This window comes from Ascaphus truei, chromosome 10 (genome assembly GCF_040206685.1).
Source record: "Ascaphus truei isolate aAscTru1 chromosome 10, aAscTru1.hap1, whole genome shotgun sequence".
In the NCBI taxonomy this organism is placed as follows: domain Eukaryota; kingdom Metazoa; phylum Chordata; class Amphibia; order Anura; family Ascaphidae; genus Ascaphus; species Ascaphus truei.
This window is the reverse complement of record NC_134492.1, coordinates 11,833,913-12,406,344: the sequence shown is the minus strand read 5'-3', so window position 1 is coordinate 12,406,344 and position 572,432 is coordinate 11,833,913. Positions and strand designations below refer to the sequence as shown.

The window sequence follows — 572,432 nt, the reverse complement described above, 5'->3', positions numbered from 1 at the left end:
TAAATGAGTTTGCAGTTACTGTGAATAGGATTTCATTTTTATTTTCTTGCAGAGCCTTGTTTGTATTGTATCACAGCTTGATAACTTTGCTTTTATTCCCTCTGTTTTACAGTCTTTAAAGCTTTTACAAACGATTGTTACCCATCCTGACATCCTCCTATTCTCTGCCCCACTTTACAGCTCAGAGTATTCATTTATACGAGTACAAAGCAAGAATATGCGGGGGTGGAACGTGAAGAGATTGGAAACATGACATAGAGAGCAATACTCAATGTTACCCATAGGAAATATATTTTTTCTCAGAGCTTACAGTCAGGTTCACGGTGAATTGATGGGTATTTAAAGGGGCAATCCTTTCTAGGAACAAAATAAACGAATGTCAGTGACATGATTAAGGGTTTACATCTAGGGGATTGATGCCTTTTTACCCAAATCTGACACCTTTTAAGTATTTGTTAACATTAGTAAACATGGTGAGCTGAGATTTGGGAGGGGTTTGATTTCCTCTGGCTGCTCTCTGTCATGTGATGTAACTCTGCAAGTGCTTGCAAGCCAGATCCCTCCCCTCCTATCTGCCCTTCCTCATCTTTATAGGTTCTCTAATAAGGGCAGGTTGGGCTAAGGGCAAACAAAACACTCGATGGACAAACATTCCCATTCAAATGCCACAAACAAAACACTCGATGGACAAACATTCCCATTCAAATGCCACTAACACAAGTAATTAATTTAATTAAAAAAATGGACTAACAAAGATTAGAGAGTGGAAGCATATTAGTGCCTCAACTCTCCAACTAGTAGCTCATTTTTCAAAAGCACTCCAGGGCAGTTAAAACTTAGCATTTAATAGATATCTGACTAAAATAAAATCTACACACAAATTGATGATTATAAACACACAATGTAATTAAAAAGGAAGGGTGATGGGGAGGCAGGGTTGGGCTCAGGGTTTATAGCACAGATGAAAATTGCCTAAAGGCAGAAATAGGCTAAATAAACACCTTGAGTCACCTATTATTATAGGACATAGAGTCTCATGATTGCCCACAATGATAAAGATTCATCAACAATTGTAGACATACATATGTTGTGCGGCATTTAGCGTAGCATACCGATCAAGCCAACCTGAAATTGTAACGTGTAGCACCAAACAGTGATATGCCTGTTATTATACTGATATTTTAAATCAATAAAACATAATATTTACACTGTAGGTACAACACAATATCAGGTTGGTGGTACGTGGATTGACTCTACGCCAAATGACGTTAATATACACAGCGCAAGGATCACTAGAATACAACTGCAACTGAATGCAATTATCACGGAATTCAATTATAGCTTAGCACGCTTCTGGGAAGGAAACGCGTAGGGCGTTCGGCATGTTGACATCACGAGGGAGGAACTGATGGGAGTCTGGTATTGTTGTTACATGGTGTCCCTGGTTTGATTGCCATAGATTTATTTCTTCTAGCTATTTGCCTCGCTATTTGCCTCGCTATTTGCCTCGCTATTTGCCTCACTTGTGCTGCTGGTGATCACATTGTATGCTGTGCATATGGCAGATGCAGTTCCATTCCTATCAATACTATTCATTAGGATGATCTGGTGCCTTGCATTGATACACTAATTCATTGTGTCTCAGGTTTGATAGCAACAGACTTACTCCTTTTAGCCATCTGCCTTACCTTTGCTGCTGGCATCTATACTGTATGTTGTGTATTTGGTAAATGCAGTCTTATTGTTACTAATGCTATTTATTAGGAAGGTCTAGTGCTTTGCATTTATACACTGATTCACTGGTTACATTGTTTAATGGCAGTGTAAAAAATATAGACTGTATCATCACACATTGAAGTATTGGTCACGAATTTTTCCCAGAAGCGTGCTAAGCTATAATTGAATTCTGTGATAATTGCATTCAGTTGCAGTTGTATTCTAGTGATCCTTGTGCTGTGTATATTAACGTCATTTGGCGTAGAGTCAATCCACGTACCACCAACCTGATATTGTGTTGTACCTACGGTGTAAATATTATGTTTTATTGATTTAAAATATCAGTATAATAACAGGCATATCACTGTTTGGTGCTACACGTTACAATTTCAGGTTGGCTTGATCGGTATGCTACGCTAAATGCCGCACAACATATGTATGTCTACAACTGTTGATGAATCTTTATCATTGTGGGCAATCATGAGACTCTATGTCCTATAATAATAGGTGACTCAACTTGTTTATTTAGCCTATTTCTGCCTTTATTAATTTGAGGCAATTTTCATCTGTGCTACACACCCTGAGCCCAACCCTGCCTCCCCATCACCCTTCCTTTTTAATTACATTGTGTGTTTGTAATCATCAATTTGTGTGTAGATTTTATTTTAGTCAGATATCTATTAAATGCTAAGTTTTAACTGCCCTGGAGTGCTTTTGACAAATGAGCTACTAGTTGGAGAGTTGAGGCACTAATATGCTTCCACTCTCTAATCTTTGTTAGTCCACTATTATCAGCTCATCAGTTGCACCCAACGTCCTACTAGGCGTTTAAGGGCACATCCATTATCACAATTATTCAATCACTCTAGTGAGCTGTATATTTAGTTTTTTGGTTTTATATAAAAAAAATGTAAGCAGCAACATTTTCGCTATTAGCATGGTTACATTTCATTATGGAATTTAAAAAAAAAATGTTTTCTGGGATTGCACCTTTAAGATATTTGTTTAAAAATGTATTTTGTAGCACCAGAGTACAAGATGAAAAGCACAGTTACTGAGAAGGAAAAAAGACAAAAAAGACACAGCACAAAACGCTCATAGTGATATAAATTTTAGTTAAATAAAAAACCATTAAAAGGTGAGTATTCTACATGCATCAAATTAGATCAAATAGGGCATATCATGTGACAAGACATGAGTTACCGAACACCAGGCTGGTAGTTGGTCCGGACCGGAGAGACGCCGTCGGTTGTCTCATACAGGTAGGTTGGCCCCTCTCACAAAGGCATAATTGATCGTCCTGGTCATCAGGGTCACATCAGGTGTTCCGTCCAAGGCTTTGGTGTAGGATAACACTCCAAAAACAGGACCCCAGGTTTCCGGTGTAAAGGAGTCCCAAATAGTCCCGTATTACCAGAGAGTACCTTCGCCTCGCCACAGATCACAAGGACAGGAAAAGTCCATAAACGGTTAAACCGCAGAGGTAATTGAAAGTGGGGTAGTACCAGTACTGCAATAGTATACCGTTCAAGACCTTGAAGCATACACTAGTGTTGTAAAGGCTGCCGTGCGTGATGACACTTAGTGCGCCATATACTCGCCCGAAATAGGGAAAATAAGTATATCCGGCAGTAGATTAGATCAACACAGTGCTATTGCTGTAAATAATCAGAGAGGTAGCAAGTTATACTCGAAACATCCTACGCGTTTCGTAGCAGCAAGGCCACTTCATCATTGATTATTTATAGCAATAGCACTGTATAGCAATATATTGGTAATAACAAATAGCAACCCCGCACTCAAAAATACTTAAGTCAGAAATACTTCAAAATAGTATATTTTACTCATAAATATGAGAATAAAAGTGAAATACTGTGCAATGTAAGCATACAGATAAGAGAGCAAGCAAACATAGTGTGAACAGGAAGGACAAACGAATAGGGAAAAATAAGGGGAAAAAAGGAAAAATAAGAAAAAGTAACACAATAATATTCACAAAAGTGCCAAGGTGGGGGGGCGGGCAACATTAACGTTTCAGGGTAATAACCCCTTCTGGCCCATTCCTACATGCAAAACATGTAGTACTTTCCTCAATCAGATAAAAAAATTATCAAACAAATTCTAATCCGGAGTTTCAAACGAGAAAATACTGATACTTAGGCTTATTTCTTGTGCTTCAGGCAATATACTATTTTGACGTATTTCTGATTTAATTATTTCTGAGTGCGGGGTTGCTATTTGTTTCAATATACTGTAGTTTTAATGATTGTTGACAATGTGCAAAACGAACCATGACAAATCCAACAGCATATATATAACGTATACTTCTTTTCTTAGAGGTCTAAACATCCCTAAAGTTTCTGCATCTACCTCCTCACAACATAATTGCTTCTATCAAAAGCGTTGAAACCGTTCTTGAATAGAAAATGTGTATGGGCAATCAGTGTCATATATAATATGTGCAGATAAGAGGTAAAAGTGCCCCTTAGGGAAAGGAACCATTTAAGAAATCATCCTCAACAAGACATCTGTGTTGGGTAGTCCCAATGCCCTCTTGTGAAAAATTTCCCATCCATCTATGGTATATAAATCCAGAGCACAGACACAGGTATCAAAGGGGTTAATACAATAATAAACACTACCTACCCCCCTTGGTCGCCTTAGTGGCTAGTAAAGCAATGCCTTGCAATGCTTTAGTAACCGCTAAGGTAAGCAAGGAGTTAACCTCTACCACGGGAGGCCGGGGTAATTACCTCCTTCACCCTCCCCCCAAAACAAACCTAACACCTGGCCTATATAGTAATGGGCAATAGCCAGATTAGCTAAATGTGGCTAATAGGCCATATGACCATTCAAAAAAAATATATACTAAACAAAACAATCACAAAATAAATTACCTTAAATCCATTGATTGTCACTGTGGCACCTATACCCTCACTGGTGGACTATATAGCCACATTGGCAATCAATGTTGACCTGTAAACATTTTTTTTGATTACTTACCCCAGCCGGGATAAAGGCCGTCCTCATCTTCCTGACTGAAGCCACCCGTAACAAATCCAATAAAAGAGCCAATGCCGAACTATAAAAAGCACCCCAAAAAACAATCCAACAAAAACCTATTACAAATGCCTCCAAGACCAAATGGCCCAAAAAATCTAAAATTGAAAATAAATCCAGGCCTAATGGCCTATTTGTAATCCATAGCCATCCTTGCTTGACAACGTTGGATCCTCAAGTTGCCACAAAGCCCACAATCCTCAGTTGATAGAAGAAGAATCTTTAGTGAGTATTTCATTTATTTCCTTCAAACCTGTCTTCTTCTTTATCTTCTGTCACCGGACGTGGCCTCTTCAGCTTCTTTCTGGCTTCTGAGATTGCCAAGCCTTACATAGGGCCAGAGATGTCAGACGGCCAGTCACATGGTATATCAACCATTCGGATTGGTTGATGTACCATGTGGTACCCTCAATTTTGGCTATTGGACATTAGTCTACAGGGGGGTGGGTATGTTTGGGGAGGAGGGGGTTAAGAATGATGGGTGTAGTTTCACCGGGGTGGGTGGTTAGGCTTCCGGGGGGTGGTAGGAGTTAAACCACATGGTTATCTTAAAAGTTAATAAAGCATTACATGGCAATGCTTTTCTAGCCACTAAGCTAACAGAGCGGGGTAGGTAGTGTTTTTTTTAAAATTATTTGTTAGGTCATATTTTTTTATTATTTGTTACTTAGTGTTTATTTTATTATTTGTTAGGTAGTGTTTATTTTATTATTTGTTAGGTCGTGTTTGTTTTATTATTTGTTAGGTCGTGTTTATTTTATTATTTGTTAGGTAGTGTTTGTTTTAATACCTTTGTTTTGTTTTAGTTGAAAACAGTCTGATTAGCCATATTTAGTGGAGGGGGTGAAGGGAGTAGTTCCCCTGTTGGTACAGGTTATCCACTTTGTTACGATAGCAGGTAATGCTTTACTAGCCACCAAAGTAGTCACAGGGGGGTGGGGCGGGGGGGATTAGGTAGTGTAGTTTAATATTTATATTATCTCCTTTGAGGCCAGATAGTCATGGAAAACCATGGCTACTTGACCTCTTGGACCACCAACGGGTTAACATGTACTGTAATGTATTTAAAGTTCTGTTTTACCACCTCTTTCAGGTTGATTAACTTATCTTTATACTGAATTCTTAGTGTGGAACATGCGCTCCAATGACGTGTCCGTTATACGTACAAAATTATGCTTGTCAATAATTGATCCACAAACACCATAGGGGGTAAAAGGTTTGAAGCAAGAATTCTGTGGTATGGTATCCTTAATGGGGACCTATACTCCCTGAAGGAACTGAACAAAGGAGCGGAAACTCCCTGCTCAGAACCTCATTGGGATGGGCCCTGGAACACTATTAAACCACAAAGCATATCATCTTGGATTACGTGTATATATATATTTATATAAAATGGGCAATATATTGGACATTTTATACATAGGAAAGATAGGCCAACTGCCTGGGGCAGGTGAAAAAAAAAAACTGAGGTATTTCTGTCATTAATCCTGTTCCCATAAATATCAGAACGTAATGTATGAGCGATAATACGAAGAAAAAAAAGACGGTATTAGCCTTTTTTTTTTACTGGTGCAGCATAAAGAACACATTTTTGGGGGAGGTAATACTGCATTTTTTGCTTATTGCAGTTTGATGTATCCGGGCCTTAGTCCTGTGTTCATGGAAGCTTTTATACTAACATATTGCAAACATTAATTTGGTTGATACACACACACACACACACACACACACACACACACACACACACACACACACACACACACACACACACACACACACACACACACACACACACACACACACACACCCTTGCCTTGAACATGTATGCTATAAAACTTGCTTATGAGAAGGTGTAATTCCTCTGAGCAGATTTGTAAAGTGTAACATAAACCAAATTCTGTTTAGCAGCTAATTATAAGGATGCGCAAACACATCATCTGTCTATGCTCAGAACACTAAATTACATCTAGTAATGCAGCGTTAACACCTAGTGGTGAACGGAGTGCTGGGAATGACATCATTGTTGCCCTGGGTAACTAACAACATCCTCCTGACAGCCTGGTGACAAAATCCAACCTCTTGTGACTGCATTAAAAAAACTGGGATGTGATTCAACTCCCACTTTCTTATTCAATGTCCATGTGGCAATGCTGTAGACAGAATGTTAAAAAAAATCTGCAACACGGTTGGAATCTGTGCTGGCAACTGGCAAGAACATTTTGTAATAGAAACACAGGCCCTCATTATCCTGCACAATCTTTTATTCCTGTTCTAGAGCTCTATATGATTTAACACGTTATGTTTCCCTCCCAGGTTTGTCAATGAAAGGGCAGAGGTTCTCCAGTCCTCAAGACCCCCCCCCCCCCAACAGGTCAGGTTTTGAGGCTATCCCAGCTTCAGCACTGGTGGCTCAGTCGAAGTCTGAGCCTCTGATTGAGCCACCTGAGCTGAAGCAGGGATAGCCTTGAAACCTGTCCTGTTGGGGAATCTTGAGGAGCCACTGACGTAAGGGCATGGTCAACTGTGTTTCAATTATATTGATTGTCCAACCACAGAAATATACGTCCTACTATGGTAACCCACAGTTGCCTTTGAAGCCCATGATTTTGCTCCCAAGGAACATAAGTAGCATTGCCCATAGATATACTCACTTGACCCTGTGTTTTGGTTTTGTCTCTAAAATATTTTCAGGTGTTGGTTCTGGTTTTGCCCAATGTCCCTTGGTTTTGGGTTTGGTTCTGGTTTCGAATTAATGAAGAAAGTGTGACACTGAATTGGACAGCAGAGAAGAACCATTTGGCCCACCTTGTCTGCCTATTTCTTCTCTATGGTAAAACTGCAACACCCTATTGATCTATGGCTTTCTTTGATATTTAAGATAACTGTATGCCCATTCCAAGCAGTTTTTAATTCCATTATTGCATTACCACCTACCACCACTGCTGGGCGACTTTTCCATGAATCCACCACCGTTTCCGGATTGTCAACCCTGTTGCACATCTTTGTGTTATCTGCAAAAAGGCCTAATTTTACCATATGTATGTCACTAATAAAGATATGAAGAGTACCGGTTCCAATACATATCCTGGAGGTTCTCCGCTGGTAACTTTGCCCTCCTATGAATGGACACCGTTTACCACAAGTCATTGTCGCCTATCCTTCAACCAATATCCTATCCATTCAACCACCTTAGAAGCCAGAGTCCAAGAATAATATAAAGTCTTATATCATATGGGTGCCAGCCGCATACTGGACGGTCCATGCACCCTAAATGAAGAAAACGACTCACCGTAAGACTTTTTATTGTTCTGGGAGTCTGTCTTGATAAAGGGCCCACTTGGTCCAAAACGTTACAATTAACCCATTGCTTGCCAGACTCAAGAAGGAGAAACTGTTTGGACATACACACTGAGGATTACAGTAACGTGTTTGGGATAAGACAGTATCCAGTCTTTTGCTGCATGTTCTAACAACCTTTTCTTCCAAATGTGGACATGAATCCTTTTTTGGGGACCATTCCTATTTTTATGCTACTTCATAAGAGGTTGTGTTTGTTACCATAGGTACTAATTACCTTACATATTCCATATGTATGTACATGAATTATTGTATATGTAACCCTCCCTGCCCGTCTTCTTGGGAGATTACATTGGTATGTTATGTATGGCTGCTCCTCATGGGCTGAATATGATTCTTCTGGTAGTGCCCACTCTTAACACTTGAATGGAGGAACATTTACTTAGTTGCTCTACATAGATGTTGGACCCGGCCACCCTTGTTGCTTCAGGATATCATCAGCATTAATCAGATTTCACTAGGCCCCTACAGGAGTCCTGGCGGGTCTTTCTTGCCTGACCCAATACTGCCGGTCTGTTTGAGAACTGCCACTTCCATACATACTGTTGAGGAATATTAGTGCAGATCCGCAGTTAGAGCTTATCCGCCGACACCAGGGAGCCCTCTATCCTGAGGCCCTCTGTGGCGTGCTGTATTCCCTTTCCTGTAATATTTACGACTCCATTCCTTCTTTTTGGGATCCTTATTTAAAGGGTACTGTCCCTATCTACAACATAATAAACAGGGGGCTTTGTCTGGGCTATTACTTTATAAACATTACTTATCTTCTCACCCCAAGGCTCCTCTCCTCTTGTCCTCCTGGAACCTAACCTTATCAAACTTTTCCCTCTCCTTATATACTTTGTGATGTCATGATCCCATGACAATACAGGGTGGGGCCCGGTACACACTAACCATACTAGTAACCCTTTAGTGTAGGGGGAGTGGTTACAAATATATTGTATATATTTTTTCACTGCGGATGAAAATCAGAAATATCTATCGTTGAGTCTTTTGAATGTTTTTGACATATAATAGTGTGCTGGGGCAATACCATTTATTATGGTATCCATAATACAAAAACATATATCTCATGGAGCATGGTATATAACTGGAGATATTAGATAGATGCTCACAAATGTAATGAATACTGAGCAACACATTACCACACACAAAAGGCATGGGTACCTGCTCAGATATAGACATGTATGTGTGGGATTCCCATGACAACTATGTATCCAAACACCTTTTAAGTAATATTGTATCATTGATGTTTAAGTTCAATCTCAGGCCGCGTCCATGGTCGGCGAGACCGCGAGGAGGAGTGCCCGCACGGCGCGATCACAATGCCTTAAGGCAATGATCACGGCCATAGACCGCACGTGCGCCAGCGCGATGGGGCACGCGGTGCACAACGAATCAGATAAATGTTATTCTGCGGCGCGACGGCCAGGTCACATGAGGGCGAACCAACTCCATGATGTCATGGCCACGCCTCCTACACGCCTCCCCATCGCGTCTACCCAGGCCACAAATCGCTGCAGCTAAAACGCGGGTGACGCCACACGCACGGTTGCGAGTGCGTGCCACCATGGACCCAGCCTTATGTAGCCTGGTACATTAAGAGCACTCCCAGGGGGTTGAATTCTCAACCATTGAAGAGAATACATTTTACTTCTACGAAATACATTATATTCAAAGTTAAATAGCTCATTTCCATGACCTTATTGAAACATTGTCATTTGTTTCAAATGTAGGTTATTTCCTTCAGTGAAGAACGATCCATCTCTAAAATTTGGTCTACAAGAGCAGTCATCCATGCAACTTTTAATTATATGAACATACTGGAAAACATTTACTGTAAAGATATTCGAGTAAGAAGATGCAGAGGGCAGATATCACATTATGTGATAGCTGTTGGATGTAACAGTGGAATTAAATTACTGTAAATTACTATTGACAAAATGAACATGTAACAATGTTTATTGTTATCTTAAATTTATTTATTTATAAAATATTTTACCAGGAAGTAATACATTGAGAGTTACCTCTCGTTTTCAAGTATGTCCTGGGCACAGAGTTAAGACAAATAATACATGTTTACAAATACAATTACATAATTAGCAGGGTATACATTATATACAATGTTGATCGTTGGGAAGCGGAAAACATGTGAAAAATAGAAGAAATAATCTAATGGTGCAATATTGTTGTAATAACAGTGGAAATGTCTTCTTAAGATCTTTGAATAAAATACTCACAAATGTGAGATGGAGTAAATGCACGTAATGGTTTCTATAGCTGCGATGATATGGATATAAATCTCAGTTTGCCCACGGGTACCTTATAAGATTAAAGGAAAACCGGACATAGTGTGGACTGTATGCAAAACATTTATATAGAATAGATAAGATGCATTGCACTCACATGGTAAAAGAATTAAACAGCCATTTTGATCTCACAAACTGGATCACGGCTGCAGGATAGAATGATTCTCTGCTTCCCCTGTGCTCTGCTTCCTTGTGTGGGGTGCGTCTCACGGATGCGTCTCAGCGATACCGGAAGTGAATTCAGCAGGATCCAGGGTTCCGGTCAGCAGTGAGATGTGGTTGCTTAACGACACTCTACGCGTTTCACCTTCCTTGGTTTCTTCAGGAGTGACATTAGCTGGTGATTGGGGACTTTATGTACTTTAAGCTTAACATCCATAGGTTTATTTATTTATTTATTTATAAAATATTTTACCAGGAAGTAATACATTGTGAGTTACCTCTCGTTTTCAAATATGTCCTGGGCACAGAGTAAAACAAATAATACATGGTTACAAGTACAGTTACATAAATGAACAAGGTATACATTATATACAGAGACATTGCATGCACAGTTAAAGAAAATATATATTATGAGCGTATGAAACAGTTACAGACCAGATTAAAGTGTGAGACAGCCTTAGATTTGAAAGAACTTAAGATGGTGGTGGATATGAGAGTCTCTGGTAGGTTGTTCCAGTTTTGGGGTGCACGGAAGGAGAAGGAGGAACGTCCGGATACTTTGTTGAGCCTTGGGACCATGAATAGTCTTTTGGAGTCTGATCTCAGGTGATAGGTGCTGTATGTGGTAGGGGTGAGGAGCTTGTTCAGGTAGCTGGGTAGCTTGCCCAGAAAGTATTTAAGGGTGAACTTTGCGCCTAGACTCTAGTGATGACCAATCTAGTTCTTTGAGCATTTCGCAGTGATGTGTGTTATAGCTGCATTGGAGAACAAAACGACAAATTGAATTGTAGAGGGTGTCAAGTTTGCTAAGGTGGGTTTGAGGAGCCGAGCCATATACTATGTCTCCATAGTCAATAATTGGCATTAGCATCGGCTTTGCAATACGCTTTCTGACCAGGAGACTTAGGGAGGATTTGTTCCTGTAAAGTACCCCTAGTTTGGCATAGGTCTTGGTTGTCCGGGTATCAATGTGCATCCCGAATGTTAAGTGGGAGTCAAACCATAAGCCCAGGTATTTAAAACTGGTGACAGGTGTTAGGGGGGTGTTAGCGTTGGTTCTAATCAGGAGCTTTGTCACTGGAATCTTTACAAATTTAGTCTTGGTCCCAAATACCATTGTTACAGTCTTGTCAGTGTTTAAAAACAGTTTGTTTTGGGAAATCCAGTTTTCGAGTCTCAAAAAGTCAGACTGAAGTATGTGTTGAAGGTCAGAGAGGCTATGGCTGTGTGCATATAGGATTGTGTCATCTGCATACATGTGTATTGAGGCTTCCTTACAAGCTGTGGGAAGATCATTAATGAACACTGAGAAGAGTAGGGGCCCCAGAACAGAGCCTTGCGGGACACCATAGGTTGATAACTAATTGGATAAATGAGGGAGTAATGGGCTTGAGCATTGTTGATGACATATAGTATTACCTCCATATCGTACATATATGGAGTTCAAAAGAAACATAATTTTTAATTCGAAATATACAAATTATTAAAATAGAGATTAAAATTAAAATTAAAATATTAAAAAAGCAGTATAAATTATATATAAATTTATACAACACATATTATAGCGACGCATAATATAGCTATCTATAGGAAAACTAATTGATTGTAATAGCTGATGGAGGAATCTAAGGGAGAACAAGAGACTTTGATTAGATAACAATATAATGTGTTACAAAAAAGGTTTGACATCGAATTCTAGATTTAAACCTGAGGGGGATATTGTTTGAAGTTCAAACATCCAATAGGATTCTCTTTTGATAAGAGTAGAATTTCTATTTCCCCCTCTCCAATGAGGCATTGTTTGTTCTATGGCTTTAAATGTAAGACCTTTTGGATTAGCATTGTGAAATAATAAAAAATGATTAGAAACACTATGAGTTGTCAATTTCTTTTTAATGTTTGCAAGGTGTTCTAATATACGGGTTCTGAGGGGGCGAATGGTTTTACCTCTATATTGAAAACCGCAGTTGCACTCTAAAAGGTACACTAAGAAATTGGATCTGCACTTTAAGTGCTGTTTGATTTTGTGTAGTTTTTTTGTGGTAGTAGATATAAAACTGTCACCTATTTTGGAACTGTATTGACAGGCTGTGCACAATTTGCAGTCAAAGAAACCCTTTGGTGGATCTAACCAGGTAGAGTGGTTGGTCATAGGTTTTCTCCTTAATGCGCTAGGAACTAGCCTGTTTTTAATATTTGGAGCCTTTTTGTAGATCATTTGCACTCTATCCGGTAGATGTTTCCCCAAAATTGGGTCATTTTTTATTATGGGCCAATGTGTATTGAGAATTTTATTTATTTTGTTAGCATCCTTATTATACTGTGTGATGAAGGACACCTTTAGAATATTTTGTTCCAATATATTTTTGTTGCTATTAGTTGAAGTTAACATGGATTCTCTAGAAATTGATTTTGTTTTAACTAATGCTTGGTGTGTTGTATTAGCATCATAGTGTCTCTCTGCAAACTTCATGGATAATACTGCTGATTGCTCTTCAAATATATGATTATCAGTACAGTTGCGTTTCAATCTATGGTATTGACCGTATGAGATGTTTGCAATCCATTTATTAAGATGGCAGCTGGACTGTAAAATGAAGTTATTAGAGTCTACATCTTTAAAGAATTTTTTTGTTTTAACTTGATTATTTTCTATGTAGATTGTAAGGTCCAGGAAGTTTACAGTAGATTCGCTTATTATAGACGTAAATTTTAGATTAAATATGTTGGTATCTAGATAATTTAGGAACATATTGAGATCTTTTCTTGTACCCCTCCAATGAATATGATGTCGTCTATATATCTCCGCCATGTGACCAAGACCAAGTTGGCGTCCAATCGGCATAGCTGGGCGCGAACTTGGTCCCCATGGCGGTTCCACACAGTTGTAGGTAGAAATTGTCATCGAACCAGAAAAAATTATTGTGGAGAATAAATTCTATACATTTTACTAAAATTTTTATTTGTTTTTCTGAAACCGTCCCACTTTTTTCCAAAAAGGTCTCGACGGCCCTACATCCATCAACATGTCTTATTGATGTATATAGGGCCGTTACATCTGTAGTGACCAGCAGATAGTTATCTTGCCATTGAATATCTCTTAGTAGCATTATCACATCTCTAGTATCCTTTAAATAGGATTTTTGTATTTTGACTATCTTTTGCAAATAGCTATCTATAAATTCAGAAAGATTGGCTGTTAGTGACCCTATTCCGGAGATTATGGGCCTCCTGGGAGGATTTGTGAGATTTTTATGTATTTTTGGTTGGAAGTAGAAAGCAGGGAACATGGGATCTTGTGTGTTAAGAAATTGAAACTCATGTTCTTCCAATATACCCTGCTTTCTACCCTCCTCTAATAGGGTCAACAGCTCCCTTTTATAAAGGGTGGAAGGGTTGGATTTAAATTTTTGGTAAGTATTGGTATCTCCCAATATTTTATTAGCTTCATGCATATAATAGCTATGATCCATGATTACAACACCCCCTCCCTTGTCTGCTGGTTTGATTACAATCTTTTCGTCTTTAGTTAGATTTGTGTGATATTTGTTGTTTTTAGCGGTTAAAGCTTCTAAGTACTTAGTAATGAGTTGGAAAAAAACTTCTAGATGGTTTCCTTTTGCAAATGTAGGAAAAAAGTGGAATTTAGGTTTGAATACAAGAGTTTTGCTTGAGAAATATCAGTCTATCTCCTGATGTATTCAATAAGTATATTACTGTATAAATTATTAAAAAAATATATATATAATAATACATGTAAATAGTAGATATTTACCTAGTGCTTGAGCTAATACTTTACTCAAGGCAGATATTATTAAGATTGTCACCAATGTAAAAGAACACCAATAGATTTATTAAAGAAAATATACCGTTGCATCTGTTTTGCATCCTGGGGACATTGCGAAAAAAAAACAAAAACAAAAAACCCTTAAATATAATACCCTATCTTATTATTTATTTGCACCAAAGCCAATAAAGCTGCTTTGTTCTGGTATAGCAGATGATTTTCCACACTTACCAAGATTAAGTACAGTACATCAGCTCAAAATCCGACAATATCGTCTACATACTGTACCATATAAGGGCATATTTATTCAACTAAGTTTGCCATGCAAAATCATCCAAAAATAAAATGATTGGGAGTTTTCGCTATAATCATTATTAAGAAATATCTATACAAAAAGATCGCTATACAAAGGCATCTGATTTGCAGGCACTTTTTTTTTATATCAAATGCATTGTATTTTACATGATATTTGTTTCTCTCCTGCCGCGGGAAGAGAGACTTTTCATTCTGGCCTGGGTGAAGGTGAGATCTATGGATGAGATTCAGTAAAAAATACAATTTTGCTGCTTAAGAAATAGTTTTTTTAAATTGTTCATTCCTCATTTCGCCAGATTTCTTAATTTGTATAAAAAATTTGCATGCTGCACGGATTTGCAAACTGGATCAAAACGGCGATTTAAAATGCCATGTTCACAGAGTTTGGAAATGCAATAACTGTTTAATGAATGTGCATTTTTGAATGTAAATGCATTGATCGCAGTTTAATTAATTGGCCTCATATTATTGTAAGCAATTCTAAATCAATAAGACATACCTTCTGCCACAAAATATACATTGTCATCTAAACTTATAACACTCTCAGAATTGCATACAACTCCCACATCTGTCCTGACATTACTTTGGGTGTTTAGTTAACACAGCATTTCACGCAACTAAGGGAGACTGTATGTATGTATGTATGTATCGATGTATGTAGGTATGTACTGTATGTATGGATGTATGTATGTACGCATGTACAGTATGTATGTATGTAGGTATGTACTGTATGTACTGTATGTATGTTTGTACTGTATGTATGTAGGTATGTACAGTATGTATGGATGGATGGATGTACGTATGTATGTAGATATGTACTCTATGTATGTATGTATGTATGTAGGTATGTACTGTATGTATGTATGTATATGTATGTATATAGGTATGTACTGTATGTATGGATGTATGTATGTACAGTATGTATGTATGTAGGTATGTACTGTATGTATGTATGTAGGTATGTACTGTATGTATGTATGTATGTATGTACTGTATGTATGTATGTATGTATGTATGTACTGTATGTATGGATGTATGTATGTACAGTATGTATGTATGTATGTAGGTATGTACTGTATGTATGTATGTATGTATGTACTGTATGTATATATGTATGTATGTATGTACTGTATGTATGTATGTATGTATGTATGTATGTATGTATGTATGTATGTACTGTATGTATGTATGTATGTATGTACTGTATGTATGTATGTATGTACTGTATGTATGTATGTATGTACTGTATGTATGTATGTATGTATGTATGTATGTACTGTATGCATGGATGTATGTATGTACAGTATGTATGTATGTACTGTATGTATGTATGTAGGTATGTACTGTATGTATGTATGTATGTATGTACTGTATGTATGTATGTATGTATGTATGTATGTATGTACTGTATGTATGTATGTATGTATGTATGTATGTATGTACAGTATGTATGTATGTAGGTATGTACTGTATGTATGTATGTAGGTATGTACTGTATGTATGTATGTATGTATGTATGTATGTACTGTATGTATGTATGTACTGTATGTATGTATGTATGTACTGTATGTATGGATGTATGTATGTACTGTATGTATGTAAGGTATGTCTTTATTTATATAGCGTAGACAGTGTACTCAGCACTTTACAAACACAGAACATGGAATTATAATATAATAAGCGCAGCAAAGTCAGACAACAGGAAAGGAAATCGCCTCCCCAGAGAGCTTACAATCTAAGTGGTATGTTGGGAGACTAAGGCTACGCTTATAGTGCCGGCAATGCGACTGCGGCGTCAGACTGCGGTCGCTGAAAAAATCAAATTAAGATGACTTCAAGCTGTTGCGCTGTCGCGCCGTTGCATCACGCTTACTATAAGCGCACGCGACAGCGGCAATGCATTTGTTTTGACGCGACGTCGCGTTGCTGTCGCTTGCACTATAAGTGCAGCCTAAGTGCAATAGATGGCAGTGCTTGGCCACAATGGGTGGTAGGAGTGACTGTGAGTGTGGGACAGCAGCCGTGAGTGCAGGCCACTGGGATGCTTCTTCTGAAAGTGAGTTTTAAGGTTGGTCGGCATTAGATTAGATGTCAACTAGCACTGGACGTCCTTTTGTCTTAATTTTCCAATTCTAAACCCTTGTAAACAGTATTTGTTTCTGAATTCCCCATTATAAGTAGCTAACAAACCATTAAAAATGTTGCCATCATTTTCTAGCTTCCAAAACAGAAAAGGTGACTTGTTTTCTTCTCTCTGTCGCTTTGCATTTGTGTTTGTTTGTTTAAAATATTCCTTCCTTGTTACTCCCCCCCTATTAAATTTAGATTTATAATACCTCCTGGAATGATTGCATGGCATATTGGTCAGTGATACAAATAAATCTCCTGATATAATAAGCATAAAGCACAGACGGATGCAGCGTTTGTCTATTTTCCATGGTTTATTCATATGTCTTGGAGCACAAATATTCTTTTTGAGAGATTTCTCCTGTGGGGCTTATATATGTGACAGATGTCAATCTCCCCTAGCAATGGCTTAAGCAGAGATACAGTAGCATTGTTAGAATATCACCAAATATAACATAGCAATCACTTGGTGTGGGGTCAAGCATCACCCACTGTTCACTTGTGTGTTTCCTGGGCTGATAGGGAAGCTTAGTGGTAATTTCACTGCCTTTGATGTGGGTGGGCATGGTTTGAATCCCTGGTTCTATATAAGAAAAATATATGAATATTATTCTGTGTTGCCCTAAAGAATAATTCTTAGTCGACAACCAGTAAAGAAGATGAATAACTGAACTTCCCTATTGGGTTCTATCATTTACAGGACAACATGTTGTAAAGACCAAAAACTTAGGCCCAGATCCACAAAAGTGTGCCACGTTTTGGCACGCCTATCCTCACACCGGAGCCTAGGTGTGCTAAAGCTTAGTATCTTTTTATGGTTCTGGGCTTTATACGTTCATCCAACTGTCTCAGCATGGACAGGAAAAGGATCAAAGTATGTCGCTTCACAGCTTTCCCCTTAAATTGGGAGGGCCCTGGAGTTTTGTCACAATATGGCGCTCTGCGTTAGCAGTCAACCTGAGGGTTAAAGAATTAGAAATCCAGCAACCCATTCAGGGAGAGCTCTTCTATATTTACTGTTGAATACATCAGTTTATGCTTTTGTGCATTTATAATCCTCATCTCCCCTGAAAGGTGGATTTACAATTCGCCCGTTTTGTTGTTGCGTGACCTTTAAACTATTTGTAATGGTTTGTGGTTCTCATGTATTAAAAGATTTTTGCAGTCAAAGATGATTGGCCATCATTCATAATACATTATGCACCTAACCTTTCCACTTTGACGCATACATGTATCTGCATAGGATGTGTGCAGAGGTCAGCCATTGAAATGATTTGTTTAATTAATTTTTCATATGTCACAAATGACCTCCCTGGCCTTACCATGGGGTATTATAACACGTTAAAGTCACCTATTGCATATTAACATTGACACAATAGGGTTTTTGGTTGGACTTCTTCATGGCTTGTGGTTCTGCCGGTTTGTAAGGGAGGAATATAGGACATGAATTTCCTTATTTATAAAATGCTTTATACTATGTACATAGTTACATAGTTACATAGTTACATAGTAGATGAGGTTGAAAAAAGACGGACGTCCATCAAGTTCAACCTATGCTAAATTTAGACAACAGATACTTTATCCTATATCTATACTTATTTATATATGTACTGTATATTCCATTCATACGATAGGACAGGGCTCTTCAACTATTTCCCAAAAGGAATCAGATCAGGAAACATTTGGGAATCGTAGGGCCACAAGCTTATTGCCATGTAATTCTAGATACGTAAACAAATATATATATTAACATTTTGCAAGCATTTTTAGCATCTATTCCATATATATTTTTACATTGGAGGGCAGTCACTTGAAGGGCCCTGTAATAGGACATTTCTTTGGCTTATATCTGAGCTTTTTGCAGGTTCATTTGTCTGTTCCCATCCCAGCTGCTTGCCAATTAGAGATGAGAGTTCCCCTGTCTCTCCCCTGCTTCTGTTGTTTGAAGCTTGTCTTTCAGCTAATTTAAAGCAGGGGGTTGCCACCACGCATATTAAATGTACAAACGATGAAGACATGGTGACTGTATGTATAAATCAACTTCTACACGCGGCATCTCAGATCATTGTTTTATCATAAGAAATACCTACTGGGAGGGAGTAACTTCACGGACAGGTGGCAGAGAGAAGTAACGTAGTAACGTTGTAACGTGTGTCAACCTTGGGTCACAGTGGGGAAGTGAAAACAAATTATTTTTTAAATGCAGACTACCTCTACCTGACACATGAAACACTGGAGGATCCTTGCCATCTTCAGAGCTACTGTAGGATCCAATTGTAACTCTACACTTAGTTGTAAGAAGCTGCCCAATAACTGAGAAGCATCATTTATCCTGGCTGGGAAAACCACTTTTAGTTTGAGCTATTTTCAGATTCAGTATCAGCTGTTTTTCCATGGAAGCCACTTGCTCTTTATGCTCCATGGAAGTTCCCAGACTGCAAGTTGCTTCCTACAGTTTGCGTAGCCTACTCACTACACTAAATTTCTACTGTTCTTCCAATAGTTATATGATGATTGCTACGTTGTGACTGAAACAAGCGTCTCCATGTTTTGTATCAAGTGCCCATTACTGCCACTTTGTAACCTCTTTTATAATCTATACATTTTATATTTACTATAAGTATTTAAAAAGTCCAGTGCAATTCCAAAGCACCAAATCATTTCACTGATCTAAAGAAAATATCTGTAATATGTTGGGTGCAAGTATCACTATGAAACTAAGCAATTTTGGGTATAGATCCAATTTCATTGATCATTGCCAATGTGTTCAATACACTCAGAAAAATCAGCGTTGGCATCACAAAATTTCTTCACCTAAAAAATCACAGATACACAGAACGGTGCTAAGCTTTAGCTAACCTTTATTCCCACTCATAAGAGGCGTGCTATAGCATGGATCCCCTTTGTGGATCTGGACCAGAATCAATATTGCCTTATTAAATAAAAAATAGTTATTCATGATTCTCAGAGGGAGAACAAGCTTCCATTAACAGCAAAGGGGGAGGGGCAGAAATTGCAATACAAGTGCTAAAGGGCACGCAATTTCCTTTTTCTCTTTCACTAATGTGGCTGAAGTTTCTGCGTTCTCTGCTCCACTGAAGATGCCAGGGATATATTTAACAGAAATATGTACCAGACCTAAGTGCTTGAGAAAAAGGCATAAAGGCATGCGCAAGGCATGGCTGCTAGGCTAACCAAGGGGTTAATGATCCTGCCACCCTAACATTATCTTACCAACCCACACATTACATATCAAAGTGGCTAGTATGACATTGCCACGCAAAAACTTACTAGCCGCTACTATGGCATCCCCAGAGTTAACCCTCCAGCCTCCCCACCCACTACATCCACCCCTCCCCAGATCACGACACTTAACACCCCATCCAACAAGGATTACATGGCTATTAGACAACCCGGGCTGTTAGGTAGGTAGGTAGGTAAGTTGTAAAAGGAGGTGCCATTAATCCAGTCAGTGGCATGGTTTGGGTGGCACGTAATGGGTGGATTGGTAAAGTATTGTTAGGATTTTTAACTCCTTGGTTATGAAGCTGCCAAATCAACCAGTTGACCACCCTGGAATAGGTAAAAAAAAAAATGGGGAACCAGAGGGCGGTAACATCACAGCTGTGCTGAGTTTATTGAATAGCAGGTCAAAGGGTAAATTATCAAAGATACCTCGTTTGCATGTCAGACGAAGAAGCATTCGCAGGTATTTTCTGTGCCTCTCCCCCCTTTATTAAATATGGCGGAGAGCATTGGCACTTTTTTTTTTTTTACAATTGTTTTGCATGGAAACAGCCAAAGCCTTTCAGAGTATATTGAATAGAGCTCTTCAAGAAATACTCCATAAGATAAAGTATTTTCTCGTGTGTTTGTTCACTGACAATCAAGCAGTTTTGTGTACGACATTTTGAGTTTGCAAAAACATGTTTTGTCAGTTATTTGACCTTTTTTATCATTATGACTAAACAGCATGTTCTAATCTGATTAAGAAGCAGGATAATGGAAATCACGCACGACATACCATTGGTTAAACTTTAAACATCAATTCCAGGTGACACTTTTTAACGTGTTTGACTTTTCCAATAGTTGCCATTTGGAAAAATTGAAACACTTAGGAAGTGTTCAAAAAAAGCCTTGTTGCAATATATTATGGGGTATGTGCATCAAGGCAATTTGGGTTCAAACCCGGTGCATTTTCATCGTTCATTTTACGCCAATTTATCCCCATCTGGCTGTCACAGGGAGCGACTGTGGGGCTGGAATCCAATGGGCGGGCCAGGCTAGCAGAAGGGTAGAAATGGTCAGTAAACAGGCAGAAATCAGGGCTGGCGGCAGGGGGGTAACAGGGGCCAGTAAACAGGGAGGGGTTAGGACTGGCGGCAGGCGGGTAACAGTGGTCATTAAACAGGCAGAGGTCAGGGTTGGAGAGAGGCAAGCAAAGTGATGTGTGAAAGCATCTGGTACAACGCAAAGCAGAGGCAAGAAGAGGCAACGAGCTAGTCTACAGGGGAGGTGTCAGTAGGAGTAGTTAGGGAGGAATTACAAGGTGAACATGGTATGATTTAAATGTATCAAATTATCTGTCTGCGCTCTCCTTTTTCCATTTAATTTGTACTAAAAAAAATCTATTATTTCTGCATCAGATGTAAGAAACTGTTCTCACATAATACCGCAGCTCTGCTCCAAAAATAGAGCTGTGCGTCTAAACACATTTTTCTCTACATTGATACAGTTGATGTATACATGTGTATCAACACATTCAATGCAATTTCAGGAATATGTGTGAGAAGATTGCTTAGAAAAAAAAGAACCAGTTCTACAAGATTTATTTTAGATTTTATATTGATCTAGTTTTTCAGTGCACTTATTACATAGTTACATAGTTACGTAGTAGATGAGATTGAAAAAAGACCTATGTCCATCAAGTTCAACCTGTGCTAAATTTAGATGACACATACTTTATCCTATATCTATACTTACAATATATTGATCCAGAGGAAGGCAAATAAAAAACCCCAGTGACATATCATCCAGTGAGGTCTCATAAGGGAAAAATAAATTCCTTCCTGACTCCAAGAATTGGCAAACAGATTACTCCCTGGATCAACATCCTTCCCATGTCTACTTATTTGGTATATCCCGGTATACCGTTCCTTTCTAAAAAGAAGCCCAACCATTATTTTGAACAGATCTATTGTATTTGCCATGTATCTGCCATCACAGTCTCCATGGGTAAGGAATGTCACACTGTAACTGCCCTTACTGTAAAGAACCCTTTCCTTTGTTGCTGGTGAAATCTCCTTTACTCAAACCTTAAGGGTTGACCCTGTGTCCTTTGTACTGTCCTTGGGATGGATAATTATTTTGAAAGCTCCTTGTACTGTCCCCGAATATATTTATATATAGTTATCATATCCCCTCTTAGACGCCTCTTTTCTAATGTAAACAAATCTAATTTATCTAGCTTTCTCATAAATCAGATTATCCGCTCACTTTATTAATTTGGTGGCTCTTCTCTGCACTCTCTCTAGTTCCATAATGTCTTTTCTGAGGAGTGGTGCCTAAAATTGTACTCCATATTCAAGGTGTGGTCTTACTAATGCTTTATAAAGGGGCATAATTATGTTTACTTCCCTTCCATCCATTGCCCGTTTAATGCAAGATATGATCTTGTTTGCCTTTGCAGCTACTGCATGACTTTGGGGACTATTTCTAAACCTGCTGTCTACAACCACTCCTAAATCCTTCTCCATCAAGGATTCCCCTAATTTATCCCAAATTTAATTTGTACGTCACCTGTTTATTCCTGCTTCCCAAATGCATAACCTTACATTTATCTGTATTAAACCTCATCTGCCATTTACCTGCCCACGTTTCCAGTCTCTCCAAGTCCTTCTGGAGAGAAATTACACCCTGCTCTGATTCTATTACCTTACACAATTTAGTGTCATCAGCAAAGATGGAAACTTTGCGCTCTATGCCAACCTCAAGGTCATTAATAAATAAGTTAAAAAGCAGGGCTCCCAGTACCGATCCCCGAGGTACTCCACTCACAACTTTAACCCAACCTGAAAAAGTTCCATTTATGACAACTCTCTGTTGTATATCCTTCAACCAGTTTTCAATCCAGGTGCAAATATTTTTATCGAGTCCAATTTGCTTTAGTTTGTACACCAACCTCTTGTGTGGAACCGTATCAAAAGCCTTTTCAAAATTTAAGTAGACCGCATTAACTGCATTACTCTAAATTCCTACTTACCTCCTCAAAGAAACTAATAGGGTTTGTTTGGCACGACCTATCCTTCATAAATCCATGCTGACTATTACTAATAATTTTGTCTTCCATTAGGTATTGCTGAATATTATCCTGTACAATTAGTTTCCCCACTATTGATGTCAGGCTTTCAGGTCTGTAATTCCCTGGTTGAGATCTAGCTCCCTTTTTAAATATAGGCACCACGTCTGCTTTATACCAATCTTGTGGCACTGCGCCTGTTGAAATGGAATCCTTGAATATTAAATGTAATGGTTTGGCTATTACTGAACCTAACTCCTTGAGAATTCTTGGATGTACTGTATGCCATCGGGGCAGGGTGCCTTATTAAATGGCAAATGCAAATATAATGTTGTCTAAATGAGTATGTGTCTTGAATAACAAAATAATATTGTGGCCACATTGTTACAAACAGGGTGAGGATTCCGATCAATAACATCCACTTTGTTTTTATACTTCTTCATAGAGATGGACAAAATCTTAATGGAAGTTTGCAAACTTAGTGAACTTTAGAAATTTGCAGCGAAAATGTCACAAATATATGTAACTGTACTATATGATGGACAATACCTTACTGAGAAAGCACATTGATACCAAAATGTTCCCCAATGGCAAATATGTCAATAAAAAAACTAAAAGATTCCTTTTTTCTGACCCTAAAAATTATCAAGCAACCTTCACTCAAATGACTTGTCAATTCATATTTATTTTTTACAAAATAGTGTAGGACAGCTTCACATATTTTTACTTATACACACTGTGTATATACCTGTTTTTCCAGTACGTTCAAAAACTGAGAAATACTAAGGCAAAGCTCCAGATTTATTATCCATATATTTCATTATTTAAAGTACCACGCGAAAAAAATACTGCAAAATTGGAATGACTTTGTGAACTACTGTAGGAGAAAGAGGATTCAATTTTGTTACATGCCATTGCCTACAAATCCTTCAGAATATTATTCTGCTCACACAGCTTTCAAACTCTTGCATTTTTCATGTTTTCTAGTTCTCACATCTCAGTCCTGTGATGCTCATATCTCTGAGACCCAGCAACAGTTCAACTCAGAAACTTCACTAGAAGACGTGCAGTATAGATATTGGCTCACACATTAAATGCACTTAAATTTGCCAATCTTGGTACTTTGTTTGAATTTCTGGGATTGCATAGAAGCAATCGAAAATGTACTGCGTTTATTTTATTGCAGCGTTTGTGATGTTTGTTTGAGGTGCGTCACAGGGGCAGTTATCCGTGTGTTTGAAATGGCTTACAGAAGGGGTGCTTATGTTTTAATCTTCTTGTACATGTACTATGATGACTTCCTGTTTTCAAGGTTAAACCCTCATATGACATACAGTAGTAGCTTGTAAGGCTCTTTGATAAAGGTCTTTCCCTGAAGCATTCATTTGGTTCCTTTCTGTTTTCTATATCTTATATTGTATAGGCCGCAGAGAGTATTTGTTTGTACCTTTTAACATTTGTAACAGAGAATCCTGTTGGTGAAACACTAAGCAATGTATTCTCATACGAGTGCGACGTCTTGAACAAAACCATTATACATCTCTGTTAAAGAAAAAAGCATAAAAAAAGTATCCACTAGTAGCTATTCCAAAACGTCAGCCAGTCTCTCAAATGTAAACTGTAGGTATCAAGATTATATATCTCGTTAAGTGCCTTTGTGGTTTGGGATATGTGGGGGAGACGACCCAATGTGTAAAGGATAGAATCAGACAACACAAGGCTGCCATCAGGAGGAGTGACCCGGAAGCCCCAGTTGCCCACCACTTCACACAAGCTGGGCATAATGCAAGTCAACTCAGATTTCAGGTGATAGATGGCCTGAGGAGAAAACGACGGGGCGGTAACATACAGAAACCACTGCTACAGAAGAAGACGCTATGGATTAGGCGACTGGATGCACTGGCCCCTAAAGGGATGAACAAAGAGCTGGATCTCAGCTGTTTCTTTTAAAAAAGGATTTTGATGTACATTTAATAAGTTGTCAATCTCTTAGGAACAGAAGAATTGTTGCCAGACCGTGACGTGATGGATTCCTCGATGGTTGGCCCAGACACCTGGTCATTTGATGCATGGATTGCCAGGTACCATGAACGGTGGGACAGGTGTTAAGGTGGACACTTATGGCAGTCTTTGTGTGGCGATTCTTCCTTTGATCCTTCTAGACGTCTCCACTCACCTCTATCCCAATACCACTTAGGTTTATGCTGGTCTTGTGATCTTGGGCCACTCAGTTATGTATGGTTATTTCTACAGGAAACACGGTATCCGATACCCCTAGGTTTTTTGTAATTAATGTATAGTGGATTTTTAAGTAGTTTTATTCATTTTCTAACACATGTTTCTTCTGTTTTGGAGACACTCATTAACTCTAGAGCCTAATTACACCCATCAACACTATCCTGCACTGGTGAATGCATTACCCAGAGGGATGGAAACCTGACCAGAGAGCTGTATGCTTTGTATCCTGTCATGGAATCCCTGACACATGCTGGAACAGAGTTGGTGATATGCACATTTACTGGTGAAGCTTAGGAACTAAGCCTGGGGTTCCTGCTGTGAAAGGAGCTTTTGGACGCATGCGCACCTGCACCCAGGAGCTGGGGACCGTTCTGATTTGATGAAACACCACTGCGCATGCGCGGGACTAAGATGAGAGCGCGCCATAGTGTACAACTACTGTGAGGGAGATCAGCTGGGGAGGTGCACAGATCGACGCGCTGTATGGTGCCACTCGCCGATGACGTCATTGGGAGAGGACCTTCAAGTACACAGGTACTCAGTGCGGTAGTTAGCAGCACACCCGTGGAGAGAGAGAGAGACAGAGAGAGAATAGGAGAGATACTTGGTCATGTTACCTGATGGTCTGATTTTCTTTATCTATATATGCTCTGGTGAAATAAGGACTGATTGTGCTTTATGTGAGCTTCCATTTAACAGTGTATAGGTCTCTGAGTGTTGCTCTGGTTTTTGGGGTGTTAGGGTAAAGGGAAGTACCTTACGGTCTTTTCAGACTTAAGGGAACGGGCCTTAGGAAGGGGTGTCCTCCCGAAACGTTGCCCCCCTGATTACCCTACCCCTGTGTGTGTTTTTGTCCCCACTGTTTGTTCCCTCATGTTGTTGAATTCCCTTTCCCCTATTGTGTTCACCCCAATCACCACCTGAATATATGTCCATTTGTTTACAACTATATTTGTTTGCTACTATGCTGCATTACTCCCTGTATTATCTTGTGTGTACATTGTCACGGTGACTTTATGGCAGGCTATAATTTACACAAAATATATATAAATATATATATACCTGGGTCTGAACTGGGACGAGACTTAGATATGATAAAATATAATTTATTCCTTGATAAAGGTGAACACACAATAATGTACAAATAACAGGCAAAATATAGACACTTACTTAAAATGGAAATGAAGCAGTCATATCTGGACTGACAGTTCATACAGCACTCTTCATAGTCATCAAGACACCAAAGACATGAAAGACCTCTGGCAGGAAGACAGTGCATAGCGTTTCTCTCAGCAATCAAGATGGTATAGAACAGACTTTGCATGAAGACAATGAGTAAGGGGTGACTCTGACTTATATATAATTTTAACCCTTCTCTTCCATTCACGGCACCGAGCCTTCTAGCAAAAGTCCTTTTGAGCTCTTTGAAGCTGATTTTGGACTTCCAGTGTTTAGTGTGAAATCTCACACTTAAACTGGTCAGTTCCTTTGGTCCCTTGGCATAACCAATTAGGCAATTTAGTCTTTGATCACCAGGCTTTTGTAAATTCCAGCAGGATGTTCTTCCTGCTTAATAGAACCAAAATTCCATATATACTGTAAAATACCTTCATAACTTCATAACTTCAGTTCAGTTCAGTAGTACTTACTGGCATGCGAGACATATTAATACCTTCCATCACGCCTGCCGCTCCCACAGAGACTAAACATTACAGTGTAATATTAAACTTAAGGGAGATATTAATATCTGGCTCTTAGTAGCTGTTAGATACAGTATGAAGTGTTTAGACTCACCAGGGGGGGCTTGGGCTCACAAATACACATATGAAACTCTTAGCATGTTCGGCCAAGGACATCTCATAATATTCTTATATTTAATAAGGTCACTCATTCTGATTTTCTCCTTGGGTAGCCCCACCCTTGCCCAATCAATAAACTCTTTGAAGCAGGGACCCCTGGGGGGGTACCTTGGTTTGTAAGTGTGAGTTTTAACACTCACAACCCACTCTGTTCCTGGGTCCCGCATAAACAATTAGGTAATTAGCCTTTGATCAGGGCTTTGTAAATTCTAGCAAGCTGTCCTGCTTGCATAGGCAATTGACCCAGCTCATAGGTGTCAAAAACATTTGGTCTGGTATGCATAACATTTGTTCCTCATGCATTACAAAGGCAGGCAGAACACAATAGCATCCTGCCTGTACACATTTTTTAAAACTGCAACAGAAAGGCACTTTATCACAAATATATGTTTCCCTTATGACAAAGTTATATTTTTAATAGGTGTGTCCTTGGGGGTTTACCCTGAGGCTGCACCTCAAAAATCAGGGTGCTGGCTCACTCCGTTCCCAAATTACCAGTTTTCCTGGAACGGCTCCTGTTATTCAGTACTGCATATAATATTAACCCCTTAAGCCCCAGTGTGTGTGTTGCAGACACTGATATAACAATAAAACATGGGGGAACAGGGGAATATACATTTAGACGGCTGAAAAATGGAGCATGAACAGGCAGGAAAAAGGGAACAACGGGCTATAATCACTATTTTAACATTAACCCTTTCCCTCCCGCAGCAACCCTAGTGTATGTGAGATGCAGACACTGATTAAACCAGATATTACAATGGAACAGGGGAAAACACATTTCATGTCATAACAGGGGTTAAATCACATTTCTGGACCTCAGCCCAGTTAACCCCTTGTCTCCCTGGTGAGGTTAGAGGGTGGCCAATTGGGGTGTAACCCCTTTAATCCCGGGCCAAATCCTCACGAACGTCACATACATTAAATCATCTTTTCTTGTGACATAATCCGTAGTACTATTATCATATAGTCAGTGAGGGCTGGAACTGTTGATTGTGAAGATTATGGTCATGATTCACATACAAAAGGAGCAAACTGTGTGTGAACCTTGCTGCTTTTTTCAAAGGTTTACTTTTTAATGAACATTTTGTCCTTCAATTCCACAATGCAGAAAAATGAATGCAAAGAGTCTGCTAAGCGCACCCAGCTAAACCTCTGGTTTACCTGGGTGCATTAAGCAGACTCTTTCCATTCATGTGTCTGTATTGTGGAATTAAAGGACAAAATGTTCATTAAAAAGTGAAAAACCTACGCTGTACAGTTCAGGGAAAACAAAGAACACTCAATGAGGAAATCCACATGTCATATATACTGTATTAACAAAAAACAGCATTTATATTGGTCACCAAAGCCTCTGATTTCTATTGTATGCGTAAAAGAACACGCTGGTACAGAAATACAGAAACAACAGGCTGTTTCTGGTATGAGTAAATATATAGACGGTTCCTGTAAGAAGCAAAGTTCCAAAGTATCCGATTTCACTATAAAAGAACCTGTGATACAACACATCTCATATATCAGGGGTGGCCAACTCTGGTCCTCAAGGGCCACCAACAGGTCAGGTTTTAAGGATATTCCTGCATCAGCACAGATTGAGCAACCTGACCTGTTGGTGGCCCTTGATGATTGGAGTTGGCCACCCCTGTCCTATATAAACCAATCACGGTGACTTTGGTGGAAGGAAAAAACAATAAGGGTTAAACCATGGCTAGGGCCGCTAATAAAATGAACTTTTTATACCTAGGCTAAATAATAGTATTATTCTCTTCTCCAGTCATTGGAAAATGCTGTGCAGACCATGAAACAAAACAACAACAAAATGCCCGATGAGTGACTCCATAAGGGCCTTGGAACTGCAAGCAACATCATCATTACATTGTTTAATGGTATGAAAGATGAACGTGGACATCCCTAGCAGCTGGTGCAATGTAATAAACATAATTGTAACAATCAACACCCTTGTTATGTATACCCTAATCCTTGGCACTAATCTCTTTACCAGCACTGAATGTGTTAAAAAAAAACAAAAACCCCTATGCAATGTATGTGTGAAACAACAGCTATACGGTATGAATAATAATTATATATCGGGCATATCATTAAATCTGACAGGGAGAAATACGCAGCCTGTTATGCAGACTTAGTGGAAGCAATGTACATCTCCTGCTACACTGTTTACAAATTAACTATTTTGTCCAGCCAGTAAATTGAGGATTTATTTTATTTTAGAGGGTCATGTTTTAGTGTAAGCAGCTGGTAAACATAATTTGTCACAGTATAAAGTAAGCCAATAAGTAAGAAAGAAGACAGAAGATGAAATACTGAGGATGCTATTTGCAGTGGAAGGGACAGTACAATATACAGCAGATACAGTACATGTTAGAGCAGGGGGGCGCAAACTTTTTTCCCTGCGCCCCCCTGCCGGCTGTCCCCTCACTCCCGCACCCCCCCAACCCCAACTTACCCTCGCACCGGCGTAATGACGTCACGTTGCCATAGCAACGTGACGTCACATGACCTCGCAGCGTCATTTTGACACCGCGTTGCCATGGCGACGCCGGGAGGAAGCCGCCGGAGCCACGGGTAAGTATGGTTTACAGAGGCCCTGCAGCTCCCCCGGCACTTAATTTAAGTGCCTTCGGGAAGCGCGCGGGGCCTCTGTAAACCCCGCGCCCCCCGTCGGCAGTCTCGCGCCCCCCCTGGGGGTCGCGCCCCACAGATTGCGCACCGCTGTGTTAGAGCAGCAGTTGCATGCAAATGTGATGGAATCCTAATATTTCAGCAGTATACACCAAGGATATGTATTTCTAGATGTATTGAAGTTTTGAATAATGGTTAACATACATGACTTTGTTACTTAATTGTTTCACAAACCCTTTCCAGGGTTACTGTTCATAGCCCTGTCAGTCTCAGAGCAGGGGTGCTCATCTCCAATCCTCAAGTCCGCCCAGCAGGTCAGGTTTTCAGGATATCCCTGCTTCAGCACAGGTGGCTCAATCAGTGGCTCAGTCTTTGACTGAAACCTGATATTCTGAAACCTGACCTGTTGGGAGATAATAAACACAGGAGATATCCTGATAACCTGACCTGTTGGGAGAAAATAAACACAGGAGATATCCTGATAACCTGACCTGTTGGGGGATTTCCTGATAACCTGACCTGTTGGGAGATATCCTGAAATCCTGACCTGTTGGGAGATATCCTGATAACCTGACATGTTGGGAGATATCCTGATAACCTGACCTGTTGGGAGATATCCTGATAACCTGATATGTTGGGAGATATCCTGATAACCTGACCTGTTGAGGGATATCCTGAGACCTGACCTGTTGGGGGATAATGAAAAAAGGAACATGGGGAGCGCTATTTACAGTGAATGAATATACACTTAAAGTGCTAGTGCAAAATTGCATAAAAGTGCAAATGTGTGGGGGTCTTGAGCGCTGGTGTTGAGCTCGCCTGTCCCAGAGGGTGGATGCCAACATCCTGACAAATCGATGAAATTGATTACATGGCAAATCAATGAAGACACATGTAGAGAAATTCCTATCTGTATCACTGTCCTCTATATTCTGATATATTATTAAACTCTTAATGCCATTTTAATGCGTTTTAAAGCATCCTTTGATTTCTGCAGCAGGTTTTAGCGCACCTCCCAAGCAGTCAGTGGCGGATTCAAAAAAGTGCCAAATTTTGCTGCCCTGGGCTCGGGCTTATAGGACCTAATGGGAAAGCCGCCTCCGCAAGCAGTACAAGCTCTGTGTAACACTTTCCTGTTTGTGATAATGTGTTGCCAATATTCCCAGCAGTTTGAGCTGTAAACTGTAACAATAGATAATGTTACCTTAATAATATAAGGATACATTGTAGCTGCTGACTTACACTGACTGAAGTAGCCATTCTGTTAGTAACACCATTAGGATTTTTACATATTTATAGCAGGAGCACCAAACGATTGCCAGCTTAGGTAAGAATGTAGAATTATATATTGCCACATGCGTTACATACAGTATATAAATAAGGAAAAAAAAGGAGGGGGGAGGGTGTAGCATTGCTGCTTTAACATTGTTTAGTGACAGGTCCCATAATAAGTAATGTAATATATCTTCTTGGACTGAAGTACTGCAATTGATGAACTTCAATGGCTGTCAAGGCTTAATATGATTTACTTCTAATACAGTTAGTCTGGGAGTTTCAGCCATTCCGACTCAGCTTTGCAAACTGTCCTAGTTCTGCATATTTGTGATGAACAAGATGAATTGTTTCTCGCAGTGTAAGGACGCACGGCGCTGACATGCAATCCAACTTCTAAACTGAGCATAGTAACTAGGAAAATTAAAGCACGCTATTGTTCCAATGTTTTATTCCACTGTACTGTAGCCTGTTACAATTTGTATCCGTGCCAGATATGTCCCGGAGAGATGTGTAAAACTAGCCCAGCTCTTTGTGGAACAATTTCACCATTTTTTGTTTTTAAGAAACAAAATCACAAATTTGCAAACGTGTCAGCAGGTGAATCGATCTTTTCAAACTAATTTGAAAGATGAATTTGTCGTTTCGTTGTTGTCTTCATACATCCTGTTCTGTGCTGCACAATTTGTTGACAGGCCCAGATCAACACAGCTCTGTTATTGACTTAACAATGCGCTATCTTTAGCTCACGCATCATTAAGTACCAACGAGCATCTTCAAAGCTCAGTACTGCAGTGTAGTGCTGTGTGTACCTGGAGAGGGCAGTGCGTTAACTATACCGGACATTCATTCTTAATTTATGTAAAAGAGATGTTCCTTTAAACTTAACGCAGGGATTTACCGAGACATTAGTTAGGTCATACTGTAGCTAATGTTTACGTTATTCACGTCCAGACCCTGAAATAGGTATTTTAAAGGGTCTGGATAAGTGTAACAAGGTTAAGAGTTCAAACAATGGTGCTCTGCTACAAGACACAAAATGCTAGCAATCAGGGTATATAAATGCAGGCTGGACGGCTTTAAAGTGGGTTTTTAGTGTTAAGAAGCAGTCATATGTCACACAGCAATGAAAAGTTCGTAGCCTAGTGACACATACCGCAGTACTCACAATAATGGCAATAATAAGGTCATTTCATGGCATTGTGTAGGACAAAATAATTTCAGAATCCCAGAGTCAGTACCTTTTTATCTTTCTTTAGTTCAGCCTTCCATCTTCCATAAGTCCCAGCCAGTCCCAGGTGTGCAATCAGCATGAGATCCAGAAATAATGATGAAAAAAATGGAGCGCTATCAAAAGCAAAACATCACGAGGTGGCCCCAATAAAAAAACGCTTTATTTGAATTTTTTGGTTTTATTTGAGTCCCATGCACTAAAAAGACAAACGAGTGCGCACCACCTACTCGTTTCACGCTACAGGAGCGCTTAATCCAGGTGTATGATATTTACACATTGATAAAGCGCTCCTGTAGCGTGAAACACATAGGTGGTGCTCACGTGTTTGTCTTTTTAGTGCATGGGACTCAAATAAAACTCAAAAACACAAGTAAAACTTTTTTATTGGGGCCACCACGTGATGTTTTGCTTTTGATAACGCTCTGTTCTTTCATCATTATTTCTGGATATGAGTAGTAATTATTATTAAAATAACAACGATCACATCAATAGGTCAGTGTAATAATAGATGGCACATTTATGGGATTCTTATAGAATGGAGAATACCTCAGTTTTCTTTCTCTATATCATTTATTTACTCACAGACAGACACTGTCACATGCATTCAGTCACTCACAGACACTGTCACATGCATTCAGTCACTCACAGACACTGTAACATGCACTCAGTCACTCACAGACACTGTGACATGCATTCAGTCACTCACAGACACTGTCACATGCATTCAGTCACTCACAGACACTGTCACATGCATTCAGTCACTCACAGACACTGTCACATGCATTCAGTCAATCACAGACACTGTCACATGCATTCAGTAGCTCACAGACACTGTGACATGCACTCAGTCACTCACAGACACTGTAATTTACATTCAGTCACTCACAGACACTGTAACATGCACTCAGTCACTCACACACAGTAACATGCACTCAGTCACTCACAGACACTGTAACATGCACTCAGTCACTGTCAGACACTGTAACATGCATTCAGTCACTCACAGACACTGTAACATACAGTACATTCAGTCACTCACAGACACTATGACATGCATTCAGTCACTCAGAGACACTGTAACATGCATTCAGTCACTCACAGACACAGTAACATGCATTTAGTCACTCAGAGACACTGTCACATGCACTCAGTCACTCACAGACACTGTCACATGCTCTCAGTCACTCACAGACACTATGACATGCATTCAGTCACTCAGAGACACTGTAACATGCATTCAGTCACTCACAGACACAGTAACATGCATTTAGTCACTCAGAGACACTGTCACATGCACTCAGTCACTCACAGACACTGTCACATGCTCTCAGTCACTCACAGACAGTGTAACATGCATTCAGTCACTCACAGACACTGTAACATGCATTCAGTCACTCACAGGCACTGTGACATGCATTCAGTCACTCACAGACACTGTCACATGCACTCAGTCACTCACAGACACTGTCACATGCACTCAATCACTCACAGACACTGTAACATGCACTCAGTTACTCAGACACTGTCACATGCACGCAATCACTCACAGACACTGTAACATGCATTCAGTCACTCACAGACACTATGACATGCATTCAGTCACTCACAGACACTGTAACATGCATTCAGTCACTCACAGACACTGTAACATGCATTCAGTCACTCACAGACACTGTCACATGCTCTCAGTCACTCACAGACAATGTCACGTGCACTCAGTCACTCACAGACAGTGTAACATGCATTCAGTCACTCACAGACACTAACATGCATTCAGTCACTCACAGACACTGTCACATGCATTCAGTCACTCACATACACTGTCACATGCATTCAGTCGCTCACAGACACTGTGACATGCATTCAGTCACTCACAGACACTGTCACATGCACTCAGTCACTCACAGACACTGTAACATGCACTCAATCACTCACAGACACTGTAACATGCATTCAGTCACTCACAGACACTGTCACATGCATTCAGTCACGCACAGACACTGTCACATGCATTCAGTCGCTCACAGACACTGTGACATGCATTTAGTCACTCACAGACACTGTCACATGCACTCAGTCACTCACAGACACTGTAACATGCACTCAATCACTCACAGACACTGTAACATGCATTCAGTCGCTCACAGACACTGTAACATGCATTCAGTCACTGACAGACACTGTAACATGCACTCAGTCACTCACAGACACTGTAACATATTTTCAGTCACTCACAGACACTGTCACATACATTCAGTCACGCACAGACACTATAACATGCACTCAGTCACTCACAGACACTGTCACATGCACACAATCACTCACAGACACTGTAACATGCACACAATCACTCTCAGACACTGTAACATGCATTCAGTCACTCACATACACTGTCACATACATTCAGTCACTCACAGACACTGTAACATGCACTCAGTCACTCATAGACACTGTCACATGCACACAATCACTCACAGACAGTGTAACATGCATTCAGTCACTCACAGACACTGTAACATGCATTCAGTCACTCACAGACACTGTCACATTCACTCAGTCACTCACAAACACTGTCACGTGCACTCAGTCACTCACAGACAGTGTAACATGCATTCAGTCGGTCACAGACACTGTGACATGCATTCAGTCACTCACAGACACTGTCACATGCACTCAGTCACTCACAGACACTGTCACATGCACTCAGTCACTCACAGACACTGTAACATGCACTCAATCACTCACAGACACTGTAACATGCATTCAGTCACTCACAGACACTGTAACATGCATTCAGTCACTGACAGACACTGTAAAATGCACTCAGTCACTCACAGACACTGTAACATATATTCAGTCACTCACAGACACTGTCACATACATTCAGTCACTCACAGACACTGTAACATGCACTCAGTCACTCACAGACACTGTCACATGCACACAATCACTCACAGACAGTGTAGCATGCATTCAGTCACTCACAGACACTGTAACATGCATTCAGGCACTCACAGACAATGTAACATGCACTCAGTCACTCACAGATACTTTGGTGTACATATTTATATTTGCTTGTATTTCATTTATTCACACTTAGAGGTATGAGTAAAACTTTCACCCAAGGTCAAGAAGCAGACGAAATTTGTCCTTTTTCAACCACAAGTAAATTGCGGCTGACTCAGGTTACGCAATGGATTTGCCAAATCTTTGTAATCCAGATCCTGACATACCTATCCCCACCTCTCCCCTCCCCTCCCCTCCCCTGTTCTCCCAATTTGCAAATTTTTACGACTTTGGCGAAATTCACAAAAAAGACATACTTTTTTTTATAAGACCAGTATTGGACACATTCACACATCTCTATTTTCACTCTCATTATATCTTTACTTCCTGTTACTACTTCAGACACATTTATATCTCTTTTGCCGCTGTGCAATATGGTGTGCTATGAAGCAGTCTTCCCATTGCTGGAGAAGATCTTTGTCCCATTTATTAGAATGGAGCTGATCTCTCCTCCAGCCCTGGGAAAGCTGCTTCACAGCACTTTAAGCAGGGGCATCTATACCATAATTAGAAACAACATTTAGACTATGAACAATGGAAATAATTAGCGTTATAGTACTCTTTAAGCTCTTGTCTTTACAGTTCTCTCGTTACTACATATCCTGCTTGATAAAAACATCAATATTCTCCTAATTATTAGCACCTACACATTCTCTTGCCTACGTTATCTTTGGAAGAAGTAAGAACTAACAGCTAATGCATTGAGAAAATAACGAACAGCTTATTTATATGAAAGTCTGAACTTTCCAGTCTTTGAAATTGTGTGCATTTTGCTGGCTTACGACAGATCCAATGCTGATCCTTCTTCCCCTAATTATAGAGGTAAATAAGAATTTTAACCCAGGTAGTGTTAGGACCTGCTATCGGTCATGCTTTGAAGTGGCAGCAGGCTTAAGGCGCTTTGGCCAAAGGGTTGAACTAAATGACCATTTTTCAAGAGAATATGTATGTATTGCACTGTGTATTTTTGTCACATTGGAAGTAGCTTTGGGCATCTTTGTTTGTTTTTTGTTGTATACATTTAACCACGCCCACTAGCACTCCTTTTGACACATATACATACTATATATATTATGTGGTAATGTTTTGAGTTTCTAAGAGCTTGTTGGGTATCTGTGTGTTTATTAACTATGTGCAGCTGCTCTCGGCTGTTTTGGGGAGGTCAGTGGCTCCTCCCCCCCAAGGTTTAAGCACGCCCCTCCCCACTTTCCAAGTTGGCAGGTCAGTTTCATTTGGCTGGGTTACGACAAATCCAATGCGACCATTCTTCCCCTAATTATAGAGGTAAATAAGAATTTTAACTCAGGGAGTGTTAGGACCTGCTAATTGTCATGCCTTGAAGTGGCAGCAGGCTAAGACGCTTTGGCCAAAGGGTTGAACTAAATGACACTTTTTCAAGAGAATATATAGGTATTGCACTGTGTATTTTTGTCACATTGGAAGTAGCTTTGGGCATCTTTGTTTGTTTTTTGTTGTGTGCATAGCACACCTAAATATTATATTGTACAAGTGCCATTTTGAGCAGTTAGCAGTATCACAATAGTTACATTGTTGTTTTTTTTTTAAATGCATTTTCCCATAAACTCAATCTGAGCCATGTCCAACAATTCGAATTCACTATATCAAAATGCTACTCTCTGAACCTGATGAAACCACAATCAATGGTTGTGTATAATCGAGCTGTCACATGGAAAGGGACCTAGCTATCATATTTACGCTGGCTGTTGCCACTGCATATTTAGTACACAGCAGCACGATTTAGACTTGGTATCCTAAAAAGTAAAAGCCAACATACAGGAAATGTGCCAAAGGAATTGGGGACATTTTTATAAACTGTGTGAATATAACAGCATTCTATATACTGTATATATATATATTGTAAGTATTCAAACTCATATTCAATAGAGATACGATTTCTTGAAAGAATGCCTGAACCACTAACAAATGCAGCCTTGTTTTCGTTCAGACGTATAACATTTAAAAACTAAAAAGACAGATAAGAGTTAAATCTACGTGGCAGCTGAGTAACTAATGAGTAATTAATTGCAGGTGAGGTTGGGAGAGGCTTTATGGGCTGATTTACAGTGTGAGATGCTGTTAGTTCACGGAAGATTTTTGAGTGTTAGCCGAGCTGAATTCTCTTAGTTACTCTCTCCAGAAAGGCGTGTCCTTTCCTGTGTTACTGTCATTAAAACCACACGAGGCATTTTCCCAGGGATCAGTTTCCTGAACTGAGCTGAAACTTTAAGACGTAGCTACTACATCACGGGGCCCCAGGGGGAGTACTAGACCCCATGAAGTAGTAGATACAAAGGCCTGGGTTCTAGATTTCTGTCAGCTGATGCAATGCAAGATTAATGCTTTTGCTCATTCATGATAACAACATTACTCTTTCATACAGATTAATACTATCTTTATCATATTTATTCCTCTACGACATACATTATTGTTTCGTCATATATCTCTTAATGGTTGCTAGATTTAATTGTATTGTATGTATTGTATGTCTTTATTTATATAGCGCCAAAAGTGTACTCAGCGCTTCACAAAGAATACAGTACAGGGAATTATAATAATACAATAAGTGCAGCAAAATCAGACAATAGGAAAGGAAATCCCTGCACCGAAGAGCTTACAATCTAAATGGTTTGATAGGGAACTTACAGAGACAGCAGGTGAGGAAATAAGTGCTGTAGATGGCAGTGCTTGGTCAAAATGGGTGGTAGGAATGACTGAGTGTGGGACAGTAACCATGAGTGCAGGCTATTGGGATGCTTGATTTGTGGGGCAAGTTTTAAGGTTAGTCAGTATTAAAATGAGAGGGTTAACACAATTTACAGGGGAAGAGATGGCAAGGAGGCATGGGTGAGATCAGGTGTGTATGTCTGGCTTCAGGCTTAGGGGAGATCCCCAGCAGCAGGAAGGAGTAGATAGACGGTGTGAATAGAAGATTTGTGTGGGTGTTTTTTTATTGAGGGTTAAAGAAGTTGTTGGGAGAGAGGTGTATAAATAATGGTGCAGTGGGGAAGTTGGATAGAACAGAGACATTCACAAAGGAGTGAGGAAATAGTAAGCAGAAAAAAGCAGTAGGGAGGGCATAGTGATATGCAGGAGGAGAGACTTCCCAGGTACTGGAGGATAGAAAGAGTACAAAGAATCACAGCTTTTGGAAAGTTAATTTCTCACAGTTGCAAAGTTGTTGTGCAGAGTCCAGATGTTCCTCAATTCTTCACCTCCAATTTGAACTCCAAAATGAACTCTGCCAGACACTTTAATTGTGACACTAAAGATGGGACACACAGCCTAGATGGATGGTCTTAAATACTCTAAAACACAGCCACTTAACAAACAATTAAGGGAGGGTTTTGTCTAATCAACTCTCACAGACATACTGATTACATTTTAAATTCTGTTGCAATTGATGGTAGAATTCAGCTCAGACACATACCATTGATAAATGAATAAAGCCTCAGTCCTTATAGTATGAAATGTCAATGGCTTCCTCAAAATAAAATGGATTATAGAAAGGAAAGGGCTAAGAAAAGTTAGTCACAGTCTTCCTTTTTCAGTACTTAAAATATCTTTCTTCTTTATTATGCGATTATAGCCTTCAAAAACAGTTTAAACAGTGTTAACAACCTAGCTGCGTACATACTTGTGACAGAATAGCGCCTCAGGCCTACTTGGCCCTTGTACTACTAGAGGCCCAGTAGAAGGGTTGAGTATGCCCAAAGCGCTATCCTATCAAAGGTATGTATGCAGCTAGGTATGTTACAGGGATTTGTAGACTGTTTAAACTGTTTTTGAAGGTTATAATTGCATAATAAAGAAGAATGATATTTAAAGGATTGAAGTTGAAGAAGTGCTGATGGTCATTCCACAGGCACCCGGCTACCGATTTAAGGAGAAGCAAAGAAGCATAAAACTACATCCAGAAAGTGCTATCCCACTTTCCTAGACAGCATTATATTATGTACTAGCTGAGAGCCCCGGCGTTGCCCGGGATGTTTGTGGTGTGGGTGTGGCATTTGGGTGGCGAGTGGTCCACACGGCCCATGTGCGGTGGTAGTGCTGCTGTGGCTGTACTGATGGTGATTGTATCGGTGTGCTGATTTGGGAGGGTTTGGTGCTGATGTGGGGGTGCGGATGTGGGTGTGCCAATGGGGGAGGTGCAAAGGTGGCGATGTGTGGGTGCTGATGGTGTTGATGGGGGCTGGGAATGGCGGGGAGCCGAGAATGCCAGTGTGCTGGGGGGGGGGGGGGGGGGGAGGGGGGTCATGGGATACCGGTGTGCTGATGTGGTGGTGCTGGGGATAGTGTGTGTGTGTATACATTGTATGTGTGTGTGTGTATACATGTGTGTGTGTGTGTGTATGTGTACGTGTGTGTATACATGTGTGTGTATACATGTGTGTGTATGTATACATGTGTGTATGTATACATTGTGTGTATGTACAGCATTATATTATGTATTGTGATGCAATGGCATTTTAAACTTGTGCATGTTTTATAATCAGAAGTTTCATGTACGGCCAATTAATGAAGCAATTACATTTGCATTATGAGTGCAAAAAATGTATTGGGATCATATAAATCATTTTCTTCTCAGTTATTTTTCTAGTACTCTATTGTAATCCCAAGGGAGTCATAAAATATACATTTGCAACAGAAGTATTTTCTTGAGTTGGGCTGTTGGATTTCTCAATGCCTCTTTCCAAAATCCCAAGAGTTAATTTACGGAAACACCTTTTTCTGGACATGGCTAAAATATGTACTTCTTTCTTTTTCAAAGGGCACATCAATTGAATGCTTTATTAGCTTAGTCTTCACTGGACAAAGTTATCAAAAACCTCTCCAATTCATAGATAAATGTGCAGTATGGGAAGTATTGGTAAGCATGTAGAAATAGCAATTGTAAAATATACTGGGCATGCCCTAAATAAAATATACTGTGCATGCCCTAAATAAAATATACTGGGCATGCCCTAAATAAAATATACTGTGCATGCCCTAAATAAAATATACTGTGCATGGCCTAAATAAAATATACTGGGCATGCCCTAAATAAAATATACTGTGCATGCCCTAAATAAAATATACTGGGCATGCCCTAAATAAAATATACTGGGCATGCCCTAAATAAAATATACTGGGCATGCCCTAAATAAAATATACTGTGCATGCCCTAAATAAAATATACTGGGCATGCCCTAAATAAAATATACTGGGCATGCCCTAAATAAAATATACTGTGCATGCCCTAAATAAAATATACTGTGCATGCCCTAAATAAAATATACTGTGCATGCCCTAAATAAAATATACTGTGCATGCCCTAAATAAAATATACTGGGCATGCCCTAAATAAAATATACTGTTCAACTTACTGCTTTGATTTGTTGAATATGATGTTAAAATAGAAAGCATGTTTAAAATAATAAGGATTGTGATACATTTAGCATTAATTTTAAAGCAGCAGTCATAGCTGTGTTTTTTCTCTCCTTTAATATGTGCATCAATCCCCGGAAGAAGTTCCCTTGTTGGAACGAAACGCGCGTCGGGATGACATCATAGCGACGCCGGCTGTACTGTTTCAGTGTCAAACTCATAGGAGTTTGCTTACGCTCTGTAGATTAGCTTAATACCTAGATGTGGGCCACAGATGTGGATCCCACTAGCTAGAAACCAGGTATATCAGACCTCCTGCTGGCACTGGCTAGCCCAAAGAGTATATATACACAGCAGGGTTGTGATTACTCCCCCCCCCCCTGGCAGGAGCTGCAAAAGCGTAAGGTCTGGCTATTAGTCTGGGGTTCCCTCAGGAGGTTAACCACGGGGTATACTTACCTGCACCCACCTCCCAGCAGCGCTCCCATTGATCTATCATCAGGGGGGTCCTTCCCTGCCTGGGTTTGCATTTGGCTTCTCGTGTATGCAGCAGTGCTATGGCCCCTATTGCAGCTTTGTAACACAGTGCTGCACTATCAACACTCCCAGTGCTCGTGTATCACAATACCTATGTAGATTGCACACCAGTTACTTCCCTGACAGGGCTAAATTCACTGTGCATCTACTAAACGATTTTTATATCTGTATTGTGAGAATCAACAGTTTCTCTATTCTACTGTGCTTCACACTAGTTATGACAATACCTGGTCATCTAGAGTGATTGCACACCAGAACTGAACAGTACACTTTTTAGGTTTTAAATATATTTGTTATGTTTGCTTTTTTCAATTATCATTAAATAAAAGTTTATTATTTTCATTAGTAGGGCTGAGTGCATCATATAGGGTTCTTTCCTCTCTCCTCCTACACCATCAATACAATACACACAATGATAAGTAATTAGCTAAGCTGCCGATCAATCCGTTCTCCTGTGATCGATCAGCGAAGATTCGGCTCGGGGGTTTACTAAATGGCTGCAGAGGAGTATTGACTCAGTATCTGTGATTGTAAATGGTTCCTATAGAAACAAAAAATGGTTGTTACATTATAATACATAAAAAATGTCATTCAGCGTTGTTTTAAAATGTAAAAAAATGCTACACGTATCTCTCATAGTACATAAATGATGTATTAAAACAAACACACACATGTAGGATATTGCTTGGCCTGCATCTTTAAACCTACTGTCAATTACTATGTAGCCATGTTTAAAAATGGTATACAGTTCTCTCTCATGCTGGCAGTAAACCTGGTAAGTATACAGGATTGCCAGCATCAATCATGGAGGTTTGCCCTCACACCCTGGTGAGGTGTCATATGTACACTAGGGGAGTGGTAACATACTCTGTCCAATGTTAGTGACACAGGAGGTGTGGCTATTCCCTAAGTTATATAAGACACAGAACTGCCAAAAAGTAGGAGTTCAATGTGTGCGTCAACTAGTTGTTCAAGAGTGTGTTGATCAAGTGGTTCGGAGAGTTCAAGTTATGCTATAGAGAAGACCTACACTGTGTTCAGGGACCTGACACAGGCGGGCATCTCCCTGAGGGGAGAGGTGACCCAACACCATTAGGAGGGAAGACCTTCTAAAGGGATGTGCGGTGCAAGAATGAGTGGCTAAGCTGACCGCTGCGAGGGGCAGTCTGCCTGAACCTGTAATAAAGATGCCCTTATTCATCAAAACCCTCATGTGTGAGTGTGGAGTTACTCAGCAGAGGAAGGCACAAAGAAGGAGTTCCTCATCAGATCCATCTCCCTGCGGACGCAGATATCCTGATGAGGTGGAGGCGCTGCACTGGATATAGGTAGGACTCAAAGCACACTACCTCAGCGCCTGTCTTGCTGATATCCCCACTAACATCATGCGGGAGACTGAGTAGTCCTGTAGCCAACAGGTGCACCACAAGACACAACCATGTAATGGGGATCGGTTAGACCACAGGGGCCAATCTGAGATTGGGTGGGTCAAGGAGGGTCCAGAAAAACCGTTACAACTACTATTGAAAGCTAGATATTATTACGGAGAAAAAGTACTGTAGTATTGGTAGTGACACCTATTGCAGATACCATACGCAGGCATAAGCTTATAGGGATCTATGTTAAAATGCATAAGAAGTAAAAAGTAAATCACTGCGAGTGCTCATTTGCATGTCATTACCCAGAATCCCTGGCTACAGTGGAAGAGATAATGGGGAAAGGAAGGGTTGCAGACCTGTCTGAGATGTGTCAATGTGCTCACAAGTGGTATTCTTTATTTGATAATCAAATAAAGTAATGGCGAGAGAAAGCTGGAGATGATGATTCAACATAAAGGTGAGTAACAGAGGAGTTTCGAACTATGGCAGACACTTTTTGGTCTGTCTTAGCAAAAGAGCAATAAACAAACAATTACAGTATTCAGACAATGTCTGGCATAACGCCAATTGTGTGCTTATTGCACAAGTCAGCCTCTGGGTGATGTCAACCTACTGCAGCTGTTATTGCTAGAATTTTCCACCCAAACCTCTTCTAGGTGTTTTCAGCTTTCAGTATGCCCTGTTTGCCTGCTTCAGTTTCTGGGAAGTGTATGTATGTCCCCAGAGATGTCAGGTTTCTCCTGTGCTGTTGCTTTTACTACTGACACCAAGCAAGGGAAAATATACAACAGCATTTTACAAGATTGGTGACATGTAACGTTATGTTAGATTGCTCCCTAAAGTATGTGCTTTATTTTAGTGAAAGTTACAAGAGAACCATACAGTAATTCTCTGGTGGTGTATACAAGATTTCTTGTACTGTATACTAGAGTAAGCACAAAGTATGTTGCCATGTAGAGTATCTACTTACCATGTAAAAATACAGTGAGATTAATGAGTACAGTGATTATTGTTTATTTTACCTGGGGTAGTAACTTCTAACAATATTGTGCACAGTAAAATCATAATTATCACCCTTTATAGAAGGAGCGGACACATCCAGTTCTTAAGAGCTACCAACAGGTGAGGTTTAAAGGATATCCCTGCTTCAGCACAGGTGGCTCATTCAACTACTGAACCACCTGTGCTGAAGCAGGGATATGCTGGAAACCTGACCTGTTGGTGGCCTTTGAGGACTGGAGTTGGCCGCTCCTGCTTTAGAGAATAAAGCCCTGGAACAGATTTGATTGTTTAATAAAGCAGCAATCCCACTTACTTTTTTTTAAAATTCACTTTTTTACTTTATTTGAATGGGGTGTCCTTCTGAGCTATTTTGTTGCTCTGAAGTCCCTCCACGTCCCAAGATACTTACCGGTTTAGTTGGCGGTGTTTCTACTCCTAGTAGGGAAATAAAAATGGCCTCCGTATCCTGCTAGCCGCGTGGGCCAATAAGGAATTGGGAGTGTTAACGGAAGGATGATGTCGTTTCCCACTTGATGACCGCGCGCGATATGAAATTCCAAGATGGACCACTGACAGCGAACCCGTTAAGTATCTCAGAACCGGTGAGTTCCCAGTCACACAGTTCAGCTCTGGGGGAGTCCAGTTCTGTAAAAAAAAAAAAAAAAAAAAACTCAAGCTGTAAAAATTGACAGGAGAACCGCTTTAGGCCTCAGTTATACCAAATGCTGCAGGGCGGCAGCGCTGTTCTGTGATGTCATGCAGCGCTGCTGCCGAGCAGCATAGTGATTATACCAGGGAGCCGGTGGAGAGCAGGCAAGGAGGCGTGGCCGCGAGCGGTTCGCCCTCATTGGTTGTAACCAGTCATGTGACGCAGCCGTTACCAACCAAGAACAAATCTGCAGATCGCGCCAGGAGACGGCCGCCCTGCAGCTCCACGCGGCGCGCACGCTGCAGCAGGTATGTGCGCTGCTATTGTATTTTTTAAAGTCGTTTTCCTGTATAATCACAGCCAGATTTCTAAATTTGCCGCCCCTGGGCACTTGCCTGTGTCTGCCGCCACCTCGTGCTCCTTTGGAATCCCAGTGTCAAATGACGCTGCGATGTCACCAACGTGACATCATACGGCGGCGCATTGCCATGGAAGTGTGACGTCATGACGTCATTTGTTGTCGCGATGTCACATTGCCATGGCAATGAGACATCATGTGACGTCACGGTGGCGGCATCAGCAGCGTCATTAGACGCCGGGATTCCAATTAGTTCTCAGAGACCTGACAGTGCGGCAAAATTATATGGGGGCGGAAATTTGTGCCACCCCAAAATGTTGCCGCTTTAGGCTCGGGCCTAATGGGAAATCTGACATTGATTATAAATGAAGATGGTGGCAAACAACACATTTTCCTTCTGTGCAAAGGGAAATGCTAAATACCCATAGAAGATTCTTCCACACAAATTTAGAGGATATAGTTTAAGTTTTGCATCGTTCTTAAAATATGCATCAGGAGACTATTTCTCAGGCTCCAAGAAGCTTACACGTATTTTCTACTTGCAACTGTGTTGAGGGCCCCTCAAGCAGCACAGGGGTTAAGAAACTGGTTCATTAAGTTGCTGCATGTGCCACAGAGCGATTTGCCAAACAATGTTTACATCAACTCAGACCCGGCAGAGTTTTTTTTATGTTGGAAAAATGTAAAATAATGACATTCTCAATGCAAATTTAATAGACGCCATAATATATGGATATTTAATCTCCTAACTACTCCCCAAATGGCAAGATGAAGCAAGCAAGGAAAGACAGTTATTTACTGATGCAGAGAAATGCACGTTAATAAAAAGGCCTCTTTTTGAAGCAACTCAACTGTTTTACGGCTTGCCACATAGACTCAAACAACATTGTTGAAAGAGAAAAATAACTTAAAATGAAGTCCTCTTTTCTACCTGTCCTTTGCTCACTAGAGACTACTTGGGTCCGTACCAAATTATAACCTGCTTCTGCAGTAATGAAGGATGGGGTTATTGATTATATTGAATGTCTGAAAAGAAATATATTAATTCCACTTACTACCGTGTAAAACGGAACACTGCCTGTTAAATGTCAGATTGGCATTTAGCGATAAATCTAATCTTTTTTACTTCAAGGTATTAGAGACAACTCTCTAGGGCTGAACTACAACCACATTAGCGGAAGGGATTTTAACTTAGGACAGAGGCAGCATCTAAATGGCTTTTTAGATGAATGTATTTGTTATTATTTAGAGAACAGAGCGAGAGCTAATTGAATGAATTATCTACTGATAATGTGTACATTCAATGTATCAATTAGAAATGAGCAGAGTAAAGCTTTGTGAGCGTCTATCTGGTCTGAGACTCCAGTCTTTCATACCCAACATTTGTTACTTAAGTTTTCTCAACACTTGGAAAGCTCATAGTGTATATTTCTGTTAAATCACAACAAGATGAAAGATTAAGTGCAATTAGTAAAAAAAAGTGCTTTACCTCAGGTCTCTTAGAAATAAATGATACAATGTAAAAGCTGAATGTAGTTACAGTGCATGATTTATTCCCCTTTGCTACTGTATGTAATGCTGCTACAATGTTTGAAGGGGGCTCCATTTCAACATTTAATACAGTATCGAGAGTGCTTGTTCTGCCAAGGTTGGGGTGCAGTGTCCAAAATCACATCTCCTCTGATGCGTTTTGCTATCTCTTCTTTGAAGATGCTACATGTTGTCTCTGGGTTTAGCCTTTTAAAATATGGGGGTGTCACTTCATGCAATTTAATTCAGGAATATAAAGTGCAACATTTACAGTACCAATAGAATGAAAATATATTCAAAATAAATTGTAAATGATTATAAAATAAGCAGGTATGATGTAAACAGCTGTTTCTTCTCCAAGCCAAAAGGTAACCATAGAAACATGTATATTTCTGCTGTAGAAGATATTGATGCTTTAGTACATGTACAGCACAATAGCTGATATTACCAGGATACCCTGTGCATGTGTTGTGGAATAGCATGAATCTTACAAAGCCAGATGAAAATCACAAGTTCATTTGAGTTCTATGCACCTATCAGGTCTTATTCTCCTTCCAATGTCATAAATATTCAATATCTTTTCAATTTACAGTATTGTAACCTCCTAATCCAGGCTATGAAGATCTCTCTCGACCTTATTCTCTAATCTGTAGTGAATGGTGGTCTTATTCCCTTCCGTAGGCTGATCACCTATAGCAAACTCTAGAAATGTGAAGATCTGCTTTTTTCCCCTTGCTTACAAAAGCCTTGATTCAGTATTCTGGGAAGCTGCTTTTCCATGTCATGATGTGCAATGACATGAAGAAGCGGCTGTACACCTTTATATCAAATGCAGGGCTCAAACAAGAGGTGCTGAACTCCAGGGAAATCTCCTTTCCTCCAAACTTAAGGGATGCCTCTGAGTCCTTTGTACTGCCCTTGGGATGAATAGCTCTTTTAAAAGCTCCCGGTACTGTCCCCGAATATATTTGTAGATAGTTATCATATCCCCTCTTATATGCCTCTTTTCTAATGTAAATAAATCTAATTTAACTAGTCTCTCCTCATAAATTAGATTGTCCATCCCCTTTATTAATTTGGTGGCTCTGCTCTGCACCTGCTTGTAAACTAATATATATTACACCAGAAGCAGCATGAAGCAATTAACTTCTAAATCTCTTCTATTTTTGAGGAGAGACACTATATACACACTCAGGTCACTGGGAACAACATGGTACTTCAACATCCCGGAGTAACCCCATATTGCTGTAATAGCATCTTTATAGGGTGACATTTCAAACCAGTTTGAACTGTGAGCGTCTATCTCCCTGCAATCAGGGAAGAGGATACAACAAATCTCAATCAGAGAAGCACTTTCTTGCCTCAATGGTTTTTTAATCTGGGCCGTAGTGCCTACTACGCAAAGCAAATTCAACTGCAGCAAAGACTTTGATTAGGAATATATTCCTGACGTGCCAATACATTGAATTAATCAACTAATTTGTGGGAAATTGATTGCTTTGATTGTTATGTAATTTTTATTATGTGTTAACTATTTTTAAGGTTTACTTTTCAAGCTTGAACAGGGTTTTGGGTATACTGGACAAAAGTTCGGTATTTGTTGGTATTATTATTTGTACAATAGTGTATAATTGTTATATTAAATTGCTTTATGATTTAAACTGCATATTTTTTATATTTAGGAACCTCGGTACCACTTGCAATACAACTAAAAACTTAAGGTTTTATTAATGTTTAGTTTTTATGCACTAGGGTGGTTTTCTATCTATTATAAATAAAGATATACATACATACTGATGCATATCCTATTAGTATATCTCGGGTACCGGTGTCCCTCCCTGGGTTGTTTCTTGGTGGGTTTGAAGGGACTTTCTCTCGCTCTCTCTTGTCATGTTAAGCTAACAGGAGGTCATGCTAACTTACCACGTTAAGCTTATTCTAATGAGATCACTAACGGCCATTGTTTTTGCATTTAATTAGCTTTGTGGATTGGTGTCAACCTCAGGGAACAGAACGTTCTTAAGTGATTTTGATAACAAGATGTTATGAGCCCAGAGATAACAGAGTTTTGCGGATCTGGCCCTTAAAACATCAGAACAGGCTACGGAGGTAAATATCTCTAGAAGCACGGGGGTCCCCGGAGCTGATATTAACACAGTTCAGCACCGGAGAGCTCCTGCTGCAATCCTGTAATAATAATTAAAAAAACAACGACTGTTTATCAAAACACTGTATTTACTAAAGCAAATAATGTCACGTGAAGCAGGATTTACTCACGTAAAAAGCCTGGCGTCATTTGTCAAAGACATTATCGAAAATGACATGAAGATGGGCTCATTACAGCCAAAAAGATTTTCATCCCATGTTCACTAAGCTCTGCTAAGGTTAACGGTGGGAAATAATGCTACGTGTGGGTACCAGGGTGGGAGTCCTGCAAATACATCAATAACGTCACATTATTTATGTATGTATCATTTTATTTATATAGCGCCTACAATGTACTCTGCGCTTTACAACATTAGCATATAAAGTAAATTAATTACAAACAATGGGGATAAGAGCAACAGGTAAATTACAAAATAAGGCAATGGAGACTCTGCCCCGAAGAGCTTACAATCTAAGTGTTATCTTCAGTGTTTTAATACAGCATTATCCTGAAATAATATGACATTAACCTTACTGTATGCCAATTAACTAAATTACGGGCGTATATTTTTGGCATATTACTACCTTAGTGCAGGGGTTCTCAACTCCAGTCCTCAAGACCCCCTAGCAGGTCAGGTTTTATGGATATTCCAGCTTCAGCACAGGTGGCTCAATCAGTCCCTGCTTCAGCACAGGTGGCTCATTCAGAGGCTCAGTCTTCGACTGGGATATCCTTAAAACCTGACCTGTTGGGGAGGACTTCAGGACCGGAGTTGAGAGCCCCTGTTTTAGTACATAAGTCATTAATATTTTAGGTAATGCTGTTCCTTTTTAGTTTGGTAAATATATCTTTATTTTCAGACATATTCCTTTCCTCCCGCTCTGCCCATACATAATAATTACTGTAACTATATTTCTCATGTTCTTTCTACTCCTTTTCCTTTTATGGGGTTATTCAATAAAAGGCAATCCAGAACTACCACAAGGAAATTGCCATCCAAGTCACTGGGACTTTCCAAATTGTTGTTGTTGTACTTATTGAATAATCTCAGAGTTCACTTTCAGTAGCACTGAACCTCTCTGACCACTAAGATCCCCAGATACTGTAAATAAGAGTAATAAGGCCCACAATGAACTTATTAGAAGTCAATACTAAAATCAATGCATCAATCAATCTTTGCGATATGTCAGTGGAGTTCAATTTCTTTTTTGGTTAAGTAACCCTAGAATTAGATGGTGAAATTCTGGGTAACCCCAACCCTCTCCCATCTCTCCCCTCTCCCTTCCCCGCCTTCTCTCGTGTCTCTCCCCCTTACGCTCCCTCTCCCTCTCCCCCTCACGCTCCCCCTTCTACACACACACACCTACACACACGTCTGATTGGAAAGTTTTTTAAGGGAGCTGCCAGCCCGCACGCAGCAGAGAGAGCGCGTAGACACCTCTCTTACTTTGGGGCCTGTGGCGCTGCACTGATCCAAAGTCCCTCCTCCTGTCAGCCGCAGGTTGACAAAATTTATTGCGTAGACTGGAGCAGGCAGGGAGAGAAAGGATAGCAGTGACTGGGTGGCTGCTGAGCTTGGGAGCCGCCGGGTCACTGCTATGTGGGGGTGCCTCCACGTTGCCGGGCCTGGGAAAGCCGGGCGAGTTATCTCAGCTATCCCCCCCTGGCAGAAACCCTGAGGGGTGCTCGCGGAACCCCGGCTGAAAATCCCTGCTGTATGTGCTAGCCTAAAAATAAATTTCCCTTAACTACATACAATTAAGAAGATGTATTTTTTTTAACTTGGCCCCACGAGAAGAGAAGCGCTCAACACTGTGTTTTTTGTAATCCGTGTCTTATACCATTACATAATTTACCTATTTAACATCATTGCAGCATTACATATTACAGGAAGGAAATTAGGTTTTCCATTACAATACAATTTGAAATTTCTCATTACAAAAACAAATGGCTGGCATATCTTCCTTATACTTTTATCAATATAATTCTGATAAAGAAACGTTTAATTTAATGAAGGTTATTTTCAAGTTTTAATTGTGCAGTCTGCCTTAGCAAGACAGAGAAGAGTTATAATGAAATGAGATCACTCAGCCATTTAAAACCTTTTGCACGGAATAGCACTTAATATAAGACAAACTGCTTTAGTAGCAATAGAAAGACATTCCCACCTAAAGGATGAAGAAAAGCAGTGTTGTGTTTATTTGGGCAGGTTTTACACATCCTGAAAGAAAGCTGAATGACTCTTATTCCACGTCCCAATATAGTCATCATTATTGTTTGCTATTTGGTAGAACAGTACAACCACTGGGTCTCCCTCACTTGAATTTAACCAAGAGAAAGCTATGATGTCATAGGACCATGATGCTAACTCTACCTCTTGTTTAATCCCAGAAGCCACCCTGCTTTCTTTATACGCAGACATGAAATTGTAAAATTCTCATGAATTGGGTTTCAAATAGACCAATTCAACTACCATCTTGGAATATGCAAAAAAATATATTGACTAATTAGTTCTATGCCATAAAACACCTTCCATTGTTATAAGACGTGGTCCCAAGGTTCAACAGAGTATCCGGCCATTCCTCCTTCTCTTACCATGCCCCCCAAACTGGAACAGTCTACCGGAGACTCTCACACATTTTAGTCTGGTCGGTAACTGTTTCATACGCCTATAATATATATTATCTGTAACTGTGCATGCAATGTCTTGTATATAATGTATAACCCTTTTCACTTAATGTAACCATGTACTTGTCACTCTGCGCCCAGGACATACTTGAAATCGAGAGGTAACTCTCAATGTATTACTTCCTGGTATAACATTTTATAAATAAATAAATAACCTGCCAGCCCATTCAAATAGAAGGGTCTTAAGGTTTCTTCCAGCGACAGTAGATGTCTGGTAATGTAGCACTACTGAGTAAATATGCCCTTTAATATTACTGCGCTGCATTCTGTAAATGCTGTAGCCTGGTGTGTAAATACCAGAAACATAGTGATGTCATTTGTTAAGCACTGACCACAATCGTAGCGCAGGAATCTGTGCTTTTTTTTATGTGCCTGAGATGTACTGCAGAAAGACATTTCCCAATTGTGTAAGCATCCTAATGATATGTACCATTACTTTTCCCTGTTGAAAAATATTTGCACAAAACAGATGGCTGCCACCAAGTTTGTATCTGCATTAAATTCTCACTTCTTTTTAGTAACTGCTGCAATACAGTATGTCCTGTTTCTTTATTGTGTTTAAGCAGTCACCGGGTTGTGCTGTGTTACACGACGCATGGATAACTAGTTTAGGGAAACTGTTCGCAATGTTATTTAAATGCTGTTTCCAGATTGCTGTACAAACATTTCATTTGATGTCAGTGTCAATTGCAGGCGTGGTCAACTCCGGTCCTCAAGGGCCACCAGCAGTCCAGGTATTGGGGATACCCCTGCTTCAGCACAGGTGGCTCAATCAGTGGCTCAGTCACAGACAGCTCTGACTGCCTCTCTCTTTCTCTGTCTCTCCCTCAGCAGTCAGGGCCTTCCCAGGTCTGTAAGTACGGTCACATTTTGTTCAAAGCATTTTTTTAACGAATGTAAAATATTGACAGTTTATGTTAAATTAATGCATATAATGGGGTTTATGCATTAAGAGAAAAGTGGGGGGAATAAGTGGCAAAAAAACGTCAAAAGATGGATTTAAAAAATGCAATACGTTCCAGCATGACTTTTATCTTTGATGCATGCGGTGCAGTTTTTTTGCCCCAGAATTGCTGCACTTTTGCCTTGATGCATATACCCCAATATGTTTAAGAAACTTGCTGTATGGTATCGTAGCTAGTATAGCTAATGGCCGGTACTGTAGAGGAAGGTTAGGTTTGTTGGGGTGTAGCGGTAGGGAAGTGATATGGGGGTAGGTATCATGGGAAGGGAGGTTAGGCCACCTGCAGGGATTAAGGGGGAGGGGGAAACCCCTTTTATGCCATAGCGGGTGTACCTCTATGCCATACAGGGGGTAGTAGGGTAGTTAGGGTATTTGTATTAACTCCTTAGCTACCTTAGTGACCATGAAGTCATGCATAATGCATGCCTTCATGGCTACTATGGCATCCAGGGGATTAATATATAGGTCTTGGCTACAAAATGTTGGCCTAGTTCAGGGTATTCACTTTGGCTTCCTATATTGCTAAGACCATCTTAGCTGTAAGACTGCAGTTTATACTACGTTAGTGAGCTGTGAAGATCCCTGTTTGCACTTAACGAGACTTTAACTTCAGTTAAGTCACTAACGAAGCTCCGTGTATCTGCTCCTAAATTAATTAATGGAGATTTCGGAATTGGGGTAAAGGCCACTACCCCACCACGTTTTCAGACAAATTGTGCTCTAGTTATTCCAACGTAAAATAGGCACATACTGTAATATCTCTCAAGCATCTCACTTAAAGTAAGTGTGTTGTTTGACATTCAATACTGTATGTGGGATGCTACTGGCATACAACAGTGATTGCATTTCCTTCAATACAAGTATGCAATTAAATTCTTTGTGTGGAGTTTGGGACATTCAGCTGCAGTATGTGCAAACTGCTTTCCAAATAAAGACTTTTTCTCTCTGTGTTGTTCTTTCTCAATGTGGCACATTTATAAAACGATTCTATGCGCTAAGACTTGTCAGCATGAATTCCTCAGAGGGATTTTTTTTTTATTATACGAACCTTTCTGCTAAAATCAATAAAAACATTTTTAACAATTATCCAAAGAGAATAATAAAAAATAAAAAAAAATAAAAAAATTGTACCATAGGTATTAATACGTGAGATTTAAGGATTTAATTAGGAGTTGGAAAAGGCCACACAGCTGCAGGTATGAATGCCTTTTTGTTTAATAAGGTTCTTTCCTACACACTGTATTTAAAAGACCTTGAAGAAAAGATCAAATGCAATTTACAAACAAGGCAGGAATTATATATGTGCAGTCAAGGACTGAAATATTGAAGGAGTAGCTTGACAAACCAGAGACCGCGCAGGAATGCTAAACGCAGGACACTAATATCCATCTAGATGAATAAACGATGGAAATAGATAAATTGCAGCAGATGCATAATTGAATTTAACAGTTTGCTGCCAAACGCATTACAACACATTACAAAGCAAAGAGGTTAGAAATATGAAGGTTGGATAAAAAAAACTATTAATAATATACTGCTACATTTTTGATTTTTTTTTTCAGATACTACTTACCTTCACTAGTCAAGCAAAAGAACCACTAAAATACATTATTATCCATGATATTTCAAGGCCGACTACTGAAGCTCCTGTTTTCAGATGGGCAGCATCTAAGCATTATATAATATGTGGTTCCAATAATAATAATAATATTTTGTTCCTGTATAACAGGTCACTTAGCACTCGGTCACTCCCTCACCGTATCACATTTTCTTGCAGTCTCCAGTCGTTCCCTCAGTACCAATGAGGGGTACATTTCACAAGTCTCTGTGATTTCTCAAGGCATTTTAACAGATGATAATTAAGTAACTGACGCCAAATTTGGAAGTGATGAGAAAAATTATGATAGGCGCTGCAATCATGGAGCTTCTTTTAGGCCTCGTCCAGGGTGGTGCTGAGCGGGCGGGCACGCTCACGCTGGACACGTTGTGCCAATGCACGTGACTTGCGTGAGCGGGGCGGGCGCACCGGCTCGGCGCTCTGACACTTGCCGAGCAAGCAAAATTGATTTTGCAGCTCGCAAGCGCGTCACATGAGCGGTTCGCCAAATAAGAGCGAACCAGCTCTGTAACGTCGTGGCCGTGCCCCCAGAAGCGCGCGCACCTAGCCGGGCCAGGAATTACCTGGCCGAGCAGGGCACAGCCCTGGTGCGTTCCAGCGCTCCTGTTTCCACCCTGGACGAGGCCTAAGAGGTTAACAAAAAGGTAGTTTGCCATATCTTGTGCGGAGGCATCAGTACAGCTTTAAACCCAGTTGGAAATTCCATGTGGATGTGTTTGATGCGAGTGACCTTACCAGCGCTTAAAAGCATTGCGTGTCCCTCCAGGGCTGAATTGGTTTCAAACTGAGCATTCCTTCTTCAATTTCTGCCATGTTAGGGTTACCGACTTTTTACTACTAAAAACGAACCTATTAAATGCCATGAATTTCAGGCGCATCTAGAATCGTACAAAATATCAATGATTGTAATTGAACTGTATACCTTGACAAACGCCTTTACTATATTATCCTTGTCTGCTATCTGCTATTTTTCTTTTCTCCTGTCACAGGACCGGAATAACTTGCACTTTTAACAATGTCCTTGTCCCTAGAAGTGACAGGGGACACTTTTAAAAGATTTATTCTGACCCAGTTTATCTAACCCTGCTGGGACGTCTGCTCAATGTTGTTTTTATTATACTATACAGTCGCCATCAAAATATAGCTGTCAAAAAAAAACATGTTTGCTCTGCAGCTCAGTTGAAGCAAAATTCTTAAGTAAATATATTCTACCACGTGTAGCACGAGCAGTAGGAACCTGAAAACCGCACCAAAGATCAATACACACAGTAGATACCAAAAAAATTAGTTCTTGCCATATGGTAGTTCACCCTCTATAGTGCCTCAATATTTTATTCGTTGGCATTAGTGCCCTGGCCTGATTCTAGCCCACATGAACATCACAGACCAAAGAAGGACTGCCAAGCTTTGGTGTTCTCTGAGGAATTGTCTGCAAAGGATTGAGCCCTTCCTTCCCTGCAAACTCCACTGGGGATGGCCGCCGCGGGTGGATCCCCGGAGGAGGAGGAAGTGCTGGACATTCATCACCGTCTGACCCAGGGTGGTCCCAATGCTCGCACCCAACTTATGTTTGTGAGTTTATTACTTTTTAAAAAATATATATTTTGTCAGAAAGCTACCTGCACTATTTCCTGTGTCGTCTATTTGTCATGTCATGGGATCCTCCTCCCCACGTTCCTGATGGACATCATCATCTAAACATAATTTGAGGTGGTCACTCCTACAAGGCCTATACTTCGCACACCAAATGTGAGTGAAATATATATTTTCTATCCAATAATAATTGTCATCATACTGTGTTGTAGCAGAGAGGTAATCCAGAGATTGGATGCGGTGCACAGCTGAAAAAAACGGGGCCAGCACCAATGCTGATGAAGTTAAAAGAGGTATTTATTAAACAACATAGTAACGGGGAACAGAGACACACTCTAACTACTCATGCTTGCACTGGGTCCAATACTTCACTCAGCATTATCTGGCTTCTTCTATACACTATTAGTGTGTCTAATTCAAAAACTTATTTCAATTATATGTTTCCACCATACTGAGCATTGCTACTTGGAACTTGTGTCTAAACTATCTATCATACTCTGTTGCACTATATGTGTATTTCTGTCCCCATTTTTGATATACCCCTGGATGTGAGTGCACTCCTGACCTTCTGCTCATAATACCCTTATGGACCTGGATTGAATCAATCCTAGGAGCAGCACCCATCAAAGGACTGTCTTTATACCTTTTTATTTCTCACCTTCACCAGTTTGGCCACTTGGTTTTTAATTCATTTTAAACATTATTTGCGCTTGATCCTTGTCCTCAAATCACAAAGTTACTCTATGCTTCTTCCCCTGGAAGCTCTTACTCTTTCACTGGGGAGGTACTTATGCTCGTTTCCCTTGCCTGCATAGAGTCAATAGTGCCCCATCTTAAGTGGGCTTCTGTTGGTAATACATCTGGTTCCCTGGAATCAGTATCCCGTTACTGTGTACTGTATACTTCATCCATGTGTAACGGTGGCCCCCCCCCCCCCAATCTCACATTGGCCCCTTACGTGAGGAAACTGCCCCATGTTACATGTAATGTAGTGTGGTGCACCTGCTAGCTTGCAGAACTCCTGAGTCTTCCGCTGTGATATGGGGAAATATATCAGGACTGGCTCATGAGGTAATGCTGAGAACTACTCACTTCTGGTACTGCGCCTCCATCTCTTCCAGGTCCCCACGACAGCAGGGAGGAGTCTCTGAAAGAGGACCTCTGGTTGCAGCTTCTCCCTGAATGACTCCACTCTCAGGCAAGAAGGTTCTTTCATGTTGGACATTCTTTATTAACATCATTAGTGGCCGACTGCCCATCATTGTGTCCGGTCTCTAGCCGCTCATCATAAAGGTTGCCCTCCTCAAGGAAGTCCTTGGACAACACTCCTAGTCAGGGCCCTAGAAGCTATCCTTACTCTTCCCTTACTTCCTAATAGAGTAAGGGGAATAGTCTGCCCACCTCTCCCCTAGGGTAGGGCCACAATCCTTACCAGCGCCCTGGCAGTGTGTTGGGTCAGACAGTCTCATTCAGGTGGGATGAGACACTGACTAAATTCAGGAAGTGTTGCATACTATATAGCTTCAGTAGGCACCACCCCTGTGTCACTGTAAGTGGACACAGAGCATAATGTCACTTCCTTCACTACACAATACACATCACAGGGGATGAGGGAAAACCTCATGATTACTCCTGGCAAACCTGCCCTTTTATCAGGGATTATTGCACAGGAGGAGAAAGGCATGTAACCACAAAATTACACAGGGCTACACATGCATATTGGATTGGGAGTTTATGGGATCGATCTGATTATGGTCCGGAGTTACTACTATGAGAACTCTTGCTAATCACATGCGCACTCCTGTTCCCGAGAACAATCTTGGGCCATTACTATCTGTGCTAACTATATTATTGGGCACATTCCTTAACTAAAAATACAGGTACAGGACACTTTATAGCACTCACTCAGAGGAACCTGCTTCTGGAACATTGGAACAGTTATATATATCCTTTTATCTCCCTATGGTGACATCACTGGTGACAAGACATACAAAGGAGGGACAATCCCGTACTGCATAGTCATCCTACAATACATGATGGGGAGAGGCAATACCAGCGTGATCTCACCCGGTTAACAAATTAAGGACCTCAATCCCTTACATTACTTAGTAGTACTCAGAGGGGGGCTACACAATAAATAAATAAATTATATATATATATATATATATATATATATATATATATATATATATATATATATATAAAAATGTAAATACAACTGTATGCTCATCTGCATGTCTTAGGCAGGTCTGCAACCCCGCCTTTCCCCATTATCACCCAGCACACAGCACTTCTACTGCAGCAAGGGATTCTGGGAAATGACATGCAAATGAGCACACAGTGCCACTTTTTGCTTCAAAAACCATTTTTGACATGGTTCCCTATAGGCTTAAGCTTGCTGCATGGTCACAGCTTTGAGCACAGTCAGGGTTAAGGTGCATACCCAGAAAACCCCCCACAGACAGCTGTTTCGACCTTAATGGGTCTCATAAGTGTGGGGTTGATTAACTGGGTATGCAAAGAAGCTAAAGGATGGGCCAACCATAATACTGAGTTAAGTTATGGTGAGTAATAAAAGTGACAAAAACCCTCCACAGCAAAGCAAATATGCAAATGTAAATACAACTGTATGCTCATATATATACATATTTTTTTTTTTACAAATTTCAAACAAGAACTCCAAGTTCTGGAGAGACCACAACCCAGTCGTGAATTTTTTTTTTACAACCAAAATACTATAAGGGGTGGTATTTTGGTTGTACAAAAAAAAATCATGATTGCGTTTTGGTTTCTCCGGAACATGATTAGTTCTTGTTTGAAATTTGTAAAACAAAATATGGGGAAAAAAAAGCAGGAACACATTTTCGAAATGTTAACAAAATGTTGTGTACAAGCTCTCGGGTTTCTCGTTTGCGAAGCTAAACGTTTATCGAGTTTATTCGAAAGAGGTTTTGGCTAAATATTTGATCGAATTCAATTTTTTTTTCGGAGAATCCAAAGCAGTCATTCGTATAATACTTTCTTTTTTGTACAGTTATTTCTTAGTGATGCGATTGTCACATGTTAGTAACCTGATTAATCACTTAAAGGTGCAATTTCACATAGTTACCCAGTTGAATTTCTTAGGCGCCTCTAAATGTGGAAGTGTTTGTCAATCCAGTGTTTTCTTTACTTATCAGAGAAGCAATTGCTATTATTATCATTTATTTATAACGTGCCAAAAAAATATTCAGAAGAGTGGTATAATGGGGGAACATATAATTATCGAAATTACATAAACAGAATGACATATGAAATAAAGACAAACACAGACAGATACGAAGTGTAATGATGGTCCTGCTCATGGGAGCCTAGTTAATGGGGAGGGGAAGGGGGGCTCTGGCTGTACAAGCACTTGCTCATCACACAGTGACATCACACAGTGACATCACACAGTGACATCAAACAAAAGGGAGCAGCCTGAGGAAATCAAACCCCTCGCAGGTCTAACTTTTAAAAATAAATAAAAAATACTGTACTTATAGGTGTCAGATTTGGGTAAAAATTGCATCAATTACCAAGATGAGACAGACCCCCTTAAACATGTCACTGGAATTAGTACTTTGGACCAAGGAGGGGTTGCCCCATTAACTTCCATGAATGCGGCAAATGGCCCTGCAGTTTTTGGTACAGTGCCATACAATCTGTAAATTAGATCAGCGGTGCGCAAAGTGGGGGGCACTGGATGTCTCTGGGGGGGGGGAGGCGGTGGCGGTTGCAGAGGCCCCGCTCTTTTCCCCGAGGTATTTACATTAAATGCCGAGGGATCGCGTGAGGCCTCTGCAACTCTAAAACTTACCGTGACTCTGCCGGCGTCACTCGTGTCCATGGCAACGCAGCATCAAAAGACGGCGTGGGGTCATGTGACGTGACATCACATGATGATGCCGCGTGAGGTAAGGAGGGGGGCGCAGAAAACAGGAGAGCAGGCGGGGGGGGGTGGGGGGGGGAGTTGGAGGGGGAGGGGCAAAAAAAGTTTGCTTGCCCCAAAATTAGCTTAGGAGTTCCCAGTTGCTAAACTCTGTCCGTGTTCAGAATCTTGGTGTTGTCCTTGACTGTGACTTGACCCTTAAGCATCGGGTGTGAGCCGTGATCAAGTCTTCATCCTTCAACCTAAAGAACATAACCAGGATTAAGCACTTGATCCCCCAGAGGATGTTACTATGCTTATCCATACCTTTGTGTCCTCACGCCTGGACTACTGGGTACTCTACCAGGGTCTGCCCTGGCAGGTTGTTAGGTTGTTAACTAACCAGACCCGTTGTTGCCACATGACACCTGTTTCCGTTCGCTGCACTGACTGCCTGTAAAATGGGGAATTTACAGTATTTCAAGATTGGCTGGGTGACATACAAAGCCCTACAGTACATGCCCAGGCTCCCAGCTACCTGAGAGAGCTTCTAGTTCCCTACACTCCCATTCGCTCACTTTGAACTTGCAGGTGAAGGACTTCTAACAGTTTCCAGAATCTCTGTGACTTCCTCTGGGGCCCGAGCTTTTAGCCACGCTGCTCCCACTCTTTGGAACAGTCTGTCTCATACAGTCTGAGAGACCCCTCTCTGGGAATCTATAAAAACAGGCTCAGACTTACCTGCTTACTCAGGCATTTAATTAATGAACCACAACCTGTCTGACATTTAATAGCTGCAGCACCATCCCATCCTGTATTGTATCCTTTCTTGTGTTTTGTCTCTTTTATAGCCTACAATGTTTTCTTCTTTTTCCTTTTTTTGTTATTGTGAAGTGCTTTGAGTCCCACTGGGAGACACGTGCAATATAAATAAAATAATAATAATTATTATCATTCTAAAGCTGCTGTCTGAAATATTGACACTTTCAGAAAGAGCCTGGAAGTCTCAAGACAGAGAAAAAAGCTTTGTATCAAAAGGAAGAAACAAAGACACATGTATAAAGTAGGCTAAATAAGCTTTGTGGGTTTTTTTTTGTATTGTTTGCTGCAATATTGGCACAGAGCAGGTGTTATTGATTTGTTTTCCATCCTCAGCGGTGGGAACGAAAGACAATTTGTAACTAATTTGAAGAGTTGAGTTCCCTGAGAGTTGAGTTTTGGGCAAATGGTCATAAAAAAGTGTCAGTTAAAATAACAAGATGTTATTGCTACAAAGTTTCACAATTCTTTATCTTGTACTGCTATTTGTAAAAACCAAAACCCTAATCCCTGGTGCCAGAGGGACTGTAACACCTCGCGGCAAGGGGATTCATTGTTATTAAATAAATGCTTCTCAATGTTATTATTTTCTCTTTTTAATTATGTTGCTGAGATTGCAAAATATTCTGCAGAGCAATGAAATAGGAGATGACTAGAAGGAGAACTCTCTCTCTGTCTCTCTCTCTCTCTCTCTCTCTCTCTCTCTCTCTGTCTCTCTCTCTCTCTCTGTCTCTCTCTCTCTCTGTCTCTCTCTGTCTCTCTCTCTCTCTCTCTCTCTCTCTCTGTCTCTCTCTCTCTGTCTCTCTCTCTGTCTCTCTCTCTCTCTCTCTCTCTCTCTCTCTCTCTCTCTCTCTCTCTGTCTCTCTCTCTCTCTCTCTCTCTCTCTCTCTCTCTCTCTCTCTCTCTCTCTCTCTCTCTCTCTCTCTCTCTCTCTCTCTCTCTCTCTCTCTCTCTCTCGTCATTGAGGAATTAAAGAATCTCAATAATGTTATCATTGGTTGGCATAGTGGGCTAAGACCCCAGTGTGTGTGTGTGTGTGTGACGGGGTGCCTGGCGGCGCTCGTTCCCGGCATCAGCGCAACCCGGTGGACTACTGGCAACTCGCGACGGGGAGGCGTGGCAGGGGCACGGCCATGACATTATGCGGCTGGTTCGCCCTCATTAGCTGAACCACCGCCGTGATGTGGCCAATGCTCGGCGGCCGCGCCAAAAGACAAAAATCTTGTCTTTTAGCCCAGGCGGTCGCACATTGCACCTTGTGCATGCACACACATGCCGACTGGGGCCTGCCCCATAGAGGGCTGTGCCGTGTGTGCAGCGCGCACCCAGCCGTGGCCACTGGGGACCTAGCCTTGAAAAGGCTCATAAGCTACTTAATGATGATAATTCATGTAGGGCGCTGGCCTGGGATCCTACGTATGTCCGAATTTCAGTCTCAGTCAGATCTCTGGTGTCGTGCATGGAAGCTGGGCACTGCCGGGGCAGGACCAGCTTCACCGGCTTCCGGTGTGCACCGAAGGGGGAGAGGCAGGCCGCGGGCCCGGCTTTCAGCATGCACCAGAGTGGGAGATGCCCGCAACAGTTGAGGAGAGATGGGGCCCAGTGGCAATCAGAGGCCCGGCAGCTGGATGCTGAAGTTGGGCTAGGGGTAGATGTGACTGCTTTTAATAAAGGCAGGCCCGACATTACCCCTGCCTGTCAGTAATACATCTGTATTTGGTTTTATATATATTGTAAGCTTGGTCCCAGCACTTCAGGGGCCAGGGGTTCATTTTGTGTTCATCTGGGAATGTTGCAAAGTTGTATGTGACCTTTCCCTGTAATGTTCTGCATGTTGCAGTTAAACCCACCATTCCGGGGCTGGGTCATATTTAAGACAGCCTGACCTAACCCTCCCTTAATGTAGCCTTGCTTTGCCATGGGGTACAAAAGGTGTGGAGGGAGGCCCCTGTTTGAGACTCAGTTTCAGGCTAAGTGCTGTTCAGTGTCAGTTCCAGTGCTGGTGTCAGGCCTGGAGTCCCGTTCCAGAAGACACTGCGTGGGAGAAGAACAGGGGGAATCTCCTGAGGGAGGTCCCTGTGCCCAGTCCTGCAGGGTATCCCCCAGCTATCCCAGTGGGTGAATGTGTGTTGTACGTCTGTAACAGTTGGGGATACCTTTTCTCCAATAAATTCAATTTGATCAATTCTGCCTGGTCTATTGATCCCTGGTGTGACAGCCCTGGTCTCCCGTGACACCCCTGGTCTCCCGTGACACCCCTGGTCTCCCGTGACACCAGTCTGACAGCTGAAGCCATTAAGGTTTTTGAGGGGGGGTTGTGGGGTGGATGGTGCATAGGGAGAACATTTGTCCAGCCTCACACCTGGTCCCAATGGGGTTGGAGGGGAAGGGGCGTTGGATGTTAGGCGTGTGGTGAATAGGCTTCCTTGAAAAGATGAGGTTTCAGGGCGTTTTTAAACATCTGAAAGCTGAGGGAGAGTCTGACAGTACATGGTAGGGAATTCCAGAGAGAGAGAGAGAGAGAGAGAATATATACAGAGCTGATATATTATACTATCATGTATTGGTACAACAACTGTTTAAGTCCTCACTCAGAAATACTTTGCACTTAAAGGAAAAGAGACGACTGGTACCAACATGTGCACAGCAAAGGAGAAGGTGGTATGGTTGACTGTAGAACAGAAGACATTTACTTGAGAATCTCCAGCAGTTACCTCTACAGGAGTTTTTATTAAGTGTCTTCCCTATCTGCTTGATAAATGCCCTTGTAGAGCTATTTGCTGGAGATCCTCCGGTGTACGTCTTCCTTTCAAATTGTTTAGTTAGGCTAAGGTCCCAGTGTGCACGGTGTGTGCACGCGACGGGGTACCTTGCGGTGCACGTTCCCGGCAGCAGCGCGACTTGGTGGACTCCAGGCAGCGTGTGACAGGGAGGCATGGTGGGGGCGCAGTGGGGGTGCGGCCATGACGTCACACATGACGTTCGCCCTCATTGGCTGAACCGCCGCCGTGACGTGGCCTGGAGCTAGGAAAGACAAAATACTTGTCTTTGCAAAATGTAGTCGCACATCGCGCCGGGGCTCGCAGGCAGCTACTGGGGCTGGTCCCATGGAGGGCCATACCGTGTGGGCACCACGCACGCCGTCGCAGCCGTGGCCACTGGCGACCTAGCCTCACTACAGCCTTGGCTTGGAGGAACGTTCACCTAGAATATTTGGATGCCCATTATAGAACCTGGAATACATGAGTGTGCTTGGAGGAACATACAGAGGTAGCCAACGTTTTTGCAACCCGGGCCCACTGCCGCGGGTCATGTACAATGTAGCAGAGGGAGAAGTGGGCCATTGTTTCATGCTATTTCAATTGCGGATGCACACCACAAGTGTAAAAATGTTGGCAATATCTGGACATTCCTTTTGATGGGATTGGTGTAATTGATTGCCACGAGCCTAACAGCTGTGATATCGGTCTCTGTTGCAATCTGGTGACAGATGTAAGGATAATGATCGAAGGAAGCTGTAGAGTTAGTTTAAACAAGGGAGAATTTAGGGTTCAATCAAAGCTGCCATGCCACTTAGAACATATACTTTAGTTGTCACAAAGTGAAAACAGTCAGTCATGTATCAGCTTTACTGTTTCTAACATTTGCTTCACAATATATAATGTGTTTATTTTGTAAGAACCTGCACGCTTACCTCGGAAGTACCTGCAAGCTTAGCTCGGAAGAGCCTGCACGCTTACCTCGTAAGAGCCTGCAAGCTTATCTCGGAAGAGCCTGCAAGCTTATCTCGGAAGAGCCTGCACGCTTACCTCGGAAAAGCCTGCAAGCTAATCTCGGAAGAACCTGCAAGCTTATCTCGGAAGAACCTGCAAGCTTATCTCGAAAAAGCCTGCACTCTTACCTCGGAAAAGCTTGCAAGCTTATCTCAGAAGAGCCTACAAGCTTATCTCGGAAGAGCCTGCAAGCTTATCTCGGAAGAACCTGCAAGCTTATCTCGAAAAAGCCTGCACTCTTACCTCGGAAAAGCCTGCAAGCTTATCTCAGAAGAGCCTACAAGCTTATCTCGGAAGAGCCTGCACGCTTACCTTGGAAGAGCCTGCACGCTTACCTTGGAAGAGCCTGCACGCTTATCTCGGAAGACAGGGAAAAGGGAGACCAAAAAGCGCACTAGCACAAACGGAGCAGGAAGAACCCAGGACAAAAAATGATTAAAAGGGCACTTTAATGTGACAAATGTGGTCTGGCTTATTATCATTTTGAGATATACCTGCATTTGAGCGCTTCAGCTATTTTCCATATTACCTCGGAAGAGCCTGCACGCTTACCTGGAAAGTGCTTACCTCGGATGGAACGTATAATGAATAATCTCCTGATGCAGCAATGTTGCATGGTTATGTGCTGATGCAGCAATGTTGCATGGTTATGTGCTGATGCAGCAATGTTGCATGGTTATGTGCTGATGCAGCAATGTTGCATGGTTATGTGCTGATGCAGCAATGTTGCATGGTTATGTGCTGATGCAGCAATGTTGCATGGTTACGTGCTGATGCAGCAATGTTGCATGGTTACGTGCTGATGCAGCAATGTTGCATGGTTATGTGCTGATGCAGCAATGTTGCATGGTTATGTGCTGATGCAGCAATGTTGCATGGTTATGTGCTGATGCAGCAATGTTGCATGGTTATGTGCTGATGCAGCAATGTTGCATGGTTATGTGCTGATGCAGCAATGTTGCATGGTTATGTGCTGATGCAGCAATGTTGCATGGTTATGTGCTGATGCAGCAATGTTGCATGGTTATGTGCTGATGCAGTTGTACCGGGACCTAAATACACACTGGTGACCTTTCGTGGTGTTTCGCTGGAGGAAGAGACATTCTCTGTGCTCCTGCTCTATATGTATGTTTCAATATTTTTTCCTTCTGTAGGAGAACAAAGTTTTTTTTTATCTCTTTCTGTTTTTCCTCAGGAGGAGTAATGTCACAGCCTTTGAGCTGGTGAATTTGTCTTGAATACCATTGCTTGCTCCTTGCGACCTTAGCTAAGTTCCCGTACACCCTTCAGGCACAAAAAATTAGATTGTAACTGGGACGGAACTGGTGCCTGAAAAATTCAATGCACAACTCTGCACAGAAAGCGAGACTATATTAGAAAAACAATGCTTATTGTACTGTTTGTTACTGTTTGAATGTGTGGAGCACATGTAGAGGGAGCAGCAAACTTTCACCTTGGTTGATGGTGTTTGCATGATGTAAGGAAGATAAAGATTCTCCTGGAAATGTGATGTTTTGGATCCCAGATCAAAACTCCCACATCCCACCTACAGTGTGTACACTTACATGAGTCATCGCATCAAGCAAGGAAGCTGTGAGATACATTCTGACACTTGTTATTATTACTGTTTTTAGTGTCTACCCTATGTCATTGGTGTGCAAGAGGTGGCCCAGGTGCCATGTGGAACCCTAGGGGAATAACCTGTAGCCCCCAGCCTCTGGCCAACCCAACAGCCCACTGACCCTTTCTCCTCAGTGCAGAAGGGCCGGAGATGTTGCAGGCGTGGATTGTAGCTTCTCACCGCTCCGCCAGCAGCTTAATGACAGCTGATAAATACTGTACTGCCCCCGCTTCTCTCCTGTGCTAATCACTAGTTCTCTGAGGGGGCAGTATTTACTGTGCCCCATATATATGGGGGTAATGTGCGGCCATTTTTGAAGGACCAGATCAGACTCCGCACACAACCCCTAATAAGGGTAAGACTTGGAAAAATAATTTAGGATATTTCTTTCCAACTCTCAACAATCAAAGTCAGTCTTTCCTTTCACAAAATCCATATCTCGTCACCCGGATTTACAAAGGGCTACTTACCTTTAATTGTACTTCGTTCAGATGAACTTTAAATATAGTTTTCCAACGCTCCTAAAACCGTTTCCTCTGATCCCAATGTTGCAGCAAACATGATAAGCCCCAAAAGAAATACATTGATTAATTAAAGGTCGCAACCCTTCATGAGATACAATTGATTGAATCGATATTTAACAAAATATCCTTTTAGTTGCGCTAAAATCCCCCAACCTGAAATACGACAGACAGCCTTTTGTATCGCAAATACTTAATTACACGATTTTTACATGTTTACATTTTATTGTATGTTTTCAATTCTTCTTCAATATGTACAATACTGTACATAAAATTGAGCAATCGGGCCTAATTTAATTAAGCTTGTATATATGCTTAATTGCAAGCAAACCATATTTGAAAAAAAAAAATGAGTTTGCTTACATTATTTATTCGTATATTAACTTTGGTGAGAGGTTTTGATTTTCCTCTTGGTATTAATGATTAATCATCTTTGAGTTACTGCTTTATGCGGGAAAATGCTCCGATTAATAAAAATGTGTAGGAGTGCATATGATTCATCTTTCTTTGAGTGTGAGAATAAAAGGAAGATTATCATTGTGGTTTAGTCTTTAATTCCCAAAATAAGATCAATTTCCCTGTGCGTTTTATTTAGACAAAAGGACTCTGCTACATTCCACAGGGTAACACTTCTATTAATGGCCCTGTGTCATTCCATTACACTGTATATTTAACAGTAAGTTAAAAATACCATTACCATGCAGTATTTGCTTTCACTTTGACCGGCTTCAAATGTAACTAAATAAAGAGGTTTATGAAGCATGCTGAGTTCAAACTCCCAGGTAGGGACATTTAATTAGCAATATGATATTCCAAAGAAGATAGTCTGCTTATTAGTGATGTGCAGAACGCTTAGATCATTCTAATCGCAAAGCCTAACAGATTCTCTCAATACCTTTCATGTCGATCTGAGATTCTAGTTTCTATGGTAACCTAGTGAGCGTTACGAGGAGTACTGTAAACTGTATTGCAGTGTTACATAGTGTCAAAAATATATCTCAGGAGAAGCTGTGGTAAGCAAACGTTCCCTTCACTGTCCCCTTTCACAGTCTGCTGGCTAAAATATTTATAAACAGAGAAAATATGGATCCAGCTGCACCTTTGTCCGATGTAAGAAATAACTATGGGCTGGCTGGCAAATTTTAGGCCGCGGGACAATCCCAACCAGCTGGCCCAAGAATCAGGCGGCTCCCCCCCTCATATACAAACCTGCGCACCCCCCCCATATACAGACCCGCGCACCCCCCCCCATACACAGACCCACGCACCCCCCCCATACACAGACCCGCGCCCCCCCCCATACACAGACCCGCGCACACCTTCCCTCATACACAGACCCGCGCACACCTTCCCCCATACACAGACCCGCGCACACCTTCCCCCATACACAGACCCGCGCCCCCCCCATATACAGACCCGCGCACCCCCCCATAGACAGACCCGCGCACACCCCCCCCATACAGAGACCCGCGCACCCCCCATACACAGACCCGCACACACCCCCCCCCATAGACAGACCCGCGCACACCCCCCCCATACACAGACCCACACCCCCCCCCCATACACAGACCCGCGCACACCCCCCATACACAGACCCACGCACCCCCCCCCCATACACAGACCGGCGCACCCCCCCCATACACAGACCCGCGCACCAGCATCCCCTTACACAGACCCGCGCACACCTTCATGAGTCCAACCCCAGAAGTTGAAGGGTAAAAAGTTTTTTAGAAAAAGATCCTAGACACAAAGTTTCAGGAAGAAAAAAATGAAAAAACCTAGTGTAATTCGTTAAAAAAATGTAATGTTCCCACGTGGTATGTATTGCACTTACATGAACATATCTTTAATCAAGCGTGTCTCCGATCAAGGGTATGGAGGTCTGAAATGGATCTTTGCAATTGGATCTCCTCCTCTTCAACGATTTAAAAAATTCACGATAAAATGATAAGCATTGTAGCAATTTGACAAAAAGCCTTGCGATGTTCTCTGGATGTCAACCTCCTCCGCACAGCTCTCACTGACTCCGTCCTCACGATATATATACACATTAACACACCATCCATGCATCATATATACAAACGGACACATACACACTACCCATGCATCATATAAACACACACACCATCCATGCATCATATAAACACACACAATCCACATCCATGCATCATATAAATTCACACACACCATCCGTGCATCATATAAACACACACACACACACGCACACACTATTCATGCATCATAGATACACACACACATCATCCATGCATCATATAAACACACACATACACCATCCATGCATCATATAAACACACACACCATCCATGCATCATATAAACACACACATACACCATCCATGCATCATATAAACACACACATACACCATCCATGCATCATATAAACACACACACCATCCATGCATCATATAAACACACACCCATTATCCATACATCATATAAATACACACACCGTCCATGCATCATATAAACACACACACACACACACACACACACACACACCATACATCACATAAACAGACACACATCATCCATGCACCATATAATCAAGAATCTCTGATTCTTAATCCGTTTGCGGATTGTTAAAAACACAGACACACACATACACTGCTAATAAAATTAGAAATGTCTCTCTTGATTGCGGTCAATGATGGATTTGAATGAATCGGCCCGGATTTTACGTATGCAATCCGCATGGCGATTTTAGTATGCGGGACGGATTTTGTCAAAATGATCCACGGAATTCCACGAAATTGATTCTGAGTGTCCCCCATTCCTACTCTCGGGACTGGAGTTGGCCAGCCCTGGTTTAATGTGACATCCTGCTATTTGTGTACATTACTGAGGAGAGGGCTTGGATGTGAATGTTAACAATCTGACTCTTCCAGCATCACAAAACAAACACTATTGCAACTAATAGTCATCGGTACACCCAGGCTTTGTGTGTTTTTAGTTATGCGCTCACATCTCTAGCTATTTATTTATTGACTCAAAGCTGCTGCACTTTAGTTCATTTTGGGCTGTTTTTCTTAAACATCAGTGTTTCTGCATGTTAACCTGTTTAATTAGATGATATTTCAGACCTCTCACTGCAACTTGTGAAGCTTGTGATTTCTGATTTGTATAAATTCCCTTTGGCTACTGTAGTGTCTGCTTTGCTTAGCAACCAGTTACCATTATAACTCTGTGCTCGAATATGGAGGACACGTACAGTATCCAATATGTGAGTGTGTTATTATGTGCTGTAGAGTGTTTGATTAGTGTTTGTTGAGGCATACCGTATATATACAGTAAACAGAATTTATTATCCCCACCAATATGACCTATTGTGGAAGTGAGCATGCGGCAGGGTAGTTTCCCTGTCTTAATAGCTATGCAGGGAAAACATAAGTGTAGCTACTGAGTCTAACAGTGAGCTGGTTAATCTCAGGCAGACAGCAGGCTGAGGGAGTTAACCAGCTTTCACCTGGCTCATTGAGGATTTAAAAGCCTGGATCTTCCTGCAGTCTGCGTTTCTCTTTGGTCTGAGTACAGACTACCCGTGTGTGTCCTTGCCTCTTAGGGACACCAGAACATGCAGGCCTATATGGACTCCAATACGCTCGGGGAATGACCGTTGGCTCAGGAAAGCCCTAACCTGTATTTGAGAGGAGGGGAGGGATGAGGTTGTTTTCTTAACTTTCCTGAGCAATGCTGGGTACTTTCAGCAAGAAATTTGATAAAAGAGAAGCTATATACAGTATAATAAAAATAGAAAAAAACATCTCTGCACTATACGAGTACAAAACACTATAAATATAAATGAAAGAAATTATCATAGCTTATTATGACAGGATAGATTAACATCTGGAAAAGCATATTGAAGATTACAAAAATACCCAGAAATTATTTAGTTAATTAATCTCTTTTTGGGAAACACAATCTAACTTGTATATCCATTAGCTATCTCTCCTCAATAATAAATTTTTTCTGTCTCCTTCTGTCCTTAACGGTGGAACCCAATCAATAACTTGGCATTTCAATTCACTTATATTGTGTCTTGTGCAAACAAAGTTTGCTACTGGGGAGTCAATGGATCTCCAGGAACTTGGCATATGGCATATTTCTGCTCCATAATCCTCTTTTTAATGGTTCTAATAGTTTTGCCCATAAAGCCTTTTCCGCAAAGGCCTCAACAAGTGAACTACATGATCTGAAGTGCATGTAAAAAAACAAAACGTTATTCTTAACCGAGCCTAGGGTGTTGAAAACAATCACCTTCGATCACGGAGTTGTAATAATTATGGTCCAGGTATGCATCAAATTTCCTGGTCGTCAAGAATGTCTGCGACTCACCAGTACCCGCTTTATCAGCCTTAAGGTTCTGGTCTCTGAGGTTTCTACCTCTACTGTAAGAGAAGAGTGGAGGAGACTAATACATTAAACAGGATATGGTCACTCTCAAACAGGCGCCAATGCTTTATACTTGATCTTTTGATGTATTTGGGATTCTGGGTCTGGGTGGAGACTCTAGTTCTGGGCCACGGGAAATCTGTTGGCGGTCCTGCTCATACGTATCTAGTGGGTTTGAGTTGTTTTAACCCTTTGAGTGCCAGATTGCCACCGCTCCTCTGGCAGATTGCGATCATGTGACCGCGACGTCACTGATGATGTGAAGGGAAGGGGTCTCCTCTTCCATTCCTTGTCTGATCTGATTGGGCCCAGCATGCAGAATGCGATATCCCCCCGAAAATGTGCAAAACGTCCACGATGTAGCTACTATGTCATGGGGCCCATAGAGTGACGGCTCACATGATGTGGTAGCTACGTCATGAAGCACTAAAGGGGTTAGGTAACCTTTAGATTGTTACAGGGTTTTTGGTAGTGCAGGAGGTTCTACCTGAGTTTTTAGGATTACCGTTTGTTGTAGGATGTATGATTAGAAGTTTGACTTGCAACAATTACGTTACATTTTTTTTTGTGTGTGTTTTTTTTTTTTTTAGAATATTTTCTATGAAAAAAAATGTGTTATGGGGCAAAAGCAAACACCAAAGTGTCTGGAATCGACACTCCCAAGCAATGCATGTTTGCGATATTTTACCAACTCCTACAGTCCAAACCTAACACAACAAATAAAAAACACAGATGAACCGGATATTGGATGTTTTCTTCCACTGATTTAAGCAACCACTACATCTTGAAGCAACCTTAAAACATATCAGTAGATTAACACTTTGAGGGTTATGTTATGCATTAAAAATAATCCAGCTACAAAACTAGTCAAAATATATGACCATTTTTAACAAAGTAAAGAACTCTGTTGCTGGCAATATAATTTCCTTTCTTGCACTACTTCTGTTCAGCTGGGAAACTTTGATCTATAGGTCCCTATCATTTAAATTCATTTAATGATTTAATGAAGCAATGAAAGTGAATGGATGGGAGTCTTATTGTTGAAATAGAGGCATTATACTGATGAATTAGATAACTCTATATGCACTATAATTTCTCCCAAATGCCTCGTATCTTAACATCTGTGTCTGCAAGTTTTAGCAATATTTGCTGACTCAGATAAAATCTGCTTCGCAGTTCACAATTAGCAAGATTTAGTACGCATAGTATTTATTTGAATAACTTGTTTTCAACAAGGTGTGACTGTAGGTTCCACTTCTGGTTACAAAGAATACACAGTCTGCCCTACAACCAAGAACAATAGAAGAGAACAATGTATGCACAATTCCAACCCGCATAATTTGGGGTGCACCTCAGGAGAGGAATGGCAATGTAAATAACAAACAAAAAACCCCAACAAGGAAGGGTATGAACCTCTCCAAAAACCAAGAGGGCACTCACGGAATTGTGCAAAAATATCAAAGACTAATTTTTTTTTAATATATAATCTATGATTCAACGCACACCAAACTTTTAAAAACATTAAAAAAAAGACAAAAAACATCTCAAGTAAAGTCCCACCAAAAAAATTACAAGTAGCAGCTAATACTTACAGCTAAAGATCAAGGAGCCATCATTCATGAAGGGCCACCACAAGGACCCTCTCACAAAATAAGAACAAAATGTACTCTGGTACAAGGAACAGATGAATAATACATAGAAATACAATACAAATAAAGCAGATAATGCTCAATAGCAAAATTTACGGTGCAGAGACAAATGGTTCAAACCTGCATCCAAAGAACAATAATGCAGGTAGTCTTCTCTATCTGGAGGAGAATGAAGAGGTAAGTAAAACGGTCAGTCTCAGATAGTAAGTGCTGCTATATTCATGTACAAGCAAATGCGTATAGATGCCAGCACATGCAACATCCCCCGGGCTCTGCAGATCAGTGCTGAGGAGTACTACTGACATCACCCGATGTGCGTTTCACTCTTGGCTTCGTCAGGGTCGTTATTGACATGGTGCGTCTGCTGTAGTTAAGTACTCTCAGCGTGATGACATCAACTAAAAAATAAAAGACATACAAGACGCTGTCTGCATGTTTTAAAAAATATTTGCTGACTCAGATAAATCTGCTTCACAGTTCATGTGCCATACATGCAAGCTGTAGTATGATTGGTCTTTATTTTATTACCTTGTTTTTAACAAGGTTTAACTGTAAGTATTAACCTTTTATTATCTCGCTCCCTTGTTGATTTCAAACCTATTTACAGTACCTATCATTTCCTTCTCCCTTCAGCCCCACAGTTTTGTAATATTTATAGGGTTTTCCCTAAATGAATGCCAAACGTTCACACCATTCCTTCAATGTTTCATATACATGTCACACCACATAAAGTACCTTATTTGGATTTGAAAATGTCAAATTGCTATTAGCGGGTGTCATTCAGAAGTCAAGTATCTTTAACAGACAAGAAACAGAAACGTAGACCCATGGCTACCCATTTTCCTGGCCCACCTTGGCTACCCATTCTCCTGGCCCACCTTGGCTACCCATTCTCCTGGCCCACCTTGGCTACCCATTCTCCTGGCCCACCTTGGCTAACTATTTTGCTGGCCAACTTTGGCTACCCATTCTCCTGGCCCACCTTGGCTACCCATTCTCTTGGCCCACCTTGGCTACCCATTCTCCTGACCCACCTTGGCTACCCATTCTCCTGGCCCACCTTGGCTACCCATTCTCCTGGCCCACCTTGGCTACCCATTCTCCTGGCCCACCTTGGCTACCCATTCTCCTGGCCCACCTTGGCTACCCATTTTCCTATCTGTTGTAAAACCTCAGACCCTATTTGATCCTTGGCGTTCTTATATATGTAAAATAGCATTATAGTCTATCCCACACATGTTGTTTGGCTATTTCACGTATCCACCAGCACTCTTTCTGTGAATAAGTACTTCCTCTCATTTTCACTGGGTCTATCACCCTCCCGTTGCAGAAAATTACCTCTCATTCTAGCACTTCGGAAATATGCTTCCCTCCCCTACCTTCTTGAAACACTTAATATTTGAAATATCCAAACATATCCCCCCTTCTCTCCTCGCAGAGCAGACCACTAATTTATTTGGTAGCTATTATGATACAAACCTTTGAGATCAATCGAGTCCCTTCTTCCAACATGGATAACATACATTTATTACGTGTATTTTTGACACACCACTTTTTCCTAATGTCTTTCTTCTTCTTGCTGGAATGAAGAATAAATTGGGGTGTATTTATCGAAATCTCCTGAAAAGTATAGCAAGATCCAGCATAATGTTTGTCAAAGATAAAGAATCCCATTGAAAACAAGGCTCCTACGCAGAGATGGGCAAAACATTTTTTCTGGATTTTAATCCGCCTTGCATTGGCCGGTTATTTTGGCCCGCGGATTTCCGCGAATCACTCTCAAAAAGGGCGAGTCGACTTTTCGGGATTTTTTTTTTTTTTATCACCGGCAATCTGCGGATCCCGCAATCCGCTGGTGGATTTTCAGAAACCAATCCGCGGATTCTGCTGTCCGCTCACGGATTGCTGAATCGGCGGATTGGTTTCCTAAAATCCCCCAGGGGATTGTATACAATGGCGGTTTGGGATGAATCTGCACGGATTAAAACAGGAACAGTCCGTCGATGGATTTTACGTTGTGAACGGATTTTGAATGGAAAGCTCGGGAAATCCACGAGACAGATTTTGACAGTTTCGCCGGTCCGTGGTCTTAAGTACTACGCATTGCAACATGCGTTATTAGAGAAACATTGGCCCACAGAAATGTAAGTGTAAATTGCACTTTTGTGTGTCTTTGTACTAACCTGATACTTACTATTCTGTGCCATCAGCGTCAAAACCAAAGAGTGCATCAAAATTGTCTGATAAGTTCAACTTTGATTAAACCCTAAAAAGCCTCTTAATAGCATTAGCGCAGAATGAAGTTGTTATGTATCAACCAAAAATGTATTTGACACAGCAGAGACGTTTCATTATATTGGTAAAAAAAAAATTAAATTCTGTGTGGCTATTATAAATAATATGACACTGAATTTATATTGCCTAATTAATACTAATTATACATAAACAATTAGAAATAATTATGTTACAATTTAAAATGTATCAGTTAGGTATTCAACATGACTCAATGGCCCAATAAATTATTGTTACTTCAAACAACGGAGTATGAAATCCTCATACACAAAAGACACATTTTTTGAAGATTTTTACAACATTTTGAAACATACATTTTTTTCTTCCAAATATGATAATAGTAGAAGGACTCCAGTGTTGTTGTGTGTGTCCGTGTCCGGTACCAATAAAGCTTTGAATAGATGTTTGCTTTTTTTAAAAACATCTATTCAAATCTTTATTGGTAATGGGCACACACAGAGATAGACAGACACAGACACACACACCTACACCTGACGTCATTGGCGCAGAGTTGGGAGAACCCTGTACGAGCACACGCAACCCGACAACATAGAGAAGCTCAGAGAGCAACTGTGCACTTCGGAGAACTCTATGACAAGTCAGTACCATAGGTAGAAACCTTGAGGAAAAGGACTTCATAATATGCAGGAGAATGGATCTACATGTGTCATGACATTGCTGAATGTTAAGTCATTTGGACCTCATTAAAGGCTTTAAAGATCTTGTAAAGGACAGAGTGCACCTTAATTATATTGCTACTTTCAGTGTAAGCTGCCTTCATCTACCATCCTTCTCCGACCCATTTCTACCACGTAGGGTCTTCTACAAAGCAGCAGTACCATGCACACTTCCACTGTAATAAGATACTACCAACCCTGAGAACATAGCCCACCTACTTAACATACAAAAAGATACCTTAGTGGGCTAAAATAAATATATCAGGAAAGTATGGCGGTGCAATGCTTCCAGCAGTGCGGCCACAATGTGAGGAGACTGTATAAAAAAAAAACCACGAAGATTTCACCTGGCAAGAAAAATCTCATCACTGCATTTCAGGTGCAAAAAGTGGATATTTATTAAGTGGGAACAAAACTTCAGCCCCCACGGCCTTTCCTCACCTGACCCTTTGAGTGCTGCTCTCTTTCTTGTACTTTGTACCTCATTTCCAACCTTTTATCAGTCCTCTAAAAATGTATTCTGACTCTGGGGAATCCCAGCCTGTGTGTGTGTCTCTTCCCATGTGAGTCTCTCCCCGTGTGTGTCTCTCACCGTGTGTGTCTGTTAGCAATAAAGCATTGAATATTTGTATTTAAAAAAAAAATGTAGCTTAGCTTTTTAAAAACGGGATCCACGCTCAGATTGCGTTATATGCGGATCCGCGGTGCAGTGGATCGCGCTATAACAGGGTTGAGCTGTATGTGTTTGTGTGTATATACTGTATATATATATATATATATACACACACATATATACACATGTTATTGGGGCCGTTTAGTCTATTTTGTGTTTGAGGGGCATATTAAAGTCTCCTCCCAGTATTACTTTATCATGTTTACATTTGTCAATTTTGCTCATTAGCTCTTTGAAAAATATAAATTGATCTGTATTAAGGGCGTAGACATTAACTAAGGTGACCCACATCAGGTCTAGGAGGCCCGAGACCATTACAAACCGGCCGTCTCTATCCGCTTTGATCTCGTCGGGTTGAAAGTTACATTTTTTATGGAATAGTATCGCTACTCCACGTTTTTTCGTTTTGGCCGAAGCCTGTACTATTGAGGGAAACTCTTTACTAGCTAACAATTTTTGATCTTTAGATAGCAGATGAGTTTCTTGGAGCATAACAACCCCGGAACCTAATCTAATCATTTTCGTGACAACCAATTTGCGTTTTTTCGGGTGTGTTTAGACCCCTAACATTTTGGGATATAATTTTCAGCCCCATTTAACTTTTTGAACTAGGAGTGTTAGTATGTTGTGTAAGCTTTTAAAATATGATTTCCTAGACTAACAGTTGGAAGAACAAGTCCAGGGATAGTAGCCTCAAAGAGGGAATGGGGAAAAGGGTGTGAGGCTAAAGTTAGGGGGCATGGGTCCAGCTGCGTCGGACAGGTCCGCACCAGCATACTACTCACCACCTCGTTACTGGAACCTCAGACCTCCGTGCATACCCATACCCTGTCTCCGGTCGTGGCCTACAAGATTTGTTTGCGTGCCAGATGAGCTGATCTTTCACTGTCAGTAGTCTAAGTCTGGTTTCCAGAGCAGCAGTGTATAATTCCTTTTAATCCGCCAGACTATATTTCAAAACTCTAAAAGCTTCAGCTCATCAAGCAGCTGTAAAAGAGAACACTTCAAACATGGCATTATTATACTAAATAACATTTCAAACGTATAAAGCTTTTAACCATCAAAATTACTAGCATTTTGACCATCAGAGAGTTCAAGACTCTCAAATTTCAAAAAATATAAACTCAGTTGACTGGCAGCCATTAGTATGTGGAAAACCTTCTCACATGGTTGATTTGAGACCATTTAAGAATAAACACAGACAGTCTCAAGGAACTTTATTCCGTTCAGAAGGGGTCAACCTTGCTTGATTGTGCATCCGTTTGTCTCTGGCAACCGTGGCCCAGTCCGCCAGTGGGGGGCTAACACCTTCTGGGGGTTTTGGCGGGGGTTGCCCACTTGATTCCGGGCTCAGCAGGCACAGATGTTGTAGCAAAATTTTGCCCTCTTCGCTTGTAGCGGCGGATTTAATTTGTCCATTTTTCGTGATGATCACCCGGCAGGGGAAACCCCATCTATACCTTATTTGATGCTTTCTCAGAGTGGAGGTAGTGTCAGCCAGATCCCGTCTTTTCTGTAGTCGCGGGTGCTAGGTCTGAAAAGATCTGTAAAATATCTTCTTTCATTGTCTTGCAGCTTTCAAAATGGCCTCTTTAGATTTATAATAGTGGAGTCTGACCACTACATCTCTTGGTTTAGATGGGTCAGCGGACCTTGATTTAAAGGCTCTGTGGGCCCTGTCCTTGGCTAACTGATCGTCGTCCAGCTCTGGTAGAAGCTTTTGAAATAAACTGGTTAGATATGAGTCCAATTTAGCTGCGTCTATTTCTTCTGGAACATTTTTAATACGCAGATTATTGTGGCAAGATCTGTTTTTCGCTATCTTCAGTCTTATCAAGCAGGACATCTCCTTGTCTGTGTAAATAGAGTATTTCCTGATCAGCCCCCGTCTGAAATTTATGCACTTTCTCTAGACTGCGTTCCACAGCATCAGTCCTTTCCCCTAGTTCAGCCAATTCTGTTTTAAATGTATCCATAGATCTGTCTAATTCGGTATGAAAAGTCTCCTTTAATTCTGTTTTAAGGCCTTGCATCAGGCTAAGCATCTTGCCTTGTCAGAGGTATGTGGTGTCCTCCCTCTCTGTCTACCTCCCGGCCTCTCTGACCTCGTGGGGATCCGCCATCGTGTGTCACAGTCGCGGTAGCTGATGTCTGCTTCTTGAAGATGCTGGAGGCCACTTGAGCGGTGCTTTTGACGCCACCGATCGACAGCTGGCCACGCCCCATTATGTATTTACTATACCAAACTTTCTCTTTTTTTTCCCTCTTGTATTTTATTGAAATTTTGCATGTTATACAGACATATCATTCCTTATCATTAAAAAACATATGCAAAACCGTGTCCGTCTTCCATGCATTATTACTTTCGACAGATGACAACAAGACATACTGGGAAGACAAACCAACAGACACACATCACAAACTTGAGGGGCACGGGAGGGTAGGGGTATCAGGGGGGGGTGACCTTCTACCGTGGCTCCGCTGGGGTCTCTGTGTCTTCCGGCCCATCGCTTCCTGAGGGGCCAGATATATCCCCTGCGACACCCTTTTCTCCTCCATGGGATTCAGTTTAGTACAACTCCGATATTTCTAGTTTGTTTTTGTACCCTTATTTCCTTGCTACTTCCCCAGAGGAGAACGCATTTCTTTCTATCATTGCCATATCGTGGACCTTTCTATCCCCGGTATGTCTGTCTGGGCCAACCATGGCGTCCAGACTTTTAGATCATTTGTGCCAGTATCGTTGACCAAACTCGTCAATTTCTCCATCTGGCAGACTGTCCAAATTCTGTTCCGGATTGTAGCAATCAATGGGATCTCATTTTGTTTCCAGAGTGCTGCGATCTCCCCCGTACCGCCGTTGCGAAGTGCGTTATCAATTTATTTGCTTTTTTGGAGATGCCCGGGTGCGGCCTATTTAAGAGGAACAACCACGGGTCTGGCGGGATGTGTATGTCCAGGATCCTGTTCAGCCAATCTATGATTGAATCCCAGACTGTGACAATTTTGGGGCAAGACCACAGCACGTGTAACATGTCTGCTTGCTGTCCACATTGTCTAGGACACAATGGGCAGTAACTAGGCAGAAATTTAGCCAATTTTGTGGGGGTGTGGTACCATCTCATCATAACTTTATATGCGTTCTCCCATAGGGTCGTGCACATGGAACTTTTGGAAACGGCCTGGACAATCTTCGTCCACTCCTCTAAGTCCTCCCCTAAGTCCGTCTCCAATTTGGTCATATATCCTAGCTTTTCTGTCACAGTCGAGCCAGAACCCGTTACTTCCTTGTACAACTGCGATGTAAGTCCCTTTGCGGTCGTCCCTGAGCGACAGAGCTTTTCAAAGTTCGTTAATTGGTTTAGAGGTTGTTGAGCTTGGTAGAATGCTCTGACCTGGAGGTATCTAAAGAATTCAGCATTGGGGATTTTTTTGCTGGTTTTGAGGATGCCGAATGTTTGTATGCCTCTTCTACCCTCCAGGTCCACTAATCTGTTTATGTGTTTGGTTTTCCAAATTGTGAAGTCCCCCCTGGACAGTCCTGGAGCAAATAATGGATTGCTCCATAATGGGGTCATTCCTGACGTTTTGTGGGTCAATTTGCATTTGAGCCTCGTGTTCTCCCACACCGAGAGTGAGTTGATCATTGAGGAAAGCGGCAATTTGGTGCTTAATCTCACCTTTTTGGGGAGCCAGATTAGATGTCCCAGTTCAACCGGAGAGCATATCTCTTTTTCTAACGCGACCCATCTTTTTGAGTCCGGGTTGGTGTGCCATTGTACAATTTGGCATAATTGAGCCGCTTTGTAATAGGATAACCAGCAAGGTACCGCTAGCCCAGCCGCCCTTGTTTGTTTGTGCATTATCCGCTTACCCACTCTCGCTCTCCTCCCTCCCCAGATACATTTATCTATCTCAGATTGAAGCGAGAGGGTATCCTTCAATCGTAGTGGCACCGGGAGGGTCTGATAGAGATATAGGAGGCGAGGTAGCAGATTCATTTTGATGCAGTGGATCTTCCCTATCCAAGAAATTTTGTGATTGGCCCATCTTCCCATGTCCCCTCTCAGGGTGTGTATCAGTTTGGGGTAATTTGCCTGGTACAACAGGTTGGTTGTCTTGGTTACATTGACCCCTAGATATTTAATTTGCTTCTGCTGCCAGATAAAATTGAAGTTTAGGGTGAGCAGCTTCTCCAGCTGTTTAGGTAAGTTTATATTCATGGCGTCTGATTTAGATTGGTTGATTTTGAATCCAGAGATTCTATTGCAACTCCCCAATAAGTCGAACAAGTTAGGCAGAGAGGTAAGGGGTCTAGATATTGTCAGGAAAACATCATCCGCATATAGTACCACCTTATGCGACTGGCTTCCGATGTCAATACCCGAGATGTCTTTGCTGTCTTGTATCTGAGCAGCCAGGAGTTCCATGCATAGTGCAAAGAGGAGGGGGGAGAGCGGGCAACCCTGTTGCGTTCCTCTCCTAATTAGGAAGGGTCCGAGTCGAATCCCTGGTGGGTCACCCTGGCTGACGGTGCCGAATATAGTGAAAATATAGCTTTTGTTAGTTTTTCCCCTAACCCAAATGCTCCAAGCGTGGCCTCTAACTATGGCCAGTCTATCCTGTCGAACACCTTTTCTGCATCCACACTGAGCGCCATAACTGGTATGGATCTTGTGTTGGCTATTTCTAACAGATCAATGATTCGTCGGGTATTATCTGCTGCTTGCTGGCCCGCTATAAACCCGACTTGATCTGAGTGCACCAGTCTGGGAAGGATGAGACTCATTCTGTTGGCCAATAATTTAGCGTATATTTTAATGTCCGAATTAATCAGGGATATTGGCCTGTAACTTCTACAGTCCTGCGTGCCTTTTCCCTGTTTATGTATTACCGAGATTGACGCCTGTAGCATGTGCCGGGGAAAGGGGTGCCTCCTAGCACTTGATTAAACATTTTGAATAAGATAAGGGATCAATTGTTTTTTGTATTTTTTGTAATACAGATTCGAGAATCCATCAGGACCCGGGGCTTTAGAGGGTTTCAGATTTGTGATGACTTCAGCTACCTCTTCCGCTGTGAAGTCCCTGCCCATTACCTCTCTGTCTACCTCACTCATACTTGGTAGATTCGAGCCCTTCAGGAAATCCTTCAGGGCTTTCTCCGTACCAGAGGAGCGAGTCACCTTCCCTCCGTCATATAATTTCTCATAAAATTTCTTGAATTCACCCACAATATTCTTGGGGTTGGCAGAGAGTATTGCCGATTGTGTTCGTATGGCTTGGATGTTGTAATTCTTATCCTTGGGATTAATCATCTTGGCCAATAAGGTATCTGGCGTGTTTGCTTTTTCAAAACAATTCCTCTTTGACCAACTCAGTGCTTTCTCGGCAAACTTTCTCTTTTAACTACGTAACACATTTATTATTGGAATAAGCAATGAGTTGAACATATTTGATTTATGATATTAGCTCTATATCGAAAGAGATATTCATTGGTGTGGTTTATAGTGATCAATAGTCACTAAAATGCAACGCACTTATATTATATAATAGAGATTTCATAATTTATTAGTTTAACGATGCAATGATAAATCATACTCCTTGTAAATAATGTATTCGTTACATGAGAAACAATATTTTTCTTTTAATTATTGATTAGATATCAATCATAATGAATGAATCATAATAACCAGGTTAGTTTATATGTAGGTTAATATTGACTGCATAAATTCTTTTTGATGGTTTCATTTATTGAAACTCTCAATTAACTGGTTCCTTCCATGCGAGATGTTGAATGCCTGACTAAAGAGATTTGCTCCAACGTATATGCAACTGATCTCTCACTTATATTCCAATTGTTTCCATGATATGAAGAATAAAATCTATACCGATCAGGTTTTAACTAAATGTTTATGAATAAACTGTGTTTAAGTAATTCATTGTCTGACATACTTATCCGATATTGAGTTTATACTATTATACTGATCAACAACAGATGTCATGATAAACAATAAAATGGTGCAACAATATGATAGTAATACTGTATACTGTAATTGCCTTGAGGAAGAGATGATCAACCTTAAAACGCGTTGGCTTTTATAATAATAATAATAATAATTGTTCTTGTATTGTGCTTTGATAAAGCACCCGCCGGGTGAGAAACGTGTCAGAGGACCTCTTTTTTTGCCTTACTGCTGTTATGCAACATTAAATAAATATTTTTGTATTGGATGCGAGCCTCCAGCCCTATTTTTCCGCAGTGATCTATCACAGAGGGATGTACAGACATCCTTAGGCTTCTATCTATCTGTCTGTCTATCTATCAATGTTTCAGAATGTTTGTCAAAGACTGAGCCACTGATTGAGCCACCTGTGCTGAAGAAGCGATATCCTGAAAACCTGGCCTGTTGGTGGCCCTTGAGGACTGGGCTTGCCCACCCCAGATTTAGGTTAAAAAAAGAAATACTGAATCACTATAAGAAGTGTAGCCATGCTGTAAAATGGTCTGCAGTTTTCTCTTCTGCTGGCAGTAAAGCCTGGTAAGTTACAGGGATGCCAGCAGTAATCATGGAGGGTTGCCCTCACACCCTGGTGAGGTGCCCTATGTGTGGATGGGAGTGGCTACATACTCTGAGTCCACTGTTAGTGACATCAGAGATGTGTCCGCCCCCTGAGGGATATAAGGCACAGCACTGCTCAAAGTTAGTGTGTTGGAGAAGGAGCAGATCTGCGTTGAGACTTCGGAATAGGTGGCACACTAGTGCTTTAACTAGTGGCCCCATTCTATGTTAAGTAACGTCTAGCTGACAAGCCATACTGTGTCCAGGGACCTGGCACAGGGGTGATCTTCCTGAGGGGAGAGGGGATTCCACTCTATTGGGAGGGCGTACCTTTGAAAGGATAACACAGCAAGATGTGTGGCTAAGAGAAACTCACTGTAAGGGGCATTTGGCCCGCACCGTAAGCCACAATAAAGCAACCTTGATCAAAGACATCTTCATGTGGGAGTCTGAACTTACTCTACATATGATGGCACCACGAAGGAGTTCCTCATCAGAATCATCCCCATGCGGTCGCAGGGATCCTGATGAGGTTGAGGCGCTGCTCTGGATATAGGTAGGACTCAAGCACACTACCTCAGCTGCCTGTCTGGGTTGGCAATCCCCACGCAACATCATGCGGGAGACTCAGGAGACCTGTTGCCAACAGGTGCACCACAGACACTACCATGTAATGGGGACTGGTTAGACCACAGGGGCCAATGTGAGATTGGGTGGTTCTGGCCAGGCCAGAAAATCCGTTACAGAAGTGTAAAGATTTCCGATCACTGAAGTGTTTTCAATAGCCAACTGTACAGCAGAGAAGTTATTGTTGATGTGGTTTCCTCTTACTTCAATTGTATTATATTCTCATTGTGTCTGAAAACCACTAGGAAAGGGGGAAGGAAAAAGAGAGCGCACAAGCAGGCAGGAAACAAGAGGACTGAAACAAATCAGGGGTCCCCTTACAGTAACCATTTCCCAGACAAGTTAAAATAGTTTTTAAACATGGTTTATTATTGTTGCATTAATCACTACATTTAAATTAATTAACCATGTCAGTGCCATACAGTCACTTGGATCCTATTTTTGAACAAAACCTTTACAAGCTAAATAATTTACTGGTGTAATAGAAAAGTTTCTCAGGCTCAATCAATGTTTATTTTGCTTATTTTCTTCTTGATCTTGTGGGTTGTTTTGAACTGTTACTTTTTTAATACAGGATAAATTGCAAAGTAAGCTAGTACATCTCATATAATAATACTTTTTTCTTGCGCTGACAGTCTGCACAGCACCATACATAGAATTTGCAAGCACAATGAGTCGCTGCCCCATACAGCTTATGTGGCCCTGATCTGGCCACTGGTGCTGCCGTTACCTGTTGGCTCACAGTTGGCCTGAGCTTCCGCACTATTTTTGCTTTTCCCGTGGGACCCTGTTTTAGTTGCGCACTTAACCCCTTTTTTCTGTAAATCCGCCACAACGAGCCTGGGGTGATTGGATGTCCGCTTCAGTGCAGCGCCTCCACCTGAAAGGGATCCAGACACAGCAGGATAAGCCCCTCCCAGGAACAATAACAGTAATACACTCACACAGGTATATATGTATATCAACCTTTACTGTATACTTTAATAGCAGTACCCTGTAATCCACAACATAATAGACACCAACCTAATACCACCAGTGAGTGTCCCCAAAGTACATTGGGTGCCAGGCACCAGTACTCTGATGTTCTTTTCCCAATGTCAAGGCCCACCCAAAGTGTATGGAGTAGCGCTACCCCATGAATTGTTGGTGCACTTGGTTGAGGTATCTCCAGTACTCGGTGCGGCCGACTTATCAATGAGGATCCGCTGATCCAGCGACGTCGTCATCCACCTCAATGTTGGGTGGTCTCTGGTAGGAGGGTCCCACCTTTAAGAGTCTCTGTACATAGGTGGTCTGGTCCCAGACCACAGGCCGCAATCACCACACGGTGTCTTCCTCTGTGTCCCTAACACTACTCAGTAAATGGAGAAGCGTCCCTATCTAGGGCCTTCCCTAAAGCAACCACTAGCTCACTTGAGTGGGGCCTATCTGGGACCTACGGGGGTACTCCGGCCTAGTCTGAGTGCCGCTGAAACTGAAACTTCCCCTTCTCCGTCCTGGCTCCGACTGGCATGGTCCCTCTGAGCACGCCAAATGTATCCTTTTGCACTTGCTCCTACCTCTCCAACCTTATTGGTTTGTGTGGCCCATGTGTAGCAGACCTAGAGGCTGATGGGATATGTAGTTCCCCTTGCGGAGCCTATAGTAATGGCTGCCGTACTGCCCTGACCACCGCGCATGCGCAAGACTTCAATGCGCATTTAACAAGATGGTCGCCGAACCTGTAGTGCGAACCTCCCTGGTGCTCCAGCAGCTCCCTGCACTGCGCGCAGCTCCCGCTACTGCGCGCAGCTCCCGCTACTGTGCCGGGTCCGCCGGCCACTCCGGCGACACCCGCACACCTCCGATGTCAGCCACCGCTTCCCTGCGCTCGCCCGGACCTGACGTAGCAAGGGGGAAATACCAAGGGGACCTGGCTACACTTACAATCTATTTTTGGGGTGCATGAGGCACAGGGAGATAAAGTGACTTGCCCAAAGTCACAAGGAGCTGAGACACCAGGAATTGAACCGGGCTCCGCTGCTTCAAACTCAGTGCCTTTGTTTGCAGAGTCAGTGCCTTTGTTTGCAGAGTCAGTGCCTTTGTTTGCAGAGTCAGTGCCTTTGTTTGCAGATTCAGTGCCTTTGTTTGCAGAGTCAGTGCCTTTGTTTGCAGAGTCAGTGCCTTTGTTTGCAGAGTCAGTGCCTTTGTTTGCAGAGTCAGTGCCTTTGTTTGCAGAGTCAGTGCCTTTGTTTGCAGAGTCAGTGCCTTTGTGTGCAGAGTCAGTGCCTTTGTTTGCAGAGTCAGTGCCTTTGTTTGCCGAGTCAGTGCCTTTACTCACTCCTTCATTAGCCGCTCCTTCATTGAAAGAAACCTAAACATACAAAACATTAGTGGTACAGGTATTAATGATGTTAATATCACACTTAGGACCGTGGTTTTCAGCTCTTTCCTGCGGGAACACTTCGCACACCAGGTTTAAGTAATAATTGATGAACTAGCAAACACACTTGAATGTACTTAGTTTACATATTAATGGGAACATTGGTTGGTAATCCTCCAAAAATAATCTTGCTGCCTTGGGACGTAGCCAATTATAGTTTTCTATACTGTACTGTATGTGGTTATGTCCCAGGCTCCCACCATGTATATCAGCTGGTTTCTGATTGGTCATTTCATTGTATGAAATAATGTATTTTTCCCATTTCTATCGACAAGGAGAGATGTTGCTCCAGGGTGTTGCAATTTGCAAGTCAGTGCTGTCTTACCCAATGACACGTGTGATATTGGAAATGTTATGGGAGTCAATGGCAGGTGACTGATTATTGACCTAAGGGTTATACTGCTATTGCTGTAATATTATTTAATACATGGATATAATCTCTGAATGAACCTTGAGAGGGATTCTTAAAAACATTGTGTACACCAACTAAAAGAGTGGTTTGAAATAGGATTCTATATTAGCACTTTATTATGGTATAAATCTAAGAAATCAGTTGAAACTGCTTAGTGAATAAAAAGCAAACTGTAATTCATATAACTATAGCTATAAATAAATACTCGAAGCCTGAACCTTTATAAACAATATATATATATATATATATATATATATATATATATATATATATATATATATATATATATATATATATCCCCTCTTTACCTAGCTCCTAAATGAGGTCTACATTGGTATCACTTATTTTTTTATAAAGGGGATGCTTAGGGTCTCTCCCTTCTCAGGGTGCTGGCCTCCAGGCTGGCTGGATATGTACTATATACTAAGATGGTTTTAAGGAAGGATACCAGGAACTTTATTGGTACAAACTTGAGCTTTATTTGTTCCATTGATTAGGCTCCACAGACAATGAGTCTCAAATAATACAGTTGCATTAGGTATTCTTCCCGGATAGCTCTCAACACTATCCTTGGGAGGTTCTGGACTTGCTACCCTTGGCACTGGGTCTGCATAGTAGACCCTTCCCTGCATTTTGATTTGTCTCTGTCCCACCAGAAACCGCAGTAGTTCCCTCTTCATCCCAAGGTATAAGAAGGGGCTCGCATTTAGAACTGGCCAGTATGGGCCAATCCTGCTGGGCTTTAAAATGATTCACCCCAGAGTACCATGAATCCTCCTCTTTCAGGGCAGATGACCACTGCTATGCACTATGACTAGAAGGGGGATGCTCCCTAACTATAAAGTAATAAAGGTGACCAGACATCCTTAAACATATAGCTCTACACATAAACATGACACACTATATACAATGAGGTCACCAATCTGTGTCTCCAACTGGGACCTGAATCTAGAACTTTCCACCCCCACTATTTATACTTTTCTGGTGACATCACTGGTCATCATGCCTACCGGCGGAGTGGCTTTGATTATACTTATACACTATACTGTGTATCTTGAATAAATTCTTTCCTAAAGAACCCGCGGAGCCCTGGATCATCTTTCGTGTTGCTGTATACCTGGATTGCTGCAGATAGCATCCCTGACCCAGGAGCTCCGGCATTGCGCAAGTATCGCATTTATTTGCCATTTTTGGGAGTGCTACACACCCATATATCTCTTTGATTATACTTAGTCATCCTTTACCAGGCTAAGGGCTTTACCCTTTCTTAGCACATAGTGTTAACCCTTTAAGGTCATTAACCTTTAGTAGTCCCTAACAGGGGGGCACATATAGTTCCAGACAACCTCCACCTGGGGTTCCGACGAGGGCGAGGTCTCAATACTCAATGCTCAATCCCTCACTCTCTATCCCTCACTCATTTCCAATTGTAAACGCAATTCTTTAATACATCTGTTTCAAAGAAAAAGCTATTTTGAAGAAACTTAGACTATAACTGCATAGTTAAAAGCATAAAATATAACTATTTATGTTTCCTTAGATACATGCATACAGTACATCAAATAAAAACCTCTCCAGGTTTTCTCAATTGAATCTGATTTGTAATAATTTTTAACAAGCTACAATTTGTGACATTTTCTCTTCCTGATATATTTTCTATTACTAGAGCCATACATCAATTGTGACAATTGAGGACATTGATGTCTAACAATTATAGCTGTGCTAGTCTATTTAGGAACCACCTTAAATTTACAGCACTGAGCAGTGATAAATCATACATTATTCAGAGGAAAGGCTTTCTAGCCAGTACTTCATGGGATGGCGGATACCATTGAGCAGGGGTGGTCAACTCCAGTCCTCAAGGGCCCAAAACAGGTCATGTTTTAAGGATATCCCTGCTTCAGCACAGGTGGCTCAATCAGAGGCTTAGACTTGATCTGTTGATGGCCACTCCTGCCCTTGAGGGTTTATCTACAAAGCTGTCACATTTTGATAACATGTTTGTTATCTGGGATGAAAAGAAAATGGATTATGTAGCAATGTACATCTAGGATACACAGTATTTTATCAGTCCTGATTGCATAACATTACCATGCCACAAAACCAAGCTAGGGCTGTAGCTATGGCATTGTGTGTGTATATTGCTTTCTTTGTGTATTCAGTCTTATAGGGCTAATCATTAAATATTGATAGTGCCATCGGACAGTATTGCACGGAAACTCCGATTGACAACCCTTCCGGCAAATTCTTCTTCAATTTCCCCGAGTGTCAGAATGCCACCTCCCATGGAAAAAGAGGTCAGAAAGAGCATGACATTAGGACACAGCGCGTCTTGGGGAACCCAAAGGGTTAATGGTGTGTTTTCATGCGACAGTGCCCGATTGGCACTATCAAAGTTTATGAAATAACCCCCTTAGTCTTATTAACTGCAGTCCCCAAAAATTATACATTTTTTAATTAATATTTGAAAGCAGGAGACCCCCTGTGACCACAAATGTCCTGTGTCCCAGGTGAGTTCGCTACTTCACACATCAAGCTATTTTCAATACCCCGATGCTTTGCAGGTGGAGGAATAAGTATCCATTGGCCGGGATATGTCATTTGGAATAATCTGAGATTCTTTCAAATAAAATATCGGAAACATTTTATTGATTGTATATTTTTTTTGTAGAAGAGAACAATCTGGGAATTATAGTTTTTTTAATCACATTCTCCAAAAGAGTTGAGCAGGGGGGACTGCGTATAGCAGGGTGGAAAATAGTCATATTCATCTCATGAAACAATGATTGATTACATGGAAAAGCAACAGCGTTCTGCACATCTATCCACCAAGTAACAAAAGCACTTCGGAGGTTACGTACCAGAGGCTGCGGGATTGTTTTCTTTGATAAATCTGGTGAAATGTTTTTGCTCCAGTTTTGAACCCAGGAAACTTTGATACTTTGAGCACATGCATTAAGGCAACTGTAATGCAATTATGGGGCAAAATACCTGCACTATATATATATACTAAGTATGTTTGCATGGTAAAATGTTAGTGCTAAAAAGTAGTACAAACCTTCATAAAATGTATATCATATTTCTGAAGGCTTCATACACAAAACATAATTCGTTGTTTGAAATTCATTTTGATGCATGGCTTCATGTTTAACAGTGTTTATCACCAGTTTTATTTATTTATCAAATGTTTTAGCAGGAAGTAATACATTGAGAGTTACCTCTCGTTTTCAAGTATGTCCTGGGCATAGAGTTAAGATGACAAATAATACATGGTTACATAAGGGAAAAGGGTATACATTATATACAAGACATTGCATGCACAGTTAAAGATAATAACAGAAATAGCAGTTACAGGCCAGATAAAAATGTGAGACAGCCTTAATTTTGAAAGAACGTAAACTGGTGGTGGATGTGAGAGTCTCTGGATGGTTGTTCCAGTTTTGTGGTGCACGGTAAGAGAAGGAGGAGCGGCCGGATACTTTGAAGAGCCTTGGGACAATGAACAGTCTTTTGGAGTCAGATCTCAGATGATAAGTGCTGCATGTGGTAGGGGTGAGGAGCTTGTTCAGGTAGATGGGTAGCTTGCCCAGAAAGTATTTGAAGGCAAGACAGGAAAAGTGAACTTTGCGCCTATACGCAAGTGATGACCAGTGATCTAGTTCTTTGAGCATTTCGCAGTGATGTGTGCTGTAGTTGCATTGGAGAACAAAACGGCATATTGAATTGTAGAGCGTGTCAAGTTTGCTAAGGTGGGTTTGGGGTGCCGAGCCGTACTATGTCTCCATAGTCGATAATTGGCATTAACATCTGCTGTGCGATACGCTTTCTGACCAGCAGACTTAGGGAGGATTTGTTCCTGTAAAGTACCCCTAGTTTGGCATACAGTAGGTGTTGGATGTCAGGGTATCAATGTAAAATTCCGAATGTTAAGTGGGAGTCAAACCATATGCCCAGGTACTTAAAACTAGTAACAGGAGTTAGGGTGGTGTTAGCATTGGTTCTGATCTGGAGCTCAGTCACTGGAAGCTTTAAAAATTTAGTCTTGGTCCCAAATACCATTGTTACACTCTTGTCAGTGTTTAAAACAGTTTGGGACACAAAGGTCATCAAGGTGGGACGCAGCTGGTGCTTTTTTAACTTCAAATCCGTGTGCCCTTGTCCATCAATCATATTGGATGCATTGGACAAAATGCAGGTCTTTCCTGGGACTAAGGAACACCGGTAAACGTATCACTATCTTATTTTTGGTGTGCAGCAAATATCCATAATTTTTGTGCTGTTGGTGATAGGACAAATGCCCCAGTCGCTGTCCAGCGGCAGTCAGCGCTCTCCAGATCTCCATGTAGCAGCAGCCCGGCGGTCACAGCAATACTCTCCCTCCCCCTGTTGGCGCCGGTATTGGGTAAGACACTGGTATTTGTAGTGCTAATTTCACTCATTTATAGAAGCAGGAGAAAAATTGACTGGTAATTACCATTCATTAACATTTAGTACTTGCTGGCAATTCAGTTAGCAAAAATCACTGATTGCACAATACTGTAGAATATCAATATCTCAGTTAAGGAAATGATTGACTGTAAGAATGTGTCATTATTTGAATGCATTGCATCCACCCTAAGCCAAGCACAGCATATGCCCACCCGCAACTGTAATTGACTGCTATAAATAGTGGTAATTGTATGTACTGTGTACAACGTGCGTAGTGTTGCCTATGAAGCACTTACAAGTAGCTGAAGTTTGTCTTCCGGATTATAATTTATTATTAAGAACAAATACTGGGGAGTATTCTTAAACCTTTTTTTTTGCCAGTATTTCTTTGCAGTAATGTATGTTTAATTGTCCTGAGCAGACACACGGAACGGATTCCAACCCAACAAGTTCTAAACAAAAGCAGTAAATGTCACACCTGACAACTTGGGATCATATTGAGCAGTGGAGGATTCTTTTTATGGCCACAGTACAACAAAGAGATGACATTACTGCTATAAGAAAATGACAATGAAATACTAAATGTCAAAGCGACTGACGTTAAGATTATCATCGGTGTGAATTTTAGTTCATCTCTTCTGTGGACAAACTACGACTGCTGACAAAATATGATGTTTTTTTTTTGTTTTTTTTTAGCAGACATGGGTGTGTGAAATCAGAACCTACCAGAACCAGGATCCTACCAGAACCTTACATTCCAAAACCAAATACAAAACCAGCAATCCCAGAAACAAAAAAAGATTTGTTGACATACTTGGAATTAGGGGGGCTCCTGAGCAGAACCCCAATTTGGCCACCGCTGCTTGACCAATAGGAACCTGCACCCCAGTGATGTTGCTGCTGACTACTGACCCGCAGGAGACACAAGATTTAAACAGCCATATTGTTTCCTATATTTATTTGCAGCACCGACAACTATTGTGGTCATTATTTCAGTAATCGTGGGGTTCCCGGAGATACAAATAGCCTCTGCACTTCCCGCCGTTGGTTCAAATTATGTAAAATACTTCATTAAAAAAATATATATATTTAGAACTAAAACCCCAAAATGCCCATCTTGGGGTGTTTCTTCACATACCTTTTTTGAACTATTTTAAGTTTTTAAGATATACTATTTTTTCCAATAGTTTTTATGATTTTAGACTTATTTTAAGCATTTTGTTCATGCTGTGTCATTTTATTATAGCATTTTCCTGCTCAGAATGACTGAGCCACTGATTGAGCCACCTGTGCTGAAGCAGGGATATTCCTAATACCTGGCCTGTTGGGGACCCTTGAGGACTGGAGTTGTCCACCCCTGCTTTAGGCCGCGATTATAGTGCGCGCGACGGTGCACGCGGCGTGAACACAACACAACGCACCTCTATCAGGCTGGCCATAGTGCGAGCGACCACGCGCGAGGAAGCGCGAAAAATCACGACCATGCGCGGCAGAATTTTGAAGAGACAAATTTTATTTTTTTGCGCGATTGCCACGTCACATGAATGGTTCAGCCAATGAGGTCGAACCAGCCTGGTGACGTCACGGCCACGCCACCCCATCAGCATGCCCAGATGGCTCGGGCGAGAGGCGCGTGCGAGTCCTTGCGCTCCGTCACTGCACGGGATGCTTGTTTAAACTTTACAAAGTAGAAAAGCAGGTGTAAAGAATAACTAAGCCACAATTAATATAGTACATATTTAGCGCCTTCTTAATGACCATTGCATAGTTCTTTTTGGTGTTGTTTTTAGATGGTGGCAAATAAATAAAGTGCACACTGTAAGTATACGCCTAAATAACAAGGGGGCATTTTCACTTGTGTTTTGGTTCTAAAACAAATTTCATGCTTTGGTTGTGCCAAAACTTGGTTTGTGTGGCTTTGGACTTTTACCAAATTATGGAGAGAAAAAAACCGAATAAGTTACCTGCAAGTTACCCTTGACAAAAGCAAACACAATTTCACGCTACTTGCATGTGTTTTGCCAGCAGAATATTTTTCTTTTCGGGTACAGAATGTATCTCTGTATACTCTCTTTCTTTAGTTGTGTTATTAAGTTGAGTGGAGTCCTGATGAGTTCTTTCAGATGGGATAGGTGCAATTATTTCTAAATAAAAATTAAAGGACACTTGATTTTAAAACATTCAATTGATTTCAGCGCAATTTTCCACAGCATTTCACGAATAAGGAGTGTGGCTCATATTAACAAAATATTAAACACAAGTCAGAAATTAACTCTCAAATCCATTTTTTTTGACTCAGCCAAATAGTATATGGAAACATTCAAACATATATTAGATATTGTCAACATTGTTTTATTAAAGTAGACTTTAACTAAGCACACCGTTGAAATTGGGATGCAAGAATAAAAAGGCGAATTACAAATTAAAGGAGGATTAATTGGGGGAATCCTTGATGGAGAAGGATTTAGGAGTGCTTGTAGGCAGCGGGCTTAGCAATAGTGCCCAAAGTCATGCAGTAGCTGCAAAGGCAAACAAGATCTTATCTTGCATCAAACGGCAATGGATGGAAAGGAAGAAAACATTATTATGCCCCTTTATAAAGCATTAGTAAGACCTCACCTTGAATATGCAGTACAATTTTGGGCACCAATCCTAAGAAAAGACATTATGGAACTAGAGAGAGTGCAGAGAAGAGCCACCAAATTAATAAAGGGGATGGACAATCTAACTTACGAGGAGAGGCTAGCTAAATTAGATGTATTTACATTAGAAAAAAAGCATCTAAGAGAGGATATGATAACTACATACAAATATATTTGGGGACAATACAAGGAGCTTTCAAAAGAACTATTCATCCTACGGGCAGTACAAAGGACTCGGGCCATCCCTTAAGGCTGGAGGAAAGGAGATTTCACAAGCAACAAAGGAAAGGGTTCTTTACAGTAAGGGCAGTTAAAATGTGGAATTCATTACCCATGGAGACTGTGATGGCAGATACAATAGATTTGTTCAAAAAAAGGTTGCACATCTTTTTAGATAGGAAAGGTATACAGGGATATACCAAATAAGTATACATGGGAAATATGTTGATCCAGGGATTAATCCGATTGCCAATGCTTGGAGTCAGGAAGGAATTTATTTTTCCCTTATGAGACATCATTGGATGATATGACTCTGGGGGTTTCTGTTTGCCTTCCTCTGGATCAATAAGTAAGTATAGATATAGGATAAAGTATCTGTTGTCTAAATTTAGCATAGGTTGAACTTGATGGACGTACGTCTTTTTTCAACCTCATCTACCATGTAACTATGTAACTATGTATCTATGTAACTATGTAAATTAAAGGAGTATTAAAGGATTCCAGACATACTTAGCTCCAAAAGGGTTACTAGTATCTCCTGCAGATTAAAGCTCCTGTGTCACATGGGCCAATAGGAAGCAGCACTGTGTGACGTCATGGTGTCCTATTGGCTCGCAGAGCGCGGGAACGTTTAAAATCCACCATATAGTGAACCCTGGAGTAGCTACCGGCACCCACTGCGGAGGTAAGTACCTCCGGAAGCAGGGGATCCCTGAGCTGAAATTAATGAGGTTCAGCTTCGGAGACCCCCTGCCTCAATCCTGTATAAAAATGAAAAAGAAAAAAAAACTGTCTGGAATTGCCTCTTTAGAGGGCCTTTTGTTTCATTATGAAAAATTGTAAAACCCTTGAGTTTTATGATGTAGAAATACTGTATATGCTATGTGTGTTGTTTCATGAAATGCATTTCCCAATGACACATATGCCTTTATGAAACATAACAGAGTTAGTAACATAGAACAAATACACAACTACAGCGCTATACCCTTTAACAATCATATATATGAACTATATAAATACTGTTCACAAAACAACAATGAACCGTGAACAGTCAAACATTAGTATATACAACTGTAATTGCAAATGTAGGGTATTTACTTGCTATAAAAAGTGCTGCAGCCATGAGTCCTCTGGGATTATCCCAATCCCATATACAGTCTTTGCAAAATAGAGTCCTCCTTGGTGTGGTACTTGTCACTCTTGCACAATGCAGTTCATGAAAAAATAGAAAGTGTCGAGAACAATATGAGGTATTGTCATGACAGTAGCTTTGAGACAGGCTATTAATAATACACACCAAATATAACTGGGTTGAACTGAACGAGTCTTAGATATGATAAAGTATAATTTATTCCTTGAAAAAGTTGAACACACGAGATTATACAAATAACAGATAAAATATGGACACTCACTTAAGATGAAAATGATGAAACAGTCATAATTCTGGACTGGCAGTTCATACAGCAATCTTCAAAAATCACCAAGACACGAAAGACAGTAGCCATAGGCTGAGCCTGGTTCTTATACAATTATTTCCAATTGAACACAACCTAAACCCAGCCCCTCTCATAAATCAGTGGTGAGGTTGACAGTTTTCCTCAGAGTAAAACTCCTCCCACCCAAGGACGTTTAAAAACTGCTTTTCCTATCTAAATAACTTCATAACTTCAGTTCAGAAATACTTACTGGCACGCGAGCCATATTAATACATTCCGGCACGCATGACGCTCCCAATAAGACTAAATATTACCGTGTAATATTAAATTAAGAGAGATATTAATATCTGTCTCTTAGTACCGCTAGACATCATATGTCTGTAATCATTATTTGCGGCTCGGTCCCCCGGTTACACATATGTAACTCTTAGCATGTTCAGCCGAGGACATCTCATATTATTCTTATATTTAATATGGTCACTCATTCTGAGATCTCCTTGCATTACCGCACCCCTGGCCCCATCAAGAAATCCTTTGAAGCTGGGTTGTGTGTAGTGAACATTTGTCACTGGTGCTATATTTCACACCCAATGCCCCAGCCATGGGCCTAGCTGTCTCTACCCGCAAGATGTGTTAACATACACCAAACCCCCTCTGTACTTTTCACACCCAACTTCAATCAAGCCTTTTGAAGCCCAGATATTTCTGAAAAGACACACAACATTTGTATTTTCCTAAACTGTAGCTCATTAACCCCTTAAGCCCCAATGTGTGTGTGGTGCAGACACTGGCACAGAAACAATACATTTATACAGGGGAATAAACAGTTGGATGGCTGAAGCAAGGCAAAAACACATTACTGGACCCCAGTCCAGTTAACCCCTTGCTTCCCAGAGGAGAGTAGAGAGTGGCCAAATGGGGGTGTAACCCCTTTAATCCCAGGCCAAATCCTCTCCATCATGACAGGTATACTACTATTATAAGGACAACATTTTTTTTAATTTATAAAATGTTTTACCAGGAAGTAATAGATTGAGTTACCTCTCGTTTTCATGTCATGGGCATAGAGTTAAGACAAATAATACATGGTTACAAATATATAAGTGAACAGGTTATTTATTATATACAAGCCATTGCATGCACAGTTAAAGAAAATATATATTACAGGCGTATGTAACAGTTTCAGACCAGATTAAAATGTGAGACATCCTTAGTTTTGAAAGAATTTAGACTGGTGGTGGCTGTGAGAGTCTCCGGTAGGTTGTTCCAGTAAGAGAAGGAGGAGCGGCCGGATACTTTGTTGAGCCTTGGGACCATGAACAGTCTTTTAGAGTCTGATCTCAGATGATAAGTGCTGCATGTGGTAGGGGTGAAGAGCTTGTTCAGATAGATGAGTAGCTTGCCCAGAAAGTATTTGAAGGCAAGACAGGAATGGTGAACTTTGCGCCTATACGCAAGTGATGACCAGTGATCTAGTTCTTTGAACATTTCGCAGTGATGTGTGTTGTAGTTGCATTGGAGAACAAAATGGCATATTGAATTGTAGAAGGTGTCAAGTTTGCTAAGGTGGGTTTGGGGTGCTGAGCCGTATACTATGTCCCACAGTCGATTATTGGCATTAGTATCTGCTGTGCAATACACTTTCTGATCAGCAGACTAGGGAGGATTTGTTCCTGTAAAGTGCACCTAGTTTGACATAGGTTTTGGATGTAAGGGTATCAATGTGCATCCCGAATGTTAAGTGGGAGTCGAACCAAATGCCCAGGTATTTAAAACTAGTAATAGGAGTTAGGGTGGTATTAGCATTGCTGGCATCACTGCTGGGAGAATTATATTTGCTGAGTAGTTTCAACAACATCTTTCAGCTACAGTTTTGTAAGTGTTTTTCCGTCTTGTACCATCCACAGTGTATATTTTAAGTACAGTTGGATAAAGGGTTAACTATCCATTGGGATTGACACAGTGTGCATAGGTTCAGATGTTGGTAGTGGTGTATTTCCTAATCACTGCCAGGCACCAGTTAAATAGATTGGGTGCACTAATTATATGTCCTAAGGGAACTGCACACAGGTGTTTTTTGTCCTTATAGTAGTAGTATACCTCATATTGTTCTGTACACTTTCTATTTTTTCATGAACTGCATTGTGCAAGAGTGACAAGTACCAGCACCAAGGAGATTTAGAAACATGTCAATTCTCTTTTCACGTCAGTATAGAAAGTACTTTTTCTACTATGATTAAAGAAGGTGGTACTTGCTTTTTTTTCATACGAGAAAGGCCTTTGTTGATGTTTTATGCGCCAATATAAAAGCTAGCACCACAAACAGAGCCATTATTACTCTTGTTAGGTTGTAAGTAATTGTACATACAAGCCATAAATCATATAGCTAGGAAGGGTTTTGGTCTTTAAAATAAATGACACATCTTTGGACAAGGCATAAATCTCCCTGGCCTTTCAAAGAAAATTGTCTAGATTAAAAACTCGTAGGAACTTCACATTATGACTCATGCCACCTTTCACAGCTTGATCCAACAGCATGGTTATTACACAGTGTAAAACACAGGAGAAACCATGTCATTCAGGATATAGGCACACAACTGGTCACATGGACTGGTCCGTGCTCCGGGACAGCCTGAAGATGCTCCCAGTGCTGATTTTAAAACGTTCAATACGTTAGCCTTTGAAGTCAGTTAAACTACATGCAGACAGCTGATTCAACCTCCAAGTTTTTTTGAAACCTACATTGTTTGTGAAATGACTATGTAATATTTGATATATATCTGTACGCACACATTTAATATTAAGGGGACTGGATTATTTGGAGGCATCACATATGGATCCCTTATACATAATATAGTATTTTTAATGAATGCTCTAATTTAAATGACCTCTCATGCTTTGTAGTTAGATGATACAAAAGTCCTTAGTTTTATATCAGCCCTTTTGACTCCCAAAGGATATTAACCAACTAGTTTGCAAAAACAATCAACATCTGGTAAATTAAAGTCCTTAAGAAAATACATCTCAATCTCAGTTTATAAAGCCTGGATCAGGTACTGCATGTCTTAATTAATTTATCTATTAAAATTAATGAATGTGTGTGTGTATATATATATATATATATATATATATATATATATATATATATATATATATAGTGAACACACATACAGATTCCGCATACACACCTCAAATAAATAGGGTATTTACAAGACCATAATATATATTCCAAAATTAAAGAAAATGGTTTGTGCTCTGAGACAATAGTAACATAACACAAGAAAGAGAACAAATAAGTCTCAATAATAAGCCCTCAGAATATCCCTATGTATAATATGAAAAACTTTAATGTTGAATAACATGTTAAAACATGGTTAGAACCAAAAGAGAGCAGGACCCTGAAATACACATAATGACATTCATACCAAAATTGGGAAACACACCTTTGCTGGGTACAACTCTCTGCACTTATCTGATGAATTTGCCACTATGAGAAGCTAAGAATCTCATCCCCTGTATTGCAAATCTCCATGGGGATAAGTATAACCTTTTCTACCTACTCATACCATACCTGGATGGACTTTACTATCTGCTTATTATATGCAGCTCTGTGCTAGTCTGGGTTCCAAGACTTTGTATATCATTAAGTCTTTTGAGATTTTATTATCTCCCTTTGAGGGTGGTTTTGTGCTTTTCACACGTTTTTGATGCATGTGTGAATATTGATGTATGTGTGAATATTGTGTGGTTTGTAGTCAGCATTATTTATTGTGTCCTCCTGATTGGGGTATCTTTCTCTGACCGGCCGGTCTTTGTTGACCTAGGGAATTCATTTCCCTAGAGTTATACCCCACACTATTTTTTGTATTAGCTCTATTATAGAGTGTAGACAGTATTTGTGTGTTTTAATTTTTTTTTCCAAATTTGGTATGAATGCCATTGGGTTCCATTCCATGTACATATTATTGACCGCATGAACAGTATATCATATAAACCACATATAAAGACAGGCAATTGATTGAACCCCTCACCCCATGTGTTTTTTTTTTCTTCTTAACTCTGCTGCTAATTGACCAACTGGAACAAGCTGATTTATTGGGGAGGGGGAGGGTCATGTGACTGCATTAGCTGTATATAACTAAGACCCTTCCTTCATTTGCAGGAACTGCATTGCCATGATATAGTGAGGCATTTAAAGTGAGCTTTTTAAGTGAGAAGTTATAGTTAGACTATATTTTGACTAGAGGTGACTGGGGACTGCATCTTTCTGCAAACTCTTTTACTCACGACAACAAACGGTAAGCTATTCAGATCACACTATGATCCCATGCTTGCTAACCTGCATATTTTAACCCCCACCCCTTTACAACTTATTTCACTGCAGCCTCTCCCAAAACGGACTGCACAATACACTGAAACCCTGAACTGACTCTAGCATTGCAATGCACCAAAACATTTGACAAGGAACAGGCCCACCCATGCTGTTTAGTCTGCACACACTCACTTTGTTCACAACAGCTCCTTGCAGCACTGCCTACCTCTGGCATCATGAACCTGCTACAGTATGTATTTTAACTTTTTTCTTTCTCCTGGCCTCATGGAGATGTTACTCCCTCTATACACTACAAACTCCTCCATCCTGGCCCACACCCAACATCACCATACACCCTGGACTACTCAAAAGCCTTGCACTATCTACTGAATGAAAACAAAAACAGGACTTGCGCTCATAGGTGATTGTGATAGGAAAAGTGATTTACACATAAAAGGTATGTATAAAATAAACAATACAACCTTAACGGGTGAGGTTTTGTGCAGCTGGTCTGTGGGAATGGCTCAAACACCAAGGCTACAAGGAAACAAAAAAAGAACAGCGCAAAAAACCCATTGTGTAGTGTATTAAAAAATTATTTATAGTATAAAGGTGAGTATTGCACGTACATCAACAATAAGGGTTAATAGCATGACATGTTAGGGACATGTTACCACTCTGTAGGCACAACAGGATTCAGACACCGATTGCAGGACGTTCACCCTCAGAATGCTGGTGTGTGATTCCAAAGTAAGCAGCTCAGCGTTGGGGAACCTTCCCACACCGTCACGGAGCTCTCAGCAGGGTTGATCGCCACGCTGCTTCCGGGTTACTCCACGCCGGCGTCTGACGTCATCAGACGGCGTCTCTATGCCGGTCGCGTCTTTGGTGCGTCACTGTCTCACACTCAACAATCCAGCGGCACACAGAGTCCCAAACACATCCCGTAGCAGAACAAATGTTCGATTTAAAACCGCAATGGGGATATAAAAATATATGAATGAAGGAACGCGCCCTCTCCTACGCGTTTCGTACTTCGGTACTTCGTCAGGGAATGAAGGAGGAGGTTCCGAGGGCGGTTCTTATACACACAGCATTACTGCTATTGGCCTGGCTGATTGACTTCAACTCCCCCCACCTGGAGAGGCATTTAGTCGTCCCGTGGGGGCGCTCGATCAACAATTAAACATACATAAGATAAACACTAAAATTAATAAACTTTAATATCATACATTAATGCAGACAGGCTCTAAAAATAAAGAGACAAAAGTTAAGCACACCGAAAAATCACACTTTAAAACGATGTATAATGCTATCTCACAGTTTAGAATAAACCATAGATTTACATATGACTTCTAGCAAGTATATATAGCTTCATATGAAAATCTATATGATAATGAAATGGTGAAGGAATAGATCTTGGGGGATGGACATTAGTTATAGAAATTCAGAGAGAAAGAGTACCTAATTTAAACTTTTAATATTATAAAACTCGCAATTGAGTAAAAATAGTATATAGAACTGAAAACACTGGTATTAGGGATTAATTAAAAAAGAGACCATACGTCAATCTCCTCATTGAGACCTGATGGAGACAAAGTCTGGAGTTTATATATCCACAAACTTTCTTGTTTGGACAGTTTTTTATCTCTGTCTCCACCACGTCTTCCTGATTGTACAGTCTGGATACCTATATATGTTAAGAGTGAGGGGTCACAGTCATGTTTGATCTTAAAATGCCTAGACACGCTATGTTGTTCAAATCCTAGTCTAATATTTCTAGCGTGTTCTAGAATCCTCACCCTTAGAAATCTTTTGGTTCGCCCTACATATTGATATCCACAGGGACACTGTAATAAATAAACCACATATGTGGTTTTGCAAGAAATACAATCTTTCACTGTAAACTTTTCCTTTGTTGCATTGGATACGAATGATTTACGGTTGGAATTTAACATTGGACAGGCTTTGCACTTCCCGCAGCAGTAATTGCCGTTTGGTTTATTCGGCATCCATGGTACCGCTAGTGATGTATTCAATGAAGTACCAATATCGGGGGCGCTAGGAAGTGTTTGAGGGTCTTCGCCCGACGATAAATAAAGCTTGGATTTTTTTGGAGGGAGGGGCCCAATACAGGATCATTACAGAGAATATTCCAGTTCCTGTTTATTATTTTTTGTACACTAGTGCTGACTGAGCTAAACTCTGTAATGAAAGGAATTTTAATTGTTGCATCTACTTCATCATTTATAATTCTTTTATTCTGAATCAGCAGTGTGTCCCTATCCATTCTAACAACTTTTTCGAGTGAGCTGAGCAAGAGAGCCTTATCATACCCACGTTCCAAGAATTTTTCAAAAAGGGTGACCGATTGGGTTTCGAAGTCAGCCTGGAGACTGCAGTTGCGTTTAATACGCATGAACTGACTTTTGGGTATGTTGTCAACCCAGGATCTTTTGTGATTACTGGATGACAGAAGGAAGCTGTTGCAATCCACTTTTTAAAAAAAAGTTTTTGTATTGATGTTTTCACCAACCCTTGACATTAAACTAAGGTCTAGAAAGTCTATCTGACTAACATGTGACTCAGATGTAAATTTCAAGTTGTAGTCGTTTTGGTTCAGATAGACCTTAAAGAGCTCCAAGGTGTCCTCACCACCCTCCCAGACACACAAGACGTCATCGATATATCTTTGCCAAACAATAACCCGATTGGCAAATGGGTTATTGTGCCAAATAAAGTTAGCTTCCCATATCCCCATGTATATGTTCGCATAACTGGGAGCGAATCGCGTCCCCATGGCTGTGCCACAGAACTGTAGATAAAACTGATTTAAAAATAGAAAATAGTTGTGTGACAAAATAAAAGTGATGGCATTGATAATAAAATCACAATTTAGAGGGTGAAGATCCATATCTTTGGATAACGTCTCCTTTACTGCCTCAATCCCTTTATCATGGGGAATACATGTATAGAGGGATTGGACGTCAAACGTTGCCCATCTGTAACCTTCCTGCCATTGGATTGTTTTGACTAGGTTTAAAACGGCAGTGGTATCTTTAATGTAAGATGGCAGTATTTTCACATATTTTTGTAGGAAAAAATCCACATACTGTGACAAGTTTGACGTTACGGATCCGATTCCGGAGATTATGGGTCTACCCGGTGGATCAATAGAGGCCTTGTGTATCTTCGGAAGGTGGTAGTACACTGGAATGGTGGGAAATAAGACATTCAAAAATTGGTATTCAGATTTAGACAAAATATTGTGGATGCAACAGCCTCATCAAGAAGGCTCTTTAGCTCAGAGACAAACTTGTTTGTCGGATCCTGACTTAATTTGCTATAGTTGCCAGGGTCATTCAGAATGCGCATGGCCTCTTTTTCATAGCTTACACGGTTTTGGATTACTACTCCTCCATCTTTATCAGCCTGTCTTATAATTAGGTCTTTTCTATCCTGAAGTTCTTTCAGTGCCAGATGTTCTTGATAACTGAGGTTGTGAGGTATGTCGGATGGTTTAAAGTTATTTACCAGTGATATAAATTCATTATTAACTATATTAAAAAACGAATCGATAAAACTCCCTTTACTTTGGGCTGGATAAAACCTTGAAGGTGGTTTGAAATCACTATGTTGACAAAGTGTCAAAAGTGGGTCTGTATCAATGGGATCTATAACAGTATTTATATTACTCAGATCGTTTCCTATCTCTTTTTTAAGGAAATGCCTCTTCAGTGTCAAGTTCCTAGTGAACTTGTGCAGATCTGAGAATAATTGAAAACCATTTGGACCACTTGACTGTGAAAATTTAAGTCCTTTACTAAGAACCAGTTTCTGACATAAAGTGAGATCAACATTGGATAAGTTAAAAATACCCTTAAAAGATTCGTTATTCTTTAATTCGACTCTCTTCTTTGTTTTGGTCTTACACCCTGCTCTTGTCCCTCTTCTGGTGAGTGGTGTCTTTTTTGCGACCTGGGAGTTTCTATATTTTTCTTCTCTTTCTCTTTTACTGTATTCCCCCTTTCTTTCGAACCCAAATATCTCTGTTTGAGTTCCTCCAGAAAAAGGGATTTCCTAGGGGATGCTTGCTCACAATCTTTCTTAGGGGGTGTATTTGCCCTCTGGTGTTCATTTTGCCTATCTTTCTGGTGAGTATCTTTCTTGTGATGTTCTTTATATGTATACTCACTATCTACTGAATGTTGGTGGAGAACTCTAAAAAGCAGCACACCAACAACTGCTCACTCTAATAGCATACACCACAAATTTACAACCTACAAACCTAGGTTTACAACCTACAAACAACTACCCAAATTCCTACTCGTACTGTTACTCTCTTTAGCAGGTGATATTGAACCTAACCCAGGTCCTCCCATTTCAGCTCTATCCAGCTCTGTCCCATGCCCCTGAGAATCCCACCTTTAAATTTCAAAAAGGGCTATCTGTCGCCCATATAAATATCCGGAGCCTGCTGCCCAAACTGGACGAACTAAGGGCATGGTGCCTTATGCATAAACCCAAAGCCATCATTGTTACAGAAACATGGCTATTCCCTAAAACCCCTGATGCAAATATCGCCATTCGGGGATACTCCATTTTTAGGAGCGATAGGTCAAAGAGAGGAGGAGGGGTGTTATTTTATATTGCAGACACATTACAATTTACACTGTTAAATTGCCTCCCAAGCCCACGCTCTTTTGAAATTCTAGTTGGCAAAATCTGCCTCCCCTTTTCTAAGCCAATCTTGCTTGCTGGCATCTACCGCCCCCCTAAAGCCTCTCTACAATCCCTGACTGATATCACCCAATTTCTTGGCTCCATTTCCTCTCTGAATGAGAAGAGTGAGCTGCTAGTTCTTGGAGATTTCAACTTCAATTGGCTTGACCCTAAAAACCACAAAATCCAGATACAACTGAAGTCACTTAACCTATCGCAACTCATTTCCCAACCCACACGGATAAACCTGAAATCGCATAACCATTCCTTGCTAGACTGGATTCTCTCCTCAAACCCCAGCAGAATCCAATCCTCTGGCATCCTTCCTGACATTTTCAGTGACCATGCAATAGTGTACTGTGTAAGGAAAATTAAAACGCCCCAATCAAGCCCTAAAGTTCTCCTCACTAGAACATTTAAAAACTTTATCCCACAACAGTTTCTGGATGACCTTACCAACTGCCCATGGCACAGAATCGATTTAATTCCCGACCCTTATTCTGCGCTTGACTATTTCCAATCAGAGTTCTTAAAACTCTGCGATACCCATGCTCCACTACGCAAAATAAGGGTACGGGGGGCCCACCATCCATGGGTTACAACTGACCTTATTGCACTCTACCAGCTCAGGGATACCTTGTGGAAAAGCTACAAAGTAACTGGCACTACCAAGGATCTCAATCACTACAGATGCATGCGGAACATGTGCACAAGGCAAACAAGGCATGCAAAAGCACAATATTACTCTGACAATCTCCACCAAAATACAACAAACCCAGCTAACTTCTGGAAGGTTATCAACAATATATTCCAGCCTCCTAACCATCAACAACCAAGTAATATCACTAAGGGGGATATTACTCTGACAGACCCCACTGACATTGCAAATGCATTCAATGATTACTTTGTGGGATGCGCCACTAACTTATTAGCAAAATGCAGCCCAAACCACAAACCTGAATCTCATCCTGGGAGTACCCCTATAGTCCCACCCCCTCCCAACACTGCCCACAATTTTCCCTTTGGCCCAGTATCTGAAGAGGAGATTATACAAGCGCTCCTCAAACTAAAACACAGCAGCCAATGTGGACCTGACTTACTACAATCTAGGTTCCTACGACTTGGTGCCCCAGCCATTGCCAAACCAATTGCGTCCATAGTCAACTCTATCCTGTCTGCAGGCCATATCCCTAAGACCTGGAAAACTGCCAGAGTTGTCCCAATCTTCAAAAGTGGGGACAAAAACACTGTCTCAAACTACAGGCCAATCTCACTTCTCCCAATTCTATCCAAAGTCATGGAAAAATGTGTCCACTCCCAATTAAGCGATTTCTATACCAAGACAAATTTCCCTAGCCAATTCCAATCTGGGTTTCGTCCCAAACACTCCACCGTAACTACCCTGCTAAAAGTTTGCAATGAAATCCAGTGTGGAATGGAATGGGGACAACTCACTGGTGCAGTATTCCTAGATTTTGCAAAGGCTTTTGACACAGTTGATCATGCTATCCTGCTCAACAAACTCCAGAGCTCTGGAATAGGGAAGCTTGCTTTAAACTGGTTTCAGTCCTACCTATCAGGAAGATCCCAATATGTGTACATCTCAGGCTCTAACTCCAACCCCCTGGATATTACCTGTGGTGTCCCGCAAGGCTCTGTTCTGGGGCCCCTACTCTTCTCAGTGTTCATTAATGATCTTCCCACAGCTTGTAAGGAAGCCTCAATACACATGTATGCAGATGACACAATCCTATATGCACACAGCCATAGCCTCTCTAACCTTCAACACATACTTCAGTCTGACTTTCTGAGACTCGAAAACTGGATTTCCCAAAACAAACTGTTTTTAAACACTGACAAGACTGTAACAATGGTATTCGGGACCAAGACTAAATTTTTAAAGCTTCCAGTGACTGAGCTCCTGATTAGAACCAACGCTAACACCACCCTAACCCCTGTCACTAGTTTTAAATACCTGGGCTTATGGTTTGACTCCCACTTAACATTCGGGATGCACATTGATATCCTGACAACCAAGACCTATGCCAAACTAGGGGCACTTTACAGGAACAAATCCTCCCTAAGTCTCCTGGTCAGAAAGCGTATCGCACAGCAGATGCTAATGCCAATTATTGACTATGGAGACATAGTATACGGCTCGGCACCTCAAACCCACCTTAGCAAACTTGACACCCTCTACAATTCAATTTGTCGTTTTGTTCTCCAATGCAACTACAACACACATCACTGCGATATGCTCAAAGAACTAGATTGGTCATCACTCGAGTCTAGGCGCAAAGTTCACCTTTCCTGTCTTGCCTTTAAATTCTTCCTGGGCAAGCTACCCAGCTACCTGAACAAGCTCCTCACACCTACCACATGCAGCACTTATCACCTGAGATCAGACTCCAAAAGACTGTTCATGGTCCCAAGGCTCAACCAAGTATCCGGACGTTCCTCCTTCTCCTACCGTGCACCCCAAAACTGGAACAACCTACCAGAGACTCTCACATCCACCACCAGTTTAAGTTCTTTCAAATCTAAGGCTGTCTCACATTTTAATCTGGTCTGTAACTGTTTCATAAGCCCATAATATATATTTTCTTTAACTGTGCATGCAATGTCTTGTATATAATGTATTCCCTGCTCATTTATGTAACTGTATTTGTAACCATGTATTATTTGTTTTACTCTGTGCCCAGGACATACTTGAAAACGAGAGGTAATTCTCAATGTATTACTTCCTGGTAAAATATTTTATAAATAAATAAATGTGAAGGACCAGTTCCCTATCAAAGCCGGTATTTAGGAACTTGGGGACTAACATCTGCCCTTGTACTACAAAATCCTGTTCTGAGGTACAATTGGCTCCTGGGTTTATTTTCCAACCACTACTGATAGTGGTTGCTAGAAGTATGTAGGTAACGTAACCGTTACATCCTTAAAATGAGTTTTAGTATGTACAGTATCTTAGGATCTCCAGATAGACTACAAAGGTCAAGATCAATGAATGTAATATGTGTAGGATGTACTGTATAAGATAAAATGCCAGACAATTCATCCTCAACACCATCTCAAACCAAAATAATAGTATCAATGAAACGGCCCTAGAACACCAGGCCAGCCCCCAGCCTAGCATTGCTCCACACAAAGGTCCTCCCACAACCCCATGTAGAGGTTCGCATAGCTGGGGGCGAACCTCTTGCCCATGGTTGTTCCACAGATCTGCAAATAGAAAAGCCCTTCAAACAGAAAATAATTGTTGGCAAATAAACTGAATACTGGAAATGAGAAATTCCCTCTGTGCAGGATGTACAGATTTGTCTAACTCCAAAAAAATGTTTGGCTACATTTAAACCCCTCTGATGTTCAATGCAAGTGTATAGTGACGATACGTCACAAGTGGCCGATATATATGAACATTTCCAATGTATCCTGGAGGTGGAGTCAATGACGTGCAGCGTATCTCTCAGGTAAGACCTGAGCCTGGTGATATGTGGTTGTAGAAAATGATCTACATATTTAGACACGCTGGGAGTCATTGACTCCACCCCGTACACAGTGGGCCTACCAGGAGGATCAATCAATCATATATTGATGTACCTTGGAGAGGTGATAAAAGACAGGTATTCTCGGATGCTCTACATATAAGAATTGGAACTCAGATTTGATAATTACACCAAGGTCCCTAGCCTGTATAAGATGTCCACGGTACAATGTTTGGAAGTATATATTTATATATACAAAGCTATCCTTTGTGGGGAAAAAAAAGGTAAAAAGCTTTTATCTTTGTATTAAGAAACTGATGATTATTATAGCCTGTAACCTTTTGATTGAGTATTTTATTCAGAAAAGAATGCACAGTTTTAATGGGATCAAATGCAGTTTCTTTTCAGTAGCAGAAAAAAAAATATCTTGCCATTTAAAAAAAAAAAGAAACAGCTTGTACTGCACAATGTTACCATGGATACAATGTTCTATAGCACACAAAACAAATTGCAGGCAGATTGCAAAGTACTGTAATTTATGGTACTGCTGGAATGTTCTGATATTTCTACATTCGTTGTCTTATTAACCACATTGCTTTTGGTTAAATCATTGTTAAATTTGCAAATTTTGTGCAAAAACCAGGGGTGTGCAAACTGTTGGTGTTGCGCCCCCCTGCCTGCTCTCCACCAATGCTCACGGCCCCCCCTTACCTTTGTGCCGGCGTCAAATGATGCGGCGGGGGCATGTGATGTCACATCACGTGACCCCGCAATGTCATTTGACGCCACGTTGCCATGGGGACGGATTTGGGCCTACTGTACATGCGTCGTTAGTGTTGCACTCTAGGTTCCTGTTTTAATCGCAGAAATATGTTGTGATCTCTTAGGTCCCATATTGGGTTTAGAAATTGGATTATTAGTGGCAGACAGGACATGGAAGAATAAATGAATATCCAGTCCAGTATAGATGCAGAAATATACATTGTAAGTGTAGCCCTCCCTGCCTGGACACAGAGTTATAACAATACATGGTTACATTAAAAGAACAGGTTATACAGTGAATTCACAGACCTTTCATAGACAGATTGAGTTGGAAAATTGGGTGCAGGGGATTAAACGGCTTGTGATTTTCTGATTGAAATAGAGCAGCTTTAACATCACTTTAACATCACCAAACATCAGCGAACAGAAGAAAACGGCTCCCACCCTTTGGCTGCCCTTCGGCTGTGCCAAAGGCTGTCCATCTTTGGGGCAACACAGACGTACACTGGGGTGGTTGAGATTGAATCTGTTGCAGCTGTGAACAAAAAGTTATTTGTGTCCTCTTGGCTCATTAACATTCCAGTGGGTGGGGTTGATGTTCCACAAAGTACAAGCACATGTTAACCCTTAGCACACTGGTCCTGTGCAGAGGGGAGAAGCTCTTGGGAGCCCCATCAGGCTGTCCACCTTTGGGTCAATGCAGACGTACACTGGGGTGGTTGAGATTGAATCTGTTGCAGCTGTGAACAAAAAGTAATTTTGGTCCTCTTGGCTCGTTAACACTGTCGGTGTTGGTGCTGCTATGGAGGCATTACCTGGTTCAGGGTGCTGGATACGTGCAGGCCGGCATTGGTACACAATGATGGGAGCCAGGAACTTTATTCATTCAAATAGCAGTTTATTATCTGCCATGTACAGTCTCACAGGTAATATACAAAGTCATCTTGTATTTCCATAAACATGTCTTTGGCCTGTGCTGTGTGTGCGTGGCTTCCCTAGCTTCCCCCATCTCAGCCCACTAGGAAGGTGCTGAGGCATTGTCTGACGTGGTCTGTTTGTAGAATCCCTCTGCTCTATAGCACTAGTATTGCTCCAAGTCCATGGAGCCCTGGCAGGTCTAGTACTACTCCCTCTGGGATCGGCCCCCCCTTCATGGCGGCTTGCCACTGTGTGGCCTTCTGGGTGAGAGCCATTAAGGGACCCGTCTTTGTGGTGGGTCCCACTATATATTGGGACTGTGGCTTGCGAAACCCCCTCTGGAAATAGCCGGTCTCTCATGGTATCTTGGCTTCAAATTCTTACCTTCAAATTCTTTATGGGCAAGCTACCCAGCTACCCGAACAAGCTCCTCACCCCTACCACATGCAGCACCTATCATCTGAGATCAGACTCCAAAAGACTGTTCATGGTCCCAAGGCTCAACAAAGTATCCGGCCGCTCCTCCTTCTCTGCTTCCAGACCTCAAGTCAAGGGGCTCCTGGTGGTAGAAGTAGTTGTGGTGATGATGGGCAACTGGAGAAATCTGCATCATTTATTATCTGGGGGGCTGCGGGCACAAACAAACCAGTACTCATGTGACATTGCCAGCCACAGAACATCCATGTAGATACAGTGCTTGTCTTGTTTCCATGTATATCCTAGCTGGGAGGAGGGTAGCTACTAGCTAGCTGTATGTGATTCAGGAACCAGCAAACGTCATCATCACGTCATACCCGCCTATCTGAACAAGCTCCTCACCCCTACCACCTGCAGCACTTATCATCTGAGATCAGACTCCAAAAGACTGTTCATGGTCCCAAGGCTCAACAAAGTATCCGGCCGCTCCTCCTTCTCTTACCGTGCACCCCAAAACTGGAACAACCTACCAGAGACTCTCACATCCACCACCAGTTTAAGTTGTTTCAAATCTAAGGCTGTCTCACATTTTAATCTGATCTGTAACTGTTTCATATGCCCATAATATAATCTTTTACTGTGCATGCAATGTCTTGTATATAATGTATACTCTGTTCATTTATGTAACTAATTGTAACCATGCATTATTTGTCTTAACTCTGTGCCCAGGACATACTTGAAAACGAGAAGTAACTCTCAATGTATTACTTCCTGGTAAAATATTTTATAAATAAATAATAAATAAAATAAATAATGCCAGACCATCTTGGTGGGTCTCGAAACTAGACGGGGTACTTTCCCTAACTGAAAACATCAAAAGGGCAGGGAACCGATCCTATACTTAGGGTTTACATAACTATTCACAATATTTCAGCTCCTCCTGGGATCTGATCTTCCAGAACCTTCCCACCTTCTATCTTTAGCCTTGCTTGAGGTCACTGTCTCCAGGCAGAAAGTGGGTGGGGCTTAACGTCTGCTGATTCACCCCAGCACCATGTGATAGAGAACAGTGGCGTTACTCTGTGTGAGCCCACAAACGCAACCCCATAAAGCCCTCGTTATCCCAAAAGGGTGTTGCATAAGGCTGTAGTAAAGTGGATGCATTCTCTCAGGTTTCTTTTCCTCTATAGTTACTAAGCCCATCAGCAATGCCCCAGGAGTACAGTCAGTGCAATGGTGAGGGTTTGATCCTCCGTACAAGCTCCTCCCAAACTCCTCTTCCAGATGTGATAATCAGTGCCGTATTAACGCATGGGCACGCTGGGCAGTTGCCCGGGCACGCTGGGCAGTTGCCCGGGGGCCCCACGAGCATAGGGGCCCCACGCTAATCTATGCACAGACCAGAATTTAACACTAAGTTTCCGATCACCCGCCTCAACATCCAAATCTCTTTTTTTAATGTCAAAACACCGATTTTGTTGGAGGTACCAATACATATAAGTTTATTTTATGGATAATTGACATTTTTATTCCTGTGAGTGGTTGTGTAGGCGGGGCCCAGCGCACTGCTTTGCCCGGGGGCCGATAATGCTGTTAAGACGGCCCTGGTGATAATAGCTCAATATTTTTTCCTAGCACTGATAATACATTTGCAATATAGGCAAGATCCTCAAAATCTCATAAGATGCATATAATGGGCCTTTCGTGTTATTTCTATCATGAAAACTTAACACCCTTTTTAGCATCTGAAATTGCAATCCAATGGAATATGCTCCTCCATTTACATCAGCACTATAGTGATGTAGACAGATCGTTTACAGCAGTAATAAATGGGAATTTTTGCAGTCTGTGTTTCCTTTAGCAGGGGACAAACATAGATAAGCAAACAGAGTTGTAATACTTTATATATTGAGTAAAATAACCTTATAATTTATAACCTTAAAAATAGAATTTCTGCTGCATTAGACAGAATAAGATGTTATCCGTTTTTTTTTTAAAGAGAACAATTGCAGTGTCAACTTGATTACACCTCAGTGACAGTAATTATCAATGACTCAGAATCTCTGTGTGCTGCTATGTCCTGTTGTTACACTTGTTGACTTATGTTTAAATCTGTTAATATTTGCCAACAGATGCTATAACAGGAGTGGCCAACTCCACTCCTCAAGGTGCCACCAACAGGTCAGGTTTTAAGGATTTCCCTGCTTCAGCACTAATTGAGCTACCTGTGCTGAAGCAGGAATATCCTGAAAAAAACCCTGACCTGTTGGTGGCCCTTAAGGACTGGAGTTGGCCATTCCTGTGCTAAAGGATATGTTGTCCGTCAGGTACTTACTGCATTCTAAAACAAGGAGCATTGTCACGGAAAGGCCAGGGTGCAGAATCAAATAGAATATAATGAATATAATGTTTTATGTATAAAGCCTCTAATCTGATTGTATCCATTTAACCTGTACCCGGAATAACTTCGTACACACAAATTCTGCTTTGCATCCAGCGTGTCCATGAGAGATAATTTCGCTATTGGTAGGTCAGATGCAGGCTGCCACAGAGGAGGAATGTATCATTGAATGTATTTTCTGGTTGAATTGTCAGGGAAGCGGCACTATGAAGAATGCTATGTAAACTGTGCTACATGTTCCACTCATTTCCTTTTAAAATCTGGGATTTTTGCTTCCTTCTCATTGAAGCGGTTTACTACTAATTCAGATATTTAGCCAAGGAGGCTCTCATCACTGTACCACTTAGATTGCAAGCTCTGCAGGGTAGGGTCTTTCTTTGGCTTATGCCATAATTTATTTGCTGCTCCAATCTCCATTGTTTACTTTGTACTTTATTTTCCCGGCATTGTCATTTTGAAAAGCGCTGTGTATACTGTTGGCTCGGTATAAATAAAAACATTCATACATCTATTCCAGGCTTCTTAAAAACAAAAAAAAGGTGAAGAGTGTGCTTAAATCCCATTACATTATGTACACTTTTTTGTACACTTTTTTCATGAAACCCTCCTATAACCATTCACCAAAGCAGTCGTTCCCTAAAGCCAAAACAGGTATAAGATGGGTTCAAGGTAGCGTTAGTCCTTTCCTCCAGGCAGTAACAAAGTAGGCAGTGTGATATGATACCAGTTATTGGACCCACAAGTAGTTGATGTTACAAGCTTTACAATCTCTCAGGGTCCTTTATCGGGCCTTCTGACCCTGAGAGGTTGGAAAGCTTGTAACAGATCCACTACTTGTTGGTCCAATACAAGGTATCATATCACCTACTCCCTCTCCCTCCTATGTTACTACATGGAAGAAAGGACCAACACGGTCCAATAAAAGGTATCATATCACCTACGCCCTCTCCCTCCTATGTTACTACATGGAAGAAAGGACCAACACGCCCCCCACTCTTCTTAGTTACTACATATTTAAAACTTGAAACACAGTGCCTTGATGTGCTAGTTGTTGTAAAACATGGAATAAAGATAAAGGCAAAAGGGTAATGGTAAGTAATGATAAGTTACAGTAAGAGAAAAGTTATATAATTAGCAGCTACTTACGTTACGAAAGAGCTGTGTAAGTTTGGAGGAAGGTAGAAGAAAGCACAGAAGTGTCTTAAGAAGTGGAAGCTGATATACAACAAGTGATGATTACAGATGGGATGGACGAAGTCTGGTATTGAATGTAAAAAGGAAAGCCAATATTTATCAAATATGTTACCAGGAAGTAATACATTGAGAGCTACCTCTCGTCTTCAAATATGCCCTGGGCACAGAGTTATGTTAACAATACATGGTTACATTAAATGAAGAGAGGTTAAACATTCAATTTACTGTACAGACTTATCATGGACAGTTAGATATGATTACGGGCATATGTAACAGTTACAGACAGGATTAAAATGGTGTTAGAAGAGGTAGGATAGGCCTGCAATGTGTTAGAAGAGGTAGGATAGGTCTCCGATGTGTTAGGAGAGGTAGGATAGGCCTGCGATGTGTTAGGAGAGGTAGGATAAGCTTGCAATGTGTTAGAAGAGGCCCTGCCTCAAAGAGCGTACAATCTGTAGGCGGGGTAAATTGACACATTGGGTACAGAGGATGAGAGGGTTGGTGAGTTTCAGATTGCAATAGAGCCGCTGTAATATTACCAAACATCAGCAAATGGCTGACACCTTTTGTTTGCTTCCAAAGGCTGCCCGCCTTTGGGAAAACGCAGATGTAGACTGAAGGGTTCAGATTTAATGCAGCTGTGGTTTGAGAGTCCTTTGTCTTCCTGGGTCATTAACATTCCAGTGTATGGGGTTGACGAAACACATAGCAGCAGCAAACGCAGATGTTAACCATTAGGACGCTTGTTCTGTGCAGAGGGGAGCAGCTCTTGGCGACCATTTGAGGTGCCCACCTTTGGGGTGACACAGATGTAAGATGAAGGGGTTTAGACAATAAATAAACATACCACGTGTGAGCACATTCACGTCTCAGACAGGACCACAAACTTGTGTTTTTCCCCATTATACCCTAGTGCAAACTCAGACACGGTACTTATTCCAAGAATCCCACTCATTCCATCAAACACAAATTTACCATTCAGTTTCAAATGAAAACAATTTCCCCATACAATTGGCTTTTTCAATGACAATCAATAAGTCACAAGGCCAAACGTTTGATAAAATACCTATCTAAGCCAGTTTTTAGTCATGAACAATTATATGTTGCTCTATCAAGAGTCAGATCGTTTAATTCACTTAGAGTCGTGTCAGAGAAGAGCACAGAAATTGACAATTGTGTCTTTGGAGAAATCTTTGATTAAAGAATATAAGGAATAAAAATAAATAATGCGTGAATGTTTAATTAATAAACTTTAAGATCTGATAGATTGGCGTATGTTATGCCGGGTACAGCTAGTACTGTATAATGCAGTAAATCGAATAACACAAGTTATAATGCAGAGGGAGTTTTCTAAATACATATTTTGCGAATAACTACTATATGTGACCAGCCACTTCAGTGTATATTGAATTACCCCCTTAGTGTTCCTCTACCCAAGATGGATAAGAGAGAAGAAAAAGGTGACCTAGTGGTACTATTGTTTCGTTTAGAGGGGTAATAGATAAGAAAGACCATCCCCTTCACCTCAGGTAGACACCTTGGGACCGCAGATGTGCTGGTCGAGTTCTCCTGCTCTGGGCTTTTTATGTTTCCGTGGAGCCCAAGTTCAAGTGCTCCTCAAGTGCTTAGTTTCTCAGTACCACTCCCTATTAATCTGTGTGACCAATCCTCAGACTTGTCGACCCTAAAGGGCAGATGATCTGAAGGTCACTGGTTCTTCAGCCAAAAAGCACAAGGTCACAAATCCTTGTTCAGCTCTTTGGCCTGTAGGCTTCTTGAACCGAGAGCTTCCCACACTATAGAGTAAGACAATGCGTAGGTGTCTGTGCTATATGCTTCATGCATGTGTTTTGTTGTCAGTGGAATGATTAAAAACAAACGAATTTGTTTGTCTGGGAAATTGCTGCTTTTAAGGAGAATATTCCGCCAACTCAACAAGTATCTCAAATTCAACATGCACATGTGGACTGGCATCCCATCACTTGTCCCAATGGTCCTAAACTGCACTCACATCTCTCTGTGGCACTCACATCTCTCTATGCCTCCATTGGTAATACGGATTCAGGATGTTATTGATGCTGTGACAAGGAAACTCTCCTCATTTGCTCCATGCTGATGAATGAATGATAACTCCTCCTGGATTCAGCATTTATAGCTCACCAACATTCAATCTATTATGATGTCCCGATGAGCTCACGTGACCTCACAATCGGGTGGTCAACTGCCTACAGTAGCTAGATAAAGTCAGACAGTATGTTGACCAATGAGTGATGACTACTCCAGGTAAATGGCAGCAGCTGCAACTTAGCCACACCCTCCCATTCTGATGTCACTGATGACCTCAGTGTTCTGGCCACAATTTTCTGCTCGGTTGAATTTCTAACCAAAGAGGGCAGCGTGTTCACCAAGAAATGATGATGCCAATGAATGATACTGTCTGCATCTGACCCAGAATTAGCCCACAATCCTTCTATTATGATGTCACTAATGACCTCACAATATTCTGTCAGGTGGATGTTATTTATCAGTTGCCTTCCTAGCCAAAAAAAAAAAAAAGAAGAATATCAGAGTTAACTCTCAAAAGCATGTCCTGTTTGCTTAAGGGGGGACTGGTACTAGACAAATGTTACTCCCCATTAAAATAACAATGTGCTGTTCTCCTGCAAACCTTCCGCCATTAACCTATTTACTGCAGAAGTGTTGAACCTTCCTTACTTATAACAAGAACTTTGCCACACTCAATAGCTCTCCTTTTTGACACATATTCATATATATTTTGTGGGGCTCAGGGGTTCCCAAAAAAAGCTTGCTGGGGTTCTCGAGAACTGAAAGCCGCATGAATAGAAATAATAGGAAGTGGAATAGCCCACGTGTGCTAGTTACGTTCCACTTGATAAAGGTCCTAATAGGGACCAAAACACTGAATCCATACATATTCCTTGTTAAAAAGAGTTCCTACTTTTGACTTTAAAGGTGATATTTCCCTGTCTGTAAGAGGCTCTTCTTACTCGGGCTCAAAGAGTCACTTTTTTTCCATGTCAGAGATAAAGAGTATTCCATGTCAGAGAAAAGTCCAGCTGGGACCGAAACATTCATCACCCTAGGATAAATCCATCCAGGCATGCTGGTCCCCTTCTAGACATATATATATTATACACTTATATACACACACACTCACACATATATATGTGGCCAGGTCTCCCTCTGGGCTCACCCCTCAGCCCCCCTTGGTTTCCCCCCCTCACTTCCGGTATAGCTGGGGAATCCCTGGTGCGTGCAGGGAGATGCCGGGTGCCGCCGCAGTGGCAGGCGGACCCGGCACAGTAGTGGTGGCTCCACTGTGGGACGCCGATAGGGCGCCGCCATGTTGTGCATAGTTTGCTCATGCGCAGGAGATAGGGACAGTGGCGACCATTACCAGCCTAGGGCTCCACAGGGACTACATTCCCCAAAATGCAATGGGGAGGCGCATCACCTGCTGGGAGACAACCAATAGGGCTACAGGAATCTCGACAGTAGAGTATTGATACATTTGGCGTGTGGCAAGCCACACCAGTCGGAGCTGGGACAAAGAAAGGGTAAGGTGTGTGTGCAGGGTGTCTGTGGCCCCTGCACTAGGCCAGAGACCCCAATAGGCCCTAACACTCCTAAGCTTGTCGTTGCTGCATGGACAGGCACATAAGATAGGGACACTGCCCCTGTAGTGCCAAGTGTGAGGGACACAGCGGCGAACTGGCAGTCTGGTGGTCTAGGACCAGATCACCCCACAGATAAGAGACTCTCTTCATGGTGGGACCCTCCAGCTGGACACCACCCCACGTGGAGGCAGACTCATCGCTGACGAAGATGGCATCGACCCGGACAGCCCCTTTATCTTCAGTCGGCGCTACCGGGTGCTGGAGTACCCGGCAGGTATCACACCTACACCTACAAGTGCATCAACGTTAACATGGGTTTTGGGCAGTGCTGTCACACACACTTTGGGTGGGTTGACTCTTGCGGACACCAGGGTGGTTGGGTGCCCAGGGGCACCTCAGTACTTTGGGGAAATATCTCATCCAAGGGTTGACACTGTGTTGGAGGGCACTGTGGGGTTACGGCCATGCGTGGCCTATTTGGTGTGGGTGGTATATTGTTATTTCCATTTTCATATGCATGCAGTAAACTGTTATCTACAGTATATCATTGTGTGTGTTAATGCATTGGGTCCTGTGACAGGGTTATCCAACATAATAGGATCCCGCACAGGTGGAGGCGCTGTCACCAGACGGATCAGGCACACCCCAGGCTCCCAGCAGCAGAGGCTCAGGCCTTCTGTGAGCCACAGGTAACGCACCACACACACACAGTAGCTGCCACATCTCCCATAGGGTGGGGGAAACTGCACTACATATATATATATATATACACACACACACACACACACACACACACACACACACACACACACACACACACACACACACACACACACACACACACACACACACACACATATATACATACACATATATACATACACACACACATATACATATATATATACACATATATACATACACACACACATATACATACACACACACATATACATATATATATACACATATATACATACACACACACATATACATATATACATATATATATATATCACCTATTCCTGGGCTTAAGGTGGGTTATATCAAAATGTTTAGGCAATAGTAGCTTTGTCTGAATATTATCCCTCATGGCAAGAGAAACAGTAGGTTGTTGCTAGGCTGGGCGAGATTAAAGGGACACAAAGGATAGATGCCAGGAACTTTTGCAAGACAAAATAATATTGATGAGAACATTCAAGGACTTTGTGCCAGGACGGCCTCGCGGTAGGGTCAGTAAGAGTCCCAAACAGTGGGTAAGGCTTTTACCTTCAGTGGTTTATTTTCCACAATCAAAATAAACATTAGGCACACTTTCCCTTTAAGGAAAACAAATGATAAAATAAAACTGTACTCCCTTAGGAGACTAACTATACAGTACTGTATGTCCCCAGCTATCCCCTGGGTAGCTAGCCAACTTCCAGGTTACAAAAGATTGTGCACTGGAAAAATATAGTTCTTAACTGTGTTTGGGGAGTTTTGTCCTTAGAGAGAGTCTATGTGATCCCTTCTGGATACTGCAACAGCTGCTTTAGTTTCCTCTGCAGGTTTGGAAGACTGGTCCCTATTAGGCTTTGTCCCCGCTAGCGCTGAGCGCGTGCCGAGTCTACTTTGTGCAATGTGAATTCTCAAGTCCTCGCTCACGTGTCGTGCGCTCATGTGCAGGCACGTACGCTCTCCCAAGCTTGGCAAGTAAAAAAAGTGTTTGAAGGGTGCTCAATAGGCCCCCCATGTACACCCTCCCCCCGCACGCGTGCAAAATTCACAGGACCCCCGCGCTCATGCTTGGAGAGTTGGTGACGTCACCACTAAAGCATGAGCGCGGTCAGCACCAGCGGGGACTCAGCCTTAGACAGGGTTGTGTCCAGCAGGCTTGTCACTACTTGTGGCAATCCTCTGTCTGGGGGAGCAGAGCCTCTGTGTACTTCCTGGTTTGGGAACAATCTCTCTACTGCCTGCTCAGGTCTGGCACCTTATACACAGCTGCCTTAACTCAGCTCTGATAGCTCTGACTGGGTTAACCCTCTGAATGCTGGTCTCAGCAGGCAGAGATATGTTTCCCAGGCATAATGATCAGCACATGACTTCACCCTGTCACAGACTTAATACAAACCAGGGATCAGTAGCAAAAATACAACTCACAAAATATCTTAAGTCATGAATCACCCTTAAGGAGTCCTGGGCCTCAACCCCAGGAGGTACTTATCTTAGCCTGGGATTGATGATAGGAGCCCAATAGAGTCAGATACACATAACAAGAGCCTCCGTCTGCAGTGCTCCATATATCCGGCAAGGCAGGATTCTCTTCCATGCTTGAATTACACAAGTATTTGCCTTCATTCGATATGCTGTGAAGATGCTTCCCCGTGCTGAAGAACATTATTGTCCCATTCATCTGACAGGAGCTGAGTTTCTGACACAGCAAAGCATTTTCACAGCATATTGAACAAGGACCCTTGTGAGTTATAGGTCCGGGCAGAAAGGTACAAGTGTACATTTGTTCTGTAGAGGAGAAAGATCCTCAAGACGTGTTGGTCTGCTACAGTAGTTAAGTAGAAAGAGGAAGCTCGAATCCCAAACATACTGCCCGAATATGGGGGACAGGGCTCCCCCTCAAGCACAAGGCTTAGAGAACACTGCCCCATCTGGCTCTCCTCAATGCCAGCCTGTGCCAGCATGCTATCTCATTTCTATAATATTCATTGACCTACATTTGTAAAAAATCTCAGAAATATTATATTTAATTTTATGCACAACATTTCGGAGCTGCACACAATCTCGGCACTCAGTGTAATTGAAATAACATTAAACTAACATTTTCAACAAGCCTGATCATTCATCATCTAAACTAGAAAAAAATATATATAAACAATTACCATGTAATAATGGCAAATGAAGTACGTGCTGATGGTGAAATACTCCATTTTTAAACCCCTTTTTTTGCAACTGCTGATCGCTTTGCTTGGCAATGCAATAAAGTCTTTTAACTTGCATTGTCTTTTTAACTGGAATTTACAGCATGATCAATTCAGAATGTTTATGAGGCGTATTTTCAAATGAAGCAGATGTATCTAACTCTGGTGTAACTCTCCTTGTCCGGAGGAGTTAAGGAGTTTACATCAGTTGACTCTTTAAATGTCTGAGTTCTCCGCACCCTAGTTAATATCAAGAGACATTGAAAGATGATGCGTCGGACCAGCGGACGCGTGTGGGACTCTGAGCGGTTGCAGCAGCAAGGGACATTGCTGAGGGCGCTTGGCCACGTGGGACATTGATGGAGCGATTGCACGAACAGGTTCTGCGCGCCCTGTTCCAATCGCCCTCGTCAATGTCCCTTGCTGCCCCGCATGCGCCTGACGCGCCATCTTTAAATGTCCCTTGACGAGGGTGCACAGGACTCAGAAATGTAAAGATGGCGCTGGGGTGGGAGCGCGCGCAGTGAAAAAAATCAAGCGGCTAGGTGTCCAGCGGTTTCTTTTGGCGCCCAGAGCAACTGCTCGGCCAGACCGTCCCTTAATCCTGCACCGGTGAGAGGCTCTCATATTCGTTTTATATCATTAGAAAATAAAACTTTGTTTATAAGTAACACACTCATGAGTTTTCCAAACAATGCTCCTGCTTGGAAATCTTAAAGACTTACTTTTTATATAACAAAATATTATTCTGGAAATTGGTTAATAGAAAGTATAAGTAGGGATAAGTGCGCCAATTAAATTAAAGAATTTCAGTGACCGGACTGACTAAAAGGAATTCCTCTAAATAAAGTGTATAGTCTGTTAGCTGTGTCTCTGTAATCATCGTATTACTAAGCATAGTACAGTACTTTTCTTTCACTTTGGAACTTTCTTCTCGCGTGGATTTGCTGTCCTGAGATGCACATTGATTAATGTTTGATTCAGAATTAAGCCAACTGTTGTATAACCTCTAAAACAAGGTTTGCAACAGCATGCTCTGCTGTACAAAGTCTTTTAACAAATATTGTAACTATCCTTTTTTATGATATTACAGCCATCTTATCCTATTAGACTGTAATAAAACTAGCACTAAATTCGCAAGAGATTAAAGAAAAAATATGCTGAACCTGTGCTACACTTCGCTGTAAAACTTTTTGTTAATTGCATTTCAATGAATGCTAACTATATATGTATATCTATATATCAGATGAGGAAAAACAATATCTTATTCTCTCATGGTCATTAAATATATTGGGTAATTATTGTTAGCACTGTGCTAAAGTCATTTGTTTAGTCATTATGCAGTACAGGGATAAAATGTGTGTTTCTTTATTAAAGCACAAGTTATTAGGCAGATGAATTAAACTCAGACGCACGTGTTTGTATTCGCTAAAAGTCAGTATTGCTGCGTTAAGATCTGGGATTGAAGCAACATTTTGCGGGTTTACAGTACATCCGTAATCTCTAAGCGTTATTTATTCACAAAGGGATTGCGCTATGCAGCTGATTTGCCTACGTGAGAAATGTGCTAACTCCGCGGTAATTAACGAGAGCAAAACAAATAAGCGATAACTCATTAAAATCAGCGTTAATTCGCACTAGCGACGCATTGTAGAGTGGGACGGGAGACATCCCACTTTTCTTCCACAGGATTTTGTACAATACCCTATTGCAGAAAATGATTGGATCCCTTTGATAGGAGCACGGTGAGGGAGCGGGGGATGTCAGGCCAGTATGGTGTGACATCCCGCACTCCCTCATCCTGCTCCTATCGAAGTACCAGACCAGACTTGGAAACAGTCTCTTTTTGATGGTTGAGTGGAGGTTCACATCCAATTATCACTTTTTACACATCACTGGTATATATATACAGTGTTCGACAAACCTATACATTTGCTCGCCCCGGCGAGTGGATTTAACCCCCGGGCGAGTAAATATTGGCCCAAGCAGCACACGTTTGGTACTAGGTGGCGAGTAGATTTTTTTGTGTGGCGAGTAGATTTTTGGGTGATTTGTCAACCACTGTATATATATATATAAATAATTACCCACGCATCACTTTATTATATGCACTTTTATTGTGCACCTTTAGGGTTTTCACTTTAATATAAATGTAAATGTCACTACTACTCTTGCCAGTATAGAGCGCCATCCTATACACCCTTTTTCATGAGTCTCTCTGATGCCTGAAGCTACAATGGATTTGAAATGAAAACCTTAAGGCACAAAAGGGGTCACCTGACCACGTAAAAATTCTACAAGCAAAATCCGAAAAGCTTAACATCCATACTGTATGTGCAAATATTACGCCTTTAGTTGCCCAAGTGGCCAGCTAGGCTTGGGTTGAGCATGACTATATGTTAATATGTTTTATATTGTTAAAACAATGTACCGAGGCGAGCAAGATATCACCCCAGGCTCCCAGTGGCAGAGGCTCAGGCCTTCTGGTAGCCACACAGGTAACGGCAGTATCGGTAGTCTCTTTAGTCTGGGGGAAGAAGGGCTACATATATGCATGCTTTGTTAACTAGGTTTCAAACATCTAGGCAGACATTAGAAATTAGCACTAAAAACTTTAGTCACTTCTAGGCTACGCCAGTTCTAACAGCATCCTTTAGAGTCTGATCATGACTGTATATATTGCATGTGGAATAGGCCCTCTGGTGATTTGGACTGGAATCGTGACGTCAGCTCCGCGACCCGTGCAGGGGGCGCGCTGTGAACTCCGTCTTCCTCTTGCGCCGGATCACCTCGATGGAAACGCCCTCTCAGGGACGGAAGTATCGCGGTCCCAGGGTGCAACGCAGCGTCGCCGTTCGATGATGGTCAGAGACACTAAATACACCCCCTGCCTTTCGTATTGGTTAGCCAATTAAGTGTGGACAGCCAATCAAGTCAGCAGCGGCGGCGGCAATGGTGTCAGCTGAAGACTAATAGCAAAAAAGACGGTGCAAAATAGCGCTAAAAAACATAAGCCCCTATGGGGCAATTAATATAAATTGGCAGCCAGACAACAAATGACTGTACAGTCAGTAACACATGTGATAGAAAAAAAGACAATGTCGGCGCCAAACAATGAAATCAAACCATATGATGAATAGTCCAAATCAAAGTCCTTGGATGACAGAGGTGGGTGGGAAATTGCAAACTCTCTCCAGGGCGTGACGTGGTATATGAAAAACAAAAAGAAATAATTATAGTGCAGTATGCCAATATGTGGGGACATAAAAACATATAACACTGACAACATAAAACATACAAGACAGACTAACAACAACAACAATAGGTCAGACTAAGAAATAATAAAAAAGCTATTTATTGACAACTAATGTTGAACTCTGGATGTAGCTGTCACACACCAATCCGGGGGGGGGGGTAAAATCGTTGCCCTACTCACAGAATAGTGGATAATAAAAGGCAGCAGGACTGGAATCACTGCAACGAATCCAAGATGGCGGCCGTGGTTCTCTCTCCGGCTTCTCCACGTGTGTCAGACGCTGCGTGGAGCCTCCTGGATGTAGCGTTGCGCTCTCCTCTCCTGCCGCTCTCCTGTCCTCTCAATCTGGGCACGTAACTCCTCTCCCCTGCCTCCAGACCGTATGGTGTATTCCTCAGCTCCAGATGCAGTTAAATGCCTCTAAAAACGGTATCTTCCAAGATACCGTTTTTAGAGGCATTTAACTGCATCTGGAGCTGAGGAATACACCATATGGTCTGGAGGCAGGGGAGAGGAGTTACGTGCCCAGATTGAGAGGACAGGAGAGCGGCAGGAGAGGAGAGCGCAACGCTACATCCAGGAGGCTCCACGCAGCGTCTGACACACGTGGAGAAGCCGGAGAGAGAACCACGGCCGCCATCTTGGATTCGTTGCAGTGATTTCAGTCCTGCTGCCTTTTATTATCCACTATTCTGTGAGTAGGGCAACGATTTTACCCCCCCCCCCCGGATTGGTGTGTGACAGCTACATCCAGAGTTCAACATTAGTTGTCAATAAATAGCTTTTTTATTATTTCTTAGTCTGACCTATTGTTGTTGTTGTTAGTCTGTCTTGTATTTTTTATGTTGTCAGTGTTATATGTTTTTATGTCCCCACATATTGGCATACTGCACTATAATTATTTCTTTTTGTTTTTCATATACCACGTCACGCCCTGGAGAGAGTTTGCAATTGCCCACCCACCTCTGTCATCCAAGGACTTTGATTTGGACTATTCATCATATGGTTTGATTTCATTGTTTGGCGCCGACATCAGCTGAAGACTAATGCTGATAATTCAACATCAATTAACAAATTTATATGTCTATATGTATTTTAATAAAAATTGTTAATTGATGTTGAATTATCAGCTAATCAGTTAATTGGCTAACCAATATGAGAGGCAGGGGGTGTATTTAGTGTCTCTAACCACTGGTGCTGATTTACTCCCTGATGAAGTAGCGTTTACAGCTACGAAACGCGTAGGATTATTGATTTTAAGTATATTAGTGCTTATCCAGCCTTTTATGTTAATTGTGCTCCTTTTCTGCATATTGATTCATCGGTTTGCACTTTGATTACCCAAACCGGGACATTGCCGTTAACCTAAGTGCCATTGAAAAGCTTAATTCGAGCCCTTATTACTGGGACTAATATTGCACTTCACACATACGCAAAGGATTTTCCATCACGTGACCATCATCGAGTGGCGACGCTGTGTTGCACCCTGGGACCGCGATACTTCCGTCCCTGAGAGGGAGTCTCCATCGAGGTGATCCCAAGAGGCCCAAGAGGAAGACGGAGTTCACAGCGCGACCCCTGCACGGGTCGCGGAGCTGACGTTACGATTCCAGTCCAAATCACCAGAGGGCCTATTCCATCTGCCGCAGTTCGATTGTGTGGTAACCTGTTGTGTAATTATACACTATATGCCTATGACCTATTTATCAAATGTACGCAGAATACTCACCTTTTATGCACTAACCCTATTTTGATATACTAGAAAAGAATCCTGAGATTGCAGCGGTGCACAGCAAGTAGGAGAGGGGACCAGCAGTGTGTGGGTTAAAAATATTTATTATAGCAACATGGTAACGGGGACAAACACTCTGACGCGTTTCGGACAAAGTGTCCTTTATCAAAGCATATGTCCATTTTGACGGTGAAAACACTTTGTCCGAAACGCGTCAGAGTGTTTGTCCCCCGTTACCATGTTGCTATAATAAATATTTTTAACCCACACACTGCTGGTCCCCTCTCCTACTTGCTGTGCACCGCTGCAATCTCAGGATTCTTTTCTAGCAAGACAACTAAGTGTGATGCACGCACCCTATGAAGCTGCTATCTTGTGAGTATTGTTTTTTCCTCCGTATTCATGGGGATTTGCTGACCGGTAACAGTGCAACAGTGAGGATACCCTGCTCCGTGGAGTCCTAAAGAACATTGGTATGTTAACCCTTCAATTGACTCTATCTTATGGGCAGTCATATATTACAGAAGGATTACTGTCTATCACACACTGGGTCCAATACTCTATTTAGCTTTATGTGCTTCTATTTTACCATGATATGTGGCCTTTGATGTTTCAATATATGGATTTCTGTTATGTCTGAATCGGATTGAGCACTGCCATTGGGACTCGTGCCCTAGACGACCTATTTTGATATACTTCACCATTGCGGTTTTGCGCTGTTGTTTTTTGTCTTTATTGTCTAGTGCTGTCGGAGTGCGGAGCCACCTCGTTTGATACAGCTGCAACCGCCAAATGATACGTATTTTTTTTATTATTTAACACAGTATTTGCTCTATTAGGGTCTATTAAAGGGTGCTCTTTATATTTACACTAGTAATTTATAGTATTAGAGGTTTATTTAGCTGCGAACTGTATTTTTTCACTCATATTTTGGATGTGCCTGGATAACCCAGTCACTGACTGAGCCACTTATTGAGCCACCTGTGCTGAATCAGGAATATCCCTAATACCTGGCCTATTGGTTGCCCTTGAAGACTGGAGTTGGCCACCCCGGGTGTAGATGCAACAAGTAATTTGAAACACTATATAGCACTAGCTTACTGACATCGGAAGCACGTCAAACCATCAAATATACTGTATGTCTTACATATGTCTTTAGTTGTGAAACACTGATGTGTGCTCACCACCATGTGAACATACTGTGTGAATATACTTATATTACTGATTTCTTTCCAATTGTTTTGCAACTTAATTCCTTCCCTGTGTACATCACAAATAGTAGTTAAGATATTACAACCGGAGTCTCAGCAATTTGAAATGTTATTACTGTAAATAAAATGTGCTTTTCCATTGTGATCAGTCATTATGTTGAATTGCCACAATTGATTTATTTTCATTTTGCTTTTTTAGGAAAACATATTCCTTGCCCTTTTTAGGATTTAACATAACAAGGATAATATCATAACCATTTCTGTCCATTTCCAGCCTCCTATGTAGGGGTCAAAAAAAATGAAACTGGTAGACTGTTTGTTAGGTGCACTGTCTTGCTTACTTTGAATGGACATCTGGTTATTACCTCCTCCAGCTGGGCCAAGATTCTCTCCGTTCAACCGTTGCTGTTTAGAGAAAGGACCAGTGTCATTGACCATAAATGTGTTGACATATATTTCTGTAACGAGTGCTCACCACAAACAGGACGGAACCGCAGGGCTGAGGTGGGGATGTCAGAATACACCGACCAACAACCGCGTCAGGATTGCAGAGTCGTAGTCGTGTCGCTGGGTCAGGGAAGGAGAGGTCAGAACAGTTGTAATACTCGCCGTGGTCTGGGATAGGAGAAGTCGGATGGTCGTTGTGCGTAGTCAGGGTCCAGGAGTAGAGAGGTCAGAATGGTCGTTGTGCGTAGCCGAGGTCAGAGAAGGTAGAGGTCCGTGTTCAAGCTGAGGTCAAAAGGTACAAGAGATCAAGCAGAAAGCAGCAGAGCAACGGCACGGCAGCAGGACGCTTGAGGCAAGCACTAGTACATAAGCACAAGTTTATGCTCAGCCAATTTGCCTCAGGGCTGGCTGAGCATATAAGGAGCAGGGAGCCAATGGGAAGGCTTCTCCTGGCTATGAGAAATGCATAATTACAGGTAGGCTGTGTATTTATAGGCAGGGGTGGAGTGTATTACAGCTGTGGAGTAATTGGCAGCATTAACCCCTCGAGTGCCCCTAGTATTGCGGCGCCGACGTGAAGTGGGAACAGTGGCGTTCTCTGTTGTGCGGGGGCAGAGTCTAGGTCCGGTTCTGGTAGGAGCAATGTGGCGCTTGCGCGTAGCACACACGCATGAGGGGTGTCACCCAACGCGTCACGGGACGCATCACGGGGGCGGGACCGAGGTCCAATCCTCACAGTTTCAATGTAAGTTCACACAAAATAATATGAACTCATTAATGAAAGAAGTACAGTAGTTGTGCACAGGATAACCTACTGATGATTATAGTAGATCTTTGGAAACGGGCTACTATAATCCCAATACTGCTTGGCAAGTATACCTGCATGTCTTCTGACCTTACACATTGACAGCCATCTAGCTTACCTGTGCCTCGTCCCCCACCCTTGTGCCTCACCGCCCCCTCCCCGTGTCTCGTTTCCATGTAACTATAAAACTTGGGAAGCTCAGGTCGGACGGCACAGTGACTTTACATCTCAAAGTTGCTTTGACATTTAAATATGTTCAACTAATAATTGTAATCTTGGTCATTTTACAATACAATTTCTTAGATAACAGTTATTAGTTGTGTATAGTTGAATATCAAATCTGAAGATATAGCACAATCTACAGTACCTTAAAACAGAAGGGGTTAATAGTTTTTTTTACCTTTAAATATTTGTTGTTGTTCCTTTCCCACACGTAGCTTAATTCTTTAAGCTACATGTGGCAAAGAAATACCCAACAAACGTACTTTTTGGTTGGTTTACAGAGGCAGGTATTGCATGCCTTCTTGATTTAAAAAAATGCGTCAAAATGTTTGACTTTAAAATGCGTAGGCGCGTACTCTATACCCGCCGATCGGCCAAAGCCAATGGGGGATTTTGGCCGAAATCTTCCCAATCGGCTGCTTTGGCGGATATACAATAAGCCATGGAACACACTCTTTGCCATAATTAAAGGAAATGAAAATGTAATAAATATCTTCTTCTTCTGGGTTTTTTTTTTTATCGAAGAAGATTTTTGAGTAGTATTGTTAGTCCTTAAAAGTCGAAAAGCGACGGGACTTGGCTTTTTCTCAGTCTTTCGCACATTAAACCGTCTCTTCTTCATACTATGAAAGGCTTGAGAATGCATTCTGCTTAGAACATGTTTTGATCTACATCTCTTTTCTCTGCCATAAGAACTTGAAATGAATTGATAAGACAGATGCGCCTCCTTATGTAACATCTTCTCATGGGCTACAGCTGGCAATTAAGGATCGTGACGGCAGATAGAAAAAAAACACTGCCTTCAGTATTCGAACAGCTAGTAGATTGAAAACACCAGATTCAAAGAGTTACATCTGGTGTACATGTTCAATGACATCTGATGAAATCTGTACTGCTTTATTCTAATGTGTTAGCATGTTTAGACTCCAAGAAGGCGGAACAGCCATATTTACTAAGAGGTAATACCATGTTTAGCTGTAATATAACTAACTTCCCATCTAGCTAGCTGATAAAGTAGAAGGTAGATGCCCTCCCAATTATGGTGAAGAGCTGCCACGGGCTCTCAGAAAGCCCCAACGAGCTGGGGTATCGCAGATCCTGGGAAGAAAGGAAACGGCACACCAGTAGTCTTGGCAAAAAATGTTTTAGTAGTGCAAACGTAAAACAATCAACTTTCGGGCCTAAAGGTCCACACTAGGATCCTTCTACTTTTGCACTACTAAAACATTTTTTTGCCAACTGGAGTGCCGTCTCCTTTCTTCGCGGGACATTCTAGGTAACTGACTGCCCATTCAAGTTGCTGAGTTGTAAGGAATCTCCCGGTAAAGTGGCTTATGGCTTAGACCTGCTACAAATATGGACTAAAATCTTGTTAATACGTATTTGTATCATCTGGTGATGCTACTAACACAACCTACTAAACATTAACAACTTGTTTTTGAAGTAAAACTCCTATGCTGGCACCAGATCGCCTTTCCAGGAGAAGTGACGTCAGTGCTGGCAGATGTGGCCATCGGGCGGCGCATGCACAGAAGCGGCCCTAATAACACTTACCTAACCAACAGTTTGGTCGTCCGCGGCAACCAGGATAAGCACTGAGGCCGGCGAATGTGCTCAGGAGCAGGAGGGTGGTGGCGCCAGCACATGCACAGAGCCGGTCATTCTCAGGGAGAACCGTCCCCCTCAATGCATGTGCAGCTCTAGCCGTCGGCTCAGCGCACATGCACAGTAGCCGGCAGCTCAGCGTGCATGCACAGAAACCGGCTCAGTGCGCATGCACAGCTGCAACACTTCCCCTCTCCCCCCCCCCCCACCACCACCACTTTGGAAAATACAGACGTACACAGAGACACACACACACACACACACACACACACACACACACACACACACACACACACACACACACACACACACACACACACACACACACACACACACACACACACACACACACACATACACACACACACACACACACACACACACACAGAGAGACACACAGAGGCACACACAGAGAGACGTACACACACACAAGGAATTCACAGTTAGTATAAATATACAAGTGCAAATAGCTAAAAAGGGACGTGTGCCGAGCACGCACGTTCTTATTCAAACCTCTTTGCATTTTGTCACTGAAATTGTGTTTTGATTTTGAATTAAAAAAATCACCATCACAAATACAATTTCTGTGCCAAAACAGTGACAAAAGATAAAGACGTTTCACTTAAAATGCGCATGCTCGGCACACACACAATTGTTTATTTTTTTACACTGTCAGTGAGTGCTTGGTAAGGTGAAGTAACATTTGGCAATGTGAAGTAAAGTGGAGTTGCAGTGAGAACATGTTACGCAGTCTCTACCTTTAAATCATTTTCCTCAGCACAGGCGGCTCACGGTCGTTGACTGAACCACTGATTGAGCCACCTGTACTGAAGCAGGGGTATCCTTACAACCTGACCTGTTGGTGGCACTTCAGGACTGGAGTTGGCCATTCCTGGTCTAGAGCAACTGACAAAATCAAGACCATGAAAGGGGCAGCGTGTCTCAGCAAGCTTTTCTTTGCTTTAATGCATAGATCTGGGGGAAGGGTGCTGGTTGTGTGTTAGTTCTTTCTGATGGCAGTGTAGGCAAAGCAATATATACGAGATTAAATTATTTAGACATCAGTAGTTTTTCTCAGAAGTCCAGAAGCAGACACATTGCATATTTGATGTAATTTATGATGCTAGAAGGCTAAAGTTAATTGAGATTCACTAATAATAGCTCTAGCTTTTTCTTCTTCTATAATAGTATACAGCAAATAACAATGGCACTTGTGAGCACATTCACATGTCTCAGGCAGGTCTGCAGCTCTGCAGCTCTGCCTCTCCCCATTATCTCGTAGCATACAATGCTTCCACTGCAGCCAGGGATTCTGGGAAATGACATGCAAATGAGCACACAGTGTCATCTTCTATAGTAGAACAGTGGACAACTCTCCCAGCTGTTCTAGACTGGCGGCACGGCAGCAGCCCCACATAGCAGTGACCCGGCGCTGGCTCCGTAGCTAAGCAGCAGCAGCCGGCAGCTCACTGCTATACTTCTCTCTGCCGGCTCCGGTCAGCGTGCACTCTCATAGGGAGGGGAAGGGGGAAACACATTCCAAATGCCTCACTGCCGAACGGGTCCCGAAAGGAGATCAGAGTGTGTGTGTGTGTGTGTGTGTGTGTGTGTGTGTGTGTGTGTGTGTGTGTGTGTGTGTGTGTGTGTGTGTGTGTGTGTGTGTGTGTGTGTGTGTGTGTGTGTGTGTGTGTAAGTGGGAGAGTATGTAAGTGGGAGAGTGTGTGTGTGTGTGTGTGTGCATGTATGTGTGTGTAAGTGGGAGAGTGGGGGAGACAGGATGTAGAGGGAGTGAGGGGGAGGGTGGCAAGGGAGTGGTGGGGGGAGAGAGGAGGGAGAGGGAGTTGGGGGGTGAGAGGAAGCAGAGGGAGTAGGGAAGGGAGAGAGGATGGCGAGGGAGTGGGGGGAGAGAGGATGGAGAGGGAGTGGGGGAAGAGAGGATGGAGAGGGAGTGGGGGGAGAGAGGATGGTGGGAGGAGAGAGGATGGGGAGAGGGAGAAGAGAGGATGGGGGGAGAGGGAGAGAGGATGGGGGAGAGGGAGAGGAGAGGGAGGATGGGGGAGAGGGAAAGAAGCAGGAGGGTGGAGAGGGAGTTGGGGTGGGGAGAGTGGATGGAGAGGGAGTGGGGGTGGAGAAAGACGATGGAGAGGCACTGGGGGTGGGGATAGAGGATGGAGAGGGAGTTGGGGGGAGAGGATGGAGAGGGAGTGTGGAGACAGAGAGGATGGAGAGGGAGTGGGGGGGAGTGAGGATTCAAAGGGAGTAGGGAAGGGAGAGAGGATGGAGAGGGAGTAGGGGGAGAGGGAGGATGGAGAGGGAGGATGGAGAGGGAGTGGGGGGGAGAGAGAGGATGGGGAGAGGGAGGAGAGCGAATGGGGGGGAGAGGGAGGATGGGGGGTGAAGGAGGGAGAGGGAGGCGAAAGAAGGGAGGATGGGGGTGAAGGAGGGAGAGGGAGGAGAAAGGATGGGGGAGAGGGAGGATGGGGGGAGGGAGGACAGGGGGAGAGGGGAAAAGCAAAAAAAGGGGGGGGGCGGAGTTTGATTTAATTTGTTTTATAAATATTTTTTAATGTGTCCCGGTTTTTGCATTTAAAAATCTGGTCACCCTAACCCAAGGGGACCTGTCAACTATAGAGATGCCTTGATTTATGGTATCCTATGGGAAAATCAAGTTAGTAATAAGGATGATAGTGTAGAGATGGTATTATCCACCTAGTACAAATTAGGGGCCAGCTAAGTAGCTTTTTACCATGCCATGTTGGCAACTTGCGCTACTATGGGGTTAATATTTTTAGAAGTCATAATTTTGTTTGATTAATGTATTATTATCACTTATATTAGGTTGGCTAGTTTTAACTTGCCTATGTCTGTAGTAGCCATTGTGTACACCAGGAGTGGCCAACCAATGTCCCCAAGGACCACCAACAGGTCAGGTTTTCAGGATAGCCCTGCTTCAGCACAGCCGGCAACCTGTGCCGAAGCAGGAATATCCTGAAAACCTCACCTGTTGGTGGCCCTTGAGGACTGGAGTTGTACAGCCTTGTGTACATAGTCAAGATAGAGCTAAGGCCAGCCTGGGTTAGGAGATAAAAAAAAAAAGGTAATATTTTGGGGCTGTAGCCAAATATTGCCAGGTATGAGAGTTTAGTGAATTTCTGCTTTCCAGGGTCATATAAATTATTTCACAAATCAAATATTGCTGCCTCTTGGCTCTTAAGAACAATGTAAAGATATGTCAATAATTTAATTTTAGAATTAATCTTGTATAGCTACCGTAGTATAAAAATACATTTTTAGTTACATGATGAGCCTTTATGTGAAGCAGAGTGCTGCCTGTCCATAAATATATGGCTTGTATGGCTTAGAATCATTTAGTTAACACAGCCTCTAATCCTTGATAGATTTTTTTAAGGAACATGGATGGTAATATGTAAGATTACAGATATAGGTATTTGTTGTCAAGTGTAATTTTTTGACATTATAATATGACATCATGTTGCATATACAGTATATCTATACATGTTTAGATTTTGCATTCTAGATTTCCAAGCCAGCTGTTTGAGGGTCATCTTTGTCTCTGCCCTCTCCTTCATTCCTCACATTCAGTCCCTCAGTAAGTCCTGTCATCTCCACCTCTGAAATATTGCCAGGATACTTCCTTTTCTCACTCATGATGCAACTAAACTCCTAATTCACTCGCTAATCTTGTCCCACCTTGAGTACTGGAACCTTCGCCTAGTTGGCATTCCCATCATCCAGCTGTCCCAACTCCAATCCATCAACAATGCTGCTGCTAGACTCATCTACCTCACTCAACAATACATTTCTGCCGCATCACTACCCTATCCCTACACGGGCTTCCCATAGTCTCTAGAATAACATGTAAAACTCTAGTTCTGATTTACAAAGCTCTCAACGATACTGCCCCTCTTACATCTCAGCCGGCACCCCCAAATATATCCCTAAACTCTCTACGTTCTGCCCATGACATCCGCCTGTCCTCCTGCCTTATTACTTCCAATTACTCCCGCCTAGAAGACTTCTCCCACGCTGCCCCCTCTCTGGAATCCCCCCAAACTCACCTTTCCATGGAAGCCTGTCTGGCATACCCCTAACATCTGTCATCCCCATCCAACTCTATTCGGATCAGCTGAGTGGCAGGATCAAACTCAACGCTACCACCCCAAACATCCTCACCCCCCAAACCTTAATGGGTTCAGCTGTGCGGCTGGACTATACTCCACCCTGAGACATACTCTGTCCCGCAATCAGCAGCCACTTTTCCTTTTGTTTCTACATTGCCCCTTATTCCCTCTAGAGTGTAAGCTCTCAGGATCAGGGTCCTCATTACCTTCTGTACCTGTTTGTCCTTATTTGGAACATAACTCTGTTTATGTCATTATCACATCTCTGTTACCCCCATTGTACCGTGCTGCGGAATAGGTTGGCGCTTTACAAATAAACGATGAAAATAATAATAAAGTATAATCAATGCTTATTGTCTACAATAGGCAATATTAATCATGACCAAAGGCAGGAGTATTTTGCAGGAATTAAAATAGTCATAATTACTACACAGAAGCTTTATATGTTTATAATGTTTAGCAAAACAAAATTAATCCAGCACAGAAATCCTGCAAAGCATTTGCAATTTAGTTTATTTTGTTTTCACACTAGATTTAAATATGAATATGTCTAGTTGTACTGTGTATGTACTGGTGGCAGTGCTGCCACGGCCTTGCAGCTGTTCATAATGCTGCATATTTTAAACAAGAATAGAAATCTCGGTCTATATTTACTACTGGTGCTACTCTATAAGACAGTTGTATGAGCTGTCGGTGTCCTTTGTGCTGTAAGGTGTCTTATGGAGTCACCCTGCTTAGTAAACATGGGCCTAAATATTCTAGCTTCACATAATCCACCGTCTTCTTGTTTTTTTGTTGCTGTATGGGAATGATTTGAATGTACGTCAGGAGCATAATCTTTTTGACGTGTTCTGTATCAAGAAGGTCTCGGTCAGGAGTGTCCTACTCCGGTCCTCAAGGGCCACCAAAAGGTCAGGTTATCAGGATATACCCCTGCTTCAGCACAGTTGGCTCAATCAGTCTTTGACTGAGCCACTGATTGAGACACCTGTGCTGAAGCAGGGATATCTCGAAAACCTGACCTGGTGGTTGCCCTTGAGGACTGGAGTTGGACACTCCTGGTCTAGGTTATCTTTCTTTACATGTGCTCTCTTGGTGAGTGACCTCTTGCCTAGTATAGCAGGTAGAAGTCTCCTGCACGCACCATTTCTCTTCTATTAACCCAATAATGACACGTTGGGTGGCTCTTGCCTCCTCTGCAGATCCCGGATTGTTGGGTAGGTCAGTATTCAGCAGTGTGTTTCCATCCCTCACAGCTACATTCCTTCACAGATTTACTTCACTGCAGTATTGATTGATTCTGCCAAGAAGTAGATCAAACTTTTGGTGCCAATTGTGCCTATTGAAAGTGTCAAAATAGCAGCCCCGCAACATACAAAAAAAAAGGTTTTATCCAAGTTCCGTCAAACTTTGAAAATATGAAAGTCATTGAAAATGCAATGCACATTGACGTTTCAGTGTTAATTCAATTTTCCACATTGAACATTGACATAGGGGATATTCGCCAACTTCGACTAAACACACGGAACGTTTGCTCACCTCTACTCATAGCTCTTACCGAAGTAACAAGATAAATCCTCAAATATGCATTGAGGGAGTAACAATACGTAAGAAGCAGCTGAACTCAGCGCAAAAGCCAATATTACCTCTCCCCATGATCCTTTGTAAGCTCGTAAAGGCCGTGGCTAATTGTGCCAGCAAAGTTCTATGTGCAGTGCTGTGTACAGTGTCAGCACTATCACAGAAAGACAAATGATTCATATAAACCGTCTTATTTTTGTTTCTCAGCAACACTATGAGGATGTACGAAAACCCAAGATTTAGTCAATTAAGTATTTTCCAAACCAGGTGTAAACAAAAAAATACTATTACAAAATCACAAGCGCCTTAGGGAATGAACCCCTTGTATATTGCAATCTGCAGTCAATTCAGAAAGGATTGTCGTCCTTGTGCAACATCTCATTATAAAAAATACTCAGTACAAAAAATACTCAGTACATGTTCCCTATGAAAGTAAATATAGACACTTCTTTGGAACTCATGTTGGGCTGCTGGTTTTGTGCCATTGTGGTTCAATAATGACATGCAAACAGAATCTTAGCTACTTGAAACATACTTAATAAGTGCTTCTTATCTAACAGCTTCTTGACATGCTTGTAAAAAATAGAATTCAATTAAAAACTAATGGGAAATTATATGATAAAACGAACATATAAACTACTGCTTAATCACTTCATTGCTAGAGTAATCATTTATAGTCACCACATAATATCTTAAATGCTAATTAGACGTGTTACATACACTAAAGTCTTTTTGACCTCCACTTACAAAACTAAAAACCTACTTATACCCTTCAGTTTCCATGAATCCCCTCTTCCAATTAGATTGTAATCTCACCTGAGCAAAGACCTCCCTACTTGTTTTATCTGTATGTCTGATAACTGTAAGTTAATTTATATGCATATGCTTGCGTATAAATATATATCCAAGGTGTTCATTGTCAGATAACAAATATAGATTAATACACAATTAAAACTCAGGGAGGTAAGTAGCAGATTAGCCAATAATTGGAGTGGTATTAGCATTAATTAGCAGCTGCTAAGAATGATAAGTAATAGATTTCATTGGGATACATAGTTACATAGTTAAAGAAGTTGAAAACGGGCATATGTCAATCGAGTATAACCTACGTTAAATTTAGACGACAGATACTTATCGATTTCCCCCTGGACCAGCATCCTCCATGTTTACTCATTTGGTATATCCCTGTATATTGTGCCTTTCCTTTCTAGAAAGATGTCTAACGTTTTATTGACTATATCTATTGTATCTGCCAGGGCGATTAGTTTTTTTTTTCTTCACAAAACTCAACCACCCACAGGTATTTTCAATTTATGTTTTAATATTTTAAAATATTTGTAAAAGGGGCTGGCTGAAAGCTGGGAATGCTTTCCTTTACCTCCTTTAGCTCCTGCCTTCTGCATAGTGACACTGTGCTGAGCCCAAATTTGAATGGGAAAAGTGCCTGCCGCTTCTCCTTCATGTTTACTGACACTCTTGGGCAATTTTTGCGTCAGGTATCAAGGGCTCACGGGGGGAAACCAAATTTATGTGTTCAATATAGGTCCATGATGGAAAAAGTTGCAATGGAGCTTGAACTCATGCATATATACAAAAGGTCAGACATTTATTGACTTGTGCATATATATTTGTATATACGGTAAGTATACCTAGATGCATACAAACACACTTTCTCTTTTGTATCAGTAATACACACACTGCCATTGAACATTTGACTTAGTCTACCCAAGATTTCTGGAGTATCTACTCCTTCTGGGAAACTTGGCCAGTCTGGGTCTTCTTGATGGCCCAGGCCATGCTGGGTCACACTATGAATTTCCACTGGTTCCCAGTACACCAGTCTGAACATATTGAAAGGGCAGGTTAAGGATGGGGGGGGGGGGGGGGGGGAAACCTCAATGATACATTGTTTTTTGTTGTTTTTGTTTTCATTGCTAAAGATGTTTATAACATGTTCTTTGTGAGAAGTGTCAGTTTGTGCTGTTTTCAGCTGAAAATCCCTGTTGCTTTGGTCAATATGAAATAAGACCCTTAGAGGGAAACAAATGGAAGAAAGGATGCCGTGTGGTAGCTGTGGAAACACGGTGAAGGGTGTTACACCTGAGAAATGGAGGTAACAGCATTCTTGATGGCACAGGGAATGGTGGAAGAGCAGAATGATGGAGACTTAGAATGTGGGTACTTAGATTGCTTTAACTCACCTTAGAAAAGGCTTCTTTTGGCAAGAATCAAGTGAGCATACACTTACCTTTAGAGATTATTGGTTAACTTTAGTCAATTATGCATACGTGTTAATGTGTATGTCACGCCCTGTGATCTTCATGTCAGAAAAATTCTATGATTATAAAATATGAAAAAGAGGGGGAATCAGGTCAGGCCACTTGGGACACTACTACTGGGCATGTTATTTGTCACTATTTGTATCCCTGATGAAGGTGCATGTTGGCATCGAAATGTTGGATGCAACCATGACATTTTACAGTTATTAAATGACCTTTTTTTGCTATCTTTTGCTTTTTTCCTATTTTTTGGTGTGCTTGACTCACTTTTGCTCATGATTATAAAATAGCCATGCCTTTAGTGTTGTAATAAATACAATTCAATATTTGCTTCCATTGTGTATATCTGACATTATGATAAAATGCAATAAAGAACAGAACTCTACGTTTCCACATAAGTAAAACAGATAATAACAATTAGTAAGAATAGGGGATGTTTTAAATGAATGCAGGTATGCAGCTTCATGAAATGACTAACATTCTGCAATGGTATCTCCTTTCTCAATGTTAGCTCCCCACTCTATTATATTTATAGTGTTGGAAAATAGTATAGAATACAATTTGGGTTAAAGAAAAAGCAGCGTTCTCTATCTTTCCGTACTATCTATTGCTATGAAAGCGCACATGGATCTAGATTCAGTGTTTCTCCCCTCTATATTAACTCATACAGCAGGTCCGAGCACTCATGTTTTGGTTGAATGAAAACGCATTTGATTTAGGTACAGTAGGTCATACCATCCATCCAATTAATTGAGGCCAAGAGAAGGCATGCGCATGTGCCACTATATTCTCTGAATTACCAGCCATACCTTTGTATGTTTGTTTTTACTGATCCATGTTGGGTGTGGTGAGCTATTGAGCTCATAAGACTACGTGTAAATAACGGCCTGTTTTATCATTAATTTAAAGAAACTGAACTACATAACCCCAGTGTCCTGAAAAAAACTACATGCAGCATGAATTTTGCATGACCTATGGACTTATTCCACTTGCTGTATGAATCTTGCATGTGGTTATGCATCTTGCACCAGATGTGTTACTTTTACACTGCTTCTGCTCCATTTTCCATCCAGCTCCACATTTCTATTTCCTGCAAGAGGTACACAACAGTTGTAGGCCTTCCTAGCATGAAACCGATTGCATTATTTTAGGGGTACGCAAACTTTTCCTTATCTGGGAATTCTTATTTGTCAACAATCATGTGAGAACAATTGGCCTATGTTCCTTATTATATTGATGTACTTCCATAATAAATATATCAACACATCTGGACATGCCTCCTGGGGTAACTTTAGCAAGGCTGTTAGTTATATAAACACTATAGACTGCAAGAGAGAGCATGTTGAAGAGAATGTTGAAGGATTTAGGGACAACAGGTTGAGAACACGTTCATTATATGATCAATTGCAATATGTAAGGTTTGGTCCCCGCTGGCTGCTGCAGTGCCCGCTATGGCTGGTGCTGCGGGGACAAGAGACGCCCCTCAATGGGGCCGGGCTCGCTGCAAGGGGTGACCACCGCGCTGCGCGGTGCGTTTTTCTTGCAGACAGGAAAATTGTGAGCAGAACTAGCGATGGATCGCTAGGCCACGCCCCCGGGTGGTACAGCCAATGAAGGCGAACCTGCCGGGTGACATCATGGCCGCATCCCCCGTCACGCCCCCCTGTCATTCCCCCTGCAGCTCACTGCAGACCAGGGAACTCGGTCGCTTGCGCCGCCAGCCTGGCAGGCGCGCATACAGCGCAGACAGCGGGCCATAGCCTAAGTGTAACACCCGTTCCCTATCCCTATGGGAAATAGCAGTAATTACGGTCACTGGAGCTACCTGTTAGACTTTCAGAAGTCCTGAGCCTCCACTCGTGAGGAGATTGGGGTGATGGTGTGTTCTCTCTCCTCTGGTGTAGCACCTCCACCTATGAAGATCCTGCATAGCAGGATGGCTCCTCATAGGAACTCGTATACCTTTAGGGCATTCCCCAATAACATAATCACAACCGGGTATATAATAACTCCTTTACTGTGGTCCCACAGTAGGCCCAAATATTACCCACAGACACAATACAATAATAATAACAATAGAGACAAGAATAACAATAGGAACGGCCGTGGGGTAGCTAGCCCCAATAATACCTAGGGTGCTTGGGCACCTATACCCCAGTGTCCAGCAAACAACCCTTCCCAATGTGTGTATGAGGACCGCACTACCCTCCCCCTGCTACACTCTCCCCCTGGTGAAAACCTCAACATCCCAACATGAGAAACCAACATGAACATACCATTTTATATAATGAAAAATGCAATAGCATAACATAACTTCCTAACAGCAGGTATTAAACAACATTAAATACTTCAGTGAGTATCGTCATTATAGACGCAAGCTTGCTACGAGATGACTGCTGGGATTCATAATGGGGTGCCCCTAGTGAATCATAAGCCACCCTCGTTGGAGGGCGTCTCAATCTCTGACCCCGGCGAACTTCTTGAATGATCACATCCGATTCTTTCTCAACATCTTCTTGATTGGAGAGGCTTCCATTGGCTTGAGGCCCTGGCCCTCTCATAGAGGGTAACTGAATAGTCTCTTTTTGGGGTGAAACTCTGACTTCTTGGATCATGAGGCCGACTTGTTGAAGCCACTGGGAATAACTCCTGATTGGCAGGACTCTTCACTGTGATTTGAGAATCTTCCTCCACTGAAGCCTAGTTTTCTTCATCTGTGGGATCTTGGATCTCACTGGGGTCTTGCTGCGCCCTGGGTGGCATCACAGCCGACTGATCAGTTTCATTATCAGCGTCCACCTGCGGAATGGGTAGCAAATGGTTCCGATGCAATACCTTTACCCTACGAATCCTTGATACGGTAGACAGGGAGTACAGGCATCCATGATTCCACTTCAAAGGGGGCATCTCTCATCGGTCAGCCAATGTATGTTTTCCTGGTACTCCCAGGTTTCGCAGGAGAATCTTGTCTCAAGGCTGAAGTTTCCGATAGAGCACCTTGCAATCATATCGCCTTTTGTTGTTCTGATTCAGTTTGGCGGTGGCATCTTCCGCCAACTGATATGCCCTATGGAGATTGTCTTTCAGTACATACTGAAACTGGGTCATATTGGGTAACCCATTGGTGGACACTCTCAGGCAACTATCCACAGGTAATCTGGCTTCTCTGCCAAACATCATGCAGTATGGGGAGTACCCAGTGGACTCATACCCAGTGCAGTTGTAAGCATGCACCAAGTGTTCCACATGTTTACTCCATCTGGCCTTTTCAGAGTCCCGCAGGGTACCTAGCATATCAAAACATACAGAACCCCTATAAGCTCATGTTGAACCCCCAAAATAACCACTATATATATATGCGTATAGGTGTCAAAGAGGAGTGCTACTGAGCATGGCAATATATATTTAAAACCAGAGACAGAACATGAAACACAGACAGAGCTCAGTGCTACATCCATTAACACAGATACACGGTACAGTGCCTATATATATATATATATATATATTAACTACACATAAAAGGGAAACCCCCGCACAGCTGATAAAGTGAACCATGGTGAGGTGCTAACTAGGTAAGGGAATAAGAGTATACCAGAGAAAAGGGAGACCTAGTATTTAAGCACTCGATCACTGCTGATGTATAATGATAATATTAAAATACTTTATTTCCAAACAATGAATTAAAATAATGGGGTTTAAAATAAAGGTAGATCAAACAGCTCGTGACTGTGGATCTTGTGTAACATAGCTATGACAGCTATGTAGATGGAACATATGGGGGATCCCTGATAGATATTCAGGATCCCTTGCCGTATCTATACAGCCTACTAATGGTATAGTAATAGGACCAATGTTAAACCACTATTCCAAATATGTTTTACACTATGTTAATCGCAAAAAGTGTAACCACCTATGTGAATGGTAAATGCATACACATTATGTGGTCTTTTCATTCACATAGTGTAGAACATATTTGGAATAGTGGTTTAACATTTGTCCTATTACTCATAGCTATGTTATATATATAGATTACCAGGAAGAATGATTTATAATAAATCTGTTAAAATTAGTTGCATAGTTCTAAGTCTGATTGAAGCTCTTATTAACCTGTACATTACCAGGAAAAGCACTCTGTATTAGATTTGTCGCAATGAAACTGTATGTATGAAGCTCACCCCTTCCCACTTTTAAATGGTTAAAAGCTCACTCCACTTCACCTTTCACACTCATGGGAACCTGCATACTGTTTGATTGCGACAAATCTAATACAGAGTGCTTTTCCTGGTAATGTACAGGTTAATAAGAGCTTCAATCAGACTTAGAACTATGCAACTAATTTTGACAGATTTATTATAAATCATTCTTCCTGGTAATGTACAGGTTATTAAGAATTTATATTAGTGTTAGGACCCTTGAGACGTGGTCTGCATTGGAGGGGCTCAAGGTCTTACAACACTTTGGCCAAAGAGTTAAGCTAAAAGACCATTTTATTCAAAAGATATATAATCTGACACTGGGGAGACCGCACTTTGAGACCCACTGTAGCTCAGTGAGATTATCGGAAATGCCAAACAATGATTGTATCAAGGGCTGCTATAAGGGGGGGAGGGGGGGCTGGGCCCCTTCATCTGCAAGGAAATGGAAGAGGCAGGTGCCCCCACCCCATGCCCCCCAGGTCCTCCAAACCAACAGCACCCCACTATCATCACAACAGGGCCCCATACAAGCTGCTGGTGGGCCTGGTTGTATCTACAGTAGTCTATGTCCAGTATTACTATGTAGTATCAAATCCCTTCCCCCCCCTATCTCACATGGAGAAGAAGCAATGATTTATAATCACTGGGAAATCTGCTGGTGAATTTTAGCGCTAATTTCCCAGTGCAACGGGATAACAAAATGGCCATGGACCCCCGGCACATCACTGCTCAACATCTCTTACAGAAGGAATCAGTCAATTCAGGGGGGAATATAAAAAAATAGAGAGAGGGAAATCTCAATTAGATTGTAAGCTCTGCAGAGCAGGGACTTCTTTTCCTAAATGTTACTTTTATGACTGAAATCACTTCTTAACTTTGTGTGTTATTTGCATTATTTGTTATTTATATGATTGCCGCATATTACTGCTGTAAAGCGATATGTGCATTAATGGCGCTATATAAAAAAAGACATACAATACAAAGGCAAAATACCAAATTGTAGGAGACTTCCGCTATAATTTTGCTTTATAAAAATGTTTCTTATGATTTCATTCTATATTGTTGGAAAAAAATGTACACAGAAAAAAATCAATACAACATTTCCCAGCTCTTTTCTTTTTAGTTTGGTCATTATTAGGTAATGGAAGTTTGGCCAGGAGTCCTTAAAGTATAGGGTGTGGGGTGGTGGGGGGAGAGATCTGCCTGTGCTGCCTGTGCTTGTGAGCATGTTTTATCAGGATGAAGCTGCAGAGGCTGAGAACAGCTGCTGGAAAGCTGCAGAGTGCCAGAGATGATGCTGCAGCATGTGAGCTGGGGGGGCTTCACAGAGAGCGTGGGAGAGACCAGGGACCCCATTCTCTCAGCGTAGAGCACTGTAGGTAAAGGAGGAGGTGGTGGTGGGGGGGAGGAGGAAGGGTTCCAGGCAGGGTGCAGCACAGCAACAGGGGCAGCCAGGGGCTGTTACGTCAGACTGTGTAGGCGGCAGGGTGGTGCGGGGGCTGGAGGAGCTGCTTAGGCTCAGAGCAAGCATTGAATCAGCCCGGCGGGAGGCTACTGCTGCCACCTCTGCCTGAGCCTCCTGTCTCCAGCAGAAGCCTTCTGCACGGGGCTGTGCTGGGCATTCTTCTGCACGCTGCAGCCTCACTGCTGCTCTCTATACAGAACCAGGGCTTCTATACACAGAGAGGGAAAGAAGATTCTTCTATATATCGCTCTCTCTGTGTTACCCCTTTGGGATGATTATATTTCTATATACATGCATTTTTTTTCTTTGCCCATGTTGGCTGCTTTGTAATCCGCATGCATGTTCAGGGAGGACCAGGGTTGGGAACCGGAGCGCAGGGAGCACCGGCACAGTGATGCACCTGTATGGAGGTGGAAGAGGATGATCCCAGACGGTCTGGCTCGGATACAGCGGCTGCAAATATCTGCTGCTCCCTGCATCTCCTTCTCAGCAGACATGTAACAGCTGGATAACGCGCAGATCGCTATCACGTGCGCAATCTAACTAATGCACCGGGAAATTGGCCTTTTTCTATGTCTCTTCTGTATCAGCTCTCACTGGGAGGATGTGCCGGGGACATGCCTTTCTGTAGACTTCATCTGACACACACTGCATGCAGCGTCTCCTCTGCCTTCTGGGTGATTGTGCTACAGTTCCACCTGAAGGACATCTTCTAGGCACCATGGTCTGGCGCTGCTAATTTAAAGTGCTCCTTCCCAACCTGCGGACCCCAAACCTTAGGAATATCACGTGCAGAGTTGTGTTGAAGACTAATGGGCAATTTTTCATCCCTCCAATGTGAGTATTCACCTGCTTAAAAAAAAGAAAGAAATGTAAACAAGTTCTGATGGTCAGTCTGAGGCAAGAGACTCAATGTGCACTCATGTCCTACAGATGTGTCCTACAGATGTGTCCTACAGATGTGTCCTACAGATGTGTCCTACAGATGTGTCCTACAGATGTGTCCAAGCACATTGGGCATGTGGCATGATTCCTGCGACTGCTGAAATGATCTGTGTTTGTTGGCTCTGATTTAATCACATCATATTTGCAATATATCTTTATCAGGTGACGCTAGAGATGTTCTTAGAGGTGCAATGCCAGTGCTTGCAGTATATCGCAGTATATCACTACGTCAGGACACATGGGCACGCATTGTTGTATGATTATTTTCCCCCCTATGAGATATCATTGGATGATATGACTCTGGGGTTTTTTGTTTGCCTTCCTCTGGATCAATAATAAGTACGGATATAGGATAAAGTATCTGTTGCCTAAATTTAGTATAGGTTGTACTTGATGGACCTAGTCTTTTTTCAACCTCATCTACTATGTAACTGTAACTATGTAATATGTTGTGCTAATCACACACATGTCCTCAGTATATTTACACTGGGGCAGTAAATGGTTTGTGGTGTCTGTGAGCTTCATGAATAGTAGGTGCTCCATGCTTTAAATGTTAACAATGACTAGCACCAGTGCAAAAATGAGTTTTGTGTTTTGGAAGCATGCTCTAGAGAGCAGGGATGGCCAACTCCAGTCCTCAAGGGCCACCAACAAGCCAGTTATTGGGGATATCCGGCTTCAGCCCAGGTGGCTCAATCTGTGGCTTAGTCATTCTGTCTGGGCCACTGATTTAGCCACCTTTGCTCACCCTGTTGGTGGCCCTTGAAGAGGTGGTCACCCCTGCACATAAAGAACTATGAAAGATATATTAGAGGGCATTTGTGCCGCAAATAAAGGGGACAACGTAAATATTCGTGAAAAGTCCTAATTCTATGATGTTCTGGGTTAGAGAACTAGGCCAAATATGCCAGAAAGGTTTGTACTGTATATTTGGGCATATTGCAACCTGATGAATATTCAGCTCTATATTTCAGGTGGAAAACAACCTTAGTGCTGTAACTATAGAGCAGTATGGGTGAGCCCTAACGCCTATAAAGTCAGCGGGGACAAGAAACACTTCATACCAAGTTGTACCTCTCTTGGCTGTGCGGTACAGCTCCCCTTCTGAGTTTGAGGCTTTACTGTCAGGCAGGAAACTTGTCATCTATTGCCATAAAATACAGCATGCCTATGTATCTCCAAAGCTTCTCTGTCTCCACCCCTCCTAGTGGTGTGGTACCTTTGCAGTTTCTAGCACTGCATTATTTTGTACCATGGGAGTTCAAACAGCTCCTGCCTGGTTCCCATGCCTCTGACAATTGACTGATTGCTTTTGGTATAGAGCTAAAAAAAAAAAAAAAAAGGAGCTATCTTGGGAATGTTTTCTATTTAAAGGAAACGCATACTGAGCCCTAAATGAGAGCTTGGTTCTTTACACCTTTCCCTTCTTTGCCAGCTTGCTGCTTTCTTAGTAGAAAAAGACATACCACCTTAGTCCTTTTGGGATGGGGTTTCTATATTTGGAATGAGGATTCAGTGCTCGCACAGAGTCATATTGATCAATCCTGGGCTTCTCCCAGGCGAGCTGCAATTTATGGCTTTCCCCCACCTTTTCTAGTTTTCTTCTTGTATAGTATTTTGAATGCTAAGTCAGTTTTGGGTATATGGAACAATGTGCAGGATAATTAACTGTCTAAAAACTCCTGGATAATGTATGTACCAATAAATAGCGGTGCAGAGTCTCCATGGAAAATGGGATAATCCCAATGAAATTAACTTTCCAATCAAAGAGGAAATATTCAGAAGTACTCAGTATTTACCTAATATTCAAAATTAAATTCCGCCTTAAATACAAATATACACAAATTTCAATAAGCACAAATTTTCAGTTTCAGACCAGATTTACTATGCAGGATTAAGTAACCTATTTAATTTGTAGATTTAACAAAATGCATAACTGCACCTCTTTACTCGCTATTAAACAAGAAGTACCCCAAAATGGGTCAATATTTGCCTTGTTGGTGTCTTCAGTGTGATGTAGTTACTGCTTTATCAGATTTAATCTATTAAAATATATAGAAATGCATTCAGAGGAAGAGATGATCACGCTGCTGCCTATGTGAACTGATGCATCAGATACATCTGGCAGTGTGTTCGTTATTAAGGAAACTAGGGATTTGAGAGGTATTTTCTAAGTGGTGGTATTTCCATAAGGCAGCATTTTGGCCTCAAAATTGACCACTTACAGTTCTTGAGGGAAGTGAGTCCATAAAAGGATGAAGCAGGACACAGACTACAATATTTTATGTACTAACCGTCACCATATAACAATTTTTGTTGCATTTATCATGTTCCAGAATAGCCAGTATTACCTAAGTGGTGCTTTTCCTTAAGACACCTTCTGGCGTATTCAATAAATAAGCTGTAAGGTGTCATCCAGCACCGGAAGGTGTCCTTATAAAAGAGCAGAATGTGCGGGCAATGGTAACATATGGCATTTTAATGTGTGTTTCGTTGTTGGCACGGCCCTTTCATTTTGGCAGCCACTACATGTAAATTTGTGCACCATTATCAAAAAGCTCGTCCATAGAAACAAACATAAAAGGGATGACACCCAATGGGTGGTCTAGAAGCTACCAATGTTTCATGCCCTGTAACATTTAGTGGATGTCAAGGGTACCATAAAAAGAATGATGATTGCTTGTGTGGGAAAAAGAACAACCAGCACTAATATAACCAAGCTAATATGACTACAACCCCCCCCCCCCACCCGCCACCGCCTCCTATTATTTTATTTATTGTCATGCAAATATATAGAATCCATTTGTGTATCTATATGTCTTCCTCGGTCACCTGTACCTGCTTCTTTCACTCCACTGTCAAGTTAAACAGTGGGTAAGCTGCAGATAAGGATTCTGGGTAACGGCAGGCAACTGAGCTCACTGGGCATGCCACCTTTGCCTTCTTATATTTTTTTACATTGAATTCCTAGTGCTTTTGACGGCTGCATTACCTAGAATTGTACACCGAAGATAAAGCTAGTGGACCCACACAAAAACAACTGTTTCTTCCTTTTGAACTCCGTTTGATCTCTGCTACTCACTCTACACAATAAGCTGTTTGTGGTTGGAAGCCAGTTAGGCGATGGTGGGTAATAAGCAACAAAAACCCTCCACTGTACAAATGGCATTAAAAAAAGCTTCATATTGCAAAGCCAATATAACCAACATCCCACTGCTAAGACCCAAAAGGTTGAAACAGCTGTCTGTGAATAGGTTACTGGCTATGCACTTCTTTAACCCAAGCTGTGCTGAAAAGCTGTGTAATACGGCAGACATATGCTTAAAGAGCTTCATACTAAAATGGATAAGAAGCAAAAGGTGACACTGTGCTCATTTGCATGTCATTTCCCAGAATCCCTGACTGAAGTTGAAACACTGTATGCGAAGAGATAATGGGGAAAGGCAGGGTTGCAGACCTGTCTGAGACACGTGATATTTTTATTTGCTGTTCGCTGTACGCTGAAGGGATGTTGTCCCTTTTTTTTTTACCCACCACAACTTATTTAATGAGTGATTTAAAACAAAAAAGTGGATTCAAGAATGCTTATCTGTCTTCCCCTGGTCCCCAACCCTGTTTCATTCCACCATTGTTGGTATTGTTATGAGAAGGTTTCAATCAGTTTATTTTTACAAATACCGGGAATAACAATCTTTCTGTTTATTGCAGATGATATATTTACATGTTACAGTCATAACTAGAAAATGTATTTCTCATACAAGCCTCTTTGGAGGCGGAATTCACCTCCCACGCTTGTACGATGAGAGTGAGGAAAAGAAGACAAATTGCCAGTACTGTCAGGACTAAGTGTATAAGAACTGAGAAAGCTCAGTAACAGTACAATCTTAAACTATAAATTACTGCAGGTCACAAAGATGAGAGCCCCATCACTTTGGTTCTCCAGCATTTCCCCTTCAGTTTTGTATTGATTGCTAAAGTTGTAACTCACAAAAGTAAGAATCGTGCAGGAAACTTGACGTGTTGGGGCATGGTGGTCAGATTTTACATCTTAAAACAAACTACTGTACATAATTAAGCAGTGATAAAAAGGAATGAGGCAGTAGATTTTATAGCTAAAGTGCATTTTGGTACCATTGTACATCCCGGAAGAAATGACTGTAATTATATCATCTACCTGTAGTATAAGTACACCTGAATGTGTAGGGTTTTGTAAAAGTGATGCATTGCTCCAAGGAAACATGCAGTATGGATGCACATTTGTGTTATTCTTCAATAAAGACTTGGCAGTTTTGATGTACTTGATGTGTTTATACACTGGGAAAAGAAAAAGGTTCATATAAGAACAATAGGTAAAAACACACTTTACCTGGATGGAATTATAGTACACTGGGTAAAGGGGTGATCTTTGGCTTGAATACAAAACATTGTAATTTTGATTCCAGTCTCCGTCACTAACAGTGAGTCATCTTGGGCAACTTTCCATCACTGACTTCCTTTGTCTAAGTTTACCCACGGTTTAATTTGTTATAATATTACAAATTACTGTACACCTCTCACTTTGGCAGCTGCCCAATGGACCACAGTGGTAGAAATATTCCGGTAGATTGGGCTACAATGATTCATGGAGTAGGATAAAGCTGGAGAACAAACATTTTGGATATAAAAGGACACCACAGAATCATGGTGGCAAACAACCCTGAACCATCATGACATCGTGGACTAGACACTTTCTGGACACATTAACCCTTTAAGTGCCCTTTGGACATACAGTGTCCACTGTACAGGAACACGGCTGGCACGCCATGGCACTAGGCTTATTTTCTAGAGGTAAATTACGAACGGAGCGCTGACCACAATCCGCATGAAGAGTAAGACCCTCCACTTCTGTCAACACCGCCAGAATGACATCAAGAACATGTGCTCGCTCAGGAGCGATCTCATGACCCGGAAGTCCCGGAGGAGGCTGTGGCCATGCAGGTGGTAGGAACCCTTTGGCACTAAATGGGTTCAAGAGCAATGTGATATTGATATATTCTAATGCTTACAAACTGTAATGCGGACACCTCACAAGTTCTACATGACTCGTGGTAGCAGCATGTCTTTGCTATTCCTTACCTTCGATACACCATAAAATGATGAGATGCAACTTTCGGGGCCTGTATGTCCGTAATGATGTGCGCCAATGCTTCGACTGACATGTTTTATAGTAGCAGCAAATGTACATTCACCGTCTTTCATAAGCATTCATTGATTATTCCTGAAATGCACATCAATTTAGAGCAGGGCTGGCCAACTCCAGTCCTCAAGAGCTACCAACAGGACAGGTTTGCGGAATATCCCCGATTCTCAGTCCGAGCCCCTGATTGAGCCACCTGGGCTGAATCAGGGATATCCTGCAAACCTGACCTGTTGGTAGCTCTTGAGGACTGGAAGTAGCCACCCCTGATTTAGAGTGTTCTGTTTAAAAGTGCAATTGGGGAGCACCCCTTTGAAATAAGTCGGTGGTTGTGCAAAATAGTAAAGAGCACAAAGTAAATAGCGTGAAGGTATAAATAAAATCCGAGAGATCATTTGTGGAGATGTCCAGGAGCAAAACCACAGGGAAAGATCATTTGTTTAGTACTTGGATGTTTCATCTATTTTTTTCCCCATTTTTTTTTTAAATCTCTCACAATCGTCAATTATTACTTTTTCGTGCATTTTCTGTGTCTTCCTGGTGTTCCAATCTCTACTCTCTCACTTTAACCCTCACCATCCCTTTCTTTCCTCCGTTCTATTCACCACCTGCTATCTCTGAATATCTCATGTAGGCCCATGTTTACTAAGAGGTGCTATGCCATTTAGATGACTGTGTCATAAAGTGTGCCTGGTGTCAGAAGGTGTCTTATGACATAGCATCTTTTAGTAAAGATGGCCCTTTTTTGGTCTCTTCCATTTGTCCCTTTTATTCTTCCTTTTGTTCTTAGCTTCGGGCCGGACCAACGTTACTTTTGATCTCTATCTGTTCCACGCACATACTTTCTCTCACTTATATTATTTTCTTTCCATCACATACTTATCCTTTTCCTTTCTCACTCAGTCATTTCTCTTTGTTTTACTATATATTCACAATTAGGGGTTTATGTAATTTTGCGGAGAGAGGCATTTTCATGCTGCACCAATGTATCAGTTTGACTGTGTGTTACAGTAGCTTGTGTTGGAATAACTGATACAGTAGTTCATGGAAAGGTATTTTGGTTTGTTGTGTTTGATAAATCTGACCAGCAATCCTAGTTGTTCCAGTAATGAAGCTTGTATGGAAGGCACCTGCTCTTATGGAATAAGAAAGTGCATCATTGTAGTGCACTAAGGGGCTATTTCAATGCGATCGGCAAAAAAGCCACACTGACTTGAATGGGGGTTTCCGACTGCTTCAGATTATATTGAATTACCCCCTGAATGTGACTAACATGCTCACTCCAGTTTATAATTCAGTGTTCAATGGCTCCTCTTGGCGTAGGATTTTCAGCTGCTGCATTATCACATTTGAGATCTGTTGAACTCAATACATATAGTTTTTTCATTCTGTATCCAAGATAAAACTACATCTGTCAAATGTTGTGTTTTACTTTATGTGGTCAATGACATTTATATACATACACAGTTCAGAAATGAGTATTGTATTCCTTCAGATAGTGGAAGGGTTATGCTGTTACACCTGAAAGATTATGAACTGGGATTACTTTCAACTGTGTTCTTGTGTGTAATACTGCCATACCATTGACATACATACATTAATACATAATAACCTGACAAGGCAGCGTTGTGTTATGTTCATACGAACTGAAGTTTGTAAATCTACAAAACTACTAAGGCCCCGATGCACAAATGGGTGTTAAACTTTAGCACGCCTCAGCTTATGTTCATAGGTATGGGAGTAAAGGCGTGTGAAAGTTTAAACCGTTTAGTAATCTGGGCCTAAGAAGTGAGTGCATGTTGCCATTTCTGACTCATGGCTGCCTTTGGAAAGTAGATTCTAATCAACTGACCCCGTATAAAAATAATAAAGGGCCATTGAACCATACAAATCCTTAACCACAAACAAGTTATTAAATGTTCCTTTGCATGAACCAGAAATGATACGTATGTGACTACAGGTGTCCCAGTATCCGATCACTTTCCTGGGTAAAAACTAAGGCATCTCACAGTAAATACCTCAACATTTCAGTGAGATTCTGCTGCCAGACTAATGGCCCATCGGTTTAACACAGCAGGGGTCCCTGCAGTCCCGTTCAGTTTGATTCAGTTTGAATGGGACAGCAGAGACCCCATGCTGTGTTAATCAGATGGGCCATTAGTCTGGCTGCAGAAATCTCACAGAAAAGTTGCAGTTTATTGGGAGATTGCCCCAGATTTCCCAAGGCAAGTGATCGGATACTGGTGGCTGCAGCTGAATGCTTTCTGCTTTCAACCTAGACATTGTTAGGTTTGTTTATTTTCGTGGCTTTGTAATGATACTAATGGAGGAGTATAGATGCATAAATAGTTACATAGTATTTGACTCAACTATTTTAGTCTACTCATTTTATCATGTAGATTATGAAACAATCGGTGATTTAACTTAATGGTTTGTTCATGTTTATCCATGTACGTTTCTCAATTCCCTATATATCCTAACCTCCATGTCTGCAGACCGCTACCATGATATTGTGGAAGAATGCGGTGGGTTTATTCAACCATGGTGTGACAACGAAGACAAATCTAGGGAGTGAAGATTCCCACATTTATCTCATAAAATATCCAGTGTCATCAATGTTACAAATAACCCTTCACCGTCCTAAAGCCAATCTTCATTTGAAAATAAAATGTTAAGACACTTTACCTTGATAATTGTTGCAGTTTCTCTGGTTTGATTTTAGATTTTTTTATGTGTAGGCCTTCTCACTTTTTCCAGTAATCTTAAAATAGATTTTAATAGACTACAGAAATTCTTACTACATTTTTGCGTTAATGGATACATATTGACAACAATTTGTTTAATAATAAATGTAAATGTCTGTGTTTTTGAAGTCAGGCAGAGATAACATTGCAGCTTGTTACTGTGTGACCCACCCGCCATCTTTGTTTACCCCATCATGGGCTGACAAAAATAATCAAATATATAATATGTATCAGAAGCAGCACATATGGCTAATTAAAGGAATGCAATGGCTTATTTAAACAAAAACATCAATGCCCCAATGTAAATAGATTAATCTGGATGTAAAATACACGCATGGCCATGTTAAGCTAAGAAAGCATGAAAGGAAAGATAAGTGTGTACAGACCAGATATCCATGAGTAGGTTTTATCCTTCTGTTTGCCATGGTATTCAATATAAAGACATTTCTGTACCATGGCAACCACTGCCTCACATTGCTGCTCATATACTGCTTTAAAAATATCATTACATCCAAGAAACATTCTTACTTTTATTTATATCACTTCTAAACAAAAGATAATGGCGTAGCCCAGGGGTCCTCCAGCCATCAAGACCACCACAACATTTCGGGTTTTAAGGCTATCCCTGTTTCAGCACAGTCTTCTACTGAGCCGCTGATTGAGCCACCTGTGCTGAAGCTGGGATGTCCTTATAACCTGACCTGTTGGGGGGTCTTGACGACTGGTGTTGAATACCCGTGGAGTAAACTTATCAGTGCCAGGTAGGCATTTGGAAAAATGATGTAGACACCTATGGCATTTAAAAAGTTATATAAAAAGATGGCTTGCCACATGATATACTTCAGGGCCGCATGTGCAGGCGTGCTGGGGAACACTGTCCCGCTCCTCTACTTACACAGGGAACTAGGGATTAGCACACAAGAGGAGCGGGAGCAGTGCAGCAATTATCATTAAGCCACTGATGCAGCGGGGAGAAGCTACAATCCATGCCCACAACATCTCCGCTCCCTCTGTATTAGGGAGAGTGGGCTGCTGGGGTGGCCAGTGGTTGGGGGCCGCAGGTGAAGTTTCTCAGGGCCACATACAGTGCCCGGGCCTGCCTGTTTTAAGTCATGTTTTTCATCGACGTGGTGTAATCAAATCAGCTTCTTAAAATAATCCTCAATTGAATGGGGATATATTGAAGTCGGGTTGTTCAATTAATATCTAAATGGACAAGCCAATAACATTCTAACAATACGCAGTGAGTGCTTCTTTCCATTGCTGCAAACTTTTGTTAATTTCACTTTATAACAATTGCATTCACTCTTATACTGAAATGGAGATAAATGGAAATGGTTGTTGCACACAAGTGTGTAATCCACTTTCTTTTTAAATACTGAATGATTATTTCACGTTTTATCTGACACGGTAAGAGTTCTACCCAGAATCCTTGTCTGCAGTATATAACCGCTGTATGACGGGATGCAGGCTCGGGACATACCCATGGGCTCTTTGTCATTACTATTTCATGCCTGAAAATGCTTTGTAAGCTTTACCTTTTTCCTAAGCGGCTCAGTTTTACATGGAAGTTGTGTTGCCTCATGATTGCATGCATATTTTATGGTTTCAATGGACTGAAAAAAACAACGCAACAGAGTTTCCCAAGTGAGATCCCAAGTAGGACTTAGAGATTTCTTAGTGCAGTCTCTGCCATTTATTAGAGAGCAGTGGAGAATACAATGATTCAGGTCATGATGAAAGGTCTGTATGGTACCTGAAACTTTTCCCTCTTCACTGCTCTCTAATACAGGGTGCGCAAAGTTTTCTTCCTGCGCCCAGCTGCCTGCTCTCCCCCTTTGCTCGTGCCCCCCCCCCCCTTGTTTGGCTTTGGCATCAAATGATGCAGCAGGGTCTTATGACATCGCGTGACCTTGCTGCATTATTTGACACCGGGTTGCCATGACGACGCGTCACTGGACGGCAATGTAAGTAAAGTTACAGAGGTCTCACGCGATCCCTGGCATTTAATTTAAATGTCTTCAGGGAAGCGCGGGGCCTCTGTAACCACTGACCCCCCCCCAGAAAGCCGCCCACTTTGCGCACCTTTGTTCTAATAAATGGAAGAGACTGCGCTACGAAATCTCTCAGTAGCGTCCTACTTGGCATCTCACTTGGGAAACGGTTGCATAGTTTTTTCAGTCTGTCTTGTGCTGGCCAAACCTGCAGAGTTTTTTCCCCCATCACTTTGTTTTCCCCAACATACGTTTTTGTGACTGGTTTCTATGGACAAATACTAAAAGTGCAAGTTCTAAAATAAAGTTACAGATGTAGCAGACATCATTGTCCCATTATCGCAATGCACTGCGTTATCACTGGAGCGTTATCTAACAGTAGTGCTATTGAAAACAATAGGCAAATCCCCCCATGATTTGTCTCTAGTTGGTCAACAGCTGAGATAGGGCTCTATTTACTACATTGATGTACTTATATTGTGGGAAGATCAACTTCAGCAGCAGTTGTCATAGAAACACCTTTGCAAAAGAAAATAATGGCTTTTCCCCTCATCTTAATTATGGCTTATAGCTGTAATAAATGTTCTACAGGGTGAGCATTGTTATTTAAGACGGGGGTGCTCAACTCCAGTCTTCAAGACCCCCCACTCCTCCTCCGCCCCGCCCCCCCCCCCCCCAGCAGGTCAGGTTTTCAGGATATTCCAGCTGAAGTTGAAGACTGAGCCACTGATTGAGCCATCTGTGCTGAAGCAGGGATCTCCTTTAAACCTGAGCTGTTGGGGGGTGGGGGGTGGGGGGCACTTGAAGACTGGAGTTGAACACCACTGATTTAAGGGTTAATACCCAGTAGCCAAACGCATGGTTACTTTTTGTACTAAATCTGTTACAATACGGAGCATATAAATAATAAACATTGTTGTTACAAAGTCACATTTTCCGGCCCCTCCTTAGATGCAAAGCTTGGACGCTTTAGGCTGCATCCACGGTGCCGGCGTCACGCTCGCCTGTAGCTGGAGCGATACACGGCCTGTTGGATTGCGTGCCGGGGGACGTGACATCACGTGAGCGGTTCGCCCTCATTGGCTGAACCGCGCACGTGACCCGGCCATCGCGTGGCAAAATCACATGTATTTGATTCCTCGCGCAAGGCAGGCCCCATCGCGCTCGCACTTGCACGGTCTTTGGCCGCGCTCATTACCATGGACGCGGACTTACTTTGCAGCGCATTTCTGATAACGTCTCACAAGTCCCCTGACAATATTGGACATGTGCTGTCCGATGACAAAGGACAGGCTCTGTGTATTTAGAATTATAGCCCGGTAGATAACTTGTCACAACTATTACACATGTTCTGTGATTAGCAAGAAAAAAACTAGTTGTAATGACAATTAAAGGAGTGGGTATTTGGCTACCAAGACAACACGAGTAATCTGTTAAATCAAGAATGGCCAACTCCAGTCCTCATGGGCCACCAACAGGTCCGGTTTTAAGGATATCCTTGCTTCAGTGCAAATGGCTCAATGAGTGGCTCAGTAAATGACAGCCACCTGTGCTGAAGCAGGGATATCATTTAAACCTGACCTGTTGGTGGTCCTTGAGGACTGGAGTTGGCCACTCCTGTGTTAACCGATTCAGAAATTTTCCAATTGGATATACGTCTGTTTTCACCTCAATTTACGCGGCATTAGAAACATGATGGTGTTCTGCAGTACACCTTACACACCTTACACACCTTACACACCTTACACACCTTACACGCCTTACACGCCTTACACACTTCCTCTTAGACATTGCTTGTGATCTTATAGAGGAAACTACAAACATCCCATCATGCTTTATTAGCACTCTTTTCACAATGGACCAGTCTCCCTAACCACACTTCATATACGAACAATGGGAATGGGAGAGAACAAACCAGTTACTAGTACCTCAAATGACACACCAGTCATGTACACAAGATATGTGCACATTTAGTAGGTCTCTGGTTTCCTGTTCCAACGCGGTTTTTATTTTGTAAATTGCATGCTTCCTTCAGAAGATACGAGTGTTTGAAATATTAAGGTTAAAATGCTCCCCAGAACTCAGGGCAGTCTAAAGGTTACAATGTAACCACAGCAGGTATAAAATAAAGCAGGATCTGTTCCGCGGCTAAAGGTACTGTACATTATATGAGGTAAACTCATAAAAAGTGTAGTCTTGATGGGATTGTTGCTTTAATTTGAAAAGGTTTTGATACAAAAAGATTTATTTTTTTTAAATATTTTTTGTTTACCATAGGTCTGAAGCAGCGAGTTTCCGGAGCTGAACCCCATTCATTTCAGCTCCGGGGACCCCCTGCTTCCAAAGATACTTACCTCCAAAGGGGGTGCTGGGGATTTTCAAAGCTCCCGCGTTACGTAGGCCAATAGGAAGCCACACCGGTGACATCACGGCTTCCTATTGGAGTGCAGAGCGCGGGAGCTTTGAAAACTGGCCATTACGTGACCCCTGCTAGTTTAGCAGAGTGGCTATCGGCACCTACTACAGATGTAAGTATCTCCGGAAGCAGGGGGTCCCCAGAGCTGAAATTAATGGGGTTCAGACCCCCTGCTTGAATGCTATTTTTTTTTTTTTTTTTAATATTCAGAAAAAGTAATATCGCCGATTTGGATTACCACAAAAGGAAAAAGGAACCACCAAAAAAAGGCAGTAAAGCAACCTTGAAACTATACTTTAATAATGCTGTATAGACGGAAAAATATATGAAGCGATAATATGAAGTCGAGTGCTTCCTCAGAGAACTAAAAGTGCAAAGTATTTTCTTCTAGAATCTTAGCTCTTATCTTTCCATTTCACACAACATTTCAACCTAATGAAGGGGAAAAAAAAAGAAAGATTCCCTTACGTACGCTGAGGGTGAAACGTCTGCACTCATTCATACTGTTCCCCTCAGAGAAGTAGAACGTAATTGCAAGATAGTCACACAACAGGTAGAAGGTGTGAAGATTTCGGAAGATGATGGCAGAATCTCGGAAGGAGAATCTGTAAATGCTGAAGAATAAATTTAAACAAAGGAGGAGGAAGATTATAGTGGTGCAGATGAAATAAAATGTAAAAACATACGCACAAGTCTGTGATACTCGTACAGCTCGACAGAGACATTATTGTGCCCCGGGCAGAATACAAATATGGCACCCCTGTAAAACAATTTTATTCTAGTCTCCCCACCTAGACTATTCACCGCAGGTCACTTCGCTGCCTTCCATCGTCACCGTGAGTCACCTTACCGGCTTTTGCCATCTTTGGGTGTCCTCACTGTTCAGGTCTCCCCAGCCACGGGGCGCCTAGCCAGGACACATATTATTTTTTTCCTTGTGGGGTGGGGGAGGTTTGGGGCTGTGTCCTGGCTGCTGGTGGCCAGGCTGGGTGTCCTGTGCATGCATGCTCTTGCCAGTGGCCACGCGGGGTGCCCTGCGGCTGGTTGGGATCTGAGCAGTGAGGACATTTGGGGAGGGCAGTGGGGTGTCTTGCGGCGATGGCAGAGGGCTCCCCTTTTCAGTTGGCGCTACTTAATCCGGGACTGGATACTCGACCCTTACTGCTCATATAATGATACATTTATCTCATACACATAAATTCGGAGTATTTCATAAACCCGACCCAACTTTGTCTTTTTAATCCCGGGCTCGAAAAATCTCTAATTTCCCATTCCTTTATTTTTCTAACGTAGATATCCGCCAACCCCTCTGTGCCTTATTATTTTGCCCGTGATCTCATTCCCATACACCAGGAGTGGCCAACTTCAGTCCCCAAGGGCTCAGGTATTAGGGATTTCCCTGCTTCAGCAATGGTGGCTCAATCAGGATGACTGCCTCCTGTGCTGAAGCACGGATATCCCTAATACTTGCACTGTTGGTGGCCCCTGAGGACTGGAGTTGGCCTCCCCTGACACGGGAGATTTAAACAAATGCTAATAGATGAGTGAGAGCGGACTTGGGAAATTATATTCGTTTTACCAATATTTATTTTTTTGTAATATATAACCTCGTTTGGCTTTTCTTTTGTATAGATAAATTTAACATACTGAGTTAAAAAAACAAAACCATGCACCCCTGGACTAATTCTTTCTTCTTTAGCAAATGTGTTTTGAATTGGTGTCAATATAATGTTTGTAGTCATAGGTATAAGTATAACAGAGCTTAGGTTTGAAGAGTCCAATAACAGGTTTAATAAAAATGCAAAACATTTCTTTCAGCTACTTGGTCCATTGAAATGATAGCTGTAAAAATAAATGGATGCTCCACACAGCTATGGTGATAAATTAGAATGGCACAAATAAGCACTGTTTCTTAGCAGTTTATTGCTTTGTTGGATCCTGAATGATGCAAGATACACATAGTAAAGGTTTACTTTACGTAATACTTATGTCGGGGTAATAATAATTATTGTCACGACCCTGTGACACAGAAAATGTTTCATAACAGGAGAACGTTTCGCTTTGCTATACTTATTCAAGATCAGGGGTGGTCAACTCCAGTCCTCAAGACCTACCAACAGGTCAGGTTTTCAGGATATCCCTGCTTCAGCACAAGTGGCTCAATCAGGGGGTCAGTCTTTGATTGAGGCTCCACTCCAGAATATTTGACTCAAATGGATGCAGAATTTGATACATCCCGTTATAGGTGCATCTTGAATAACATGTGGACGCAAAGCAAAAACGGAAGCAAGTACATTGATAGATTAAAGAGGCAATCCAAGCAGTTTAAATTTTGGATTTTTTTTTGTGTTAATATATGCTGCCTTTGATTACCTTTATTGAAAATGAATTACCTATGCTGACAATCGATTAGTTCTCTCGTGATCGAGAATGCCAATTGTTGGAACCTTATGGTGTGTAGTTTGGACCATGTGCTGCTCCGCAGTGCTGGCTTTTCAATTTACAAGAAATATGTATATCTAGCGCTATTTTTCTGGGTGTTTTTTTGTGCTTATTTAAAGGGGCAGTCCCATCGAGTTATATTATATATTTAAAATGTTTCTTAATCAGCTTATCAAAGCAGGAGTTTTTTTGGGGTGAAAGATTCAATCGCATTTGAATTAAAGTTATTTTTCTTTTCTGTATAATACAAGGGAGGGAGCCGTGCACACCAATAAGAGATGCAAAAAAAGTTAGTGCAAGAGAATCATTTTAATGACTGGGCACCGTCATATAACATCCAAAACATACAACGTTTCGCTGCCTGCACCTTCATCTCTGATCCTCTTATTGGGGGGCATGGCTCCCTCTCTTGTATTATATGTAGTCACTCTGACTAGGTCCTTTGCCTGTACCACCCATTTTCTTTTAGTCTCTTTGTTTCTTATCGTTTGTCCTCATATATTTGGGGCACCCCAATTTGCATAGATCCTGATTTCTGTGTGTTTAGGTCTTTTCTGTATGAAAAATCAAAACTTTTCTATTCTCGTTGGGATTGATGTAACTCTAATTAATCTCACTTGTCGCAGCATCATTCATTGTTAATAAAACGGCAAAGAAACAAAACCGTCTGAATCAACAGTTTACCTGTATACGACATAAGATAAGTTAAAGATTATAAAGCATTTTGTTACCATGGAGACAATAAAAGTAAAACATTGCCTAATTAAACAAAATGATGTTTGACACCTACTGTACATTTAACTCCCTAAACAAGCCCCCACCATCAGTTTACTTTGGTGCTAGGAGGGACTTGGCCTTTAAGGCACCGGGGCTCAACTCCTGTCCTCAAGATCCCTCAACAGGTCAGGTTTTAAAAATATCCCAGCTTCAGCACAGGTGGCTCAATCAGTGGCTCATAAGGATATCCTAACAAAAACCTGAAGTACTGTACAGGGAATTATAGTGCAACACGCAAAGTCAGACAATAGGAAAGGAAATCCGTGCCCCAGAGAGCTTACAATCTAAGTGGTATGTTGGGAGACTTACACGGACAGCAGGTGAGGGAATAAGTGCAGTAGATGGCAGTGCTCGGCCACGATGGTTGGTCGGTGCGACTTTCACTACATTGTCCTTTGTTCTCTTTTTTTAGAAACAATTTGCTAGAGTTACACACATGGACATTTTTATTGATGAATTTAAAGGAGAAAAATGTGTTTGAAATTTTTTCATATGTTTGAAGCGTGGGGGTCTCTGGAGCTGAACCATGTAAATTTCATCTCCGGGGACCCCCTTCTCCCCAAAATACTTACCTCCGTAGTGGGTGCCGGTAGCAACTCCTGAGGTTTTAATGTCCTGGTCACGCGGGCCAATAGGAAACCGCAAGGGATGATGTCAAGACTTCCTATGTGCCGTTGTGATATGGGACATTTAAGTCGCCATTATGTTCCTTACACACTGCCCAGCCGGAGCGACTACCAGCACGGAGGTCAGTATCGCTGGATGCAGGGGGTTCCCGGATCTGAAATTACTGCACTTCAGCTCTGGAGACCTCCTGCTTCAATCCTACTTTTAAAAAAAAAGGAAAGCAGGATTGCTGCTTTAAGATCATATTTTAGCATTAAATAAAATGTAGCTTTTAAATATTGAGGACCTACTGTGTGTCTGGTGCTCTTGCCTATGATTACCAGAGCTATGTTACTGATGGATACCATTGATGCACGCATTGTAATTATTATGCTGCAGAACCATTGTAAGGCACCGAGGAACGTTGACTCCACGGCGTGGAGCAGATCCCGATGGCTGGAGCAGATGGAAGTGTAATCAAACAAATGCAGCACACTGAACGAGGCAGTAGCGAAGGTCAGGCAGGCGGAGGTCAGGCGGCAGGCAGGATAACGATATAACAAGCTGGAGTCAGGACAGGCAGAAAGAAAAACGTAGTCAGGGAGGTTGTGATCGTGCAGGCAGAAGGTCAGACTGAGCTAATATCCTCTGGTAGCAAGGGTTGGAGTCAAGGGCATAAACACTTTGAACAGGCATCAATAGGAAGCCAGGGGGGATGTCCATCAGGATCATTATCTACAGGTGTGATCAGTGGAGCTCAAAAGTATTCTGTGGTTGTGGAGCTACTGTACCCAGCAGTTGGTTTAGCTCACACTGCTAGAGCTTCTACCCTGAATAGCAGAGGTTGGGGTCACGATTACGTTGAGCTTGAAAACAATTTTGTGTTACTTTGTTCTGGGTTACTGAGCTGTTCAATGTTTCTACTGTAATTTCTCTTCAGCCACTTACAACTTTGGAAAAATTCTTATCTGCCAGATCTGTAGTCATCCAATGTAATGTTTTTCTCTCAAATGTGGTGAAATTCAATGTAGTCGTTTTTGAAATGCCAGAAACTCCAAAGGTTGGTGAAACTGCAGACATTCATATCATGTATAAAGTTCCTTGTATAGAGTACGCACCCCTGAAAGTTCTAGAGCAATGAGCCTATAGTACATCTTTGCCAAATGTAGGAAACATGCTAATATTTTCTCCAGGAAGAAGTCTCATTGTCATTACTGGAGCCAGGAAGAATCGAATTCCCGTTATGAGACTGGCAAATGTTTCAATGGGGATTTTTGTTTTATTTGGATCAATAAAACTATAACTATAAATAACAGGATACGTTTGGTGACCAATTAGAAGTGAGCAAAGGTCAAACTTCACGTGAACATACGGTATTTCTTTTTTCAACCTAATCTAGTATGTTACATTTGTTACAGCTTGTGAGTCTGAATTGTTCATGCAGATTTGAAAGAGTTTCTGATATAATAGAACGAAAGAGATGCCAAATTTCATACATCACAGTATAATATTCCATCATATAACATTCCCCTTCATCTCCTATAAACATTCCCCAAACTGCTGGCACACAAGAGGCCAAGCCAGTAAGGAACAATTCTAAAAACATCTTCAAACATGAACTAGTGTTTAAAATATCTTTCTTAGCATCAACTTCATGGCAATAATATACTTTTGTGAGTTTTATTCATGACTCTATTTTTACTCACTAATTTCAGAACAACAAATTAATAGTAAACATATAACATCATCAGTATTTTAAACAGATTTTAAGCAGTGGCGTTGAGTATTTGTTTTTAAAATATTAATATCAATTTGATACGCACAAGTTCAGTGATTTCCAGCATGAGGTACACAAACCCTTAGGGATTTGTAAGGTGTCTTCAAGAGGTTCGAGAAAACATATGTAATGGCAGATCCCAGGCAGTATTGTGGGTTTCTGAGCCCGTGTGGGGACTGAGCACTTTGTAAGGCCCAAAACTGCCCTTTAGTGTGGGTGGTATAGATGTGAATTACAGCAGGAGCTTTCAAAGTCGCTCCCCACAATTCTTTGCATCCACAGCGACGAGGCATTGTAGGGCGTGACTTTGGAAGCTTTCACAGTAATGGGATGCTACACCCCCCATGCTGTCTGCACACACTGAGGGGCAGAGTGGGGCCTTATTAAGAGCGTGTTCCCCCCACGAGCTCAGGCGATTATACTGCCTGGGATCAGTCAAACGGTTTTACTAGCAATAATCTGATGAGTAATAGGTAATTAGATGTATTAATTAGGGGCTTGCAGAACAGATATTTTCTAATAGGGGGAGCACAATGTAAGAAAGGTTGGAAACCCCTCCTATAGTTAATGTTTTTTTCTGCAAACATCTATATATAGTGCATAACAAGTACTGTGCAATGTATATAGGTTTTGGGGGGCCAACTCAAATTATATTTTACACATTTTCTCTTATAAACTGATTCATATATTTGTCTGTCCTCATACAGTTTGAAATCTGACAAACTACTATACCATATGTGTAGCAATGCAACAAAAAATCTACAGATAGCCCCCTGCTGTCCCCTGTACATTATGTACTGTACAAATGTAGTCTAACAAAGCGTTTTTCACTAAGTGTACAGTATTAGAAAGTCACAGTCCTGGTGGATAAACATTACAAAAGGCCCAACAATTTGATGCCCACTTCCAATACAAGTGATTGAAACACGTTATAGTAATTACAAGACAAAAAACCGAGGATCAATATAAAAATAATTTAAAACAAATTCAAGACAGATACTGCTCACTAACATGAGACCATATGGATGAGCGCAGCAGGGCGCGGATGAGGAGTATCAATGAGAAAGTCCTTGGCTGGTTCTAGAGGACAAAGTTGCAACCAACCCTCCCGATATTAGGACCGTATGAACAGTCCCGCAGCCAGGGTTGTTTTGCGAGTCTCATCCAGCGTCGGTACATCCACACATGTGCTGCTCTCGTTCTTGTTCGCAGCGCACGTCCGCATTCAGCGTCCACTGTGGGAAATGACGTCACTGCGCTCTGCTGGGCCCCGCCATCATTACCCCCACGTGTTTTGCTTGTATAAGCTTTGCCAGGGGACATTATACTAATTTCTGCTACTTTGTATAGTGACTTCAAAGCATTTAATACTAACAAATAATTCTGAACCGAGTTGTAACATTTTGATGGAAAACGAGAAATGAATTCCATCTTTCTTGATAGTCTAAACTATTAAAAAAATATAGTGTTATCCAACATCTTCAAAAATAATACTCCACATACACAAATACATATCATTTATGAACTTACAAATATTACAAATGTATTTATTTTAACAAAATCCATTTTTTAAGGCAAAATAATACAATTGTTGTGTAATGCAGTAAATTCAGTAGCTGTCACAATCTACTGAATGGAGTCTATGCCTGAAATCATAAGTTGGTTACTGTTCCAAGTAAAGGGTGTGTTGCAACATGCTACTGTACATGATACAGTACATATAACATCTTATCTACTTAGTGTTCACTGGCAAATCCCAAAGACTAATATCTCTCCCTTTGGTGGTAACTGGTGGAGATGTGTTTTTCACAAGTTTGAGTCATTTTCTCACATATTCACAATCACCTGGTTATCATTTTGAACTTCTCTAAATGCCATTTTAACCTATTCATAACATTTGTTATAAGCATTAAGTGTATTATTTACTAAACGTTTTCTGACATAGGACACCTTTATTGACTTCAATGGACTGTGCGGTGTCTTCCAGCACCGGAGGGTGCATTATGGCAAAAGACTGCTTAGTAAACATGGCCCTGAATCCATAGACTTGTACATCTGTTTTTCAAAATTCTATCCCCATCCCATTTAGTTTTTACTTGTTCCCTATTATCTTCTATGTTACAGGTAAATAGCAGAATATTCTTATTGAAATGTGGTCCAGGGGAACGTTCCATAGTGTCCGGTTCACTGGCAGGGGAAAGGCTGTTGGGCATTTTTACAGAACTAAGGATCTCCCTGAACGATGGACATTATAGTCACAGACTAACGGATCCTCCCATTACCAATTTGTAATAACAAAAAGAAATATTCTACGTGCAATGCATGTTAAATGGGTTTCTCTGCGACCTGACTGTATTGAAACTCTAATAGGACCCCCGCGTGTCCAATTATGCAGCTTGAGAGAACAGAAAACTTGATCAGTGCTTAATATTAAAAGCTCATTGGGATAGCACATGTTTCCACTTTTGTGTCAGGATTGGATGCAACATTATTGCTTTGCAGTAATGAATAAATAACCCAGCACACAAACAATAGAGATAATATACAAAGGAAATCAAAGGCACACTCACGCTGCAGCTGCATTCTAAACTCCAATTGGTTACATTTTGTTACAGTTTCCAAAGGCACTTAGTGATCTGTTCCCTCTGAAACATTATGCTCTCTAAAATATTGCTGTTGGTTTACAAAGTAATTTTAATCCCTTTAGAATCAGCAGGTTTTTACTGGAACAATGGATGTAAACAGGCTCTCTGAAAAACACTGTTTGAATTGAGGAATTGCCAGTCACTTTGCACTAGGTTTGTAAACGTTTCCCAGTTCAGTATGTGTGATGTAAGCAAACAGTTCAAGATATGAAGATAGTGGGTGCTCCAGTAGTTCCGGAATATGTTAGAAATCCTCAATAAATGAATCATATGAGTACAACTCTTATGTGGAGTGGGTCTAATATGAAGTGAGTGACCAATGTATAGTGATTCCCAATTCTCCTGAAGGAAACAGTCAAAAATGATATTTTCAACTTGCTGTATCCTCATTGGAGAAAATCATACATCTCCATAACTCACAATATCTTGCAATGAATCCTGAATAATAGTTTCTTAATTTTTTCAATGGATCTTACCCCTTCCTAAAGCCTAGGAGTGATGTGAGCAAACCCTGCAGACCATTGCGCACTCTTATTTTTTGCCTTTGCTAAATCTAGTGCTGTGTTTTGACCCCCAGTAGACCAATAAATAGCCCCCAAAGGTGGTTTTGCTAGGATTCCCCAAATGACTGGATTATATTTAAGAGGAAGAACTTAGTTGAAACTAGAGGAGGTGGGTGGATCAGGACTAAGTTGGTCATACCTGTTGAAAACACCCAGGGCTAAACATAATGTAAAGTCGTTCTGTAAAGTTGAAGTAGAATTAAAGAGAGAAAACATCATAACATAATGAGGAGATGCCCAAACCGAGGGGGGTAACCGTAGGACACATGCATTAGAGGAGATGTTATGGGACAACTCACAGAACGGAGAATCAAACGCCAGAAGGAACTGCAATAGTAAAGTAAACATGGGAAGGATGTTGATCCATAGAGTAATCTGATTGCAAATATTTGGGAAAATTATTTTTCCCCTTATGAGATATCATTGGATAATGTGTCACTGGGGTTGTGTGTTTGCCTTCCTCTGAATCAATATACTGTAAGTACGGATACAGGATAAAGTATCTGTCGTCTAAATTTAGCACAGGTTGAACTTGATTGAAGTATGTCTTTTTTCAACCTCATCTACTATTTAACGATGTAACTATGTAACTATGTAATAGGTAAGAGTTTTCTAATTTGACGATTTGATAGCAGATAGCAATGAGATTTAAATGTGGTGTACTATATGTGGGAACCATCCCACCTCTGAATCATAACAAGTGAACATAGTGCCCGCGAGGAATGATCATGTGAGCTATGAGTGACAACTTAGGCCTTGCCCCCGCTGCATGCTGCAGCGTCCGCTGTGGTGGACGCTGCGCTCACCAGAGCCCTCCCCGCAACGGCGCCGGGCCCGCTGCGAGGGGGGGCCGCAGCGCTTGCGCGAGAGCTACTCCTGCTCTCAATAGAATTGTGAGCAGGAACTCGCGTCGAGCGGCTAGGCACGCCCCCCGGCGGTTCAGCCAATGAGGGCGAACCTGCCGGGTGACGTCATGGCCGCGCCCCCGTCACTCCTCCGCCACGCCCCCCCCGGTCTCTGCTCCTGCAGTGAGCTGCAGACCGGGGAATCGCCGGAAACGCGCAGCCAAAAGCGCGGGCGCGCATTACAGCGCCGTGACCGGGGCCTTAGCCTTATGCTTCTAATGTGTATATTTATAACATGCTTATTCCAGCAGCCTGGGAAAGGAAAGAAAGTATTTAACATTGACATGTTTTGTTGTGATCTGAAAACACATTGTCATTAGAATTGAGCATTTAAGCAGTCACAAATACAGTTATGGTGAGTAACACAGTGGCAAAACCCCTCCACCGTACAAAGACCGGAAAAAAAAATACCATTTATGAGCACTGCCACGTGTCTCAGACAGGTCCACAAATCTGCCTTTCCCTATTATCTCTCAGCTTAGAATGCTTCCACTGCAGCCTGGAATTCTGGGTAATGATATGCAAATGGTCACGCAGTGTGTAATTTTTTACTTATACATTTTAACATTGATCCATACAGTGCCAGATTAAGGGGCGGGCTGGGCACTTGCCCAGGGAGCCAACCGAAATGGGGCGCCGCAACCTCCGACCCCGTTTCCATATTTAAATCGGCCTTGTCGATGTCGAAAAGACATTTAAAGATGGCACGTCAGATTGGCGAGTGCGCACGGGACTCGGAGCAGCAGCAAGGGAAATTGACCAGGGCGCTCGGCTATGCGGTACAGTTACGGAGCGGCAGCGCAGAACAGTGCATGCAGGACCTGTCCCGCGCTGCTGCACCATCAATGTCCTGCGTGGCCGAGCGCCCTCGTCAATGTCTCACGCTGCCGCCACCGCCCCAAGTCGCGCTCCCACGCACCATCTCTGACAAGGCCGAGAAGGATTCGGACATTTCAAGATGGGGTCGGAGCGCGTGCGCACTTACCTTTTGCCTCCTCCTCTTTCGGCATCCCGCCATCACGTGGCAACGCGTTTTCATGACAACAGAACGTCATGTGGCATCACGTGGTCACAGAAACGCATCGCCACGTGACATCACTGCGTCATTTGACGCAGCAACACTGTGTTGTATGGAAAATGTTCACAGCAGTTTGGATACAAAGGTAACAACAAATGAAACAAAGCTATGTTTTTATCATGCTTACTGAGTTTTTATTTTTAATTCAACAAAAGCGTTTGTGGAGTTATTTTAGAGTGTTCTGTTGGTGAGCTGCAGACTCCTGTTGGTTGTCAAGGAAACAGAATGTGAATTCTGTAATAACTGGTTTTAAGGTTTTTGTTACATTTGAACACATCTTTAAATCTGTGCTAAAGGGGTCACCATTTATCTTTTACCCTCTAGTCTTGGCAGGGGTAGGAAAAGGCTGCAAATCATCTTATCAACCCAAGGTTTGTGAAAAATACTGCATCAAAATGTATACACGCAGAGTAAAAATCACAGGTGCCTCACATTAAACTACGCAGAGGAAAATCCGGCCCGGAAAGTGCCGGCGACAGCGACGCGACGGCGACGTCAGGCTACGGGTCACTGGAAAAATTAAATAGAGATGACTTCCAGCGATCGCGACTAAGCCGTCGCTCCTTTGCGCCGTCGCATCGCGCTTACTATAAGCGCACGCGACGGCGGCAATGCATTTGTTTTGACTCGCCGTCGACGGCACTATAAGCGCAGCCTATGAAGCAACATTTTATTTAACATGGAATATACATACGTTATTAAGTGCTGTATGTGGAATGTTTGCAGACTCTTGTCCCTGCACAAGGGTAGAACTTTCCCAAGATTACAATGAGGACGTTACACTCAGATTTGCACAACACTCCGTCCGGGGCTCCAGCGTCAGTGTCTTTACTCACTGAGCCACTCCTTCAAACCCAGTATAACATCCTCCTATCCCATACTGTCACACAGATGCTTGGTGAACATCTGAGATTTTATCAACATTCATATGGCAGAACAGGATGATGATGACATCATTAGCATAATTATCATATGAGTTGGTTGACATACAGTCGTAGAAAGAATATGTAAAAGATATAAAAACAAACATAGTACAGTAACTAACAAACATGCAACACTACTAACAAATAATAGACAAACGATTGCTGAGACAAAACAAATGACTGATATAAATAAAAAGCATTTAATACAACAACTAAGTGAACAAATAAATTATATCACTAAAAACAAAGGGTCACACGTGCACTCCAACAATAGTTGGACTGGCCGCTTACCAGACACTAAAGAGTAGAAGGCAGTGGATAAATCTGAGAGTATCCCCTGTCGTGATGGTAAAATTCAACTCCCGAGCGTCTCATAAGATCAGCAGGAGCTTCCGAGGGGGACCCTCCCTGCCTTCCACACCCCAGACCTCCGCAGAGTAGACTACTTTTTTACCCCTGAGGAAGGAAGCGCAGTCTTCTGAAACGCGTAGGGTGGTCTATGCGTGCACAGCTGTCCTTACAGCATCCACCACACTTTCTATACCATCTCCACGGACACATCCCGGCCATTGTTCTGTCTACGGCTGCTGCTGCGCTGAGCTGCGCATTGACGACATCGCTGGCCTGTTGCTGTCGGCTTGGATCCTGCGCTGCTGCTGCGCACGTGACGATGCCTTCCCCTGCGACACGCTGCCCTGCACGTCTGCCCTGCGGAGGTCTGTGGTGTGGAAGGCTGGGAGGGTCCCCCTCGGAAGCTCCTGCTGATCTTATGAGACGCCCGGGAGCTGAATTTTACCATCACAAGAGGGGATACACTCAGATTTATCCACTGCCTTCTACTCTTTAGTGTCTGGTAAGCGGCCAGTCCAACTATTGTTTGAAGTGCACGTGTGACCCTTTGTTTTTAGTGATATAATTTATTTGTTCACTTAGTTGTTGTATTAAATGCTTTTTATTTACATCAGTCATTTGTTTTGTCTCAGCAATCGTTTGTCTATTATTTGTTAGTAGTGTTGTATGTGTGTTAGTTACTGTACTACACTATGTTTGTTTTTATATCTTTTACATGATTGAGCGTCTTCATGAGGAGAGTCCAAGTGTATCTGACCTAGGGTGTCAGAGTTATATCCCAGGCTGCTGGCCATTTTTAGTAGTTATCCATTAGCGCTGCCTTTTTTGTTGTTTCGTAGAAAGAATATATAACTTTTTAAATTACACTGTGTAGAACCGTATATTTTTTTTAAACTGAACATACTCCCTGAACAGTGTACAGCCCCTAGTGAGCTTTTAGAGATATAATCAGATTTTCATAACTGCGTGTGAATATTGATGAACAGAACCGTGGGAGCTCTATAACAGCAGAGATATCATCTTCCCATTATTTGGTACAATGTCATGAACTGTCACAGTGTATTAAGTTTAAACGTACTGTTTATGTATTGACATGGTTAGTATTAATTGAAATTGAACAATAGAAGTACAACAAATACAATAGATTTTAGTGGCAAGTTAATGCACATTCCACATTTCTCACTAGACTATGTACACAGCTTGCCCCAAAAAACTTTTCAACTAAACGCAAATCAGTGGTAGGTAGTTTTTTTTTAAATATTTTGTCCAGTGTTATTTTGAGAAAACAATGAAAGCAGCAATTCCCTCCTCCCCCCCTGTCTTCCCCCAAACTGATTTATTTTTTACAACAACAGGGTACCCCCAGAGTTCATCCGTGGTCCCCAAATCTCCGGCACCCTCCGGTTTCCAGTTTCTTTTAAAAAAAACAAAAAAAACATGCACACCTGTGTCATTAATAAACAAAAAGGTCTCCTGATGACGTTGCAGCTTTCTATTGGCTACCAAGTGACCCTTGACCCAGTGGCCATTTTGTGTCTATGGGGATTGATGTAGGAAAACACAAAGGATACCCACTCTACCATAATAATGTGGGTTGAGCAGGTGCACTAGGGAAGAGCAATCCCCATATAGAACAAGAGAGAGATCCTGAGGTAAAGAGTACCGCACCAAGGGAGGGAAACAACAGGAAGTTCCCTATAGCATGCACTCAATGCTCGCTGGGAATGTATATGTGTCCCACAGAACAGTGAACAGTGTGTCCCACATATACATTCCCAGCGAGCATTGAGTGCATGCTATGGGGACCTTCCTGTTGTCCTTGTCCCCTCCTCCCCCCCCCCCCCCTTCTTGGTGCAGTACACTTTACCTCAGGATCCTCCCTCTTGTTCTGTATGGGGATTGCTACTTTAAACTCAGGGCAATGTTAAATAGCTTTATATTTTTTAATCAAGGAGCCTGGCTTCTAATTCTAGGAGGGTAATATAATTATGAACAGTAGTTAGATATTTTGTTTCACTGTTCTGTACCATTATCCAACAGTGTATCATCATGTATGGGAAGAGACAATAATTGACCCTGTTAGAACTATTTTCAAAATGTATTGTATATTAAATGTGTGTTATTTAGATTGGTGTCCTTAGTGCCGGTGAAAGCTAGGATTACTGTATGTACAGTATAGATGTAGCCAGTCTCATCTTCCCGCGATGCTCCATGTCAGTCTCCAAAATAATAAAACACAGTTTCATATTCCACATTCGAAAGGAAACACCCAGTTACTAGAAACATTGGGCAAATTCTATTTGAGACACTTGTAATAAGCTTATGTTACCGTTAACACATTGGATACTTTCTTTTGCTGATTGCTTCATGAAGGGGTCACACATATTTGATGAGATTTTCATGTTATTCAAAGAGGTAATAATATATATACTGTGTAAGTAAATTCAGTAACGCCAACCGATGACCATTTTTGGATTTTATTTTATTGCTCAGTTAAAAAAAAAATGTCTCCAATAAAATATATATATATATATATATATATATATATATATATATATATATATATATATATGCAAATATAGCTGTATGCTCATCTGCATGTCTTAGGCAGGTCTGCAACCCCGCCTTTCCCCATCATCACCCAGCATACAGCACTTCCACTGCAGCAAGGGATTCTGGGAAATGACATGCAAATGAGCACACAGTGTCACTTTTTTGCCTCAATAACCATTTTTAACATGGTTCCCTATAGGCTTAAGCTTGCTGCATGGTCACAGCTTTGAGCACAGCCAGGGTTAAGGTGCATACCCAGAAAACCACCCACAGACAGCTGTTTCGACCTTGATGGGTCTCATCAGTGTGGGGTTGATTTTACTGGGAATGCAAGAGAGGCTATGGGATAGGCTAAACCATAATACTGAGTTAAGTTATGGTGAGTAAAAAAAGTGACAAAAACCCTCCACAGGAAAGCAAATATGCAAATATAGCTGTATGCTCATCTGCATGTCTTAGGCAGGTCTGCAACCCCGCCTTTCCCCATCATCACCCAGCATACAGCACTTCCACTGCAGCAAGGGATTCTGGGAAATGACATGCAAATGAGCACACAGTGTCACTTTTTTGCCTCAATAACCATTTTTAACATGGTTCCCTATAGGCTTAAGCTTGCTGCATGGTCACAGCTTTGAGCATAGCCAGGGTTAAGGTGCATACCCAGAAAACAAGCTTAAGCCTATAGGGAACCATGTTAAAAATAATTATTGAGGCAAAAAGTGACACTGTGTGCTCATTTGCATGTCATTTCCCAGAATCCCTTGCTGCAGTGGAAGTGCTGTATGCTGGGTGATAATGGGGAAAGGCGGGGTTGCAGACCTGCCTAAGACATGCAGATGAGCATACAGCTATATTTGCATATTTGCTTTCCTGTGGAGGGTTTTTGTCACTTTTTTTACTCACCATAACTTAACTCAGTATTATGGTTTATATATATATATATATATATATATATATATATATATATATATATTTTTTTTTAAAGTGAATTAAAAAATATATATATTTGGTGTCCTAATGTTTTGAGATTTTCCGGTGTGTTTATTAAATTAAGCAGTATAGAAGAGGTTCCTCAAGCACTGCTTTTAAAAAAAACTGAACACAAACAATGTCTTGTTCTCCAACCGAAATGGAACTTTCTGACTTGTCCAATAAAGCATGAAAGGGCCCTCACCTTTTTAAAGGTAGCATGGGTCAACCGAAACGTCCCATTGTGGCAATTAAACTTATTTGCATAAGCCCGTTTCTGCCCTCCTCTTACTACCTTTATCAACATAAGACCATTTATAATTCAGGCAACTTACTTGTTTCTTTGCCATATGGTAATTATGATGCATTAAAAATTAAATTGTGTTTGAACCTATACACAGCAGTCACAAGAGTGAAACGCAGTGGGGATTTCATGCTATTTAATAATGCACGTAAGCTCCACAAAAGAGAGACAACAGTTCATTGTTATCTGAGGAAACAAACATATAGTTAGTAGAAAATATGATTTATTTCATGAAATAGGCACGGAATGGTATGGAAATGTGTATTTAATCTATGCTGTTTCGAGCACTGCTTGTTGCAAAGACAGCCTGCATGCACAATTTGTAGGATACTTTTCAGTTTCTCAATAATTTTTGCATGGTTTAATAAGTCATTTTGCTAAACGTAAATGTCAGCCGTGACATGGTTCCCTGCTCTGTGTCATATTAAAAACTAATGGTTCGTTCCTTTACAGGTCATTGGTTCTAATCTTAAAGTATGCTCACGTCCTTGTGTAAGGCATATTTATTTAAAACAGAATAATATTTTTTTCTGTAGTGAATATGAAGAAGATTGGCTGTGCAGGAGCTTAACATTGAACTTTTCATTTTTTAAGACGTGCTTGTAAAACCCCACAGTGACAGATATAATGGAAACCCAGTTGAAAAAACAAATGCTTCTTGTACAATGTTTTAGCATGTATCAAGCTCCAGGAAACTTGGGAACCGCTCCAGAACTCACATTAAATGTGTCCTGTAGCATAAGCGTCAGTTTATGCCATTGTATCAAGGTACTTTACTTTAATTGTTAGTGCTTTTTCTTGAGATATGTATGATAATGGGGATATATAATTTTCTGACTTTATTTGAATCAATGTGCTCCCTTTTAGTATCAATTAAACTGCCAGATTGGGTTGATGTTAATCTTGTCTGATAGAGAAGTGTATATTGATACTTTGCCAAGGTACATTGAATCCATGTGCTATGAAAAGGAATTTACCCAAAACAGACACAGTTTTATAAAAGATTGCATAAAGTTTATGAGACAATTGTGTTTCTCATGTACTTTCAGCTAAGTGAAAGATTAAGTACATTTTTCTGGCTAACAATCTCCATCACACATAAGAAACTCAATCAGCAAGCTTGAAAGTATGCTTTACTTAGACACTATTGTTTCATTTGATATAATTTACATTGCACATATGGCGGAATTCAGCTTTGCAATGTGCAAGCTCGTAAAATGCTCTATGCACAAAAGTAGCAAGTTATTTTGCAATGGGAAATTATAGCTTTAACGTTCTAAAAACATGATGTGCATGTATACACAGTACAAGCAGCATGACGGTTACAAGGTGATGTTACTAAGCCACCAGGATGATTTTATATGATGACATCGCTTCTATTTTGGACACATCCAAAACGTCATAATTTCTTTCACTAAACAATGATAGGGTGTGCAATAAAAGTTAGTTTAGCCGGTATTTGATTTGACTTGGAAGTTATGTAGACTTTCTGGTGGTGCGTTATTACTAGAATCCCACTTTACAAGAAATACAAGATACATTTAATATGTATACTTTGTCAGGTTACTCAATCCAGCAAAAAGGTAGAAGATTATATAACAAGTGCTATCAACAGTTCACGTTATGAAATGATTATCCTCAAGATTCATACAGATTTTAACTTTTGCCAGAAAACGTTTGGGTGGCAGAAAACCCATTTTAAATGTTTAGACAAAAAAGCCTACAAAAATATATATCTTGGACAAAAAAAAATACAAAACAGCATTTGAACTAAGCTATTGTATGTACAATAAAATAATATTGCTTTGCATTAACTTGGAAGACCAAACAGGTCTATTTTTTAAGGTGTGATTTTTTTTAGGAATTTAAGTGGTTACATCCAGTTTATGATGCATGAACCTGCATAGAATAAGATTGTCTCTGTGATCATCAGTATTATATGTTTGCAAATAACTATCTTAATGTAATTACATTTACATTTCTTAACAGAATATAATAATAATAATAATAATAATAGCATGTTCTTGTATAGAATCCATAGAAATATAAATATGTTTTAGCCCCATTCCAACACGTACTGTACAGTATGTCCATTCTTTTCACAATCATAGGTTTCCTTCCATCTTTTTCATTCATCTTATAAGAACCCACATGCACAAAATTATCAACAGATAAACCCTGGTGGGTAAAGTGTATATATTGTCCACATGGCAAAATCAAAAGGATTATTTTTTTTAGTCAGATGCCAGAAGCACTGCATACTAGTGATAGAAAGGTTAATTCTGCTACATAAGGGATGTCAGGATTACAAAGGATTCATTCTATTTTAAGGGGCTGCCAGTATCTCATATCTGTTTAAAAGGTTCCACGTCACACAGACCAATAGGAAGCTGCAAGGGATGACGCTGTGGTTTCCTATTGGCCCACAGGACGTCGGACATTTAAACATACATTTTCCATGCCCTGCTGGGGCAGCTACTAGGAGCCCCTTTGCAGATATGTATCTCTGGAAGAATGGGGTCCTCATAGCTGAAATAAAAAACCCAAGACGTAGTGCAACCTTAAGTTGATTCTGTTTAAAGATATAATTACTCTTCATTGTAATATTTACACGTGTAGAATTAATGCCTGACCTGTGGAAAATGGTATTAAAGTACAGAAAACATTTTGGCTGCTATTTGGTACAAGAGTATTTTCTTATTTGAGAACAATGAAGAAACATTAGAATTAAAAAGGACTGTAAAATAAGTTTTAGAGAAAAATTGAATTTGGAAAGACAAAGAGAAACAAATCTTACAGTCTGCTAAACATTCCCATGATAATTACAAAACACCTAATCCCTGCACTTCCAAGAGGCAGGAGCAGGCTGTCTTCTCCAAGGACTTCATAGCATAGTTAACCAGGAGCTGTCCAGCTGCTGATTAGATCACTGCATAAATAAGTTTGGTCTCCTTGTAGGTTACTCATGGACCCAGAACCCCTGTGGTCTGCGGGTTATCTCTGATCTCTTTGCAGCACTCTCTTTGGTCACTCCATCTCTGTCATGATGGGAAGACTCCCACGCGGATCTTTTTCCTGCTGGCTCATTTGGACAGAGACGTCTCTGTAGTCTACGCATCCCTTCCCTTAGGCCTAGGACATAGTAGAATCAGCGTCGCTGAGGCGGGCTGAGCCGCGCTGAACAGATGCACAAAGCCCCTGCATCTGTCATCAGCGCGGCTATAGTTTCTCCCTCCGCATGCGCGCGGATGCGTGCGGAGGCTGAGAAACTTTGCAGAGACAGGCAGGTTTGAAATTTGCCGCTCGGGGAAGCGGAGGAGCGGTCACGTGACCGCTCCCATTGGAGTGGGGGTATAGCCCCGCCTCCCGCTCCGTCTCCTGGCATGCCTCCGCTCCGCCCCTGCCCCCTGAGCGCGCTCACTGCCTCGCCTGCAAGGACAGGAAAAGCATCATTTTCAGCAGGCGAGGCAGAGCAGGAGCGCGCCTCAGTGAGCTTCAAGGCCACCATGTCCCAGGCCTTACTCACACCCTCCTCCCTCTCTATATCTTTTGGGTCCTCCTCCCATGATGTCATCCTCCCCAACACCCAAGCACATGAATCCCTTCCTGGGTTCACAGTCATTGGCCGGAGGGCATGTCCATCATTATACATTATAAAAGTTTGTAGAAGGGGTGTTACACTCCTTTCATTAGTATAGAGATTTCCAACATGATTCAGCCTGATTTGGGGGCAATTGTACATCTTTAAATACCATGCACTTATTAAGCATCCTATTTCTGTGGTAAAGGATTATTCCAAGTACAGTAGTAGTATATCATTATTTACCATTATGTCATACTTATAATACAGACTGCATATAAAACCACCTATATAGGCTGCTATGTATGTAATATGTATGAAAGCTTTGTAATGTATATCTTTATTAAATTATTTTTATGTACATTTTTGCATTATTATTTTGTTTTAATGGTAATTATGTATTAGTAATCCCATGTTAAACGTATCATTTGCACAAAGAATACATTCTAAACGTTATACTTTGCTAAACAAGTCAGCAACCTTGTTGGCTCATACAATCAAATGTATGTAACACCGTAAGAGAGTTTTTATGAGGTTGTATTATAATTACTACAAATACAGAATGTTGAGCAGTGAACTTTGGAAATTAACACAATGCTAGGTTTTACAATTTGTGTATTCTAAAGTTACAGATTACCTGTAGGTATTCTTACACAATATCTTACATTTGTGATAAATGACATCATCGTTGTCCTGGAACAGGATTGTGTTTTTTCTCTGTCTTCAGGCTGCCAGCACTCCTCAGTCTAGCTGTTGCAACAATGTTGCGATCCCTTGTGGGTTTCTTGGTTTCAGCCAGTTGCCTTGGCAACCCCCATGCCTTTTTACCAGGATGGGCTGCTCCCCCTCCCCTTGCCAGGTGGTATTGTCCAAGTTAATTTCCCATCACCCCAGACCAGCATGCTGTCTTTTAATACCAGCAGCCACCTTGAGCAGACATCTCTCCTATCCTGGTAAAGTTACTGATTTTTACCTATCCCATATCCTGCATTTAGCCTACTTCCCTCATAGCTCCCCCTCCCCTCCATTGCGCTCATGTCCCAGTGTTCCCTCAGTACCTTTACCCCCTTTTTTTATTTGTATGTTGTTGCCCCAAATAAACACTTCAGCGAGTAAGAAGGTTCCTTTGCTTATTATAAGGGATTGAGTTAACCTGCCTGTCCCTACGCCTTTATCAGGGTTGGGCCAGACCAATCGTGAATCACATTTTTGCTGTTTAGCAAATGTAATGGATTTGCAAAAAACTTAAACAATCATTCATTATTTTGCACATTATTGAACTATGCATTATTTCTGAATTTAAAAAACCAATGCACTTACTGTGTGCATGCAAAATGTTTATTGTATGTGAAATTGTGCTTTCCTGGAGATGGATCTAACAATGCTTGCATTTCCTGCATTGAGTTACTAAAGATGTGATTAGATATATCAAATATTTGATCATGCGACCAGATTTATACCTCCTTCCGTTTCTTCCGCTATTTAAGGCATTTGTGTAGCACATGTACGCACAATAATTGCTACATTCACATCATGAAAGAAATGATGAAACAATTTGTTCCACTTCAGTTTTTGTAAGAAAACGGTAAAAGTGGCATTACCTACTATATAAACAAGTCAATCAATGGGTTAGGGCTCTTCTGTTTAAAAATAGTATGGTTTCTCCACAGAACATTTTCTGCAATAGCTTGTTACCTTGTTTGTGCTGTTACATTGTGGCCTGTGTGTAGTTTTGCAGAATTATGTGCTTTACACGTTGAGATACAATACATCTGAATTCAGCTCTTGCGTGTGACATTTTATTTGTCCGTTTTTTGCACCTAAATAAGAAAATTCCTAGAAGATATTATCTGAACACAAATTTCTGCCCCATTTCTGTTTTGTTGGTATTCATTAGCATTGGAGTAATAATTTACTAAGTGTGACATTCAGGCCAAAATCTCAATGCGTGAATTAACGAGACCATTAATAATGCGATAATATCACCGTACCGGTAAGTCCCCATGTTAACATTAATGGACTTTAATGTTTATGATGTTATGATAATCTATAATTTCCGTATCATGCGCATGTCATTATTACTAATCCCCAGTATAGTTAATACTATGCTCGTTAGGTGATTAGTACATGGAAGTACACTGTTATTGTTATCGCGATATTAAGTTAGGTTAAAGGGCCGTTACGTGAGACGTTGCGTGACAAATATGACCTTTTATACCACAACTCTAAATTCATAGATCATCAGTAAACATTGCCATTTTAATCACGTCATATGTGTAGCAATTTTATACATCCTTGAGGTGACACTGTGTGCTCATTTGCATGCAATTACCCAGGATCCCTAGCTGCAGGGGATGCACTGTATGCTGAGATAATGGTGAATGGCAGGGTTGCAGACCTGTCTAAGACGTGTGAGTGTGCTCACAAGTCTTATTTTCATTTGCTGTACACTTTACGGTGGAGGGTTTTTGTAACTTTTTTTTACCCACCCTAACTTATATAATGTGTGGTTGATACATCCTTAAGGAATCCTGAAGAAAAAAATACATAAACCTCTTTGAAAAATGATAGAATAATTTGTAGAAACATAAACAGGTTTTAAGACAAAACTGTATTTGAGACGCATTGCACATTCAAATGATAGAGCTTCCATTGTTTGAAAATACATTTTTCATGGTTTTCAAGATGATTTATTGATAAGAATATGGAAGGTTTTGCATTTTCAGTACTTTTGTTGACCTGCTTGCTGTGTGTAACAATAAAGAGTAAATAATGTTCTCAGCAACACAAGTAAACAAGAAGTGAAACAGACATGCTATTTATTTGCAAGTCTTTCTTCTTTCACTTTGCGTTCAATTGTAAGCATGTTTCCAGTTCTGTGATCTGTGGTGCAGCTGCGTTCTGATGTTGGCAAGCAGTCTGGAAGCTGCTTTGCCAGACCCAGTCTCAAAGCTCAAAGGAGGTATGTAAATGATTGCATTGGCACGGCTGAAATACTCATTCACACAGTCTCTTGAGATGCATGATTCCTCTAACCATGAAATAATACAAAATAGGAAACTGCAAGTAGATATTTTTTAAGGAATATTATTACTCTTAATTGTGCGCACTGTGTACAATTAAAATAATAATCATGCTAATGTTTCAAAGGAAAAAGAAAAATGAAGAATGGATACAGTGTGGGCACATCTCACACTCTGGTATTTAATAAATGATAAAGGTTCCCATAGGAAATCATAACTTCAGCTGTCTATTATGTTGTGACTGGTATTCCATTTATTTGTTCTATATAATTGTGTGTGTTGTATTTGGTTGAGACTGTGTATATTTAGTGAGGTTAGATATCTGAAGCCATTTTTGGGTGCAATGCTTATAGTATAGATTTAAAGAGAAGCAACGTTTTATCTTCCTAGAAATCAGATTTCCATATTGGGCTGCCATATTGCCTTAAACATTTCTCAGTGTAGGGAAGTCATTACAAACGTGTATTATATAAAGTCATGATCAGCAATGCTTATTTTGTAGCTCGGTGACTGGTACAGTATGTGATTTCAGATGGAACTTTCTGTTGCAAAAACATACCAAAAACACCAGATCCTTATATTTTTATTTATTTATTTATAAAAATATTTTACCAGGAAGTAATACATTGAGAGTTACCTCTCGTTTTCAAGTATGTCCTGGGCACAGAGTAAAACAAAATAATACATGGTTACAAATATAGTTACATAAATGAACAAGGTATACATTATATACAAGACATTGCATGCACAGTTAAAGAAAATATATGAGCGTATGAAACAGTTACAGACCAGATTAAAGTGTGAGACAGCCTTAGATTTGAAAGAAATTAAGCTGGTGGTGGATATATAATGTCTCATGTTTTTTTTTTCCCACAGAGCTCATGACAGAATACAATAAGGCAAGAATTAAATAAACTTAACTCGATACCAATATACAAGTGGTCAACTAGAACATATAAATATGATATTTAAATTAAAAAAAATATTCTCAGATAAGTGGCCATTTAACCAAGTTGGTCAGTGTTTTTCAACAAGTGTTACCCAGGCATCCCCAAAGGGTTCCCTGACATTTGCAGCACATTTGAAAATTGTACCAAATACAGAAGAATTTACAATGCATCTGATCTCAGGCATGCTATTAGAGAGGGTTGGGGTTCCTTACAATGCATCTGATCTCAGGCACGCTATTAGAGAGGGTTGGGGTTCCTTACAATGCATCTGATCTCAGATGCGCTATTAGAGAGGGTTGGGGTTCCTTACAATGCATCTGATCTCAGATGCGCTATTAGAGAGGGTTGGGGTTCCTTACAATGCATCTGATCACAGACACGCTATTAGAGAGGATTGGGTTTCCTTACAATGCATCTAATCTCAGACATGCTATTAGAGAGGGTTGGGTTTCCTTACAATGCATCTGATCTCAGATGCACTATTATAGAGTGATGGGGTTCCTTACAATGCACCTGATCTCAGATGCAGCATTAGAGAGGGTTGGGGTTCCTTACAATGCATCTGATCTCAGATGCGCTATTAGAGAGGGTAGGGGTTCCTTACAATGCATCTGATCTCAGATGCGCTATTAGAGAGGGTTGGGGTTCCTTACAATGCATCTGATCTCAGATGCGCTATTATAGAGTGATGGGGTTCCTTACAATTCACCTGATCTCAGATGCAGCATTAGAGAGGGTTGGGGTTCCTTACAATGTATCTGATCTCAGACGCGCTATTAGAGAGGGTAGGGGTTCCTTACAATGCATCCGATCTCAGACGCGCTATTAGAGAGGGTTGAGATTCCTTACAATGCATCTAAATCAGAGACGCACTATTAGGGAAAGTTGGGGGGCCACAGAATTAGACATAGGGTTCCTAAACCAAAAAGAAGTTGGAAACCACTGAAGTATTTATTCAATAGTCATGGTTGTGAAAAGAAAAAACAAAGCGCAAATAATATCACAACAAATCAAAGGTAACACAGATGATATACTATCCTTAATGAGTGCAGCTCCTGACATAGAATTCAAACCAAATTCAATCAGCAAACGAAGGAGAAACAGGTGCGCAAATCACATCAGGACATGGAAAAGAAAGTAGAAACACAAAATAGTGCAATATTGTCTACTCCAACAAAATAGCTTCAATGCTGGAAATTCTATAGAATTTGCACTCACGTGTTTAACGTGAAATGAAAGCGTTGTGGTTGTTCAAAGTTACCAACTTATGTCTCCAGACAGGTACTCCAGATCCACATAGAGGGGGGGGGGGGGGAATTCCATATACAAAAAATGGAAAGCAAAATAGTATAGTACTGTTTTTAATATTAAAAACACAAAGTATTCCACTTACATAAGTGCCTTTGTTTATGAGCATTCAGACCACCCTGGGTCATAGGGTCAGATAAGGTATTCACAGCAACAGCATCTGCTCCACGTCCGTCACAGCAGGTACTGGGTGATTCAAGTTGTCCTCCACTCTAGATGTCATCAACTAGGGTTCCTAAACCAGAAAAAAGTTGGAAACCACTGAAGTATTTATTCAATAGTCATGGTTGCACTGAATAAACTCTCTTACTTAAGTAAAAGTGATGCATTTTAACAAATATGTAAATAGGCCTTAAATGTGAACATTTAACGCTGTCCGTAGACTGGTTACACAGATTATGAAGTGTTACAAGCCAAAGACCCATAGCACACCATTTATTATCTTATAAATATTAATAAACCTACAGTATAGATATTTATAGATATGCATAAATAACTTGATAGAAAATTATTACAGAACACTAGTTCATTTTTCCTAATTCTATATATTCGCCTTTTATATGGATGCCACTGCATATGATATAGGCTGCATTATGATATTTGAAATGTCATGAAAAATTACACAATATCTTATTTGTTTTTATAATTTAGATTAGAATTATAATAAGATTGAGATGGCAGAGGAGCCACATGAATAAACGGGTGTAGAATAGCAATAGTTTTAATGTCAGCAGGTCACTAATGTTACTGACAGTAATGGCATTGTCCCTGTAAAATGTGCAGACAATGAACATAGCCTTGTAATGTAACACAAATCCTTGCCTTATCTGTATGGCAGCAGCTGTCCACGTTTGCTGGCGGAGTTGTGTCTAATTCTTGCAGAAGTAGGATTCTGAGTTTGATAACCTCCCCCAATATGCTTCCCATTATTTCCAAAATGGCACTGATACAAAAGCTAGGTGTGATGGCACGCACGTTTACGAAGGTCAACAGCATGGGCTCATTGGGAGCTTTGGTTGAATCTGTAGAAGGAATCAGTAGGAATCTCAGGCAGTCACAAAGTGAAAGAGTTTATTAATGCAGAAGATCAATGTGTTGGTCCGCACACAAAAACATTTATCAAGGTGAATAAATGGTTATAATAAACCATTACAAATACCCCCAGAAAGAACTCCTGAAAAAGGTGCGCTTTCACCCACACATAGCAGTAATAGTTGCTTAAGAACCATATATCACAACATTAGTCCTATCATATACACCAGGAGCAGCCAACTTCAGTCCTTAATGGCCACCTATAGATAAGGTTGTAAGGATATCCCTTCTCAGGATGACTGAGCCACTGATTGAGGCACCTATGTTGAAGCAGGGTTATCTTTAAAACAGCCTCCCCTGCTCTTCTCTACTTACTAGAAGCTCGTTGGCCATAATACACTTATCCATGCTACTAGTTTTTATACACATTTTCTATTTAAAAAAAAAGGGATTTGCGTATTTGCTAATGTTCAGGGTTTTAAGCATTAGTTTAGTCCCAGTATTAACACCAACACAAATAGAAGCCATAAGGATACGCCTCTCGGAACGGGGGTTATGAATGTCAGCAAAGTACAGAACAGCTTTGACTGTGTCTGATCACTTACACGCTGGGAAACTCTGAAACATTCTCAGGTGATAGAACCCACACCTGAACTTTTACTATCTTTACTGAATACCGCTGGCTATTAGAGAATCATTTTACAACACTGGTTGATTATTGCTACAGATAACATACTGATGAACCACTTCTGAGCTATTGTATACTGGACACCCCATCAAGGTCAAACGCCCTAACCCTACTCAGGATGCAACGGGTTATGACACCATGGTGTTTTCCTAAATTCTGACGGAAAATACCTTTGTCCAGTTTCCCGGAGGAAGGGTCCCATACACTACAGTTGGCTAAGAGTTATGTTTCAAGTTTTATTCACTTTTAAAGGAATGGGATTTCCTCCACTGCTGTTCTCTACATAATTCTGTTCTAGTCTGGCATTAAAGGTGCTCTTTGTGGCTAAACAGCAATTTGGAATATTCTCTAACTTACCGATATATATTCTGTACTTACATGTGTGTGGATATAGCACTTTTGATTTCAATATTGCTACATGTTGACCCTTAATGCAGGGGTTCTCAATTCCAGTCCTCAAGAACCTCCAACGGTTCAGGTTTCCAGGATATCCCTGCTTGAGCACCCACCCGTGCTGAATCAGCTTTTTGACTGAGCCACTGATTGAGCCACCTGTGCTGCAGCAGGGATATCCTTAAAACCTGACCTGTTGGGGGGGGGGGGTCTTGAAGGTTGGAGTTGAGAATCTACCTTAACGGGCCTGGTTTTAACGTATTTGTTCCGATTTGCTTTGGAATCTAGTACTGTAGTTGCTGTTTACTTTACATTATAATGATGATACATTGTGCAGGATTACAAAGCCCTGATTGCAGTCTCGTGGCTTTACACACGTGATGCTTTTCCACTAACTCTCTAGCTTTTTACCGTCCTGTTTAGTTATTTATTGTTTTTTTTTTACATTGTTTTGCTTTGTATGTTCAATGACGGGGAGTCACTGATTTATGTCTCTCTGCCTACGCTATATGTGACTACCCCGAAATACATTTGACTATGTTCTATGTGTTTCTTTTATTATTTTTACTTTCTCTTCTGATGTATTTTGTTTATTATTTCATTTATTCATTTGGTAGTTTATACCCGATTTATTTTAACTTGTGGGGTTAGCACTTATTTTTCAGCAATAGAGGTCTTTGTTCTTGTGAGGTTTGGTAACTCTGCCATCCTAACAGCTGTGTTTGGGTAAAAGCGCCCCCTTTTTGGGGGCGTTCTTTCCGCGGGCATGTAATAGAGGTCTATTCACCATTCATTGATCTTGATAAAGGTTTTTAGTGTGGACTGGAATGTCGAATCACTCTATTTATAAACTCTTCACTTTTTTTTGCAAGACTTGTGAGTGCCTGAGATTCCTCTTACAGCTTTCTGCTACTGATACATCACATCCACACACATTAATGCAGGGAAAGCCCACCTATTCTACCTATTTTCCTCACCTGCTACACGAGCATAGATGATACCAGAACTGATACAGTGGGCAAAGCGACCCCACAGGGGATACGAGATGGAATCACAGGGATACACGGGCATGGAAAGTCTTGTTTGCGGTGCAGTCCGTTTTGCTGTCCATTCACTTATGATAGATGATGTGAATCTCTTCTAGAATGGAGAACCTCAGAATGTGTAAGGATCCTGCGTGGTACCAGGGAAGTGCAGGAGGGCAGCAGAGGCTTGCGCCTTTGAAGAAGAGACCTGAAGAAGAGTGTAAGTTGGCTTGACCACACTAAAGTTTGTTCCCATTGGGTTTATAAATCGACTGAACTCCACGATGCATTGATTAAGACAGGGGTGCTCAACTCCAGTCCTCAAGCCCCCCCCACCCCCCCAGCAAGTTAGGTTTTCAGGATGTGGCTCAATCAATCCCTGCTTCAGCACATGTGGCTCCATCAGTCCCTGCTCCAGCAGTCTTTGACTGAGCCTCTGATTGAGCCACCTGTGCTGAAGCAGGGATATCCTGAAAACCTGACCTGTTTGTTGCCCTTGAAGACTGGAGTTGAGCACCAATGCTAGAAATGATGATGAGAGAGGTACAGTGTAGAGGTCGAAAGGTTTTCCATCAAATTACACGGGTTATATCAATTTTCTATTTGTTATATTATAAATGGACTTAAATTAACAGTGACTCCGTGGGTTATTAGAAAGGACCCTGTGTCTGTTTTCATAATTGGCATTATAGCTTTCTCTTTATATCCAGCAGCGTCCAAATTAAATTTCTTGGATTAATTCCCTTCATCAAATCTGATGTGACCAGATGGTCCTATCTGCAACTCTCTTTTGTGAAAGAGGGCTGATTTAAATAAAAAGTACACAATGCCACGCAAGGGCAACTGTTCCTTCTCTTGTTAAAGGTGCAGCCATGAGGCCGGGAGTTGGGGTGCGTTTATATTATGGCAATGTATGGGCATTACTGATTTTGTATGTACAGCACCCCCACCCAAAAAATAGTTCTTGCCGTACTGGCTGTAGTCCAACTTTATTTCGTGCACCGTCTTTTCTTTACAATTGACCTTTACTTTCCATTTCTGATACCTAATATATGCGTTTTTCTGATTGTGGTGATCTTTTCCGTTTTGGAGAAATATTGACATTTCCGTAGGCTTCAGAAATAGATACCGGGTGGATGTGTCTCGCTGTGTTTTAAGATGTCTTAACCCTTTCATTGCAATGACACATCAATATAGTTCCACCTTTGCATTGATACATCACCTCCATGCAGAGAAGGGCAATGCGACTGAGCTAGTCTACCCAAGCATCTCCGGCACTAAAGGGGTTACAAATCAGCGCCGATCCCTTCAGCATTGAAATCACTTCAGCATTCTTTCCTCAGTGTAGGTATGCACTCCAAATGAACTACTATTAACACAATGTACACAGGCAGTCCTCGTTTTACAACGCTTCGCTTTACAACGAATGGCTTATCCAACGCTAGGCAATACATACCTATGTTCATTTTTACAACCCCAAAACGGCTTATCCAACGCTCTGCAAAGTTGTTTATGTGTATATAATATATATATATATATTTATTTTTTATATAATATAATATATTATACTATAGAATATATTATATTTTATATATAATACAGTATATACACTATATATTTATGTGTGTGCTGCATATCTTATTGCCTGCATAAAATATTTTGTGTATTTTAGCATTAAAAATGCCTTCAGGAACGGAACCTTTCATTTAAACAGTGTTCCTATGGGAAAACGTGCTTTGCTTTAAGACGTTTCGCTATCCAGCGCCATTTTGAGCAACGCATTGTGTCGGATAACCGAGGACCACCTATATTGGGTATTACATCCTCTCGCCATATGCAGTGTTTTTAGAAAGTAAAACTGTGTGTCGATTAGTGTTAAAAACAGCAGAGATACAGCTACATTACTGAGCAATTACAATGTTGTGGCAACCCCAGTATATATTGCAATTACTGTAGGATCGCACCTCTTAGGGAACAAGGCTAGTTAAACTCATCTACAAGTGAGCATGACACTAATGCCTAGACCAAGGACTTTTAACTGGGGTTCCATGGAACCTCCCCTCAAGTGTTCCGCTGTCAACAGGTGGGGGGTTAAAGTTGGGACAGGGTCCCAGGCCCTGCGGCTTGGTGGCACCCAAGTGGCGAATCCCAGCTTCCGAGCAGGGGCTCCTAGACATTCACTTCAATCTCCTCCCTTCTCCAGTCGGCTCTGGCCCGGTGGAGGGAGCTGCGGATCAGAGCAGCACAGCATGGGAGTAGAGGTAGGTGTGTGTGTGTGTGTGTGCGCGCGCTCGTCCAGGCTGAGAGCAAGCGCGATCAAACACATGGCAACAATGTGTTTGAGCAGCGTGCACGCACGTGCCCGGGAGTGCTCTCAGTTGCTTGGCGAGACAAATTATTTTGAATTTGTCACGCTTGCCCTGGTCGCGTGCGTGGTTCAGCCAATGAGTGTGAGCTGCTCAGGTGGTGTCACGGGCACGCCCCCTTCCCTGCACGCGCAACTACACACAGCAGGGCGCTCGAGTGAGAGCGCACTCATTTCCAGCCTGGCCGCAGCCTAAGTTTGAAAGGGGGGAGTGTAGGAGGAGAAGAGAGCGGGGGGAGAGGGGAGAGTGGAGAGAAAACGGGGAGTGTAGGAGGGAGGAAAGAGAGAGAGAGAGGGGGGAGTGCAAGAGGGGATGAGAAAGGAGGAGTGTAAGAGGGATGCGATGGGGAGAAGAGGGTTGGGGTTCCCCCCAGAATTTCGCATTATAACTCTAGGGCTCCTTAACCAAAAAAAAAATTTGAAAGCCAGTGCCTGGACTCACTAAAGGTCGATAAATGAAGGGAAAAAATGGTGTTATCAGTTTTTATAAGGGGCATTCACTCCTAGGACCAGGGTGAAATAATTCCTGGAACATATTTAAGGAGTCTCATCTGGGTAACTAATACATGTTTTACCCAAATCTGATATCTATAATCAGTATTTTACTGATATGTTTATTAAAGTTAAACTTGGGAGAGATTTGTTTTCCTCTAACTGCTCCCTTTTGTGTGATGTCACTGTGTGATGTCACTGTGTGATCAGGGAGGGCTTACACAGGAGTCCCCCCCTCTCCACCTCCTCTTATCTTTATTGGCTCCCTGATAAGGACAGGGTGGGATAAGGGGAAAGAAAGCACTTGATTGTCAAAGACTGCTGGCCAAAAATATTGCAGATTTGTATTACCTAGTGCAGGCTGGTGTTTAGCTTATCTTGCCCAGTACAGTATACAGATAGACACTATGCATAGTAAAGATAAAGCTAGCCAACCTAGAATAGGTGATACAAATATATAATAGTAACATTGTAGAACATACTAATATATTAACCCCTTAGTAATCCAAGTGGCAGCTATCCCATGACTAGTTGGCTATTTGGGATACCAATAGCTTAATATTTGCACATATGGATGTTACGTTTGTTTTGCATTTTATTTGCAGGGTATTTATGTTGTATGTTAACCCCTTTGATGCTTGAAGACATTCCTTTGCAATGCATTGGTAGTCTCAGGTATCAAAAACAATTTTCTGCCATAGAGCTTTGTAAGAAATTCTATTCTATTTATTTATTTATAAAATGTTTTACCGGGAAGTAATACATTGAGAGTTACATCTCGTTTTCCAGTATGTCCTGGGCACAGAGTTATGATGACAAATAATACATGGTTACAAATGCATAGTTACATTAAGTGAGCAGGGTTATACATTACATACAAGACATTGCATGCACAGTAAGAGATAATATATGTGATAGGCTTATGTAACAGTTACAGACCAGATTAAAATGTGAGACGGCTTTAGTTTTGTAAGAACTTAGACTGGTGGCGGCTGTGAGTCTCCGGTAGATTAGTGAGTGATGCCAACATTGGATTTCTCTATACGTGGGTAAACGCTCAAGATCAAAAATAAACACAGTTAGGACTTGTACTCTCACTCAGTTCTTCTATATTTCTTCTGGATCTTAGTCCTTGGGTGCTCTGGTCCTGCATTCTCATCATCTAATCAGAACCGTACAGTATACTGAAATATCCAAATGGACCGGCACCCCTGGAAACAAATCACGAATCCCTCAGTTTAATGGGATTTAGTACAGTTTCTCATGGTATAAGTAAAGAGAAGGTCTGGGACATTTGGTTGCGGCCGTTTTGCCTTGACCAAGTCACCAGTGGCATTTAGCCGCCACTCACCTTGCCGCAGGGACATCTCACCGCCGGCCGCTTTGCCACCAAGGTAAGCCTCTAAACTTACCCATTATCCTAAAAAAACACTGATCTTAACTCCTAATACTAACTCTACTCCTTCCCTAAAAACCTTAACCCATTACCCTAAAGCCCCTTTAACCTTAAACCCTACCCTAGAAACCTTAACCCCTTACCCTAATTTCCTACTTTAAAAACCATAGAGAATTACATAGAGAGGCAACTGTGTTCTTATAATATTAATATGATCAGAACAGACTATAATTCTGTAATTGTCTTCCTTTTAATTATCCTACAAGCAGAGAGTGCATGTAATTTGTGGAGTAAGTAGAGATGAATTGAAACTTTGATATTGTATTACTAACATAAGCAGCGAGATGCACAGCACCAAGAAAATAGTTCTCAAGAATTTTGCATTTGATGCAGATTGTTAGAGGAGATAACGTCAAGTTGGACGCACTCCGATGCAGAATATTATACATCTAATTATAATATGTTCTTCCAGTGAGTGCCTCCTTGTAATCATCACTCCTCCAAATATAAGCTGACACAAATGGGGCAAAAGTAGCTGAAACTACCTTGAATCATTGTGGCTTATAGATGTATGTTAGAAGTACAGGCATACCCCGCATTAACGTACGCAATGGGACCGGAGCATGTATGTAAAGCGAAAATGTACTTAAAGTGAAGCACTACCTTTTTCCCACTTATCGATGCATGTACTGTACTGCAATCGTCATATACGTGCATAACTGATGTAAATAACGCATTTGTAACAGGCTCTATAGTCTCCCCGCTTGTGCACAGCTTCGGTACAGGTAGGGAGCCGGTATTGCTGTTCAGGATGTGCTGACAGGCGCATGCGCGAGCTGCCGTTTGCCTATTGGGCGATATGTACTTACTCGCGAGTGTACTTAAAGTGAGTGTACTTAAAGCGGGGTATGCCTGTATCTCTATAGATGTATTTCTGAGCTGGAGCAAATGGTCACAAGCTCCACTGATGAGCTACCCCCAAAGTATCACATTTACAGCAAAAAGTTTAATTGCGTCACTTTATACATAGCCCCTTTAGGGTCTAATTATAAAAATGTGGTGCACTATAGCCTTAAGATATTAATGGGCAGTCTAAATTGTCAGTACTGTGGATGTATTCCCCACATGGAGTTTGAAAAGCAGGTCACTATTGTCATGCAGTGTCTGGCTTCATGAGAACACCCTGCTGTACCAGAATGCCAACTGATACCTTTCCAGAATGCATAATTGATGCTCTACATCTCTAGGCAAGCAGAGACAATGTAAGTTTTCCAACTGGCTGTAACTCAAAGGGACAGGTGAAAAAGTTCATTTTATTTAGCTCCCGCAGTGCTTCCTTCTGCCTACAAATGCCACTTCACTGACTGACCGGAATATGCAAGTTAACCAGCATTCTTTTTCAAGCCTAAGAGCAAAAAGAATGCATCAAAACCGTCAACTAAAATGGTGCACACAGCTTAGAGATAAGAGTAATGGCTCTGCCAATGGCTTGGAAATATTCAGCAAACGTTTCGAGACAGACTTTCAGCAAAGATGTGCTATTTCTTTTGCTTATACCTGTTGCTCACATTGGTATTAGCAATTGTCTTAGATGGTACAGATTGTACTCAGATGTTTTCATTATTATTGCTCCAATTCAAAACCGCAACTGCTGGATGAGCCTGCAACGCTTGGCCTTCAATACCTAACAATTTGATATCTTTTTGGTATCTAAGGGTACTCCAGTTTAACTGAGCTATTTTCTGACTATATTATGTTGCCTCTGTGAAAATAACACTGTACCTGATTTTTTACAACTGCGATCGTGCTCACCGCATGGCCTGCAAAAGCCAGAGGTCACTGAAGAATTTCTAACATGGTTTTATGCCATCGGTTTCTTCAAAACAATATGACCTGACCACTACAACTGTGGATAAACCAGCATTTATAAATAGCGAACTGCATATATTTAAGTGCTTACATTACTGATATGTTTTCCGAGTATTCTCTAGATGGATATTTGTTATTTTATGTTTTGTTTGACCAGTATTTACAGATGTAGCCAAGGTTATTGTTCAGTATATCGCATTATAATGCAGAATAACCGGATTTGTCATAGGACTCAAAGGCCGTGATAACACCGAATATCACAGACTGTATCAACATAACACGCCAGCAGCTGCAATAACCTTGGCTACATACTGTATGTATAGCATATTCAAGTAGAGTAACAATAGAATGATTTGTTTTTTTATTTTTTTGTGTTATACAACAAATTATGTTTTAAAAATGTTATTTTCAACGACTGCTACCCACCTCCCCGGTCCCTGAAACACTTACAGGTGAAGTTACTGCCATTACTTCCTGTTTTTTAAAGGGATTTAAATGGCTGTCCAATAGGAGCCGCAACCAATGTTAATGCAGCTTCCTATTGGCCCAGGATTCTGCAGCTGTTTTATTTCTCTGGTAAGTATCTTGGTAACCAGTGGATCCACAGAGCTGACGGTTCCCATCATGTAAACCAAATGGGTGGGTGTGTGGTGGGGGGCAGGGGGTGATTAGAAAAAATAATGGAGTAGGAAGATTGCTGCTTTAAACCTCGCAGATTGTTTGATGCATCGCATGATGAAACTTAGAAAATCAGACGTGAATCCTCTGGTCTTGTGTCACATATGTTAATGAATTTATGAATCCATAAACGATCAATGTTTCGGTCCCACTTTGGACATTTTTCCAGATGAAAGGTCCTTCCATAACTATGGAGAGACCTGCACCTGTGGCAAAATAAGAATCTATTTTTTTGTGGGTGTTCCTCTTTACCCCCTTTTTTTCCTGTAGTCTGTACCTAAAATCAAACTGAAACACACGGGGCAAAAATGTAACAATGACTTTGATAAAATGATGCTAAGAGACACAAACAGCAAAACGATGCCCTTTGTATCAAGTGTGCTCCAAAATTGCCTTAGTTCATAGATCATAAAAAAAGTGTCTGTATAAAGAATGAATAGGACAAGGTCAGAGAAGCCTTACATTTCCCCGCTTCTTAACTGTGTCCATGATTTATACTTCCAATCACGGCTATTCATTAGTGAAGGAAATAATGATATCTTCTTCTGTTTCCCAAACCCTCTACAGCCCACACAACAACTGGTAGTTCTTATTCCGTTGCCTCATCGTCTCTTCATACTAAGCTGTCACGTTGTTTGCCTCAAATTAAATGTTCCTCGATTCATTGAGTGTTTCACTGGATTTTTAAATGCCCTCATTCATCAACCCTCATTGTTATTTGAAGTGAACAAAAACAATGTTTGAAATCAACAGTTTCTTGACTTCCTGTTGTTGTCGGTCAATGTTTTCTTATTTAATATACAGATTTGGAATATGATTACTTCATATTCTGTGCAGCACATGTTGGTTTAACGCAGGGGTAGCCAACTCCAGTCTTTAAGGGCCACCAACAGGTCAGGTTTGCAGGATAGCCCTGCTTCAGCACCGGTGGCTCAGTCGAAGACTGTGCTGAAGCAGGGCTATCCTGAAAACCTGACCTGTTGGTGACCCTAAAGGACTGGAGTTGGCTACCCCTGGTTTAATGCCTCCTACCTTATCTAAATTTGTATATATAAATATCCCTTGTTCCTTCTATACCATACATTTTTTACGATTGGCAAATTAATCCCCATTTCAATGATAATGTTCTGTCACATCTTCTCCTGTATGGAATGGGTAGTGCATACAATATTTATATGGGTATTGTATATAAGAGGCTTATTGTACTGAAATCATTCTGTAATTTTCTGTTTAATGGTTTGTCTCTTGAATAATGGTCATCAACAGTGTCCAGTCACAGGCAAAGATGCTAAAAGCAGATATCTGTGGGTGACAACAGCATTGACTAATCAATTTAATAAACCAGGGGTGAGTCGACTCCAGTCCTCAAGGGCCACCGACGGGCCAGGTATTAAGGATGTCCCTGCTTCAGCACATGTGGCTCGATCAACGACCGAGCCACTGATTAATTCACCTGTGCTGAAGTAGGGACAACCTTAATACCTGGCCTATTGGTGGCCATTGTGGACTGGAGTTGGTCACCCCAGTAAAACAAACTACTGTATATGTCCATAAAAAACAGTGGCATTTTCTTGAATTTCCCTCACTCTAATTCTTAGATTTTGTTTTGTTCTATGTTGTAACATTGTTACAAATTCAGTTTCTGTGCCGCCTACCGCACTTATTATAACAGTGGTTTCCATCCTTTTTTTGGTTAAGGAACCTTACAGTATGTGAAATTCTGCGTTACCCCAACCCTCTCTAATAGCGTGTCTGAGATCTGATGCATTGCAGGAAACCTCAACACTCTAATATAGCGCGTCTGAGATCAGATGCATTGTAAAGAACCCCCAACCCTCTCTAATAGCGTGTCTGAAATCAGATGCTTTGTAAAGAACCCCAACCCTCTCTAATAGCATGTCTGAGATCAGATACATTGTAAATTCTTCTGTATTTGGCCCAATTTTCAAATGACCTGAAAATTGCAGGGAACCATTTTAGGGGTGCCTGGGAAACCCAAGGGCTTCTAGCAATCCTGATAGAAAAACACTGGATTATACATAGAGGTTTGGGTTTGCAGATCGAAATACTAGACAGTATTATAATACATCACTTTTATTCATATTTACATTGATATATAATGCTTCAACATAATGCACAGCACAGAAAGAATGTCAAAGATAAAATGACAGTATAGCATAGAAACATATGACAACAATAATATATAGTGGTTCAATAATTAAATAGGTCCCTGCTCCTAGGAGCTAAATGGGAGAATGGTAAGAAAAATAGAAACAAAGTTCTGTTGTTCAGTGCTTCCAAATCAAGAACACAAAGTAGCAGTCTTTAATTGATTGAAGTATATACAGTAAGCTTGCTTGAAGAAAGAAACTGTCAATGCATCAGAGTAAGACGTACACTTGAGAAAAGTATGCTCAGAATAAGGGGAGCGGGTTGTATAAACAAAGTCCTGGTGGTTGATAAGGCAATCAGTAACCGTGGATGAACAGTACTGGCTGGTTCTCTTCCTATGGACCACCACCCTAGAGCTTGATATATTTTGTATCACCAATCTGACTCCCACTGTCTGGCGACCATGACGTGGGAAGATAATAAGCAGGATTACTCACAGCGAGATGCAGTCCGTCCCATGTGCGCGCCCCACGCTGAATAGATAATGCAGGAGATCCAGAAGGTAAAAAACGGAGCACAGCAGCAAAAAAACATTTATCTTTTTTAAATCAAAGGGCTACAATACCAAAGCTAAATGTAAGAACAATTTAATGAAAGTAGTGACAACATGGGATAAGGTGGGGAAAAGTAACTAACGCTTGTCACACAGTATATATAGCCTGCGATAGAGCAATTTACTCTGACGAAGCGCTGAAAAACGTGTGAAACGCAGTAGAATTACTTACCTTTACTTATCCCATGTTGTCACTACTTTCATTAAATTGCTTTTAAATTTAGCTTTGGTATTGTAGCCCTTTGATTTTTTGCTGCTCTGCTCCGTTTTTTTACCTTCTTGGATTTCCTAAAAGGAAGAATGAGTGGGAAAGGGAGAGATGTCGGGAGAGGCTGACTGGTATGATAACATTTCTGTGCTTGGGTTTCATGAGACTACAGTAGCAGCTGTGATACTCTTGTCATGGCAAAAAGGTGATGGGAATAAAGGGCCCATATTTATTAAGTGGGGCAGACACCTTCCCGTGCTGGGATGACACCTCAAATACCATTCAAGAGAATAAACTGTAAGATATCTTCCCACACCAACTTCCATAAAAGGTGTTTTATTGAATAACACCTGTTAGCAAATATAGTCCATACCCAGGTTGGAAACAGGAGGAGGTGTTAGTATATAATGAAGATGTTGATTTGGCTTCCTGGAATCATTATGGTTTATTTTTTTTGTTTTATTTTTTAGCACCCTTTATTTTGTGAAGAGTGATGTTGTAGAGCAGGGGTCTCCAAACTCAGTCCTCAAGGGCCGCCAAAAGGTCAGCGTTTATGGATATCCCTGTTCAGCACAGGTGGCTCAGTCAAAGTCTGAGTCACCTGTGCTGAAATAGGGATATCCATAAACATAGCCTGTTGGCAGCCCTTGAGGACTGCGTTTGGAGACCCCTGTTGTAGAGCGAACTCCATAGATTTTCAGCTTCATGTCTGCAGCAAGTGGATGGAACATGTATGGGTCAGGCAGGTATATGATCAAAGCCTCCATCTGCATTACTATATGTGGGGAGAAGAAAACCTAGAGGTTTTGTATGGGACATAAACATTAACTTTTACTGCTGCCTTATAAAGGGAGAAGGAGCGGCTCAGTGAGTTGAGACACTGACTGGCACTGAGTTTGAAGCAGGGGAACCTGGATCAATTCCTGGAGTCGGCTTCTTGTGACTTTATCTCCCTGTGCCTCAAGCACCAAAAACATAGATCGATAGCTCCACGGGGCAGGCACCTGTGCCTGCAAAATGTCTCTGTCAATTGCTACATAAAACTAGCAGCACTATACAAGAACATGCTATTATTATAAACTGTAGTCTGTATGGAGTGCCGAGAAACCCTCAGTCCGGATGTGATGAGTAAACAGGTTCTGGGTTTGTGACTGTTTTTTTAAAGTAGATAAAAGGATTTACCCTATTGATTTTATACAATAAATATATTACATAGGCTATAATTCTCACTTTCCTTTTAAGTGGTTGATGTGATGTCAGATAGATTCATTTGTTTAGCCTTGCACTATACTGTACATCAAAGCATGGTCAAATTATAAAGCAAATGATTTTGTCGGTGGGGAATATAATAATGATGGAATTGTTAAAAGCCAACAATCTGTAGCCTATTTCTGTTTATGCAAATGTCAAATCGCAGATGGTTCTGCTTTATCACATACAGTATGATCCTTCGAAATTAACACATTAATTACAGAATGGGCAGTACAGCGCATTAACTTGCACATCCACCAACTCAGAAACCAGTTCCTAGACTTTCTATTTGTACTAAAATAGTCATTTTTGACAACAGGCAAATGTAATGGGCTATGCAATCTGAATGAAAGAAGGGTTTAAAGATTAAGGAGATTCTTGTGTAACTATTAAAATATGAAAAACCTAACAATAATAATAAAATGCCCAGAAATAATAAATTTGCCAGTGTTATTGGATTATTCTTCCTATTAATTGGTTTGTTTTATAGTACAATTAGACTATACCAGTACAATTGATTAGAAAATTGTTTAATATCAGTTTTGGGCCCTGAAGTTCAGCACTAGTAAGTAGAAAATGTATTTCCCAACACCCTATAAACCAATAGTAATAAGATAAGAATACAGTAAAGCATTGTAGCTTTCAAACTATATGCACAAAAAGATTCTACTGGAAGTCTAAATGTATTATCCCCCCAAAATTGTCAACATTAAACATCTTGTAATTTTCTAACAATGTTATGCAACTGAAGAATTGAGTATTTTATTTAAAACATCTTTGTAAAATGTTTTATTGTAAAGATACTCTGCCGTAAGATGCATGATAACTATTTTATTAAACTGTAATCTTTTGAAGTTATTTATTGCAAAGTTGAAACAAGTCATAATTTGCCATTACTGAATCAAATTCTGGAAGTTTTTTCTTGCGGTATTTCAAACAGAAGGACATACTAAAATAGTTAGTGGATTACACCTTAGTGCAGTGGTGGGCAACTCCAGTCCTCAAGGACCACCAACAGGTCAGGTTTTCAGGATATCAGGAAGAGTAAGCCACTGATTGAACCACCTGTGCTGAAGCAGTGACTGATTGAGCCACCTGTGCTGAAGCAGGAATGTCCTTAAAACCTGACCTGTTGGTGGCCGTTGAGAACTGGAATTGCCCACCCCTGCCTTAGTGGATAACACCTTTCCTATTTGGACAGAATGTAGATTCATGCTGGGAGTTATGGGGGAAAAAAAAAACTGTTATATATATATATTATTTTTTTTTGTGAAAAAAAGTTGACACACACCAAAATCTGTTTATACGTTGGAGCGCAAACACGCATGAATGTGCTGCGATTGTTTCCAGCTATTTTAATGACATTATAAAGTTTAATTTACAAATCTAGTGGTTTTTAAATGTCATGGTTTTCAGAACCATCACGTTTTGGAATTGATAGATTTGACCAGTAATTACAATTGGCCAACACTACACAAAGATACTATGTACAGCTTCCAATTTGATATCCTTCTCAAATGCAAAATACCTAAAGGTAAAACAAAGTCATTACGCATTAGTCTACATCACGGGTGCTCAACTGTCCTCACGCCAGGGGCGTAGCTATAGCACGGGCAGCCCGGGCAAAGTCAGGGGCCCACTCTAGCATTTTTTTGCGGCTGTGCATTAGCGACGACACTGTAGCATGAGCAGCCGGCAACCACTGGTCGCGCACGCGCGGTAGGCCAATGCCGATCGCACATGCACAGTAGGAAAGTGCCGAGCGCGCATGCGCAGTAGGGAAGCGCATTTATGGCCAAACAGTAAAAAAAAATGATGATGATCGGGGAGCCACGCATGCCTTACTATACCACTGCTTCACGCCCCCTGCCCCAACAGGTCACGTTTTCAGGATATTCCTGCTCCAGCATTGCTCCAGGTGGCTCAAATCAGTCTCTGCTTCAGCACAGGTGGCTCAGAGGCTCAGTCTTTGACTAAGTCTCCGATTGAGCCACCTGTGCTGAAGCCGAGATATCTTGACCTGACCTGTTGGGAGGAGGGGGTGGGGCTTGAGGACTGGCGTTGAGCACCCCTGGTCTACGTGTAATTGCCATATGTTACTGTGCTAATAGAGGTCATGTTGCTCTCTGTGTCTCGAGATACAGGTAAAAAATACACACAGCTGGAGAAGAACGAGCTAGAAATGCATTGGTTGTACCCTCCTCTGAGCTTTTCTTTTCTCTCAACCAACATTCCAGTCCATCATTTTTATGAAGTGACAGATGTATGTAGAGTTTATTATTCCCAACTTATCAGTGATGTATTGCTCAATGTAAAACCAGTCACTGGAGAGGGACTGTTAGCTGCATTTCAACTTCATTTATTGATGTACGGAGAGTCTTCAAATGCCACTTACTGTTGTGGAAGTAGCATAATTGCTGAAATGATGTCAAGACTGTCTGCCAGTTCTCACTTGTCTGGGTAACATTGTAGTAGGATATTAAGCAGGACGTTGCAGCTACCTGTTTGCTCCCGCCATTTTGTTTCCCCCTGCAGGAGACAGAAACGTTGTTACCATTTACCGTTAAGTATTTCAGGAACCAGGGGGTCAGTGGGGCAGAAAATGGTGGGGTTCAGCTCCGGAGTCCCCCCCTTGTCCCCACATTGTAAAAAACAGAATGAGCAGCCATTATTGTTGCTTTAAAAATCACAGCTAGACATAACCCAGGGGCGGCCAACTCCAGTCCTCAAGGGCCACCAACAGGCCAGGTTTTCAAGCTATACCTGCTTCAGCACAAGTGGCTAAAGGGAAGATTGAGCCGCCTGTGCTGAAGGAAGGATATTTTGAAAACCTGACCTGTCGGTGGCCATTGAGGACACGTGTTTTTTAGGCAATTCTGGAATGAATTTGGGATTTGTAAATTCATTTAGTCACAGATGTGTCCTTTATTTACAGAGCTTTAGTAAACTGTGAGATTATACATATACATATATATATATATATATAGTGAATCCTCCGTCACGTTGCAGGGTCTTTTGTCCCAGATTCGTTTAACAGGGTTTTATTTACAGGGGATAAAACAAAACACAACCAAACAAAATGTCTCGCTCCTCCTAGAGAGCTAACTAACACCGTTGTTAAACCCTAACTACTGGAAGGTTAAGTCCCTTACCAACAACATTATCAAAACAGTCATATGCAGGTAATTTTACCTACTGGCTCCCAGTTCTCCCCATAGTGGGATAAGGGGGACAATTCCAAGCCTTGTCCCAGGGACATCCTTCTGGGCTGTTTGATTCCAGGTGGCTCACCTTGTTCATGGCTGCAGGGTCCTGCAGGTCCACGGTACACCCTTCTGGGCAATCCCCAAAGTCTATTGCCCTGTCTGTGCAGCTTCTGGAACAGGTAGCCAGACCAACCAGTCTCCTCCTATTTGGGGAAAAGTCTCTCCCTCCCTCTCTGGGGAAAGCAATCTCTCTGTGCACAGCTCTCTATCTGCCTTTTACACTCAGGAGACCAGGCTGATTTGCTGCACCTGCAACAAGCCTCTCCAGGGTGAGGTTAACTCCTTGTTGGCTGGAAAGCACACTACCTGCACCACTCCAGCCCATACAGAAACAGTGACTATATCACAATATATAGGTTTAGTGTTTTAAATTAATAATCACTAACTTGTACACTCTGGTGTATTCTCTATCTATCTCCACTTCCATTTATTTACTCAGGTTATTTTCAGGGAACCAGCCATCACCTTCAAACAGAAATAAAGAGACACAAAACACATGCTTTATTGATACATACTTACCTTAGCGCCACTGTTGCCAAGACAACGCGTGCCTATTTAAACCTTTGGCTACTGTAGAGGCGGGGCCACCTTGAGAAAGTGTCAGAGCGACGCAAAACGGGCGTCGATGGTGGACGCTCCTCTGTGACGTCAGCACGTGTCAGTGCGGTGTCCAGCGCAGCTCCGAGGCAAACCTTGCCAGGGTGAGCTTTACCGAGGCACGCTGTTATTTTCAACTATAATCCCCCCCACCCGGCTAGCTAATGTTCTGTGGTATTCATTAATACACCACGCCGGGTGGAAGCCTTCTATACGTTACTCGATCAATGCAGTGTGCGCAACGGAGTTTGGTCTTAACTATACAGGTACTATTTACTGTGGAATAACTTTAGTATGGTAAACAGCAGACCATAACCTAGCCGTACATACGTCGTACAGGGGGTATTGAGTAACCTGTATGGATACAGTTAGGCTAACAGACGTAACTGCCTGCCTGACACTTTACTAATAGTGCTATCCACAATTACTTTCCTCTCCACCCGGCTAATTACACGTTCTGTGGTGTTCATGAATACACCACGCCGGGTGGGAGCTTTATAGATACTATCTGACCTATACAATGTGTGTCATGGAGCTGGGTCTCACTTACACGGGTTCTATTTATTGTGGAACAACCTAGTGTGGTACACTGCAGACCTTAGCACTGACTCACATTATGCAGTTGCACAGGAGATACTTAGTGGGTTCAGAAGTATCTCTTTAAACAACTGTTGATACACCTGGAAATATAACTTGTTTATTTACCTTCACTTAGCCAATTTGTGCTGTTTCCACGGAGGATCGTGTGAAGTAGCTCATTGTGCATTATATATTTGTATGAGCACTTCTATATAGGCTGGGGCACTTTATGGTATTTAACAGACATTGTGAATGTGCCTTGCGGAAGACCTTTGTACACAGTACAGGCATACCCCGCATTAACGTATGCAATGGGACCGGAGCATGTATGTAAAGTGAAAATGTACTTAAAGTGAAGCACTACCTTTTCCCCACTTATCGATGCATGTACTGTACTGCAATCGTCATATACGTGCATAACTGATGTCAATTACGCATGTGTAACAGGCTCTATAGTCTCCCCGCTTGCGCACAGCTTCGGTACAGGTAGGGAGACAGTATTGCTGTTCGGGACGTGCTGACAGGCGCATGCGTGAGCTGCCATTTGCCTATTGGGCGAGATGTACTTACTTGCGCGTGTACATAAAGTGAGTGTCCTTAAACCGGGGTATGCCTGTATATATCAGGCTTCCAGCTTGAAGCCTTTTTCCCTAGCTACACAGTAGCTTTTTACTTTAACTTATTATTTTTTGCGTCGTCTTTAGGGACCCTTTTTATATATTGCTTACTCTTGAAGATTTGAGTACCATTTCTGGATGTATTTATTCCTACATATATCTAGCATGTGAGTTTTGAGATACTGTGCACCTATTACTCACTATCTTATCAGCGAGTACTCTCCTAGAGTCACAATCTATTCAGTTGTAGGTACACCTATATGTGTCTGTCCGGTACATCTTTGACAGTAACTACACTCATCCCAACCTTTATACCACACTGAGGCATAAGCTAAATATCCATTCTGCATATGCCAGCCACTTAGGGTTCCCTAGATTCATATGGCAACCAGTCTAGCTCACAGGACTGGGAGATAGCTATTTAATTCTGGTTTTAAGTGTTCTGTGTTTTCCCTAAACCCCATATTTAATTAAAGGTTTATTTTATTTATTTTCATTCATCACTTTACGAGTGCTTGTTCCAAAGGGGTCCTTTTTCTTGCCTAGGCAAGTACAGTCCCTGTTACTATATCACAATATATATATAATTTTAAAGAGACAGCGCCCTAGGGTGCATTGAAATCTAAGGCCGCGCTTATAGTGCACGCGACGGATGATGTCACCCGTCGCTGCTAGCAAAAGTTGTAATTCGTGTCGCGGGCGACCAGGTCATTGATTGATTCAGAAGCTGTCACATGTGGTGACAGCCTCTGAAAAATCAAATTTGACCGGTTTCCAAATTTCGCGTTGCTGCCGTCGGTCCCATCGCGTCGCGCTTACTATAAGCGCACGCGACGGCGGCAATACATTTGTTTTCGGGCGACAGCGGCAACACATTTGTTTTCGGGCGACGTCGCGTCGTCATCACTATAAGCACCGCCTAACTGATTCAACCAAACAATGTTTAAATGAAAAATCCTAATACATAACATAAAACAGATGAATACTAGCTATTGTAAATTGTGTTATATTGTAGAGCTGAAGCTTAATCTAGTGAGATAAACATGCAATATAAAATAAGTAAAAATACATAAAAATTATGATAAAAGAATAAATGTCCAAACCACACAATAAAGTCCAGTCACAGTGACCTATTAAAGTGAACCTGGCTATATAATCTCTGGATCTTGGCAGCCTTCTCCTTGGGCACAACAAGCTCCCTCCACGTGACCTAACCAGAAAAAAAAGGCAAAAAAGCGCCGATCCTAGTGTGATAACGTATAAAAATATTTAATACACCTTGGACATTTACAATTGAACACTCACAAACATCCGTTTAAGTTGTGCGTTGTATGAGAACAATCTCATGCCCCAGCATGCTCCTCTGGGGCACCGCTCCTCTGGGGCACCGCTCCTCTGGGGCACCGCTCCGCCCCAACCACTCTGGCAAAACTTTCCCTCTGCGTGGTGTCACCTTGTATAGTGTCCTCCGGCAACACACAGCTCTGATCTCAAGCTCCTGTGTAGAGGGGTTCCTGTTTCTCTGCGTGCAGTGACTGAGCCACTAATTAAGTCAGCTGTGCTGAAGTAGGGATATCCTGAAAACCTGGCCTGTTTGCGACCCCCGAGGACTGGAGTTGGGCAGGCCTGATATACAGTATCACGGCACTATTGGCTGTAGCTGTGTCCATAGCAACTAGAGACATTTGTCACCACTTTTCATACAGCAATAAACTGCCGGGCCTTACTTACTGTAAATCTTCTTAGCTAAAAATACTTGTCAGTTTCCTGCATAAATCTTGCAAAGGACAATCTTTTACATTTGATTAAGATGCTGATGAACAGGATATTAAATAATAAGAGGGTATTGGGTTTAACATAGCTTAATTTTATGATATAGTACATATAAGGCCATTATTTATTAGGGTGCCTTACAACTTAGCAACGATTAGTAAATATTACCTGGGATCTATTTTAAGAGGAAAGGGGAACGTTTTTTCCATTCCATTGCAAAATATGTTATTTATATTACTGTAACCGTCCTTACCCGGCTCCAAAGGAGGTCACATCAGATTGACACCATACAGTGCTCCTTCGCTCGTACCTTCAGGGTGCTGGGTAGGTGCAGGCCGGGTGTGAATGAGCAGGTAGAATAACGATGGGCGCCAGGAACTTTTGTAAAACATAAAAAGTGCTTTATTTGCCGAGTATACACACACACACACTGACTGACACACGTACTGACGCACGCACACAACCCCTGACAGCCACATGCACACACACCCTGACGCACGCACACACACTGACTGACACACACACTTACTGACACATGCACGCACGCACACTGACTGACGCACACACACACACAGCACACTAACTGACGCGCACACACACACACACACACACACACTGACTGACACACACACTGACTGACACACACACACACACACTGACACACTGACACACACACACACACACTGACACACACACACACACACACACACACACACACACTGACACACACACACACACACACACACACACACACTGACACACACACACACACACACACTGACACACTGACACACACACACTGACACACACACACACACACACTGACACACACACACACACACACACACTGACTGACACACACACACACACACACTGACTGACACACACACACACTGACTGACACACACACACACACACACTGACTCACACACACACACACACACACTGACTCACACACACACACTGACTCACACACACACACACACACACACACACTGACTGACTGCCACACACACTGACTGACTGACACACACACTGACTGACTGACATACACACTGACTGACTGACACACACACTGACTGACTGACACACACACTGACTGACGCGCGCACACACTAACTGACTGACACACACACTGACTGCGCACACACACACACACCGACTGACACACACACACCGACTGACGCGCGCGCACACACCCCCACACACACTGACTGACGCACGCATGCACACACACACTGACTGACGCACGCGCACACACACACTGATTGAGGCACACACACACGCACACACTGACTGTGTGTGCGTCAGTCACTCAGTCTGTGTGTGTTTGTGTTTCTGCGTCAGACTCACTGACACGCGCGCGCACACACACTGCATGAAGCTGTAAAGGAGGGAGGGGGGAGACTGGATTGATGTGAATGGGGGACAAACAGAGAGAGGGGGAAGAGAGAGAGGAGCGGGAACATTACATCCCGGGCAACGCCGGGTCTCTCAGCTAGTCAGTCTATAAAGGCTCCACAGACACCGACATACATCCTGTGGTAGATTTCCCATTAGGCCCGATCGGCGTGGGCCTATGGCGGCAAAATTTTGGGGCGGCCATACACAGATGCCTCGCTCTCGGGCCTGATGGGAAGTTCTTTTCCTGCTGCCTCCTTCTTTCTGTAGCATCAAATGACTCTGCGACGTCAAACGGCGTCTCGCTGCCACGGCAACGCGACATCGCGATGTCAAATTATGTCATGACGTCACATTCCTATGGCAATGAGACGCCGTGTGACGTCGCATTGGTGACGTCCGACGCTGCGATTTCGATGACGACGGAGGACGCGGCACCAGGTAAGTGCCTAGGGATCTGGAAATCCGCCGTTGCATACATCTCACTTGACAGAAAACTCACGGCAAGCCATATTACTCTGGACTTTGTCCCCCTGGTAGCTCTCACTCCTACGAGGCGAGGTACTTATACTTGTTACCCTTAGTTAGGGATACATTGGCAGTCTCTTGCATGGAGTCACTAATGCCCATATCGGATGGGCCTCTCAGGAATACACTTCGGGCTATGGGTTTAGCAACCTGCGACTGTACTGCAAACTTCTTTCATACCTACTATGTGCACTAGGGAAGTTCTGGTTGAGCCGATCCAAACACTCCGGAGTTACTATGTCGAGAACTCGTAACTAAAAGCCTGATTCCTCCTTTTCAATAGTGAGAACGATTTTGAACCCTTACTACAGGTGCTTACTTAAAGGGCACATTTCCTAACTGGGCAACAAATGGTGACAGGACACTTCTTAATATACGTAGCTTCTTTGCAGGCTCCAAGGTCATGTAACACCCAGATGCTTTTCATCTTAGTATTGAAGCATCAAGGAGCATTCAGTAGTACAAGGAGGAGCCTGGAGGAATTGACAAATCTTTGATGTTATTGTCACAGTGGGGAAGCGTTTGATTGAGAAATATTTGCATCCTTCAGATGTACCCTTTCTGAAAGGTACTCTGTGACTTCACAAACTACTGTGTATTTTGCAGTTTTAGCTCAGGTCGTCTTTTCAGCTCAAGTTTAATGTTATTGGAAGTCAGTTTAATCGCACAAGAAGTAGAAGGATTGGATTCATAATTATATTCATAGAGATGAAGTCTCTGGTTCCAACCTGCTCTCCATGGACGCTCCGTGAGCAGTCCTTTGGCTGCCCGCGGGGGAATTTGTGGTTCCCCGCGGCGCGCGTTCACCCGTTACTGCTTATAAAAGCTGGGTAAAGCGCACGCTCTATGTGCATGTGGAACGAAGGGGGGAGGAGGGTGTTCCTGTACAGGAGCCGCAAGGAGGTCACGTCGGAACCCAACACTTCATCTTACCAGTGGTTCTCAGCTCCAGTCCTCAATACCTCCAAACAGGTCTGGTTTTAAGGATATCCCAGCTTCAGCGTTGTGGCTCAATCTCATCTCAGTCATCTACTGAGCCACTGATTGAGCCACCTGTGCTGAAGCTGGGATATCCTTAAAACCTGACCTGTTGGGGGGTCCTGAAGACTGGAATTGAGCCCCCCTGATTTTATTGATGTCTAACTGACAAAACACACATCCAGACACTGCAACGGCCCTAATTCAGGGTAATGATATGAGTAACGTCCATTGTAGATATGACCTAACTAACATAAAATGAAGTCCCCACGTTAACCTTAATGGACTTCAGTGGATATGGGATTTATGATCAAGCCTAATTTGAATATTATTTGCATCTCAAAAAATAAACACCAATAATTAATTTTTTCGATCTGCATATTCACTAAAGCCAGATCGCCAGGGTTAAAGCAGTGACAATGGGCTTTTTACTGCGGTGATATGTCGGCAATATTGTTAACACAGCATATACTGCTCACTAAACTCTAATACCCCGCGATATCGGGGAACAGAAAAAAAAAATCTGCCATTTTCTATCAACTCCCAGGGCTTGCGTTGTGCTTATCTTATACTATATTAGTGAAAGCACTGTATGTTTGCCTGCCTGCCTGCCTGCCTGCCTGCCTGCCTGCCTGCCTGGATGTCCGGTGTCCTAGGGGAAATCTGATTGGTCCCTTGGCCCGCCCCCGCACACCTCTCATTGGCCTGAGGCGGAGTGACGGGCCAAAGGACACACAGGGACACACACACACAGGGACACACACACAGGGACACACAACACAGACACAGGGACACACACACACAATGACAGACACACACACAGTGACACACACACAGTGACACACACACAGTGACACACACACACAGTGACACACACACACACACACACACACACACACACACACACACACACACACACACACACACACACACACACACACTGTTACATCCATTAGCGGGGCTCACAGTTAGCAGCACCCGCGCGCACCTCCTCCTCTCCCCGTGTCTCCCGCGCTTTCACCCCGACCCCCCCCTCCCCCGGCGCAGCTACATTCAGCGGGACACACACACTATTATTACCCCTTCAAGCGCCCCCCCCCCCACCCAGTGTCAGCGGCCGTGCGAGACCCCCCCTCTATATCTCCCACCTCTCCCCCCCACACATATACATGCCCCCCCTCCCCGGCGCTACAACTCACCCCTCCCCGGGCGGGGGAACAGCCAGTGGCCAGGCAGGCTGCCTCGCGGCGCCGAGTGCCCAAGATGGTGGCGCCCGGGACACAGCGGGGGAGCGGCCACAACACGCTGCCTCCCGCCTCAGATCCACGTGGGGACCTGCCGGATGGGTGAGTGAGCGGCCTTCACCTCCCCTCCACCCCCCCTTCACCTCCCCTCCACCTCCCCTCCAGTGTCAGTGTCTCCCCGATACCCCCCCCCCCCCCGGCGCCGCTACAGTCAGCGGGGGAGCGAGCGAGCGCCCGGGACACAGCGGGAGAGCGGCCACAACACGCTGCCTCCCGCCTCAGATCCACGTGGGACCTGCCGGACGGGTGAGTGAGCGGCCTTCACCACCCCTCACCCCCCATCACCTCCCTCACCCCCTTTCACCTCCCCTCACTCCACTTCTCCCTTCCACCCCCCTTCACCTCCCCATTTACCTCCCCCCCCCTCACCTCCCCATTTACCTCCCCCCCCTCCACCCCCCCTTCACCTCCCCTCCACCCCCCTTCACCTCCCCTCCCCCCCCCCCTTCACCTCCCCTCCACCCCCCCTTCACCTCCCCTCCACCCCCCCCCTTCACCTCCCTTCCACCCCCCCCCCTTCACCTCCCTTCCACCCCCCCCTTCACCTCCCTTCCACCCCCCCCCCTTCACCTCCCTTCCACCCCCCCCTTCACCTCCTTCCACTCCCCCCCCTTCACCTCCCTCCAACCCCCACCTTCACCTCCCCTCCACCCCCCCTTCACCCCCCCTTCCACCGCCTCCCCCCCCCTTCCCACCGCCTCCCCCCCGCCTTCCCTCCGCCTCCCACCCCCCGCCTTCCACCTCCTCCCCCTTCCCACCACCTCACCCCTCCCCCCCTTCCCCCCCCTTTCTCCCCACGACACACCATCTACGCCAGTTCACAATCAAAAACCAAACCATCCCTCCCTACCACAACGCTGAGCCACTCAACCCAAAAACATCCCCCCCACTCCAACACGCACCCCCCCCACACAACCCAAAATACCAGACACCCCAAAACCAAGCCAACCACCTCCCCCCCTTCCAACCACCTCCCCCCCTTCCCACCACCTCCCCCCCTTCCCACCACCTCCCCCCCTTCCCACCACCTCCACCCTCCCCCTTCCCACCACCTCCCCCCCTTCCCACCACCTCCCCCCCTTCCCACCACCTTCCCCCTCCTCCCCCTTCCCACCACCTTCCCCCTCCTCCCCCTTCCCACCACCTTCCCCCTCCTCCCCCTTCCCACCACATCCCCCCTTCTCTCCCTTTCCACCACCTTCCCCCTCCTCCTCCTTCCCACCACCTCCCCCCTTCCCACCACCTCCCCCCTTCTCCCCTTTCCACCACCTCCCCCCTCCTCCCCCTTCCCACCACTTCTCCCCTCCCCCCCTTTCCCCCCCCGCTCCCCTTCCCCCCCCCCGCTCCCCTTCCCCCCCCCGCTCCCCTTCCCCCCCCGCTCCCCTTCACCCTCCCTCCGCTCCCTTTCCACCACCCCCTCCGCTCCTCTTCCCCCCCCCACCTCTTTTTACCCTTTCCCCTCCCACACTTCCACCCCCTCCTCTAACCCTTCCCCCCCACCTCTAAGCCTTCCCCCCCCTCCCTTCCCCCCCCTCCTCTAACCCTTCCCCCCCCTCCTCTAACCCTCCCCCCCCTCCTCTAACCCTTCCCCCCCCCCTCCTCTAACCCTTCCCCCCCCTCCTCTAACCCTTCCCCCCCCCTCCTCTAACCCTTCCCCCCCTCCTCTAACCCTTCCCCCCCCTCCTCTAACCCTTCCCCCCTCCTCCACCCCTTGCCCCCCTCCTCCACCCCTTGCCCCCTCCTCCACCCCTTGCCCCCCTCCTCCACCCCCTCCTCCCCTTCCCGCCGCCCTTCGCCTTCATGCCCGCCTTACCGCCTCCCCACCCCCGCCTCTGCCTTTCACCCGCCCTTACTCCGGCCGCCTCTGCCTTTCACCCACCGCCTCACAGCCGCTGCACGCACTCAACAGACACCCGCTACACTCGACACATACCTGCCGCAACACACACACCTGCTGCCTCCCGCCCCTACCCCTGACATCACTGACCCACCGCCTCACACCCTAGCAGGACCCCCACTCACAGACAGCACTCACAACCACGCGCCAGCTGCCGCCTCACACCCTTGCAGGACCCCCACTCACAGACAGCACTCACAACCCACGCGCCACCCGCCGCCTCACACCCTAGCAGGACCCCCACTCACAGACAGCACTCACAACCCACGCACCACCCGCCGCCTCACACCCTAGCAGGACCCCCACTCACAGACAGCACTCACAACCACGCACCACCCGCCGCCTCACACCCTAGCAGGACCCCCACTCACAGACAGCACTCACAACCCACGCACCACCCGCCGCCTCACACCCTAGCAGGACCCCCACTCGCACACAGCACTCACAACCCACGCGCCACCCGCCGCCTCACACCCTAGCAGGACACACGACTCAGATTTTTACATCACTTATGGCACCAAAATATACATTGTACTGTGGTGTGGTTACAATAAACATTTTTATACAACATCGTATTACATTTTCTTCCATCTTTCTTTTCAATATTATTATCCAACCTTTACAACAAACAGTCACCTATTGTTCCACGATTTATAAATAATACTACCTATTACGCATTTACATCCCGGGCAACGCCGGGTCTCTCAGCTAGTCTTACCTAAGTAGCTAATGACCACTATAGACAGAGGAAAGTTACCCAAAACCAATCTGGAATAGATGATGAAGATGCACTAAATAAACATTTAACAACTTTTTACACTGGCGACACACTTTATTCGAGCTCGGCTAGTCCCACGAATTCGGGTATACCCGGGTGTATTGAGGTTTGTGACTGTTTTCTGCCCGAGTGCATTGAGGTATTTTCCAGGCAGGGATTGAAGCATTTTATTCCCGCTGGCTGAAATACTGCACAGTATATATATATATACTGCATTACAATTCATGAATTTATGCCATCTGGTAGACACGCGAAGCATTGCAGCCTATTAAATCCTAATCATTATCATTTAACAGATCAGCCGCCCGTCAGCCAGGCATGAACCCAGGCTGGGAAGGCAAACGCAACGGGGCTTGTCAGAGGTGAGGAGCGGCGCATTCCAGGTATCTGCCAGGTACATACTGGTATTTGCTCGAATAAAGTGTGTCGGTGCAGTAATATACACTGTGACTTTAGCCGTTACAAGGCACATAGCCACGTGGGCCCTGCATGCAGCCTGCAACAGCAGTTCCCACCGACGCGACCGGGGTTATAGCAGACCACCTCCTATCCACCCCCATCCTGCAATGTGAGTGTGGGGGAGAGAGAGGGGCGTAAGAGAGGGAGGGGGGGAGAGAGGTGGGAAGGTGAGAAATATGGGGGGGGAAGAGTGAGAGTGCGTGTAAGAGAGGGAGAGTGGAGAGAGGTCGGGAGAGTGGAGAGGGAGGACGAGTAAGAAGGGGGAGAGATAAAGGATGAGTTGGGAAGAGAAATACATGGGGGGAGAATGAGAGGGGGTGAGAGTGTGAGAAGGGGGAGAGAAATAGAGGGGGTGAGAGTGAGGAGGTGTGTTAGAGGGGAGTGGGGTTGCTTGCCAGGCTGCTCACATGGGGGCGCCAGTGGAAACTAGATTTAATTTGCGTTTTTTATTTCGGGGGGGGGGGGGGGGGGAAAGCCTTAAAAAATGTTGAACCTTCAGGTAGCGTGGTACAGTATGCCCTGTGGGTTTTTTATGACTACAGCACTGCGTACTACAGGGGTGCGCAAACTTTACCCCGTGCGCACCCCTGCCTGCTCTCCTCGGCACCTCGCACTCCCCCCCATGGTCGGCCCCCGTGTGAAATGATGTGCGGGGTCATGTGATGTCACGATGCCATGGTAACATGATGTCACGTGATGACGTCGGGTTACCATGATGATGCGTCGCTGGAAGGGAAGGTAAGTGTGTTATAGAGGCCTCGCGTGGTCCCCCGGCTTTTAAATTAAATGGGAGAGAGCTCAGGACCTCTATAACTGCTGCCCCCCCCAGACAATCTAGCATCCCCCAGGGGGGCATGTCCCCCCGTTTGCGCACCCCTGGTTTACTACCCCCTCTACCTTGCATACCAAAGAGGCGAGTAAGGTATTGTTTTTCCCCCTGTGGGGCCAAACCACCTTCCCTAGCACTCCTACCCCCATCATCACCCAAACTAGTCCCCCCACACTCGAACGCATCTAACAACCCCCCCATCTATATGCTGGCTAATAGGGTTATAGGCCATAGAACCAACAATAACAAAACATACCATAAAAAACGACACCAAAATATACATTACAATTTACATCAAGAGGTCATTAAGCCCTTAAGCACCTGAGAGGCGACCTAAGCCCTCTTATAGAGAGCCCAGGCAGCCTCATTGCACTTGAGGTTAATGAAAAAATAAGACCACTTACCCCATCTATGTTGAGGTCCTCCTCTTCTTTTTCATTAATTCTTCAGACGACATTGATGCTACCTAGACTCTCCTTGAGAATGTCCTTACTGGTACTCCAGGGGATAATAACCGCTTGGTGCATATTTTGGTAATCTTTTTTTTTTGGTTCAATGGCCTAACAGGATAAAAGTGCTCATATATTCATATATTCGTTATTCATATAGATGGGGGGTTAGGTGTGTTGTGGTGAGGTTATGGAGGTATGTAATGGGCTAGGTGCCCCAGCAAGGCGGTCAGGTCCCCCGTGAAAGGGAGGTGAGGGTTTACATCTTGTTTGTGATAGGCGTTTAGGAGGCAATACAAAAGAGATTATAAGTGGCACACCACTGTTTAAAGGAAACATTTTTTTAGGTGTTTGTATTTGGTGCTCACCTTCCGTTGATCCTGGCGTCCCAAAGCTGGATTCAAAAGTACTGGCAAGGTAGGAGAAAGGAAGAGGCACACAAAATATAGTGGAATAAAATGATTTCCAAATGTATTAATGCATCAGAGCTAACAGTGGTAACGTTTCAGGACAAGCAGTCCTGAGGTGTTTGGTCTGAGGAAGGGACTGTATGTCCTGAAACGTTACCACTGTTAGCTCTGATGCATTAATACATTTGGAAATCATTTGATTCCACTATATTTTGTGTGCCTCTTCCTTTCTCCTACCTTGCCAGGAGTTCAGGAGGGGTAGGAAGGTGGGGGAGATGACTTGTTAGCTTGTTAGCTTCATAGCCTCTTTGCTATGTGAGCGGTATATTTAGTGTAGTTGTAGGGTGTGTGTATTGAAATCACTTTATTGTTTGAATGCCTTACTTTGCAATGCTTTGGAAGTCCATCAGGTATCATACTTTTTTTTTTTTTTACCCATTATCCTTCGGTAGACATGTATTGTATTTACATGTGGATTTTGGGCATTACTTTGGACATGATGGCAGTGACTATCGTGGTTGTCCTGTATTACCGCCAGAAAGTCACCTGGAAGTGAGTTCATTAACTCACCGTTATCCTGCTTGTATAATTTTTAGTGATTGCGGCGTTAAGCTGGAAAATATATCCCTAGTAAAACATGTTATAGAGCAGAATAGTATCACAGATTTAACAACGTTTTGTTAATCTATCCCTAATGTCCTTTCACAACAACCTAGAGAGGACAATTTCCAGAACACAGGCGTGTCCTTTGTAATGATGGGTGTCGGTAATCCTTAGTTTCACATTCACATTTGAAATTATGAAACTCCACTAGGAACATTGTGGTTACCGGGTGATCTGCAATTCAGGCCCATGAATGCTTTTGTGAGAAGGTGCCTCTTCAACAGATATTTCATGGTTTCCCTCGCTGCAGAAAGTTTTCTTTCACTGTGCATTGTTTTAGAGAGAAGAAAACCTTCAAAATCACAGGGACCTAATTCTTACCCCCGGGACTGTCCCCTTCAGGTTTCCCGGTCAGAAAAAAATATTGCCGAAACTTTGGAGAATGTGCGGAAGAAATCAATTTATAACTAAGGCAGTAATAGTTTGGCTTTATTAGGGATGCAGATAAACAAAGTGTTCTATTTCCATAGCTGCACTTTGGAACAGAATGATACATGCATTTTATTAGCATCTAATTTGCATGAATTTAGTCGAAGACAAGATAAATATCTTTTTAAAGAAGCCATCCTTCCAAAATGTTTTTTTTTTTTTTTATCGTTATCTTTCTGTAGCTGGGGGTCCAGCTGCAGTTTAAGTAAGAGAGGAAAGAAAATTGCAATGTAAGAATTCAGGGTTGTCTTAATACGAATGTGAAGTCAGTATGCAAATGAGTATGTCTCCCAAATGACTCATTCACGTGCTATTCCATAAACTCTGAAGAGCTGCAATCCTGGTTAGCACACCTAATGCAGCGGAAACTCTAGGGGTGCCAGGTGGCTTCTCCAAAAATACTGGACACAATGGTGAAAGGTGCGATGTGCTCGAGACACACAAGCGCGCGCACACATCCTTCTCATCTCTCTCCACTACATTTTATTTCCTCCTATCCTCAGACCCCACCCCCAGGCGCCTGACACCTCCTCCTGATTGGCTGTTACTGGGTAAAGCAGCCAATCAGGATGGAGGAAGCTGCCTAGCCCCTTAACAACAGACCTGCTCTCTCCCAGCTCAGGGAAATCCCACCCCCCCACCCCCCCCCCCCCAAGCCGGTCAGGTCACAATGTCCAGAGAGATAATACCGGACACATACATGTACAGAGAGGTAATACCGGTATACACATACATGTCCAGTATTTTTTTACAGGACAGAGTGTCCAAATACAGGACAGACCGGTCCAACTCCCGTAGACTTGAATGGGACGTAGCGCTGATGAATCTGGGCCCTTATCAGGCAGACTGGACTAGGTGAAAATAAACACACACAAGAATATTAACCTCTTAGAACAATAGCCACCATGCATGTCTTAATGTCCGCTATGATAACTAAAGTGCTGATACTACTCCCATTCCCAACACGCCAAACCCCCTCTTTAACAATGGCAAATAGCCCTGTACGTTGCAGTAATAAAATATCTAAATACCTGGTTGGATCAGCACTCTGTAATAGAGAAAAGGATAAAGAATAGAGAGAAAAGATGTACTTGCGTGTTCCTTTGTTCTTTAATGTACAGAAAAATACAAAAATGAAGAGGGATTAGTATTCAGACACACACTGTTTCCCCAGCACAATGAGTAACGCTTCAGGAGCCTGACGGAGGGGCCAGGGGGCCTCTGCAAAAAGAAACCTAGTTAATACCAAAAGGAACACGTTCTATTCTTTATAATTTTCTTTATGAATGAATGCTGATCCAACCAGATATTTTGTATCAATAATATTTTGCCAGCGCAAAGAGGCCCTGCCCAGATGAGCTTACAATCTATGTTTTTGGTGCTTGTAGCACAGAGAGATAAAGTGACTTGCCCAAGGTCACACGGAGCTGACGCCAGGATTTGAACGGGGAACGGATGGACGCACGCACACACACACACACACAGGTATTTTTAGTACTGTGAGATTTCAGGATTATTAACACCTTCATTTCCGTAGCAGACAGTAAGGCATGCATGCCTTCATTACCACTATGGTTACCAAGGAGTTAATAATTCAAACCTTTTATTATCGATTATGCCTGGATAGTAAAGGTAGAAATGAGCTAAAGCTAACGTGCTTTAGTACCGAATTTTCCAGGGGAGTCGCACGTTAGAAAAAAATTGAAATAAATATTAACCCTTTTTTTTAAATTATTATTATTACTTTTTTTGCAAATGTTTGTATGCAAATTATTTTGATTGAATCCAGCCCAAAGACATAAATCATATATAATTTGGAAGAATCGCATTTTGCATTGCAGGACAATGGTGGCCCTTGAGGACTAGAGTTATCCAACCTTGGCATAGATCATTGACTGACCTACACTACAGTATGTATACTCTACAAATATGTTGTATAGATGCAGCAGAAAGAAACATCTTGACACAGAATATAGTTTGCCTTTGTTATTCATAGAAAACCGTGGCTTTCAAGATGCTGCTGTCCCTGAGATCAGAGGTCAAAGAATGTAATTATACCCTTACACAATGCTGACAGCTGCATTTTAAAAAGTGACTGATGAGAGAAAAGCAGTTCAGATAACAGCATTAAAACCAATAAAAGGATCAACAATGCAGTAAGCCATTTGAAACTCACATATTTAAACTGTCATGCGTTAAAGGTAAAGTGTGTCTAGAAGCAGTGGGGGTGGGGGGGGATCACTTCTGTTCTATGGTTTTATAGATCCGTTCATTGCAGGACCAGCATGGGACACCATACGCACAAACAGTCCGCTGGGCTACTGATATCAGAGCTCATGGTAACGTGAGTCTGACCAGCATCGAGCCGGTGGCTCAAGATAATCAGGAACCCTCCATGGTGCAAAGGTTAGTCTGTATAGAGCGGCCAACTCCAGTCCTCAAGGGCCACCCGCAGGTCAGGTTTTAAGGATGTCCCTGCTTCAGCCCAGGTGGCTCAGTCAAAGCTGGGCTGAAGCAGCGATATCCTTAAAACCTGCCATGTTGATGGCCATGGAGGACTGGAGTTGGCTACCATTGGTATAGAGCAACATTGGGTGGAAGAGAGAGTCACAACTGGTGGAACTGAACGCTCATACATCTGTATATCTCTGCAACATGTTGCGGCCTCATCCAAGCTTGTGCAGAAGAGTATTTGAAGAGATATAAACCTTTTGCTGCTTTATCGCCAAATAAGACGGTTGGATATCTTCTGTTGCATTTTATTTCATTACGGCAATGCGTCTAGTCATGTTCCTTAGTACGTGCTCTTTGGTTCCTTCATATTGAACAATGCCGGCTGACAGGATTACTCCACGTACAGCCCAGGCTTTTATACTGTTTGTGTGTTACAAATCAAGTAATAATAATTTGTTCTTGTATAGCGCTGCTAGTTTTACATAGTGCTTTACAGAGACATTTTACAGACACAGTCCCTGCCCTGGGGAGCTTACAATCTAAGTTTTTGGTGCCTGAGACACAGGGAGATAAAGTGACTTGCTCAAGGTCTCAAGGAGCTGACGCCGGGAATTGAACCAGGAATTGAACCAGAAATTGAACTAGAAATTGAGCTAGAAATTGAGCTAGGTTCGCCTGCTTCACACAGTGCCAGTCAGTGTCTTTACTCACTGAGCCGCTCCTTCTCACCAGAAGTCAAAAATAATCACAGGGCACAACAGAAAGTGTTACCTTAATATAATTGTTCACATGAGCTGCCTGCAACGCAAGGTTGGATAGTATGTTAAACATCACGAAGCATATAGTTTGTGTTATACTGGGCTGTGGGGGAGCTTGGAGAAGCCAAGAAAAGCGATGGGGCAGAGATTACAAAAAGATAATAGGTTATCAATGCTAAACAATTATGAATTACATTTTTTGTTTCTATAGCAACCATTTACAAAGTCACATACCCTGCCTCTTCTGAAACAGGCTCTGGCACACCCCTTTTTGAGCCCTGCCCTCTCTCTAGCAGTGCACCAATTGTATCAAGTGACTGCCTGGTCACATGATCTTCCCCACAGAACGTTGCATCTTTGGTCCTCTTCTGTTGCACTGACAGCCATTTAGTGAACCCCTGAGCCAAATCTTCGCCAATCGATCAGCAACCTAGCTAATTACTTACACTTGTGTCGATTTTATTGATGCACATATAAAAAGGGGGGGGGGGGATAAATAAATACCAAAACGGCAGCTTGGACTGCTGCTTTAACATTAACATGTCACCAACAATTAGGAACATTTTAAAATGTCTGTCCTGTCTGCTGAGAAATCAAATGATATTATTTATTGAACCCAATAATCAGTTCCGTCTCTCCACCATTTAATGCATTGAGACCAGGATCTACAAAGCTCCTTTATTGATTTAACGCGCCTTGTTGCGTGCTAACGGGGAAAGGTGGGAGAGACGGTCACAATGCGTTTCGTGGAATTTCTGCGCTTTCCATTCAAGTTTGTTCCGCAGTGTAAAACCCATGGCCGGATTATTCCAGCTTCAATCCGTGCGGATTCATCGGAAACCGCCATTGGATACAATCCGCCGCTGGATTTTAAGAATCCACGCATTGGATTATCAATGATAAAACAAAAATTTGGAAAAGCTGAATCGCCCTTTTTGAGATTGATTTGCGAAAATCTGCAGACTAAAGGAACCGGCAGGTCCACCGCGGATCCAAATCCGCCCCCAAAAATTCGCTCATCTCTACTAACGGGAATCTTCAAAGCTCACTAACGCAGTGCTAAGTGCTGTTTTCATAACGAGCCAATGCGTTACTATAACAGGCATTATTGCTAATGATATGCAAATGAGGTCACAACGCATATCCACAGAGCTCCGTTACAGTTACCGCATGGATTTAGCCGAAAGAGAGAGAGAGAGTGGAGAGACACCAGGACACAGAAAGAGGTCACATGAGATACCTGAGGAGATACGCTAAGAGAATAGTCAAAGTATATTGTAATGACTTCTATCAGCATATCTCAGGTATGCTCTTTTTTTGTGAACAGGTGTCTCCCTCTCTCCCTGTCCCTTTCCCCTACAGCAAAACCCATAGTTTAGTGTCTGGACCAGGGGTGGCCAACTCCAGTCGTCTAGAGCTACCAACGGGTCAGGTTTTCAGGATACCCTACAGTAGCTTCAACATAGTTGGCTTAATCAGTCACTGATTCAGCACAGGTGACTCTGTCTTTGACTGAGTCATTAAGTGAGCCATCTGTGCTGAAGCAGGGATATCCTGAAAACCTGACCTGTTGGTAGCTCTTGAGGACTGCAGTTGCTGCTCCTGGTCTGGACTGAGCTAATGTCACCTTTAGGTAAGACAGACATAAAGCGAAGTACTGTGAGTATCATAGGGAAGTACTGTGAGTATCATAGGGAAGTACTGTGAGTACCATGGGGAAGTACTGTGAGTACCATGGGGAAGTACTGTGAGTACCATGGGGAAGTACTGTGAGTATCATAGGGAAGTACTGTGAGTATCATAGGGAAGTACTGTGAGTACCATGGGGAAGTACTGTGAGTACCATGGGGAAGTACTGTGAGTATCATAGGGAAGTACTGTGAGTACCATGGGGAAGTACTGTGAGTACCATGGGGAAGTACTGTGAGTATCATGGGGAAGTAGTGTGAGTATCATGGGGAAGTAGTGTGAGTAAAGTTTACTAATAATTCAGCAAACACATTGCCCTTAGAAGAAAGATACATATAAATAGCTAATTGGCTGTATCAGTCCTGAAGGTACTCTTGTCGATCTGATCTGTATAAAGGTGATAGTGTTCTCGGCCTCCGTTTTAAGCGTGGCTCCCTTTGCGTCCGTGATCCACAGCGGAAACCGGAAGTATCGTCCACCTAGTCTGTGCTGCTCTAAACTCGGAGGACTGGTATAGGGTCTTTGTTTGAATAGGTCACTGCTCGGCGACGCCCAATCATACGTATAATGCAGGTTCAATGCAAGGCAAGCAATGAAACACAACAGCACCCCTACGTGTTCTGTGGTGGTATCCACTTCTTCAGGGGAGGCGGCAGTCATGTTAAGATAACATGAGGCCGTGCTAACTTAACATGCCGTTAAGCCTACTGTAATGAGATAACTAACGGACATTGTTTTTGCATATTATTGGCTTTGGGGATTGTCGCTAACCTCAGGGAACGTAACCTTCCTTACTGATTTTGGTAACAGGACGTTATGAGCCCGGACTTAACAGAGCTTTGCGGATCAGGGCCTTAGTGCTCTAAAACAAGTATTAGGGTCATTTATTCATTAACGTTTGTGTCCATTGTGTTATCTTTTTTTGCCTCGGCAGTCCTGGAACAGCAGTGTACTGTGCGTGTATAGAGTCTTACTGTACCAATGAACCGAACTAGCTGCTGTCAATCTTCACTTGATGCAATTAACTGTCTTTCCAATTAAGTGATAAAGTAAAAAATCAATAATATCTGCCAGACTAGTCTGTTCCTCCTATAATAAAATACTGATTTACTACCGTTCAGAAAATATGTTATGTTGATTATATGCATAATAAAATGCAATTTAGTTTACTGCAACATTTATCTAACTGAATATAATTAGTAGAACTGTACTGTGTAGAAGCAGAGATTTACAAATGTTACCAAAATGATTGCAGCACATGCATTGGTGAATTACACTCAGGAAAAGAAGGACCCAACGCTCTACGGTTTTAATTATAATGCTAGTTTATTTGTGCCACACAACGTTTCGACCTAAATAGGTCTTTCTCAAGTGGCTTTGATGCCTAGTCACTTGAGAAAGACCTATTTAAGTCGAAACGTTGTGTGGAACAAATAAATTAGCATCATAATCAAAACCGTACAGCGTTGGATCCTTCTTTCCTGAGTATTTGCATCAAATGTAATTAAGTAGAAATAGCCATGTTAGTCCAGTTGCAATAGTGCTAGTATTGTATTGTATTGTATGTCTTTATTTATATAGCGCCATTAATGTACATAGCGCTTCACAGTAGTAATACATGTGGTAATCGAATAAATAACAGATAATATAAATAACAGATCATGGGAATAAGTGCTTTAGACATAAACATAACATTAAGGAAGAGGAGTCCCTGCCCCGAGGAGCTTACAATCTAATTGGTAGGTAGGGAGAACGTACAGAGACAGTAGGAGGGAGTTCTGGTAAGTGCGTCTGCAGGGGGCCAAGCTTTATGTATCATGTGTTCAGAATGTTCACAGTGCTATTCGTATGCTTCTTTAAGCAAGTGTGTCTTAAGGTGGGTCATAAAGGTGGATAGAGAGGGTGCTAGTCGGGTACTGAGGGGAAGGGCATTCCAGAGGTGTGGGGCAGTCAGTGAAAAAGGTTTAAGGCGGGAGAGGGCTTTAGATAAAAAGGGGGTAGAAAGAAGACATCCTTGAGCAGAACGCAAGAGTCGGGATGGTGCATAGCGAGAAATTAGGGCTGAGATGTAAGGAGGGGCAGAAGAGTGTAAAGCTTTAAAAGTGAGGAGAAGAATGGAGTGTGAGATGCGGGATTTGATTGGAAGCCAGGAGAGGGATTTCAGGAGGGGAGATGCTGAGACAGATCTAGGAAAGAGTAGAGTGATTCTGGCAGCAGCATTTAGGATAGATTGTAGGGGAGACAGGTGAGAGGCAGGAAGGCCGGACAGCAGGAGGTTACAGTAATCAAGACGGGAGAGAATGAGGGCCTGAGTCAGAGTTTTAGCAGTCGAGCAACAGAGGAAAGGGTGTATCTTTGTTATATTGCGGAGGAAAAAGCGACAAGTTTTAGAAATGTTTTGAATGTGAGGGGCGAATGTGAGAGAGGAGTCGAGTGTGACCCCTAGGCAGCGTGCTTGGGCTACTGGGTGAATGATCGTAGTTCCAACAGTAATGTGGAAGGAGGTAGTGGGGCCAGGTTTGGGAGGAAGTATGAGGAGCTCTGTTTTAGCCATGTTGAGTTTAAGGCGACGGAGGGCCATCCAAGATGATATAGCAGAGAGACATTCAGAAACTTTGGTCTGTATAGCAGGTGTAAGGTCGGGTGTTGAAAAGTATATTTGTGTGTCGTCAGCATAGAGGTGATATTTAAACCCAAAAGATGTTAGTAGGTCACCTAGAGAGAGTGTGTACAGAGAAAAGAGAAGAGGTCCCAGGACAGAGCCCTGGGGTACCCCCACGGAGAGATCAATAGAGGAGGAGGAGGTGTTAGCAGAAGAGACACTGAAAGTACGATGGGAGAGGTAGGATGGGATCCAGGATAGAGCTTTGTTCCGAATACCAAGAGTATGGAGAATGTGAAGGAGAAGAGGGTGATCCACAGTATCAAATGCTGCAGAGAGGTCGAGTAATATGAGCAGAGTGTAATGACCTCTGTCTTTGGCAGCATGGAGGTCGTCAGTTATTTTAGTGAGGGCTGTTTCCGTGGAGTGAGCAGTGCAGAAGCCAGATTGTAGAGGGTCTAGGAGAGAATAGGTATTGAGAAAATGGAGCAAGCGAGAGAATACAAGACGTTCAAGGAGTTTAGAGGCAAAAGGCAGGAGGGAGACAGGTCGATAGTTAGAAAGACAGGTAGGGTCAAGCTTGCTGTTTTTGAGTAATGGTATGACTGTTGCATGTTTGAAGGAGGATGGAAAGGTTCCAGAGCAGAGGGAGGAGTTAAAAATGTGTGTGAGCGTAGGGATTATAGTAGGAGCAAGAGGTTTTAGGAGATGGGAGGGAATGGGGTCAAGAGGGCAAGTGGTAGAGGGAGAAGAGGCAATCAACAGCGACACATCCTCCTCTGAGACAGTGGAAAAAGAGTCAAGGATGGCAGGATGAGAGTTAGGATGGGGTGTAGGATGGGAAGAAGAAACAGAGGGGATGTTCTGACATATGGATTCCACCTTTTGCTTAAAATAGTCAGCAAAGTCCTGAGCAGAGATGGAGGAAGGATAGGCAGCTGAGGGTGGTTTGAGTAGAGTTTCAAAGACAGAGAACAGTCGGCGTGGGTTAGATTTGTGCATGTTGATTAGTGCAGAAAAGTAGGCTTGCTTAATTTGCGAGAGGCAGAGTTGAAACAGGATAGCATAAATTTGTAGTGAAGGAAGTCTGCGAGAGTGTGAGACTTCCTCCAGAGGCATTCAGAGGAACGAGTGGAGGAACGTAGCATGCGTTTGTGGCAATTTAGCCAGGGTCTAGGATTAGAAGGGCGAGTGCGGCAGAGAGAAAGTGGGGCATGTAGATCAAGAGAGGAGGACAAGACAGAGTTGTAGTTCCTGACCAGGTTGTCGGGGTCTGTAGCAGAGCTGAGAGAGGAGAGGGAGGAGCGTAAAGTGCACTCAAAGTCAGGTAAGTGAATAGAGCGCAGGTTTCTGCAGAACCGGGGTGTAGATGGAGGTGGAGAAGGGGAGAAGCGAGATAGAGAGAATGAGATGAGATGATGGTCAGAGAGAGGAAAAGGGGAAATGGAGAAATCGGAGAGAGAGAAGTTCTTAGTGAAAACCATGTCTAAGTAGTGGCCATCCTTGTGGGTGCTGGCTGCAGTCCACTGTTGAAGGCCAAAAGAAGAGGTTAGAGAAAGAAAGCGGTAAGCCCAAGGGAGAGAGGGGTCATCAATGTGGCAATTGAAGTCCCCAAGGAGAAGAACAGGGGAGTCTGAGGAGAGGAAGAAAGAGAGCCAGGATTCAAAGTGAGAGAGAAAGGCAGAAGGGGGATGAGTAGAGGTAGGTGGGCGATAGATGACCGCCACATGAACAGGGAGAGGAGAGAAAATCTGGACAGTGTGAGCCTCAAAGGAGGGAAAAGCAAGAGAGGGAGGAATAGGAAGGGTTCGGTAACGACAGAGAGCCCCACGCCTCCACCCCTGCCATCAGTGCACGGAGTGTGGTAGAAGGAGAGGGCAGCTTCCAGAGCAGAGTCAGACTGAGTGAGCCAGGTCTCAGTTATAGCAAATAGGAGCAGAGAGTGAGAGAGAAAGAAGTCATGCACAGAGAGGAACTTGTTAGAAAGGGAGCGAGCATTCCAAAGAGCACAGGAGAAAGGGAGAGAGGAGGGAGGGTGGCAGGGGATGGGTATGAGGTTGGAGGGGTTGACACCAGAAGGAGTAGAGGTTGCAGTTGGCAGGCGAGGACGAGCGCATGTAGGAATAAGACAGGGACCAGGATTGGGAGAGATATCCCCAGAAGCAAGGAGGAGAAGCATGGATAGAAAGAGGATGTGTGAGGATGATTTGTAGGGGTGTGTTTTAGTGCAGGGGATATAGCTGTGTGGTGTCAGAGGACGCAGGTAAGAAAGGAGTTCATGTGAACAGAGAAGTGGTGAAGCAAGGAGAGATGGAGATATATGAATAGAGTTGGAGACATACTGAGGCTGGTAAAAAGAAGTGCATAATTTGAGAAGAAGTGAAGTCACAGCAAATATAAATGGTAAAGGCAGCATCACAGCAGTAATAGTGCAGTCTGGTATTGATGATATCCTCCTTTCCAGCGTAGTTCAAATGCAGGAATTAGGGCCAGATGGGGTGTCCACTTCTTCCTCACTTCTTTTGAACTTTAATTTAAACTTCAGTTGTTCAGTAGTCATGCCACTTATAATGGGCCACTTGGATATGGGCTGCAGGTAGCATTAGGCTGTTCTATCTGGGTTTACTGTCGCGGCCAAGTTTATTCTTACATTTACCCGGTCTCGGCCGCGACAGTAACCGGGCGCGCGCCGGGGTGTCCCATGCGCGCACCGAAGCCTCGGAGGAGCGGTCCTCCGATCGGGGCTTCCCTCTCCCCTCTCCGGGTCCGCCGGGTCCCCCGGAACCCCCCACCACCGTCCCCCACATCGCGGGACACCAGGGCTCCCTCGGGGAGCCCTGGGCACGCGTGCATGGGGCGCAGGCACCCGATGAAGCGTGACCGCGCATCGGTGACGTGCGCACGCCGAGGGGATTTGGCTAGCAAGCCGGGAAATCTCCCGGCTTGCGGAACTAGCCAAGTCAGGATAAAACGTGTTGCCAGTGTATATGGGCCTAAAAAGTCACCTGACAGTTTAGTTCTGTCTGCTTAATTAGCACATCGGAGGCACATTCAAACAAATGGTTTTCTACACAGGGTGTTCCCTTCCTAGGTGGCAACACTTAATTTGATTAGGGGTAGACAGAAAACAGCATTCAAATATGGTTTTTACCTAGCATTGGATCACTTGCATATACTATATAATACACACAGCAAAGGCTTCAATGAGGATTTAGAGATGGTTTTTACCTGAGGAGAGAAGAAGGATAAGATCCATTAGGGTAAGAGTTCCTTCCTTTTAAACTTCAGTTGTTCAGTAGTCATGCCACTTATAATGGGCCACTTGGATATGGGCTGCAGTAAATTAGTATTTCATTATTAGGTTATACTTTTTTTATTTTTACTAACAATTGATATTATAAGACAAGCTTTTGAGAGTTCTCTCTCTTCCTCGGGTCAGCAATACTGATTTACAGAGATTCCAGGAGTTTAACATAGACGTAAAAAAAGAAAACCTAGATAGCCATCTAAGGCAGATGATACAGAGACGGAATAAAAGGACAGGGTAATAAATGAATGAAAGGGACAATGAGACATACTTCCATCAGCAGTGTGGAGGGAGGTTGGGTTACAAGGGGGATTAACTGTAAAATTCACAGAGAGGCAGGGATAAACATTAAAAAAATGATGGTGGTGTGTTAGATCAGTGGGGCGCAAACTGGGGGGGCGCAAGATTTTTTTTGGGGGGGGCGCGTGGGCAGTTTCAGGAGTTCCACGCTCTTCCCGGGGGACCGCGCGAGGCCTCTGGAACATTTACTTACCAGGATTCAGCCGGCTTCAGGACACGTGACCATGGCAACGTGGCATCAAATGATGCCGCAGGGTCATGTGATGTCACGGTTGCCTTGGTAACGTAACATCAAATGACATGATGTGACGTCACACGACCCCATGGCGGCATTTGATGCCCCACGAGGTAAGAACAGGGGGCGCACAATGGAGGAGAGCAGGTGGGGAGGGCGCAGCAAAAAAAAGTGTGCGTGCCCCTGTGTTAGACACCCCATATCGGCATTAAGTCCTCTGGTTTTACTGTCAAACAGCATTATCATTTTATCATTATGTAGCCCTTTTACTGACACTCTAAAGAGACTACGGGTAACTGCACGCACCTGTGGCTCCAGGAGATCTGAGCCTCCGCTAGCTGGGAGCCTGGGGTAACACTTATTAGCGCAGCGCCTCCACTTAACCAGAATGCCCGTGATGTGAGATTCCCCTGGGCAAGAAACATATACACACACATATGATTGAAACCAGTTTTACTGTGATGCAATAATAACCTCTTTATAATGAACCGTGGCAATAACACATATACTTATACTATAACGCTCATGACACTAGTGGCTCGGCCACTCTCATCAGGAGTAATGTCTCCGTCCCCTCACCGCGTGCCCCACACACCTTGTCCATGTATAATACTATATTTGTATAGGCTCAGTCCTTTTGCCACTTCACCAGTGTCCCCAAAGAGTTACGCCTAAGGCGGGATCAGCGCCTGTTGACCGGTGTTGGTGCACTTGATGTAAATAATACCTTCCGGTCACGGCGGTGACGGGTAACAGCTTCGCAAAGGATCAGACGAATCAGCGGCCTGCCTCCGGTGTCGCAATGTCCAGCCGTCTGGTCCCAAACGACTCGCCACAACCGCAACTCTGTACCTTTGTCCCTAGCTGTCATACAGTAAGGGATGGTGTTCCTATCACTATAGGGCTTCCCTGCTGCACTGCAACCTACGGCGACTTCAGGGATTCTCCTAGGGGCCTGTGGGAAGAACTGTCCTATGCAGGTGGGTCACGGACCCCCTGCACTCACACTACCTCTCCCTTCACCCTCCGGATCCCCTCTAACTAGCTTCTCTAAATAACTACTGCAGCTGCACTGCACTCAACACTGTGTCTTCTTGTCAGCGCACACAGCACTGCATCTGTGTCACTGACAAGACTCCACACCACACACACCTAAGGGCAGGGTCCCTACCTTAGGGGCCTTCCCTCAGAACCTACCCACAACCCTAGTGGGGATTGGGGCCTACCTGGGACCTGGGGATTACCTGACCTGGTGTAGGAGCCACTTGCTCCCTACACCCTTCCTCCCACTTCCTGCTCCCAGCTCCAACTGCCGTTCCTAAGCCCGCGAAAAGTATCTCTTTCCCTGCTCTAGAGAATCCTGGCCTCTCATTGGCCACTCGCGGACACGTGGAGTATTTGGCCCTAAGCCTCATGGGAGTTGTAGTCCCGTGGAGGCTGCTTTTGTATTGGGGCCGCGTGCGCGCTTTCCCTAATGGCCGCCGCAACTCCTGCACCTCACTGCGCATGCGCGACCAATGCGCATGCGCGACCAATGCGCATGCGCGCGCAACCCGTCATGGCGGCCCCCGCTAGCCGGGTGCGCCGCAGAGCCTCGGAGTGCTCCCTGCTCCGGCCCCTACCTTCTCGGCCTCCGGCGGCAACCGCAACCACTCGGCGCGCAGGCAAGGGGGTCTCTGGAGCGGAAAAGAGACCGGGGCTACAATTATCATGTTTTCCGATCTTGATGCTTTTAAACATTCCATTGAGGATTTGGATTTTGAAATAATTTATGCAATGACGTGGACATGAGATGCGGTGTCCAACTGGAGCGCAGCATCTTTCTTCTTGTGTTATTGTGTGTCTGTGTAGTATCTTCCGTCTTCCTGGTGTGTTATTGTGTGTCTTTGTAGGTTCATTCTGGTTTGAAGTTTTTGTCTGGTTTCACCAATGTAGCATCCTTGGTCACATTTGTTACATTGAATCTTATAAACCACATTCCTGGATGTTCAGCAGAATGTCCCTTTAACATTGAATGTTCTATGTTTGTGACTGGCTGTGGGATCTTGGCATACTGTATATGTTTGCAAAGTTTGCAGCGTGTGTTGTTGCATGGTCTTGTGCCATTAACAGCGTCCTGGAGTTCGTTATGAAGTTTTCTACTGACAAACTTCTGTGTGAGGTTTTGGTGGTTGGCGGTTTGCGAAGATGGGAGGTTTGGGACCCGAGGAAAGGAGAGAACTCTCAAAAGCTTATCTTATATTATCAATTGTTAGTTCACATAAAAAAGGTATCACCTAATACTGCAGGGATATCCTTAAAACCTCATCAAATGTAAGACACATTTACAGGGATCCAGAAAAGGGCAGATCCCATTAGAATACTCTGTCTAGATGCATGGTAGTCCTAATAACGACACTCCCTAAATCACAAACTACAGTAGATTGAGATACAGAAAAGTCGGTAATATGATATATTGCAACAAAATGAAAATGCATACGGTCCCTCCAAACCCGCGTGATTCCTAGTCCACTTAAATACATATTTTCATAATACTCATATGCATTTTCATACTCTAAGACAGAAGTGGCCAACTGCAGTCCTCAAGGGCCACCAACAGATCAGGTTTTAAGGATATCCCTGCTTCAGCACGGGTGGCTCTATCGGTGGCTCAGTCGTTGACTGCTCCACCTATGCTGAAGCAGGGATATCATTAAACCTGACCTGTTGGTGGCCCTTGAGGACTGCAGTTGGCCACCCCTGCACTATGATAATTATTCATTATGCTGCGATGATAACGATCGAGCCTTATCACACTGACTTAAACAAAAGTTCCAGGTGATAGTGCCCTGATCTGCCCTATGGCAGTTTATTGAATGACCCCCTAAATGTCCAGTGTTTTCACACTAAATTACTTTTAGGTACTTAGTAGAGATGTGCGATACTTTCACATGAGGATGCGGCTCTTTTGGAGTCATGAAAAAAGCAGTGACTGAGTCAGAGTTTGCAATCATTCGCTGTGCATTATGTCGCTGCGCATTATGTCACGGCGCATTACGTCAATGCACATTACGTCACGGCGCATTATGTCACGGCGCATTACGTCGCGGCGCATTACGTCGCGGCGCATTACGTCGCGGCGCATTACGTCACTGCGCATTACGTCACTGCGCATTACGTCACTGCGCATTACGTCACTGTGCATTACGTCACTGCACATTACGTCACTGCGCATTATGTCACGGCGCATTACGTCACTGTGCATTAAGTCTCTGCGCATTAAGTCATGGCGCATTAAGTCACTGCAGATTAAGTCTCTGCGCATTAAGTCTCTGCGCATTAAGTCTCTGTGTATTAAGTCCTGCGTATTAAGTCATTGCACATTAAGTCACCACGCACTGCAAAGACCTTCAATATGCTCATTTGCAAAATTCGCCATTTCTCAATCTGCTTGCGAAATGCTCTACATTTTGCTAGATTTGCCTAATGCTGAGACTATAAATTGGACGCACACGCCATGTTTTGCTCGCAATCTGGCAATATTTAGCTGAAACCTTACTCATTTTATTGCATTATTGGCTCTTTGAGACTTGGTGAAACGTTTAGCAGGGAATGGAATTTTGGGGGAAAAGTAAAACGCTTACAATTTCACAAACGCATATTGGATGTTTTTTCTCTCGCATCTCTGGGAGTTAGCACTAGCTGTTGTAAATGATTCTGGTGTCTAATAGTATTGCAGTACTGTGTGCAGGTATGTGCACCAGAAAGCATTCCAGGGAAGGTAGCCAAATCAATACACCATTTACAGATATTCAGTGAGTAAAGATCTTAGGAATGCAAAGAAATGTAAAATATATGGGTTACGAGTACACAGAGTTTTAAATGCCTTAGGAGTAAATAAAAGGTATATTAAAGCATATGGTATAAGGTATATTAAGAAGCACTAATTCTCCCCTGTTGGGGCATCATATAGCGTCCCAGGTGAGGAGAAAATCAGTAACCATAACATTTAAAAAAACTGTTTTAATTATGTTCAAAGTAATTTCAGTTTTGATTAAAGGGACGCTACTCGGGGTTTCATTTAAGAAACGACGCATTAAAAATAAAAACAATAAATAACAATAAAACAGATTTTGGACATAATCAACATCCCATATGTTGTTGACATAACATGTTATGTGTTTGTGACATTCTGTACGTGTTGTTGGCATAAGGTGCGATTATGTGAGCTGAGCGTCTAAGGCAATCGTTACTTGGGTTCAGCCTCTCGCTGAAGAAAACGTATCTTTGATTTCAGAACACGAGCATGCTGTGATCAACAGAAAATCCTCAAGCTTTGAAAATCATTTCTCAGTACAGTATTATCAATTCCAGGGAAGAGCTAAAACATTTCTGTGTGTTCTTGAATGCATATGAGGTTATAGTTTTACACTTATGAACCACAAGCAGCGGAGTGTTTCGGTATCACACTGTGGAACAAGAATCCTATGTACTGATATTCCTCATATTCTCATGACGTTTGGATTATTTTGTGAGGAACAAAGAAAGTGCCAATACAGTATTTCTTTTTAGCACAATACCATTGCAATCACAGCTGTTTTAATCATGATATAATTCAGATACAAATGTCCTTACGTCAGTATGTTAATATTGATGATTGTTTCATATGAATCAACTTCTGCAAAATCCACTTTCCATTTGCAAATGCTCATTCATCCCATAGCAGTGAGGTTATTATTACAATTTTTGCAATGAAGATTTACTAAGCTCTCTGGGTTCGTTTTGTGAAAATTGTCATACATTTTTGCAAGACATGTACTAAGGTAAACCCGACATCAAAAAAAAGGACGGTTGGTAAAACAAAAGTGACAAAAACCCTCCACCGTACAGGAAATAAATACCACCACGTGTGAGCATGTTCACATGTCTGAGACAGGTCTGCAACACATTATCGCTTAGCACACAGTGCTTCCACTGCAGCCAGGGATTCTGGGTAATAACATGCAAATGACCACAGTGTGTCACTTTTTATTTCTTATCTATTTAACATGGACCCCTGTAAGCTTATGCCTGCTGTATTAAAATTTACTAAAGTAAACCCACTTTCTCAAATTGTTACTTTTTTGCACACCAAGTTGAAAAGTTTCACAAGTTTTCCAAACCTTGCTAATATTGTGTAAAATCTTGTAAATGGCAAAATGTTACCGTATTTATATTGTCTGGAATTTAACTGAATTTTGACGAAATGTCATGAGAACAATGACCCGTTGGGCGCTTACTTCTAGGGTTTTTCTCCAAAGTAGCTGTACCTGGCGTAACACACGCTGATCTAGCAGGTCTTAAAGGTTATTAATTAAACATTACTCCTTGTTTTCACCCCTCCCTGTAATGCCTCGCTGTCTCTTGTCCCCTCTTCCCCACGTTACTCTCTCCCCCATGCCCTGCTCCTATTTGCACTCTCTCCCCCCTCTGTTTGCACTCCCTGCCTTATTGTGTCTGCTCCTCTCTGTGCATACCACACTCGCTCCTCTCCTACTCACCTCACCTGTCTCCTCCTATCCTTGCTGTCTCTTTGTTTCCTCCTCTTACTCACCTTGCTGTCTCTCCTCCCCTCTCTTTGCACTCCCTCCTGCCCCATCTGCACACTGCTGTCCATTCACTCATCCTTGTCATCCATCTGTCTCCTCCTCTCCCTACTGTCTCTCTATCTCCTCCTCTCCTCGCTTTCTCGCTCTGTCTCCTCCTCTCCTTCCTGTGTCTCTCTGTCTCCTCCTCTCCTTGCTGTCTCTCTATCTCCTCCTCTCCTTCCTGTCTCTCTTTGTCTCCTCCTCTCCTTCCTGTCTCTCTCTGTCTCCTCCTCTCCTTGCTGCCTCTGTCTCCTCTTCCCTCCTTGCTACCTCTGTCTCCTCTCCTCTCCTTGCTGTCTCTCTATCTCCTCCTCTCCTTCCTGTCTCTCTCTGTCTCCTCCTCTCCTTCCTGTCTCTCTCTGTCTCCTCCTCTCATTGCTGCCTCTGTCTCCTCTCCCCTCCTTGCTACCTCTGTCTCCTCTCCCCTCCTTGCTGCCTCTGTCTCCTCTCCCCTCCTTGCTGCCTCTGTCTCCTCTCCCCTCCTTGCTGTCTCTCCTGCCCTCCTTGCTGCTGTTGCTTAGCAACACTGTAACAGCTGAACCTTTGTACAGAACATACCTACGCCTTTTATATATGTAGATGTTGCTGCTTTCATTACGTTTTTATGGGTTGCGAATGTCCAGGCTTTGCCAATTTTCTGGTCATGTTTGGCACATCTCTGCTTGTTAATTTGGTGTAGGACTTAGAGATTAGATTGGAATACAAAAAGCTTGTGCTTTACATGCTCCTGGTTTCCCGTGTCATTGGTTTAACAGTGTGTTTGATTTAAGCCGACGGTGGAACAAGAAGAAGTCATATAGGTTTAAATAACACTGACCTGTAAGTATAACCAGAGTAGAGGTACAAAGCAAATTAACGTCAAACATTTCTTTCAAATTCACTTCAGTTATCATATTGTTATTCATTAATGCACTGTATAATACCAGAATAAATCAGCAGTATGATAATTGAGGTTCTTTAATGACCAGTTGTGCTTGGCAAGGTTCAATTGTGACATGTACGTAGGGGTGTTTCCTGTAATATAATATTTATTATTAATATGATACAAACTATTAGTTTATTATTTTGAAGTACAAAATTGTGCCATTTTAATGACAATCATATATGCAATTACAGTATTCCATGATTATTAATCTAACTATCAACAATGTAATTGTTTCAAGTCTATGGGTTGTTAACTCACCAACTGTGGTTGATAATTAAAATGTAAAAAATCATATATATTATTGTCACAATAAAATATATTACCACAACTGCATAATTGGGTGTAAATGGGCCTATTATTCTCTACAGCCGCAAGGACTTAGATGAAACGCTATATTCCAAAATCCTTTATTTCAATGCTTGACAATCCAGTGCATGTAAAAAAAAACAGAACATTGGTATAATAGGAGCAGCAAGTTAATTGCCTTAAAATCTAGGACAGATTAATCATGGGGGGGGGGGGGGGGGGAATGTGTTATTTGAGAAAATGTAGTTGTAGAGCCCTCTACTGATTGTACAATACATTGGAATAAGTCATAATCTCAGCATGCAGCTGCTACATACAGTATGGTATGCCTATGGGCTCTTAGCAAACCGCCCCGTTATCACTAAACTGATAAGTGTTGAATGAACAGCACTCCGAAGTTGACCAGTCCTATGTAGGCACTTTCTAAATGTTGGAAGAGATGCATGTGTCATGTTTAATTTTTCTTACTGTAAATCATTACAAATGGCTTTAATGATCTCTGTAGTTAGGCAACCTCTTCCATGCTTTGTCTGGATATCTGCCACCATACATAAAACTTCAACATTGTATTTACTCTCTGTGAGCTAATTATGGACCCTGTAGCTTTCAGACTTTACCAAACTCTAAGTAAAAAAGACTAGCACTTTTGATTGAGCAAGTGTGAGATTCTATGTTATTTTGTTTTATTTTTCTCATTTACCCGTAGGCACTGTCACTATGCAGTGGCTAATACATCATTATCTATTTCCTTGGTACTGTTGAGCTCATATCTTGTTGAGATATTTCTTGCTTCTGCGGGGCTGTGAGCCTACCAATATAGGTAGCTATTAATTAAATGCACAGGTTTGTTGAAGCATATTAAAATTATTTGCATATGAATATATGTACTTCGTTAGCATACTGGGAAAGGTATTCTAATAGCATGTACTTATTAAATAGGTAATATGTACTGCAGATATAGATTTAAATCAGGTCTCTTTCAGTCATCTGCTTAAATTGTGTAAAAAATTTGCACCAATGGCAGTGTTTATTCATATAATCTCTGTTGATGGATTAATTTTATTCAGACTGGGATAAAATAATTACATTTGCAGTATACTCGGCCCAGTGGGTGTTCTGCTGATTGGAACAGATTGCAGTGAAAACGAGTTCAGTGATTTTTGACAGCCTTGGAGTTGTATTTAGACACACGGCCCCAGATCAACACAGCTCAGTTAAATGACTCAATGTTACTTTAACCTAACTTGTCGTCATGGTAAGTCTAACCGTGTATCTTCAAAGGCCAATAACGTAACGTTAAGTCATGTTTTCTCCTGTAAATAGCGAAGCGTTAACGCTAATGGCCGCTAGTGAGCATGACATGCAAATTAGACTTTACCCTAATATTACATATCCACAAAAGTCACTTAGAGAGGCAGTCCAAACAGCATCCAAAAAATAAAAATGTAATCTGTGTTTGTGTTAATATATGCAGCGTTTGATTACCTTTATTGAAAACCAACTACCTAAGATGTCGATCGATTAGTTCTCTCATGATCGATAGGAAAGATCCTGCTTCCCAGGGTTCACTAAATGGCTGCCTTTCAGTTTCAGTCAAACCTTCAGTCAGTGTAACTCAGCAGCTACAATGTAGTCTAATATTACTAAGGTAACATTGTCTATTGAACTCTCTCTCTTCTCTCTCTTTCATTCTATTTTTCTCTCTCATTCTCTCTCTCTCCTTGCCCCTCCCCATATTTCATGTACTGGAACTTCTGGGAAACTTGAATATTACAACATTCGCATAAGCGAAAGTTATGAAGTTCACAAGTAGGGACAATTATGTTGGTTTCAGGAGTAGTCGCCCAAATGTTTAACTGGCCAAACTGCCTACGAATATCCGTCTGTGAATCTAAGTTTGTTAAAAAACAGCGATGAATTCACTGCTCGAATTTTGACACCTTCGCACATCTCTAGTCTGTATTATCTGTTTGTTGACTAATTGCACTGTGAAGCACCAGGAGTGGTTGTCCACGAACATCACGAAGGAGTCTTCTAAGCAGAAGGGAACCTCAAACTGCAAAGCTTGCCATATTTGTCCTGTTATATCTATCTGCAACATTCTTCAGATATATATGTACATGAGGATTGAGTTTAGCGTGTATTTGGGTTTCATATCTGCTTACTGTAACTTCCTATAATAATGTGCTAGCTAAGCCAACCAGTAAGGCAGATGTTTTGAATTTTTCATAACAATCCCAAGATCTGATTTTGGACTCCCAGTAGGTTTTATATTTCTATGTAAATGAAGTACATTCAAATGTATAGTTTATTTCTTAACGCTAGTGTTGCTGTTGTTCCTTTAGTATAGGTATCAGAACTTGTGTTCCATATTGCTATTGCAGTTTTAGCTAAGGATAAAGTAACATTTCAGATGGATATGTTACTGTACGTCTTATTATTGCTCAGTTTATGTGACAGGGAGTTTGACTGAGTTTGAAGCAGGGGAGTCTGGTTCAATTCCCGGTGTCGGCTCCTTGTGACCTTGGGCAAATCCCTTTATCTCCCTGTGCCTCAGGCACCAAAAACATAGATTGTAAGCTCATCTGGGCAGGGACCGTCTCTGTAACATTCCTATGTACTGCGTACCGTGCGCTGTATACTGTAATTGTGACACACTTTGTGTCCCTGTGGGAGAAATTATATGAAATAAAGTTATTATTAAGCAGTTTTAACGAGGTTCTAAATATGTGCTATGGATCTGAGGCCTAGATTTACTAAACTTTGACATTGATATCGCTGTGAGATAATGGTAAAAAAAATTAGTTATTTTTACTGCCGTATTTACGAAATGTTTATCGCTTAAATAACTCTTATTTTATCGCATAGATGTGTGAGTTAAATTTAACACCATGCTCGCTAATTAGCATGCAAATGAGTATGCATCTTCTAATTACATATGGAAGAGCAGTAATTTAACAGCAGTATGGCAAATAAGCAAGCAAATGTATGCCAATTAATAATTCATGGTTAATTTATGTTGCATGTTAACCCATTGGTTGTATGCTAACATTCGTTTTCAATGCGTGCTTGCCGCAGGCAGGGGTTAAATAATATTCTGCCACAATGTTACATTAACAGGCCAATTACATAACCCTATGGTGGCAAAGTGTGAAATTTCATGCACTTCCCCCCCCCCCCCCCCCCCCCGCACACACAATATTGCAGCACTGGTTAGCACTAATTTCTACAGTATGAGTTCACAGTTATTTGTATCGCTAGTGTTATTTAATGCTGAGCTACTGATTTTTGGTGTTTGCATACGAGATTCAATATCGCAACCCACTTTTCAATACATAATTCTTAGTAAATAAGGCAGAATTCCAGAGGAAATAGTGATACAATCCCAATTTTGTAATATGGCAATATTGATGTGGTAAATCTAGCCGTTATAATCTTTGCCCTTTTGAAGAAATATGCTGTTTCACACAAGATAGAAAACAAACAAAAACGTCCCCAATGTATTTGCAAAAAAAAAACCCCATCTTCTAATTCAGCCCCTTTTCAATAATATTTTAAATACAGATTCTACTGTTCGTTAAACTTTCTGTCAAATTGTATTCACTTGTAATTGTGAACCATAAACTACTTTCAGCAGATCGAAATAATATTTCACAAAAGTACAGTATCACAGTAAAATGAATACTAATTATATCTGCCAATTCTTTAAATATACTCATAATATACTGTATAATATTTTGACAGTATGTTTGCTTCATGATTAAACAGTGGATCGCCACCATGGTCCTATTTGTAGCATTAAGTATTTGCTAAATATTTAATTGTATTTTATAGAGACATGGGCAGCTATTCAAGGAGAACGAGGCAAGAATATATCACCATTTTTCTTCATAGTGACTTTTTGATCCATTACAAAATGGGATAAATAAAGTATCACACAGGCTGAATATCTTTTGAATAACAAACTCGAAGCTAAACAAGGCAACATTGATTTCTGGGTAAAAAAAACAACCCAAACACCTACTCTCCAAGCAGATGCAATCTTATTGTAACATGATGTGATGAGAAATGACAGCAGAGGACAAAATCATTGTTTTTTTATTGCACAGAAATCAGATGTTTTATCTTAGGAAATAACACATTAAAAATGATACAGATTTTATACACAGTCAATAGACTTATTTTGCACTTATTTAGAAATGTGTTAGTCACTAATTTCCCTGAAGATTCTGCTTTAACGTGATAATTTAGATTCATCTTATTAGAAGGTGAATTAGAAGGGTTTCCCCTGGGGTCCCTATGTCAGTGGCCTTGCGATCACCCCCCACCCTCCTCACACATCCCTCTATTTGTCTCCCCCTTATTACAATCCCACTCTCTCATCCTCTCATTCTCTTTCCTCCACACATACCCTCTCACTAAGCCCCCCTTTCTTAATCTTCCTCCCTCTTCCCCACCTCCCTCTCTCCCTCAATTCTCCCCTCCCTCTTTCTCTCTCCCACTCTCCCCCCCTCTTCTACCACTCTCCTCCTTCTCCCACCCCTCTTCTCCCACACTCCCCCTGCTCTCCCAATCACCCTCCCTCTCTAACCCCCTCCTCTCTTACTCAACCCCCAACCCCCCCATAATCAATCCTCACGCTGCGAATTTGACCTTGGGCCCGGGGATGGGGGGTGAAGGAGAGGGCTTCCTGCAGCGCTGTTCCAGTTGACTATGCAGTCAGAGCTGTCCACTTTGGTGGAAGTTGGCAACGTCCAGCAACACTAAGCTCTCAACCGAATAACAGATGTAAAAGACCAAACACCCTACGCATTTCGTAAGCTATGGCTTACTTTCTCAGGGGCATTCTTGCCCTGAGAAAGTAAGCCTTAGCTTACGAAATGCGTAGGGTGTTTGGTGTTTTACATCCTACAGTATATTTGGTTGAGAGCCTGGTGTTGCTGGACGTTACTGCCGTGCATATTGCCCTGCGGTTTTTTGCTTGCTCTGCTCTCTGGATGAGCTGTTGTGCCGGAGAGCTCTGTGCTGTTGCAGAGAGAGGCGGTATCCCTGTGAGCGGGTGGGTAGGGACGAGAGATGGTGCGCATGACGTCATCACTTTAAGCACTGAAGGAGAATCTGGAAGAGTTTTCTCCTGCTAAATGCTGTGATACACAAAAACACGTAGACGCCGACGGGAACGTAAGCTCGAGCCCTACTACACAGACCGCGTGTACACCCCGGCATGACCATCAGCTGGAGCCCTGCAGAGGAAATCTGACCTGAGGGACCAGAAGCTGGAGGAACCCAAGTCGAGAGACTGCAGACAACTTCCTATTATCTGTATCCACTCACCATCAACTGGTGACTACTTTAAAGATTATTAGTGCAGTGTGAGTGTTCTATTCAGTCCCTATCAAGTGTTTGTACTTTGTGCACTAGGTGAAAGTATCTACTATTCACACTCAAGGTGATTTCTCTGAAAACTTATACCCTATGTTCTTTTCTCCTGTTTGGTGTCTTTAAAGAATTGTGGTCTAAGATATATGGTATCTGTCTACCATTATTTTCTTGTACAATTGGTGGGATATTTACGCCAGGATAATATTGATTAAGTGCACGGTTAACTACTACACACTGTTTCCTTATCTCTTGTTTTTTATACAAAACACTGAGCAACAATTGAAGAAGAACAGCGCCGAGGAGGACATTTTTTTCTTTAGGATCTGCTCCAGGAGTGAGAAGCCAAGGACTTGCCCCATAGCCAGCCTCACCTAATATATAATAAGAAAATAGGATACAGTTAACAGTAAAACTTTTTGTTATAATGATACCCACTTTCATTTCAAGAAGGGCAAGCAAGTGTTTGTTACAAAATGTTGGGTTATCCCTATGGATGGTAAATTGCAGTATATTAAGTACGCTTACCTAAAAGCCATGCACCAGTCAAAGTGCCTGCTTCAAACTCCACATACACAGCAGACTGGCGCAGTATATGCGAGTCATGGCGTGACCCTGGGAAGCCCGCTGCCATAGTCATCATGCACATATGTGCATCATTCACCAACTGAACATTAAATGAGTGATAATATCGCCAGCCGCGAGATATATCCTCCCTTTCGTGCCGTGGTGCTAGTGCTTCATGGGGGCATTCAATTGCACCTATCATGTTTGAAGGGCGATAACAGACTAACTTGAAATCCTGCCACTGTGCCCTCTCACTTGAATGAAATGTACCTCCTAGGGACCTAGTACATCTAGTTGACATGAAGTAATTGGCGGTAATAGCGCAAGATGGTGGGTTGTGTTATATACCGCTTACAGCTGCCAAAACTGGAAAAATTGTGAGGACAAAAAATGTAATGAGCAGAGTAATTTGACTAAGCTGGACATGGCATGACTGGTTAGTCAGGGAATCTAAGTCTCACCTCAGCTCTTCATAAAAAGCCTGCATAATATCACTATTCAAACGGTAACTCTGTACTACCTCCTCCTCACGGAGCCCAGCCAGGGTATGCATCTCTCTAAACATCCTGGGCCTTAAGCATCTCCTTATGGCAGCCTGTGTTTCCTCCTCAGTCATTCCCTTTCTCCCCCTCTTTCTGTCTCTCCCCCACTCCCTGGGTTCGGCCATGACTCCCTCTCTCCCCCTCAGCTTCCACTCCACAAGAAATATCGCAAAGGGCTCCATTTAGTCAGCATCAGAAAGATATTGGGACGTTTCAGGTATTTATAGGGAAGGATGGTAAGGTCACACCTGCCTGAAGCAGCTGTTAATCATTTGCGATATTTAAGACCAATTTTGAGTTAACAATGCCCATCGCATGTTGATGTATCACATGTGTGTATATGCTTTTCTGGCATTAATTACAGGTGTCCGGTAATTTTAACTCTTTAATAACGCAGTGATAAATATGAGATCTGGCTTACGATAAGCGGTTGATGTATTGCATGCTAAATATAGCACACATTTTCCAGCACGAGTAACGTGATTTTACGATAGCACAGCTTGATATATCTAAGGCTAAGAGACATGTTTACTGACCAGCAGTATACCCCAAGGCATCTTACAGCCAGGTAACATGTATAGGGTCTAAAGTGCCTCGGGGCGTAGGAAATATGGCCCAAAAGGTGTTGCAGACCAGCTCTCACTGAAGAAAATAATATAAGAAAATTAATATTTTATGATGTAGGCAATAGAAAAAATGATCAAACGTGAACACAATTAAAACAAATTGCCAGAGATGTGTAAAGTTGACATTTTTCGAATCGCTTTTTTTTCACTATGGTTTTTTACATTTCACAACTTTACAACATTCCAAAAGTTGTTTAGATACTAAAAATGTGCCCATTTGTTAAAAAAAAAAATTGAATTTCCAATTTTTTAGGGCAACATGTCTTTATTTTTGCCGTTTTGGGGTAAATGTAATTTTTTTTAAAAACCACGGTCACATGACCATTCTATGCACATTTGTCACTTGGTCTTCTGACCACATTTTGTTTTGCAGAAAAACAGAAAATTGCTCTGCCCGCTCAAACTTGTATATCCCTACAATTTACGTATTCCATGGTAAATAATAATATAACAAAAGTAGTAAAATTGGGAAAATATAAATCCAAATCTAATTTTTAAATTACTTGCTGACTCAGTGGATATCACACCTGTCTAGAGGAGTTTAATATCATTCCATTTATATTACTGTGTAATTAAAGTGCAAAAAATATTCTCTTTCATAGTGCCATTGTTATTCATTGACTTGTATCTGAGTCTAAGATCTCAAAGGATTCTACGTTTCTGTTTAATAATCAAATGTTTTTACATGGTGTTACCATCACTAATCAGTCAGGTACAAGACAGAAAATATATGAAATGCATTGATTTCTTCCAGAAATAGCACAGGAAATGTATTGTATTTGTTTTGATCTTAGGAGAGGGGAATTGTACATTTTCACAGCCTGATCTTGTGCATAATCCCTTTGCTGCCAGTGGAGCAAAGTAATGCGTTCAAAGCCTCACTAGTTGCTAAAAATAACCAGTACATATTTGTTCTTTTGAATTGGATTTAAGTGTTCAGATGGGATATCTAAAATGGGATATATCCTGAAGACATATAATTAGAGAAGATAGACTTACAAGTGTTTGCCTGTTTACATACAGAATCTGCATGATGATGGAACAAATTCAAGTAGTAAATGTTTATATTTCATTTTATTTTGTTTTGATTAAGCTGCAGCTACAACTCGTTTTTGTTTAGAATGTGTATCAATCTCCGCATCAAAATAGTGTTTCCGTTTCATTACCCAACCCAATGACAGTGCAGACAGTGCAGTTAAGGCTGATCAGTGACCATGAATTAGTTCCATTATGGAACTGTCCTGGGTGCTGATATTCTTCCAGAGTGACACTTTTATGCTATTAAAGCTGCAGTTCAGGCAATATCCTGCTTGTGTGTTTTTTTTAAATAAATCAGTTTGTTGTAAGAAAAAATACTTTTAGCATTTTCTGTTTTAAAAAAACAACTTTGAAAGACCAATTTTCTTGTATTCTATTTTAACAAGCATGCTTGTTCCTATAGCAACGATTTACATTCCCCATATTTAAAGATATCGCCAAACTTTGCCGATCAATAGACGGAGAACGAATTGACCGGCAGCTATGTAGTTCTTTAGGTAATTAGAGATTGCCCACATTAAACTATTGAAGTAAAAAAAATAATTAAAAAACAAAACAAAAAAAAGACTGAACTGCAGCTTTAAATTTCAATTCAAAGAGGGTTACAGTGGCTTTTTATTTTTCTGTAGATTTCCTTGCTTGTTACAAAAAGAATCTGTTTAATGTCTCCTTTATTCTTTGGTGTCACACTCCTCTTTAACTTGTAAGATACCACCCCTCCCCCCACCCCCCTCTCCATTGGCTGGCATATTTTGACAACTCCTGTATATGTTACTAATTTTAATTAGTTACTTAAAACAAATGCAAGTGCATATAACATTATACTGACATTCTGAATATGATACATCTGCAGTAACATTGCAATAGATTTATCTGATTATTTTTCAATAGCGCTCTTGAAATTGAAGCAGCTATTACAGTAGGCAGGATATACGATGATGACATTTCATACTACGACATCTTCAGTCCGTGGGCTGCAGGCCCTGAAGCTGCAAATAAAACCTCTGAAAAATAACAAACGACCGTCTTGCTAAATTTTATTGATCAGCTATAAATCTCTCCAAAACAACTGTCATTTAAGAAAAACATTCCTCTGCCTGGCAGTTTTGCAGATTCATATCTGTGATCGTTTCGAAGATTTACATTTCCTATTTTCCGTTTGGCATTTCTTGTTCAGTGTTGCAGTCACAAAAGTGCCAAACCAGACTTTTAGCTACTGTAACTCAAAGAGCTTTATTCCAGTCACAAATCTATGGAGTATTTGTACCATGGAAATGTATAGAACAGTGTAGTATCCAAACAGCTGACTTGACTGAGAGCTTGCCACTTTGCCGGAGGCTTCTAATCTCTTTGCACTACATCCAGAGTACACTCTAATAAAACATACAAAACTTGCGAAGCTAGTTCTTCATTGATTAATCATTTTTTTTATTTTGGCCTGACTGTCCTCATCCAAAATGTATGTGTTACTCATCGAAAGCTGTAAACTATTCATAGTTTCCACATTTGCGGCACTAAAAAGCAAACTAATAAGACAACCTTTTATACAAAATAAGGATGGATTTCTTTTCTTTCAGCCACAGTATGCATCTATTCACAAAGCTGTAAAGTTGATGCATCGATATTCAGTAAAACTTTGCTGTAACAAGGTTGTTCTCTTATTCCTGCATTAAAAAGCCACAGCAATTAAATTGGATCTTGTCAATAGCCAATAACTGTTACCTGTTAAAATTACTTTATATCATTTTGCTAGTTTTAGCTTTGAAGGTCCCAAATTGAAACAAATTCAAAACCATAAATGGACATTAATATACAGAAATTTAAAAAAGTAAGTCTTATTCGTGTTTGTGCAGTGCTCTTAAAGTTAGTTCAATTGAACCTCTTAACAAAATATGTACAGTATGTATCATTTTATTTATATAGCGCCAACCGTTATACACAGCGCTTTACAATATTACAATAGGAGGTAAATAATGTGCATTACAAACAATGGTAATAAGTGCAACAGGTAAATAACAACATAAGGATAAAGGAGACCCTGCACCAAAGAGCTTACAATCTAAGTGGTATGTTACGAGGCTTACAGACACAGGAGTAAAGAATGCATCATTAGAAGATCTGATGGGAGGTCAAGTGCACCTGGAGTTCATAGCAGAGACGTAGAACATTTAATGAGCTGCTTCTTTTAAGAGGTGAAGTTTCAGCTGGGCTTTGCATGTGGAAAGTATAAGTGCTTGACGGATATTGAGTGCAAGAGCGTTCCATAGGTAGGGAGAGATTAGTGAGAAAGGTTTAAGACAGGAGAGATCTGTAGAGGTAAAAAGTGCAAAGAGGAGAAACCTTGGGTAGAGCGTGAGAGACGTAGGTGTGTAACGAGAGATCAGAGTTGAGATATACGGAGGTGCAAAGGAGTTTAAAGCCTTTCACGTAAGGAGGAGAAATTTGTAGTTTATACGGAAATTCATAGGAAGCCAGCAGAGCGTTCAAGAGGTCAGAAATACTTCACTAAAACTTGCCTTAAACTCAACATAGCTAAAACAGAGCTCCTCATACTTCCTCCCAAACCTGGCCCTACTACCTCCTTCCACATTACTGTTAGAACTACGATCATCCACCCAGTAGCCCAAGCACGCTGCCTAGGGGTCACACTCGACTCCTCTCTCACATTCGCCCCTCACATTCAAAACATTTCTAAAACTTGTCGCTTTTTCCTCTGCAATATAACAAAGATACGCCCTTTCCTCTGTTGCTCGACTGCTAAAACTCTGACTCAGGCCCTCATTCTCTCCCGTCTTGATTACTGTAACCTCCTGCTGTCTGGCCTTCCTGCCTCTCACCTGTCTCCCCTACAATCTATCCTAAATGCTGCTGCCAGAATCACTCTACTCTTTCCTAGATCTGTCTCAGCATCTCCCCTCCTGAAATCCCTCTCCTGGCTTCCAATCAAATCCCGCATCTCACACTCCATTCTTCTCCTCACTTTTAAAGCTTTACACTCTTCTGCCCCTCCTTACATCTCAGCCCTAATTTCTCGCTATGCACCACCCCGACTCAAGGATGTCTTCTTTCTACCCCCTTTTTATCTAAAGCCCTCTCCCGCCTTAAACCTTTTTCACTGACTGCCCCACACCTCTGGAATGCCCTTCCCCTCAGTATCCGACTAGCACCCTCTCTATCCACCTTTAAGACCCACCTTAAGACACACTTGCTTAAAGAAGCATACGAATAGCACTGTGGATATTCTGAACACATGATACATCAAGCTTGGCCCCCTGCAGACGCACTTACCAGAACTCCCTCCTACTGTCTCTGTACGTTCTCCCTACCTACCAATTAGATTGTAAGCTCCTCGGGGCAGGGACTCCTCTTCCTTAATGTTATGTTTGTCTAAAGCACTTATTCCCATGATCTGTTATTTATATTATCTGTTATTTATTCGATTACCACATGTATTACTACTGTGAAGCGCTATCTACATTAATGGCGCTATATAAATAAAGACATACAATACAATACAATACAATACAATACTAGGTTGAAAACAAAAGTGTAAATTCACTAAATATCTCAAACACTTTTGTTAATGCAAATGCGATTCAACTAACAGGCAATTGTGCGTTCACAAAAGCTCTAGTGTCTTTTAGGTCATTTGGGTGAAATCTAGTTGAATGGGTAAGATGTGCATCTTCTGGTTCTGGAAGCTTGCAGTTGCCCTGTTACCCATGGGTCAGACTACCAAGAGGGGAATTCCTAAAACTAATGATTACTTGGAAAACTTTGCAAGGCTGTTTATAACTCAACTACTACTAAGCTCTCATTGCCGTGGTTGAGATTTGGCCAGATATTTTGATGTGCTACTTTATCAGATCTATAGTTATGTATGTATTCAGCTCACTAGCACATGCACCTATTGAATAATAAGCGAGCCATACCCATTCATGCACTGAATTTACACAGGGTTTTTTGAACGGTTGAAAGTGCTTTACTATTTCTCTATCGCCGTGAAAACTACCATGCTAAAATATGAAGCAATACAGAGTTTGTCTGCCTACTTCCAACTAGCTTGACCTTTTTATGCTTGAAGATTGGAGACCCCAAAACATTATTAAGATATAGAAAGGCTTCACCAATCACTTCTGTCCACTGTTTCTTCTTCAATAGAGAAACTCATTTTGGTAATTACACTCGGTCAAATGGCAACAACACACTTAGGGGCCTATTCTAGTAGCACCAAATTGTGATAAATCGCTCCTTCAGTACACTTTAGAAGCGAATTTGCATGTTTTGTTATTCTGTAAGCTTTTTTCACATGTCCAAACTGTGCAAAAAAAAGTATTTTTTTAAAGTGTTTTCATTCTGGCAGTGCAAATCCGGGTTTAATGCCCAAAATCGATTTTTTTGTTGTTGCAAGCTTGCTGGGTTCTGGTGCCTCTGGGGGGTAAGGGGGGAGGAGGGATTACTTCCTGTCCTAATGGTATCTCCAGTTCTATATATGTCCCATCAATCCTCCCTCCGAATAAATTAGGGAGAGATGTCTCTGCTGAAAAAGAAACATACCTGAGGTACCCTGGGAGATATGCTAATGTCTATACAACGTATAGCATCAGTTTAAAGGCCTTTGTGATGAAGGGGATACTAGTGTCAAACCCAACAGGATTAGAACCCACAGCCATGCATCTTTTTGCATCATCTTAACTTGATGCTGTTTTCCTTTCCACAAGATAGCTTATATTTATGAAAGCGTAATACTTCCCCAGGATTAGGATTACTTTTGTGTAAATGAATGCAATCATTTAGTCAGTGGTTTACCATTATTGAATGATTGTTTTTTTACGTCCATAGCATGTGGTGAAAATAATTGGGACGCCGATCTTTGCAGCAATATTACCATAACAGACTTCTTAGTAAGCGCCCCCTTTGTTCTGGAGATAATATCAGGAAGTGAGAATAGGACTGGAATATCTCCTGAACCAAGTGGTGCTTACTGTAAAGAGTGTTGCAAATTAACCTCCAAATAGGCATGCTTTGTTCGGTATGGAGATTAGATCTGAGAGTAGACTGCTGTATAACATCCTTTGTTAAAACTCTCCAAAGCAGATGTATAGTATGCACCTGCACCCATTACATGATACCTAAGATTTCCTTTACAAGATACTGTATCTGAGCGATGCAATTATTCTTTTTAATGTTTATGTTGGCTGTGACAATTCACTAGAGAAATCTTTGTGCATTTTACAGATAGAAGTAGTTGAGATGATTGCTTGAGGGCTATTTTCATTAGGCAAAGTACCTATGATTAGTTCTACATCATTTCTAAGGAAGCATGTGCTATCCTGTCATGTTAATTCTGTTACATCTAATACAAGTGTTTTACAATGTGCAAAACGCTTCACTTACGCAGGTGTCACGATTGCTTTAGGCGAGATCAATGAAACAGAAATGTGCACACGTCCACACATTTTGCATCTGGCCCTTAGGAATGGCAACAACGATCGAATGTCCCCAGATCTTACAAATACATGTACACTTTAGATGATTTCACTGAAGTTTGCAAGGGACACTGGCACATACTGTACAAAAACATTTGCTAGTAATTTGCATTCATGTTCTTCACCTTTCCTGTTTCACATTCTCCATGTCCGGGTATGGAAGAGTACGGTATGTACTTTGATAACATTCCGATCATTTTTAAATTAGGCTTAGGTGTAAATTGAGAAAGCTATTGTCATTCTTTTCCCCCTAAAAGGTATAGGAAATTTATTCTACCAGTAATACAACTAGATGTATGGAGTACAGAACTTCTCTACTGGCTTTTAAAATTGGATATAAACCTAAATCTTCATATTTTTGTTTTGTAAATAAAGAGTTGTTACTATGTCTCACACAACAGGACATATTAGGGCATAATATGAAATTGATCGCAGCATACAGTTAAAAAAAAAAAAAAAAACGTTTTTTGGGGTACAACTGCCCCTTACAACAGGGGATATTTTTATTTTGGACACCATTGCTAAGTAATTTATTCTGAGAGCAATACATGTATCATTTTCCTTGTGCGCTAAGTCAGTTTTATTGACTAACTACGAGTACTGCAGTTTTTATTTAGTGAAACTATATATATCTGAATATAAAGAGCAAGTAAAAAATTATTTCATCACATAAGCAATTGCATTAAAGTTCATATAATAGCTTCATTTAAGCATGTAATTAGTCGAATGGAAGCTTTTCCTAATGAAGCAGTAATATAATATTCATATAATATTATTCCATATGTTGAAAAATAAAATCTGACAAAAATAATTGTCTAAATGCTAAAGTATTTTTTACTATCAGTAAAATATTCAGGCATTAAAAAGTAGTTATCTACACTCATCCTTTTTTGCTATGTTGACAGAATATTGATTTAATTGCAATCTGAGGAGCTCGTTTTTATAAAAACAGATGTGAAAGTTTCTCTAACTGGCAGTCATTTTGGGAATATAGTATTTTGTACATTTCAGAATATTCCTATTCAGGATTGACACATATTCTTCGAGCAAAAATAAAGCGGGTGAAGTTCAGCGAAACAAGTTGTGAACATTTTTGTGAAAACGTTAACGTTTGCCAAAAACATTCACCAAGCATTGAAGTCGCCACGCCAGGTCACCGGGTCCTTTGTATACTGCCAGCGCTTTCCGATTTTTGCTAAATTCTGGTAAAAAGTGGCATAATTTTGGAGATATTGGCGACATTTCTCAGTGAAAATGCTGTGGCAAAGTGGGTTCGCCTGAATTTCTGAGCAGTGTGAACTTTTGAGAGAACGTGAAATTTAAGAGAAATTCGCCCCCAAAAATTCTTCTAATTGTCATCATAAAATATAAATGAAAGCCACATTCAGCGGTGAGTGGGTTGATACCGGTTCAGAAGAAATGGGATATAAATCTTAACACGTTGCTGCTAGAATCACCAAATGCCCAAGGAGGAACTGTGGATTTTACAAATGTAAGATGTGGGAGCCCTGAGCTTTTATTTCTGTACATTAAATCATCTAAAAAAAACAAACTGATTTACAATGAGGTGTACTGTAATCAAAGGACAAACGTGGAATTCTTTGCCTGTTCTCTGCAGTTATTTGTAACATGTAATAACGGCCTCCGGTGTGCTAGTGCAGAAGAAACAGGTTGCACAATATATGTTTCTATATACATGTAATGAAATAAAATGATTTAAGCAAGTAATACAGTCCAACTACTGCACATTGCAAAAATTGTTACAAACATATCATATTTTTCTTTTAGTGCAGTGCCTGGAGATGACAACCAAAAGGAAAATTATTGGGCGCCTGGTCCCATGCAGATGTTTTCGAGGTGAAGAGGAAATAATATCGGTGTTAGATTATTCCCACTGCAGCCTTCAGCAGGTGCCAAAGGAAGTGTTCAATTTTGAAAGAACATTAGAGGAACTTTACCTGGATGCCAATCAAATTGAAGAGTTACCTAAGGTAATGGTTGTAAAATGTTGTAATAAATTACAAAATGCCTCCGTATTACATGGCACAGTATACACTGCCTGCAACTATGTATTCAAGTGTAAAATATTAGAGACGCAGCTTGTATGTGTCATGCAGATCCTCTTCCTTCAAGTCACAGTTGCAAAGAACAGCCGAGATCTGGTGGCTGAGTGAGCACCACTCCACAAAAACTACCAAGGTGACCCAGCCCCAGCTTATTAAAATACATCTCACATAGTGCAAAAGCAAAACCTGAAGCAGAGCGCAAATCATTACCACCGAGAGAGCTCGTGCACAGACAGGTCTTCATTCAACAGGTCTTCAGGCTGTGCACAAAATGTCCTAAATAACTCCTGCATGGGAGTTTTAAAAAGCTTATCCGGTGTTCAACAAATAACACAGTGCAGTGACTGACGGGAATGATCATCTCTTTATAAACTCATTCATTTTATTGCATGCAAAGTGGTATTGTCACTTATAGTGCATATATTTTACAACCAAGCCTATTTTATGTTTGTTTTGTTTCCTGGTGTATTTTACATTCCTATTATTGCTTCACATTTGTGCAATTGATTTGAACAAACATTCTAAACATTGTAGCTGGGTCTGCTAGCTGGGCATTTTAAGAGATGTTGTCTATGAATAAATGTGCCTACTTCTGTAAGGGAAAGACGTTTGGTCTAGTTGGTAGGACAACGCTGGAATGCAAGATGGGAGGAGAATCCTGATCATTCATAGAAGGTCTGTTGATTGAGACAGGAGTAAAGGTCAATTAAAGAAGAGAATGGAGGGGGGGGGGGTGGTAGAGAATAGAAGGAAGGCCCATTGAAAGTCGTTCTGGTCATGAGAAGATAACAGACCTTGCGGTAAAATGGACAAAAGGTTCCAATGGAGCGGCGCAGAGGAGTTTGGCTAAATAGATATGTGGGGAGAATAGAGGTGTGATGGTTGGAATGGGAAGGCATGTACTGGATAAGGGAAGGAGAAGACTTGGTATTGGTCTAGTGGTAGAGAAAAGTATGTATGATGGTACTGGAGAGTAGAAGAGATTTGTATAGTAAAACAGATATCTGCTGTTGCTTTAAGTTGGAAGGCTCATGTTCACAATGCACACATTTACAGAACCAGAACATTATGCAACAAATGAGCCTGGTTTAGGACACACAGCAAGTGATAAAATCAAGTGCCTCCCGACAATACTAGAGAGTTGGAAACTTCCCTTTCCTGTCAATTAATAAACCAGATGTGTGTGGTGTTATCTGGAAAGCCCTGTTTTTACAGATGAGATTTGTGTCTTTGTGTCACTGAAGCCATCTCTGGTGAGACACTCACTTCTACACAAGAGAATGCCATGGAGCCATATTACAGGATGAAGGGACGGGCACATAAGAACAATGTAACATTATATGAATTATGTGGGGCCTGTAAACATCGGAAAAAAGCCCATTGTGATTTAAAAAAAAATCTGAATATTGTTCTTCATTTACCATTGACGACTGTGTAATACAATGTTATCACAAGGGAAGCCAGCAGTTGACCAACTATGAAAATGATTTAACGCCAACTCAGCCTTACAGCTAATTTGAAAGTATTATTTAAAGTTGCAGATCATTGACTAATAACTTGCGCATGCAAACATTGGAGATACAGATTACTTGCATTATGCATTTAATGACATTTTGAAAATCATTTAGCTAAGAAATTGCCAATAATCACGATTCAAGTTTAACTTCAATGGTTTTCCAGTGGTAGGCACTGGTTCAAAGAGCATGACCAAATTGAAACATGAGTTTCTCCCCATTAGTATACATAGAATGTTAAACTGTAAGGTCAACAACCTTCTATTTAATGGAACAATATTCACTAAACCTAATTTACTTGTCTGCTCTCTTTTAATGGCCACTAGATTTATTTTTTTATATTTGTCTTTAGCAATCTACTGCACTTGTGTTTCATTTTTATTTGACAAAATAGTGCCACTGATTACAAACTAAATTTTGAGACTGATGCATTTGTTGATTTCAATGTTGGGGCACTTGACAATGTGTTCAGGGTATAATGAACAGTGAGTATGGTTAGCAAAGCTCTGTGGAACCTGTTGATAAGGAAGCAATTGAATGCGGCTGCTGGAATTGAGACATTGGTTGCAGAGCAGTAGATGATATTGCCATGTGAGAGTCTCCGGTAGAATGTTCCAGTTTTGGGGTGCACGGTAAGAGAAGGAGGAGCACCCGGATACTTTGCTGAACCTTGGGACCATGAACAGTCTTTTGGAGTCAGATCTCAGATGATAAGTGCTGCATGTGGTAGGAGTAACACAATCATATTCCTAGAGGAAAGTGTATATAAAAAATGCTGCATTCAAAAATCATCACATACTTCCATAATATAGGGCAACGTCTGAGTCATACTTAGCAAGAGTATAAAGGTCAGGAATGTCTTGTACGTATATATTCTGTGTCTGGTTTATGTTTAGATTTGCCTGGGAAGGGAAACGGGGACCACTGATTCACAACAGTCTCTAGGAAGACATCCATCACCGCAGAAACATGACACTAACCGCAGATTTGTCAAGCGCTGTTTTAGCGTGAATCGGATTAGAGAAACTTGTCCTCCGTTTTTTGTATTGCATGTTCATTAAAGTATTATTATTAACTCTTTCAGGTTTCCAGCCCTTAATTTTACTAGCTGAGCACCACCATTTTTGTTTTCTTCATATCTTGGTGAACTAATACAATCTTTTGACTTTCAGTATCATCTCTATGCCGATTATACCTAAATGTACCTGTCGTTCCCTGACCTCTCCCCCTGTCTCTTGTCCCATTTCACCAACTGTCTCTCCGCATAATTCTCCAGAAAGTCCCACGGTTATCTAAAGCTTAACATGTCCAAAGCAGAACTAATACTCTTTCCCAATTCCTGTGCCACACCTACACCCAAACTCTTCCTCACTCTCAATAATGCCACAATCTCACCGGAAGCCCGCTGTCTAGGGGGTCATCTTTGTCCTCTCCTTCATTCCTCATATTCACTCCATCACTCTATCCGGCCATCTCCACATCAGAAATATCGCAAGAATATGCCCTTTTCTCACTCATAATTCAACTAAAATCTTAATTTGCTCACTCATCTTGTCCTGCCATGTCCGCCTGTCCCAACTCCAATCCATACAAAACGCTGCCGCCAGATTAATCTACCTCACTCACAGGTCTACTTCTGCTGCGTTACTACGCACATCCCTACACTGGCTTCCCATAGCTTTTAGAATCAAATTGAAAACTTTAGCTCTGACTTACAAAGCCCTCAACAATGCTGCTCCCCTATACATCTCAGCCCTCATCCCCAAATATATCCCTAAACACCCCCTAACGTTCTGCCCATGACACCCGCTTCTCCTCCTGCCTTATTACCTCCTCTCACTCCAGCCTAGAAGACTTCTCCCGTGCTCTGGAATTCCGGCCACGCACCATCAGACTCTCCCCCAGCTTTCAGATATTTAAAAACTCCCTGAAAACTCTCCTTTTAAAGGAAGCACACCTGTGCATTCTCAGTAAGATGTTGTCCTAATTCTGAAGCCAATGCTGGCGGAGTATTAGAGGTAATCCTTCTGCTTCTGTAATATAGCTACTGTGCCAATAATATTCTCAGCCGCACACATCAAAACAAGTACTGGTTCAAGAGAAAATGCATGTTTTTATTGCAGAGTTCAAGAGGTGGCACAACATTTCTGTGTGTCAAAAGTGTGGGAAACTTGCCGCAGGACCTAATCCCCCTGAAACGTTGTGCCACCACTTGGACTATGCAACAAAAACACAAATGTTCTTTTCTTAAACCTTCGGTTGTTTTTATGTGTTCAGCTGAGAATCCCGATCGTAGTTGTGCGCCAAAATGTCTCCCAACTGCAATGCAGCTTGTAGTGTTAATTAATGACTCTTATTACAAGGACTTCATTTTAACTCTGCTTTCCTTTACAGCAATTGTTCAGTTGTCAGGCTCTTCGGAAGCTGAGTATGCCAGACAATGATCTTTCAAACCTGCCAACAACCATTGCTAGTTTAGTGAATCTCAAGGAGTTGGATATCAGTAAGAATGGTAAGCGTTTACTTTAAGGATTCAATGGTATGTTTATAAAAAAAAAAATGTGCTGATATTTGTTTTTTTTTTTTAATCAACTAGATTTTATTATTATTTTTAACAAGGTAAAATAAATGTTACTTTTTGGGGGATTCAAGGGAATTGAGCTAGGTGGTGGGGTTTAGCAGTTCTATTTAGTCGTAGGAGCCACTAACACTAACGATGTCTCCAAGACACATGACAGATACACTAAGTTCCGTTAGGCTATTTAACCAGATGTTAACCCAAATTAAGAGCAGGTTGATAGTAACGCTTATCCACTAATGAGAATAACGTAATGTTAACCCAGTCTTGATTATTTAACTAGCGTAGCATTCATTTTTCCGGATGTTAGTGATAATAATATGTAAAAGAGGCATTTAACCTAACATTGCATATCCACGAAGGTCCATAAGGTTAACATTGGTACGTAACATAACGTTATTTAAGTCATACCTAACCTTGGCTTTACTCTCACCCAGACACTGAAAAATAGCAAAAGTGGTGGTGTAGGAGGTCTCTGTTATTTTAGTAGAGTACCCATTGACTCATATACCTCCCAAAACTGTCTCCACCTCCATCACCACCACCACCATCATCATCACCTCCATCATCATCACCATCATCACCACCATCATCACCATCACCATCATCACTACCACCATCATCCCCACCATCACCACTACCATCACCACTACCATTACCACTACCATCCCCACCATCCCCACCACCATCATCCCCACCAACACCACTACCATCACCACTACCATCACCATCATCATCATCATCATCACCACCACCACTACCATCACCACCATCATCACCACTACCATCTCCACCATCACCACCACCATCACCACTACCATCCCCATCATCCCCACCATCATCACCACTACCATCCCCACCATCCCCACCACCATCATCCCCACCATCACCACTACCATCACCATCATCCTCACCACCACCACCAACACCACCACACCACTACCATCACCACCATCATCACCACTACCATCCCCAGCATCACCACCACCATCACCACCACCATCATCCTCACCATCACCACTACCATCACCACTACCATCACCATCATCATCCTCACCACCACCACTACCATCACCACTACCATCACCATCACCATCATCATCATCATCATCATCATCATCATCATCATCACCACCATCTTCACCATCATCATCATCATCATCCCCACCATCATCACCACCATCTTCACCATCATCATCATCATCACCACCCCCACCACCATGTTTGCTGCTTTTGACACTCTGGATGGGAGTAATGAATAGACATACTTGACGTCACATAATTAGAAGTTGATGCAATGTTGCACTGCAATACCGTGAATTTACGCCTCTGCTATTGAGATATGCAATAACCATTGTTTTTGCACATCATTAGCTTGTGGATAAGTGATAATCTCAGGAAAATAACGTCAATTACTGTTTTAGTTGAAATCACTTTGTTTGCCATGATTTAACAGAGCTTGGTCTATCTGGCTCTCGTGTGTACTGAATTATACAGATCCCACCTCTCACTGAATCATCCGATGAAAGGAATCAATGTTGGAAAAAGTTTAACCAGGATAAAAATATATCTACATTTTATCTGATTCACTGATACAGTACTTAACATACACTTCAACAGAGCAGTTCAGTCAAGAAAATATAATTGTTTTGCGCTAACAGCTGAGATAATGAATAGTCCCACTTTTAATTAGCCACTGATCTAATCTTAGCTCTGATTGATCTGCCAAAGATGCAAAGAGAAGCTGTTTGTCTATGCATGGAATCAGGAAACCGACCCTAATACTACAACTTTAGTGATTATAGGAGAATGGGGAATTTAACACTATCTTAACACTATCTCCTGTTCTTATTTAGCTCTGTCATGAAAATGGATGAATCTGTCCTTTTGTTCCTTCTTCCAAATCTAATTTCTTCTTAACAATGAATCAGAAACGTTTCCATTTTTAATGTGGGTATTTTTAGACTGTGATCAATTCTAACAGAATATAATTCAAGTCAAAGGGAATTTTTCAGGTCATTCAAGTTTATTGCAAATGCAGCCTGGTGTGAGGGTCTCTGTTACACCATTGGGACCAGTGCATTTATTAGCAGCACTAAAGGACCCGTGTATTGGTGCACAGAATAGTTTTTTCTGATACATTGCACCATTTTCTGCTCGAAGCTCACTATTTACATTCACGTCGCCTGAATATTCCGTATCCTTTGCGGAGGCTCCTTTGTGACTTCCTCCGATTTCCTGTGTGAAGTGGACTCCATATATAAGTTCTTCTTGACAAGTTAATTCTGTCAGGAAGTTAACATACATTGAATTTGCTTAATTAGTGGGTATCATTTTAGTGTCGTTTATTAAAATGTACAGTATTTCAATTCCCTTGCATAATTGTATTATTAAAATTGTATAGCAATGACATTTATTCATAGGATACCCCTGCACCGACTCACTCCCCCTATCCATTCTCACCCCACATGCAAAGATCCCCTTTGTGTGTTTTGTCTTCTAAATAACGTATTCTTTCTAAAACATCTCACTAACACATAAACCCCCCATTATATTCAGCATTGCCCTCGTTCTTTTCACTTCCCCTCTGCAATGCCCATACTAATGCACTTTACCTCTTGACGGTTGTGAGTTACACTGTACATAGGATTCTGGGAAGGTCATCATTGCGAGACCCAATCAATATCACTCATGTACCTGTTATTCTCCATTCCATGCTAGACAGGAAGGGGCTACCCACTATGTCTTGTGTATTCCATAGACCAGGGGCGGCCAACTCCAGTCCTCAAGGGCCATCAATAGGTCAGGTTTGAAGGATATCCCAGCTTCAGCACAGGTGGCTGATCTTTGACTGAGCTACTGATTGATCCACCTATGCTGAAGCAAGGATATCCTTAAAACCTGACCTGTTGGTGGCCCTTGAGGACTGGAGTTGGCCACTCCTGCCATAGATATTGCTTTGGAATTTGAAGAATACTGAAAGATTTCCCTGTCCTCTTTTTACAATTGAGTTTGAAAAAGTAGAAATCATAGATACAGTGACCTCACTGAAACTGCTTTCCTTAACCTCTCTCGTACTGAAGAGGTCAATGTAGCAGTCCTGTAGAACATAACTCAGTCTACATCTCCAATCAAACTTCCTGAGCACCTCTACTTTCTTGTATACCATATTTCCCTGATTATGGGCCGGCCCTATATATAAGGCGACCCCCTAATTTCAGTAGCAGCAGGGGGAAAAAAAGTTTACACACATATATATACACACATTCTGTGTCTCTCTCTGTGTCTATGTGTCTATCTTTGTGTCTCTGTGTCTATCTCTGTGTCTATCTCTGTGTCCATCTCTCTTTCTCTCTCTGTGTTTATGTGTCTATCTTTGTGTCTCTGTGTCTCTCTCTGTGTCTCTGTGTCTATCTCTGTGTCCGTCTCTCTGTCTATCTCTCTTTCTCTATGCCTGTCTCTCTGGTTCTCTCTTTGGCTCTCTCTCGGTCTCTCTCTGTCTCTGTCTGTCTCTCTATCTGTCTCTCTGTGTATCTATCTCTCTGTCTCTGTGTATCTCTGTGTCCATCTCTCTGTCTCTCTCTGTGTCTGTCTGTCTCTTTTGGTCTCTCTGGGTTTCTCTCTGGTTCTCTCTTTGGCTCTCTCTCTGGGTCTCTCTCTCTGTCTCTGTCTGTCTCTCTCTCTCTGTATCTATCTCTCTGTCTCTGTGTATCTCTGTATCTGTCTCTCTCGGTTAGAGCCTCCTGCCACAAGCAACATGGTTGCTTCAGGCCCCCACGGTGGAGCGTCCTCCGTTTTACCCTCCTACTTCATAATTCCGACTGCTGATTGGCTCGCAAAGTGGGCGGGGCTCGATTATAAGATGAGTAAGTACTTTTCAACGTAACGTTATTGAAAAAATTGTCACCTTATAATCGAGCAAAACCGGCACTTTCCTCATCACATGTCTCCTTTAGCTCTGAAAAGATCTAAGTACCAAAACAAATAATTTCTTCCACTGTTTCTGCCTGCGTGGCACATATGCACATTATCACATACAGTGTAGTGAGCATCAATTTAAATAGAAAGATGTTTCTTTCATTATTAATTCCTTATTATTAATGACATACTGAAATCACTATAAAATGTTGTATTGCTTTGCTTCCTCTGTGTCCTTGGCACAAACAATGCGGTTTATATAAAGAAAAGCTCTTTTAAAAAAAGGACTTTTCCCTATAAACCTAAACTTCACAGGGGAAATGTTTCACTCTGTTTTCTATTTATAGGAATTCAAGAATTTCCAGAAAATATAAAGTGCTGTAAATGTTTAACAATAGTTGAGGCCAGTGTGAATCCCATATCTAAGTAAGTAGTGCTCGTCTTTATATTCCTTGGTGATCTCGGGCATATACTGTGACTAAATCCAAAGGTACCAAGTGTGACTGCCAAGGTTGCACTAAACAATCATCATTATAAGATGCAACGGGGTTTATTCATCAATATTTCAGGAGGACTGCTGATGTTGAGTCGATACAATGTTCACCAGATCTGCTATCTACAGCATGAAGTACATTTGAGTCTAATTTTCGTGGTTTTGTGGGCTGCGTCGGTGTCTCCAAGTCTGATGCAAATGTCCTACTTCAACTCCAGTCCTCAAGACCCCCCAACAAGTCAGGTTTTCAGGATATCTCTGCTTTAGCACAGGTGGCTCAATCAGTCCCAGCTTCAGCACAGGTGGCTCAACCTATGCTGAAGCTGGGATATCCTGAAAAGCTGACCTGTTGGGGGTTCTTGAGTAGAGATGGGTGAATCTGCTCAAATCCGTTTCATGGATTCTGTTGCATTTTCCCCCAAAATCAATTTCGCGGTGTAAAATCTGCAGACGAATTGGGTCGGTTTTAATCTGTGCGGATTCATCAAAACCCGCCATTGGATCCAATCCGTTTATGGATTTGTAGAATCCAATCCGTTGAGTCAGCAATTCCGCAATTCTTGAGCATCCCATGTGCCCATCTCTAGGCTTGAGGACTGGAGTTATGAACCCCAGATGTAGGACATTTGCATCAGATTTAGAGACCCTTGAGGACTGGTGTTGAGGACCTCTGTCCTACAGTACATAAAGAGTTTCAGGGCAGGAATGGCAAATACTTTATCATTTTACTTGATGAGACAAACCTGCTGGCACCATGATAAGTAAGCCCAAGTGCCTTGTTATTATTGGGAGAAGGGAGCAGTATGGGAACAGCAGTTGAAGGTTTGTTCTATGCAGATGAGAATACTGTGGATCCATGAAACATACTTACAGTCCATTCTTTCAGGAAATTGATGCCTGCTCTCCTGCTCTTTCATTATTCTATTACGTTATATGTAAATATGACTTGCACTAATGAGTTCCACTACCATAAAAACAATTCATTGCCCTTGAAAGAGGCTATTTCTGAATGTGCTTCTGCATTACCTGCACAAATAAATACTTGAATCCTTAATACGAGCTATTTTTATCTGTAAGCTGACAGCATAATGCAGGCTGAATTGATGTTGCTTCAGTAGGTGGAATTAGAGTATATCACTCCAGTCTCCTCAATGAGAAAGAGCCTCTATCATATGGACAAGGATGTTACAGTGTATTTAGCAACTTGTGTATGTGTTCATGTTATAAAAGAACTTGTTTTGCAATGTTGTATTCTGTTTCTTTATGATGTACAATGCTTTGATCACTACTACCGTAGCATGGTAATATTAAGTGCACCCGTGATATTTATTATACTGTATTATGGTTAAATGTTCACTGAAAGAAATCCCTATGTGCCAATATACTTTAATCTAAATGCTGTATCAGTGTAGAGCAACATGGGTAAGTGTGAGCACCCCACGAATGGGTCAAATCATCGCCTCACATATCTCATACAAATATTCATCTAAACACAAAACAATTCAATACAGTACATGGTCAGTACTGCAATTTTAAGCAGCAATACTATATTTCTTCTTCTTCTTCTTCTTCTTCTTCTTCTTCTTCTTCTTCTATAATTCTACATTCTTACCTAAACTGGCAATCGTTTGGTGCTCCTGGTATAAATCTTTAAAAATCCTGATTGAGTGCCTAACTAAATGGCCGCCTTCTAACTTTGTGCTGCAGTCTGTTAAATGCTGCAGCTGATATGTAAGATTATATGACTATGTGTAACACATTATTATTACAGCTTTCAGAGTAATAGGCAGTCTGTTGTTTGGAACACATCAAGAGATCTGGTTGTGATACTTTGTTGCCAAAGGGCTGAGCTAATCAAAAGTGTTTGCCAGAGGCTGTTTCAAAATTTTAAGTAGATATGACTTTCTAAATGGTTGCTGTAGCAACCAAAGGATGACTAGTACATTAAAAAAATCATTAAAACCACATTAGGAGTTAAAAAAAACTGAATACAGTATTATCTAATACTGCAGAACTGATTTATTTAAGAATAAGTATTATTTATTAACAAAGCCATAGATGCCCAAAGCATCGTGCCAGGTTGTAGTGTTGCCTGTAAGACATAGCACTTTTATCTTCTTGCTGGTACACATCTGGACCTCACTGAACATTAATATTTTACTTTTCGCACAGTGAAAATCTCTCTCTTGTTTTCAGACTGCCAGACGGCTTCACACAGCTCCTTAACCTGACTCAGCTGTATCTTAACGATGCCTTTCTCGAGTATCTTCCAGCTAATTTTGGGAGGTGAGGAGCAGAAACAGAGACTTTAATGTACATGCGCGAAACGATTTCATGTTGTAGTAGGAATGTGGCCCCTCACACTCGCTTTCTTATCATATGATTAGTTTACTCTTAAAATAAACAAAAGACAGAATCTACACAGACGTTTTTTTTTTTTTTTTTTTTTAAACTTAATTTTTATTTAAAAATTTTAGGTAGGGGGGAGGAATGAAGAAAATAAAAAATGGGGGGGGAGGGAAGGGTACAGAAAATAGAGATGGGAGAAAGTTCACATTCATTTACAATTTTACCTAACAAGATTTCTTAAAATATTCTATCACACAGTTAATATAAATATCATTTTTTTTTTCCTTTTTTTTGTTACAACAAAATTAAGTGGGTATTAATTTCTGGTTGATTTTCACTCAGAATCCAAGGTAACCACACCTTCTGAAAATCAGTGTAGGTGTTGTTATTAAGACTAACCATTTTTTCCATGTAGCAAATCTGCCAGACTTTATTTTTAACTTTGGAAATTGAGGGAAAAATTGTTTGTTTCCATACTGCCGCTAATTCGCATCTTGCGGCTGAAGATATGTGGCACAGTAATTTATTTTCATGTCTCGTGAGGGGGTAATATGGTTTGTTTAAAAGAAATAACCAGGGATCCATTGGTAGGTCCAAACCTTTGTGACCACATTTTGATTTCCAGCCAATAAGCTGCTATGAATGGGCACCCCCACCACATATGTATAAATGTGGCTTGTACTCCACATCCTTTCGGACATGTAGTTGGGTACTCTGGGATGAATTTAGCAAGTCTCATAGGGGTTAAGTACCACCTCATCATAACTTTATAGGCATTTTCTCTGATTGTGATACACATTGATGATGTGGCAACTTTTTGAAAAATATCATTCCAGTCTTCCATGTCTAATACCTCCCCCAGGTCATCCTCCCATTGTAGCATATATTTCAGTTTTTGATTCATTTGTGGAGGGGGGCTAACAAAGTATCCATACAATTTAGATATCAGTCCAGATGTGTTACTATCTGCTAGACAAAGTGACTCAAATCTAGTTAGCAATTCGGGGGGTCGGATTTTGTTATAAAAGGCTTTCAATTGAAGGTATTGGAGGAACTGATTGTTTGGGATAGCCTTTTCTTTATGGAAATATTCAAATGTTCTGGGAAATCCTTCTGAACCTACATCTTTTAATCTTGTGATACCTGCTATTTTCCAGTCTATAAACCTATTACGGCCTATTCCTGGACCAAATTCTGGGTTATCATATAGTGGAGTCATAAGTGTATTCCGTGTTGTAAGGAAGTGTCGATTTGCAATTTGAGTGAATGGGCTATAATTTGGCTGATTTGAGTATTTCGGGACTCTTTCTCACTGGGGACCATAGAAGATTACTTAATTCGACTGGGGCAACTAAATCCATTTCCAATGATACCCAGCGTCTGTGGACTGGATTAGAGTGCCATAGTATTAGTTGGCTTGTTTGGGCTGCTTTGTAATAGGACATAAGGCATGGTAGTCCCAGCCCTCCTGTCTTGTTTGGTATATTTAAGATTTTCTTACCAATTCTTGGTGTTTTATTTTTCCATATAAATTTGTTTATTATAGACTGTAGAGTTTTAATTTCCTCCAATACCAATGGAATGGGTAGAGTTTGGAAAAGATACAGAAGACGGGGCAATATGTTCATTTTTATACTGTGTATTCTGCCTATCCATGAAATAGCGTGGCCGGACCACTTCCCAATATCAGACTTAAGAGCTCTTAGGACCTTTGGATATTCTCCCTATACAGAGAACTATAGTTTTTTGTGATAAATATCCCTAGGTATTTGATCGTATTCGGTTGCCATTTAAAATCAAAGTTTAAAGCAATCAATTTAATTTGATCTTTAGGCAGATTTATATTTAGTGCCTCACATTTGTTACTATTGATTTTGAAACCTGAGATATCCTTAAAAGACGACAGAGTGGAGTATAAATTTGGAAGTGAAGTTTGAGGTTTGGTTATTGTAAGGATCACTTCATCTGCATAAAGTGCGATTTTGTATATCTGACTCTTCACCTGAACTCCTGTTATATTTGGGTTGTTTCTTATGTTTGCAGCTAGTGGCTCCATACAGAGGGCGAATAACAGTGGAGATAAGGGACATCCCTGTCTGGTTCCATTTTATATAGGAAAGGTCTCAGAGGAGAAACCTTGGGAGTATATTTTTGCCGATGGTGTAGTGTATAAAGACTCGATGGCTCTAAGGAAAGGGCCTTCCACTCCAAATGCCTGCAATGTTTTTGACATGTATTTCCAATTGATTCGGTCAAACGCATTTTCGGGTCAAGGCTCAGGACCATCGATGGTATTTTATTTTTGGTAGCTAATGACACCAACTCAATAATGCGTCTGGTATTGTCAAATTAACATCAACATGTTTCTTGCCTCGACCAACAATGGGGGTTGACTATGAAAATATTTAACCATGTGAAGCAAGTGATGGGATGGTTAACTGATCTGGTAAATATCCCCTTTATGGTACTGAACAATGTAAGAATAACTGAATTATGTGTATATATATTATTGAAAATGATATATCGCCTCATTACACCAAGATTTTTCAGAAAGCAGTGAATAATACCTCTATTCAGCATATGATGTGTAATCAAGGGATGATTAATTAATCACAAAGGAGGGCAAAGCTGGCCCCATTTGGAAACCAGAAATATGTTTAGTTTGTGGTTTATATCCATGTCATTTTTGACATTGTTTTTGTTGTCACACCTTTAACGTTTAGTTTAGCTGTAATGTTATAAGTTCAGGTGACTGGAAGTAATGCACATCAGAGTGCATATTGCGTGGGAACATTACAAAGGGACGAGCGTGGGTGAAGGCAAGGAAAGGAGAGCTCCAGATTGGCAGACAAAGGCACAGAATATTTATAGTTGCAATTTCTTCAATGTAAAAAAGACTCTAGCAACTGTTCATAAAGAAAGATGAACGATCCAGATATGTTTCTGTTCCCCAGCTTGTTCTAAGTAATCTATTCAAAGCTGAAATTGGGATAATGTAACTCTGTGCTCTGCTTACTGTATATGATGTGGGTTTGCTCCTAAAATATGTTATTTATTCTGTGATTTGCTGTATTGACAGAATATTGTTTGTTGTAGGCTCAACAAATTGCGGATATTGGAATTAAGAGAGAATCATTTGAAAACGTTACCAAAGTAAGTGACATATTTGTTGTAGCATGCATGTTGAAGGTCGTGAGGCAAAATAAACCATCAAACGCATTTTAAGATATCAGTTACATCCTAATTGAGCATGAACTAGCGCAATAAGTGTCCTGACAATGATAAAGACCTTCTAAAATGTAAAAAGATTCATATAAGTTTGTGTGGTACCCACGAGAAAGATGGAGCTGGGGATGCAGTGTAATGTCCCTCGTTCCCTAGTGGGAAGATTAATACGTAGCAACATGAAAGCTTGTCCCAGCTCTCTTCTTCAATTACTTTACAAACTCGAGCACCTGTCAACCTTGAAGAAGCAAGAGGCTGCTGACTATAGCCTACGTGTCAAAATGATGTACACGTACAGTATAATATTCCTATTACATTGATTACTATAATGGGGGATTGTCCAAAAAAAAAGGACCTCAACATGCACATTATGTTTGAAATAAGTGATCAGGGATATGATAAAAAAAAAAGATCTTTCAAACACCTCCAGGTTATCAGCATAGGAGGGAAGCATATTTTGATTAGCTCCATGCTCAAATGACTGGGCTTGATCAGACTGGCGGGATTGTCATTTTGGGGGGCTGCATCCAAGGTAATTACTAGGATGTAGCTCCTAAGATTTTTGATGGTAAGTCCAAAACCGCCTATGAACATCTGTCTGCGAATCAAATTTGGTTCAGAAACCAGTGAAGAATTTACAGCTCGAATGTGGACCCTTTCGCCCGTCTCTATTCCACAACCTAATCCCACCTTTCTGAACTAGAGTGACTTCCGCTTCCAACAGCAGATGCAGCTGACCAAGGATGGAAATCAGTTCTGGGTTCAGAAATATGTTTCTTTATTCTGACCTTCTGGGCAACCTTGAATAAATCACTTTCTTCTCTACTCTAACAGATAGGTTTTAGCGGCAGAGGCTTCTACTTTCCCATCCGTTTTCCATCCCCTTTTTAGTATATTGCATTTGCAGTTTGCCCAACTAGAAGATTAATTCAATTTAAAAAATAAATAAAATAAATCAGTAACCTCTTTGATTCTGTAGGGAGCTGTAACTCATTGATCTGTAATGCACTGTATTCTCCTCCACCAGTCTTCGTGCTATGTATCATGTACTAGGACAGTTTATTTTCCTTGCCCTGATTTTTAAAACCTCTTATTTCAACATAATTCATGACCCGGTACATCGATGCCCTTTGAAACATTCCAAGGTTTTTACTTTTTTTCAGCTAGCATTTAAACTAGACCTATGATGTGTTGGTGAACATTTTTTTCTTTATTAAGCAGTTTAAATTTCAGCAAATTAACATCATAGATAGATAGATAGATAGATAGATAGATAGATAGATAGATAGATAGATATTTTTTCAGACATCAAGAATAATGGTACAGTAGCAGCTGCAGTATGTCTTATATGCACTGAGGGTTTCTACCATGAGACCATGATTTATCTGCCCATCCAACAAGATCTGATAGGTTAAAATAGAAGTGTATGGTAAATTCTGTTGGAAATGAGTTTATACCTGCTTAGACGGTCATATTGGAATACAATATGGAAAATCTTTTCAACTCAAATCCATGTAAAAAAAAAAGTATACTTTTTTTTTAAAGTATTTAATCCTCGCAAAATTCTACTCGCAGAAAGTCACTCATAGAACACCAAATATGTTATTTTACATCGAATGACACTTGTTGTTCACTTATAAGCCGAAATCTTCAGTTCTTGTACCCAGTTTCTGAAAAAAAAGAAAACATATCTTACTATTGCCACATTCTCTATGATTGCGTTTAATTACATTTCAATAAATCATCTAATGAGAGGGAGAGCAGGAGAAATATCTGGCAAGTATCAGTAACAAAGTTTGACATACTGTATACACTATAACAGGATAGATTTAGCAAATATTAGAAAATCACCCCGGATAGGGGGAAAGATGGCGATGCACAGCGTGCCAGCAAGTGCCTCATGCGCGCTCTTACCTGTAGGCTCACATGAGGCCTGATCCTCCGCTGCAGGGAGCGTTGGGTGTACCTGGTTCGTCTGGTGACAGCGCATCCACCTGTGAAGGATCCTAGCACTGCTGGATACCCCTTGCACAGGATCCAATACAATACACACACACTTGTGTATATATAACAGGTTTACTGAATGCAGCTAAGAACATATATATCAGAATAACATATACAAGGTAGGCCTCGCACGGCCGTAACCCCACAGTGTCTCCCAACCACCTTGTTCACACCCTGGCGGGGTTTCCCCCAAAGTACTGAGGTTCCCTGGGCACACAACCACCCTTGTGTCCACAGGAGCAATTCCACCCCAAGTGTACGGTAGTACTACCCACATGAAGTGAGTGTTGAGTTGGTGCACTTGTTAAGGTACCTGCCAGGTGCTCCAGCACCTGGTACCTGCTGACTGAAGAAAAGGCCATCAGCGAAGGCATCTGCCTCTACGTGGGGTGGTATCCAGCTGGAGGGTCCCACCATGAAGAGCATCTCTATTACGGTGGTGGTCTGGTCCTAGACCACAGGCTGCAGATACTGCGCAGCATCTTGCTGCTGTGTCCCTGACACTGTATACACTACAGGGGCAATGTCCCTATCTAGAGGGGCTGTCCCTGTAGCAACCATAATCTAGGTGGGAGTGGGGGCCTATAAGGGGTCTCTGGACTACTGCAGGTGCCACTGACACCCTGCACACACCCTCACCCCTCTGTGTCCCAGCTCCGACTGGCATGGCTCGCAGCGCACCAAATGTATCATCTCTCGGCAGCAGGGGATAGTTGCAGCCCTATTGGCTGTTGTGCCTCACATTTTCCTGCAGCCCCACTGGTAGCTGGGGGTTGTAGTTCCCCTGTGGAGCTTAGCACAAGATGGCCACCGCTGCTTGGTGCTTTGCGCATGCGCGATCTCCCTCTAATGGCCGCCGCAACTCTGGGGCCTCCCGCGCATGCGCTAGATGTTACCACGCATGCACGCACATATTCAAGATGGCGGTGCCCTTGGCGGAGCTCCGGCGACCGAATCGCTAGCCCGCCTGCCGCTGCGCATCCTGCACATTCCCGGCACACACCAGATGCACCCGCGAACCCCTGTCGCCATATCTGGAGGTAAGGGGGCAATTGGGGACACCAGGGGGGAATATGGCCACAAACTTTAAACAAAGCAGTATTCTGAAAGTGCTGTTTTCTGTTGTAAGAGAAACCATGCGGTGAAATAAATGCATCTTTGTATATATTTACTGGTATTATTTCTTATTTTATGGGTGATAAGTGACATTATCATGCTCTGGTCTAAAACCGATAATCCTCAAAATGCCACAACAGATCAGGTTTTCAGGAAATCATTGCTTCAGCACATGATTGCTCAATAAGTGGCTCAGTCATAGACCTGTGCTGAAGCAGGGATATCGTGAAACCTGGCCTGTTGGGGGATCTTGAGTACTGGAGTTGAGCACCCCTGATCTAAAACTCTTTACATTTACTGGTTTGGGGAAGTAATTGCATGTAATCTAAACTCCCACATGGTTAAAATCTGAGGATTACTTCTATCTAATTTTGCAGTGTTCATTAGGAACACTGGCCGAGGCACAGGATTTAGCAACTATTTCCAGGAAAACATTTAGCTCTCCAATAAAAAGACAGCAGGTTTCATACTATGGTTGTTTTTTTAAATCAAGAACAGCATCTACAGGTATGCAAACTGGGGCAGGGCAGATTAGCCAATAGCTGCAGTTCCCAAGAGTTTTTATCGATTATTAATGTTCCCAAGTCAAAGGAAAATCTAAATATTAAAAATGTAAATATACAAAGGCATTTGTTTCCTTATAAAATGACTTTTGGACATGTGCCTGTGAGTGTCAATGTATTAAGGTATGTTGCTCATAATTTCGCTTGTGAAAGTCAATAATTAATAGAGAAAATAGAAGTAAAAGAGGAATTATGCCGTGTACATATTATAATAGGATGAATGAATTTGTGTATCTCAGAGCATTATTTTTTGCAACTTTTCTTAACATCAGTAAATGCTAATTGTCTGATATGGCATAAACCTCAGTGGTACTTTCATGAAAAACTTGTATTTAAGATCACGTTCATATTTTTATGAGATTCATTTTTAAGAGGTGTTCTCAGCTCTTTTGCTTTTCATTTATGGCAGTCTGAAATTCATGGGCAATTTTAATTTTAACACATTTTTGTAGTCTCATTAAAAGTGTGATTTATATATATATATATATACATATACTTTATTTATATATATTGGGATTCTTATCACATCACCCTGACGGTTTCAGTATTATATTATGCTATACTATGCTATAGTGAGTCAACAGTAGTTGTGTAACAACTGCAAAGTGTTTAGATAGCTACAAATGTTTCTCTGTCACTGTGATGACTTGGAGACGAAATAATTAAAAAATGTTCATGGAAAACATGGCTGTGACCTATCTGACACGAGTAAGTGCTCCGTGCTGAAATATTTGGATTGCTTTTGTATTGTGATTGTGACAGTACATCTTGGTACTCCGGTTTCCAAGGTTTTATCAAGTGGAAAGTATCCATAGCAACGGATTTTAAAGGGATGCTGAGTTATTTGCAGAAAGCTCAGAATAACAAATGACCAAACCTGATTCTATGGCAAGTTGTTATTTTTTTTTAAATTAGTTCTAAAGCCGCCCCCAAAGTTACTCCTAACACTGACAGTATGGCTAATGTTTACCTATCTGTAGCCAAATAAAAAAATGTCTGTGAATTCTTCTGCTCAATTTCAAGTTAAGCCCTTTGCTGCCAGTGAAAGGATTAAATAAGAGATGTCCAGTTACAGCACCTGCAATCTAATACAATTACACATTTTATTTACACCTGCAGAGCCTATATACCGAATCATATCTCAGTGGCTGAAGTAGGATGTAATAGGCTTTGGAGGAATATAGTCAAGATTTGGGGGCCTATTCATTAAGCCGTGGACACCGGATGGATTGCTGTACTCGAGTCCCACGGCCCCTTTGGCCAACGTCAATCATCTGACCACTTCTCAGAGCGGTCACATGATCGCGGCGTTCCTTAACCGGGATGCGGAAGAGGAGGAGTCCTCTTCCATCTCCCTGCATTACAGATTACCATCTCCCCTAGAAAATGAGCACACTGTGTCATGGGGCCCCCTAGGGTACCAAACCCCATGATGTAGTGGCTATATTTTGTGACACCCAAAAGGTTACGCTGCAAGAATGGAGTTTCCATATGGAAATGCACATTGTACCATGGAAACACAACTCTACTTCGCCCTTGTCATTAAACAGTTGTTGCGTGTCCCGGCCGGGTGGAGTGATTTTGTTTTGGTTTTGTCAAATCTGTGCAATTTGCAATTTTTTACAAAATCAAGTATCAACACACAACTTCTACAGTACATCTTGTAACGATGCTCGTCTCAAGCAGGAAACGGACCTGCAGGGCTGAGGTAGGAAGGTGAAAGAACCGACCTGAGCCGAGGGACAGAGTCCTGATAGAGTAGTGAGTCGTAAGCCGAAGGTCAGGGCTGGCAGCAGAGTTACGTAGTCGGTGTGGATGCAGAGGTCGAGGCGGGCTGAAATCAAAGGTTTGTCAAGGAACTTGCAATGGTCGGGGCGGGCTGAAGACAAGGGTAGTTGAGGTAGGTGAGCCGGGTCTGGTAACGTGAGAGACAAAAAGCATAAACGCGTTGCATGAACACAGCTGGAAACTGGAATTTTGCTCGGCAACGTCCTGATAACAGGGCTGGTCTTTTAAAGGAAGTTGCCAGGAGAAAAAATGGACGATCCAGCCACAGAGGGTGAGCAAGAGAAAAATCCCAAACCGGAATGTGAAAACCCGGAATGGATTTTGCCAAACCTCATAGTAGCCTGACCCCCCCCCCCCCCCATAATTGATCTCAGGACGATTTAACCCGGGCTTGTCAGGGAACATCCACTGGAATCCTCAGATGAAGGAGGAAGCGTGGACATCACTAGCTTCACCCAAGAATTCTCCTCTGGACCGTATCCCCTCCAAGATACAAGGTACTGGAGACTGCCTCGAGATCAACAGGAATCCAGAATCTGACGAGTTACATACTCCAGTTGGCCATCTACCAGAACTGGACCTGGAAGGGTGGGAGCAGAAGAGGAGTTGTTGCAGACCACCGCCTTTTGGAGAGACACATGGAAGACCGGAGGAGTCTTTAGGGTATCTGGTAGCTCCAATTTAAACGAGACCGAATTTACTTGTTTCGCAATCTTGTAGGGATATATAAAACTGGGCCCGAGCTTCAGGGAAGGAATCTTCAGACAGATGTTCTTGGTACTGTAGCTAACCATACATGATCTCCAACCTGGCCGCTGACGCTTATCCGCGTGATCCTTCTGCTTAAGGGAGGCTTTAATTACGTTGGCATGAATTCTCCTCCAGAGAGACTGTGGCTCCTGGACCTTGTCATCCACCGCAGGAACTCCAGATAGAGAGACGGAAGATGGAAGAGTCGAAGAAACTACCAAAATAGTCTGAGACGGTGGAATGGCTCCTGGAAACAAGGTGATTTGACCATTGAATGCCCAATGCGGTGGTAACCCCTCCCCAAACATCCCCAAAATCCTGATGTACGAGGGAAAGACCATCGGGGAGAGATACAGATGCCAGCGGTGACTGAGAGCTGGGGCGAGGTGTAGACAAGCAAGTCCCACTTTCGCTGGCCCCAGGTGGTCACTTGCCTTGTTAACCAGTTAACTGTAGGGTTGTGGGCACACCACCAAGGGAGACCTAACATTTTAGGTGCTGACTATGCCAAGAATTAAATGATTTTTCATTCCACGTATATGGTCTGATCTGTCTACATTTGCACTGAATTTGTCATGATACATTTTTTTTAAAGCAGAACCTCCTAAGAAATATTCAGTTGGCTTGTTCTTCAAGCTGTGAAGACTCTCAAACTTCAGCCTTATACAACTTATATATTTCACTAAAACATGAAATTTACTTTCTTAAAAATGAGGGAAGCTAATGTCCGGTGTCTTATAAACACGCTAAGATTACATTTTCCTTTACTTTTACAAAAATTATAGTTACCGCACTTTCTTCTCATTATAATTAGTAATCAGGTTTACAAGTAGATAAAACCGTTTGTTTGAAGTTATACACTAAGAAAACATTTTCTACAAATAAGTATTAGTAGCAATCCTTGAAGATCACCTCCATGCTTGTGATAAACACAGTGTGTGTGTGTGTGTGTGTGTGTGTGTGTGTGTGTGTGTGTGTGTGTGTGTGTGTGTGTGTGTGTGTGTGTGTGTGTGTGTGTGTGTGTGTGTGTGTGTACAGTAGATAGTAAGAAAGATTTATTTAGTATGTGAAGTGTGGCCTTACTACCATATGTATGGATTTAGGGCCTGCATAATGAGGACCCACCCAACAAAAGTGCCAGAGAAGGAGGAGGTAAAGCAGGTGGATTTAAAGTTCTAATTTAGAAACGGAATGGTCAAGCTAGCGAAGCTTTTATAGGTGGTTAAGGGAGAGAAGCATATTTCTACACTGACAATTAGGGGGGATTAGCCTAACATATGGCTTCCATCATCTTACGTATCCTTCTGAAATAGCATTTCAGTTAATTCAACTATAGCATCATGTTGTATTGTGCTTGATTACTGAACTTACAGGAATTACAGAACCTATTTGGGGAATACAAAACACATTGCTAAAAAACTTTCACCGTTTTGATGTTCTGTAACGTTCAAATAAAAATTCATCCAGATTCACACCTCCCTACAACCTACTGTATCATCTAGTTTTTTGTTTTGTTTTGGAGCAGCGCCCCCCCTGTGCGACAGCCCCAGCGCCTCGCTCCCACCCTTCTCTGTGACCTGGCGTCGCGGATCATGTGACGTCCTGCCACGTGACCCCGCTCCGTTATTTGACGCCGCGTTGCCATGGCGACGCGTACAGAAGACCACAGAACTCTGATAAGTTGAGGTTGCAGAGGCCTCACGCGGACCCCCGGCATTTAACTTAAATGCCTCGGGGAAGAGTGCAGGGCCGCTGCAAATGCCGTGCCCCCCCCCCCCCCCAGTTTGCGCACTCCTGTTCTAACCTTTTATACTCATCCACTCTGCAGTTACTACTGTACAAAGTTACTGGAGAAGACTGAGAGACAGCTTTTGTGAACATTTCAATCCTTTTTTCTTTTGATCATGAAACATTTTGATCTGTCTATTCCATGTAGGCTTTTCTACATCATTCTCTCACAGAAGCCAAAAAACAAACCGGGCTTGTTATGAATTATTAACAAATGATTATCTTGTTTTTGCACATTTTATTAATGCATATTTTTTTGAGGAGGTTATTTGGAACTGGAACATCTGTTGTGCACAACTCAAGCTAATAGCAAATAAAACACTAATATTTTATCAAAGGTTTTACTTTTCTATTCAGATGCTGGTTATTGTATCAATATGATAACAGGTTTACATCTAGAAGACTTTAATAAAGAATCGCATAACTGTTTTCTTTCAAAATGCAAATGGATTCAACATGCCAGGTGTTTGGATCTATTCTGAGACAGCTCATTTAACCAGCATTTTGCTGATGAACCATCTTGAGGCAGCAAACCCCAGGAAAATGCAATTAAAGTAGTAACATACCTTGCATACTTTTTCCCCCTCAAATCTCTCATTTAGATGTGTATTTTCCTTGTTTTGTTTCCCTGGCATTATTGATTGATTTGTGTAACGTGTGTGAAGGGTGCTGGCCAATTTAATATTCCAGTGTACATATATTTTTTAGGTATTTATATCTGCAGAATTTAACTAAAACATTTCAAATGATTCCCATCAGATCGATTTCTGTATAGAAAAAAATTAATATATTTTCTTTAGCAAAGAGGGGGTTTAAACATTTTACCCTCCCCCTCCCTCCCCCCCCCCCATATGTCATTTGGTGAACTATTTATTATCTTTTGTTTGTTTGTTTTTTTGGCAAAAGAGCACCATTGTATATGGGAGGCAATATTGCAAATTAACATGTTTTTCTCTGACACTTCTTTGCTTCCCAGCTGTTTACAATAATTGCCAGCAAAATATATCACCAAGATTTAATTCTCTCTTGTATTTCACTGCTTTGTATCACCAGGTTTCATTATAGTTGTTTCATATTTCTTCAGATTCATACATTACCTCATTAAGGGATTGAAATTAATCTGTCATTGTTGAGACAACTGCAGTAAAAAAAAAAAAACAAGCGCCTTCCATCTATTTAGCACCATAAACAAATCCTTTAACTCATTTGTTCTCTTTTAGGTTAATTAAATGTTAACAGGGGTGGCATTCCCTGAGCACCACATTGGTTTCTAGGTTGAAAAGCATCATACCTTGATAATGTATCTCTGATTAAATTCAGTTACATTTTCTGCATTGTGCTTTCTCAGTTTGAACGTCACTAAAGACACAGCTGTGTGTATTGTTTAGTCAAAGGGCTTCTGTACACACACAGTATAAATGTATACTTTGAAATCATTTGCCTTATTGTCTTAAAGAGTTGCTCACTTCACCCAGTGTCTTCGTTTTGACTCTAGAACATTTTGGGGGTTTCGGTTTTTAGCACCTGACGAAAGGGTTCCCCCCAAAACGTTGTGCTTCGCCTCTGCAAATAAAACACGAAAATATAATTTTGGCTCCTGTGCCCTTTTCTGTGTGCGGCAGTTCCTGCTCCATGTAACGTCTACTTATTTATTTTATTTATTTATTTATCAAATGTTTTACCAGGAAGTAATACATTGAGAGCTACCTCTCGTTTTCAGGTATGTCCTGGGCATAGAGTTCTGATGACAGATACTGTACATGGTTACAAATACATAGTTACATTAAGTGAACAGGGCTATACATTATGTATAAAGGCATTGCATGCACAGTTTAACATATTTTATCTTTTCGGCGTATGAATCAGTTACAGACCAGATTAAAACTTGGTGTTGTGGTTCACAGAAGGAGAGTACCCACCCCTCGCACTCTTACCTACAGACATTTTGTTTTCCCTAAAGTAGATTATGGGAAATATGTGCATTTGATGATAACAAATCATAACGTCATATTAATTGCAGCTGTTTTTGCTTTCTATCTAAATATTTGTAATTTACAATACATGTAGCAAAAATAATAAACCATATTGTGGCTGATTACCACAGAGTGCCCCTGTTTCATATATTATGGTTCATCTTCCCCCTTTTTCCCCTAGTCAGCGTCGTTGATTCTAACTGGAATCAACCACAAATGGTCCTTTTCAATTTGAAGGTATTCATCAAAAATGTACTGTCCTGTAGTTCTTTTTAATAAATACCAGCTTTTAAAAAAATTTCAACAGTAGCCTCCGACAACGGTCACTTACAATGCGTCCAGCAGTGATAAACATTCATTCAGAGCAGACACTGCAGGATGGACGTCTTAGGTAAACCATAGCCAGTCTGTGTAAAGGGCTCTATCTACAGATGTAGCTGAGCTTGCTGTCTTCGGTGCGGCTACCACCTGTGGCCGTGTGACCTTGGTGAACCTGAAGGGCATTGCAGCATTTATGATGACATTTGAGCAGATGCCTTAGCAACAACGAGCTTTTTGGAGGTGTTTATATCTGTGTCTGGTGGAAGTTTGGATTTAACTGAGGGTCAAGCACGATTGTGAAATTGTACTGCTCGGATTTCAATATGGTGGAAACCCTTAAGTCCTCATTAAACATAGACAGGAGGTTATGAACAAAGGCTTCTTCTGCATCTCCAGAAGTTGATTGATATGACCTTATTCAGGCTCACATTGTCTTAACTTATGTCCCATGTTGCTATTTTAAATGGTGGTTAGTTCACACAAAGATGCAATGATTGTCTAGTGTGCTGAGGTTCCCCCTGCCTCTATCTCAGGGGATGTTGTGTACAGTAGCTGGTGATGGCTTCTTGCTGGTCCTGAAGTTACTGCAGCATGTAGAGCAGGGGTGGGGAACATCAGGCCCGGCCCTCGAAATCATTTGGTCTGGCCCTGCTAAGGCAAATGCTATAACCAGGGTTGCGCTAATTTTTTTCAAAATGGCCACCGCGCGCCGATCGGGAGGAGGGAGGAGGTGGTGTGAGGCGCCGGCAGCCCTACACGATCCCCAGCAGCCACCGTACTAGCCCCAGCGATCCCCCAGCAGCCACCGTACTCCCCCGGCAGCAGTCCCCGCAGCAGTCCCCGCACTTACCCCATGCTTCTCCAGCAGTTACCCCCGCACTTACCCCATCCGCATCCGCCCTACACGATCCCCCCAGCAGCAGCATCAACTACCAGAGGTAGGGGGCGGGGTTCTGTGTGCCTACATGCCTGCTGTGTGCCTGCCATGTGCCTGCCTGTCTGTGTCTGTATGGCCCGCGAACAATGTTATAAATATCCAAATGGCCCTTGGCAGAAACAAGGTTCCCCACCCCTGATGTAGAGGGTGAATCTCTACCTTTTACCAACGTCTTGATTCAGTTGATGGCCTGGCAGATTATATTTTTCTTGCAACTGTTACACTGTTCTGCATACTGTTGCTAAATATTCTGTAAAGAACTACTAGGATTCTGATGAAGATGAAAAGTATCTACCAGTGCCAATTCCTTAGACATCACAGCAGCTAGTGTAACATGGAGTAGGTACCAAGGTGATTGTGACGGTAGGGGGTAACCAGGCTACATAATAAAGGTTAAGCTCTCTGGTTACCCCTGAAACCGTGGGGTCCCTGGTAGCTACATAAGCCCCATAAGCCAGGGACCAGGGATGATACATGCCGAAAATAAAGTGACCCCTGCTTTTTTCTGTTCCCATGTTCACTTGGCCCTAGAACTGTGAGATTTATTGTGTGTCAGTTTTAGGGGTGGTACTTGGGTAGAAATGCAATTATTTTGTTTGCAGGAGTTCGGGGGCCGAAGTTACCAGTAGTCCTTTAATTCTCCCTGGCGAGCAGGCATGATTGGCCGGTACACAGGGTGAATTACACCACAGCAACCCAGTGTCCCCTAGACTCCTGGATTTCGAGCCCAAATATCCCAAATCCATTTCCCTTATAAATATAAGGTTTCCCAATGTGTAAACTTTATTCAAATATACTTTATAACGTTGTAGACATTTACTATACGGCTCTATACAGTCAGCCAGGCATCAGCATAGACATCGGCATATCTGTATAAAGTCCGTAATTAAAAGAGGAGAGGATGTCCAGAGGTGAGAAGACCATTTGGTGGGCGAGGAAGGGCAAAGTGCCAAGTCCGGAGAACAAAGGGCCCTCTGTGGGGACACCTTTTGTGCCTGCCAGACTTGGGGGAGCCTGCCCAGCGAGTGGCATTGGGTTAGCTGGAGAAAGATGGCGAGCATAGGCGCTTTCCCCATTGGCTAATCCATATTTCCTGCCCATCTGGCTTTTTGATCCGGCTTAACACGCCTCATCCTCTGATGACAGCCCAGTGACGAGCCCCTGTTTCTATTGGCTGGTGAGGAGATTTTTCCATGCTCTGATTGGGCGCTCTTCCTTCCTCCATGCTGGACATAGCTCAGCAGAGGGTATGTAAGGAGAAGCCCCAGTCAGAGAACCAGATCCTTTTGTGGCTTGAGTCGATGAAGCTAGAGCAGGCTTTTCAAAGTTGCTCTGTCCCAAATAACAGAACAACCAGCTTCATTTTGAAGTTAGGAAAGCCTGCCATGCAGAGACTAAGTCAGACCCGAGGACCAAGTTCTCATTTTAGAACGTAGCGGTCGCAGTCAAAAGTTCCTGCCAAATACAGTTCCAGGAGTATCGGGACTAGGTCCCAATCAGGAGTTTCTGCGGAATCTGTCCAGGATGTTCGGAACAAGGTTCCGATCAGAATAAGCCCTTGCAAGCAGGCGCTCTGCACCTAGGAAAGGCTAGATCTCATACCCCAGACTCCAGTAAGTGTGTATATTTCTGTGTTTTGTGTTTTGTTGTATTTCCGAGGTCTTATCCAAATAAACCCCATTTTATTTCACTGCCTTGTTTTGCCTATTGAATGATCCCAGAAACATAAATGTGTTAAAGGACCGGGTCTACCGTGAAAGTGATCTGTTTTTCTACCTCTTCCATGCCATTTGTTGTCTCGGTTATGGTCGAACACTTTCCAAACAGAAGAGGTGAACTTGTTTGTCCTTTTGTCAGGCATGATGGATCATCATCAACACCTTTAACCGAATCCATCAACTTAAGGTTCAAAAGAATGATTAACTTCCCTAGAAGCATCCTTGATAGTAATTATTTTTCCTGGTTGAGAAATTTGAGAATGGAACCAGGAAGGGTAGTGCATCAGGTGCAAGCTGTTTCACAGTGTACAAAATGTCTCAACTCATGGCTACCCTTTTCGGACTCTCCAGTGGTTTCTTCCATTAAGACCCAGGTACAGGAACAATATCTTCTTTGACTTGGTGTGCTCATTCTTTGATCTCTCATTTTCAGTGTCTGATTTTGCATGGACTTGACAAGAAGGTGGATGACCTTGAGCACATGCTTGGGAACTGGGCACTTTATGAATACACTTAGATACAGTACTCTTTCCCTGCCACTGCATGTAGTGTATTGTATAGTGGATTTCAAGTTTCAAAGAGATTTGTTGATGTCTTGGAGGGCCTTGCCATGGTCATTTGTTGTTGTTTTTTTTTTTTACTGTACTATTAAGTACTATTCATGGTGCAGAGATGCAGGTGTTGAGCAGACTAATCTATATTGGGAGAAAGCAGTGTAAACACAAGACTTATATCCCAAGCCACAGCCCGATGACATAGGGCAGGAGTGGCCAACTCCATTTCTCAAGGGCCACCAACAGTTCAGGTTTTATGGATATCCCTGCTCCAGCTCAGGTGGCCCAATCAGTGGCTTAGTCAAAGACTGAAACCTGACCTGTTTGTGGCCCTAGGGGAATGGAGTTGGCCACCTCTGACATAGGGAATGAAGGAGACTGTTTCTTATACATTGTTAAGGACATCCTGCTATTAATAATGAGAACGGTGTGTAAAAGTTTTGGTGTGGCCTGTATATTACTAGGTTTCAAGAGGCAGGAAAGGAAGGTGTAACTAACCTTTACGGTACTCGTTTGACTTACCTGGAGTGTCATGGTCACGCTGTCACGCCTGCTTATTTTTAGTGGGTGATTGGGCTGCATGTGGGGTCTGACCACATCACATTTTGGTCATAGGCCTGACCACCATACAGTGTATGGCAAATTAGGGGCAACCTCATCAGCTGAATGAGCAGACCGATTATTATCATGGTAAATAGAAAGTTTGGGCACATTTTAATGAGTACTTCAGTATTAGGTGATACCTTTTTTATTTGGACTAACAATTGATATTATAAGACACGCTTTTGTGAATTTTCTCTCTTCCTCGGGTCAAACAATTCTGATTTACAGAGATTCCGTGAGTTTAACAGAGATGTAAAAAACAAGATAGCCATCTAAGGGACAATCAGACTGGGCAATAAGTGGATTAAAAGGACAATACGAAATAGGACCATACAGCCATCAGCATAGTGCAGGGGGGGGGGGAGGGCGTGCAGGGGGAAGAGAGGCAGGGAGAAACATTACAACAATTTATGATAGTGTGTTAGAAACCCCATATCAACATTAAGTCCTTTGGTTTTGTGTCAAGGAGCATTATCATTTTGAGTTGAAATGTTTTCCGTTCTTGGTGCTTTTAAACATTCCATAGAGGGTTTGGAATGTTAAATCATATATGGAATGATCCAGCCGTGAGAAGAGATGTCCCACTGGAGTGCACGGTGTTCTTTCTTCATGGCCCATTTTAAACAATTTGTCAGTGAATGGGTTAATGGTAACTCACAGCTTTTGGGGTGGCAAGTAAGTATTATTGCCTCTAAGGAGGTTTATCATATTGCATCCCTGGCTGAATCACCAATATGGCAACTTATGAAGCTACAATTACAAGTAAATGAGCTTCACATTTAATGGAAACCTGTTCACTTTTACCAAGTCTCACTGAGTTGGCGTCACTGTGCACTCATTCTCAGGATCAAGTCTCATACACTTCTGTAAAGTCTTACTAATCTGAAATCAATGAAAAACATTTTTTTTTGTTCCAGAACCCCCCAAACTCACTAGAATCCTTTGAAAGTGAACCTCAACATTAAACGTTCATGTATAAAATTGTCCTGGCTACAAAACAGATCATAGAAAAAAAAATTATAGGGAAAGCAACTGTTATTTTTTTATCATTCTGATAAATCTGTTTTTTTATTTTTTTTTAACACCAGTATTGCCTCACTTTAGCAGCCGTGCAACTTTTTGTTGTTAAATAAACTACAAAGTGCCTGGTATGAGCAACGTGATTCATACTTCTATATAAAGACCTAACTTTAAAATGTACCCCTACTGTGTTACAGGGCGATGAACAAGCTGACCCAGCTGGAGAGGCTTGACCTGGGCAATAATGAGTTCACTGAGCTGGTAAGGAAAGAGATGTTATTTTTGCTTTGGGAACATTAGTACATCGACTTGCATTTTAATGCTAACGCTGTTGTACTTGAGACTCAATGCGGATACTTAGATATTCTGTATTATGTGCAGTTTCACTGTGTAGCTCGTTGAACATGCAATGCTGATGTAACCATTTTAGTGCCTTCAGTGTATTTATTTGTTCACGTCATTACCAAGTGTATGTAAGATGTATTAACAAAGCTTTTTCATTTTCTTTCAGCCAGAAGGCCTGGAGCAAATACAAAATTTAAGAGAATTGTGGCTAGACAATAACTCACTTCAAACATTGCCTGGGGTAAGGATTTTTTTTAATATGCTTAGTATTTCCCCATTGGACTTTGGCACAGTATAGTTTGTTTCAAATCCCTGTATTTGCATGAAGTATACACACAGAAAATATGCAATAGCTCTGAAAGAAGATAACGCTACAAGGGAGCAAATAACATGTAATCTACTGCTGTGATGTGAATGGATCAAGATTCACTTTTTGACCTAATTTCCACTTTGTAAAGATGAAACAACACAGTGAAAAGAACAGGCTCCTTCTTACTAGGAGTTTGTATGCCATTACGCTTGCTTTTTGGGTCAGCAACTCCATTTTCTTTCCTGAATCAAACAAACGGCTTTAGAAATAGGATCGATTTTGTTTAGCCATGGATAACAATCAAGAAAATGTATTCCTACAGATAAACTGCAAATACAATTTGGATCAATTTATAGCATATTATGTCATTTTATGTAGTAAATTCATGTTAATATTGGACAACTCTTTGACCGGGATTCACTAAGCTGTGATGCAGGGTTATCTAACCCCGATCCAATGTTTACCATGATACCCGGCATCTCAGATTAGGTAATCTTGGCCTGTGTATTTGAGAGAAATATAATGGAGAATTTCCTTGTGTAAATTCTCACATTACAAAGCAAACAAATCACGTATTTATGTCTTTACTTTTAGTGCATTTTTTTTTTTAAACCCAGTAGAGTTGGTTCTGAGGTGTTGCTCTATTTGAAAATTACAGAATGTCACATTTGTTGTTGCAGTTTTTCAGCATATATTATAAGCGATTGTGGTTATAATTTGCTTTATTTTTGGGTAGCACCTTGAGTAGATTTATGAAATAATGCAAAATAATAATAACTTTATTTATGTAGCGCTTTTCTCCCAATGGGAATCAAAGCCCGTTACAGTTACATAAAGAGATACAGAAGAAAACATTTAAGGTTATAAAAGAGACCAAACACAAGGAAAGACGCAGTACAGGATGGGACATTCCGGACAGGTTGTGGTTCTTTATTAAATACCTGGGTAAACAGGTAGGTCTTGAGCCTGTTTTTATAGATTTCCAAGAGGGGGCCTCTCGAACTGTAAAAGGCAGACTGTTCCAGAGAGTGGGAGCAGCGTGGCTAAAAGGAAGTCAATGAGATTATGGGGACTGTTAGGAGTCCTTCCCCTGCAGATAAAAATAGACTATGATTTTTCCAAAGTACAGTAATATTTCCACAAGCAATAATTTTAGCTATGTTCAGTTGATCAAATTGTCATATTGATTTTACACATGGTGCGTACTCTCTTTCCTCTTGTTTTATATATATATATATATATATATATATATATATATATAAAAAATATATATATATAAAAAATATATATATAAAATATATATATATATATATATATATATATATATATATATCTTAATCTCTACAAAAAAAACCCAGATATTCTAGGCCCTTCTGTCAGCACAGGAGTTAACTGTCATACTGCACTGATATGAAGCTAATCTCATCGTAATTGAGCTATCCTTGAACTTACAAATGTGGAAAGAGAAAAATGTAACAAGCTAAAAGATATACTATTTATGTCATCAAGTCTACAGGGAAGTTAAAGCAGTTGATATACCTGGACGTGTCAAAAAACAGGATTGAGAGTGTAGACATGGATGTATCTGGATGTGAATCTCTTGAAGACCTCTTACTTTCTTCCAATTTGTTACAGCAGTTGCCTGACTCTATAGGTAAGAGAATAAAGTATTTAGTAAAAACTGTTTTCAACAAGATACACCGTAAATTCTATTTAGTTGATCACACACACTGCGCTAGATGTTGAATATATACACATAGTACTTGGTATTTTTTTATATGTGAAGCTGCTGCTTCATAGCTTTTATTTTTCTTTACAGCCTAGCAGCATAGTACAATTATCAGTATAATCTCCCATTAATATTTAAAGGAAGATGAAAACCCAATTGACTTGATAAACAAAATAAGACTCATTATAATTCTTCTCGGCTAAAAATACAAACCCACATCAGCGTCATCAACCACCAACTTAACAAATGGTTCTGTACATTAACTCCAGGAAGAGATCAGTGTTTAGATGCCCCAAGATTATCTGAAAACCTGAGTAGCCTTATCTTTCAGCTCCAGAATTCCTCACCACAGATGAATTCTGCTTAGGTTATCCTTCAGTCTTATCCTCCTCTCCTTCTCAACTGATTCAAAAGGTTTTAGATGCTACAAACATGCATTAATTATAATACCACCTCTTTCAACTGATGTCATCCTCCTACTTGCCCTGTTAGTTAAATTTGTCAAATTCTGCATAGAAACCATTCTCAGAGCAGCCAGCATGGTGTCAATGGATCAGATGCAGATCCTTACTGAAAATTAAGAGATTTCTGCACACCCTTCAATACTTCAAGTAAAGGGTTCACTTTTTTAGGAATTGTTTTCAGAAATAACCTCATTTAAAGAACTTACATGTTTTCACTCAGCCACCCTTTGACCTACATTTTTTGTTTTTAACTCTTCCCCTCTGTGAATCCCTCGCCACCACTTTTTCTCAACCTTAAATTAACCCCTTTAGTTAAGGTAGAGTCCGATACAGATACAGACACCTTACTCTTTGCCCTGGAGGAGGACAGAAGTGATGTCTTGCTACCTGCACCACGTCTGATCTGGTTATTAATTCAGCTTTCTCAAACACACTGGGAATGCTCTTCAATTCCCAGAACAACCAACTGGGCCAGCAAATCCCTTATCTGACACTGCGGTGCCCCGTCTTCTCCTCCTAGCTGCCACAAATAGCGTCCATTTCCTCTTCCGATGATGACTTAGAAGACAACGTGTTGCAACTCTTCTTAGTAGGCTCCATAACAGTAAATCATTAATTATTTCAGGATTTGCTGACACTGAGTGGCTGCAGCTGTTAGCGGAACTGGACACGTGCCCCCACCCTAACCACAACACCCCCCACCCACACCCCTCTTAATCCAAGGAAAGTTCAAGGGAGACTTTGAATTGGGGGATGAGGGGCATAATGGCCATGCTGCCCTATGCTTAACTCTGTGACGTCCTGTATATTGGGAGAAAGACGTTCACTCGACTCCAGCAGTGATTTTATTAATGTTACTGCTACATACTCTGCAAATCTCTATTGAATATTTAGAATTTCGGAGGATACATTGTTTATATATAAAAGTGCATCAGTGTATAGTGTACAGAATTAGGGCACTACAACGGTCCTTTAAAAATGTCATTTACTTATTTGATTTTCTGTGCTTTTGAAAGTTGTATTTAGCAATACACTGTTCACATAACAGAGGGAATGAATCTGGCAGGCAGTGACAACACATATACTGATTTGAGTTAAGTCATATTGGGGAGTATCCAGTATGTTGTTAGCATTTCCTTGCATTTATGTTGCAAGGTAAGTGAAGCCAGGACCACCGACAGATTTCCTGGGGCCCAGGACTAGAGTTTCTCATTTTGTAGTCAGTATTGTGCTGTATAAGCAGAGTATGACATTGCCATTTCTACGACTCTTACTACCAGAGCCATTGTTTTATTTTACTAGGTCTGTTGAAAAAACTTACAACTCTGAAAGTGGATGACAATCAACTTGTAGCGTTACCAAATACAATTGGAAAGTGAGTACAATATGTTTCATTTCTAATTTTTCCGGCACATGTATGCAACCTGCGGATTCTCACTCCCTGGCCCTTATATAATATGTGGTAAAGCTGTTTCCCCCGTGCTGAAGAAATTGTAGACCCAATTATTGAAATTAAGCTAAAATCATCTCCAGCACTGCGAAGAGGCTTCATGGCTTTTTGATAGACTTTTTTTTTCTAGTCTCATTAATAGTTGGCACATACAGTACTGTGTCAGTGGCAAAGAAGCTATGTGTTGGTCTGTTTCTACACAATATGGTTCAGTATTGTGCTGTGTGTGTCTTTGTCATTTTTATCTTATAATTATGTGCCGTTTCCAAACTACTGTAGGTTAACTATGCTACACTCTATTCTCTTATCTCCTTCCTACTTCTTCCTTCTTCTTCCTTCTCTTTCCTTCTCCTCCATCTGCTTTTCTCTTTCTCTTTCATTTGATCATAACCCCGTTATACGTTTCCTACAAGGAAGGCAGAAATCAACTGCAAAGAGGGAAGAATTTATTTGCTATTGTAAAGTCCAGAATGAGAGTACTAATTCAATGACCAAATTCAAGAGATAAAAGCCAACTACAAAGAGGTTGAAATATAGAAAAATCAATCCATAGTCCAAACACTTTAAGTAGTTTGTGTCTTCAAATGCTAAGTGATGGACTCAGCATGCAATCAACACAAAGCAGTAACTTTCACCAGAAGTGTCCTTGTAACCATCGAAAAAGAGCTAATTTAAGTAAAGTAATTGAAGTAATTCACATTACATAAATTACTCTTTTATTAAATTAGCTATTTTTCGATGGTAAAAATAGGTGATGAAGGTACTCAACAATAAGTCCGTAGGTGGAAATCCCAGTAGGTAATTTGATTTAAGTGGCAGGCCAAGTAATACCTCCTAATGTCCGGAAAAGACAAACCCACTCCTGCTTTTAGAAGCCAATAAAACAGATCTAGGAGTTCTTTGTATATAAATTGGAATTTAGCATTTTGCACTTCTTTCAGGAAAAGACTTTAGTGGAGTTAATTATACAAGAATCTCGGAAGGGTGTTCATCTTAACTGATGTTATGTGATGCCGCCAGGAAATCTGGTACCTATTCTATTTCAGGAAATCCTTCTTAATCTGTGAGAACAGCCCCAAGAAATTCAGTCTAAACCGCTCCTGATAGTTCTTAGTGAGGAGAATATCTAGATACTTTTGCAGTATATGGGTGTCCCTTCATTTGAAATTGAAGTTCAACTGAAGCAGCAATACTTCATACTTAGGTTGTGTCAGATTTGGAGCCTCAGATTTCCAGAATTTACTTTACCTGAAAGTTTCTCAAATTCATTGAGTACTGCTTGGAGATTTGGGAGAGAAGTCAATAAGTTTTTGTATGGTCCGATTTACGTAATCTGCAGGATGAATCATTTGTAATTGTTGTCCCCAATTTGTATACACTGAATGCTTGGATTCTCTCTAACTGAGAAAGGCAAGGTTTTAATAGTGAAGGCAACAGAAGGGGAGGAAGCGGGCAGCCTTGTCTTGTCTCATTGGTTATATTAATCTAATGTACATTCCCTCTTGGTAATTTAAGGGTAGCTGTTGGGAGATTATTCGAGTCTTGAATTCTCTGTAGATAGGGGCCTGTGAACCCAAAGGCTGCCAGGCCAGGGTCCTGTTCAAAAATGGCCAGGTATCTGGTCAAATGCCTTTTCTGCGTCCAGGCTCAACAAGATAGCCTTAGATTTAGTGGAGTTAATGTGCTCAATTATATTAATAATCTTCCTGGTATTATCAGAGGCCTGTTTTTCATTAACAAACCCCACTTAATCTCTATGAATGAGAGACAGTAACATTGGATTTAACCTATTAGCTAGAATGTTACTATCTATTTGTAAATCTGAGTTCAGTCGGGGCATTGGCCTGTAGCTCACACAATTTAGGGGTCCTTACCTTATTTATGAATCACTGCAATATTGGCTTTGGGCATTTGCTCAGGAATTGGCTTACCTTCTAAAAAGGAATTGACGTGTGTTAATAAGTAGGGGGAAAGAATATCAATATATTTCTTTTATAATAAATATTTGAGAATCCATCTAGGAGCGGCGGGGGTTCATTTGATTACAGTTCTTTGAAAACTGCTAAAAATTCTAATTTGGGGATTTTAGCATTCAGCACAGAGGTTGAGTGCACGCATCATAGGGATTACTTTTCTCCACTTTGATTTTAGCATTCAACCCCATTATATCTTTTTTTTGTTTGTTTATTTCAGCAGTTTACAACCCCCAAGAAATGGGTCTATTTTTAAAAACTGCTAAACCAAATTTGGGGGATCCTTGTTCAGGTTAAACAAATGGGCAATGGTGGAATTCCATGGCTATCATGGGTGCGTTGTGTGTAATATTCCCATGTCTCATTTTTTAGCATTTATCTGTGTTCTTGAGTGTACCCCTCTAAATTAGCTGGCTAAAATGTGGTACGCTTTATTCCCCTTATCAGAAAATAGTTGTTTTGTCCATGTCAAGGCCTTTTCTGTGTCCTCGGATTGTATCTACTTCAGATTGTCCCTGGCCTCCAGGAGACATCTGCATTTTTTTTTAGTTGGACGGCTTTTAAGCTCACATTCCCCTTCTAATATTCATTTCTAGCTTAGCTCGCGTTTTATGCGAGGTGATAGAAATAAGGGTCCCTCTTATTGTAGCCTTGTGTGCCTCTCATAGGATAGACTCTGTCTCCTCCATAGACCTCATTTAGTGTAAACAAATCTTTGATGGATTCCCATAACTCCGATCTAGGACCCTTGTCCGCGACCAAAGTGCCGCCGGCGATCCGTCGCCACAGTACATTTCACCGCGCTTTGGCTGCTCGGCGCTCCTAGTCCCATGGCCACCGCTCCAATAAGCGGCAGCCACAGGACTAGGAACGCCGGGTGGTCACAGGACTAAGAGCACCAGACTGTCACGGGACTCAGAGTGCTGGGCAGCCAAAGTGCGGCGACCTGCCCGGCGGTGAGTTGTAGTGGCAGCGAACCACCAGCAGCACTTTGGTCGTGGCCAAAGGTCCCATTCTGCCCATAGTCTGTTGTCTATTTCTGGGTAATTGAGAAGCAAGTCACTTAGCCTCTATTGTCCATTTCGTAAACGCTCAAAAGCAGTAAAGACTAGTGTGACAGGGGCACGGTCCGACATGTAATTGGATCTATCTGGAATTTGAGACCCCTGAATTTAATGTCTCTTAACTGTTCAAGGAAACCTATCATGCATTTGTTATCTTTATTGGTCTTTTTGTTAACCTTCTTTGCCTTTGCTGGCTTTGTTTTATGAATGTTGGCAGCTCCTCCAATAAAGAAGATATTAGCACATTGAGCCATAATTTAAAGCAGTTTTCTGCCACAAGACATTTTAAGTCAATATGTTGTAAGGTCTTTTTCAGGGTGTAGAAGTTGTTTTATAGCAGAAGACGACCTAGTCAATTTGGTAATTTCCTGCATCAAATACTTGATTTCAACCAGCTAGAATAAAATATTTCACTAAATGATATATATTTTATAAAGAATCAATTGTAATTTGTTATGGCATAAATGTCTAGAATGCATAAAACAGGATATGAATCAAATGTTCTAAGCATTGTGTATAATTAATTGGTGTGACTTTAATGCAATCTGTATTGACTGAGTGACTGAGAAGGATGACCTTAAACATTTGTTTTAGCTCTTCCTACTTTTGAGAACAAGATTTTTTTTTTTAAATGACTGTGTATAAGTTATAATAACTCCATTGGATAAAAAAAATACTTTTTGTTTCACAATTTAAATTTTTTTAAATAATAATTCTTCCCGTATCCAATATTAAATATTCTATAATTGCAGGTATAAAAATACATTGCTACTAACCATGGTACTCTTTGCCAAATGTGAGGCACAATATAATCAGTCATAAATATAACAAAAATGCACCCTGAGCTATGATCAACATTGCAGTTTGTAAGTTCAGCATCTTCTAGTTTTTGTAATGTATTTCTAACGCTAGAATAGTCTTGCAGGAAAGCTATGGAACAGGCTACATTGTATCTACTTGTAATACAAACAGCCTTGACATTTGTACTAATGTAGAATCCACTAGAGATGTGCAAAACGTCCGCATGAGGTCGCGCAGCGTGCAAAATGTGTTCTTTTGAGTTGCAAATAAAAGCTGAGTGAGCGCTTGCAAGCGAAGCATTGAGTACGTGTGCATCGCGTGAAATATGCTCATTTGTGAAATCCTCTAAAATCGCTAGATTCGCTTGATGCCGAGGCTATGAATATGGAACACGACTCTTGCCTCACAAACTGTATGGCGATATTTCGCTGGAACCTTACTTATTTGCTAAATTATTAGCGCCTTGAGGCTTTGCAAAACATTTTCACAGGGAATCAAATTTTGGGCAAAAAACCACTTGAACCTTAACGAATGCATTTTGGATAGTTTCGGACAACCCTAGAAACTGCACAGTGGACCACTACAGGGTGAATATGTATATTGCATGCGTAGGCATCAGTTGACCAATACAATAAGCCGTGTAGCTGCAAAGCGTGGGCACTTTCACTCCTCTTTAGGTTCTAAAATGTGAGGAATTTGGTTGTGGTTCTAATTAAGAAAAATGTGGGTTTTGGTTTTGGTTTTGCAGTGTAAGATTCTGGTATGTTCTGATCTCACCCAGTGGCGGATTTCCCATTAGGCCTGATAGTCCCGGGCCTGGGGCGGCAATATTTTGGGGCGGCAAAATTTTGGGCCGGCAAATTTCTTCTTCTTTTTTCCCCCTCTCTTTTTCCACATATACAGAGACCGCACTGATTGCCGGGGGAGAGCGCGGGGCCTCTGTAAAGGTCTCTTACCTTCTCCTTAGTGCCACCCTTCTCCCTCTGTAGCAACGTCACATGGCGACGCGTTGTCCTGGAAACACATCGTCACGTGACTTTGCGGCGTCATTTGACACCGCGATGCTACTGAAGGAGGCGCCCGGGCAGCAAAAAAGTAAGTGACTATGGCGGCAAAATGTTACATCCGCGACTGGAGTTCACATAGCCAATTTTTGCCCATCTCTAGTGGCTACTTTGCAGCTACTATACTCCCACTTTACCTGATTGTCAGTCATAGGAGATAAGATCAATCAAAGCCTCTAAGTCTGATTAGTGGGTGACATTGCGCAGACACAGCTTAGGACTCATCTCAGACGATTGCTTGATCTGGGAAATGGAAGCGGTGACTTTCCTGGGAAGTGATTACACTGTGAGGTCATGGGAATTAGGAGAGAGAGTAGACAAAGACATTCTTAATTGTGTATTGATTGTAAAGTTATTGAAGTAATCAGTTTCAGCACTTAATAAATCATCGTTTATAAAGCATTGCTTCTTTAAAATTGGTTTCCAATCAGCCCGTAGCTGCATGTTACAAGAAATAAACACACAGTGTTCAGTCAATGCTTCTATCTATCGCTAGCTGTCTAATTTGTTCTAGAATAGGGGTGCTCAACTCCAGTATTCAAGCTCCCCCAACAGGCCAGGTTTTCAGGATATCCCTGCTTCAGCACAGGTGGCTCAATCAGTCCCTGCTTTAGCACAGGTGGCTCAATCAGAGGCTCAGTTTTCGACATATCCTGAAACCCTGACTTGTTGGGGTGGGGGGGGGGGGGCTTGAGGACTGTAGTGGAGCAGCCCTGTTCTAGAACTGCCATGTAAGGACAAAATATGGACTCCGTATCATGGAATGATTCTCAGATAAAGTATAACATCAGTCATAGGGGTCTATTCTGGTAGCTTCGATAACCAACTCATTGAGGATTTTGAGCAGCTATCACAACATTTTGCTAGGTACAGTAGCTATTCAGAAAGGCTCGATGATTTGCTTAAATCTTGTGGGGAAGGCATTTTCTCACAATTTCTGGCTCCTGGCCAAACACACTGTGCTGGAGCTGGCGAGAAGCTCAAACTCATATTTTTTTATAAAATCGTGCTATTCTAGTAGCCTCGATAATCTCATCGGGGCTCTGGAATTGCAATTTTATCAAAGATTCAGTTTGCTGGCGAGAAGGGATGTGAGAGAGGGACTTTTAAAAAAATGCATTTTTCCTGCATCGGATTGATGCCGGGGGTCTCCGGAGCTGATACACATTAATACCAGCACCGGAGACCCCCGGCATCAATACGATGCAGGAAAAATGCATTTACAGGCAGCTTCATTACCCTAGCGGCTAACCGCTAAGGCAATGAAGGGGTTAACTGCCAGTGCCGTGTTTATTGTGGGTAGCAGGGGTGGGTGAAGGTGGTATTTGGCCCATGGTGGGTGTTTGGGCTTTGCGGGGGGGGGGGGGTTACGGGAGGAGTTAACCCCTTCATTGCCTTAGTGGTTAATACCACTTCACTACCTTAGTGGTTAATACCACTAAGGTAGTGAAGGGGTTAACCACTCCCGCAACCTTCCCGGCAGGCCTAACCACCGACTCTGGGGCAACTAACCCCTTCATCCACCCCCTCTGCCCCCAATCAACAGGCTATTCAAGTTTAACCCCTAGCCGCTAAGGTAATGAAGCCGTTTTTATTTTATTTTAATTTTAATGCTAGTGTGCGTGAGCAGGGGGTCTCTGGAGCAGAACCGAATGGTGATTTCATGTCCGGGGACCCCCTGCTTCCCGAGATACAGGCCCCGTTATGGGGTGCTGGTATCCCCATGCAATGTTTAAATGTACCACATCACATGACCGGGACATTTAAATCCATAGGAGATAACGGCACCCCATATCGGGGCTGTATCTCAGGAAGCAGGGGGTCTCCGGACCTGAAATCAACGCTGTTCTGCTCCGGAGACCCCCTGCTGACGCACTCTAATATTAACATTTTAATAAAAACACTGCAATCACTTGCGAGAGCTGTGCAGAGAGAGGCAGGTCTCCCTGTGCAGGGAGATCGCCTGCGAGAGCTGTGCAGAGAGAGGTGGGTCTCCCTGTGCAGGGAGATCGCCTGCGAGAGCTGTGCAGAGAGTGCCGGGTCTCCCTGTGCAGGGAGATCGCCTGCGAGAGCTGTGCAGAGAGTGCCGGGTCTCCCTGTGCAGGGAGATCGCCTGCTAGAGCTGTGCAGAGAGAGGCGGGTCTCCCTGTGCAGGGAGATCGCCTGCGAGAGCTGTGCAGAGAGTGCCGGGTCTCCCTGTGCAGGGAGATCGCCTGCGAGAGCTGTGCAGAGAGAGGCGGGTCTCCCTGTGCAGGGAGATCGCCTGCTAGAGCTGTGCAGAGAGAGGCGGGTCTCCCTGTGGAGGGAGAGGCGGGTCTCTGTGCAGAGAGAGGCGGGTCTCTGTGCAGAGAGAGGCGGGCCTGCGAGAGCTGTGCAGAGAGAGGCGGGTCTCCCTGTGGAGGGAGAGGCGGGTCTCTGTGCAGAGAGAGGCGGGTCTCTGTGCAGAGAGAGGCGGGTCTCCCTGTGCAGGGAGACCGCCTGCGAGAGCTGTGCAGAGAGAGGCGGGTCTCCCTGTGCAGGGAGACCGCCTGTGAGAGCTGTGCACGGAGCGCCGGGTCTCCCTGTGCAGGGAGACCGCCAACGAGAGCTGTGCAGAGAGAGGCGGGTCTCCCTGTGCAGGGAGACCGCCTGCGAGAGCTGTGCAGGGAGCGCCGGGTCTCCCTGTGCAGGGAGACCGCCAGCGAGAGCTGTGCAGAGAGAGGCGGGTCTCCCTGTGCAGGGAGATCGCCTGCGAGAGCTGTGCAGAGAGCGCCGGGTCTCCCTGTGCAGGGAGATCGCCTGCGAGAGCTGTGCAGAGAGCGCCGGGTCTCCCTGTGCAGGGAGATCGCCTGCGAGAGCTGTGCAGAGAGAGGGGGGTCTCCCTGTGCAGCTCAGATTGCGAGAAAATCGCAGGAGAACTTTGAAAAAATCTCAGATCACTTTGCTGCTACGCCGAACGGTTTTGGCATTTTCTTGCCGCACGGTTTGAGAGGGGTTCAGATTCTTTCTGAATACCGTAATAACTCAAATGACAAACAGTTCGGTGAGAATATGCCAAACTTTGCGATGCAGCAGCAAACTCATCAAACCTACTAGAATAGACCCTTTGGGGTTTATTACAATACCCCTTTCTCTTCGCCCATCATATGACCTCTTATATTTGGAGGTGTGGGTGTGCAGTGACGACGTTACAGCTTCGTGGGTTACTTACTAAAACATGGTAGAATTTACCTCATGACATCAACCATATACTTAAAGTACCATGGTGTGGTGTGCAATAAAATGTACCATACATTAATAAATAATCCTCATAGATCCCAACTTTATGAACGGTATTTCAGGGAGATTTGATCAGAGCTATGCAAGTGACAGTATAAAAATGGCAATTCCAAGATGCTATGAAAACCAATAAAAACGAAGATCTTTGTTCTCTTACCTACTGTAAGTCAGACCCTATGTTACCTTCTTTATTATAGAGTCTAAAACAACTTTGCACTGTGTGTTAAACACTTTGCTTAAGCAACATATCGCTCACCTTTTCAAATTGAACATGTTACTAGATAAGCCGTTTCTTCCTCATAATTACTAAGAGGCCCCTTTCATTGCATTGCATCCTCCCCCGCATTGACCACTGTTGTATCTACTTCCTAATAAATGACCTCCCTGCCGTGGAACTTTCTCCCTTGTGATCTATGAAGTAATTTACGTTGGCTGCCCTGTGTTTCAATAATAAAAAATACAAAAATTCATTTGGAGAGTGCTGCGGACCCTTTCTTTGTTTATGTGTGTGTGTGTCTGTGTGTGTGTGTCTGTGTGTCTGTGTGTCTGTGTGTGTGTGTGTGTGTGTGTGTGTGTGTGTGTGTGTGTGTGTGTGTGTGTGTGTGTGTGTGTGTGTGTGTGTGTGTGTGTGTGTGTGTGTGTGTTTTTGTCACATTGGAAGTAGCTTTGGACATCTTTTTTTGTTTTTTGTTGTATACATTTAGCCACGCCCACTAGCACTCCTTTTGACACTTATATACATTTATATATTATGTGGTAATGTTTGAGGTTTCTCAGAGCTTGTTTGGTATCTGTGAATATATATATATATATATATACTAGCTTGTGTACCCAGCTTCGCCTGGGGAATGTTATATTGAATACATGTCCCTCCCTCCCCCCGCTGGCGGAACATCTCCCCGCCCCTCAACCCACCCTCCCCCCGCTGCTGGGTGTAGTGCGGGGTGAGATTTGTCTCTGTCTGTGTGTGTGTCTGTGTGTGTGTGTCTGTCTGTGTATGTATATGTGTGTGTCTGTCTGTGTGTGTGTGTCTCCCTCTGCTGCCGGAACATGTCCCTGCTCCCCCCTCCCCCCCTGCAGGCACATCTCCCCCCTCCCCCCGCTGGCACATCTCCCCCCCACCCCCCTCGCTGGCACATCTCCCTCCTCCCCCCCAATGGAACATCTCCTCCCCTCCCCCACTGCTGGCACATCTCCCCCCCCTCCCGCTGGCACATCTCACGCCCCCCCTTGGCACATCTCCCCCCCATTGGTACATCTCTCCCCCCTGCTGGCAAATCTCCCCCCCCCCCGCTGGTACATATCCCCCCCCCCTGGCACATCTACCCCCCTCCCCCAGGCTGGCACATCTCCCCCCCAGCTGGCTCAAATCCCCCCCCCCCCACTGGCACATCCCCCCCCCCACTGGCACATCTCCCCTGCTCATCTCACAGAGACATACACACAGCTCCAATCCAGGCAAGGACACGCCTCCTCTCTTAGTAGCCACCCACCCCCCCCCCCCCCGCCCCCTGCTCCTGCTCTAGCATTATTGCTGGACAGCCGAGTGAAACTTAGAATGTCCATAATTTGGGAGGTGGATCACATTGGTAGCTCAAAATAGTTGCATTGACCTACAAATCTGCAGCAGAATGTACAGTGAAAGTTTCATTGTGCTACGTGGTGCCATTTCTGAGATTTCGATGCTTCTGACATACAAACAAACAGATGGACGGAATCCAATTTAGAATTATAGTATAGATATATATATATTCTCAAAGTATTGTAAAGCAATGTGTATATTTTATCAGTGCCTAATTTCATTGAATTTGGTTACATTGCATAAGTAACATTGAAGCTTTGTGATATGTCTTAATAAATCTTCTTCTAAAATTCCAGTTTATCTTTATTAGAAGAGTTTGATTGCAGTTGTAATGAGCTGGAGTCTTTGCCTTCCACCATTGGATACCTACATAGTCTTCGAACATTTGCTGTTGATGAGAATTTCCTGACCGAGTTGCCCAGGGAAGTGAGTATCATAAATATATGATTGGTTACTAAGGTGGGATTGATGGTTAGATGGATGAGACATAGATTGAGGGATAGGTGACAGAGTTGGGATATAAGAAGTACACTTGCAGGAGAGGAAGGTGTCAATCATTATAGAGGACTAGAAATGGGTGGATTTTTGTGGCGGGTTTGGATCCGCCTCGGATCGGCCATTTCCTCGAATCAGTCTCGAAAAGGGTGATTCATCATTTACTGATTTTTTATGTACCACTGACAATCCAGATGGTGGATTGTGCAATCCGTTGGCGAATTTTTAAGAATCCAATCCGGATTGCAAAATCCACGTGCGTAAAAATCCGTAAACGGATTGCCGAATCCACGGATTGGATTCTTAAAAATCCGTACGGATTGTATCCAATGGCGGTTTCGGATTAATCCATACGGATTGAAACGGGAGCAATCTGTCGACTAATGTTACACCGCGGAACGGAAAGTTCGGGAATTTACGGAAAACGGATGTTTGTCCGTCTCTACAGAGGACCTGGGGGTCATTATTTAATCTGACTTCAAATTAAACAAAACAATGGGGGAAGCCAGTAGGATTCTAGGTGATAAAGTTATACAGGGAGAGGTTTAGTAGCAGGAAGAGGAAAGTAGGGATGACACTTTATAGATTACTGCTAAGACCTCACCTAGTGCTCACCTGTATTCAGTTCTGGAGAACCGTGACTCCAGAAGGACAGAAATAAATTAGAGATTGTGCAAGCCGGGGCATGGTCTGAAAACTTATCCGGAAATTGGAATGAAAACAAAGGAAAGTGTGCCGCTGCTGTGTGAAATGGAAGAACTTGTTAACCAAGTTTCTTACTTATTGGCAGTGGTGGGTTACATCATCTCAAACATGGTAAAGTTTGTATTGCTAAGCAAAGGGAAGAACACGCTCCGAGACAAAGAATGGGATACATCCCTTCCGAATGTAATATGGGCTTACAGGACAAACTAAAACACAAACCAACATGTGTAAAGTACTTGGTGCACTGGCTCCTATTCAATATGCTATGCTAATACGTCTTCCCGTGCTGGAGAAGACTTCTGTCCCAGTCACAGCATATTGAAAAGGGGACTTAGGCCCAGGTCCACAAAGCACCATTATTGACTTAACAAGGTGTTAACGGGGAACATCAAGACTCACTAACAGTGTTAAGTGTTGTTTTTTTAAGTGTTGTTTTCAGCCGTAATGGACGTTCGTGCTAATGATAAGAAAAAGAGGTGTTACATCTAAGAACGCAGATCCACCAAGGTCTGATAAAGTTACTGCAGGGATTTAATGAGACGTTAGTTAGGTCAGAGCTACAGGTGGCATTAATCTCATACAGACCCTGAGATAGGTCTTTTACAGGGTCTGGATAAGTGTAAGACCACACAGTTAGATATGATTTAACTAAGATACTGTTATTTACCGGGTTCTTTCCTCTCCTGTCTTCTCTTTTTTTACTTTAATTAAACACTAGTCAGGGACCTGGTAGACGTAACGCCACCTTTGGGTGAGACTGGCTTAACGCCATGTTATGTGAAGCTAACGCGAGGCAGCGCTAACATCACATGCCACTAACCCTATGCTAACGAGATCACTAACGGACTTTGTTTTTGCATATAATTAGCTCTGTACATTCATGTTAACCTCAGGGAACATAACGTTTGTTATTGATTTTGATAACATGGCATTATAAGCCCGGATTTAATAGAGCATTGTGGGTCTGTGCCTTAGTGGCAGTTTATCGGTAAAAGAAGTGCTATTTTTGTCTTGATAAATTAAATGGTTGTCTCACGAATACAAACAAATCGAATCACAGTTTAATTTTATTATATAAAATTCTCATTCACTTTAGTAGAAACATGGTAAATGGAATACACACTCAGGGGAGGGCAAGGTAGCACCTTAGGGACTTGTACTTTTTTGAGTGAGGTCTGTATCTGCAATAGGTAAGAGACCTATGAAAGGTGAATTCTTTGTTCCTTCTTTTTTTTCCATCAGATCGGGAGTTGCAAGAATGTGACTGTAATGTCTCTTCGATCTAACAAGCTGGAGTTTCTTCCAGAAGAGATCGGGCAGATGCAGAAACTGAGAGTCCTCAATTTGAGTGACAACAGGTAAAAAGGTTACACGGGACTTGGTTCAACGTTTAAATGTAAATGGAGGTCACAAATTTCCGTTTGTAAAATCTCGTAGGATTACATTTTCAGACAATGGGCAGGAATTAGCATTGGAGAATCTTCCTTTATTTAGGGAAAGGTGTACTCAAACACTTTAATGTATATATGCAATATTTACAACATATTAGTCACATAAATGCTATCAGTTAAAAGTAGTCTAGAATATTTTACAGGTATGCTTTGCAAATGTAGAGTTGTTGGAAATGTAATCGAAAAACCCGACCTTCTACAGTAAGAGTTCAGGTGACAGTGGGAGTGATGGCAGTTTTGCCCCTTGTGAATCAGCTCTCCAAATTTGTGACTTTTAGCTATCTTCGATTGGCAAAAATGTTTTCCTGTGATTCAAATGTTCGCAGCATTGTTCACTTAACGCTAAAAGTCAATTGGCATCGCGCATTCGATTCATCTAGATATCTTACGCTTTCAAAATTCAATCAAACATTACAAAAAAAAAGAAAAATGTAAAAAATTACTAAGCTGTTATTTTGCCACCTTACAAAAAGACAAATTGTGAATTTTGAAGCCTTTAGGCTACAAGTTCTGGCTCCAAAGTTTAAGGCCAAATTTTTGAAGGTCTTTCAAACGTTTTGTAAAGTTTGATGGAAACAGCACTGAAGGTTATGTCAGGTTAGCACATTTCAATTAATCAGATAAATCACACATCTGGCCTAATCATGCATTTGCAATTAGCATTTATTAGGCCACAGTGCTTCATAAATGTAATTAGGGGTGGCGGGAATATTACTAAAATATGTATTTACCACACACTGCATGTCATTTAAGGACCCGCCAAAACACCTGTGGGTCTGTTGTGTAGAAATTATACACAACGTTGAACATGTTTAATGGCTCACTTAGGCTATTTGAGTTATTTTAGTCATGATGTGGCTGTATAAAGCTGTTAAGCACTTTCGCCTTTACCGAGTATGTGAAGATTTGGGGAAATTTCACTTATTTGAAAGGGGCTGAGATCTTTTCGAGCAAATAATATTAGCTTCACATAATATTGAAGAGGGGTCTTTGTTGTTAAATGCAATGGTTTCCATGTATTATCTGAACATGAATGTGACAGCATACCAAGAAAAGAGGTGCATACAAAAACATAACTAAATTGGTATAAGGTGCCGTTCTGTGTCAGAGGAATATCAGGGGGACTGATTTGCTTGTTAAGTGTGGAAGAGGGTCCATTTTACTACAGGTACGCATTGCAGATTTCCAAATTAAAAAGGTGACATTTTTCTGCCATTTTTTTTTGCAGGCTAAAGAATTTGCCGTTCAGCTTTACTAAACTCAAAGAACTTGCAGCTCTGTGGCTCTCTGACAATCAGGTAACAGCTTGTAAAATGATCCAACCCCATTCCAGGCTCCCACAGAGGACAAAATACTGTAGTAATATTTCCTTTATATATCATAAGATTTTAAAGGAGCAATGCGAGCAATATCCTACATGTGTGTGGTGTTTTTTTTTTTTTGTTATAAATAAAATAAGTTTTAATATACTGATCATCCTTTGATTTCTACAGCAGGTTTTAGCCCACCTCCCCAGCAGTGCAAGATATTTGCAATACTTTCCTGTTTGTGATCATTTGTTGCCAATATTCCCAGCATTTTGAGTTGCAAATTGTAACAATAGATAATGTTACCTTAGCAATATCAGGATACTTTGTAGCTGCTGAGTTACACTGACTGAAGGATAGATTGAAACTGTAAGGCAGCCATTTAGTGAACCCTGGGAAGCAGGATTTTACTGATCGATCACGGGAGAACTAATCATCGGCAGCTTAGGTAATTAGTTTTCAATAAAGGTAATCAAAGGATGCATATATTAAAACAGAAAAAGGTACATTAGCTATTATCTATAGATTCACGTTCTCACATATCTATTTGTTACCGCTCTTCGTGGTTCTACAAACAATTGTAGAATTATTCATTTGGAAAAGGCAACAATAGCTAAATACATTTCTGTAAAAGTTTATTGCAGTTTTTCTCTAAGGTAACATCCTATCATAATGTTTTATCCATTATAGTGTATAGGGAGAATGGCAAAGCTAGGACAGCACTGATGTGTGTCATACTCAATTATCGATACACATTTAAATACATGTGGAAAATCATTACTATTACTAATAGTGTATACAGTCAGCCCAATCATAAAAAAAAATGCGTTAATTGAAAAAAAAACCCCAATCTTGTCAGTTTGCTTATCTTTTCCACCCTTTCCTTTGCAGTCCAAAGCGCTCATTCCTCTTCAAACTGAAGCTCACCCAGATACAAAGCAGAGGGTTTTAACAAACTACATGTTCCCCCAGCAACCCCGCGGTGATGAAGGTAAGTTACCTGCTAGAATATGTTCTGCTTCTTCTTAATAGTCTTCATATTATATGTAGTTGCAAAGTTTCAACTTTCTGTAGAACCTTTAACATTTTGTTTCAAGACAATTCCAAGCATTTTCTTTCAGTATTTCTTAGTGCCACTTTTTTGTGCAACAGCTAGCACATCCCCAAACAGAGAAGGTCACCCAGCACTATTAGGCAACTGCTCGATCTATAGAGATGGTGCACGGGGGGGGGGGGGAGAAGAGAATCTCCCCTAATCCTCAGAGCATAATATAGTTTAAAAAATGTACGAACAGCACTCTATGTAAATAACTTAGACACACAAATACTGAGAAGAAAAATTCTCTAATTATCAAGTGTGAAAACACCAAGCAATTGCAATCAATGTACAGGGTAATACTAAGGAGCAGTGTGCCATAGGCTCCAAATCCTGGAAAGAAGCAGGGAAACAGAGAACACTAAAACATGAAACATTTAAACAAGAGACACTAACAATAACACAAATGGTGCTAAAGTGTGTACAAAACATGACTGCCAGGAAAGCTACAAAGGCGCTAGGAAAATAGTACAAATAAAGGGGGGCTATGTTTCGGCCCTGTGGCCTTTCTTCAAGCCCGTTCCCACCTATCAGTGGTACTTATAACATGAAACGCGTCAGAGGTTCCTCTCAAGACTCCTGTCTGCTAGCATGTTGCAGTGCATCCAATAAGTAAATTTTTTTAGCGACCCAGCCTCCGTTTTCCGTTTTTTGGAACGCAGTGCACTGCCTTCACTCTCCCCTCTGGGACATCATTTCCGGTATCAGTGATACTTCCCTTAAAACAAGTCCTCATCCATGGGAAAAGATAAAATAATACGCAATCCCAGGGGTTCAAAGCGCTGTAAACTGGTATCTTCTGCATCTGTACTTTGTTCTCAGCATCGCCTCAAACGTCCGCCTGGGTCCCGTGTTCCTGGTGAATGTCCACAAGACCATCTCTTTGTCAACTTTCTTTCTCATTATCTCGTTTCCGAACATTGGGGCCCTCACATTTTCCTTCTCTCCTAAGAACTACCCCCATCCTCGTTTTTCCCAATTCTACCCTATTTGTTCTTTGCTGTCCACGTCCCATTGTGGAGACTGTGCTCTCCTCAGGCCACAGAATCATTCAGTGCGGAGGAGCAATTTTAGTACCTATCATTAAGGGGAAGAGTAAGCATTGGACCAGCTGGGGTTCTGATGAACAATTGTCAGGATTCACTCAGAGAGACACAATGGAACTTATTTGTGCAGGATTCAGGTGTCTTAATTCTGTTTGTCTAGATTCTCTTGTTTTTGTCACCATTGTTAATTAGTTAAAAAGCATCAATTAAGACCTCAATACTGTTACATGGTAGGCAATGTCAGAATGGAAATGACCCTCATTACATTTTATTTTGTACTTTAGTTATTGATTTCCAATGGACAAGGTTTTCCAGAAATGCCTACATCTTTGTGTACCCACTTCCTTGCTGAGAGGGATTGCAATGCTTTTGTGGCATTGCCGTTGCAGCCCCACTGGTAGCGATGGAGTTAAAGTAAAAAAATACAAATCTGCTTTAGACGACCTTGTTAACAAAGTATTTATGAGCAGCAGTGACGCATGTAATGCCATGTTGTATTTTAATGTAGATTTCCAGTCTGACAGTGACAGTTTTAACCCTACACTTTGGGAGGAACAGCGACAGCAGCGCATGACGGTGGCATTTGAGTTTGAAGAAAAGAAAGAGGAAGAAGATGGCCCAGGGAAAGTCAAGGTAACATTTTAGTTTTTTCACATGCATGATTTATTTTTTATTTTTTTTATTTATAAAAATGTACTGACATTGAGAGTTACTTCTCATTTTCAAGTATGTCCTGGAAACCGAGTTATAACAATGTATGGTTACATTAAATGCAGCAATTTTAACACCAACAAACATCAGCAAACGGCAGCAAACAGCTCACACCCTTTGGCTGTCCTTCGGTTGCGCCAAAGGCTGTGCGTTTCTGGGGCGACGCAGATGTAGACTGAAGGGGTTCAGAATGAAAACAGCTGTGATTTCAGAGTCCTCCAGGGTATTAGAATTCCAGAGGGGGGGCTGACGAAACACAGCAGTAAGCAAACGCAGAGATTAACCCTTAGCATGCTGGTTATGTGCAGAGGGGAGCAGCTCTTGGGGAACCCCATCAGGCGTCCGCCTTTGGGGCGATGCAGGTGTAGACTGAAAGGGTTCCAATAGCAGAGGCGGTTGAAGCACATGGGTGTATAGTACACTGCCCCCTGTCCTTCTCTGGCAGCTCTTATTTAACATGCGATACTTAGGGCAAGATTCACTAAAGCGTGGTAAGCTCTAAATGGCCTTAATTCACATACATTCAAAACAGAGTATTACAGTCTAATACAGGGATCAAACGCCTCCCTGTAGGCAGGCTGCACACTTAAAATGCAACAAAATATAACAAAACTGCCCTTCTACCCCGGTGAATCTATCTAGAAAGGTTAATTAACATGACTTTATGGAAGTATCCTTCTATTCTCAGGAAGTGGGGGTATTAGGGAGTTGTGATGTATTGTATTGTATTGTATTGTATGTCTTTATTTATATAGCGCCATTAATATACATAACGCTTCACATTAGTAATACATGTGGTAATCGAATAAATAACAGATAATATAAATAACAGATCATGGGAATAAGTGCTTTAGACAAACATAACATTAAGGAAGAGGAGTCCCTGCCCCGAGGAGCTTACAATCTAATTGGTAGGTAGGGAGAACGTACAGAGACAGGAGGAGGGAGTTCTGGTAAGTGCGTCTGCAGGGGGCCAAGCTTTATGTATCATGTGTTCAGAATGTTCACAGTGCTATTCGTATGCTTCTTTAAGCAAGTGTGTCTTAAGGTGGGTCTTAAAGGTGGATAGAGAGGGTGCTAGTCGGGTACTGAGGGGAAGGGCATTCCAGAGGTGTGGGGCAGTCAGTGAAAAAGGTTTAAGGCGGGAGAGGGCTTTAGATACAAAGGGGGTAGAAAGAAGACATCCTTGAGCAGAACGCAAGAGTCGGGATGGTGCATAGCGAGAAATTAGGGCTGAGATGTAAGGGGGGCAGAAGAGTGTAAAGCTTTAAAAGTGAGGAGAAGAATGGAGTGTGAGATGCGGGATTTGATCGGAAGCCAGGAGAGGGATTTCAGGAGGGGAGATGCTGAGACAGATCTAGGAAAGAGTAGAGTGATTCTGGCAGCAGCATTTAGGATAGATTGTAGGGGAGACAGGTGAGAGGCAGGAAGGCCGGACAGCAGGAAGTTACAGTAATCAAGATGGGAGAGAATGAGGGCCTGAGTCAGAGTTTTAGCAGTCGAGCAACAGAGGAAAGAGCGTATCTTTGTTATATTGCGGAGGAAAAAGCGACAAGTTTTAGAAATGTTTTGAATGTGAGGGGCGAATGTGAGAGAAGAGTCGAGTGTGACCCCTAGGCAGCGTGCTTGGGCTACTGGGTGGATGATCGTAGTTCCAACAGTAATGTGGAAGGAGGTAGTAGGGCCAGGTTTGGGAGGAAGTATGAGGAGCTCTGTTTTAGCCATGTTGAGTTTAAGGCGACGGAGGGCCATCCAGGATGATATAGCAGAGAGACATTCAGAAACTTTGGTCTGTATAGCAGGTGTAAGGTCAGGTGTTGAAAAGTATATTTGTGTGTTGTCAGCATAGAGGTGATATTTAAACCCAAAAGATGTTATTAGGTCACCTAGAGAGAGTGTGTACAGAGAAAAGAGAAGAGGTCCCAGGACAGAGCCCTGGGGTACCCCCACAGAGAGATCAATAGAGGAGGAGGAGGTGTTAGCAGAAGAGACACTGAAAGTACGATGGGAGAGGTAGGATGAGATCCAGGATAGAGCTTTGTTCCGAATACCAAGAGTATGGAGAATGTGAAGGAGAAGAGGGTGGTCCACGGTGTCAAATGCTGCAGAGAGGTCGAGTAATATGAGCAGAGTGTAATGACCTCTGTCTTTGGCAGCATGGAGTCGTCAGTTATTTTAGTGAGGGCTGTTTCCGTGGAGTGAGCAGTGCGGAAGCCAGATTGTAGAGGGTCTAGGAGAGAATAGGTGTTGAGAAAATGGAGCAAGCGAGAGAATACAAGACGTTCAAGGAGTTTAGAGGCAAAAGGCAGGAGGGAGACAGGTCGATAGTTAGAAAGACAGGTAGGGTCAAGCTTGCTGTTTTCTGAGTAATGGTATGACTGTTGCATGTTTGAAGGAGGATGGAAAGGTTCCAGAGCAGAGGGAGGAGTTAAAAATGTGTGTGAGCATAGGGATTATAGTAGGAGCAAGAGGTTTTAGGAGATGGGAGGAATGGGGTCAAGAGGGCAAGTGGTAGAGGGAGAAGTGGCGATCAACAGCGACACATCCTCCTCTGAGACAGTGGAAAAAGAGTCAAGGAAGGCAGGAGGAGAGTTAGGAAGAGGTGTAGGATGGGAAGAAGAAACAGAGGGGTTGTTCTGACGTATGGATGCCACCTTTTCCTTAAAATAGTCAGCAAAGTCCTGAGCGGAGATGGAGGAAGGAGAGGCAGCTGAGGGTGGTTTGAGTAGAGTATCAAAGACAGAGAACAGTCGGCGTGGGTTAGACTTGTGCATGTTGATTAGTGCAGAAAAGTAGGCTTGGTTAGCTTGCGAGAGGGCAGAGTTGAAACAGTATAGCATAAATTTGTAGTGAAGGAAGTCTGCAAGAGTGTGAGACTTCCTCCAGAGGCGTTCAGAGGAACGAGTGGAGGAACGCAGCATGCGTGTGTGGGAATTTAGCCAGGGTCTAGGATTAGAAGGGCGAGTGCGGCAGAGAGAAAGTGGGGCATGTAGATCAAGAGAGGAGGACAAGACAGAGTTGTAGTACCTGACCAGGTTGTCGGGGTCTGTAGCAGAGCTGAGAGAGGAGAGGGAGGAGCGTAAAGTGGACTCAAAGTCAGGTAAGTGAATAGAGCGCAGGTTTCTGCAGAACCGGGGTGTAGATGGAGGTGGAGAAGGGGAGAAGCGAGATAGAGAGAATGAGATGAGATGATGGTCAGAGAGAGAGGAAAAGGGGAAATGGAGAAATCAGAGAGAGAGAAGTTCTTAGTGAAAACCAGGTCTAAGTAGTGGCCATCCTTGTGGGTGCTGGCTGCAGTCCAAAAGAAGAGGTTAGAGAAAGAAAGCGGGAAGCCCAAGGGAGAGAGGGGTCATCAATGTGGCAATTGAAGTCCCCAAGGAGAAGAACAGGGGAGTCTGAGGAGAGGAAGAAAGAGAGCCAGGATGCAAAGTGAGAGAGAAAGGCAGAAGGGGGATGAGTAGAGGTAGGTGGGCGATAGATGACCGCCACATGAACAGGGAGAGGAGAGAAAATCTGGACAGTGTGAGCCTCAAAGGAGGGAAAAGCAAGAGAGGGAGGAATAGGAAGGGTTCGGTAACGACAGAGAGAGGAGAGCAGGAGCCCCACGCCTCCACCCTTGCCATCAGTGCGCGGAGTGTGGGAGAAGGAAAGGCCACCGTAGGAGAGGGCAGCTTCCAGAGCAAGAGTCAGACTGAGTGAGCCAGGTCTCAGTTATAGCAAAGAGAAGCAGGGAGTGAGAGAGAAAGAAGTCATGCACAGAGAGGAACTTGTTAGAGAGGGAGCGAGCATTCCAAAGGGCACAGGAGAAAGGGAGAGAGGAGGGAGGGTGGCAGGGGATGGGTATGAGGTTGGCGGGGTTGACACCAGAAGGAGTAGAGGTTGCAGTTGGCAGGCGAGGACGAGCACATGTAGGAATAAGACAGGGACCAGGATTGGGAGAGATATCCCCAGAAGCAAGGAGGAGAAGCATGGATAGAAAGAGGATGTGTGAGGATGATTTGTAAGGGTGTTTTTTAGTGCAGGGGATATAGCTGTGTGGTGTCAGAGGGCGCAGGTAAGAAAGGAGTTCATGTGAACTGAGAGGTGGTGAAGGAAGGAGAGATGGAGATATATGAATAGAGTTTGAGACATTCTGAGGCTGGTAAAAAGAAGTGCATAATTTGAGAAGAAGTGAAGTCACAGCAAATATAAATGGTAAAGGCAGCATCACAGCAGTAATGATGCAGTTTGGTATTGATGATATCCTCCTTTCCAGCGTAGTTCAAATGCAGGAATCAGGGCCAGATGGGGTGTCCACTTCTTCCTCACTTCTTTTGAACTTCCTTTTAAACTTCAGTTGTTCAATAGTCATGCCACTTATAATGGGCCACTAACTTCCTTTTAAACTTAAGTTGTTCAATAGTCATGCCACTTATAATGGCACACTAACTTCCTTTTAAACTTCAGTTGTTCAATAGTCATGCCACTTATAATGGGCCACTAACTTCCTTTTAAACTTCAGTTGTTCAATAGTCATGCCACTTATAATGGGCCACTAACTTCCTTTTAAACTTCAGTTGTTCAATAGTCATGCCACTTATAATGGGCCACTAACTTCCTTTTAAACTTCAGTTGTTCAATAGTCATGCCACTTATAATGGGCCACTAACTTCCTTTTAAACTTCAGTTGTTCAATAGTCATGCCACTTATAATGGGCCACTAACTTCCTTTTAAACTTCAGTTGTTCAATAGTCATGCCACTTATAATGGGCCACTAACTTCCTTTTAAACTTCAGTTGTTCAATAGTCATGCCACTTATAATGGGCCACTTGGATATGCGCTGCAAGCAGACTAGCTGTTCTGACTGGGTTTATATAGGCCTAAAAAGTCACCTGACAATGTTTTTCTGTCTGCTTAATTAGCACATCTGAGGCACATTCAAACAAATGGTTTTCTACACAGGGTGTTCCCTGCCTAGGTGGCAACACTTAATTTGATTAGGGGTAGACAGAAAACAGCATTCAAATATGTTTTTTACCTAGCATTGGATCACTTGCATATACTATATAATACACACAGCAAAGGCTTCAATGATGATTTAGAGATGGTTTTTACCTAGCATTGGATCACTTGCATATACTATATAATACACACAGCAAAGGCTTCAATGATGATTTAGAGATGGTTTTTACCTAGCATTGGATCACTTGCATATACTATATAATACACACAGCAAAGGCTTCAATGATGATTTAGAGATGGTTTTTACCTGAGGAGAGAAGAAGATAAGATCCATTAGGGTAAGAGTTCCTTCCTTTTAAACTTCAGTTGTTCAATAGTCATGCCACTTATAATGGGCCACTTGGATATGGGCTGCATGTATGTCACTGTGAGGCTGCAGCACGCTGAGATTTGTTGCTAACTCCTCTGGTTTCCACCTCCTATGTAACAACACCAACGTGTTTTTCCTCACTGCTGTCATTATAAACATCAGATGAAGAAGAGAATAGATAGGTTTGTACTGTTCTAGAAGAAGCAGAAGCCAGGGGGGTTTAAATTAAATCCTAATGCGCCAACCAGTGTTAAGGGCATAATTAATCCAACACGGCAAGCCCTGATTCCAGAAAAATACAGATGTTGCAACTATGTTATGACAGATTTGATTTTGTATTGTTCTTACAATGTATACATAACGTTTTACACATATTAAGGCCATATTTACAGTAGGGTCTAGGCTGTCTTTAAAAAACAGAGCAATTCAAGCAATATCCTACATGTGTGTGTGTTTTATTTAGATAAATCTGTAGTATTAGATAATACTTACTACATTTTTTGTATTCAACTCTTAATGCCATTTTTAATGCGTTTTAAAATAATGAGAATCCTTTGATTTCTTTAGCAGGTTTTAACACACTTTACCTGCAGTGCAAGATCTTTGCAATACTTTCCTGTGTTGTAACTTGTATTTTTTTTATTTATTTATTTATAACAATGTTTTACCAGGAAGTAATACATTGAGAGTTACCTCTTGTTTTCAAGTATGTCCTGGGCACAGAGCTATAAAAATACATGGTTACATTAAAAGAACATGGTTAAACAGTCAGTTCACAGACATTTCATGGACAGATAGAGTTGGAAAATTGGGTACAGGGGATAAAGGGTTTGTGATTTTCCGATTTAAATAGAGCAGCAATAACAACACTTTAACATCACCAAACAGCAGCGAACAGCAGCAAACGTCTCACACCCTTTGGCTGCCCTTTGGCTGTGCCAAAGGCTGTCCTGTCCACCTGTGGGGCAAGGCAAATGTATACTGGGGTGGTTGATTTTAATGCAACTGTGAACAAAAAGTTCTTGGCTCATTAACATTCCAGTGGGTGGGGTTGACGTTCCACAAAGTACATGCAAATGTTAACCCTTAGCACGCTAGCCCTGTGCAGGGGGGAGCAGCTCTTGGGGAGCCCCATCAGGCTGCCTTTAGGGCAATGCCAATATTCCCAGCAGTTTGAGCTGCAAATTTTAGCAATAGAATATTACCTTAGTAATTTAAAAATACGTTGCAGCTGCTGAGTTACACTGACTGAAGGATTGATTGAAACTGAGAGGCAGCCATTTAGTGAACCCTGGGAAGTAGAGTCTCTGCTGATCGATCACGGGAGAACGAATCGATTGGCAGCTTACGTAATTAGTTTTCAATAAAGGTAATCAAAGGCTGCGTGTATTAAAGCAACAAAAAAATTTTCATTTTAAAGTGCCACTTGGATTGCCTCCTTAAATATGACATCAGCTTGGTAAGGCTTTAGGTTAGGCTTTGGGATAGGCTAGGCAAGGGTGAGTTTGTATACGGCTTGGCACTGTATATCCCTCTGCCTTAAGTACTAATAATAGATAGTAAGCACTTTAAGGCTGGAATCTGTTTGTTATACAAACAGCTCGACATACACTTCTGGTGCTATAATGTATGTAGTATTATAATCACACATAATCCTTGTTCTTTATGCCATGTAGGCAGCACATCATCAGCAGGAAAAGAAAGTTATGGATCAGCTTGATTCCCCGCAAGAAAATGTTTTATTCCACATTAAATATGTGCCTCTATTTAACAAATCATCTTATAATGTAAATGGAATAAGCCACATTCTGAACCGATCGGCTCGGCAGCAGAGAGCTGACACGCTGTGCTCACTCTGTTCAAGGATATGTCTGACAGTTATGTTGTTTAGTGAAACACTGAAGTGACCAAATTAAATGCTTTCCTGTACCCATACAGCACAGGATGTGTTTAGAAACTCTAGAAAAAGAATGCCGCAAGGGAGATGTCATTTTAAATGGAATATAGCTTTGGTTTCTACCAATGATTCCCAGTATTTTCATGAAAGTGTTGGTGATATCGATATGAGAAAGGCTATGTCAAGATATAAACTAGTTTGTTCCCAACCCAGATGTAGTTTTTTTCTCTCCACGTGCCGGTTTGTGCTTGGACATTTGGAGTCGTTTGATGAGATCTGGGTGCAACACTTACAATGGGTTATAGCGATCGTTAAAAAATATTAACGAGAATAGTCACTAATCTGCAGTGGCAATGTTTGTTCAGTAACGACCCTGGAAGAGTACACAAAGCACTCCTAACATGTATTTATGCAGATTTTACTTGTAATAAAAAACAACACAGTCTATTCATAAGTAAATCAAATTACAACCGCCAACTAATTAGTTGCTATTAGGTACTGGGTCACCATTTAAATGTGTCATTTAACATTTTAGTCAAGAACCAGGTGAACAGCAATTGTACTGTGTGCTCCTATAAACTTCCACCTCTCGTTGTCCGACCCTAATAAATGGGTTTAGCCCGGGTTTAGTAACCGTGAAGAATTTTCTCATTTTTTTCCTCCATCCGATAAGTCATTTGTTATTCGCAGTTATGAACTGCTTATGTTAAGATGATCTTTTGAATCTTTATTTTACTCTGTCAAATGTCAAGGTGAAAGCCAGTTTGCATTTATGTTATGAAATAAATCTTTCTTCTGGCGCTCCGCACTGTGTGTGTGCAGAATATGTCCCATCAGATTCTGATTCTTATTATGATGATGATGGGGCCGCACGGAATAGAACATGACAAACTACATACCTTCTTGCTGAAAACACATTTCAGAACAGACTTCACATGTGACATCGACCACTAAACCTTTGCTGCTCTGATTATCATTCTCTAATGAAAATAATCAAACAAGGCTTTGCTGTGCTGGAGAAAAAAACATATGCAAATCTTTGCAAAACCAGCGTTTGGTATACCTTGATAACAGAAGGCATTTGATTAAACTGTCAAAAGTAATTGTAAGAGCAAAGAATATTCTCATCAAGAAAGTATGTAGCACTGCATGATGCTTCTGAACGTGACAAAATCTAATGTGCTGTTCACATATTGCGAGCTATAATTAGTAGTGCGCCCTAGACGAGATCATAATAGGCTTCACTTATTTTTCTGCAAACGTATTCTCAAATCCACTGTGTTTTGATAAGCTTTTGATTTTATTTTTATTTCCTCAAATAACCCGATGAGGTTTAAATCGAATCCGCATTTACAGGAAATATATTGTGAGTACCATTGCAACGCAGACTCATATTTACTAAAGCATGCTAAACCGCAGCGCGTCTAAACTCCCATTCATTACAATGGGAGTTATATTGTGCTAAAGTATAGCACTTGTTAGTGAATATGGGCCACAGAGAGACAGCACTTTGCTAACCACATGTCTATTCCTGTGGGCTGATTAATTTGCAGGATAGGTGTGATCTGTGATTGATTTGATCCCCCAGCGGTAAGGAACACCTTGGAGGGGGGCTGGAAATGTATAGGCAGCAGAAAGTGGAGTTGCTTCTGCCCACACAATCCCTATAACTTTTGTGTTTTGAAATTGTGGCTAATTTCAGCATATTCTGCATTTGATGTGCAAACCTATCCTGCATATATTGACATGCTTTCCTGGATCCTGCCCCTTCCCACAGTCTCCATATATCTGATATTTGTTGAATAACCTACTTTAGCAATTAAGATCGGAAGTGAATTTGATGAGGAGCAGGGACAGCTGGGACCTGCTGACATTATATGTGTGACAGTCACTGATATGGTGTGTTAGGAGCCCAAATGTCCCCCCGCACCACCAAATAAAAACAGACACACTATGTGGAGAGAAACAAGGTCACAGTTTTATGAATATTTTTACCTGAGTTTTACCGACTCTTCTTTACCACCAAGCTGCACAACTGTAGTACAGAGCCCCCAACGGCGGTGCCGCGGCTCGCAACTCCCGACTGCAGTATAGAGCCCACAGCAGCATCGCCACGGCTCGCAACTCCTGACTGTAGCATAGAGACTCCAATGGCATCGCCGTGGCTCGTGACTCCTGCTACTACCCATACCAGGAGTAGCATAATTATTCCAACCAATATAGAGAAAAAGAAAGAACAGCAGCGCACTGCCAGGGAGCCAGGTGGTTAAAAATAAATACATTTATTGATCAAAATAACATCACCCACAGGAGTAGTGCCACCCTCCAGGTGTTAAAAACCAGTTGAATGCATCTGGAGTGGTGAGATATGCACTTACACGGAAAGGTAGATAAGACATTGGAAAGAATAATGATAGTTACCGTCCAGGAACCACGTGATGGATTGTCCAAGGGGTATCCCAGGAAAGAGCGTTCGCATGGGCCGATCGCCAAACGATGAAACGTTAAATGCTTTAAAACCCTGAGGAAGTCGCTATGCAAAGCGATGAAATGCGTAGGGCAGAGACGTACTTGAGGCTAGTGACGTAATCGGAATAGGATGGAGTAGAACTGAGCTTCAATGAGTGGGTGATTTACTGGGCATTCCATCTTGCTCTGCGGAGCACTGCTCCTCCGGAATATACTTTCTGGCAATTGTCAGCTGGCCTTTTGTTTGGCTTTCATCATTTGGCGATCGGCCCATGCACTTTCCTGGAAAATCCCTTGGACAATCCATCGCGTGGTTCCTGGGCGTAACGATAATTATTCTCTCCAATGTCTTATCTACTTTTCTGTGTAAGTGCATATCTCCAAAAACGCCACATGCATGAAATTGTTTTTTTACGTTATTGCACAAGGAGCATGTGCTTTTCACATGTATACATAAAAGAGGTCTCATCTCTTAAAAAAACAAATATAGTTTAAACCTGAAAATTGAATTTAAATGGTGCTTTTGCCTAGAGTGAGATTTATTGCACTTTAAAAACATACGGGCAATTGGTATGGATGTTTATATGTTTTTAACCCACACACCTATTTTATTGTGTCCTTTTTCAGGTTGAAATCAATCTAAAGCGATACCCCACGCCGTACCCTGAGGACTTAAAGAACATGGTAAAATCAGTGCAAAGCATTGCAGGCAAAGGCAGCCACGGGACATCTATGGATAATTCAATAGCAACGTCGGGTGCTGAGCAGAACCTGAAAGAGAAGTATGAACATAAGTGGCCAATATCAGTCAAGGAGATGAAGTCTGAGGTGATTTAGCATATATTACTTCCTTTAAATGCCCAGATCCACAAAGCTCCAATAGGTAACGTAACGTGACATTAACTTATAGCAATTTAACTTAACACTAAGCCTTGCTGCATATCTTCAGGGGCCAATAACGTAACATGAAGTCATGTTTTCTCCTGTAAACAGCGTACGTTAGAGACAATTGTCACGGGAGACACAGACTTTTTACACCTTTTATATTTGTACCTGGATCATACGTTAGGCAAAACAACGTAGTAGAAACAAAATGTAGTTTATTTCGGTAAACCCGCACACAACAAGAAGAATTACACAATAGACAGACAAAAGCACACTTACTTGGGGTCTGGGGGAACAATCTAGTCTTTCCTAGGTGCAGGGCGCCCGCATGGATGAGCATACCCTGTCCAGGATATACACCCGGTTCTCCTGGTCCTCTTTTCGGCTTCAATTCCTAGCCGAAACTGCTACGTTCGATTTGTAGCACAGGTGGCTCAGTCAGAGGCTCAGTCTTTGACTGTGCCTCTGATTGAGCCACCTGTTCTGAGGCAGGGACTGATTGAGCCACCTGTGCTAAAGCTGGGATATCGTGAAAACCTGACCAGTTGGGAGGGATCTTGAGGACTGAAGTAGAGCACCCCTTCTTTAGTACATTGGGTTCCAAGAATCACCACAACAGAAGAGGCGGAGAATAACCCTCTCCATTGAATATAGTGAGAAGCGGCGAAACGCGCAGGTCATGATGCAGATCACTTCTGTTGACTTTGAATTGGAAATGATGCCGACATCTGCAGTGGTCAAAGTGACATAAAAAAAAAGTCGTGTTCCTCCTGTGCCTGACAAAAAATGTGAATGTTAACAAACCCTGAGGAAAAAATTCTAGTCTGACCGTGTTAGCTTTTGAGACCATACGGTAGTGTGCATGGTGCCATAGTTCAAACGTTTCTGCACTTAGAATTGCAGACATGCTAACTTCCTACAGCTAAAAGTACGCCATCGAAGGACACTTCCGTGTAACTCATTAGTCAGATAAATATACTTAAAAGAAACCAAAACTATTTGACTTATATATTGCGATAACTCCAGGTCCTTTGGGGAGGACATAATCAGATCTTTGAAATATGAAATCATATTTGATATGGTTTGTGTCGAGCTCAAAACCTATTAACTTGCTAAGTAAATATCAATTACAGAGCAATGTAGACTTTCCTTTTGCTCTTGCCAAACATTTTGAATAATTATTCATTTTAAAGGACTGTTAAGTGAATATATGAAGACTTTCTTTCTTCAAAAATGCATGGGGATGGATGTAAAATCAAAATGAAGTTTCTTTATCTTGAAAGTGTTGCTGTAATATTTCGGGGACTTGTAACATGTCTAAATGTAACAAATAAAATGAACATTGTATATTAAACTCTTTAGTTTGAGGGGTAAAAGGGAAATTGCATGCTACAGAACATTTGTGGAGTAGAGTTGGGTTTTAGCAATATTTTCAAATCCACAGCATTTCTTTGTTTTTCTGGTGTGCGGGATTTTAGGGGTCAATCCAAGAACATAAAGAATTCCAAAAGAGCCAGATGTCTGACTCGGGCAACATTCGGAGCTTTTCATTGGATGTCCCTAAAAGGAAGGAGAAAGAAAGTCATTCAGAGAGATCAGAGGTACACAACCAAACTTAAGGTGCATGGCTATACAAAATACAGCTTTCTGCTATACGAGACCTGACACCAGGACTAGCCAACTACAGCCCTCCAAAGCTACCAACAGGTCAAGTGTTCAGGATATCCCGCAGGGATACCCTGAAAACCTGACCTGTTGGTTGCTCTTGAGGACTGGATTTGGCTACACCATCAAAAGGTGTCCTGTGGCAGGACTGCTTGGTAAATATGGGCTGATCTACATTAATGGTAGAAGTGCGGGAATCTGTCTTGGCAAACTTTGTTAATAATTCTCCACATTTCCAGGGAAAATTGCAATATTGAATGACTGAGCCAGTGATTGAGCCATCTGTGCTGAAGCAGGGATATCCTTAAAATGGTGCATCCAGCTTTTAAATTGTTACATGTGTAGGGTGTTTAGTTTAAGCAGAAAATTAAATAAATGAAGGTCCCAATTACTACATTTGACTCCCTTTTCCTTTGGGAGCAAAGGAAATACAGTAGTTTAGTTATGGGAACTTTAGTTATAGGAACTTCCATATTTGAACTAATTAGACTGACTACTTTGAATATTCTATATATATTTTTGTAGGATATAGGACATTAAGACTTACAACTGATGTGCTTTTACATTGTATCTTTTCCACGTTATTAAACATGATAAAAGCTGTATGTGCACGGTAATGGTAGTTGGTGTAAAGGTTGCTAATGTCCTTTTAAGTCTCAGGATGCCTTTGGACACCGACAGAGTGAAATGAGAATGGCAGAGCTTTGCCCCTCTTTAATTGAGACCCCATTGTACCCACCGAAACTTGTACTGCTGGGAAAAGACAAAAAAGGTAATCCGAATAAAACATTTTTATAATATTTTGTACTTTGAATTCCACAATCTTAGGCTTTATCTTCTCTTTGGGAAATCACAATGGCATTGAAACAAAACATACTGGCACTTCTCTATCCCCCCCCCCTCTTTCTCTTTCCCCCCCTCTTTCTCTCCCCCCCCCCCGCTCCCTCTTTCTCTTCCCCCCCTTTCTCTTCCCCCCCTTTTTCTTACCCCCTTCTTTCTCTGTCCCTCCCCTTCGCTGCCCCCCGCTTCTCTTTATAGAAACTATAAATTAATAATCCATAACACCCTGTTCAGATTTGCTTGTGCCTGACAGTGCTTGTTTTGTTACCTACAATAGTAGCTAACAGAGGAGCCCCCCTTATATAGCAATGGCTTGCCCTGTTTCTAGGTGATTTAAGGGTATTGCAGGTGGGCAGAGGGGTCACCAACTATACTTTTGTGCTGTTTTTGAAGCATGTTCATTTAGATGTTTGTAGGCATTTACTTTGCTATATACTTTTTTCTGAAATATTTATTTGCTGCATATACAAATATATGAGCTAAATCAGGGGTAGCCAACTTGGCCCCGAGGGCTACCAACAGGTCAGGTTTTCAAGATATCCCTGCTTTAGCACATTTGGCTCAATCAGACTCTCAGTCTTCGACTGATTATTCAACCTGTGCTGAAGCTGGGATATCTTAAAAACCTGACCTGTTGGTGGCCCTTTCAGGACTGGAGTTGGTTACTCCTGAGCTAAATCAATCTTTAACCACTTTTCTCCTGGAGGAGACTAAAAAGTGTTGCTCTGTATTTGATTTCTGATACCAATAGTACTAAATGTATTAGGGAAATATTGATATTTTATGTTTAATGTATTGTAATTGAAAGTTCTTGTAGCTCTGTGAGTCCGAAAGAAGAGTACATCTGTTGTCAGTTGAGAAAACTTTTGATGGACTAAAATAGAAGCTCTTAATAGATGCAATTGTCTGTATGAGTGAGATATCTATGAGGTTTCAAAAGTAGAGATGGAGGAATATTCGGCCAATTTTCAATTTGCCATAAGTATAAAAAAAATAGGTTTTTTTGCATTCTTGAATATTTGTGCATGTTTCCAAGAAATGGAGAAATCTGCCTTACTATATATATATGCATTTCTTTTTATTTGTCTATTCGTATATTCACACATCCTAAAAGAAAAAATATTTGCAAATTCAACAAAAGATAAGAATCAAATTTACAACTGTATATTGGGGTGCGCTTCTGTTCTTCTCGTGTGTGTTGTTGGTGGCAGCAGCATCATTTTCTTCACTACTGTGTGTATACACAAACACACACACACACACACACATTAATGAATATTTACCTACATTTGTTGAATAGTTCGCAGAGCGATTTTGCAGACATTCACCCCTCTCTGTGGCTCTGCGCACGTTGTCACACCAGTATGAAGAACTCTTGGTCTACAGCATATAAAGAATCACAACTTACAATCTATGCTAACTTCTTGAAATGATTGTTTTATCTTCTCTAGAGTCTACAGATGAGTCAGAAGCTGATAAACATCATCATAACAGTGTTTCATCCGGCACTTATTCCGATTACTCGCCTTCCCAAGCTTCTTCAGGGTCTTCTAATGCTCGTGTCAAAGTGCAGATCACTGCTAAAGAAGCCGCAAATAGCTCAATGTGGGGTAACAGGTTTGTTAAACGTTGCAATACAGAAATGCATTATTTCATGAAACACTCCAATTTTTTCCCATTGTAAGAACTTCAAGAGTTGAACAAAGAGGTCTATATCCTTCACCGATTGTATTATTTCTAATTTTGTTTATCAAAAATACATTTTTACATTTTCATGTAATGTTATGTCTGAATACTCTTCCTCCTACAGTGTTTTAACTGCCTTAGAAACCTGATGTTGGGTAGAAGGAGACATTCAATACATGCATGCTTAAATGAGTATCCTATTAATAATAATGAACTGTAAATATATTACAAGAATATTTTGTTTGTGTCAGTGCTAATTAATCCCAGTTGTTAAAGACAGCTGCTGATCTACACGTTTTCTTCTTTTGTAGACTTACTCAGTCATTTCCACAGCCTCTTGAAACAAAGCCGCTACTGAGCCAGCGAGATTCAGTACCAGTAGGAAATCTACAACAACGCAACGACAGACAGGCTCTCAATGACTCGTTTACTGAGAACTGGAATGATAGCTCGCACTATGATAACACTGGGTTTGTTGCAGAAGAAAACGCAGTGGAGAACCCAAGCAGTAACCCAATGCTGAATGCAAAATCAAGAAGCACATCTGCTCATGGGCGCAGACCACTAATTAGACAAGATAGAATCATTGGCATTCCCTTGGAACTTGAACAGCCAACACAGAGAAATGCACCGGAATCAGACGTAGCTCCTAGCAATCCTTGGCAGAACTGGACTAGAACCCCAAGTCCTTTTGAAGACAGGACAGCCTTTCCTTCAAAACTGGAGAGCACCCCTGTCAGCAGTCCTTTACCAGACAGGAAAGATCATAAACAACAGTCAATGGAAAACCCAAGCACATTTTCTTCAGGGGCAGCATGGAATTTTCATGATTCCAACTCCAATAGGAGTATGGGAAATATATTTGCACATGCTCATTGTCGCCCAGAATCTGCCAAAAATACAATATCCATGAGCAAAAGTACAGAGAGGCTGGCTCCATTAATGAAGGATTTGAAAACGGGCAGGTTTAAAAAATCACAAAGTATTGATGAAATAGACATTGGGGCATTCAAAGTATATAATATCCCATTACAAAATTATGATCCCAGAAATGTCAGGCAAGGAAGTCATGACAGATCAGACTTGGCTATGGGGCAGGAGCAGAGTATGTCACGTAGTCAGTCGGTGCCAATGCTTGACGATGAGTTGCTGGGCTACGGAAGTAGCAGGGGACAACAGCAGCAAAAACCTGCAACAAAAAAAGTATATCAGTTTGACCAAAGTTTTAATCCTAAAGGAGCAGTAGAAGTTAAACCAGATAAAAGAGTACCTCCGCCCTTTTCTTACAATCCAGAGTATGCTGCACAGCAAGCGAAAACGATTGCAAAAGATTTAATGAGCCCGAGAGCCTATCGAGGTTACCCACCCATGGAACAAATGTTTTCCTTCTCTCAGCCCTCAGTCAATGAAGATTCTGTTCATCCTCCGTTTACAAGCCAAGGAACAAGGCCAGGGTTTTTGAAAAGAGCAGATTCATTGGCGAGTGCCACTGAAATGGCCATGTATAGGAGGGTGAGTGAGCCACACGAACTTCCCCAGACTGACCGGTATGGCAGGCCTCCTTTTCTAGGAGCCATGGAACGCCAGAGCAGTCTGTCCGCGGCCGAATCTCAGTTTCTAAAAAGGAATGGAAGATATGAAGATGATCACAGCTCGTACCCGGAAATTAAACCTCAATCTGGTAGTTATCATGTTAAAACCCTTACACAACGAAGGCCGTTGTCTGCAAGAAGTTACAGCTCAGAGACCTATGGGACTTCTCAGACCCGACCTGTTTCTGCAAGGCCAACAATGGCAGCCTTGCTCGAAAAGATACCCTCTGATTATAACTTGATTAACTATGGTGATAAGACATCGGATATCAGTGATATGAAGACGAGGCCAAACCTGGGGAAGGCAGAGGATATCTGCGCTAAAATGCCAGCAGATTGGAGACAGCAGCTGCTTAGACATATAGAAGCTAGAAGGTTAGACAGGGTATGTTTGCCATCTCTTGGTATGAATATCATTAAAGCCTTTCATCTTACATTTAAATGTATCTAGGTATATGAAACTAAGGAGACAGGTACATCTTATAAAAGCTTAGATAGTATTAGCACAGTATTTTACGGCTGAGTCACTGAGAAACTAAGCAGACTATTTTTTTCTTACACCAAGAGAAGATGCCCATTGCATAGAATTACTACCACTCCAGCGAAGCAATGGTGCATATAACACACCCTCACAAACATTTTCAGCACCATTCATCAACTGATTTAGTGATGTTTCCAATGCAATGCATTGGGATTAAACTGATGTTGAGATTGCTCTTGCCTTAATGGCTCTGCAGTTTATAATCAATTTACAATCATAGTTTAGTGAAAGTCATTACAATCTGACAGCAGTTTAATGTGTAAAATGTTTTGTCAGCCAAGTCTAATAACCCATACATAGATATCCACAACTTAAATCTTCACTTCGGCACGGAAAGAGATTGAAAATCACATTTGTATTCTCAACTGATTTAATAAATCGGGGAAACTTAACTATTCAATTTCATACATTGTGCGAGATGGGATTAAGACACGCGGGAATCTATGAAAGTGCTGTTCTAACACTTCTGTATCGTCATGCGTTACATTTGTTTATCCAAGAGACATTTGATGTGCTTCGAACAATACACTTTTAAAGCATCAACCATGCCATTGGCTTGGCTAACTATCACTATACACATGTAAAATATCGAACACTAAGGATTCTGGGTATCTTTTAATGCTAACACATATTTTTTATTCTGTCCTTGCATTAAGAAATATGCAACCCAATATATGTAACATGAGAAATAAAGCGGGAGGTCACATTATGTTATATAAGAATTCATTTATATTAGATATTTATGTGTGCAGTGTATTATTTACATCATTTAGGCAACACTGATTGTCCTTGTTATAACAACTGACATTTATTTCTGAAACTTTATAGTGTGTAACAAAACCAATATTGCATTGTATAATTATTCTTATCAAAAATAGCAAGAAGGGATTTCACAAAAGTATATTTATTTGATAGTCGGTTACTATGCTAATATTCAACAGCAAAGATACAATGTTGGAGATAAGATGTAAATCTATAAGGCATGTTTTGACTGTAATGATTATTTTTTCCGTGCTTGATGTGTTTCTTGCATTATATTCATGACTTGAGAATATGAAGTAACACTTTTGGTAAGAGTAAATTTGAATGGACTTTTCTGATTATGTTTTGTATTTTACGGGAAATATCACTCTTGATAGCCTGTGGCTGCAGGTAGCATCCTTTTGTTGGCGACTACTACTTTAGCGCAAGTGTTTTTATATATTATCTAAGGCTTTTTTATCTTAATATGTTTGGCTTGGTATATAAATTAAAGGTGGGGTTCCTCCTAGGGTTTTCCTTTCTTCCTGGTGAGAAGCAGGGGGTGGGGGGTCCCCGGAGCAGAACAACTGTAATTTCAGCTTCAGGGAACCCCTGCTTCCCAGGACACTTACCTGCGAAGGTTCCCCGAGTATCCTCCCTGGCTGGGTAAACAATACAGAGGTTTAAATCACCTGCAAATGGGAGCCAGTATGAGCCGCAACGTAACCCGTCACAGCTTCCTGCGCGTTTCGCATGAGATTTAAGAACCAGGAAGTACCAGCAGCACATACGGGGGTGCGCCCCGCAGCTGAAATGAATGAGGTTCAGCTCTGGAGACACCCTGCTTCATAACTATTGTTATTTTTACATTTGCTTGCTTTAATAGAAAGATCTAAATGCCTAGCCCAGAGTTAAACATGTCTGCAATTTTCCAGCCTGTAACAGTAATATATCGACGATATGTACAACAAGAACAAAAAAGGTGCATCACGGTTATCTTAGGCTGTAGAGCATAATGGATCTCTGTCAGTCCTGTGTTGCAGTGTTTATGTAGTGCGTATTTGTGTATCACAGGCATTGTATGCTTATGTCAGACCCAGAATGTGCTTCAGCTCACGTAAGCATGATCAGACTATGTGGCCCGAGCCTTGTTTGTGCAATATTCTTTTAGTAGGCTGAGCATGTGTGTGTTCATACCTTGTCACTCCATTATTTCCTTCATTCAGAATGCTGCTTATAAGCACAACACTGTTAACCTTGGCATGCCGCACTCTGGATGTTTTTCGGCAATGCATGCTGGGAAAAGCATGACTTTAACCTTGCAGCATAGATCTAAATATCAAGAGCTACCTCTCCAGAATGTAAGTATGTGTGAAGATCCAATAGAGATCAGCATCCGCAGAGTACAGCAACACGTTGCCTTGTTTGCTTTGTGTTTCCCTAATTTTGCACTTCTTCCGCATGAATAATTGTCTATATCTACATTCGTTGTGCAAGGTTTGTTCTTGGAAAATTTAAAGTGCAGTATTTGGAAAATCAAAACCATTAACATTTACCTGTTGTCAGGTCATATACACAACCCTCTTATGTTTCAATACAATACAATTTTCGTATTGACCACTGTCTTTTATTCATGCTGACAGTCAGTTTCTGAAAGATTTTGAGCATGAGTATTGAATCACTGTGGCCAACCTGTGATAGCTGAGGCCTATGAGATTTGGGGAGGATTTTGGGGTTGTCTCTTTGTTTCCATTGACTTGAATTGGGTTGCAGGGAATTTAACTGGGGAGCAAGTAGAAAAGTCATTCACCTTTTAGTTATGACCGGGACACACATACAGTGTAAATAGTACGATTTGGCCGACAGGCACTGAAATGTCGATAATACCAATAAAGATGGAATTCGTCCAAGACACTATGGGGTTTATTCTATATCCACCAAAGCAGCCAGTTTGGCTATTTTCACCCACAATTCCCCGTTGACTTCAATGGAGAATTTTGTCCGAAGTCGGCTGCTTTGGCGTATTTAGAATAATATACAGTATGTATAACTTTATTAATATAGCGCCCACAGTGTAATGTACTCAGCACTTTACAAAAGAGACAATACAGTACAGGGAATAATAATATTACCCACAAGCAAAATCAGATATTAGCAAAGGAAATCCCTGCCCCGGAGAGCTTAAAATAAGTGCAGTAGATGGAAGTGCTTGGCCACAATGGTTGGTAGGAGAGACTGCGGATGTGGGACAGTAGCCATGAGTCCAGCTAATTAATTGCTTCATTTAAGACGTGCGGTTTAAGGTTTGACTAAAAGGTGAGGAGAGAAGGTTCTTGCGTATACTGAGAGTGAGGGCTTTCCATAGGTATGGGGCAGTGAGGAAGAAAGGTTTAAGACAAGATAGAGCAGGACAGGTGAAAGGGGAGGAAAGGAAACAGTTATGGGAAGAGCACAGGAGACTAGCAAAGGCATAACAAGAGATCAAAGTCGATATGTACGGAGGAGAAGACGAGTGGAGAGTCTTAAAGCTGAGGAGTAGAACTTTGTAGTCGATCCAAAATTTGATGGGAAGCCAGGAGAGGGATTTAATGAGGAGATGAGCATAGACTTTTTTGGGAGGAAAGTGACATTATTCTTGCAGCATAATTTTGGATAGTTTGCAAAGGAGAAAGTTGTGAGGCCTGTTAGCAAAATGTTACAATAATCCAGATAGGATAAGGGCACATATTAAAGTTTTAGTAGTAGATTGACAGAGAAAAGGGCGGCTTTTGGCAATATTAATGAGGAAGGGGCCACAGATTCTAGCCATGATTTGGAGAAGGAAAGGGTAAAGTCAAATGTCACTCCTAGGCAACGTGCTTTGGTGACAGGATAGCTGGTAGTACCATTTAATGTGATGGAAAAGTGGATATTAGACCAGATTTAGGGGGAAATATGAGGAGCTCAGTTGTAGACATATTAAGTTTAAGACGGCGGAGCACCATCCACGAGAATATAACCAGGAGGCAACCCAAGACCTGGGACTGGAATGCAGGGGTGAGGTAGGGGTGGATAGATATATCTATGTATCATCTGCATAGAGATAATACCTACAGACAAAAGAGTTGATGAAGTCCCCACGTGTGTAGAGAGAGAAAAGGAGAGGTTCCAGTACAGAGCCCTGAGGTACACCAACAGGCAGATCAGTAGGAGATAAAGACTTGTTGGCAACAGAAACCAAAAATGTGCAATTGGAGAGGTATGAGGGGAAACAGGAGAGAGCTTTGTTGCGGAGACCAAGAAAGTTTAAAATATGAAGGAGAAGAGGGTGATGGACAGTATTGAAGGCAGCAGAGAGATCACGCTAGTATTAGTTGGGTAAAACGACCATTCTGCTTCATGTAGATCATTCACTACTTTAGTTAGCATGGTCTCTGAGGGAGCCGTACAAATGCCATATTGTAACGGGTCCCGAAGGGCATCGGAATTAAGAAAGTTGTAAGTCCCTGTGGCTCATATTTACTAAGTAGTGCTACTCCATTAGACACCCTCCAGAACCAGAAGATATCGTATAGCCCATTAAAGTGAGTAGGCTGTAAAACAAATCATCCACATAGGTTGGGGACTGCTTCTTTAATAATAAGGATAACTACCAACATCCTTATTACAACAACTTGAAGTGAACATTATCAGTGCCCCATGGGGCAGGAGATGCTGGAAGCAAAACAACCACAATTGTGAGCGAATCCTCTCCATGTTTTTAGAAACATTAACATGGTACGGAAACTACACACATTATTTTTCCAAGTACGGCTGCTTTAAAATCTAATCGCTTGCCTCTATCTGCTTAGAGTTTCAGTGGCCGTTTGCAATTATGCAAAACGTGTTGGGATTATTTGTATTGCTATTTGCTAATCCTCTGTCATTTGGTGTCTTTGTCTCCCTGTTCATTTTATACACATGAATAAAACAAGACCATTAAATGCACGACATTGACCCTCTTGGGTTGAGGATTTAGATCTTCTCAATGAGTCCCAGCTAAAAGCAGTCACCCGTGTCCTTAGATATTTGTGCATTTCTTTCCCCATTTCCTTTCTGCTCTTGTGCGTAGCCCAAGTCGTCACTGTTTATAGCGTATGTCTGTTTCTGTGAGGCGCATCCTGGTTACCATAGTAGAACTATTATTGGAGGCAGAAGCAAGAATTAACTCTAAAAGGAAGACCATTTGTGTGGTCAAAGAGCCAACGTGAGAATTGTTTCTTGGTCTCGGGGCGCAGTGCAGAAGGTTTTAATACTTAACTTTATAGACCAGTGCTTGTAGATACTTGAAATATTAGGAAATAATGCTGTATTAATTAGACAGTCAAGATTCAAGTTATAAAAAAAAAGCTTCAAGAAATTATAATATTGCAATTAATATGACACTGAGACATTGATTTTCCAAAGGTGCTTACTATACAATATTGACAAAGAAGGGTTTCTGGTACAGCTGTAAATGTATCATAGAATTTGAAATACCACGAATGGGAAATATATATTTCAGTTAACAAATTCTTATTGCTCTTGGGGGTAAATTAGCGCTTATAATGAGTGCTCCATACATATTGGTTTATATTTAATATGTATTGTATGAGCTCTATGAATTGGAAAGTCAGTGAAAAGAATCAAAACCTGCATAACTACGCAGCTGTCTATAATATTTGTATCAAATGGAAATAAATCAGCCTTTTCCCCTACAGCACATGCACATTACACTGCGCATAGATATAGAGGCTGTAATTAAATACAGAGACCTGTCTTTTCAGAACTAATTTTGATTTCTGTGGCATACAAGATACACACGGATAAATTGCTGCTAAGAGAAGCATTTTAACATTAATACACATTAGCCATTATGTGCCATTATTATTTAGTGCGTTTTTAGACAAACGATTACGGAGTCTGTTATATAAATGGCCAATACAGATTCATGTTTTTGATGCTTTTCTGTAAGAACACAGATGCGTAAATAGGAAACAGCCATCAACAAACTTATCTTACTCCATACATAGACACAGTATATATTAGGTTGTAAGTTGTTTGGGGGCAGGGTCCCCTTTTGCCTTCTGTTGTGATTTACCTGTACATTTTTGTGCACAGGTATCTCTCTACATATAGAATAAAGGTGTGTTTGGATAGGTATATAAATCACTGGGTTACCGTTCAGTTATTCCCATTAGTGAAATTAGTGAATAGGCATTACTACTAACCTAATGGCCATTTAAATTAGCTTAGTGTATCTGGGCCACAGTGAGGAAGCCGTATTATAATGAATTGCGCACCAAGTTTATGAATACATTATATTATGCGCAGAATGAGTCTACTTTATACTTGTGTGGGTATTTAAATAAATTGGGGGAAAACCTTGTCCATACAGATTAGACAGAATACAAAATAACAAGCAATAATAAAATCCCTACAACTAGGCAGGGTTTCGAAACATCGCACCATTCACTGTATAATCCTTTTCTTATTATTTAGCTTTATAAGTGGAGTAACAGCACTGGCAGCCATTGCCTTTCATAGAAATACATTAGCGTGCTTCTCTTTGTCCTGCTGGGGGGTTTAGCTGGACCTCTTAAATACCAGTTCCAGAAGCTTTAGTACTTTTCATGACCAGAAACCATCTAAATCGTTTCATTGGCGTTGAATGCATTTAAGTCTCATTTAGTTGTGTTTTTTTAAAGAGACCCTCATGCCTACAGGCTTTTCTTTGTTAATATTTCTTCCCCTTAGTGCGCTGCTGTGTGTGAATGCTCCAGATACTAATTCACTCGTATAAAAAATATCATTTTCAGTCATTCTTTAAGGAAAGCAGTGGGAAATCTACAAAACCGTTTGTGCTTGGGCAATTTTCTGCTTAATACATTCTGAATTTGTATTGGCAAATGCTATTAAGATAATATTTTATGCATTCTCTTATTTGATCTAAATTAGAAATATTCAAAGTAACACTTCTAAACATTTTGGGGGTCAATTCTATATACTCAGTAACAGCTGGATGGTTGTTTTTGGTCCACAATTCCTACGGGTATTTTTGGCTGAAAATGTCCCAAACGCACGTCAGCAGATATTGCTTAAAATGTGTCAGGTCTGCATTGCTCAATGTATTGCAAAACAGTGGCTTACAGACCTAGTTATCACGCTCATTTGGTAACTGGATGGGTGTATATACGTGGGACACGCTTAGAAAAACATCTTGTCTAAGGGAATACCCATTAGGGGCCAATACGAATTCACAGTCGTTCTGTTAATTCATTCTTAGTTTTCCTTTATAAGAAAGAAAGTTCAGGATGGCAGCACATTTTCCAGCCACTTAGGGGTTAATTTATCAAAGTCTCCTGGCTGCAAAACTGGAGGGAAAATAAGCCCCCGCATTTAACAGAGAAAAACATTTCCATTGAAATCAGTGGGATTTGTTCCCTTTGTAAATCTGGTGCTTTATTCTTGCATCAATTACTCCCTACAAAGTAGCAATATATGAATAATGAAGGCAGTGTACAGAGCCGATAAGATACTGAGGTGTATAGTTATTATCAGCAAGTTGTTACAAGCTTACAGTTCACCAGGCCTCCCCTGTAGAGAGTTACACATTTACAGTACTTCACCTTCAGATATGCAGATCCCCGCTTTGATAAGAGTGAGCCCAAAGGGTTACAGAAGAAGACCCACAGGAGGCTAAATGCACCCTGCTTCCTATAGAACAGGTGTGGCCAACTCCAGTCCTCAAAGGCCACCAACAGGTCAGGTTTTCAGGATATCCCTGCTTCAGCACAGGTGGCTTAAACAGTAGCTCAGTCTTTGACTGAGACTTTGACTGAGTCACTGATTGAACCACCTGTGCTGAAGCAGGGATAACCTGAAAACCTGACCTGTTGGTGGCCCGCTTGACCCCGGCGCCAAATTATGTGCGGGGTCATGGGACGTCACATTGCCATGGTGACGTGATGTCATGTAACCCATTGACTCCGGGTTACGAGGACGACGTGTCACTGGAAGGGAAAGCAAGTGTATTATAGAGGCCTCGTGCAGTCCTTCTGCATTTAATTTAAATGCCTGGGGGGAGAGCACTGGACCTCAAAAACTGCCGTGCGCCCCCACCCTCCGTCCCCCCCAGTTTGCGCACCGCTGCTCTAATACTACAGAACTGATATTATATTTTTTTTAAACACACGTAGAATATGGCATGGATTGCTCCTTTGGTGATGGGTTACCAGTCAGTCCCCCTTGCCCAAGTGCTAGGTCAAGGAGATGGTGGCTAAGCTTCATGTCAGATTTTTAATAAAAACGCTCTGAAAGACCTGTTAGCTACGGTACAATAGACACAGGAATGATTGGTAATGGTCACTCACATCTCCAGCCATTGTGTAATATTTGGCAGGCTGCAATAAATAAGCCAGAGATTGTCCAAAGAAAATCAGCTACTATGAATGATTTACATCAAAATAACATGTTAGGAAAGTCTCAAACACCTCAGTAGGAAGCTGTGGAAGAGGTGGAAAGAAAGGACGGAGAGAGGAGATGTGGAAGAGACGTGTGCAGAGGTTCATATAATGGAGACCGATTAGGGTGAAATTATATCTTGGCTTTATTGAGCTTGTTCCTTTATCCAGGCAAAACATACAAAAACAACAAAATAACAAACCCCTATCCCTGTGTAAGGGCTAACTTTCTTCCCCAGACCCTATCTGCAGGACTGGAGGGATATTCCCATTACCAGCCTATCACCCCAAAGCCTCAGGAGGTACCTTAAGCAGGTGGCCCTACAGTACATGTCAGTTTATGGCAGGTTCCTGGGTCCTCTGTGTCCAGGAAATATAGGTGTCTGGGTGTCTTGATTTCGGCACAGCCTTTGTTCTCAAGACAGTGTCTGTATGCAGGCTTCTCTGCTCTCCTTCTGTCAGCCCAAATGTGAGCTAAGGAATCTCTCTCCTGTGTCTCACATGAGGCTTTTTACAGAGATCTAATTAGTCCAGGTGGAGACTAATTAATTTAGTTGCTGCAATTAACTATCTCTCTGCTGGATTCTCAGAGCGCCGAGGCTGCTTTATATAAACAGGGATACGTCCCGGTTACAAGTATGAAAGAAACAAAGGTATAAATAATCTGCAGAATGGTATCATGTTTCATAGAGAAAGCAATAGAGTAAGTAATGATCAGAAGCTGGAATTTCTTCCATGAATAGGTAGTGGATGAATTAAACAATCTCCTCCTTGAGGTAGTGGGAGCGGAAGAGTCCATCACTCAGCTAGACATCACAGGCTATATCAGCATAGAGCAGTTTAAAGCGCTAACAAAATAGCACATAGGACTGTTAGAGAAAGCAAGTATTAGGGACAGGCAAATGTGCATATAATATATATATATATATATATATATATATATATATATATATATATATATAAAAATATATATATATATATTTTTGTAGGTAATCTTGGATGTGGTTCATCCTTATTGAGAGCAGCCGAACACCCCCCCATGCCAGCATTAATTATCCACATGGTTTATGGACTGATTTAAAAAGGACAGGTTGGACTTTTTCCTTCATGCTTTTTTGCACTTTTTACATATTTCATGTATATGTTGTGAAGTTTTGTGTGATACACCTTTTATTTAATCACTTATATGTTGTTTATAAGTAATTACACCTTACACTTTTACACCTAAATTCACAATATTCTATTAACACTTTAGTCACTATTTGCGTTCATCATAATAATACTATGGCGCTACAATTTTTTGTTTTTTTGTATATATATATAATAGTGCCTGCACTGCACTTTCTCCTCTTCTCCTCGTGTCAGCGGTGTTTGGGAATTGGGAGGAGAAGAAAGGAAGGCAGGGATATATTGTTTTGCTTTGTTTTTTGTAATTATTACATTTATTTTTCTTAACGTATAGAAGAAGGGGAGGAGGGGTTCTGCTGCCCTTCCTGTGAAAACTAGGAGGGATTTTTTGCCAGCTCTAGAGTTTTAGTTTTCTCAGCAGGCACAACAGCATCACCAGTGGTAGACGTATCAGTCGTGTTAGCTGGTACCAGTGCCAGTACCAGTACAAGTAGTACTGTGGCTGCACTCCCTGTGTGCGTCTCAGGAACCTGCGGCTGCTGCTGCTGCTGTTCAACCCATGTTGAGGGAACAGGTTGTGGTGGAGTTCACCTTGAAAGGAGTTCATTATTCCACCTTCTTCAACTTCCTCCAATAAAGAGCTACTGTGCATCCAAAGAGTGAAGCAGGTCAATGTGAGGATGGGCTTGCTGCTGCCTCATTGGAGAGTTTCTTGTGCCAGGTCTAACTTTGTCAGCAGCTATTTCATCTCTGTCATTGGTCTCGGCTGATTCTGTCTCTGTAGTGGCAGCGAGTATTTATGCTTTCTCCACCTAAGGCCTCGGCCATGTTAGTTGCTTGCTGGCGGAAGCGTGCTGAGGCGCGCTCCCGCTCAGCACTGAGCCCCTACAGCCGCAATTAGGGCAATGAGGGCGAACCAGCTCCGTGACGTCACTGGCCCGCCCCCGGCCCACCCCCTGCAGGCCCGCTGACGGCGCGTGCGGTAAGCAACCGCAAGGCCAGGGAAAGCACCCGCTTTCCCTGAGCCTCAGCGTGCCTCAGCATGCCAGCAGGGAGCATGGACTCAGCCTAAGCCCGGTATTTTTTGAAAAGCTGTGTGAGCAGGAAATGCAGCAACATTTTGTACATGTGGATGCAGGTCAGGGTGTGGCCATGATTCCGGACCAGGGCCCAGTTCTAGTCTGTTGTGGTACCTCATAACAGGTTTTAAATGTGTATCGCTGATTCTAGTTTCGGTTGCACCGCCACACTCTGCTACACCCAGCACTTCTGCTGATGCTTTTTCTGCTCTAGCTGGTGCTGAGGAACCATTAGCAGGTAGTGGTGATGTCAAAGGTGGGGAGGAGGCACTGCATGAAGCACGAAGGGGTCGTTGGAAGTACTTCTGGCAGTGACATGACTGCAAGTGAAATCCCGACTGGGTCAGGTCTGCGAATAAGACTGGAGAGGGTGACATCGGTGGTGATGGTGACTCTTATAGTGAGAATAGTGAGGAGTTACAGAGGAAGTTGGATCCTCTCCCAGCCGTCATTGTGGTAGGCACCACTTTATCAAAGTGTGTGTACGCACGAAACGCGTAGGAGTGTCGCACCCTCCATTTTTTTAATGCAGCTTAAATAAAGTTTTCTTATTTTCATGACCTGACTCTGTTGCTGTGCGCTGGAAAAACACTTTTTTGAATATTCTCTGGACTCTGGTACGGCTGCATACTTGAAGAGACATACTGGGGAGATGCAGTGAGTAATCGTATGCTTTATTTAAAGGGCTATCCCAATGAGGAGGGTAAGGTTGTAGTCTTATGCCACTCTCCACCTTCAGGGAGTTCTTTGCCCTTACTATAGACTCTTATGGTTTACTTCTGGAATTATTGAATTATGTTTCACAGACCCCATGAATTGTCTGTTCTCTGATTACTCAGAATTATTATCAACGTGGGACCAAGTACTGAGCACCATTCCACCCTTCACACACATTCCTTGGTATGCCAAGCATTGTATTTCCCGAATATAATTGTCTGCCCAGAGGAACCACCTCCTTGGTGTGGGAATTCTTTGAATAACCACATCATAGGATGTTGAGTGATTCCACCATCTCCACCCTCTGACCTAGATGGAGAAGGTCACCCTCAAAACTAGGGCTGCATACTAGGCCCAAGTGGGCTCTACCACCGTCAGCCACCCCTTCTAGGAGTTTACCTCTTAGCAGGAGTCCCGTGGCAAGTAAATCAGATGCTTATTCTCGACCCATTCACCCACCTGTTAAAGCTCCTTCTCCTCCACACTCACCACCACCATGCCAGACACAACAGGGTCAGTGAGTGAGACAAAGTAGGTGGCAACATGGGACTAGATCAGATGCCTACGAGGAGACGTTGTATTCTTTTGCGTTTCAGTACTCAGAGATGCATTGTCAGGTATGTGAGCACATTGTTAGTAGGGGTGAAGTACTTGAGAACCCGTGGACATGAACTATTGGCGAGCATGTGAGACTGTGCCACCCCCTCACTCATTCATTCATATATTTTTTAATGATGGTGTATGATCTTACACAACCCCTTACTCAATTCGTATTCTACAACATACAAATCCTCATGCTATTTGCATCTGCTGCTTCCTCCAAGGACTCTTAGGCCGCTTCCATGGTTAGTGCGCGGGCGAGCATTCGCACAGCGTCACACACGCCTGTAGCAGGAGAGATTTGGGGACTATGGGTAGACGTGACGGGGGCGTGTCGGAGGCGTGGCTGTGACGTCGCAGAGCTGGTCCGCTCTCATTGGGCGAACTGCTCATGTGACCCGGCCGTCGGGCGACAGAATCAAATGTATTTGTTTTCTCGCGCATCCCAAGCATCGTCGCTCTGCATCTTGCGCGCGCGGTCGTGCGTTCTATGGCCTGACTCATAGAGGCACGGCATATTGGTCGCGCTCACCATGGACGCGGCCTAACACTGATATGGTTTGAACGCCGCTGCCTCCGCGGTTGCGCAGTGTTCATGTTACGGAGCCTCCGCGGTTGCGCAGTGTTCATGTTACGGAGCCTCCGCGGTTGCGCAGTGTTTATGTTACGGAGTCTCCGCGGTAGCGCAGTGTTCATGTTACCGAGCCTCCGCCCTCTTCATTTGCTTTGTCTTTTTTCTTTTCTGCTTTACATTTATTTATTATTTTTTTTTTAAAGTTTCATTTTCAGTTTTTAAATTGAATAAAGTGAGAGTAGTACACAGCGTTTATATTCTGTAATTGTTTTCACTGCTGTGTGTTCAAGCCTGTAATGACTATTATTTTAATATGGAATATGTCACATTGACGCTGCAATGTTTTAACATTTTTACGCTGGCATAGCGCAGTTGGATGAAATCTCGCTGCTACAGCCTCTGCTTTCCTAATTTCTTTCTTTCATTCTTTTTCTTTTTTTTATGCTAAGTTGGCAAAATCCTATAATATATCACATCGGGTTATATTTACATTTTTTATTAGATTTGTAATATGCACAATTGCTAAGGCTAAAGTATTGTGCACCAATTGTTTTATGACTTGATTAATAGTAGCCAAGGTTTAGCGTTTTGTCACTGACGACAAGTGACAGTGTATTATGTGCTCTTCTTTCTCTCTCCCAACCTGTCTCAGGACGTTAATACTAATTTAGCTCATGGTGAACTAGAGGAGTGTTTTATTTGGGGGGATAGTTAACTGGGCATCTTATATATATATGCTCATAGGTATAAAATGTCCCTCTGTCTTATATTCTCTCCACCTGTCAGTACTAGTGCAGGACACGTTGTAGTACTGTAGTATGACAAACAGTATACTGAAATGGTGTTTCTATTTTTGGGGTGCACTGCCAGCTTACATATGGGCTGTGCAATGTACCTTCCTCTCTGTCTGCCTACCCCCGCCTCTAACCACACACAGAGCTACAGTAGCAACACTCCACCAGCTCCCTTTTCCAAGCTACACAGCCTGCATTGTTAGACTGTCTTTGTCTGATGTATATGCAATGCAGAAAATAATAGAAGTGTCGTACACCGAAATAGGAAAATCAGAAGAATGCTACTTGGACCGCTGCTCCTAGTCCATGGGAAGACCATTTGATTTCCTGTAGTTTGGGCGTAGTCAACTCCAGTCCTCAAGGGCCACCAACAGGTCAGGTTTTCAGGATATCCCTGCTTCCGCACAGGTGGCTCAATCAGTGGATCAGAAGTCGACAGAGCCACTTATGCTGAAGCAGGGATATCCTCAAAACCTGACCTGTTGGTGGCCCTTGAGGACTGGAGTTGGCCGCCCGTGCTGTAGTGTAGTCTTGTGGGAAAAAAAGATATTTATTATAGCCAGAACGAAACCAAAGTTTCGGCTGTCATCCCAGCCTTTCTCAAGATATGGCGAACCCCTATGGCGGCACCAACAGCCAAAACATCGGGGTTTTTTCTGACTATAAGTGGGTTTTTTTTCTGAATCCGAAGTACCCAAGTTCTCTTCTCACCTAACAGTATGTGCAATGCAGGCAGTTTTTTTTTTTTTTTTTTTTTTAAGATTAAAGAGCCAGTGTTTCCAATCTTTTCCCCCTTATAATTGCACATACATACATATATTGAATGGATGTCACATAGCAAACCATTGTGTACTGTGCTGAAGGTCAGATTTGTGCAAATCCCGCAGGACTATCTTTAAGCCACTCAGTGCTTTGATTTGAATGCTCGATTTATCTCGGCTGATTAGACCCTGCAGCTGTGGAAGCAGTCACACAAAACTCTGTTTTTTAGTGTGCGTGTAATAGTTTTTCACGGGACAAAAAACTCAATAAAAAGGGGTATGTCCTTGGACCATCCCTCCAACAGCAGCTAGGATATGCACTAAGCCAGCCACCTACGCACTGTACAAATAGAGAGGTAGTATGTGTGGCTGTATGTTTGAGCGCTGGCTTGTGTGGGCAAAAAAAAACATGTAAATAAAGCCACTAGAAATGTGACAACTATAACTAGCAGTAATGATGAAGGTGGCTGATTTATTTATTTTATTTATAACATGTTTTACCTGGAAGCAATACATTGAGAGTTACCTCTCGTTTTCCAGTATGTCCTGGGCACAGAGTTATAATGACAAATACATGTTTACAAATACATAGTTACAATGAGTGAAAAGGGTTATACAGTACATTATATACAAGACATTGCATGCACAGTTAAAGATAATATATATTATAGGCGTATGAAATAGTTACAGACCAGATTAAAAGTGAGACAGCTTTAGTTTTGAAAGAGCTTAGACTGGTGGTGGCTGTGAGAGTCTCCGGTAGATTGTTCCAGTTTTGGGCTGCACGGTAAGAGAAGGAGGAGCGGCCAGATACTTTGCTGAACCTTGGGACTATGGACAGTCTTTTGGAGTCAGCTCTCGGATGATAAGTGCTGCATGTGGTAGGGGTGAGGAGCTTGTTCAGGTAGGCGGGTAGCTATGACGTGATGGTGACGTTTGCTGGTTCCTGAATCACATACAGCTAGCTAGTAGCTACCCTCCTCCCAGCTAGGATATACATGGAAACAAGACAAGCACTGTATCTACATGGATGTTCTGTGGCTGGCAATGTCACATGAGTACTGGTTTGTTTGTGCCCGCAGCCCCACAGATAATAAATGATGCAGATTTCTCCAGTTGCCCATCATCACCACAACTACATCTACCACCAGGAGCCCCTTGACTTGAGGTCTGGAAGCAGATTACCAGTGTTGAGTTATGTGGAGATGTTGAATATGGGGGCGGTAAATATATATGCCATGGTCAATGCCTGGTGGTGAAGCCCTGCCAGCCAGTACAGTCAGGCAGCAGCTTGTAAAAGCCTCAGCCTCTCACTTTCACAGACCCTGCAGCTGTGGCCAGTCACACAGAACAATCATCTCCAGTCTCCAAAGGTATGAGGGTTTCACAGGGTACAAAATGGAAATAAAAGGAGGATCTCCTTGGGCTCTCCCCACCGTCCTTGTATTACAGATGGAACAGTTAGGACATACACACAACAGGTCCAGCACTATGCCAGCACAGATAGGACTACATTGTGGATAATCATGCTGTAGGAGTGCTTGCTTGTTTGTGCCCCACAAAATGATAGATACATGATCTGGCAATAATGATGAGTGGTGACGGTAGACACTAGTGGGTGGGCAGTGGTGATAACATCTATTGAAATGGGCAGGATGGCACCATGGTGTCAACTCGGTATCAGTCAGCTGAGTTAGCAGCAGCAGCAGCTTAACCCTCTCAGTCTGACTCTCACTTGTCACTGAGGTTCTCTCTTACTAGACCCCGCCGCTGTGCAGTCAGACACACACAAAAACACATGTTCGAGTGTGTAACCCCCTTTACTTTACCTCAGACTATAGAACCTGTCACTGAGGTGGGGGCCTGAGTCCTGTAACTTGGGGTTTAACTCTTATAGTGGGTGGTACACAGAGTGGGAAGCAGGGGGTAATGAGATACAACACAAACTGTAAGGAATTATGATAAACTTTATATTTCTGTATTTATAACTTGGAACAGGGATACATACACTGTATCAATGTCTGTTACAATGCAGGGGGATCTCCTTCATTCCTCTGGCTGTTACAATGCAGGGGGATCTCCTTCTTTCCTCTGGCTGTTACAATGCAGGGGGATCTCCTTCATTCCTCTGGCTGTTACAATGCAGGGGGATCTCCTTCATTCCTCTGGCTGTTACAATACAGGGGGATCTCTTTCTTTCCTCTGGCTGTTACAATGCAGGGGGATCTCCTTCTTTCCTCTGACTGTTACAATGCAGGGGGATCTCCTTCATTCCTCTGGCTGTTACAATGCAGGGGGATCTCCTTCATTCCTCTGGCTGTTACAATGCAGGGGGATCTCCTTCTTTCCTCTGGCTGTTACACTGCAGGGGGATCTCCTTCTTTCCTCTGGCTGTTACACTGCAGGGGGATCTCCTTCTTTCCTGTGGCTGTTACAATGCAGGGGGATCTCCTTCTTTCCTCTGGCTGTTACACTGCAGGGGGATCTCCTTCTTTCCTGTGGCTGTTACAATGCAGGGGGATCTCCTTCTTTCCTCTGGCTGTTACAATGCAGGGGGATCTCCTTCTTTCCTGTGGCTGTTACAATACAGGGGGATCTCATTCTTTCCTCTGGCTGTTACAATGCAGGGGGATCTCCTTCTTTCCTCTAACTGTTACACTGCAGGGGGATCTCCTTTTTCCTCTGGCTGTTACAATGCGGGGGGATCCCTTTCTTTCATCTGATGTTACAATGCAGGGGGATCCCTTTATTTCCTATGGCTGTTACAATGCAGGGGGATCCCTTTCTTTCCTCTGGCTGTTACAATGCAGGGGGATCTCCTTCTTTCCTCTGGCTGTTACAATGCAGGGGGATCTCTTTCTTTCCTCTGGCTGTTACACTGCAGGGGGATCTCCTTCTTTCCTCTGACTGTTACAATACAGGGGGATCTCATTCTTTCCTCTGGCTGTTACAATGCAGGGGGATCCCTTTCTTTCATCTGATGTTACAATGCAGGGGGATCCCTTTATTTCCTATGGCTGTTACAATGCAGGGGGATCCCTTTCTTTCCTCTGGCTGTTACAATGCAGGGGGATCTCCTTCTTTCCTCTGGCTGTTACAATGCAGGGGGATCTCTTTCTTTCCTCTGGCTGTTACAATGCAGGGGGATCTCCTTCTTTCCTCTGACTGTTACAATACAGGGGGATCTCCTTCTTTCCTCTGGCTGTTACAATGCAGAGGGATCCATTTCTTTCCTCTGGCTGTTACAATGCAGGGGGATCTCCTTCTTTCCTCTTGCTGTTACAATGCAGGGGGATCTCTTTCTTTCCGCTGACTGTTACACTGCAGGGGGATTTCCTTTTTTCTCTGGCTGTTACAATGCAGGAGGATCTCCTTCTTTCCTCTGACTGTTACAATGCAGGGGGATCCCTTTCTTTCATCTGATGTTACAATGCAGGGGGATCCCTTTATTTCCTATGGCTGTTACAATGCAGGGGGATCCCTTTCTTTCCTCTGGCTGTTACAATGCAGTGGGATCTCCTTCTTTCCTCTGACTGTTACAATGCAGGGGGATCCCTTTCTTTCATCTGATGTTACAATGCAGGGGGATCCCTTTATTTCCTATGGCTGTTACAATGCAGGGGGATCCCTTTCTTTCCTCTGGCTGTTACAATGCAGGGGGATCTCTTTCTTTCCTCTGGCTGTTACAATGCAGGGGGATCTCTTTCTTTCCTCTGACTGTTACAATGCAGGGGATCTCCTTCTTTCCTCTTGCTGTTACAATGCAGGGGGATCTCCTTCTTTCCTCTGGCTGTTACAATGCAGGGGGATCTCCTTCTTTCCTCTGACTGTTACACTGCAGGGGGATCTCCTTTTTCCTCTGGCTGTTACAATGCAGAGGGATCTCCTTCTTTCCTCTGACTGTTACAATGCAGGGGGATCTCCTTCTTTCCTCTGGCTGTTACAATGCAGTGGGATCCCTTTCTTTCCTCTGGCTGTTACAATGCAGTGGGGTCCCTTTCTTTCTTCTGGCTGTTACAATGCAGGGGGATCTCTTTCTTTCCTCTGACTGTTACAATGCAGGGGATCTTCTTTCCTCTTGCTGTTACAATGCAGGGGGATCTCCTTCTTTCCTCTGGCTGTTACAATGCAGGGGGATCTCCTTCTTTCCTCTGACTGTTACAATGCAGGGGGATCCCTTTCTTTCATCTGATGTTACAATGCAGGGGGGTCCCTTTCTTTCCTCTGGCTGTTACAATGCAGGGGGATCTCCTTCTTTCCTCTGGCTGTTACACTGCAGGGGGATCTCCTTCTTTCCTCTGGCTGTTACAATGCAGGGGGATCTCCTTCTTTCCTCTGGTTGTTACAATGCAGGGGGATCTCCTTCTTTCCTCTGGCTGTTACACTGCAGGGGGATCTCCTTCTTTCCTCTGGCTGTTACAATGCAGGGGGATCTCCTTCTTTCCTCTGGTTATTACAATGCAGGGGGATCTCCTTCTTTCCTCTGGCTGTTACACTGCAGGGGGATCTCCTTCTTTCCTCTGGCTGTTACAATGCAGGGGGATCTCCTTCTTTCCTCTGGCTGTTACAATGCAGGGGGATCTCCTTCTTTCCTCTGGCTGTTACACTGCAGGGGGATCTCCTTCTTTCCTCTGGCTGTTACAATGCAGGGGGATCTCCTTCTTTCCTCTGGCTGTTACAATGCAGGGGGATCTCCATCTTTCCTCTGGCTGTTACAATGCAGGGGGATCTCCTTCTTTCCTCTGGCTGTTACAATGCAGGGGGATCTCCTTCTTTCCTCTGGCTGTTACACTGCAGGGGGATCTCCTTCTTTCCTCTGGCTGTTACACTGCAGGGGGATCTCCTTCTTTCCTGTGGCTGTTACAATACAGGGGGATCTCATTCTTTCCTCTGGCTGTTACAATGCAGGGGGATCTCTTTCTTTCCTCTGACTGTTACACTGCAGGGGGATCTCCTTTTTCCTCTGGCTGTTACAATGCGGGGGGATCCCTTTCTTTCATCTGATGTTACAATGCAGGGGGATCCCTTTATTTCCTAAGGCTGTTACAATGCAGGGGGATCCCTTTCTTTCCTCTGGCTGTTACAATGCAGGGGGATCTCCTTCTTTCCTCTGGCTGTTACAATGCAGGGGGATCTCTTTCTTTCCTCTGGCTGTTACAATGCAGGGGGATCTCCTTCTTTCCTCTGACTGTTACAATACAGGGGGATCTCATTCTTTCCTCTGGCTGTTACAATGCAGGGGGATCCCTTTCTTTCATCTGATGTTACAATGCAGGGGGATCCCTTTATTTCCTATGGCTGTTACAATGCAGGGGGATCCCTTTCTTTCCTCTGGCTGTTACAATGCAGGGGGATCTCCTTCTTTCCTCTGGCTGTTACAATGCAGGGGGATCTCTTTCTTTCCTCTGGCTGTTACAATGCAGGGGGATCTCCTTCTTTCCTCTGACTGTTACAATACAGGGGGATCTCCTTCTTTCCTCTGGCTGTTACAATGCAGAGGGATCCATTTCTTTCCTCTGGCTGTTACAATGCAGGGGGATCCCTTTCTTTCATCTGATGTTACAATGCAGGGGGATCCCTTTATTTCCTATGGCTGTTACAATGCAGGGGGATCCCTTTCTTTCCTCTGGCTGTTACAATGCAGTGGGATCTCCTTCTTTCCTCTGACTGTTACAATGCAGGGGGATCCCTTTCTTTCATCTGATGTTACAATGCAGGGGGATCCCTTTATTTCCTATGGCTGTTACAATGCAGGGGGATCCCTTTCTTTCCTCTGGCTGTTACAATGCAGGGGGATCTCTTTCTTTCCTCTGGCTGTTACAATGCAGGGGGATCTCTTTCTTTCCTCTGACTGTTACAATGCAGGGGATCTCCTTCTTTCCTCTTGCTGTTACAATGCAGGGGGATCTCCTTCTTTCCTCTGGCTGTTACAATGCAGGGGGATCTCCTTCTTTCCTCTGACTGTTACACTGCAGGGGGATCTCCTTTTTCCTCTGGCTGTTACAATGCAGAGGGATCTCCTTCTTTCCTCTGACTGTTACAATGCAGGGGGATCCCTTTCTTTCATCTGATGTTACAATGCAGGGGGATCCCTTTATTTCCTATGGCTGTTACAATGCAGGGGGATCCCTTTCTTTCCTCTGGCTGTTACAATGCAGTGGGGTCCCTTTCTTTCCTCTGGCTGTTACAATGCAGGGGGATCTCCATCTTTCCTCTGGCTGTTACAATGCAGGGGGATCTCCTTCTTTCCTCTGGCTGTTACAATGCAGGGGGATCTCCTTCTTTCCTCTGGCTGTTACACTGCAGGGGGATCTCCTTCTTTCCTCTGGCTGTTACACTGCAGGGGGATCTCCTTCTTTCCTGTGGCTGTTACAATACAGGGGGATCTCATTCTTTCCTCTGGCTGTTACAATGCAGGGGGATCTCCTTCTTTCCTCTGACTGTTACAATACAGGGGGATCTCATTCTTTCCTCTGGCTGTTACAATGCGGGGGATCCCTTTCTTTCATCTGATGTTACAATGCAGGGGGATCCCTTTATTTCCTATGGCTGTTACAATGCAGGGGGATCCCTTTCTTTCCTCTGGCTGTTACAATGCAGGGGGATCTCCTTCTTTCCTCTGGCTGTTACAATGCAGGGGGATCTCTTTCTTTCCTCTGGCTGTTACAATGCAGGGGGATCTCCTTCTTTCCTCTGACTGTTACAATACAGGGGGATCTCATTCTTTCCTCTGGCTGTTACAATGCAGAGGGATCCATTTCTTTCCTCTGGCTGTTACAATGCAGGGGGATCCCTTTCTTTCATCTGATGTTACAATGCAGGGGGATCCCTTTATTTCCTATGGCTGTTACAATGCAGGGGGATCCCTTTCTTTCCTCTGGCTGTTACAATGCAGTGGGATCTCCTTCTTTCCTCTGACTGTTACAATGCAGGGGGATCCCTTTCTTTCATCTGATGTTACAATGCAGGGGGATCCCTTTATTTCCTATGGCTGTTACAATGCAGGGGGATCCCTTTCTTTCCTCTGGCTGTTACAATGCAGGGGGATCTCTTTCTTTCCTCTGGCTGTTACAATGCAGGGGGATCTCTTTCTTTCCTCTGACTGTTACAATGCAGGGGATCTCCTTCTTTCCTCTTGCTGTTACAATGCAGGGGGATCTCCTTCTTTCCTCTGGCTGTTACAATGCAGGGGGATCTCCTTCTTTCCTCTGACTGTTACACTGCAGGGGGATCTCCTTTTTCCTCTGGCTGTTACAATGCAGAGGGATCTCCTTCTTTCCTCTGACTGTTACAATGCAGGGGGATCCCTTTCTTTCATCTGATGTTACAATGCAGGGGGATCCCTTTATTTCCTATGGCTGTTACAATGCAGGGGGATCCCTTTCTTTCCTCTGGCTGTTACAATGCAGTGGGGTCCCTTTCTTTCCTCTGGCTGTTACAATGCAGGGGGATCTCTTTCTTTCCTCTGACTGTTACAATGCAGGGGATCTTCTTTCCTCTTGCTGTTACAATGCAGGGGGATCTCCTTCTTTCCTCTGGCTGTTACAATGCAGGGGGATCTCCTTCTTTCCTCTGACTGTTACAATGCAGGGGGATCTCCTTCTTTCCTCTGACTGTTACAATGCAGGGGGATCCCTTTCTTTCATCTGATGTTACAATGCAGGGGGATCCCTTTCTTTCCTCTGGCTGTTACAATGCAGGGGGATCTCTTTCTTTCCTCTGGCTGTTACAATTCAAGGGGATCCCTTTCTTTCCTCTGGCTGTTACAATGCAAGGGGATCCCTTTATTTCCTATGGCTGTTACAATTCAAGGGGATCCCTTTCTTTCCTCTGGCTGTTACAATGCAGTGGGGTCCCTTTCTTTCCTCTGCATGTTACAATGCAGGGGGATCTCTTTCTTTCCTCTGGCTGTTACAATGCAGGGGGATCTCTTTCTTTCCTCTGACTGTTACAATGCAGGGGGATCTCCTTCTTTCCTCTTGCTGTTACAATGCAGGGGGATCTCCTTCTTTCCTCTGGCTGTTACAATGCAGGGGGATCTCCTTCTTTCCTCTGACTGTTACACTGCAGGGGGATCTCCTTCTTTCCTCTGACTGTTACACTGCAGGGGGATCTCCTTCTTTCCTCTGGCTGCTACAATGCAGGGAGTTTTCTTTCTTTCCTCTGGCTGTTAAATCCTGATATTTCTCCTCTTAGCTGTTGTAGTGCTCCCTGAGGTGTCACTGTACTTTGTACTGGTCGGGAAATCCACCAGTCTCCTCACTCCATGGATCTGTCAGGCACTTGCAGAGTGCTTCTGCAGAAGCCTCGCCATATCAAAAACAAACTGCCACTCCAGTCCCCTCAGCAATCCCACACAATAGCCCCCTCCATCAGACTCGGTGTTCCACTCCCTCACTGGCTGATCCCTGTCACATGTCCACTACTTAGCATAACTCTTAAAGGGGCAATGTCCTGTGCTGTTTGCAGACACATGGGGTTATAAGTGTTTCACAGGGGAAGAGGCAAATAAAAGGAGTGTGTGCTTTCAGATGGACCAGTTGGGACATGATCCCAGTAAGCCAAGCACTGTACCAGCACAGATGTGACAGAATGTGGCTGGTAAAGCTATATTAGTGCTGGCTTGTTGGAGCCCCCATAAAATAGCAGGGGGGAAATCTTATGACCACACTCCCAAATTTGTAACTGGCACTAGTGATGATGAATGATGAGTTTGCCGGTGGTGGGTAGTGAACTGCTGGTGCTAGTAATATGCAGTGGGCACGGTGCAGGAAAGTACTGGTGGTCTGGCAGCTATTCTGTCATGGTCTTTAAGTGCTATAATTGGTAGTGGTGGAATCTAATTATTGGCCTCCTTTTAAATACTGGGTGCTCGAGCCTCATATTTCTGAACTAATACCAGCTAAACTAAATACTCTTTGACAAAAAAAATAGCATGAGAACAACTCAGCTACGCTACTGACGCTCTTGTAAAAACAAGCCATTTTGTATTATAACACCCCTGTATTCAATGGAATCAGATGGAGGAAACAGGAATTAAGTATCAGTCATATCTACCATGTCCATAGCACTAGCTGCATTCGATGTGGCTTTCTGCTTAAGCCCTATTGTGAACTATTCCACTACCACCGTCATTACTTATACCACTAGAAGCCCCTTGACTTGAGGCTCGAGGGCAGCCAACTGGCATCATGATGTGAGGATGCTGACCACTGTGTTGTCCGTTTGTGTGGAATGTATCACTGATGCCCCCTCTGTTAACCTACTAATTCATAGCCCTTGTCTCTCTACCTTTCCTCCTTTTCCATCACTGCCCTAACACAATTCATTTGTTCCTGCCTCTTCTCCTTGGGGCAAAAATTCTCAACTTGAAGTGAGGGTCCAACAGTATTGCCTGAGGGAATTCATCTCTCTGTTTGATACAGACAACAAAGGAGTAATTTCTCAGACATTCAAGTTTTGTTTCAACTATTGCCCTATTTCATCATCACCTATCACCCATCATCATCCAACATCATCCACCATCATCATCATCATCCATCATCATCCATCATCATCATCATCATCATCATCATCATCATCCAACAACATCCATTATCACCCATCATCATCACCCACCATCATCATCATCATCACCTATCACCCATCATCACCCATATTCATCATCACCTATCACCCATTATCATCCATCAATCACTGTTATGCTGCATACTAATTCGTTGATGGGATGATCTGGTTTATGCCAGCATCGTTACAGCTCACAGGAGTGGGGACGTCCTCAAAGGGCCTCTGCAGCCCATACAATTCTCCCATCAGATGACACTGTTTAGGCTGCAAATATGCCTCATCCAGCAGCCTAGCATGCTCCGTGACATTGTTTAGCACCTTGCTACAGCTCATGGAGACGCTAAAGCTAATGTTGAATTCTAGTGTAAGGTAACTGGTAATGGGGCAGGTCCTACACAGACTGTAATGCAGTATAGACCGCTCATTACAGGCTGTGTATCATCTTATGAAGGGAACACACTTATTCGTGAAACAGACAAAATGTGGTGCAGATCCCTACACTGACCTAGGAAATTAGTCAGTTTAAATTGAGTACATGTGCAAAACAAGGAATGACAATCTTGCTGCCCTGTTTTAGTGCTGCAGCCAAGTTGGATCTGTTATTCCCGGACAAACCCAGCCTCAAGTCCCCTTGAAGTTAACCAGCGTTCTATCACATTCTGTCATTTTGCTAAAACATTGAAACCTAAAGTATATGGGCCTTTTATTCAAAACAATGCAGGCACAAAGTAGCAAGACAATGGAACATGTTCCTGCTGCTGCAATGTGCTGACTGACTTTCTCCGCTTTTGCTGTTTCACAGTATTATCATTGATGGGGGGTATTTGTTCCCCTTCTCAAAGGCTTCCCGAACTGTAGACTCCTTGAGAAAGTACCCAAGTGGCGTGAAACGCGTGGGAGACTTTGGAGATTTTTTTCTTCTGCTGCTTTTAATTTTTGTTATATGAGTTAATAAAATATTTTATACTTTTTCAGCACTGGGCCACTATTTCAACAAGCAGTTACTCTGCATTTTCCAGCTCTCTTTCCTGCACATCTTCCTGAACTGTAACCGGTTTTTGTTGCATCAGGTTGGATATCTGGCTGCTTGTACTACTATTGCCAGGGCCAGTTGCATAACATCTGTCTTGCACACAGTTAGCGCTCTATACACCCATACCATCATCCTCACTGCTATTCAGCATACCTATTGTACCAAGATCATCATGATCCAATTGTAACCGTGAGCCATTCTCTCCACCTCCCCACCTTCAGCACACTGTGTTGCATGACTCGTACTAATGCTTTCTTATACTCCAAGTCTGACCTAGAGTATGTAAGTCTCTCTGCCACATTCAGCTGTGATGGTTGATTGTGTGCCCTTCTAGTGCTGAGGTGGGTACCTGCTTTACCCCTTCTCACAACTGTTTCAACTAAGCAACATTCAGCTGCACCATCTTCATTTTTCACAATTGTTAAATACGACCAGACAATAGCTCTGGGGTAAAACCCAGTGGCATGGCTTAGGGAAGACCTGACTAGTGGTTGTGGTCATTGTAATCATAGTCATGGTTGGTCACATGCACCACTGGTCCCTGATTATGATAATTATTCTGTAGAACTGGCATAGACTGGGTAACAAAGGGTGTTGAGGACGAGTTGGATCTAATTGATGTATGTGATGCTGTAGTTTTGTTATGTTTAAATATTGAATATGTAGGCATGCTTGCAGTTTTTCCTTTATTTGTTGATGCATTTTCACAATCATTCCCAATGGTCACAGTAGCATCACTTCTCTCTGAAGTATTATTCCCAAAACTACTTTCCAATTCTAAATCAGTCTCTCATATCTCCACGGACATCCGCAGCAGCTCCTGGATCCTTATTCACAATTGATATTTGATTAGAGGAATCTGCATCAAGTTCACCACCCTTGTCCTCAGAGATACAACATCATGTTCCTCTGCCTCCCTCTATTCATCTACCACTCCTAACAGCTCTTCAGAGTCTTGTACTATTAATCCAAAAACTGTTCAGCGTTCAACAATGCTGATGAATGTGGTAAGAATGATCTGGATTTTTCAGATGACTTTGTGGCAGCACTAGGTGGCTTTTCCTAAGAACGGACAATTTGATGCTCAATCTGCACCTGGATTTTAATACTGGGTTGAATTCCAAGTTTAAATCTCTGTAAAGGTTGAGGGTCATGGTCAAGACAGGAGAGGATTTCAGGCGGTGGGATGTGTCATTTGCCCTCACCTGATTAATGCTACTGTGTGTAGTAGCACCCTTTTACAGATTTAACTGAACTACGTCCACCCTGACCACAACCACATCCACCTCTAGCCTGCCCATCCCCCACCCTCACATGTCTATATACTGTACAAACAGTCATTTAAAACCCATAATACTGTTAGAGGAGCTGACTGGGAGAGAGTAGAAACAGGTCAGGTGATGCCCATACATGACCTAACGGTTTTAACAACTCAAGTGGAACGGGTTTACTGGTACTGAGATGGTATGTATATATGAGAGATTCCTTCAAGAGATGGATTTTAAAGGGTATTGTTCATTAACCCCCACTGGAACTGAATTTACTGTTACAGTGGTACTAGACGAGTAGACACACTATAATATATATATTAACAAAGTGAATAATTATACCAGCACACAAATTATGTGAAACAGAAGTGGTTCCCTATTTATAGTATTTAAGTATTATAATTTAAGTATTGGGGGGTTATTAAAATATTCAAAATATTCAAAATATTTTTTAGATATTGTAAAAACTCCATTAGGCTCAACTTTCTTTGAAATCTGATGATTTCATGACTATTTGAAAATGCAAAGAATTTCCGTCTTTGCTGAAAATGAGAATTTTGCTAAGAAATGCGTGCACTTCCAGTGTTAACTTTCCAGGTCATAATATAAGCTAATTACTATATTAATCACTTGTATAATTATTCTAATCATGTTTTGCTATCTGCACAGGATTTAGATGAGTTTTTGTCCTAATTAATAAGGGTCGGACGTTTCACACGTTATGGTTTTGCCAAAAAATGCACCATGCAAAATAATCAGGGAAATGCTAGAATAGCATAATAATGCACGACAAAGCTTGAAATAGGTCAATAATATAACTGAAAACAGGTTGTGGCAAGAAACACCCCAAGTTTTAATTTCCACTGTACAGATGGGCACATGAGTTTTGGTTTTGGAACGTAATTTCTGGTAGGTTCTAATTTCACACACCCGGTTTTGTCCTATCTCTTCTTCTTATTACATGTATTATTTAAGGGCTATGATCCAGAGAGTATGAATCATTACCTTCACTGCAACAGCAGACAAGCTGAACAGACACATAATTTTGTGTCACTGTAGGAAATATATTACAAGAATGCATCACAGCTAGATATAGAATTAATCCAATTTTGCTCTTCACTTTTCCCATTCTTCAAATATTTTATTAAGTACGCTTTATTATTTTATTTTTACCAGTGCACAACTGAATTAAATCTGTGATAATCTTACCTGGCTTCATGAGACTAATGTGCATGAAAAGTTGACCTTTCCCAAATGAATGAATAATTTGTAATTGTATAGAATGCAGATATGATATTCATTTTAATAAATCATTCTACTAGGAGGTTGGAGGGAGTGGATTCCGGTCCCAGGAACCTGATTAGTCTGAGGATGCCAATGGTCGATTTTCTGAATGCAAATATACTCCAAATGAAACCAATACTGGCTAATTTGGCTATCTGATTTATCTTACAAAATGCATTAGAAACCCATGATTAGTTTGTTTTGAATTCACATTAAGAATTCTTTAATATAAGGATTTAGAATGTTTTCTTTGTTTGAAACAAAACACAGACTCCGTCACAACAGAGCAACATTCTTGACAATGGACAAGAGGATCTGTCTCCGAGTCAATGGAATCCTTATCCGCTGGGCCGAAGGGATGTGCCGCCAGAGAGTATTACTAAGAAGGTAGTAATGATATAAAGGAAAATGCATGATATGTGGAGCGATACAAGCAGGAGACTTTATGCACATGCCTTAAATTAGACTGTGGATAGAGACTGTTAATTTAAAAATAAACATAGAAAAACTAATAAATATTCACTAAAATATTCTAGTAATTACGCTTGGGAATTAGAAGTAGAATTTCTTTAAGGTACTGTTGATAAAGAAACCCCATTATAAATCATTCTTTTGCTGCACTCATGGCAAAGTGTATCATTTCACACTGGCATTTTTCATTGAGAATTAATTAGATTTAAGGTCACACGGACATGGTAATGCTGCAGGATAATTACACAAGATTTTACAACAAAACGTTAAGTTATTTTTCATAAATCCTGGAAGAACGTAATGTAGCGGCAATATAAATCAGGGGCTTAGCAATTGTGCAAAGATAATATTTTAATTGATAAATCTACTCTTTGCACAAGTGAAAAATGGATGTATCTGCGTCTTCCTTTTTTCCCCACCGTTAATAAAACTTTACAATGCAGGAATGGGACAAATTGAAAAGCTCTTACCCAACATGTTCACAGGGTACAGATTTGGCAAAGAAGTTTCATTATATTTTTTTACATTTCATGAACATTACAGAACTGTTTCTCTAAGATCTTTAACAGTTGGGGGTTTGCATTATTACATCTTGGAGGACTTGAACAGGGCCGTCTTAACAGCATTATAGGCCCCGGGGCAAAGCAGTGCACTGGGCCCCACCAACTCTCCGCTACAAGTCGTAATGTTTCTTCTTCTACCGAGTTAGCGGGAGATTTGAATGTTGAGACGGGTGATCGGAAAATTAGTGTTAAATCCTGGTCTGTGCATAGATTAGCATGGGGCCCCTATGCTCGTTAAGACGGCACTGGACATGAATGATATGCGCCTCCCCCCCCCTGTTATATGAGAAGAGAGGGTACTAGACAAAATGTTCCTCAGTTGGAGGTCTGCACTTGGGTAATACTGCTGAGGTTCTTCCTCCAGCGGGATGTGCACAGGAATTTGAAATAAAAGCTTTAGCAAGATCCTCGGAGTATATCACCAGGCCTGCCACACCATGCATAGCAATACTTTTGTTGGCCCCATAAGCAATAACATGTGTAAAACGGCAAAAACACCCTTGTTTTGAAGAATTGCCTTTATGCTTTGGTAGCATACAGTACCATAGAATATGTTGATAATATATTTTCCTAGGTAGGTAAACAATCTATAATATTACAAGATCGGGGAAGTTTTATTCTACCAAACCCCTAAAAACACATGCAGAAACTGTCAGAGTTCTGCTGCAGAAAGATAAGTGTAAGCTCTTCGGGTCAGGGATATTTTTCCTAATGTTGTCTTTTATGTCTTATTCCCATTATGTGTTATATTATTATGTCACGTGTATTACTGCTGGGATGCGCTATGTACATAGACAGCGCTATATAAATAAAGATATACATACACATACATACATACATACACACATACATACATATATACATGAAGTATACTGCTCACTGAATTGTATTGTATGTCTTTATTTATATAGCGCCATAAATGTACATAGCGCTTCACAGTAGTAATACATGTTGTAATCATATAAATAACAAATAATATAAATAACAGGTCAAGGGAATAAGTGCTTCAGACAGAAAAGTAACATTAAGGAAGAGGAGTCCCTGCTCCGGAGAGCTTACAGTCTAATTGGTAGGTAGGGAGAACGTACAGAGACAGTAGGAGGGAGTTCTGGTAAGTGCATCTGCAGGGGGCCAAGCTTTATGTATTATGTGTCCAGGATAATCCAGTGCTATTCATATGCTTCTTTAAGCAAATGTGAATAACAGGGAATGTCGTGGTCTGCACCTTTCAGAGCTCAGACATTTCTCTAGTTGTAGGGAAGAGAAAAAAAACCTGAAAAATATTACATGCAAATCTAAGACTATTTATTCCCACGTAGACGCCAGCAGAGATGTGCAAAGCTGCCACGGTTCTCTAAGCAAATGTTTTGCTTTCAATTTTTTTTTACAAACATTGTAGTTGTGAGAACCCACTCTTTATTACAGATGTAGCAAGACTTGCTGTTCCCAGCGCCGTGACCCGAAAAAGCAAAAGTCTGTGGCGCTGGGGACAGTGTCTGCCGCCATCACGCTGCAGGGGGATGCTTCTGAATAGGATCCCCCCCCCCCCGCCTTAATCCTTTCATCCCACGAGCGTTGAAGTCATGACTACAGCTGTATGTTACTTTCCTAAAGATGCAAGGTTTTCTGGAATACCCGGAAGTTTTGAAGTTTGTCAATTCACATTTGTGTTCCGTTTACTGGAAAGTACACATTTTGTAACAAATGTCGCGCAGGCGAAAACATCGTGGGATCTGGGCGGTTTTTGCCCACATTGACCTTTTTTCTGCAGGTCACAAATCTCCAGGTTTTTTTTTACCAAATTTGTGAACTTTTGCACATGTCTGCTGGCAAGATAAGGGGCAAACCTCGGACGGGCGCCAGGGCAGCTTCTGGTCGAACGTGTAAGATGTAACAATTGCTTCTTTTCAGCTTCCTGAAGCTTTGCCTAACGGGTTACATTACCCACAGGCAGGTAGCCATATCCAGACGTTAATGGGATCCCAGAGCCTACAGCACAGATCCAGAGAGCAGCAGCATTATGATGGGGGTATGAATAAAGTGACCATACAGCAGTATCAGTCCCCACTGCCTATTCAGATCCCTTCTGCGCAGAGAGGACCCCAGTCAGGACGGTGCTTGATCCAAACTAAAGGACAAAGAAGTATGGACGGATACCCAGAGCAGGTAGGAAACCTTCTTATATTTGTTAAGTATAGCCTATTAATAAAATCTAGGAATATACTGTATTTACTAAATTAAACACCTTCTGGGGATGGAAGATTTTCGTATTCCCATTCACTTGGTGGGAAATTAATGTATGAATAATATATATATATATATATATATATCTTTTATTTTATGCATTTAGATTTTTTTTATGTAAATAAACATAAAACAAAAAATGACTGGCGGGTCATATAGTATAAATTGTTGCCCTATGGATCAACTTTGCTTCAGAGATATCTGCTGTTTGCATCATATCAGAGGGATCCATATAAATAATGTTATACGATGCTTGCAATAAGTATCAAAAATGCCCATATATCTAATACAACTATACCTGCAAAAATACATCAAATGCTGTGTGATGGAGCAAGGAGGATCAGAGTATTAAGGGGCTATGCACAAAGCAGTGATAAGTGTTATTAAGTGAGATAAATGTTTTATGGCGCAATTTATGGCGCAATTGTTTTATCAATAACTGTGTTTTCATGATAAAAAGCCTTTTAAGCGCGATACTGCAGTGTTATCACTACTTTGTGAATCGCGCTACACGCAATATTGCACCATAAAGGCATTTATCTCACTTAAAAACACTTATCACTGCTTTGTGCATAACCCCCTTAGTATCCTGAGTATACCCCAGGAGGGTAAGGGGGGGCAGCTATGCATTGCTTTGAAATGTGTTTTTTGACCCTCGGGCAGCAAAGGGATTCACTTGCAATTTAAACACACCTCAATGTTTGCCATAACACCCCCGAAAGCTGTTAAATGGTTATCAAAGTATGTAATGTGGGTATATATGACCCAAATCTGTTCCTGAACTAAGGAATCGATGAATTTAGTATTAGGGCAAAGTTAAAGGAATCTGATAGTGTTGTGTGTGTTAATCTGCATGTGTTTGTGTCATTTTTTGTTTTGTCTTCAAACTATGATCTGTTAAAGAGGCAATACATGCTCTTTTTTTTTCTTCATTTTTTTAATCAAACAGGGTTTGAAGCAGGGGGGTTCCCACAGCTGAACCCTGTTAATTTCAGCTCTGGGGACCCCCTGCTTCCAGAGATACTTACCTCCGAAGGGGGTGCCAGTATCCTGCAGTTTAAAGCTCACGCGTCACATGGGCCAAAAGGAAGCCGCACCGGGTGACGTCACGTTTCCTATTGGTAAGAAGGGCCCGGAGCTTTGCAAAGCATAACATGAACCCTGGAGCGGCTACCGGCACTACGGAGGTATTTCCGGAAGCAGGGTGTCCCAGGAGCTGAAATTAATGGGGTTCAGCTCCAGAGACCCCCTGCTTCAATCCTGCATTAAAAAAAAAGAAGAAGAAAACGCATGGACTGCCTCTTTAAAGGAAAGATTTAGTGCAATCAGTCTTCACAGCATTGACATTCTCACGTATGGCTAAGAATAAAGAATATTGTTATACAGCCCGTAGGTTGGTCGCAGTGCTAAATAATCAGGCTTTCCAAAGGTCTGCAGAAGAATACTCAAGGTAAATTGGGGCGCGAATAATTTCAGGGTAAATTTAGAAGTGGGTCAGACCTTTTCCGAGGGGAAGAATGTCACGAGGTGAGATTATACGTGCCCTAAATTACCTTGGATATAATCTGTTAAACCCTACACGCCATTTCTTTAGACAATGTCTTCAACAATAGGAACCAGAGTTTCCATGACAATATATATAAAAAAAAAATGAACATTATGTTTCATGAAAAAGATTTACACTGCCAGCTTATCCTGTTGAAGATAATAGAAATTGCAACCAAATGTCTTTAATCACTAAACAGTGCTACATGTTATCACTCCGATGACACGGCTTGTGTAACACCTGCCTTACCGAACGGTGGCGTCACTCACACCCAGACCCTGAAATAAGGGAGCGGGAGAACATGCAAATTAGCATTTTTTCCAGGTGGGTTCTTTTTTGTGCACAGGTGCAGTATCTCACCACCTTGTATAAAGGTGTGTTTGGAGGAGGTGTAGAAATGAGCCTCTTCCCCCCCCTCCCCACCCCCACACACACACACACATGTTATTTCAAGGACTAACAGTGCGTTCATGTTTTTATTCTCTTTAGCGGACATACGTTACGATTAAAGCGACATTAAGTTAAATAACGTCTTTTAGTGCATCTATGCCTTAAATGGCATTGCAGGAGTGCTGAAACGTAGCTCCCTTTAGGAAATATGGGTCTTTGTTGCTTGTTTATTTGAAAGGAAAAAAAACTTTTTTTATGTCAATCCCAAAGACATACAGGCTCAGTAAAAGGTTGGTGAGCTTTGATATTGAGATACAAGGTAATTGAGTGGTATCTTACTGGGATGTTCTTAATTTTAGGTATCTTACTACTGCAGGGGTGGCCAACTCCAGTCCTCAAGGGCCACCAACAGGTCAGGTTTTAAGGATATCTGGCTCAAGGTGGCTCAATCAGTGGCTCAGTCATTGACTGAACCGCCTGTGCTGAAGCAGGGGTATCCTTTTAAACCTGATCTGTTGGTGGCCCATGAGAGCTGGGGTTGGCCATACCTGTACTACTGTGTTTCCTTCTGTGTTGAACCCTGTGAGAGGTAGAGGAGCCCGCCACCACTTGCAGGGCTGTGCATTACACAGGCTGCCCCGGCAGTGAAAGGATTAATAGAGCCATATCATCTCGATACGCTAGATTAGCCTCAGGTCCAGCACTCGGTAAATCCCTTCATTTCTTTTCCCTTGTGCCAGATGTTGGAAACATAAAAACATATCGCAAAGTTGAATTTATGAAACAGGAACACAGAATCCTGGTCATGCTCTTTAAACATGTGGATGCTGCTCTGATGCACTAACTTAATACAAATAAAATGCAAATTGTGATACATTACTATATTGTAGAATCCTATTATTCATCGGTTGTTGGTCCTGAAAAGCCAAAGGATTTCTTGTATGCTCATTAGTCAATAACAGCAGGAATCTACATATTCTACAGTTATTTAGGGTCAGGTGCGTGCTACAGTATGTTGTAAAAACTCATACATTTGGTGGCGGATGTAATAATATTCTATCTGCTTTATTCTGGTAATCCAATTCTTAGCATTCTTAGTACTCAATTGTAACAAGAAACGTATTTGTGCACAGACTAACTGGTAACTAGCATCTAGCAATGCCAGCAACAATAAAATCCATAACAGTATCCCAGGACATACTTGGAAATGAGAGGCATCTCTCAATGTATTATTTCCTGGTAAAACATGTTATTAATAAAGCACATGGTGAAAGTGTAAACAATGGTAAGATTTATTAACACAGACACCAATAAAGTGATGACTGGAACTTTCTCTGAATACTGTAAAACCTGTAAAAACTTAGACCAGTGGTGCTCAGCTCCAGTCCTCAAGCCCTACCAACAGGTCAGGATTTCAGGATATCACTGCTTCAACACATGTGGCTCAATCAGTCCCTGCTTCAGCACTTGTGGCTGAATCAGAGGCTCACTCTTTGACTGAGCCACCTGTGCTGAAGCTGGGATATCCTGAAAACCTGACTGGTTGGGTGGTCTTGAGGACTGGAGTTGAGCACCCCTGCCTTAAACCCTTCTTAGGGCTCCGTTAAGTGAAACAAGGACACGTTATGCTTTAATGTGTTCCTTCAAAGGCCAATCATGTAACATTAAGTCATGTTTACACCCAGAAACAGCATTGTGTTACCTATAACAGCTGGCAGTTATAATGAGATGCAAAAGAGGCATTCCCTGTAAAAGCACATCTCCAACTAAAGTCCATTCATGTTAAAGCAGGGACTTAACATTATGTTAGTTAAGTGAAACCTAAAGATGGTGTTAACTCACATCCAGATGCAGAGAGAGGGGAAAGAGACCTGTAAACACAACGGAAGTATGGTTATTTAAATCATTTGCATATAATTAGCATATTCAGATTCACAGATTTCCCTGGTATCTCACATGTGGTCACAGATATCTCTCCACGTGTTGTATAAAGGAGTGTTTTCAGCAGTGCAGTATATAGGTCAATAATAACCCAAAGATCCCATCCATCTCTATTGTAGTTCAGATCAAAATGATGGCCCATATCTACTAAACACTGATAGTCCATAAAACGCATTATGGCTCATTCACTTCAGGTGTCTTCCGGCGCCAGAAGTAGTTTTATGTCCTTAAGTAACCATCATGTTCCTTCATCAGCTTTTGTAATTCACCCTCATTTAATGCTCCAAAAATGCAAATTCAAACACCAGTGGTATTACAACCCAGCTAAGTATACTTAGATCTGCCCCATCATCTTGTCCTTGTGTAGCTAGCCACCTCACTCAGGACATTCGCCATAAACTTCTTATGTATACATAAATTTAGTCCATCAGGGCCATTATTTTGTCCACTTTCGATTTAGCACTTTTGCGAGTGTCTCGTTTGTAAGTAAAGTGGTGTCCAGTCCCTTTCTGCTCTTATTCCTGCTGCTTTACAGTGGGCTCCCTGTTACATTGTGTCTATCGAATATTCAAGAAGAAAAACGGCATGGACAGTAAGCAATACAATATTATACGATATTGTATAAGAGCTATATATCACCCTGGGTTGTGCATCAGACAACTGGAAACATTCAAGTCTCGGGCATTGTGCCTCACCATCGAGCCAAGCTACCATTTCTGCTTTATTGCATACCTATAAAATTATGGAGAATGTAATAAAAGTGACAGTTTTATGTTGATATATGTCTTCATATTTGTATTTCGGTGCAGAGATCTATCAGGTTATTAGCCCTGGGAAAAAAACGGTTTCTTGTTCTGAAACCTTTTATTGGACAAGCATGAAAAAAACGTTTTAAGGGCATCGAACTAAGAGACTTTTGGAAGTTTCTAAACTCATCTGAAATGCTCTGTGGGGATTTTTTTTATTTTGATACAGCAAACATTGCAGCAGCTACAAATGTGTTTCAATGCTATGTATTATTGTAATTAATGTCATGTTATACTTTTTAGATTCATCCAGGTAAAAAGTGGATTGTTGGTCATACAATCTGTTGGTTTAACATACAATCTGTTGGTTTAACATACAGTTTGTTGGTTTAACATACAGTTTGTTGGTTTAACATAGTTTGTTGGTTTAACATACAGTTTGTTGGTTTAACATACAATCTGTTGGTTTAACATACAATCTGTTGGTTTAACATACAATCTGTTGGTTTAACATACAGTTTGTTGGTTTAACATACAGTTTGTTGGTTTAACATACAATCTGTTGGTTTAACATACAGTTTGTTGGTTTAACATACAGTTTGTTGGTTTAACATACAGTTTGTTGGTTTAACATACAATTTGAAATGAATGTTGATGTGTATAAAGTTTCCAGACCACCAAGTGTTCTTCCTCTGATGTGATATCTTTAAAATGAAGTAGCCCATTTCAGAATGGATTTTCTTTAGAAAATGGTTTGGCTCTGGATATCCAGCTTTTTTTTCTTCTCTCTCCCTGTCTTTCTAACATAGTACTGTGTAAGACTAGAAAAGAATCCTGGCCTTGGATTTAGTATAAGTGGTGGATTAAGTGGACAAGGAAATCCTTTCAAACCGTCTGACAAGGTAAGGCATTGTGGAGACAGTTTGTGAGCAGAGCACCTGCATGTTATGGTACTAGATGTTCGTAATATTGAACCAACCATGTACACAAGACACGCATCATGAACCACACAGGAAGCCCTGGTGCATTCATGTTAAGGCCCATATTTACCAAGCCTGCTGTGCCATCCACCTTCTGACACCTGAAGACACATTATTACCCATTTAAGTGAACGGGTCAGAACATTCCTTATGACATAACACCGCTTAGTAAATATGGCTGTGATGCTGTGTTATGGAGCTCTTAATCACTATTGTTTTTCTTACTTTACTTTCTTAGCATACATTTCATGGTCTTTTGTTAATTACACTTAGCTTTGCACATTTGCATGGCAGATACGCATTGTCTGCAGGTTCCCAGCCTGTTCATTGCTATGGGAGATTCCTCTATAATACACATTGCAGCAGAGGATGAGCAACTCATTGAAATCCTTAAGACATTCAAATATTTGATGAAGACTGATCTGAAAGTGTTGAACCCATTAATCACTAGGACTTTTATTATAAATTCTTATTGGCTTATTGTGACGACCAAGCAGATTAAGAGCTAGTCTCTAGAGTTATTATTTAGCTCGTTTGGAACCACAATACAATGATATTGAAACACGACTGGACAACATAGAGCATATTTGGGCATTTTCATTGCAAAGCAGAAATCGTGCATCCTTATAATATACCTGAGAGGATATCCCACACATCGTACAATAGGAACTCTCAGAAGACTTATCAACAGTGAAGAGAATTCCCCCATGTGGACAGACTAAGACCTCCATGGAAAAAACAATCAACGTTCATTGTATTGTATGTCTTTCAGAATCAAAGACACTATCTTATGCGAATAAACAGCAGTGTCTGGCAGTGGACTTTACTAAAGATAGGTCTGTCATAATCAGAATGGACAGATTAATTTATCACCGATAACTGATCATATTTGAGGCTATCATTTTGCATTTTGCTCAAATATTTCTCTTGAATAGAGCCGCAGTAATGTGGGAAACTGTAAGTTCTGACCCTAACATGCATTATACATCTATGAAGGGGATCCTTTGTTAAACACTTCTAAGTAAATCAGTCGCTTTTTAAGCTAACCTGTGGACGTACTCTAGGCTCTACAATGTGGTCCAACTTCAGCAGAAAGTAAAGGAAGTGCACACAATAAAATATGCTTTTATCTTTCACCCATAAAGAAATATCTCTTTATACTTATCCATAAAATGTGATTTACACTCTAAGGATTGCGTGGACAGCTAAGGGTGTAGAGCATTGTAACAAAAGAATAATAACCATGTATTCTTTTGGATCTAGTCGTTAGCTACATCTGTAATGTTCTTAATCACATTGAGGAAAGTGACGCCATCATGTAGGCTGAGATAGTGACACCGGTAACTTATTCCTTTATATTCTTCGGCTAGTACACAGCAGGAATGAATATCTATTCAATATGTTGAATGTATAGTTCTTATTCGTCTCACTCTTTTCTTTGGCTCGTCCTTTCATCCTGTTGAAGTTGGCTTTCTTGACACTCCACTCACCTTTATAAACCTTTTGTGCAGTCACAAAAGAAAGTATGATGAGGATGAAGCTTATAAGGGATAAATGTCTGAAGCTGTGATAGAATGGCTCTGATTTGAAAATGATGCAACATTTTAATAACCTCCACACCTGTAAATAACAAATATTATAGGTATTCTTGATTGGTGGTGGCATACAGTACACTAATTGGGAAGTTGTCTTTATTGAATGCTATTCCAGCACTTACTATAGATTAGAAGTGTATTATTAGCCAACCTTATCCTGGGAGTTCCTCTCAAACAGCCATTAAGATGATTGATATCTTTTCATTCGACCAGTTTAAACTACCCTATTATCTCAACAGTGTTGTGTAGAAATTCACAAAAATATTACTTGGGAGACAAAAAGTTGAGATTGTATGTGTGTCCCCTGCAGTCTCTAGGCAATTCCTGGGTATCGGGGATTTGCAAGCTTAGGGCAAGTATAAGTGCAAAAGTTAGAATTTGGTTATTCTCATTATACTAAATTAACTTGACTACATTTTTTGTTTATTTCACACGTTTTATTGCCGATGATCGTAAAAACCGTAACATTTTATTAAATGAGAAGATAATTTGCGGGTGTGAAGATGTCGGACATTCCGCGCTACCTCACGCGGAATAAACAGTCCATCCAAATGCTGAAATATGAATGCAATTAAGTATACAGAAAATACCTGCAAATGCGGAATCCAAGAAAAAAATGAGGGGTACAGTGGCCTGTACTCCAAAAGAAATTCACTTAAATGCACACTACCTATATTAAAATATAACCTTTAATATCATATACTTAAAACATATATTACCAAAAGAAAATGTGATAACTATTAAAAATAAATTAAATAAAGTAACTCGTGCAACCAAACAGTCTCTTATATTTAAATGCTCCAATATATCGTTAAAACTGGAGAGTGAGAGGCTGCTAAAGGTGCACGCAGCCAGAGTGAGCAAATAAGCCCAGCACTTCACTTGTTAGCCTAATAGAATAGTGAATGTAGTAGTGGCCATTGATGTCATATCATGTGTCTTAATATGGGCAGTATAACCACCTAGTCAGGTCCTAACCACTCAGGAATCCTTGCCCAGCCATTACACTAATTTTTATATATTTGGCTAATCTAGTGACCGGCTGACAAACACTGTATTAAAAGAGCCCCATGAAAGGGGCTGACATCATCAACACGCGTCCAACGCGCGTTTCCCTCCTATTACGGAGCTTCCTCAGGGACAAATGCGGAATCCACAAGCAAATGTGGGGACCTATAATCAGAATTACAAACGGATCAGAAATCTGCCAGACTTGAATCAAGCATGAAGACAGGAATCCCAAGGGAATGGGTTGCTTGTCCAGCTGGATGGTTGACAAGTTGTGATTTCCACTGAGACCAAAACACACCGATCCAGAAAAGGAAGGATAACATGAAATGACAAAAGGAAAGCATTGCACTTCTCAAACGGTTACAGAATCTGTAAAGAATCTTTCAGCATCTAACTAAAGCCTGGACCACAGAAAAAATCAATCTTATAATATTAGTGCCATAAAGGGAAGATGTGGCTACACATTTTTGTACTCAGCAGCGGCTGCTGTCTGTGATGTGCGCAATACACCTGTCATCAATATGGCAATATTTCATTTTAGTTTTACACTGGGGCAAAAATATCCGAACAATCTCATTATTTTTAATGCAAACGTAAAAAGAATAGTTAGGTTTTTTTCACATGGACCAAAAATGTGTTAAATCCACTGAAACACCAGTGGGATTTTGGGGCAGTGCTAATAACTATTTTTTTTTTTTAGATAAAAAGAAATGGCAATTTAGATGTTGTGGGGCATTTCTGGTCAATATTGGTGTTCTACAGACGTTGAAGATCTTTTTTCTTTTTAATTTAAAACAAAAAGTGACAATAAGTATTAGGCATGACAAATCTACAGTGGTACTTTTGCGCTTCTGATTAATATTTAACAAGAATTTATGTCATCCAAAGTCCATTGGTGAAGGTTTTTCCAATAAACAAATGAACAGTTTGGCATATATGAGGTTTTAATTACTCGCAGTTAAGATTACTCCTGACACTCTGAATTCCATTTTTTATTCTTCTTGAGAAGTTCGCAACACTCTTTAAATCATGTTTTAATTTATCCTTTTTTTTAGTCTTATAAACTCAACCCCTACAAAACATAGTTCACATTGTACATTTCTTATACTCATAGCTATGAATCATCAAAGACTAGTCTGTAAATTACTTTAATTCACTTAAGAAATAGTGAACAGATGGTCCCAAAAATCTGCAAAGCATGATCATGTCTGATCGTTTGATGTTGTGTCTTCCCTCACAAGGCTTTAATTCACAATGATAATCAGCAGAAGAGTATTTATCTGCAGTAGTGTTCTTGTACTACAGTATTAGTAGGGAAATATTGTCATGAATGATCTTACTACCATTAGGAAAAGACAATGGGACAGTAATTTGACATTTTCAATATAGATAGACAATTCTATTCTGTAATCTGCAACAGTAAGTTTGAGAGTTGGACAAGTGTAGATATATTCCAGAATGTTCTGTAGGTGGTGTAAGCATGTGTTAATGTTGAATTGCATTTCAAAGCAATAGCAACATATATTCTTAACTACACTTTCTGTATATCAACTACTCTTCTTAACTACACTTCATGTCATTTCTTCTGATGGAGTTCCAGTGGCATCATCCAGCTTGAGTAGAATTTCACCTTACGCCTTTAGTCTAGTATACTTGTAAAAGAATCCTAACCTCTGTTACTTCTGACTTATAGGGTATCTTTGTTACTAGGGTTCAGCCTGATGGGCCAGCATCCAGTGTGCTTCAGCCTGGGGATAAGATCCTAAAGGTAAGTAGATGTGTAACTTACAATACAGTATGTTTAATTAAACATGAAATACATGGCGATGAAGAGATTCATTAACACTGGTTAACATGTGGCCATTCTTCTTGGGGTTTACGAGAAGAAGAGCGGCTCTTACACATAGACTGAGGGACATTTTGTGAAGTCCATAAAATGCATATTTGTCAAGGAAGTCCCAGATAAATAGAGAGTTGGTCAGAATGGGTTAATTATTAGGAGACGCAGAAATGTTCAGCATTATAAAGTTCTTCAGAACATTTTCATTCAGGAGACTTAGTTGCTAGGAAACAACTGAATGATAGAATTTCTATTGAAACATGTCAAGGTTATATGAGAATAACTTATAAAAACCACACGCTGCGTTGTGTCTTAACTCTTTATTTACTTTGAATAGTTAGTAAAAGTAGATACTAATGCAGGAGTGGCCAACTCCAGTCCTCAAGGGCCACCAACAGGTCAGGATGATTGGGACACTGATTGAGTCATCTGTGCTGAAGCAGGGATATCCTGAAAACCTGAACAGCTAGTGGCCCTTGAGGACTGGAGTTGGCCGCCCCTGCGCTAATGTAACGGACACGTTGGGGGTTATTTACTAACTTTACACTAGACGCTGATAGCTTCATTTGCATTATGCATAAGGTCAACACTGGCGCTAAAATGTAAAAAAGGCTTTATTAAATCGTGGCTTATTAGCGTTTAGTTAAATTGTATCGCAAAGCTTTCTTTCCGCCATTTGAGAGGTGGCAGTAGGTAGGGCAAAACAAGGAAAATCTCCTACAACCAACCCCCCGTTTTCCCCTCACTGCGGAAGAAAGCGGAGCCCGACCCAGCTAGAGTAAATAATGCGCAGGAGGATGAGGTAGGTAAATACTAAACACACCCACCGAGGAGCATCCTGGCTTTAGCACCACGCCCACTGAGGAGCATCCTGGCTTTAGCGCCACACCCACTGAGGAGCACCCTGGCTTTAGCGCCACACCCACTGAGGAGCACCCTGGCTTTAGCGCCACACCCACAGAGGAGCATCCTGGCTGTAGCGCCACACCCACCGAGGAGCATCCTGGCTTTAGCGCCACACCCACGGAGGAGCATCCTGGCTTTAGCGCCACACCCAGCGAGGAGCATCCTGGCTTTAGCACCACACCCACCGAGGAGCATCCTGGCTTTAGCGCCACACCCACCGAGGAGCATCCTGGCTTTAGCGCCACGCCCACCGAGGAGCATCCTGGCTTTAGCGTCACGCTCATCGAGGAGCATCCTGGCTTTAGCGCCACACCCACCGAGGAGCATCCTGGCTTTAGCGCCACGCCCACCGAGGAGCATCCTGGCTTTAGCGCCACGCCCACCGAGGAGCATCCTGGCTTTAGCGCCACGCCCACCGAGGAGCATCCTGGCTTTAGCGCCACACCCACCGAGGAGCGTCCTGGCTTTAGCGCCACACCCACCGAGGAGCATCCTGGCTTTAGCGCCACGCCCACCAAGGAGCGTCCTGGCTTTAGCGCCACACCCACGGAGGAGCATCCTGGCTTTAGCGCCACACCCACCGAGGAGCATCCTGGCTTTAGCGCCACGCCCACCGAAGGGCATCCTGGCTTTAGCGCCACACCCACGGAGGAGCATACTGGCTTTAGCACCACACCCACGGAGGAGCATCCTGGCTTTAGTGCCACACCCACCGAGGAGCATCCTGGCTTTAGCGCCACACCCACCAAGGAGCATCCTGGCTTTAGCGCCACACCCACCGAGGAGCATCCTGGCTTTAGCGCCACACCCACGGAGGAGCATCCTGGCTTTAGCGCCACACCCACCGAGGAGCATCCTGGCTTTAGCGCCACGCCCACCGAAGGGCATCCTGGCTTTAGCGCCACACCCACGGAGGAGCATACTGGCTTTAGCACCACACCCACGGAGGAGCATCCTGGCTTTAGCGCCACACCCACGGAGGAGCATCCTGGCTTTAGCACCACACCCACCGAGGAGCATCCTGGCTTTAGCACCACACCCACCAAGGAGCATCCTGGCTTTAGCGCCACACCCACGGAGGAGCATCCTGGCTTTAGCGCCACACCCATGGAGGAGCATCCTGGCTTTAGCGCCACGCCCACCGAGGAGCATCCTGGCTTTAGCGCCACACCCACCGAGGAGCGTCCTGGCATTAGCGCCACACCCACCGAGGAGCGTCCTGGCTTTAGCGCCACACCCATGGAGGAGCGTCCTGGCATTAGCGCCACACCCACCGAGGAGCATCCTGGCTTTAGCGCCACACCCACCGAGGAGCGTCCTGGCTTTAGCGCCGCACCCACCAGGAAGCATCCTGGCTTTAGCACTACGCCCACTGAGGAGCATCCTGGCTTTAGCGCCACACTCACCGAGGAGCATCCTGGCTTTAGCACCACACCCACGGAGGAGCATCCTGGCTTTAGCGCAACACCCACCAGGAAGCATCCTGGCTTTAGCACCACGCCCACCGAGGAGCATCCTGGCTTTAGCGCCACACTCACCGAGGAGCATCCTGGCTTTAGCACCACACCCACGGAGGAGCATCCTGGCTTTAGCGCAACACCCACCGAGGAGCATCCTGGCTTTAGCGCCACACCCACCGAGGAGCATCCTGGCTTTAGCGTCACACCCACCACTCACTGAACAATTCATACATTCCATTCATAGCGCTACTATGTCCACAATGAAGTACACAACCCAGTATACAAATCATTCAATCTAACGTTAGTAAATACCCTCCATTTGCTATTAACAGGTGGAACCTTAAAATGGGAGAGATCTTCAAAATAATCCATAATAATGTATGAGCTATAACTGCAGTTGTGTGAGAATCCTGCAGCAAATGAATGTATCTGTTTATACAGCGCAGTGCCAAATGCAAAGTGCACATTAGCAGAAGGTTACTCCTTTGTGGCTGATTTTACCCTGGTAAATATTGTTTTAGCTTAAGCCAGGGTTCTCAACTCCAGTCCTCAAGGGCCACCAATCTGCCAGGTTTTAACGATATCCCAGCTTCAGCACAGGTGGCTAAATCAGTGAGCCACTGATTGAGCCACCTGTGCTGAAGCTGAGATCGCTTTCAAACCTGACCTACTGCAAAAAGAGTAGAAGAAACATCCGTTCGTGGATAAATACTATGCCACGTTTACTATTTACTATTATTGAACCAGGAAAAGGTTAGGAAATGGCCACTTGAATGTCTAAGTTTCCTCTTTTCGAGAAAGGTCAGTGGATCTGTGTATTCCATTATACGGTATTTTCTTATGACGAAGGTGAGTGTATCTAAGTCACATTCTTGATACGTCTTCATGACTGTGTAAAGTAAATGAATTAAGTCCAAATAAAAAAGGTATCACCTAATACCGAAGTACTCATTTACTCTGCACCAAAGTAAATGACCATTGCCCAGCAATGAGTAATCATTTTATAGCATCCTCGGTTGTATTATTTAATACATAATTCATATATAATATCATCTTCGTTATTTTGTGCACCCCAGTGAGTGAGTTACCCTGATTAATTTAGATTACCTGCCTGCTAAGCACTTTCCTGGGAAGATGTCTTTAGTTTATTCTTTTATTATACAAATATCACTTCCTATTTTGGCTTCACCAACTTTTTCTTGGTTGAAAAACAATTCCATCTACTGTACAGCTGGCTGCACCTGCAACAATATTTCTAAATTACAATAAGAAAACATGATACAGAAAGATAAGGACACAAACATTTCTACATATGGTATTTATTTATTTTTAGTATCTTTAAAAAAAATGATTTGCCATAGTAAAAATCCATATATCTTCTTTACCACATTGCTGTGCTCTGCCTACAGCATACAATGGCATATTCTAACATTTTGTTAAATGATGCAGTGAATATTTTGGCTGGAACGCATAATACTTGGAAATTGTTCCCTTGGTAGTATTGGTGGATGTACCTGCCCTCTAGTGGCATAGAAGCAACAGACTCGACAGCAAACAGAGTCATTTGCCAATCTTAAATAGCGGTTCAAAATCAGATTTTGGGCGATATTCTTTAATATTTATTTGTATCTTGCCAGTAATATTCTATTAGCTTTTTACACATACATTCCCATGTCTTGTGTTGGAATAAATAGAAACCGACAGTTGTGATACATGTATAAGAATTCTGGGGATTATACAAGGTCGCAAAGTGGGAAAAAATTGCCCTTTTTCAGCGGGGGGGGGAAATTGCGACCATGTCAGAATTTGCAAGCAATTCACCAAGCGTTAGATCAATGTGCAATGCAGAGTTGCTTCATTTGCTAAATTCTCAAAAATCTCTAGATTTGCTTAATGCTGATACTAAAAATATGGTGCACACCATGTTTCATTCACTGACTGGCGATATTTCACTTAAAGCTTATACCGTGCGAGACTTATAGTTTCACAACTAATCAAATTCGGGTTAAAAAATAAAAATAAAAAAACACTACAAACTTTGCGACTGTATTTTGGTTCCGGACATCTCTACTGGGGAATGGGAATCTAGAAATACACAAACAAAGATTCCCCAATTAATGCACTCCTAGTAATTTGTATGGGTATTAGTTATACAATTAAGATCCTTTTATTAGTAAATAAGCTAAAACAGTGTTGTATAGAGGGACTTGGTATTGATATCCATGACCAATCCGTTAAACACACCAAATACTTATGGGAAATACATTAAGTTACATTGCGTGCTCAAAAAGACACTTATCTTACAAATCTTTCTTAGAAGACACTTTTAAATAAGATAGATTAGCTGCTGTCAACAATGTGTATCAAACATGTACTGCTCAAGATAATTATTAATCTGCTACATAAATGTTTAATGTAGCTTAATTTACTTAAACATAAAGACAGTCTGTGTTACTGTCTTCATGCACAAAATCACTATTGAGTGAATGAGCTAAGTACTAACAGTCTAAAATACATTAAGTAAACTATTAAAAAGGTTATATCAACAGAACACCTTTAAATGAATAATCACAGAATGCTTAAAGTGCTGTTGTAATGGTACCTGCTCGCCAACTGAGTAAGCTTGTATTGGCAGATGGTATTATAATATCTTCTTGACTGCTTATCATATGATGTTAAATATATATATATTGTGACATAGTCCAAAGAAGTTAGGCAGCTTTCTGCCCCATTTTAGAGCAGAAAGTGCAGGAATAGTTACAAATGATCCGTTCCACAGCTTCCCATTACCTCAGGCAGCTGGATGGAAAATCCAGACCACAGATTACAATGGCTCTAGTTCTCCCTCATCTGCTCTTCTAATCACATGCACAGGTATTTAGAGCAGAGAGGTTTTGCATTTCACTCTCTCTCCTTGGAGCCTGGGGGCTGGGGGTGTCGCTACTCTCCTGCATCCAGTATCGAGGTTGACGGCCTCTCCACGTATGACAGTACCAGAGGATTTGCCTGGACACCATGAACAGATAAGACAAAACAAATGATTACTGCTGTTGCTAAAAGACTGTGCTGTATCTTGTGTCCCTAAATGAGAGAGCATTGTTTTAAGCTGGGGAACCAGTTTAGTTGGCCAGCAGCTGTTAGAGAGACTGATTCTGATGTGTAGTTAGATCCCTGAAAGGGATAGGATTTGCTTATATGATTTTGGTTTTATTTCTTGAAATAACAGTGTGGGAAATATTGTAACACTGAAATGTGTGAACTGCTGAATGAAAGTATCTGAGTACCTCTAACCTACACATGTTAAAGCTGCAGTACCTTACTTGGATGAAAATAAAGCAGGCAGAAGCCTGAGTTAAGCAGCATAATACTTTGCATGATCCTGTTTGTTGTATAATTAACCCTAGAAGACTGTGTCGGGAAGAACCCAGACAGACGTCAGCACTACAAAAGAGGGGCGTTTATCACATATGGTGGAGAATGCGGGTCGACACTAAAAAGTCTGTGGGTTTGCAAATAAATGCTGGGGTTTAAAATGGCCGCCGAGCTGAACTAAAGTACAGATGCTATGAGTGAAGTCTGTCCCTATGTGTATATCAGTTGTGCTTCTAGCATACACAGAGAATGTGCGAAGTGTGGATGCAATAGCACCCTGAACCCAAACAGAAAACCAAAATGTTTTGCTGAAGAAGAAAAAAAAAAAAAAAAATTGCATCTAGCAAGTGCTGTTTGTAAAGCTAATGCATTTTGCTGAAGTGAGTGAATTTGCAGCTAGAAAGTGCTGTATGCAAGTTGCTGAAGGGAGTGAAATTGCAGCTAGCAAATTGTTCCTGCCGGGTTTCTAAAATGGCCGACGTGAAATGTTTATTTTGTAATGTACATAATCATGAAAAACAGTGTCCCTTCAGGCCATACGATGATGATGATGATGATGATGACGACTCGTATGTGGCCCCTGGAGGAGAGCCGTACCCACAGATGAATTTAGTATGCTGGGCCTGTCATAAAGTAGGTCACATGGAAGATGTGTGCCCCAAAATTTTCAAAGACAAACAGCTGCAAAAGCAAGCAACGCCCTATGTGTGCAAGCAAGATGTGGAAGCTGATACCAGTGAGCGTGTGCCCAGTACCACTGATATCTCTGGAGCTAATAAAGCAAAAAGAAAGAAGAAGAAAAAGAAAACTGTCCCTCAAGTCACAGGGGAAGTGACCGAGCCACTTGAACCTGCGCTGTCAGGACATGCGTCAGAAAGGCGCCGAGATGTGCTGCAGACCGGAGTGATCGGTAGAATTGTCACGGGAACAGTGGCAAAGGAAAAGGAGGAGCAGAGGGAAGCTGAATCCTTGAACCAGGATAAAGAGGCTTTGGTTTCTGCACTCCAAGCTGCCCGCCATAATTATGAAGTCCTGTGGCAGGATTTGGTGAAGGAGCGAGAATGTTGGAAGAAGGAGCAAGAGTCTAACAATAAGGTGCGAGAAGCGAACGCCGAGTTACAGAGGTGTATACTTCCAGCTTTACAAGAGCACGAGGCTTTGAAGAAAACAGAGTCTCTCTTACGGAGTGAGCTGGAAGAGGTGACGACTAGTCTGGAAAAGGCCAACACCGTAATTGTCACCATGGATGAAAAACAGATTAAGTCTGACAAATTGATTGCTATCCTAAAACAGAAATACGGGAAGGCTCTACAAGAGGTTCATGCGCTCAGCACAGAGGTGCAACACTTGCGCCTGGAGGGCCACGGTCTGAACACAGAGCTGGGAATGTTGAAGCAAACCCATGAGAATACCCTGAGTAATTTAGAGACTGTAAAAAGAGAGAATGTAAGTCTGACACAGAAAAATTCAGACTTGACTGACCAGATCAGTGAAGGTGATGAGAAGCTTCACCAAGCAGAAAAAGTGGAGAAGCAATTGATCCAGGAAAAGTTAGAAATGCAGGAAGCACTGCAGAATACAGAATCAGCGGCGATCCAGGCGACACAAACTGCAGAGCTCCAAAAAATGGAGGCGCTGATGCAAACCCAGAGCAAGCACCAGATAGAGGTGAAGACCCTGAGGGAGGTCTGGCACGATCAGGTTGAAGAGCTGCAGAAGCAGATGGCTGAGCGCGAGATACAGTGCGCCAAGAGAGAGGAGATCTCCGTCCGTCAGGTGGTCTGCCTGACATTGCGCTATGAAAGCGAGATGGCCGATATCTACAAGCAGCTGGACCACACGGCAAATGAGGGGGCCCGGCTGCAGCTGGAGCTGGACAAGACCCAGAAGGAGCACCTGCAGCTGCAGGTCAAGAATAGAGAAAATGAAACAGAGTTAAACCTCGCTCTGAAACAGATGACGGACATGGGAGAAGCGGCTAAAGTGGTTCAGTCGGGCTATCAATCCTACCTCCTAACCAAGCAAGCTGTACGTTCCTATACGTGTATCTTCAATGCTGTTGCAATATTACGATTTGCTATAAAGATGAAGTTGGAGAAAGAGATTCCAAGGCTAAAAGAGACACGGTCACAAAAGGAGACCAGGGAACGTAAACTCAATGCCCTCACTGATGACAAAGAGGAAGGAGAAAGAATTGACTTTGATTGTGCTGCTGTTATTCCAGAAACAGATAGGCACCCTCCTGAGAATATTCTCCCTGATCTGGGATTCAAAAATCCAGATCCTCAATTTCATTTACGTTGTCCAGAAGATTATCAAACTAGTGGACACACCCAGGACACCACAGAAGATGTTTTAGCCAAGTGGGTGGCAGTTCCTGAAAAAACAAACTTGTTGACAGATCCTGATGACGTGGTTAATATGGACTACGTTTGTACAGAGGCAACTAGGTCTCCAAAACCCAAAGGCCTGGTAATGGCCACAAAAGGGAAATCAAAGATTGAAAAGAAAAAACAACGAAGGTTAACACGGCGCCTGAATAGTTCCATATCTCACCAATCTGGACCACACTGTGGAGCCAAGGAGAATCCGGTCCAAGGGTCTCATCAGAAGCTAAAGAAACAGTCCAGTCATTTGCAGGTTGCAGCGGGCTATGAAATAAAGTCAAAGGATGCAATAGACTGGAAGTCAAAAAAAAAAAAAAATATGTTTGGGGGAACTGACCGATTTATTTTTTTTATTACACGTGTGGACTATGTCACGGACACTTAACTATGCAAATAAGCTATTGTAGTTAAGGTATATTAGGCCTCTAGAATAAGCATTTTGTCAAGGGTACAGTGTTATATTGGTTCTCGGTGTTGAAAATGTAGCTAAACTACAAATTAATATACAGGGTTGATGGCCCTTTCAGTTGGTAAATTATATAATGAAGTTCATATTCGTGTCATGTGAATACTTAATGTTGTACTGAGGAGTTAGCTCAAGTATTTCAGGTAGGACGCTCACCCCAGTGAGGTCCATGGTCGCTCACCCCAGTAGGTGTGAGCTGGGGAGGGGGATATGTGACATAGTCCAAAGAAGTTAGGCAGCTTTCTGCCCCATTTTAGAGCAGAAAGTGCAGGAATAGTTACAAATGATCCGTTCCACAGCTTCCCATTACCTCAGGCAGCTGGATGGAAAATCCAGACCACAGATTACAATGGCTCTAGTGCTCCCTCACCTGCTCTTCTAATCACATGCACAGGTATTTAGAGCAGAGAGGTTTTGCATTTCACTCTCTCTCCTTGGAGCCTGGGGGCTGGGGGTGTCGCTACTCTCCTGCATCCAGTATCGAGGTTGACGGCCTCTCCACGTATGACAGTACCAGAGGATTTGCCTGGACACCATGAACAGATAAGACAAAACAAATGATTACTGCTGTTGCTAAAAGACTGTGCTGTATCTTGTGTCCCTAAATGAGAGAGCATTGTTTTAAGCTGGGGAACCAGTTTAGTTGGCCAGCAGCTGTTAGAGAGACTGATTCTGATGTGTAGTTAGATCCCTGAAAGGGATAGGATTTGCTTATATGATTTTGGTTTTATTTCTTGAAATAACAGTGTGGGAAATATTGTAACACTGAAATGTGTGAACTGCTGAATGAAAGTATCTGAGTACCTCTAACCTACACATGTTAAAGCTGCAGTACCTTACTTGGATGAAAATAAAGCAGGCAGAAGCCTGAGTTAAGCAGCATAATACTTTGCATGATCCTGTTTGTTGTATAATTAACCCTAGAAGACTGTGTCGGGAAGAACCCAGACAGACGTCAGCACTACAAAAGAGGGGCGTTTGTCACAATATATATATATCCTCCTGTTTATCAAGTGGAGTCTATATTAATGCTTGAAGGCATGATGGATACAAAACTGTGAGAAGTAGCCAAACATCTAGCACGTTTATAGCATCATTATTGCCCACAGACTTAATACAAAGTACAGAATTGTTTTCTTATTCGCAGAGAAAACGCTGCACTATTCTGCACAGTGGTTGTTATGTCCAGTTGATGTGTTACCGTTCACACACTTCTTAATGCAAGATAGAGAATTGTTTTACTGCCTTACTCTACATAGTAATTTTGTATCCAATGAGTCCGCTGTAATTCATGTACTTCTATTTGCTCTGCCTCTTTATTGTGTCGTCACAGAAAAGCAGTTAACATCTATATTCAGAAAGAGAACTGGCAATCATGCTTATTTAAGTACCATCTTAGCTAATTGCAGAACCCTTATTACATGTGCCCGTCAAATGCTGCAGACTAGAGGCACACACAAAATGTGTATAATCCCCGGGGCGCGGTTCAGTGACCACATCTAGTTATAGCCTCAAATGTTTGTATCTTGCAGTATAACTGTAGCTAATTATATCCAACATCATGTAGCCAAGCTGGTTAGCCATCCCAATATTAAACATATATCCCTCGTGGCTTGTAGCCTCCCAAGCTTGTTACAATATCAAGTGTTAGTTTGTACACTATACACATATGTAACAGATCTGCAACAATTCTGTTACGCTTCAACTCAAAAACCTTATGCCCAGCTTGTGAACAGATTAACCTTTCCCATACCGAAACTACGGAGGGTAGCAATGTCATTTCTGCTTATCTGTTTGAAAGCATGCAGCGGGGGTTCACTCCGTCGTGGCATTCAGCCAAGGTGACGACAGAATGACGTCACGATGCGGCAGCACCTGAGAGCAACTGCTTGACAAACGCTGGCTGAATGTAACGACGGAGTTTCAATGACATTTCCGTTCGCTGGTAAAGGTAACAGATACTATACATTTTCATTGCATATGGTATATTATATCCTATATTTTGCAATAGGCAGAAAATAGAAAATATTTAACGTTGGTGTTGCAATGCGGTCTTCTTTCTTTGTTAACAGACCATTTAAAAGCCCTACGATTGTGCGAAATCACATACAACTTAATCTATATATATATAAAAAAAAATGTTTTAGCCTATTAAAAGATATTACAACATGTCACACATCTTAATAGCTAATAGGAGAGTATGCTCCTGTAATGTAACACTCTCTCCTACTGTATCTTAAATAATGCAAGCAGTATCAGAGGAGTGAGGATGGGTATACAAGGGATGCTTTATGTATTACATTTAATTTTACAAGGTAGTAAGAATAGAATGAAAACCAGTATGTGTGTGTGTATATACACACACACACACACAATGTGTTTAGAAATAATGGAACCCCTTTTATTTTCTGTCATATCTTGCAGAAAAATCACTACATTTTCATGAAAATTAGAGTCATTATAGGTCTGTCACAGTACAATATTCCATTTAAGAGTTATTTGATAATCTCATAAATATTCTTTGGAATTGGTGACGGCGTGATGACCTCATCAAGTGCATGACATGTGTGTTTAGCTAAGAAGATAAGCACGTTACAAAGTGCTTGATACAGAGCAAGAATTATAGTCCAAAACGCTGACATAAAATGTTTCCTGGAATGTGTGAAGGGATGGGGGAGCACCCATCCCTTCACACATTCCATATACCAAGGGTTTTGGATAGACCCTAGTGGGGTAGTTTGAGTCACAGTAGGACATCACCACCAAAGCTGTTATAACACACACCTACCATATAAGACATTTAAGATATCCTAATCCTACACCAACCACGGTCAGAGTTAGCGCCCGGGAAATACACCACAACTATAAAATGTTTCCTGATAACGGACGGTCGCCAGGAGCGCTGAAAAAATGAATTGGTAAAACAATGTATCGTTCAGGGCACGTTATCAATTATGCAATCAGACAGCGGCGTTCTTATCTTCGGGCGTTTCAGCAAAAGGAGGACATTTTGAATACACACTTTGAACTCAAAGTTTATTGGAAAATGTACAGTACTCTTAGTATTTCAGATTAGACTACAACAGTTTAAACATTCACAAGCTACGAAGGAGCAACTCTTATTTCTCGTTTAGTATGAACCTACCACAGTGTATCTGCTGCTTGTTGACATAATACAGCGACATCAATTCAGTTAATATCAGTTGATTGTCTATATTGCGCTTTTGTATAGTGTTAATCTACATAACAGACCTATAATTGTGCACATTTTCATGGGGATTGAGCGAAAAATATATAAAATATGATGAAAAACTAAAAGGTCCCTATTTTTCTGCACACAGTATGTGTGTGTGTATATATATATATATACTAAGCGCTACACAAAGAATACAGTAGAGGGAATTATAATAATACAATAAGCGCAGCAAAATCAGACAATAGGAAAGGAAATCCCTGCCTGAGGAGCTTACAATCTAAGTGGTATGATGAGAGACTTACAGAGACAGCAGGTGAGGGAATAAGTGCTGTAGACGGCAGTGCTTGGTCACAATGGGTGGTAGGAGTGACTGTGGGTGTGGGACAAAAGCCATGAGTGCAGGCTATTGGAATGCTTAATTTGTGGGGTGAGTTTTAAGGTTAGTCAGTATTAAATCAGAAGGTTAACACCATTTACAGGGGAAGAGATGGCAGGGAAGTGAGGGTGAGATCAGGTGTGCATGTCTGGGTTCAGGCTTAGGAAAGAGTAGATAGATGGTGTGAATAGAGGATTTCTGTGGGTGCTTTTTATTGAGGGGTAAAGAAGTTGTTGGGAGGGAGGAGTATAAATAATGGTGCAGTGGGGAGTGGGGAAGTTGGGGAGAACAGAGGCGTTCACAAAGGAGTGAGGAAACAGTACGCAGAAAAAGCAATAGGGAGGGCATAGTGAGATGCAGGAGGAGAGACAGTCCAGGTACCGGAGGATAGGAAAATTTCAAATAATCACAGCATTTAGGACGTCAAGTGCTCACAGTTGCAAAGTTGTTGTTGTGCAGAGTCCAGATCCTCCTATAATCTTCACCTCCAATTTCAACTCCAAAATTAACTCCAGACACTTTCAATGTGACACTTTGATGTTACACAGCCATATGGCTCACAGCCAAGAGAGACTGCCTTAAATAGTGAAACACATTCACTTGACTAACAATTGAGGGAGGGGTCTGCCTATTCAGCTCACACAGACATACCAGGTTAGATATTAATTTGACACACACACATATATATATACATGTGTGTGTGTGTGTGTGTATGTGTATATATATATATATATATATATATATATATATATGCAAATATAACTGTATGCTCATCTGCATGTCTTAGGCAGGTCTGCAATCCCGCCTTTCCCCATTATCACCCAGCATACAGCACTTCCACTGCAGCAAGGGATTCTGGGAAATGACATGCAAATGAGCACACAGTGTCACTGTTTGCCTCAATAACCATTTTTAACATGGTTTCCTATAGGCTTAAGCTTGCTGCATGGTCACAGCTTTGAGCACAGCCAGGGTTAAGGTGCATACCCAGAAAACCACCACACAGACAGCTGTTTCGACCTTGATGGGTCTCATCAGTGTGGGGTTGATTTTACTGGGAATGCAAGAGAGGCTATGGGATAGGCTAAACCATAATACTGAGTTAAGTTATGGTGAGTAAAAAAAGTGACAAAAACCCTCCACAGGAAAGCAAATATGCAAATATAACTGTATGCTCATCTGCATGTCTTAGGCAGGTCTGCAACCCCGCCTTTCCCCATAACTTAACTCAGTATGGTAAACCCCATCCTTTAGCTTCTCTGCATACCCAGTTTACCAACCCCACACTGATGAAACCCATAAAGGTCGAAACAGGATCACGGCACCCCAGGAGTGGTTAACCTGGTGGAGTCAAGTGTTGCCACACGCACTTCGACTTTTGCACGGATAAATTTGCACACCCCTACATTTTTCTGCACTGGCACCCCTTATCGCCTTCCGCTGAGGGGTTCGCCATTATTTTTTTACCCGCCAGGCTTCCGGGTCTGGCGTGCACTTGTGCACATTTTGTTGTTTCGTCTGAGCGCCTCCTGCACTGCATCACACAGCGCACTGGAGCACTCGCACCATGGATTGTGTATTTTTATTTTTGGGTTATCAGTCACCTAATTTTCTTCGGAGAATGCAAGACTGTGTGCTGGTCGGTGGTCGCCATTCCCTCGGGAGAAGACTGCGATGGGCGAGTAGGCGTCAGCCGAAAGCCCTACAGACTTGGACCCTCCTGCGGCGTCTGCTGCACTAGGAGGGAACAGGATGGACGTCGGATTCTTCGGATGATGACGTCGGTGTAACATCAGGACTTTTCCTGGCCCTCGTGGCTGAAGAGGACTGACCATGTCATGGACTTGCAGCTCTCCGGAGCCTATAGTCACAAGTTTTGCGCACCTGGTCTCACTTGACCATGAGCACGGTTTTTAGAGGTGAAATCACTTTTTCACCACCCGGGCTAAAAAAAAAAAAAAAAAAAAAAGCTGTCTGTGGGTGGTCGCTTCTCGGCCTTTTGGCTAAGATCAAGGCGAGATGAGTGCTCCTCTCGACCTGCACAGCTATGACCAAATGCAGTACTATCCTATCTGGGGTTTCAGTAGGAAAGGTCTGTGGCAAGCATTTGGCCCTCTAGCTCGTTGAGAGGTGGTGTCCAGACCCCGGACCACAGAACCCCTGAGACTTCGGGCTAAGGGGGGATGGCATTCGAACAACCAGCCCTTCGGGGCTGGGGTGCACCCGCACAACCCTCGAAGGAGGGGAGATGATGCGAACTCCCTTGCGGGCCTCGGGCCAGAGGGAGGAAGAGACGGATGTCCTGAATCCTAACGGAGGAAGGCATCAATGTCCCTGGAGACCTAGGCTTTCGGGCTGAAACCTTCAAGGAAACTGGGCACTGAGGGCGGGTCTGACTTCGGTTGGACAGTCCAAGGGCAAGCTCCCTATCCACTGAAGTGGACTGGGATCCGATGAGCCCTCTCGGGAGGGGAAAAAAAAAAAACCTGTCTGTGGGTGGTTTTCTGGGTATGCACCTTAACCCTGGCTGTGCTCAAAGCTGTGACCATGCAGCAAGCTTAAGCCTATAGGGAACCATGTTAAAAATGGTTATTGAGGCAAAAAGTGACACTGTGTGCTCATTTGCATGTCATTTCCCAGAATCCCTTGCTGCAGTGGAAGTGCTGTATGCTGGGTGATAATGGGGAAAGGCGGGGTTGCAGACCTGCCTAAGACATGCAGATGAGCATACAGTTATATTTGCATATTTGCTTTCCTGTGGAGGGTTTTTGTCACTTTTTTTACTCACCATAACTTAACTCAGTATTATGGTTTATATATACACACACACACACACACACACACACACACACACACACACACACACACACACACACACACACACACACACACACACACACACACACACACACACACACACACACACACACACACACACACACACACACACACACACACACACACACACACACACACACACACACACACACACACACACACACACACACACACACACCTCTGCCCCCCCCTCCGGAAGATATACCTCTGGTTACTGCTGTTGTGGTGCGTGCATACCTGTAAGGGTCGAGGAGAGCTGAGAGGTCCTTGATGGTGTGGGGAACAGGACAGGCTTCTGGCGATCTTGATGTTCAACTCAGGGTGTCAGCACCTCCAGCTTCAGTGAGCTCCAGTATTCCCAGAGACAGCCCCCACCAAAGCAGACTTCTTTCACACCCCTGCTCAATAGACTGCAGACTCAGGCAGGGGTATATGGAAAGGGATACTTTATTTGGCAGTCACTGCAGATGTTACACAGCGAATGCAGATTGATGACAGAGGGTCTCAGGCCTCTGAATGGTGCTGGGCTCTCTGCAAGTCTTGAGGCCTCTGATCTATCTGGCTCAGTCAGCCCAGGAGGGACTGATTGGCCTGGCTCACTCCCAGCTGGGAGGAGCAGCACACACCTCATCTCCCTAGGAGGGGTGGAAGAGCACTAACTCTAATTTGGCACTTCCTCTCTGAGACTCCAGAAGGGGAGGGCACAAGGTCTGTGTACAGCCAATAGTGGTACAGACATTGTGGCACCGCCTCTTCTGTCACACAGAGAGTCAGCATGAGGGGGGTCAATGCCCACAGAGGATAGCCTGTCACAGCCTGTAGCTATCAGGACTTATGTGACAGGAGGCAGAAAGGCAGTCTGGGCCAGCTGTTTCAATTTGGTAATGAAAATGTGCCTGGATTGCTAACTTTCTGTACATTTTCTTGCTGCTCTCACTATATGGGAGATGATGTTCAGCATGAATAACCATTCCTGCGCATATGTTAAACATAGAGTTTGCTAAACTCTTTGTTCTAACGTGCTTAACATACATCATAATCCTCTGCCTGTTGGATTTACCTCCTTACCTCATGCGCTGTGAGAAGGCAGCAGTACATTGTGTGTTGTTGTAAGTCCCTTGTGCAATGCAAATGTCAATGCAATTTGATCTAAATGTCAAGGTTATTTATGTAAATGTATACAGTGAATACAGTCCTGGTGTTCGTATCTTAATATATTTACTGTGCCAACAACATGATTCTAACCAATTCATATGTGAAGAAAATATGGAATAGACAATAATGTTTAGGAAGATTAATGATAGAACTGTATAATTTATATATATATATATTACATATATATATATGTATATATATATATGCTTCAGTATTAGGTGATACCCTTTTTATTTGGACTAACAATTTATGTCATACATGTCATGTACAAAGAAATCTATAGCTAAAACAGAGGTTTGGAAAGCAGAAAAAACAGAGATTTAGATAAGGTAGGTGAGAAAGGGATGTTTGAGGAAGGTGACAAGTAACAGCTGAGAAACCTCCTGCTGGGCAGCAGTAGAGTCCAATGTAGCATCCCGCTCAGTCTTCAGAGCCTCGAGCTCCTTGCCCAGGTCATGCTTTTGTTTCTCTGCCATCTTGCGGTCAGCCCGCTCAGACTCCAGGTCCTTCCTCAGGTCTTGAAGCTGTCCTTCTGCATTTCTTTGTCCACTCAGTGCAGCTGCCAGTTCATCTTCTTTGGCGTGATTCCACATCTCCTAGCAGACTCAGAGCAAGGCTAAAATCTGTTTCTATTCCTCTATTTCTGGCCTGCAGCTGCCGGGGCTCCTCCCGGACATTGTCCAGCCGCTTGCGGGTTTCGGCCATCTCGGTCTCATAGCGTAGTGTCAGGTCGGCCACCTGATGGACGGACATCTCCTCCCTCTCGGTGAGCTGTATATGGCGGCAGCCTTCGTCATATCTAGGCTGGTCGTCATTCCCGTGACTATTGCACCAAATGCTCTGGGCTGTAGCTCATCTCTGGTCTTTTCTGACCCACGCCTTCCTGAACACACGGGGTAAAAAAATTCTGGAGCTTCTACTGAAAATGGAGACTGTCCTTTTCGTGGGGCCCTGTAGGAGTTCTCCATCATCTGGGGTAGAGACAGCGCCATCTATTGCAAACTCTGCTTTAAGGCACCAATCCTAAGAAAAGACATTATGAAACTAGAGAGAGTGCACAGAAGAGCCCCCAAATTAATAAAGAGGATGGAAAAATCTAACTTATGAGGAGAGACTAGTTAAATTAGATTTATTTACATTAGAAAAGAGGTGTCTAAGAGGGGATATGATAACTATATACAAATATATTCGGGGACAATACAAGGAGCTTTCAAAAGAACTATTCATCCCAAGGGCTGTACAAAGGACTCGGGCCATCCCTTAAGATTGGAGGAAAGGAGATTTCACCAGCAGCAAAGGAAAGGGTTCTTTACAGTAAGGGCAGTTACACTGTGGAATTCATTACCCATGGAGACTGTGATGGCAGATACAATAGACTTGTTCAAAACAAAAGGTTGGACATCTTTTTAGATAGGAAAGGTATACAGGGATATACCAAATAAGTATACATGAGAAGGATGTTGATCCAGGGATTAATCCGATTGCCAATTCTTGGAGTCAGGAAGGAATTTATTTTTCCCCTTATGAGATATCATTGGATGATGTGACTCTGGGGTTTTGTTTGCCTTCCTCTGGATCAATAAGTAAGTATAGGTTGTGACAAAACGCCCCTCTTTTGTAGCGCTGACGTCTGTCTGGGTTCTTCCCGACACAGTCTTCTAGGGTTATTTATACAACAAACAGGAACATGCAAAGTATTACGTTGCTTAACTCAGGCTTCTGCCTGCTTTATTTTCATCCAAGTAAGGTACTGCAGCTTTAACATGTGTAGGCAGGAGGCACTCAGACATTTAACCTTCAGCGGTTTACTCATATCAGTGTTATAGCATTTCACACAGTGTCACTTTTCAGAACCAAACCAAATCAAATAAACCAAATCCTATCCCATTCAGGGATCTAACTACACATCAGAATCAGCTCCTAACTGCTGCTGGGCCAACTAACCTGGTTCCCCAGTTTAAAAGAAGGCCCTCTCATTTAGGGTCACTAGATAAAGCATAGTCTTTTAGATACAGCAATAAAGATTTGTTTGTCTTATCTGTTCGTGGTGGGAACTCGGTCCCAAGTGTCCAGGCAAGTCCTCTGGTACTGTGATACTTGAAGGGGCCGTCCACCCCGAACTGGATTCCGGGGAGCAGCGACACCCCCAGCCCCCAGGCTCTAAGGAGAGAGACTGAAAAGCAAACCTCTCTGCTCTAAATACCTGTGCTAGTGATTAGGAGAGCAGGTGAGGGAGAACTAGACACATTGTAAACTGTGGTCTGGATTTTCCATCCACCAGCCTGAGTAAATGTGAAGCTGTGGAATGGATCATTTTTAACTATTCCTGCACTTTCTGACCTAAAACGGGGCAGAAAGCTGCCTAACATCTTTGGACTATGTCACATATCCCCCTCCCTAGCTCACACCTACTGGGGTGAGCGGCCATAGACCTCACTGGGGTGAGCGTCCTACCTGAAATACTTGAGCTAACTCCTCAGTACAATATTAAACATTCACGACACGAATATTAACTTTTTTTTTTCCCGCGGCAATTATGGACAATAGTTTTCGTCATAAGAGACTATACTTGGCAAACATATTTTGTTGCTCTATATTAGGGAACTATTTTGAAAAATAAATGTCTAGCACACATTCTTATAACCCAGGATATGATAAATATACTCACAAAACCAGACAGTTTCTATTACCTCCCTGGGTTTTTTTTTTTACTCTAGAATATGAACCTCATTATATATTTACCAACCAGAAGGGCCATCAACCCTGTATAGTAATTTGTAGTTTAGCTACATTTTCAATGCAGAGAACCAATATAACATTGCAATAGTTACAAAATGCTTATTCTAGAGGCCTAATATAGCATAACTACACTAGCTTATTTGTAAAGTTAAGTGTCCGTGACATAGTCCACATGTGTAATAAAAAAAATATCGGTCAGTTCCCCAAACATTTTTTTTTCTTTGACTTCCAGTCCATTACATCCTCTGACTTTATTTCAACACCCACCGTAGCCTGCAAATGGCTGGACTGTTTCTTCAGCCACTGACAAGACACTCGAACTGGATTCTCCTTGGCTCCACACTGTGGTCCAGAGTGGCGAGATCTGGAACTATTCAGGCGCAGCGTTGACCTTAGTCGCTTTTTCTTGTCAATCTTTGAACCTTCTAGGCTCTTCTTACTGAGATGTCTCCTCATCAGAAATCTTTGATTTCCCTTTTCGGGCCATTACCAGGCCTTTGGGTTTTGGAGACCTAATTGCCTCTGTATAAGCGTAGTCCATATTAACAATGTCATCAGGATTTTTCATCAAGTTTGTGTTTTCAGGAACTGCCACCCACTTGGCTAAAACATCTTCTTTGGTGGCCTGGGTGTGTTCACTAGTTTGATAATCATCTGGACAACATACATGAAATTGAGGATCTGGATTTTTGAATCCCAGATCAGGGAGAATATTCTCAGTATTCTCAGGAAGGTGCCCATCTGTTTCTGGAATAACAGCAGCACAATCAAAGTCCATTCTTTCTCCTTCCTCTTTGTTTTCAGTGAGGGCATTGAGTTTACTTTCCCTGGTCTCCTTTTGTGACCGTTTCTCTTTTAGCCTTGGAATCTCTTTCTCCAACTTCATCTTTATAGCAAATCGTAATATTGCAACAGCATTGAATATACACGTATAGGAACGTACAGCTTGCTTGGTTAGGAGGTAGGATTGATAGCCCAACTGAACAACTTTAGCAGCTTCTCTCATGTCCTGGTAGCGTCTTTGTTGCTGTCCTTCTTTATTTCTTTTTCCACTCAATGCGGCTGCCAATTCAACTTCTTTGGAGTTGAGTTGCGACTCCATGTCCGTCATCTGTTTCAGAGCAAGGTTTAACTCTGTTTCATTTTCTCTATTCTTGACCTGCATCTGCAGGTGCTCCTTCCGGGTCTTGTCCAGCTCCAGCTGCAGTCGGGCCCCTTCATTTGCCGCGTGGTCCAGCTGCTTGTAGATATCGGCCATCTTGCTTTCATAGCGCAATGTCAGACAGACCACCTGGCGGACGGACACCTCTTCCCTCTTGGCGCACTGTATCTCTCGCTCAGCCATCTGCTTCTGCAGCTCTTCAACCTGACCCTGCCAGACCTCCCTCAGGGTCTTCACCTCTTCCTGGTGCTTGCATCAGCGCCTCCATTTTTTGGAGCTCTGCAGTTTGTGTCGCCTGGATCGCCGCTGATTCTGTATTCTGAAGTGCTTCCTGAATTTCTAACTTTTCCTGGATCAATTGCTTCTCCACTTTTCCTGCTTGGTCAGTAAAATCTGAATTTTTCATTTTCAGGCTCTCATTTTCTTGCTTTACAGTCTCTAAATCACACAGGGCAATCTCATGGGTTTGCTTCAACATTCCCAGCTCTGCGTTCAGACCGTGGCCCTCCAGGCGTGAGTTTTGCACCTCTGTGCTGAGCGCGTGAACCTCTTGTAGAGCTTTCCCGTATTTCTATTTTAGGATAGCAATTACGGTGTTGGCCTTTTCCAGACTAGTCGTCACCTCTTCCAGCTCACTCCGTAAGAGAGACTCTGTTTTCTTCAAAGCCTCGTACTCCTGTAAAGCTGGAAGTATACACCTCTGTAACTCGGCGTTCGATTCTCGCTCCTTCATCCAACATTCTTGCTCCTTCTTGCTCCATTCTCGCTCCTCCATCACTCCCTGCCACAGGAATTCATAATCATGGTGGGCAGCTTGGAGTGCAGAAACCAAAGCCTCTTTATCCTGGATCAAGGATTCAGCTTTCCTTTGCTCCTCCTTTTCCTTTGCCACTGACAGCGCAGGTTCAAGTGGCTCGGTCATTTCCCCTGTAACTTGAGGAACAGTTTTCTTTTTCTTCTTCTTTCTCTTTGCTTTATTAGCTCCAGAGATATCAGTGGTGCTGGGCACATACTCACTGGTAGCTTCCACATCTTGCTTGCACTCACAGGGCGTTGCTTGCTTTTGCAGCTGTTTGTCTTTGAGAATTTTGGGGCACACATCTTCCATGTGACCTACTTTATGACAGGCCCAGCATACTAAATTCATCTGTAGGTACGGCTCTCTTCCAGGGGCCACATGCGAATCGTCATCATCATCATCGTATGGCCTGAAGGGGCACTGTTTTTCATGATTATGTACATTACAAAACAAACATTTCATGTCGGCCATTTTAGAAACCCGGCAGGGACAATTTGCTAGCTGCAATTTCACTCACTTCAGCAACTAACATACAGCACTTGCTAGCTGAAAATTCACTCACTTCAGCAAAAGGCATTAGCTTTACAAATAGCACTTGCTAGATGCAATTTTTTTTTTTTTTTTTTTTTTCAGAAAAACATTTTGGTTTTCTGTTTGGGTTCAGGGTGCTATTGCATCCACACTTCGCACATTCTCTGTGTATGCTAGAAGCACAACTGATATACACAGTGGGAGAGACTTCACTCATAGCATCTGTACTTCAGTTCAGCTGGGCGGCCATTTTAAACCCCCGCATTTATTTGCAAACCCACAGACTTTTTAGTGCCAACCCGCATTCTCCACCATATGAGACAAACGCCCCTCTTTTGTAGCGCTGACGTCTGTCTGGGTTCTTCCCGACACAGTCTTCTAGGGTTATTTATACAACAAACAGGAACATGCAAAGTATTACGTTGCTTAACTCAGGCTTCTGCCTGCTTTATTTTCATCCAAATAGGGTACTGCAGCTTTAACATGTGTAGGCAGGAGGCACTCAGACATTTAACCTTCAGCGGTTTACTCATATCAGTGTTATAGCATTTCACACAGTGTCACTTTTCAGAACCAAACCAAATCAAATAAACCAAATCCTATCCCATTCAGGGATCTAACTACACATCAGACTCAGCCTCTAACTGCTGCTGGGCCAACTAACCTGGTTCCCCAGTTTAAAAGAAGGCCCTCTCATTTAGGGTCACTAGATAAAGCATAGTCTTTTAGATATAGCAATAAAGATTTGTTTGTCTTATCTGTTCGTGGTGGGAACTCGGTCCCAAGTGTCCAGGCAAATCCTCTGGTACTGTGATACTTGAAGGGGTCGTCCCCTCAAACTGGATTCAGGGGAGCAGCGACACCCCCAGCCCCCAGGCTCTAAGGAGAGAGACTGAAAAGCAAACCTCTCTGCTCTAAATACCTGTGCTAGTGATTAGGAGGGCAGGTGAGGGAGAATTAGACACATTGTAAACTGTGGTCTGGATTTTCCATCCACCAGCCTGAGTAAATGTGAAGCTGTGGAATGGATCATTTTTAACTATTCCTGCACTTTCCGACCTAAAACGGGGCAGAAAGCTGCCTAACATCTTTGGACTATGTCACAAGGTATATGATAAAATATCTGTTGTCTAAATTTAGCATAGGTTAACCTTGATGGACGGAAGTCTTTTTTCAACCTCCTGTTCTATGTAACTATGTAACTATATAACTATGTAACTATGTAACTATGTAACTATGTAAGGCAGCATCACTTTCTGCTTGGCTCCACTGTAACATGGGTATTCTCCTCCTGTGACTTTGTCCATTGTTGCAACATCTGCTTTAAGGCAGCATCACTTTCTGCTTGGCTCTGCTGTAACTTCTGCTTTAAGGTAGCAGTACTGGCCACACAGTCTTTTTCTCATCATCGTCATCGTCATCATCATCATCCTCATCCAACCTGAAGGGACAGTCTTTGCTGTGGTCCAGCTTTTCACACCATAAACATTTCTGGTGCGGTTCCTTTTGCGGGACCACGCCGGGATATCCATTCCTGAAAGGACATTGTTCTGTGTGGCCAGGCACATTACACATATAACACATTGTATCCTCTGTTTCCTAACTTCAGGTGTATTCTTCACCTTGACCTATTGGAGGTGCTATTTCCTCAATTATTCATACCCGACGGGGCAGACTATACACTCAGCACTTGCTTATGGCGTTATCTTTACACAGCACAGCACTCCTTTCATACCTGACGGGGCAGACGTTACACTCAGCCATTGCCAGCTGCAACTTTCTCTTTCTTCAGAAAAAAATTGTTTTTTCTGCTTGGGTTCAGCACCTTAAAATATCTTCATCTACTGACCTCTGGTTTCTATTGCATCCCCACTTCACACATTCTCTGTGTATGCTGTAAGCACAACTGGTCATATACAGTGGGACAGACTTTGCTTGCTTTTCACTTCAGTTGGGCGGCCATTTTAAATCCCCACATTTATTTTCAAACCTACAGTTTCCACTGCTCAGTGCCTTTTGGACTGCCCGCATTCACTGCCCCAATTGTGATGCCCACACCACTCTGTAGCATCTTTTAGTCACAGATAAAGGCAGGAAACACTGTATATCTTACATGGGGTTTATTTACAGGGATTAAATCAAATGCCAGTATACAACAATAAAGGGGTTTCGTTTCTCTGTTTGTAAGTCCTTCTGAGCAGACGTCCCTTCTTCAGCACGGTCTTGTCGTCCTTCCTTCCTGGGGGAACTCAGCCCCATGTTGAGCCCAGAGAAACTCCTCTGTACCAACTTCCGCAGCTGGGGAGCACCTCACATCACCCCCCCCCTTGTACCTCACATCACTCCCCCCCTGTACCTCACATCACCCCCTCCCCCCTTTGTACCTCACATCACTACCTCCCTGTACCTCACATCACTCCCCCCCTGTACCTCACATCACCCCCCCCCCCTTGTACCTCACATCACCTCCCCCCTTGTATCTCACATCACCTCCCCCCTTGTAACTCACATCACTCCCCCCCTGTACCTCACATCACTCCCCCCCTGTACCTCACATCACCTCCCCCCTTGTACCTCACATCACCTCCCCCCTTGCACCGCACATCACCTCCCCCCCTTGTACTTCACATCCCTCCCCCCCTGTACCTCACATCACTCCCCCCTGTACCTCACATCACCTCCCCCCTTGCACCTCACATCACCTCCCCCCCTTGTACTTCACATCACTCCCCCCCTGTACCTCACATCACTCCCCCCTGTACCTCACATCACCTCCCCCCTAGCACCTCACATCACCTCCCCCCCTTGTACCTAACATCACCTCCCCCCCTTGTACCTCACATCACTCCCCCCTTGTACCTCACATCACCTCCCCCCTTGTACCTCACATCACTCCCCCCCTGACCTCACATCACTCCCCCCCTGTACCTCACATCACTCCCCCCCTGTACCTCACATCACTCCCCCCCTGTACCTCACATCACTCCTCCCCTGTACCTCACATAACTCCCCCCTGTACCTCACATCACTCCACCCCTGTACCTCACATCACCTTCCCCCTTGTACCTCACATCACTCCCCCCCCTGTACCTCACATCACTCCCCCCTGTACCTCACATCACTACCCCCCTGTACCTCACATCACCCTGTACCTCACTACCCCCCTGTACCTCACATCACCCCCCCTTGTACCTCACATCACCTCCCCCCTTGTATCTCACATCACCTCCCCCCTTGTACCTCACATCACTCCCCCCCTGTACCTCACATCACTCCCCCCCTGTACCTCACATCACCTCCCCCCTTGTACCTCACATCACCTCCCCCCTTGCACCTCACATCACCTCCCCCCCTTGTACTTCACATCACTCCCCCCCTGTACCTCACATCACTCCCCCCTGTACCTCACATCACCTCCCACCTAGCACCTCACATCACCTCCCCCCCTTGTACCTCACATCACCTCCCCCCCTTGTACCTCACATCACTCCCACCTTGTACCTCACATCACCTCCCCCCTTGTACCTCACATCACTCCCCCCCTGACCTCACATCACTCCCCCCCTGAACCTCACATCACTCCCCCCCTGTACCTCACATCACTCCCCCCCTGTACCTCACATCACTCCTCCCCTGTACCTCACATAACTCCCCCCCTGTACCTCACATCACTCCCCCCCTGTACCTCACATCACCTCCCCCCTTGTACCTCACATCACTCCCCCCCTGTACCTCACATCACTCCACCCCTGTACCTCACATCACTCCCCCCTGTACCTCACATCACTCCCCCCCTGTACCTCACATCACCTCCCCCCTTGTACCTCACATCACTCCCCCCCTGTACCTCACATCACTCCCCCCCTGTACCTCACATCACTCCCCCCCATACCTCAAATCACTCCCTCCCTGTACCTCACATCACTCCCCCCCCTGTACCTCACATCACCTCCCCCCTTGCACCTCACATCACCTCCCCCCCTTGTACCTCACATCACTCCCCCCCTTGTACCTCACATCACCTCCCTCCTTGCACCTCACATCACCTCCCCCCCTGTACCTCACATCACTCCCCCCCTTGTACCTCACATCACCTCCCCCCTTGTACCTCACATCACCCCCCCCCCTGTACCTCACATCACTCCCCCCCTTGTAACTCACATCACCTCCCTCCTTGCACCTCACATCACCTCCCCCCCTGTACCTCACATCACTCCCCCCCTTGTACCTCACATCACCTCCCCCCTTGTACCTCACATCACCGCCCCCCCCCCTGTACCTCACATCACTCCCCCCCTTGTAACTCACATCACCTCCCCCCTTGCACCTCAAATCACCTCCCCCCTGTACCTCACATCACCTCCCCCCTTGCACCTCACATCACCTCCCCCCTTGCACCTCACATCACCTCCCCCTCTTGCCCTTCACATCACCTCCCCCCCTTGTACCTCACATCACTCCCCCCCTTGCACCTCACATCACCTCCCCACCCCTGTACCTCACATCACCTCCCCCCTTGCACCTCACATCACCTCCCCCCCTTGCACCTCACATCACCTCCCCCCTGTACCTCACATCACTCCCTCCCTTGTACCTCACATCACATCCCCCTTGCACCTCACATCACCTACCCTCCTTGTACCTCACATCACCTCCCCCCCTTGCACCTCATATCACTCCCCCCCTGTACCTCACATCACTCCCTCCCTTGTACCTCACAACACCTCCCCCCCTTGTACCTCACATCACTCCCCCCCTTGTACCTCACATCACTCCCCCCCTTGTACCTCACAACACCCCCCCTGTACCTCACATCACCTCCCCCCCTGCACCTCACATCACCTCCCCCCCTTGCACCTCACATCACCTCCCCCCTTGCACCTCACATCACCTCCCCCCTTGTACCTCACATCACTCCCCCCCTTGTACCTCACAACACCCCCCCCTGCACCTCACATCACCTCCCCCCCTTGCACCTCACATCACCTCCCCCCCTTGCACCTCACATCACCTCCCCCCCTTGTACCTCACATCACCTCCCCCCTTGTACCTCACATCACCTCCCCCCTTGTACCTCACATCACCTCCCCCCCTTGTACCTCACATCACCTCCCCCCCTGTACCTCACATCATCTCCCCCCCCGTACCTCACATCACCTCCCCCCTTGTACCTCACATCACTTCCCCCCTTGCACCTCACATCACCTCCCCCCTGTACCTCACATCACCTCCCCCCTTGTACCTCACATCACTCCTCCCTTGTACCTCACATCACTTCCCCCCCTTGTACCTCACATCACTCCCCCCCTGTACCTCACATCACTGCCCCCTGTACCTCACATCACTCCCCCCCTGTACCTCACATCACCTCCCCCCTTGTACCTCACATCACCTCCCCCTTGTACCTCACATCACCTCCCCCCCTGTACCTCACATCACCTCCCCCCTTGTACCTCACATCACCTCCCCCCCTGTACCTCACATCACTCCCCCCTGTACCTCACATCAGCTCCCCCCCTGTACCTCACATCACCTCCCCCCTTGTACCTCACATCACCTCCCCCCCCTGTACCTCACATCACCTCCCCTCTTGTACCTCACATCACTCCCCCCCATGTACCTCACATCACCTCCCCCCTTGCACCTCATATCACTCCCCCCCTGTACCTCACATCACCTCCCCCCCTGTACCTCACATCACCTCCCCCCTTGTACCTCACATCACCTCCCCCCCTTGTACCTCATATCACTCCCCCCCTGTACCTCACATCACCTCCCCCCTTGTACCTCACATCACCTCCCCCCCTTGTACCTCACATCACCCCCCTTGTACCTCACATCACCCCCCCTTGTACCTCACATCACCTCCCCCCCCTTGTACCTCACATCACCTCCCCCCCTGTACTTCACATCACCCCCCCTTGTACCTCACATCACCTCCCCCACGTTGTACCTCACATCACCCCCCTTGTACCTCACATCACCCCCCCTTGTACCTCACATCACCCCCCCTTGTACCTCACATCACCTCCCCCCCTGTACCTCACATCACCCCCCCTTGTACCTCACATCACTTCCCCCACGTTGTACCTAACATCACCTCCCCCCTTGTACCTCACATCACCTCCCCCCTTGCACCTCACATCACCTCCCCCCTTGTACCTCACATCACTTCCCCCCCTTTACCTCACATCACCCCCCCCCTGCACCTCACATCACCTCCCCCCCTTGTACCTCAAATCACTTCCCCCCCTGTACCTCACATCACTCCCCCCCTGTACCTCACATCCCCTCCCCCCCTTGTACCTCACATCACCTTCCCCACGTTGTACCTCACATCACCTCCCCCCTTGTACCTCACATCACCTCCCCCCTTGCACCTCACATCACCTCCCCCCCTTGTACCTCACATCACCTCCCCCACGTTGTACCTCACATCACCTCCCCCCTTGTACCTCACATCACCTCCCCCACGTTGTACCTCACATCACCTCCCCCCTTGTACCTCACATCACCCCCCCCCCCTTGTACCTCACATCACTCCCCCCTTGTACCTCACATCACTTCCCCCCTTGTACCTCACATCACTTCCCCCCGTTGTACCTCACATCACCTCCCCCCTTGCGGGCGCCTTCTGTGTAGTAACTTCCAGCCACCACACTTCTGGTGCAGGGGCGATGCCTACATGGGAGGCTGCTGCAACAGCAGCAGAGAGAGGCGCCTGCTGCAGAAGGAGGAACGCTAGGGCCCAGCAACTGGACATGGAGCTGGCGGTGCCGGGACAGCAGGGGACCAGCCAGAGGTTAAGCCCAACAGCCAGGCCCCACGCAGCCTCCGGGCCTGGGACAACTGCCCCGGCTCTCCCGTCCTGTCAGCGGCCCTGCTCATTGGTTCTCAAGGGCTTAACGATAAAATAAAACCACTTACCCCATCCATGTTGTGCTGCTCCAAGGCCTCCAGGAACAATAACACCTAGGAACCAATCCACTGTGATAATCCAACGCCCAGATTTGCGCTTATTCTGTAGGCGCGGAAGCAGGCGGTCGGGATATTTTTGGACAAAAATTCCCCATTGAAGTAAATAGTGAATGTATTTTAGGAACATAACTAGCAGTCACAATGTGAATACATGTGTTACATATACATCTGTTATTGAGTTCAGCAGCCAGTATTCAGGTGAAACCGCCGCTCTGGCTCACATAAGCTTTGAGTATTATAGTCCCAGCTCCAATAGCAGTCACTTCATTGGACCCAACGCTTCCCATGGTCAGTGAGGAAAGGTGCTGCTATGGTTATCATTGTTGGCGTCAGCAAGCAACTAGGTGAGTAGCTGTGAAGTCCTGGACCAGGTTAGGGAGCAGTACTGAATAACTCCTCATTTTATTGCAGATCACCCCTTCCCAGTTTAATAAGAAGAGCCTAGTGGGATAGATACCTGATACATTGGTGCTAAGAGAAGTGCGTTGGTAATGGCAATACAATAAAGTACGATAGTACTGATTCCGCACACAATGTCCCTACTGCAAAGGGCCCTTAGCACAAAACTGGCAGTTTGCTAAATATTAGGCTCACAATCTATCAAAACATGAATCTAAACACACAATAAAATATATCGACAGAACATTTCCATCATTCAAACTTCTTTCAACAACAGCATTTCATTCCTGTCACAGCAACAGGGCTTAAGTTTCCTTCTGATCACTCATTGTATTCGTTTTTAATTAGTATACAGTATATGCCCGTTTCTTCTTACTAGCAGTGCATAGGCGGGAACGAGCTCAAATAAACCATTTGTATGTAGCAACACTCTACTGATTTTAGTACAAAAAGGTTGGATAAACCTTTCAGGATTTTGCTTAAAAGAAATGCTTGTATAATAAAAAAAATGTATTATTTCTGAGTGTTCATTTCTGCAAATTACATAGCAAAGACTATGTCATTTCACTTGTTAGCCTCGAAGCCGTTACATTACTGAATCAAATTAGCGTTCAGTGAAAATTGCTTTGCTGACACTTTGCAAGCTGACGTCTTCTGGACAAGAATTGAAAAAGAAAAGCCTATTCCTTGCATGGTGGAAAATGTAACCTCTTGCTCTCTGTGTGTTTTGCAGGTGAATGGGCACAGTTTTGTACATATGGAACATGAAAAAGCTGTTTCACTGCTGAAGAGTTTTCAAAACACAGTAGACTTAGTTATTCAACGTGAGCTTACTGTCTAAATATTTTTATAAACAGTAAAGATATGTTTAGACAGATCTAATGTTCAGAGTAAATTTATACATAGGAAACAAATTTTGCCAATTGCTGGAACAATGGCAAAGATGAGTGCCAAATGTATAATATATGTTATTATCAAACTTTCAAATGTTCACAATATACATATGAGAATCATGTGGATATGTATTAGTTTTAATTGTCAGCCTGAGGCTGTGCATTGGTGCAGTTTTATAAATAAATATGTTTCATCCCAAAGTGGGTTTCATACAGTTTCAGAGCGTGGAAGCACACGAAAGCTCTCACGAAATATCTAAATCGCCATGAAACACTGCCTCAAAATTGTATATGCCTTTTATATAGAACATAAACATTCATAGAAGGAATTGCAAGTCATATTTTGACTTCTATACAAAATGAAAACAAAACAGAATAATATTTTCTTAACTGAAGAATTGATTGATAAGAAAGTATTTCTTAAAGATGCACATGTACACTGATAAAAATCCCTTTTTATAGAAGAAATAGATATACAGTATGCCTTATGGAACTAACTATAAATGTATAGAATTGATTCCATGGATTTAACGAAAAGCAATCCAATCAGATGGGCCCCTCCCCTACCCGTGGGAGCAGAGATTCATTGTATGTAATGAGTTGCTGGCCTTTGTGCTGGTGACGTAGTTTTATGCATCCGGCAGATATACATTAAACATGGATAAGGGTCAAGGGGAATTGGGGTCATTTTAATGTTTCAGAAAATAAATCCAGTGGGTGAATGGCTGACAGGAAAGCTAATGCTGTATCGTCATTATAACGTTTATGTTCAATCTAAAGCATCACCAGTATCATTTGAACTCCAATGAATGTGAAACCTCCTTTTACAGGTGAATTTCAATTGCCTAATGTTTTTAAGAATATTTGTATAATCTTTATGTTGTGGCAAGACAGAGCATTTTTGATGGCATGTGGTCTGTTTTATTTTTGGCTTAAATTCATCCTTCAAAATATTTATATATGCTTTTAAGCGCTTATGTGGAAGATTTTGAATAAAAGTGCTTCAGATCCATGATTACATTGTTTCAGTCAGACAGTCCTACACTGGTCACTTTCTTCATGTGCGTTTTGTTGACATTTTGAAGGCAAATGGAGTCAACTATGAGAAAGATTTAAGGCTGCGTCCTCTGTGTCGCTGACCGCGCTCATGCTTGAGAGCGGGGAGGTCACCAACTCTCCAAGCAGGACCGCTCGGCTGTCCGGCATATTTTTTTTCTGCGCAAGCGGGGGGAGGGCGTGGCCGAGCAGTGACTGGCGCTGATTGGTTGAGGTCATGTAACCCTTTTGTGCGCCTGAAAGACAATTAATCTGTCTCGGGAAGTGCCTGCGAGCGTGCGCTCGCGCCACGTGAGCATAACCGGTCACCTTTGCATTCATTGTGCTGACCGCACTAAGCGCCGTCAGCGGCCCACAGGACGTAGCCTAAAGCTAAAATCCCTTAGTGCATTTGAGAACAAACTTTAACTTAATCATTTTAAAAAGCCTCATTGTTCAACATGAAGTGGCTCTTAGCTTTAAACGAGAAGACAGACAAGCACAGCCTGCATAAGAAAAGGTATTGGTACAAAATAATATCTCTCGCTTGCATGTGAGTAACCACCGACGGATGTGAGTTGGCGCTGGCACAGAATCTTGTGTATCCAGGAGATCTCGCTGGAGCTCCAAACCGGACGACCGCGTGGCTGCTCCTCCGATATTGGCGTCCTGCACCAAGTCCCGGAAGTGATACCGTCTCGCGAGTCTTTACCCCAGTTGCTTTTGGCACCAGTTTCTAAAAACCGGCATTGGCCACTCTCCCAGCTCCGCTCCTTTCCTCTCTGCTCCGGCGTTCGCCTTTTGATGAGATTGTTGATTCTCTCTGGGTCAGTGTGACAACAGTGATTAGCCTAGACCATAACCCTGCGCGTTTCACACACAGGGGCTTCATCAGGGGACAATCTCCGCGAACGCCGGAGCAGAGAGGAAAGGAGCGGAGCTGGGAGAGTGGCCAATGCCGTTTTTTCGAAACTGGTGCCAAAAGCAAACGAGGCAAAGCCTCGCAAGACGGTATCACTTCCGGGACTTGGTGCAGGACGCCAATATCGGAGGAGCAGCCACGCGGTCGTCCGGTTTGGAGCTCCAGCGAGATCTCCTGGATACACAAGATTCTGTGCCAGCGCCAACTCACATCCGTCGGTGGTTACTCACATGCAAGCGAGAGATATTATTTTGTACCAATACCTTTTCTTATGCAGGCTGTGCTTGTCTGTCTTCTCATTTATATCTAATCAAGGTATCCCCTCTTACCAAGGGGACACTGGACTTTGGACCATTTGCCCTGGCCCACACGGACTGAGACTGCCACGTATAGGATATCATATTATTTTCCATTAATCAATCTAGTTGAGCACGGTTTCTATGTTTAGCTCCTAGCTTTGTTTTTAATGGTGTCCACTTCACATTATATAAGTTATGGTGGGTTAAAAAAAAAGGGACAAAAACGCTCCACCGTACAGTGAATAAAAATACCACACATGAGCAAATTCACATGTCTCAGACAGGTCTGCAGCCCTGCTTTTCCCCATTATCTCTTTGCTGCAGTGAAAGCACTGTATGTATGGGATTCTGGGAAATAACATGCAAATGATCACACACTGCCACCTTTTATGTATGGTGTAGCACAGAGAAATATGTTCTTTCTTCTTTAAGGATTTTTGGTGTAAAGGCAATCTGCTCCCCCATAAACTGTGACCAGCCCACAGGATGAAGTCCGTGGAGTGTCTATATGAAGAGGTAGTGGGGTCACGCTGAAGCATTTCTTTGGTGTGTAACTCGCACCCTATGTACAAAGAGTATTTATACTGTTGTAAAATGTGGCATATTATAACAAATGACAATACAAGGATTCCTGATACATATTGCTGCGCCATAACTGTGTGAAAAACACTCCCTATGCCACATGGTGACAGGGGAACACAACGCAAAAATCTTTACCAAAAGGGACACAAGCCGCACATTTCTTCATCTGTACCAACATGCAAACGTAACTCTGCCCAAATGTCCTCCCACCTGCTCCATAAGTTCCTAATATTGTCACAAACCCTGCAGACATACAAGAAAAAGGTTGCACAGAAGAATAATACAGACTGTATTGCCTGTCACAGGTATATTGCAGCGCGATTTGCATCAAAATAAGCACTTTGAGCAGAGGCCCCATTGTGAGTCACATGAAATGTTTTTGACAGCTATTTTTTATTTGTATCTTCAGCTAATAATTGACTTTAAAATCCCTTTACCTGTTTGCATACTTTTACCCGAGGGTCCCGCCACCCATTACATAAGAAATGCTGTAAAAAGCCGAAAACAAAAAAAGCTTACAATCAACAAAACACGTACTGTATGTGAAAAGTGGAAAGGGACTGTTTTAAAAGGCAAATATTGTTTTTATTTACTCAGTTGAAGCACAATCCACAAATATGACATTATGGGTCATTTAATTAAACCTTTTTTTTCACCACCTCTCAAGTGAGTTCCAAACCTATAATCATTTTCTTAGCAAGTAAGATGTGTCATGTCACTGGGTGGCAGATAATATTTAACTCAAGCAGAGACAATGTCACATGGAAAAAAAAAGAACATTTTACCGCACAGCAGAGAAGCTGATTGGCTCTGGGAAATGAAAAATGTTTTAATTCCAATTCTTCACTCGCAGTCGCAGCAAATATTGACAGTTCCTGTGGAAGATATGAAGATGGCTACACAGGAAACTTGTTGCGCTTTTCATCGTCCTCATTTCCTTCAATCCTTACCCAGCCTCTTCAGCACTTTATTCCTTCATCACCCTTCAGGGTTAGGGGGACTTCAGGTGCACCGGAGAGATTACGGGTACATGTTAGTACAGCAAAAATACTGTGAGGTACCTATATCATGTCCTGATACACTGAAATTCATTACAATTAGGAATTTAGATATTCAGGAGGTGACCGTTAATATGGATTATTACCGGGTGCAGACCTGGGTTCTTAGAAAGCTCAGCCCCCTTTGAGCAGTAGATTAGATTTGCAGGACAGGGATTTGCAGTAAATGTAACAATTTAATCTGCTATTTTTAATAATAGAACATTTGGAACAATCAAAGAACATGACATTTACATGTATTATATTTTATAAATACTATGATCAATATATATATATATATATATATATATATATATATATATATATATATATCATATCCGTGCAGTTCTAAATGCATCCATTATGTAAATCCATGTGCATGCTACCCAAAACAGGATGACAAATGAATACCAATGTGCATTAAGTTGGAAAATGAAGGCTTCCGAAAGCCCCCTCCCCGGGGTCATGAATGTATATTGGCACCAGATGGCTAATTATGAAATGGTTGTGATAGTTTTGTGTTCAACATCTTTACCCTTGCAATATAACCTACCGGGGAATGTGGCTGCATTTAGCACATTTGAAGTGAAACTGGGGTCTTTAGTATATACAGTATATCATTGTTTCTTAGTTTCAGGGATCCCAACCACCCGATGTTTTAGGAATAACCAACACATTAGCAAACAAAAGTAAATGCATTTACTTGACACAATAATTGGTTGTTGGTTATCCATAAAATGTTATCTAATAGTTCAAATTGGTTATGGCAGATCAATAGTTCTCAATGTAAGTGCTTCTCAAAGGGTGGTCCCTGAATCTCCGGAAATGTGTTAGGGCATCTGTCATCTGTCCATGCTGTTTCCCAGACAGGCCCTTTAATTCTGCTAACTGTATAATATTTATTCTTATGTGGATCATCTAAGTGTGTATGGCGGTTTACCGCATGGTTATCAAAGCCCCAAACCCAATACTGGCTTATTTTACCTGTCTTTTTTCTTTTCTTTTACAGCATGGGGACATTGGGGGCCTTTGGAGATGAACCAAGCTATTTTCAGCCCCGTGGACATCCCCCAGTTCCCGGGTCACTTCCCGGTGAAGTTACTGCTTTTAAAAGAGCAATCCATGCTTCTTCTTTTTCACCCCGAATTGAAGCATTGGGGGGTTTCTGGAGATGAACCCTGTTAATTTCAGCTCCGGGGACCCCCTGCTTCCGGAGATACTTACCTCAGTAGTAGGTGCCGGTAGCCGCTCCGGCTGGGGTTTAAAGTTTAAAGCTCCCGCGTCACACGGGCCAATAGGAAGCAGAACCTGATGACGTCACGGCTTCCTATTGGCCCGCAGTGTGCGGGAGCTTTGCAACTCGACAATTTCATGATCCCTGGTAGCAGAGCGGCTACCAGCACCCCTGATGGAGGTAAGTATGTCCGCAGGCAGGGGGTCCCCGGAGCTGAAATTATTGGGGTTAAAAAAATAAGAAGAAGATCTTGGGTTGCTGCTTTAAATCGTCCTTCAGGGGAACCAAAATAGCCGTCAAATCTTGCAGGTCCCGCAGGCCAATAGGAAGCCGCAACGTCACCAGCGGCATCTTCCTATTGGATGGCCACTCAAATTGTCTGTAAAAACCAACGCCCCCCCGGAGCTGAAAATAGAGCGGTTCCCATCCTGTAAAAAAGAAATAAACGGGCGAGGTTTTTTGTTTTTTTTTAAATGACAGGATTAATGTTCTAACAATGAAGTGGTCCACAGGAAGGACACGTTTGAGACCCGCTTGCAAAATGTATCCATAGATATCTTGGCAGTGACAAGTGGGGGGGTGAGAATTACTATAAGATGTGTCTTTTCTCTTGTCAGGTCACATACGCGGTTACATGGGGGCACACGGTGCGTTTAAAAGAAACAATAACAATCATCAATATGATTTCCTTTCCCATTTTAATTGGCTTCCGACTGTAGAATAAACATTGCTTTATACGCAGAGTTTTTACTGAACACTTATAAGCAGTAGAGCAGGAGTGGCCAACAATAGACTTCAAGGTACACCAACAGGTCAGGCTTTCAGGCTATCCCTGGTTCAGTACAGGTGGCTCAATCAGTGGCTCGGTCGAAGACTGAGCCACTGATTGTGCCATCTGTGCTGAAGCTGAAGCAGGTATTGCCTGAAAACCTGACCTGGTGGTAGCCCTTGAGGACAGGAGTCAGCCACTCCTGCGCAGAGCATGTAAAAGGTGACTGTTTATTCCAATGACTTTCTCACTTCCCATAGAATTTTGATGTCCGAATACATCCAGTACAGCTGCTTTGGGCGTATATAGGATTACCCCCTGAAAGTTTCATTCGTATGGTTTTGATAGGGTTTACATAGTAAGAAGCATCAATCTTACGGAAGCGAAGAGGCAAATGAAAGCTGCTTGGGATTTGCACGCACTGAATGATGTGCAGATAGTAACCAAGCGATCCACAAGCTGGGGCAACAGGTGGGCAGAATTTAGGTGGCAGGGGCAAGGGGCAAAGAACAGAACACACACACACACACAAAATATATATACATACATACATTACCACAAAGCAGCAAAGAGGCGACAGTACTCAGGTGATGAAAAATAAACTATGTATTAAACATAGCACATAATTGTTTGCATATTTATGTGCTATGTTTAATACATAGTTTATTTTTCATCACCTGAGTGCTGTCGCCTCTTTACTGCTTTTGTGGTAATGTATGCATCTATTATTCTTATGGGACATGCACCAGCTTATTATCTAGCTATACAGGAGTGCCAGTGATTTCCTATCATATATATATATATATATAGTATTGTATGTCTTTATTTATATAGCGCCATTAATGTACATAGCGCTTCACAGTAGTAATACATGTGGTAATCGAATAAATAACAGATAATATAAATAACAGATCATGGGAATAAGTGCTTTAGACAAACATAACATTAAGGAAGAGGAGTCCCTGCCCCGAGGAGCTTACAATCTAATTGGTAGGTAGGGAGATCGTACAGAGACAGTAGGAGGGAGTTCTGGTAAGTGCGTCTGCAGGGGGCCAGGCTTTATGTATCATGTGTTCAGAATAAATTAGTTCTTCAGTATTCGGTGATACCTTTTTTATTGGATTAACAATTTATGTCATAGGACAAGCTTTCGAGAGTTATCCTCTCTTCTTCAGGTCAAGCAATACTGATATACAAAGGAATCTATGGCTAAAACAGTGTGAAGAGAGGGGAAAAAAACCCAGATATTTACTGTAGATAAGGTAGGGTGTTAAGTGTTTGAAGCCAGGGGACAGTGTCAAAGGAAGGTGGGGAGGGGGAGGGATATTGGGGGGGAGGGATACTGGGGGGGAGAGAAAGTGTGGATAAGAATAGAGGCAAGCAGGATAATTACAAGTAATTTTCATAGGGTGTGAGAAAACCCATGTCCGCATTAAGTCCTTTGGTTTTGGTGTCAAAGAGTCTTATCATTCTGAGTTCAAATGTTTGACCTGAAGAAGAGAGGATAACTCTCGAAAGCTTGTCCTATGACATAAATTGTTAGTACAATAAAAAAGGTATCACCGAATACTGAAGAACTCATTTATTCTGCACTATCGCAACTGGACTAACACGGCTATTTTCTGCTTTATATATATATATATCTATATTTATATATTGCACGTATAGTATAAAGATAGCAATACAGACCGGCGCCTCAAAGTCCAAAACTGAAATGAGTCCAAAGATGTGCTGAAGTGTCCAAAAACGCTGATCCGGTAGAAGGACTGCAAACTCCACAACAGCACACGTGGTATCATACAAGGGAGATAAAGAGAAAGATCATAGCGTGACACTGCAAACTGTAAAACATATAACTCATACAAACAGGACATACATGACAAACAACACTAACAGAAAGGCTGACAATATAACAGAGATTTATTTTGACAATACTAAAAACAAGAGAAGCTTTGGAGCGGGTCTAGGATCCAGTGTGGTAAAACTGGAATCCTACTTACAGCAATCCAGAAGGGTTCAAGCGGTGTGTATACTGTGCAGTTCTTTAATCAGCTTATCCTCGGCGCGTGGTGCTGCTGTGATGGCCGCCGGCGCTTCCTCCGGTTACTCTCGGGCTCAGCGTCCCTGCAAGCCAAACCTCGCGAGATTTCTCGTCCGTGTTTTTAGAGATCATTTGGAAGAGAGCATCAAAGGAGCAGGTCACAGCACCCAGTCACAGCTCGAGCAAACGGTGTAGAAGTGCGCTACAGGAGAAAGCGGCGGCGAGTAGCTCCACCTAGCGAGTGACGTCACGGACGAGAAATCTCGCGAGGTTTGGCCTGCAGGGACGCTGAGCCCGAGAGTAACCGGAGGAAGCGCCGGCGGCCATCACAGCAGCACCACGCGCCGAGGATAAGCTGATTAAAGAACTGCACAGTATACACACCGCTTGAACCCTTCTGGATTGCTGTAAGTAGGATTCCAGTTTTACCACACTGGATCCTAGACCCGCTCCAAAGCTTCTCTTGTTTTTAGTATTGTCAAAATAAATCTCTGTTATATTGTCAGCCTTTCTGTTAGTGTTGTTTGTCATGTATGTCCTGTTTGTATGAGTTATATGTTTTACAGTTTGCAGTGTCACGCTATGATCTTTCTCTTTATCTCCCTTGTATGATACCACGTGTGCTGTTGTGGAGTTTGCAGTCCTTCTACCGGATCAGCGTTTTTGGACACTGCAGCACATCTTTGGACTCATTTCAGTTTTGGACTTTGAGGCGCCGGTCTGTATTGCTATCTCTGTGTTTTTCTAACTGTGTTTGGGTTAGGTTTTCCTGGCAGCCGTCCTATAATTTTCCACATTGTGTTTGCATTGTATATATTCACATATTGTTTAGCGCTAATCACACCACCCTTTTTTCTAGTCACGTATAGTATAAAGCAGAACATGGATTGGACTGACCCAGTGCATTCTCTGCCATAAGAAGCACAAGGCTGTAGATACCTCTGCAATAAAATATCCTTAGCTCAAAACTGTCAAAGTAGGATATTGCATTGAAACAAACCAGACATTGACGTTTCCTTCATTGCTACTTATTCCGTTTCCTGGCATATTCTAGTTGAGCTGCAGTGGGTCCCATAGTAACAATTTCAGCATTACGCTGCGGCCCCGCTGGCGCTGACTGCGCTCATGCTTGAAAGCGGTGACGTCACCAGCTCTCCAAGCATGAGCGCCGGGTGTCCTGGCTATTGTGCAAGCACACGCAGGGGGGCATTGGGGCTCTTTGAGCGCGCTTCAAACTCTCTTTTTTTTTGTCTCCCCGAGCGCCAAGCTTGGGAGAGCGTGCGTGCGCACACCGCGTGAGCGAGGACGGGACAATTTAAATTGCAGGAACTAAACTCTGCAAGCACCGCTCGCTCAGCGCTAGCGTGGCCGCAACCTAACAGAAAATGACTTTGCAATTGCATTTTTTTTTTTACACTGCGAAGTCTTTATTATTCAAATAAACCAGTATTAAGACCAACGTCTCGACATCTCTAGCTCTGTTCCTGCAACAGGTCCGGGTATATTTTAAGTTGGTGACAATAGTATCAAAAATGCCACTATGATGCAAAGTATTGTACCTAACTTACACATCTGCGCTTAGCACTGCTCTGCAAGTCTTAAAAGTGACACCTTACTTTACCACTGATGCAGCACTTTGAAAGTCCCGATTACCATATTTTACTTAGTTTCAGAGATCTCTTATTTCCCTTTTCAATGCCCTTATTATTATTTTTTAATCTAGAAGCATTGGAAATATGACGTGTCCAGGAAGTTAAAACGGAGCTCTCCCCAAAGCCCAGTGCATTCTGTTACCGTAGTAACCTCATAAAATAGAGATTTTTCATTATTTTGTAACATTTACAAAAAAACAACGTTTTTATTTTTAGGGATGAGAAACTCATGTAGGCTCCTCGGACGGATTACCTATTTAAATGCGAGGTATATAAACATACAAACAACCTGGCACACGTTGCATCCCTTTAGCACGTACACTGTAACAATCAGATTTCGGAATTTAAAGGAGCCGTTCTCCTTCTGTTTTTTTTTAAGTGAAAATTCTTTGCTGGCACCCATCTAAATTCTCATAGGGCTAAAACTCCTTAATGGAGACGAAAATGCGTCACGATCTGGCGCGTGCACAATCGCGTGTGCACAACCCGCTGGCTCAAAATTTTCACAGCACTCAAAGTCCTAGATGGAGCCGAAAAAGCGATCAGGCGCGTGCTCGAGCGCCCCCCGATTTATCAAAATTCACGCAGCACTCAAAGTCGTTCATGCAGACGAAAGTGCAATCAGGCAAGCAAACAGTACTATTATCAGCATACCTGCTACAGTACCAGTACTTTTATAAGCAAACCTGCCACAGTACCAGTACTTTTATAAGCAAACCTGCCACAGTACCAGTACTTTTATAAGCAAACCTGCCACAGTACCAGTACTTTTATAGGCAAACCTGCCCCAGTACCAGTACTTTTATAAGCAAACCTGCCCCAGTACCAGTACTTTTATAAGCAAACCTGCCCCAGTACCAGTACTTTTATAAGCAAACCTGCCCCAGTACCAGTACTTTTATAAGCAAACCTGCCCCAGTACCAGTACTTTTATAAGCAAACCTGCCACAGTACCAGATCAGGTTCGACCATTGATGCAGTCTTCCACGGCATTTAGATACTGTACTGTACAATCCAAAATATATGTATCTATTTAGTTATCATAAGTCAATTGTATCATGTATTCCATAAACACAAAAATAGATAACATAACCTGGCGCATAAATGTGTGAAAAAAAAATATAGTCCCAAATGGTGCCGAGTATTGAAGTGATAGTTCTATAGTTACAACCTGGAGTGGCCGGTAAGCAACGAACTCAGTTCACAGTTCATGGGGCAAACAGATGGTTCTTCTCATATGTTGGACTTGATCCTGCATGTTTAAAATATCAAGCAGAGAGCAAACATTGCGCAGTATATTTAGACAAACAATGATTATTCCAAATGTTAAGGTTTTATCTAAAATGCCTACTTACTAGAAGTGGCTAGATCACGTGCAGGGGAGAGAATCTGTTCTTTAAACCCTCTTGGCCCCGGAAGCCTCTTGGTGTAGCACGAACCTCTCGTGGTGTCCCTGGCCTCCGTGGGTGTTGAAGGGATGTTTCTGCAGCCCCTGTCTTTAAGAATCCTGTACCTCTTTCTCCATTTGGGGAACAAGAAGAAGGACAGAGGATTGCGCAGCACAATAAAACTTTTAATGGCACCTGCCCAAAAACACAATTAAAATACTCACAAAAGGAGGTGAGTTTAAAAACAATACAGAAGTGCTCGGCCCAGCACACACACTCAGCCGCCTCAGTCACTGAGAGTCCGTTCCGGTACCGCGTGTACCTCGCGTGTATCCGGCGCTCTTGGGTGACGTCACTGTCTTCAGTAAGACTGGCGGCCGGGATGACTGGGACACTGCTTCTTAGGCTCCTCCCTACGCGTTTCGTGACGGGGAACGTCACTTCGTCAGGGGATTGTGGAGCCTCATCAATCCCGTGTCTCTTTTATAGCCGTCAAATTAACCCCTTACATGAAAGGGACCTCATGTGGCTAATGGATGGCAATAAATGTTCCTATTATCCTGTGGGCCATTTCGCGCCAAAAATCAGACTCTGATCTGTCATCCCGGCCGCCAGTCTTACTGAAGACAGTGACGTCACCCAAGAGCGCCGGATACACGCGAGGTACACGCGGTACCGGAACGGACTCTCAGTGACTGAGGCGGCTGAGTGTGTGTGCTGGGCCGAGCACTTCTGTATTGTTTTTAAACTCACCTCCTTTTGTGAGTATTTTAATTGTGTTTTTGGGCAGGTGCCATTAAAAGTTTTATTGTGCTGCGCAATCCCCTGTCCTTCTTCTTGTTCCCCAAATGGAGAAAGAGGTACAGGATTCTTAAAGACAGGGGCTGCAGAAACATCCCTTCAACACCCACGGAGGCCAGGGACACCACGAGAGGTTCGTGCTACACCAAGAGGCTTCCGGGGCCAAGAGGGTTTAAAGAACAGATTCTCTCCCCTGCACGTGATCTAGCCACTTCTAGTAAGTAGGCATTTTAGATAAAACCTTAACATTTGGAATAATCATTGTTTGTCTAAATATACTGCGCAATGTTTGCTCTCTGCTTGATATTTTAAACATGCAGGATCAAGTCCAACATATGAGAAGAACCATCTGTTTGCCCCATGAACTGTGAACTGAGTTCGTTGCTTACCGGCCACTCCAGGTTGTAACTATAGAACTATCACTTCAATACTCGGCACCATTTGGGACTATATATATTTTTCACACATTTATGCGCCAGGTTATGTTATCTATTTTTGTGTTTATATAATATGTTTGAGATTTATGAGATGTCTCAGTAGATTACCAGGCAGCTTAGTCATTCAAGTGCACAGCACTGTAGTATTAGTATTAGGTTTAGCGCTTGTCACAGTATATTTGTAATTAGTATCATGTATTCCAACTGATACATTTCTGCAAAAAAATAAATAAAATCAATTATACTCTCAAAAGTCTTTCACTCAATCAACATTATCCAAATCAAAATACAATGTCAGTGACAAAACACAGAGCAGCTTCACGTGGAACGCGCGTGCTCGGCACACACCCCGTCTTTTTTGCCTTTCGTGTTGTTTACGTGTATAGGAAGCAGTGGCTCTCGGGCTGTACCACGTTCAGTTCATCTCCGGGACCCTCTGGTTTCCGTGATCTCAGGGGACGTTCCCTCAAGCACTGTCCCCTCCATGAGAAACAAGATGGAGGTTTAACTTAATGTGTAATGGCTTCCTATTGTCCGCAGGAAGCAAGGGATTTAACCACTATGATAGGGGTGGCCAACTCCAATCCTCAAGGGCCTCCATCAGGTCAGGTTTTCAGGATATCCCTGCTTCAGCACAGATGGCTCAATCATTGGCTCAGTCGAAGACACCTTTTCTTGTAAGTATCTCGGAAAGCAGGAGGTCCCTGGAGCTGAAATGAACACGGTTCAGCCCCAAAGACCCCTCCCCCATGGCTTTCTATACTTGTTAAAAGGTGAGGGGGGGGGGGCTCAGGGGGGAATTACTGCTTTAAATGTTCCATAAAAAAAAACCACAACATGCATGTGGATATAACACTTTATAAATAGGGGTTTCAGGGTTTAGTTTGGGGGGGGCGGTGTTTTTGTTTTATTAAAAATACAATCAGTGTTTTTCAGTGTAAACAATGAAAACACAACTGGCAGACATTTAAATTTGGTGTTTATCTGAACCCTTATTTTCAGTCTCCATACTCCCTGTGCGCTGTCATTGTCTCCTACCTGCGAATGGGCGGATACAGAAGGTGGGATTCGTAGGAAAGGGTGCTTCATTTGCAGGGTTTTATTTTTTTACTGGTGTTTTTCTGGTTAAAAATGTAAAACCTGGAATCCCTATTTACAAAGTCTGCTACAGTTAAAGAAAATGCCTAAACCCAGTAAGAATAGACAAGACCAGATTAAGCCTAAACTATAGTAACCCTTTTGCTGCCAGAAGGTCCCGCTATGCAGGAGTACGTTGCTTGCCCTTACGGAAGCGAAGAGGCAAATGAAAGCTGCTTAGAATTTGCACACACGGCATGATGTGCAGATAGTAGCCAAGCGATCCACAGGGTGGGGCAACAGGTGGGCAGAATTTAGGTGGCAGTAAAGAGCAGAATACACACACACACACACACACACACACACACACACACACACACACACACACACACACACACACACACACTGAAACCCCAACACCTACCACATCATATATAAATAAATATATATATATATATATATATATATATATATATAAATAAAGGAGTGCTACTGAGCGTGGCAAATGTATACAACAAAAGACAGGGGAGCCCAATGCTACATTCAATTTGACAATATATATATATGGCAATAAGTATAAAGTTAAATACTTCAATAATAATATTTTCTTGGTTATTTAGTTAAACCCTTTGGCCAAAGCGTCATAAGCCTGCACACCACGTCAAGGCATAACCAAATATGCAGGTCCTAACTACACTGTGAGTCTTCCCTTTACCTCTGTTTGAGGGGGAACAACCATAGTAGGTCCTGTCCATACAGCAAAATAAAGTTAGTTTTTTGATTTTGCTGTATGGACAGGACCTACTATGGTTGTTCCCCCTTAAACAGAGGTAAAGGGAAGACTCACAGTGTAGTTAGGACCTGCATATTTGGTTATGCCTTGACGTGGTATGCAGGCTTATGACGCTTTGGCCAAAGGGTTTAACTAAATAACCAAGAAAATATTATTATTGAAGTATTTAACTTTATACTTATTACCATATATGTTTTGTCAAATTGGGTGTAGCATTGGGCTCCCCTGTCTTTTGTTTTTATATATATATATAAATCAGTTTATTTGAGAGACTAGCGTGCCAAAAGTATGAAAGAAAAGAAAGTTTATATATCCAACAGTCATGTAATCAAAATAAGCATCTAAAATGTGCAATAAATCTAGTACACGTAATAATAAGATGAGACAGAAAGGAGTGGTTGGGTGTCAAGTTGGCTGGATTAAATGGAGAGTTTGGAGAACACCTCAGCAACATGTTATTCTCACATCTAAATGGCCAAATACCCGTGCTGTGTTGGTCTGGGACTTCAGTATCCCCACTGGTACACATGCCACTGTCAGACACATGTAGGTGCTGCTGTATGAATGCAAAGAAAGTGCGAGAAGAAGTTTGTTTTGACTCAATGCCCCATTTTATTTCTGTCATGTAAGAACGTTGTTAACCAAAAAAAAGTTTACACCACTTCCCACTCGGGGGATATATATATTTTTTAACGAGATTACAATATAGAAAAGGTATGGACAGAGAAGCCGAGTTTAAATCATCTCATTGCAATGTGTGTGTGTCTTGTAACTGTTCCCTAACGCCTATCGACAATCCCTACATCACAACCTGGAGCACAGACTGATACATTGCCGCAAAAAGATGCGAGATGAAAATGATGCAACTTGCATCAGTTATACTCCACATTTACTTTTATACATGAAAAATATATTAATATATAAAAACACAAAGAACGGTTTAACTTGGATAGAGGTTGCTGCATTATTTATTTTTTTAAAGAAAATAATGGTTTTCTGCTTCAATTACATGAAAACTTGTCATTTTGTGTTTAAAAAAAAAACTGTATTCTAAAAATAAGATGAGAAGTAGCACACAGCCAGGTAACAAAGGAGAGGTGTCCAAATAATGCAAAAATAGGATTTATTGTGTAGATAATAGCGTAGAGGAAGGACCTCCTACGCGTTTCGTACCATAGTACTTTATCAATGAGTTGTGTCCTGCCGTCCTTTTGAATCCCAGCTAGGCACTCCAGTTTGCGCCCAAACACGTAATGATGTCATGATGTCCGAACTGATGCGCATGCGCACCGCCCAGAAACACCCATATGTCTCCGGGAGGAAAAGGAAAAACGGAGCCCCAGAGGGATCAAAAAATCTAAAATGAAGGACTCTGTTGAACCGCCACGTGGGAAACTTCAGACCCCCCCAAAAAAAAAATCAAAATCAGAAAATATATATAAAAAATGTTCAGTATATTTTTTCAGATATATTTTCTGATGTAATTTTTTTAAATTTATTCATTGTTTGTTTTTAACATTTCCATCTTGGTTATTGTGGAGTTTTGTCTGTGTTTCAGCAGTCCTATTTGTGTATAGTTAAGTTATTTGTCTAGCTTTTCTGTAAGTATCTGTTGTATGGGCTCAGTGATCCTCCCTGTGTTTTTCTCCAGATTTGAGATAGTTGATTTTGCTTTTGTGCGCTTGTGCTATGACCCATAGAGCAGGCTTTGTCTTCTTTCTTGGTTCTGAAGTTTCCCACGTGGCGGTTAAACAGAGTCCTTCATTTTAGATTTTTTGATCCCTCTCCATTTTTCCTTTTCCTCCCGGAGACGCATTACGTCATAAGGGCGTTTCTGGGCAGTGCGCATATGTATCGGTTCGGACGTCATGACGTGTTTGGGCGCGAAACGGAGTGCCTAGCTGGGATTCAAAAAGACACAAGTGTATTTTACTCCTTGATAAAGTACTAAGGTACGAAACGCGTAGGAAGTCCTTCCTCTATGCTATTGTCTTCACAATAAATCCTATTTTTGCATTATTTGGACACCTCTCCTTTGTTTCCTGGCTGTGCTCTACTTCTCATCTTATCTCTGGACTTCAATTCAGCAGCTGCACGTCTTTTCCAGCATCAGGAAGTGGGTGATATTCTTTTATCAGAGACTGTGAGTACACATTGCTTTCTATTGAAATGGACACTCCTAATGAAAGAGGGTTTGTGATCATTTCACTCATCCCGTTTCCAGGGATTATCTGTCATTCCAAGTATTTCATGGACATATACTCCCTACATTTCTCTAGATGGTTATGGTCTCACCCACTGTTCTATTACACCTGGATTTATTGATCAGCATTGGCCTTGTATTAGAGCGCCCTTACTACTTTCTATAGTCTACAAATAAAATGTACTTTTAAGTTTACTTACACGATGGATGTAATTAAAGTTGAATGAGTAAATATTTACTACTTTATTAAAATTACATTTGTGAATGTATTACATGTTCTTGAAGTATAAAGATTTACTGAACTTGAAAGCCGCTTCATTTACTGTGCAGAGTACTTTAAAACTATATTTTACATTTATTTAAATCAATTATCTTGTTATTTTGCACATGGCAAGGTCTATACTTCCAGTTTAATTTGATGTATTCAATTGGTAAGATATATACTGTGTTTAGGATGAATTTTGCAGATGCTTTCTGTATATATGAAAAATACAGGGACTAATTCAATGCTGTGCAGTGTATAACATAAGCCATTTTACGGCTTTGATGTACCTAACTTTTTCAGTATTCGAGTGTTTTAAATAACGTATACATAAAAAAATCTATTGTACAAATAAAATGTCACCTTATTGTAAAAATTGCTTGTTTTTTTGTATTTTATCAACAATCGTGTATACACACGCTTTAGACAGGGAAAAACTGATAACTGTTTTCATTTCTAACAATGTAGTTTGCAAATGAAAAAAAAAAAAAAAACACATTGTGACATGTTTAAAGTTTGCTCAAGGAAGCAAGTGATACTGTGCTAGTACAGGGGGCTCAACTCAAGTCCTCATGTCCCCCAACAGGTTTTCAGGATATCCCAGCTTCAGCACAAGTGGCTCAATCAGAGGCTCAGTGAAAGACTGAGATACCTGTGCTGAAGCAGGGATATCCTGAAAAACCTGGCCCTGTGGGGGGCAGCTTGGGGACTGGAGTTGAGCTCCCCTGTACTAGAGAATGCAATACCAAGTGGTAGGATACAGGCATAATGGGTCCAAATCTTAACTGTTGGTGTCTGGGACGCTGCAGCTAACAGAAGCTGCTATACAACATATACATTTATAGACCAATGTACTGTAATCACTGTTACACTTCCTTCCTAGTTCCTCTTGACTTCACTATAGAACATATAACAAATACAAACCTCAAAGTCCAATAAATGCAAATGTAAGGTAATACGAAACCTGATTACAGAATCCAATCTGGAACATCCGGATAAACTTGAATAATCCACGAAGAAGTTTCTTCAGGACGTGGGATTAAATACAAGGGACAATCATAGTGTGTACTGCTGCATAAATGACATAACAAACAACTAGGACAGGACAAGACTAACAAACAATGAACAATCAAAACACTGCTGAAATAATCAGTTAAGCTAATTTATTAAAATATAAAAGGGACGTCTGTCTAAAAATACATGAGTTGCGTCGCTCTGCTGGTCCGGTTTCCAAAAAACAGAATCCTACTCACAACAAATAGGAGTAAAAAAGGCACATCCAGTGGCAGATGACTCCCAATGGCTCCTCCGCTGCAGGGGAACGTCTGTGTAGGCGATCCGATGCCGCCTGTGTGCTCCATGTACCGAGCTTAAGTGCAGGAGCAGACGGGTGGGGGGGGGGGGAGAATTTCACTGAGAGCTGATGGGCCGTTTTCACAGTGCCTGAAAGGCTGCACATGCGTCTCACGATCAGCTGTAACCCCTGACCTAACGCGTTTCGTGATTGCATGAGTGTTCATTGTGTGTGTTAGTGTGTTAGTCTTGTCCTGTCCTAGTTGTGTGTTGTTATGTTGTTTATGCAGCAGTACGCACTATGATTGTCCTTTGTCCTGGGGAAACCTCTTTGTGGATTACTCAAGTGTATCTGGATGTTCCAGATTAGATTTCTGTAATAAGGTTTCATATTACCTTCTATTTGCATTTATTGGACTTTGAGGCCCCGGTTTGTATGTTATATGTACGTTTCCCTGATATTGTTCGGTCACTTTATCAGGCAGCCTTGCTTATATGTATAAATTCTCTGTACACTTTTTGATTATATTTAGTCGCTAGCGGTCACCACACATTTTGTTTAAGCAGTAGCGCTTCCAGCACTTTTCTTTTTGTCGTATTCACTATAGAACAGCAACGTGGCAATAAAACTGCAGCTTTTGAAATATGACTAATCTAGCTAGATCATAAGTTACAATTGACTGAATAGGACATAGAAATCTGCAAACCGGCAAACCGGCATGGAGATATAGGCATCCGGCCAAAATATATTATTTTACTTACACCAGCGATTCCCAAACACTGATCCCCACTTTCTCTTTTCATCACGTGTAATGCACAGGGCAGTAGTTTGGTATTAAGTCTAGATCGCCATCAGTTTAAAAAGTTTCACTGATTAAGAGAAGGAATAGCCCAATGGAAGCTAAACATCAAATAGAACCACGTTTCTGTATACATCAAAATGGCTCCTCTTACCATGATGCAGACAATTTGTGATTTTGGAAGACACTTTACAATGTGAAATTAACAGAATTCTGATTGGGGTTTCCAAAAGATGCATACGTTTTTGGGTGCTCAGGAACCAGGATGCAACGGGCATAAGGAGAGATGTGCAGCCTGTGCCACAAAAAGGGGCCAGTTATCAGATGTGCTCTTTAATGTGATGTGTTAGGGTGAGCACTATACGTGAAAACCCATCAAACTGGACAGGAGAGAGAAGGCACCTCCAATATGCAGGAGGCGGTGGTAAAAAGGGAAAAAGGTTTACTGCCCACACATGCTGGCCGAGTGAGGTCACATATACAAAAAGGTTATCAAATGGGACACAATCAGTTGGGGACACATTTTACCAACACAAATATATATTTTTTAATTTCTTTGGTAATATGGGAGCCGGCGTCACTGCACCTCTAACGCACAGGGAGGCTCAAAGTTCCTGTACAATATTATTCTAGAAAAATGGTTGTCACAACTAAAGCAGAAGTGCGTCAGGCAGCATACAGAACAAAAACCTCCATCCTTTGGCCGACATTCTTGGAAGATCTGGCATGTTCAAAGGATATTTTAAGAAACCAAATTCAATGTTTTTTCTGATTTTAAATGTAGATTCAATGCTCTGAAATATTTCTAATTACCAACAAAAGAGCAGAATAACTGCAAAATATTCTCAAAATCCCATTGGTCATTAATTACCTCCATATGAAAGCATTAGGAAGTACACTCCCAAGGAACGCTGGTATTAAGGCGCAAAACATTCAATAACCTACAGGTGTTCTTTTTAATAAATCAGTTCTGCAGTATTACATAATGCTTACGCCATTAATTAAAAAAAAAAAATATAACCCTCAATGCCATTTTTAATGAGTTTTAATATACTGAGCATGCTTTAAATTTCAATAGCAGGATTTAGCCACCTCCCCAGCAGCGCAAGATCTTTGCAACTTTCCTGTTTGGGATCATTTCCTGCCAATGTTCCCAGCAGTTAGAGCTGCAAACTGTAACAATAGATAATGTTACCTTAGTAATATAAGACTACATTGTAGCTGCGGAGTTACACTGACGGAAGGATTGATTGAAACTGCAAGGCAGCCATTACGTGAACCCTGGTCTTTGCTGATCGATTTGGTCTCCCGTGGTCGATCGGCAGCTTAGGTAATTATTCTGCATTACCTTTTTAATCAAATGTTGCATATATTAAAACAGAATTTTTTTTTCTCTCAACAGTGCCGTGAGTAATGCCTCTTTAATTAAGAGTAATGCCTCTTTAATTAAGAGTTCCTTTATCAAGGCTGAAATGTCGTGGTAATAACTGAAATATTGGTGCACGTGTTCTGTATGTTATATACCACCACCATTATGTATTTCACATCGATTACATGTTACTTAACATCTCCATAAAGGACAGGTGGCAAAAGGATGAAATATAAAGACAACTTTATTGAGACACTAACTAAACCATTTGTTCGTCCCCCTCGTTATTGTTTTTCTGCTTCACCTCAGTCCCCAACAAGATGTGATCAAGACTGCGCATCGTAAAAACAAACGTGTCGGACAAAGTTCAAGAATGAGATTATTTTCCCTGTGCAAGAAATCAGGCTGGGATACGGCTCCTTAGATATTCTAGTACAGCTATGGTTCCTTTCGCCAAGATAGCTGCCCGGGGATTACGAAATGGGTTACCTTCCAGTTGCAGGGCTCTACGGACAAGAAAGAAAATACTGCATTAAAAGAGCCACTTCTGCGTTCCATCATAATGATACACAATATTAATAGAAAAGTGTGTTTTGTTTACTTGTAATGCATTTTGAACCCTCCCCCCACTCTTTAGGTCACAAAATATCACATTATTATGCAGTGTTTCTTTTTTCCTTGCTTCTCAATGTAGAACCGATAGGATAAAACCTTGAATTGGTTATAGGACTTGTACTTCTTTAATTCAGGTATCGCAGCCTAAGCCGTCTGGTGCAACAGACAAGAACGTTGGCATATGCCATATAAACATACGATAACATCAACAACAAACCTTGTGCATCTGCACTGGTTTCTCAAGCTTGCTCCAATTTCTAAAATATTACAGTATTTAAACCAACGAAATTCAGTTCCTGGGCACAAACTTTACCACACTTGCTGTTTAACATTTAGAGACAGTGGACTACTTGTAATGCCAATATAAAAATGTGTGCATTTGGTTTGCCAAGAGGGTTGAGTTTGGAAGACTGCACTGCCGGCTTATTAAAATTTGAGAGGCTGAAACCTAAACTTGACATTTGAAACTGAAAATGCTGAACATGGGCAGGAATTTCAATTAAACAAAAAAAAATCAGTTACTATAATATATTTATAATGTTTAATACAGTTAGAATGTCATTTTCATAGCAGCCCAGCTCGATGATTGCTAGCTGCTGTAATAAATTAGCATATCTGGAACTTACCATCTATAACATATTGTAACGTATATGTGACATTATTACAAACACTACATATTCCACAGGCACACTCTTCTTTATCAGCAGATAATTAGTAATACAACCCTCCAGCTATTAATCACCTAATACTTTCGCAGTTTCCAAGTTCTGGCGGAACTTGCTGTAGGTCATTGTTCTGAAGATCCAAGGTGGAAAGTTTGGTCATTTTCCCCAGCTGAATTGGGTCTATTGAGCCAATCTGATTGCTGCCGATAAGAACGGTTTCCAGAGTTGGAATTCGATAGAGAACCTCAGGAAATGTTTTAAATCTTTGGAAATAGAAAAATAATTATAACACACATTATTTAAATACTTTTAATCTTACAAATTGAATAACATGGGACAAATAACACAAGTAAAAAAAGGTTACAGGCAAATCCTGCATATGATATTCTGTGTACAAATTCTATAAGAAATGGAACGTTTTTTAAATGGATCGCAAACATACAAAACACTTAGTAACTGCTAAGAAGTCATGTTTTTGTACAATTGCTTTAAAATTTCAGGAAGGCAGCTAGTCATGTAAATTGTGGTCTCTATAGGAAATGTGACATTGTAAAAGTTATATTTCCCCAAATAAACGTAATTCTTTTTACTCTTGGAGAAACTACATACAGCCACCTTTTCCTGTTATTCAGACCACTAGAGGGAAATGTTAGCCACTGAAAGTCGTGTAATGTCTCGCCTACAGTACCGGGAATATATGTAACAGCCGTACCGGGAATATATTTATTACAGTACCGGGAATAAATCTCGCACTGGAAGCCAGTCTCACCCACTACCAAAACCTGATTGTACACACTTTAATGGAGTCTCACCTTTTAAGCTCAGGAACATTAAAACAGCGTGTTGTGGTGCAGGCCCGTGACACTGACAAAAAGATTATGGAGAACACACCCATAGGCGTATTTGCTTTATAGTAGAATCGGTGGATTGGTCAGCGCACGGGTTTTTTTGCTCACAGGATGAAAAGAGAAAATGAGGGACACGTGATTAGTGTTAAACCAGACAGAACATTAACCAATAGTACAATGTGCTTGTCTAAAAGATGCTCCAAAAGAATTTTTTTTTTTTTTATTTATTTTTTTTTTTTTTTTAAATCTGGATTTGGGGCTTGGAACAGCCTAAAGTTGAAAAATAAAATAAAAACTACTTCATAAAAATTCCTAGAAGTGAAATTCTGTGGTGGATGGTGGGCTGAAGGATGTAAAATAAAAATGTAAGGGATGTGGGGGTGGGTGATTAGCGCGTTCTTGCGCAGCCTGTTGCAAAGCAGGGATGGTGATGCTGCTTATGCAGTACTACACAGTCTGCTGCCTGGCGAAGATAGTGTTGCTGGCTTGGCGGTATTCTTTAAATTTATGTGATGCCAGAAGCAGTGGCTTCCTCCTCCTTCTACTGGAGGTGGTTTGCGGTGCTGATTAATAAAGCCAAATGGAGTTTCTGGTGTAGGGGTGACTACCTACTCCTCCTTATGGAGGTGGTACGTAAGTGACTTCTCTCCCGGGTGCCCGATTCAAAGAAAGAAAGGGCCAGACCGGTGAGTAGGTGAAAATAAGTTTATTAAATGCATACAACAGCAAACAGGAAAAAAACACCTACAATACAGCTTGGGCAGCAGCCCAGCTTCAGCTTAGACGTCCGATGGCGCTCCTCCGACCGGTGTATCCCCCGTAACCGCGTCCGATGGCGGGAACCGGAAGGCGAGGGCTTACCGGATGTCAACAGGCTGGCTGGGTCCTTCAGGTAATGGGCTCCGGCAGGGAACTACGCGTTTCGCAATGATGCTTCGTCAGGTTCCAGATTTAAAAAAAAAAAAAAAAAAAAATTCTTTTGGAGCATCTTTTAGACAAGCACATTGTACTATTGGTTAATGTTCTGTCTGGTTTAACACTAATCACGTGTCCCTCATTTTCTCTTTTCATCCTGTGAGCAAAAAAACCCGTGCGCTGACCAATCCACCGATTCTACTGTCATTACAAGAAGATTCCGGGCTTTATCTTCTTTTCAGGTCCAGCTGCAGAAAACAACAAGGGCAAGTATACACTATCCCTTATTTGGTTACACATTGCAAAACAGGCCACACCACAAGCCTAATAAACAAGGGAGCGCCCCAGCCTCTATTCGTATTTGCTTTATAGTCTGCATATTAGCATTATTAAACACCCCCCATAACACATCTCGCTCTTTCACTCCCTTAAAAACCATAGCAACACTGTATTTAATGGTCCCGCCTTTGCCTGTCTTTAGCTCGGACGTCTGGCCAAAGCTCTATTTATTTTGTAGTTCTCTATTGGAAAGGAAAGAAAGACCTGCCACTACTTAGAAGACCTCAGATGGCCAGTATGAAAGTGTTTTTCTAGCACTAAAATAATTTAAAAAGGCATCGGCAGAGCTACCAACGTGTAAAACTATTTTTCATTTCCGCTTCAAGAAATGTACATACGAGAAGTACAGTATGCAAAACACACAGGTCAGCATACAATAATTATTCCTTACACACCTGTTGAAAGAAAGGATTATTGACTGCAGCCGAGTCAGTGCTTCCAACTCAGCAGGGAGGGACATCAAAACATTGTTTCTGCATAATAAGAAAAGAAATGTAGATATGAATAAGCAGTCGCATCTACTAAAACATATACATATACCAAACCAGTAACTCTGTAACCAGCTGGGTTTTTTTAAGCCTCACATCTGGTTAAACTCTTCAGGGGTCAGCAAAGCTCTGCACAGCAATATTTTACAGTCATTTGACATTGAAGGGGTTAAAATCAAACACAGACAACTCTTATGAAATATTTTAGAGCCCCAAAATTAGATTTATTACAACTTAATTTCTTACTTTTGGAACGAGATGATGTGCTACTCCAAAGGGGCTCAACGCCGGTCCTCAAGCAGATCAGGTTTTCAGGATGCCCCAGCATCAGCACAGGTGGCTCAATGAGAGTCTCAGCCTCTGATTGAGCTACCTGTGCTGAAGCAGGGACATCCTGAAAATGTGACCTGTGGGAGGGGGGTGGGGGGAGACTTGGAGTTGAGCACACCTGTGCTACTCAGAATAGCATCACACAAAAAAGGAGTAGATCAAAGTTGCCATAGTATTGGGAGCTTTTTGTCCCACAAGGGGAGCCGTTGCGGGTGGGCGGAGTTTTAATCTGTATACACTATATAAAAGAGAGCGGCTGCAATAATGTCTGCCAGATGAGCTTGACAAAGGACCACGTACCTCTGAAACATTACTCTGTACACTATAAACAATAATAGACAGCACTCTGAAGCAGAAAATATGATGAAAAATGTTGAGGTGCACGAAGCATAGTGGGCGCCCAAACAACCCCACTCAAAATCATGTAAATCCCAAAGTAGGCTCCAGCACACTATAGTGTGCTGGAGTCTACTTTGGGAATTACTCTGTACACTGTTGTGTCCAACAATTTTTGTGATTTCAAATGTAAGTTTCTTATTTTCTACTTTTTGTTTGTTTCAAAAACACATGAAAGATAATCGTCATTATTTCATGCTGGTGCTAGCGGAGTTGTATTATTAACTATTTATTCTTGTTGTGCAACTGTCTCATGGTCTACATTTTCCAGCAATAAAGAAAACGACCCAGGAATTAAAAACGGTAAGCACTCGCCCTTATTACTAGCCTGGTGTAAGCTTTCTCCGAGGTTTTTATTTGTACTTTGAAGCATTTAAAATTGAAACAAGAATAGACTACCCCCACCAGCTTACTTCTAACAAAAGTAATTGCAACTAATACACACAATACAGTATATCTCTGCAGCCATGTTTGTTCAGTCAAGCATATCAAAGAAAAAAATTGCTATGAGTAATAATACTTTTGTAAATATACCCAAGTGTGAGGGGAACTAGCGCTTGAAAGCAGCAGTCCGGGCTTCTCATTTTATTTTTGGAGAATTCTTTTTTTTAATAAATGAGCTCAACCAAGAAGTGTCTCAAAGATGAACCGTGCAAAGTCCAACAGGGACTGCTGCTTTAAGTATGTTACGGTTGTGCATTTTGCACTATTTGGTAGACCTTTCAATGTTGGGGAAAGCAGAGGTTCCCAATAATAAAACAGTTAACAGCCGTTAGGGAATGTGTAAGTAAAATATTGTTACGATCGGCTATAGTCCTCAAAAGACAGTTTGTATTGAGATTCAATTTCCTCTGTGCCTTGGAGCATTTGGTGATGTTCCAAACTAGAGTAGTTTAAGTAGCTCGCAGTGACTCCAACTGTTCCCCCAAGTGTACATAAAGCTGAAGCCAGAAGCTGAACGACCAACAGACCATACAGAATAAAGGCATCTGCAGGTCCCAGCTCCAATTATTTCCGTCTCAGAAGTCCCTGAAGATTTGTCGTTACACTTTAGAAACCTTATAATGCCATAACAGCTGGAGGATATGAAAGTCTACGTACAGCATAGCGCTCCCATGAAGAACTAAAATAATCCACTCTCTCACACATCCCAAAGGTTGCTATTTCCCTTAGTCTCTATAATTGCCCCAATGGTTTTTTTTCTATATGTTAACTCTTTTATTCCTGTAAATCACTGATAATCCTATGGTATTTTAGAGTTAAGCCGGGTAGTGTAATAATAACTCAGAGAAGTTGTTCGATTACAACCAAATGTTTACTCCCCAACAATGATTCATCATGGTAGAAACTTCTGCACTGTCGAAAATCAAATCAGGCAGTCTTAGTTGAGGGACTTCAATAACAAACTGCCGACACGCACATACGAAATGTACCTAGTGCCAAGCATCTAAAAGGTGCATTATTACATACCTCATATCTAGGTGTGTCAATTTCTGAAGCATGCAAAGAATCAAAGAAATTGAAGGGATTCTATTGAAGCCAAGGTTGACCTCACACGCAGAATCTTTCAGTTCTACCATCCTGCAAGTAAATGACAAAGTAATGTAGGGAATTTGCAAGCACATGTTATTCCTACTAGTAGAACCAATACCAAACTTGATAACCGTAATTATGGATTTATCATTTAGACAGTTTGAGAAAAGAAAGATGAAAACGACAAAAGTAGATGACCAAATGAAACTAAAGCATGGTTAAATAAACCTACTATACAAGAAAAATCCTATTGTTTCATTTAAAAAAAAAAACAGTATGCCGCTCGATTGGTTCTTGTAGGGATAATCTAACCGTTTCTTTCCTGACTCTAATATAGCCCCTACATTGGCCGTTATGGTTACCCAACCACTCCAGTCATTAGCTCTATCAATATGATACAAGTTGTAACCAATGTAAGTAGATGGACAAGAGCACATGGATTTGAATGAAATAATTTATTTTGCCATAAACAACATTTCGGTCCGTTGGCCTTTCTCAAGTAAAGTGGCTTGCCATTCAAGCCACTTTACTTGAGAAAGGCCAGCGGGCCAAAATGATGTTGTTTATGGCACAATTAATTCTTTTTTTCATTCAAATCCGTGTACCCTTGTCTATCTATTTACATTGGATACACTGGACGAAACACAGGTCTTCCCTAGCACTTAAGGAGCACCGGTGAATGTATCATTTCTTTATCTGATATTTTGGTGTGCAGCAAGAATTCCCACATTTTGTTGTAAGTTGTAACCAGACATAGATGAAAACAAATAAGGGCATCATCGACTATGAAATACCAGCTACCTTTATCTATCTTAAATTGGGAAACTCAAACTTGGCAACCAGATTTGAAGAACATTAATGAGCTTTGGAAAGCTCTTCCTTGGCAATTACAGTAAATGGGAAGGTTTTCAAAGTCAAGGGCTCTTCAAAAAGGCAGATCCTTGACTTGGAGTGCTGTGAAATTATACATACCACATCCCTTGGCATTCACAATTCTCAATGCCTCTCACAATCATATAAGTATTAAGGTTGGAAAACCACTTTTTCTATCAAATCAACCGGCTGCCATATTTAATTCTGCTAAATCACTTGCTCCAGCTCTGTGGACAAACAATTAAAAGTCTGCGGAGCTGGGGTCGGTCTCTAAAACTAACGTGCAGCGGGGGTCCGTGGTTCTGTATGGGACCCCTGCAGTATTAACCCTCCAGTGCCACGGCCATCGCGGCCAAGCCGGGGCACCCGAAGAGGTTTAAAACAGGGTTGGGCAACTCCAGTCAAGTCTTCGACTGAGCCAACTGTGCTGAAGCAGAGATATCCGGAAAACCTGCTGGCCCTTGACGACTTGAGTTGCCCAACCCTGCATTCACACTCACTACATCTGTATAAGTTATATATGAATTGAAATGGGATGAATACATGGAAAGCATAAAAAAAAGGGTAAAAATCATGGTCAAACTAAAGAAAGCCTTCTCAGGACAAGGAATGAGCAAGGTGCTCAGTAACATCTTAACGTTTTACTGTATGGCTTTGTCACAGTGCGCAATAAATAACTGATCGGATTTAACCGTCCTATTCCTGCAATAGGGCCCGGAATCATGCAATATAGATTTGTCAGAAAATAGGTTTTCCATTTCCTCATAATTTCATTACGACACTGAAATCGAGCCCGTATTTCTTTACTCGGACATTTAATGCATGTTAATTTACAGCTTTCAAAGTGTGTCTCCCGTGTTTAGTGCGTGTGTGTGTCTCCCATGTTTGGTGTGTGTGTGTCTCCCGTGTTTGGTGTGTGTGTGTCTTCTGTGTTTGGTGTGTGTGTGTCTTCCCGTGTCTGGTGTGTGTGTGTGTGTCTCCCGTGTTTGGTGTGTGTGTGTGTCTCCTGTTTTTGGTGCGTGTGTGTCTCCTGTGACTGAATGTCCTGTTGTGGGGGTGCCTCAGCAAATGAGCACTGTGATTATGGGTGCTGAGAGAAAACGAAAGGTTGCAAACCCCCTGCTCTAGAGACTCAGCTATGTTTATACAAAGCTGTTAAACACATCGGTAATAGGACTGTCCAACGCAGTAAACTATACTGAAATTGTAAGAAATTGTGTTTACCAAGTTTGTCACTGAGGAAAGAGTATAGAAATAAAAAGGAAAGATGCAATAATCAGGGCTGTGTTAAAATATACTACGGAGACAATGTTTTTAGATCGATATGTTTCACAACAAAAATATTGTGTGTGTAAACAACCTATATGGGAGTGGACCTATAAATGGGAAAAGAAGCTTGTCCTACCTCGATGGTACCTCCGTTAGCTGATTCTTGCTGAAATTTACTATTGTGATGGGGCTATTTCCAACTGAATTAAATACTTCTTCGGGAATCACTGATGCTTGCTTTTCACTTGGAGAAAGAACATTAGTTTCACACAACACAGAAGGCAAATATATAGAAGGAATGAAGAAAAAGAAGGAAAGATAGAAGGTAAGTGGGAGCATTCGGATTGCCCCGCGTTGCGCGCAGGTGATTATTACAGCAGTGCCGCCCGATGCATATATTGTATTTCTTAATCAAGATTCTGAAAAAGGAAGAGCTATGCAGCTGAACAGTACAACTCCAAGCACAGGGCTCCTCCAGTTCCCAATATATTTTCTGTTTTTCCTTTAATAACACACCAAATAAAAACAAAATGTTGGCCAATGTCACCCTGTTGAAAGCCAATTCTTGGTGTGATTTTCAATTGGCTGCTTGAGTGATCCGCAGATGATGGCCATATTGGAGAATAAAAGCTAGATATCTTGAGAACCTACAGGGCCTTCAGACATGAGCAGTGCTATTTTCAAGAGGACCCCCAGGTCAGATTTAAAAAAAAAAACAAAAGTGTAGTTCAGGGCTCTAATAGCCGTATTGATCCTGGAGAAAAGTAGATTTGATGTACGTTGTAATACCCTTTAGGGCACGGGTGCTCAACTCCAGTTCTGAAGTCCCTCCAACAGGTCAGGTTTTCAGGATATCCCAGCTTCAGCACAGGTGGCTCAATCAGTCCCTGCTTCAACACAGGTGGCTCAATCAGAGGCTCAGTCGAAGATTGCCACCTCTGCTGAAGCTGGGACCGATTGAGCCACCTGTGCTGAAGCAGGGATATCCAGAAAATCTAACCTCTTGGGGGAGGGGCTTGGATTTGAGCACCCCTGCTTTAGTGGACAGTATACTAGAAGGAACCTATGGCGGTTTGAAAGTTCTGTACACTCTAACTTCATCTATGGAAAACTCTAATGTTGGTCCACGAAAAGATATCACAACCTATATGAAACCTTAAAGGGGCGGCTCAGTGAGTAAAGGCACCGACTTGGATAACAATGACACAGTTTGAAGCAGGGGAGCCAGGTTCAAATCCCGGTGTCGGCTCCTTGTGACGTGGTCACACGCAAGTCGCTTTATCTCCCTGTGCCTCAGCCCCCCCAAAATAGAGTGTAAGCTCTGCAGGTCAGGAACTGTGTCTATAACATTCCTATGTGCTGCGTACCACACGCTATACTGTAATTGTAACACGCTGAGTCCCATTAGCAGAAAAGCGCTATATGAAATAGTTATTTAAAAAAAAAAAAAAAACTGAACAATATAGGTTGCTGATTTAACAGACGGTAAATAATATTTAGTAACTTGTATTATTGCCACAAAACTGCAGTAAAACATGTTTGTAATTTATTTTCTGATTAAATTAACCCTTTTCCCAAACAAGCCACTACGCAAGATGCTATTTCTTTAAAACACACTAGACGCGTACCAATATTCCAGGGCTTTCAATGTAATGATAGCGTGTGTGTTGACAATAAAATCACTTGGCAGGGTCATCGCAGTAACTTCCCTTTGGTCAGTCTTGGTATCTGAAAAACAAAATTATGTAAATATATAAATGTCATATATATAAAAATTCAGCACACATTCTATTTCACCTTTTATTGAGATTTCCATCAACCATTTCATGTCATCTCTATACAAAAAGTAAAGGCTTTCAACAACATTTTAGTTAAATTGTTTTAAAGGAGCAAAACATGGGAAGCAGGGGGTCTCCGGAGCTGAAACGCATTAAATTCAGCTCTGGGGACCCCCTGCGCCCCGAGATGCAGACCTCCTTCGGTAGCAGCTCCGCAGGTTTAAAGATCCCAGTCGTGCAAGCTAATAGGAAGCCGCAACGGATGACATCACGGCTTCCTATTGGCCCGTGTGACGTGGAACAATTAAGCTGCCATTTATGATAGCCCCAACTAGCCCAGCCGGTCCCCCCTGTGGAGGTAAGCATCTCAGGGAGCAGACTCGGCTCCGTAGACCCTCCGCTTCCCACCTAGAACTATTTTAAAAAATGAAACAAAGGAATACTGTGTTGCTACTCTAATGTTGCTTTGAAATTATGCATAATATCAAATAAAATAGGTTTTGTGTCTCAAGTTGAAAGAGTTTAAATAACGACTTACTAATTCCAGCAGCTTTAGTCTAATTATAGACCTGGCTCTTGAAGTTTATGTTCTGGACCGTGGGTTCTGTAATTCTCTAACAAATCCTTTACAATTATTACATCCACTCATCCTGGCACCATTTGTACATGGTATGAAACAAACCTGCTTATTTGGAGTTTTGAGTTGTATGCGGCTAAAATAGTAATAAACGTTAAGCAGACGTTTGGAAAACATTAAGTAATTTTTTTTTTTAAAAGACACAACTTCTCCAATGCACCTAGGCTAAAAACTCATGAATCTTCAAGCTATGTGACGTTCATACAATTGACATAATGGGGCCATTTAACAGATGCCAGGGTCTGCAGCACACCAGGTAAATCCACTGAAATCAATGGGGTTACTCAGCAGGTGACAGCTACTGCCACCGAAAGAACGACTCCAACTGTGGCCGATGTAAACAGATACATACACCTCGACGCTCAGACAAATTGCACACTGTGGACTCAATTATATTGCTGTACTGATGCACTCTCGGACAGGACAGTGTTGAAAATCATTTAATGGCTCGTCTACACCTATAATTACCTGGAACTTGAATCCTGCTTCTTAAGTACTTCTGGAGTTCTTGAGTTCCTTTCTTTAAAAAAATTAAATAAATCATAAATTAAAAAAAATTATGACAAATGTGATTCACAGTACTCATTACCAAACAAACTCCACTAACTCCAACTTTACTTACAGCCAGAAGATCTCTTCGAATACCTCTCAGGGGATTGCCTTCCAACTGCAGGGACTTTAAATTGGGAATGTTTCCAAGTGCACAAGGCAGGCTGAAAAGGAACACTATTTTTAACATCAATTTTATTAAATGACCCCTCATAACCAATACAACGTATGGTAACTTGGTAATGTTTAAGAACAATTTTTTTAAATCTGTTTTGCACAGCTTCATTGAGGTGTTTTTTATGTGTTGTTTGTGATTTGTTGAAGTTCTAAGTCATTATTGGTTCGAACTCTTTGGGAAAAGCCATACTGTATTGTAATACAGGCAAAAGTAACTAGTTGTGTATGAAACTAGTACTTTATGTATTTCCTGGCCTGGCTCTGATGTATGAACAATTTAATGTCTGGTCATTTGTCTTTGGTTGGTCTAGTACAGGGGTAGCCAACTCCAGTTCTCAAGGGCTACCAACAGGTCAACATCAGATGTCTCTAGCGTGACATCAAACAAACGTGCCTTAGTAGCGTCTTTGGTGTGTAGCCCCTTTTGTTGCATTTAGTAGCTGGCCATAGGCTACCCATGGCTAGCTGGCCATAGGCTACCCATGGCTAGCTGGCCATTTGGGCAACGAAGGGTTTAATCTATTAAAGGTCGTAACATTTTATTTAATTTACTTTTAATCACCTGTTCCAGGTTAGTAACGTAGGCAAGATGGGCCTAACGCCAGCCTGGGGTAATTAATGTTAGTCATTTGCATATGCCTGGGGTGGCCAACGCCAGTCCTCAAAGGCCACCAAGAGGTCTGGTGTTAAGGATATCCCTTCTTCAGCATAGGTGGCTCAATCAGTGGCTCAGTCTTCATCTGTGTCCTCGACTGGAATTAGCAACCCCTGTACCGGTACAACATTTTTGCTGTGAATCCTTTGAAAGCAGCTTCACTGCTGGAGTAAGCCCCGGCAGTTTAAGTGACTCAAACAGCATCCAAAACTGCGGAATGTCACTTACAAATAAATATATAGCGCTTTACTCACTTAGCAATCTTACCTGCCAATATCATTGTTGGTTAGATCAAGCCGCTCCAAACCCTGCAGTAATGCTATTTCATCAGGTAGTGATTTCAGTTTGTTATCTCGGAGTTCCAGAACACTGATGGAGCTCAAGTGCTTGAGATGCTGGGGACCCAGCGTATCAATTTGGTTATTGCCGACATGTAACTCCTGTACAAGCAAAGTCCGACATTATTAAAGCGGAAATCCCATCTGGATATATCGGTGAAGTTACCGGATGTAAAACTCCCTGTAGGGGAAACAAAATAGCCACGGCCAATAGAATTTGCCGCCGTCTGTTCCCCCTCAAGAAATACGGGTAACTTCACCAGTTCGCTCTGGAACTGGGGGTCCCCAATGCTTAAAAAAAACAACAACAAAAAACAGTTTATTCATGCAGGACAGTCGGTTCCCAAGCATTAAAAGAAAAATGTAAAATAATAATTGGCGTGATTATTGCATTAATGCAAAGAATTTTATCCATATAAATTCAGAATTAATGGGGCTGAAAGGGTTACTATTGTAGGCCAATTATCATACCAAAAGGACTGCACTCAAATTCACATATACTGTATAAGGGTAACAACATTAACTTATGTATTCCTCTTCAATGGATTTATTGTGAGTTTAGCATGAAGAGCCATTACATTGTAAATGGGGCAGGTTGTCTGCAAGCTGTATTCTGTAGCAACACAAATTAAAAAAATGGTTCTTAATGTTGAGATGTGTTGGGTATTTGGAGAGGTTGTAAACGGATTATAGTTCTCACAACAGAAAGTAAGGTTGAGATGCTAAAAGCACTTCTCTCCATATTGTGCAGTGCAGAACTGTTCTGAGCTGTAACCACACTGCATATTTAATAAGCTACAGTGTTAAAAAAGGGGAAATCAATGGAGAAAACCTTCCACCTTTAACAGTTTGCAGCAGGGGAGCTCTGGCAGATAGCGCAGTTTGTTCTGCCTTAAATAAAGCTGTTCCAAAGACTCCATGCCAGCCAGCTCCGCGGGCACACTTTCCAGCAAATTCGAAGTGCAGTCCAACTGTTTTAGACCTGAGGGAATTATTACGTTTTGTGAAATTCATAAATATTTCTATAACATACAGGCAGCAAGAAAAGGAAGTCAAAACACGGATTATTATTATGTCAGTTGTCATGCTGTTTTGAGCTTTTTTTAGTACCCGTTATTGCTTCTAGTAATATACAACAGGGCACAGGCAAAATGGTTCTACGTAAAACAGGATCTACTCCAGAAGAAGTTTGTATACAGTGCTCACTATGCAATTATTCAAAATAAATAAAATGGCACTGACAAATGTAGAGACATTTAAAAGGAATCTCTACTCATCATAGGCTGCCTGAAACCTCAGAGCATGGGTGGGCAACTCCAGCCCTCAAGAGCCACCAACAGCTCAGGTGTTCAGGATATCCCCGCTTCAGCACAGGTGGCTCAATCAGTGGCTCAGTCGAAGACTGTGCTGAAGCAGGGATATCCTGAACACCTTACCTGTACCTGTTGGTGGCTCGTGGCTCATTCAGCGGCTCATTCTTTGACTGAGCCACTGATTGAGCCACCTGTGCTGAAGCTGGGATATCCAGAACATCTGACCAGTTGGTGGCTCTTGAAGGCTGGAGTTGGCCACCCCTGTGTTAGAGCATCATGATGTACTTTAGTGTTGGTGAAAAGGATCAAAGCAGAAGGTTAGGAGTTTTCCATAACTGGAATAATTCAGGGTACTAGGGCTTCCCAACGATGTCTGTTCACCGTTCCTTAAAGGGGATTTCAAGCAGTAATTTCGGTTGATAAAAGTAAGAAGAAATGACCAACGGAAACGTTTGTAAAATAACAGATTACTGCAAACACTTAGCACTTCAGTGGTAAACTGGAAATGCATTGCTGTGTAATTTGGGGAAGACCCCTCCAGTCCGGAGAACAACATGGAAAAGATCTTACTTTTCATTTGGCTGATTTCTGCAGGCAAGCTCTTCAGTTTGTTGTTGGATAAGTTGATCCGAACAAGTGCAATAAGACAACCGAGGCAGCTTGGAATGTTCTTAAGACAATTGTTAGAAAGATCCTATTAAAAAAAAAAGTTTCACAAACAACATAAGTTAAAAAGCATAAAATATGGTTACTATTATTTTTAAAAAATCTATCATTGATACCATTAGGATTTTTTTTTACCTAGCAAGGGTCTGTATAAAAGGTACGGTCATGCTAGATTACAAAAGCCAGGCCTCGTCTTGAAAGATTAAACTCAGGAGCTGCTACAGGTCTTGTGACATGTAAACCCAATACAGGCACTACAGACCAATAATTGCAGACCCATCCAGGTGCCAATGTAATTTGCACTATATTTACTGTAATACTCCAATGAATTTCTGCCGCCGAGTTTACAATAAAAGCTTTAGCTAGCCCCAGGTACTGTGAAATAAAGTGCCAATACTAGGGTCTAACTTCAGGAGCCAGGTAAATAAAGCCACAAAGCTGCCAATTGTTCAGCCTTTGTACAGTTAAACAAGTACTGATTTGCAAGATCACATTTATTGAATCTAAAATAATATCCAGATATCCAAAGGAACTGTCTGTCCACTCAAGGTTGACCCCCACAGCTAGTAGCCAAATAAGATACAAGTGCGGAGCAGGAAAAAAGACCTTTTGAAGATGCGGGGTAAGGGCCACTTGCAGACCCGCTTCCCATGTGGGGCCAGCGGCCGCAATTGTAGCAGCCCACGGATGGAGCTCACGCAGCTCACGAGAGTCCGTCCCCCTCTGTGTCTCCTGGTCTTGTGCTACCTGAAAGGGTAATGACGCACTTCCTGCGCGACCACGATCCAGAAGTAACAAAGAAAAAATATGATCGATATCAGCGCTGCTCCTTGGGATGACAGACTCACCAGGTAGGTAATAAAATCAAATTTATTAAATCTACATAAAACAGATATTAGAACATAACAAAAAAGACCTCCTCCCACATGTTTCGGGCGAGTTCGCCCTTTCTCAAGGCGCTGATATCGATCATATTTTTTATTTTCCAAAATAATATCCACCTTATAAAATAGGGATTGTGAAGTTATGTATAGGTCCTGAGCACAGCAGTTCTATTTATTAGTATTCAGTTCATTGTTACATTTTGCCTACAATGACTAGAACACCAGAACTGTTCATACTTGAAGAAATGGCAGGAAATTAATGATACAGCATTGCCTGAATATTGTGGGCTGTGACAGCAGCATCGGGGGGAAAGTGGACACTGCATGAACATCCCCCTTCTGAGCAAAACAAATTAATAACGCCACAGGAAAAAGATCAGCATTTTGAGTCTCACAGCATGGCACTGTTGAAAAGGTTTCCCTGCTGGCTAGATCATTCTTGTGTCTCTGCCTTCAACTAAGGACAATCAGTCATTCCCGCTGCTGCTGAAATGGTGGTGTAGAAACATTTGTTTCCTTTACATTTTTTTGTTTTACACTTGCGAGCAATAGTCACCCATTTCAACCTCCAAGCAGTTTGTGTGGCTTGCACTGAAATACAGAACAAACAATAGGCCGTAAAAATTGAAGCCATGGGTACTAGTGTCCCATATTGCCACTCACAAGATAGTGAGAACATTTAAAAATGATTTAAGGCAAAACAAATATACAACAGGGTGTATGATAAACAACAAAATATTAAAAATTCGGGGAGGTTTCCGACATGGGAAAAGTAATATCTCGTCACACAGAACTTAAATCTATCTGCATGTACCGATAGGGATTATAAGATAGGTCAGACGAGACGTCTCCTACCTTGAAAAAGCGCTACGCACAACGTGAAACATACGTCGGTTTTATGACATCACCTCGGTGACGCCGGTGAAGGGAGCGACAGGTCGGAGCACACATAGCTCAGGCCATATGCCGATTTTCAGAAATCCATGACACGGAGGGTAGCATTTGCAGGACAGAGACTACTGTATATATATATTTTTTCTATTAATACCATTTACCTAAGTATTTAACTATGGATGATATATTATGCTACATTGCAATCGCTGGTATCTGCTGACACTTATACACGGCTAAGATCGAGTACCTGCTACCAGATTACCATTTAATTGCTATTGTTGATTACAATATATCTTTAATCACTAGCAATATCTGGGCCCATACATACATACATACATACATAGCCATGATGAGAATGAAACCACACTAAGAAATCACTGCGGAACAACAACCTTACAGTGACCATCTATACAAACACCATACCATTTATAATAAAATAAACCTGTTATCAATAATCTGGTTCAAAAAATAGGTTTTGGTGTCGGACAAACCTCATAGCGATTGAGCTAACTGAAGTACATTATATCCTGAGATGTAGCTGGTCTGTGTTTATAGTTACTAACTGAAACTTGCAACTATTGCACTTATCAAAATAGCAACATTTATGTGCTGAACTACTGGGCTTGAACCTGATTATATGTGAACATTCATTTGCAATTGTTGCATTTATACAACTTGGCAACATGTGTTATAACTATTTAGTTCATGTGTATTACTTATTTAGCTCTATACTGAATAATTTTACAAGTGTTTAATTGAATCTTTAAATCTTGGTTATTATTCGTGGCTACAAATACCAAGGAGATAGAGATACATAGGCAATACGATACCGTGGTGAGACGAAATCACAGGCAGCACTCCAGTGGGTGGTCAAAAAATATATATTGTAGTTAACAAGATACCATAACCGACGTTTCGGTCCGCAAGCGGGACCTTTCTCAAGGTCATCACCTTGAGAAAGGTCCCACTTGCGGACCGAAACGTCAGTTATGGTGTCTTGTTAACTACAATATATATTTTTTGACCACCCACTGGAGTGCTGCCTGTGATTTCGTCTCACCACGGTATCGTATTGCCCAACATATTTTATAGGATTTGCACCCACTATATTGACTATCTTGATGGAGTGCCTGCTGTTCCTTGCTTTAACATACATATATACATATATTATTATTAGAATTCTGAATTATCTACATCGCCTGACCTATCTTAATTATAATCCCTAGCAGGGTACATGCAGATAGATTTAAGTTCTGTGTGACGAGATATTACTTTTCCCATGTCGGTAACCTCCCTGATTTTTTTATATTTTATTGTTTATTATACACCCTGTTGTATATTTGTTTTGCCTTAATAAAATAATTTTTAAATGTTCTCACTATCTTGTGAGTGGCAATATGGGACAGTAGTACCCACGGATTACATTTTTCCAGCCTATTGTTTGTTCTTAGTGAGTGCAATTAGGTATCCTTTGGGTTGTTTCAATCAACCTTTTCGTAATAATATATTATTGTTGTTCCCTTATGCACCCTAGAAACTTCACTACTACACAAATTCTGTAATAGGTGAGCGGCATGTAGCATTTTTGTATATATACTGAAATACAAAGCTAAGGCTATATTCAGCTATTTATGTTTAATATATACAAAAAGGAGAATAAGTGGGTATATTGAAAACATCTTAAATGCCAGACTGCTAAAGTATTCATCTGCAGTCTTCAAGGTAAAGCCATAATGTGTAGAGTGGCTGTAAACATCATGTGCTGGTTCTCACCTGCCTGACTCCCAAGTGGACTCCCAAGTGGATATCTATAGCCTTTCACTAGTGTCCAACGACAGGCCTCATACTGGTATTATGATGGTCATAGTGTCTTCTATTTTAAAAGCAGCAGAACAGGCTGCAGTGCATTTAAGTTTTTTTGTTGGTAATTACAGATGTGAAGCGGGAGGTCTCCAGAGCTGAATTGTGTTCATTTCAGCTCCGGAACCCCCGGCTTCCAGAGATACTTTCCTCCGAAGGTGTTGCCGGTATCCCAGTGAAGTTTAAATGTCCTGTGGCCAATAGGAAACCGCCACGGATTACATCACTGATTGGTTCGCATGACACTTAAAGCCACAATTATGTTAGACGCACAATTCCCTAGCTGCAGAGATACCGGCACCGTTAGAGAGGTAAGTATCTCTGTAAGCAGGGGGGCCACGGAGCTGAAATTAACACAATTCAGCTCTGCTTTAAAAAAAAAAAAACATAATGCAGCCTGTTCTGCTGCTTTAATGCTTTGTTTCATGTGACTGGGCTTGGGATACCATCCTTTAAGGCATTTACAGCAATGTTGCTGAGCAAGTAGTACTGCCACTTTAAATATCATTTTATAAGGATGGCAGACTAAGCTATATTGAAGGCAAAGCTTTCTTGTGAGTTAGAATGCCTGTTGAGAAATTATGATTAGTCCCACTCTCAGGGGATATTGGGAACAAACATGTCATCTTTCACTGCTAAAATGACAGAAGAAAGAAATGTGTGCACTGGCATTGAACAAAGCTGTGCTTTAAGTGTTCTGATCTGAGAGGAGAAGATACTCACTAACTCTTCCAAGGAGCAGAGCTGACCAAGCTCGTTGGGCATTTCTTCCAACAAATTGTGCTGAAGTAGAAGGCTCTTCAGGTTTTTTAACTGTCCCAGCTCTTTGGGTAGCTCTTTAAGTTTATTGTGACTAGTGATTAGAGAAGACAGAGAAAATGGTGCATTACTGGCCAATATCGGAGCATACAGAGGTGGCTCTGTGTTTCAATACAGGAGGGAAAGATCTCAGAGACATCAGATGTTGGACTTACGCACAACATTCACACTGAAAGATTGGTCAAATACTAGAGTAAAGATTCCGATAAAACTGCATGGAGGGGGGTGAAATCAGATGTACTGTACCTGATATGTAACTTCTGCAGGTTTGTCAGCTCTCCGATGGTACTAGGAAGTGATGACAGCTGATTATCGTGTATCTACAAATCAAGAGAAAAAGATAAAGTGGATATTTATTCTAATAAACTCACATGATGGTATATTGCAGGAGTGGCCAATTCCAGTCCTCAACTGCCACAAGGATGATAGGTTTTAAGGATATCCCTGCTTTAGCACAGGTGGCTCAGTTCTTGACAGCCACCTGTACTGAAGCAGGGATATCCTGAAAACCTGACCTGCGGATGACCCTCGAGTACTGGAATTGGCCACATCTGGTGTATTATAAGGGTATACTACAAAAATCAAAACACAAAAAGGAGCACAGAGCTTCTTCCAATATGACAAAAATACATAGTGAAATATATATCTTGAAAAAAAGGGTCATTAAGTTTAACCCTTTGGCCAAAGCATTATAAGCCTGCGAGCCACTTCAAGGCATGACCAAATACCAGATCCAATGCAGATCATTCTTCCTGTAAGTATACAGATAAATAAGAATTTTAATCAGTTAGTGTTAGGACCTGCGATATTATGGTCATGCCTTGAAGTGGCTCGCAGGCTTATAATGCTTTGGCCAAAGGGTTAAACTAAATGACATACATACATACATACATACATACATACATACAACTGTGAATCCCAGCGCTTCTCTACCGAGCCACCAACAAATGGGAAAATAAATATTCACAGTGAAAACTAAATCTGTAAAACAAAGGAGACTTTTGGTTACATAATTTGGTCAAATAATGATAAGCCTGCTAACCACACCAAGGTAAGTCTCAGTAGCAGGTCCCTATGCTAAATGTATACTAATGTAAAATAGTGGTGCCCACTATGAACGCGCTAAGGATTTAATTCGGCCCAACATAAAATGTAAGCAAATATATATATTCACAGCGCTTCTCCGTGTAGGGAGCATGCAGCTAGTGAAAACATTGGCCTTACATTTGTGTAAAACAGACATACATACCTGTGTATTTTTGTCATATTGGAAGTAGCTCAGGGCTCCCTTTGTGTTTTGTTTTTTGTAGTATACAGTGCCACGCTTAGTAGCACTCCTTTTGACACATACATACATAAACATACACATATATATAATACACATATATATAAATATATATATATATATTGTGGTAATTTTGGGGGTTTATATGAGCTTACTGGGTATCTGTGTTTATTGGAAGTGTGTCAATTTTTGCCTCTTCCACAGAAAAAATGCGCTGTGCAAGCTGGCTACATAAATGAACAGTGATTTTTGTTTTATTTTTGCCAATGAATGGATGATTTAAAACAGCACATAAAACACAGACAAAGCTCAGTTTTAGCACATCCAGTGAAAATCATACACGGTACAGTGCCTAAATATATATGTATAAATATCTATTAAGTAAAATGGTCTTTTAGTTTGACATTTTTGGCCAAAATTGTTGTAAGCCCCTGAGCCAACGTCATCTCTAATACAGAGTGCCTTTCCTGGTAATGTACAGGTTAATAAAGGCTTCAATCAGACTTAGAACTTTGCAACTAATATTGACTATAAATCATTCTTCCTGTTATTACACAGGTTATTAAGAATTTATATTAGCGTTAGGGACCCCTGAATTGTGGTCTGCCGTGACGTTGGCTCAGGGGCTTACAACAATTTTGGCCAAAAATGTCAAACTAAAAGACCATTTTACTTAATAGATATTTATACATATATATTTAGGCACTGTACCGTGTATGATTTTCACTGGATGTGCTAAAACTGAGCTTTGTCTGTGTTTTATGTGCAGTCTCTGGTTTTAAATATATATTGCCTTGCTCAGTAGCACTCCTCTGTGACATTCATATGCTTATATATATGTTGTGGTTATTTTGGGGGTTCAATAGGAGCTTGTTAGGTGTCCAGTATATTTTAATGAATGGATGACACTGCTGGGCAATTCCAATATTTTCTATTTGCTTGCTAAGAAATACGTAGACTATTTCTATTCCGTACAAATACTGCAATGAATCATTGTGATAAAACAAGAGTCTCATTTCCATCTCTGAAAATACACACACACCTGTCTGCTGATCCTTTAAATGCTACAAAGGTTTGATATATTTTACAAAGCAGTGTGCTGCAAACCCCATCTAGTATTAAAGTGCCTAAAAAAGGCCTATTATATCATTTTGATAAAAATAAAAAAAACAGCATAACTATATAAATACGAGCAACTGTTTTTGATACGCTTTGGTGATTAAGTAGGTTACGTGTTATGTTAATTAACCTTATAGCAGCAGCCCTTTGTGCAATTATTTGATTTTGCAAAGATAAATCAGAGCTAAACTGCTAAATAGGAACAGATATATGTCCATTATAAGGTGCCTACCTCTCAAGCTTTATGGCCACACAAAAGCGCAATAGAAAAAGTGGAGAGGATTGCAGCACTCAATGCGAAAAACTCAAGCTTTCTTACACCATTTAGCTCACAAAATAGTAGTTGTTTCGAAGCAGGTGCTGCATTTTTCTTTCAAAGTAACAGGTGATGCAACGTTTCTGGCCACTCGGACCCTTCATCAGGTAGGTGAGTTACTGCCATCGAGCGCTGCCATCCTCTCCACTTTGTCTATTGTACCAATAAACAGTGTGTCCTTCTCTAAAGCCAATCCCTGACATGGACTCATACGCTGTGAATTAGACAGTCAATCCATAGGAAGTAGAATGAATTTGGAGGGTAGCAAATACAAATCAAAGGATGAGAAATATATACACACAGATATTCTATAGTAGTCCTGATATTGCTTGCTTTACGTTAGGTCTTCTAAACTAGGGATGAGCAAAATGGGGGGCGTTAGAATTTCTGGGGGGTGGGGGGTACGGTGCTTACAGAGGTCCCGCACTCTTCCCCAAAGCATTTATATTAAATGCCAGGGGAGCGCACGCAAGGCCTCTGTAACTTGCTTACCTGCGGCAGCTTCTGGCAACACTGCGTCATTTGGGTCACACGACATCGTGAAGTCAGAAGATGCTGGAGAACAAGTAAGGGGGGGGCGCAGATAGGGGGACGCAGACTGAAATGTTTGCGCACCCCTGTTTTAAACTACCTGTGTGCTGGTAAAATGTAATTGTATATTTATATTTCTTGTACAGCGCTTTTCTTGCACCAGGCTCCCCTGCCCCAAACTCAGTGTCATCGTTCTTAGGCTGCGTCCCCGCTAGCGCTGAGCGGGCGGCGCTTGCTTACATATATGCAAGTCCCCGCTCACACTGTGCTCGTGCGCGGGCACACACGCTCGGAGCTTAGGTAAACAAAAAATTATACTTTCCAGCGCGCTCAACTACCCGCAATGCGCCCTCCCCCCCGTGCACGTACATGCAGGACACCCGGCGCTCATGCTTGGAGCACTCTCCAAGCATGAGCATGCTCAGCGCCAGCGGGGACTCAGCAGCTTGCAAGTATTTAGATTTTTTTCCCCAGAAACCCCAAAAAACCTAGAGGACAATTAAAGTATTTGTTATTTCTGAAGTGCTAAAGATTTAAAAGAAAGACACACATTTGCATATAAAGTAGCGACAGTGCTGCATATTTGTAAATGGTTAGTGTGGAATACTCGTTAAAGAGAGATACAGCATGTAGTTCATTGAATAGCACAACGTAGCAAAGAATATATCACATGAGATTAAATTCCTGCGAAATAATTCCAGAACGGCAGGTTACCACCAATACTGTATAATCAGTCAAGTTGTCAATATGGCTTCAGTCAATTCTATTCAAGAGCAAACTTACATCTAGGACCACGAGAGCAGGGAGGAACTTGATATCTTGTGAGAGAGTGTGAAGTTTATTTGAAGCCAGGATCAGCTTGGTCAGGTCAGTCTGTTCCCACCATCGGTCAGCGCCACCAAATGACACATTCTGATTAGCCTCCTCCGGAGTGTCCAAGTTTATTCGCCAAACGCTTGCAGGAACTGGATGGCACATTAAAAGAAGGTAATATGAAGAAGAAATCTTTCAGTATCAGCTCATTGAACAGGACGGGAAGATTTTTGCTCTGTTGGGTAAAACTATTACTTGCTCATTCCACCATTCTTAATATTGGTTATTGAATAAAATAAAAAGACACAGTACTATAAACCCAAACATACCGCCAGTTTCTTTCTCAAACCAGGATCCTCACCGCTAAATTAGTACGGCATTTTTATCTGTTCAAATTGACCATTTCAAATGTAAATTACCAACCGAAAAATATATTTGCAAATATTAGACTTTAGAAAGGGAACAAAATAATTTGAGAGTATTAACTCATCTGTGCCAGGGAAAACATCTAAGATTTGTACAGTTGATTCCTGCAACACCCACTTACAATCTCTCCCAAGTAGAAGTGAGGCTCAATATTACTGTAAAGTGAAAGAAAAGGGCTGGGACTAATTATTAGTTGGGTAACATTGCTTATTCCATTTGAAATGATAAAATCACTCACCAAGCGTTCACTATGTGTGTGTACCCCTGCTCCAAAATGATGTTTAATTAAATGTTTAAGTCAGCACACTGCTTTTTAACACATCACAGGTAACTCCAATGGGAAAGTACTAGTGCCAGAGACATATGGAGACTAATATTTTGTAGCTTTGGCCAACATTGGTAAATGAGAATTGAGAAGGATTCATTGCAGATTGCTGAAAAAGGACAGTCATCTCTCGCCATTCATAAAGACAATGTAAATATGGAGTCAAATAATTGCCAACACTTCTGTGTCAGCTGCTGTGGCCTTGGGGTAATATACCAGTAAATCACTTAGACTCTAGGGAAGTATATTATTTACTAACAAGAATCAGAGCCCTTTGGGTGATGAGGGGTTAAAACGGGCCCTTTGGTGACCTAAATGTATTTCAGAAAGGGCTACAGGGGATCCAAGGCGAGACATGATGTCTTCAGGTGAGGCGGGTGTAGATATGACATCTTAATCTATGCAGACCTGTCAAGTCTGAAGCAATATAAATCAATCTCAGACACTATATAACCTCAGTCACTATGGGATAGTCTCAGCACTATATATAATGTCAGCCACTATTGGGTAGCCTAAGACACTATACAACCCCAGTCACTATGGGACAGTCTCAGACTCTACATAACCTCAGTTACTATGGGGCAGTCTCGGACACTATATAACCTCAATCACTATGGGGCAGTCTCGGACACTATATAACCTCAGTCACTATGGGGCAGTCTCGGACACTATATAACCTCAGTCACTATGGGGCAGTCTCGGACACTATATAACCTCAGTCACTATGGGGCAGTCTCGGACACTATATAACCTCAGTCACTATGGGGCAATCTCGGACACTATATAACCTCAGTCACTATGGGGCAGTCTCGGACACTATATAACTTCAGTCACTATGGGGCAGTCTCGGACACTATATAACCTCAGTCACTATGGGGCAGTCTCGGACACTAGATAACCTCAGTCACTATGTGTGTGTCCCTGGTGACCGGTGCCTCACGCAGAGAGAGAGTGAGTGTGTGTGTGTTCGGGTGACCGGTGCCTCACGCAGAGAGAGTGTGTGTGTGTCCGGGTGACAGGTGCCTCACGCAGTCACTATGTGTGTGTCCCCCGGGTGACGTGTGTGTCCCTCGGGTGACAGGGGCGTCCTCCCTCACCCTCGCACAGGCCTCTCGCAGACAGGTTTAATGCGCCGCTTTTCCGGGCCGCCCTGATAAGGCCCTGGGGCACCGCCGGCTCCTCATCCTTTTCATGTCGGAAGCCGTGCATGGGCCCGGGGGCTCTCCCTCCCCTCTTCAACCGGGACATGGCGCCTCAGCTGCACAGGCCGAGAGAGTGACACGCCCCTGCACTAGCGGCGGATTCAAACTCTGCGAACCCGCCCAGCGCCGCCATATCAGGCCGGTCCCACAAGAGGGCGGGCGGTGCCATTTTGTCATAACATGGCGGCTGCCTGTGTGGTGGTTGCGCTGTGTGAGGAAGATGCAGAGACAGTATAAGCACACAGGCTCCCCCAGTTCCCTGTGTTAAATGAAAAAGGCTCTGATATTCAAATAAAGTGAAGCAGTGTGTGCCAGAAATGCTGCAAAAGGCCCACATGATATATTTACTATATCTTTTCTTTCTTTTTTTACAAATGAAACATTTGTGCTGTGGGGTTTACTTGTATATATGTAACTGCACACATAAGTGGTCGCTTGCTGCTAATGTATGGAATCTGTCATGAATCTTAGAACTGCTATTATTATACTGTTCCCTCTATAACCGGTATTGTGTATTGTATGTCTTTATTTATATAGCGCCATTAATGTACATAGCGCTTCACAGTAGTAATACGCAACAATCATATAAATAACAAATAATACATATAAAAGGTCATGGGAATAAGTGCTTCAGACATAAAAGTAACATTTAGGAAGAGCAATCCCTGCTCCGAGGAGCTTACAATCTAATTGGTAGTTAGGAAGAACGTACGGAGACAGTAGGAGGGCGTTCTGGTAAGTGAGTCTGCAGGGGGCCAAGCTTGATGTTTCATGTGTATAATATCAGCCACGGCGCTACTCATATGCTTCTTTAAGCAGGTTGGTCTTAAAAGTGGATAGAAAGGTAGGGTGACCATTCGTCCCGGTTTTGCCGGGACAGTCCCGTTTTTTTGTGTCCTGTCCCGGTTTTAAGTCCGTCCCGGTTTTTGTCCCTGGTCCCGGTATTGCGGGGCAGCGGCGGTGAGGAGAATGCGGCGGCCGGTAAGTATTTTCTATGTACAATGTGTGTGAATGCTGCCGGGGGGACTGAATGAAGGAGAATGCCGGGGGCGGGACTTAGAATGCCGGCCGGCCCGCATGGGATTGGATGAATGATGATGCCGGGGGCGGGACTTAGAATGCCGGCCGGCCCGCAGGGGATTGGTCGCACGCATGTCAGAGGAAGCTGGGGGCGGGGCTTCCGCTTTGTGCAGAGCACACGTGACTGTGACTGCCTTCCCGCTCCCGGCTCCTCTGTGCGCAGTGACTGTCCCCCTTCTGTCCCGGGTCCCAGCCAAGGGGGGGGGGGGTAATAGGAGGTGGTAGCGGGGGTGCGCCTGCCTGTGTGTGTGTGTGTATATCAGTGGGTGTGTGTGTGTGTGTGTCAGTGGGTGGGTGTGGGTATCAGTGGGTGTGTGTGGGTATCAGTGGGTGTGTGTGTGTATCAGTGTGTGTGTGTATCAGTGGGTGGGTGTATCAGTGGGTGTGTGTGTGTCAGTGGGTGTGTGTGTGTGTATCAGTGGGTGTGTGTGTATCTGTGGGTGTGTCAGTGGGTGGGTGTGGGTATCAGTGGGTGGGTGTGGGTACAAGTGGGTGGGTTTGGGTATCAGTGGGTGTGGGTATCAGTGGGTGTATGTGTCAGTGGGTGGGTGTCAGTGGGTGTGTGTGTGTGTCAGTGTGTGTGTGTGTATCAGTGAGTGTGTGTATCAGTGGTTGTGTGTCTCCCTCACCCTCCCTGTCTCCCTCTCTCTGTCTCTCTCCCTCCCTGTCTTCCTCCCTCTCCCTCCCTGTCTCCCTCTCTCTCTCCCTCCCTGTCTCCCTCCCTGTCTCCCTCTCTCTCCCCCCCTCCCTGTCTCCCTCTCTCTCTCCCTGTCTCCCTCTCCCTCCCTCCCTGTCTCCCTCTCTGTCTCTCCCTGTCTCCCTCTCTCTCTCTCTCTCTCTCTCTCTCTCTCTCTCTCTCTCTCTCTCTCTCCCTGTCTCACTCTCCCTGTCTCCCTCTCTCTCCCTCCCTGTCTCCCTCTCTCTCCCTCCCAGTCTCCCTCACCCTCTATGTCTTATCTTAACTGCCGTATACCTACACCGAAGTAACCTACCCTGCTTTCTTCCAGATCTGACTCAAGTTTCACGCGGGAGACATCGGAAGACAGGTAGGGAACACCTCCCCTCCAGTATAGCACCTTGAGGGACTGCGGATCAGGTAAGATCCCAGTTGGGATTGCTGCTTTAGAAATTGTGAAGAGGGGGCATCCTGACACTGGTTAAGGGGTTCAAAATCATTGACATCTGGGTTTTTTTTTGTTCGATTAGTGAGGTCATCCGACACACACACACACACACACACACACGTACACACACGTAACAAGGACTAATGGTAGTAAAGTATAAGTGTACTACAATAAATAAACTGTTATGTAAAATAAAAAAATGTGTCCCGGTTTTTCATTTTCAAAATCTGGTCACCTGTTCTTTTAATATCCTGTACCTAATAAAACTAGCCATGCCTAATTCTGTCGGTGTTTGAAGCTCAGACCCTTCAGTTAAAGCAGCTGGGGGATAGATCTGCTAATAATCTGATGGTAATTAAACACCACTTCTGTTGTGTGTGTGTATCACTATATATGTACAGGCAGTCCTCGGTTATCCGACACAATGTGTTACTCAAAATGGCGTTGAATAGCGAAACGTTGTAAAGCGAAACACATTTTCCCATAGGAACACTGTTTAAATGAAAGGTTCCGTTCCTGAAGGCATTTTTAACACTAAAATACACCAAATATTTTATGCAGGCAATAAGATATGCAGCACACACATAAATTATATAGTGTATATAATGTATTATATATATAATATAACATAATAAATAATATATTATATAGTATAATATAATATTATATAGTATAATATTATATATATATACGCTCTTACGACGCTTTGCAACGTTGTTTATGTGTATATATATATATATATATATATATATATATATATATATATATATATATATATATATATACACATAAACAACGTTGCAAAGCCTCGTAAGAGCGTTGGATAAGCCGTTTTGGCGTTGTAAAAATGAACATAGGTATGCATTGCACAGCGTTGGATAAGCCATTCGTTGTAAAGCGAAGCGTTGTAAAACGAGGACTGCCTGTATGTACAAATGAATCCCAAAATACTGGAGGGCCCCGGGTATACGGCGGGTTCCGTTCCAGAGGCCGCCGCATAGTGAAAATCGCCGGAAAGCGGATCCGGCGATTTTCAGTGCTGCGCATGCGCAAACCGGCATTTTTGCCGTTCTGCGCATGTGTGACCTATGCTCTGCGCGCGCAAACTGCGGTCTGCGCATGCGCACCGGGCGCGCGCAAACTGCGGTCTGCGCATGCGCACCGGGCGCACCCGCACATTCTGTGCATGCGCGATTTCAGATTCAACATGGCGGCCCCCTTCTCGGTGCCGCCGTATAAGCGGATCGCCGAAAAGCGGGGCCCTGCTGTGCACATATTTTATTGGCAAGCTGATCTGTGCATGTTCCGGTGCATCTTTAGAAAGTATCACTTGCTTGGAAGTCACTCTATCCGGTTCTGAAGTAGCAAATAAAGTGTAGCTATTTTCATTTTCCAAATGTTGCCTGGTCCGCCTCAATTAAGTACACCAGATGTAGGACAGAAAAACGAGATACCGTACCTTCTTTGCAGGTACATTAGGAGAGTATGGTAATAATTTGTACTTTCTCCAGTATATGGAGATGAAGAGAACTTCATCGTCACCTCCCAAATCTACCTTTTTACATTGTGGGGTGTCTAAATTCACTTACACTACAAGGCTCCTCATAGGCCTCATTTGGACTCAGGGTTGCCACCACTCCAGGTTTGACCCTGAGACTTCGGGTGTCAGCCACTTATCTCCGGGATACGGGTTTACCCGTAAAATCTCCAGGCGGCATCCCCCTGCATCTCGCCGTGCAAGTTCCGTTAACATGGCTGCGCGACGTCAAATGGTGACAAGGGGACGCTATGTGATGTGACGCCCATTGCCATGACAACAGGGTGCTAGGTGGCATTACGCAGCATTCCGTTGCGGAGCCTTTCTGACTGGATCTTGCAGGGGGAGATGCCGCTGCAGGTAAAATAAATAAATGTAAAAAGGTTTATTGCAAAAAGTCTCTGGTTAGCCTTCAATAGAAAGTGGCAACCCTGTTTGGACTATAGACAATGGTTTGTTTAATAGGTTATAATTAGGTGATCAATGTAATTAAAAGAGACTAGTTTTGCATTTGAAATCTTTTGAAAATGTATCCAGCGAGAACTAAGGCTGCGTCCATAGACATTTCTCCCGTGCAGAGATGCGCGGAGGCTGAGGGAACGCGGGTGCTTTCCCTGGCCATAGTACACGGGCCGTGGTAGGCGTTCCTGGGGGCGTTCCCAGTGACCGCTCGCGTGACCCCCCCCTGTCGCGCGAGAAATTAGTTTTTACTGATTTCTTGCGCATCGCGCGCCCCCTCCTGCCTCCGCGCGCATGCGCCCGCACGCTGCATGAACGCGAACACTGCATTCGGGAAGTGTTCGCTCAGCGTGCGGACACGTCCGCGCGGTCTGCCTTTGTATGGACGCAGCTTAAGTAGCACAGCACTTTGTTGTGCTACTTCATGTGTCCACACTTACAAGAAAGCAATATGTTAACTCTCCTGAATTTCTTTTGCAATCACGCAATACTGATTTACAGAGATTCCATGAGTTAAACATGAATTAAGTAGAAATAGTCATGTCAGCTCAGTTGTGATAGTGCAGAGTAAATGAGTACTTCATTATTAGGCGATACCTTTTTAATTTGGTCTCACTGTCCCTTTCATCCATTTATTGCCCTAACTGTTTATTCCTTCTCTGCATCATCTGCTTTAGATGGCTATCTTGTTTTTTTACATCTGTGTTAAACTCCTGGAATCTCTGTAAGGCCTGGGACATGGTGCAGGGAGCGGCGCTGGGCAGCGCTGACGCTCATGCTCATCTGCTCACGCATGAGATTTTTCTTGTCCCTGCATGAGCGTCAGCAAGCGCGCTTGTGTGCAGGGTGGGAGCCGGGCGGGAGTTGGGCCGGGAGGCGGGGCTAGGGCGCCACGTCACGGACTACCATTGGCTTCTGGCAGTCACGTGACCGGCCCTGCGCTTGCATGAGCGGCAAAATTTAAAGTTGCCTGTCTCCTGCATTTCCACACGCGCCGTCTAAAGCCGCACTGATAGGGATAATGTTTCCCCTCAGCGCGGCTCAGCACGGTCTTTTTGACCATGTCCGAGGCCTAAATCAGTATTGCTGACCTGAGGAAGAGAGAGAACGCTAGAAAGGTTGTCTTATAATATCTATTGTTCGTCCAAGTTAGATAACAATCTAAGGCCTCGGCCATGGTTATTGCTGGCGGGCGGAGGCGCGCTGAGGCTGAGGGAAAGCGTTTCCCTGGCCTTAGACAGCGCGCCGTCTGTGGGCGTGTCGGCGGGCGGGCCAGTGACGTCACGGAGCTGGATCGCCCACATTGGGCGAACCGCTCACGTGACCAGCCCTGCGCTCCGGCAAGCGGGAAAATTTAAAATTTTCCCAAGACCTACGCTTACGCCCGCTTGCGAAACCGTAGGCGAGCCCCTACTAAAGCCGCTCTCATTACGGCTGTAGGGGCTCAGTGCCGAGCAAAAGCACGCCTCAGCCCGCAAGCACTATCCATGGACGCGGCCTAAGGCAGGAGATGTGAAGAATTCATGGCAAAGGGGACAGTAAATAAACAGGCTGGGCAATAAATGGATGAAAGGGATAGTGAGAAATGTGGAGACCGCCAACGCTGCGGCCAGGGTGGGAGAGCTCTCGCTGCTCGAGCGCCGTGACGTCAGGCGCTGGGCGTTTCCTGGTCAGCCAGTTGCGCGCTCGAGGGGGCGTGTCAGGTGGCGCAGCCATTACATCACGGAGCTGGTTCGCCCTCATTGGGTGAGCCGCTCACGTGATGCATCAGCGAGCAGCCAAATCAAACTTGGTTGTCTCTCCAAACAGGTAAGGGCCGTGCATGCGCTGGCGCTCGCTCACGCTGGCCACACACATTGCAGCAATGTGATTCATCGTGGCCAGCGCGAGCACCCGCTCAGCACCACCCTGGACGAGGCCTTAGGCTTTGCGGGGCCCATGGGACACTGAGTATGAGGGACACGGAGTATGAGACTGAGACTGCATATACTGGGGCACTGAGTATGAGACTGAGACACTGCATATACTGGGACACGGAGTATGAGACTGAGACTGAGACTGCATATAATGGGACACTGAGTATGAGGGACACTGCATATACTGGGACACGGAGTATGACACTGAGACTGCATATAATGGGACTCTGAGTATGAGACTGAGACTGCATATACTGGGGCACTGAGTATGAGATTGAGACACTGCATATACTGGGACACGGAGTATGAGACTGAGACTGCATATAATGGGACACTGAGTATGAGGGACACTGCATATACTGGGACACGGAGTATGAGACTGAGACTGCATATAATGGGACTCTGAGTATGAGACTGAGACACTGCATATACTGGGACACTAAGTATGAGACTGAGACACTGCATATACTGGGGCACTGAGTATACTCACACTCAGTGTACCATATTCACACTCAGTGTGAGTATGTGACACTCAGTGTGAGTGTGAGACACGGAGTGTGAGTATGTGATACGGAGTGTGAGACACTGAGTATGAGTATGTGACACTGTGGTTAGTGGCGACGCGCTCTCAGACGGCGCGCAGTGCGCACGCGCGAGCGGTGCATTGTGGGATACCGCGGCCCTGTTGTGCTCGCTGTTGCATGGCGGAGGCGGCGGCGGTCTCCTTCTCTGTGTAACGGTCCAGCCCCGGCAGCACCCTCTCCCCGCAGCCCGCGCCGCAGGGGGGACCCGGACTCCTCTAGCGTACTAATCCTGTGTGTGTCACTCTTTTGTTTCCGTATTGAATGTGTTAAAGCAGGAGACAGGGAAATGGCTTCCAGCAGCAGCACCGCCGTGATCCAGGTGACGAACGTCTCCCCCAGCGCCAGCTCCGAGCAGATGCAAACCCTCTTCGGTTTCCTGGGGAATATCGAGGAGCTGCGGCTCTTCCCGCCCGAGTAAGTGCCGGGGCCCGGGGGGGAGGGGGGACGCGGCTCGGGATCAGGCCCAAGTCCCGGGAGGTAGCGGAGGCCTGCGCAACGTGAAGGCCCCAAGCCACTCCGGGGCATGGCGGCGATATGGCGCCCGGGGAGAGGGGAAAGCTTATCATTGTATTTATTCGTTAAAAAAAAGTAATATATTCCCCCTCATATACATACACACATATATATCTATATACATATATTTATATACATATATATATATATACATACACACACACATATATATATATATATATATATATATATATATATATATATATATATATATGTTTGTGTGTGTGTGTATATATACACACTCCTACTCTAAGGTTTACTAATTGAGGATGTAGCTGTGTTTTATGTTTATACGTTTAATTGATGTATAAATAGTATAACTGGGCAGCAAATATGTGATATATCTATATAGATACCAAGATCAGGGAAGGAGAGACCGCAATGGTGGGGGCTGAAAAATGTATTTAATACATAATCACAACGACCCAACACAGGGCCCCTTCATTAATCCTGACGAAGGGCTCCTGAGTTGGATCATTTTGAGTATGTATTAAATAAAAAACAAACAAAAAAACACCCATCTCCAGTGCTGTCTCCTTCCCTGATATTTGGATGAGGTATCTGCATTACTTATGACGCGTGTTCTTGCCAATTGTGAGTTATTTTTGTGTATCGTGTACGTTCTCCCCCCTTTTACATACAGACAGGTCACTCGCCAAATAATGTAAAAAAAAAAAAAAAGTATATTAGGGTGCTAGCCATCCAGGGGATAGTATACCAAATCAAAAAGATGGACAGGCATGTATTGCACAAAAGTTGTATTTATTAGCTCTAATAAATCCCAACTTTTGTGCAATGAAGAGTGCCTGTCCATCTTTTGATTCTCTCTCTCTCCTTTATTTTTTTTTTTGCATTCTATTATAGTACTGGAAAAAAGGGAGTGGTGATAGGAAGTGATCAGCTAGAAACCAATCAGTAGAAATCGTAATAAGTGGGTGCAACTAACTGTGAACTGAAAGTGAATCAGTAAAGTGATGAGTACACTAGCCAGTGTGCTCAAAAAGAAATTCACTTAAATGCACACCACTAACCAACCATTTTAAAATGTAATTTTTAATAATATTTACTTAAAACATATTACCGATTGTAAGTGTAACAGTAAATTATGTCAATCAACCAATAGTAGAACGATATACACAAATTCCTTTTGATACACTCATATCAAAAGGAATTTGTGTATATCGTTCTTCTTTTGGTTTACTTTTTTTATTTACAGTTTCACTTGCAATCGGTAATATGTTTTAAGTAAATATTATTAAAAGTGACATTTTAAAATTGTTAGTGGTGTGCATTTAAGTGAATTTCTTTTTGAGCACACTTTCTAGTGTACTCATCACTTTACCTATTATAGTACTGGATGTCTTCTTCCCGATTCGTGACCCATGTTGCTCACATTTCTGTGAATGTGTTGATCATATTCCTGGTTGAATTGATAGTTTTAGTATGTTAGAGATTCATTGGTGATATAAAAGATCTTCTAAACTGAACATTTCAGACTTCTTCATTTTTTGTCTCCTGATGCAGGAACTGCATTTATTAATTAAGTTCAGTAAAATTAATCACACGTAAAAAAAAATATATATGCATATATATTAAAAGTTTATGTAGTCAGTTGACGGCTTTAAAGAAGCCAGGTACTGCAATGTGGTCAGGAAAAAAAGGATCTTTATTTTTGTAAGCCGATTATCAGACAGCAGATTATCGTACGTTAGTGATGACACCTTCCAGATATTTCAAGAGATCTCTATCCTGATATAACCATTGTTAGAATTAAGTGTCAGTAAACCCAGTGGCTTATTCACAATGCCATATTTGGTGTGGTGCTTTCTATTTCATATCTATAGATATGCGCTTTTGTGAATGAGTTCCTTAGTTATCAACATTTGAGTGTCAGATGAGCATGCCATGTATTATATAGCAATCTAATACAAAACAAGTTCAATCCCATGAGCTACATCCATTGTCTGGTCATCTTTATGAAAAAAATGGTCTAAGTCTTTAGATCTACTAAAATCTGGAAGAAAGTCTGGGCCCACCAGAATTGGTATATCATCAGGCCAAGAGGTCAGTTAACCACTGATTTTCATTGTATTGTCTGTAATGTGAACTATTTGCCCAGCCTTTGCCTTAAGGGGTGTTGTCAGCAGTGCCTACATCAAATAAAAATGCAAATTTACAATGCTTAGGTGTAAATGTTTTTTTTTTAATATGTATGTATGTCTTAAACATTTATATGTGTATATATACATATAAATGTTTAGGACCCGTCTTTCTGCCAGAAGAAAGCAACCTTGCTGGTATCCATAGAAATAAGTTGAAATTCACTGAATGTTATTGAACTAGCTTTGTATGTGCCGTTGTAGTTATTTAAAAAGCAAAACCCCTTTTTTAGTCATTAAGTAAAGTATACTTCCTTTTTTTAACATGGCTGCTTACATAGTACTGTACTATTTTTAAAAACAGTGCCCATTTTAGGGAAAAAGATGACATCATTAGTTCTACATGCACACCAGTAGATGTCACTGTTTCCATATTCTCTTTGCTGTTAGCAAAACGCTGCAAGACTGCAGACTTGGATTAAATAAATGTCAGTTTGTATCTTATTTCGCCTTTAAATCATGCTACATTTCCATAATACGTAGCAAAAAAGTGACTTCATAGAAAAGCCATTTTTCACATTAAAACATAGAATGTAGAGGCGGTTATATCTCCAGTGTTGTACAATGAAATGTGAATGATAGATTTACATTCTACGTTGCTTTAACACAAATGTGATGCTTTATATAGAAAAATACAATTTTTTTCTGTAACTGATTATCTGCATTAGTAGTTGATCTTCAATCTAAACTTGACAGCTGTCTAAAAGCAGCTTTTTTCCCCCCGCAGTTGATCAAGAGTTAAATAATATTGCTGCCTCCCATAGGAATTGTATGTTTTAGTAGTATTTGGAAAAAAAATTTAATGGCACTTTGGAGAGCTTTTTTACTAATTAAAATATATAATCTTACAATCTATAGGATGCTGTGATAGTAGCTTTTGCCAAAATAAATATTTTTATTTTAAGGAAATTAATCATATTGTGATAAGTTACTATTTATACCCATGGTCTGCTTGGCAGTAGTTTTAAAAAGATTTATTAATCTGTTGCATTGTTTATATTGTAGGGGTCCACAAACACACAAATGTTGGGTGGGGGGGGGGGGGGTGGGGAGGTTTAAGATGTTTGGAAATTGTGGTGACACAAAAAATAAATTGGGAGGTATAACCACTAATTTTCTATAGAGCATTACGTGATAAAACCTGTCTCAACGAATGGTCACGAGGAGGTGGGCAAAGGTCAGGAGACCATGTGCAAGAATAAAACTCAAAAGTAGACCCAGCAGACTCATTTTATATGTAAAGTAGAATAGAATCTTTATTTAATCTGAAATAATTTATATAATGGAGTCAAGGCTGCCAGGTCTATTGACATTTAGAGTAATTTAAAAAGCATGTGCTTTTCTCCATTTAGCTGAAAGTGTAACAGTTGTTATGGAGCACCTGGTGCAGAAAAAATGATTATGAATTTATTTTCATGTTTATTGATGTTATTCAGTGGTTTACTTTTAATATCTCTTTACATTCTTTATTGCCATTTGTCTCTTGGTACTTTGCCAGACAATATTTCCTTATTTGTTAGGTTATGCAATGTCCCTCATGTGTAAGACATTTCCAGTTCTTTGCTTGGTGCCCACCAGTAGAGAATCAGGGAAGCGTAGCCTGATGTATCACTAACCTTTCAATCCTGCCATGAAAGGAGGCTTATTTATAGAGGCTGTGCAGTAGCAGAGGAAAGTTGATCTGAACTGTTGTACATGATCTGCAGTACCGGGGGAAAATAACCACTCTTGTTTGTGGCTCTGACCTTTTCACTGTTTTTTAGCAATGATCTTAACAAATAAATGTACTTTCTATCTTAGAAACATGGATCTTTGGAGCAGGTAACCAAAATATTCCTGAATTGATACAAAACCCTCCAACTAGCAATTTTTTTTATTTATTTTTACAGCGATAGAAAATTAACATTCTATGGGTTGAATTGGTGTTGTTGGACAAATGTGTGTTAACCATTAGGTGAACAACACATCCAGGTTGATGAAATATTTTTAGAGTGTACACCTTTTAGTGGTAAGATGTTACTTTGATAAAAAGGCAAAGCAGAGACTATTTAAATTCATTCAAGAACATTGGTTTTCAACCTATGGCCGGCGGACTCCTGTGAGTCTGTAGACATAGTCTGAAGGGGTCTGCCAAAAGTGACGAGCCTGCCGAGGGAACTGAGAAAATCCTCAGCACCCGGCAGACTCCCAAGTCCCACTTCCACTCTCCATGGGGAGGGGGGTCCGCAAATTAAAGGTTGAAAACCAATGGACAAAAGCAATTTGGAGTCAGCACTATACTCTTCAGTGAGGTTTGGCACTGCCTTCCATGGCTGCTGAATATTTAATGCTGTTCCAGTGTTTCACAACTTGCAATATATTTAAGATGTTGGCACAGTGGAAAACCTACATCATCGCTCATGTAGTCTTCCAGACATTTTGTGACACTGATAAGCTAGAACACATTGGCTAAACACAGATTTTTGTGATATTTTCTATCCAGAACAGCAATGGTTTTAAAAATAATGTTTACATGACAGCCTTCAGGGGCATAATGATTTGTATTGTTGAGTGTAATATACGCTATTAAGTGTGCATGCTTGTGGTGGCAATTCACATTATGCAGTGAGTAGAGATTTTGTTTTTCTTTTAAGCATTCAAACTTTAACCGAATTTTTTTTTTGTTAGAACTATTGAGCAAGAAGTGTTGTTATACAGAGAGCTGTGCCAAAAAATAGGTTATTATAATATATTACAATAATAAACTTGCGCTGCAGTTTGTAAGACCTGGTTTTAAGGTTTACTAATTCTGTTTACAATCTCTTTGGAAGCTGCTTCTGTACATAGATGGATGACTATCGCTCCACAATCCAATTTGTCAGCTTCCTTTCATCATAGCCATGCATTTCACCAACTTTTCCTTTTCCTTTTTTAGTGATTCTCCTTTGCCTGTAACATCTCGTGTCTGTTTTGTAAAGTTCCTTGAAGCAAACTCCGCAGTGGTCGCACAGCACCTGACAAACACTGTATTCGTTGACCGAGCTTTGATAGTCGTGCCATACGCAGAAGGTGTGTACTCTTTTCAGTTATCTAGATCACTGTGTGGGGATTTCACATGTATGTTTTTGTAAGGGAGCACTGTATGCATGATACTATCCCAGGTATACTGTGAGCATTCCCTTATGCCATATACTAAAGCTGGGGTGGCAAACTCCAGTCCTCAAAGGCCACCAAGAGGCCAGGTATTGGGGCTATACCTGCTTCAGCACAGTGGGCTTAATCAGTGGCTCAGTCAATGACTGAAGCAGGGATATCCTTAAAACCTGACCTTGAGGACTGGAGATGATTCAATCAGTGTGCTTCAGCACGAGTGGCTCAGTTTCTGACTGGCACTGATTGTGCCACCTGTGCTGAGGCAGGGATGTCCTTAAAATCTGACCTGTTGGTGGCCCTTGAGAATTAGAGTTGGCCACCCCTGTGCTAAAGCTTCCTTACATACTTATTTACCAACTCCTAACCTAGTAACTTGCAAAATCTAAAGATCTTTCAGGAAAAGTATAATTGATAGTTTCTTCAGTGCTACGTACATCTCTTGGTGCTTTTTGTGTAGAGGCCATGAAGTTCTAAATTCAGTGTTTGAAGAAATGTGGACTGTTTTCCCATTTGTAGTACATAACTGCCCCTGCTTGCAGTTTGAGTGTTTTGCAGGAAAACAATATGTTGCTATTGTAAACACGGCCAGCTTATTTCCCACCTGTTTCACATTCTCGAAACGCCAAGTCTACCATGGATTGATTGTGGTCTATCTTGGAGTCAGTAACTTTCAGAAGGTGTTGGATGGGGCGCTGGGCATTTACTTTCCTTCCTTTCTCACTCTCACCGTTTTTGTATCCCAATATTTTCTTTATTACAAATATTTGCTCAATAATGAACTCTTCTCTCTGTTATTTGTGTGTGATTTTCGTAGTGGAGAAGGCATTTGCAAAGCCCTTCCTGATGGCAGAAAAACTGAGTCCTCTGCTGCTTCAGGGGATTCTAGACATTAACTAGACGCCAGCAAGCACTCGCGTCCCCAAGGGTTTTTCATGGTGTAACTACGTCTTAAACTGTGTTCTTTCTTTACACACACAAGTGTATGACTTTACCGACATGTAAAAGAAAGCATGTTAGTTTAGAAATTGTCTACATGTATGTTACGTAATGATTGCCTAGTGGGTTCTCCATGAAAGCAGATGTGTGCTATATTTCTTTTTGCGGAGTAAACTATGTAAACATAAAAATAGATTATTTTTTAACTTCTACTAAGATTTGATTTAAAAAATAAAGCGTATCCAGGCTTTATTACTTCTCTTTTGAGGGTAAATAGCGGCCATTTAAATGGCTGAAGCACATAGGCAAATAATTGTATATAATTGCATAGAAGATTGCAACTTTTACCCTTTCAGCATTAAAATAGTTTTAACCCCCGCCCCCCCCCCTGTACTTTTGCCAGCAACTACTGCTTTACAGTTGGCATAAAATAAGTACGTATCTTTCTGTATTCATAGAAGCCCTTATGTTAAAGACAAACCTCTTCTCATTTGATAACATTTGTACTATTATTTTAAGGTGGGGGAAAAAAAACATGTTTTGGTCGATGGATCTAAATACCTCCTAAACTTAACCTGTCTTGATGGTATTTTCCAGTAAGATTTCATGTTCTGGCCAAATGTGCACTTTAACATAAATTGGTTAACTATAGTAATTATAGGCGGGAAGAAAAAAATGGTGCGGTTTAAAATCTCATGTGCTGATGTACTCAATATTTATTTGATATAAATCTGGTAGAATTGGGGGAATTAAACTGAAAATTAAGCTTGTAATCTTGAAACATACTTGTATTTGGGGGTTAACTGTCACAACTCTAAATTTAACACAACTTCACCCTCTAAAAAGATTACTATGTAATTAAAAATAGATGAGAGAATCTTTCTGTGCATAACCATCTGTCATAGTTTGAAGAGTTCTAGAGATCTTCAAAATGTCATTTGAAACCGGTGTTTCAAAGTAAATGAGTTTTTGTTTCACTATGGCATTCAGTGACATTTCTTTTACATATTGGCTCATTGCAAAGGGTCTTTTTTTCAGACTAGGATAAGCAATGGTTAAGCATTTTTAATATCCTTTGAACCAAGGGGCAACCAGAATAAATGAGTCCGGTATGCACAGTGTCCCTGGATTTCTGATTCTTGGGGGGGGGGGGTGCTTTGAAATCAAACAGTATTTCTTCACAATGAATGTGTCGCCCGCTCCTCTCCCAGGCAGCACCTTTTACAGGGTCCTATCATATATACATGCGCTAATTCCTAGAGACTTTTACAACCATAAGATTGACAATGATAACAACTTGTACAGAGGAGTCAAACTGGGATTGAGTGCAAAATGGATTAAAATATTGTCCTAAACAAAATGTACTTTTCTTTATGCCTTTACTTTTGACCTTTGAGTCAGTATTTATTTCAGGATTAGAAGTATATTGCTCAGTTTGATTCCCCTTAGATCTATTGGAGTCGTTACAATATATTTGACTTGTATATTAATAGCATGCTCTAAGTACAATAAAGCCTCAGTCACACAATAAGACATACTTGTATTAAATAGGTAATGTTTTTATCATAGATTATATCTAATGTATGTTTAATAGCTTTCCAAATTTGTACTGTGTAGCCAAATTCCTAGCAGTAAAACATGTCAGAATGTAAAATACATACTGCTTCTTGTACTTATACTTTACGAGAAGTGTTGCAGCTTTCTCCAATGATTAGGGATCTGTTACACAGCCAGTGTTATCAGATTGGCTGATCATCATTATTAATAAGTTCCCCAGATCTTATTTTAGATCCCAGTTTCTCCACAAATAAACTGTTGGACGATTTTACAATGAAGCTTGAAACCATACAAAAATAGTTTGTACTGAAGAAGTGGGACTGTGGCTTTTAATATTTGCAAACCTAAAAACAGTTTTTATTTTTCTTCCTGAGATGCATTTTGTGATTTAGTGATGGGTAATATTTTCAATGAACATTGCTGCTCCCCATGATACCCCCTGATTCTAACGTTAATAAGGATGCAGCTACCCAGAGTGTTAGAAATGAGTGTTGCCAGTTGTCACTTCAGTATATAAAGCCTTTTATTTCTTCTAATCCCACAGGCATGAATGACTAAAACAGATGCAATATTGCATTATAGCGGGGCTTCTCAACTCCAGTCCTCGACACACGTGTCAGGTTTACACGATATCCGTGATTTGACACAAGGGACTCTGTCTTGAGCCACCTGTGCTGTAGCAGGGATATCATGAAAACTCGACCTGTTTGGGGCTCTTGAGGACTGGAGTTGAGAAGCTCTGCATTATAGGATAACTGCGTGCTCCTTGGTAACTATAAAAGCTTGGTGACGTTAAGGCGAAGCATTTCAAATGTTTTGTTTTCCACTGGTGACAAGCAAATAGTACAAAAAATATATTTAAACTAGTATGTTTCCCATCACTAAAGAGAATAAATTGCTCTGCATAGATTAACTTCCAATTTGAGGCGCATTCTTGTATTCACAGTGCTTTGGTATTGTCTTTTCTTTATAGAAGTACACAGCAAGTAGATGGAAATAACATTTTTCCATGTGGTTCTCTTTTTTTTTTCTTTGAATCTTAGGAACGTATATGTAATTTGGGCAGATTCTGGGAGTACTGGTTAATGTTTGTTTCTTTTGTCTGTTTCTTTTTCTTTCATTTCAACACATCCATGCAGTATTTCATGGTTCTAACAAAGCGGCAGTGTAAAAATAAAAAAACATGACGCATGAAAATTATCTGGTGAGGGTCCTCATTGCTTTTTTTGTTTTTAATTTTTTTGTTAAAACCTTTTTTTATTTATTTTAATCCGTTTTGATTGGAATATCAGATGCATGATTTATGATAGATGCTGTCTCAAGAGAAGATAATATTTTTGTAAGAATTGATATTCTTTGATACATAGATATTTTCTTGAGACACATGCATGCAAGATTATCCCATGAGGTATTCCATAGGTATAATATGTTGATGTATGGCAAGACCTACATAAAGCCCATTCTTGCAATAAACCTTAATTCTGACCCCATGTGCCTCCAAACCAATCATATCTAAACTGATGCTATCTGAGACACATGCAAGATATCCCTGCTGTGCAATATACATTTGTTTAAGATCTGCAGCTCTCAGATTAGGTGGAAGGAACCATTACCTTTATTTAACAGTGGTTTTTCTTTTTTGTTGTTGTGTTTTACAGTTCTTTTCCCTGGTTCAGCCTGAACTATTTACCAGGCCCTGCTGAAAATACCACTCAACAGTTTTCTTCTGCAGCTTATCCAGTTTCTCTTAAGTGCCCTGTACATATTGTATGTTTTATGATGAGATGCAGTTTCTTAATGTGCATTCAAGACAAATGACTGGTATTTGCAAACCTATAGTTCAATTTGTTTTTACTCTGATTTTGGGGGTATGGGCACATATACAGATTTTAGTCCAGGGGCGACCAACTCCAGTCCTCAATTGCTACCAACAGGTCAGGTTTTCAGGAAATCCCGGCTTCAACATGGGTGGCTCAATCCGTAGCTCAGTTGTAGACTGAGCCACTGATTGAGCCACCTGTGCTGAAGCCGGGATATCCTGAAAACCTGACCTGTTGGTAGCAATTGAGGACTGGAGTTGGCCACCCCTACATTAGTCAGTGTAATGCTTTTGCTGTTGGATAAAGTATTTTGTCTACCAGTGTACTTCTCATTGGAACCCTTGTTTAAGCTTCTTTGTAAAGAATAGGCATACATGCTTAGTTGAATTAACTGGCTGCAGTAGATTGTGCCAGAGGACTTGTTTGCAGTGGCAATCCATAGGGTAATAAGTTATACTATAACTTTACCCAACCTTTCCTATGAGTTCTGCTGATCAGGTAAGGAACATGTCATACTGCCTCCAGAAATCGGCAGACATATGTGTCAGCAAAAGCCCTATGCTTCATTTAACAGAACATGCCCTAAAATACTACTTTTATAAAATGAACAACTATCTTACATGATTATATGGTAGGTATAAAGAAACAGCTAGTGAACTGTTCCATATTATTAACACCTAAATCAAACTTTTTTTGTCTTGTGTATCTTGATTTTTCTGTGTGCTTTATAGTGAAGCGGCCGACACGAGTCGTTGTTCATAAAACAGCTTTTGAAAGTTGAGAGCACACCCCCGGAGAACCGACTGTGCTTGCTTACGTTTGATTCATGACTTAAAAATCGAGTACAGGTGATGAAATCTTGGCAGTGTTAACCAAAAAAGTAGTGTGTATTGTGCCATTTTTTTCTACTCTAGAATCTTTAACCCTTTGTAGCCAAAAAGGATAAGTCAAAATGATTCACATTAAATTAATGGTAATTATTCATAGAACTAGAGACAGCCAGAATAAGTACTTTTTCAGCAAGCTCAGGTGGTGGATCAGGGAGACCATTTCTGGGTGTATTTATTTGTGTTTTCCTGTTCCAAAATGGTGCATCTAATGTTGATTTATTTTTCTGCAGGAGTAATTCCTGATGAGGCTAAGGCCCTATCTCTGTTGGCACCAGCTAACGCAGTAGCAGGTTTGCTGCCTGGAGGAGGACTTCTGCCCACTCCAAATTCACTCACTCAGGTATGGCCATAGTGGTTTGCAACCATAACTAGCATCTCTTTAGTTGTTTTAGTGACTGTAACATTGAAATGTCTTGTAGTAAAAGGCAATGCTTCTGTTAAAGCAACTAAATGCTATTTGAAAATCCTCCCGTGGTCCATTTTGGGGGCACTTACAAACCTGTTGAGCAAGCCTTTCTTTCCTTTATAGAGCTTAAAGTAACCATGAATGGAAATTCAGCAAGCAATATAACTTGTATAGAAAGCTGTTACAGAATGTCTTAGTGTGGCTTCAAAATACATTTAAGTTTGCAATACATATTTGATGCTTTTAGATCTGCTGGGAGCATCTCGGGTAGCAATTACCTCATTTAGAAGAAAAAAATGAAAATCAAGATGTTAGTAACTGAAATGCCCTTGTTGTTGCATGTGTCTTGAAGCGTTGAAGTAGAGAAGTGCACATTTTTCGCATGCGTCGGCAAACAGCAAATGTCACTTTTTTTTAGTTCTGAGTTTGTTGCGATCCAAAAGTTTGCCTAACATTAAAAAGTCATTAGGCACATTGCATGTTGAATTACTTTTGAAGTTTGAAAAGCCATATTTGTAAGTCATGGGCCTCCTATTTTGCCACTTTTAAAGCACAAAATATTAAATTGTGGCTGTTTCACTAGAACTTTTGACTCCAAAAGTTCTAACAATATATTCACGGTTTTGCAAATCTGAAAATGTTGCTCTAAACTAGGGGTGAAGAATTGCTTATTTGGACAATGTCCCAAGAATGAATGGTGCTACAGAACTCAATCACAAGGAACATAATTACATTTGTATGTATAACATGGATTTGGTCATATCAAACAATGTAGAAGTAATAACAAATATTCAAGTCCTGGAGCATTTGGGTAACAGTGATCATAACATGGTCTCATTTGAAATAAATTATCAAAAAACAGATTACTTGGGTTCAACAAAGATCTTAAACTTTAGAAAGGCAGATTTTAATAAACTGAGGTCTAATCTACATGTAATACACTGGGATGATGTTTTTGCAGGGGAAAATGTAGAAGATAAATGGGCAGTCTTTAAAACATTGTTAGAAAAGCACACTTATCAGTGTATACCCTTGGGCAATAAGTATAAAAGAAATAAGTCAAAACCAATGTGGCTAAATAAACAGGTAGGGGAGGAAATGGACAAGAGGAGGAAGGTGTTTAGATTCTTTAAGTCAGAAGGGACGGAGACATATCAGAATTATAAGGAATGTAACAAAAATTGCAAAAGGGCAATCAAATTAGCAAAAATGGATAATGAAAAGGATTGCATTAGAAAGTAAGGTCAACCCGAAAAAGTTCTTTAAGTATCTTAGTAACAAAAAAATGAGAAAAGAAAATATAGGACCCTTCAGTGTGAGATGGGTAGGCAGATTATTGGAGATGAGGAAAAAGCAGAGGTATTAAACAAATTCTTTGCCTCTGTGTTTACCAGGGAAGAATCAATTTCAATAGTAATGCCGCAGGAGGCAGCCACAACCACCATATTAATGAACAATTGGTTAACTGAGGAAGAAGTTCATAAGCGACTTGAAAAAACTAAAGTAAATAAGGCACCTGGCCCCGATGGCATACATCCAAGAGTTCTCAAGGAGTTAAGCTCAGTAATAGCCAAACCATTATATTTAATATTAAAGGACTCCATTTCCACAGGCTCAGTACCACAAGATTGGCGTAAAGCAGATGTGGTGCCTATTTTTAAAAAGGGAGCTAGATCACAACCGGGAAATTACAGACCTGTAAGCCTGACTTCAATAGTGGGGAAACTACTTGAAGGTTTAATACGGGATAATATTCAGGAATACCTAATGGAAAACAAAATTATTAGTAATAGTCAGCATGGTTTTATGAAGGATAGATCATGCCAAAACTAACCTTATTTGTTTCTTTGAGGAGGTAAGTAGGAATTTAGACCAGGGTAATGCAGTTGATGTGGTCTACTTAGATTTTGCAAAGGCTTTTGATACGGTTTCACACAAGAGGTTGGTGTACAAAATAAAGAAAATTGGATTCAGTAATAATATATGCACCTGGATTGAAAACTGGTTAAAGGACAGACAACAGAGGGTTGTCATAAATGGAACTTGTTAAGGTTGGGCTAAAGTCGTGAGTGGAGTACCTCAGGGATCGGTACTGGGACCCCTGCTTTTTAACTTGTTTATTAATGACCTTTAGGTTGGGATCGAGAGCAAAGTCTCCATCTTTGCTGATGATACTAAATTGTGTAAGGTAATAGAATCAGAGCAGGATGTAATTTCTCTTCAGAAGGATTTGGAGAGACTGGAAACGTGGGCAGGTAAATGGCAGATGAGGTTTAATACAGATAAATGTAAGGTTATGCATTTGGGATGCAAGAATAAAAAGGTGACTTACAAATTAAATGGAGATATATTGGGGGAATCCTTGATGGAGAAGGATTTAGGAGTGCTTGTAGACAGCAGGCTTAGCAATAGTGCCCAAAGTCATGCAGTAGCTGCAAAGGCAAACAAGATCTTATCTTGCATCAAACGGGCAATGGATGGAAGGGAAGTAAACATAATTATGCCCCTTTACAAAGCACTAGTAAGACCACACCTTGAATATGGAGTACAATTTTGGGCACCAATCCTAAGAGAAGACATTATGGAGCTAGAGAGAGTGCAGAGAAGTGCCACCAAATTAATAAAGGGGATGGACATTCTAACTTATGAGGAGAGGCTAGCTAAATTAGATTTATTTACATTAGAAAAGAGGTGTCTAAGAGGGGATATGATAACTATATAATAATATATTCGGGGACAGTACCAGGAGCTTTCAAAAGAACTATTCATCCCACGGGCTGTACAACGGACTCGGGGCCATCCCTTAAGGTTGGAGGATCGGAGATTTCACCAGCAACAAAGGAAAGGGTTCTTTACAGTAAGGGCAGTTAAAATGTGGAATTCATTACCCATGGAGACTGTGATGCAGATACAATAGATTTGTTCAAAAAAAGGTTGGACATCTTTTTAGATGGGAAAGGTATACAGGGATATACCAAATAAGTATACATGGGAAGGATGTTGATCCAGGGATTAATCCGATTGCCAATTCTTGGAATCGGGAAGGAATTTATTTTTCCCCTTATGAGATATTGGATGATATGACACTGGGGTTTTTTGTTTGCCTTCCTTTGGATCAATAAGTAAGTATAGATATAGGATAAAGTATCTGTTGTCTAAATTTAGCATAGGTTGAACTTGATGGACCTATGTCTTTTTTCAACCTCGTCTACTATGTAACTATAAATGAATGCTGTATATAAATCCTACAGTCTGCAGGAATAATTAAATGTATTCAATGCTGGTAGAGTCGAGCCCATATGCGTGCATGATCAAGGAGTAATGTCCCATGGTGTGAAGGGAGATACAGTAGTTAGAGCCCGTAATAAACAAGTCCACCAACTCCCACCTCTCCCTGTGAACCCCCCAAGTGCAGCACCAGTCTATAGCACGGGCTCTTGGTTGACTCATAAATGAAAACTCGATAATAGTTGTAGAAATGCTTAAAACGTAAGACTCTGGAACCGCCTGAGGTGCCGTGGTAAGATGCCTTCCCCGATGTGTGCGCTCCAGCCGAAGGTAGTGAGACAAAAATTGGAAGTAGCGAGGCACAACAAACACATGCAGGACGACGTGACTGAAGAGATTTAAGAAAAATGTGCAATTGCAGATGAAAACATCCTCTGGCGCGTTTCGTACCGAAAGGTACTTTATTTTGCGTTCGTTTGTGCCTCGCTGCCACTTCCAATTTTTGTCTAAACTAGCGGTGGGCCACTCCAGTCCTCAAGGGCCACCAACAGGTCAGGTTTTCAGGACTGAGCCACCTGTGCTGAAGCAAGGATATTCTGAAAACCTTACCTATTGGTGGTCTTTGAGGACTGGAGTGGCCCACCTCTGTTCTAAACTGTGGAGAAGCGAATCTTGACTTTTTCGCACATGCAAGCAAACTACACCGTTAATGCAGGAAATCTGTATTTCACCGTGAGCAGTTTTCTGTTTTTGTTCTGTGCACAACATTTGCTTTTTTACTTTTTGCAGTTTGTCGCCAAATAAACTACAATGAACTTTCTTGTCTGCTCGATTAATAGGCACGTTCTGCAGACTTCCTTCCCCCAAATATACGTCTGATTTATCTCTTGCCCTGTTACTCTTTCTATTTTTGAAGTCTGGTATGCTGTAGGCAGAAAGAACAAAGTATGCCATTATAATAAGAAAAAATAAGTCTAACGCTAAAATAAATATAGGGCAGTAAGTGCATTCTGTGGAGTGACCCGAAGAAACTTGCTTTCAGAAAGCACGGAGTGGGGGAACTTATTGCGTGCTTTCACCTGTAGATGGGCGCCGTTCCTCTGTCTGTTTTGGGAGGCTCTGGAATGGATCCGACTCTTGCTGCCCTTACTCTTCCTGGAGGAAACCTAAGCTCACAGGTATCTGTTAAATGCACCTCCTGAAAAAACATAAACCTTCCGATGAGGTGGAAGTATATCTTGGGGAAGATTTGTTTGGTCTGTTACTGCTGTAGTGCCAGCAGGGTTTTAGTTTGTGGCAAAATGCAACTGTTCTAGGTAAATGAATCCACAGATCGTTTCCACGTCCCCGTTGTGGGTTCCATGATTTTATTTAATGGAAGGGTATATTTTTGCAGCTGATATTTATCAATATGAAATGTGTTGCTAAAATATTTTCTCGACCTGTTTTTTTCAGTATAGTTGTGAAATAGTAGCGTCTTGTGGTCATGTGTCGTTAATTTTACATCTTTAAAAATGTGATTTCTTTGCTTTTTGATATATTGCCAACTTATTGCTTTATTATTTAGGAGAAACAACCTTTCTTAAACACAAGGGGAATATAATCTCCCCTAGATAAGAGAAATGGTATAGTGCAGCGGTGGCCAATTCAAGTCCTCAAGGGCCACCAACAGGTCCGGTTTTCAGGATTTCCCTGCTTTAGCGCAGGTGACTCAATCGGTAAATCAATCAAAGACTGAGTTACTGATTGAGTCACCTGCGCTATAGCAGGGAAATCCTGAAAACCGGACCTGTTGGTGGCCCTTGAGAACTGAAGTTTGCCACCCTTGGTATAGTGTAATCATTGTGCCCAGTATAACGCATGCTCTTAATGCCGTACATTGTTTTATGTTTTAGTCTCTGGCAGCAGATCAGCTTTTAAAGCTTATGAGCTCCGTTGATCCAAAGTAAGTTGTATTCTTTCATTCTTCCAACATTACTCCCACCACTGTTTTTAATGTTCATATTCTTTGAATGTTTATTCTGTGCTATAACACTTTAACACCTTTGATCAGTAAGCTAACACTTATTGATAACTGAAGCAGTCTTTTTTTTCTTTTCTTCACTCCATTCGTATTTCTTGCTATGTTTACTGCCAGCTGTAAACCTTGAGATTTTACATGACCAACATACACACTAGAAGCTTTCCCTCCTCCCCCCCCCCCCGCTGTCTTTGAAATAGTCTTGTGCACTTTTGTTCTCATTCTTTTGAAATGTACACACCGATATATGATGTGCTATGCAACTAAAACAGCCACAAAAATGTCCGCTAGCACCATGATTCGGGGATGTGATTACTTAACTGGAAATTAATTTGTATCCCAGGTTGAACCATGTAACTGCAGGACTTGTTTCACCAAGTCTGAAATCCGACGCCTCCAACAAAGACATTGAGGAGGCTATGAAGAGGGTTAGAGAAGCACAATCTTTGATTTCTGCGGCTATAGAACCAGGTAAATCGCTTGTTTTTTTGGGGGGTGGGGGGGTTGGTCTATTGTTAAGTCTGTGGTTTATAATGTTAGAAATCACTATTATCGGGGATCTGACCATAACATTTTACCTTCCAGACAAGAAGGACGGTAAAGGAAAAAAACATTCGCGGTCACGCTCCCGGTCCAGGCGAAAGAGGACACCTTCTTCCACCAGGCACAGGTGAGTGATTAACGGGGGCAGGAAGGGTTAAAAAAAAAAAAACATTCTGAAGTAGTGAAATTAAACGGATCCTCTATGTACTATATTACGTTGCGTTTTATAATATAAAGTGTTTTGTGCATAATGTAGCAATACAAAAATATAAAAGAAGAAATTGGTAAATATATGACATTTCTATCCCAAAAAGTGTGCGTATATCCTAATATAGTAAAAATAAAAAATATAATCATATATACAACTGTATAAAAGCTAATAATTTCGTGTGTGTGTGTTTATGCGTGTGTGTGTATGTGTGTGTGTGTGTGTGGGTGATATTAAGTCATTGATTGACTTTGTTGATTTGCAGCTTCCAAGGGAATGGACCACACGAAGTAGAGCTAAAAGAATGAATAGCGCTTGCCAGAGTGTAAAAAATACTTTAGACAATTTAATGACTTATGGTGATTTCCAATCACCAGGATAAGTGTAAAAAGCATGTTCAAAAAAATTCTCTCTTGTGCATACAGGAGCAGTTGGTCGCAAACCTTCAATGCCCGTCTGGAGTTGTATGTGTCCATGAACCCAAAGGATCAATGTATATGTAGATATAGAAATAAAAGGTATTACATCATGAGAGATTGGGAAACAAAGCTTCAGTGGAAACTCTAATGACCAGGTGTTTGTATAGTCAAACTAGAGTGCTGGTGTCAATGCACTCATCCAGTGCCGAATTGATAGATCCAGACCGATTCCATCATACATAACATCTTCATTCTATCGCTTCCCAGCTTTGAGAACAGAATATGTTAATTCCCATAACTTTTTAATGAGATGGATCTTTATTATGACTTGTTAGTGTTTTGATACACTAGATTATGGCCCTTGATAATATTTCTCCTATGTTTTAGAAATCTTACATCAATGGGGCGTATGGTTCTCCCAATATATTAATAACCGCAATCACAGAACAGCATGTAAACCACACGGAAAGGTCTGTAGTGGCTGACTTATCAGCAAGGTCTGGCCGTGACCATCGTTAAGAGTGTCCATGTGGATAAAAAGTTGATTCTTCAACCATGTTGAACATTGGAGCAACTTTGGGTGCTCCGAGTCCTGCATCAAAGCTGATCGATCCTTTGGTTTTGTGGACACATACAACTCCAGGCGTGCATTGCGAAAGTTTGCGACCGACTGCTCCTGTATCTGCCAGAGAATTTATCTCAACATGCTTTCTACACTTATTCTTGTGAGTGGAAATTACCTTAATGTTTTACCTTGTTATGTATTTTTATTTATTCATAAAATGTTTTACCAGGAAGTAATATATTGAGAGTTACCTCTCTGTCATTAAATTGTCGATCAACTTTGGTAGGTTGTATTCAATATATGAGTCTCATTTTAAAAGAATGCACATTTGTTGGAATAGAAAGAAAAGAAACAAGAAGAAGAATGTTTCTGGTGTATTTGGTATTTCTGTTTCGCAGCCGTCCCAACCTAAGCGTTGTCACGTTGCTCGTTCTGCCCACCCCAAAAGTGCCCTATTCTACGTGTAACCCGACAGCTGCTCCAGAACAGTCTGCAATGCTTCCTCGGGATGCTGGCAGACTCCCTGTCTGCTGGAGAATGGAGAGACGCCACAGAGCGTACCTGAAGCTGTACCCATTGAGCGCGCTGGAAAGTTAGATTTTTTTTTGTTTACATATGCGCCGGTGAGCGTGTGTCCGTGCACGAGCACGCAGGGACTTGCATATATCTATATATGTTAGTAACCGCGGCAAGCACCGCCCACTCAGCGCTAGCGGGGATGCAGCCTTATTCTAACAGATGTGCATATTTCTTTACTGGGACTGTATTAAACTAATATACTTAAGCTGCAATCATGCAGCCAGTTTTCGTGCAGAATCCTATGGACACTGGCTTGAAAGGGAAGAAATTATCATGTGTAATTGGGTAATATAGGGTTGCTGGGAACTACTGATGATTAGTAGGTCAGTGGCACAATGCAATGTATTATCCAGGAACGTAACTGTAAGCAGTCATTTTTATGATATGCTTCATCACGTGACATGTTGATATTTTAAAGGGAGTAAAATATTGTTTTGTTGGTTAGACGTTCAAGGAGTAGATCACGGAGACGGTCACATTCAAAGTCTAGAAGTAGGCGGCGATCAAAAAGCCCCAGGAAGAGACACTCTGACTCAAGAGAGAGAGGCCGCAGATCTAGTAGAAGCACATCCAAAACAAGGTAACTTTTTAAATATATATATCTAGTTAGTTAGTTAAAGTTTGTTTTGTATTCTTGCCATTCTAAGAAACTGATGTCTACTAATACAAGAAAGCAATATTGCTTTGACAATTTATGGGTTTCTTGAACAACAGAGTTAACTGCAGTGCCACTTGTTTTAGAGAGAAAAAGAAAGCGGAAAAAGAGATGAAGCGTTCTAAAACACCCCCTAAAAGTTACAGCACAGCAAGGCGATCAAGAAGCGCAAGCAGGTACGACATTAACGCCGTTAGATTCTGATTTCATATTGAATCCCAGACATATCATGCAATTAAAACTTGGATTTCTCAGTGTAACACAAGTGTCTCCGATTTCTAGTTTAAAATTCAATTGATTTACATTGATCTATAACGGGGTGCTCAACTCCAGCTCTCACACCCCCCCACCCCCCCCAGCACGTCAGGTTTTCATGATGTCCCAACTTCAGCACAGGTGGCTCAATCAGTCCCTGCTTCAGCACAGGTGGCTCAATCGCAGACTCGGTCTTCAATTGAGCCACCTGTGCTGAAGCATGACATCACATCTTTGTGTATGCAACAACCTCTAATTGGATCATTTGTTTTCTGCCTTCTCTAAATTCGTACCTCGGTTACATGGGTTTCATGTTGTATATTGCAGAGAGCGGAGACGCAGAAAAAGCCAGAGTGGATCACGGTCTCCTAAAAAAGCACGGTCACCTAAAAGGAAACCATCTCGGTCCCCATCTCCTAATAGAAGGTATTTATAGTATCAGAGAATGGGACATTCAAACAACAGAGACTGATACCTAGATCATGTCAACAGGCCAGGTTAATGATATTCTTGCTTCAGCAAGGATTGCTGCGCCAATGATTGTGTAACCTGTGCTGAAGCAAGGATATCCATAAAACCAGGCCTTTTGGTGACCTTTTGAGGACTGCGTTTGACACCTCTGCTGTAGATGGTCTCTTCCCAAACGGGTAATTGTTTTTTAGGTGGTTTACATATCATGTTTTTGGCCGCCACTACTGCTATTTTTCTTGCCTCCTAGTTGGTATAAATCCCAAGGCCAGATTTGTACCGCTGTGATGTGCCTGTTAAGTTGGGAAGGCTAAAAAGTCCACACTTTATTTATATATACATTCTGAAAGAAAAGATTGATAAACCGCTTTATATGTAATCCTATTCCATCCAATTAGACATAAAAAAGAGAAGAAGAAGGATAAAGAGCGAGAAAAGAACAGAGATGAAAGAGAGCGATCCACAAGCAAAAAGAAGAAAAGCAAAGACAAGGAGAAGGAGCGAGAGCGGAAGTCCGAGAGTGATAAAGATGTGAAAGTAAGTTCACAAATGTGAATGTGTCTGCGACTTAAAGGGCTTATTTTATAATGGTTAAATACGTTTGGGCGCAAGGCTTACCTGATTTTTGTTTTTGTTTTATGCTTACAAAGCAGGTGACACGAGATTATGATGAAGAGGAACAAGGCTATGACAGTGAGAAAGAAAAGCGGGATGAGGACCTTTTGGTGACGACGGATTCAAGCCCCCCACAAATGACAGAAGCCTCCATTGAAAAAGCGAGTGGTGATTCCGCGAAAGACTCCAAATTGAATGGGGACGACCATCACGAGGAGGATATGGATATGAGTGATTGAGTGGCAGTCTTAGCAGTGAATGTTGCTGAACATGAACCGGTGTCCTTCCTATGTGATTTGTTTTATATTTTAACATCTGTTACTTCTAATTTGGTTGTATACAACGCTGAGCATACAGAACATTAGTTACATCTTTACTGAAAAGGTTTGCTGAAAGTGGATAACAAGTCTTGTTTGGTGAAACGGAATTGTGTTACAAACCATTTTGTACCAATGTGATGCGGCTTGAAGCATATGCTGCATGCAGCTGCGGCTCCAATGGGTTGTATGATTTTCTGTTTACTGCAGGGGTGGGCAACAGACAGGTCAGGTTTTGAGGATATCCCTGCTTCAGCACAGGTGGCTTAGTCAAAGACTGAGTCACCTGTGCTGAAGCAGGGATATCATTAAAACCTGGAATGTTGGTTGCCCTTGAGGACTGAAGTTGCCCACCCCTGGTTAAGTGGCTCAGTTAACTTGTGTGCTAGAATCTGATTCATTGAGTAAATGAGATGTACATAGGATACACTGAATACATGTTAAATGTGACCGAAACAACATAGATGTCATAAAGAAAAAATGTGGTCTTCTGTGCGGTAAAATGGAAGATACCCCTTTTATAATTGCATCCTCCTAATGTAGGTAGATTGATGGCCGTATGGCTGAATATTTTGTGGGTTTTGTTTTTGCTTTGAGGCTTAAATAAAAATGTACTAACCCTTTTTAATGGCTGTGACGACCCTCCATGTTTTGTTCGGATGTATTGTTAAGTGATCTTCAGGATATATTCAATATTATCATTTTGAAAACAGGCGGTTTTCTGTAATGTAAAAACGTTTTTACACTAACTCTGACCCTCCCCTCCACCACTTGAATATTTTCTTTTTGCTCTCTAATTTAATTAAAAAGGGTAGTGCATTTTTAATCTGACATTTGTATGCTTTTAAAAGCAAGTCTACTTGATGATTTTTTTTGATCAGGCGTGTTAACAAATGCATTAGTTCCGGTCACTGCAGTAGTAATCTGATTCCATTCTATTATAAGCAGAGTAGTTGGTAAGCTGTTTCGTTAGATCCAAAAGTTTCAAAGCTTCATTTTTGTTGATTACAAAATAAACAAAAGTAGGCTACAGTCTGTGCCATGTTGATGTACAGTTCCTGAAATGTTTTACAAGAAACTTTGATAATAAAATCTATAAACATAATTTGCTTTTGTAAAACTTTTTATTCCAGTTAAAGCTGCAGTTAAAAATATATATATATATCCCATTCAATATGTGCATCAATACAATCTGCACACTGACAAGTGATTAGCTAAGCTGCAGATCGATCTGTTCTCCTGTAATCAATTGCTTGCTAAGGGTTATTTAATTGTTCTTGCACAGCATTGTGGGCAATGTAGTTCCCGGAATATGATAGACTGGGCAGTTATTAGATACAATTGGGTCACTGCTAGAGAGAGGGCGGGGGCGGTAACTTTGGAAATGTTTCCTACATTAGAAACATTAAAAATGTCTTTAAAACGTTTTTTTTTAAATGCCACAAGTATTTTCACAGTACAGAACTGATTTATTTAAAAAAACAAAAAAACACGTAGGATATTGCTTGAACTGCTGCTTTAATGTATTGATGAGAAATGCTCCTATTTTGTAGTCGAGTGAAAGCGAACATTGTACTGCCAGATGCGTCCTTAATAGCTGAATAGTCGTTAATGTGCAGATACGGTATGTGCTTTTCACAACCAACATTTAACTTGATGGAGCTTGCACCTATTCTGACAAAAATAGCAGTTGTATAAATGTCAGATTACAATTTACAAACTTTCAAAATGCTAACTTTTTTAAAAGCGTAACTGATTTTAACTTGCTAAAGCTACTGTATGACTGTCCGTCGGTTTTTAAGATCAAGGCCTCATGTTTTGTAGAATGTCATTGCATTAATTTATGCCCCCACGTGAAATATGTGACTGTTTAGACCAGTGTTAAATGCCAAACACTGGTTAATGTTTAAGCACATTCACTTATTGCTAAACATCTAGTATTACAGAACTGCAGTTTAACAAATGAACTTTTCCGTTTAAAAAAAATCTTGCTGTGTCCAGCTGTTTGTTTTTATAAATAGCATTTCGTATTGCTTGTGTTGCATGCAGTTGTCTAGATGTCATCCATGCAAGTAACAGTACAAAACAGATCATGTTAAAATGTGTAAAATACTATCCCTAAATTATTTCTAAAACACAAAGCTTTGCCTACCTAGGGTGCACATTAACAGTTGTGGCATTCGCTCATATAGTCGTGGAGGGTTTGACCTTGTATGCACATTTATGAAAAGTACAAGTGTAGAAAAGTTAATATACTTATAGCCCAAGGCAATCATCCATACACTAAATAGTGATTATATATGCAGAAGATAATAGAACTCGTAGGTGCGACCTACATAAAAATTATTAGAAGTAACTGCATATATGGGGGGAAAAAAGGCCCCAATGCACTGTCCAATAGTAGAATTGAAATAAACCAGAGTGGATTATAGGTCAGTAGAGCTGTTCGAGTCTACAGAGGGATACACAGTAACTGTAATGATATAATAATAATAATCTGCAGAGGGATACACAGTAACTGTAATGATATAATAATAATAATAATCTGCAGAGGGATACACAGTAACTGTAATGATATAATAATCTGCAGAGGGATACACAGTAACTGTAATGATATGTGTAACTGTAATGATATAATAATCTGCAGATGGCCAGTAGAGTAAAAACCAAACTGACCCAGACTCTAGGCGAAGCCTATTTCACCACCTTGTAAGTTTCTATTTTGAATTTTTTTCCTGCATATTGTTGGCCTGTGCTGCATGACTTACCTTTCTGAACCATCATTGAACCAGTATGTATTAATCTATCGATTTTTATATATATATATATATCTAACACTCATCCTCAAATACTGGTGCAATCAGGGTTCAGAAAGGTAAGTCGTGAAGCAAAGGCCAACAATATGCAGACCTTTTTTCCCAAATTGAAACTTGCAAGTCAAGTGGTTTCCAAGGTGGTGAAATAGGCGTCACCTAGAGTCTGGGTCAGTTTGGTTTTTGCTCTACAGGCCATCTGCAGATTATCTCTCATGACCAGTTGATTTGTAATCCTCTGCAGATTCGACTTTCTGTGCTGACTGTATATCATCCACTGCGTTCTGGTTTATTTAAATTATACTATTGGCTGTTGCATTAGGGTCTTTCTTCATAAATGCAGCTACTCCTAATAATTTTTATATAGGTCACACCTAGGTGTTCCTACGTGTACTCACTATTTCATGTATGCAAGATTGTCGTAGGCTATAATAAATTTTTACTTTCGTACACGTTTGATAAATTTGCATATTGAGTGCATAATTTCAGAAAGCTGTGTGGCACTGTTTCTTATATCTGGTGAACCGCTACCATGTCAGATGTCTCTGCATCCGGTGTCGCAGTTAGTGTTTTTGTACAAGTGTGTATTGCAATAGGCAAAGCATAAAGGAGTCCGTTACAAAATACAAGAAACTTAGTGCCATACTTTGGAAGCTTATGTGCAAACCACTACCCAGAATCCTTGTCTGCAGCGGAGCTTGTGTACGGATGAATGAAGCTTGTTTGGGGGAATGTTTGGATGACCCCGTAGGTTTATAATACTTCATAACAAATCTGTAATGAGACCAATTTAAACCTATTGTAATTTAAAATGTGCAGTAACTTAAGCTTATTTGCATAATTGATTTAAGGGAAAAGGATCGTATTTGACATTACATTTTTAAATAGGCTTAAGACCGTACTCGGTCAAAAAAAAAGTTCCCCCCCCCTTTTTTTTTCTCCCAAGGGTGCAATTAAATCGGTTAGAGCCAATGGTGTAGTCCTGGTAGTACTTGCCCAATATCAATCAGTACACAGACTAAGCTTAAGGGTGTGGGGAAAATTAATATTCGATATTGGGCAAAACATTTGAATTTTCAATTTGTTTGAAATTTAGATTACCATTAGGGGACCACTATACTTATAGCAGTGACATGTTTAAGGGGTTAAATCTGGATGATTGACTTTACCAAACTCCCAACACTGGACTTTAAAAATGACCTTTTTAAAGTGATAAAACTGATTTGGGACCTGGGTTTTGACTTTATATGGCTGCTGCCTTGTGTGTTACCCAGGCAAACCTACCCCTTTCCTGAGCCATGGAGGCAACACTTGATTGACTGTAAAGGCATTTGTGCTTGTATTACAAAGCAAAATATTTGCATTATGCAGTTATATTTGTTTACGGAAGTCTATTTCATTTTACATTCTTTGTTCAGTTACTAAAGGGATTACATTTTTTAAATGTAATTCTTTTGACTGGTTTCCCTAGCAAAACTGCAGCCTCGGAGTTATTAAAACATAATCAAGCTCACATACAATATGAAAAACAAATGAAACCACACCCATTAGACTTCACGCAACATGCTGGTATATACACGGTTTATAAACAATACAAAGCAATTAACTGATCATTCCCTCGTTATTTCTTTACAAATTATATACGGAAAACAAAGTTTAATCATTAGTGATAAACAGTTGATAAACTTGTCAATACTTGCATAAATCAAACATTGGAAGCAGAGACAAACAGATTTAGTTTTGTTTTTAATTAAATCAGCACTGGGTGAGATTCCAGCAGTAAACAATATAATACTTAACTTTTCTTTACTACAAAAGAATGACCAAGTCTACAACTTCCAGTAAAAATATCTATACAAATAACTATGATTTGAAACAATATGTTCAACGCAGGAAAATAAATGTTTTGTTCCCTTTACATTGAAGCAGTGATTTGGAAGACCTGGCTGAATTTGCTAGCCTGAATATCAGAGCTTCCAATGATCCCATGTGCATACTTTTGTAACCAGATAAGAAATCTGGTCAAAGAAAAACAAGTTACATTTGTCCTTTTAGCCTCTGCAGTGCCATAGTCAGAACTTATTGAAAAGGGCCCTGCCCCCACAAAACAGGTGCCTCATTGCTGTGCAGACAGCTTTGTCCTGTAACTTCGGGTGCTGACTGCTGGTAAGATGTGTTGGTTTCTCCTTGGTAAACATCTTATTGAAAATATTCTTTTCAAAGTGCCCATTCCAGGTATTTTACTTAAATGTACAAAATTCCAATGAACTTGCAAAACTGTCTATTACCCATCTGCCTGAAACATGTTGATCCAGTGGACAAAGGGGTTAACAAGATGGTGCAGGTGCTCAAAGGGCCACTGTAGTAGGAGGAAGGTGCAGTTAGTAAAAAGACTATGCTAGGATAGCACAAAAACAATTACCTAATGGATTGTGTTTATTTTAACAAGGGGATATATCAAATAGAGCTACTGGTTATATGGGAAACGGACTTCCTAAAATCACTTTACCTTCCATGGGTGTTCTTTTTCAGGTGTGACCATGATACATAGCAATGTATGAAAATCCTAAATTTAAAAAAAATATATATTTTTTTATTTTTTTTGCACCAGTTTTGCTGCAAGGACACTGCTATGGAACCACATTCTCTTTATATTGCTACTGACATGGTTACAGTAATATATCAGCAACGATTAGGGAGAGTCAAGATAAAGCTCCGGGGAAGCTTGCAGGACACTTCCTTAAGTACTAATTGCCCAAGCAACTTAACATTCAAAATATGAAGGGAAATCAGGCCAGCAAAATTAGTAATTATATAGGTTTTTTTGGGGGGGAAGGGGGGGTTGAGAGAGAAATGATTTTGCCAGGAACACAGAATAAAATAAAGTTTTGGTAAAAACAGCATGCACCACAATGAATTGCACGGACATTCTGTAGGCTTTTTAGGAAGATTGCAATATGTGGAAATTGCAACAATTTCTTTAATCAACATGTGGTTCATTCAAAGAAAGTGATCCCTTCTATTTTGTACATTGCCAGCTAACAAATAAGGATCTCTACATCATGTTACATAGTGTATAATTTGTGAAAAACGGTCTGAAATTATTTAAAAGGTCACCTGATTTATGGTGACATTTGCACGCAATATAATGTTTGCCAAGTGTTTTTGTACATTATTGCCATGGGGTGGGGTATAGTCCTGATGGACCACCACCAACAGGTCAAGTTTTAAAGATATCCCTGCTTCAGCACAGAGGGCTCAGTCTGACTAAGCCACCTATGCTGAAGCTGGAATATCCTGAAAACAAGGATTGGAGTTGCAAACCCCTGACCAAGCCTATTCAACGTGATGTTACCAAGTTTGGTACAAAAAAAATTAAAAAACCATGGCGTTATTTTTAACGAACGTCATGCCATATTCTCTAAGCTCTGTTATAGGTTAACGACCTGAAATAATGTATTGTTGGTTGTCATACTTAACTCTGGCATTATTCCCATCCAGACCCTGAAATAAGGCTTTTGCTGAACCGGAAAAGGGTTACCTATTATTTTATACCTCCTAAAAATATTAACCTATTCATCACGTGGTGACCTGTGACATCCAAATAAAAATAGAAAAATTTTGTTATACTTGGCAAATATGCAAATGTAATTCATTTGAATATATTTGACATATTTAAATTGGTATATTTCTCAGGCATCTCACTATGTGGAGTATAGATTCATGTATGTGCAGGTAAACAAGTCAATAGACCCTCTTCTACACTGCTTGCTTTCTCCTGCAAAAGCCTTATTTTAGGGTCTGGATGAGAGTAACACCAAGAAATAGATAAAACGTTTTCCTAAATTAACTTTAATGAGCTTAATTACAGCCGTTATTTTTGCATATGATTACCTTCGTGAATAAGGCATTAACTCAGGACAAGAAACGGCCATTCCTGTTTTTAGTAACATCACGTTATTTGCTCTGATTTTACAAAGCTTGGTAAATCTAGACCTAAGTGATGGTGCATGGCATTTTATATCAACATGAAAAAATGCAAAAACTGAACACAAAAAAAACACACGGGTGTTACATCCATTTTCTATATTCTCCAGTGCCACCGACTTGACATACTGCCCAGCTCGTATCAATTGTGGAGACGCTGAGTCCTGGAACATGCTGTATGAGATTTTTCGCTCTTTGGGAAGGAACACTAAAGTACCAAAGTATGCTATACATTCCCTTAATGAATTGTAGGACCTCAGACCAGTTTGCCAAGCAACCATTTATACTACACCAACATCCAATTTATAGCATAACAATTAAGAAGTCTTAAGCAGTTATAAGTCAGGAAAACGACTTGGGTCCTCCTTGTAGTCATCGGGTATCGTAAAAATAGATTCATCAAATTCCCCATAGCGAAACTCTTGAAAGGTTACAGTGGCTGTGATTGTTGGAAACACAGGAATATCTAAGAAAACAAAAGAGAAAACAAAATCATGCTGTAGAGAAATAAGTCTACTTTTTTATTGTAAATACACTGTCTCCGAAAGGTCCAGCTATAAATATATGTTCCGATATGGCGACATCTGTAACCCATCTTACCTAGCTTTACAGGAAATCCTGGAGGAAGCTTCATCTGTACAAATTCCCGAAGCTTGTTAAAGTGCTTAAAAGGTGCAATTACTTCTAAAACATTCAGCAGTCTACAGGGGGGAAAAAAAGTTAGTTTTGGAATATTACAAACTAGTCTCAGATAAGTAGAGAGAAGGATATTCAGCGCTCGTGCTGCGGATGTATTAGTTGGAAAAATCCCTGTGCTGCACGTGCATGGAGCGTCTCCCCAGAAGCTCCCACTTCAGAGGTGATCCCCCCTAAAAGGGGGGAGGACACCCTGAGAAACAGAGAAGAAAAAATGCACAGATGCGCACAAGGGATAGAATTAGTATTATTTTTATTAAAACAAACACATAGACAGCTGAGAGGATCCAACCCCTCCTCAGCTCAATGGGTTAACTGCCCAGATACATAAACCATACATATGGTCTCTAAACATAGAATACCCTAAAACAGTGAAACACACACAACAAAAGAAAAACACAATCAATGTTAAAAATAAACAAAGAGTACTAACAGCCCAAGGGAATTTAAATAAAAACCGCCATAGAGAGCTATAATACCGCTGACAGGGGGAAACGAACACTCACACTAAGGCAAAGGTGGGGGTCCACTGATGACCGTACAGGATCCGGATCACGGCACCAGGGAAGGTGAAAACAGCCACCACTAGAGCCTCAGGCAGGCTCCGTCTCAGCCTCTCAGCAAACACGCGCAGGATGACCTGTCGTGACCTCTACGCGTTTCGCACCACGAAACGTTTCCCCCAGTTCGTTTCCCCCTGTCAGCGGTATTATAGCTCTCTATGGCGGTTTTTATTTAAATTCCCTTGGGCTGTTAGTACTCTTTGTTTATTTTTAACATTGATTGTGTTTTTCTTTTGTTGTGTGTGTTTCACTGTTTTAGGGTATTCTATGTTTAGAGACCATATGTATGGTTTATGTATCTGGGCAGTTAACCCATTGAGCTGAGGAGGGGTTGGATCCTCACAGCTGTCTATGTGTTTGTTTTAATAAAAATAATACTAATTCTATCCCTTGTGCGCATCTGTGCATTTTTTCTTCTTAGTCTCAGATAAGTTTTTTGTTTCTTTTCTTTTTCCATATTCACACCTTGGGATGGGCTTTTATCCAATGAAAAGGTTTAAACTGAAGTCAATTTTGGACAACCTGCAGCAGTACCGCGTCAGTTTGTATAACATGACCACAATTGGTCGGTACATTGCAGAAATTAGTAGAATGAGGCCAGTTGCTACTAAATTTCTTAACCTCAAGGTTCAAAAGAAACTTATCACGTTGCATACATGTAAGTGCGGGAGGTTCGCCAGATTATGATCACACAGGTAACCATGAATATGTTGTTAACTATTGTGTGAGAGTTGGGAGTTAAAGGCAAATTATATAATTCAGCACTTACTAAGATTGTTTGAATAAAGAAAGTAAAAGTAGTGTTTGTACAAGGTGGAAGATCACTTCTATAATCCACTATAAGTAAACAGATGTTTCAAGTGGGTGACCCCAGCACGAGAGATGGGCAAATGTGCCAAAACTTGAGCCGCAAATTCTTCAGAGTGAACAGTAAAAATTAGTGTGGCCAAATGCTCCTGAAATCTCTACTGTTTTCCCTTTGCATAAAGATGGAGGGGACTTATTTTACTAGACTCCCAAGTGCTAAGTATCCCCTCAAACACATTGAGAAAACTGTGCACAAAAAAGACCACGCCTGAGTTACACAAATAGGAGTTATTACAATAGACTTTGCATATCCTAGCAGCATGTATTCCACGTGTGCTCTTTAGAGCACGTCTCCACATGTTGTTGGAAAGTTGGTTTGAGGGGATATAGCACTTGGGACTAATAAAATAGGACTCTCCCTCTGCAGCAAAACCCATATTCCAGGGCCGGGAACCTCTGGGCGCATCAAATGTGCGGTGGCGTACACACGATGGTAGGCATGTAACCCTAAAGCTGTGAATATCCACGGCTGTAAAGCACCCAAGTCGCAGCAAATTCGATTGTCGGCAAAATGTCACCAATCGCTACTTATTAGAGCGAGAAACGTAATCCTCTTTCGGGGGAGAAGAGCGCTGTGCAAGCCTTCACCATCATCTTAATTACTGCACAGCCCGCTTCTCCGCCCCTCAAAAAGGGGATTCATGTACAGAATACTATAATGAACTTGGCTTGAAAAATGGCTAAAGATGGTTCCAAAAAGGGTTGCAGCTTGCTGCCTTTAATTCAAAAAGTGATTTTATTCAATGAGTAGGCGCTCTGAGGTGATGTATATGCATTTTGTACACCACTTTGAGTTTAATAAGATCCTCAAAGCTTTTTGTTTATTCATCACTTTTGTTGTTCTAATAAGAAGTGTGGGGGGTTACTCACTTGATATCTGTTTACATAACAGCTGTTCTTCTGTACCAGTGTCTAAACTAGCCCCAGCATTTCTGCATTGATTAATGGCCCATCAGATTAACAGCGGGTGTCCATGGCAGTCCCAGTCAAACTGAATGGGACTGCCAGGGACCCCTGCTGTGTTAATCCTATGGGTCGTTAGTCAATGCAGAAATGCCTTAAACTAGCCAGGTTACACCCAGCACATACCCAGAATGTAACCGGGCTAGTTTACGGCAAGCTTTTGAATACTCGTGGTCTCGTCTGTAGCTAATAAGAAGTGACAAATGACTTGCCAACAGGACTGTCAGGTCTGGATTTACTCCGATCAAATAATTGTCGGGTTTAAGAATTGTGTGTTGGATACAAACTAGATTAATCTGATGGTACACAGTGTTTGGATCTCATAGTCTTCTCATTAGCTCCTGGGAGAACCTATTCCAAGTCATTTGAATTGTTTGCTCACAACTACTTCATTTCGTCAATCAAGTACAGTATTACTTTTTATTTTTAAACGGTTTTATCTTAGTCTGATTCTTTGTAATCCTTTTTTGTACAATGACTCCAACACAGCGATATTAAATCCAACATTTGATCTTTAAACTCTAATTGAACATAATTACCTCTGGAGAGATTGATCTCCTCTTAAACACGTTTTACCACCCTGTTTTGTTAAATTGTGCATTTATTTGGGGGACCAGGGTTTTCCCTGGGTGTAAGTCCTGGAATAAATCCTGATGGTGACAGTGTAAATGGGGTGTAATGTCGTATGGGTAGTAAGAACTGTGCGGCCAGTTAACCAGGGTGTACGTGACAGACTAAAATCTTCTGTGCCATTTTTAGAGTTGGTTTTACAAATGATCATGTTTTGTAAAATTTTAAATTAAGGCAAAAAAAAAAAGTATTGAAGAGAAAAAATATATATCATGGAATATATCAAATATTCTTCTTTGCATTGTTTAAAAAAATAAAATGTATTACATCCTTGCCTTACAGAATACATAAAAATCGACTTACGATTCAATCCCTAGAGGGAAATCCTGACTCATGGCTATTGTTGCTTTAAATGTTTTCTTGTTCTCCTTACAGACCAGTTCTCTTCCGAGGTGAGGAGCTCTGAGTAGAAAAGGAAATGCATTAATAGGACTACAGCTTCAATGCAATAGAAAGGTTTTTTTTAAATATTTGCTAAAAGATTTATCTGTGGCTATATTAAAACAAACAATTCGGACCCATTTATTTACCGATGTTTCAAATTTCCCAGATATTATCTGGTAGGTCTGTTCTCTTTAATAAGGAGAACCAGGCCGACTGCATTAGCTGGCAACCAATCAAACAAAAGAAAACATGGGGCACAATACGTACTTTCCATTTTCCGCAGACGTGTACTCTTCCCAGGTAATGGTGTTGGGAGGAGGTGGCGTTAGTGACTGTCTCCGCACCGGCTATACCAAGTCAGGGATAAAAGATGTTTTAAAATAAAAAATTTAAAAAAGGGAATGAAATTCAGCAGCACGCGGACATCTTCGGCACGTTACGTACAGATTAGTCAATGAAAATATTTTGTTAATCTTGTATTCCTACTTCTCCATTACCCATACTGAAAGTTTATTTCTAGTTCAATCCTTCAGCTCTGAAGAAATCCGTAAGGCTACGGCCCAGGCGCTGCACGCGCGCCTGGCGGCGCATGCCGCTGTGATCTCCGGTCTGTGGCTGAGCTGCAGGAGATTGCGACGGGGACGCAGCCATATCACCTGGCAGGTTCGCCCTCATTGGCTGAACCGCCGGGGGGCGTGGCAAGCTGCAATGTTCTGAAGACAATTTTACTGTCTTCAGAAAAATCTGGTTCTGCAACACGGCGGCCAATGCAGCATGTACTGGGGACCTAGCCTAAGCCAGTGTCCTTCAAGAGTTATGGGCTCTTTTCTGGCACCAAAGAGGTTAATGGATATATGAAGATGTTAACCCCTCCAGTACTGCTGGGGGAATGTTGCACTGCATGTTATGGCAGTGAAGGAGTTAAACCGGGGGTGGGCAACTCCAGTCCTTAAGACTGCCCAACAGGTCAGGTTTTATGGATATCCCAGCTTCAGCACAGGTGGCTCAATCGAAGACTGGCCTCTGATTGAGCCACCTGAGCTGAAGCAGGGATCACGTTAAAACCTGACCTGTTGGTGGCCCTTGAAGACTGGAGTTGAGCACCACTGGATTAAAGCGATAATCAATGTGTTTTCAAAGCTGTGAAAGTAAAAAACGAAAACAAAATTGCATTCACTGCCACATGACAAATTGAAGACTAATATTTAGGCGTAAAATGTGTCCACGTACATATGCCAAGGACGGTTAATAAAACATACCTCAAAATTCTGTTCAACCAAGTTTCCCCCTTTACTCAGGCTTTCCATGATGGCTTTGTTTCGGAGTATGTCCTCCTCACTGAGATGCTCCCTTCTTTTTCGTGATTCCAATATAAGTCCATTTACCAGATAAAAATCTGCTAAGAAGTTTCCTACTCTCTCCTACAAAAAAAAAAAAAAAAATACATAGGTAAGCTTAAAAAAAAATAAAAAAATAAGAGTCCTGTTTAAAGGATGTTCCCTGCTGCCATTTTTTATTTTAATAATTGCAGCAGTTCTATACCTTTAAGGCAATGCAATTATCTGAGCTAGATCCATTCTCCAGTGATCGATCGGCAAAGATCCTACTTCCCCGGGAATCTAATGTGTCTGCCTATTTCAAGAGGAAGTGCTGTGGCTTCCTAAATAGTTGCTAAAGAAAACCAAGGAAGCTTAATACATTAAAAGTGGGGGGTAGGAATGCAGTAAGGTTCATCTAATTCTACATATTTCCAAAAAGACACATAGGATTTATAAGGTAATGGGCCATTACGTTCTCAAACCATGTCAGGTTAGTATGGATATACTGTCAAGGGAAGAACATTTTTTGGCATACACTAAAAAGATCCTTGCAATGTGTATACACTTATGCCCTTACTGCTCCTTTTGTCTGTGTTTTATAGTGTCCAGCCTGCACAATTGAGCTAATAATGCACACGGGTACAGTTGTCATAAGATAGTAATGCATTTGTATTGTTGGACGGATGGTGTACACTGTTATATAAACATATTCCGGGATTTAACATCTTATAAATTAACTGCATGCACCTGCGGCATTCGGGGAAACATTGATGGTCACACATTGTGGCCACTGGGGGATCAACTGTTTAAAAGACAGTGGAAGACCGTGCTTCTCCATAACACACCGTAATGCTCATTCAAGTAAAAGGGCTGAACGGTTCTTCTGGCTCCGGAAAGGTGCATTATGGGATGGCACTGCTTAGTAAACATGACTCAGAACCAGCAAGTACTTCACTTCCCTCCCAAATACAACGGCTAGGTTTTGTAATACGATTTTCATGGGGATTACTAAATGAATAAAGCATTGAATGAATGACAACGTACTGTTTTATCCTCTCTGAAAAGCCATCCTGTTTGGGCACGTGTAAAATTGATGGATTTAGTTGATAACGTAGCCGAATAAATATCGCTACTCATCAAAATGTCAACTTCCTCTTCTGTTTCCATTTCTGATTCCTAGAGACAAAAGCACATAATATTGACACATACATTTGAGGGCAATTTTGAAAATGGCTAAATGAAAAACCATCACTTAAAATACAAAACCAACATTTTCCAAAGCTGCTGCTGCTGCTTTTATTTTGGAGATGTATTTAAAAGAATTCAGAGTATTTTGAAGCTTGTGGTTGTTGCAACATTTAGTGCTGCATATCTTAGCCCAGGGGTGGCCAACTCCAGTCCTCAAGGGCCACCAACAGGTCAGGTGTTCAGGATATCCCTGCTTTAGCACAGGTGTCTCAATCAGTCAAAGCAGGGATATCCTGAACACCTGGCCTGTTGGTGGCCCTTGAGGACTGGAGTTGGCCATCCTTGACAGACTAACTCCAGTTCAAGACGGCCTGCGATTACAGCAATATGCTTTAAGGATCTGCAAAGGGTATACTGAATATAGGTCCTTTCCAATTTTTAAGTTAAGGTGTCACCTTAGTCAATAAGTCTACGGATCTAATTTTTTGTTACAGTATTTCTTCCGATACAGATACACAGCACCACTACATCTCATCAACGTTCTTTACACGGATCACAGCAAGTTATGAATGGAGAATTAGTCAGCACAAGTCCCAAGTAATTCTGAATTCAATATACACCAGATTTTAACAAAAATGGACAGCCCATTTATATCTTGTTTTTCCCATATGCATCTGCCATTTCAACATGTTATTTTTCACCGATAACATTCTCTAATTCTGTTATCCAGCCTCATATTTTAACGAGTATGCCCTGCACTCGTACTGTTTCTGTCCTTGTCTGGTTTTCTAACATTATGTCCTCCACACTTTCCTGCCTGTCTTCCAACCAGTGATGTATGACTTCCTAACCATAATTTAGACTCCGTTCTTATCTATTGGGCTTTATTACTGCACATCCCCATCGTTTTTCTACATCTAATAATTTTTATTAACTGAGTGCAAGTGTGTGTGTACAGACAATATGGAGTCTCTCTTGTTCAGGATCTGGAATCTCTTCTGTCTTCAAACACATATAGCTGTGTGATGTTCACAGTTACAGTTAAATTGGGAATCAAATTATATGCAACAAAAATAACCCTTTGCAATTCCCTTCACTTACTTCATGATGTATTCGTTGGTAAACTTTTTGTTCATTGTCTAAAACTACAAATGATTCGGAGGGTGCAGCATCGCCATTAAAAATGAAGCTCAGATCCCCTCGTTGGCACTTCATGTCAGTGAAGTCTATAAGAGTAGTGTCAAGCCTATGGTAAAAAAATAATAATAATCGGGTACACATTCAATGAATCCTTCCACACATGGAGGCCTTATGCCAGAAGCAGTTTTAGGAAACATTAACATTTGTTTGTGTTATGGAATTCATATTTCACATTCTCTGAAAGACCATATTAAAAAACAAAAAACTGATTACCAAAATAATTTTGGAAAAATAAGGGCTCGGGAGATATGGCCAGAACTTTAGGAAAATTCACGGATTCTGATCAGTTAAATCTACTAATTGCTTGCAACGTGTGTGTGTACACATTTTTGACACTGATCAAAGTTATTATACACTATACTATGACAATCAATATTAAAATAGTAACACCATTATCTAACATTGTACAAATCTCAAATAAGTATAAGTCCAAAATAGGCCTAGGTTTTTTTCTTTTACAAATCTCACAGTAGTAGGCCTAGTGTAAAAGAAACAAACACAACAACAACGTTTGAGTTGTGAACACACAGTAAACTTTAAATAGACCAGGAGTGTCCAACTCCAGTTCTCAAGGGCCACTAATAGTTCAGGTTTTCAGGATATCCCTGCTTCAACACACGTGGCTCAGATGACTGAGCAACCTGTGCTGAAGCAGGGATATTCTGAAAACATGACCTGTTGGCCCTTGATGACCGAAGTTGGCCATCGCTGAAATACATCATTGGGTATTCTCTTTTCACTATGCAAACCCTAAAGAAGCAAGCTTAGCCCTGAGATATTTTGTCATACACTTCTGAAAAGAAATGATAAATTACTTTACAACCAATGAGGTGAATTTATCTTGCAATAATCATTCCTAAAAATGAATAGGAAGAGATGGGCACTTACCTGATATTTATACCTTGTTTGTAGATCTTGCAGGCATCGGAAGGCAGGATTCGAGAAAGCAAAGGCACTGAGCATTAAAAGAGAAAACAACAATTCAATTTGTTATTGTGATACCCCAGTGACCAGAACTGCATTATCAGATTAGACAAACTACTAAGCCTGACCATAATTAAATAAAATGCACATAAATTAAAAACCTATTTGAACTTAGATTTAAAAAAGCAAATTGGTGAAATAGTAAGTCTTAATCTGATTCAACAAGTTCAACATAATTCCTAAACTACTTCTTGATAGAATGGAGATCAACATTAAAGCAGACGTTCAAGCAATATCCTACGTTTTTATTTTATTTTTAAATAAATCTGTTCTGTACTATGAGAAAATACTTGTAGCATTTATATTACAAAAAAAATAATAATAATATGTTCCCCTTCGGATAGGCTCTGGCTCGAGCCCCGCCCTCTCTCTAGCAGTGAACCAATTGTATCTAGTAACTGCCCAGTCAATCATATTCCAAGAACTACATTGCCCAAAATGCTGTGCAAGAACTGAAATAAATAACCCTGAGCAGAACAGGAGAACAGATCGATCTGCAGCTGAGCTAATCACTTGTCAGTGTGCAGATTGTGAATCGATGCACATATTGAATGGTAAAAAAAAAAAAAAAAATGTCAAATATATATATATTTCTATTTTTTTTTATATAAACGGCAGCTTGAACTCTGTTGCTGCTAAGAGGTCAGCAGTACATTGTATACCCTTCTAGCAGCAGAAAGGTATAGAACGTAACATGCCTTGCAACCCATGTTCCAAGCAAGATGTTAAATACATGGAAAAACATTGTGTTTTGCATAAATCACATGAATGACTCAAACCTCAATAACACTCTTAAACAGAAGATATAATAAAAGACCTAGGCTACACAAAGACAACCTGAGTGTCAACTACAAAATCCAGAGTTAGATTTTACACATTAGCGAGGGAAAGCTGATTTTAAGCATGTTTGTCCAAGATTTACAGTACTTAATATTGTTATTTATTTTACAAATGCACACAAGTCATGCATATCCACAGATCTCTCAAATATATACGCACATGTATAGTAAATATTATATACACAAAACACTGAATTTACATAGTGTTGCAATCACACAGCATGTGATTTAAAAATAATATGACTCTTACCCCAGCTTTGAAAATCCCAGTGAAGCTCTAAGTAAAAATCTCCTAGCTGCAAATCAAAAGCAGAATTTTTATCAACTGAATAAAAAGTGAAAACGTTAAAAAGTAAAAAGTTTGTATAGTTTTAAATCAAGCAAAACCCAACGTAATGAAGCTTCTGCTACTTCTAATATAATATTGATGTGCATTAGCAATTTATCACCAGCGCCCCCCAGGATTTAAAAATTCCATTAATCCCACAAGTTAACACAAGAATACAAAGTACTATATAAATATAATAAAGTAATACAATTTCGCACAGAAGATCATTTTTGCCAAAATCTTTTATATACTGTCATCAGGCTCAGACTAGTATGAACTACAGTAACATGGGTAAATGAATAATACATTGGCTTAGAAATGCAATCAATCTTTTAAACAAAAAGGCTATCTTACATTACCTCTTTTAGGGCATTTAAAAGCCGAGGTCTCTTTTCTTCAACACTTTCCCTGGACTGCTGCTTTAGTTTCCGTAGTAATGCTGTAACTAAAAAATGGAGAATGATTAAATCCATTGCAGATTTTGAAATGTACAAAGCATTGAAATAAACCCCAAAGTTAAATTTCCATTTTTTTTTCCAGCAGTGAACCTATAGGTTTTTTTTGAGCAATAAAAATATTAAATGCAAAAATCAAAATCCTTTGTTTTGGGTATTGCAGCAGCTAAATAAAATAACGTGTAAAATTGAAAGAACTTAGCTGTTGTTCCATCTTTGCATATCAATATCATGGTGTTACATTGATGCATTATTAATGCAATGTAACGGGTCAACTGTACCATCTTCCATTACACTACAAGTGATTTACAGAAGCTTTTGCATGGGTCACCCAAAGCCACTGTACAACCACATGTAATGCCTGGCAAGCAGGCTTCACATTTATTTTGCGTCCGAGACCACAGGAATTTCTCACACAAGACATGCCAAGATTTCTGCTCTGGTAGCGGAGGAGTTACATTGAATCAATACAAACTCATCCATTTTATTAGGGCAAAAACATGAGGTTCCTTCTTTCCCACAAAAACTCTTTCTATCCATTTGCTACACTTTCCCAGCAGTGGTCCCACGTCTCGTCTTTTGAACTGGAAAAGAATGGCTGTGCGCTCAAGTTATATCCGCAGTCATAAGCCCAAGAGTTCTTGCAAGGCTCCAACAGTTAAAGCCTTCCTTGCATTCTAGCATTTCCTGAGACTAAAGCCTCACATAGCAGCTTAAACTCCAGCAAGTCTACAGCATCCGCATTATCGCCCATGGTTACAATTCTTTACATTTTGCTGCTGCATCTGCCAGCACCATATTATATTCTGGTTTATTGTGGACACGGAATCTGTAATATTTTGTATAACAATGATGAATGCACAAGAAGTAACATTCCTAAACTGGCAGCAAATATATGGAAGATGTTATTTTAACTTCGCCTTTATGCATGATGTGGATGTAAGACAAAGCATTGAGCTCAATCTGTCATTCATAAGGCCTGGGACATAGTAGATAGGGTTGTGCTGAGCCGTGCTGAGCGGATGCACTTACCCCTTGCATCTGTCATCAGCGTGGCTTTAGCGGCTGCTTCCGCATGCGTACGGAGGCTGAGAAAATTTGCAGAGACAGGCAAGTTTGAAATTTGCCGCTCAGGGGAGCGGTCACATGACCGCTCGATATCCAATGAGGCTGCAGCCGGCATTTTCATGCGTGACGTTGACGTCGGCGCTAGAATAGCGCTGCCTGCCGACACGCCCACCACCCGCCTCCCAAGCGCGCTTGCTGTCTCCTCTGCCAGGCCAGCAAAAAGCTCCTGGTTGAGCGAGCAGCACGAATTGTTCCACCATGCCTGAAGCCTAAGTATTTGCTACAAAACCAACTCCATGCAAAGACTTTAAGTCATGCCATCCATTTGATATATTCTTTATATTAAAAAAGGAGTAGTAATGGGATGACTGATGCCCTGTAAGTGATCATTAAGTACACAATGCTTACTCATCTGTCTGTCTCCGTAGCTGATGGCCTCTGCCAGAGGGCTCCAACCCTGAGCATTTTTCACCTTCACAGGAGCATTGTGAGCCAGAAGAAGATGAGCACACTCTATAAAACAGAACAAGAACATTCTATATACAATTGCCTCTAGTAACTTAAAACTAGAAACTATTTATTCCGGTTAAATAGCGTTTCTCACTCTCTCTTTGGACAATCCCAATCAGACCAGATTGTAGCAATAATCAATGACCCAAACTAGCTTTTACATTAACAATTGCACTTGGTAAAAATAAAACGGCAAAAGAGAAACAGATTGGAGGTATTTATTCATTATTGTGTTTTTCTGCATCTTGTCGATTGTGCCAGCCCATCCGGTTTCTGTTACTGCATAGAACCTACAATGCTTATAGCAGTGTATGCATTTTTTTGGCTGCTTTCGTTACATAATTCTAGAGTTCAAGAACCATTTTTCATCAGACAACCAAGTAAGTTACCGTTGGTAGCCAGGGTATCTTGCCTGGTAAAGCGTAGCCAGTATCTTGCAAATTAAGTAGGGCTCAAACACTGAAACGTCCACTAATAAAGAAAGCGTTTCTAATTCCAAAACATTAATACAATAAAATGTTGCAAGTTACCCAAGTGTTTCCTTTAAATGGATTGCATTGCAATGGGAAGCTAACGGGGACATGTCCATCAGTGACAGATTTCCAGCCAAGTCATGTTTCATTTTTTTTTTTTAAATCTGTGTTAAGTATTTTTTAAGTAAAAGGTTTGCTTACCAGTGTCACTATTGAAGGTTTAAGAGCTTATTCTATATCAGCCAATCGGGCCGTATTTGCCCAGAATTCCACTTAAAACTCAATGGCCGATGTTGTCCAAACACGGCCCAACCTTAGTCCAAGTTACTGCTTAGACCTCCAATCTTAAGACTAAATATATTGGTTATGGCACTTTGTAATAACATACTAATAATCAAATGGATACAAGAATAAACTACTTGCCTTTATTGCCCATCATTACAGCAAGGTGTAAGGGAGTATTACCTAAAAGAAAAAGAAAGTCCTATAGTTTACAATCCAGTAGCCATTATAATACATTGGCCTTGGGGGGAAAAAAAAAGTCTTGTACAGTTAAAAACTTAGGATCCTATATGTAATACCACAGAAATACAAAAACTTTGTAGACCTACCCATATTGTTTAAACCAGAGGTGGGGAACCTTTTTTCTGCCAAGGGCCATTTGGATATTTATAACATCGTTCGCGGGCCATACAGACACAGACAGGCAGGCACACGGCAGGCATGTAAGCACACAGAACCCCGCCCCCCTACCTCTGGTAGTTGCTGCTGCTGCTGGGGGGATCGTGTAGGGCGGATGCTGGGGTAAGTGCTGGAGAAGCATGGGGGAAGTGCGTGGAATGCTGCGGGCTAGTACGGTGGCTGCTGGGGATCCTGTAGGGCTGGCGGCGCCTCCCACCACCTCCTCCCGATTGGGCGGCAGCCATTTTTTTTTTAAATTAGCGCGACCCCGGTTATAGCAGTTGCCTTAGCAGGGCCAGACCAAATGATTTTGAGGGCCTTATACGGCCCTTACACATATGGCTGGACCAAGTACCACGGTGGCTCGGAGATGCTAAACTAAGCATTCAATGGATTTTTCTTTTTTGTATTATTTTTATTTAATTTTACACAAGGGCATTGTCTTCCAAGGATTTTAACTGTAAATGTGCTTTTGTGTGTTAAAGCGATGCCTTTTAAAGGATCAATCCAAGACTGCTAATTTACAGCTAAATTACGGCCCTCGGGCCTGACGTTCCCCACCCCTGGTTTAAATTAAAGCAATATCTGAAGAATATTTTAAGTGTCAGAAGATTACAAATAATGCGGGGGGGGGGGGGGGATTCATCTTCAAAGCAAAGGTAAAAATCTGAACATGAGCAGAAATGACTACACAGAATAAAAAGCCACAGAACACAGGTCCCAATTAATAAAGCCACCATTAGGAAATATTATTGCAATAACCAAAGGCTTTGAAACAAAAAATACAATTTTTCTGGAAAGGCTGACTGAGGATGACAGATCTAGGGCAGCAAACACGCAAGTTATTCTGATAAAACTTTAAACAGCACTTTATATAAATATTTCAGGTAGGGAATAGTTGATTATGAACAGAGCTCCCATTTTCTGAAATAGCTTTAAAATGCAATTTAACAAAGAAATATAGGACAATGCAAAAGTAGCAGCAGAACAAGTAGCACCCAAGGTACATGACTAGGTGTCAAACTGGCAGCTATGATGCAAACATTCCTAATAACTAAACTAATCCATTAACTACAATTTTAACATTAATACATGCTTTATTACCGCACAACAAAATACCTGTGTCCATGCCTAATATTAGTCACACTCCAATTACTAATCACACAATGATTTTCACTTGCATAAAAGAGCTGAGAAATTTTATCTTTTTAAATATACACTGTATGTATTTTAAACAAGCATACCATTATTGAACAGAAAATGGCCATAATTACTAGCACATTCAAAAAGGTGTACACACACACACACACACACACACACACACACCTCATGTATTGACTTACTCAGGCCTATGCACACTCATTTCAGGGCAAGAATTTATACATCAACCATTGCGATATGACTCATAATACTCTTTATGAATACAAATGAAAAACACATGTAACAATACTAAAATAGAAAGGGTAGCCAAAAAAAAAAAAACATGTCAATGGGGGCATACAGATATTTGAATAGCTGCAAAAATATTGTAGTTGTGCTCACCATATGTACCGTGAGTTTGATTTTTTAGAAGGAGCATTTTGAATGATTCATGGACACATGGTGTTCTCTAACATTTTCTAGGATCCATAATAAAGAAAACACCGCATTGAGCACCATGGGTCTTGAACACGTCCCCCTTTACATCTAGGTGGGTTTAGATTCAAAATACTTTTGATGCAAAATCAGGACTTAAATCTCCTACTGACAACTTGCTGTTAATATATGGACTTCCTTTTGGACAAAAGGTTTATTGAATATAGATTGCCCAACTGTGGGTAAACTGGTAATATTTTTTGATCACATTTTTGCCGGTCTATGACAGTATTATTTTATTCACATGGTTTTTGCAGTTACGTTATTGCACATTTATATCAAAATATTACGCCATTTATTTATTGTCACTAACATTGATATTTTTTTTGGTGCGGTTATATTTGATATAGATTGGCAGACATACACACTTTTCTAACAGTGCTTTCATGACTTCAGAAACGTCTTGTCAGACCGAAACAACTGTTCCACCAAATGGAAGAAAAAAAATGCAACTACTAATATCCAAATTGTGATGCAACCATAATGTGGCTTAATTTAGTTGCCAACTCACAGTGAAGGATTATTTAGCATAATAAAAGGGCATCCCAACACACACACACACAAACACATACACACACACACACACCTCATTTCCATGTCAGACAGGTCTGCAACCCCGCCTTTCACCATTATCACCCAGCACACCCACTGCAGCAAGGGATTCTGGGAAATGACATGCAAATGAACACACAATGCCACCTTTTGCTTCAAAGCCATTTTTAACATGGTTCCCTATAGGCTTAAGCTTGCTGCATTGTCACAGCTTTGAGCACAGCCAGGGTTAAGATGCATAGCCAGTAAACCCACCAACAGACAGCCGTTTCGACCTTGATGGGTCTCATCAGTGTGGGGTTGGTTATACCGGCTATGCAAAAATGAAGCAATGAGGATGGGGTTTACCAAACTTAGTTAAGTTATGGTGGGTAAAAAAAGTGACAAAAACCCTCCACTGAAAAGCATATAGCAAATGGAAGAATTACTGTATGCTCATTTGCATGTCTTAGACAGGTCTGCAACCCTGCCTTTCACCATTATCACCCAGCACTTCCACTGCAGCAAGGGATTCTGGGAAATGACATGCAAATGAGCACACAGTGCCTCCTTTTGCTTCAAAACCATTTTTAACATGGTTCCCTATAGGCAGGGGGGGGGGGGGTGGTGTGTGTGTGTGTGTGTGTGTGTGTGTGTGTGTGTGTGTGTGTGTGTGTGTGTGTGTGTGTGTGTGTGTGTGTGTGTGTGTGTGTGTGTGTGTATATAGCCATTTGTAGGAACAGAAAAATGCAAAAGCTATCCCCACTATCAAGAGATTTTAAAGCATGCAAGTTATTTAAACATGTTCTGGATTACCCTCAACTCACATCGCAAGGGAGATCTTATTCTTCTATAGTATTCTGCATAAAAAGGATTAATAATTATAACTATGTTGTTCTTTGAATTAGTTTAATCTACAAACGCATGATGAACCCAAAAATCCCATGTAATAAATTCCAGCCGTGTTCATTTACAAAGAATTTCTAGACTAGGCTAGAGAAACCGAAGTCTACAGTCAAAGTCCTTCAACTAGCCAAACCATTTAGTACCCCACAAAGTATTACTCATCTTCGGCACTATAGAAAATGGTCATAATAATAATAATAATAAAATATTAAAATAAAAATAAAAACCACACAAGAATGTCAAGGTAAAGCATTCACAGAAGTGACATGGTAGATCAAACCAAGGTCTGTAAGGAGATTAAAATGTATACATCATAACAAAAATGTGTTTTTTAAAGGAAGCTTTGGATGTTACTGCTCAATATTAACTTGAGAAGGAAATTGTATAATCTTGCTATTTTCATGTAAAACATACCAGGTTCAATTTAAATGAGCACGTATTGGAATGGCAAAAGTTGAATTGATATAATTAAACAACATTGGTTGCTAAATAACAAATATGAACTGGTCAGCTCCCAGCTGTTCTTTCCCAGCCCATCAGTGATTTTTGACATTCCATAGCAGCACCTGCCACACGGTGTCAAAGGTCAGGAAAAGGGACAATCACTGCTGCTTTCCCACAGTAATGTAATTATGCTTCTCCTCCCCCAAACCACTTTGTCAGTGTTACAGATTGTTACCAAAATGCCAGAATTATTATTATTATTTTTAACAAAATACAGTCAGTTCAACTGCTTATTTGTATATATCTATATCTGCCTACTGATGACAGGGGTTGTTCATTTAGATTCCCTGTAGGGATACATGTCACTGGGCTAACTGGAAATTATTTTAAGACCAACAGATTAGGATAGACCAGTTATAGCTCTCATTTATTTTATAAGAAACAATACAAATGTGTATTTAATATTCCACGTGTTACCATTCCCCATACAACATGTAAATATTTCTGTGCGCTGCATACCGCACACTATACTGTTATTTTGAAGCGCTTAAAGAGTCCCACTGGGAAAAAAGCGCTATAGCAAATAAATGTATTATTATTAACATTGCTGTAAGCAATAGGACAAACTTGAATTAATGACAGTGATGTGTTAAACAGGAGAGTAATGCTTTTAAAAACGGTGGAGGCTATTTACACGGCGAACCGAGTATATAAGGGACTTGATCAACCACAACCCTCACCCCCAACTTGGGGAAGAAGAAAGGGGGGGAAAGGGGGGAAAAGGGGGGGGGGATAGGGGGGAAAAGGGGGGAGAGAAAGGGGGGAAAAAGGGGAAAAGAAAAGGGGGGAAAGAGGGAGAGAAAAGGGGGAAAGGGGGGAAAGGGGGGGGGGGAAAGGGGGGAAAGAAAAGGGGAAAAGGATGAGAGGCCGGGGAAAGGGGGGGAAAGAGGGAGAGGGGGGGAAAGAGGGAGAGGGGGGGAAAGAGGGAGAGGGGGGGAAAGAGGGAGAGGGGGGGAAAGGGGGGAGAGAAAGAGAAAAAGGGGGAGAGGGAGAGAAAAGGGGGAAAAGGAGGGAGAGGGAGGGGGGAGAGAAAATGGGGGGGAGAGAAAAGGGGGGAGGGGGGGAGAGAAAAGGGGGGAGAGAAAAGGGGGAGGGGGGAGAGAAAAGGGGGAGGGGGGAGAGAAAAGGGGGAGGGGGGGGAGAGAAAAGGGGGAGGGGGGGGAGAGAAAAGGGGGAGGGGGGGAGAGAAAAGGGGGAGGGGGGGAGAGAAAAGGGGGAGGGGGGGAGAGAAAAGGGGGAGGGGGGGAGAGAAAAGGGGGAGGGGGGGAGAGAAAAGGGGGAGGGGGGGAGAGAAAAGGGGGAGGGGGGGAGAGAAAAGGGGGAGGGGGGGAGAGAAAAGGGGGAGGGGGGGTAGATGAGGGGGGGGGTAGATGAGGGGGGGGGGTAGATGAGGGGGGGGGGGTAGATGAGGGGGGGGGGGGTAGATGAGGGGGGGGGGGTAGATGAGGGGGGGGGGGTAGATGAGGGGGGGGGGTAGATGAGGGGGGGTAGATGAGGGGGGGGGTAGATGAGGGGGGGGTAGATGAGGGGGGGGTAGATGAGGGGGGGGGGGTAGATGAGGGGGGGGGGGGTAGATGAGGGGGGGGTAGATGAGGGGCGGGGTAGATGAGGGGGGGGGTAGATGAGGGGGGGGGTAGATGAGGGGGGGGGTAGATGAGGGGGGGGGGTAGATGAGGGGGGGAGTGAAAGATAGGCCGCCATACACTGACCATGATTATCCTTGTGGCCGATGCTATGGCTCCTGATGAGGGAGGAGAGCCGGCGGGTGTCCCCCTTCAGCACACACTCGTGGACGGGGAAGTAGCTCAGGGCCTTGTCCTCGGGTTGGAGCTGCTGCTGGTGGTTGTGTTGGTGCAGGGCCGGGTTAGACACTCGGTGGTTGCTGAAGATCTTGCTGCCTTTATTTTTCCCGGTCCTGGTGAAGGTGGTGCCGCCGCCGCCGCCTCCTCCTCCTCCGGCCGCGGCCTCCTCGTCGGGCTCCAGCAAATCCTCGTCCTTGCTGGGCTTGTGGTCCCTGCGCAGGGAGCGGATCTTCTCCCCGGTCATCGCTAGCGCGGCGGGTAACTCGGGTGATTAATACGGACGGGAAATCATGGAGCAGAGCGGCCCCGCTTGGGGGTCCCGGACATGCGGGCTCAGCCCCGGAGGAGGAGGCCTGGTGACGGGCAGCGAGCGGACAACTGGAACAGGACAGCCCGGCAGCCCGCACATACCGCCTGACTTTCTCCTCAGCACACCAGCGCGCCAGCCATCTTACCGCGCAAGTCTCGCGAGACTGTCTGCCCGACCACCCGCAGGAAGCCACCTCCAAATCTCGCGAGGGGAGACAAGGAACGCCAAAAAAAAAGGACCGTTGGAAATGACGAGCGAGCCCGAGACAGGTAGCGCGTGCGCACTGTGATCTGATGGGCGGTGCTGGCTCAGTGCGCATGCGCGGAATGATGGCTTGGGGAGTGGGAGTGGGGTATCCTCCAACAGTGGGAGCTGGAAGCTTGGTCCTTGACATGGAGTGGTTGCAGTGATTCCCTAGTGTGTAGGGGGGCTGCACCCAATACCACCAAGTGGGTGGTATAGCTGTCAATTACAGCAGGTGCTTCCAGGAGCAAGGCATTGTGGGGTGCGTCTTTGTAAGCAACTGCAGCGATTAACAGCTGTTACACACACACTCCCCCCCCCATGCTGCCTACACAAACTGAGGTGCAGTTTGGGGCCTAGGCCTCGTTCAGGGTGCTGGCTTAGGAGGGAGGGCGTGCTGACGTCCGAAACAATGTATTGAAAGTGACTTGTGGTTGTCAGGGTAGCAGCTGCCCTGTCTCCGAAGTAGGGAGTTGACGCTGGCTACAGTTTCAATAACAACCCATGTTGTTATTCTATAGAATATGTATGTTTATCTATAGAAATGTTGCATCCAGTGTTTTTATTTATCTCTGATGTTATATTACTAGTTCACAACCTATTTGTAATTAAGAGTGAGACAACTATGTGTGTTCACACATTTAATACTTACATGTATCCTGGACAGCAGTGACATTTGTTTATTAATATAGTTGTGCACTTGATAAAGTTATAATAGTTTTTGTACATCAGGGGTTAACATTTAAAGCCCGTTTTCGCTGGCTTTTTTACTTTAAATATGCAGGCTCAGACCACATCTCCCCACTCCAAGACGAAGCGCTGATTCGAGCGTGAAACGCGTTGAGGGGGAGACTGTGGTGTAGCCTGTTGTCCTTTTGTTACCGCAATAAAGTTATTCTACTACCCGGAAGTGCCTTGGAGTTTGTCACGGGTTGTGGCGCCGGATTTCTTCTTCTTCAATAACAACCCAAGTTGTTTTTTGAAGCTGCAGCAGCGTCACTGGTACCTCGGCAGCCAATTAAATCATTCTTGAGAATGATTTCAGGACAGCAACACCGATCCCTAAGGCCTGGGACATAGTAAATTCAAGCTCGCTGAGGCGGGCTGAGCCGCGCTGAGCAGATGCACAAACCCCCTGCATCTGTCATCAGCGCGGCTATAGTTTCCCCTTCTGCATGCGTGCTGATGCGTACGCAGGTTCTGAAACATTGCCGAGACAGGCAAGTTTCAAATTTGCCGCTCGGAGAAGCGGAGGAGCCGCCTCCTGACACGCCTCTCCTCCGCCCCGCCCCCAGAGTGCGCTCACTGCCTCGCCTGCAAGGACAGAAAAAAAGCACCATTTTCAGCAGGCGAGGCAGAGCAGGAGCGCGCCTCAGCGAGCTTCAATTTACTATGTCCCAGGCCTAAGCTGCTGTCTGTAGCCCCGCCTCCTCAACTCTTGAAAAAGTCTGCTGGGGATGATGTGCACACATCGCCCAGCAGACTGCCGCTCGCGAATGCCCGCCCTCCAACTCCTGCCTCTTGCACCCTGAACGAGGCATTAGGCCACGCTTATAGCGCAGGAGACGGCGACGCGGCCGATGATGTCACCATTAGCGAAAGTTATAATTTGGTTTTTAGCGACGTCGCTGGCGACAAGGCCAGTGACGTCACAAAGGGGACGACGGGCAGCGCAATCTGATTGGTTTAGAGACAGTCACATGTGGTGGAAACGGTGGGTTGGTCAGCGCACGGGTTTTTTGCTCACAAGATGAAAAGAGAGGATAAAGAACATGTGATTAGTGTTTAATTAGCCAAACAGTACATTAAGCAGTAATAGAGGGTTGTCTACTACAGTTTTTAATAATAAAATGCTTGAATAAAAACCTTGAATGAGAACTTTTCATATGTTTAAAAATGGTGTTTTGTGATTAATTAAAATAATCTAAGGTGGGGGTAGTGGGATAAAAAAGGGGGGGTAAGAGCGGGTGATTGAAGGGCTTTAATATAGCCTGCTGTCTGATAGGGGTAGTAGTGCTGATTAGCAGAATATGGGGGGCAGTCTTATTTTATCAAAATGTTGCCAGAAGCAATGATTCGCTTCCTCCCCCTCTCAATGGAGGCAGTATGCAAGTGACTTATCTCCCAGGTGCCCAATTCAGAAGAAAAAAGGGCCGAACACGGTGAATAAGTAAAATAGAGTTTATTAAGTGCAAAAAAAAACGGCAAACAAGAATAACACTCACGATACAGCTTGGGCAACAGCCCAGCTTCAGCCCGATCGTCCGTTCACGCTCCTCCGACCGGTGTGCTTCCCGTGATCGCGTCCGATGGCGGGACCGGAAGGGGAGGGCTTACCGGATGTCAGCAGGCTGGCTGGGTCCTTCAGGCAATGGGCTCCGGCAGGGAACTACGCGTTTCGCAGTGATGCTTCGTCAGGTTCCTGCCGGATGCCCTGTGTCTTCCCTTCTTATAGGCTAGAAACCTAGTTAATTGGTTGATTGCAATTAATTAGTGTTTCATAAAATTACATGTTTAAAACGACCTTTTCTTCAATAGTGGGTAAAATACTTGTTGTACATTGACTGTAAAGAGCAATTCAAAAGGAAAGAATGAAGAAAAATGGAAAAAATGCGGATGTATGATTAATACAATGGTGAAAATAAGTTAGACAATTAATTATGCACACATGTTGTCACATTCTGTATAGTAGATTGCTTGGATCCTGATTGTCTCCCAAGTGGGTATGCAATTCAGTAATCAGGACAGTGCACACACATCTTTAAACAGTTTTCTTAATATGAGTGCTGCTGCAGAAATATATTGTATTGTAACCTTGTGATTAAATCCCAAAGGATGAAAGCATGGCTCTATCATTGGGTGTGACAGCTCTATATCTGGTGGTTGAATAGTTTAAAAATATATAGTTGAAAGGGGGTTATATGATAAAAAGTAGAAGAAAATTTAGAAAAAAAATAAATAAAATTTCCTTGATAGAAATGAAGCTGGGCTGTTGCCCAAGCTGTATCGTGAGTGTTATTCTTGTTTGCCGTTTTTTTTGCACTTAATAAACTCTATTTTACTTATTCACCGTGTTCGGCCCTTTTTTCTTCTGAATTGGGCACCCGGGAGATAAGTCACTTGCATACTGCCTCCATTGAGAGGGGGAGGAAGCGAATCATTGCTTCTGGCAGCATTTTGATAAAATAAGACTGCCCCCCATATTCTGCTAATCAGCACTACTACCCCTATCAGACAGCAGGCTATATTAAAGCCCTTCAATCACCCGCTCTTACCCCCCCTTTTTTATCCCACTACCCCCACCTTAGATTATTTTAATTAATCACAAAACACCATTTTTAAACATATGAAAAGTTCTCATTCAAGGTTTTTATTCAAGCATTTTATTATTAAAAACTGTAGTAGACAACCCTCTATTACTGCTTAATGTACTGTTTGGCTAATTAAACACTAATCACGTGTTCTTTATCCTCTCTTTTCATCTTGTGAGCAAAAAACCCGTGCGCTGACCAACCCACCGTTTCCACTGCAATTCTAAGAAGATTTCGGGCTTTATCTTCTCTACAGGTCCAGCTGCAGAAAACAACAAAGGGCAAGTATACACTACCCTTTATTTGGTTACACATCACAAAACAGGCTGCATCACAAGCCTAAAAAGCAAGGGAGCGCCCCAGCCTCTATTCTTTTAGTCACATGTGGTGACTGTCTCTAAAAAATACAATTTACCCGGCTTCAAAATTTTTGGTCGCTTTGTCGCCATCGTGCTTATTCGGAGTCAATGTATTTGTTTCGGTGCGATGCTGCGACGCCGTTGCAAGGCACTATAAATGCAGCCTAAGGCTGAGCTCAGACAGGCTGCGATGTGTGCTTGCGCTTACGTGCGTGTGCACTTTCGTCACTCTTGCGCTTTGGTGGGTGTGAGTTTTCAAACTGAAAATGACACCCGGCGGCAAAGTATAGCGTTGACGCCGCTGCACTTGGAGACAACTGAAGTTGTAATTTTAAGCGGCAGCCCCGTCACATGTACTTCGCCAGCCAATCACATTTTTTTTAAGTCCCGCTTGCAATCGTGTCATTCTGTCTGCTGGGGATGAGCACACATCGCCCCGCAGAGAGGCGCAGTAGCCTGTCTGAGCTCAGCCTTATTAAGCGTGTGTTCCACCCACCAGCTCAAGACACTATACCACCTGGGAACGGCAAAATGTTTAGTTGGCAATACGATTTATTAATTAGGGGTTTTGCAGAACAAATATTTTCCAGCAGGGTTGGGAACCGCTAAAGTAATGGGCGATGGGAAAGGAGATGTGAATAATGTGGCTTTAATGAGACATATACAAATATTGTGTTTTGATACTTTGTTTTTAACATTTTTCCTTGTATGTGTTGGGCTGAGTTTATACCCCGCACGTTAGTACTGGTGCGCGTGCATGGCAGAGACAAATTGCAGACTCCGTATGAGGCCGCCCCCTAGTGCTTACGCACACGGTGGAGCGCAGAGGCGGGACCGCACTTTCAAAAGACAAAATTAGTCTTTTGGCGCGGCAGCGGTTAATCAGCCACGTGACATCACGGCCGTGCCCCTGCCACGCCCATCCCCCCCCCACCCATTGCCTGAACATCGCTAGGAAGAATTTACAGATCGCTTGTGCTAGGGCCACGCTGCACGCCATGCGTGTGCGCTCACGCAAGAGGACTGTATAATCCTGGCCTTAGGCCAGGTCCATAGAAGGCGCAAGTCTGCTTGCGACCGAGCGTGGACATGACGCGTGCCTGTACTTAAAGAGATCCGTTGCCTGCAGGGTTGGGTGATGGGGGCAAGGTTGCCACCTTCGACTGACGGCCAACCTGGAGATTTTTTTTTTTTTTTAAATGACAGTGTTGCCATGACAACTGGACACCATGTACCCGTCACATGGCGTCAAGTTGCCATGACAACGTGGCACCACATGACGTCGTGACATCATGTGGCATCTCATTGTCATGGCAACGGGCATCACGTGATGCTTTGACGTCACGTGACGTTCCCGTTGGAATGGCAACGCAGCACCATTTGATTCCGCGCAGCCATATTGACAGTTGTCACCCTGCTGTTGGAGGGACAGATATGAAATATGGTATCCTTTCTGACAGAAAGGGACAGAAGAGAGAGACTGTGGGTATTTCTTTTAGTGTCACCATGCAGTGGGAGGAATAGATGTGAGGGGCTGTGTATCCTGTCTGTGTCACCCTGAAGTGTGATGGACAGATATCAGGGACTGATTCCTTTCTGTCTCTGCCACCTTGCAATGGGAGGGACAGATGTGAGGGACTGGGAGACCTGTCTGTGTTACACTGCAGTAAGCGGGATTGTGGGTCCTTCCTTTCTGTATCACCCTGCAGTAGGAGTGACCGGTGTGAGGGACTGTGGGCATTTCTGCTCATGTCACGCTTCACTGGGAGGATAGATTTGAGGCAGTGGGAGGGATGATGTCCTCTCTGTCTGTGTCACCCTGATATGTGAGGGACAGGTGTACAGATGTAAGCTGCTATTGGTCCTCTCTCTGTCAACCTGCAGTGGGAGGTACAGATGTGAGGGACCGTGGGTCCATTCTCTGTGTCCCCCGGTAGTAGGAGGGACTATGTGTCCTTTCTGTGTGTATAACCCTGCAGTAGGAAGGACAGGTGTGAGTGACAATATCCTGTCTGTGTCACCCTGATGTGTGAGGGACAGATATAAGCTGCTGTGGGTCCATTCTCTCTGTCACCCTGCAGTGAGATGGACAGATGTGAGTGACTATGGGTCCTTTCTGTCTGTGTCCCCCTGCAGTGAGATGGACAGATGTGAGTGACTATGGGTCCTTTCTGTCTGTGTCCCCCTGCAGTGGGAGGGACAGATGTGAGGGGCTGTGTGTCCTCTGTGTCCCCCTGCAGTGGGAGTCACAGATGTTAGGGTCTGTGTGTCCTGTCTGTGTATCCCTGCAGTGGGAGGGACAGATGTGAGGGGCTGTGTGTCCTGCCTGTCTATCCCTGCAGTGGGAGGGACAGATATGAAGGGCTGTGTGTCCTGTCTGTCTATCCCTGCAGTGGGAGGGACAGATATGAGGGGCTGTGTTTGCAATCACCACACATGTCTATCTGTGATGTGATGTCTCTTTCTCTCTCCGCAACTTCACTGATTGAGATTGGCCGTCTCTTGTCATGTCGTCTCTCTTGTCTGCAGAGTCTTCTGGGAGTTGTAGTCCTGCTTCTCTTCCTTTACAATGTTATTTACAGACATGTGAACTACAAGTCCCAGAATCCCGTGTAAAACTAACATCATAATGTTTAAAGCAATCAACACAGAGCTGTGGTAAGCACAACCCTCCCCCTCCCACACAAGGCTGCAGCAAGTTATTCTGTTTTCTGAAATGCTTAAAGCACTCACATTCACGTGAGCACGTCACTGCCGTCCAGACCACACGCCCACCCGGAGATTTCAGGGACAAACCCGTAGCCCGGAGAAGGCGATGCCAAACCCGAAGTCTCCGGGTGAAACCCCGGATGGGGAGGGGGGGGGGGGGGTGTGCCGGGGGGCGTGTGATGTCACTTGAGCGGTTCATCATCATTGGCTGAACCGCGCACATGACCCGGCCGTCGCGCGGCAAATTCAAACAAGTTTGTCTCGCCACGCATCGGCGCTCTTGTGCACACGCGATCTATGGACATGCGCATTGGCCTCCAGTAGTTTGTATTTGGAGCGAGCGATGTCACTTGCGCCATCGGATCCACTATGGCCACGGCCTTACACTTGACGTAGATATGGGGTGGCTAGCCTGCGGACCACATAATGCTCCGGAAGAGAGAGGGGGGGGGGGAAAGACACAATAGAAATATGGACGAGGAGAAGCCAGAGCGACCTCTAACCAGCTCCAGCCCTGAGCTAGCATTGACCAGTGACCCCTGGTGGGCTCCAAAGCAGCACAGGGTACAGTGAGTATACACCCTGACTGCTGGGGGCTCCATGTGGTGATGGCTGTGTAGACAGGAGAGCAAGGTAGGGGCAAGCACACCACTGCCCCCTTTTCCCCTACTGCCTTCCCTTTCCCCCCTGTCATCCCACCTGCCCCTATCACCCTCGCCAACCACTGCCCCGTCATCCCCTTGTACCAACTGCTCCACCTCCCCTGTCACTCCAACGGTCCCCCTCCACATGCTTTGGGATACTTATGTAACCAGGTCCCCTCTGGTCCCCCAGTTCTCCGGTTTCCCTCTCCCTTACCTCCGCTGCCGCGGGTGATGTTGCGGGGAGGTGTGGGTGGCAATGGGCTCACGGGAGGCTCCGGCGGCTCCCGGTTAAGTGCGCGGCCATGTTGGAAGGATGGGCGAACGCGCTTAGGTAGACCGGCGGCCATTTCACAGTCGCGCATGCGCAGGACACGGCGCGAGGCGGCAACCAGAAATGCTCCGCGGGGACTACAACTCCCAGCAGCCCTTGGGCTGCAATACCACCTGGTCTAACACAGCCAATAGGGCTGCAGCAATCCCCTGCGGCGAGATTAGAGACATTTCGCGTGCTTGGGCGCATGAGGCAGTCGGGAACAGGACAGAGAGGGTGAAGGTAATGTCCAGGGAGCAGTGCTTCCCTGGACTAGGTCAAATTTCCACCCCAGGTCCAAGATAGATCCCCCGACTCACTGTAGATGGTGTATGCTGCAGGGAAAGGACTTAGATAGGGACCCTTCCCCAGTAGTGTGTCAGTGAGAGACAGCAGCAGGACATTGCACCTGAAGATGAAGTGCGGCCTGAAGTCTGTGAGCAGAGTAAGGCCACATTATCAGAGACTATATTAAAGGGGTACAATCCAGCTGGAAGCCCCTCCAGGGCATCTGCCCAGGGATCCACTCAATAGAGGAGCTGGTGGATTGCAGTGTAGGACCATGTAGCGGATCCTCGGAGTCTCCTACTAAGTTGCCTGGTCTGGACTGAGACCAGGGAGGTATTATCCACGTGCACCAACGGGCCCCAGCACACAAAGGGAAGCGCGCTACCCCATACACATACTCTTTGGGGAGGGACTGGCTTGTGGACACTACGGGGCTAAGTGCCAAGGCACTCCAGGATTTTGGGGGTTCCACCCGGGAGGTGTTATTGGTTGGGAAAGGCCTTGCAGGGTCGTGTTATGTTGGATGATATATATATATTCATATGTGCTTCGTAAACACTGTTATAACATACTTGTGTGTAATTATTGTGTATATTGGTTCCGGTGAGGGGCTCATCCCACTACGAGGGATCCCTCGCCGGTGGAGGCACTGCATCGAGAAGATAAGTATACCCCAGGCTCCCAGTGGCGGAGGCTCAGACCTCCTGATAGCCAAATAGGTGACAGCAGCACTGGTAGCTACGTTATCCAGGGGGGTAACAAGGCTACACTTACATAATACCTTAAAGCAGCAATTCCCCCTCCTCCCCCCAAATATAATTTTTGTAAACGTACCCGATGTGGAGAATGGCAGAACATTGCAGCCTGATGATGTGTGTCTTTCTATTGGCTGCTGGAACGAAGGGTCCCTGGAGATCGGAGGACCACGTGTCAGCTCTGGGGGACCTCGGGGTTCAGGTAAGCTAACAACAAAAATATTGCATGCAGGAGGGATCCTTGGTTTAAAAATCGAAGACATTGTTTTGATATGATAATTGAACCAGATTTTAATGGAATCAAATCATCTAACGATATGTCATTTGCATAAATGAAGCATGGATAGGTTCAAAGAATGAAGGGTTATACTGCCACCTAGTTTCGTAGGTAAATATTAACGTGCAATAAGTAAACGATATTCTGTCAGCAGTGATTATTTCCCAAGAAAATGTAGAAATGCGAGGTCATAACCCTGAGTTAATTTAATAAATATGGCAAAGTTAGTACTTTAAAAGGACAAACTATTGAAGCATGTGATAATCTGGGAAGGGGAAATATATTAATAGTGGATAACAAGTTGAAATAATTTGAAAGTTTGTCTTATTACTTAAATATATATAGCACTTAAAAATGAATTACAATAAAGTACAAGCAGACACAATTAACACAAACATTCTCCGTCATTGTTAAGCTATTTTAAATCTTTTGTCACAGACAGAATAAATGCTTTTCACCATTGTCTCTTAGCACAGGGGTGCGCAAACTTGTTTGCGCCCCCTGCCTGCTCTCTGCCCCCCAACTTTCTCCCCCCCCCTTTCTGCCGGCATTGGTGGCGTTGCGTTGCCATTTGACTCCGCGTTGTCATGGTGGCGCGTCGCCAGAACCCACCGGAGAGAATGTAATAGACATACAGAAGCCTCGTGCGTCACCCCGACAATTTTATTTAAATGTTGTGAGGAAGAGCGTGGGGCCTCTCTAAACACCCCCCACCCCTCCCCCTTCCAGCATACAGTGCTTCCACTGCAGCCAGGGATTCTGGGAAATGACCTGCAAATGAGCACACAACATCACCTTTTACTTAATGTGCAGTTTAACAGGAACTCCCATAAGCTTATACCTGCCGTATTACATACCTTTTCAGCAAAGCCTGGGTTACAGAAGTGCAAACCTACCCACGGACAACTATTTTGACCCTTTGGGTCTCTTCTAAGAAAATTCACAATCTTGGTCACTGTAATGAGCCCATTAACACTGTTTTTTTTTGTTGTTTTTTTTAAACCTTACATCTCTTAAAATAGTTCCTACATCTGTTGGCAACAGTGTCTCCAACGAGGCCCCCTACACTAAATACAATTCATAATGTTGGCTATTTTATTTTACAATACATTTTGTGAACAGGCAATTTGTAAAAAGAAAAAAAAAAAATATATATATATATATATAATTTGGATCTGTTAGTGGGACTGACGCTTAGAAAGTTGTTTGAACCTTGAAGAAGTCAAACTGGAAGTGTTGGATAATGTTACAGCAAAATCAATGAAAATAAGCTGTGAAGCTTTACTTTGCACGCTCCCACTACAAGTTGTAACTTGTAACAGGAGAGGTGTTTTTGATAATCTGATAATCTAAAACTACACAGTGTTTGAAAGTTTCATAGCAAGAGATTGATGTTGGTCTTGGTTATGGAATGATCATTCATTAAGATCACAATGCAATAGTAATATCGGTAAAATTATTTAAAGGGAAAAAAACAACTGTTTAAAGAAAGTAGAATTGAACGTTACCTGTGGTAAAACCCATATAACGAATGCTTTCCTATTTGAAGAAAAATGTAGATTGATATAAATAATGAACTCCTTTGCAGCCATATGGGCCTGCAGGTCATAGCAGTCCCTGTCAGTGAAGGGGTAAGGACCTCTAACATATTTTCCGGGGCCAAGGACAAGAGTTTCGACAGGCCGCCCCACCTCCCGTGTTGGTGGTCTTGCGAGCCCCCCATGTCACACTTAGTGAGCCCCCTCCTCTATTTTCCCCCTTGTTGCAGGGTACATGCAATTACACACGTGGGTTTCTTTACAAGGCTGTTTTATTTTGCCTTGAAAAATATACAGCACACAAAACAAAAATAGCTCTTTTTCAGCAACAAACGAAAATGGCTTTTCCTTCAGCAAACCGAACAAAACAGTTTCTCTTTAGCAGACAGTTTATATATATGCAGATACCCTTTTTCTATGCAGGGGACAGACAGTTCACAGTTTCACTACTTTGCTACTCAGACCTTGTTTTCAGGAATCACTTTAGCAGCTTACTCCTCTCTCATCAACAGCCTCCATCTGTCTACAGCCTGGGTTTTAACACACCTTGATTAGGCAGCTGGGATCCAACTAATTATCCTGAGGTTCCCAGCTGAAGTTAACCTAGTCAGTGCTGCACTGCAGACTAGACATAGGTTTTCCAGGCATATAACTGGTGGCTTTTGTTTACCCTGTCACATTCCTCCCCTGTTAGTTTGTGGCTGGGGCTACGCACGGCTGAAGCCCGACCATCCACCCCTTCTCTAGAAAAGAAGTCAGCATTTGCGTTCTCTTTTCTCGGCCTATGCTGAATCTCAAATGAGAAGGGTTGGAGGGCCATATACCACCTAGTCAATCTAGCATTGGAATCCTTTATGCTATTTAACCACTTCAGTGGAGCATGATCCGTCACCAAAGTAAAATGGACTCCTGCCAGGTAATGCCTCAAAGCCTCGATTGCCTACTTTACTGTGAGGCACTCTTTCTCAATCACTGAGTAGTTTTTTTCCCCTTGGGAACAATTTCCTACTCAGGAAAAGGATAGGATGTTCAACTCCCTCAAACTGTTGTGACAACACTGCCCCTAGCCCTATCTCTGATGCATCTGTTTGCACTATAAAAGGGCTGTTGAAGTCTGGGCTTCTAAGGATGGGACCCTCTGATAGACACCTTTTTATGTCCTCAAAGGCTCTATGACAATCCCTTGACCACACCACTTGTGTAGGGGCACACTTTATTGTGAGGTCCGTTAAAGGGGCTGCCACTTCCGAATAGTTGGGGATGAACCGCCGGTAGTACCCTGCTAAACCCAGCAGAGAGCGTACCTGCGTTTTTGTTTGGGGGGTTGGAACTTCTTTCAGGGCAGCTACCTTGTCGGCTAGTGGCCTTACTTTTCCACCTCCCACTGCATACCCTAAGTATTTGGTTTCCGCTTTACCCAAGGCACATTTCTTAGGGTTGGCTGTGAGCCCTGCCTCTCTTAGAGATTTGAGGACCGCTTTCAGCCTATTTAGATGGGCCCGCCAGTGTTTACTATAAATGACAATGTCATCTAGGTAGGCTGCGGCATAAGTCCTATGGGGCCAGTATCTTATCCATGAGTCTCTGAAATTTGGCTGGGGCTCCATGCAGTCCAAATGGCATTGTCACAAACTGGTATAAACCCATGGGAGTGGCAAAGGCTGTTTTGCATTTGGACTTTTCCTCTAAGGGTATTTGCCAGTATCCTTTTGTCAAGTCCAACGTGGATATATATTCCGTGTTACCAAGGGAGTCAATTAATTTGTCCACCCTTGGCATCGGATATGCGTCAAACTTGGATACCGCATTGACCTTTCGGAGGTCCACACAAAATCTTACCTTCCCATCGGGTTTAGGGACCATAATTAGTGGACTACACCACTCACTGCATGATTCCTCAATCACTCCTAAGTGTAACATTTCTTGTACCTCCTTCTCTACCAGAGCCCTACGACTTTCAGGCAACCTATAAGGACGGGAACGTACTTTTACCCCAGGTGCTGTCTCGATTGCATGGGAAATTAAGTTAGTTTGTCCTGGTAAGTCAGAAAAAACATCCTGGAATTGAGTAATTATTGCTAACAAGTCCCCTTTTTGTTCAGAGGACAACTGTTTACCCATTGGGATTTTATCGTCACTCACGATGTTCTCCCGTGGAGGCTGAGGACCCAAGTCCGTTTCCTCCTCCACCGGGTGGATGAATAGAGACCGCTGCATCTTCCAGGGTTTCAGCAAGTTCACATGGTAAATTTGTTTACCCTTCCTGGACCCTGGTTGAGCGATCTCGTAATCCACATCACCCATACGGCAGAGTACTTCGAATGGGCCCTGCCATTTGGCCAGGAGTTTACTCTCACAACTGGGTAACAATAACATCACCTGGTCTCCTGGGTGAAACACTCTCATGCGAGCATTCTGATTGTAATTTCTCTCCTGACTGTCCTGGGCTGATCTAAGATTCTCCCTGGCAAAATGGCCGACCACATCTAGGCGCTTCATAAGGTCTAGTACATATTGCAGGGTATTCTTAGAAGGGGACTGCTGTTCCTCCCAGGACTCCTTTAGGAGGTCTAGGATACACCGGGGTTGGCGGCCATAGAGCAATTCAAATGGAGAGAATCCCGTGGAGGCCTGGGGAACTTCCCGCACTGCAAACAGCAGAAAAGGGAGAAGTTCATCCCAGGCTCTCTTCTCTGAATCTACAAATTTCCTCAGCATCCCTTTTAGAGTTCGGTAAAATCTTTCCAGCAATCCGTCAGTCTGTGGATGGTAGACCGATGTCCGAACAGACTTGACCTCTAGTAACTTTAAGACATCCTGCATCAGTTTAGCCATGAAATTTGTACCTTGGTTTGTCAACATAACCTGGGGAAGTCCAACCCGTGAGAACAGTTCCAACAACTTGTTGGCTACTTGCTTCGCCGTTGCTGTTCTCGGGGAACGCCTCAGGATATCTTGTCGCATAATCAACTATTACAAGGATAAACCTGTGTCCTTTCGCAGAAGGTTCTAGAGGTCCTACCAAGTCTACCCCAATCCTCTCAAAGGGAACTGACACCAAGGGTAGAGGAACCAAAGGGGCTGGTTTTTGTCCTTTTGGACTAGTTAGCTGGCACTCCGGACATGCCGCACATAGCTTAGCAATATCACTATGCATCCCTGGCCAATAGAATCGGGATGAAATACGGTCCAATGTTTTATCCCTGCCCAGGTGACCACCCCAAGGGACAGTATGGGCTAGAGTGAACACAGATTTAACAAACGCCTTGGGAACCAATATCTGTCTGGTGACCTCCCCTGTTTGTGTCTGCCTATTCACCCTATATAGGATATCATTTGATAGCTCAAAATGGGGGAATACTATCACCCCCTGTGCATCTAAAATCTGTTCATCAATTTTCACCACCTTGTCATACTGTCTAGCAAGGACTGGGTCTTCCCTTTGCTTCTGGCGAAAGTCAGGGAGATACAGGTCTGGTAAATCTCCAGGGCCCATATCCCCCTCCCTTTGGCCATCCCCAGCCATCACTTGTGACCTCTGACTACTAGAATGGTCACCTTGAGACCCAGATTTCTGCAACCAGTCCTGTTTGTCCATGCGTCTTTGCTTCCAAGTCTTTTGAACCTGGTGTCTACTGGGAAAAAGGTCTGCCGAGAAGGGGAACAGTTTGCCAGGGTTCTCCTGAGCCCTAGAAGGAGGCTCCTCGTGAAAGACTGGGGCCATTAGGTCCGAAAAGAAAGGCCAGTCCCAACCGAGCACAACGGGGGCAGGGAGCCAAGGAGCGACTCCTACTTCAAGGTAAGCCTCCTGACCTTTTACCTGTAGCCGGATTTTGGCCGTCGGATAGCGTTTTACATCGCCGTGTATACATTCTATGCTCCATGGGGAGTCAAAAGAACACACGTTGGGCGGTAACAGTTCCTGGAGGACCAGAGTTTTCCCAGAGCCCGAATCTACAAGGGCCTGGACGTTTTTTCCCTCAATCAGGGCTGGAAGTAGCCAGGGCTTGTAATTTTCCCCAGTAAAAGCCGAGGCGACGGTTCTGCTGAATGAACAATCCATCAGTGGACAGTCCACATACTGGTGGCCTTGTTCTCCGCAGGCGGAACATGGGGAGGGTTGCCTCGCAGGAGGGGGCTGTGGATAGCGCTCCGCTGGACCGGTTACTGGAGACCAGGCATCTGGTGGGTCCTGTGGGCGACGTCCTCGGAAGTTCCTCTCACTTTGCGACGAGCCGACATCCGGAAGGAGATGAGGGTCTCTGCGGGGACCAGCATTTGGACTCCGTCCTTGCTGGAACGACTGCTCCTTCCATTGGACTTGGCGGTTCCGTGACGGGCCGTAGGTTCCCCATTGATCCGACCTCCCTCTTTGGGCGTCCGCTAGTGCCGGTGGAGTCGGGTCCAGGACACTCGCCTGCTGCTCAGCCCCAAGGAAGTTCTCCACGAGTCGGACCGCCAAAGCTAGGGTTTCAGCAGCGTGGCGTTTTACCCACGAGCGTGCGGAAGGGGGTATTATTTGTAGAAATTGTTCCAAAACCACCTGCTCAAGAATTGCCTCCTTAGTGCACTCCTCGGGTTGTATCCAGCGTGTACATAAGTCCAATAATCGCTGAGCGAGGACCCGGGGTCTCATCTTAGCGGTGTACTTCATGTTCCGGAACTGCTGCCGGTAGGTCTCTGGGGTCAGACCTAAGCGATCCAGTATGGCGGCTTTTACTTGGCGGTAGTCCATTGCCTGATCTGCTGGGAGACCCTGATATGAGGCCTGGGCTTCTCCTATGAGGAGCGGGGCCAAAGCAGTTGCCCAGCGATCTGTAGCCCAGCCCTGAGCTTCGGCGACTCTTTCAAAAGTCAGTAAAAAAGCCTCTGGATCCTCGTTCGGAGCCATTTTCCTCAGGAGTATCGGGGGTCTGCTTGCAAGTTCTGGACTGTCAGAGCCCTGGAATTGGGTCAGCAGCTTGGCCATTCGCTCCTCCTGTGCTGCCTGCTGCTGGGTTAGGAGCTGGGTTTGCTGCTGCAAAAGTCTTTCATCTCTCTCTGCTTGCAGCCGGGCCTGCTCCTGCATTAACTGTCCCTGCTGTTTGGTCTGCTCGCACAAAAACTCTTAAAAAAATTCTTCCATTTTTTTCATTCTTGTGTGTATGTATGGCCCTTTAACTGCAGGGGCCTTTCAAAATCCTTCCCAATTCTTGACACCATATGTTGCAGGGTACATGCAACTACACACGTGGGTTTCTTGACAAGGCTGTTTTATTTTGCCTTGAAAAATATACAGCACACAAAACAAAAATAGCTCTTTTTCAGCAACAAACGAAAATGGCTTTTCCTTCAGCAAACCGAACAAAACAGTTTCTCTTTAGCAGACAGTTTATATATATGCAGATACCCTTTTTCTATGCAGGGGACAGACAGTTCACAGTTTCACTACTTTGCTACTCAGACCTTGTTTTCAGGAATCACTTTAGCAGCTTACTCCTCTCTCATCAACAGCCTCCATCTGTCTACAGCCTGGGTTTTAACACACCTTGATTAGGCAGCTAGGATCGAACTAATTATCCTGAGGTTCCCAGCTGAAGTTAACCTAGTCAGTGCTGCACTGCAGACTAGACATAGGTTTTCCAGGCATATAACTGGTGGCTTTTGTTTACCCTGTCACACCCCTCTTCTATGTATTCCCTCCCGTCTCACTCTTACCCCCTCTCTTCCTTACTCTTCCCCCCCCCTTGTCCCTCTCTCTTTCTCACTCCCCCACTCTCTTGCTCCCACTCTCTCTTACACCCCCTCTCTCCTCACTCTCCCCCCTCCATCAATTACCCCCTCTCACTCAATTTCTTCTCCCTCAATCCCCCCACCTCACATTCATTCCCTACTCAAGTTACACCTCACACACACACAAAATACATACAAAAAAACTCCACCCCAAATACAAACACCACCCCCCCAAATACATACAATCCCCCCCTCAACCCCCACAAATACATACAAAACACGTACCTTCGGGGTGGTCTCAGACCTCTGGTGCCCCGGCTCTCCCCCCATTGCTGTGGATCTCTTGTCGGGTTTCCCCCTCTCCGACGCTGTTCGGGCCTGCCTCTCTCTCACTGTCCTGCGCCGAGCCTCTCTCCCTCATTGTCCCGTGCCGGGTCTCCCTCTCATGCCGGTGCGTGCGTCGATGTCAGAGAGAGGCCTTGCACGGGACAGTGAGGGAGGCCCGCAGCTGGGGAGAGCCGGGGCTCAGTGGGCTGACATAGCAGTGTATGTGCACTACATGAGCAGGGGCCCAGCTATCTGAGAGAGCTTCTAGTTCCCTACACTCCCATCCGCTCACTTCCATCTGCAGATGTAGGACTCCTAATAGTTCCCAGAATCTCCTTAACTTCCTTTGGGGCCTGAGCTTTTAGCCTCGCTGCTCCCACTCTCTTGAGCAGTCTGCCACATACAGTTTGAGAGGCCCCGTCTTGGAAATCTATAAAAACAAACAGTCTCAAGACCTACAGTACCTGTTTATCCCGGCATTTAATTAATGAACCACAACCTGTCTAGAATTTTAATAGCTACAGTACCGTCCCATCCTGTATTGTATATTTCCATGTGTTTGGTCTCTTAAATGTGTTCTTCTTTTCCCCTTTTGTAATTGTGAAGTGCTTTGAGTCCCATTGGGAGAAAAGTGCTTTATTTCTAAAGTTATTATTACATGCAATGCAGTTTCATGCTTTAGGCTGTGCCTATAGTGCCGTCGCCACCGGCGAAAGTTTTGTTTCGCCAGGCAACAGGATCGCGGGATTCCGGTAATTTGATTTGTTCAAGGGCCGTCACGTGACGCGACGGCCCTTGAAAAATCAAAATTTGCCGCCTTCAGGTTTTCGCGACGTCGCTCTGTCGCTTGTCGCTCCCGCGTGCACTATAAGCGCACGCGGCGGCAATGTATTTGTTTTCGGGCACTATAAGCGCGGCCTTAATGGTAAAGTCGTATAATTATGATGTCACCCAATAAAACCTCCTAATGCTCTGTACATTGACTCTTACTTTTCATTTTTATGGGTATACATCAGAGTTTTTGTTGTATTGAGATCTTTACTACAGTGTGGAAGAAGAAAGGGAAGTTTACTGTAAATCCGAAGCAGCATGGTTAGGAGTGGAATGGGAGGCAAGTCACAGCATGGAGGAATTTTGCATAGCTGAAAATATGGAAACATAAACACTGGACAAACAATACAAAACAATAGACAAACACAAGCAAGGCTGAAAGAATAAAGAGAGTTCATTTAATAAAACATATATTTAAAATAACAAAATAGAACAATGGCAGGTGACTGGTCCGGTCTGGTAAAACCGGAATCCTACTCACAAGATGTTGGAGTAAATGCGCATTGATTGGGAGGTGTTGATGCAGGAGCTGCTCCAAACGCTGTCACTCACTCCTGGACTGGAAATCCGTCACGGGGGTTGGGTCTTGGAGAAAAACCGCCTCTTCCTGCTGCTACAATGCGATTCGACACTAACGAGTAGCCTGCACTCTGTTCAGTGATAACTCTGTGATACTGCCCAACGCGTTTCGTGCGCATGCGTACAGGGCATTTGATTATAAACTTGTCCAAATAGCCAAGCCAGGAGTAGGAAGCAGAGTTAGTGGATGGAGGAAGTCTAGTGCTGGAAGCTCACATAGTCTGACACACCGGAAACACTCGTGTTAGCTGTTATGTGATTGGAGGAGTAACCTGACCGAAGACGATGCGGAGCGCAAGGAACATATACCACGTAACATCTTGCTGTGGATCCTAGAAGTACAAGATTGGAAACAAATTTCTTGCACTTCAATCCAATTGGATTTTGTACAGACTACATTTGGACTTTTTAGGTGTCGGTTTGTATTGTTGTTTTGTGATTCTACTGACTGTGTCTTGGGTCAGTTATTCTTGGCAGCCTTGCCTTAAAACTTTAAGTTTTTTTGTGTAAACATTTGCACTATATAAACTTTTCATTTCATTAATTTATTTCAGCTTATAGCGCTAATTGCACCAACTTTTTTCTTTTATAGTTGAAAATATTATGCACGCTGTTGTAGACGTATTGGACCTTAACTAGTGGTAACGTCTCAATGACTGTGTGGGTTTCCTTCTTACCTTGTCACCTAAGCTCTGACGTGGCCTTGGGCAAAAATTAACACTGTTTTTTTCTCCGCTGCTTAGTTTGTTTAAAGCTGCCACACAAACAATGTCAGAAATGTTGGAAACTGGCACAAATTATAATCGTTCTTTCTTGTGACTGAAGACCGGGAGTTACTGCTGTCTTGAATCACTGAACCATAATTGCCCATTTCCCCACTTTGAACAAAATTTCACTTGTCATGAAATTATTAATTGGTGGAAAGCTCACTGCGGAATTGTTGTGCAGTCAGATTAACACAGTATGGAGGAGATCTACTGGAAGGGAAATAGAGACATTTCCAAGGCAAAAAATAATAATAGCAGGAGTCCAAGTGCCAAACAGCTATACCATGCAAAAGTTGCCCTTAGTGCAGTTTTCCAACTGGAACTGTTGTAATCTTTAATTTCCAGTCTGTTTGTGGATTTACCCTTTAAATCTCTTTAGTGATTTTGGATTAGTGTATAATTAGCTATGCGTTATTGCAACATACACTCATATATGCCAACTGTAATAAAATAATCTTGTTAAATACAGGATATCTCCAAATTGGTACCTTGGGTTGTTATCAGAGAGGTTTCACAACTAATAGTGAGGGCACGTTGCACTGTGTAAAGCCAATGCAGGACCCATACAGCTGTTAATAACTCTGCTCTTCAACCTATTAAACAGAGCCAGGCAATGTTATATGTCGTCAGTTTTACCATTGAGTGATTGTTGGTGATAGAAACCCAGTCAGCCTGGAAGCAGAGCTTTATTCCGTTTATACTGGGTGACTTTTCAACACGTTTGTATTGCAGTGGCAACGCCTCCAGCCTCAGCCAATGAGTCCCTGTGCTGCTGGTCAGCAGCACATAAAGGCGGAGCAAAGTACTGTACTTTATTACAACAGAGCTGCAGTCACACAGAGCCACAGCTGGATCTGCGGGAACCGACACCATGCAGCCCCCAGGAGACAGGCAGGATCCCAACGAAGGATTCTTACAGGGATTCAAGCACTTCGCTACCCATGCTATTCACACGGGCCAGGAGCCGGAGCAATGGAACTCTATGGCAGTCGTGCCACCTATTTCACTCTCTACCACTTTCAAGCAGCATGGTCCAGGGGAATACACGGTAGGTTTGTCTGCGTTGTACATGTGCCAGCTGTAAGGAGCCCCACAGGCTGGCAATATATCAATGAGATAACTCTGAATCGGGGGTGCTCAACCCCCTCCCCGCTCCCCCAACTGGTCAGTTTTTTTTAGGCTATCTCAGGTTCAGCACAGGCTTGAGGACTGGCGTTGAGCACCCCTGAAGTCTGAATGAGTATAAATGCCCCGTGTATGTTGTTGAGGCCGTTTCCTGATCTGACAGCAGTAGAGGTGCCAGGACTTTCTACTGCTGCGCTGCCTTTCCCTTTAAACAATGACGCGTTTGCTTATGAAAAGGATGTAATTGACATGTAAGCAGCTTGGAGGGACACAGGTGATGCAATGTTACATTGAGCAAAATAGAATTGCTTAGTCACTATATCAGGGCATTTAAGCTGGGTGTGTAGTGAGGGGAAGCGCTTCCCCTCCCAAAGCAGAATTTCTTACTCACATACTGTAATTATGAATTAAGTTAATTACTTTCATTCAATGTTTTCAGTGTGTTTAAAAGGATAACGTATCTAACTTTAACATCCACATTTTCATACTTTTTCATTTTTTATTTTAAAGAAATATTTTTTTTGTATTAGATTTGTTCTTAACGTTTTAAGCTTTGATAAAAAAAAGCACAATCATAACTTCTATAATTTAAAAAAAAAAAAGGCTCAAAACTAGCCTCATTATGGGGTTTGTTTAATCTGAATTTTAAAGGTATGTTCAAGGTTCCACATTAAAATTAAAAGCGCACAGAGACAATTTCAATAAAAGAAAGCGGTACACAAAACGCGTAGAGTTGGCGTTCAGTAACACCTGAGACGACAGACGCCAGCATCCTGCACTCCCCCACGGGGACACCGTGATCAGCTGCCTGTGATTGTAGTTGTGGCTGCTCTGGCTAATCACCAGGACTTTGTTTATGTTTTAAGGTTACTGTTTCCCCATTCCCCTCCCTCCCTGTGTGTGTCTATCCACTTGCTGAAGTTTACATCTGTGACCTGACAGGTAAATCTGAACGTTTTTTTTTATTGTAAGTTTTGTGACTTGTTATTTTTTACATAAATTACCGCTTTGTTATTGAAATTCTCTCTCTGCGCTTTTAATTTTAGTGTTTTAGCTGTGACCCCCGTTGATCACGGGAGGAGCATTAAGCTGTGTAAGGAATCCGGGAGCGTGTCCCTCGCGGCGTGTTCCCTCACCTGAAGCTCCACCCACCTCCGCGCCGCTTACAGAGCGCGCGCCCATGGAGCTCCTTGTACCCAGCCACGGAGGTTGGCTCCGCCCCCCGCCTGCGACGCGCGTCTGTCACCCACGGCGTGCACACGTGACATCGTGCACTGCTCCCCAGCTGCGAGGCAAGTATCTCCAACCTGTCCCCTGCACCTTGCAGCCAATCTCTGCCTCCGCGAAGGCCGCGCCTCCGCTCCTCCCCTCTGTCTGATTCGCCCAGCTCTCTGTCTAACATTGCTGAGCATAGTTCATGGTAGCCTTGTGCTTTCCAGTTCTGTTCCTAGCCTCTGCCTTGTTCCCTTGATCTCACGTGTACTGAGCCAGCTTGACTTTGGACCCCACTCTAGATAACGACCCCGGCGTGCCTCTGACTACCCACTCTCTCCAATCCAGACCCGGGTACGATGACTCTCCACCCTCCAGACGCGCCTCCGCTGCTGTGGGTGCACAGTTTTTTTTTATACTTTCCCAACTCCGTACTGGGGTCCCACCTTGTTCGTGGTGAGCGTAAGCGTTATGAGCTGCAGGAGAGATCAGGAACCATAAAGAGAACAGACAGTCAGTGCGCACTTACTACCTAAAGCAATGTTCAAGGTTCCATGTCAAACATTAACTACCTGCAGTAAGTTCCAAACATATCTTAGATCATTAATATTCAATAGGGTGGACCTTGAATATGGACCTTGAATATAGCGCTAAATATAGTTATAAACTTAAAGGAACATTCCAGATTGGAGTGTTCTTATTGGGTTTTTTAGTGGGAGGGAGGTGAGGGGGAAGAAATACTAAAGTTTTTTTTTGTTATTTGGAAATTACATTGAATTAACTGCCTTTTGTAACGCTTGTGCTCACCATGAACAAGGCGGGGCCCCGGTACTGAGGTGGGAAGAGTGTAAACGCCACCCACAGCAACAAGGGCACGTCTGGAGAGTGGATGGTCAAGGTATCCGGGTCGGGGTTGGAGATTATAAGGAGAGTCTTGATACTTGTCAAGGGTAGGAGACAGTAGAATAGTTGATGTCCGGGTGCCGTGGTCAGAGGTAAGCCGGGGTCAGTAGTCCAGAGAAGCGGAGTCCAAGAGTCAAGCCGGGTCGGTACACTGGCAGTCAAACTGTAAACAGGGCAAGGCAAAGATGGGAACAGCAATTCTACAAAGAACTATGCTCAGCCAAAGTGCCAGTGGCAAAGCTGAGCATATATAAGGGAAGAGATCCAATCAGACAGCGGAGGTGCGGAGGTGCGGCCTCAGCGGCGGTAGGGATAGGTGGAGCGGTGCAGGAGACGGGTGGGAGTGTTTAGGTGATCGGTGGATGTTGACACGCAGCTAGGCAGTGGTGCACATGCGTCACGTGTGCGCGCGGCGACGTGAACGGGAGGCGGAGCCAGTCCCCATGATGTCATGAGTACCTCCGTGTGCGCTGGTGATGTCAGCGCAGCTTCTTTAGGTTGCAGGTAAGGAAGGAGCGCACCGCGGGGGACGCGTACCCCGATTCCTTGCACCTTTTTACCAAAGGGGTATATATTCAGTTGTGACTCAGCGCAACATAAATTCTACACGTGTGTGCCAGATTAATAACATGCCCAAAAATGTGGTACCACCCATGCTTCTGTCTCTTGCAGCTTATTTACATTGTTACATGCGTTTTTAAGCCATTCAGTGCTGAAATGCCAGAGGAATGCATTGTTTGGCGTTCCAGCACTGAAAGAATTGAGGATTATGTCCCATATTTGCTATGCAATAAGCAGGGGCGGATTGTACATACCTGATGGCCCAGGGCGATTCCTTGAAGACCGACCTCCCCCCTCCTGCAGCATCATTTGACGTCAGTTTTCCATGACAAGGCAACGCTGCAGGAGGGGGGCCACTACGCAGAAGGTAAGGACCCCCTCCCCCTCTCTCTCACCAGCACACACACACGCTTACCTTGGGGCAATGAACGGTCCGGGTACTCTGCAGCTCCCTCCTCTGTGGAACTTGGATCCTGGGGCCGACAGGAGGAGGGAGAGTAAGGCCTGGGACCCGCTGCGCCCGGCGGCGCGGGCGGCTGCACGAGCTTTCCACACCAGCAGGGGAATCCTCCCGAGCCGGTCCCGGTCCCCCCTGGCTGCACAGCTCACTACACGCTGTGACGCGTCAGCCGCTAGGGGATTCAAGAGAATTGTAATCCCAAGCGGCGACGCGTCACGTGGTGTGGCTGTGAGCCAATGAGGAGGGGAGGCTTCGGGAGGAGGAGAGGCTTCGGGGAGCGGGTAGGAGTGTGGAGGGAAAGCAGCGTGAGTGCCTGTCTGTGTTTGTGTATGTGTGTGCCTGAGTGCGTGAGCGCCTGCCTCTGTGTGTGTGTGTGTGTGTGCCTGCGTGTGTGTGTGTTGCTTTTGATTACCTTCCATCAGCAGCTCCAGCCCGAGCCCGTGGAGGGAGGGGGGGGGAGAGTAGCGGGTCCCTCCGCTCAAGCCTCCCACTCCCGCCCACCTCCCGCTCCCTATAGACCGCATATCGCGGTCTGTGTCTGTCAGCGCCCCGCCTGTCTGCAGTGCGGGCGCGCTGACTGAGGGAGTGGGGCCTTAGCCTAATACAGGCGGCCAGGGAGCTACAGCACCGGACCACCAGGGCAACCCCAATCGCCCGATAGGGAAATCCACCCATGGCAATAAAATACTTTACAGGGCTAGAAGATCGCCCTACACACAAAGGTCGCGTCCATATAGCACACGCGTGGCACGAACAGACCGCACCTCTGAGGCAGGCCATGGAGCGCGCGACGGCGTTTTGAGACGATTTTAAAAAAATATGATTTTTGTTGTGCGACGGCCGGGTCACATAAGCGGCTCAGCCAATGAGGGCGAACCGCTCACGTGAAGTTATGACCACGCCTCCTCGTCGCGGTGGGTCAAAGACCGCTCGGCCGAAAGGCGCGCGGGACGCCATCCTCGTCGTCGCGCGCCCACTATATCCAAGGCTTTAGAAGTGTTCTCCGAGAGCTGATGTTGATCAGATTGGATGTCCTGGTCACTTACCGTGAACTCTGCACCCACAAGTCTGCAGTTTCCAGAACTCAAGAAGTCCTAAAACAAGACATGTTTTTTTTCGTGACAGAAGAAGATCCCGTAATACGTACTAAAACTTGATACAATCTGCAGGTCTTTTCTTTCTCTAGGCAGCTGGATAATAAACTAAAAAAAATATATAGGAGATTAAAAATCAATCCTGATTTCTCAGTTTGAACCGTGAACACAATTTTGACAATGACACATAATGATACCAGTCAGCAAACCACAAAATGGGTGCACAACATTGAAAATGAACATAAAATGAATTTGTTTTTTTGTAAAGCTTTCTTTCTCCTAAAATTAGAACATTAAAATGTTACCTCTCTAGTGAATACATATGTTTTATGCATTTGGTCTTAAAATAGCTGCACAGGCTTAGTCTTTGAAGACTTAATTTCCTCAAGGGGCTGTAATATTGAGCGCTTGCCATTTCCACATGTGAATGTTGCAGACTGTAACTTGTATCACCTGATCTCTCGGCTTCTGGAATGTTGATGTGATTGCTGCTGTGATCCACCCAAAAACATTCACGGTGTCAATGGCTTTTATTGCATTCACAATTATGCTCAGATGTTTATTTCAATGGAATGCCACAAACCATGAATAAGTAAATCAAAAACTATACAGAAACATGGTTAAAACTTTAGAATATATCTCTAACGTAATACCTTACTGCAAACACAGTTTCAAAGGAATGAATAGTACAATATAATTTATGAAATATAAATGACGACAAGGAATTGCATTCACTGTATTGCAGTCAGTAAAATATAGTTTTGAAATGTACCCCATAGACTAAATGCATGTAATCTTTCCCATTTTCAATTAAAATGCATTATTGAATGACTTGTAATTAATTCTTACAGGGTTATGAATATAGTCGCAGTGGAAATCCAACAAGAAATTGTCTGGAGAAATCAGTTGCTGCCTTGGATGGGGCCAAATACAGTAAGATGTCCATATTAAGTTGATGCATCCAGGTTTCCTTGTTAACAGTTTCAGTTGTTGCTAGAACTACACGAAACTGTCAAGATTCGGTTCCCAAAATTAATTCCACACACCAATATCCGCATTTCATGCTTGACGATCCAGGCGGATTCATTCAAATTCAAGAGAGACAGTTTGTGTGTATCCCTCTGCTGAAAAAGGAGCACTCCTAAGCGATATATGCTAAAGGCTATGTAAAGTATATTTCAATGAGTCCCGTCCCACACTTCCTAAAGATTTCCATACCAACTATATAGAGTTCATAATAAGCCTAAGGCACCAACCTAAGGACTAGAGTCATGTCATATCCAACAGGCCAAGAAGCCTCAACCACTGCTTTTCTAGGCCACAGCACCAGGGTTTGCCACCTTCTACGGAAGGCCAACCCGGAGAAAAAGGTGTAAAAAAAAAAAAAAAAAAAATTCACTTGGTGCGGTGGCGTCTACCGGCATCCAACTGCAGTGAACATGGTACGTGTTGTCGCGCAGCTTCCCATGGCAACCGCGCAGCCATGTTCACTGCCGTTGGAGGGGGACTTGCAGGAGGATGCCGGAGATGCCGATGCAACCGGAGATTGACAGGCTAAACCCGTAGCCCCGGAGGTAAGTGCCAAGAACCCAGAGACTCCGGGTCAAACCTGGAGAGGTGGCAACCCTGCACAGCACTAACGGCATGCGCTAAACCAGCTGATCATACTTTGGAGCTGCTCACACATGTAGCTAATCTGGCTATTGGCATATCCCAGGTGTGCTCCACAAGGAACATTTAACTGTCAAGCAGGACGTGGAAGTGGTCTGCTTTTAATGGAAGCCGAGGGGGGAGTGATCTACTACAAGTATATGCACTCATTGTGGTGCTACACGACAAAAATGGCTACGGTACAACAGAACAGGGACACAAATATTCACGGTTTCATCTGAAAGTGCCAGACACATACTGAATTGAAATACTTTATTTTACAATAAATAAAAACTCTAACTGCAGGAAGTGATTCCACCTGCTTCCCACGGCACACACGGTGTTATTGGGTTGACAAGTCTATGGTGTCAGAATCAGAAATTGAGCCGACACAATCTCAGTGTGAGCTAAATCAGCTGATGGTTAGCAGTGCACACTGTCTACTAACAGCATACCTCCAAGGGATATCTATTCTGTTGATTTTATATTTGTAACCTTAAAAGCGCTTCAGGCACAAAGTAATAATATGTACTGAGGCCAGATGACGTTAACAAAATATGGGCTACCTCATTCTACAGGGTTAAAAGAAATTGGTGCCACCTCTGCTGCTCTAGGGATTATAACTGCAGGTACACAAGCAAGCGCTATTATTATTTGTAGACTAATATTCTTGGTACCATCTGGATGTTATACATTTTCATCTTTAGTCCAGATCTGTACAATCTTATTTATATAGATTGTACAGGAGGCATTACATTGTCACCAGGAGGATCCCTTTAAGCTAATTTCTGCTGTTTAACCCAGGCTGTGCTATAAATGATGTGAAAGTGTGTGTGTCCAGCAAACCTACTCACGGACATCTGTTTCAATTTTTTGGATCATCATCTATTTAAAAAAAAAAAAAATTGTGTTAGAAAGCCGCTGGTACGAGTCCTGCAGCTCGGCATTGACAGCTGACTTGCTGCAGCTCTGCAAAAGCCTATTGTAATGTGTTATAAATGTTAGATATAGTTTTTTATTTTATTTTTTATTGTTGTACTAGAAATGTAAATGGTATAATGATCATTGTACTGTTAAATGTAACGTAATGTCTGATTCTCCAACACGATCATAATATTAATGAAAGGCATCTGGCAACACACATTTCACATATGTTCGAATAATAATAAACTGTACACTCTATAACATACAGAAGTTTCTTGGGTGGCGGTGCAGCTGCCTTTGAAAAATCGTGGGACCAAAATTGCAAGTAAACTGGGTACAAAACGTTTATTTAGCACATAAAAAACAGCAGCAGACAAACTCTGACGCGTTTCAGCCGACAAGGGCCTTTGTCAAAGAGCCCTTGGCGGCTGAAACGTGTCAGAGTTTGTCTGTTGCTGTTTTTTATGTGCTAAATAAACGTTTTGTACCCAGTTTACTTGCAATTTTGGTCCCACGATTTTTCAAAGACGGCTGCACCGCCACCCAAGAAACTTCTGCATTGTATACCAACCCGGTAGGAGCACGCCCTACAGCACCTGGATCTCAAGAGACTTGTGAGTTTCCTTTTTCCTATTTGCACTTTACCCATGGCCTGTGACACCCATACAAAATATACCTTATACAGAGGTTAGTGGGAGTCCACAAAGAGTGGCTTTAAGGGTTACTAGTGGCAAGGATATAACTACATTGTGCTGTATGATTTGGAAGCAATTCAATGTTTGTACTGCATGGCTGTTCCCTGTGAGCATTGCATAGGAACGCCTGCTCCTATTCCTTCACATTCACTCTATAACATACACCTTTTTAGAAAAACAAATATATTTGGTTGATCAACAGGTGAGGGCTCTTTTTAATTCGTACCTCCAAAGGGGCCAGATAAGAGAACATTTAGTAGTATGGCCACCAGCTTTGTGTAATGTCATTACATGGCTTACGCCTCGAGTTGGACCCCTCTCCCATTCCCACATCCACCAGGGCTCGAGGGATACCCTCAGCTCGTGCTCATCTAGCCATTCAGTACCTGGCTGCGTCCATGCTTCCTGCTAGCGAGCAGGAGACGGAGCGCTGTGACATTGCGCTTGCTGGCAGCAGAAGCGATTCCTGTCCCGTAGCTAGGCTTGTTTAGGGGGGCGTGGCCGTGACGTCACTGAGCTGGTTCACCCACATTGTGCGAACCGCTCACATAACCCGGCCATTGCGTGGCGGAGACAAAAATGCACCGTAGATATTCCTATTGGCCCAATGGAACTCATCGCCCAGCATGCACGCTTGAGCACTCCGTGAGCATGGACGCAGCCTCCGTCAGAATGCACAGTGCCCCCATTGGAAGGTCACCAGCAACCAACCGAACCTAGTCTGGAATGATGCTGCCTTCCACAAAATTCCACCTGGAAGGTCGCCACCAATCCAGCCGCAGCAGCCTGGAATGATACCACCTTCCCCAAATAAAATACTTCCAAGGTCTGCGACCTGCCTCCAGGAGCCAATACTGACTGAGTCCCCCTCCCAGAGTACAAAAAGTGAAGAATGCGCGACACACCACCGGACCGAAAAATAAATGAACTGGAGAGAGGGTAACTACAAAATTAGCTTTTAATAATTCATCTGATCAACAGGCCGGCAAAAAAACGGATCCTTGGGAGTCTTGATAAAGTGCACGAAACATGTCGGCTCCGTTGTTTTGCCGGTCTGTTGATCAGATGAATTATTAAAAGCTAATTTTGTAGTTGCCCTCTCTCCAGTTCATTTATTTTTTCGTTCCGGTGGTGTCGCGCATTCTTCACTTTTTGTACTATCTACCCAGCGAGCAGCACACCAAAGGTACCTTGCAGCAACTCACGGGACCAGGGTTGGACTGATGCACCCTTTCACAACCGTGAGTCTACACTTTGCAATTTTTGAGGATATAGTCTATGATATGTAGGGGGACAAGCAAGTCTACGGTGATTGATTTCGACGATAACTAGGTGCCTTTCTATGTGGACATTTATAGCTGATTTGTGAAAGCTCCCTAACAGAGCAGATCCAGCCAGGCACCATCTTCTTCTACATGTATATGCTGTAAACCCTGAGACTTATCATTCACATCAAATCATAAGTGGAGCTGCTAAGGATACCCTTTCTATTCAAGATTTAAGGAATTGGATATTACTGCAGGGTTTCTGGATTCAAACATGCAGTGCCTTAAATATAGTGTTGGGATTGCTTTTTGGAGCCCCGGACTTGGTCTTTGGACTGTTTATTTATTTTGCCCTCACAGAGTAACATCACTCCCACCAACACATACCCCAAGCTGCGACGGCACAAAGCAAAATCCCTATCTTTTCTTCCAATGCTGACATCTCTGATGCTGAAAACAGGGAGGGAGGGTGGGACTTTGTGCCAGTAGATCCTGGAAGAGGAAGCTAGGATCTCTCCCCCTTGCCTTAAGTACCCCTTCCTTAACCCCTCCCCCTGGCCTGACATCATAGCACCTTAGGGGAGGGGCCCCTCGGCCTTGCGTCATGCCACCCCTTCCATACAAGTCCCCACCCCTTCCATACAAGTCCAGGGCTCGCTATCCATTTTAAAGACTTGAACATTATTATATTTCAACAATTTGCATGCATTTGTAACCTCTGTACCATATATTATATTTACATGACCTTTTAATTTGCAAGCATGTTTCAGGGAGAAAAACTGGCATTGGCTGGCTATGCAACTAACATGGTAAAAACGAAAAAAACAGTGGTTAGGGTCATTACAAACATCATCGTATCTTTTAAAATTCCATGCTAGGTGCTGAGCATATATATCTTTGTCCATGACGTTCGTCTCTATTGGGATCCATCATATGTCATTTTGAGTGTAATATATTACTGTACTCTGACCAGTTTCCCAGACTGCAAATGCTGTGCTTTGGTGGCTCAGTGATGCAGCTCAGCGTCGTTTTCTTGATGCATAACGTAGTTGAGTATTTGGGGAAATAGACGTTTCCCTTTGGAAGAGCGCTTCAAAGGAAACGTAAAAAGATTACAGTTTATTAGAACAGAGACCTCCTCTGCGTTTTTCACCCTTCGGTGCTTGTGTGAGAAACGCGTTTTGAGTTCTGTTTGACATGTTCTCATTGTTCTAATAAATTGTAATCTTTTTACTGAACCTGGTCTTTTCAAGTTTCTTTTGAAGCGCTATTCCACTTCTATTTGCCTACCTATATAGCTAGTGTGAAATAACCAGGAGCAGAGAGTCCAAGCATCACATCAAGGCACATTATGGGCTTCATTTCACGCTGGCGGCACATCACCCCGCGCTGCTGTGGCATGTCCCCGCCCGCTGGTACATCTCTCTCCATGTCCCGCTGGTACATCTCTCTCCCCCGCTGGCACATCTCACATCACACACCGAGACACAGAGGCGCACACACAGCCCCGATCCAGGCAAGGGCACACCCCCTCCCATAGTAGCCACGCCCCCCACCATGCGCTCCTGCTCTAACGGATTTGCTGGACAGCCGAGGGAATCTTAGAATGTCCATAATTTGGGAGGTGAGTAACATTGGAAGGTAAAAATAGTTGCGTTGACCTACAAATCCGCAGCAGAATGTCCAGTGACAAGTTTGTTGTGCTATGGTGGTACCGTTTCTGAGATTTCGATGCTTTGGACAAACAAACAGACGGGATCCAACTTAGAATTATAGTATAGATTTACCATGATATGTAAGAAGTTTAATGTGCTATAATCTGATAATGACTTTCTCTGTAGGTTTAGCTTATTCTTCGGGCCTGGCTGCTACTCTGAATATTGCACATCTATTGAAATCTGGAGACAAGATACTATGTACCAGTGATGTATATGGAGGCAAGTACAACATATTCTACACTATGTAATTATATATGTAATCACAATGAGAAAAGCAAAATAACAGTTAATAAAATATATTGTATCTAAAACTGTGCTTATCACCTTATAGTACACACACATGACCATATAACCCTCCCAAAACAGTAGGAGTTTGGTTATGGGATGAATTAAAATTACGGGAAAAAATTCCTTTACAAATGTGTCCCATACACGTATCTTATGAATGAAATACACCATTCCACGTCTGCAGTGATTACCAAAATGTTGTGGACATCAAAGCAAGTTCTAGATGTTTATTTTTAGTACAGTAACTGACTTTGTATTTACTCCTCGTATAGAGTCACAGAAGCAGATCTTATAACCAGACACATTCACACTTACTACAATTTTGTGATTCTTACTGATAGGGGTCGATGCACAAACCCTGGTAAATCCATGACGTGACCTAAAGCAGGAACGGACAATATGTTCCCTGAGGTCAATGCGTATCCTCAAAGCTAATTATATATGAGCACAATGCCCATTCCACATCTCCTTATCACATGCTTAATGTTATGTTACTGTAGCATAAGATTGTATTATCTTTCACTAAAGTGACTTTAGGTATACAGTATCTAAGTGTTACTCCGATTCAGACCCTAAACTAGCTGTCGAGTTGAGTGAAACACCACTGGGAAATAATGTTAAGTTCAATCGTACCAAATAGTGGTGTTCCACTCATCCCGATCCAATAAAAGCACTCTTTCAGAGTATGACCTAACTAAGGTAGCATTAAGTTCCCTCATTCACTTTAACCGACTTTAGTAGCTATACCATGTTATCATAACGCCTCATTCACATATTGTTATTACCAAAGACCATTGGTTAATGCTCGTTACAGCATAAAATATGACTTCATGCTATGTTATTGTCCTTTTACAGATGTGTGATGTTAGGTTAACGTCACGTTAAATGATTTAACAGGTTTGTGGATCTGAATCTTATTCAATTGAATTTCTGGGGGAAAAATCACTACTTTCCCACGCAAATTTTTTATTTTTTTTGTCCAAAACCCCCAAATGTAACAGATTTCAGTCCTTGGAGGCTTACAGCTCTACATAACCATAATGTTAAATCGGTTGTATTATTTCACATGCGTTGTTATTATACATTCCCAAATATCTTATAAGTGAGAGTGGTTAAAAACGTAAGTGTGATGTGTTAACAAACAGATTGTCAACTGACTCTCCACTTTTGTCACAGGTACTAATAGATATTTTAGGCGGATAGCATCCGAAATGGGTTTGGAAGTGACTTTTGTTGATTGCTCAGACCTAAAATGCTTGGAGGCCGCAATCACACCAGAAACAAAGGTAAATAAATAGTTGTATGGATCCATATAAGGCTATAATGGGGTTGGGGAGATACATTTCTGTAAGTTACTTTATATACAGGGTATAAACATGCCTTCTGGCATATTCAGGGGAACCGGTCACATAGTGTCTCCTGGCACCAGAAGGCGTTTTACAGAATATAAATGCTTGGTAATTATGGCCCACGATGTTTTTGTTCAATTCCAGTCACATTTAATATTGCAGTTCAATGTGTTTGATTTTGCAGTGAGCCGCTTTGTTAATCCGATATTATTTTTAAAACTAAAATCTTTGTTTTATTGAAAACAAAAAAAGTATTTTGGCTTCTATTGAACCTAAATGTTCTAGATTTATATCTCATGTATGCAAAAGGAAAGAGATTATTTTCTTAACCCTTTTGAGTGCAGATCATGTGACCATTCCTTATGGCAGGGGGGCGCAAACTTTTTTCCCTGCGCCCCCCTGCCGGCTGTCCCCTCACTCCCGCGCCCCCCCCCCCCAACCCCAACTTACCCTCGCACCGGCGTAATGACGTCACGTTGCCATAGCAACGTGACGTCACATGACCTCGCAGCGTCATTTTGACGCCGCGTTGCCATGGCGACGCCGGGAGGAAGCCGCCGGAGCCACGGGTAAGTGGTTTACAGAGGCCCTGCAGCTCCCCCGGCACTTAATTTAAGTGCCTTCGGGAAGCGCGCGGGGCCTCTGTAAACCCCGCGCCCCCCGTCGGCAGTCTCGCGCCCCCCCTGGGGGTCGCGCCCCACAGATTGCGCACCGCTGCCTTATGGTGATCACATGATTGCAGCAGAACGCAATCTCCCATAGATAATGAGCTGAAAGCCCAGGGTGTAGCAAGTGGTGGATGTCCCATTGGGCCCGGGCCTGGGGAGGCAAAAACTTCCGCCCCCATATACTTCTGCCGTGATCTCGGGCCTGATGGGAAGTCACTTAGCTGTTGCGGCCGACTCCTTATCTGCCGCTCTCCTCTCGCAGCGTGAAATGACGTCCCCAACGTGATGTCACACATCGTCTCGTTGCCACGGCAACACGTCATCGCAGCGTCAAATGACATCATGATGTTGTGTTACCATGGCAATGCGACGCCATGTGAAATTACGTTGGTGACATCCACTGCGGTATAGAAGGAGGAGGGGGGTGGCAGCAAGGAGGCGGCCGCAACAGCTAAGTGCCTAGGGGCCCCTGGGGTGACGTAGTCACTGGGGTACCAGACCCCATGTATGGTGGCTTACGGTATAGGGCACCCGAATCCCCCTATTCAGTATGATGTGAAGCAGCTTGTAAGTGCTAGGTCTAGTTCCATGTAAATGAATGGGACTGAAATCTCCCCCAGCACCAGGAAGCTGCTTCACAGAATATTGAATAAGAGCCATTTTCGGTTAACATTGTGCTATTGTTTGTAGTTCAATCACATCTATATTTTGATATTTTCTAGCTTTTATGGATAGAAACCCCAACAAACCCCATGTTGACAGTGATCGATATTCAGGGCTGCGCGGATATTGTCAGCAAGCACAAAGATATTATTTTTGCAGTGGATAACACTTTCATGTCGGCATATTTTCAGGTAAGACATTTTGCAACGTGAGGAATAAAATACAGTTGATATTTTAAAGGGGGAAATATTTCTGCATCAGACAGTTATTAAACTAAAACCTAGATTATTTTTTGATTTTAAAATTGGACTAGAAACTTAGATGATTAAGGTTTTAACACTCGATTTCATAATTATCAAGTACCCTTGATAAGTGGGAACTGGATACGTCCTGACCCAAACAAAATATATTTTTGTGCAGCTTGATGAGTAGCCCTTTATCATTAGATAGTGGAAAAAGTGAATATAAAGGCGCAAACAACTTAAATGTGAAATTAAAATTAGTGAGTATGTAAAATAATATATATTACACAAAATAAAAATAGTGACAATCAAAAAATATCTAATAACCCAGCTCAAACCCTCTGGTGGGACCTGTTTCACTGGTTCCAAGATGTAAGGTATTTTCTCAAACAATCCAGGGGGAGCATGTAGGGGAATAGAAGACAAGAGAACACTCAGTATAAGTGTAGATGTAAGGGAAAAGGGATATGGAACGTAGCGTTTTCTTGGCTCGTATGTCCAGCCTACTCACAAGATGTAGATGAATAAAAGGCAGTTGCAAGAAGGGCTGCTACCCATATGAAGTAAGTGTAGTCGGGATCCCCCCCCAAAGGCACGTTCACCGGTATGATGAATTTATGCAAGAGATGAGAAAAGGCTACATAGCGCGATCAGGCTGATAGATAGATTCTTTATGTAAAAAAGTATATAAAAAATGCGCACTTACAATGTGCAAATTTAAAACAAGCATATGTCACTTAAGTGAAAACGAAGGTTCACCGCACTGCTCACCGCCTCGCCTGGATCTTCCAAGCTTCCCCACTCGTGATCTGTTATCGGAGCTTGTTCTTTGCGCCCGTCGGAACATGTGACTGCAGGGTGGGTGGACTACGGATCGCCTTCAGGATCAAAAAGGTACCACTCAACGCGTTTCGCCCAGTCCAAAGACTGTATCCGGCTTCGTCAGATAGTATATAAGTATATGACGAAGCCGGATACAGTCTTTGGACTGGGCGAAACGCGTTGAGTGGTACCTTTTTGATCCTGAAGGCGATCCGTAGTCCACCAGCCCTGCTGTCACATGTTCCGACGGGCGTAAAGAACAAGCTCCGATAACAGATCATGAGCGGGGAAGCTTGGAAGATCCAGGGGAGGCGGTGAGCAGTGCGGTGAACCTTCGTTTTCACTTAAGTGACATATGCTTGTTTTAAATTTGCACATTGTAAGTGCGCATTTTTTATATACTTTTTTACATAAAGAATCTATCTATCAGCCTGATCGCGCTATGTAGCCTTTTCTCATCTCTTGCATAAATTCATCATACCGTTGAACGTGCCTTTGAGGGGGGATCCTGACTACACTTCATATGGGTAGCAGCCCTTCTTGCAACTGCCTTTTATTCATCTACATCTTGTGAGTAGGCTGGACATACGAGCCAAGAAAACACTACGTGCCATATCCCTTTTCCCTTACATCTACACTTATACTGAGTGTTCTCTTGTCTTCTATTCCCCTACATGCTCCCCCTGGATTGTTTGAGAAAATAGCCCTTTATCATGGCATAGATGGCCTGAACCCTACAACGTCTCAGTAGTAATTGTATGTATCTGTAGTTGGGTTACCATTTAGTGTGATATCGCTCTTGTACATTGTCTGCTTAGAGCATGTGTATGATTTTTTCCAGCAATGTATAACTTGATCTGCAATGAGCACCTTTTATAGGGGATGTTTATATGATAAATGTAACCGCACTGCATGTTATGTTGTTTTAGCGTCCTTTGGCTCTAGGGGCAGACATCTGTATGTACTCTGCAACCAAATATATGAACGGTAAGGAACTGAACAGTTTGTTACGCCTTTTCTTTAGCTTTTGTACAAGTGCATGCAATAGGCCACGGGTGCTCAACTCCAGTCTTAAAGCCCCCCACCCCCCCTCCCACCAACAGGTAAGATATTAAGGATATCCCCGCTTCAGCACAAGTGGCTCAGTCGAAGACTGAAGGCAAACAGCATACACTAGATATCACTATTTCTCTTATATGGCAGCTTTAGGAAAATAATTAAACCGTTTAGACTAAGCAAATAACTGCATATGTTCTTTGTTTTAGGTCACACTGATGTTGTCATGGGGTTAGTTTCAGTAAAGTGTGATAAACTTTACGAAAGACTGAAATTTCTTCAGAATGGTGAGTTATGAAGATCAGTGGTGGGGAAAAACACTCCACTCAAACACAACAATATATGTGTCTATAATGTACTGCATGCAGCTAGTCAGTGCATTCTTAAGCTTCACAAATTGCATGAAATAAAGGCATTGCACAAAGTGCAATTTCGCTCATTGAATTGATAAATTGCCAAGTACAGGGAACCACATGATCTCCGTTTTATTTACCAGGATTACAGATTCTCTTGTATCACAGTGAAACCGGAACATGTATTTACATTAAGAGAAGTATTTCAGCATTGAAAGTGTTCAAAGTTATTTTACCCTATTGTGGTCCTTTTATTCAATGGTTCTTTCCGTGCTGCACCGAAGCTTAAAGAATAAGGGCTTTTGTCCATGAATGATTGGGAGAGTGAATATATGAAGCGATAGGATGGGTTAGGGTTAGAGTTACACAGTTCAAAGTATGTGATGTACTACATTTTGCATCTTGGGCCATGTTAGTTCTCTATGTTCCCCTTATCACAATAAGCCCCCACGTCCGAGGTGGTATGTATCTCTATGCCCGACACATCCATGTTAAACGTGGGAAACTTACGGTAACAAGTTTCTTCTTTTCCACAAACAGAAGAAAAAGATGCAGCTTACAGGAGCTTAATGCAGAAACCTTCAAACTGTAATGGGATAGTGAAATCAAAAGCGGTCCCGGTTTAAATCAATTTTGCAGCTTTAGGATCTGCCATCACAAATACACCAGCTTGGAACTACTTGTTATACATTCTAGTAACAGCAGTTCAAATAGTCGGCATATTATCTGACAGCTGCAAACCTCGGGAGTTATTCTATATATGCTGTATCGGTCGTTTGGGCCGATATTGGCGACAAATCCCAACCAACTTCATAAGGGATTTTCATCCACAAAAGGTCCAAACAGCCGATATGGACAATATAGAATAAGAATATACACCTTGATAATGCGCTTTTTAGCGTGACATGCGTAGGTGGTGCGTTTTTGTATCACATTGTCCATGAGATTTCAATAAATATAATTTTTATGGGGGTCACCTTGTGATCGTTTATTTTTTCTTGTGCAGTTTTACAATATAGAATAAGGCCCTGAGAAGAAATGTACTTTTAAAAATGCATGTTGTGCGCTGCATTATCTGTTCTCTGGGAACACCCAGAAACATGGTTTAAGATTTCTCTATTTGTACTTCACTGTTGCAGCAACAAATTTATTTTTCAGCACTTGGAGCCATCCCATCACCTTTTGATTGTTACCTTGTCAATCGTGGCCTGAAGACCTTACACCTAAGGATGAAGCAACATTTTCAAAGTGGATTGAGTGTTGCTCAGTTTCTGGAAACACATCCATGCGTAGAGAGAGTCATTTTTCCAGGTAAGCTTATTTTTTTTTTAATTCTGTGTTCAGGATTAGGAACAGAATCTACAATTATTGCTGAAGTTCCCCCAAAAACTGAATGGGATCAACTTCTGTGCAGTAGATAGGAATGTACAAATCCATAAAGCAACGAAGCACCGCATAATAATTGTATTTATTTATAAAATGTTTTCCCAGGAAGTAATACATGGAGAGTTACCTCTCGTTTTCACGTATGTCCTAGGCATAGAGTTATGATGACAAATAATACATGGTTACATAAGTGAACACTATATACAACACATTGCATGCACAGTTAGAGATAATATATATTCTAGGCGTATGTAACAGTTACAGTAATGGCAGTGAGGATGCATATGCTGTAATTCAGTATACAACAGTCTCATTTGAAAGGGAATAAAGATGATGTGGGTCAAAAAAGTTACAACAATAAGGGTTAGGACATTAGCCAGCACTACTATGTAGAAAAATAATAGGATGGTGGGTAAGAAAATAAAGCTCCACTCGCAGGACATAGTTTCACAAGTAATTGTGGAACCGCAGAGATTACGTTTCCGGTCCAGTTTGGACTTTTTCATTATGACGACTGAATTTATTCATTGAATAATTGACTGTGATAACGCTGGTTTCAGGCCTGCCTTCACACCCACAATACGAGTTGACAAAACGCCAGTGCGCTGGGGTCTCGGGGATGATTACATTTTACATTAAAGGAAACATTGAACATGCCAAGATATTTCTCAGGAGCTTAAAGGTAAACCGTTGTATCTGTTTTGTAGCAAAGCATCTTTACGACAACTGACTTTCTCTGCTGTGTTTTTACAATGAAAGAATTATTAATAGTTTTGTTGGCTAAAAGGTGATGCATGCATCTAAAAACATTTAATTTAAATTACACGCTGAATAACCAGTTCATTGCAACCAATGGAAAACCAATATTGATGGTATTCTAGTACAGCGGTGCACAAACTGGGGGGCGCGACCCCCAGGCGGGCGCGAAACTTCCTGCGGGGGAGGGTTTGCGCCCCCCTGTTCTAGTAAAACAAACCAGTTTTGTACGTGTGTTTGTTATATAAAGCTGCTGTGCCACTAAGTAGCAAAATATTAAGAATAGCACGCCAATATTTATAGAGAAAAATGGCAAAAATGTAAACTCCATGTTTTGGTGTAAAATTACACCTTCATCAAGATGCAGATATCATTTTACATCGAAACATCGATTTTTACAATACATTTTTGCCATTTTCCTCTCGAGCCTGGTGTGTTCTGTTTTTGCTATTTTGGTTATATGTTTGCAGTAGCGGGGTGCAATGAAGGTGCACCCAGTGTTATTATTTCTTGCATCTCTGCTCCCTGCCAGGCTCCGTCACTTAGTAGCACATACTGAAGTTACAACAAAGTGAAAGCATAATAACGAAATCTGCTATTCTGATGTTTGTTTTGTAAAGGACGATATGTTTTGTAGCTTTGCAAATTTCAGTCCAATTTGTGGCTGTAAAAAGCACAGAAACAAATATCCAGTTTGCAGAAAATCACATCGTTTACCATCTTTATGCCTAAGTTAAAATGTTATGTTTTGGTACTGTAGTGCTCCTAAAGTAGAAAACTTCTTGATCAATTCTTCGGTATGTAATCAGTGGAAAATTAAAATATATTTTTGAAGATGTGTTTTTCCCAAAATGATTACTCAAGTATTTAGAAATATACAACCAATGCAAAACTTCCTATTCTGAATGGGACAAAATATCAACAATATCCTCAAGTCCTTTTTTTAATTTATTTTTTGTTCTTTTCTCCGTTGTCGCAGGTTTTTGTGCTGGCTGAAAGCCTCGGAGGTTATGAAAGTTTGGCTGAGCATCCGTAAGTGTGTCTAGATTTCAAGTCCAATTGGTTAAATAAACATTTTGTTATTGTTTTGAATTTGCTTTTCACGCAGTACACCATAAAAATTCCCTCCTTTTTTGTGCTGACGAATTCCAGAGACCTGCCTTGTAAAGCACCTAAAATGACTGCCATTTCCGCTCATACCCTTTTATTCAATACAGTGAGAATTAGGGTAACAGCATTGGCTAACAGCCATTGACTTCTGTTCACCTTTTATGGTTCATTTCTCAGTTTATTGAATAGAGGTCATAATAGGCATAAAACCAGTGTTATTAAATGTTGAATCACTAGTTTCTTATCTGAATTAGACATATCATTTTTTTCCCCGCGGTTTGGTGCCTTCCCTCTTTTCTCTGATCGCCTCTGTTATCACTGTGTAGACTCGCTGCTCTAATAAGCAGGACAGATCCTTTGGCTAGCAGGAGCCGTTATTGGGGATGACCTGTACGCATAGTGACGCCTATATTTGTAATGGTTTTTTTTTTTTAATGCTGCTTTCTATCTAGAGCCATCATGACTCACGCATCGGTACCAGAGAAAGATCGAGCAGCACTGAAAATCAGTGACAGCCTTATCCGCCTTTCTGTCGGCCTGGAGGACATCGAGGATATCATTGAAGACTTGGATCAAGCTTTTAAGGCTGCTGTAAGTAGTGTTAGTAGTTCATGTAGTAATGCGGTGCGTTATGATGACTCTCATGGGTGCAATGGTTATACCCCTATGGGTGTGTTTATTCACATGGCTTGCAACATACAGTATATAAATAGAATTGCAAAAGGAATAGCTGTGTGTTCTAGTCTCGATTTAATGCTTTGTTGATGCTCTAGGGCTTTTGAGTTTCAGTATTACATCATGACTGTGTATAATCGGTTAAAATAACACATTTTGCATAGATTAAAGAAGCAACCCATGGCCTTATTTTTTTTCGTTTATTTTTTTTAATGCAGGATTGAAGCAGGGGGTCACCTGAGCTAAACCCCATTCATTTCAGCTCCTGGGACCCCCTGCTGTCGGAGGTACTTGCCTCCCATAGTTGGTGCCGGTAGCCACTCCAGATTTCACATTATGGCCGTTTTTCAAAGCTCCTGCTGGCCAATAGGAAGCCGTGACATCATCCGATGCGGGTTCCTATTGGCTCAAAGGATGCAGGAGCTTTAAACTGCATAAAACTGAAAAGATAGTGACACCCACTTCAGAGGTAAGTATCCCTAGAAGTAGGGTGTGTCCAGAACTGAAATAAATGGAGTTTAGCTCCGTATACCCCCTGCTTCAATCCTGTATTATAAAGGAAAACATTTCCATGCATTGCTCCATTAAAACTGGGAATAATTATTACCAAGATATGTTACAATCTTTTTGTATCTTTATAGCACCCGGAGCTTAATAATCACAAGTAAACCTACAGGGTTTCATGACAAAACCTCTTCAAGACGACTAATCTGGAGATCAAATCCGTTACAGATGTACCTTCTCATTCTGTAGCGTTTTCTATTTTATAATCTATAAAGCATCATTCCTGCTTGCTCTGAAAGTTGGTTAGGATGCTACAGGAACCATGGACCCCAGCGAAGGCCGGAGTGGCCTGACGCGTTTCATACTGAGGATCAGAACAGTAGATCCACAAAATCCCTGGGAATTAAAATCCCTGTTCTGAGCAGCATGGTAAAGAAAAACAAATTGACTTGAATTCTTAAATTATCACCCTTTTGTCTGATGCTTGCCATAGGGAAAGACAAGCGGATTAAGATTTTTAATAAACTGTATTGCACCCATTTTAATTTAATAAATGTGATTTGCTTTAAAGATGGCTTTTTCTTTACATATGATTTACATGTTGCAGTTGTTTTTCACGTCGATAATGATATACGTTGAATATATTGAATATATGAATACATTAAAAATGTCTTTAAAAGGTTTTTTTTTTGTTTATAAATGCTACAAGTATTTTCTCATAGCACAGAACAGATGTACAGAACCACACATGGAGGATATTGCTTGAACTGCAGCATTAAACACAATGTGATGGGGCACCTGACCCGTATACTACCATTTCCACAAGATTTCGAGAGTCAGAAAAAGGCCCAACCATCCTTCCTAGTAACACCACCTTCGTTCACTTTTCTTCTGCCACATAGTAGCTTCATTCTTATGTAGCATCCTTCCCATCATGGGAGTTGTAGTCCCCCCTACGTTCAGGGTGCCGGCGTGCTTACGTGCGGGCGGACGTTGGATACAAATTGTTTCAACTGAATAGCAGTTGTCAGGGTAGCAGCTGCCCTGTCGCCGAAGTACAGAGTTGACGCTTGCTACAGTTTCAGTAAACAACCCAAGTCGTTTTTTTTAAGCTGCAGCAGCATCACTGGGACCTCGGCAGCCAATGAAATCATTCTTGAAAATAATTTCAAAACAGCAACACCGATCCCTAAGCTGACGTCTGTCGCCCCGCCTCCTGAAAGCTTGAAAAGGTCTGCTGGGGATGATGTACACACATCGCCCAGCAGACTGACAGTCGCGAACGCCCGCCCTCCAACTCCTGTCTCTGGCACCCTGAACTCAGCCTAATGACCACCGCTCCGGGGGTCTTTCTGCGCATGCGCGGACTCGCTCTACCCCGCCGGTGCCTTCCGATGCTCTGCGCATGCGCGAAGTGTCTCTCGCCCCGGTACCAACCCCAACATTGCCGCCGCACTTGGGGATTCCACTGCGCATGCGCAAGAATTAACGAAACGGCGGCGCCTCACCAAAGGAAGCGATGCGCTCGCCTTCCCGCACTGTAGGAGGTAAGATAGGGGGTTTACAGGGGGAACCCTGCTACACTTACAAACCGACTTTAAATTCTCAACCCAATAACCTTGCTCCTTTTAACTGAAACGGAATCCAAAAACCCTGAGGAAAAACTCTATGATAATTTCTGCTTCCCGATTTCCTGGCGTACGTGTTTAGCCACGGGACCACCTCTGGAACATTTCACCCGTGTCATCCCCCTTTCCTTTGAAATTCCCTAGTTCCTGATGTAAAACTCGCCCATTCGTCCTTTTTTTTTAAAGCTGAATGTTCATTTTGTGGAGTAGCTCATTCACGTGTTATACCTCGTCGCAGTGGCACTCATTAAATAACCCGCATACAAGTTCTTCGCCCAGTGTAGACGGTGGTCTGGATCTCCTGTGCCTCTTGGTACAAGTCTCCACATGTTCCTGGGCCGCAGCCTCCACTGCCACACACTCACCCATTTCCTTCCGTCCCCGCTGACATCACTCCGCGGAGCCAGGCACCACTGCCCTTGTCAGACTACTCCCTCAGGTTTTTTTTTTTTTAAACAAAATGTCAATTTCTTCCGAAGCCATACCACTGGGGCTGTCTGCTCCTCCTCTACAGCCTTAGCCCCAGCTATCTTCCTCTTTCCGCTCATTGTAATATTTATTATAGATATATATTATATGTTCCTACTCTGTACTAACGGCTGGGAAACTTCTCTTCCTAAGATTTCCCCCAAATTGTTGCTCTAAACCAGGGAAAATCTCTTTCCCTGTGCCCCCCTGCCGGCTGTCCCCCTCCACCCACCCCCTTACCTTGGCTCTGGCGTTCTGGGCGTCATGATGTCACGTTGCCATAACGCTGCATCTCCAGAAGCCGCCTGAGCCAAGGTATGTGAAGTTTACAGAGGCCTTCGCCACTTCCCCAGCATTTAATTTAAGTGCCTTCGGGAAGCGCGAAGGGCCTCTCTAAACCCTGCGCCCCCGCAGAGAACCTTGTGCCCCCCAGTTTGCACACTCCTGCTCTAAACGGTTCCTAAGTGACCTGTCATTTTAGCTATTTAATTTTAGCTATTTAATTTAACCAATTGGATTCCCGTGAACATCTCATTTATCACTAACCAATTATGGCAAGGTAGGTGCCATCTCTGCCATGATATCCATTAAACTCTTGGGAATAGGTATCTTCTTTTTTTGTCCTGGAGGTCTGTAGATAACCCCAGTCCGAATAAAAACCTTCTGCTTTGTTTCTAGGGTTACCCAAAGTTTCTCACATAAAAGGCAGCTCCTCCCCACTTCCTTCCAACTCTGTCCTGTCTAAATAGAGTAATCCAATAGTTATATCCCAGTCCTGATTTTCATTCTACCATAACCCCAGTAACAGCCACCATAGCCAAATCTTTTGTCATTATTGCAGTGATTTTATTTGTGAAACTGCAGGCGTTTGTACACATACCCTGAAGACGTTTGTTACATCATTTTCTTAATCTCTCCTATTTCTTCCATACACCATCTTTTGCCTGTTTTATTAGGTTTTGTTCTGTTGAAAGTTGAATTATTCCTGACTCAGTTTACGACCTCCCTCTGCTTGTTTAAGTACTTGCTAATGAAGCATCTGAACTGCTCACCAAGAAGATTGGATCCCCTCCAAGATTGATGCAGGCCATCTCTTTTATAGGCCCATATTCCTTCAAGTGGAACAGCTACATCCAGTAAATCCAAATCACTCCTCTTCCCACCACTTTCTCAATCACATTAAAGTCTCTGAAAAAGCCACTAAGAACATTACCTGCCGAAGAACTGTCCCTAACTCCCTACCTACTCCCACCTCATTATTATAACGTAATCTCTTGCCAGATAATTAGTCCCGAGGTAAACAATGACCTCTCTCCCCCCAATCTTGCCTTTCTACCTTAACCATCCCAGAATACTCCTATCCTTCTGGGCTGTCGCTCTGGGTAGGCACTGTACCTCCTTCTTTCCCTCACTAATATAAGAGGGATATATATATACATATATTTTTTTCCACGGGAGACCAGAACTCTTTTATGGGATAAAGCACCAGACAGGACACTGAGATCAACTGTAAGGGATTTATTCTCTCCGAAGCCAGCAGACCTAGTTCAATATCACTTAACAGAGCTACACTCACTCAAAATTGGCCATGTAGGGGGAATCCTAGTTGCCCGGTGCTACCTAAATGGCTTACCCGGTGCAGGTTCTACTCCTGTGGGGGTAGGGACCATCCAGACCTCACTGGTGCATCTTGCGGTGGAGCACTTTGATATTCCCCGCTCGGATTGGTTTCCAGCCTCGTTTTCAGGTGTCTCCAGCACAGCCTCAGAGCAGACCGTTTAGTCCACCTCCACGCCAGGATCAGAATGAGACCTGGAATGGAGATAGGCAGCTCTTTACATAGACAGTGGCCTCCATCTAAAATTATGGAGGAGGGCTGCCAACCAATCAGAACATGGATGCTACATGCTGGCCAATCTGAGCACGGGTGCCACATGAGCCAATCATAGAGTGAGCTAAGCCGGCTGATTAGGCGAGGGCCTGTCTGTGATGGGCCAATCAGGGCCATGGGATGGGACAGTGCTTCCGGACAGCCCACAGAGGTGGGCTTAAGGACAGTGGGAAATTCAAACTGACCACTGTGACCTGAGTCAGTTGTGGCAAGACTCAGACCTTAGGTTCCAGTTTGAGCCGGATACCTGAACAATGGACGTCCTCAGAATCACAGTTCCCCAGGCCAGAGTACACACCTCTTCCCACACCAACAATGTCTCATTCACGTTCCCTCCCCCAAGCCAGCACACCAAGGGAAGAAAGAAATATACAGGTACAGTTACACACACAGTAATACACTTAATCAAGAGTTACAGATACATGCATACAGTTCTAAAATGCATGTTTTTTTGGCCAGATGAGCCACAGAAGGATGGATCAAGAGGGACATCCTCATTGCCATTAGGCACTTACCTGGTGCCGCCCAACTCCTCCAGCGCCACGCCATCCCGTTGCATGGCAATGCGATACCGTATGATGTTACGTTGCCAGGCGCGCATGCGTGATCGGTGCTTGCCGGCCGTGCATGCGCACGAGTGGCTGGTAAGTGCAGATCGCGCATGTGTGAGCGGCAAGCACCGATCACGCATGCCACCCCAAAATTTTGCCCCCATGCCCTGGCCTATCAGGGAAATCTGCCACAGTACATCCAGATGGATATGGGCAATGGCTGGGCTTAACCTTAATTATAAGGGACGCATTGCATACATACAAACATACATACATCCCTTATACAATATAATCCTCCGGGAGGAGTTGCCTCCTTTTCTGGGATTTAATTTTCCTGATTGCATACTTTTTATGAATCCAGAACCCCCCATCGCCTGCCCCACTGCAGTAGGTGTTTCTACGGTGCAGTCCTACCCTGTTAGTGCAGCATCGGATTTGTGCAGTGGTACAAATTGCAGGATATTTTTGCAATCTACAACCCTCACCCTCCCAGAGCCCCCAGTAATCGAGACTGCACACCTGGGAGACGTGAGACAACGGCGGCAAGAGGATACACAAAAGCTACCTATTTCAGCCTGCAACTGAGAGAAAGAAGTGCCTACAGCTGGAACAGTACTTACATTTCCAGAGTGTCTCGTGGGAAACTACTGCCTTGCGTCAGCTGTACAAACATTGCAGCCCAGGTATACACTACTGACAATGATGTGTGCATTTCCTGTGTTCATACGCCTGCTTGTTTAAAATGTTATTACAGGATTGAAGTAGGGGGTCTTCGGAGCTGAACTGTGTTATTTGGGCTTCTGGTGATATTTACCTCCATAGAGTTGTCGGTATATCTGCAGTCAGAAAAACTGTGCACCTAAGATAATGGCGGCGTTTAAATGTCCCGCAGACCAATAGGACGCCGTGACATCATCCGGTGCGGCTTCCTAATGGCCCGCGTGACCGGGGCATTTAAACTGAAAAGAGAGACCGGGCTCCCCTACGGAGGTAAGTATGTCCGGGAGCAGGGGGTCCACGGAGCTGAAATAACACAGTTCAGCTCCGAAGATCCCCTGCTTCTAACCTGTAATAATAAATGTAACACAAGGAAACCGGTATTGCTGCTTTCATATGAACACTGACTTAGAAACCAGATGCTTCCAGCCAAAGCGAGCGCTGAATGCGTATTTCTATAGAGCACACAGGCCAGAGGCAAACAAGGACAGCCCAATCAGGTGAGGACACTTTGCAATCAGCTTAACTCGATCACACATACATTATACGAGCAGAAGGATTCCTATGGTGTCACACATTTATAATGAAGGTGCAAACCGTAGCTGTTCACATGGCTGGGGTGTATATTCTGATGCAGTCTAATAAAGAGGGTTACAACTTCCAGTCTCCTACAGATCTCCTCACAAAATGATTTAAAACAAAAAATAGAGGAATGCAAATCTTTCTTAAAGCAGCAAAACATGACAAATCCTATATGTATATATATATATAATATATATATATTTAAATAAATCAGTTCTGTAGTACTTGATAATACTGGTTTCATATTTTTTTTTAATTACTAATGCCATTTTTTATGATTTTTGTAATGTACTGATCATCCTTTTGGTTCTGACATCTTTTTGAGCTCTGCCCTTTGGCAACAAAGTATCAAAAACAGATCTGTTGCTGTGTTCCAAACAGCAGACTGTCTATTACTCTGAAAGCTGTAACATCAATGTGTTACACTTAGTAATATAATGTTACATATCAGCTGCAGCATGTGACAGACTGCAGCACAAAGTTAGCAGGCGGCCATTTTGTTAGGCACACAATCAGGATATTTACAGATTTATAACAGGAAGACCAAATCGATTGCCAGCTGAGGGAAAAATGTAGAATTGCAAATTGTCAAACAAGTAGTATTGCTGCTGTAACCTTTGTGGTGCTGGAAATCCTTCAGCGCCATGTGCCGCCGGGACTGCAACCATGTGATGGCTTCGGTGACATGAATGAAAGTAGAAGAACCTGCAGTCCCATTACGATCTCGTTCACTGCCCCAAGAAAACATAGCAGGATTTACCTGGTACGGCAGGCACATGGGCAGTGAAAGTGTTAACATTTTAATCTGTCTTTTTTTTTCTCATTTCTCTTTTGCATTAATGCATTATACATTGACATTAAAACAAAGCGAGACCTGCATTACACAGGGCGATATCTCCTGAGTGCTACAACTTCAAAAGAGAGGACAAATAATAGCAGATTGCACCTCTAATGGAATAACGAGTTGATTGTGACGGTTGAGCAAAGGGGGTAATTGCAAGATAACTGCATTAAACAGAGCGCATTTGTAAAACTGGACCAGATTCAATATGAATTTTCAAGCCAGTTTTACAACCCAGGGGTAGCTTAACTCTGCAGATGCAATTTTGAATTGATCCCCAAAGTCTAAATGTTTGGCTGGAACAGCTTATAAAACTATCACTGTCCCACTGGTTGGAACTAACGATGTATTTTCTTGGGAGGAAGTGATGGGATCAGAATTACAAAGCTTTATCATGATTGTTGTAAAAATATTATAATTTTTAAATAAAATGACTACTGTTTTTCACTAAACCTGTTGTGGCAGATACAATGCTTAAGTAAATACCCCTCTCATAAGTCCGCGCCTATAGTGCCGTCGATGGCGACGACGACACGACGGGTGACGTCACCCGTTGCCATCGCCACCGGCGAATGTTATATTTCGCTGGGCGGCGACGGTGCAGGTTTCCGGCCATTTGATTGGTTGAAGGGCCGGCACATGAGGCGAAAGCCCTTGAAAAATCACATTTTGCCGGCTACCAGTTTTCGCGACGTCGCTCCGTCGCATTGTCGCGCGCACTATAAGCGCAGCTTTAGCCTTCTGTCTTTTTAGGTTGGTTGGTTAAAATATATTGATAATATAATAATCAATGTAATTACATAATTAATAAATCTATCTTCTGCATTACATTTTGTTGATCATGAGGCCCATTAAAACGATGTATAGATCTATTGGTTTTCTTCTCATGCTTTTATAGATACATCTTTTCTTAAATCATATTGGACTCATTTTAAACATAGAAGCAAATAATTTTATTTTTATTTTATTTATAAAATATTTTACCAGGTAGTAATACACTGAGAGTTACCCCTCGTTTTCAAGTATGTCCTGGGCAAGATGACAAATACATGGTTACAAATACAGTTACAAAGGGTTACAAGACATTGCATGCACAGTAGAAATAATATACTGTATATTATAGGCGTATGTAGCAGTTACAGACCAGATTAAAATGTGAGACAGCTTTAGTTTTGAAATAACTTAGACTGGTGATGGATGTGAGAGTCTCCGGTAGATTGTTCCAGTTTTGGGGTGCACGGTAAGAGGAGGAGCGGCCGGATACTTTGCTGAACCTTGGAAGCATGAACAGCGCTCCGTGTCCTCTTCTCCTCTGCTGCCCATGCGCGACGCACTGCCGAGCTCCAGAAGCCTCTGCGCATGCGCGCCAGAGAACTCTGCTTCTGTTTGAGCGATGCCAGCCACTTCTGCGCATGCATGGCATCCGTCAGCAGTGCCATCACTACTGCGCATATGCGGCATATGTGAACGGCGCAAGACAGTATGGCTACTTCTGTGCATGCGTGGCTTGTTGAAGTTGAGGTGGTGTTCGCTGCTGCACATGCGCAGTATGCGCGAGCAATGCCAGACACTTCTGCACATGAGTGGTGTCCGTCAGCGGCGCCATCACTACTGCATATGCGCTGCATATGCGATCGGCGCCAGACAGTTATGTGGCCGTGGACGAATGTGGACATGGAGGTAAGTGTTGGCCTCATCTGCCAGCACTGACGTCACTTGTGCCTTCCAACGGTGCCGCGTTAGGAGCGGCGCCGACGGCGACAGTGGGCGTGTGGGGGGAACGGCGGCTGTTAGGAGCAGCGCCGGTGGCTACCGCCGCCACATGTGATTTTTACGTTAGCAGGACGGGTGGGAGCATGTCAGTGTTGGGGTCGGGCTGAGCCAGAACACAGCCCGGCCTCAACTGCCAGCACTTACTTCATACAGTCACATCCGTTTCATTTTCTGTCTCCACAATCCATTTTTGTCCCATTACGAATGAGGTGCCACTAAAGAAGTTTCACTTCAAAAAGAATACGGTCCTAGAATAATTGTAGTTTTATTGAATAAGACCCTAAAACCTGTTGGGATGCGTGACAACGTCTTTCAACGCACACGTCTTAACACAAGCGCCATTAGTGGAGAAACCTGCAATACATTGCCGCTTGTTAAACTGACTTGCAATTTACATGAAGTGACTTGCAGTTATCATCAAAATTAGGAGCTACGCAAGTGACCAGTATTGTTTGCACATCTGTACTTTTGAAACAGGTGACATCCCGTTGAAAGCTCCTTGTAGTTGCGGCCGCGTCATCGCCTTGTGCATCAGGCGTTGTAGGCCGGTCTCTGGGACACTGTATGCGGTGCTCATTATAAGAAAAGTAGATAGGATGCTGGTTCATTTCTCAGGTTTACCTAATAGTCTGCCTTCTTCTTCCCATGAATATTGTATTGTGCTTAGCGGTGCACTTATATTCCCCACTGACCATGGGGCGAGTGCTGAATACTTAAATAACATGCTTCTTGCAACTTTCAACCTGCGGTGAACAGCTGTGCTACATCTGTTTTATTACGGTCATTAACAGTGCCAGTGATTGGACCTAAATGAAAGATAGGACCTGCTTGAGTAGGAACATACATTCCAGTTGGTGTTTGTATTTTTTCGTAGTAGGGATCCTGGACACACGATACATAAAGCTTGGCCCCCTGCGGACGCACTTACTAGAATTCCCTCCTGCTGTCTCTGTACGTTCTCCCTACCTACCAATTAGATTGTAAGCTCCTCGGAGCAGGGACACCCTCTTCCTTAATGTTACTTTTATGTCTGAAGCACTTATTCCCATGACCTGTTATTTATATTATTTGTTATTTATATGATTGTTGCGTATTACTACTGTGAAGCACTATGTACATTTATGGCGCTATATAAATAAAGACATACAATACAAAGACATACAAATTCAAAATCATAATGCTTCGGAAATGTGACCCTTTGTGGTCTGATCTTTGTGGCTGTGTTTAAGGAAGAGAGGGTAGAAAAGGGTCATTCTTATTTCTTTGTAACAGTGAGTCAGTGTGTCACAGGGAGAAACTGCCGGGCGGGCTGGAGCCCAGTGGCTGGGACAGGCTACCAGGCAGGTAGAAATGGTCAGTAATGAGCAGAGGTCAGGGCTGGCTGGAGGCAAAGGGTGGTCAGCGACAGGCAGAGAGGTCAGGGCTAGAGAGAGGCAAGCGAAGTCAGGTCCGAGCAGGGTCTGGTAACAGGCAGCAAGCCAATAAACAGGCAACTGGGAGGTAATATATAGGCCTGGCTAAGGAAGCAGGTGCAGGCAATGAGGCAATCAGGAAACCTAGAATGTTCTCTGTAGAAAGCAAAGAGCAGGCAACAGCAATCCCTGTGGCAGAGCAGGGGAACTTCAGGCTGGGAGTGAGATGGATCTGGGTTTGATCCCTGACACAATGGCTGCTGTGTGTGAACATACAGAAAAACTTCTTTTGACGCACTGCTCCAAACTTGCATCCTATGCACCACACTTGTTGCTCCAGTTTCTTACATAAGGGAGACATTTTTTAACAACAAAGTGAACATCAGACCTGCAGATTTTTTGGGATCTGATTGTAAGGAGAAATAGTGCACAGAGGTGCACAGTCTGATACCGCTCATTATAAATCGGTGCTATGTAACTCCTCCATAACCCATTCTATTGATGCCTCAAAACACAAGCAAACACACACAAGCAAACAGCAAAAACTGGAGCAATGTCCTTCATACATTGGAGCAAAGAGGTGCAATACAAAAATGATGCTATCGGGCCCAAATGCGTGCTACAGCAGGGGTGCGCAAACTTTTGTTGCAGCTCCCCCTGCCTTGTCTTCCCCCCACCCCCCCTTACCTTAGTGTGGCATCAAATGACACTGCGGGGTCATGTGACGTCACGTCACCTGCGGCGTCATTTGAGGCCATGTTGCCATGGAGACGCGCCCAGAAGCTGGCTGAATCTCGGTACGTTGGGGTTGCAGGGCCTTGCACGGTCCCCAGGCATTTAATTTAAATGCCTTGGGGAAGAGTGCGGGGCCTTTGCAACTGCCGCGCCCCCACCCAAAAAATCTTGCACGCCCCCCAGTTTGCGCACCGCTGTACTACAGCATGTGTCAAACTCCCCTGGATGCAAAACAAATTGCACCAAATGTATCAAAGAAAAGGGTCTCATAAGATACAAAGGGATTTTCAGTTGGATAAAGCAGGCGTTTTTTGGCTCTGGTGTCGCCCCTCTTTTGCAGCTGGGAGACTTTGAAAAACATTATCAGACAGATTTACAAAGGTAATGCAAGCATGTTTTCTCCTAGCATGGTTTTGTATTGCAATGGTTAAAATATCCAAATGAATTGCCTATTGAATTTTCACCTGGCTGCTGGTTACTTAAAGATGACAATTTGGGCCAAATGTTGAACGCTAGGGGGGCTGTGGTAGATTCTCTCTTGGTTTATCATGAGAAAAGGAGATGCAAATGGTGAAATATGTTTCAAAGTTAAAAAAAAAAAAAGGGCCTTTAAGGCAGCAGTTCAAGCTGCCGTTTTATTTATTTATCCCCCTTTAATATGAGCAGCACCAATACAGTCCTCACCATGATAAGTATAAGTAATTAGCTACGCTGCCGATAGATCCGTTCCCCTGTGATCAATCGGTGAAGGATCGGCTCGTGGGGTTCACTAAATGGCTGCAGAGGAGTATTGACTCAGTATCTGTGAATTTGTAAATTTATTTATTTATTTATAAAATGTGTTACTAGGAAGTAATACAGTGAGAGTTACCGCTCGTTTTCTAGTATGTCCTGGGCACAGAGATATGATGACAAATAATACATAATTACAAATACATGGTTACATACAGTAAGTGAACAGGGTATACATTATATAAGAGACATTGCATGCACAGTTAGAGATAATATATATTATAGGCGTATGTAACAGTTACAGGCCAGATTAAAATGTGAGACAGCTTTAGTTTTGAAAGAACTTAGACTGGTGGTGGCTGTGAGAGGCTCTGGTAGATTGTTCCAGTTGTGGGGTGCACGGTAAAAAAAGGAGGAGCGGCCCGATACTTTGCTGGACCTTGGGACTATGAACAGTCTTTTGGAGTCAGATCTCAGATGATAAGTGCTGCATGTTGTAGGGGTGAGGAGCTTGTTCAGATAAATGGTTGCTATAGAAACAAAAACGACTTGTTATATTATAATACATGACAAAATGTCATTCAGAGTTGTTTTTAAAAAAAAATGCTACAAGTATTTTCTCATAGAACAGATCTGATCTATTAAAAAAAAACCACGTAGGATATTGCTTGGTCTGCAGCTTTAAAAAGTTGCAAATGTACTTACAAGGGTGGAAGGTTTTCAAGTTTTCTGATTGTGGTACTGGATGTTCTGTGGATATTATATATTCTGTGTATTCTTCCAGGTGTACATCAGGACAAAAAAAGGGATATACATAGTGCAAAGGACGTTTACTATCGAAAACCAGAACATAGATTAAAAGCACTCACAAACGGACATTCAAGCAAGTAGATATAGACAGTCGGAGCGGGATGGCTTCAGCTCTTCCTGACGTCCTTGGTTAGACCTCTCTGAGCGTCTCTGTTGTGTTTGTACAAACCTCGGCAGATCTGATGATGTCACTTCCTGTCCGGGTCTCTGTGCTTGCTCCTCCGCTTACAGACGTCTCTAATTCGCTCTATGTGTCTGCAGCTTCACAGAGGCTCATGCCCAGCATGCCATGAAAGATATATATATATATATATATATATATATATCGCAAATAAAAAGATAATGTGTGAGCACATTCACATGTCTTAAACTGCCTTTCACCATTATCACTTAGCATACAGTGCATCACCTGCGCAAGGGATTCTTGGAGTTGACATGCAAATGAACACACTGTCACCTTCCATTTTTACATGGAACCCTTATAAGCTGAAGCTCGCGGTTAACACAGCTTTTAAGCACAGCATGGGAATCAGATCAAAGCCAGAGAAACCACTCACAGACATGTTTCAACCTTAATGGGTCTCATCAGTGTGAGGTTGGTTGTACTGCTGGCTTTGCGATTTTCAAGGCTGTAGGATTTACCATCACATTTTAAGTTATGGTGCGGGGAAAAGGCGACACGAAACCTCCACCGTATAGCATATAGCAAATAAAAAGATCACTTGTGAGCACGTTCACATGTCTTTGACTGCCTTTCACCATTATCACCTAGCATACAGTGTATATATATATATATATATATATATATATATATACACACACACACACACACACACACACACACACACACACACACACAATATCGTTTAAATTTACATAATAAAATAATCGAAATACACGCATAATTAATACACAGGAATATATATCTTGTGGTGTCCTATGTGGGTTTTTATAAAAATCCCAAATGTATAGATTACCTAATAGAAACATACCATGAAATTACTAAGGGAGAAGCAGCAATATTACATTCCTCTTTTTATAATTTTCTTTTTTTCTTATATATGTAAAGCGCGTGACAATGTATAATTCTACATTCTTACCTAAGATGGCAATCGTTTGGTGCTCCTGTTATAAATCTGTAAAAATCCTGATTGTGTGACTAATAAAATGGCTGCTTCAGTAAGTGTAACTCAGCGGCTACTATGTATCCTTAAATTACTAAGGTAACATAATTTATTGTTACACTTTGCAGCTCAAACTGCTGGGAATATTGGTAACAAATTATCACAAACAGGAAAGTGTTGCAGGTCTTGCACTGCTGGTGAAGTGTGCTAAAACCTGAAATCAAAGGTTGATTTAAAACTCATTAAAAATGGCATTAAGTGTTGAATATTAATAATACAAAAACATGGTAAGTATTATATAATACTATAGAACTGACTTATTAAAAAAAAACATATACGATTTTGCAGCTTAGGCAAATATAATATAAAAATATCTTCAAATTCATCTTAATAGATTCCCTTCCAGTTAATATTGATAGAATGTCTCCCAAATGTTGGACACAGTAATTCCTTCCACATGGAAGAGAGAAAAAAGTAAACAAGTTGTTTCACGCATAACTCCAGTGCTTAGTGTATATGGATAAAAAACCCCCACTTGTAATTTCCCACATAAATCACAGCTCATTCAAACTAAAAAACTACATCAGAAAAACTAACATATAGGAACCTCCTGGTGAAAAATTAGCAACAGGGTACTGTATCTCAATACTAAATAGTAAAAAGGTAATCAGACCCTTAGTTCTATGTACATTTGAGGGCTCCCAAAAATGAGTCATATCTCCGCTCAATCCGTCACAAATATAACCATAATGCTGCCACCACCAAAAATCAATGTCACGTGTTACTTACAGGGGTTTTGGTCCCTGTTTACTAGGAAGAATATGTAATCAACAAACAAAAATCTATTGTAGCAAAATGTGCCCGAAAATGTAATTATTCTCTTCAAAACATGCAAAGTTCAATTAGGGCACAAAGACAGTACTTATTACATTTTAGATTTAATAGACAAAAATAGTGTAGTGCTTAGTTTACAGACAGAAGAACGTTACAAGAAGCATACAGTACAGTATATGCAGGCAGATTAATAAGATGAAAGGGTAAAAGCCGGATTCCTACACGCTGCCACATAACAATATATGATTCCTTACCAAAGAGGTCTTTGGAGCATGGAAGATTACAATTCATGAGCTCTTGTTGAATTCTAAGTTCGTATTCCAAATGCATGGTTTTTATCCTAAAAATCTTTTGCCTTTAGAACAGATGAAGCCAACTTTCTGGGCATGTTCTTAACCCCCTCCCTCCCTTGTCAATCTCCAGGGGCCACAATTATGCCTTGGGGAGAAAAAAAATATTTATTTTGAATTAAAAAATGCCTCAGCGTATATAACATGTTTTATGATTATCTCCCTGTAGGTCCCCAAATGATGCCAGCGGAGTTTTCCGGTCATCAATAAATCATACACATCCTTGTGAACTGTATTGTTGGCCAGATATCTCATATTTAGTGAATGTAGAAGGAAAATGCAAACTGAACGCCTCTGGTTGGGGGGATTTTGCGATCCCTTTGAAGGTACATAAAAAGGGAGCCCCTGCTTAATACCACTGTCAAACAAGAGGTGTAAATCTAGGTTTTAAAATCGCCCCACTTTCCAAAGCAGGCTTTGGCCCCAGATAACCTCACTTCTAGACAAACACAGAAAACCAGGCAGGGTCGGTGGCCTGACCCACCATACTACCATACCTTGTATTTTTACGATAAATCTTATAACTCAAATTAACCTCTTGTTTGCCATATAATTATTATTTAAAAAAAAAAAAAAAAAGGATATTTTCCTGGCCTTATCCACCTTTTCAGCAGCATTGCATTAAGAGGTTAAATAAGTGAGGTTGTCTTGGTGCCTTGAGTGTGCGGCTCTATAAACATTTATGGTGATCAGGTTGTTGAACCTGAAGCATTTTTAGTTATGTCAATAATTTTGAAATCGTATAAGAAGGGCCCGTGGAGCCTGGTCAGTGGCTTCTCTTGCCAAAGTAAACAGGTTTTGAAACACTGTCCTAAATGAAGAAGAGATAGGAGACAAATAAATCAAACAACAACATTTGCTGTTTTCTGATGGGAAGCTCACCATACCGCGAGGTACAGTCACTTGAGTTTGAAAGCCATTAACAGTTGTAAACAGTTGATTGATTAGGACTATCACACTTTGAACACACTGTCCTCCTATGGGATTTTCCCTAGCTATATGTATAATGGTTTATATTATCAACCAACATCTACAACATCAATCCTCTGCCAGGGACACAGGCGCAAATACATGTGCATAACACCGACCAGCCGAGTCTACGAAAGAGGACAATTGTTTTCCATTATGAGCTGTAATATGATTAATATATATATATATATATATATATATATATATATATATATATACACACACACGCATATATAATTGATTATAGTGGCACTCCGATAGAAATAGTGTACTACCCCGGTGCTTTAGCTGCCAAGAAAATGGCTCTGCAAAAAAAATCTCTCTCTCTCTTGATGCCATTTTGAGGTGCATGCATAATAAATATATATTACAATTCCATACATTTAGATTAATTACTCTATTTATTTACACTGTGGCTGCAGCTAATCTGCATTTAGATTACCACAAAGATGGCACAACCTCATGGTGTCAGTAATATATTAAGAAAAGTCACATAAGATACTGTATACAGAGCTTAGTATACTATAGGACAGAGTTTATTAAAGAACCAGTGATTATAAATATATGTTAATACTTGTAATCATACACATTTAGAACCAGGAGCAAAAGGACCAATGTGATTTGGTGCGACACAGAATTCAGTTCCAAACATCACATTTGGACGGGCGTGGGATTCATATTTCAAACTCTGTCATGAAATAACAATGAGAAAGCAGGTATCTCCTGCTGGTAAACTAATTTCTTAGCTTTAGTGCAGGGGGGCTCAACTCAAGCCCTCAGGCCTGCCTCCCCCCCTCTCCCTCAACAGGCCAGATTTTCAGGATATCCCAGCTTCAGCACAGATGGCTCAATCAGAGGCTCAATCTTTGAGCCACCTGTGTTGAAGCAGAGACTGATTGAGCCACCTGTGCAGAAGCAGGGATATCCTGAAAACCTGACGTGAGGGGGGGGGGGGCACTTGAGGACTGGAGTTGTGCACCCCTGGTTTAGTGTATTACAAAGCATAATATAGACTAATAATTGCACCAAATGAATCAGCCATACAGTATACATAAACCCAGGTTTGAAATGTCTAATGTCTCACAACAGTCTCAGGAGTAGGGGGAATTTTGGCTTTACATTTTGTTCTGGGTAATTCTGCGTGGACTTCGTTTTTAACAACGCAAACAGAATTCACGAGAAATTCGCTTCACAAACATGTATCCTAATAAATGACTAATGTTTTCAGTTGTATTTCTGAATGCGATATGAAGAGAATAAGAGAAGGAGGAAGGGGATCTAGAAGTGAAGTCACTGCCGGAGGAGCAGGTGAAATCCAATAGAAACCTCAGTATGGGTCTGGTTATTCCACATTATCCCCGTGTGCATTAGGGGCTAGTCGGACTTTATAAGAAAACAACGTAATTAGATAAGATGCGGGTTCAGTTTCCAGGTTTAAATAATAGTCTAACAAATTCCTCAAAGTGCCGGTATCCTCTGGGACAGAGGTACAAAGCAGAGCGCTACTCACAAGTTCACAATGCAATTCTCCATGTATGGGACAGCCAAGAGCAGAGGAGAAACAAAGTTTCAGGCCCCATATGGACTTCTCATCATGTCACAATAAATGGAGCATGATGAACCTGTGAGTAGAGATGTACTTTGTATCTCTGTCCTAGAGGAGATCTGCATTTAAAAAATAAATGTTTGTCTATATTGTGTTGGCTGCATAAGCAGGATTCTCCACGCCTGAAACCGTTTACCCGCACTATGGAACTGTACTGACATAGTAGTCTGCCTTTTTCACATAGAACAAAAAATGTGTTTGTGATGCGTCAAAATCGGTCAGAATTCCTCCATGACATATGTAGATAATACTGGATAACATGAGAAAGTCCATAAATGATGTGGTAATTTGTCAGGTAAGGGCTAGGAGTCTAGTGAGGCCCACTTGACCAAAACAGAAAGAAACCCCATAATGGCCCCTCCTAGTAACCAAATAGGACGTAATAACAGGCACCGGTAACCATATACATATATGTGGGGGCACTATGGCCCTTTACCTTGGTGCACACTCTTCTTCTTGCTGCCTTTTTCACATGAATACTGCATTGTGCTTAGTTGTGCCCTCATACATGCCACTGACCAGAGGCGGAGTGCTGAATACTTAAATACTGTACCATGATTCCTGCCATTTTAAGCCTTCACGGGACAGCTGTGCTATGTCTGTTTTATTAAGGTGATTTACATTGCCGTTAAATAGACCCAGATCAGCCACAAGGACCTGTGTGAGCAGGATCATATATTCCAGTTGGTAGCTGGTGATTAAGTATAACATTTCATACTTCTAAATATATTTGGTAAAAATAAGAATATGAAACAGATGTAGGGCCTCATGCAGAGAGCAGCGCTATTTAAAATTGGAGAGGGGAATAAAAAGAAGCTTTAATGGAGAGTTTTTTTCTCCATATGCAGAAAGGTCCGAAAACTGCATTTAGAATCCTTTCTGCATATGGAGAGTTTCAACCAGCGATATGAGCGCTGTTGAAACGTGTTGAAAAAAAAAAACGCTTTTTTTTTTTTTCTCCCCCACCTGCCGCCCACCTCCAGCTTCTTGCTAAATTTTTTTGGCGGCGGTAAATAGAGAATTTCTCTCCATGTTATTGGCGCGATCAGCCACTAGATGGCGATCGCGCCTTTCTGAATAGGGATATTTTTTCAACAGGGGAGATTTAGGTTCTCGCCGGTAGAAAGGCGAGTTTAAATAAAAAAAAATAAAAAAATGGCGCGTTTTCCCTAGCTCGCCATTTTCACCTGTTTTTAGCGCGATTTTCACGGGAAAATGGCGAGATTTCAAATAGCGCTGCTCTCTGCATGAGGCCCGTAGTCTGTAAAATGTAGTACTACTAAGATCTATTCCAGCAGGTGGCGCTCATGGGCTGAATTACTGCTTGGGCTCAGGACACTGTGTTTTTTCCTATGGGTTTACTTAAAGCTGCAGTTCAGGCAATATCCTGCATGTGTGTTTTTTTTTTTAATAAATCAATTCTGTAGTAAGAAAAAATACTTTTAGCATTTTCTGTTTTTAAAAAAACAACTTTGAAAGACCAATTTTCTTGTATTCTATTTTAACAACTATTTACTATGGCACTGCCCCTTCATGTCCTGTCACTAGCCCTGGCACACCCCTTTGTGAGCCCTGCCCTCCCTTTTGCACATGTCAGTGCAGGAGTGCTCATGAATATTCATGAGCTTCCACTGAGTGACAGAAACAGAGGAAATACATTCCCCATATTTAAAGATGTCGCCAAACTTTGCCAATCAATAGACTGAGAACGAATTGACCGGCAGCTATGCAGTTCTTTAGGTAAGCCGAGATTGCCCACATGAAACTATTGAAGTAAAAAAAAACAACTAACATTTAAAAAAAAAAAAAAAAAAAGCCTGAACTGCAGCTTTAATACAATCTGAGGCAGAAACTCATGTGCTTTCCCGAAAGAAAGAATTATAGGCCATATTTCCTAAACAGTGCTATATCTTAAGACATCTTCCTGCGCCGGAAGGCATCGTATAACTCTACCTAGCAAATATGGGTCTATACATCTTTAGATATTTGCTGACAAACCTTTCTTCAGAGATTTTGTTGATATGTCAACCTTCAAAGCCAGAATCGGTGAGATTTGGGGCTGAAAGTGTCATCCTAATGTCAGGTAGTCATTTTAAGTTCCCAGTTATTGCAGCCATTTGGTCCTGGAGATATGTAGATTCCATGTAGGGGACCAATGTTAAAATCATTCCTGGGTGGAATTCTAGCATATAGAGCCTTCAAAACTACCCAGGTCTGCTGTTTATGTGCACTTTCCACAGCTGACTCCACCTGTGAGGTATCACAGCAAATATTCATAGCATTTTTATTAGTGAGACTCCACTGAAGCTTATTCAACAGCATTGGAGACGAAGCAGCAGTCTCGCGTATAATCGGAACAGACGGAGACCCTCTCAGTAAGAAGGAAAGAGCTCTCCGGCATTCTGCCAAACTGGGCCTGGTTTTGTGGACTTGCAGGACACTATGTCTGCCTGCCCTAACAAGCCCAAAGATCAAAGGGTCGGCAGAAAATGGAAAAGCCAGACTCAACGGAGGGAATATGAGCGGAGCAGTGTAAGAAAATGCTGTATCCTGCCTGAACATCATGTTTTTAGTTTTTATTTGACCTGAATCGACGTTCTGGGACCTCCGGTTCCCGAGAGGCGATACCGGGCGAAGTGGGAAAACCATATGACTGCAGCTACATCATCAGGAGTGATGTCATGGCCTCCAATTGGAGGCCTAGGATATTTACATACATAAATGCATATACACACACACACACACACACACACACACACACACACACACACACACACACACACACACACACACACACACACACACACACACACACACACACACACACACACACACACACAGTATATATTTTAAATAGCGTAGGAATAATTCAATCAATGTATATGGGCTGCTCTACGTTAAGGAAAAGTCTAGCATTAGGGGAAATAGTAAGAGAGTGTCCCAAGTTTGTGTATTATAAATGTTTTTACAAACAAAAAAAATACAATTATGACAGAGTAGGCATGAAAGATGATAGCAGGTAAGAAACAATAATCCATTATCACTGTCACAAACGGCACACATGTGAGCACGTGATTTGTGTATGTGACAACTCAGATTAATACACAAAGCTATCTAGCTAACTCATTTATCTCCCCAAAGGGTTCCTAAAATGAGTAATGTCTTCCCTCAAACCGTCACAATATCTCAAACAAAGTATAAGAAAAGCCTTACCACTAGGGACCTTGGTCCTCTGTTTACTAAGAAAAAATATGATCAACACACAAAAATCCATTTGTAGCAAAATGTGTCCGACAATGTAGTTACTCTCTTCAAAACATGCAAAGTTCAATAAGAGCCCAAGGCGATACTTATTACATTTAGCTTTAATATACAAATGTAGTACAGTGCTTTCTTACAGAAAAAGAATGTTACAAGAAACATACAGTACAATATGCAGTTTCATAAAATAACAGGGTCAAACAGAGAACGTATACATTAGCAGCACACAACCAGTTCCCTCCCAAAAGAGGTCTTTGGAGTTTGGAAGATGAGAATTCACGTGTCTTGCTGGCATAAAACTCACCTTGTTGAAATCTAGATTAATATTCCAAATGCATGCTTTTTAACCTAAAAGTCCCTGCACTGGGGACAGAAAATGCCCATCTTCTGGGGCGTATCCTTAACTCCCCTTCATCACTCGCTAATGACATTTTTATGGCTAGGCTAGAGAAAACAGTCTTTTGAATTAAAAAATGTCTGAGTATAAAAAAAATACAGCATATCTTTCCTCTCTATCCCACTTGGCAGCACGCCATCTTCACAGTTGAATTTGTGTCATTAAAATACACCTATCTTGATAGGGGTAACTTTAATCTTTGAAGGTGAGATATGTATCTGATATGTAACATCGACCAACCTGTCATATATGGTTTTAATTTATACAGCTGAGCTCCTTTGTCTGGAATATATTTTCCACATCCCTTGGAATGCTATTGAATCCCAAATATCTTATATTTAGTAAACTGGAATGTCTTCCTGGCCACACCCTCCTGTTGTACCCAGATCACATGAGGAATTAATTTTAAGTTACATTAAAAGGCTCTGCTAATTTCCACCGTCAGCAAGAGTTGCGGATCTATGGTTTTAATCACCCCACAATCCCGGACCAGGTTCGCTCTTAGATAACCCCACTTCTAGACAAACACAGGAAATCGGCCGGGTCATTCAGGCCTGACCACAACAACAGTTTGAAGTTAATAAACTAAAAACATGTATTGTTAAGATGTAACTCAAATTAACCTTCTGTGGTAGAATACGGAATATATACGTAGATCGGGCTTATCGTCACTATCACGCATTAATGGTAGAATGGCTATTAGATAAATATATCTAAGTTAGGTGGTGGTGTGAATTATAATTGGCTTATATCTTTGCTAGGTTGAACTCCATGGGGGGAGGGGTGGAAACAGAAAATGATTAACATTTTTGTTGCCACTGGATCCGGGCACTATGATGTGATAGGTCTTGGAGCGACCTCTTGACCCAGCTCGTCCCTGGATACGGGAAACAGAAGTGGAGGGTGGAAATAAGTATTTGGTGTACCAGGTATGTCAAAGGGTACTAATATATAGTAATAATTTAGATAGATTAGAGCAGTGGTGCGCACACTTGTGGAGCTGCGCCCCCCTGCCTGCTCCCCCCAGTGCTCACGCCCCTCTTACCGTTTTTTGCCAGCGTTAAATGATGCCACGGCGTCATGTGACATGACGTCACATGACCCCACGGCGTCATTTGTCACCGTGTTGCCATGGCGATGCGTCACACCAAGCCTATGAATCTCGGTATGTTGAGTTGCAGAGGCCTCGTGCGGTCCCCCGGCATTAAATTGACATGCCTTGGGGAAGAGAACGGGGCCTCTGCAACCACCACGTCCCCCCCAGGAAAAATCTCGCGCCCACCCCCAGTTTGCGCACCCCTGGATTAGAGGAAAAGACTAGGATGTGGCAATTACAATGTAATGAAAAATAATATACCTGAGTCACAAAAATACAGGAATGATAGCACTATAATGCAAACTGGTATAGAGGAAGGGACCTGGGAGTCATTTAGGGGCCTATGCAGAGAGCAACGGTTAAAAAAATTGGAGATTTGAAACACTTTGCCATATAATGGCACGAATGTATCTCCATATGCAGGAAGGAAGGATAAGTGGCAATATCCCCATGCAGGAATATGTAGAGTTGAAAACCGCGTGATTAGCGCGGTAGAAAACTGCTTTGCCAAAACCGGATATTGCTGGTTATGTTCCCTATCGCCGCTCACATGCACTTTCTTGCCAACTTTTGTTGGCGTGCATACTTGGAGAACATCTCTCCATGTTTTTGGCGACATGAGCCGGGAAAAGATGTTCGGCCCTTCCTGCATACGGCGGTTTGAAATACAGATGAAATGTAGGTTCGCGCCAACCGCGCGGCGCGTTTTTAAAACAAAAAAAAAAATTGGCGCTTTCCTCTCTTTTCCCCTCTTTCGCGCCATTTCATGCATTTCTGTTGAAAAATGTCCCTGCAGCCTGGCGATATACAGCGCCTCGCTGCTCTCTGCATGAGGCCCTTAATCTGACTTAAAAGTTGGCAAGCAATGTAACAAAGCAATGGGGAAAGCCAGCAGGATGTTTGGTTGTGTAGGCAAAGCTATTAGCAGTGGAAATAGAGACGTAGTAATGCCTCTTTATAGATCACTGGGGAGATCACATTTAGAGTACTGTGTTCAGTTCTAGAAACCATATTCCAAGAATTACATAAATAAATTAGAGATTGTGCATAAAAGGGCTATTAAAGTGGTGCGCGGCCTACCTCAGGGGCGCCAACTCCAGTTCTCAAGGCTCACCAACAGGTCAGGTTTTTAGGATATCCCTGCTTCAACACAGGTGGCTCAATCAGTGGCTCGGTCTTTGGCTGAGCCACTCATTGAGCCACCTGTGCCGAAGCAGGGATATCCTAAAAACCTGACCTGTTGGTGGCCCTTGAGGACTGGTGTTGGAGACTCCTCGACTACATCATAAAATATATTCGTGAAGGTCTGAAGGGCCATAATATGCACAGCTCAGAGGAAGGAGGGGGAACGGTGATGTGGTTGAAACTTTCAGATACATAAAAGGTTTTAACAAAGTACAGGAGAGAAGCATATTTCAGACAAAGAGAAATGTTAGTTCAAAAAGTTAGTCTCTGAAGCTGAAGGGTGGAAGGCTCTGATTCAGGTTAAGGCTCAGGCTCTGGTTCAGGCTCTGGTTCAGGTTAAGGCTCAGGCGCTGGTCCAGACTCTGGTTCTGGCTCAGGCTCTGGTTCAGGTTAAGGCTTTGGCTCAGGGTCAGGTTCAGGCTCTGACTCAGGTTCTGTCTCAGGCTCTGGTTCAGTTTCTGTCTCAGGCTCTGGTTCGGGTTCTGGCTCAGGTTCGGGTTCTGGCTCTGGTTCGGGTTCTGGCTCAAAGGGTGGTAGATTCTAATACAGTAAGGGAATTAAAACACAAATTGGGATAGGCATAAGGTTATCATAAATAAAAAAGAAAGTCCAGGATCAAATAGGGCCCTCAGGTTTAAACGCAGACAGAAAAGTGAGCGACTAAGTGCCTATTATTTGCCCTCAAATTATGTTTATCTAGATTTTAAAACACTAACATTTCTGCACTTTATGTGAATCATTTAATAGAATTTGGAGGACAGGTTATCTCCCTCAGTCTTGGATATCAAAGTTAGATTGACAGTTCTTATGTACAGAAGTCAACTGTGCCTGTATCCAAAACTAGATTGCTAGCTCTTCCGGATAGCGGCGAAGGGGCTTTTTTCTTCTTCAAATATGTACGGTACAGACTGAATGTATAAGTAATGTTTCCCGGCACATACCAGGTGTTTAGGTTCCAGCTTTACTCTTTAGAAACACGGGCTGGTGGGAGCAGCATTAATTGGGCAAACGTGTTACACCTGAGCTGTTCCTGTTTACCCCGATTCCTTTATTCACAATATACTTTAATTACATGGCTTCCGTCTCTGACTTTACTTGAATAGTTGATCATTTCTTCTCTTTGGGCCTTATTGCATCTTTCTGTATAAATGTATTTTATTAAAGAAGGAAGTGTGTGTTCTGTTCTGTTACTAGGACGTTTCACCGGGACCAAACCCCCACCGGCACTCCACCGGCACTCCACCCGGACTAATGCCCGTGGGAAATGTAAAAATGTTTCCTGGCTGCTGGCGCCGGCGCTGAGTGTCCTGGTGGACGCACGCATGGGCGTGCTCACAAATACAGTCGGAGCGGCGGCCGTGCGAGGCGCTCTGCGGACGGGGAGATCCAAGGACATTTAAAGATGGCGGAAGGCAGCGAACTGACCAGCGGCGAGGCGACCTGCGTTGAGTAGTTCTGGTGGCGGAGTGCCGGTGGCGATTGGGCCGCGGCCAAATGTCCTAGAGTGTTCCCTACAGTGCAGATGGCATGGAGCGCTGGACACGATTTCCCCCTTCAAAACGAGTACTCTAAGGGCATGATATACCAGTACTCAAGGGCCACCAACAGGCCAGGTATTAGGGATATCCCTGCTTCAGCACAGGCACTGACTCCTCCCCCTCCCTGCCTGCAGCCAGGCACTGACTCCACCCCCTCCCTGCCTGCAGCCAGGCACTGACTCCACCCCCTCCCTGCCTGCAGCCAGGCACTGACTCCACCCCTCCCTGCCTGCAGCCAGGCACTGACTCCTCCCCCTCCCTGCCTGCAGCCAGGCACTGACTCCTCCCCCTCCCTGCAGCCAGGCACAGACTCCTCCCCCTCCCTCCCTGCAGCCAGGCACTGACTCCTCCCCCTCCCTGCAGCCAGACACCGACTCCTCCCCCTCCCTGCCTGCAGAGAGCTCTGCAATGGAGAGTGAGGGGAAAGGTTTGTGTCTGTTGTGTATTTTGTGGGTGTAAAGGGGGCCAGCAGAGTGGTTTATTGGTGTGTGTGTGTGTCTTCTATTGGTGTGTGTTTTGTGGGTGTAGCAAAGTCTGTTTTGTTGGTGTGTGTTTTGTGGGTGGAGGAGGGGTGCAGAGTGTTTTGAGTGTGTGTGTCTGCAGTGGGTGTAGGGAGGGTGCTGCTGGTGTGTGTTTTGTGGATGTAGAGGTGGCAGAGTCTGTTTTGTTAGTGTGTGTCTGCACTGTGCTTTGTGGGTGCAGTGGGGGGGCTGCAGTGTGTGTTTTGTGGGTGGAGGAGGGGTGCAGAGTGTTGTGTGTGTCTGCAGTGTGGGTGTAGTGGGGGGCTGCTGGTGTGTGTTGTGGATGTAGAGTGGGGCAGCAGTCTGTTTTCTTGGTGTGTGTCTGCAGTGTGTTTTGTGGGCGTAGAGGGGGGCAGTAGTGTGTGTGTGTGTGTGTCAGTGGGTGTAGAGGGGGGCAGCAGTGTGTGTGTGTGTGTCAGTGGGTGTAGAGGGTGGAGGAGGGCTGCAGAGTTTGTTTTGATGTGTGTGTCTGCAGTTTTGTGGGGCTGCAGTGTGTGTTTGTGGGTATAGAGGGGGGCTGCTGTGTGTGTGTAGAGGAGGGGGGACTACAGAGTCTGTTTGTGTATATAGAGGTGGGGTTGCAGAGTGTGTATGTATGTATAGGGGGGCTGCAATGTGTGTGTATGTAGAGGGGGCCTGTGTATACTGTATGTACAATTTCTTTTGAATAAACTTGCAGTAAAAGCAAAAGAATGTAGACAATCGTGCTGATAAAAATCAATGACTACAAAAGTGTATCTTTTATATGAAAAATGTAAAAAAAAAAAAAATAAGCCCACATTTAGCCTGTACTAATAATAATCCCCTCTGAACAGGGCATTACTGGCCAATAATGCCCTGGCTGAATTTAAGTCCCCGGCTTCGCCTCGGGCCTTAAACTCTCCCAGCCAGGGCATTATTGGCCAGTAATGCACTGTTCTGAGGGCATTATTACTTAAATGTGTGCATCATATATAGTACAATATGTGCATCATATATAGTACAATATGTGCATCATATATAGTACAATATGTGCTGCGTATAACTCATCCTTGGCTACTTCAATTGCTTTTCACAAAATCAAATCACAAGTTGGTCCACGTAGAGTAAAATTGAGGCAAGATTCCTTGATACATGGGCACAGAAATACAATGTGAAAATGCTTCTCTGTGTGTCACTTATGAATGAAATTGAATTCTAGATGTCAGTTTAATAGTATTAGTGATGGTGTGTGCGCTGGTCATCGTTCTTGTGTTTTATATGTTATACGTCAACCTCACAGTCCTGCAACGTAACTCGGCATCAATACGTAAATCCCATCGCTGCTGTAACCGGTTTGCTGCCGGTGTGAGGGTATTTGGGGCCCTAGCCCAGGGGTCTGTAACCGGTTTGCTGCCGGTGTGAGGGTATTTGGGGCCCTAGCCCAGGGGTCTGTAACCGGTTTGCTGCCGGTGTGAGGGTATTTGGGGCCCTAGCCCAGGGGTCTGTAACCGGTTCGCTGCCGGTGTGAGGGTATTTGGGGCCCTAGCCCAGGGGTCTGTAACCGGTTTGCTGCTGGTGTGAGGGTATTTGGGGCCCTAGCCCAGGGGTCTGTAACCAGTTCGCTGCCGGTGTGAGGGTACTTGGGGCCCTAGCCCAGGGGTCTGTAACCGGTTCGCTGCCGGTGTGAGGGTTTTTGGGGCCCTAGCCCAGGGGTCTGTAACCGGTTCGCTGCCAGTGTGAGGGTACTTGGGGCCCTAGCCCAGGGGTCTGTAACCGGTTCACTGCTGGTGTGAGGGTACTTGGGCCCCTAGCCATGGGGTCTGTAACCGGTTTGCTGCCGGGCCCTAGCCCAGGGGTCTGTAACCGGTTCGCTGCCGGTATGAGGGTATTTGGGGCCCTAGCCCAGGGGTCTGTAACCGGTTTGCTGCCGGTGTGAGGGTACTTGGGGCTCTAGCCCAGGGGTCTGTTACCTTTCAGGGAAGAAAATGTCCTTAACCAAACTATTTTGAGAACCACAACATATATATGATTACACCACCGCAAAGACATACATGATACATACATTTACTGTACTGTACACACACTAATAGGGATATGTAAGCGTTAACATAAAACACATTTACTTTAATGAGAACTAGGGAAAGGCAAACAATATGTGGGGGAATAATATCTCACAATAATAAGTCTCTTTATTTTGTTTTTTCATTGTTATTCTGTGCAAAACAGTTTGTCATTTCCACCCTTGGGCAAAAAACACCCAAGGGTTTACTCTCTTAATCTCCCCCCTCCCCCACATTTAATTCTCCCCCTCCACACAATTCCCCATTCCCCCCTCCTCCCTCAATTCCCCCCTCCTCCCTCAATTCCCCCCTCCTCCCTCAATTCCCCCCTCCTCCCTCAATTCCCCCCTCCTCCCTCAATTCCCCCCTCCTCCCTCAATTCCCCCCTCACACACTAAATCCCCCCACCCACACAATTCCTCTCCACATTTAATTATAGCCCCCCACACACAATTTCCCCCTCACACACAATTTCCCCCTCACCCCCCACTCAATTCCCTACCCACACACACACATTAAATCCCTCCTTACCCGCACAATTCCCCCCTTCCCGTCCCACGCCAACACTCAATTCTCCCCTTCCCCTCACTCAATTCCCACCTTTCCCCCACACACTCAATTATCTCCCCCTCCCACCCCCACACTCAATTATCTCCCCCTCCCACCCCCACACTCAATTATCTCCCCCTCCCACCCCCACACTCAATTATCTCCCCCTCCCACCTCCACACTCAATTATCTCCCCCTCCCACCCCCACACTCAATTATCTCCCCCTCCCACCCCCACACTCAATTATCTCCCCCTCCCACCCCCACACTCAATTATCTCCCCCACAATCCCCCCTTCCTCCTCCCAACACACACAGCCAGTACATTTACCTTTGGGGCGTGGTGAGAGGCCTCTGGTCCTGCGTTAATGAAATTACCACGTGGGCGGATGCGTAAGGTCAGGTCCAACTTCTGGCACAGACTAACAGGAAGGGGAAGGAGTTATTGGACACAAAGAGTGGAACCACCTGTAGTTGCTGAAAAAGTAGCAGGTTGCTGAAAAAGTAGCAGGTTGCCGACCCATGCCCTAGGCGAACCTTCTGCTTGGCACCCCGCACCCACAATTAACATATGTTGATTGTAGATACTCATTGGGGGCACACAGAGGTGCCCTTCAGAGGGTGTCCGTGGAGGCCAGCAGGCCCCCTCTGAGAGGAGCACTGCAGATCTGGCACATGTGAGGGTCGCAGGCAGGGTATCTGGGCCCCCTGACTCACCGAGCTCAGGACAATAGTCCTTGTGCTGATGCAGGGACTGATTGAGCCACCAATGCTGATGCTGGGATATCCTGAAAACCTGACCTGTTGGGGTGGGGCTTGAGGACAAGAGTTGAGTCTTGCCTACCCCTGCTCTAGGCAATATGGCCAGAACATGGTAGGTAAACTGTTATTCGGTTTCATACAATATATTCTGGAGCCACAGGGTTATATGCAGGATATAAGTATGGCCAGATAGCTGAACTCATCCCTCTTGAAAGCACACCAAGTCCTTTAGTATATTCTTAACTTTATTGAGAAAGTCACAGCAAAATGCTTGTAGATGTTATGAGTGGTGAGAGAGTGCTTCTCTGTGAAGGTGCTTTTGTATAAGGGAAGGTCAAAAACGGATGGCTTGCAATGGGTAGGTAAGATAGGTGTACTCACTCAGCCTGCTTGGATGGAAAGGAAGTACAGTATGTGATTCCTGTCACACAGGAAAAGTGACTGGACTGTGCTAACTGTGAACACACACAGGGGAGTTGAGACAAACCATCTCAGCTAGGAGGACTAAAGAGGTTGTCAGGGCAACCAGCTATTGGCAGTCTAAAATGTAGCATTTCCACACTCACTGGGAGTTACAGCTGCAGGGAAAGCTTACATCCAAAATGGAGAAGGCTGGCAGTCAAAACTGCAAAGGGGGGAACAGGAATAAACAGTCCTGTTCCAGGACACCATGAATTATTGTGAGTAAAATCAATTATTCCCAAATTTGAGAATGGAGAACTTCTGCGTGTATATTCAATGAAAAGAAAAAGAAATAATGGAATTGTTCTTCTGGTGAACACGTTGTGGGAAGAAGTATCGTCAGACCATAATGGTTCCCAGAGATGTCTTTCAGTTCAGTAAGGAGAATCGGTGTCGTACATGTCAGATTGTGTTATACATAAAGAGAAAATAGAAGTTAGTAGAATAAACAATTCAGAGCTTCTCATTATATGAGTATCCGAGACTATTTATTTACAGGGTTTTGGTCACTTTTTTTTTTACCCACCACAACTTTTTTTAATGTCTGGTGCGGGGGGAGTGCCGGGGGGTACCGGGGGGTGCCGGGGGAGTACCGGGGGGTGCCAGCTCCACGTTCCGTAGCGAGCAATCAGCCTCACCCTGATGCCAGGGCCGGCTGGTAATATTGCGGGGCTCGGTGCAGGAAACTGGCCCCGCCTCTTGCGTCCTCCTTCGCGATGTGCTCCTGCAGTGTCCCTCATTATGGCGGTGCGGCGTCGGATAGCATTGCGTTGCCATGACAACGGATGCCACATGCCGTCGTGGCGTCCCGCTGTCATGGCAACCCGACGTCATTTGATGTTGCGGCGCACCGACGAGGGACACTGCAGGAAGACATCGCGAAGGAGAAGGTAAGAGGGTTACAGAGGCCCTATGCTCTTCCCCCGCAATCAGTTTAATTGTTGTGGGGAAGAGTGTCGGCCTGTGTAACTGCTGGGCTCCATGCAGCGGCACCGATAGCACCGCCATCAAGCCAGCCCTGATGATGAGACCCAAATGTTTAATGAGATGTCTGTGAGAAGGGTTACTTGGCTATGCACTTCTTTAACCCAGGCAGTGTTGAAAAGCTGTGTAAGGCTAAGGCCCGGCTCCCTCCGTCAGCGCTCCCGCACTGCAGACAGGCGGGGCGCTGACATACACAGACCGCGATATGCGGTCTGTAGGGGGCGGGAGTGGGAGGCTTGAGCGGGAGGGGGGGCGTGGCTTGAGCGGAGGGACCCGCTACTCTCCCCCCCCTCCCTCCACGGGCTCGGGCTGGAGCTGCTGATCACAAGCAACTCACACACTCATACACGCGCATACACAGGCACTCTCTCTCACACACGCACACAGGCAGGCAGGCACTCATACACACACACACACACAGACAGAGGCAGGCACTCACGCACTCAGGCACACACATACACACAGACAGACAGAGGCAGGCACACACATACACAAACACAGATAGGCACTCAGACACACACACAGACAGGCACTCACGCTGCTTTCCCTCCACACTCCTCCCTGCTCCCTAAAGCCTCTCCTCCTCCTGAAGCCTCCCCTCCTCATTGGCTCACAGCTACACCACGTGACGCGTCAACGCTAGGGATCAAAATTCTCTTGTATCCCGTAGCGGCTGACGCGTCACAGCGTGTAGTGAGCTGTGCAGCCAGGGGGGACCGGGACCGGCTCGGGAGGATTCCCCTGCTGGTGGGGAAAGCCCGTGGCAGCCGCCCGCGCCGCCGGGCGCTGCGGGTCCCAGCCTTAATACAGCAGGCATAAGCTTCTAGGGGTCCCATGTTAAATTGGATGAGAAGTAAAGAGTGACTCATTTTGCTCATGCATGTTATTACCCAGAATCCCTGGCTGTAGTGAAAGCCCTGTTTGCTAAGCAATAATGGTGAAAGACAGGGTTGCAGACCTGTCTGAGACATGAAAATGTGCTCACAAGGGGTATTTAAATGTATTTTTTATTTACAGTGGAATTTGTCATTAATATTGATGCCAATATTGACATTCTTTCCTTGTCGGCACATACACAAACTTTGAGCTCTTTTAGCATATCCACACATTTGTCATAAGGAGCACAGCAATTATCATTAGCATCTTGTTTATTCGCCATTTGTTCGAGAAACAATGGGCCCTATTCACGTTACTGTGAAGTTGTGGCCATTTTATTCTATCCCTGGAACTGGGAGTATTTTAGGGATTCAAAATGACACAAAGAAACTGAGAACAGGGTAGAACCACTACTACGAAAGGTACAGGAAAATAAACTCTTGAGTTGTAATGCTGGTTTTTAATTAATACAAATAGAGATGGGTGAATATTTTGTCATAATTCGAATTTGCAGTTGAACCTTCACCCCCCCAAAAATCTCTAAATACAAGGAAAGAACTCCGGCTAAGACACAGGGGCACTTAAAGAGGAGCGAGGTGCCAGTAAGGCATCTGAAGGGGGGAAGTATATTGACACAGGTTACAGACACAATGCAGCGTGCGTCACACAGGCTTCGGGAAGTTTATAGTGTACACAATAAGGACGTCGGTGCTTTAATATGGGCATAGTAATCTTATTTCAGAGTTTGCATTTATGAAGAGACACTATGTTACAGTACAGGAAGTTAAAATGTTGCTCAATTATTTTCTACTGTTACATTTATTTTATTAGCACTTTCCCTGATACCAACATCTCCACATTAAGCTCTTTGCTGCCAGGGGACACTGCTCTGCATTAAATAGTAATGCGATTTGTGCTGAGATGAGATTCAGGTTCCACAGACAGTACAGTATATTAGCCTCTATCCTCAAGTCCTTCATAAAAGTCACCAATGGAAGTACAGTATTAGGGCTCCTTGCTATCGACCACAGGTAAAAGAACATTGAAACAAACAATCCAGCTAATTCCTAGCAAATAAACACGTCTAATAAAATTGTCAATGTTAGTCTTTGCCTCTGTGATTTCTCTTCTTTTATTTTATTCAGGTGATAACTAATTTCCCACAGCATAATTGGATTGAATTGGAGCCGTTAAAATATTCCCATCACAGAAACGGAATTTCCTATTAAACATCAGACTATCGGCACATTGAGATATTTAGATTATTCTTTTCAAGCTCGTAGAACCCATTGTAAAAATATAATCAAGTTGCTTTATTGTCAACAGATTTTCGAGGGCATATACTTGCGGGGGAGGGCGTGAGTGTGTGTGAAAGCATAGAAGGTAAATGGAGAAGGTTTCTGTAGTTTGTATCTACTTTGCGTTGTCTGCAAGTAACAATACGTTTAAACATGTTGTCATGTGATTATATATACACTATATATAATCGTCCTAGATCACACACATACACTACATGTGACAATACCTTGCAGAACCATCACCACAAACTGTACAACACACAATTTGCTTTACTTTTATATTTCTGTCAAAGCAAATCTGTGGCTTTTCCAATCTGACCAAAGGCTCCCTGGCTCCCAGTAAATGACCTCAACATGAGACGTTTGCCCTTACATTGGACCTCACAATATTCAGGGGTACATACAGTAGCAATAATTGACAAACTGCTGCTTTTCTAAGCATCCATTTCAATTAATTAGGCGGAACGTGTAGATAGACAAGATCTTGTTAAAGCTGCAGTTCAGGCAGTATCCTGCATGTGTGTTTTTTTTTAAATAAATCAGTTCTGTAGTAAGAAAAAATACTTTTAGCATTTTCTGTTTTAAAAAAAACAACTTTGAAAGACCAATTTTCTTGTATTCTATTTTGACAAGCATTTGCTAAGGCACTGCCCCTTCATGTCCTGTCACAAGCCCTGGCACACCTCTTTGTCAGCCCTGCCCTCCCTCTAGCACATGTCAGTGAAGGAGTGCTCATGAATATTCATGAGCTTCCACTGAGTGACAGAAGCAGAAGAAAAACATATGCCAGCTCTAATGATGTCACCAAATTTCGCCGATCAATACATGGAGAACGAATTGACCTGCAGCTATACAGTTCTTTAGGTAATTAGAGATTGCCCACATGCAACTATTGAAGTAAAAAAATAAATAAAAACATAAAAAAAAAAAAAGAGACTGAACTGCAGCTTTAATATTACTTCCAAACATCTGTATCATTTGAATCACGTGCAGAATTAGTTATCATTAGATAGTTAAAATACATTACGTTCAGGTTAGAATGGTCCATTTCCCCCTACCCCCAAACTATTGAGTTTATGTAAATGAGATACTACTGATTACATTACTAATGATTTAAGAGTAGATTGCCTTCTGTTAAATTACATACAACTGCATTTTGTATTCATTGATAGCAAGTGAATAAGACAGAGATGCATTTAGAAGATTTCATTTATCCAAAATGTGCTGCATGCATGAATATTGCTATATACATTGGAACTGCATAATGTTTATTGCCATTACAGATCCTAGGAATCTTTTTCAGATTTTCTATCCTCTCACATCTCCTCCGTTCACTGCCCATCGCAATTATTCCTACACTAACTCATCTTTTCAACCTCTCAGCACAGGCTCATTTCCATTAACCTTCCAGCCTGCTTCTGTCCCATCCATCCTGAAGAAACCTTCTCTGAATCCCACCTCCCCTTCCAGCTATCATCCCATCTCCCTTCTTCCATTTGATTACAAACTTCTGGAAAGACTCCTTTATAACCACATTCTGGACTTTCTCTCTTTTAACTCTACTTCGGACACTGCAGTCTGGATTCCGTCCTAACAACTTTACTAAGGCTGCCCTAACAAAAGTCACCAGTGATCCTGAAGACAAAATGACATGGGAAGTTCTACTTCGCTCTACCCAGTTAGTTCTACACTCAGTGTCTTATTTGCTGGCGCATCCTCCTCTTCACTCCCACTCACAGTTGACGGAACTAAGGATCTCTACTCTTACCTTATAGAATGAATACAGTCAATCGGTTTTCACTGCCATCTCTAAACTGATACCCAAATATACTTCTTCTCTGCTGACCTCTCCCCTTCTTTCCAGTCTTATGTCACCAACTGTCTTTCTGCGATTTTCTCATGTATGTTCCTTCACTATCTCAAATGTAACATGTCAAAAACTGAGCAATTTTCACTCTTTCTAACTCTACACCTGTACCTGATTTCTCATTTGCAATGCAAGACTACCGATACCCCAAGCCAGATGCTTAGGTGTAACTTTTGACTCCACGCTCTCCTTTATCCCGCAAATTCAGTACCTCACCTCACCCCTTACTTACTGAATAATCCACCAAAATTCTTATTCACTCACTCATCCTGTCCCGGTTGGGCTGTCTCAAAGGACTGTTTCTAGTTGGTCTTCCCCGTCTGTCCCCACTAAATGCAGCTACCAAGCACATTTACCTTACCCCACCGCTCTTCCTCTGTTGCCCCACTATAGAAATCACCACAGTGGCTATCCATACAGTCAAATTCAAGACACTTGTGCTCACCTACAAAGCTATACCTTCCACATACTCTCCCACACACAATCTATACTGGGCTCCTGACCTACATCTCTCCATCTCTCTCATTACTTCCTCTCACTCCAGTCTCCAAGACTTCTCCTGGGCTGCACTCAACTCTGAAATTCTCCACCACGCCGTACATACAGATGTAGCAGGCATTATTACACGTGTTCTCCACCACACCATACATACAGATGTAACAGGCATTATTACACGTGTTCTCCACCACGCCGTACATACAGATGTAGCAGTCATTATTACACATGTTCTCCACCACGCCGTACATACAGAAGTAGCAGGCATTATTACACATGTTCACCACCACACCATACATACAGATGTACAATAGCAGGCATTATTACACGTGTTCTCCACCACACCGTACATACAGATGTAGCAGGCATTATTACACATGTTCTCCACCACGTCATACATACAGAAGTACAATAGCAGGCATTATTACACGTGTTCTCCACCACACCGTACATACAGATGAACATGTGTAATAATGCCTGCTACACCACCACACCATACATACAGATGTACAATAGCAGGCATTATTACACATGTTCTCCACCACACCGTACATACAGATGTAGCAGGCATTATTACACATGTTCTCCACCATGCCGTACATACAGATGTAGCAGGCATTATTACACATGTTGTCCACCACACCATACAGTACATACAGATGTAGCAGGCATTATTACACGTGTTCTCCACCTCGCCATACATACAGATGTAGCAGGCATTATTACACATGTTCTCCACCACACCATACATACAGAAGTAGCAGGCATTATTACACGTGTTCTCCACCACGCCATACATACAGATATAGCAGGCATTATTACACGTGTTCTCCACCACGCCGTACATACAGATGTAGCAGGCATTATTACACGTGTTCTCCACCACGCCATACATACAGATATAGCAGGCATTATTACACGTGTTCTCCACCACGCCGTACATACAGATGTAGCAGGCATTATTACACATGTTCTCCACCACGCCATACATACAGATATAGCAGGCATTATTACACGTGTTCTCCACCACGCCGTACATACAGATGTAGCAGGCATTATTGCACATGTTCTCCACCACACCATACATACAGAAGTAGCAGGCATTATTACACATGTTCTCCACCACTCCATACATACAGATGTAGCAGGCATTATTACACGTGTTCTCCACCACGCCATACATACAGAAGTAGCAGGCATTATTACACATGTTCTCCACCACACCATACATACAGATGTAGCAGGCATTATTACACATGTTCTCCACCATGCCGTACATACAGATGTAGCAGGCATTATTACACATGTTCTCCACCACACCATACATACAGATGTAGCAGGCATTATTACACGTGTTCTCCACCACGCCATACATACAGAAGTAGCAGGCATTATTACACATGTTCTCCACCACACCATACATACAGATGTAGCAGGCATTATTACACATGTTCTCAACCACACCATACATACAGCTGTAGCAGGCATTATTACACATGTTCTCCACCACGCCGTACATACAGAAGTAGCAGGCATTATTACACATGTTCTCCACCACGCCGTACATACAGATGTAGCAGGCATTATTACACATGTTCTCCACCACGCCGTACATACAGATGTAGCAGGCATTATTACACATGTTCTCCACCACACCATACATACAGATGTAGCAGGCATTATTACACATGTTCTCCACCACACCATACATACAGAAGTAGCAGGCATTATTACACATGTTCTCCACCACACCATACATACAGATGTAGCAGGCATTATTACACGTGTTCTCCACCACGCCATACATACAGAAGTAGCAGGCATTATTACACATGTTCTCCACCACACCATACATACAGATGTAGCAGGCATTATTACACATGTTCTCAACCACACCATACATACAGCTGTAGCAGGCATTATTACACATGTTCTCCACCACGCCGTACATACAGAAGTAGCAGGCATTATTACACATGTTCTCCACCACGCCGTACATACAGATGTAGCAGGCATTATTACACATGTTCTCCACCACGCCGTACATACAGATGTAGCAGGCATTATTACACATGTTCTCCACCACACCATACATACAGATGTAGCAGGCATTATTACACATGTTCTCCACCACACCATACATACAGAAGTAGCAGGCATTATTACACATGTTCTCCACCACACCATACATACAGATGTAGCATGCATTATTACACTTGTTCTCCACCATGCCGTACATACAGATGTAGCAGGCATTATTACACATGTTCTCCACCCCGCCATACATACAGATGTAGCAGGCATTATTACACATGTTCTCCACCACACCGTACATACAGAAGTAGCAGGCATTATTACACATGTTCTCCACCCCGCCATACATACAGATGTAGCAGGCATTATTACACATGTTCTCCACCACACCGTACATACAGAAGTAGCAGGCATTATTACACATGTTCTCCACCACGCCATACATACAGAAGTAGCAGGCATTATTACACATGTTCTCCACCACGCCATACATACAGAAGTAGCAGGCATTATTACACATGTTCTCCACCACGTCATATATATAGAAGTCACAGGCATTATTACACGTGTTCTCCACCACACCTTACATATAGATGTAGCAGGCATTATTACACATGTTCTCCACCACGCCGTACATACAGATGTAGCAGGCATTATTACACATGTTCTCCACCACACCATACATACAGATGTAGCAGGCATTATTACACATGTTCTCCACCACACCATACATACAGATGTAGCAGGCATTATTACACATGTTCTCCACCACACCATACATACAGATGTAGCAGGCATTATTACACATGTTCTCCACCACACCATACATACAGAAGTAGCAGGCATTATTACACATGTTCTCCACCACGCCGTACATACAGATGTAGCAGGCATTATTACACATGTTCTCCACCACGCCATACATACAGAAGTAGCAGGCATTATTACACATGTTCTCCACCACGCCATACATACAGAAGTAGCAGGCATTATTACACATGTTCTCCACCACGCCATACATACAGAAGTAGCAGGCATTATTACACATGTTCTCCACCACGTCATATATATAGAAGTCACAGGCATTATTACACGTGTTCTCCACCACACCTTACATACAGATGTAGCAGGCATTATTACACATGTTCTCCACCACGCCGTACATACAGATATAGCAGGCATTATTACACGTGTTCTCCACCACGCCGTACATACAGATGTAGCAGGCATTATTACACATGTTCTCCACCACACCGTACATACAGAAGTAGCAGGCATTATTACACATGTTCTCCACCACGCCATACATACAGAAGTAGCAGGCATTATTACACATGTTCTCCACCACGTCATACATACAGAAGTAGCAGGCATTATTACACATGTTCTCCACCACGTCATATATATAGAAGTCACAGGCATTATTACACGTGTTCTCCACCACACCTTACATATAGATGTAGCAGGCATTATTACACATGTTCTCCACCACGCCATACATACAGATATAGCAGGCATTATTACACATGTTCTCCACCACGCCATACATACAGATATAGCAGGCATTATTACACGTGTTCTCCACCACGCCGTACATACAGATGTAGGAGGCATTATTACACGTGTTCTCCACCACGCCGTACATACAGATGTAGCAGGCATTATTACACATGTTCTCCACCACGCCGTACATACAAATGTAGCAGGCATTATTACACATGTTCTCCACCACAGGTATGATACCTTTTATTGGACCAACAAGTAGTTGATATGTTATAAGCTTTTGAACCTTTCAGGGTCAGGGTTCCTCCGATGAAGGATCCTGAGAGGTTGGAAAGCTTGTAACATATCAACTACTTGTTGGTCCAATAAAAGGTATTGTGACGGGAGGGGGTAACCAGGCTATACAATAAAGGTTAAGCCCTCTGGTTACCCCTGAAACCGTGGGGTCGCTGGCAGCTTAATAGCACCATAAACCAGGGATTATACATGTCAAAAATAGTGACCCCTGCTTTTTTCTGTTTTCATGTTCCCTTGGCCATAGAACGGTGAGATTTCTTGTGTGTCAGTTTTAGGGGGGTATTTGGGTAGAAAAGCAATTATTTTGCTTGCAGGATTTCGGGGGCCGAAGTTAACGATAGTCCTTTTAATTCTCCCCGGCAAACAGGCATGATTTGCTGGTACGCAGGGTTAATTACACCGAGGCAACCCAGTGTCCCCAGACACCTGAGTTTCGAGCCCAAATATCCCAAATTAATTTCCCTTATAAATATAAAGTTCCCCAAGGTGCATACTTTATTAAAGGGTACTTTATAATGTTTTAGAGATTTGCTATAAGACTCTATGCAGTCAGCCAGGGCATCAGCATAGACGTCGGCATATCTGTATAGAGTCCGTAGTTCAAAGGAGAGAGGATGTCCAGAGGTAAGACGACGGTTTGGTGGGTGAGGACGGGCAAACTGCCAAGTCCGGAGAACAAATGGCACCCTGTGTGGACACCTTTTGTATCTGCCAGACTTAGTGGAGCCTGCACAGTAGGTGGCAATGAGTTAGCTGGGGAGATACAGCTCGGAGGCGCATCTTCCATTGGCTAAATCATATTTCCTGCTCACCCAGCTTTTCCAGCCGGCTTGGCACGCCTCCTCCTCCGACATCAGCCAAAGGTACAAGCCCCTATTCCTATTGACTGGCGGGGAGAAATTCCCATGCTCTGATTGGTCGCTCCTCCTACCTCCATACTAGGGATAGCTTAGCGGAGTGTATGTAAGGCGATGCCCCAATCAGAGAACCAGACCATCTAGTGACTTGTGTCGATGAAGCTGGAGCGGGCTTTTCAAAGTTGCTCTGTTCTAAATAGCAGAGAAACCAGCTTCGTTTTGAAGCTAGGAAAGTCTGCCTCGCAGAGACCAAGTCCCGTCTTTTGCGGCCAAGTTCTACAAACCGAACGTAGCGGTCGCGGTCAGGACTCCTTGCCGAAATCATTTCCAGGACATTCAGGACGAGGTCCCGGTCAGGATCTTCTACCGAATCTCAGTCCAGGACGTCCGGAACAAGGTCCCGATCAGGGTAAGCCCTTGCAAGCGGGTGCCCTGCACCTAGGAAAGGCTAGATCTCAGCCCCCAGACCCCAGTAAGTGTGTATATTTCTGTCTTTTGTATTTCTGTTGTGTTTCCGAGGTTTTATCCAAAAAAAACCATTTTATTTCACAGCCTTGTTTTGCCTATTGAATGATCCCGGTATAAATTTGTTAAAGGTCCTGGCCTCCTGTGACAGGTATCATACCCCTACTCCCTCTCCCTCCTTTGTTAGTACATGGAAGGATCAACACGGATCCCCACCCTTTTTGGTTATATGTACTCCTTTGCTATACAATGTCGTTGCCTTACCACCCTCCCACATTGTATGTGACATACAAAGAAAAGATAACAATGATAGTTATTGAATGTGTGATTACAGTTGCTGTATAATTGTGGTTCCCAAATCCCTTTCTTGACCCCGATGTCAAAGCATTTACAGCAGTTTGAACATCGAGTGGTTACAATTACAAATCCCAAGTGTGTTATTCTCCTTGCCTTGTATCGGCAATTAGAATGTCTGCATTCATATCTGTTTGTCTAGTGATGTCATGGTGATGTCATAGCCTATTCAAGCAGAAACTTTTCTTAGAAAAGGCGGTCTAGGATATTTGGTCGCTGTCGTTTTGCCGCCACTCACCTCACCGCAGGGACATCCCTCCGCCGGCCACTTTGCCACCAAGGTAAGTCCCAAACCTTACCCTAAAACCCCCTAATACTAACCCTACACCTTACCCTAAAAACCTTAACCCCTTACCCTAAACCCCCTATCCTTAACCCCCTGTCCTAACCACTACAACACCTTAGCTTAACTTACTGACGAAACGGCCGGTGGCTGAGTGTCCAGCGGCGGAGCGACTGCCGTGAAGGATCTCTCAGCGGCCGTACGCCGGCGGAGACTTGGTCGCAGTGAGACGGCAATGACCATATGTCCGATTCCGGCCTCCAGGGCTTCCATTTCTGTGGCCACTCTGAATGAAACCTAATGTGTTTCTGCGCTGGGTAACAACGCAGTAAAGCTCTAAAAAGCGTAACCACAGTATCTTGTCACTGAGGCGTCCTGTGTCATTCACATTTCCTGATCACAGCTGGATTATCTCTACATTAACTCCGCGCAGGCGTTGCAAGTCTCTTTGGCTGAGGAGGGGTTAAGAAAACCCATTCCCAAACATTGTCAAGTCCCTGCGAGGGTGCGGTAAGTTTCGTTCTGTTACATTGTTTGGCCTCTGCGTGATATTAGCTGAATGTAATTATGGACAATGTTGAGACTGCTCTAGAGAACATTTTATGAATGATTGGTTGGGTGATATAATAGCGGAAGATGCGTTGCTTTCTATTGTTTGTTATTTCCTAGCTATGTGTAAATAAGACTTTTTATAGCTAAAGAAAAAATAGTTTGTCAGAGCTTCAATAAAAAATCCATCATGAGGTCTAATTTCCCCTTGTTATCTCTTTGAAGGGATCCTCCTCAGATCCATATTCATTTGGCAATGCATAAAATGTGCAATGACTGATGGGAAAAGATTGATGTGGTTTGATTTCTGCTGGACGCGCATATACTGTAGTGTCCTTTAGACCAGGCATGCTCAACTCCAGTCCTCAAGCGCCTCCAACAGGTCAGGTTTTCAGAATATTCCATCTTCAGCACAGGTGGCTCAACAATTAGTCCCTGTTTCAGCACAGGTGGCTCAGAGGCTGTCTTCAAGCACCCCAAAAGGTCAAGGTTTCAGGATATCCCTGCTTCAGCACAGGTTGCTCAGTCAGAGGTTGACTCTCTTGGGGTAAATGGATTCGGTTAGCGATGCTCAACTCCAGTCCTCAACCCCCCACCCCCCCAACACGTCAGGTTTTCAGGATAACCCAGCTTCAGCACAGGTGGCTCAATAAGGGGCTCAGTCAAAGACGGAGTCCCTTATTGAGCCACCTGTACTGAAGCAGGGACTGATTGAACTATCTGTGCTGAAGCAGGGACTTATTGAGCCACCTGTGCTGAAGCTGGGATATCCTGAAAACCTGACATGTGGGGAGGGGCTTGAGGACTGGAGAGATGCAATCAATGAGATTTCAAGTTCATGACCAATCATATCATTTTAAATGTGAATTACTTGGCTTTATAAATGAGACGCCGTTGAAGTCTTTGGAGCAGCTGATAATCAGTGAGAGATGGATGTCTGTGATTAATCATATGTCCAATTTTAACATCCATATAGTGCAACAGTTGCATTGATTGGTACACCCCCTTGTATATTCAGGAAGAGGATTCACTTTTACTGTATATCACTATTAAGATGATCCCTTACTGGGCATTTATTATATCTAATTAACATCAGAGGTTACATAGTTAGATAGTTACATAGTCACATAGTGGATGAGTTTGAAAAAAGACATATGTCTGTCAATGTTCAACCTATGCTAAATTTAGACGACAGATACTTTATCCTATATTTGTATTTACAGTATTTTCATCCAGAGGAAGGTAAACAAAAAACCCCAGTGACACATCATCCAATGCTGGGACATAAGGGGAAAAAGAAATTCCTTCCTGGCTCCAAATAATGGCACTCAGATTTCTCCCTGGAGCAACATCCTTCCCATCTTGCCATACTAACAGCCTCTGCGATGTTCACTGGACATCATGTTTGCCTGTGTCTAAGGCCTGGGACCCGCTGCGCTCGTTGGCGCGGGCGGCAATGTCGCGAGTTCCCCACCAGCAGGGGAATCCTCGCGAGCCGGTCCCGGTCCCCACTGGCGGCACAGCTGACTACACGCTGTGGCGCGTCAGCCGCTAGGGGACACAAGAGAATGGTGTTTCCTAGCGTCGACGCGTCACGTGGTGTGGCTGTGAGCCAATGGGGAGGGGAGGCTGCGGGAGGAGGAGAGGCTTCGGGGAGCGGGGAGGAGTGTGGAGTGAAAGCAGGTGAGTGCCTGTCTGTGTATGTGTGTGCCTGAGTGCCTGTCTGTGTGTGTGTGTGTATGAGTGTGTGTATGTGTGTGCCTGTCTGTGTGCGTGCCTGTCTCTGTCTGTGTGTGTGTGTGTGTGTGTGTGTATGAGTGCGTGAGTGCCGGCCTGTGTGTGTGTGTGTGTGTGTGTGTGTGTGTGTGTGTGTGTGTGTGTGTGTGTGTATGTATGTATGAGTGCCTGCGTGTGTGTGTTTTTTTTACTTACCTGCAGCCCGTGGCAGCCCGTGGAGGGAGGGGGGGGGAAGAGTAGCGGGTCCCTCCGCTCAAGCCACGCCCCCCCTCCCTGTCAATCCTCCCAGTCAATCCTCCCAGTCAATCCTCCCACCTCCCGCTCCGGCCCCTCACGTCATGGCCGCGCCCCCTCACGTCATGGCTGCGCCCCCCCCCGACCCGTTTGGCCACGCCCCCCCGCTCCGAGAAAAGCATCCTGTAGACCGCAGATCGCGGTACAGCGAGTTGCACGCGCCGCCGGCAAGCAAGCCAGCCGTGCGGACGCGTGCAACGGGACCTTAGCCTAAGGCTGGCTTCAGTCTGCATAATTGACACTATGTGCTCCTTTGCATGTCATTTCCCAGAATCCCTAGCTGTAGTGGAAGCATTGTATGCTAGGAGATAATGTGGAAGAGCAGGGTTGCAGACCTGTTCTGAGACACGTGAATGTGCTCACAAGTGGTATTTGTATTTGCTATACGGTCGAGGGTTTTTGTCACTTTTTTTTAAACCCAACTTAACTTATTTAATGTGTAGCAACAATAGTCCAAATCCTTATTGTAATTTCCCTTACTTCCACACTACTTGGCATACAAGGCCCACAGCTTCACTGCTATAAAGGTACAGAGGGATCGAGGCTCGAGACACTGAATCAGGAGATCTTAATTTGCAAGAACAAATAGTAACTCCTATGATATGTTGAAACATTTTATCAACCGCAGCAGCTTTGAGTCACATCTCCACATTATCATATGACCCTAAAGCGTTTCCTTTGCGTTTTATAAATGGACGTCATACCCTTTTTTTAAAAGCAACAGCCTGTGCTGCTAGTTTTTTGTGTCCCTTGAACCCGGGAGTCCCCAGACCAGCCTGGCACCAGCGGCCAAGAGAGAGCTGCCACATTAGGAGAGGACACTGCAGCATCCTATGAATTACCCCGGTAGGTTTGTAGTTTGGGATTTCTCTGCGTATTTTATATGTATCTCAGGAACCGGGAGCTCACGTAATTATTATCATTTTTTTTAAAATGTGTATTTCTGCTTTAATGTGAGTTACTGTATGTATTCGCATACAGAAATCTTTAGATATACAACGGGCATAGCGGGCTGCTGTTAATTTATAACTGTAAACAATATTATGTTATTTATTATTTCCCCAGATACTGTTTCAGAATAGATCCAGTGTGTGCACTATACTATTTTTAATACCATGATCTTTAATGGAGCTCTTTCAGGTTTTGTTTTCCCTTTATTCTTCTTGATGATCTGAAATATCTTACATATGGAACCAACTTTGATCTGTATCTCAATTGTAACTGGTGATTGGGTTGAGCCTACAACAGATGCATAATACTGTCCAGAAGAGAATATTTGCCTTTACAAACAAACATTTCCTTGGCAACGCAAAGCTCTGTGCAGTAGATGAGTTGTCAGTTAATCAAAGGGTAAAATGTTACAAGCAACAGAACAACAGTTTATTTACTCATCCTGCCTTGCATCTCTCTATCATCTCTCTATCATCTTGAAGCAAAGTGACAGGGATGTATTGTGTTATAGATGATCACATTTGTGAGCAACCAAGGAATTGATATCAACTATAATAAACCATACATTCATTACATGGTGACTCAGCTAATACTCTCAATTTAGTGACTGTACGATTTAATGGGGTCTCTGTTAAAACCTAGTGTCGGTGTATGGCTGTTTATTCTGAGAAAAGCTTTTCCCTATTATACTTTGAAGTATACCTGCCATCCTAATGATACAAGAACGGGAGTTTTGATAAATGTTTGATACTTTGTGAGCATTAAATGTGTTTGAGACAGTGGGTCCACATAGTGCAGGGGTCTCCAGTTCTCAAGACCCTCCAACACAACAGGTTTTCAGGGTATCCCTGCTTCAGCATAGGTTCAGTCTTCGACTCAGCCACTGACTGCGCCAACGGTGCTAAAGCAGACTCTTCGACTGAGCCACTGATTAAGCCACCTGTGCTAAAGCAGGGATATAGCAGAGTAGAGGAATAAACCTCCAAGCCCGACGCTACTAGCCTAGAAGACAGCGTGTATCACGCGGAGGCTGAATTAACCCTAAACATACCGGAGACAGAACCATAAGTGTAGAAACGCTGTAGCTGTAATAAGGTAGTCCTTAGATCACATATAGTGGGAACCAGCTGGAAGCGATGGACCCTGGGTCCCCCTAAGGGAACCGACAGACCCTCGCATATACCAGGTAAGCCTTAGTGACAAATCAGCAGCAAACAGTCACTGGATGGTGTACTCACATCCAAAATCCAGGTAAGTAGAAATCTCCGGTATAGGATGCGTGCATCCACTGGTAACCGGAACAGGTAAACAGGAGAAAAAACTAGGAGTACAGCAATAAAAATCGAGAACTGGAGGACAAATTAAAAAATAACAAAAATGTAATGAGACATAAACTATTTAAAAGAGAAACCTCTAACGCGTTTCTTGCATGGTGCGCTTTATTTGATAAAGCGCACCATGCGAGAAACGCGTTAGAGGTTTCTCTTTTAAATAGTTTATGTCTCGTTACATTTTTGTTATTTTTTCATTTGTCCTCCAGTTCTCGTTTTTCATTGCTGTGCTCCTAGTTTTTTCTCCTGTTTACTTAAAGCAGGGATATCCTGAAAACCTCATCTTTGGGGATAAGTGGGGTGTGGGGGGTGGGGGGGATTGAGGACTGGAGTTGAGAACCCCTGAAGTAGTGTATGCTTACAATGGCCCGATTTGTAAAGCATCTTTCCACAATTCTTGTGGCCTTGTATGTGTAAATGTGTGATATGTATGAGCATACTTGGAGGACAGTTCCTCACTGAGAAAGTGTGCAGTATTTACGTTAGCTAAGTGTACCATAATATATACAAAAAAGAAAATCATCAAATGTGTAAGTACAGAAGGACAGAGCTTTATTTTACTGATACAGTATGTCACCGTATGATGAGTAGCAGCTCTATCACCATATTCTCCATTGATTTCCCATTGTGGTAAATGCTCTGATTTGTTATTCTAATGTTGCTGACAGTTTATTTATTATTTATTTATTTATAAAATATTTTACCAGGAGGTAATACATTGAGAGTTACCTCTCGTTTTCAAGTAAGTCCTGGGCACAGAGTAAAACAAATAATACATGGTTACAAGTACAGTTACATAAATGACCAAGGAATACATTATATACAAGACATTGCGTGCACAGTTAAAGAAAATATATATTATGAGCGTATGAAACAGTTACAGACCAGATTAAAGTGTGAGACAGCCTTAGATTTGAAAGAACTTAAGCTGGTGGTGGATATGAGAGTCTCTGGTAGGTTGTTCCAGTTTTGGGGTGCACGGAAGGAGAAGGAGGAACGTCCGGATACTTTGTTGAGCCTTGGGACCATGAATAGTCTTTTGGAGTCTGATCTCAGGTGATAGGTGCTGCATGTGGTAGGGGTGAGGAACTTGTTCAGGTAGCTGGGTAGCTTGCCCAGAAAGTATTTGAGGGTGAGACAGGAAAGGTGAACTTTGTGCCTAGACTCTAGTGATGACCAATCTAGTTCTTTGAGCATTTCGCAGTGATGTGTGTTGTAGTTGCATTGGAGAACAAAACGACAAATTGAATTGTAGAGGGTGTCAAGTTTGCTAAGGTGGGTTTGAGGAGCCGAGCCATATACTATGTCTCCATAGTCAATAATTGGCATTAGCATCTGCTGTGCAATACGCTTTCTGACCAGGAGACTTAGGGAGGATTTGTTCCTGTAAAGTACCCCTAGTTTGGCATAGGTCTTGGATGTCAGGGTATCAATGTGCATCCCGAATGTTAAGTGGGAGTCAAACCATAAGCCCAGGTATTTAAAACTAGTGACAGGTGTTAGGGTGGTGTTAGCGTTGGTTCTAATCAGGAGCTCAGTCACTGGAAGCTTTACAAATTTAGTCTTGGTCCCAAATACCACTGTTACAGTCTTGTCAGTGTTTAAAAACAGTTTGTTTTGGGAAATCCAGTTTTCGAGTCTCAAAAAGTCAGACTGAAGTATGTGTTGAAGGTCAGAGAGGCTATGGCTGTGTGCATATAGGATTGTGTCATCTGCATACATGTGTATTGAGGCTTCCTTACAAGCTGTGGAAGATCATTAATGAACACTGAGAAGAGTAGGGGCCCCAGAACAGAGCCTTGCGGGACACCACAGGTGATATCCAGGGGGTTGGAGTTAGAGCCTGAGATGGACACATGTTGGGATCTTCCTGATAGGTAGGACTGAAACCAGTTTAAAGCATGTTTCCCTATTCCAGAGCTCTGGAGTTTTTTAAGCAGGATAACATGATCAACTGTGTCAAAAGCCTTTGCAAAATCTAGGAATACTGCACCAATGAGTTGTCCCCGTTCCATTCCACACTGGATTTCATTGCAAACTTTTAGCAGGGTAGTTACGGTGGAGTGTTTGGGACGAAACCCAGACTGGAATTGGCTAGGGAAATTTGTCTTGGTGTAGAAATCGCTTAATTGGGAGTGGACACATTTTTCCATAACTTTGGATAGAATTGGGAGAAGTGAGATTGGCCTGTAGTTTGAGACAGTGTTTTTGTCCCCACTTTTGAAGATTGGGACAACTCTGGCAGTTTTCCAGGTCTTAGGGATATGGCCTGCAGACAGGATAGAGTTGACTATGGACGCAATTGGTTTGGCAATGGCTGGGGCACCAAGTCGTAGGAACCTAGATTGTAGTGAGTCGGGTCCACATTGGCTGCTTAGTTTTAGTTTGAGGAGCGCTTGTGTAATCTCCTCTTCAGATACTGGGCTAAATTGAAAATTTTGGGCAGTGTTGGGAGGGGGTGGGACTGTAGGGATACTCCCAGGATGAGATTCGTGTTTGGGGTTTGTGCTGCGTTTCGCTAATAAGTTAGTGGCACACCCCGCAAAGTAATCATTGAATGTATTTGCAATGTCAGTGGAGGTTGTCAGAGTAATATCCCCCTTAGTGATATTACTTGGTTGTTGATGGTTAGGAGGCTGGAATATATTGTTGATAACCTTCCAGAAGTTAGCTGGGTTTGATGTATTCTGGTGGAGATTGTCAAAGTAATATTGTGCTTTTGCATGCCTTTTTTGCCTTGTGCACATGTTCCGCATGCATCTGTAGTGATTGAGATCCTTGGTAGTGCCAGTTACTTTGTAGCTTTTCCACAAGGCATCCCTGAACTGGTAGAGTGCTATAAGGTCAGTTGTAACCCATGGAAGGTGGGCCCCCCGTACCCTTATTTTGCGTAGTGGAGCATGGGTATCGCAGAGTTTTAAGAACTCGGATTGGAAATAGTTGAGCGCGGAATCGGGGTCGGGAATTAAATCGATTCTGTGCCATGGGCAGTTGGTAAGGTCATCCAGAAACTGTTGTGGGTTAAAGTTTTTAAATGTTCTAGTGAGGAGAACTTTAGGGCTTAATTGGGGCGGTTTAATTTTCCTTACACAGTACACTATTGCATGGTCACTGAAAATGTCAGGAAGGATGCCAGAGGATTGGATTCTGCTGGGGTTTGAGGAGAGAATCCAGTCTAGCAAGGAATGGTTATGCGATTTCAGGTTTATCCGTGTGGGTTGGGAAATGAGTTGCGATAGGTTAAGTGACTTGAGTTGTATCTGGATTTTGTGGTTTTTAGTGTCAAGCCAATTGGAGTTGAAATCCCCAAGAACTAGCAGCTCACTCTTCTCATTCAGAGAGGAAATGGAGCCAAGAAATTGGGTGATATCGGTCAGGGATTGTAGAGGGGCTTTAGGGGGGCGGTAGATGCCAGGAAGCAAGATGGGCTTAGAAAAGGGGAGGCAGATTTTGCCAACTAGAATTTCAAAAGAGTGTGGGCTTGGTGGGCAATTTAACAGTGTAAATTGTAAGGTGTCTGCAATATAAAATAACACCCCTCCTCCTCTCTTTGACCTATCTCTCCTAAAAATGGAGTATTCCTAAATGGCGATATTTGCATCAGGGGTTTTAGGGGATAGCCATGTTTCTGTAAGAACGATGGCTTTGGGTTTATGCATAAGGCACCATGCCCTTAGTTCGTCCAGTTTGGGCAGCAGGCTCTGGATGTTTATATGGGCGACAGAAAGCCCTTTTTGGAATTTAAAGGTGGAATTCTCAGGTGCACGGGACAGAGCTGAAATGGGAGGACCTGGGTTAGGTTCAATATCACCTGCTAAAGAGTGTAATAGTATGAGTAGAAATTTGGGTAGTTGTTTGCAAGTTGTAAATTTGTTTGTGATTTGTGATGTTTGCCATTAGAGTGAGCAGTGGTTGATGTGCTGGTTTTTAGAGTTCTCCACCAACATTCAGTAGATAGTGCAAGGCTTTTGAGTAGTCCAGGGTGTATGGTGATGTTGGGTGTGGGCCAGGATGGAGGAGTTTGTAGTGGATAGAGGGAGTAACATCTCCATGAGGCCAGGAGAAAGGAAAGAGTTAAAATACATAGCAGGTTCATGATGCCAGAGGTAGGCAGTGCTGCAAGGAGCTGTTGTGAGCAGAGTGAGTGTGAGCAGACTAAACAGCAGGTGTGTGCCTGTTCCTTGTCAAATGTTTAGCTGTATTGCAATGCTAGAGTCAGTTCAGGGTTTCAGTGTATTGTGCAGTCAGTTTTAGGAGAGGCTGCAGTAAATAAATTGTAAAGGGGTGGGGGGTTGAAATAGGCAGGTTAGCAAGCTTGGGATCATAGTGTGATCTGAATAGCTTACCGTTTGTTGTCTTGAGTGAAAGAGTTTGCAGAAAGAAGCAGTCCCCAGTCACCTCTAGTCAAACTGTAGTCTAACTGTATTTATCACTTAAAAACCTCACTTTAAATGCCTCACTGCCTAATGCAGTTCCTGAAGCTTCCAGGAACATTAGGGGGAACACATGCATAATAGACTCGTTTAGGGTGAGGCTGCTCTAAGCATTGCTGCGTAATATTGTGATCCTTATTTATTAGACTGTCATTGCAAAAAATGTAAATAAATAAACGACTGAACGTGTTCAAATTACATTCAAGTTTGACCCACTGCAAAGTCATCAGACCCATCAAAGCATGTTCAAGCTTTTTGACATATTGTGAATTGGAAAAAGACACCAGGCAGGACAAATTATATGACGTAATTCTACCAGTGGGCACGAACCAGGACCGATGGCAGTGGGCAAGAGCTACCGGGCCCCAGTTACTGCTGCGGCCTCACTCCCCCGCCCCGGCCTCCATTCCCCCACCGGGCCTCCCTCCCCTGCCAGTTGGCACCAGAAGTTGGGTCCAAATTATGCTTCTGTGCGCTGGACTGGCATGGTACCGAATGCCTTCCACCGCCAAGGTAATTTTGTGTGTGTGTGTATATTGTAGGGGGTTGAATTGTGTGAGTGTGTGTGTGTGGCCAATGTGGGATTGAGTGAGAGGGGGGGGGCATTCAGAGATATAGGGATGGGAGAGGAGGGAGAGGGGGGAGTGTTTGAGGAAGAGAAGGTGGGGAGTGAGAGAGCGGAAGAGTAATACATGGCGAGAGTGTGAGAAATAGGCTTTAACGAAGCATATGGGTAGCTCCGTGGCTGATACTACAGTATGCACCTTATACATTGACCATGAGCCCTTGCAGACACACTTACCAGAACACACTCCTACTGTCTCTGTATGTTCTTCCTACTTACCAATTAGATTGTAAGCTCTTTAGGGCAGGGACTCCTTTTCCTAATGTTACTTTTATGACTGAAGCATTTATTCCCATTATGTGTTTTATTATTATAATAATAATAATAATAGCATGTTCTTGTATAGCGCTGCTAGTTTTACACAGCGGTTTACAGAGACATTTTGCAGGCACAGGTCCCTGCCCCTTGGAGCTTACAATCTATGTTTTTGGTGCCTGAGGCACAGAGAGATAAAGTGATTTGCCCAAGGTCACAAGGAGCCGACAACAGGAATTGAACCATGTTCCCCTGATTCAAACTCAGTGCCAGTCAGTGTCTTTACTCACTGAGCCGCTCCTTCTCTTATGTCATGTGTTTTATTTCTGTGAAGCGCTATGTACAGAAATGGCGCCATATAAATAAGGATATACATACATGTTCATAGGCTTGTCTTTAGGAACTACCAAATAACATACTGTACGTTGCTAGACCTCATCCTTAGCGAGCATACAAAGTAGTCTTTTCAGGATGTGGTACAGAGTCAATTTTATATTCTTATTAGTGTAGCCCTGCTTCCTATCGCTAGAAAGCCGCTACTCTGTGCTGTGTTACCTGTAGGCTCGCAGGGCCTAAGTCTCTGCCACGGAGAGCCTGGGGTGCGCACAATATCTATAACGGGTGCAGCGCCTCCACCTGCGACAGCTCCCGCCAACGGGAGAGTGGGTCTTCACAGGACGTATATATAAGAATTACACTCACACAGCCAAGTTCTATAACCAACCTCCTTTACTTGCAGATATAACTTACAATTAGGTACACACCATAACATCCCAATATATACTTTATAACACGCCACGGCGGACGCCAACACTATCTTGCGCCACGGCGGGCGCCCCACAATCATGCGCCACGGCGGACGCCAACACTGCTTCCCACACCCTCCACCGGGTGATCCCACCCCGTGTCCGATCCTTAACGGATTAGTCCTCCCGCTCACTGCAGGCCACTATGTGTATGTATGGGTGACTGCGTAGCCACTGTGTCTCGAGTGAATGAAGGGTACCGTTGGTGCACTTGTTGAAATACCTGCCGAGCACTCCGGTGCTCGGAACAGCTGCGGTCTTCACAAAGAGTCTCTGTAAGTCGACACCGTTCTCTCTCTCTTTCTCTTTCTCTCTTTCGAGGGTCCGGGGCGCTCCCACCCGAACTTCGGCAACATCAAGCGGGGTCTGAGCCCAGACCTCCCACCCATTGGTATAGTCCAGATCAGGGTCTTAAAGATACTACGGGAACAGGAACCTCACTAGGGCGATCCCTAGCTCAGCTTGTCTCTACTGTGACTCAGGGCTAATTGGGCCTGGGGCACATGGCCTGTGCCGGGGCGGATCAACCTCCCCTACACAGACACTCCGTCTCTTCTCTCCAACCAGCTCTAGCCCCACGTGCGCGCAACCACCTCCCTATATCTACTCCACCTCCGCAGCCCATTGGCTCAACCCCCTCACCTGACCCTCCCCACGGGGCTGCTGGGACAAGGGTCTGCTATCTCCCGCCAATATACTCTCCTCCTTCGCGG

The 572,432-nt window shown here is 42.4% G+C and overlaps 5 protein-coding genes across 14 annotated transcripts; 3 read left to right on the top strand and 2 right to left on the bottom strand.

The window, feature by feature from the left end:
- Window positions 1–141,865: 141,865 nt before the first annotated feature.
- Window positions 141,866–383,533, top strand: LRRC7 (leucine rich repeat containing 7). 6 transcript variants are annotated; one of them, XM_075615838.1, is made up of 27 exons: window positions 141,866–142,908; window positions 183,358–183,458; window positions 244,791–244,993; window positions 248,977–249,094; window positions 253,426–253,504; window positions 255,768–255,857; window positions 259,017–259,073; window positions 274,478–274,541; window positions 274,792–274,866; window positions 276,445–276,589; window positions 278,431–278,503; window positions 288,617–288,746; window positions 290,763–290,878; window positions 292,200–292,269; window positions 293,170–293,269; window positions 294,929–295,053; window positions 305,438–305,638; window positions 307,174–307,296; window positions 308,015–308,132; window positions 309,652–309,817; window positions 310,198–311,863; window positions 313,987–314,121; window positions 339,296–339,412; window positions 342,010–342,225; window positions 347,736–347,828; window positions 352,206–352,280; window positions 381,850–383,533. In XM_075615838.1, the coding sequence occupies exons 2-27, from the start codon at window positions 183,359–183,361 to the stop codon at window positions 381,955–381,957; spliced, it is 4,563 nt and encodes a 1,520-aa protein (XP_075471953.1). In that variant the 5' UTR covers window positions 141,866–142,908; window position 183,358; the 3' UTR covers window positions 381,958–383,533. The 6 variants fall into 6 exon arrangements, with proteins under 6 accessions (XP_075471953.1, XP_075471952.1, XP_075471956.1 ...); XM_075615837.1 differs by having other exon boundaries at window positions 341,971–342,225; XM_075615841.1 differs by having other exon boundaries at window positions 141,867–142,908; window positions 341,971–342,225; window positions 352,223–352,280; window positions 381,850–381,927.
- Window positions 383,534–402,229: 18,696 nt separating this feature from the next.
- Window positions 402,230–427,068, bottom strand: LRRC40 (leucine rich repeat containing 40). Of its 2 annotated transcripts, XM_075615835.1 has the most exons (15): window positions 426,757–427,067; window positions 424,879–425,060; window positions 421,091–421,164; window positions 420,749–420,878; window positions 416,292–416,415; window positions 415,248–415,390; window positions 414,338–414,510; window positions 413,312–413,402; window positions 413,158–413,209; window positions 411,903–412,002; window positions 410,411–410,518; window positions 408,070–408,180; window positions 405,781–405,858; window positions 403,361–403,546; window positions 402,230–402,509 (listed from the first exon to the last, which is right to left on the bottom strand). In XM_075615835.1, exons 1-15 carry the CDS (start codon window positions 426,905–426,907, stop codon window positions 402,404–402,406), a joined length of 1,809 nt encoding a protein of 602 aa, XP_075471950.1. In that variant the 5' UTR covers window positions 426,908–427,067; the 3' UTR covers window positions 402,230–402,403. The 2 variants fall into 2 exon arrangements, with proteins under 2 accessions (XP_075471950.1, XP_075471951.1); XM_075615836.1 differs by lacking the exons at window positions 402,230–402,509; window positions 403,361–403,546 and adding an exon at window positions 404,361–405,294 and having other exon boundaries at window positions 426,757–427,068.
- Window positions 427,069–433,630: 6,562 nt separating this feature from the next.
- SRSF11 (serine and arginine rich splicing factor 11) lies at window positions 433,631–455,951 on the top strand. 3 transcript variants are annotated; one of them, XM_075615829.1, is made up of 12 exons: window positions 433,632–433,975; window positions 439,148–439,281; window positions 444,799–444,908; window positions 449,288–449,380; window positions 450,098–450,147; window positions 450,566–450,693; window positions 450,808–450,892; window positions 452,982–453,116; window positions 453,278–453,367; window positions 453,774–453,872; window positions 454,313–454,451; window positions 454,565–455,951. In XM_075615829.1, exons 1-12 carry the CDS (start codon window positions 433,848–433,850, stop codon window positions 454,766–454,768), a joined length of 1,395 nt encoding a protein of 464 aa, XP_075471944.1. In that variant the 5' UTR covers window positions 433,632–433,847; the 3' UTR covers window positions 454,769–455,951. The 3 variants fall into 3 exon arrangements, with proteins under 3 accessions (XP_075471946.1, XP_075471944.1, XP_075471945.1); XM_075615831.1 differs by lacking the exon at window positions 453,774–453,872 and having other exon boundaries at window positions 433,631–433,975; XM_075615830.1 differs by lacking the exon at window positions 449,288–449,380.
- Window positions 455,952–459,392: 3,441 nt separating this feature from the next.
- ANKRD13C (ankyrin repeat domain 13C) lies at window positions 459,393–480,672 on the bottom strand. Its single transcript, XM_075615828.1, has 13 exons — window positions 480,080–480,672; window positions 474,537–474,578; window positions 473,539–473,643; window positions 471,967–472,052; window positions 471,530–471,575; window positions 470,345–470,411; window positions 469,358–469,502; window positions 468,113–468,244; window positions 467,009–467,170; window positions 466,017–466,096; window positions 465,669–465,767; window positions 462,247–462,347; window positions 459,393–462,112 (listed from the first exon to the last, which is right to left on the bottom strand). Exons 1-13 carry the CDS (start codon window positions 480,414–480,416, stop codon window positions 461,982–461,984), a joined length of 1,533 nt encoding a protein of 510 aa, XP_075471943.1. The 5' UTR covers window positions 480,417–480,672; the 3' UTR covers window positions 459,393–461,981.
- Window positions 480,673–480,826: 154 nt separating this feature from the next.
- CTH (cystathionine gamma-lyase) lies at window positions 480,827–521,181 on the top strand. Of its 2 annotated transcripts, none has more exons than XM_075615834.1 (13): window positions 480,827–480,987; window positions 499,865–500,180; window positions 505,339–505,420; window positions 510,863–510,958; window positions 512,204–512,313; window positions 513,767–513,898; window positions 515,701–515,758; window positions 516,037–516,114; window positions 517,339–517,491; window positions 518,127–518,248; window positions 519,302–519,354; window positions 519,885–520,023; window positions 520,749–521,181. In XM_075615834.1, exons 2-13 carry the CDS (start codon window positions 500,004–500,006, stop codon window positions 520,773–520,775), a joined length of 1,227 nt encoding a protein of 408 aa, XP_075471949.1. In that variant the 5' UTR covers window positions 480,827–480,987; window positions 499,865–500,003; the 3' UTR covers window positions 520,776–521,181. The 2 variants fall into 2 exon arrangements, with proteins under 2 accessions (XP_075471949.1, XP_075471947.1); XM_075615832.1 differs by lacking the exon at window positions 480,827–480,987 and adding an exon at window positions 488,900–489,303.
- Window positions 521,182–572,432: the final 51,251 nt, after the last annotated feature.

Bases quoted from the DNA above. Each gene is read 5' to 3' on its own strand.
- LRRC7 (XM_075615837.1), top strand. From the start codon at position 183,359: ATGGAGAACCTCAGAATGTGTAAGGATCCTGCGTGGTACCAGGGAAGT. The intron at 259,074-274,477 runs GTAAGTGACATA...ACTGTGTTACAG, and splicing joins CATTTGAAAACGTTACCAAA to GGCGATGAACAAGCTGACCC. The intron at 292,270-293,169 runs GTAACAGCTTGT...TTTCCTTTGCAG, and splicing joins TGTGGCTCTCTGACAATCAG to TCCAAAGCGCTCATTCCTCT.
- LRRC40 (XM_075615835.1), bottom strand. From the start codon at position 426,907: ATGTCCCGGTTGAAGAGGGGAGGGAGAGCCCCCGGGCCCATGCACGGC. The intron at 416,416-420,748 runs GTGAGTATCTTC...TTTTTTTAATAG, and splicing joins TCTGCTCCTTGGAAGAGTTA to GATCTTTCTAACAATTGTCT. The intron at 403,547-405,780 runs GTGTGTAAGGAA...CTATTTCCAAAG, and splicing joins ATAATCCTTTCTTTCAACAG to ATTTAAAACATTTCCTGAGG.
- SRSF11 (XM_075615829.1), top strand. From the start codon at position 433,848: ATGGCTTCCAGCAGCAGCACCGCCGTGATCCAGGTGACGAACGTCTCC. The intron at 450,694-450,807 runs GTAAATCGCTTG...TTTACCTTCCAG, and splicing joins TTCTGCGGCTATAGAACCAG to ACAAGAAGGACGGTAAAGGA. The intron at 453,368-453,773 runs GTACGACATTAA...TGTATATTGCAG, and splicing joins CGATCAAGAAGCGCAAGCAG to AGAGCGGAGACGCAGAAAAA.
- ANKRD13C (XM_075615828.1), bottom strand. From the start codon at position 480,416: ATGACCGGGGAGAAGATCCGCTCCCTGCGCAGGGACCACAAGCCCAGC. The intron at 465,768-466,016 runs GTACGTATTGTG...TTTTCTACTCAG, and splicing joins ACGTCTGCGGAAAATGGAAA to AGCTCCTCACCTCGGAAGAG. The intron at 462,348-465,668 runs GTAAGTCGATTT...TCCCCCCTGTAG, and splicing joins TTCCCTCTAGGGATTGAATC to ACTGCTGAATGTTTTAGAAG.
- CTH (XM_075615834.1), top strand. From the start codon at position 500,004: ATGCAGCCCCCAGGAGACAGGCAGGATCCCAACGAAGGATTCTTACAG. The intron at 505,421-510,862 runs GTAAGATGTCCA...CTTTCTCTGTAG, and splicing joins CTTGGATGGGGCCAAATACA to GTTTAGCTTATTCTTCGGGC. The intron at 513,899-515,700 runs GTAAGACATTTT...ATGTTGTTTTAG, and splicing joins TCATGTCGGCATATTTTCAG to CGTCCTTTGGCTCTAGGGGC.